This window comes from Corvus moneduloides, chromosome 7 (genome assembly GCF_009650955.1).
Source record: "Corvus moneduloides isolate bCorMon1 chromosome 7, bCorMon1.pri, whole genome shotgun sequence".
In the NCBI taxonomy this organism is placed as follows: Eukaryota; Metazoa; Chordata; class Aves; order Passeriformes; family Corvidae; genus Corvus; species Corvus moneduloides.
The window spans coordinates 39,062,520-39,609,540 of record NC_045482.1 but is presented as its reverse complement, the minus strand read 5'-3'; the positions used below and the strand labels follow the sequence as shown (position 1 = coordinate 39,609,540).

At 42.7% G+C, this 547,021-nt stretch overlaps 10 protein-coding genes and 4 long non-coding RNA genes across 67 annotated transcripts; 7 read left to right on the top strand and 7 right to left on the bottom strand.

Moving 5' to 3' along the window:
- The first annotated feature begins 10,306 nt into the window (after nt 1–10,306).
- Nucleotides 10,307–10,513, top strand: LOC116446559. The gene is made up of 2 exons (XR_004241263.1): nt 10,307–10,352; nt 10,457–10,513. It is a non-coding gene; the product is annotated as an uncharacterized LOC116446559 (long non-coding RNA).
- An 18,065-nt stretch (nt 10,514–28,578) lies between these two features.
- MARCHF7 (membrane associated ring-CH-type finger 7) lies at nt 28,579–53,115 on the bottom strand. Of its 9 annotated transcripts, none has more exons than XM_032113892.1 (11): nt 53,013–53,115; nt 47,562–47,712; nt 43,232–43,390; nt 40,960–41,131; nt 39,188–39,352; nt 36,454–37,570; nt 36,023–36,192; nt 34,697–34,806; nt 33,179–33,292; nt 31,322–31,370; nt 28,579–29,484 (listed from the first exon to the last, which is right to left on the bottom strand). In XM_032113892.1, the coding sequence occupies exons 2-11, from the start codon at nt 47,700–47,702 to the stop codon at nt 29,459–29,461; spliced, it is 2,223 nt and encodes a 740-aa protein (XP_031969783.1). In that variant the 5' UTR covers nt 47,703–47,712; nt 53,013–53,115; the 3' UTR covers nt 28,579–29,458. The 9 variants fall into 9 exon arrangements, 6 of the variants coding, with proteins under 6 accessions (XP_031969783.1, XP_031969778.1, XP_031969779.1 ...); XM_032113887.1 differs by lacking the exon at nt 31,322–31,370 and having other exon boundaries at nt 28,579–29,526; nt 36,454–36,685; nt 36,776–37,570; XM_032113888.1 differs by lacking the exon at nt 31,322–31,370 and having other exon boundaries at nt 36,454–36,685; nt 36,776–37,570.
- A 29,169-nt stretch (nt 53,116–82,284) lies between these two features.
- On the top strand, nt 82,285–204,825 carry BAZ2B (bromodomain adjacent to zinc finger domain 2B). Of its 19 annotated transcripts, none has more exons than XM_032115428.1 (38): nt 82,285–82,402; nt 111,888–111,930; nt 140,057–140,212; nt 148,012–148,173; nt 148,546–148,739; nt 152,559–152,762; nt 153,450–153,848; nt 156,086–156,695; nt 157,865–158,161; nt 159,649–159,756; nt 160,474–160,534; nt 161,095–161,203; nt 161,469–161,570; nt 166,355–166,565; nt 169,270–169,362; nt 169,478–169,539; nt 173,571–173,636; nt 174,367–174,432; nt 175,112–175,156; nt 175,402–175,434; nt 176,617–176,682; nt 179,116–179,256; nt 180,009–180,263; nt 181,032–181,246; nt 182,646–182,720; nt 187,797–188,040; nt 189,667–189,729; nt 190,954–191,098; nt 193,722–194,383; nt 194,894–195,170; nt 195,329–195,484; nt 195,955–196,115; nt 197,018–197,328; nt 197,716–197,851; nt 199,617–199,763; nt 200,493–200,755; nt 201,442–201,585; nt 202,761–204,825. In XM_032115428.1, exons 3-38 carry the CDS (start codon nt 140,059–140,061, stop codon nt 202,912–202,914), a joined length of 6,591 nt encoding a protein of 2,196 aa, XP_031971319.1. In that variant the 5' UTR covers nt 82,285–82,402; nt 111,888–111,930; nt 140,057–140,058; the 3' UTR covers nt 202,915–204,825. The 19 variants fall into 19 exon arrangements, with proteins under 19 accessions (XP_031971319.1, XP_031971318.1, XP_031971321.1 ...); XM_032115427.1 differs by lacking the exon at nt 111,888–111,930 and adding an exon at nt 83,929–84,085; XM_032115430.1 differs by lacking the exon at nt 111,888–111,930 and having other exon boundaries at nt 175,402–175,428.
- Nucleotides 177,302–180,013, bottom strand: LOC116446944. The gene is made up of 2 exons (XR_004241454.1): nt 179,887–180,013; nt 177,302–177,922 (listed from the first exon to the last, which is right to left on the bottom strand). It is a non-coding gene; the product is annotated as an uncharacterized LOC116446944 (long non-coding RNA).
- Nucleotides 183,428–194,257, bottom strand: LOC116446943. Of its 2 annotated transcripts, none has more exons than XR_004241452.1 (2): nt 194,170–194,256; nt 183,428–187,563 (listed from the first exon to the last, which is right to left on the bottom strand). It is a non-coding gene; the product is annotated as an uncharacterized LOC116446943 (long non-coding RNA). The 2 variants fall into 2 exon arrangements; XR_004241453.1 differs by lacking the exon at nt 183,428–187,563 and adding an exon at nt 192,749–193,552 and having other exon boundaries at nt 194,170–194,257.
- Nucleotides 204,826–206,300: 1,475 nt separating the features above from the next.
- Nucleotides 206,301–223,360, top strand: WDSUB1 (WD repeat, sterile alpha motif and U-box domain containing 1). 4 transcript variants are annotated; one of them, XM_032115448.1, is made up of 11 exons: nt 206,301–206,378; nt 208,679–209,092; nt 212,310–212,494; nt 215,319–215,411; nt 216,116–216,209; nt 216,472–216,505; nt 218,203–218,243; nt 218,331–218,437; nt 219,367–219,546; nt 221,507–221,647; nt 222,951–223,360. In XM_032115448.1, exons 2-11 carry the CDS (start codon nt 208,695–208,697, stop codon nt 223,103–223,105), a joined length of 1,428 nt encoding a protein of 475 aa, XP_031971339.1. In that variant the 5' UTR covers nt 206,301–206,378; nt 208,679–208,694; the 3' UTR covers nt 223,106–223,360. The 4 variants fall into 4 exon arrangements, with proteins under 4 accessions (XP_031971339.1, XP_031971341.1, XP_031971337.1 ...); XM_032115450.1 differs by lacking the exon at nt 206,301–206,378 and adding an exon at nt 206,527–206,652 and having other exon boundaries at nt 209,019–209,092; XM_032115446.1 differs by lacking the exon at nt 206,301–206,378 and adding an exon at nt 206,564–206,989.
- A 201-nt stretch (nt 223,361–223,561) lies between these two features.
- On the bottom strand, nt 223,562–286,612 carry TANC1 (tetratricopeptide repeat, ankyrin repeat and coiled-coil containing 1). Its single transcript, XM_032115445.1, is given in 27 exon segments — nt 223,562–225,449; nt 225,452–226,097; nt 226,976–227,076; nt 227,567–227,713; nt 228,137–228,228; nt 229,039–229,171; nt 230,183–230,358; nt 230,479–230,602; nt 231,348–231,481; nt 232,777–232,855; nt 233,374–233,559; nt 234,171–234,407; nt 235,241–235,363; nt 235,579–235,687; nt 237,036–237,643; nt 239,366–239,532; nt 240,542–240,773; nt 242,015–242,166; nt 243,046–243,327; nt 244,341–244,460; nt 245,030–245,287; nt 247,515–247,704; nt 248,651–248,772; nt 251,584–251,685; nt 257,994–258,197; nt 269,464–269,538; nt 286,532–286,612. Coding segments are annotated over 26 exon segments (5,496 nt in total). The 5' UTR covers nt 269,525–269,538; nt 286,532–286,612; the 3' UTR covers nt 223,562–224,738.
- Nucleotides 286,613–289,624: 3,012 nt separating this feature from the next.
- On the bottom strand, nt 289,625–304,591 carry DAPL1 (death associated protein like 1). Of its 4 annotated transcripts, none has more exons than XM_032115452.1 (6): nt 304,338–304,591; nt 300,721–300,808; nt 299,038–299,101; nt 295,801–295,856; nt 291,224–291,322; nt 289,625–289,829 (listed from the first exon to the last, which is right to left on the bottom strand). In XM_032115452.1, exons 1-6 carry the CDS (start codon nt 304,381–304,383, stop codon nt 289,769–289,771), a joined length of 414 nt encoding a protein of 137 aa, XP_031971343.1. In that variant the 5' UTR covers nt 304,384–304,591; the 3' UTR covers nt 289,625–289,768. The 4 variants fall into 4 exon arrangements, with proteins under 4 accessions (XP_031971343.1, XP_031971344.1, XP_031971342.1 ...); XM_032115453.1 differs by lacking the exon at nt 289,625–289,829 and adding an exon at nt 290,415–290,707 and having other exon boundaries at nt 304,338–304,590; XM_032115451.1 differs by lacking the exons at nt 289,625–289,829; nt 291,224–291,322 and adding an exon at nt 291,340–291,653.
- A 2,764-nt stretch (nt 304,592–307,355) lies between these two features.
- On the top strand, nt 307,356–318,560 carry LOC116446376. The gene is made up of 3 exons (XR_004241185.1): nt 307,356–307,911; nt 308,178–308,280; nt 317,658–318,560. It is a non-coding gene; the product is annotated as an uncharacterized LOC116446376 (long non-coding RNA).
- Nucleotides 313,437–385,598, bottom strand: PKP4 (plakophilin 4). Of its 9 annotated transcripts, XM_032114105.1 has the most exons (24): nt 365,727–369,762; nt 362,578–362,641; nt 361,354–361,440; nt 358,235–358,368; nt 345,787–345,899; nt 341,437–341,471; nt 337,131–337,262; nt 336,788–336,978; nt 335,438–335,993; nt 332,861–333,052; nt 331,177–331,387; nt 328,220–328,352; nt 326,935–327,148; nt 324,529–324,712; nt 324,104–324,221; nt 323,435–323,626; nt 323,120–323,293; nt 322,180–322,330; nt 319,938–320,133; nt 318,043–318,127; nt 317,818–317,935; nt 315,709–315,840; nt 314,934–315,007; nt 313,437–314,433 (listed from the first exon to the last, which is right to left on the bottom strand). In XM_032114105.1, exons 1-24 carry the CDS (start codon nt 365,784–365,786, stop codon nt 314,182–314,184), a joined length of 3,798 nt encoding a protein of 1,265 aa, XP_031969996.1. In that variant the 5' UTR covers nt 365,787–369,762; the 3' UTR covers nt 313,437–314,181. The 9 variants fall into 9 exon arrangements, with proteins under 9 accessions (XP_031969996.1, XP_031969999.1, XP_031969992.1 ...); XM_032114108.1 differs by lacking the exons at nt 361,354–361,440; nt 362,578–362,641; nt 365,727–369,762 and adding an exon at nt 385,522–385,598; XM_032114101.1 differs by lacking the exons at nt 361,354–361,440; nt 362,578–362,641; nt 365,727–369,762 and adding an exon at nt 359,409–360,177.
- A 157-nt stretch (nt 385,599–385,755) lies between these two features.
- Nucleotides 385,756–444,658, top strand: CCDC148 (coiled-coil domain containing 148). The gene is given in 16 exon segments (XM_032114848.1): nt 385,756–385,976; nt 402,161–402,242; nt 404,933–405,054; nt 407,826–407,929; nt 408,521–408,603; nt 408,758–408,921; nt 409,171–409,266; nt 409,358–409,539; nt 417,065–417,078; nt 417,081–417,202; nt 419,283–419,489; nt 431,399–431,539; nt 434,378–434,496; nt 438,595–438,712; nt 440,276–440,416; nt 442,043–444,658. Coding segments are annotated over 15 exon segments (1,881 nt in total). The 5' UTR covers nt 385,756–385,976; nt 402,161–402,187; the 3' UTR covers nt 442,256–444,658.
- UPP2 (uridine phosphorylase 2) lies at nt 444,643–451,881 on the bottom strand. 2 transcript variants are annotated; one of them, XM_032114849.1, is made up of 7 exons: nt 451,754–451,881; nt 451,040–451,157; nt 449,859–450,017; nt 447,705–447,819; nt 446,903–447,112; nt 445,509–445,655; nt 444,643–445,149 (listed from the first exon to the last, which is right to left on the bottom strand). In XM_032114849.1, exons 1-7 carry the CDS (start codon nt 451,777–451,779, stop codon nt 444,989–444,991), a joined length of 936 nt encoding a protein of 311 aa, XP_031970740.1. In that variant the 5' UTR covers nt 451,780–451,881; the 3' UTR covers nt 444,643–444,988. The 2 variants fall into 2 exon arrangements, with proteins under 2 accessions (XP_031970740.1, XP_031970741.1); XM_032114850.1 differs by lacking the exon at nt 451,040–451,157 and having other exon boundaries at nt 451,754–451,861.
- A 14,321-nt stretch (nt 451,882–466,202) lies between these two features.
- Nucleotides 466,203–514,624, top strand: ACVR1 (activin A receptor type 1). Of its 4 annotated transcripts, none has more exons than XM_032114522.1 (10): nt 466,203–466,288; nt 495,192–495,265; nt 495,852–496,118; nt 496,602–496,819; nt 499,665–499,764; nt 501,298–501,444; nt 503,523–503,798; nt 507,015–507,212; nt 512,225–512,355; nt 513,304–514,624. In XM_032114522.1, the coding sequence occupies exons 2-10, from the start codon at nt 495,214–495,216 to the stop codon at nt 513,436–513,438; spliced, it is 1,524 nt and encodes a 507-aa protein (XP_031970413.1). In that variant the 5' UTR covers nt 466,203–466,288; nt 495,192–495,213; the 3' UTR covers nt 513,439–514,624. The 4 variants fall into 4 exon arrangements, with proteins under 4 accessions (XP_031970413.1, XP_031970411.1, XP_031970414.1 ...); XM_032114520.1 differs by lacking the exon at nt 466,203–466,288 and adding an exon at nt 471,647–471,861; XM_032114523.1 differs by lacking the exon at nt 466,203–466,288 and adding an exon at nt 482,837–483,069.
- A 7,724-nt stretch (nt 514,625–522,348) lies between these two features.
- ACVR1C (activin A receptor type 1C) lies at nt 522,349–543,543 on the top strand. 9 transcript variants are annotated; one of them, XM_032114246.1, is made up of 9 exons: nt 522,349–522,424; nt 529,355–529,585; nt 535,172–535,420; nt 536,648–536,878; nt 537,230–537,397; nt 538,126–538,282; nt 538,625–538,749; nt 538,862–538,992; nt 539,488–543,543. In XM_032114246.1, exons 1-9 carry the CDS (start codon nt 522,352–522,354, stop codon nt 539,611–539,613), a joined length of 1,491 nt encoding a protein of 496 aa, XP_031970137.1. In that variant the 5' UTR covers nt 522,349–522,351; the 3' UTR covers nt 539,614–543,543. The 9 variants fall into 9 exon arrangements, with proteins under 9 accessions (XP_031970137.1, XP_031970136.1, XP_031970139.1 ...); XM_032114245.1 differs by having other exon boundaries at nt 535,169–535,420; XM_032114248.1 differs by lacking the exon at nt 522,349–522,424 and adding an exon at nt 522,467–523,032 and having other exon boundaries at nt 535,169–535,420.
- The last annotated feature ends 3,478 nt before the right edge of the window (nt 543,544–547,021 follow it).

Here is a 547,021-nt window from a genome sequence, read left to right as displayed (position 1 = left end):
TGTCCCTGACCCACACCATGGGCAGGACAAGGGGGGCCCTAGCTGGCTTTGCCTACTCCAACACCAAAGCTCTTGGTCCCAAAGATGGGGCGAGTTCAGTGGTTTTTTCCTGTCCTGAAAGAGAGCAGAAAAGGGAAGTTAATCCCACTGTGGAATCCAAGACTCCTGCATTTCGTATTTCTGCTCTGATTGCTCACCGTGCAGTTTTAGCCATGGAAAAAAAAAAAGAAAGACACCATATCAAATAAAATTGCCCTTTTCAGCATTTTTATTCCAGGCATTAAAAGGATGCTCATTTCTCTTCTAGCATTGTTTCCTCATTTTAGGAGAACCGTTTTCATCCCAGACCCCACTCGTCAGTTGTTCGATCCTCTGGCACTGGATTTGGACAAAAGAAGGGACGCACCTGGACTGCAGGAAATCACTGAGAGAAAACCCTTCCAAAACCTGACAGAGAAAAAACAACAGGAGATGCAGGAAGACACATCCCTCATTTGCACGTCTGGAATGCTTTTCTAAAGACTTCTCTGCATCTGGACGCTCTTTGCTCTTGGCTTTCTTTACAAGAATGCATTTGCTGCTAAACACGTCTCAGACCCTTACTTGATCGGGATAAGGTGGGATGGAGATGAAGACTCCCACAGGGAATAGCCAGGGAGATGCAGGGCCTGGGAACATCAAGGACGGAGAAGAGAAGGAACAGGGATTGTTTTTCTTGTTTAGAGCCAGCAGTGCTGTGAGCTTGGAGAACACACGGCACCGCAGGGATCCAGGGCAGGAGCGGGATAACTCCGGGATAAGGGGAATCTGCTCCCACTCCAGGGCTGTGCCAGTGAAGGAGGGGAATTTCTTCGTGCCTTCATCGCACACAAAAACCAAACCCAGCACCACCGAGCTGGACTTCCGTGAGCTGCAACACAAAGCGGCCCCTGGCCTTTGGGGGAACACAACCTCCCCGAGTCACGGAGCCAGGGGATGACACTTGGGAATGATCCTTGCTGCCTGCAGGCAAATCAGATGAGGGAGCCACAGGAGCTCTGGGTTTCCTGCTCTTCCTGCAACGCCATCGGTCCAGACCAGGAGACCTTTCCTGGAACAGATCTTCCCTGTAAAGGGAGCTACACCAAAGCTCAAGCCCTCATTTAGAGACCCTTGGAAAAGCAAAGGTGAGAGGGGATTACCTGGAGCCCCAGGGGACCGAGGTGAAGGCGATGAAGAAGCAGACAGCAAAGTGCTTCCACTGCTTCTCACTCCAGCAAGGGGAACATCCCTGGAATTTCATGTCCAGCGTCGCTCCCAAACCCCACAGGTGAACCCACACGTACTCCAGGCTGATCTCCTTCAAACCTCCAGCAGCACAGACCCACCGGGAGGAACTGCAATCCAAGGACACACATCAGCAACCGTCTTCCCGCTTGCCGCTCTCTCCACATTTTCCCTTTCCAGTGGGATGCAGGTGCCACCCCCCAGAGGCAGGAGAACTGCCTTGCAATCCAGTACAAAACCTGCCTGGAAAGCCCAGGATGCCCGGAGCCAGCAGCCGTTTCTCCTGGAGCTCCTGCTGACAGGCATTTGAAGCCTGCTGTGCCTCACAGCTGCTTTTCTGCCAAGGGCATTCCCATCTTTTCTTTTTTAGCCCAAATAAAGGTTTGCAAAGCTGACTTTTGTGAGAAGTGCTTCATATTTGGATTATTCTCAGCTTGGAGTTTCCCTCGGCACCAAAATCAGGGGGTAAACCCAACACGGCCTCAAAGGGCCATAAGATCCCAGATATCTAATCCCCAGTTCCCTCAGGATTGGTTCATTAAAGCTTTTCAGGGGTAATTTGGCAAACTTCAGGGTTTGGTGATTTCACCATCAAAGCCACATGAAACCTGTGCAAAAGGAACTTAACTAAAGCTGGCTAAAAGTGGTCCCTGCTGATGACTCATTAAAACCACCCTTAAAAAGGAGCTAGGATTGATTCCACACTCCCAAACCCCCCTTGCCACGATCGGCGCTCTCTGCCCGCCAAGGACACGGCACCGGGCAGGGACATTTCTCCCACTCCCCGGCAGAGACCTCCTCCTGCCACATCCAGGGAACCGCAGCCGCTCAGGGAACACCAACTTTGTCCTGGGCTGGGAACAGGACAGGGACAAGGAACGCTTTGAAGTCATTCCCACCTCGGTGCTGTCCAGACCTGGCAGAAAGCGCTTCCCACACCTCTCCTGGAATTCTCTTCCCCGGCCCTTCCAGCTTCGGAAGGCTTCCGGGGGAGCCTCAACTTTCGGTGCAGCTCAGAAGCTGCACGCGCCTAAAGCATCCCCACGGGAACACGAAGCTTCCCTCGGGCATTTCGTTTCTTTATCCCAAATATTCTCCCCACTCAGCCACAATCTAGAAAGAACAAAAGGGAAAAGAAGGAAGACCAATTAATTCTGACGTAAGGAGTCTTGACTATCCCGACACACTGCCAGGTGAAAAAACATCCCTGCCCCTCTAACAAATCCCTCTGATACTGGCTCCATTCAGGATCAATTATTTAAACGCTGTATTAAGGAGCGTAAGGACACAACGCTTGGAATTCTCAAAAACGGCTCAGCTCTCGGCTACTCCAAGCACTTTCCCACCCGGGGAGCTGAGCTGTCCCAGATTTAAACGTCACGTTTGATCCAAATCCGACAGAAATCTGCTCTTGTTTGGTTACTGAGCTTTCCCAAAAGCTGTGCAGTCAAGCCTGGAAATCCTCACTGAAGCTTTGCCATGTCACATCGGGATTTACCCTTGGGAAAACCCCACTCTGAGCACTTGGGTTTCAAGAGGTTGCACCCGATGTTACAGACGCAGAATTCCTGTGGGGTTTGGCATTTCCTGTACCTCCAAACACGTGAAAAGAATGAAGTGCAGAGTCCCAAGGCTCCATTATTGCCATTCTCCTCACATCCCTTTCCTCAGCTGCACGTGGCTTTGTGCCTCCTCTGAAGGGCTGGAAAGGAGTTTGGGAACCCCCCCTCAGCTTCTTCGGTTTTCAGCCTTTTCTCTGAGGCAGCCCAAAAGGCAAACAGGAAAAAAAAACCCCAGAAGTGCACAAAATCCCAGCCCCTCCCAAGATGCAGCTCCTCACACCAAACCTTGGGAGAATCCCTGGTGCTTCCAACACCGCTGCAATCCCACCTGGAGCTGAGCTTACAGGGTGCTCTGCCTAATCCACATGCAAGCCTGGATAGCCCAAAGCCTGCAAGAAAAGAGGAGGCAAAGTGAAGGGGAGAGGGGAAAAAACGGAGTTTTGGGTTTTCCCCGTGTTTGCAACAGGATTGAAGGGCAGCATGGAGAGCTTTCATGGAAAAGAAGTACCAAAGGCTGCTTCATTGCCAGCAATTAGCGCTGCTCAGGTTGAATCCAAGAGGACAAATGCACCGGGATCAAACAGGAGCGGCCGACACGATGGGTTATGACACAGATCTGTGAAGCTGGAGCCTTCTTTCTTCTCCCGGGCTCTCCCAGAAATTCTCCATGGCCGGACGTGCTCCCACTCTCCCCGCTGGGGAGGATGGACTTGGATAGCCCGGGTGACTGGTGAGCCTAAAACAAGAAAGTGATGCAGTGATCCAAGTGTTTTTCCAAGGAAATGACATATTCTCTGGACCTGGGATAACCCATATCCCATGGCCTTCTCCAGGAAGGGTCCCAGCTGGATATGGTCTCCCAGAAAGGATTCCATAGGGGCTCACCTTTTGCCTGGAGCTTGGCTGAAGTCCTCAGCAATGCCAGGGAATGTGGCCATTGGAGGCTTTGGGCAGATTTGGCTCATTTGCCTTTTTAGGCTTTGCTTCCTTCTCTCAGCCTTCCCACTGGATTGTGGCCTCCGAGGAATACGTAAAATCCCGTTCCATTCCTATTCTTTCGGACAATTTTTTGTACCGTTCCTGTACAAAACGAGGCCCCCTGTTCGGATGCTTTTCCCCACCGTTCCCCGGCAGTTTTATCTGCCACTGCATTCCCTGCGTTGCTTGGGCTCTTCCCAGGTCTCTGAGCTCCTTCACAAGGCAGGAGATCGATTTGGCCCAGGAACTAAACCCTCCCGAGGAATTGTCTGATGCCATCTCCGCATTTGACAGCTGATCCTTGTGCTCAAAGGATCCCTCTTTCTTCCCTTCAGCCAATTCCAAGGCTCGCTGCCCCCAGCTGGGATCAGTCCCCAGTCTGATCCCTGCACTCTTCCCTGCCGGGATCCTGCTCAGGAATCCATGGGCTACGAATGTAAGAATTCATTCTTCCCACCCCTGCCCAGTTCCAAAGGATTTGGTGTCTGCCTTACCCGGCTGGAGCCCGCTTCCAACTCTGTTCTTGCTGCTTCTGCTGCTTTCCATTTCCCAGGAATTCCACCGACGGAGCGACAGCGATTTCCAGCTCCGCCAGGATTCCCTCTGTTGCGTTTGGGTGCTGGAAGGATATCAAAACCAGGGTCTCTGGGGCTTTACTATCAGGAAATTACATCCCCGGATTTGTTCACTTCCAAATACTATCTCTTCCCAACAAAGCACTGGGCATCCAGGGAATACAGAAAGTGATGGGCTGACTGACCACAGCTTACTCCTCTGGAATGTCAGAGCTTGGAAAAAAAGGGCAGTTGAGGCTTCTCCTGGTGCTGCCCGTGAGGTGTATTTTACTTAAGAGCCCCTTCCCGTGTCTTTCCCTGTATCCACCAAAAAATCCACCCGTTCATTCCCCAGCTGCTTGCTTCCTCCCTCTTTTCCTGTATCCAACAGAATTTTAACAGGTGAATATTCCCCTCTGCAAGAGCACCTTTCATTCCAAACCTAAGAACAAATGAATCACTTCCCTTTGACCGTCCTCAGTAGGATTACACTGAGAGCAGTGGATGGAAAATGATCCTCTCCTGGTCCCTGCTGGATTCCCGGAGCAGGGATTCTTTCCCTCTTTCCCCCCCCCCCCCCCCCTCCCCGCCCCCCACCCCACCCTTTTCAGGCTTTGTTCCACAGCTTTTGCCTCCAGGCCTCAGATCCTTTCGTTCTACAGGAGCTCCCAGCAGCTCCACAGCCTTTCCTCTCCCATCCTGATCATTTCTCCAAGAATGGAGCTCCGCATTTCAATTGCCTTCTCTTTTCTCTGACAATCCCACCAATGCAGACCTAAAGCTGACACAAGGAACACTCGGTGCCCACAAATCCAAACCCAGACCCGGCCATCCCTAAACCAGCAACTCCCAGACAATTTGCGTTCATTCCAACCTAACACTGAGGACTCACCCAATCCTTCAAAATTCCCAAGAAATATCCCGTTGCCTTCACAGCTCCCAGGGGATTCTGCTTTGCGCTCACACGGATTTGGGACTTCCCTGAAAAAAACCGTGCAGGGCACGCTGGAATCCCCGATCCCGTGAATCCGGGGAGCGTTAAAAGCTCGGTCCAGCCTGGGCCCCCGGAAATTTTTGCCAAATATCCCCCAAGTCCTCGGGATAACAGAACTCTCTCTGGTACTGCATTTTTGGCTTTGGAAAGCCTGGAATTACTCTATTCCTAGTGCTGGGCTCTGCATATGGCCGAGAAAATCCCGGCCTCCACACAGACCCAGATTCCAAACTTTTTGATGCATTTCAGCAAACCGAGAAATTCACCTTCCCTGCTTCTTCTTAAGGGCATCCTTCTCTTCCCTTACCCGGCGGGCTCTCTCCCACTGGGGTGGGTTTTTCCCTTCCCATGCTAATTAGTCCCTACTTCTAGGAGGTTTAGGCACCTTTCTTCCCTGGGAGGGATTTCTTAACACAGCTACCGAGGCTTTGGGAGTCTTCTTTATCTTCTACTTTCAGGAAAAACACCCTGTGATCCATAAATGCCACAATCCAGACGCCCAACTTCAACAAGACATCCTTTTTACCTAAAAACACACACTCTCAACTCTTAGATCTTTTAAAGTTTTACCCCCGCAAAATTCCCCTATCTTTCCACCACTGAATTCCTCAGTCCTGCTTCCAAGGATTTCTTGAATACCACGGGGCTTTTCTCAACATTTACCCCCACGACCTTCCCTACGTGCCCACTGCTCATCACCTCATTTTTCCCTCAATGTGTTCGTTCTCCACCCCAGAGAGTTTGTCAAGTGTTGCCTCCAAAATGTTCCCCTTCTGTCCGCTACTGAGTTCCCCATTTTGCCTCCAAAATATTCCTTCTGTCCCCTCCAGATTGCATCCACTTTTACCCCCAACATTTTACTTCCTCTACAATATTGATCAAACCTTTTCCACCCCAAAAATGTGCATTCTCTCCCTTAAACAGCACCTCAGCTTTTCCCTCAAAAATGCCCCAGAGAGAAACTCAGATTCAGCCCCCAAACTCCCATCTTCCTACACAAACAGTTCTTGTGGCCCCTCTCAATTCCCCCAGGCTTTCAGCTAAAGGAAGAACTGGAAGCCTATTCCCTCATCTCCGCCCTTGTTTTGCTTTCCTGGAAAACCTTGCGATCCCAGACTTTCTCCAAGAGATCTGCTGGGAGTACTGGAAGGTTTGCTCTGTCAGAGCGCATGGAGGGTTTACAGCACTTGTTCCTCTGCATCTTTACCCTTTTATCAGGTTTCCCCTGGAACGGTGTTGTGGGAGAAGCTTGGAATTACCAGAAATGGATCAGGTTCACATTTTTTCCCCACCAGTTTTTATCTGGTTTGAAATTCCTGGAATTACCCTCAAATGTGCCCTAGAACACTGCTGTGAGAGGATCAATGAGAAGAACAGCCTGAAAGCAGAAAACCACCTCCAGCAGCAGCCAGAATGATCTCATTTCTCTTCTTACCTGGTCCTGCCAGAGCTCCCAACAGCCATTCCCATTCCAAAACAAGAGCTGTGGAAGACATTCCTGCTGTCCGTGAGGGTGAGGTGGCAGTTCTGGATGTTCTTTGCTGTGGAATCAGACAACAAACAGAGTGTAAAGGATCTTGGTGGTCCCTTCCAAGCCAAACCAGCCCGTGATTCCATGCGTGGATCAGCACCTGTCCCAGCTCCATTCCAGAAACCTCCTCCCACTAACCCAGAACTTTCCTTTTCTGCTCAACATCAGGGATTTGCTGCCGAGTGCCCCGAGCAGGGGACGCCTCAGCCTTCCCTGGGACCGCAGCATTCCCTGGGACCGCAGCATTCCCTGCGCTGCCTCAGCACTCCCCCTGCGCTGCTGTTCCACGCCGATCCCGTGGTCCAGCGCCTGTGCGGGCTGCAGTGCCGGGCTCTCCCCACAAGGCGGCAGCACCGGGAGCGAGCAGCCCCGGCCGGTCCCGCTGGCTCGGGGCAGCTGCGCCTTGAACCCGCCCTGAGCCGGCGGGGCCGTGAACACAGCGGGCACAAAACCCCACCGATCCCCTTTATTTCACCCTCAGAGGCACAGGATCGCAGCATTTCCTGGGCTGGAAGGGACCCGCAGGGAGCATCGAGTCCAAATCCTGGCCCTGCACCCCAAGAATCCCACCCTGTGCCCGAGAGCCTTGTCCAGACCCAAACTCTTCCCCCAAGATCCTGAAAACACAGAGGGGCTGGGAGAAGGATGACATTGGAGGATTTTTTATATAGATCTCCTTGTATGATCGTTATATAATATATTAGATAGTCCAGGAACCCATCCCTGGGCCGGGATACCCATCCCTGGGCCGGAATACCGATCCCCCGCGGCCCCCACCGTCCGCTCGGGGCTGTCCCCGTTCCCCGCTCACCTCCGAGCCCGGAGCACCCGCCGCGGTGCCCCCGGCCCGGCAGCGCTGCTCCCCGGGCTCTCCGCCATTGCCGCTCCCGGCGAAGAAGGGCGGAAGTCACCGGGACCGCACCAATGTGGCGATTGCGTCAGTGGCTATTCGACCTTCTCAAGATGGCGGCCGGAAGGACCCCGCTCCGTCTATTCGACTGCCTGAATGCTCCCGCCTGCCCCAGGCGCCGCTGACCCCACAGTCGGTGTCCGCATAGCGGGAAACGCCTCAGAAATCTGCGTGCAAGCGCTGGGGGCGTCGGCGTCGGCGTTGCGTTCAGGCAGCCGAATAGACGCAGCTTTGGGGGAGGGGGGGGGGGGGCTTCCCTGCCGCCATATTGAGAAGGTCAGAAAACAGCGTACACGGCCGCCATCTTTAGTGTGGCGGTGACGCAACTTCCGTCCTTCGCCGCCATCTTGGGTGCTGGCAGAAGCCACTTCCGGTCGAGCCGCCATCTTTAGTGTGGTACACTTAAGGGCCCCCGCCGCCCCTCACAAGGGCGTCTATTCGGCTGCCTGAATCCGGCCCGGACTCCGACGCCGGCCCCGCGCTTTCCGCGCGATTTTCCGCGGTGCTTCCCGGTGCGAGGACACGGCTGGTGGGGTCAGCGGCGCCGGAGGCGGGCGACTGCTCCGCGACCGGCGGCAGGCATCGGCAGGGACACCTCTCCAAGGGGCCTAGTGCGTCCGCCATCTTGAGTGTGGCGGAAGTGTAAACCACCCTCTGCAAGGTCCTGGCAGGTTCTAATAAAAACGTCACTTAACGCCGTCCCGAGAGCGCGGAACTGCGCCTTCCTTTCCGAGCCGCCTCCTTGAGAGCGACGCGCGGGCGGCTCGATTCCGACCGTGCCCGCCCGGTGCCCCCCGCCCGGGTCGCGCTGCGACCGCGCCTCTGCTGCCCGGCAAAACCGGCCCCGCCCCCCGCGCTGTCATTCCTCGCGGTCACCGCCCCGCACGGCGCCCACTCCTTTCCATAGCTGTGGCCCCGCTCATGCACGGCCGTGTCCCTCGGCGCTCCGAACCGTCCTTCGCCCCTCCCCTCCGCTGACAGACCCAGCCCCGCTCGCTCCCGCTCCTTGCCCTTGCCACGCTCGGCAGCCACCGAGGCCGCCGCCCGCCCTCTCGCCTCAGCCGGCACCGGGCGGCAGCAGCGCCGGGGCGCCGTGTCGGGGGCGGCAGTGCCGCGCTCTCGCCACCAGGCGGCAGCAGCGCCGCCCAGCTCAGCCCGGGGGCAGGGACAGAGCAGAGGGAAAAGCCGGCTCTGGGCGCTCTGCAGCTCCTGCAGCCCGAGCGTCTCGGCTCCTGGGGCCAGGCGCTTGCTTCTTTCCTTCCTACAGAAAAACGCCGGCTCGTTATTCGCAAAACTTGCTGATCTCTATTCCCAGCTTCTTATATTCCTGTATGCGGCAGAGCAGAGAGAGAGGGCTGGCTCATTTCAAAATGAATTTACATCTAAATCAGTAGCACTTGCCTATAGATGTAAAAGTGAAGAACTTAACAGGTTTTAGTATTCTGCACACATCCCTCGCTGGGAGGAATGGTAAAAAGTTAAAAACGAATGAAATGTAAAAAGTAGAAAGTTAGAAACAAAGTTACAACAGCAGAAATTTAGAAACAAACAAAGAGGTCAAATACAACAAACAAACAAATTTCCAAAGGTCGAAAGTTAAAAACAAACAAAGTTAGAAACAAAAAAAAAAAAAAATTAAACAAAATTAGAAAGGTAGAAATTCAGAAACAAACTCAGAAAGGCAAGTGTTGAGCCTTTGACAGGGTACCCTTCCTTCTCGGACCAGGGTGAAAGAGCAGAGGAGGCTGCTGTTCTGCTGAGTTCTTTATTTCACAGTCTCACAGCTGTCTTGAAGGCAGAGTTCGAATGGGGTTACATGATAAAGCCAAGCAGCAGCAGCAGGCAAAACCAGCTTCTTCTATATGCTCCATACACTGTATTTTTTCTTACAGAAGTGTGGATTCTATTTGTTAATTGACCAGTAAGATTACACACCATTCTAGTTTTCTTTTTCTTAACCCATCCTGGTCTAATTCTAACACTCGTAAGCCTCACACAAGTGTTACATCTGTATTACACAGATTTGCATATACAGTTTCTATCAGCTCTTATTGTTTATGTGAACACTCCATCTAAAAAATATGAACAGTGTAATTCTATCTATATTTTGTCTAAAGTAAAGAATTCTGTGAAAAGGTAACACTGCTGCAGCAAGAGCTGTGTTTAAGATCTCTGCTACAGCTTTTTCAGGTTTAAGGCACTTAGCATCTATTTCTACTAAAAGTTAAAAATCTGTATTTCTATTTCACTTTGGTGTGGCTTCATGGATGTCAGCTTGTCCAAAGGTTTTAATTCAAACCTAATGCTTTGGCTTCCCTCTGGGCCTGAGGCCAGAGGAGCCTTCACTCTAACAAGAAGGTTAGAAACAACGTTAGAAAGGTAAAAGTTAGAAAGTAAAAAACAAATTTAGAAAGGCACAAAGTTAGAAATGTAGAGTGTTAGAAACAAACAAAGCTAGAAAGGTAAAAATGGGGAGAAAAACAAAGGTTTAAAGTTTCAAAGTTACAAACAAACAAAGGAGAAAGGGACAAATCTAGAAAGTTAGAAACAAACAAAGGTAGAAAGTTAGAAAGGTAGCAACAAAAATGGTAGGAATGTAGAAAGGTAGAAACAAGCAGTAGAAAGTTGGAAATGTAGAAAGTCAGAAAGGTAGAAACGAAGAGAGAAAGTCAGAGATGTAGAAAGTTAGAAACAAACAAAGGTAAGAATGAACAAAGGTAAAAGGAGAGAAAACTTAGAAAGGTGGTACAAAGTCTTAAAAGTAGAAACAAAAAAGGTAGAAAGGCAGGTCAGAAGGGTAGAAATGAACAAATGCAGAAAGGTAGAAACGCAGAAATGAACAAAGGTAGAAATGTAGAAAGTTAGAAATGAAGAAAGATGGAAAGATAGAAAGTTCAAATGGTAGAAACAAACAAACGTATCAAGTTAGAAATTTAGAAAGGTAGAAAGCAACAAAGGTAGAAAGATAGAAAGGTAGAGAGTCAGAACCAAACAAAGGTAGAAAGTTAAAAAGGTAGAAATGAACAAAGGTAGGAAGTTGGAAAGGCAGAAAGTGCAGAGGCTGGCAGCAGCCATTCCAGCCTTAACGAGAGCCCTGTGTAGAAGAGCAACTTGTTCCATTGATCTTCACTTTGCTAAGCGCCTTCTGCTCTCTTGGGAAAGATGCAGAGCAGGCAAATGGCTACAGGTAGAAGCACCAGGTGTGACTGTTCTTCCTTCACCTCCCAGAAAGCCGGGGGGTTTCATGTTGAGTCAGTGGGCTAGAAGGAGCAGAAAGTCTGCCCTGACCAGTCTGTGGGCATGGATCTGTTTTGTCTTTCCCTGTGCCCATTCCCAAAACTCTCTTAAAACTTTCCCAAAATAGAAACACAAAGACTGGGGCAGATCGTGCCTGAAGAAAGAGCGGTCTCTGTTTTTTTCCAAGCTGCTACAGAAACAAACTAAGGTAGAAAGGTAAAAATGAACAAAGGAGGGAAGGTGAGAAAGGTAGTTTGAAAGTCAAAGTCAGAGAGAGAGAGAGAGAGAGAAAGTCAAAGTCAAAGTCAGAGAGAGAGAAAGTCAAAGTCAGAGAGAGAAAAGTCAGAGAAAGTCAGAGTCATAAAGAAAGAGAAAGAAAAATAGAGAGAAAAAGGAATAGAGAAACAGAAGAATAGGGTTTGAGAGAAAAAGAAATCGAGTTTAAAAGAGAATTAGTGTTGAAGAGAAAAAGAGAAACTGAGAAATAGAGTGACAGAGACATCCAGAAACAGTTAAACAGCAAGAAAAAGATAAAGAGTTAGAAAAAGTCAAGTGAGGAATAGACTGAAAAGTAAAGCAAAGCAAGAAATACGGCGAAAAAATTACTAAACCACACCAAAGGAAGAGAGCAACCAAAAGGAGGGAGGGGGGTATCTTTATTAGGGTTTATTCAACTTGATTGAACGAGGGCTTTTTATTTACACTTCAGCAAAGCAAGTGGAAATAACAACACACAAGCACAAGCACAAATACAATCCATATGCACACTGGTCAAAGTCCAATTGACATACAGAGCAATATGTGCAAGTGCAGCAGCAAACATGAACACAGAGCAACACAAGCCAACCCCCTATCAGTACAATGTAACAATTGTTCTATTTCTGGAAAATTAATTACATTTTATTGTTTCAGGAAACCCAAAACAACAGCAGCACAAGGAGAAGAAAACACTCATCCACCACACACCTCCTTCAGCTGACACACAAACCCACCCTCGCTCTCGTCTCGAGAGCACCCCATGGGAACGTGGTTCCCGGGAGCCCCAAAATCATCCCGCCTGACAAATCCCCGGCACGGTCGGCACCCAAACCCTGGCGATGAACGGCACCTCACAGACCGGCCGGGTCTCAGATAAAAAAACCCAGCCGGGAGGGAGAAAATCCCCAGACAGCGCAGCTGGGTTGTTTTTACTCTAAGTTTAAAAAGTAGCTGAAAAGCCTGAAAGGCAAAACTCCCACACACAAGGTTAGAACCATTCCACACCCGCACTCTTCTCACAGGCAGGCAGACACAGTCACACACACACACAGTCACACACCCTTCAGCTTACACCCTGACTGCAGCCCTTACTCAAAACATTCCAGCCAGGAAGATGCTCCGACACAGCTTCTGGATGCCGCTCCTCAACGTCGAACGGCACGCGCCGGGAAAATCGGTAGCGTCGGTGACCGCGGAGATCCGAAGCCGCCTCGGGGACCTGCGAGACAACGGGAGGCGGTCAACAAGACGCCGAGGGCTGGGAGTTATTCCCACACCGGGCCCGTAAGTTTTCTACCCAAAAACCCATGAAAAAGAGATGAACCACTAAGTTTGATAACTCTTCTACTTAACCGTGACCCTACGTGCCGGGGCAGGGCAGCTCAAACCCAGAAAGCACACAGGGAAGTGTTTCACCATGTACAGCCCCGTGAAACAGAGTGGGCCGAGAGGCAAGAACTAAAACGCAGGGGAAAGCAGGGATTAGATACAATAAAATGTTGGTAGGGCCTTTTCTAAGCTGAACCTAAGTCGATCACTACATCAAGTTGAACTCTATGTTAACTTCCAAAGACATATGTCTTTTCAAATCCAGACAGCTGGTTTAGAACTTCTGTGTTGCTGTTTAGACATCAAGCTTTGGGGCTGAGGTTTTTTTATTCCCAGGTGCTTGCTGGCAGTAAAAATACACTTCACATCTGCAGTGTGTGCACGTGGCTTGGGCTGTGGATTCTGGGGCAAAAAATATTCAGGAATCAGGGAAAGAAAGAGATGGAAAAGAGAAAGGGAATGTGAAGGGAAAGGGAAAGAAAGGTGGAAGAGAGAAAGGGAAAGGAAAGGGAAGGGAAGGGAAAGGAAAAATTAGACATAAAAATAATATTAAACCCAAAAATAAAAATAAATATGATGCCGCTCCCCATCCCGTTCCCCGCTCCCCTATCCCGTTCCCCGCTCTCCATCCTGTTCCCCCACTCCCCCATCCCGTTCCCCGCTCCCTCATCCCGTTCCCCCCTCCCCCATCCCGTTCCCCGCTCCCCCATCCCGTTCCCCCCGCTCTCCCACCCTGTTCCCCGTATCCCACCCCGTTCCCCCGCTCCCCCATCCCCTTCCCGCTCCCCCGTTCCCCATCCCGTTCCCCCGCTCCCCCATCCCGTTCCCCCGCTCTCCCATCCTGTTCCCCGTATCCCACCCCGTTCCCCCGCCCCCATCCCGTTCCCCAGTCCCCCGTCCCGCTCCCCCGTTCCCCATCCCAATCCTCCGTTCCCCCGCTCCCCCACCCCGTCCCCCCCCGCTCCCCATCCCAATCCTCCGTTCCCCCGCTCCCCCCGCTCCCCCCCGCTCCCCATCCCGTTCCCCGCTCCCCCATCCCGTTCCCCTGCTCCCCCATCCCGCTCCCCCGCTCCCTCATCCCGTTCCCCGCTCCCCTATCCCGTTCCCCGCCCCCATCCCGCTCCCCCATCCCGTCCCCCGTTCCCCATCCCGTTCCCCATACCGTTCCCCATCCCGTTTCCCCATTCCCCCATCCCGTTTCCCCATTCCGTTTCCCGTTCCCCATCCCGTTCCCCCGTTCCCCATCCCGTTTCCCCGTTCCCCCATCCTGTTCCCCGTTCCCCATCCCGTTCCCCCGCTCCCCCATCCCGTTCCCCCGTTCCCCATCCCGTTCCCCCCGTTCCCCATCCCGTTCCCCATCCCGTTCCCCATCCCATTCCCCCGCTCCCCATCCCGTTCCCCGTTCCCCATCCTGTTCCCTGTTCCCCATCCCGTTCCCCATCCCGTTCCCCCGTTCCCCATCCCGTTCCCCATCCCGTTCTCCCGCTCCTCGCTCACCGCCCGGGCCCGCCCGCCCGCCCCCCAACCTCTCGCCGATTCCAACTGGCCACGCACCGCCCCGAGCCGCCTCCTCATTGGCCAGCCCTCAGCCCGCCCCGCCTTCCCATTGGCCGCTGGGCCCGTCAATCACGCGGGAAACCCCGCCGCCCGCAGGCGCTGTCCCACGGCGGCAGCTGGAATGCGGCCCGGGCGCATCCCCAAGGGAAAAGGAGGCACAAAATGAGGAATTGGGAAGTAAAAGGGGAAGGCTGCGCAGCGCCCGCGGCGCCCCGACCACGAGGAGCAGCCCCCACTCCTCTCCCCATCTTCGTTTCGCACCCCCGAGCCCTGCACGTTATCAGGGAGCAGCCCCAACCCTCTCCCATCATTAACTCGGAGATATTCCATGGTTTTTCCAAACTGCTGAATTTATTGTGCTGAAGAGCCGCTTCATTCAGCACACACCGGTCCATAGAGCTGCATAGAAAAGTGCTGAGATAAAATTCCAGGCTTCCCCAGCCCATCTCCAGGTGTCACCCCCAGCCCTCCCAGGGGCTCCCAGTTCCCAGGGCAGAGCAGAACCAGCACCCAGCCAGCAGCCCCTCGGTCCTGCGAGGTGTGTGGCACTTCCAGAAGTACACCATGCCTTGGAGCAAGCTGGCCAAACAACTCCACACCTAAACCCTTCAATCCCTGCAAGTCAAGGCAGAGTCACAAATGCCCAAGAATTCGCACCTGCAATGGAAAAGTTAAAAGATCAGCGTCTGCCTGAACTGCATTTGCAGAGTCCAATTGCACCGATTTTGCTCTGCCTCACGCTGGCAAATTGCCCGGAACGTGCTGTGTACAACAGCCTGGAAACCATGGAAAACTCCTGACACTGGTATCCCGACGCCTCTTGCAGACACCCAGCTCAGGGAAACCTTCGCAGCAAAGCACATCCCAAAGGAGCTGTTTTCCCCGAGGAAGCCCAGCAGCGGCAGCGCTGCCCCAGAGCACAAAGCAGCAGCTCTGCTGGGGAAGAGCATCCTTCAGTTCCTCTGCTGCTCACTTGACCAGAGAGCTGTTCCTAGGCCACATTCACTCCCCCACCCTGAAGGAACTACCTGCACCCCCCCTTCCAAGTGCTCACTGCTCCCTGCTGTTCATATGACCTTTTCTACATAAAACTACCAGGAACAGTGGAGACCTTTCCAAAAAAAAAAAAAAAAAAAAGATAAAAAAACTGGGTTTGCACAAATAAGCACTGAATCCAAAACCTTTTATGTTTCTTTTATGTTTCCAGTATTCCAACCACGTTCAGATGCTGAGCAGGTGCTAAAAACAACAGAAAAGCACAAAAAGAGACAAATCTTCCTTCTCGACCTTCAATATCCTCAATTCAGGAAAATCACCCAAACTCAACAGCTCTATATAGAAGGGCAAAAAAACCCCACGTGTACTTTGAGCTGGTGAGAAGAAGAGGAACCTGCAGCAACTGAGGCTGCACAGTCCACAGCAGCGAGAGCTCAGCACACGTCCAGATAGGCAATTCCAGCACCTAAATTAAAAAAGAAGAAAAAGTTGATTACTTTTTTTTAAAGTTACTCTAAGTTCGTAAAACCAAACCAGCCTTTGCTCTTGATTTTGGCTCACTGATGCACACACACACACAAGAAGCCAACGGTCACACAGGGCCTGCTTGCAGAATTCCTGATCCAAACCCTCTTTTCCTGCCCAGCACTGAGGGAAATCTGACAGAGGATTCATAAAGAGCCCTCGCTGAGAGCAGTCATCGCCCCAGGCCTTCAGGCTTGGCAAGATCCTGTAGGGAACAGACCCAAATTCAGTTCCTAAATCTGAATCTCTGACAAGTCCTGTTAGAAAGACAGCGGACAGTCCATCAGAACACAGAATTAAAAGGCTGCACAAGGAATAACAGAAGCTTTTCCAGGAACAGCACAAGCTCCTTTTCTCCCTCACCAGTCCGGGACCGTGAGACCTTGGGCCCCAGGAGACAGGAGAGCTGTTATCAACACTCGAACCTCCCAAGCGTTGTTATTGCTCAGAGAACTGCGCCGGCACTGAGCTACTCCCATGCGCCTGCAGGGCTCTGGGGAGGGGCAAGACGACGTCCCACTCCTGCCTGGACAAATTTCAACCCCGTAAAAAGTCATTTCCCTTCTCTCTCTCTGAGCCATGGCCAAAGCAGCTGTGTAGAACAACCCGGGGGATTTATGGGAGGGCTGATTCTCTCAGGAAAGACCCCAGACCCTGAAGAAACAAAACCACCCCAAATTTCCAGCTGAAAACACGCTGCTTCCTGAATGGGAGCACACAAAACTCTCTTAAGCATCTTCAGAGATGGCCCATTCATCATCTAGGATGGACAATTAATCAGACCCAGGAAAGGCTTTGTGCAGCCCAACTCCGGGACAAGAAAACATCATGAATATGCTAAATTGCGAGAAAAATAGAATTAATTCGGACTCTGCCCAAAAACTGTATAAGAAGGAACCAGCCGAAGCAGCACCCGTGAACTTGGGAGCTCTGGTGCGATAGAGGTCAGATGTATGCGTGTTCACCCAGCTCCGACCCCGGGCTCGGGCTGCTTTTCTCCATCGTGGCTTTCTGTGTGACCGATCTTTCGGCCGCGGAATAAAATCTATTTCTTTATTAAATTTAATTTGGCTGAATTTCTTTACCTCACATTCATAACAATGATGTAACATGCGAAAAGCCAACATCACAATACCATTTATAACAGAGGGATCCGCCGGAGGCACCCGCGCGGGGTGCTGCGGTCCTGGCCGCGGAGTGATCCGCGAGGGACTATTTGTGATGCGGTCCTGCCCGCGGAGGAATCAGCGGTGATGCGACCCCGCCGCCGGAGGGATCCGCCCGAGGGACTATTTGTGATGCGCTCCTGCCCGCGGAGGGATCAGCGCTGATGCCGCCCTGCCCGCCCAGCTGCTCTCGCTCCCTTTTCCCCGCTCTCCCCTCTGCTCCCAGCGCTTCTCCTGCAAAGGGGCACGGCTTTTCCTGGGCTCTTTTCCTGCCGGGCTGCAGCGAGCGCTCCCCTCAAGGAGCAGGGGCAGCTTTGCTCGCGACGGCAGCGAATTAAACAGAGCAGGCCCGGAACAATTCCTGCTTAGGCCGGGCTTTGAGCACATTCCTGAGCAGCACGGCAGCAGCGAGTGGGGCAGCGGCACATGAAAGGAGGCTGCGGCTCTGGCCAGGCTGGGGAGGGGTTCCTCTGTAAAATAAGAACATGGAGAGACAAACCAGAAAGGGCAGGGAAAAAAAGAAAAAGCCAAGACAAACTAAACTTTTTTTAAAAAATAATCCGGATCCAGAGGGACTTCTGGCTGGAGAACTTCCTGGGGGAGCAATCCTGCCCCTCTGGGAGGCAATGCCAGGGCAACTCCAGCTGAAACCTGCACACAAACACCACAAAGATTTCAGATATTTGCAGGAAGCATCCACTTAGCAACTGCTGGTTAATAAATTTATTCACTTCCCATTAAATGGTACATTCAGTCCACAAGACTTCAACACCTTTCTGGTAGTTTTATTTACAGTCTGCAGCGTGTTCTGTAAAACACAGGAGGTGCTCACAGACACACACACCAACACAGGGATTTGCAAACATTAAAGAAGTACAGTTTATTCCAAAGGAAGTCTACGCACTACTTTTTCCATAAAAATTATAAAAAATACTTTAGTTACTGTATTTTACCTAAACCAAGATACTTGAGAATTCTTCCACAAGTGATGCCCCCTCCCCACAAAGGGGCACTCCGACAAGAAGAAATTCAGGGAGACTGCATCACCAAATAAAATCCTAATGGCAACTGCTTCAGTGCACCAGAAGAACAAAGAACTCCCACTCTGCATCCAGCAATCCCTGCTCTGCAGCCTGTCTGCATCTGCTTTTGTAGGGCTTGTGGGGCTTTTGCACTCACTTCCTTCTCCAGGGCAGTTCCCACAAACAAAGAATGACTGAATTTCTGCAGACTGTCACTCGGCAATCCTGCATTTCACACATCCAAAAGGAAACACATCCAAAGGGAAACACTTTCCTTTGAGTCCTTTATTTCAAGGAGTCTCTTTTTTACTGAGCATCCAGTGAGAATAGTGCCCAGTTGTGGCTGTATTATTTCTCTGCTTTTGCTGCGTGGCAATATTGTGCTGGAGCTCTGCAGAACACCCACTGCAGCCCTTGTCTCACTGGGGCACACCGAATTGACAAAAAAAAGGCACAAAGATGAAACTCCTAAAGCAGCAGCAGCCCCAAGTCACTGAGCTGCTGCTTCCCAACACCAACACTCTGCGTCTCAGCAAACACTTCCAAAACACGAGCCAAGGCCACAGGGCAGTGAAAAGCCCAGAGCCTGCGGGCAGGACAAGCACTACATTGATCAGTAACAAACCAACACAGCTCAACTGGATGGTGCACTTAAGACTGGACCTGGAAGCATCAGGAAAAGCCGCTTTCGGTGTCCCTGTGCCCGTCCCTAGCCCGGCTCTCCGCTCCACACCAGCCCAGCCCGCCGCTTTTGGGGCCCGCCCCGGCCCCGCCCCTGGCGGGCGGCCCCAGTCCCGGCTCCGGCCCCGCTCCCGCTGTCCGCGGCCGTTCCAGCAGCCCCTGCCCCCGCTGCGTTCTCTGCCGCGGCTCCATTGAACCCGGCTTCGGCCCCGCGGGCCGCGCTGGGCCCAGCCGGCAGCTCGGCCTCCTGTCGCCGTGGCTGCTGCGGACCCGTGCAGAGGCTCCACGCCAGCCTCTGGTACCGGGCCCCAAGAGCTGGTGCCCTTGGCGGTGCCGGCAGCAGCCTCCGCCTTTGCTCCCCCGCTCCTGCAGGAATCGGCCTCCGAGAGGATTCCCCCCTCCTACCCCCCCTCCCTCCCTCGCCTGCACCGTTGCCCTGGCAACGACCGCTTCTGCTGCTCCTCTGAAAGGAGAGAAGCAAAACGCCGAAGTTCCATCTCGAGGAACGAGCCCTTGCAGAAGGAAATAATATCTGGAGACGGTTCTTCCAGATGTGTCCAAGGAAAAAGAATGTCAGGGTAGGCTTTAGTTGATGGGGGGACTATGCACACTGGAAGATTTAGCACACAAGAAGGGAAATACATCTACTGATTGGTACACTTTTGGAGGGGTGCACGCCTTTGGGAAAATCTGGGAAGAAAAGGGGATTGCTTGGTTCAGAGGGAGAGGGGCTGATGCATGGGAGACTTGTTTTTGGAGGTTTTAGAGGCATTGGAATTGCCTGAAGAGAGAGCTGTGGTACATAGGGGGGGACAGCGGGGGGGATGGCCTCAGAGATGGGAGAGGGAGTTTGGCAGAATCGGGGGGGCTGAGGATGCTGCAGAGAATGGGATAAAAAGGGTTGTGTTAATTTTGGCCTCGAAGAGCGAAAAATTGGAGACTCCAAAATTCAGTGAAACAGAGGAAAAAGAATGAAGGAAGAAGGGGGGGGGAAGGCCAGACGAATGTGGAAAATGGAAACTTCCTGACGGAAGGCAGTTACTTCGTAAGTCACTCACCAGAAAAATATTAGAAAACATGCATCAAAAACTCATTGGGGTACTAAGGCTTTGTGTGATCACTTTCTAAGGAATTACGGGTGCATTGGAATCTATGGGTTGGCTAAACAAATAACTGAAAGATGTATGGTTTGCCAAAAAGTAAATAAGAAGGTGATGAGAAAAACAACTTCAGGAGGTCGTGAGTTGGCTCTCCGACCATTTCAAAGTATCCACGTGGACTTTACTGAAGTCCCCCACGTGCAGAGGTGGAAATTCTTGTTAGTAATAACAGACCATCTTACCCATTGGGTGGAAGCTGTTCCCAGTGTCAGAGCCACAGCCAATGTAGAATGTAAAACCCTCTTAGAACAAATTATTCCCAGGTATGGAATGATTACTAAGATAGACACACTTTACATCAAAAGTTTTACAGCAACTAACTCAAGCCTTAAGAATAAAATGAGAACTACATAGCCCATGGCACCCAGAGAGTTCAGGACAGGTAGAGAGGATGAAACAAACTTTAAAGAGAACCTTAACAACTGAATTAATAATTGAAACTCAAATGTCATGGGTAAAATGCCAACCTCTGGCTTTATTGAGAGCTCAGACACAACCAGGTCAGACGTGAGAGTGTCACCTTACAAAATGATGGTTGGTGTTGAAGATGAAAGTTTGGTAAGAAAGTTTTGCAGATATGTGGGCTCAGCCGAGAGATCTCTGAGTGTGGAGCCTGAGGATGGGACAGAAATGGAAGCAGGTTTTGATGTAGAGTGGAAGATGTTTGCTGAAACATTGATCACTGAATGGGTGAGAGGACAAAGGTTGGAGATGAGCTGGAAGGAGATTTTTGTGCTTAGGACAGAGGTATGTGACTGCAAACAAGGACATGTTTTTCACCGGGTGTGTGGGTCCCAGGAAGAGCAGAAGTAAATAGAAAACATGTTTTTTGCCAGGAAGAGAGCTATGGCAGGCAGACAAGGAATGTTGATGTGGCAGGAAGAAGAGAGGTCTGAGAGTGTTCCATTGTGAGCTTGAATTGTAGCTTGCTTGCTCTTGTGATTGGATGGTGGTGACTCTAGGGTTCTATAGGATACGTACAGTACGGTGGTGGTAGTACCTAAGATAGGCTATAGGCAAATGTAAAGGTGTTGTGTATGGTGCTTGTTGGTTGTTATGTCTTGGGATACTCAGCAAAGAAAGGTATACAGTGCTCTCTTGAACAGAAAGCGGCTTCAGTTATGCCTACAAGCTGTGGCTGACAGCTGTGAGGCTGGCTCTGGATACCCACTCCCTGAAATGCTTTTGTGACTTTTCCTATGCAATAAACAGCTTTCAAGAGAGCTGCCTGAAGTCCAGACATCCTTCCTGAACCCTTTTCCTATAGTTTGGGTTACCCTTTTTGAACACCCAACGTGAAACTGCTACCTATGAATTAGGGGAATGAGTGTTAAAGAATATGTCAACACAATTGCAAGGACCCTTGAAGATTTGCAGTTCAAAGGGATAATCCCTCAAACCACTCCTTTAGACTTTAAAATCTGTAACATCCATCCAGGGGAGTGGGTGTTAGTAAAAACATGGAAGGAGCAATCTTTAGCTGCACAAGGGAAAGGTCCTTTTCAGGTGCTACTGACAACTGAGGCAGCGATCCGGGCCAAGGAGCGAGGGTGGATCCACGGCAGCAGAATCAAAGGACCCGTGCAGGAACCTAAGGAGTGGACTAGAACATCTAAGCCTGGGGATACCAAGGTAACTCTTAAGAGGGAACTGGGGGTTAATGCGCTGGGAAAACCCAAATGATTCAAGAGATACACCAAGAATCACACCTGACTGGGAAATAAGGCCAAGCTTATAGCAGTGGTTTCAAGTGTTGCCTGGACAAGTCCTGAGACACCTCCAATACCTTCCTTGAGGAGGAATCCTTCCACTCCAAACAGGAGGATCAGGACTATTTTGGGCTGAGGGTTCTCATATTTTGCCCTTAGCCTGTGATTTATTCAAAAAGGAAGAGGAATTGCTACCTCCAACAGTGCCATACCACATACCCTGTCTAATTCATCCCATTACTGGACATGCTACCTGGGTTAAATGTAAATGTCTAGACTGATAAAATATTGCTATTGTAGTTCACAGAAACGACACTCTCACTGCACGAAGTGTTGAACGCCAAATCTATTCCCCAATCCAGGCAGAGCAAAGAACAGCTGAAACAGTAACCCTGCTTTGTGGATGGGAATTACTAGTGCCTGTTGAATGGGAGATACCTGAGGAACGGTGGGAAGCTACAATTAAGAAGTGTCAAAAGCAATTTGCCTGGAAATCAGCGAAAAGGAAGTGACGAGGAAATAGAGGGCAAGGCCCGATGACCACTGTAGCTGCCACCAAGAAGATCACATACCCCTGCTGTGGGCAGCAGCCCCATAGGCACGGGGGGTGGAGGTATCGGCCATGTGGGACCTCTGTTATTCCTTTATCTGTCACTCCTCTTTTGACTCTGCCCTCTGGGGATACCGACACAGCCACGCCATGGGTGTTACTGAAAGCTGGACGTGGAAAACACCCAGGTTCCTTTTTCATTGCACGTACCCATGTCAACAGTCTCTGTTACAACCCATCCAAAGTAGAAAACTGGATGCAAAATGGGAAAAAGCACTGGACTGTAGAAAATCTAGGAATGAGTGGGAGCAGGTTGGGAAGTAAATGTCCAAAAGGGGAGAGGTGGGTTTGTTTCGCATCTATTGTTGGGAATAAAGTCTCAAGCTTAGTAAAAGAACAACTAGTAAATAAAGAGGCAAAGCCAGCACAACAATCTAACTCTGTATCGACCCCAGTTCAAGACATGTAGTTGAAACTCAAACAACAATTTAAAAAATGAAATCTCAAAATTGAGAAAAAAAATCTGTTTGTGGAATTAGGGGAAAGGATAGGTAAGGAGCCGAATGTAACCAACTGCTGGGTCTGTGGAGGGCCTCTGATGACAGAGGAATGGCCACGGAAAGGCAGGAGCTTGAGTCCAATAGAACTCCGTAAGTGTTTTTCACACCTCCGCGGCCGGATCTCCAGCTCCAGGACACGGACAGGATCGCGGCCGCCTCTCCCACATCCCTCAACCAGATCCAGCCTGGAACACTCACCCGGCACGAGCACAGCGCCAGCCTCTTCCACGGGGTGTCCCTCAACGGAGATTTTTCACCCACGACCGGAGACTCTTTCCTTTGACCCTCCTAAAGGCCACCAAAGACACCGCGTGGCCCCTGGGACCCCCCCGGCCCAAGTCCCGACCCCAAAAGCGCTCCCGGTTCCCGCGGCCCCTCTGCCCGGACCGAGGCCCCCTCACAGCCCCTGGGACGTCACCGCCGCGCCGCCGCCTGCCCTTGGTCGCTTCTGGCCCCGCGCCTGCGCACTGCGCGCCCGGAGCAGCGCTGCTCCCGCCGCTCCCCGTGCCCGCGGTGTTCCCGCTGCTCCCGCCGCTCCCCGTGCCCGCGGTGTTCCCGCTGCTCCTGCCGCTCCCGGTGCTCCCCGTGCCCGCGGTGTTCCCGCTGCTCCCGCCGCTCCCCGTGCCCGCGGTGTTCCCGCTGCTCCCGCCGCTCCCGGTGCTCCCCGTGCCCGCGGTGTTCCCGCTGCTCCCGCCGCTCCCGATGCTCCCCGTGCCCGCGGTGTTCCCGCTGCTCCCGCCGCTCCCGGTGCTCCCCGTGCCCGCGGTGTTCCCGCTGCTCCCGCCGCTCCCCGTGCCCGTGCTGTTCCCGCTGTTCCCGCCGCTCCCGGTGCTCCCCGTGCCCGTGCTGTTCCCGCTGTTCCCGCCGCTCCCGGTGCTCCCCGTGCCCGCGCTGTTCCCGCTGCTCCCGCCGCTCCCGGTGCTCCCTGTGCCCGCGGTGTTCCCGCTGCTCCCGCCGCTTCCGCTCAGGCTGCGCAGCCCCTCCGTGTCTGAGGCGGCGCGGCAGTTCCTGCAGAGCTTCTTCCTTCTGCGGCCCGCGCTCATTCCCGGCTTGGAAAAATCCCTTCCCGGAGCCAGCGACCTCCTCCCCGGCCTGATCCCTGCTGTTTTTCCCGGAGACAGGAACGGAAATTGTCCATTTTTGCCGTTCACTGCTGGTTCACTGGTTTTTAGTGAAAAAAACCCTTTTTCAGTGCGTCCCCAGGTGCTGCAGCGCTGGTTGTGTCCAATCCCACAGCCCAGAGCAGAGCAGTGGGACAGAGCTGAGGCAGGAACGCCCCGGAACATCCCAGGGCTGATTTAGTCTGGATTTTTTTCCTCCTTCTGGAGGAGTTTCTGGGGGTATCAAGGGTCCCCTAAACTGCCTCCCTGCTCCATTATTTGATCCAGTTCATTTGGGATCACTCAGAAAATCCTGTTCCCCTCATGGCACCTGGCACCATTTGTTATCCTTGGTTCCATCTCTAGAGCAAACAGAAACTTCGAATTTAATTTAAATGAGATTCTATAACATTCAAGCATCACTTTTTACCACCTGCTCTTCCCTTTTCCTCTTCCTCACTTTTTTCTTTCCCTTTCTCTCTTCCACCTCTTTCTTTCCCTTTCCCTTCACATTCCCTTTCTCTTTCTCTTTTCCATCTCTTTCTTTCCCTGATTCCTGAATTTTTTTTGCCCCAGAATCCACAGCCCAAGCCACGTGCACACACTGCAGATGTGAAGTGTATTTTTACTGCCAGCAAGCACCTGGGAATAAAAAAACCTCAGCCCCAAAGCTTGATGTCTAAACAGCAACACAGAAGTTCTAAACCAGCTGTCGAGAGAAACAAAACACAGCAAAAACAAAGCAGAAAGGGAGCAAAAACTTGTCACGCTGGCCGTGTTTCCGAGGGTGACAGGTTCTGCTGTGCTGGGAATGCAGCACCAAACACAAAAATCCTACTGCAACTCCTGGATCCCACAGCAGGAAGGACATGGAGAGTCCCAGTGGGAATCAGGGATGCAGGACTCGGCTGTGCTGCCATCACTCCCTCAGGAATAGCCAGGTTTAGCTCATTCTGTCTGCCCAGAGAAGGGGGATCTGCTCCTGGATCCCCTGGAATGTTCCAGGCCAGGCTGGACATTGGGGCTGGGAGCAGCCCGGGACAGTGGGAGGTGTCCCTGCCCGTGGCAGCGCTGGCACTGGATGAGCTTTAAGGTCCTTCCAAGCCCAAATCGTTCTGTGAGTCTTAGAGCCCTGAAATTCTCATGACAGAGGTGGAACTGCAAGAGCTTAAGGTCCCTTCCCAAAAAAACCCCATTGCACGACTCTGCAGCTTCTGGAGCCCTGGGTCAATGGAAATGCAGTTTCAGAGGAGCTCCGAGGAAATGGTGTTTTGGGGAGAGCAGAGTGGCTGGAACAGAGGAACAGGAACAGTCTCCTCGAGCAAGCCCTTGTGTCTCAGGGAGCGGGATCGGCTCGCTCCTAACGCACCTGGTGACTCCCAGAGCGGGGGATGGAAATGCAGCCCTGGTCCGAAAGAAACCCTGCCCGGGAAGGCGGGCTGGGATTGTGAGCTGGCTGCGGGAGCTCGCTGTTAAAGGCGATCTTTTGGCTGTAAAGGTGCGCCTTTGTCTCTGTGCGAAGCACCCGGCCGTAGCGCCCTTTGTGCTGCTGTCTCCTGATTTCCTTAAGCTTTTATTAAACGGTCCCTTTTCTTCAACTTTCCTTCAAAGTCTAGAGTGAAGCTCGTTTTGGCAGCTGCGCGTGCGCGGATCCTTGCGCGTGCGCAGATGGCCGGGGGTGCGCGGATCAGTGCGCATGCGCGGGCGGGGACGCATCACCGCTGATCCCTCCGCGGGCGGGCCGCATCACAAATAGTCCCTCCTGGCGGATCACTCCGCGGCGGGCCCGCATTACCGCGGGTCTGTCCGGCGGCTCCCTCTGTTTTTCACATTTGGGGTGAAAAATCGGGAATTTGGGGCGAAAAATTGAGAAGTTGGGGTTAAAAAGGGGAAATTTGGGGTGAAGTTCAGGAATTTGGGTTGAAAAAACGAGAATCTGAGGTGGAAAAAGGGGATTTTGGGGTGAAAAATCGGGTATTTGCAGGAGACAATTAGGAGACAACAGCAAAAAGGGCGTTACGGCCGGGTGCTTCGGCAGAGATCCAAAGGCACAACTCTACATCCAAAAGATCGGCTTTAAAAGTACATCGCTTATTTCGTATTGATCACCTGTCGGGATCTCCTCCCCCCGCCATGGAGCCCTGAGGGGAGGCACGGGGATTCCCCGCCCCTGGGCAGCCTCGTTCCCCATTGGTTGGTTTGTGTTTGCTGCGCGGGCAGGGCCCTGAGCCCGGACTGTGAGGGTTCCTCGGCAGATCCCGGCCATGGGCTGGGGAAATAAACATCTCTGAAACATCTACCAACAATCCGTCCATATATATTTCCTTTCCACGGGACTCCTGGTTTGATATATGCGTGTTAACAGTAATCCCCGCTGTAACAATCACCACCATGCATAATTCATTAATTCTTTGGAGTTGCTGAGTATCATCAGTCTTACCTTTTTCCTTGGCTCTGGTTTCGGTTTTTTTTTTTTTTTTTTTCTTCTGGTAAGATTTTCCAGGAATGTGAAGACCCCCCGCATCCTTCCCAAACTGACCACCCAAACTCCAGACATTCTATAGCATTACATTACAGAACCTAGGCAAAGCTTTTCTCACATTAAGGAACATGAAAAAAGCCAACATCACAATCCGTTCCTAACAATTAAGGAACATGCGAAAAGCCAATACACAGTACATTTATAACAATATCTCCCTTTTCCTTTCTTTACAGATCATTTGGCTTGACCGCCGCCTCCTCGCCCGCCACCACGGAGATCGGCCGTGCCATCGCCGCCCCCGCCGGGCCCCATCCCCGCGCCGCAGCCGCCCCCGCCGGGGTCCCCCGGTCCCGCGCAGCCGTATCCCTCCGCCACCGCTCCCCATACTTTTAAAGCATTTTCGACCATTCTCTCTATTTTATTCCCTTCACGGATGCGACCTTTGCCGTGACACCTTTGAAGCAGCACCCCTGGCCCAGCTGCGCCTCGGTGCAGCTCATTTTATCCTGAGGAAGCGGCTACTCCTGCTGCGGTGCTGTTATTATTTCTCAGACCTTTCTCTATATTTTACTTCCCTCACACCTCCAGTCCTTTTCCTTCCGCACGTTTACCACGTTTACCATCAACACCACCCCAAAGATGCCTCGGTGCAGCTGGTTTAGTGACACGGGGCAGTAGCCACACCTGCTGCAGTACCTTTTGAATATTTCTTAGACCACTCTCAATATTTTATTCCGCTCACACTTCCCAGCCTTTCCCGTGCTGCTCTTTTTTACCAGCAGCGCTGCCCCGACAGTCCCTTGGTGCAGCTCTTTGAGTGACACGGGGCAGCAGCCATTCCTGCTGCAGTACCTTTACAGTATTTCTTAGACCATTGTGCTCTCCTTCTCACCCCCAACACAGGAGCCCAGGAAGGACACTTGAAGCACGTCCAGCAAAGCATCAAGGACCTCTGCAGGAGCCATGGCCCTAAAGACTCACGATGGCACTGAACAACTTTGCATCCTGTCAACCTCACAGCTCTTAACTGGCCCCAGGGTGGGATGAGGCACTCGGTTCTGTAGCTTGCTTCCAGTCCCACCTGCATCTGTCATCACTGGCCTCATTAGTGAGATCTGGGCCCACCACTGAGGATCAGGTATGCCTATGAATTGCTAGAACCACAGTAACTCCTTATGTCTTGAAACCCAAGAACAAACAGGGCACGTGCGGATGAGACAAAATGCACGTTTGGACAGACACCTGTATGGACACACATGTGCATTGTGCTAACAAAAACCCACTTGCGTGGACCCACAAGAGCTTGCACAGATAGGTGCTCCCATGGACGGAGATCTCACAGCACAGGTACATATAGAAGACTAATCTGGCTGCTCCCAGCCCTTACCCTTCTAAAGCTGTGGGGCATCAGGGTTGCAAGGCAGGTCTCCTCTGAGGAGGCAACTGGGTCTGGTGGCAGCGTTCTTCCCAACCGGTGCATTCAGACCCTTGACTCTTCAGCAATGCCACCGTGGTATTCCCCCATGTCGCTCTTTCGTTCGCACTGAAGCTCAACAAGGCTGTAGGACACTGAACGGACGTATCATTTTAACTGCATTTGTACATGGGGCTGTTTGCATTGCTCACCTTCATGGAATGGTGTTTGCAACAAAGACTGAAAAAAAAATTTTTTTAATATTCTTAAAGTCATCCATTTATTAGGGTATCAGAACCCATGCTTGTAACCCTAAATGTACTGAGTGCATATGAAATACCAACTGCTTCATTGTATGACATTTTATTAAGCTACATTGTCTAACTCGGCAAGGATTAAACATTATAATAAAACTTTAATTCACCTTCTTCAGAAATGAGTTGGAAACATCTTCACATATGCCTGGACCTTCCCTTTTAAGATGAATGTCCCAGAGCTGTATTTCAACTAATTACTGGAATACTACTTGTAACTGTTGGCACCGAATGCCTAATGTCTAAAGTTACCAGAATGAGCATAGGGACACGCCATTTCCTTAGCATTCCATTTTCTTTCAAGTCTTACGGACAACAGGCCAATTCATGTAATGCTAGCAAAGTTAACTCTAAAAGTCACGAGTTCATTTCAGCTGGTAAGGCACATCCTTTCATCTGCACAAGTTAGTTTTACATACTGTAACAAACTAAACTCAAGGCATTTCAACATACTGCACACTCTTTGCAGATACACGGTTACTGTGATAATTACAAAACTAACACGTATCTGTAGTAAATACAATTCCAATACATGTAGAAGAATTATTGTACCACCATTTCTAGAAAGCATTTCAATCCAAAATGGTCAGAACAATCTTAAATATCTGCGTAAGAATTTATAAACATTAGTAAAAATATACCACAGACTACAGCTTTCTATGTTTTCAAGTGTAAATTCTGGTAGATACCCACCTTTAAATAAAATGGACAATACCAGCAGAGATGCATACCTCTTTCATTTTTATTTATAAAGAAGTGACAACACTAGAAAACACATTGATAACCAGTGCTTTGAACAGTGAGGGTGGGATCTAAAAAAACTCTGATTAAACTAAACAACCTTAGGTCTTTATCAAGTTGCATACCTGCTAGGAATGCTGAAATGCAAGAGTTTACACCTGCAATATTCCATAATGGAACAGCCACATGATATCAAATATAATCTCAAATTTCCAAACTGGTACATAAAAAAGCCATCACCAAGTATTAAAAGACCACTGCAAGTTCTTATTGCTTTTTGAGTTAAATAATAATCTTCAAATAAGCCAAATCCCAAACAATCTCCACAGTATCTTGCTTATCCTCCTGTTCATTCATTAACAATGGAAGCAATTGGTTACATGATACGGCAAAAGAGGCATTTAAGAACACGCAAAAAAAACCTATTTAAGTATACAGGCATCCCCACCCTCCCCCTGAAACCCACTATAACCACTTAGTGCCAGCACAGGAGCAAAACTCAGTAAGATAAAACCAGAAGTCTGACTACAGTAAGAAGGAAACACAAAGGGAGATAGAGCTTCCTTGAATATTCCGAATCTGATGTCTTCCAAAACAAAGCACAACATCCTCATAATTTACAAAGGGAAGTTGCTTTCTGTGTATCTAATCCTCACACATGCCGAGTAGTTCTCAAGTTCTCACTGAGCTCCACTGTGCAGCAGTTGATTTTGAATTCAACAATGCTTCAAAAACTACAGTAATATTCAATGCACTTTTTACTAAGGAGAGGAATAAAACAAATGCATGTTGATGTTCTTGCCAGTTCAGCATTTCTGCAGCAATTCTGTTTGTTTCTTGCAGTATGAAAGTTCTACCAGCATCAGTCTTCAGAATCATCTTCAGAAGCTGTTGGAACAACACAGTGTAATCAGAAGCCTTGACAAAAATCTGTGAAATTAAAGCACTTTAGGATGACTAGAGGAAATAAAGGTGATTTTATAATGTTACATAGCAGACTGTAATACCCACCCAAACCTTGTGTAATCACATAGCTTAATTCTTAAATGCATCTCATGTCGGAAAAATACAGCGTTTTCAAATCAAAACTCGACAGAACATACAATATGCAGTGTCCTCCTACTCTTCTTCCTCAAAATAAGAGGAAGAAAACTTAATTACGCCAGAGATTCAACTTTTATGTAGTGCTTAAGAGTGGCTCTTTCCAGCAGTAGTCAGAGGAGGATATACTCAATCCATGACAGCAGCACCCAACATACAAGAAAGAAATTACTCACTAGGTTAACAATTTGGATACTAAAATACCTATAAATATTCAGCAGTCTAAAAGAAGACCCTTAAATTTTTATATATATACATATACATATATGTTGCTTAATGCAACCTGTGCCTACTTGGAAGCAGCTCCTCTCTCCACTCCTGTCCTTTTCAGCATATGCAAGATGAACACAAAGCCCACATATGCACAGGATTTTGTTGTTGCAGCGTGAGTTAAAAGACAAATACACACTTGTCAACTACGATAGAAAAGTCGGTACACACATCTACATTAGGTTTGTAAAATGTTAGCTTGTCTGTAACAGGAATTTAATATGTCCTCTTAAGCAAGGTCTGCAGGCAAGGAAGTATTTATACTGGAGTAACTTGTTCCATCCCTGAACATAGAAAGAAGAAGTCTGACTCCTTGCTTCTTCAGTTCTTAGAAGAGAAGTGTAACTGAAGTGCATCAATAATAAATCTAGAACTCCGTATTCCTCACCTGCAACTTAAAGGCTGAATCAAATACAGATTGAATTAAGGTGTAAAATGGTACTCATTACTTTTTACTCTAGTAAGGATGCGCATAACTTAGTAATGAATTCAGAACTCGAGTCCACCTTTGACCGCTCTGAATGCGGAAACAATCATCTTGAACCAGAACTCTCTCTTTCACACACACACACACACTCCCATTCCTTATAGTACTCCAAATGCACCCTGTGTACTGAAAATCCATATACAGTTGACAGACACTCACATGCACACTAGGGAAAAAAAAAAAGGGTAGATCAACTACCCTTCTACTGCCTATTCAACATGCCCAGAAATAGATCCAGGGTATATTTACCAGAAATGCAACTGTATCAGTATATAGCTTTGAATTAAAACACACTAAAAAAAGCCATTAGATGAAAAGCAGGCTTATCCTTCACCAAAATTGGCGACCTTTAGACTTCATTCACGAGGTCTGATAGGACTGATCAAGGAACTCACACAACCAAAAAGTGGGTGTGAATGGAAAAAACAAAGAGGAGAAGAGGGCAAGAAAAAGAAAGGGAAGAAAAATGGCAATACAAGTGTCTAATTTAAATGCAGTAAAATTCAATTCTAAATGTTTCTTTCCTACTGAGACTCTTGTAAAAGGCAACAACCTGAAGGTCACCGTTTAGGCTATAATTATGAATTACCAGAACTGCAATAACCAACCTGTACCTAGTAAGGCATTTTGTTATTGACTGCAGATAACACTTCTGTGGTCTAAACAACTCTGTGCTGTTGGGAAATTAATCATGGAGAATTAAACTCAGTTCCCCCTCAGAATAATTCTGCTGATGATGGAAAATGCACTGCTGGGTAAGGTTTTCAGTAATTATGTTCAGTATTATGAATCTTGGCAAGGAGGATTGTACTCATTTAGCTTTGACTTGATCTAATGGGAGGGGAGGGAAAGAGGGGAAGCACCTACTTTCAATATCTTCCATATGTGCCTGAAGAGTTCTTGCAAGGTTAATAAACTAGAAACAAGGCAGAGAGAAAGTAGTTTAAAAGTTGCAAAGTTACCTGCAGAAATTTGCAACAAGTTAGCAAAGTTTTCTTCACTTTTTACATCCCAAAGCTTCACACCAGATCTTGGTTATCCTAACCCATGTGCCCAAATTACAAAAAACAATGCAAAATTTAATATAAATCCCCACACATTAGACTTCAAATTGCTATTGCACGGTTATTTCAGCTGTAAAATGTTTGTGGTAGCAGCTTGCAGCATGACTTTCCTGTTCTACAGTCTGTAAAAGACATTGATTTTGAAAGCAGTAAACATAAACAAGTGTCAGTTTAACGAAAACCATTCCTAAAAACTGTAATGCAGGAAAACATAATCACAGTAAGGACTTGCATTAGTTAAATTCATTTCATTTAATTCACAACTAATATGACAACACAGAATGCTCTGACTGAATATGGCTCACGAAAAATGCATAAATACACTTAAAGTTTTTGTTTACAATTAAAATCTTAAGACCAGGATTACTATTAGGCAACGGTGGCGGTTTAATGTCGGAAGCACATGGTATCGAAACCCAAAGCCAAAATTCCTGGGAATAAAAAGTCTCAGACAAGTGGTTTTCTTTTGTCACTGCCATTGCTTGACGCTGCACCATTGCTTCAGTTTAAAGTCCAGATACTGAGATACAGCAGATAAAATGAGTTTCCATAGCTTACTTATAGGCTTGATATCAAACACCAGCATTGGTGCTCCCACTGGTTTAAAATGCAGTGTCACACACAGAAGTATGTAACGTCTCCTCTGATGGAAAACCAGTTAAAACATCTTCTGCAATACACTCAAGCTAATAACCTGTGCCGGATGCTGGCAACTATCAGATTATGTGTCTTCTGTATCTCTACACTTGTAGCACAGAAACTGGACCATGGAATACAAGCCCTAAATTAGATGTGTACAGAAAAGAGGAGCACTGTTCTAATACATTTAAGAGATTAGACAGAACATAGTCCTGCCTCTTCCAAAGACCCAGCACCTGCTAGCAGTCAACCGTTCCAATGAGCATTGGATAAGCTTAATACTGTCACCTCTTTATATGTAAGTAAAAAACCTAAAAATAATCAGGTTTTCAGGAGACCAGTTGACTAAGAGCACTGATTGATTATCTAGTATCAAATAAACATGTGGAATACTGGATTCATGAATGAATCACTGTGCAGAAAGAATTTTGTAGGCTAATCTCTTACTGGTTAAAGGTGTACTTACCACGTTTCTAAGCCAGGCCTTTCAAGTGATGAAAATGCAGCCAAATTGAACTGATAAGAAATTATTTCTCTGACTAACACCAGAGAAATCGTACTATAGCTATAGGCTGTTGCAGAACGTTAATATTTGAGTACACATTCAGGTGTACTCCAGCAGACAAGCATTGCAAGTTCTTGACCTTTGGAATATAGACTTGCATAACGAGAAATATTAAAGAAATCGGGTAGTCCAGCATTCTTAACCGCATGTTTGGCACAGAGGGAGGTTAACCTTCCAGTTTTGCATATATTCCCAATAATCATGACAACATATACGCTAACTAATGAATTACCAACAACCTTGACGAAAAGCATTCTGTAGCACAGTACCTGCAATTATGTAGTACCTTCAGTTTCCAATCAAACATGGTACACTGACAAGCCCAGCCCATTTTAGACCGAAATTTGTTTAAAAAAGGGTGTTTCCTGGGTATCTAGGTCCCAGGTCACTTGAGGTAACAATCTGCTTTTAAGTTCTGTATGAGCAATTCCTGCCAGAAAATCACTTCATACTTACTCTGACACGTGTGCTGGCCTCATTTGCAGTTCCTAACATATCAGAAAAGCGCTGCTCGCATAAGTGTAACAACACTACAAGGTAGAGACCAGAGCTGATAAATTCATAGTCTGCCTTAAAGGAGATCAGAAGAAACATTCAGAATGTCAGTAATACACCTGCATATATGATTCAAGCAGAACAAGAATTAGATTTTAAGGGAATCATTACAGATCTATCTCTAGTTGTTCCAAAAGAATTAGGGAAATGCAATGCTAAAAAATTTAAGTTACTGAAAAGCTACTTATACTTCTGGTCATTCCCATCTACCCCAAATCTAACATGTTATCCTTGAAGATAAACAGAGTTCTACAAATTAAATCTCAGTCAGCATGATTAGTTCAGAGGAAAGAATGTGCAAATCAGAGTATTATATCACTTGGGAAAATAAAACCAATATTGCTGGTTTCTTCTCTGTGGTCCTAAGGCTTTACAGAAAGCCAAAATAAAGGAGTATATTTTAAGAATGTTATGATGTCATAAATATTTGAGAAATTCCTTTACCTGCTAAGATAAAGGAAAAACTTTAAAAATGCTACTGCTGAACAGATAATTTAGTCAACTCTTTAGAAAAAAATTTCAAGGTTCTTATTTCAAATAAAGTGCTGTGACAGCAACCAATAAGCACTAGTACTAAAACAAGATGATGGCACTCTCGAGAAAGACTTTTCAGAGACCGCCCCAATTGATACGAATTAGAGTACTAAGGTAAGAAATTAGTTTAAATAATAAAAAAAATTAGAGGCTGATGTTTTGCCCCAAAAAACTGATGTCACTCGGTATTTTCTTTAAACATCTGAGGTAGGCCAGTATCATTAGTCTTTGTACATCATCAGAATACAACCCAGGTAAGACGGAAAAACCCCCTGAATAAAGTTAATAAAAAACAACAGCTTTGTGTTATTTACTCATTTTTAAATAGTACCCAATCCACTAGTTCTAAGATAATGTATTTTCAAGAACAAGAGCAATACCAATGGGCCTTTGATTCTTTTTAGTTTGGGAAATTATTTGAAGGAGCAGTTACAAACTGCTAGAACAGAGGTTAGTTTCTACCTAGTTAGAGGTTAGTTTCTAATGAAACAAAAGTTTGTAATTGCATGTTTAAAACAACTGCTAAACTGTGTTCAAAACCAGCTAAAAGCTATGACAACTCCTGACTTAATGTGAAATTCAATCTAATCATGCCAGAATTCACACTGCACCTATGTGGTGGAGACACTGGATTACAAAGCCAGATGACAGATGTGCGACTAAGAAAAGAGATGTATTACACTTACTGAAAGCTCAGCTCTAGGAAGCATAGCAGGAAGGTAGAGACAATCGGAATATTGAGGAGGAAAATCTGTTCCGCATTAACATTACTTTATATGCCTAACAGTCCTTCCGAAACGGAGATGCATCTGCCTTCTCTAAAGAAGGCTGCCCTCCCAGCACTAAACCAACACTTACTTACCAAATTAGGTAAAACATACTAACTTGTTCATTTGCATGTGCCCTATAGAGTTCATGAACGTCAAAGCCTTCCAGATTAAGATGCAACTTCTCCTTGCACAATTCACAAGTTGTCACTGCTTCCAAAGAAGAACCTGGTGGGGAGGCAGGCAAGGGGAAAACTCAGTGTCAAGTTTCAACAATCTGTAACATACGACACACCCATATAAACATTAAAAACTCTACGTAATTTTTGGCTTTATTTTGCAGAGCAAGGTTAGAAGAAAAGAAAGCCTCTAATAGGAATGTAGCGACATCTGCTACTGTCCTAAGTTAAATAATGTAGAATGTTTATTCTCTGTCCAGCTGCACCTATTTTGCCTCCCATTCACTCTGGACATAATATGCCTCTTCCTGCAAGTCTGGCATAAAATTGCTTCTTGGGCTTTCTGAATTTTACTGTGTAATCCAAATACACACAAAAGTAAGACTAAATATACCAGAACAAAGTTATTGTTAAGTAACATTTTGTCTTAAGTACCAGTTTTAAAACAAGATGAACATAGCAAGCTGATAGTGGACTTATGTCTTTATCTACAGTTAAATACTTCAAATTAATTTCTTCTAAAGGGTGAGGCTTCTAATGCATCCCTACTCTGATACATACCCTCTAGCGCTGAGTAAAAAAGTCAACAGATACTAGCACCCTCCTTTGGTACAAAGTATTTAATGTCTTCTATCAAGCTACTTTTAAGTCTTAAGAATACTGCAGATAGTGCATCCTGTAGAAATATTTTTGTAACAACTTGATTGACCGTTTTGTAACTATCTGAAGCGTTTCTTGAAGAATTATATATGCACTTAGAAGTAATTTTTGAACAAGGAGTTTTAAAGTGCCATGAACAGGAGTGAGTATCTTTAAAAAAAGTACTTAAGTCTAGTTGCAATTCAAAATCAGGTTTGGATTTTCAAGTTCCTATCACTGCTAACAGTTAGCTCAGCTATAAAAGTCTTGAAAAAAAGCACAACCACTTCCGTAAGGAAGAATAGGGAACAAAATGCCACCCAAATGCCACTGAAGTGGGAGAGTAATTCTAAAGCTACACTTCTACAGTGTTATACTTTGTCTAATATCTTTGTAGACAATCCCAAAAAATGTAGGTCTCTGAACAAGAAATACAGTTCTTGGAACTACTCACATGAGAAGCTGCACAGACACACAAAAAGCCTGGGAAGTGCCATACTACTGTTCGTCCCCACTGCTCGCTTTTCAACTAAATACCTCAGTATTTAAAGACCTCAGTGCAATCCTTCTTCTGATGAGCATCCCTATATAACGGGAAGTCTACCTTGGTCTAGAGTCTGCTTTACCTGAATTTATCTTCGACTTCAGCCATTTTTTCATGCACTCCTGGTGAACATACTGCAGACTTCCAGTGCATTTGCATGGCTCTATTAAAAGGTTGTCAGAACTTGCAGAGGACATCTGACAGATTCTACATAAGTCACCCTCTTCATCTTCAGAATCTTCTAAAAGCAGGCTGAATAGGACGGAATACCAACAAATGCTATGACATTTCATGCAGGACTGTTTATAATGAAAATTCCACGTATCAAACTATTCTCAAACCTACGAGAATTAAAACAAGTTTCTTTAAAGACAAAAGTGAGAACACAGGTGACAGGGGACTCAGTTGCCGCCTCCTCTAAGGGAGGGTTTTCTTTTAAAATCATGATTGCAGAAAGCCCTTTCATGTTAAAACAGGTACATTTCACTATCACCAAAGAACATACTAACTTACCTTTCTTTAATTTTCTGGAGCCTTTCTGGATCTCTTGAAGGTGGTATTTTAGACTTGCCACTTTCTTGTCCATCAGACTGATTCCAGCCAGAGGGAATAATATCTACAGTTATCATAAGATTGTCAGACAGACTGCTTCCTAATGTTGGAGGCACTGCAAAGCGAAAGAGAGAACCAGGCAGAATTCCCGAACTTCTTCCACTGCGGGCTGAATCTGGTGGGGAGGCAGTAGCTGTAGAAATAACAGATACTGCAGGTGTGGGTGGTCCACTGACAGAAGCCCGAGGAGGGCTATCTGATGCTTCGAGAGAAGTCTCCTCACCTGACTCTCTCCTTCTAAAGACATGCTGTGATCTAGCAGTTGTATCAGAGGTAGAGATCCTTGCAGATTCATCTCTTCCTTCTCTTCTTCTTCTGGAAAAGAGAGGTGTACATCTGTTCCTCAAAGAGGACGACAGCCACGATCCTGTGCTCCTACTTTCAGTGTCTGGTCTGTAACTTTCCCCATCAGAATCAGAGCTGCGATTCTGTGAAACTCCTGATAAACCCCATCTTCGTCCAAGAAAGCTAAACCCCTGAGAAGCTTCGGATGACTGAAGCCCTGTAACTTCCGGAGTTGCAGCTCCATTACTACTTGACAGAGTAGTAGCTTGAACTCTTGGGACCACCGTTGACTCTTCAGAGCCTAATGATCTCGTATGCAATGGGTCTTGGCTAGACCTTCGAGAGAAAAATGTAGATGACATACTAGATGCTAAACGAGACAGCAGCTGTCTGGTCGTGCGCCTCCCTTCACTATCAGCTGCAGACTCATTCAATGACCTCTGAGAAGATAAAACCCTGTCGGAACCACTGGAGGAAGGGGTTTCATCTCTAATGGCAGTAAGAGAAAATGCTGGCTGTACACTCTTCTGGGGAGATTCCAATTCATTTCTCCTTTGTCTTGAAGAATAGCTGGATCTTGAAGAGCTCATGTTAGAGTCTCTGCTGAAAAAAGATGGCTGATGATCAGAAGGCAACTGGTGGTTCATGGGTGCATTCAGCCTCAAAGTGCTTAATGAGTTCTCTTTTGGTCTTGCTCCCTCTGCATATGAAGAGGCAGGCCTGTCTCGAAGATCTGTTGCAGAAAAGCAGAGGAAAATACCATGACAAGATGTGCTCAAACACATCAGAAAACATTCAAGGTCAGGTTCAACAGGGCTCTAAGCAACCTGTCCTAGCTGAAGATGTCCCTGCTTATTGCAGGGGGGTTGGACTAGAGGACTTTAAAGGTCTCTACCAACCCAATCCACTCTATCATTCTTAAAAGTGTATCTTCTGTAAATGCTGCCTGAGTATCTCAACACACTGAGAATTCCACTGTATATGAACTGTAGCTCACATGAAGCGGCTGAGGTGGCTAGTCTCCTTCCTCAAATGGCTGCACTGAGGGGTTGTGGGTGGGAAAAGGGGGAAGGAAGAACAAGCAAGGATAGATGAAGGTAGGAAACAGAAGCTCTCTATGTATTCTGGAATTAAAAACTTTCATCTTTGTAGTTTTGGTGACTTTCCTTTAATGGGTTCTGCGTTGCAATCACCATTTACCGCTGAAGATAAGCGCTATTTATCTGGCAGATTCCAGCTAACAAAACATCTGCACAGATGCCAAGCATCTATCATATGCTTTTGATAACACATCAGGGAACACAGTTGGGAGTTCTTTTTATAGCACATAGTAACAGCACTACTGCTAGAAATGCAGCATGGACAGTACAAAGCAAGGTTGCTCACCAATCCACTTCTCCCACTAGGCTCTACCAGGCAGAGTAGTCAAACTGTCCACTTATTAAAAAGTGTTAAGAGTATGATGACATTAAAATACACCCTCCTGTCGAGGTAAGACTACAGGACAAATTCTCAAAGTTGATTTTATCTTTTCTGCTCATCTTCTATACTTATTAACGTGGTACTTTTTTTAACTTCTGCATTACAGAATACCACCAATGCATCTGCAAAAGTTTGCAGATCAAGACTAATGATGAGCTTCCCCTGAGACAGCTCTAGAAGGCCACAGCACTCTGAACAGAAAGTGAAAATTACAATGCAGAAGTCCTTACTAGTCCTAGCAGTTGCTATGACACTCTACTCTCACCTCATGTAAAGTGTGTGTTTATCCATTTTTATTTTCAGTGGTCTAGCAGTTTTCCCTAATAACCATTTGAGAACCCAAATAAAAAGAGATAATATGCACCTTTAAGAAAAAACTTTCCTGGGCCAAATCAACGTTATTTCTTTTCCCATACCTAAACCCCAAGAGATTTTAATATAAACAAGAAAAGGGCTTTACAGACTAATCACGGAGTTACAGTGGCGACCACCGACACCACTTTCACATGACTGAATGCATCTACAAGCTAGACCATTCACATATCCTTTGATGGTTTGTTCAACGCACGGAAAGCGGCCAACCAACTTTATTTAAAAGGATACTTTAAAATATATTTCGTGTTTTGAATAAAATATTAAAAGAACATGCCCAGAGAAGTTTCGGACATCCCATCCCTGGAAGTGTTCAAGGCCAGGTTGGATGGGGCTTGGAACAACCTGAGATAGTGGAAGGTGTCCCTGCCCATGGCAGGGGGTGGAACAAAAGGTCCCTTCCAAACCAAATCATTCTGTGATTCTACGAACATGTTAAGATATGAAAAGCCATACAAACTGTAGGTTTACGAGCTTTTGGTTACACAAAACGTACATGTTGAAGGTGAAAAGTCACTGTTTCTGTAGCTGGGATCCACCAGGTTATTAACAGATAGATCTGTTCTTTCTAACTGTGTTCGCTCTCTCACCAGATCAGTTCCAAGGGAGCCAAGCATTACTGATGAAGATCTAGGAATCCTACTGCATCTCCATGAGGAATCTGGAAAGCAAAAGTAAATAAATCCCCCGTTTTAGTAATCATCTAAAAATCCATTAAAGCTGGCACTTACACAGGCATTTTTGTTATTCCTATCAAGGGCAAGTTTAACATTACCACTAAGCTGACCAAGGACCCAGCTGCCAACATAAAGCTAAGGGCACTCTGCTGATGCTGGCACTTACTTCATCTTGCAGCAAGTTAGTTCTGAAAGCTGAATCTAACAAAAAGTAGTAATACTTTTGGGAAGAGTCAGACACTCTTACAGGACAGAAGAGGAAGAGAGGTAGCATCTTGCTTCCTAATGGTAGCTAGTTTTTAAAAAGGTTTCACATTATAGCAAAACAGCAGCTTGAGACTTAGCAAATGCTGCCATTCCACTTGACACGACTTAACATGAAGTTTCATTTCTCATAAAAACAGATGATGAAGCTTAAATGCAGTTTAGACACAACTTTAAGAACAATGACTAATACTGTTTGTTCATATTACAGAGCAAAATGCTTCAGTGTAAAAAAGAGATCTTGTTTTTTGTTAACAGCTCTAACAGCTGCATAGCAAACTGTACACACATCAGCTGTGGACAAAACTCTTGTTCCAAAAGAATCTTCTTCAACAGCCCTGGAAAATTCACCTTTATATTATTTGCTAACTTACCAAACCAAATTTAAGCACTCATTGGTCGGCAGTGTGACGACCAACCAGAGTAGAAATGGAAAGATAAACAGTCCTACACCATAGTGAGAAATGTTAATGGTTGTCGTTTTATTAATGGAGTAAGAAAGTATCAATAATACTGAGGTTTGAGCAAGAACTTATTTTTATTTGGACGGCTGTGCAATTCCATAAGGGGATATAAAAAACCCCATTAATCCATACTCGTAAGGGTAATCTAAATTAATCCAATGATCTGTATCAAAACAGTTTAGAAAAATTTTCAGTGTAAGGTTTTGACCGTTACTTCCTGAGTTTTAGACTTTTGTTGGCGCATTGCATAAATTCTGTCTATCCAACTTCCATGAACTTACTCGCAGCTTTAACGAAAATCTCAGGTTTTCATGAAAGAGCTCTTAGTGCAGAGTATTTCTTTACAATGGGACCTAAAGAATGAGTTCAGGCCCTGCTAAAAAAGGAGTGCTTTCTTCCCTGACCCCTAACAACAGGGCTCTAACCAGCCATGACACTGTGCTTGAACATATTGCTAAGTATGGTAAAGATTTCCTTTCTGCTGTCCCTGGTACACACTGATGTATCAACACAATTTGACTCATGAAATAAGAGCAGCTGCACTCATTCTTTTCTTGAAATCTTAACCAATTAAGGTGTGTTTGAGCCATCAAGTTCAGCTTGACCACAAATGGAATAGGTACAGGTAGTAATTCTGAAACAAACAAGTACAATTGGATTTTCAAAAGACCATGTTAACAGCATACTCAGAACTTTGGATACTGCTATCATTGTGAACACACTCTTCAGACAGGCATAAATCTTTATTATTTAGGAAAGATATAAGCATAATATTTGAAGCGAGTCTTTTAAAACTTGGTAAAACCTGATCTTACTACTCAGACAATTATGATGTAATTCAGCTCAAGTAATCAACCTCTCACCTGAAAAGGCAGTCAAGCCATTACTTCTCACAGAAGAGGTAGATGTACAAGATAGCTTAGGTCTCTTTGAATCGCTATCTTGCTGCTGGCTATGCAGTCTTGAATATGCTCCCTGAGTTCTCTCAGACTCACCGTAACGCCCAGATGTAAAATGAGAGGAAGAAGATGCAGACTGAAATAACATTAAAAAATAAATTACATAGTATACCAGATGCACTTACACGGCACAAAAGCATGCATACTGTAAAACTCACATAAATTGTAAAGAATAACTTTAGATACAAGACCTTTTCTTTAAAAATAACGTAGGAATTAGGCTTGTGCTCTTGATTAGTATTTCCATGTTTATTCAATACAGCCCTACCAACCAAAGTCAGTTTCTATAACATTCAACATTATATTTCCTTTACAGATAGATGTGGCTTACAACAAAAAATTGTTGTAAAAAGGGGGGAAAAAATTATATTCCTGGCTTGTAAGATGCTATAAGCACAATCAAATATAGCTTTACAGATCCCCACAGGAACATATTTTGTTGTCCAGAAATGGCCAAAACTGAAGAGCTACATAAGTTGGATTAGTTAAACTGTTAAATAAAATAATTTTTCATCAACCTAAAATATAATTAGCTAAGGAGTGAGCTTCAGGAAAACTCTTTGAAACAAATATATTTTGGTTACAATAAGCTCAAATGCAACCGAAGGAGTTCAGAGTACAGAACAGGTACAAAACAATTTTTGCAGTGTACAGCACTGAAACAAAACAGTTTTCAGAAACTAGTACTATAGGACTTAGAAAAATAGTTTGAAATAGCCTACAAAGCAGTTTGTCTGGTTACTTACAGTCAAGCCATTTATTTTCTATTTGAAATGCTTTGGGTTTATTTTTTCATATAAAAAAGAAACAGTTGAGCTCAATCAAAAAGCTGAATTATTTGCCTTCCCAGAAACTATCTACAACCAAGATCCTTTAAAGATCAACCAAATTAGAGTATGTTATATCTGCATTTTATTTCTACTTAGTTACTGCATTTACTAAGTTTAAGGCACAACTTCTGACTCTTTCAAACTAAGAAGTCTCTAAGTATTTCCCTCATCCCATCATAAAAAAAACCAGATAGGGAGACAGAAACTAACATCAGAAACCAAGTATGAAGCCAGGTTACTTTCCGTCACTAATCTTCTATTTAACATATCACTTGTCTGTTAATCATTTACTATTTGACATGCGGAATTTTCAGTGTCTTCTGCAAGGTTCACTTGAATTAGAATTTACTTTAAGAGAATAATTAACCTTAATGGGGAAAAAAAGGGTTTTCATCTTGAAAACTTTACAGCACCAATTTAACTAGATATGTAGACCACTTAGAACCACAGATTCTATTTGCATTTCAACTATATGTAGACATCTACCATAACTTCCTCTGAAGGCCAACATATGCACACTAGTTCCTGCCTCCTCACCCCCCAATATCTCAGTTGTCTTCACTTTCAAGTCACCTAAGAAAACCAACACCTCTTTAACAATGAGAGCACTCTTATGAACCCAAACATCTTTCCCTTTCAAAGTGAGCAGAATTTTTACTTCACCGTTGTCCCACCAAACCTGTTCAGTTTTCTGCTTTTCCTATCTTAGTATTTCTACTGCGCTTTGAAGTGTTTTACTGTCATTCTAGAATGCACGAGCACGTCACAAGCGAACTACTTTATTCCCGGAGTTACAAAGGCACATTCTAGAATCCAGTTAAGACAAGCTATTAGGGCCTGAGTTTTGAATCTCAGGTAACCATTCTTTCACAGTAAGAACAAGCAGACTATGAAGTACACCTCACAATTAAATTTCCTAAAGCAGGTCTCCAAACTCATGAACTTTGTGTTAACTCACAAAGGTAGTGCCATCCCAAAAACATCCCCTCTGGAAATACCTGATGGAACAAGTATAAATATTATCAACTTTGCCATCCACAGAACTATAACATGTATGAGATTCTAACCACCCCCTCCTTTTCCCTTTTAAAATGAACTTTTACAGAGCTACTGACTTCAAATGTATTTCTTAACTCTTAGTAAAACTAATATACATCACTACTTTCATCCTCTGTTTTTTTACACTGCTATCTTCTAGCTTTTGCTCCACCTTGAATTAGTAAGATCTACTTCTCTAGAAACTCTACAGCGAGCACCTGCTGGCAGCTTTTCAGATTGGGAAAGCTAAAGTAAAACCCTGGGGTTTCAATATTTTTTTCCAATTATCACACATTAACAGTTCTCACCAATCTGCTTCTGCTTCCCAAAAATGTTCCAGAATGTGGATGATCAAGTGTCCCTGAGTAGCGAGTTGGAGACGACGCTGTAAGCTTCCAAGGAGTTTCACGGGTGTCTCTTTCTCCAATTCTCCAGTCTCTACTGGAACTATTCAATACACTGGATTCCTGAAGAACAACAGGCTTATCATATGCATCTTGTAACTCAAAAATAACGCAGTATCTGATCTGAATATTGAAAATATAGGGAAGTGGAGGCAGTAACAAATCTGGAAACCTTTCATAAGAAACCTCAAGAGATAGCCAAGAAGTGAAACAGGCTTAGAGAGAACCACTGTAAAAGGAAAGTTTTGTTGTTTTGGGCTTTTTAAAGTACTTTATAGCAGCTCCCTCATCTGTCCTCTCATTTGACCTAGGACAAAAAAAAGGTGAAGTCTAAGGCTTTTGAGGCATTACCCTAACTTAGATACTGCAGCAAGAGATCAGAAGTAAAGGCCTCACTTTCAAGTGTTATGCAAAAAGCCCCACAGGTATAGAAAGGGTCTCCATGACAACAAAAGCACCTCTGGCCACTAAAACAAGCTGAATTTCAATGAATAGATTACAACTGAGGAAAGAGACTGCAATTTAATTTGCTCCATAGAATAATCATTGAGATTGGCAAAATTAATAGAAATAACAGAAATGCAACCATTTTATTAACACTAAGCAGCACTTTCAAGTGATTATTTGTCCATTCTCTTTCTATGAACTATTAGTACCACCGACACAGTAGCTCCCATCACCATTTCTTAAAAGTGACAACAAAGTACTCAAAACCAAACCAAGCAATATGAAAATCTCAGCTTGTTTTCTTCCTTCAGTTCAGCTTAAGACTATTTAACATCTGACATTTATCAGAACGTAACAATTAAAGCCCTACATAAGGTATTCTGGTTTTGGTGTCTATTTTCAGTAGCTGAAAAATGTGATCAGGAAAACATTCAAAACAATTTTATAAACTACACTTGATCCTATCCCTCCACTGAAAAAAACCCCAAAACTTATAATTCATTTATCATAAAATGTTTACTATGTTGTATCATAAAGGATAGGAATATTTTTCTCATACCATGACACCAGTTCAATTTTTGTATTTTAAAGTCATCTAGAAACAACACTATATCCCATACATCTGATTAGTTTACAGTTAACTTCTTTGTTATGCCTCCTCAGATAAGCAGGGGTTAGTCCCTGGATCGATCTCAAAAGTGCATGACACACAAGAATTTCATACCTATATGAAAAAAAAACAAAACAAAAAAAAAAAAAAAACCAAAAACCCCACCCAATAGAAACCTTTCTTATTCATTAGCCCTAATCAAAACCAAATACAAATTTGACTGCTCTGTCCCAGAAGTTTTTGAGTTAACCTATAATCAAGTGTTCTCTCCACGGAAATTCTGTATTAAAAATCCAAGTCCTCTTTATAACTAAAGCATTACCGAGAACCATAATTTTTTTTCTTCTAAATGACATATTTTAAATTACTTGTAACTGAACTAGATCTTAAATACTTTAAGGTAGGTTTCTGAATGGATTAATGAAGTGAAAATGCCTGTCCTTTGCATTCCTATCTGACTGGACTTAAACCTTCTTGCTCCATCCAGTCTCTGTAATCTTAACCTACAAGCAACAATGCAATTTGTTCCTACCAGCTCTGTAACTACCAAAGGTTAGTCAAGAGAGGGAGTTTCCCTACGGTTTTATCAGTAAGCACCAGTCTTGCATAATGAGCTCTCAGACTACCTTATACAAACTGGGAGTGGAAAAAAGGGGTACAACATAATCTTCTACACAAATATTTTCCCTTCTGTTTTAACTGGCAAGTGTTAAAAGATCATTCCTCAGCTCAGAATCACTTTGCTCAACAGGAAATAGTCAAAAGAACACACAGTGCAGTGAACATATTGCAGTCCATGTAATAAATTAAATAATGTAAGGTACATTGTGTCAAAATCTTTTAACGGTGGTAACACATCGAACTCCACAGCACCACTTCAGCTGAAGACTCCTCTTCTGATCAATGGCTTTCAGTATACGTGCATGATTTATGGACTGTGTCCATAAATCTCTACAAAAGAGTAAGATTGTTTGATCTGCTTTTGTTGAGCAGCCAGCCACTGAAAAGCATGTAGGACTCCAAAATGCAAAAACGACTGACAACTGCTTCCCCTTGTACATCCCCTATAGCCTACATAATAACAAGCACTTTCGTGCTAGAGATAACCAAAATGTAACACACATACATTTAATTGCTAAAAATAATGTTCTATTACTTGTAAAATTCTTTCTCAAAAAGGCATTATATAATGCAATGTCCCAGATAGCTGGTCAGCGGGGACCAAACTACTAACCAGGTTTTTTTTCAAATATGAACATTTAGTCATGGAGTTAAGTTTCTGCAACTACAAAGACCAAAATGGGCTTACATTTCTGGGCCCAAAATCGAGGTGAGAATTGCCGACAGGAGCAGAAAAAAAGTACTAAGATAATTGAGCCAAACTGCTCTCTGTTGCTTCCAAGTGTCCAAAATAATTTCTAAAGTAGTTTAATCTCTGCTTCCCATAATAGTCTCCCAAACTGCAAGCACCTGCACAGTGTGAATACTTCCTCTTAAGCACAGCTCCCCCCCTCCACAAAAGTAGATTGGTTAGTGTAAAATGCTGCTTGTGAAACAGCAAAAGGCCTTTCTTCAGTCCCATGTATTGCACACGAAGTCCAGCTGTACTAATATACTGACATGACAGGCTGATGTGAAGTCTGTGCTGGTTTTGCAGCACAGTGATGTGAAGTCGGCCTGGTTTTTGGTAGCGGGGGGGGCCACAGAGGTGGCTTCTGTGAGAAGCTGCTGAAAGTTTCCACCACGTTTGGCAGAGCCGATCCCTGACAGCTCTGAAGATGGCCGCTGGCCAAGGTTGGGCCAATCAGAGATGGTGGTAACACCTCTGTGATAACAGATTTAAGAAGAAACCAAAACAAAAGTAGGGATGCGGGTTTAATTCCAGCCATAGCAGAGTAGCAGGTGAGAACGTGTGAGGGAAACAGCATGGAGACACCAAGGTCAGTGGAAGAAGGAGGGGGAGGAAGTGCTCCAAGCGCCAGAGTTGAGACTCTTCTGCAGGCCGTGGTGAGGACCATGGTGAAGCAGCTGCACCCTTGCAGCCCCTGGGGATCCACGGGGAATGCAGAGATCCGCCCACAGCCCACGAGGGAAGTGCTCACGCTGGAGCGGGTGGATGCCTGGAGGAGGCTGTGATCCAGCGGGAGAGCCAGTGGAGAGAGGTGCCCCGGCTTCCAGAGTGGAGCAGCCTGTCCTTGGAGGACTGTATGTATCCCATGGAAGAGTGACCCACGCCACAGCAGTTTTGGGAGGACTGTTTGTCTGTGAGAGGGACCCACGTTGCAGCCATTTTGGGACAACTGCTGCTCGTGAGACTGGATCCACGCTGGAGAAGTTCATGGCGAACTGTCTCCCTTGGGAAGGACTCCTCTCCCTGAGCAGTGGAAGAAAACCTTGGGTGATGAACTGACCAAATCCCCACGCCCTGTCCCCCTGCACTGTCGGTGGGAAGGAGGGAGTGGTTGGGGGAAGAAAAGGTGTTTTTAAGGGCTTATTTTACTTCTCATTATCCTCCTCTGACTCTGTTAGTAATAAATTCACTTTGTACCTCAAAGTTAAGCCTGTTTTGCCCTTGGACTGTTTTCTCCCCATCCTTACCTCAACTCATGAACCCTTTGTTAAGTTTTTCCCTCCTCTGCCCAGCTGTGGCAAGGGAGGCCGAGTGAGCGGCTGTCGTGAGTGCCTGGCATTTGGACAATGTCAAACCACAACAGAGTCTAGAGCTCTTATGCTTACCTTTCCAAAATACAAACACAGGAGGTGCTGCAGAATGGCATGACCTTAACTGACAACACAGTCCTGTACTTTTTGCATCACCAAGACATCAAGTGTAATGCCCTACACGCAGCAAAGTTCAAACACAACCCTCACCTCTCCCTCAACAGAAAACTCCATTTACCCAGGTTTAAGATGGCCGTGACTCATACGAAAATAGATCCGTATTATCAGGATGCCCTCTCATTCATCAAACAGTTGATTTCTACAGGTGCAGCTACAAACAAGAGCAGGTAAAACCAGAAAATCTAGAACTACCAGTTCAATAAATACTGTCATTGGCCTGGTTAGTAAATTCTTGCATTTGAGAAATTTTGTTTGTCCAAGTTTTAGGGCTTTTCTTGGTAAAAAAGACACCTTTAAAATTATTTATACTTTATAAAAAGAAAAAAAATACATTACCTGGTATCCAGATTCTAATCTCCATGAAGATTCTCTTGTGCTATATGCACCAGATAAACTGTTTCCACTCCTAGATCCTAGAGGAGAGCTGGAAGCTTGAACACTTATCCTGCGAGGAATTCTTGAGGGTTTTGACTCCATTCTTTGTATCCTGTACAAGGACATACTGATCATTTTTTCTCACAGAAGCAGGGAACTCATGCAAAACATGCACAGGCCATTCCGGGTGTAACATAAATATGAGTCACACATACAAATATTTACACAGTGCTTTGGTATGACTGTGCATCAGTAAAATGGGGAAACAAGTTCTTATCCTAGTTTTTGTAACCTCTTCTTTACATCTCCTCCCATCCCTCATTAGAAAACTACAGTCCCTTTTATCATTTTGCAACAATGTATTCTTGCAATTATAAGAGGGTGGTCCCTTAAGAACCACACAGTAGTCGTATTAACACCAAATGAGTCAGGAACAGACTACTCAGATTTTTTACATTCATATATTACCATTTTTGCTAATGAACTGCATCTCAACACTTGCAGAATTTATATTCAGACTTATTTCTCAGGGTTGAAATTGTGAAACTTCACCCTCCTGTGAAAAAACACATCTGCAGTCTATGCCTTCAACTTCTCCAAAGACAACTCCCATGGAAGTTAACATGCACAAAGGAGCACAGGCTATCTCACAAGTGTATTTATAAATTTACTTCTCACTTGCTGAGTGTTTATTTGCCTTTCGCTATTTCTAGGCATTTCAAAAGAAATGCTGGTGCCTTTTCCACATGAGAAGTGTTCCTGTACTCATCCCTGTCCTTGAAGTGGTATCTGACTTAACGTTTATCTAAAACTCCAGACAGCTAGATTCTTCCTCCTCAGGATTGTAGAGACAGAAGCAGACCACAAATGGTAGCTCTTAAATAAAAAAAAAATTCAAGGGAACTGCAGTGTCCTCAATGGTGCGGGTACATGAAGAGTAGCATGACACCTCTCAGCTCAAACAGATGGCCGAGAATCCCACTGATAGAAGGTGATTTGCAGAAGTGGTACAGTCTATTTAACCACTTTTAATTTTGGCCTAACTTTCTGAGAGTAGGAGTAAGCTATATTGATAAAGAGAAACCCTATCCATTGATAAAGTACATTTTTTCCACAATTCAGCTATGCTCATCAGTATCACATTCTGCAAAATGCTGCTACATCAATCCTGACACACCTCACGTCTGGCCACAGTTTCAAGGCGAGTCCACACACTCAGGACTTTTAATCTTTGCTCAAGTCACACTGAATTAAATATTCTACCTGGTAAAAGCCAGTTAGTTTGTACAGAACTCCACTGACCAAACAGTTGGGACAGCTGAGCTTAGTTTCCTTAACCACTGTTCTCATGCATATTGAGTTGTTAGCTATACAACAGCAGCCAAAACGTAGCCTAATCCTATCAAGTAGCCAAAATGCTTCATCTTGCAAGGAGGACTCTAAAGTATACCAAGTTTAAGTGACTGTTTACCTTTGTGTACAAAAGAGCTACTGGCTTGTATTACAGAGGACACCTTCTTCTAGACCACGCTTCCAACACTAGTAACCTGTTCGCGTTTGCCAGAGCCATCACCAGTTAAACAAGATCTGGTCAGGAATCTGAAATGCTCACTTGCCCAACTTTGCATTAATAAACTGCCTAACTATCTAAACTACACCACTTCAAGTGGATCATTAGTTCAATAAAACATAACAATCGTATTTATTCCTAAACTGTAATGATAGTTAATTTAACCTTCAGAGTAATCTGCCATAATGTGCTCTACAAGTTTAGTCCTTGTATGAAGCTGCAATCAGTGTAAAAAAGTAACCATCAAAGTTGCAAACTGTGAAGCTAAAATAATATCACAATAATATACACTAGAGTGTAGGCTAGACAGGACAGCCATATATCTTGACAAGATCTGATACTCAAAGCACTGTTTGTCTATGTTTTACCCTGATATAAAATACAAGGAACAAACACACAGAATAACGGATACAATTCTGTACTATTAAGTACTCGACAAAGAGTGCCGGCATTATCTCCTTTATTATGGATCATTCTGTTTCTGAATCACTTTGTTTCAGACAGGTGTGGAACAAGATGAATTAAATAACATAGACAGAAGTCAGACACGGACGTACATAGAAAATGCAAAGGTTCAAGAAGGGATGGAAGCTCCTACTAGTAGGAATTAATGTCCAGATAAATCAGCAGAGGAGACAGAAGTGTAAGACAACTTCAGAGACTAAATTAGAAACCATCTAATACTAATAAAATTGCTTATGCACCATCCACAGAACAGAAAAAAATAAGAGCATTCAGATAAGACAGGGTGGAAGACTGGACACCAGAGCCAACTACCTGCAGCAGCTGAAATGGAGTCCAAAAGTAGCAAATTGCTTCTACAGATATACATAAATAGGCACAAGACTAATTTTGTCCTTCAGTGGTAGCCCCAAGAGGACAATGCTATCCATCAGCCTAATCTTGTAAATTAGCACAGGTTGTGATTTCAACTCAAGTATGTCAGGATAATACGATCTATAGAATATTTTCTTTTTCAAAGTGAAGAAATCTTGCAGCAACTATACCCAAAAAAAGGTGAAGTTAAGGCAGCACAATAGAAAAGGCAAAATTTAATGTGTCAGTTTACGTACACACACTACGATTTACTTCTTGCATACAACCTCACATTTCTTTTGCAGTCTTGGCTTCAGCCAGCAAATGAGAAAGATCTGCTATAAACATCAATCAGAGTCGTGTAAGAATAGGCATCTGACATTGGCCATGTCTGATGCAGAGGTGAAAAGATGCTGAATAAAAGGCCTTATGGTCTCGGCAAAGAACTTCTGATCACGGAAACTGGATTTTACCTTTACCTTTCAACAAAGATTCAGTGACATAAAGCACGTCACTAAGATGAATCATTTTTTAAAATATGCTGCCTAAGAGCTCTTCAATTTCTGGGGATCCATTATAAAATACACTCGCAATCCAACTAGCAGAAATCATACAGTAGTTTGAACTGGAAGGGATCTTTAAAGGCCATCTAGTGCAACTGCCCTGCAATGAGCAGGGGCATCTTCAACCAGATCAGATGGCTCAGAGTCTGATCTCACCCGACCTTGCATGTTTCCAGGAACAGAGCACTCACCATCTCTCTGGGCAATCTGTGCCCAGGTTTCACCATGCTCACCATAAAAAATGCCTTAAATTTACTCCTTGTTTTATCACGACAAGCTCTACTAAATGTCTGTCCCCGTCTTTCTTATAGACCCTTTTTAAGGGTCTGAAAGGCTACAATGAGGTTTCCCCAGAGGCTTCTCTTCTCCAGGCCAAACAACCCCAATTACTTCAGCCTTCCCTCGTAGTCTTACCCAGACGGAAAGAGATACAGCTGAAGTCAATGGAGCCATGATGTCCATTGACTAGATAGACAAAACTAGATCTAGGCATTTCAGTTCTGGTAACATAATGAGGTGGTCATAAATAAGGTGAACATGCTAAGCTATCACACAGCACAGGACAGAGCCACACAACGGTCTCATGCTAACAAAACAAGCACATTATTAAAGCCACAATACTACTTGTCTGCAAGGGGAATATTGTGCTTGTATACAATATTTCAGAATGAGAATGGTTCCCTTTTACAGTATCAGCATCTTTCCTGAAGAAAGATGCTCAAAACCTCAAGAATTTTGTTTACACACGCAGGAATTCAACAAACCCCAAGTGGTAATGAACATGAGGTAGTGAGTTCTATAATGACAAAGTAGACACCTCAATTTACACAGAAGGTAGTGAGACCACAAAATACTTCAATTACTTCTCTGAGGAGATAATAACAATAATCATAGTAACAGAAACTGGGTTGCAGTCTGAACTGATTAAAAAGCCTGTTGTTGCCAGAAAGAAAAGGAACACCTTCCTCAAATATCACACCTGATGTGTCCTTCATTGAGAACCCTCAATACCTGGGAAAACACACTTCTGGCTTCTCCATTATTTTGGCACTACTCCCACTTGTACCCAACAATGGAGAAACAAGAACGTGTACAGCAGGATGAGCAGCACTCTTCTTACCAAAGCAACATATTTCATCAGCTTATGCCATGTTGCACTACTTAGCAACCAAAACCTCATGAAAAAATCTGGAAACAACTCTAGAGACTCCTGAAATAAGGGATATATATGCAATGCCTCTCAAGCTTGGTCAGAAACCAAGTTCTGAAATAAAACTTTCAAGTCATACCTGGGAAACATGACCAACTTGAAACAGGAGGTGGAGCTGCACAGCCTATTTTGAGCACAAAGATCAAATGTCCTGCCTTTCTTGATCTGTCATCCCTCTAACAGCATTATAAAAGATCAACTAGACCTAACAGAGCATGGATAGAGACAACAAAAAGATAGAAGATCAAAGAGGTTTTTGCGGGAAAGCAATGCAATCTCAAAAGACAAAAATAACACAGAGAGTAAATATTTTGCTTCCGCCTTGACCCTCTCTACTGATAAAAGAGGAGCAAATTCAGATAGTCATGTCTACGAGTAAGTAAAGCCTTTGCCAGCTTCCATGATTTCTACCAGTTCTAAGTAATCTTGTACCCTCCATAAGAAGGAAGCATACACATCACCGCCTGCTCCTAAATTCAAATCTTCTATCTTGGAACTATGCACTGACACTTCTACCTAAGACTCGAGCTCTCATGTCTACATGTTTTTGTGTGGTTTAACACAAAACTATTCGTAAGATTTTCTCCCGAGCAACTTGTGCTCGCGTGTCTTCCTCGGGGCTTACTCACAATCACGTTTTTACGACAAACAAGACGGAGCTCACGAGTCTTTCTCTCAGATGGTGCAATTCTTCATTCCAGTTATTTTCTCAACCTTCAATGTAGTGAAATTGACAAATAACTCAGGAGCCTCCCAGGAGTCCAGTGAGGAGCAAGAATATTTACAAATGTCGAGAGTTGCCCACGCTGCAGCGGCTGGTGCCCTAACGCTGGGCTGTTCCCGCAGTCCGGAGCCAGTGGGGGCTCCGCAGAGCCGCCGAGGGCACCGCACCTCCCCCGCCAGGCCCCGGGAAGCGGTCTGCACGGCTCCGGCCCGGCCGGAGCCCTCGGCCGCACCCGATCCTGCTGCCCAAGCAGCGTCCGACCCCAACCGCCGGGCAGAGGCCGCGAGGGGGACGGAGAGGAACGGGGGGCACCAGGTGTCACACGGCCTCGCTCCGAGAGCGGGCGAGGAGCCGAGCGGCCGTTGGGGGCGATGGCGGAGAGAAGGGCGGGTCGGCCGGTCCCAAAATGGTTCACCCAACCCTGGCGTGAGACCGCCGGGGCGGGCCGGGTCCCGTTGCAGGCGCGGCCCGGGCCCCGTTGCAGGCGCGACCCGGGCCGCACCGGCCGCCGCGGGTGGTCCGTACTCACCGTGGCGGCCGGGCCGCCGCGCAGGCCAGGCCAGGCCAGGCCGGGCCGCACCTCCCGCTCGCACCGCTCCCACAGCACAATGGCGGCGGCGCGAGACCGCCCGCCTGCCAGGCACGGCCACTCCCAGCTCTCGCGAGGACTGTGGCCGCCCCGCGGCCGCCCCGCGGAAGAGGCGCGGCGGGGGCGGGGGCGGAGGCGGGACCGCGCGCAGGGGCGGAGCCCCGAGCGAAGTCCGAGCGCTGTGGGGCGGGCAGAGCTGCGGCACGCGCGGAGCGCGGGCGAGAGCTGAAAAACCCTCCTGGTAGTGATGGGATTCAGTTTTGTCCGCGGAGCAGCATCCCCAGAGGCATCGGAATCGACTTCCATGTTCAGCCTGAAAACTGCAACACGGTCTTTGAGTTTTCTGTCTGTGTCACATCCTCTTCTTTGCCTGAACCCTGTACTGTAAATGAATTCCCCCGTCTCTCGTGACCAGGTACAGCAGGCTGCCCCTGAAGGACACGGAGGGATGGGGATTCTGGACACAGCGCCCTCAACGGCAAAGCAACAGAATTGCCATTCATTTTAATTGTGTTGAGGCCTCAGTTTTGTCCTCTTGAAAGTAACAGACATTGGCAGGCATTTTTACTTGAGGGGAAGATGTTACATGATGAAGGAAATCAGGAGTTAATCTTCCCAAATTCTTAAAATGCCAAGTCTTCACATAATCGGAGATATTTTAGATTAGCAATCCTAAACAAATTATGATTTCTAGTGTCCCTGCCCACTACAGAACACAGCAGAGATTTCACACTATGTTTCTGAACCAGGCCCTGAAGAAGACAGGTTATGTTATTACTAAGCAGTCTAGACTTGTATCACAGCAGTAATGAGCCTCAGTACTTTACTGATCCAATATCCATCTGTCATCAGTCTGCAGCAGGGCTTTCCTGAATCCCAGTATCACAGTGAGATGCTGGGATATCACACTGTTGCAAGTCAGATAAAGGGGTCTGCAACAGTAGCAGGCTGGCTATTCTTTAAGGGAGGAAAAAACGAGGGGGGGGGGGGGGGGGGGGAAATAACAAAAAGAAAAAGAAAAAGAAAATTTTTAAAAGGGAAGAAAACACAACCAGCCACTCCGGCACGAGGCTACGACACATACAAATTCAATGTGTCCATGCCTAATAGGTCTGACAGATCTGGGACACATGTAAGTCCAGCCAGGCTAGTTAGAAACTAGCCAGGTGGCACCTAAATTGTAGATAGTCCTATTGCTATGTTTAGCAATACTCTTGATTCTGTTTCCATTCATGCTTTTAAATATGTTTTTCCATATGTTTGGATTGTGTTGCATTTTATTCATTTACTCCCACAGGGAAATAGTGGGCAAAGTTCTATTTAATCAGAGACAAAGATGAAGAGCTGGGAAGAGCTGTAAACAGAGAGTGGAACAACTGAACAAAAACTGATAGGGAGAGAAAGGCTGTTGGGTTTTGGTTTTTTTGCTGATGGGCATGTTGCCTTTCACCATCAGGCCAAGAGTAATGCTTATTCAGCTTGGGAAAATCTTCTCTATAGCACTCAGAAGCAGGCCTACTGGCCGAGACAATACCATTTATTTGGCATAACCATCTCCAGGGAAAGAGGACAGCTAGAATGGATTCACGAATGATTCCAGCAGTAGCAGCTGCTCCTTTTCCTGGCTAGCAAACAAGAGCACTGATAGAAAGAGTTAGATCTACAATAAATTCAATCCTTAAAGGAGTCATTCTGTGTTTTAGTCATGCACAAATCAAGTGCTATTCACAGATCTAGTGAAATGCCTGTGTAAATGTGGAGGATGAAGCATATGGCCTTCCCTGCAGCCAGAATAGATCACGGCCACCACTAATCAAGGGCATTATGCTTGTCCTTTTAAAAGCAGGTTAGAAGGTAAGCAAGGACAGCCCTATCCTATACTAAACTTCAGAGGTCTTCAACTCAGTCTTGCTATCATCAGAAGAGGACTTACTGGGAATGCTAAGGTGTTATACCATTCACTACATTAACCCTGTTCAATGCAATGCACAGATTGTATTACTTGGGGGTTGATGCAATAACCTTTCATGAACAATCTATGAGCTCTGTGACCCATTTGTTGGCTCATAGAAAAAAGAAATTGGACTATCACCTGAGTTCATGAGCTTGCTTTTTTTTTTAAATTTGCATAATGGATCAAAGATCTACTCTGTAACAACTAGTTTAATTACAAATATACAAAATCAGGAAAGGTTAAGACATAGTGTTCAATAACACCATGTTGCACGAAGACTTCTCTACATTCTGAATCATTGCTAGAATGGCACCATCTAATGAACCTGGATACGATTTGGGTTTTGTCTCAAGGAAAATGTCTAATACTGGGTGTTAATGGCTGAAGGCACAATCCTGTGTAACAGTGTGCTCGAAAATGGCAAGGCAGTAGGTTTAGAGTACATCTGCTTTACCATGTTCTTTAACCATATCAATGATATGGAAATAGGGAGATTTAAATCACATAATTATTAACAGAGTTACTATCCTTAACTGTCCAGTCTTACATTCTTTCACAGAAAGAGGTTCACAAAAGCTGTTTTTCCACAAATGGCTGAACTTTTTTGTAGCGTCTGTCCTTAACTTCAATAGGTCGTAGTCTGAAATTTTAAGATTATCAGAAATTGGTGATGTCTAGTTGAATGGTTTTTACTTATCCCTATTAGTAAGTCATTCTTCAGTAAAATTCACTTTTAATAACCATCTGGAGATGGACAGTTTACAAAGACTTTTTGTTAAATTTCCGACAAAACTGCAAGAATCTTAATAGAGAGCACATTTTTTAAAATGCAATTTAGACTGCATCTTGAATATTCATTTGTTATGAAGGATTTCAGGCAATATTCTAAGAAGATTAACCGTCTTCTTTCAGAGAGAAATGGTAGCAAAAAGTTCCCAAATCTAGAAAATGGTTTTTGATATGGCATGCTATCACACAGATGATCCCAAATATTACAGTAACCATCCATGTTTCTGAAGCTGGGCAGAGGCAGGAAGACCTCCATGGATAGCAGCCATTGTGTCCTAGAAAAAGGAAAATGCATCCTTGAGACAAAAGTCCATTTATTCAACATTCACTATGAAACACAGTTTTTGAAATACACTACCTGCCATGGGTGTGTGTTATGACAGCAGAAAAGGAATAGGTTGAAGAACTTGCAGACGAGACAAAAACCAAGGCGATCTCAAATCATCTTTTAATGTGTTTTTTTCTGCACTGAAGTGTTAAATGTGGACTTGTTCTTTTTACTGTATTAGCTAGAATAAGTACTAAGAAGATAGTCCCAATGGTTGACACTATATACATTCCTGGTGCTGTCTTTAATTAATTTAACCCTGGCATTTTCTTCTTTCTGTTATACATCACCAGCAGGCTGTTGTGTCGGGCACTGAACCGACTCCCCAGAGCAGCGGTCATGGCCCCAAAGCTGCCAGAGCTCCAGGAGCATTTGGTCAACACTCTCAGGCAGAGGGTGCGATTGCTGGGGTGTCCTATGCAGGTCCAGGAGTTGGACTGATGATCCTGGTGGGTCCCTCTCAACTCAGGCGATTTTGTGATTCTGTGTGCACTAGAGCTACTAAGCATGACACTACATGTATTAGAGGCTCCCTGGTTTCCAGCCTGCCAGGAGGGGTTGTGGGGTTGCTCCTGGCTGACTTGCTAAACGGTAGGTCTGTACCATGTAAGTTTTACAGAGGAGGGAAAACCGGGATGTGAAGAAAAGCAGAGTTCATGTTCAACTGTCTGTGGTAAACATTACACAGGAAAGATTTCTGAAAGTGGACAGTGAACTAGAAAGATGTCCTCAGAAAATAAATCCAAATCACAATTCACAGCTTAAACAAATCTTGTAAGTGTGGTGTCTGTAAAAGTCTCTTTGTCCCTATCCAAACTGTAAGATAAACAGCATTGATATAAAAAAAAAGAAGAAAAAGAACCACTGCAGAGACAAGAGAATTTAGAACAGATTAAGCCCTAAAGAAACTGCTGTAATACTGACAGCGAGAAACACTGCATAACTCTCATAGAAATAAATAATTTATCACAATATATATAGGCTTTACAATGCAGGTACTTTGAACATAGTAGTTTTTTAAATGCAAGGTAAAAAATAACTGCATTTAAATTTTTTTGATACAGGAAATTTAGCTAGTAAAAACTTGGATAGCCTTAAACTATCTTTCTATATACCTATTATAAGAATCTAATACTTGCACAAAACCAACACACACACACACACATAGATATATATATGCACATAAACATGTGGGATTAAAAAAGCTTTTGAACAAAAATAGTAGCGGTGTAAGGTTTTACTGAAATCTATCTGAGCTCTGCTACTGAGGATAGTATGTAGGTAGGGTGGGGAATGCAATATGTTTTACTTCTGTGTTGATAAGAATGGATTGGAATCCAGATACAACATAATTATTCTCACTGTCACATGGTGACTAATTCAGGGTTAAAGTAGAGAAGGAAGTAGGAGGAGCAAAACATCAGGAATTACTAGTTACATGTACATGCAACAAGGAGTTCATTCTGCTTTTCTCGTAATTGAAAGACAGGCAATGGAGTTGTCTCAAAAACTACTTGAATTTATTTATTTATTTATCTTAATTTTAATTATGTCAAGTAATTTTATGGGTAGGAACAAATGACTCTGATTAAAACATAATTAAAACCAGAAAGCATTTGCAACTGTTGGTGAACCTATACCTTTCTCTTGCTCTTGCTTTCTGAGTGAACAGATTAATAACCCTTTCTTAAGGTTCAACTGGGAAAAAATGAAAATGAACAACTGCATTTTCTGTGCACTTAATAGGACCAGAGTAAATATCTTCCTCTTCGGCCTTACACAAATAAGAAAATAAAAATCAAGTAGATTTGACCCTAATAAATAATGTGTAGGACTAGGAATATAGATGTTGTTTCTACTGTTATATGTACTACAAGTGTATTTCAGCTGTGGAAAAGCTGCTCAACTCCCCATCTGCCTGATTTTTTTTTTTTTTTTTTTTTACAGTGCAGATGTGGTAGATACAGTGGTGCATTTAAAAATATGTATCATCATTAATTTAAAATGAATGGTGTGTACATAAATATTACAAAGGCCTAGTTAGAGTTTACCTGAGAAGTGATTTACATGAAAAAGGCCCTATATGTTCCACTGTGTCCATTTTAAACCAGCTTAAGATAAAGAAACTGAAGGAGAAAAGAAAAGGATTTTGTTTTGACCAAGGATATGGAACAACCAGTCGGCAGAGATGGGAAGGGAGAAGAAAGGAGATGAGGTTACACCTCTGCATTTGGCATAAGATATTCTTGGAGGTTTATATCAGGGAGGCTCACATGGGACTGAGGCAGCGTATCTTCACCTTCGCCTCACACAGAGAGGAAATAACAAGAAGACAACATAGCCAATGCTGGAAACAGATCAAGAAGTGAAAATGCTCTTTGACTTCACGGGATATTGAACAACAGAGGCATTTTTGTCACCTTAACCTCTTTTACTGATGTGATGATAGGTGCTGTTGGTGTTACACAGACTGTGATACGGGACACGTGCAGAGTTTGTGGGAAGGAACACCAAATACCAGACTTGCATTTCAGAGCTATAGATCGAAAACAGGTAGTGACACACATCTTTATGACGACTGATTATTTTATCCTCACAGACACATCCTGTAGTAGTAATTCCAGAATTTAGCTTTGTGACATGAAAAATAAGGATTATCTTGTTGTTTGCTTAGAACTCACTATCTGAAAATTTAATTTGATACTTCCTAATTTCTGAAATAAGAGAAAGAGCAAATAATTGTTTCCTTTTCTGACTTTATAGATACCTATCATCTTGACTTTGAGTTTTGCCTTTTCTGAGTTACAGGATTCTAGTCCATTTTTCAGTCCACGAGTTCTTCTGTGACTTTGAACAGCCTTTATGTCAGTTTTTTGGTCCTACTAGATAATTTCTGTCAGAAGTAGCCATAACAGAACTGATTATCAGGGTGTAGGCACACCACGGATTAATAGTGGTTTAGTGGTGACTTCATTTTTATACTGTATTCCCTTTCTAAGCACTTGTAACACTGTACTTGGGGTTTTGATCACTACAGGCTGTGAAGAAATACAGGTGCCTAAGGATTCATTCTGGAATGAAATTCATGCTGCTTCCCAGAAGGAGGGTTGAACAGTGCCTCCTCTGTATGTTGGATTCTAAAGCAAGCCAGAGAAGCTGCCTTCATTGTACCTTGTGTTATTCCCATAATCTCCCTAGACATCTGCTATTAGCTTGTATTGGGTTTACGTGGCAAGGATTTGGTAGTGGGAAGGCTGCAGGGGTGGCTTCTGTGAAAAAACATGGGAGTTCCCCCCTTGTCCGACAGAGCCAGTTCCAGCCATATCCAAGACAGACCCACTGTTGACCAAAGCTGAGCCCATCAGCGATCTTGGTGGTGCCTCTGTGATAACATGCAAGAAAGTGTAACAACACTATGGAGCAGCTGGGTGAAAGTGGAGTGAGAAAAACGTGAAATAATCCTGCAGACAACCAAGGTCAGTGAAGGAGGGAGAGGAGGTGCTCCAGGCACCAGAGGAGAGATTCCCCTGCAGCCCATGAGGAAGACCAGGGTGATGTGTGTTGAGGCCCTGTGGCCTATGGAGGACTCCACACCAGGACAGTCTACCGGCAGAAACTGTGGTCCAGGGAGAGGTGACCCGAGCTGGTTTTCTAGCAGGATCTGTGGCCTGGGGGGGATCCACACTGGAACAGTCTCTTCCTGGAGGACTGTACCCCATGGAAAGGGCCCATGCTGGAGCAGTTCTTAAATAACTGCAGCTCATGGGAAGGACCTATGCTGGAGCAGTTTGTGAAGAACTGTACCCTGTGGAAGGGATCCCATGCTGGAGAAGGGAAACAGCATGAAGAGGAAGGTGTAGTAGAGAAGTGTGTGCTGGTGTTCATGGAGATAATTTTCTTCATGGTAGCTTATATGGTCCTGTTTTGGATTTGTGATGAAAACAGTGTTGATAACAGGAATGCTTTATTGCTGCATAGTGCAATCCCCATTCCCCACTCCCACTGCGCCGCTCATGGGAGAGGAGGTAGAAGAGTCAGAACAAAGCAGTAAAGTTGAGCCTGGGAAAAAGGGGAAGGGGAGAGAGATTGATTTTCATTTTGGCTTTGTTTCTCACCATCCTGCTCAATTTTAAATTGGCAATAAATTAAATAAATCTTCCCCCAGTCAGTTCTATTTTGCCCCTGATGGTAATTAATAGGTGATGTCTCTGTCTTTACCTCAAGCCATATAATTTTTCATCTTATTTTCTCCCCCTGAGCTCTTGAAGAGGTGGAGTGGCAGAGTGGTTTAGTGGGCGTCCAGCAGCCAGCCAAGGTTAACCCACCACATGGGCGCTGCTGGAAACAAGATACTGTCTTGGATGCTCATTTTCTGATCTTGTATAGGCAGACTGTTTATTCACATTCCTTGAATGTTCCGTAAGTAGGAAATGTGTCAAACTAAAATCTCTGTCAACTACTGACTTGTTTCTCTCTCACACGTGTGAGTTTGATAGCTCTACTGGGAAGATGGCTCTCATTTATTCCTGCTATGCACATACCCCTAAACAAATTTGAATCTTCCTGCCTGGAAGGACTGAACCTGAAATCTCAGTCTATGGTTAGTGACATACTGCTTTTTCATTTGAGGCAAGCTTGTGTGAAATTTGGCAAGTCTGAAACAAATTAATTAGATAATTTCCTTTCTAATACTGTGCCCAAACCCACTGGGTGTCTCATATGCACTGCCTTACATAAAAAGGGATTAGTTTTTGATCATATTACCTTGATCTGGAAAAGAGGGAATTTTTATGTGTTACTTTGTGTTCCTGCTATTGAAGTACATCTAGCCCTTCTTGAGATGCATAAAGGAAGTGACAGCTGTTAATAACCTGCACTTCTTTCTTTTTATCTGTAGTCTCAAAGATCACTTTTTGTCCTCTCCTGCATGCCAGAATGGGTGTGCGATCCAGAAAGGTTCTAAAAGCTTTGACCCAGTGCCTGAGAAGTTGTGCACAGGGGAAAAGGATGGGAAGGTTACCCAGGATGGGATTGTGAGTTGTGAGTGTTGCAAGTGAGGTAGCATGTTCCACCCTTCAGATACCATTTGCTTGAGGTTTTTTGGTCAGAGCCTTAGGAGAAATACACAGTCCTTACAGAACAAAGGGCCTATTGCTTTTTTGTGTTCCATTTAGAGGTCATACCCCAGTGACTCAGAGGGCTCTGTTCTTCATCGTGGAAATCATGATCTAAGATTCAGGAATAATTAAATGCAGACTTCTCCTGTTTCACATGCATCTTAACTTTATAATTTTGAGTGGGTCGTTTTAGGCAAACAAGAATGGCTTTGTCTTCCAGAGCTTCAATTAGTTTATTTCTGCTTTGGGTTTTTTTTCTTCTTCTCTTCATTTTAAATATCAAGTGCAATATAAAAGGCTTTCATTTTGATGCTTTGTACAATTCTGTAGATACTAAATTGGTTTTATCCAAACTGTACAGCCTAAATAACAAATACATAACATCCATAAGATAGAATAAGAAAACTTAGATCTTACATTTTAAATCAGATTCTTAGTACAGTTAAGTAGCACTTCTTAACCTTTTCATTATTAGAGCTTGAGACTACTAACAAATCTATTGCTTCCAAAAGTAGCCAAAGAAGAATTTGGCCACAAGCTGTCAAAACAAGAAATTATTGCAGCTAGAAGTATCTGCTTTCTTTATATATGTTTGTTGAGTAGATGTGAACTAAAACGTTAGTGAAATAACTGCAGTTTTCAAACTGCTATTCAAACTATCATTAACATAAAAACCTTTAGTGTTTTGACTGATGATTTAGCTGTGTTTGGCAGAAAGTCATAGAAAAAAAATGCATGGCAGACTATTAGCATGTTCACTTCTCATTAAAGATGTAAAGAATAAAAAAATTCTAAAAATACAACCAGTAACATTTTACTTCTAAAACAATGAAATGTGGGAGAAAAGGCTTTTACAATGGGAACAGCTCTGAATAGCAGCTGGTAGAGCCTATTTAGAAGACTTTTGTGTGAATCCTAGGCTGAACGAAATGTGGAATTTACGCTGTTGTTAAATGCAGATAAAGGTCAGAGATCATGATCTCCAGAGACAATTGTTTGCAGTATTTCCAACTTGTTTTATGTACAGGAGGCATGTGCAATGCAAGAAAGTAGACAAATCACTGCAAAATAAGGTTTTCTTGGCAACTGAGAAGAATTTACTGCTCCTAACAAAGACCAGCATACAAACGGGTTTGAAATTCAGACACAGACAACTGTTGGAAAAGAACTGAAGATTAGCATTTGTCTTGCATCAGCTGGCCGATAGGAAAAGGATATTGTGTCTTTTTTTCTAGGGAGTCTCCCCTTTGTCACTGGAGTACTTTCATATGAGTTCACACTTAGAATCTGCAAATTTAATTTTTAGTTATAAGCATTTACAGAACCTGTAGCTCATACATATCAACATGGCATACCATGTCCTGTGACGCTCTATGGTATGGAGTATCCGTTTGGCCAGTTCAGATCAGCTGTCCTGGATGTACTTCTCCCCAGCTTCTTGCGCACCTCCTTGCTGACAGAGCATGAGAAATGGAAAAGTCCTTGATTTAGGATGAGCATTGCTGAGCAACAACCAAAAGGATCACAATATCAACATCATTCTCATACTGAATCCAAAACACAGCACTCACTGGACCAGCTACTGAGAAGAAAATGAACTCTGTCCAGGTTAAACCAGGAGATCTCTGCAAACACTGACATCTCTTCAGATTCTAGTGAAAACTACTACTGCATCTAGTATCTGCTAGTGGTGTGATTACTGGTATCTTGGAAGTGGTTCTGCACACTTCACTCAAGTAAATAAGCTTTGTACATGTAACTGACTAATATTAAACTTATAAATATTACTGACATCCTCTATAAGACAGCCTGTGACATTCTTTCTTAGATCTCTAGACTGATTATCAAGCAACAGCCCTCATATGCTACAGAACTTATGGATCTCACAAACCATAATGGTTAGCATACTCATAAATCTTCGTAATACAAGGTGTTAAAAGAAGCAAAAAATAAAATTGATATGAAGATACTGGCTGCACCAGCACTGTGTTTCCAAGTTTGCAATAGGAACTTGGGCTTGGACACCACTGACACATATTAAATGTATGCTTTATAGTTTATTGAAAACATACAGTTTTCTCTGGAAACAATTTGGGGATATCTGTTTTCACTGGTTTGGAAATGCAGCTTTGTTTTTACTCACTGATTACCTTGAGATGTGCCACTCTTCTGGACTAACTACAGTAATTTTTTTTATTTTGCCTACAGTCAGGTTGCTTGTATAATGTATACTGCATTTCTTGTTTCCAGTGAGGCCTGTGAGAAACTAGAAAGGAATTTAATTTCCTTTATTTAAGTGTACATAGTCCTACTGTTTTTGTATAAATACACCAAATCTCAGTTCTAATTAACAGCCATCTAATTTACTTATGAAAACCAAAAAGAATGGATGGACATTTTAAAACAAGGGTATTGTACTCAGCCAAAACGTTTCAAATAGAATGGACTATTTCAGTTGGAAGAGACCTACAACAAGCATCTAGTACAACAGCCTGACTTCTCAAGGGCTGACCAAAAGTCAAAGTTTGTTATTATGGTCACTGCCCAAATGTCTCTTAAATACCTGGGACATCAACTCCCTCTCCAGGAGACGTGTTCCCATATTCGACCACCCTCCTGGTAAAGAAATGTTCCCTCATGTCTAGTCTGAATCTCTCCTGGTGCAGCTTTGAGCCATTCCCACATGTCCTGTCCATGGATCCCAAGGAGAAGAGTGCAGCACCTGCCTCTCCATATCCACTGCTCAGGAATTGGTAAAAAGCCCAGAGGTCGCCCCTCAGCTGCCTTTTCTCCTAACCAGACAGGCCCAGAGCCCTCAGCTGGTCTTCGCAGGACGTGCCTTCCAGCCCCTCACCATCTCGGCTGCCTCCTCCAGTGGCATCTGAGGACCTTCGTGTCATTCTCTGATGCTGGGGCCCAGTACTGCACATGGGGCTCACGGTGAGGCCACATTGATGCTGAGTTCAGTGGGACCATCTCCTTTCATGATCATCTGGCTCCTGCTGAGCTGCTGCCAGCCAGCACCCCTGGGTTGGGAACTGAAAGTATAACAGCCATTGATGCTGCAATACAAGAAGTAAATGAAGAAAACAAATGCAAATACTCAGAGATGGAAACTCAGGAAACAGATCCTTGAGGCTAAACACAGGACTGCCAGATCATTCTTAAATAACTGGATCTGTAAGAGGAGTTTGCTACGTGATACAAGAACTGCGTCTCTTTGTGGTCAACTGACCCTTGCCTAGGAGAGGTAAAAATCAAGTTCAGTCTCCTTCTAGGAAAACTCTCCCTATCTTTTATGAAATGTCCTTACACTACACTATTGGCTAGGCTACGCATATGAGAAAATAAGGAGGGCGAGCCCTGTCATTGCAAGCTGTTATGCAGAAAAAAGTTAAAACTAATTCAGTATTCATGAAACCAGGAAATAAGATTATTGCTTTTAAAACACTATTGCCTTCACTATTCATAATCAGACATAATCACATATGAAAAATTAGTTTGTTTTAAGAGAAACAAATTGTTCTTGTGGACAAAAAGATAACTTTTACATATAGATTTTCACATCCAAGACATTATTTAAAAAGTAAGGGTTTATCTGGAATGTTAATGAGTGTAAATGAAGGCCTCACCCAAAATCAAGATAGAAAAACGGTTTGAAATCACACTTTTCTTTCGCTGATCTCTTATATTTTCTTCCTTAAGACTTAGAGTTTTCCGTCGAACATATTTCTCTTGCCTTATTGACGCTTCCTATGTGATCCATCATGTTTTAGCCAATGCCTTCATGATAATTTCCTTCATATCATCTGTAGCATGAAGCACACATAAACTATAATGACCCATTGGATATTTTTGAGATAACTGCTGCTCTGATATAGAAGGAAAATCAAAGATGGTCTTAATCCCAATATCAGGCAAAGTAGTGAGGAAACAGCACAGGAGACAATGAGAGCATATTTCTCCATTGGATGGACAGTGGTCTCAGCAAAACGTCATCATGTATTTAAAGGCTGAATCCTAATCCTTATGTACAGGAGACCAATGTAAAGACTGTTAAGACGCAAGTGTGTAAGGACTCGGTGATCCTTGCGGGTCGCTTCCAACTCAGAATATTCTGTGATTCTGTGATTCAGTGCGAGACTCAGGTTACGGTAGGAGGCAAATCGCGGCTGTACCTCGGCAATCCACTCGGTGGCGCCCCCCTCGCCCAGGGACCAGGCCCGTATGTCGCAGTTATAAAATACTTCGACTCTTCAGGACGAAAATTGCTAAATATCTGTAAAATATCTACTGCTTAAATAGAAATACTGAAAAGCCTGGGTAAATAAAATGCATTTAGCCTTTACCCGAATTTTCAAGCACAAAAATAAGAAGAATTTAGCCAGAACGAAATACAGAGCCAACTCCCAGAACTCGATGGAAATAGTGAGTTTCAGACCGGCAGGTGGGGCTGGAAACAATCCTGTGGGGGTGGCATTTATCAGTTAACCACTGAAACTATACACTGCCAAGATACCATGTACAAAAACTAAAGAAAGCAATAGTACACTAACAAAACAGAAAAAAGGCTTTCACAATATTTTATTTACTTTAAAATACCTGTATGTAGGTAGAAATAGGTTTCTGAAACTTACCCCAGGCTCAATTCCTCTTTTGTGTAAGCACATAACATTATGTGAGTTTTTTCCCCTTTTTCTGTCTCAGTACCCATTTTCCTCACCGAAGGAGCACGGTATCTTTTCCCTTTGTTGTAACTTTTTATTAGCACCACTTGACACAGTAACACTGACTGGTGAAATCAGAATCAGAAACCTTGTGATGCAGTAACAACTGATTTTGATATATCCCACGACACCATTTCTCCATTCTCCTGCGAGGAAAACTGTTCACATGAGTAATTCTTGCTCTGGAAAGTTACACATTGAAGCAATTTTATAATTGAATTATTATTGATTAACTGATTCCCAGTGATGTACAAAGAGGGGAAAGACCACACTGCGAGACAAACTCTATCACCCCAATCCTAATACTCTCAAACTGCTTTTAAATACCCTTTGAGAAATTGCTTTGTTGCAAGCCATTTTGCTGCTTTATTACGTAATTTGTGCGTACTTTTTGGTAGTTATATGAGAAGGACAAGGTCACTTATTACATCACTGAAACAGCTGAGTGTATATACTGGGGATAAGTTAACCTCTAAATTTTGAAAATATCCATTGCATTTGCATCTTCTAATAAATTTACTACTTTTCTTTGTATCCCTTGCTAATAAGACTTGCATCCATATAAATGCAAGCAAAACCATCAGATTGGTCTTGTTTATGTGTCATTATCAATGATCCTTTTCATAAAATATTAGAGCCTTTCTATTCAGTTGCAATCCTAAAGGTTGATGTCACTTTATGCCTTCTGAGTCTCAAACAAATAAGAATTGGTCGGTTTTGAAATCAGCCATGGATTTTTTAACTGTCTCCTGCTTCTTCTTCAAGATATCTCTCTTCTAATCTCAGACTATAACAAGAATTTAGCATATTGATGAACAAGTAATATTGTCTGGAATTTAAATAATGTAGATTCAGTAAGAAAAATATTTACATATGAGAAAAAGTGGATTGAATTATGGATTATTGTTTATCTGTGAAGTTAAAATCCCAGAATTTGAATCTAGCTCTGGAGAGCAAAATAAAGGTCTCACAAAAAGAAAAGTTTATATCTTACATTTTTTGTAACATAACCCAGCCTGCTTCTACTAATTGTGCAGAATTAAAATATTCTTATGCTAATATATTTAGATTCCTGTGATTACAGTTTGCACAATTAAATTTAGAACGTGTTTTGTTTGGAAGGTGTCATACATACATATAGCCTCTGCATTATTGTCACTTAATAAGACAAAGAACAAATATAGTAAGAAATACTCAAAATTTCTCATAATTTAAGGCACATTCATGAAATTAGTTAAATAACTTAGTATCCTAGGTATCAAAACTATAGGTTCTTTTGTTTGCTTTAGTAAATAAGCATGACTGCCAGTTTCATATGAGGAAATAATGAAGAGAAAAACAAACACATAATTTCAGTTCCATCACCAAGTTCTATGAGTTGCAAGTGAGAGGTGAAAACAAATACAGTGTACTCCTTTAAAATCATCAGTCTGCATTCCCCATTGCCAGTTCTAACATAACCAGTTACAGGTGTAGTAGGTTGAAACATAGTTGATGGACAAGCTGTTAATGCTTATTTTATGATAAAGAGTCATTCAAACAATTATCCAAAACAAATATATGCAATTAACATTGATTATGTCCCTGAATCCAAATAGTGACCGAGAAGGCCGGCCACAGATGACCAAATTAGAACTGAATCTGCACATTACATCTTCTCAGAATTTCTGTCAGAGCTCATTTAGGCAACAGTTCCGGACTCTTAAAAGCCTGGAGCCACCTGAAGATTCACACAGGATTTTTAAAGTCCAGATAAAATTGATGTTCAAAGCTTTGGGCTCACTGGTGCCTATTTAACTGGCATAATATTAAGTACTTTATAAGGATCCAAATTGCTGGGTTTGGCCTCAGACTAAAATAAAGGTTAAATTATGCCTCCCCAAAGATTTGTTTACTAATAAGTTTGCTGCTTTTTGCAGTGACTTTTCATCAGATGGGTAGTTACTATCCTGGCCTGAGATATTGGTGACAATGATCCCTAAAACCATTGGTGAGGCTTTCTGTGCTCACCTTCACTCACGCACTAAGACATGGCAGTGTTGTTGATCCAGCACTTGGAAAAATGTCCTGCACTATCAGCTAAGTCCATTGCCTCTAGAAAAAGTGACATTATGACAAGGGGAAAAAATAACCAATAATACAGTAATTCACTTCATCACACTCTGGTTATTCCATCCAACTTCTGTTGCATGTCTCTTTCTGAAGTTAGTTAAATTGTTTTCTGTGTTCTTTGCTTCCTCTATGTTGTATATACATATTGATTGATTTGGAAGTCCTCCAAAGACAAAGTAGGGTAGCTTGTTTAACACTATACTAGACCAATTATTTATTTTACTTTTTTCCTACTTTTGCCAAATAAATGCTTCTTTCCACTGGTACTTTACAACGAGGAAAAGGAGTATCCTGTTAGAGCCAACAAATCAAGACTCAGGAGAAACCACCAGAATTGTCAAAGTAAAAAGAATAAACATGAGAAACTTGTCTTTATCACATGGAAACAAAGCTAATGGAAGAAAGCATAGGAATAATGAAAAAAATTGGAAAAAAGAGTCTCATTATTTTGAGGAAATTGCCTCCATTTTGTACTAAAAATACTGCATTAAAAATTATATCTATCTCAGCATCTTATCCAATGATCTGCAATAAAAAATAGCAATATATACACATTCTTGGAGGAACATGCAGTCATCTGTATGCATCCACTAAGGACCCAGCAAAGCAGGTAGTACCATGCTGCTGAAAAACATGCAAATACCAGGAGTCAACAGCCCATCTTCTTACCAATTACCTACTCAAAATGAAACCTTTTCGAAACTATTCACCGTGCGTGGCAATTGTTTCCTTTGTCTAGATGATGGCTAAAAGAGTTCTACACCTTAGTCTTGTATAAAGTCAATTTACCTGCTTAGTTTTAAGTAGTAAGCCAGTCTGTTAGTTTAAGTGCACTGTGTTAAAGTACACCTTGACAAGCTTCTGCTCCTATCAAGGAAATTAACTTCAAGCGAAGATCAGAGTAAAACTTTAAAAAGTTACTTGAAACAAATTCTGGTAAGATATTTCTTTTCATAGCCCTAAGTAATTTTTCCCCCAGCAACATGCCTCTGTTTATATTGGTAACGATCTTTTGCACATAGCAGAAACTCATAGCTCTCAAAAATACCTGCGTGTTTTTGCCTGCTTTCTTCCTTTCTCCTTGCACACATCTGCCTCCTGTTGCCTTTCCAGTAAGGCTTACTTTCAACCTCTGCCATTCCTGGTTGCCACCTTTTTTTTCTGACTTGAAAAAGACAGGAATAATTATGTTAGCCATTCACCAGTTACTTTTTCTTTCACACTTACATTTCTAATATTAACATTTAGCATACATAAATTCCAGTGTTTTGTTACAGACTTCTTGTAAAATCCCAGCAGTGGATGTGCCCAGGTCTGATGGACAGACAGACTATGATGGAGGCGTGTTCTGAAAGGGAGCAACCGTTTATCTCTGGTTAGCCTGTATCTGGAGCCACTGACCCCTGCAGAAGTGACAGTACTTGCACCAGCATGGTTGAGAGACATAATTCTATTGTGCTTTCACAAGGAAATGAGGCTCATACAAATGCTTTGCCAGTCCCATTGTTTACTGTCTTGACCAATTTCAACCTGTTCGAAAGATGGATGGAAATCTGTGTCCCTGCAAGTTTTCTGAAAATCAGTGACTGTGCAAAGGCAAATGCCAAAATAATAGTAGCCATTTGAGTGATAAATCCAGGGTGTGTAGGAGTGGAAATTATTAGATCTGAGCCTAAACAGACAGAGAGAGAAGTTGCCTGTTGCGACAGAGATGCTAACCAGAGACCCTGAGTGAGCAGTAAAAGCAGACAGCAGGAAAACCTATTGGAGGTAACATTTGGTGGCTGGATCTTTACAGGCACGAAGGAGACTAATACGAATTAATACTTTGAGAGAAGAAAAGAATGCAGGATGCATATGCTGTATATTCTGGTTGGAACAAACCTCCTGGCCAACTCTCATGGATTTACATTAGCATAACATATGTTGTCTCCAATCCTGGAAAGCATACCAAAGGGATCATGGGATAAACAGGACTACTGTGATAAGAGAGGAGTCAAAGGACAAAATCCCATGGAAATAATGCCTTCCTGATTGTTCTTTTCACTGAAAACTTGCATTTTGTGCAAACATAATTACTCAAATTTCTTTTAATAAACATATCAATATCAATAATAACAATCAATAAACACAAATTAAAATAGCTCCATGGCTAGTGGAACTAGCAAAGCCTAGTTTCTTTTCCCTCTCCAGAAGGTCACATTACAGCTTTTTCTATAGTTAAAAGGTTAGTAGGAGATAGGACATAGAATCAATGCATGGGTTGTTACACAGTTTTTAGACTAAAATGTCAATTTTTTAATTCAATTTCCTTGAACAAGTTGGATTTTTAAATAAGAACTAAGCTTATGAAAGACCAAATGTTTAATTTATAGAGACAAAAATACTCCTGAAATTAGTGACAAAATAGAATAAATTCACTACCTTTTCACAGAATGAGGACTTAGAGAAAATATTTTGATTTAATTTGCCACGCTTACAAAGCAACAGTAATGAAAATCACCTTTGGATTGAGACGCATAGGTAAAATCATTCTGTCAAAAAAGCCAGCACTCTGAGAACAGGAAGGAATCTTTAATGAAACACCTCTCTATTCATGGGTCTCAAATTGCTGCTGTGTACTTGTAGCAATGGCAATACAGATCAGATTACAAGGAGATATTTTAAATAAATCTTCATGTGTTTGTTATTGCATTGACTGTAAATGAATTGCTCTGTTGGAAAGCAGCTGAAGTCAAATACAAAGCCAGATTGTCATAGTTGTTTGTGGGTGCAAAATGAAGAAGGACATCAAGCTTCTATTTCTTGTATGGTAGTAATGTACACACTACTAAGGCACATGAGGAATTTATCAATTCAGCGACAAGAAGTAGGCTATAAGTAATGATTTTTTTTTACAGGTGAAAATTAATCTGGAAAAAGAGCAGACATGAATTTAAACCAATTATTTATAATATGGCCATTAGGCCATGTATGAGACCATGTTTATGTGACAGTTGATTCTGGAATAAAGTAGTCCTGATTTGCTAGTTAATATGTATTATGAGTGATTTTATCAGTTTTCATATGTGGCATATTAAAGTATGTATTTGCTAACTTTGCTTGACATGTTTGGATGCTCAGGTCAAGCTCCTGCGTTTGGTGAAGATCTTTGCTCAAAAAACAGCTCAAAATTTCTGTGAATTGAAGTTGGTGAATACCCTATACTTTTAGAAAACAGGTGGTCAAATTGCATGCTTAGGTAATAGATTAATTACTGACCATTCAGTTTAATAAAAAACATTTCATGTCAGAGGTTGAGACAAAAAGCCTGCTCTCCTGTGTGGTTTTTGTTTTCCTTAACTTTCGTTTCCTTAACTAAAGACCAGCAACTCAGTATTTCATTCATTCTGTGGTCCAACTTCTGCAGCAACTGGCTCAGGAACTGAATAGACAACTGCCTCCTTTGTCTACTGCCCTAACACCCCACCAAACTACACTAGAATAATAAGCTCATGAGAACAAAGAGGCCAAACTGATGTCATGCATGCAGCTTTAGTCCTGTTTATTCTTAGCTCAGAGAGCTTGTCCGTGCAGTCTTGAAAATATTTGTTGCTATAATAGTAAAATGTAAGGCCCATAAAGTAGTACAGGATTATTTCTATAACATATGTTAATTTTCAGTCCTTAGGCCTGCTCAGCTCCACGGATGACTGACATTTAATTAGCTGTCAACTTTGTAGTCCCTTTCAGAAGGATGAATCCTAGATTTTTGTCTATTCAGTTTTCCAAAAAACTTAAACTGATAGAATATGAATCAAAGTTGTCAATTTTCACTGCTCCCCTCCAAAAGTCTGTTCTTTCTTTCTGTTTTATAGCTGCCACCCAGAGTTTAGGAAGTCAGATACCTCTTCCTTGGCCATCCAAATCTCTAGTGCCCCAGTGTTATTACACGTATGCATCAATATGTAGCTGTCTTTTGTGAGGAAGGTCTGGTACATATAAGCAACCCCAGTACTGTCCTCTGCTGTGGATTTTCAAAAATTCATAAAAGAGGTATATTTGGAATTTTGAGTGGCTGCACTTACTATTCTGCATACATCTTAATATTCATAGGAATGAGATGATCTTTCACTCAAACCATTCTGTGATTTCATATAAATGAAACTACAGAATGTGATGGCAGTTCAAACAGATCAGATTAAAGGGGATCTCATGAACACCAATTCATGCCCACTCAAATTAAGAACACATGGACAGGTGTGGAAGTTTTCATTTCCAGGGCTGACTGCACCAAGCCAGACTTTCAAGACCTAAGCTGTTAGTGCACCATTTATGCTGGGCTTTCAACTTAGTCCTAGTTGAAATACAACTAATATTTGGACTTTAGAACAAAAAGCCTTATTTCTCAACTTCCTCAAATTGTGTGTGAAGCTTAGGCTGCCTAGGCCAAGGAACCTGCACACTCCACCCCCACTCTCATCAACTTATTTTGGTTCCATATACTTCAGCGCACATAGAAGACAGCCAAGAAATCTGTACATGCTGGTGACCTCAAGAGAGGAGATCGAAGTAAGTCTCAGACAACTGTAAGAAGTAACTTAACAGCTAATAGTAAATACCTCTGGTGTGCTTATAGAACTCACACTTTTATGAAAGGACCTTGTATCGGTCAGTAAAATTAATACTATTCAGCAGAAGTAGGGCAGAGAAATTAAAACTCAGATTACTTTTGTCAATTCATTTGACTTGAGACAAATCGGTGTAAGTTAGGATGGCTCAGAGAATGGAACTAATATATTTGATGCTGGGGAAAATAAAACCCCGTATTCTTAACTGAACTCTTTGGTAGAGTAAATGGAAAAATACTAGTCAAAAATAATGCATAGCTCAAGGTCTAACAGCAGAAGCATACACTTTTGTACTTTCTATGACAGAAAATTAATGCTTGGTAAGAATAGGTTCACAAGTTCAGTGAACTTGTTTACCCTTAGTAAACACCTTTTCTTAATAAATGCCCACAAAGGAAAAGTCAGACTATTGAGGATTTGCTTAATGCTAGGTTTCAAATACAACTACGGGAATTCTTTGCTAGCGGTTCCCTTGACGTCCTCTAGATCTCTTGACTGAAGAACTATAAGGATACTATTTAGTTACCTCTTAAAATTGTCTGAGACTTACCTTGATCTTCCTTCTTGCAGTCATCAGCATCTATAGATTTCCTCTCTGCCTTCTACATGCACTGAAGTATACAGAATGAGATCATTTCAGGTCAGTCTGCAATGGAAAATTGCCTGCTGCTGCCAGTTTGTTCTTACTCTTAAACAATGTTCAACACTGGACAATCTTGATGAACTGCCTCTACCAACACTGATTTTTGACAGCAGATAGTACATCTAGTAGAGATCAAGCCTTTTTAATAATTCTTTGCCATTACTCCAACTTTTCCATAGTGCTTTCACAAAACACAGCCTTTTAAGAAGCAAGTACATCAAATTGCCTGTAAGTCTCACCTTTGAAGAAGAAGAATCCTTGCCAGTGAAGTAGGTGAGAAAATTTAATTGTGCAATAAACCACTCCAGTTGAGCATGAGGTCACCTCCAGTCAAACTTACAGGAGCAAAACCCAACTTCAAGCAGAGCTATAGTTTAATAACCAAGATGGGACTTGGACCCAACTGCTTCAGTCACTCTGCAGCTAGTCTGGGAGTGGGAGCACAAACTCCATAAGGCAGTGTCTGCTCAGTCTGTGGCCACCTGTCCACGCTGCCTTGCTGGGCAAGTGGGCTGTGAGGCCACGGCTGCCCTGGTAGCCGGGCCCCAGTGCAGGCCACCACTACAGGCCATCGTCGCTTCCCTCACGGGACCCCTGCCGCCCACGGCCGCCTAGGTGGCCCACGGAGGCCCGAGGGCCTGCGGAACGGCGCCGGGGACCCGAGGCGCAGTGAGGGCTGGGCCGGCTGCCTGTGCCCTGATGGCGCCGGGCCGTGACGCTCCCGCCGCGCTGCCGGCGGGCCCGGTCCGCAGAGCCGTGAGGGCAAGGCGGGAGCGCGCAGCTGGGAGCCGGCCTTGGGCTCGGCGGGATGGAGGCTCTGAGGCGCTCTGGCTTGCTGCTTCACCTCTGACGGTGAAACACTGTGAACACCCAGGTCGGCTCCAATGTGTGCACTGTCTTTAATAGATGGGAATTACAGCCACAGCTGAATGTGGGCCAAGGGCCATTAATATGGTAAAGCCAGAGAAAAGATGCAGGGTCTTGTCATTAACTCTAGAGGTATTCCACTATTTGCCTTTTTTTTTTTTTAAATAGCTGTTTAAAGTCTTTCCTAAACTGCTAAAGTACTACAGAAAATGAGATTGAATTAAGTATTTATAGCCTGCTAAAAATACTGGGAAAAGCATCGAGGTTATTTTTAACTCTTACACTTCATGAACATATGCAATCTTTTATGAGATGCATAAATGCAGCTGTATTTATATCTGCTGAGTATGAGTTAATGTAGACATTCAAGACTAGACACTCGGAATGTTTTGGACTTCTTTTTTTTTAATTTCTCTGTTTATGTTAAAACATAATGACACAAGAAGCATCAAAGCAACCTTTATTGATTTCTATGATCAAAATGTGATCAGAAAACTGAATTTTTAGAAGATAAAATTGGGAGTGACATGCTTAGTTTGAGAATACTATCTACTATAGTCATAAAAAGTTCAAACATGATACACCTTTCCCACTTATTATAATTCTTATGAGCTTTCACAGAAGCACAAGTTAGTTGTTTTACCATACCAGCGATTTAAGTAAGGCTTTGTCATAGAGATCTCTGTAGTGGATAGTAATGAATTTATGCATTTTTAACTTTCAACACAGGAAGTTAATATAATCCGCAGGAAGAGAGGAAGGGAAAAGGTACAAGAAAGGCCAAGACTCTGGAAGTTTAGAGTTATCAATACACGTATGGCAGCTTTCTACTATTCTAGTTACATCAAATAGCTTTTTCTTACATGTTTTTTTGCCTAAGATATCCCCAAATATATAACAATAAGTATAGAGTGTTTAGAATTTTCAGTAGTATGGAAAAAGTCCTTTTTAAGCTTGCTTTCCTGCAAAGAAATGTTAGTTACTTAGGTACAAAAAGGTATAAAATTTCCATACTACATGTTGCAGTCTTTTCAGAAACACTTTTTAAAAATAATCAGGTTCTGATAGTTGGAATAATAATCTCTAGATCCGTAGTTCAGCATTCTGTAGTCCTGAAAGAAGCCTGATCTTTATTTGGGTTATGTTGTGACGTGTGGCGATAATGTTCTGAGGGTTCTAAGATAATGAAAATAGATGTGACATCAAACAGATGATGCAGAAAATGTGCTCAGATTAAGAAATAATGGATTAGCAAGAGCTTCTGTAGACATGGAGATAGGAAAACGTTTGGGTTTTTTTAATGGCTATAGGATTGCATTCAGGAATATTACTTCTGAACTTTCTGACAAATTGTATTATTATAAATTCCTAGAAAACTAGCAGTTTATGGAATATGTATTTCTTTACCAACATATGCAACTAATCTCAGTACAAAACTATTCCTAAAAAGCTTTTTTCTAATGTTTGGAAGGTGGAAATTCATAGGATTTAGAATCACAAGCTTATGATTGCAGCTCCTAGTTCTGTCTACCTCAATCCTTGTCTATAAAAAGGACATAATCATTACTACTTTTTAAATTTAAGAGTTACTGTTTGTAAGGCAATGAAGAAAGAGCAAGTAGATGTAACTTCTAATGGCCTTTGTATATTTTACCTTTCAATATAGCTCTCATATAGAATAGTATTTATGATGTTAGGGGGGAAATTAAGTATACTAATGGGTTGGTTCTGTTGTGCTAAGGACATTCTTGGACATTAGACCCGTGTCCTCTGCATTTCTTTCAATTAGTGGTATTGTTGTGAGAGTCATTATCTTAATGGCTGAAGAGAAGTGTCAGCGCATTTATCCTCCAGCTTAGCATTTTTGCAGTAATCCTTATTCTGTTTTACTTATTTTCTGGTTTATGGATGCATCACCAAGGTCTTAAAATATAGAAATGGGTTTGTAATGTCTTTTGCAACATTGCAAACACAATAAGGATAGACTAAGAGAAGAACTAGAAGCTGAAGAATCTGAACTGTCTAAGCAAGGCCAGTTTCTGCCTTGAAACTATAGGTTTTGCAAGCATGAGAGATCTTAATTAAATAAAACTTGAACAGGATGTGTCTCTTAAAAAAAAAAAAAAAAAAGAAAAGAAAAAGCCAGAAACCCAACCACTAAAAAAATCTTTGTTGTGTTACAGTGTTGGTGTTCTTCATTATTCTGTGTTAATATATAAAAATTAACTAGACAATATGTATACATTTGATGTAGCTTTAAAGGTAGCCAACTGGATGGTGCTTTATGGATAAAAATATTAAGAGTACACTAAAGGCAACATCATTAATAGCTTAAGTGCAACTTGAAAATGTATCTACTGACAAAATAATTTGCCACAGCTCTTTTTGGTGCGTACAGCACTATATATGCAGTACTAATATGCTGTGCTTTTAAATTAAGTTCATGGACAATTAACTAAGACTGTGCTGAAATTTTTGCAAGAGTTCTTAATCCGTGTGACCTGGCCAGGTTCCAAGTTGGCTAATTACATTAGATTATTTCCTGCTTAAATATAGTTTAATAAGAGATGCCATCACTTCCTGTCCTAAACTATTGTGTAGTCTTGTCTGCTGTGTAATAGCTGTTGTGTTCCATCCTGAAAGAGCTTCTTTTCACTTGTAGGTGTAATTACTACAGATCTACACTAAATTTTGAGGTAGGCCTTTTTGCATCCTTGTGGTTAAAGAAGCAACAGGAAAAAAACCCCACACTACATCCTTTGATCAGGGAGAACTAACTTTAGTTTTGGTCGAGAAGAAAAGAGAGCTTTGTAGGCATAAGAAAATTAACCAAGTTATTACGTAAGGTATTTTGTAGACTTATATAGGGAAGGGAAAATGCCAAATATGCCTAAATAGCAAAATGCCAAATATGCCTAAATAGCAAAAAGCATCCATTTTTTGGAAGAAGATAAAAATTAACTGAATTTGCAAGTTAGTATTTCCTTGCATTAGTTCTTCTAAAACACTTAGGGGAAAAATGATACAAAAGTAATCCTTGATTCTTTTGGTTTTATGTATGTCTTTTGGTCACTTTAATTTGCAAAGGTTTTGATAGACCAATGTGAGCTGTCATGGTAATCAAAGATTTTCAGTACCTTATCTGCTAATACTGCTATCAGTGAGGTTGGTGCTTTTCCAGTCAAATAAAAAAAATGTAATCTAAGTCTTTTTTAATGTAGAGGTAATTTACTGCCTGACTGTAGCATTTAAAATGACCTTGTTTTTCATTCATTCCAAGGGTAAATATAACATCCTGGATATATGTCCCAAACAACTTGCAGGTGAAAGCACCCTCATACTTAAAATGCAACATTGGTTCTGAGTAGAAGAGAGAGCCAGATATTATAACCGTAAAATTTAACAGGAGTACCAGTACAGAAGGGACCTAGTAAAGAACATTCTTTTATGTCTCTACTTGCAAAGGGTTAATATTTTAATTGTTTAGGTTGAACTGGCATTTCTCACCTTCAGAGATTTAATTGGTTAATAAAAAGACTTCTTCATCATAGACATGAAAGAAATGCTGGAGGAGCTATGGAAGGCAAGGTTGGGGTATGAGATACTGCTAAAATGGGATTGGCAAAACAAATAATAGATTTCTCTATCTTTTATGATGAATAGAGTATCCTTTAACAATTTAGGAGTGAAGGGAAATAATGCATAGCTGCTTTCACCTCTTTCACAGTGAGATCTGTTGTAAGAAGAGTGCACTTTCTATGAGATGTATTTGGTAAGTTGTCTGTAATATGAGCTGATGCAGAAACTCCTTAGGAAAGATTTCTAGGCTTTTATAGAACGTGTGAAGTCTAGATTCTTGCAGTCTAGATTCTTTCCCATCCTTCAGAAGTTCTTATTTTGGTTCTTCAAATCTGAGTTTTCTGCAAACCAGTTATGGCTGCTCTGGGGATTAATTTAGTTCAGCACCTTCGCAAAACTTTAAAAGAAAATTTACCTACATACCGATTTTCAATAATTGCACAGCATTTCTTAATGAAAGCAACTTAGTGGTGAACACATTGATCCAGCTGCAAAACTATTTTATTAATTTTATACTTTTTATAAACTTATTTATGCTTTTAAGCATTCCTAGGCCTTTTGTACCTTGACCCTCATTCATTGTAGTGAAGAGAAGTAGATACTCATTTGGCCACTCCAGGATGGCATAATAAAACCACGTGTATAAGAGCATAAAGCCAGGAGTACTTAGACATGTTAAATTTTTTAAATAGCTGTCAGAGAGTGGTAGCATACCTTCTGAAAATGCTGACAAGTATCTGTGATGACAATAAACCTCCTAAACACAGAGCAAATTCAGCAAAAAGGTTTTGCAATGTTTTTGAATGTAGTGTTTTAAAAAACAAATTGCACATCTCAGATGAGTGATATATTCAAGTTCTTATGAAAAAGAATCTTTTAATTTTTTTAATTAATAGGATTCATTAAATGCTAACTATTTCTACCCTTCCTCAGGGGAAGGACTAGCCCTACTAGCCTTGTAAAAATTTTGTTATTTTTGATTGTTGGTAACTTCCTGCTGGTCCTTACACTGTGACCAATCCGTTTTAATATGTTTTATGATAATAAAATGCATGCTTTGCAAATATTGCACAGGACACCTGTTAACAGAAGTATCTAATATAGTTTCTAGTCCCTAGTGAATACCGCATAGCCTTTTAAAATACTTTCAAAGACTTTTTGTTTGTTTAGTTGTATAAGAAGGTCTGTCTAGAACAGATCATGTTACAAGATCAGAGTTTGGAAATGCTGTGTGAGTTTTAACTTTAGTGTTGCCCCACAGACAGCTGGATTGCTACAAATGAAGGGCTGTAAACCTGTGCTGATAGCCTGTGAGTGGAGGTGCAGAACAGAGAAACCTTTTAAACTGGCTATGCCTTTGGAGAGATCATTACAATGAACTCTACCTCTGTAGTCCCACAAGAATTTAGGATTTGACCTTCCAGACATATATGTATGGTATGTGAATGGCCCTAGTAACATCAGTGTAATTGTTCAAATGTTAGGTTACACGTCTGTAAATACGGTGCTTACTTTATTCTGTTTTCTCCCAATTCAGCAGTTAAGACTATGAATGCATTGGTGCGTGCAGCTAGTTAAAAATATATATAATGATAGGGTCAAAAAGCATAGCAGAAAATACTAAGGGAACTACAAAACTCTGGCATGGTATATTTTTTAAAATGGTATTTATGCTGGAAGCCTGAAAAGAATGAGAAGGCTAACTGTATGTGTAATTAATTCATCATGAATAGGAAGCAAAAGAAAAAAGAATCCTGTTTTTGTAGTATATGTGCTGCAGTTTGAATTTGCATTTTTTAAAATTGAAAATTACAGCTTTCATATTGCCTGAGGGAGAACAGCCAAATTTGAAAGCTAGGGACCTTTCTGATGTAATAGTTAATCACTTTAAATGCATCAATAGGATCCACTAACAACAGCTTCTGTTGAATAAGCATATTAAAACAAAGGAATTGTAAATATGTTTTTAAAACCTTAGTAAGTTTTGCAGTAGTAAAACTGATTTGTTTGTGACTAGTGGAAAAACTGTAACTTTTAAAACATATTTTGGTGTAGACTATAAAATACTATATAGCTACCTAAAACTACATTAGTGACTGAAAGCCAAATTAATATTCAGTACAGTGAGAAAGATATTGTTCATATTTTGAGGACAAATATAACCCAGTGGTGTAAATTTGGATGGTTGACTGAACTTTGAGAAGAGAAATATGTGTTGGGACCTGTGGTTCTGTGCTCACATTGATTAAATTCTGTCCTGCTGAGCATTACAGAAAACAAAGATTACATAACATTGTCCAAACACACACACTTTTATTTGTCACAAGATACTATAGTTCCTCTTACTAACAACAAAAAAATATATTTAGAAAGGTTATTTAGAGAGGTTGTAATAATAATGCCTACTAGAATTTCTTTTAAAGCAATTATTACAAGCAGCAATATTAAGCATGCACCAAACAGCCAGTAAATTTTATAGTGAATTATCTAAATCCATTGTTTGTTTCCCCTTACAAAATTCTGTTATCTCATGAGTGACAGAGCTGTTGTATTGCAAAATGTGTGAGCTTTTGATGGATAACATTCTGAGCAAAGCAGCTGTTTATTGTATCTATACTCGTTCTTACCCCACACTCTTTTTTTAAGACCATTATTAGTAAATTTTGAGGTTAGAGAGGTACTGACCCAATCAAACATGTACAGAGCTCAGCCTCTGAGTTAATTAAATGTGGGTTAATAACATATTATAAGGAAATCATTGTCCTTATTACAGTTATTAGGTAGTTAGTCAAATTATAGCTTCAAAGGAATGCAGAGCATGGAGAATTTGGGACTAAATTATGCATTTGAACCTTAGGCCAGCTTTTACTGTTGAGGCAGTTTGCTGCTAAAAGAAATTGTGTGTCATTGAAATTAAATGCCTTTCTGGGGATGGAAGCTTCCATTTTTTAATGAAATTACTGAGTGTGGTGTAGTGAAATGATTAAAATCTGTATTCCGGGAATGTGGTGGACAAAAAAAAATCAATAAATGCTAGGAAACCTTTGCTGCTGGATGTGAATCCTTGGGATGAAATAGCCTGGTACAAAAATAATACTTAAAAACATATCAGCACATTAATGTATTTAGCATGAGTCTCACGAGACATCATCTTCACTAATTTTTAGCATAAATTTTACTGTGTAATGAGAAGCTTTCTTTTCTCATATCCGTATTAGGCAGTGTTTTTGCCCTTCCCCCAATGTTCCTGCATTGCAATCATTGTGCTTGCACTTATTATGTTACAAATGACCGAGGTAAGGCTGACATTCTCGTTGCATGCAAAAAGAGCTAGTCTGCCAGGCCTTTTTTTTTTTTTTTCCCCTAATGAAGCAGCTTTGTGAAATCTCCCCATGTGTTAATACTAATGAAGATCCTCCAGCACAATTAAAATCGCAGCCAGTGGCTGAAGAGGAATCAGAAAACAATGGCATCTTTCTGCATGTGCATATTTCCTTATGCGTAGATCGACTTTATTTAGAAATATTGTTGATTTTTAAAATGCTTATATGTAGTATTTAACAAGGTTAACAAGCTGTACATATTCTTGAATTCTGCGAGTATGTTTTTACCAACTCATACTGAAATCACTTTAGATTTTCTTCGTTGCACTGTGGTGTGACTTCAGTGTTATGGTTTGTAGGGAGCAGTCCTTTGGCTTTTGCAGTGTACTTTAACCCTGCTTGAGTTTGAGACTATGCCAAAGAAAGAAGAAAAAAAAAAAAAAAAAAAAAGGAGGATACCATGTGTGTAGTGTGAAGGGTTGGTATAGGGAAGCACAGCCTTTCGTTTTCTACAAATAATCTCTATGGGTTGTTTCAGGAAAGGCGAGAACATTGGTATTTAAAAGATGTATTTTTTATTCTAATTCTTGTGTCAATAGCTGGTGAATGTTAATACTTCCCCTTGATTTTAATTTAATTCCGCCACCCTTGTTGCCTGCTTTACTTGAATTTATCTAGTACTTCAAGAACGTAAAAGTTGGCCGTTGCTTCTTTAAAATGTCTCCTCTTTTAGAAGTGGATGGCCTTTTTTTTTTTTCGTAAACGGCAGTTGTTTATACTACAGATTCTATTGTTGCTTTATTAATTTTTTTTTAACCTGAACTTAATCTGTAGGTTCTTAAAGTGGGCACCTTTGTTTCTCCCTCGACCGATAAAGTCATCACTAAAAAATGACCCAGCGCCGACTGGAACTTTCTGTGGCTGTCTAAAGAACGTGGGCTGTTCAGAACTTTTCCTAAGCCGAGGGTGGACGTGAGGCGCGGGCACCGTTCCTGCATCGAAATCCACAATTCCGCCGCCAGCACTGTGGGGAGCGCCGGCGGTGACGTCACCGGGGGCGCGGGGTCCACGACCCCCTCCAGGGTCCCGCCGGCTGGGGGTGGCCGCCGTGCGCGCCGCCGCCCGCGCGCGCCCCCGCCCCCTCCGCGCGCTGCGCGCGGCTCCGGGGAGCGCCGGGAAGGGCCGGCCCGGCGCGCGCCGCCCGCACCGCTCCGCGGAGGGGAGAGAGCGGGAGAGTGAGAGCCGCGCACCCCGCGCACCGAGCGGCGGAGCTTCTCCCAGGTGAGTGGCTGGGGTGGGATGGCGTTCTGCCGCGCCGGAGCTCCCGAGCCCGGGTAGCGCCCGCCTCGCCGGCCGCGTCCCCGCCGGTGCGTATCGCCCCTTTGTTGTGTGGGCCGAGCGCGAGTCCCGCTGCGGGGCCCTGCCCGGACAGGGCTGCGGGCGGGAGGCAGAGTGGCTGCGTAGAGGTGAGTCCCGTGGAAGGGCCGGGGCCGGTGTGCCTGCAGACGGGACGGCCGTGTTCCGAGAGATTTTAAACTTTACTCATGGCCGCACGCCCCTGCCTTGGCCGGGCGGCGCCGGTCACGTCTCTGCCGACGGACGCCCGCAGCCTCCGGGGCGGCGCGGCGGCTGCTAGTGGCCACCGGGCGGCTCTTTTGTGTGGCGCTGTGTAAGCTCCGCTCCCGGCGGCCCTCCCGCCCGGTTCCCCTCTTGGCGGCGGGCGCTGCCCCGCTCCCCTCAGTCGGGGCTGTCAGGGCGGGCGCGCGAGGCGGGGCCGCGCGGAGCGGCTGCGGAGCAGCGGCCGGAGCAGGCGCAGCCCCTCCGCGGGCGGCCCCCGGCCCCGCGCAGCCCCCGCTCCCGTGCGCGGGTGAGTAGGCGCTCCCTCTCTCCCTCCTTCCCTTCCGCGCGGTGCGGGGCGCGGCGCGGGCCGGGAGCGGGCGCCGCTCCGCACACCCGGCTCGCTGCGGGTCCCTCTGTCCGCGGCTTTATGCGTGTCCCGTCCTTGTAAAGAGAAACAAGCAGCTGCAGCGCTGGGCCGAGTTGTTGAAATTTATCCCTTTGTGTATATTACAATATCCTCCATTTTTCTGCCCTCCAAACAACAAGCCTTTCGCCATCTTGGGCAAATTTTTATTCCAAAGTCTGACCGTCTCTTCTAGGAGGGAATGAGTAGAAAACCTGAAAGCGCTTCTGGATGAGCATCAAAGTTTAGGAGATGTTACAGGGACAGATAGTGACGTCATGTAAAGTTTAAGGGGATTTTTCTCCAAGACTCTGTGCTTTCCCGTAGAATTCCTGGTCTAACGTGTTGTAAACCGCACTTTAAAAGAGAGGTTCCTAGTTGAGCGTGCACGTACAGGGGACATTGTGAATATGCTTCTTTATTGGTGTCTGGTTTCATAACAGGAAAACAATCGTGCTTTTGGGTTATTCCTCCCCCCCCCCCTTTTTTTTTTTTTCTGCCCTGGCCTTAGTATTTAATATGTAATGCTTAACTGTTCGCTTATTTAAAAAAACGTTCTGAAGTTACTATGTTAAATAACAAATTATCTGGAGATCGGCATTGTTTTTGTTTATGGCAAGTAGTAATCTGATGTGAAGTTTACATGAAACACTGGGTACAGGATCTTCCCTGAGAAATAAATAGTTTCTTTTTGGCATGAGGAACATGGCAATACAGACCTCCATTTTTAAATGACAAACTTGGAGGTATGTTTGGAAGCAACAAACTTATTAAGCTGCATTATTAAAAGGCTCCTTCTGGAAAGTACCTATAAATATTGCATGTCGTTTGGGTTATGTTCCAGGTGCTGTATAATGTGTGTGGCTAAACGTAGTAACTATACTAAACTCATTGAAAGAACCAACCCCACAACAACTCCTTACCCAAAACCCAACAACAAATCGCTTTTCCTCTGACTACAAGTTTTGTATCAGCTGTTGTGAAAGGGAGAACAATAAAAGGTACTGTTCTGTTAATTTGGTTCTCAATTGATTTTTTTTTTTTTTTTAGTCTCATGAAAGTTTTTCTGGTTGCATAACTTAGTGAAACATGGTGTACTTGATAAGGAGTACTTGTAGGTAGAGTTCTGTTTTTCCATTCTTCTTTCTATGCTTGTTTGACTTGCTGCATATTTAAAGTTGCACTATGGAAAACATGAAACTACTTGTATTTAATTTGCATTTTCTTTGTCTCCAGGATTGGGAAAAATATTGACAACAGTTAACATAGAAACTAATAGGAATAGCTGTTTGTGCATGACTACTTTCTTTCTATCCCAGTCAGTATTGAATGCTGTACTTAAAGCAGCCTTAAGGTTATGTTAGAACAAAAGTCAGATGCTTACTTTATTTTTCTTTCCTAAACGCATCAGAAAATGTGGTTGGATTTGCTATTTGCTATCTGTGTGAATGCTGAGTAAATGAAAACATTTAAATAGTTGAAAGCACGTACAACAGGTGATTCTAAATTATAAATGCAGTGAAGGTGTAGAAGATTGGGTAGGTTATAAATGGTGAGCAACAGAGGATAAGTAGTTTCCAAAAATGGCGGTATAGCTTTGACATCTCAAACTACGTATGTGTTTTTGTCAAAATGCTGTGAAATCAATAAACTTCATAATGTTAAGAAAATGGTAGCCAAGGTAATTTTTGTAAAGTGTATGTAGAGAAGGCACTAGGAATTGTTCAGGAATCTTCAGTATTCAAGAAATTCTATGTTCACTTCAAGCAGGTGATGCTTGTGTAATCATAGATCGTACCAATTCCTGTAAGCAAGGGTAGTATTCAAATCAGGTTATGATGAAGTTGTTGATAAACAGAACTCTTTGGAGGGTAAAAAGTATTTCTTCAGAGGTTCAGGTATTGTTTCCTTTTCATTCCTGATCCAAAGTCTGTTCTGGATGGCACAGTATAAGGTTTTGTGACTATTATGTGTTGAAAATAAACTGGAATTGTGATACCTTGTTCTAGTTCCACCCAGGACAGGGTTAATTTTTGCAGTAGCCAGGAGGGGCATGGCCAGGACCCAGTAGTTCTGGCCACCTTGCCCCTGTCCGTTGGGGGTGGGAAAGGCAGGCAAGGCACTCTTCTTTTTGAGGAGAGAAGGGCTCTCTTCCAAGTGAACCTAGGGTATTGTTGTTTCCGTGTGAATCTTTGGACTCTTTTTTGTACTCTCTGTCATTGGTATTGTTGCTATTACTATTCATGTTCTTATCTCATTGCTGTTTCCGGTAAATGCTCCCTGTCTCAGCCCGTGACCTTTACCTTTTGTGCCTCCAATTCTTCTCTCCATCCTGAAGAAGGGGTGGGAGTGAATGATCAGCACATGGTTTCAGTGGGAGCACTGAACTGGGGAATATCATCCCTAAACCATGACATACTGGTATTTCTCATACAAATTATTTTCTTAAACTAAATTCCAATGTGCTTGGTTCCTTACAGGTTTGTGTTCCCACAAAAAGGTTATTGTTTTTAAGATTATTGTAGGTGGTCAATACCATTATAAAATTTTTTGAGTAGTGTGAGAGGAATGGTAACTAAATACATACTTCATACCTTTTGGTGAAAAATACTTGATTTTCTTGAACGTGTAATAAAATGTTTTGCATTTTCAAAAGATAAACTACCAATATCTTTATATCATGGAGGGAAAAAGCATTGCTTGATGACTTCTGTATGTTTCTTTAACCTTTATATTGACCTTATGTTAAGAAGAAAGTTCTACAAGACTGACTTTTTTTTGTCTTTTTTGAGAGACACTTAAAATGCAAATAAGAAGGTAATAGAAGCCTTTCCTTATAGGTCCTGTTGCCCTTTTTCATGTTTTCTTTGTTTGCATGTTTATTGTAGAATTGCAGTGTAAAGGAGCAGATGTTTTGCAAAACATCCTGATGTGTTGCTTTTTCTTATGGGAGTGCATAACTGTTCCTTCTGATGCATCGATTTGACAGCCGGTTGATTTCATGAAACTGCTAAGAAGCCGTTAGTGGTGTCATTGAATTCAAGTAGAACAGTCCCTCCCAGCTTGAACTGCAATTGTTAAGGTCTTTGTTGCTACTTTTCTATTCTTGCGCAAGACTTGGAATATCAGAGTTGCAAATAAAAAGAAGCTTGTGCACCCGATCTCACATCCCAGAATGAGAGAAAGGAATACCTAACTGCTGTTAGTTCTATAATTTTCTTATAATGGCGTATTTGGGAATAGGAGATCTTGACTGTTGGGAGGTACAACCAGCAATGCAGTTTCCTACACCCTTCCTCCCCTCTCTCCCTCCGGTACATTAAGAGTTTCACTGTATGAACACTCTGTGTTCACATCCCTTCACTGTGATCTGTCTCCCAGACTCTAATGTATAGGTATCTTTAAATAAAACTAAGTAGTGTAACTAATGGTGGATTTTTTTTTTTTTTTAAATAAACAGACTATTCTAATAGAGTACATAAGAGTGGTACTTAGTGTTCTCATCACTTAGATAATTTGGTCCAAGGAAGATTCCCACAGTCTACCGGTTTTCTCCCAAGTGTGGCTCAACCTTTGAGTTAATTTAGTTTTACTACAATATATTCAGTAAATTGTGTCATACCAGATTATAGACTGGTTTGTGATTGTTAATTGCCGCCACAAGAAACACTGAAACAGTTGTCGAGGTTAGCAGTGATTTTTGTGATTCTTTGATAGTTTACAACATTCGGAATGTAGACAAAATGTAGTAAGTATATGTTGGTCAATGTATTTTATAGAAACAAGAAGTTTGTATTGAAGAACATTATGCAGTATTTGGAATTTAGGTACAGGTGATCTTCCCCACTGCATCACAGAAGGAAATGAAACATCCTTTTTTAACTGACATCTATGCTTCAAAAATTTTTTTTGTTATACTACTGCATTTTTACTTTAAAACCATTTTTATTGTAAATAGCAACAAACAAATCAACAAGAAACCACCAAAAGATTTGTGTTAGGAAAATAGTAGGTTCACATTAATTTTATAGTTTGTCTTTCTTAGGACTTTATGTAAAGGCGAGACAGTATTAGTTTCACTGTTACAGAGATAAGGACTCCGAAAGGGTTTTGTCTTTTACCAACATCACAAGTAGTTGCTGGTAGAGGATGAAAAAAGAGCTGTCTTCACTGACTTTAATCTGTAGTGTGCTGTGTAGTTGTTTCCTTGAAAACGGAAATGTGTGGTTTGTTATTCCGCAGAGTAATTGCTATGGGTAGGTAGGGTAGGCAAGCAGAGTGCACGTAGTCATTAAACAAAACTGGGACCATGTATTCATTCAGCCTCTTCAGAAGGGCCAGGCAAGATGCAGTATTTTGATTTTATTTTATTTCTTAATCGTACAATTTTAAGTGGAAAAAAGGTATGTAGAACATATAATACAGTTAGCACACAGTTTCACCTATTAGCTGTGTTAAGTTCTTATCCAAGTTCTTTAGTGTTTAAGCTCTTTACTGTCCTAAATTTACCATTATGTAGTGCCATGGTCTTGAGCCATTCCTTAAATAGAAAAAAACAAATATACTTTATTAAAGTCCAAGACAGAACTTCCTTTGAGATTTAAATGGAAATAAGTAATAAAAATAAAAGTAGTAATTTTATGGTATCAATTAGATTTTTATTTCTTTTTTGGGGGAGGAGAAACTGTGATTTATTTTATTGCGATACTAGCATTTCATGAGACACTAGGTGAAAGAAACACTCTTGGAGCGAGGAAGTCTTAACGCTTGTTTCAATTTCTTTTAATGTAGCAACAAGGAACAAAGGATACAAGGGTTTTCCCGGCTTAGTTTAACAGAATTAATTTATGAATTTGACTGAATTCCTAATACCAGTTCCTTCTCTTTTTATGTGAATATCTTTCAGATCACTGGAAAAAAGACTGATATATCAAAACAAGTATGCATTTTGAAACCTTGCTTAGTGACAGATGATCTTTCAAACTTAGTCTCTGAAAGTATGGCCTTAAGAAAAGGTGTGCTAGGCTTTTCAGTGTCTGTATGATGCATGTTGCCTTTAATGTGAATTCTCTCCCTTTACCTTGCTACTCACACCCTTTAGGGCCTCCTGAGTGTCTTGTTTTCTGTATGTAAAGGATGTAAGACCCCTTTCACTTGATGTAGGTCAGGCATTGTAAAGAGCTGAATGGGTTAAGCCTTGGTAGTTTGCAAAAAGAGATTGCATAGATTTTTCTAGCTGCTGAAGGAGGAATCACTCAAAACCTTAAAATTCAAACTACTAAAAATGTATAGAAAAACTATCTGAAAAATTATTCTACCTGATGGACTCTTTACATTAGTAATGGTCCCACTGAAATCAGTGGGACTGCTAAGTTTAAGTATTTGTCACAGGTAATGTTTGCAGTATAAAGCCCTGGGAAAGAAGGTAAACTTAAAAATAATACAGTGACCGTCAGAAAATGCTGTTGACTTTTTGGAGCTTCACACAGAACTTAGTTCTGCTCTGGAATTGTTGGAAAGAATAATGACTTTTCATTTTCTAAATAATGGTGAACCCTACCAGTGTATTCTTATTCCTGTAAATTACAAGAAGTATAGGGTAGATTTTCTTTAGAGTATTTAATACAGTGATTTAAAAGCAGAAAATAATCTGCCTAGCTGTTCTTGAGCTTGAACCTCAGTCCTAAGTCTGTTGGATGAGAAGCTAAAACCTTGAAATCTTCTAGAGAGTATTTTTTCTTCACTGAGTACATAGATAATGTTTTTGGATTGTGACCCTATTTATTAATTGATTTGTGTTAATGAATTAATGTTTTTCGAATGCTGAAAGTTTCTTTAATAAGCAATTCAGTGCATTTACCAGGTACCTATTTTAGAAGAGTGGTGTGTAGTATCCAAGTATAATTAGCAAAATAATCCCAGAACACCCTCCTCAGCCCACAGTCTTTCTACAACAGGAAGCCAGTTGGACAAAAATTATTGCTGTGGTCTGTCAGTGCACAGGGACATAATGGTGTGGATTTTGCCCTGTTTTTTGTTCTTGCACTTTTCCACGAGCATGCACTCATTAATCAAAGACACTGTACTGCTGAGGGCAGAGAGGTTCATCAAACTGGCAGCTAGTTTGGTGTAAAGAACAGCGTGCTGAAGCTCTTAACGTGCTAGGACATAAATAAATCGTAGGTCTTTGTATGCAAACCCTGGAGGTTAATACTGTATAATTCAGTGTCCTGTCTTTGTTTTTATGATTGATGTTTTTAAATGTTTGAAGCTTGATGCGAGTCTTCAAGCAGGTCAGAGCGGACTGGCTGATTGGCTGAAGCAAAAGCCTGGCAAAAGGGCTTTTGCGTGTATGCTTTTGGCTTGGAGATCATTGTTGTATTGCCTGAGCTGTTGTAGGAGAGTTCTAAAGACTGACAACCCTTTCTATGCTAATGGACTTAGTGATGAAATGCCCATAGTTTGGTCCTATTTGTTCCAAAGTTATTGCTGTTTGTATCCTTAACGGAACTAACATGTGGAACAAGCAAAATAAACTGCTAGGATTTCCCTGTAAAAAAGGTGCTGTGATTTGGCTTTAACATGCATTGGCTGCATATTCATAATTTAAGAACAGCTGGTTACAGCAAGTGTGTAGTCATTTGGAAGCTATTATAAACAATTCTACTCACACATGGAGACTTGAGCTCGTGCTTGAGCTCTTTTTTTATTGATCTACCTGCATTTGAAATCTGGTCACTGCAGCCACAGAGGCCCTTCATTTTAGCTGTGCTTGCATCATAGAACAACCTCAGTATTAAATACTTATTTTTAACTAAATGCTGAATAAAATGTTAAACTCTGAGCTTCTAAGAAACAAGGTGTAAGGGTGAGCAGTGACATACATCTGAAATACGAAATCTTGTTATGTAAAGACTAAAAAAGCGACATCAGCCAAGCTTTGTAGTCCTTTTGTAACATTTGTTGTTCTGAAGAAGAAATCCTTGTTAGATTTACCTGGTGTTGCCTTGCTAACATTGCAGTTGCTGAAGTTTGTGCTTTTCATCCATTGTATATTCAATGCTTTTGGAGGGACACCAAGGAGTATAAAATGTGATTATATTACACAAAATGAAGGTGTAGTAAAACAGAAGTGAGTAGCCTTGTTGAGTAGCCCATGGAGGAAAATAATGGATGTATTAGGAATGACTGTACTCTTACAAAGGTATGTGTTTCTATCATTATAATGTGAACAGTACATACTTAGAAATGTTAGTTATTAACATAGATAAGCTGTGATGTAAGGTTGATCTGCCCCCCTTCAGTTTTGCTGTTCAGTTAGAACTCAAGCTTAAATAGAAAAGTTTGATAACTTTTCTGTATTTTTGTTTGCCCTAGTGACTGGAACTTTTATAAGGAGTAATGTATTTTTCACTACAAAAGTCAGTTTTCCTAACATCCTTAGTTCTTGCGGGAATAAAAGGGAGCCCAAAATTTCTGCCCTCCATACATCTTTTGATCCAGTATGTTGTAAGTTACTAACTTGTAACCTGGCATGTAAATAGAAAGTATTGCTGAGGAAAGTTGTAAATAAATTCTTACTTCATGTGTATGGATCCAGGAGAATGGGAAGCCGTAAGGGGGTTTTCTTACTATGTTAGCGAGATAGAAATATCAAACATACATGCCTGAAAGAGTCTAGTTTTTCAAGATGTATCAGTTGATTTAATAGAAGATGTTATCACTCTTTACAGCTCTGGTCTTGTCTGAGTAGTTATAGCAATTGAAAAAAGGATAAACTGTGAGAAACACAAACCAGTATTTTTCCATTGCGTCTCTGATAATTTTTTTTCCTTAGAGTTACCCATGCACCTCACTGCTTCTTTTCAATATTGAAGAAAGAGCTAGATCAGAGAGAACCATTGAGACTACAGATGTGTGGTTTAGGAGAAAAGTGAGGTGGAAGAGTGCTCAGTAGGTCCCTGGGAGACCCAACCTCTACAACAGTTGTAGTGCCAGAAACAATTTCTTTATAGCACGATTGTAGAAGCTTTCGAAGCAGCAAGGAGAATTCCTGTTTGGGTTGTTGTAGTTAGGAAGTCTAATATTAGAAACAATAGACACTCCCATTTTGGCTCTTTCAGTGAAACTACCTTAGACAGGAGTCTGAAGAAGTAAATTGTTAAGGGTCTGGAGGGGAAGTCGTGTGAAGAATGGCTGAGGTCACTTGGTTTGTTCTGGCTGGAGAGAAGGAGACTGAGGGGAGACCTCATTGGGGTCTACAGCTTCCTCATGTAGGGAAGCGAAGGGGCAGCTCTGTTTTCTGCTCTCTGTGATCAGGGACAGGACCCGAGGGAATGGCTGGAGCTGTGTCAGGGGTGCGTTTAGGTGAGTATCAGGAAAAGGTTCTTCCCCCAGAGGGCGATGGGGCACTGGACAGGCTCCCCAGGGAATGGTCATGGCCCCAAGGCTGCCAGAGCTCCAGGACTGTTTGGACAATGGTGGGATTGTTGGGGTATCCTGGGCAGGGCCAGGGGTTGAATTCCATGATCCTTGTGGGTCTCTTTCAGTGCAGGATATTCTGATTTTAGGTGATTACACATCCACCCTCCTCTTAGTAATCACTGACACATGGTTAACAGCAGACAGTGATTGAATTTTTTTCACTGCATTGTCGAAAGAGACCATGTTAAAAAGCTACTGTCCCAAAGAAAGTGTGAGAAATGGGAAGAAAGTTGAGATCCCAAGTCTTGACTAAAGGCAGTGAAATACTGTGGATTACTGAAAAAAATCACAGCAATACATTCCAACAATTACTATCTTTCTGGCCGCTTAGTAGAGAGTGCATTTGGATTTAGTCATACCTTAAGTGTAGTGGAGAGGGATTTGGAGGACAGGATTTTAGAATGGGTGTATATTTGAACACAAAACAGGTATGCCCCATTTTGATGACATACTGGAGTCCTTCTGTTTGGTGTTTTTCATGTCTTTTTTGTTTGTTTTAACTTGCCAACGACTTGCCAAATAAAAAATATATTGAAGAGTTTGTACAGTTTGCATGTAAGAGTGTTCGGAGGAGTAAATTTCAGAAAAGAGAAAAAATGCATATGGAAAGAATATATTACTAAAATGACAACAAACTTAGTAAGGGTCCTTTATTGTTTGGCATTTAACTGTGATATTAGCACTGTATTTTTCTGCAGTTCTCTTCTTTTCTAGAAGTGCTTTTCAGGCCTGATTTTCCCCCTTTAAGGCTTAAGAGGTATAGCAAGTTGTCTTCATGGAACTAAATGTATTTTTGAACAAGAGTGGGATGTATTGATTCCATAGTTGAGCCTTATCCAGAGGGTTAGTTTTGAACTAGTTTTTTTATGATTTGCAAAAAGAAGTGTGTTCATTGTACAAGGAAACAGTCAAAGTGCATGCGGGGAAGGAGCTCGCTCTCACTTTAGGTTAAAACTAATGTTAAGTGCACCAGTAAGTGCAGTCAGTTGTAAAATGCCCTTTTTCACCTGGTGTTAGGAACTGAAAGGAACAGATTATGCTAGGTCATTTTCCTTTTTTTTTTGTATGTGAGAAAGATACAGAGCAGCTTGAAACACTTGGCCTGTTTTTTGGGAGATCTTTTTCTATGTCAACCTGTTTCTGATTATCACTGAGGTAAATTTATAGTCTTTTGACTCTTGCAGATGCCAGTAAATTTTCAGTGTTAGCAGTTAAGGTGTTGTAGATATACAGCATATTGCAAAGTTTATTGTGTTGATGTAAGCGGTTTATACAGAGCAGTGTTTAAATGTAGCCTGCACTCTTTTTGTGGTCATGGAAATGAATTGCGTGTTCTGAGACATCCGTAAATAGTGTAAAGACTTTATGTTATAACAGGCATGTAGCAGGGACAGTCACTTTTTAAAGATTTCTCGGCATCTAAATGCTTAATTTTTGTAATTGTGGTCATTTTTGTATCTTGCAATGTGTTTAAAATAAATAGACAAGCAATCATCTTAAGGAATAATTTGTATTATGTGTTCTAGGGGACATTTGAAATGCAGATTAGTGGGATCTCTTGGTAAAGCTGAGTTACTTTTTTTGCTTCATACATTGACCTCAACAGAACTGGCCTGCATTCTATTAATTTTGAGAAAATTTGGACTGAGGGAAGGGTTCATTCTTCAATATTTGTTGTCTCTGTTGCTTCCAGCAGCATAGACAATAATATAGATGGTTTGAGTGCTAGGAGATAGGTAGGTGACGTGTATAATTCTTCATGTTAATTACATTCTATTTAACATAAACACAGAATCTTATTCTTTACTTAGCAGTCCATTACAAATGTTGATTTCAAAATATATAAATTGAGCGATTTATAAATCAATATATAATTTGCAGTTTTCTGTAAAAGTTAGCTTTCATTTTAATGAGCTATTTGAGTGTCAGATTTTCAGTCTGATTCCTTATAATAGTAATTTTAGATTTTTTAGAAAAATGTCATATGCTACCTTGTGGGAGAGACCCATGACAGAGAAGGCAATCCAGAAACAGTAAATCGGAATTGTTGGCCAAAAATAGTGCTGCAAGTTGTAATACGTTAAGTGAAAACTGCTGGTTGTGGAACGCAGTGACAAACACTTAAATACTCTTTTTTTTTTTTTTTAAGAGATATTTTGGAATAATGTTTTAGGTATGTAGTATCTGGTTCTTGGAAGGAAAAGTTGCATTTTTTATGTTAGGATTTAGCCTACAGAAAATGTACAGTGACCCCATTTTAAGTGTAGCATTAGACAGATTGGTAGATAGGCTGATGAGAACTAACAGAAATACAGGAAGAATTTAGAGAAGTTACCTGAGTTACTTACGTTGCTTACAATCTCAGAATGTCAAGGGTAGAAACAAAGATTCATGTACTGGTTTGGGATATACAGTGATCCAATACTGTGTTGAAAGGTTTCTCTGGCTTGGTGAGAAGTGATAGTTGCTGGTATGACTAATTGTCACTCTTTTTTCATTCGTATTTTTTAATTCTAAAGTCTGTGATGGTTTACTTGGAGAAAAAAGAAGGATGATGAGTACATGACTGGGTACTTGGGAGCTGTTTGCCTGGCTTACTAGCCATAGAAAGACATTGACAGCATCGGTTAATGCACATTCGGCATGTCAAAACTATTCAAACCTAAACTGTTGCCCTGAAAAAGGATATAATTGGCCTTTCATTTTGGTGTCTTCAATTCTTAAAAAGGCAGTTGCTTCCTTTGCCACTGGTGTGGTGATAGGGTCTATGTAGCCTCAAGCTCATCCACTGTTGCCTATCCTGTTGCAATATATAATGAGTGAAGATACTACTTGTTTATTGAACATCCTTGTTAGTATTTACAGAAAGAAAAAATGCAAAACTGATTCTAAAATATTGCATTATATAGGCAAAAGGGCAGCAGATGTACTTCATGTATGTACCCAATTTTGTAAGAAAATGTCACTTTCAGGATGAATTCAGCAGATAGTTTATAGATTTTTGTTTTCTGAAATTCAGACTTATTTATTAAGTTTTATTCTGAAAAAACAGCAGCCGCATGCAGACTAAGAGTAAGTTAAGACCTCACAATAGCTAAACCCTTTCAGACGATGTTTACAAACAATGTGCTTCAAATTCTTGAGTCCCATATTGATTTCTGCTCCTGGGTAGCTTGTCTTTATAATGAGTGATGTCAGATTTTTGATGGCTTGGTTATGTTGCAGGATTTTTTTTTTTTTAATAGGATATGATTTGAGAGGATCTTGTAGAGTACAGGCTGAGTTTATCTGATAAAATCTGCTCTGATTTTACCATGGTGAAAAACCACAAAGTCAAACTGAATTGGAAGAGTCTTATTGTTTGCAGGAAAGAGTGGCTGAGGGAACTGGGGATGTTTAGCCTGGGGAAAAAGAGGCTTGGGGGGGACCTCATTGCTGTCTACAATCACCTGAAAGGTGAGTGCAGTGAAATGTGTGTCAGTCTCTTCTGCCACGTCTCTAGTGAAAGAACAAGAGGAAATGGTCTTCAGTTCATAGAGTCATGGAATATGCTGAGTTGGAAGGGACCCACAAGGATCATGGAATTCAACCCCTGGCCCTGCCCAGGATACCCCAACAATTCCACCCTGTCCCTGAGAGCATTGTCCAAACAGTCTGGAGCTCTGGCAGCCCTGGGGCTGTGACCGTTCCCTGGGGAGCCTGTCCAGTGCCCCACCGCCCTCTGGGGGAAGAACCTTTTCCTGATACTCACCTAAACGCACCCCTGACACAGCTCCAGCCATTCCCTCCAGTCTTGTCGCTGGTCACAAGGCATGGGTTACCTGCCCCCCGGCTTCCCCTCTGGAGGATGTTCAAGACTGCAGTGAGGTTTCCCTTCAGTCTCCTCTTCTCTAGGCTGAAGAAACCAAGAGTTGCACCGGGGAGTTACAGAGTAGTTACTAGAAAAAAAACCCTTTTCACTGAAAGAGTGGTCAGGCACTGGAAGAAGTTGCCCAGGGAAGTGGTGGAGTCACCATCTCTGGAAGTGTTTAAGAGACGTCTGGCTGTGGCACTTGGGGATATGGTTTAGGGGTGGTTATGGTGGTCATGGGTTGATGGTTGGACTGCCAGCCTTGATTCTGTAAATTGGAATAATGCACATGGAGCAGAGGGAAGCAGGGAGTATAACATGAACTAAATAGTGATAGGTTGTAGATTAATTACATGTTATCAGGTAGAGATACTGGAGTCATAACACATACTTCTGTCAAAAACATCAGTTTGACATCTTACTGGGAGGAGAAAACAAAGGACAAACCAGAAAACATCTGGAACGGTGTATTAATTCAGGTCACCCTGTCAAGTAGAATAAAAAGCAAATAAAAATGAAAGGGGTCATCAGTTTTGGAACACTTTCCATATGAGATGAGAGTACATAGAAGTCTTCAGCTAGAAAGTCATGCCTGAAGTAGTAAAGTAAATAGAAAACATTTTTGGGTCATGTAGTAGTAGAACTAAAATAACCCAGTGAAACAAAACCCAGTGATGCTGCGTTAGGTTGTGGAATCATCCTTGGCTGCCATGGAGAGAAAATTACACTTAGAGTGATGAGTGGAAGATGTGTTTATCACGTGCTGCTGAACGTGGTGATTGAGTTGCAGTGTTAGGTTTGTTAAATCTTCCTATTTCTGATTTTGGAAGAAGAGTATATACCTTTATTCTTTCTTGAAATGTTTATTACTTGTGTAGATGGACCTTTGTTCTGAATAAGTTCCTGTTAATTACGGTTTTGTTAATTTGAGTTTTGTTAATATTTGATGTTTTGTGTCTTTGGTAATTTGTGTGGATGGAATAATAACGGATGCAAAAATAATTTTTTTTTTTGGGTAAGATTTCAACGAATACAGTGGTTTCTTTGTGATTTTTATGCAGGATTGGAAAGTAATCATCTTTGTTATGTGTTCGTTTTTCCAGTCTTCACTGATTATCCTGTCCTTTGTTCTTAGTTCCTTAGTGGACTCTTTTTGCACTGAGTTTGTTAATGTGCATTACTCTATTAACATAATGTAATAGAGAATAGTTCTATGTACTCTAACTTCAACCCTAGGGATTTTTCCCATATCGCTTTCTTTCCCTGTTTCTGTGTGGGAATTTTAGTCTTCAGGTATGTAACATGGGATATTCATAAATTCAGTCATTATAGGTGTTATTGACATTATATTAAATGGAAGTTAAAATGACCTTTCCTAAAGACTTTGCTCAATATTGCAAGTAAGTTGCAGTTAAATTTGGGTTAATGTGTTTCATTGGAATAGTCAATAAAAAAGTTGAAACTACATCTGTCCTGTGGGGTTTATAGTGGTACTCCGAGGCATAGAGTTCACATTTGGTTTACTTGTAACATATATGTAAAAGAAGGGTAAAAAGGGCATCCTGCTACATACAGTTCTTGGACTGTTTTCCTCAGGATCACCTGTGAAAAGAGAAGATTAGGACCATATCATAAACTAGTGTAAATACGTTTCTCTTTTTGTTGGTTTGGTCTTTTTTTGAGTGCAACGGGTAACTGATCAGTGCTGTCAATGTGAACAGCATAGTACTAATAAGCAGAGCATCAGCTCTCTGAAATACAGCTTTTAAATTAAGAACATCTTGAAATTATACTTGTTATAGTATTGCCCCTAATAGCAAACAACATTACTTTTAAACATAGAAGCCTGACTGTATTAATTGTCACAAACAGGTGTAACTATTAGGTTGGCCATTCTCCACATGGATATATTGTGTTTGATTTTCATTACAAGAATTAGAGAAATAGTAGTACTAAGAATTTGAAAAACTGTATGTGATAGATGGGTAGCTACTTCTAAAGTACCAAAATACATTTCATTCTAGTGCAGCAAAGCTTTTAGTTATGGTGGTTTTTTTAATGCTTTTTTAAAGACTGGTTGGTGGCTTTAGTATCACGGTGATATTTTAAAGGATTCTGTGAGGCTGAATTAAAGAAGTCTGCTCATGAGTTTATCTGTAATTCATATGTATTGTGAAAATTAAGGCCTCCAGTTGGTCAGATATGCTTATTTTCTGAGTGGAATTCATGCAGTTGAAACAAAACTGATCTAATGCAGAAGACTATGAAGTCGAAGTGGCCTGATCCAGTGTGCTCATTAAGACTACTGCACTGGGTTAACATCAGTTGTGAATCTTGGTTCAACAAGAAGGTATGCATTTTTTCCCAAAGTCTGTGTCAGTAGCAGAGATAAACAAGGGAAGGTGCTCCCCTGGACTTACTATTTGCAAGCAGAGAAGGACTTGTGGGTGATGTGATAGAGGCTGGCTTGGGCATAGCAATCACGAGAAGAGTTTTTGATTTTTGGAGAAATAAGGAGGTGGGTCAGCAGAGTGGCTGCCCTGGTCTGCTGGAGGGCAGACTGGACTGTTTAGGAGACTGGATGACAGAGTCAGTCTCCAACACACAGGAACAGAAGCAGGCTGTTCACGTGTGCCCAAAGATGAGCTGGCAGGGAAGAGCAGTGGTCTGGCTGAGCTGAGAGCTTTGGCTGGAGTTCAAGGGAAAAAGGAAAGTCCCATGACCTTTTTGAAGAAGGAGCAGGCAACTCAGGAGGACTTGAGAATGTTATGAGGTTATGCAGGGAGAAAATTAGGGCCACAACCCAGCTAGAACTTAATCCAGCTAGTGCCATAAAAGACAATAAATACATTAGCAACAAAAGGAGGGCCAGGGAGAATGTCCAACTTTTATTGGATGGGGGTAGGAGGGGGGAAGAAACATAGTGACAAAGGATGAGGAAGAGTCTCAGTTACTTAGTGACTTCTTTGCATAGGCTGTTAATAGTAAGATCCGTTGTTCTCGGCATACCTGAGGTGGAAGACGCAGGCAGGGAACAGAATGAAATCCCCATAGTCCAGGAAAAATGGTCAGCAACCTGCTATGCCACTTAAAGATGCACAAGTCTATGGGTCTTGGATTCAACCGAAGGCACTGAGGGAGCTGGCAGAAGTGCTCATTGAGCCCCTTTCATCATTTAACAGCACTTCTGACTAACTAGGGAGGGTTACGGTTAGGGTGGACTGAAAGGTTGCAAATGTTCTGCTATCTTGTGAACAGCCAGAAGGAAGATTTGGGAAACTACAGGCCTGTCAATCTGACTTTGATGCCGAGGTAGGTCATAGAGCAGATCATCTTGAGTGCGGTCACACGGCACATACAGGACAGCCAGGGGATGGGGCATAGCCAGAATGGGTTTAGGAAGAGCAGGTCCTGCTTGAGCAACCTGATCTCCTGCTATGGCAAGGTGAACCCACTCAGCAGATGAGGGGAAGGCTCTGGATGTGTCTGCCTGGAGTCCAGCAGAGCCTTTGATACTGTCTCCCACACCATTCTCCCGGAGCAAGAGGCAGCCCATGGCTTGGACAGGTGCACTCTTTGCTGGGTTCAGAACTGGCTGCGTGGCCAGGCCCAGAGGGTGTGGTGGTGAATGGAATTCCTTCCAGCTAGGGTTGGCCACCAGTGGTGTCCCCAGGGCTCAGTATTGGGGCCAGTCCTGTTCAATATCTTTATCAGTGATTGGGATGAGGGGATTGAGTGCACCCTCAGTAAATTTGCGGATGACACCAAGTTGGGCGGGATTGTTGATCTGCTTGCGGGTAGGAAGGTTAGGAAGGCTGTGCAGAGGGCTCTGGACAGGCTGGATTGATGGGCCAAGGACAAGTAAATGAGGTTCAATAATGGGAAGTGCTGGGTCCTGCATTTGGATGACAACAACTCCCTGCAGTGCTCCAGGCTGGGGACAGAGCGGCTGGAAAGATGGAAAAGGCCATGGGGGTGCTGGTGAAAGTGGCTGTACGTGAGCCTGGGTGTGCCCAGGTGGGCAAGAGGGCCAAGAGCACCTGGCTTGTATCAGCCCTAGTGTGGCAGCAGGACCAGGGCAATGACATGTAGCTGGCACTGCTGAGGCAACTGGGGTGCTGTGCCCAGTTCTGGGTCCATCAGGAAGAGGAGGACGGACACTGAGGGGCTGGAGCAAGTCCAGAGACTGGAACAGAGCTGGAGAAGGGGCTGGAGCAGCAGGAGCAGCTGAGGGAGGGCTCAGCCTGGAGAAAAGGAGGTTCCTGGGGACCTTCTCCCTGTCTCCAACTCCCTGATGGGAGGGTGGAGCCCTGTGGGGGGTCAGGCTCTGCTCCCAGGGAGCCAGAGGAAGTGGCCTCAAGCTGTGCCAGGGCAGGTTTAGATTGGATGTTAGGGAAAATTCCTTACCTGAGGAGAAATTTCCTACCTGTCAAGCCCTGGCCCAGGCTGCGCAGGGCAATGGAGGAGTGTTCACAGTGGTGGAGGAATTCAGATAAAAGTGTATTGGTGATATTTGGGGACATGGTTTAGTTGTGAACTTGGCAGTGGTAGGTTAGTGGATGAAGTCTATGATCTCAAAGGACTTTTCCAATCTAGATGATTCTATAAATGTGCTTGTTTAGTTGTCGTCTCATGTCATCGTATCATAAAGTTGTAGTTGTTTAGTTGAGTCGGAGCCTGCATCTGCCTCCGTCTGCTCAGAAGGAGACTGAAGTAGATCTCAGGGTTTGCCAGTGCACAAGTTTGCCACTACATGTAGGGCATGTATCGTGACTCAGATGCAGTTAGATTAGGTCAACACATCTTAATCCTGAGTAGTTTTACGTGTGTGCCTTCATAAACAGGCATTGACCTACTGACACTTAGAGGAGCTAAGCATGTAAAACTGTTTTGCAGAATCTTAACCTTAAATTAGTGACTGGTCTCTTTTCATGATTTCGGTAGTAACCTTAATGGTATTTTAATACCTTTATATAATTTTTTCTTTAAAACGTAGCAATATAGACTTTTTCTCATCAAACTTATTTACCATGTTTCAACAACCTTCTCATTTCATTAACTGATACCTTCTCTACTATGAAAAATGTTTAGCCCTCTTGGACTAAATCACAGTAGTCAGAAGAATGTAGGCTGTAAAAATTCAGGGTGTTTTTCTCTGGGCAGATTGCAAACTTGGCCGGTTTTGGTTTTGTTTTTTGAAGATAAATGCCTTGTCTAGACACAATCGTCAGAGAAATAAGGGAACTAATACATGTGACTGCTAATCTGGTGAATATAATACTTTTTTGTACTTGAAAGTTTGGCTTTGATGCATGTACACTATTAACGTGTGGTTTTTAATCAGGTGACATGCCATTCCAGTGAAGAAGCTGCCTATGGTGCATAGAATGACATTAGTTAAAAAATGAAATACTTTTGAATACAGATTCTATATAATGTAGATTTTTGATAATGCTAAAGTAGTTATTGTCATGGATCCAGAGCTTGTTAGCCATGGAGCTGCAGATTTACTTTTATTTGCGACTTTATTATGAGTAGAGATTGAACTCAAATGCTGTTTATAGAATGGAACAAGCAATTTCTGATGAAACGCAACTGGTACCATAATGCTTCTGAATACTCCTAATTAAGCAGGAGGTTCCTTTGTGCCTCTTTCCCTTTAAGTAGCTGTTGTCAACATGTAAAATTTTATGACTGTGCTTTCTGCTCACCTGTTTGTCCATATGCCTGTCCATTCCATGCCATAACTTTTGTTTGTCATTTCATTTCAGCCATAACTGAAAGTAGGCTAGGCATTCAACAGTAAAGTTCTACAGTTTTCTGAAAATTAATCACTGTATTGAAGAAGATGGACAGATCAGGCCCGCCTGCTGAGGAAGTGGTAGGCCAGTATTAGTGTTACTTCACCACTGCCCCAAGCAGTTCTCTGATTCCTCAGTGTGTGCCTGCTGTCCAACAAGTATATATGCTGTCAGCACTGTCCTTGTCAAGTGGGTTGTTGAAGTGGACTTGTATTTCCTCATGGGGTCTGGTTTATGGCAGTAGGAAAATGCAGGAATCCTAGGAACACCGCTCACAGGAGCATTTTTTCAGTCACCTCAAAAGTAGCATATGAGGAAACCTGTAGTAAAAAGCTTCTGCATAGTACCATCTACATGGGTTTTGTGCACAGTGGAATGTGGATAGTGGATACTAAATTTTACTTTCTTGGATGAAAATTTTGTTTTCAGAATAAATTCAGTATGATTTCAATTAAAAAACGTTGGTCACTTTTAAGTAACATGACTAGAATGATGTTTACATCTGTAACTACAAGCAGTACGTAATTCAATAATTTCTATTGGTGAAAATACCTTAAAATCATTTCCATGTGCGCATTATTTCTTATTGAGGGCACACAGATAGTCTAACACAAGTCATGCTGACTTGTTATCTTTCCATTCCAGTATTATGTGAGAGAACAAACATTTGCATTGATACGTAAAATGAAAACTTGCCTTTCTGAAATGCATGCACATAATAATACACAGTTTTCCAGAGCTTTCATTTTAGTCGAGCGTTTTTCAGAACCGAAGTCTGTGTGCTTACCGGTGCCCTGTGGAATGGATTGTGTGGATGTGTGACGTGGATGGCTTGCAGACAGCTGATTGCTGTTTTCATTAATAAAATCAGGACTTGCTATTTTATGTAGTCAAATGTAAGTGAAAAATACAAGAATTTAGAAGATATAGTCATAGCTATTTTTTAATGCAAGTGAAGTGTCTGCCCTCCTTCACCCTCCCCCATCCCCTCTCCTCCGCTCCTGCCATGTGTTGTGGACTGGATTTCAGTGATCTAGTAGATTCACTGCCATCCTGTAAATTGTAAACTGGACTAGCAAGAGTACTGTTGGGTTTTTTTGTGATACAGGCTTTTTTATCACCTTTGATACGATTATTTGCACATGGACCAATTTAAAGCCTTTGGTTGTTCCAGAGGAGTAATAGATTAAAGTTACTGTATTAATTTGATAAAATCCGTTCACTAGTTTATTTTTTTAATGGTTGTAACTTCTGCCTTTTAATAACATTTCTGCAAATATGAAGACATAAAAGGGGTGTGTGTGTATGTATCTATATATATATAAATATATTGTGATTTTTAAAATTAAGAAAACCTCTGTTTCCCTTTGGTCTTTGCAGTGCTAAAGTTAGTTTACCAGCTGCAGTGCCTTTTTTTGGTAAGGCAGTAAAATTCAGAAGTTTAACAAATGTTAAAAAACAAACACCCCCCCCCCCCATTTTTAATAAAACCCCCTAGTTTTTTTATTTTTAGTAGTTGTTTTGAAAAGTAATGCTGCCTAGTACTAGACATGTAACTAGGAAACATACTGTATGATTCATTAGCTTGTAATTTTTGTTGTGATTAATAAGATCAGTGTTCTGATCTAAATGTAGTAGTAATGTAAACTGATAAAGATGACTACAGGATTTTTAATGTAAATAAAATATTTTACTAAATACTGTAAAATGAAGATACAATACTCGAATGAGATATGAGGTATTTTATTATCACAGCTTCTTTGAATCCTGATATATTTTCCTTACGTATTGTGCTAGTTATATTGCTAGATATTTGTTATTGGCGTCTTTCAATACAAGGCTGTGTGAGTCAGATTTGAATGTGTGCCTCTTCTGTAGGAGCATAAAATCAGCAGGCTGTGGTTCTCAAGAGCAGAATGGAGGAGTATGCACTGGGAAATACAGAAGAGGGAATGTGGTATTACTGTCTAAGGACTGTGTGATATGTGGAGTGTTACTCTGATTGTTTTGTATGACAGCTGCCCGTGTAGGAGCCTGTGATTGTTGTCTTAGAAGAAAGAGTGAGAGCCTAAAATTGTAGGGGTTTGCCCTACTGAAATGAAGTGGTGTGTGTGTTTGAATATTGTATTACGTTGCCTTGGTTTGTGGATAGATGGAAACTGTACGTCCCTGTGAGAATATTCCAGTGCCTAAAAGTGTTACACATGTGCATAAGGAAGGTGCTGGTATCTTGGGCAAGAGCGAATTAGAATTGCAGTAGATCATTGTTTTTCCATAATATGCATTTATAGGTAAAAGCTGTCTTCATTGCTAAAATGCTCTTATTTGTTAAATCTGTTCCAGTTTTATCTGATGTGCCTATAAAATATAAGTAATGATACGTAGTAAATGATTAGATCCTGGCATTATCTAAGTTATTTTTTCTGGAAATGGTTTTGTTCTTGGCTTCCGGTACTTCTCTGCCAAATAAACCTTCCAATACATTACTTAGGATTATTTTTCCCCAGATTTTTATTTCTGAGTTCTGCTTTATGAAAATATGTTATATCCTACCTGCTTCAGGTTATGTGGTTTCTTGTATACTTCGAAAAATTCTTTTTTGTATGTATAGCCCATCAAGAGAATAATTACAAGTAACTGTAAACAGTACCTGTGTTTCTGCCTCAAAAATGCTGCTTCTACATTATGTTTAAATTAACTCTTCAGTGTCACACAACATGGGGGTTTTTTTTTCTCTCGTGGTATCTCGGGCTCTAAATGCCAGGTGATTGGTAGGGGAGGTTTAGACAGGATATTGGAAAGGAATTCTTCCCCATGAGGATGCTGAGGCCCTGGCACAGGTTGCCTGCAGAAGCTGCGGCTGCCCCATCCCTGGAAGTGTCCAAGGCCAGGTTGGACAGAGCTTGAAGCAACCTGGGCTAGTGGAAGGTGTTCCTGTATATACACACATATGTATACACATACATTTTTAAAAAATTTATTTTTAAAAGTTGGATTAATTGGTTTTGTAGTCAGGTAGGGTGATGTTTCTGTGATTGATGTAGACATATAAAGACAGAATCTGATATAAAGGATGTTTAAATGTAGCTGTGCTTGGTAACCAATTAATTTCCAATTTCATTTGGTTGAAATGCTTTAGCTTGCAGCTAGTAATTGCTTTTATTGGAGAGGATACAAGCTGTTTACTATTTGTCACATCAGAGCGTGTCAAAGTTTTGGAGATCAAACTTTTTTTTTAAGGACCTGGGTTAATAATATCTTTACATGGAAAGAGTTATCTTCTTGTTACAGTTTTCAGAGTAGAACTCTAATCTTGTGTACTCAATATGATCTAATTGTGAATCAAACCTATATTTCACACCTCTTCTAACCATGTGTTACCAGACTTCAGTGCTGGGAGACTTAATTAAAAGTGACTTACTGACATTTTAGATATGTCTCAACTATGTGCTGCCTGTGTGACTAAACACGTTCCTAATAGAGGTGAGAATTTCTGAAATATCAAAGAACTTAAAATTATTTGTACTTTTCATCATCATCCTAATAGTCTCACTTAATTCTTGTGAGGCTTTACGGTTGCATTGCATTTTTGTTCTTAAGTAAGCTATAGTATTAATGGGGAAAAAAAAAAAAAGGCTTTTTAAACTTTCTAAGAGCTTTGTTTTATTCTTATTTTCTTCCTTTGGCTGATTTTTTCATTCTTGCTTTCTCTGTCTTTTCCTCAGCTATGTTTGTGTCTGTGTGGCTATTGCTTTTATAATACTGTCTAGGATTCTCTGAATGATGTACAAGGTAGTGAAGTTTTTTGGTTTGTGACTGGGGCACTATGCAAAACAATAATTGTGTCTTTTTGGCAGACTGGAGCAGCTGTGTGAATGCTGAAGCTGTCTTGCTGCTCCCCTCTTGTTTGCAAGAGCTTACAACATTGCAGAGCAGATATGCAGTCTTCAAAGAGAGGATCAAGTCCTCCTGGTGCAGTAATTCTCAGGCTTTCTCTTACTCTTTAGCTCAAAATGGATGTTAAAGGCTGAAATGGCACTTCGCTAGAAGAAAAAATTCTTTTCACATTTTTTTATCTTCCACTGAAGGTGATGACAGGAAGAGGAGCAGTTTTGAATTTTTACCGACAGTGTTTCTTTCTTCACTTTCCTTTTCTTTCACTGGCATGATAGAGTTGTTAACCAACATGTCCTCACTTGTTAGAGAATAGCCTTGACGCAATTCTTATTTCTCAAATGTACGGAAGTGGCACTTAGGGAGGTTATGTAGAATGGCCACGCTTTTTAGTCCTAAAGTGTGCTTGCTGATCCCTGTAAGTGCTGAGTCAGAGAAAAATTCTGTCATGTCTGTAGAATGTGGGAGTCGATTAAAACTAATTAAAGCGATGCAAAAGCCTTTCAGCACTTTTGGGCAAGCTTTGCTAAAAGATCATTTTTTCACAGGTCTTGAATCTTGATCTAAATACCTAATTATGATGTAGATCATGTCATAGCTGACATCATTGCTTTCAGCCGTCATAACAGTGAAAGGTCCTGATGTGGAAAGGTTCACGGCATAAGTGTGTCCAGTGTGCTGACAGAGCTTTGACAGTCCATGCAGCTTTTGTTTCTTCTGCGGTGATTTTTTTTTTCTGAGTAGCCAAGTGTCAGAATCTCACCTTGTCCAGCTGCACAAAATGGTCAACAATGTGAATAAATCCCCATAGCTCAGCATTCTGAACTTTACTGCTCTTTAGCTTGATCTATTTTAGGGAGAGGATAGTGATGCAAAAAAGTGGCATGTTTTGCAGACATGCTTTACCTGAAAAATGCAAAAAGGACTTAGAAGTTGAATTTGTTTTTTAATACTACTGAACTAAATGAAGCCTCTGATCGATTGTTATGCTTTTGTGGTCTGTTGCATTGAAACAGAAATAAGCACAAAGGAAGATTCTTTGTTCTTCACACAGTGTATATAGTGATTTTCGGCATTTGGAGGTCAAATAATGAATAATTGCTTTAATATGAGAATTAGTAATATTTTTAAAGTATTTGAAAATGGTCAAACAAACAAGTTTACATTAATGGAGACTTAAAGAAATATGACAATTCAGAGGATAGTAAGGACTCTGTCTAGAAGGTATTTGGTGTGATCGTACAGTTTTGTGCCAGGGAAGGCTTAGATATTGGATATTAGGAGCAATTTCTTCCCTGGAGGGGGTTGTTAAACCCTGGCACAGGCTGCTCAGGGCAGTAGTGGAGTCGCTATCCCTAGGGGCGTTTAAAAGCCATGTGGGTGTGGCGCCTGGGGACATGGATTAGCAGTGGCCTTGGCAGTGTTGGGGGAACAGTTGGACTCAACAGTCTTGAAAGGCTTTTCCAACCTAAGCAATTCTGTGTAAGTGGATCTCTGTACACAGGAATTGAATATGAGAGAAGTCTCCAGCTGCATAGATCAAATTGCTTGGACAAAAAACCACAGTGGAACTATGTGCGAGCCTCAGGCATTTTGGGGCCAATTCATAGGTCCTGTGTGCAGTGTTCTAGCAGCTAACTAACTTCTGTATTTCCAGAAGCAGGTACTTACCTAAGGCTTTGTGTGGCTTACATTACTTTGTGTGGCTTCTACTTCCATAAAGCAGTGCTACCATACTCACTGGAAGAATCCGGCTTCTTGCGCTTAGGACATGCGTCCTAAAAATGGATAACTCCCATTTTTTGCTGCTGAAAAGATGATTTCTTAGTACAGTGAAACTGAATTAACATTTCTTATCTTCATTCTGTTTGTATGAAGTTAAAATGTAGGTAGAGGCCTTGGTTTTCCTGCCACTTCTAGAATTTTGTCTAATGTGGGTAGTTTTTTGAGGACTGATAAAATAATAGCGTGAGAAAACTGGGCATTTGGGAGCAGAAGAAGTTATGCTTGTATTTCTCCTTTCAAATACTTAACCTGAGGAATGTCCAATTGCAAATGACTGGAAAAAATGAGAAAATCTTAAAGAAATGAGACCTAGTGTAACTAGATCATATCGAAGATGGTTTAGTGCGGGGGTTTTTTTGGTGGATCCCCGCTTCCCGCCCCCTCAGTTGCATTGTTTCTGTTTAGAAGGTGCAGCAAGAGCTGTAAAGAGCTTATCCAGTGAAGGATTCTGCACAGCAGGGAAGCATGTGACCACTGAGTCTTCATGGAACAATATTTGAGTGAGTAGCTGAGGTAAATATGTCTCTAGATGGGAGCCTTTTTGTGCAGTGACTTTAGTGATTCTCTGACGTGATTGTTACATTGGGAATGTCCTGGTAAGTCCTCATCTGGAATACAGTTGATTTCTGTTTTGTTCCAGAAGGATTATTCATATTCAAGAAGCATATTTTTAATGGGTGAAGGGTACGTACACTGGGATTCTGAGGGTAATCTGGAGACTTACAGAAGGATTTGAATGAATTTAGGCTGCTTTAGTTTAGCCAAATTAAAACCTTATATACTCCTTGCACACTCCGGCCCCATGGTCCACAAGCTCCCAAGAAAAACAGTGTAAAGAGCATAGAAATTGCAGGATTCAAGCAAATGGGGTCAAGCTGATGAAGAACAATTTTAGGCTGAAAACCTGAAGATTGGAGAAGAAAACCAAATTTGAAGGTGGTGCTTGCTCCATTTTGAGAAGAATTGCCTGATGTGGGATAGGAAGGAAGTAGATTTGATCCAGAAGTCATTTTCAGTTGTGTGCTCTTTCCATATTAGTTCACTGATTTGTAGAAGGGGGCAGGGGGAGAATTTCAAGCAGGTAAAACTCAACTACATAAATCTTGTAAGTGAAATAAAACCGAGAACCCAAACCCTTAGAGAAAACAATTGATTTCTGTTACTTTTATGTTCTTCATAGCAACTGATGCGTAAATATGACAATGAAATACTGAACTCCTGTTGAATTATCAGTTTTCAGAATCATAAGGGCTAATTTTGCTTTGGCAGATTAAACATTTTCTGAGATTTTTTTTTTGGTTGATCTTTTGTTCTAAATCCATTTTTTTGGATGATCGGTTCTCCAATATTAGTTCATCACAGGAGAGAAGTCTTTAAAAAAACTATAAAAATATGTGTGTGGGGTTTTTTAAATCAGAGTACTTAACTTAAACTGTATTTTAAGCCCATGACTTCTCTTTTCCTTTTGACTTTTCCAGTAGAAAGGGTTTTCAGTAAATGCATTGTCATGTGCTAGTCTTTATTAGGTATTGATGACTTTTCTGCTAAGCCTTTTAAAACTACCAAAACTGGCATATCTTGTCTTTATGCATAGAGAAACTTGCTTCAGTTTTTTTCAAATGTTCAGGTAAGTTTAAAGGAATAAGGGCCCCCCATTTTATCAAGTGTTCTTTCTATAGGGTTTTCAAGAACTACTGGTTACAAATATTAATAGAAGTATGAAACAGATTGATAAAGCTCCCTAATCTCACCTTCTCAGTCTTTTATAAATGCTACAACTCTGTTAGCTTTGCCGTCAGAGTCAACTTTCGGAGCAGACAAGTCCCGAATTACTAAGGAAAAACAGGAAGAATGTAACCTGAAAACAATGTTCTTTCAGTCTTTGTTTGCAATATAATTAAAAAGGGCACAAAGTTTTTAAAATACAGGCATATCTTTTGTAGTGTGTTTGCATTGGAGAAATAAGCAAATTGCCATCAAGATAGAAAATGTCTTCCCTCACAGTTTTATGAAAACGTTGCACATTTTGCTGCATTCTGCAGTGCTTTCAGATACTAAGTTTTGATTTAACTGAGAAGATGCCATTGCCAGAATGTAAACCAGTTATTCTAGTCTTGCTTAAAAACCCAGCTTGCAAAGTGATAAGAGTAACAAAGGTGGGAATTCACCTCACCCTGTCTTCCCACTGAAGTCAAACCTTAACTAGCTCCATTTATATGCTAATATTAAGCACATGAAGCTTCCTTTGTCTTTTACTTTTTACACAGTAAGGAAATAGTGCAGGGAAGCCTGATTAGGTTACATTAATGTTGCACAGTCCATAATGAGATTTGAAAAGAAACAATAAAATCACTCTTCTCCACGTTTACTGTCCCATTCTCCATTGACTATGTCTGTTTTTCTGTTCTTTCTTTTGTTTTAAATATTCAACTTCCACCTCTCTCCATTGAGTGTGGAATGTTGGCTATTTCTGGCCTTTTATTCTTAAGTTGCATTAGGGTTTTGTTTGTGTCTGAGGATACTTTGTTTTACACTTTCTAATAATTTGTTCTAAAAACAAATCTAAAGAATAAACCACAAAAAATGCTTCTCTGTAGGGCTTTAATGGAATAACTGGGAGTACTGAAAGGAAGAATAAACTAGTTTCAAGGACTTCCAGTATTGAACAGTGAAATGGCAAATCCTGAGCTTTTCATGTTTGTGTGTGTGCAGTTATATCAAGAAAGAGAATATTTAGTCTGAAACAATGTTCTTTGGTCCTTTAAAGTATTTTTTTTTTTTATTGTTCGGAGAAGTTGGTGTTGTGTAATTTCCTTCTGTTCATGCCAAATCATGCCTTTGCTATTGAGTTTTACCTTGGTTTTCCATTTGGGGCACCTGTTTGACTCTGTGCATTGGACACTGGGGCTACAACCAGTCTATGTGTGTTTAATCAGGGAGCCATAGTAAAGCCTGTTTTTAAAAATACTTTGTGACTTGATTCAAGGCTGAGGAAGGTGTGACTGTGTAGTATCCCTGCCTGCCAGGTTCTTAAGTAGCTGGTTATCAGTCTTGGCAAGAGGCAAGCAAGCACCTGAAGAGCTCTTTTCACTGCCCTCTGCTGAACGTCTAACCTTTGTCCCAAAGTTCAGGTTTTGAGGGACTGTTCAGTGCCTTCAGGACTGATCCCACACCCCAAACTTAGCAGTGCCATAGGAATATATGTAGTCAGAAGTACAACATTTGTGTAGAATCTTAGCTGAGAAGCAAGTACTTGAGCTTTGAGCTTCAGTTAGTGCAGGAAATGCCACGTTTCCAACTTAAGAAAAGAAGTATGACTTTGTTTTCTGCTTTCTGGAAGAAAAGTCAGGGCTCTGGTCAGCCAGCAGGATGATTGGGGGTGTAGCAAAGTACATAATTTTTAAGCTTCCCCTCTCTCAAGTGTTTTGCTCCCACTGTTTAAATAGTGTAATTACTGTGTGGTATCTTCTGTCTCCTCTCTTGTTTTGGTTCCAGTAGGTTGGGGTTTTTTGGTGGTGTCAAAGTATGGCAGTAGGGTACAGAAGGAGATGATCAATGTTTAGATTTCCCCTTGGGAGAATAAAGATGATACCCTTCCTTTGTAGGCTGATGATGTTGCCACTGACTGTTGTGAGGAATGTTTGTTCCTGGCTGTCCTTTGTCAAGGGAGAAAAATATCTCTTGCTTTCCTGGCAGGCCTGGGAGTGTAGCTTGATATTGGTGGCCATAACAAACAAAAAAAGCAGTTCGAATTAATTTAGAGGTTGTAATTTAAGATTGAATTAAAGAAAAACTCCGGCTGCTGTTGATGCAACTGCCTACCTAGTTTTAAATTATCTAGCTTGCCTAACTCTAAAAGAAGTTCTTGCTCATGTAGATGATTGAAGTTTTGTTTGTGTAAACTTGTTAGTGTGCTTTCTTGTCTGTGCCACTGTGAGATAGGTGAGCTTTATGGTCACGCAGCCGTGTGATGCTGTAGAAAAGGATCTAGAGCAAAAATACCTGTTTTTCTACACATTTGTTTTCTAGAAAGTATTCAGCGTAAAAGTCCCAATCAAGGCAAACCCAAAGAAAAATCCTGAAATGCTATTTTAGTCTAGCATTTTTGATATGTAGGCAATTTTGCCCATTTGCTTAGTTAAAATTGTCTATCAGTGTAGCTGAAGAGAGCACCTCTAAGCTTTGTAAAGCAAGTCCATGTTTAATGCTACAGACAGTATTTTTAAAGTACCAAGCTGTAAAATTTCACTGAATCTTTACATGTCTTCAGAGAAAAAATATACATTAGAAAAGTCCAACAGTATTGGATTTCTACTGCTATAGCAAGTAACATTTTTCTGAAATGGAAATGTTGCATCTGTTGTGCTGTTTTTGGTGTCCTATACAGTGTGTGTGAACTAGGTGTTTAGAAAAATTTGATCTACCCAGGGAAGAAAAAATCTGGGAAGTAAACAATGCAAACAAGTGTTCAAAATTACTTTGAGTTTTAAATTTTCAGTGAATTATGTGTGGATTGTGTACTGATGCACAGATGCTTCTGAATTCTCATAGTGTGAAGAGAATTTGAAATCTGTGTGCTTTAGAGAGCATCACTAATGGAATGAAGCTCTAGTTTCATTATAAAAAAATTGCGATTTTCCTTTCATTTTTGGGAATTTTTTTTGCATTTTGACAGATTCCTTTGGCTTACTGTGTTTATCAAAGGGGTGCACGTTGTACTGTATCATTCACAATTTACTTATGGTAAAAGGGCTATGTGTATTTAAACAGACGGTTGCAAACAAATCAAGTGTTATTATATAACATTTATCTTCAGCTGTTCCTCTTGTAATGGCTTCATATCTGGCAGTGGGAAACAAGGTGCTTTCACTGTGCTGGAAATACCTCACGTACTTTTTTTTGATAAATTTTGCTGTTCTGTTTGATGTGTCTGTCCTTGTAAAAGTTACTTGATGACTCAGTTCATCATCAGTTGTTTTCTGTTTTCAGGTTGCAGAACAGCAATGTCACAGAACTGACCACGTTGGTCACAGTAAGTAAGCTGTAGCAGTAAGCGTTCTGATAGTTCTCTGAGAAGCACGACTCATGCAGGGAAAAGGAAAATATTACATACTGAATGGCTTAGTGCTAAATTCTGCGTCCAGGTCCTGATTTCAGCCAGGCATTAAGTACAGCCTTAGCTAAAACTTACAGATTCTTAGTCCATGCGTGCAGTTATTTTTGTGACTTCAGGTTTAGCTGTTGAGATGGTCTTTAACAATTAACATCCATCATACTGTTACCATTCTTTCTGGATTACTTTGTATGTAGGCTTGAAATATGAATTTGATAGCATGTAATTTTAGCGTATACCTTTGGTAGTTTTGATGTCTATTGTACAGTTTACAGAGTATTTAAAACTAGTTGAGAGTTTGTGCTGGGAGTTTAATTCCAAAATCGGTTTTAGCAACTTTGGAAGGCATTTTGCGCAGTCAGAGAATACTTGCTATTTTGCTAGATGTTGAGCGTGAGTTTTCTTGTTTTACTAGGCTGGGTGATACAGTGGAGTCTTAGGTCTCAATAGCAACCTTGTGGCCCTCATCCCAGATGTAACTTCACAGTCAGTAGAGGTGAAATTTGCACTTACAGTATTCCTACAGTAAGCCTAAATCAATCATTTTTTGCATGCTGGTTAAAATAATTTATAAGATTAAAGTTAAAAGGCTCAGGTTTCAGAAGTGCTTTCTGTACAATGTGGAAGGAGAAGCTGTTACAGCCACTACATGTGACTTAATACAGTGTTTATGAGAGTGGCAAGAGCACCACCAGCAGCTACTAAATTCAAAGAATGAATAGGTTAAGAGAAAAGAGCAGATGTATTAAATAGGAGGGATCAAGTGTATTAAAGTTCAAAAGAGCAGTTTTCTAGTGAACATATTGCTCAGGCAGTGATAGGAGAGCAGGTAAGGGTGGGAGGTATGATAGCTTGCTATTCTGAAGTCATGAGCAGTATTCTGAACCATTAAAAAAATCAAAAAGCAGAACTAGGCAAGTCATTAAGTAATTTGCAGTAACGGACAGAAATAGGAAGGCTTTATCTAGTATTTAATATTTACTGCAGAATCATATTGTGAAACTTCCTGTAATGCTGTAGTATACTGCCAGCTTCTGTAGTGTGAGCTGGCTTTAATGAAAAAGCCTTCATTTCGTAAAAGCTTTAACCCTGTTGTTTTTTTTGGTAATGAGGTAACATTTTTTTCTGGGATGTACTGAGACTGCTACTTTCCCAGCCTCCAGTGACTGAAGAAGGATGTAGAAACTTGCTAGAAGAAGCTTCCAGTTTTGCAGTTTTGCTTCCAGTTGTGGAACCTTTTTTGAAAAAAAGCCCTTTACCTTAGGAAGGAGATACAGTTCCACTAAGAATACAGGTGCATTGCTTGAGTTAAAAATTTGTCCTGACTTCTGAACACTCAAGTGTTACAAGGGCTACTTCCTCCTTAATGCTTTGGGAGTTATTATCTGCAAACAAGTCCTACTCTGTGGGGCAGTTTTTCCTAGACCTGCAAGCGTGGAATGAGAACTGCTGCTGGCGGCCGCTGACCGCTGTTCCTCTGTGGAACCATCAGGATGAATGCTGAAGAAAAGAGTGCCTTACTCAGGAAAATGGGAAAAATGGTCCATAAATGCTCTGGTTGACATGCATGAATTTCCTCCCCTTAAGTGTGCAACTGGAGGAGAATAGAAGGAATTTATAGTAAGATTTATGCTTTTTGATGAGTTTTCTTGTAGGCAATAAAAAATACAAGAGAAACAATAGCCAGGTGTAGATTTCTTTCTTTCAACAAACTTAATTTTAATGCTGGCTGTCAGTACTAACTCAGTGTGCCAGTTTCTTTGTGTGTTTGTCCAACCATATTTAATTCTTTTCTGAGAGATGAAAAATATCGAATCTCTGAATAATAATCAAAAATGTATCCCTAATCATATCTAACATTTTTGTGAGTACAGTCAATTTTTTTAGCCTACAGGACATTCTTCGCTATGAAGCAATAATAACCCTTGCATCCAAACAAAGAAACGGAACTTCAGTGTGCCTTTGGTTGTAACAAATAGGTTCATGAAGGGAGAGCTTGAAAAGATTAGGAAACATGGCAAGTAATAATTCCTTCTGTGTTGTCAGTTGTGGTGTTGATGGTCTGCCTGTCTGTTTGGTGGGATTTTTTTTTTATTTTTCATGTTAAAACGATGCCATTTTAGATACGAAGTTCTTGTGGATACTAATTTCTACTCCCCAAATACAAAATTATTTTAATTCCTAGTCATGGCTCTTTTTATTTGTTACAAAAGGCGACAATGGTGAATTCTAACAGTCCCAATTTATTTGTGGAAACGGCTAATTTAGAATGTTGACACAGTACTTGAAAGTGATGCAGGTAATACGTCCTAAAAATTTTCTGTATGGTTGTAACTAAACACGTTCTTAATGGCTATAGTAAAAGAAATGAGTTAAAAGTAGAAGATTAGCTCAGCAGAAGGCTGAACAAAATTTTCTGGAGTAAAGTTAGGAAATTAAGAAGAGAGGTCTCTTTCACAAAAACTGTGATGACGAGGCACATTTGTGAGAGATGTTGCCATTACAGGAATACTAGTGTTGGGTGAGTATGGCAATGAGCAGAAGCATCTTTATAGGTGAAATCGACACATAAGGATTTTTTTTCCATTTTTTTTGGAGGGGAGGGAGGAGGGGAATAAAAAAAGCAAATAAGAGCAAGATGTTAGAAGATTCAGAAATCAAGCATTCTACAGAAAGTTTAAGTAGGGATTTTAACAGGTTTTGAAAACTACCCAATTTCTTTTCACAGTAACAGAGTATTCAGTGGCCTACTTGGAATTGGCATCTAGGAGTGTGAAAGCAAATGGCAACAAAAAATGAGTGCGAGTCAGACCCATGAAAGATTTTGTGTATTTCAGTTACTGGTTCTAAAATATGGAAGCAAATTGCCTGCCAAGAAAACCCCTTTTCTTACTTGACATTTAAACATAGATAAATAATAGCCTGTTTGCAGCTAAATAAAAACACAGAAGACTTGCAGAAGCAAGCGAATTAGGCAAACAGTTTTTATTTTATTTTTATAAAACCATCTGCTTTATCTCTTGCAGCTTCTATATCAGAACAAAAGAAAATTAACAAAAAATGGGATTGTTGAACCGGAAGTGAAATTTGATAAATCTGGAAACTGGCAGCTGGTGAGAAACTATTGATAATGAGTTGGAACACATATTATGGAGAAGTAAGGGGGAAAGAAAAAAGGAAAAATTGTTGAACTCGGGCTAACAGAAGTAGTTCTATGCTTTTATGGCAATTTGAGTGTATCGGTAGCTCGCTCTCCACAACTGTTCCCCTTCTCGTCAAAGTTAGCTTAAGCATCTAGATACACAGCTGTATTTGCCTTTTTATATCATGTAACTACTCAAAAGGATGCAGAGAATTCCTAGAAGGATGCATTTGGTTATGGAAAAGGTGTCGCTATTTCTATATTCCCCCCAAAACAATTCTGGTGCCTACAGTACAAGGAAGATGTGGAGCTGCTAAAGTAGGTCCAGAGGAGGCCACAACAGTGATCTGAGGGCTAGAGCCCCTCTGCTCTGGAGCCAGGCTGGGAAATCTGTGGGTTTTCACCTGGAGAAGAGAAGGTTCCAGGGGGGACCTTAGAGCCTAAGGGGGCTCCAGGAGAGCTGGAGAGGGACTGGGGACAAGGGATGGAGGGACAGGACAAGGGGAATGGCCTCCCAGTGCCAGAGGGCAGGGGTGGATGGGATATTGGGAAGGAATTGTTCCCTGTGAGGGTGGGGAGGCCCTGGCAGATGTTGCCCAGGGCAGCTGTGGCTGCCCCTGGATCCCTGGCAGTGCCCAAGGCCAGGTTGGAGGGGGCTTGGAGCACCCTGGGATAGTGGAAGGGTGAGCACCCATGTCATGGGGTGGGATAAATGAACTTTATGGTCCTTTCTAAACAGAATCATTCTGTGACTATAAAAGGAGGCTGTTCATGGTTTGTAGTAATAATGTTTGAAAAGTAGCTGTTTGGGGTTTTTTTGACAGTGTAGGTGGATATACACTTAGCAAGCTCAGAAGGAATTTAAAAGCTTCCAAAACAGGCCATCCCCCCCAAAAAACATGAGAATTTACTTTCTTCATACACGTGTAACACCTGCAGATTTAATTACATCTTCACTTTAGTATACTAGCAATTAACATTGACTAAGAAACTAAAGATAGTATGATTGTAACAATTTTATGTGCTTGCAGTAATTATAGAGAGTGTAAATGAAACAGAGGGCAATTGTGCCTTTTTTTCTCCTTGTTTCTGTGTAGTTTTTAGAAAATCGTGTTATTAAAAAATGGAAAGTAGTTTATTGCTGTGTGTTGTCTGCAAATATGGTTAGTGTATATGTACTTGTATATCCTTGCTTGTGTGTATTTAGATGCCTTTGTTGAGGAAAACAGCATGCTAGATCTAACAACTAAAATTACAAAGTAAAGTTACAAGAGGACTGAAAGTTTCAAGGAAAGAATTAATGAACTGTATATTTCTCTGTGGAATACCTATTTTTTTTATAGTTTTCTTTAAAACTAATAGTCTACGTTTGATGTGTTGTAAATTATAATAGGAAGGCAGTTAAAAAACCAAAACAAAACATAAAACCCCTTTACTGACACAACTTCTGTAAGACATACTCCCAACTGTGTTAATGCTTCTGCTGCAAACCAGATTTAGTAACGATTGTTTGCTGAGAGTGTTGAATGGCAGATTCTGATTTAGTACTGTAAATCCACCGCTAGGAGGAATAAGTGGTTTGTTAAACTTTACAGATGACAACTGGAGGAGCTCAGATGTAAATTCAGTTTTTGGTAGCATCACTGTGTTGTTTAGACCAGCTGATTTCTCTTTGCAATAGCAACATTCCATTTGCACAAGAAAGTGTTTTTGTTGTTTACAGTTCCTTCAAAAGTTTAAAAGTTCAGAAATCTTTCCAAGTACACGTGATTAGATTAGAGTTTTCACTTTGTTTGCTTTGGCTTTCTTACAGAAGGAGTGTTCTTAGCATTTAAATATAAAGCTTTTCCCACTTACAGGAAATGAGAAATATTTTTTTCTAATTAAATTTCAGAGTCTTAGTATACAGTAGCTCTGAAATTTAGATGTTCAGGTTAAGAAGGCATTTCTAGTCGACTATTGAAAAGGTAATTTTTCACATGTAAATTGTTGCCACCTTATATTTTGAATCTAAGTCTTCAGGAACTTTTCTGCTGGTAACATTTCTTGAGTATTGTGTCCCTGTTTCATCTAGAAAGCCTCTTTTTATAGGACTTGTCCAGTTCACCACAGGGAAGCTCCAAAAAGTCTGGTCTTTGTTAGGGCTATGAGTTCAAGGAGGGAGGTATATTGTATGGGTTTGTTTTGTTTTTTTTTGCTATATACCAAAATTCGTAATACTACCATCGATAATTTTACATTTGGTTATTCAAATGTAAAATTATGTAGAGCTAAATTAGCATTACTTTATGTCTTTTGTTATTTTAACGTAGGTAGAAAATGTTGTGATAATAAAGAAAAATTTAAATAGTGGAATCAAAAGATTGAAAGCTTAGAATGCAACTGATTAAACAGAGTTCTTTTAACTTGACAACTGGAAGAGTTTAAATGTATGTTTTGTGAGGAAACTGATGTGGAAACAGAAGAGGTTGGTAAGTGGCAGTCTTGTGCTGATCAGAACCTCTCTTCAGCCATGTGTGAAAGGTAGGTACAAGGCCTTACCTTGTTCTTGAGTTGTGGTTTTATCTCTATTTTTCCACTGCTTTGTAGCATCAGTAGTCCTTAAACTAATTTATCTTAATTCTGGCTAAATAAGAAGATTTCTGCCCCCTGCCCCAAAATTTTTGCCAAGCAAAGGACAGGTTGAAGCAGTAGCAGAATGCCCAATCCCTTGGAAGTGGTCAGAGTCTGGATGGGACTTTGAACAACCTGGCCTAGTAAAAAATGTCCCTGCCCATGGCAGGGGGTTGGAATAAATGGTCTTTGAAGGTCCCTTTCAATCCAAACCAGTCTGTGGTTCTATGAAACACTGAAATGGGTGCTCAGAGAGCTTGCAAAAGATGTATCTTCTTTATTGGCAGGGCTCTGAACAAGTTGATGTAACTTCAAAGTTAATTGGGCTTTGAGCAGTTGATGGGACCAGGTGACCCCTGTAAGATCTTTCCAATCTACACAACTTTATGCTTCTGTCATACAGAACTACAGAATTCCTAACTGTAATCCTTTTCTTCCCCTTTGTCTCTTTTGTCCTAGGATTTTCAAAGGAGGAAGGGAGAATTAAAGAGGCAGTATATAAAAAATTGATGAGTCTGACCAGTGCTTCATTTCAAGGAGTATGTGGTGGTAGGGAGCTGCCGTTGTGTAGGGCTTAGAGGTATTGGATTTCTAAGAGTGATTGATTCTTGTTTGTACTGCTGTCCTTCCATGTCTTCAGTGGGATCTTTCTTAGTGTAATGCTGATGCCCCGATCTGGCTATGCCTGAATACCTTATCTTGTTCTCCTCCTTAGCTCTACTGCCTTGTTGTATATCCTCTCAAAGATGTGTTACTCTGCTTTTGTGTTGGGCCTGTTTTTCCTCAGTTTGGGAACAGTTGTCTTAAATTTGGATGCAGCATCGTGTCCTTCTTTAGGTACAAAATACAGTGAGCACTGAAGTGCTGGTCTCTATTGATCTTGGAACAAGCGTGTTTCATGCAGGTGCTCCCTTGTGTTCTATAGTTTGCCAATCCACTTTGCCACTGTTAAACAACCAAAGCGTTAGCTAGTGGAAGGTTGGCAGGGGTAGTTGCATTGCAAATGAGATAAGTAGTGAAATGTATATTCATAGCAGGTGGAAAATTGAACAAATTAGGTGGGGGTTTTTTTGGTTGGTTGGTTTTGTGTTTTTTTGGGTGAGAGGTCGGATATGAGAGTGTGAGGTGAATGCCTACAGCTCATAAAATAAACACGTTGGGTATGTATCCGTGTATGTCTGATCTGACCCTTTCTAAGGTGGGCACAAAGGTAACACCTGAATTAGTTCAACCTTATATTACAGTTTACCTTGTCTGATCTGACCCTTTCTAAGGTGGGCACAAAGGTAACACCTGAATTAGTTCAACCTTATATTACAGTTTACCTAAGCCCTTGTGTGATTGAGCCAGAGAAATTCTAAGGGCAATGTTTTTTGCATGATGAAGAGATGTTTTTTCCCATACAGATTTAGAAAAGTATTCTAGGTTTAAATTCTGCTTATTTTTGGAAAGTTAAAAGCAGCCTGAACAAGGTGAATAGTGGGCAGAGGGCAAATAGAAATAGAACAGATTCAATTTATCAAGTTGCTGACACTAAGTTTTGTAACAGGAAGAAGTAAAGACCTAAGCAATGGAAAGAAAGGGTGGGAGGTACAGTTGAGATTGTAAAAGATGTACTTCACAGGTGTTATGAAGTAATTTTTTCATAAAGGTGCTTGCAAGCTTCATCTAGTGTTCAAATATTTTGCTCCTCTGTACTTAACATCATGAGGGCTTGTATGGCAGTAGTTGAAGTTCTGGCGATGTGATCGTATGTGATTACATACATATTTGTAATACAGAATTGTTTCTTCTGTGGCTCGGTTTCAGTATAAAATCAAGCTGCACCTTTGCATGTTTTAAAATTAGTCTAGTGTACCGACATTAATCTGCATTTTGAGACTCTGAAAGTTGCTATCTATGAATGCCTTCATTAAAGTCATATTGTAATGAGCTTGATGATGGAGAGTATATTCTCATACTTGAGAGAGAACATGTGTGCATATACGTGTGTGTGTATATATATTGTTTATCTCTATATATGTGTGTGTGTGTGTATGTATATATGATAGGTTTTATCAGTCCAGGTATAATCTGTTTGTCTGAGGACCTAGTTCTTTAGGCTCTCTTTCAGTAAGTCAAGATTTTCTTTCCTCTTCTGACCTATCTGTAATCTGGATATTTTTTTAAAAATCAGTTTGCATATACATCAAGAGCTGAAAGTAGTTTTGCTGGTTTCAGTCAGGCTGTGATAGTTTATACTGTGTAGTAAGTGTCATACCAGGCATGGTTTGTTTATTTGGAAAAGAATAAAGTAAATTGTGATGGTGTGCATGTAGATTATGTAAATACAGATGCTTTCTAATTCTTTTTACATGTTTTCTCAATATTCAAAGGTTTTCTTTTTAGGTTTTCCAAAGGTAATTTCTTTAAGGCAAACACAACAGTGAAAAGGATGTACAACTTGGAGTTTTAGTATTCTTGCACAATTCAGAAGAAGTAAAGAAATGGTGTTTTAGAGTACAGCTTAAATGCATATCAGTTGAATAAAGCATAGGCTTAGAGCTAGTTGAGGGCTATATGTATCATCTGTGTTAGATATTTTACAGAGGTGATGTCAAGGTGAAAGCAGACTTGCAGAATGGTTGGAAATCATTGATATTCTGACTCTGAGGCTGTAAATGGCTCTGTGGCAGATGGAGGCTTTGTCAAGGAAGAAAAATGGCAGCTCTGCAGCATCATAGATGCTTCTGCTTAGCAGCTCAGCACATAGCCTGTGACCTTCCAGTGTTCAGGAGTTCCTTTTGTGCTTTAATAAATTGTCCTCCATTTTTACTCCCTAAAAGTAGATAAATAGTAGTCATTATAATTCAGTACAATTTGTGGTATTTCATGGTGAAAAAAACATAAGCCTGTTTTATTGCTGGGTATTAAAAGTAAGCTTTGAAGGATGCTTACAATTTCTCCATTGAAGTGCCAGTAATAGCGTTTTACTAAGCATTGTGTAATACTGAAAGTAAAGGTGTTAGTGTATGTAGTACAGCACAATACAAAATCTGTATATGCAAACTGGATATGCATATGTGTATATTCTGTATGTAAACATGTGTATATGTTTATGAGTAGTCTCTGGAATATTTGAAACACTATAAAATGGACAGTGTTAATTTTTGAAATACGTTTGTACTGCAAGCATCTGTAATAAATCTCTGATTTATTGCAGTAAAATACAGAATTTTAGACTATATACTGAAGTAGCTATTTCTGGTTAGTTCAGAGAGAATAAATACAGTTGATTAATTCAGAATAATTTCTGAGTTCATGCTTTTTCTTACTAACAAAAATTCAAATATGTTTTAGCACCTGGCATTATCTTATTCTGTGGGATGTTGATGTGGTTTCATCTGTATTCTTGTCTATATTTTTACAATAAGGGTTCACTTTTATTAGTAGGGTAACTGGTTTCTGTATTCTCATGCCTATGAAATTTATGCCAGGTTGTGTGAGTTGTGAAGTTTTATGTTGTGTGCCTAAGGGATAGCATGATTGCCTAGTGTGAACAGCGATGTACCAGAATCACATATTTCATATGTACAGTAAATTTGCCTATGTTAGTCTTTCTCATTTAATCATCTGCATTAAAGCTGTATCATTTAACAGTCTTCTGTATTCTTAGGTTCCATATCCACTAGATTGATCCCTAGTAAAACTAGGGATATCAGTTGCTGTAGTTTATGGCTTCAAGAGCCTGTAACATCTTAGAGAAGATGCTCAATTGGACTGTTGATCTATACTACATGGCAGTAAGTCATTGTTAAAAGTGTGAGCTTTTCACAACTATCATCTGCCAGCCATACTCTTTAGCCTACTTGACAATTGTTGGAGTTACAGAAAGCAATTACTGTTTGTCACAGAAGAAAATGACCTATCACTTTCGAGGGTCAAGGTTGTTGCATTAGAACTTCTTTATTCCAGAGCCTGGAGGTCGTATAGTTCTTGCTTTTATATTAATCATGCCTCCTCTATCTCTTCAGCTTCAGTTGTTTTGAGATGTAATGTGGATGGCTTTGTTGCGGAAAGACAAATGCTTCATAATTGAAAGAAGCATTTTTGATAGTGTGTGATAGTCTTCATACATCTTTTCATTAGGACGTGGTAATGCATGAATGAGAGTAAGACCTCTTCATACGGCATATGCCTGGATGTTTGTATCCTGTAGCCACATGTCTTTAAAAGTGAGAGAAATGGAAGAAAAAATAAGGTGATGTTTTATGCTTTTAGCTTTCAAAGGCTCTTAATGACATAGGTGCTTGTTAACGTAGCAGTGGAGCACATACGAAGACAGTTTATGGAAATTTTTATGCTTTCAGTTGCTTAACTAGTTCATGATGTCCAGTATCTTGATGGTATTCTTCCTGGATTGTGTGGACACCATTTGATACAACTGGCTTCAGGGATGCTTAACTCCATATTCTGACATGTATTTTTTTTTCTCCTCAGTTTTTCGTTTTTTCAGTGGTCTTTTATGCCTTTTTTTTTTTTTTTTTGATGTTGTGGTGGCTGTTGTAACTGTAGAATGACTGAATGGCTTCCTTACATCCCCCAGAAAAAATAAATTACAAATTACTTCCATTTATTCTGCGAGAGTTCTGTGTGCAATTTTTGTATACTGGAGTAAGTAACTGTTTTTCCTTTCCTTTTCATGAAGTTAGGGTTTTGTAGTGCCAGTGGAAAAAAAAAAGGAGAAAAACAAGTGAACACCATGTCACATATGTGACCCCCCCCCCCCACTTCTGCTAAAAAAAGCCAACCCTACCAAACAAGTCAGCAAACATTTATTCTCTCTTGTTTTGTATTACGTTTTGGTATGACTTTGGAGCTCATCAACAAAAATGCTAACTTGATAGTACCGTATAGTAACCATGTGTTATTTCAATTAATTCAATTGAAAAAAAAAATCTGTAAAATGAGAACAGTAGAAAAAAATGGTGTGCTGTATTCTTGTTTTAATAGTTTTGGGGTGATTTCAAAACATAGGTTTGATACTTTTGGAGCTAGGGTTGCAAACAAGTTGCTTTTTATCTATGAACTATAAGACAGCATATAACTTGCAAAACTAAAATATGGTATTAGTATAATGAGAGAAAAATGTCTTTTAAAATACCTTTGTAATTTAAAAATTTTTATGGTCAGCTTGGAGTAGTAGAATAAATAATTCCATTCTGTATTCATCTCTTCTTCAGTAAAGTGTTTTATGTACCTGTTATGTATAGTGCGAACTTTAACATACTGTCACTGAACTTGCTGGATTGTTTAACTTTTTTTCGTGATGATCTTGCATGTTCAGGCAAAGAAAATACACTTGTATTCATTTAATGATGCTAAATTCTGTCCTGTTTAATCATTAGATAAATAGAGAGGGTATTTTTCTAAAATGTGGTGTTCTGGTAAATTCTTGTATTAAGGGGCATGCAACTTGAGCTGTGAAACTGTAGTTTGTTCCAAGCAACAGCCAGTTTTTATTAGATGTTCCTGCAGTTTTACAGAGGAAATAAAACTCCTTTGTTTCTATAGTAGTACCTATTGATTTTTCTTTCAAGGCTGTGTTAACAGTGCTGATAGAAGCTATGCAATTAGAATTGACATTTAGCAGTAAGCAGAGAAAGAAATTTTGTAACATAAAAAATGCTGTACATACAGTGTTAAAATATTTTGTGGTATCGCTGTACTTGAAGCAGTGAAACCAGGAGGACAGGATACTTGAAAGGTCGGAAAATGAGAGAAAGAACAAATGATGCAAAAAGAAAATGACACTGAGGTCTTGGTTTAATACAAATGTATTCCAGGTTGATGGCTGATTTCATTAGCAAATCTCATTGTTATGCAATGTCTGTTCTTCTGCAGCAAAATGAATATTGTATTCTCAGAGGGTCTGTGTATGTGTACTTTGATGATAGATAAAGAATATATTTATTGTTGTTCCAAGCTTTTAAAACTTCTGAAATATCTTTATCGTTTCAAAATAATTTAATTTTAACTTTCAAGTAATGTGGTAAATTAATGGTTATTTTTGTGGAAAATAGCAGTTTAACCCTCCTTCTATGTGCATTTCTCTGCTGTGCTTGCTACCTATGTAATCTTTTCTCCAAAATCTTGTTTGACCAAATAGCAGTTAATACTGAGTTTATCCCCTGCCACCCCATACATACATGTAAAGAAAATTAAGAATATTGGTTTCTTTAATGCTTTTTAAAATGGATGATAGTAGTATATGCAGAACATGTAAATAAATGTCATCTTGGTGTCAAATCTCATAAAACTCAAATGACTATATGTTGATAGGTTGTATTGAAAAATATTAGCAAAACTTTATGGTAAGATATATCAACTTTATTATGAAATGGCATGTTTTAGTACATAGGACAGTGTGTTCCTTGAGATCCTGATATGCTTTAGTTTGTTTTGTTTCCAAGTTGCTAGTTAAAACCATTCAGTAATACTAAGACATTTTGATAATCAAAATGCGAAAAATGAAAAGGAACATACAAGAAGGTTTTGATGCAGGAAAATTAAAATGTACTGAAATTATTTAATTCAGTTATTTTTCTATGCTCTTTGAGTATTTATTCCATGTATATATACTTCGTAGGGTTGTAGTGGCAAATGTTTGAAATGCTGCTAAATAAGCTATGGTTTGGGATTTTTAGTAGTTCTGTGATTAGTTTTAGGTAATGAGCCTGCATGAATAATGATTTTGGGCACAGAAGTAATGTAAAGAATAAGCTGGTTTTCTGGGTTTTTGTGTGACTTCTATGTGCCCTGAAACAATTCTGTAGTTACTGGGCTTTTGGTAGAGATGTATTTAATAAGAGTAGAATCTGGCTCTTTCTGAGTGATGGTTCACTGGTAGCTACTGTGTCTACTGTGTTTATTCCAAATCCAAGATACCATTTTAAGGATCAAATCGACAGATGCAGTGTTCATGCATTTTGTAAACAATTCAGTGAGGACCAAAAGGCCTTGAGAATAAAGCTAAATCATGAGTAATATGACCCATAAATGTGACCAGGATATGTGGGACGTAGAACAAAGAGAAGATTGTTGCCTCTCTTTCTCTTGGCTTTGGTAGGCTAAAACCAGTGTAAGGATGCAGATGACTTGCTGTCAGCTGATGGGTTTTAAAGATTGGTTGATGTAGTTGTTCTTGGTGGTGAGAAACTATTTGAAATAAGGTAATCTATCTTGTGATGCAACTTTGTTTTCAGTTGTGGAAACCACTTTAGACCAATCCAGTGTAACAGTGGAACTCAAGAGTGGGCTCTGTACAGTAGCATATGTAGGGAAAAAATGGTACTGAGGCTTGTAAATGTTGTCAGAGAGCCTGAATTTATAGGGACACAAGTAGGACTTGGTTTGGTGTGCCATTGCGTGAAGGTCTCTGAGGAGTAAAAGGTGGTTGAGACTTTTGTCACAGGCTGAATGTGGGGAAGAAAGTTGGTTGTTGGGTCCATCCTTTGTGGACACACCCCTCCTCCTTCCAATCTTTTGTATTTTAGCTGGAGGTCATTTCTCTTAACTTGTTAGTTTTTCTTGAATAAAAAGAAAATGTATCTGTTACTCCTTAAGTAATGAATTGTCCCTTTTGTCTCCTCCTTATGGGTCCATGCAGTTAGTGTCAGAGGATTCCAGCTAAAATTGCTACAAGCGAAAGACAGACTAATACTGCATTGGAAACTTTTATAAATAAATATATCGATTTAATAAACTGCAGGAAGTTTATGCTCTCCAACACCATTAATGCAGGTTGTGTTCACAGGTGATGCTGGATTTAGGTATTGGGTCTGTATTCATAAATGTTTGCTATTTTGAGCAAGTATTTCGGCTATGAAGTAATATGTGTTTCTTGCAACAATTTTGAAGTTGGATCAAGTGCCCTTGCATATTTCTCCTGCTATACAAATAATTTTTCTTGGATTGCATGTTGTGGTTCAAGCCCTTGTGCTGTTATTTTAGGTCACTGAAACAGTTTCACTTGTATCAACAGGTTGTCTAATAAGTTAACTTGCAGAAATTCTGTATTCTGTTTTTGGACCAAATACTTTATTCTAGTTGCTTAGGGGAACTGAGCTTTTTGTTCTGTTAATCAAGGTTTTTATTTTGGGGGGAGTGTTCTTGTTTATTTGTTGGGGGTTGCTTTTTCTTTTTTTTCCCTTTTAACTTTTGTGGTAACCTAGGACCCTCTTCAGTTCCACCATGAAAACACGATTTTTAAACTGGAACTTGCAGAAATTAATTTTTGGAATGGTTATAGGTAGGGAACAACCTGTAATCTCTTCTCATTGAATCAGTGCCATGCGTTCAGTCCATATGCGGTTATTTCTTTTTGTAGAGGAAAGGTGTTTGGCGGTTGATTTTTTTTTTTTTCTTTTAAAATTGTGTTAATTAAATAATTATTATGATTTCTGAATATTGTGAGTAGATTTCTTTAATTGTGGTTTTTTTTTGAGGTTGATGCCTAAATTCACATGCAGTAATTAGAGTTTGTTTTCTCAGTTCCAGATTTTTCCAGGGTTGTTTCAGGTTATGGTTTCATAGCACTTTTCCATTCCAGAACAACTTGGGGAGCAGTTTGTTCTGGAGAGAGAGAGAGAGAGGGGGGGTGTGTGTGTGTACATAAGCATAATTTACAAGAAAATAAAGATTTTTTTTTTTTTGGGCTTGGCATAAAAAAAGAAAACAATGCAGCCTGGCACTGATGCTTATGTAACATTGTGGGAAAAATTTCCTCATAGTTCAGTTGGTTTTATGTTTTTCTGCTACCTTTTCCCCTCGTGTAATTAAGATGAAGCTGCATACTTCACTTGAGCTGGTTTTTCAGCGAGCAGCTGTGTTACTGGTGATCCAAGTGCTCCGCCTGCCTTTCGGTTTGTTTACCAGGAAATCAAGATGTGTAAACTGCAGGAAGCACTGTTTGACCCTCTCCGACAGTATCTCATTACAATAATTGCTAATCTCTGAATAAGACAGCCATGTTTTATGTGTAACACAGAGGGAGCTTGTGGTAGATTTTAGATGCTTCCTTAAGTACAGCTTTGTCAGCGCTTGCTTGGATTTCATTTTCAGGATAGCTTTTGACAATAAGCATCTAGCGACCTTTGGGCTCAGCAAACTCGGACATGATAGCATGTGTGCTTTCTTCCTACTTGACTGAAAAAGAAAGCAAACAACAAAAACCTCCAAGACCAAACCCTCGGCTTGTTTTGGAGTGCTGTCACTGCTCTGTAGCGACAGGATAATGGCTACTTCCTGATTAAACCCCTCTCCACAGTAAGCTGTTCATGTTCTCTATCTATTCTCCTGTGATGCCAAGTGTTCAGTGCTTTTCTTCTGTGCCTCCTTCCCCCTCCTTTTCCCCCTGATTGCCCACCCTCCCCCCAGCCTTCCCTGGGTTAATAGTTTGAAATGTTTATAGATTAAAGAAGAATACAAAAAGAGTATGTAGAGTAGCATTTTTTTTTTTTTTTTTAATTCTAGGACAACTACGGCTTCTTGTAATGTTTATCTGACAGTAGTGATGAGCAAAAAATCTGATTTTCATGAGATTGAAAAACCCCAAACTATTGAAGTCTATTTAGGTTTTAGACAACTGGTACTAACTTTATGAAAAATTCTGATGCATATTCACTGGACAAATACAGTGACATAGAATGTGAATTTGTGTCATGCAAATTCTGAAGTATTGGTATTTTCATAATATTTTTATCACTTCCAGAACTGTTTCCTGTCTAACAAACATAGTCTTCAAATAAAACAAAACAGCGTTTTGGTCACCTTTTTTTATATGACCGTGTAAGTGCTGTTTCTGTCTTTATTTCAGTTGATGTGTTATTTTTCCTTCAAGTAATTTCTTGGCTCTTTGTGGTGAGGACCAGGTGAGTGTGAGCTATCACTCAGTGCACAGGTATGGTTTTATTTTTCTCAAGAGTATCATTCTAACAGATTTCATATTGTAAAACAATGGTTACAGTGTGTTTTTGGTCTTACACGGCTTGTTAAATGGGTCTACAATGATTTTATTTTTCTTAAGGTTGGTCTTCTGTTGTGCTGGTAAAAATAGCATAGCATTTGGAGTAGTGCTGTACCTATCACGATAAGTGTTACTGAAGTTCTATAGTATATAATACCAGTGCGTGTTCATGGTTATTTTGTGGAAGTTTAGAAAAGTGCTGAATTAAATTTTGCAGTTCTAATATAAATTAATAATAAAATAATATTGTGTTCTTGGTACCAAAGACTTTATTTTTTCCCTTTGTAAACTAGAGCATAAAAAACCTTGTAGTGAATTCCTAGCCAAAATCATTGTTGGTTTTCAAAGGCGCGCTTTTTCTATTATCGTATCTTACGTGGAAATAAAATGATGTACAATTTCATTTAGCAACAGGACATATCCACTATGTTAACAGAAACTGGAACCAAAAGTGAAACATGGAGAAAAAGTATGATTCAGTTAAAAGAAAGAGATGTTTTTATAATAGATGGTTAAAAAATAGATATTGAATTAATTAGCTGTTACTAAAAAACTTGCGAAGTAGACAGCATATATGAGAAATCTGTTTTGTTTGCACTGTGAGAAAAATAAGTAGGTGAGGAACAGTGTTCCTCCAGCTTGGGGTATAAAAATGTTTTTGGACATGTTTGATCTATTAGTTCACACGAGTTGTTAGCTATGGAGAAAAGGGTGTGGACAATGGAGTGGCTAGAGCATGTAGATACAGGCCTATTTTAAGGAGAACAAGGCAGGGAAAATGCCATGGGGAAGAAAGGAAGAGGGAGTCAAGGTATATTACTTTTTTAAAGGGTTTTCTTTTTACGAATTGGCAAAGACCTGTTATTTGGAAGTTATTGATTTGAATTCTTCTTTCCCCAAAATACTTATGCTGTATTCTGAGGATTACTGAGGAATGAGTGCCATTCTCTATGAAACTCTGACTTTTTCATCTTGGGAACATTGACTGAAAGATAAAGGTTTCACATGATAGCTGCAGGTTTTATACACATGCTGCCTCCCTTACAAGCCCTTTAATGTTGGTATTTAATTTGGAAGCCCAGTGACCTGGAGCACTATTCTATACTGATGTCTCTTACAAAACAAGAGCACGTTGATTTTTTTTTTAACAAAATACTGAATTGCTGCTGTTAACAGATAAACTGATAAGCTTCATATAGTCTGATATTCCAGATAAGTTACAGTAGTGTTTAATATTGACTCTGTCTATGAAATGTCCTCGTTTGGGTACCAGCAAAATGTGTGTGTTGTCTTCCAGCAGACTTCCTTGCTGTCCAGCCATCTTCTTGTACCCCTGCTCCGTTCTTTCTGATGTCCTTCGAGCCCTTGCTATTTGTAATCTTTTTTCATATTCTGCCTCTATAGGGACTCTTAAAGCTGGGTGCCTCACAGCTGGCCTTGTTGGCTCAAGCTTCAGCCTAATTTACAGAACCTGGTTCCTGCAGAACAGGCAGAACAGCCCTGATGGGAGCTGTAGGAGCTGCATTACCTGGGCTGCCTGGGGGAAGTGTGTGAGGCAGCAGTGGCCGAGGGATACAGCTGTTTTTGCTGTGCAGGGAAGGGCAGATCCTAACCCTGGGCCCAGCCATAGGCCCTCATGGACCTCTTGAATTGAATGCTGGGTGGCTGGAGTTGGGACTGCTTAGGCTTCCTGCTTCAACACCCCACAAGAGAGCCCCAGTTTTATCTGTGAGATACGACCATCATTGACTGCTTGGCTTTGCAGAGTGCCTTTAAATTTTGAAAGAATGGTTTATTGCAATGTGTATCACTGTTAATCTTTAAAAAGTTTTCAAGCTTTGCAAGCAAACAACATCTGGTACAGTAAAAAATGGCCTCCTGTGTTTTAACCAATGTTCTTTAATCATGTAGGAAGATGTAATGTTTAGCATGTGGCTTTGTTAGAGCCTGAAATCTAGATACAGTACTTTTGTTTTGAAGATGGAAGTTTGGATGGTTTATTATCTTCTTTCTTTCCGGTTTGTGGAAATAAAAGTGCAATGTTGGCAGGGGTTTTTTGTGTCTAACCACTTCTTTAGTTTGTAGATAACATCAAGATGTCAGATTTGCATCTGCTTGTTTTGTAAAAATAAAGTTGTGAATGGAGTCAGCCAGAATAGTCTTCTGACATGGTAATACCTGCTGCGGCTTCTGTTGAGGCTTAATTTTATTTCTTTGTATCTTAAGACCCCCATTATTTTTCCTTCTAGTTTGTTTTGTGGGGGTTTTGTTTTGCTTAAATGTCTCAGTTTTTAAAAAGATCATGATACCTTTAAAATTGGAAGGAACAGTGAACAAATAAGCTAAGAAAGATGTTTTGCAAAAGGGGGTGGATGCCAATGATGAAGCTGACTCAAAACAATGGCTGTTATGGCACGTAACACTTCCTTCAAGAACTGGTTCTGGGTTTCCAAAGAACCGTGAGAGTGCAACTGCATGAAAATGTGGAAACCATTAATCTGTGTCTCAGCCTGTTAGTGGGAACTACTACATTCCTGCTAGATGACACTGCAAGGTGCTTTTAAGAGTTCAAACCTGAGGAATTAGCATTCCTCAATGATAAGTTTTTTAGTCAAGGTGCCAAAACTCAGTCAGTGACATGAGAGGCTGATAGACTTCTTTGCTCTCCTGTGGGCTAAAACTAGTTTTCGCTAGCTTTGGAGAACCTAATGTACAGTTTAGATGTTTGACTTTTTATCTTTTTGTTTTAACATAAAATGATATTAATGTTAGAATAATGAGACTGAAGTTTGGTGCTATTCTGAATCAAACTCAACACCCTTTGCAAAGCCTGAGGCTGGTACAGGAGCACATTGAAAAGATTTGTTTCTCCTGAATGCTTTTCTGGAACTCTTGGTATCTATAATTCATTTCTCATCAGAATATGCTGGTGGTTATAGTTTTTAGCAATATTTGAAGGACTAGAATAGAACTTAAATTGTTAGGATGAAAAACTCAAAAAACTCCCAACAAACAAAAACCCCCCAAAAAATCTTTAGGTCATTGTTAAGGAGGACTTTGACTACCATCCTTCCCCCTTGTTACTTGTTAGATATAGGTGGTCTGTAAGTTAAGGACTCCAGGGTAAAAGAACCCTTTTCTCAGTGTCTTTTCTTCTTGCAGGGCAGTGCCCATGGACTAGTTCTGAGCTTGTTATTTTGACGCATGTGGAGTTCATACACCCAAAAAGATATTTGGTTTGTAGTTATTTCTTCCCCAAATTACTTTAGCTTATGCTTTTAAAGATTTATCTGAAGTTTTCTCTATGCAGTCATTTCTTTGTGTCTTTTTTTCCAACATGAAGCAAAATAATACCAAGTGGGCAAACCACATTGTTTGTACTGAGTCCTTTTGAGAGTTTTTGTATATATATTTTTTAAAGCAGATACTTTAGGCTTCACAAAGTTAGCTGTTGGTTTAATGCCTTCTATTATTATTTGGCAAAATTAGGCAAGACTCAGTTACGGAAATACTAAAAAGCATGTTTGGTGCAAGCGCTGTTGAATGTTAACAATTCCTAGACAAGCCTGTGGCAGCTTTTGCCATCAGAGGTTCAGCAGGGCACTTCCTCTGTAGGTGTTTTCTCCAGCTCTGTAATTGGAGCTAAGCCTCAATTTTGAGCTTGAGATCAAATCTGGCTTTTGAACCATGGGAAGAGGTGTACGATAGGATGGCTAAACGAGGAGCTAAGTTTCTGAGTGGTGGAATACCAGCAGAGAAGCAGAAAATTTGCCTCTGACAGATTGAAATTCAGGTTTTTGAACAGTACAGGAAAAACAAAAAAAAAGAAAAAAAAAGGCATTGACTTCAGCTGTCCCAGTGTTTTTTACTGATTTTTGAACTACTGTTGCATAGGATTTCTAGTGGTTTTAGGGTGGTTCAGAGCCATCCTAAGCAAGAATTTTTGCTGTATATTTTAAAAATGTTGTATTGATTATCAATATGCAAAGATTTAATAATACTTCATAATTTTAAAATTATAGAGGTAGTTGTAGAAAGTTTGCTCAGTGCCCTCACAAACTGAAGTAATAGTATAAAATGCTAAGTCTTGCTTCTGTAGAACAAAATGTAGCAGTACTAGAATCTAGTGCAAATGAACCCAAAGTTACTGAAGTTTCATAAGCAGAATGTTAAAAAAACCCCAAAAGGTATGTCGGGAATGAAAGATTGGGCTTTTACATAGAAATTGGAAACATGTCTTTAAGCTGAACTGTTAGGCATGAAGTTAAAAACTGGTATTCATCCCAAGATAGTATAAAATATTGCAGTGATCCGTTTATTTGTTGGTTTGGGGTTTTTTTAGGAACAGAAAGCTCTGTAAAACCTCAGTTCTGAAATGATAAATCCTTTGTTTTGGTTTGATGACAAAATCTGGTGAACGTGCCTCTTTGGGGCATTTACCAAACTGATGCCAGAGAATTTTTGCATTTGAATGTTCTTCAGATGCTATTATTTCAGCCTCTGCAGTTATGACAAGAGTTCAGGGTTTGCATCAATTTTATGTGGTACCACTATTTATTTGCTGTTTAGAATCTGCTTAGAAGCATTGGAATACAGGCATGTCATGCTGTCATCTCCACTGCATGAGCGAAGTCTCCATAAAGCCTTAATGTCTGCGCAGAGTTGCACTGTACCATTGCCACCCTGGTATCTAAATCATGACTGCTCCTCTTCTTGAGCTGGATGAATTGCATAGCTTTTCCATTGGTAAAAGCAGCTTACAGGAAATTGTCACGTGGAATTCGCTGTGCTGCAAGAAGTGGATTGGGCAGCTGCTTCTGTAGGGTGAGCATTCCTGACTGAAAGTGTGTACATCCGTGTAAGAAGCTATCCCCACCTATCTGCTTCTGTGTTTTGAGGGTAGTTGTGTCAACTTTTCCTAACCTATCATAGAAGTGAAAATAAGGTGAAGGGATGTGTGTTCTTAATAAAAGTAGTAACTGCTAAACATAGACGCATAAAGTTGATAACCTCATACAGAATAACAGATAATGCAGATAGATTTGATTTTAGGAGGGTAGGTTTAGATTAGATGTTAGGAAGAAATTAAGAGTGGTAAGACACTGGCACAGGTTGGCCAGAGAGATTGTGGACTCCCCATCCCTGGCACTGTTCAAGGCCGGGTTGGATGGGTCTGTGGGCAGCCTCATCCAGTGAAAGGTGTCCCTGCCCATGGTGGGGTGTGTGTGTAATGAAATGAGCTTTCAAGGTCCCTTCCAGCCCAAACCATTCTATGATTCTGTTTATATATTTGTTTAAACCAGACTCTTAGTGTTGTTATTCTGGGTTTGAAACATTTGAGTAGACTTGGGTCACTTCAACATTAAGTGCCTCTCTGCAGTGCTGTGTTGCCTCTTAGTGTGGCCGTGCACTTTTTGTAGTACAAATTGGATAGATTAGATTTCGTGCCCAGCATTATGGAGCTTTCAGAGATGTATTCTGAGTTTTGTCCAGAAGCGAGGCTTATGGAGGATTGTAGTTTAGCCTGACCTGCGTGCCCCTCCTCCCCCCATGGCATGTAACGTAAGTGAATTATAATGCCCTCTGTCATTTGTAAGTATTCTTTCTTTACCATAATCATGAAGATCATGAAATGTGTGAATGCAGAAATATTCAAAGTGATGCTTATTTCTAATGGAAAGCAACACAGTTACTTGTAAAATAGGAGAAAATAAGTTTTTGAGTTGCAACTTAGTTTGTATATTGCATATTCAATGATGAGTTTATCCTGTTGGATAGAGTCAAAATAGATGCATTGTTTAAAATGTCATTTTATCCTAAGTCTATTTAAAATGGCCACTACGTATTACTAAACAGTAGAATGGCAACTGATTCCTCTCTCTGTTTCTGTTTTTGGCAGCCCAGTTATGACTCAGTTATACCGAATTTAAGAGTTAGATCTGCTTTGAAGTGGCTTTTAGTAAGTCACCATATGTAGGTAAAGACTGTTAAAACAAATATTTATGGAATTGTGATATATTTGTGATTTTATGAATGTTTTCACTGCTGTGGATTCTGATGCCATAAACAGTGAGTTGTTGTGTCACTAATTGAATGTGGCCTGATATGAGTCAGGGGAAGGCTATAAAGCCCATTTAGAATGTCATGCAGGAACATACAGTCTGCCTCACACAGTACAACTGGCAGTAACGTACTATGCGTAGTGGTGCATTGAAGTGTCTTTGTATGATATCTTTGAAACACAAGCCAGTCTTGCTGTTGACTCACAAAAAGAGGTTTTATTGTGGTGGTTGATTTAGTAAAAGTTTTGTTGTGATGACTTTTTTTCCTAGAGAGCTTTACATAAAGTACTTAGAATAAATTATCGGAAGTGCCATAATTACAGTGACATTCTGCAAAATTCGCAATATTTAGCAGCTAACTTGACTTTCATGATTTGTACAGTATTTCAGACAAGTAAAGTGGATCTCATTAATTATATGGGCACTTGTATGTGAGTTTAAAAATCTCAGTGTGTAAAACATCACAGCAGTAGTAGACCGTGTGTTGGAAGGCCTGTGACCAGACCTTGTTTCCAGAGCAGGGAGCATCACTGGGAGCCTCTGGTGTCCATAGTTTGTCTATAGGGAGCTGCATCCATTCCTGTGGGTACCTCACTTCCTTCTCACCTGAGGTTTGGTCAGTGTGCTTGCTTGTTTTGTGGGTTTTTTTTGTCACACCACTGGTTTTAAACCCACTCCTCCCTCCCTGGTTCTGTGGCCTCTGCGGAAGGTGTAGAACCCACAGGTACAGCTTGGCCTGCTGAGTCACCTCTGAGCTAGCACCCATGCTCTGCATTTACCTTCTGAGCATGACCTCTTTGGAGAACGCATTTTGTATTTGTGATGTGCTGGACTGCGTGTTCTGAGAGACTCTGATGTACTTCTCTTCATCAGCTGCAAGATTTCTGGCATCAGAGCACTCATTGACGCAAGAACCAGTGGCAGACTGACAATATTATGATATGATACAATGAAATATTGCTGAAAGGCAAGAGCACAATATTATGGGACTCTAGTTCTATAGTTTGCGGTCATAAAGTTGTTATAAATTTCACTTGGCCATTGAAAAAGACTGAAGCATATTTTGACCCAACTTCTTTTTCGCTGTGTTAGAGGTAATACCTGAAATAATGAAGCAGCACATGGGAGTGTAGAAGTTAAACTGGAATTTTAAGATGAGTTTGTCTAGTGTTTAGATGACTTCAAAACATACTTAATTGTATTCACACATCCTAGCTAACACTGATAGGATACTGTATCCATGACACTATCCTGTGAAGGGAATTACTCATTTGTACCTGTTTAAGAAAGGGGTTTTTCTTCTGCATTAGGGTACGTTTCAGTGAAGATTTTGAGCATAGAATAGGTAGGTGATTGACTGTAAAGAAATTTTAACTTGATGTATTTGAAAATGATTTGATTGCTGTTTCCTTTAGCAAACCTTTATCTTTTTTTAGTGTTTCTATTTTTATTAAACATTAGCAATTTTTTTTCCCAAAAAGACAACAATTTCTTGCGTAAAGCCTCACATACTTCCCTTCTTTGTTCCTTTTTACTGACAGCTTACTTTCTGTTTTCACTGAGTTCAGTTGCATTAAGGATTATTATTCACCATGGGAAATTCTTGGAAAATAGCTGGAGTTCTGGGCAAACCATTGAGAGGAACTACATAAATCACTACACCTGGAAAATTTTAAAAATCAGGTTTTTTTCCTAGTTTTACTTACTGATTTTTCTGTTTTACAAATTTGAGAGATTAAAAAACAGTCATGAAAGTTTATAAGTATTGACGGACAAAATAACTCCAATGGAACAAATATCTCACTTATACTTGAGGTTAAAAAGAATATGGATCTGTAACTGGTACGGACTTTTTTAGTCACAGAACACATTAGATATACAGTGTAATTATTGCTGATCCTGTCTAATGACTGTTTTGGGGATTATCTCTTTTGGAGTTAGCCATCTGTTGTGGTTAGAGTAATTAACTAAATATAATTAAGGGTTGACTTAGTTTGAAATCAAAACTATGTATGTCTCTAGGAAAAGAATATAATTTCTTACATTCAGAATAATTCGGAAATACCAATATTCCAGTTCTTTATTAAAGACATTAAACAAGCAGCTAAATTAAAGGCTGAAAAAGCACCCTCTCAAAAACACTTCCCAGACCCCTGGAAACTGAAATAAAAGGAGCAGGGTGGGGGTGGGAAAGAGAGGGGAACCTTAAAAGGGCAGCTTATTACTGTTCTCCCAGTTCTTATTTGATCAAACAGATGGCTTATGTTGGTTAAAAGCTTGCAAGTGTAGCTAAATTTACTTTTCTGTTTTAAAAATGTATTGATTTGCTAAGGATATATTCTTATTTATGATTCAAACATGGATTGCTTGTAGGTGGTTCTTAACTATGCTTATTTATAAAATACGTTAGATGCTCACATCTGAGGAACTCTGGGCTTGTCAATCTGACTTTGATGCCAAGGTAGGTCATAGAGCAGATCATCTTGAGTGCGGTCACACGGCACATACAGGACAGCCAGGGGATGGGGCATAGCCAGAATGGGTTTAGGAAGAGCAGGTCCTGCTTGAGCAACCTGATCTCCTGCTATGGCAAGGTGAACCCACTCAGCAGATGAGGGGAAGGCTCTGGATGTGTCTGCCTGGAGTCCAGCAGAGCCTTTGATACTGTCTCCCACACCATTCTCCCGGAGCAAGAGGCAGCCCATGGCTTGGACAGGTGCACTCTTTGCTGGGTTCAGAACTGGCTGCGTGGCCAGGCCCAGAGGGTGTGGTGGTGAATGGAATTCCTTCCAGCTAGGGTTGGCCACCAGTGGTGTCCCCAGGGCTCAGTATTGGGGCCAGTCCTGTTCAATATCTTTATCAGTGATTGGGATGAGGGGATTGAGTGCACCCTCAGTAAATTTGCGGATGACACCAAGTTGGGCGGGATTGTTGATCTGCTTGCGGGTAGGAAGGTTAGGAAGGCTGTGCAGAGGGCTCTGGACAGGCTGGATTGATGGGCCAAGGACAAGTAAATGAGGTTCAATAACGGGAAGTGCTGGGTCCTGCATTTGGATGACAACAACCCCCTGCAGTGCTCCAGGCTGGGGACAGAGCGGCTGGAAAGATGGAAAAGGCCATGGGGGTGCTGGTGAAAGTGGCTGTACGTGAGCCTGGGTGTGCCCAGGTGGGCAAGAGGGCCAAGGGCACCTGGCTTGTATCAGCCCTAGTGTGGCAGCAGGACCAGGGCAATGACATGTAGCTGGCACTGCTGAGGCAACTGGGGTGCTGTGCCCAGTTCTGGGTCCATCAGGAAGAGGAGGACGGACACTGAGGGGCTGGAGCAAGTCCAGAGACTGGAACAGAGCTGGAGAAGGGGCTGGAGCAGCAGGAGCAGCTGAGGGAGGGCTCAGCCTGGAGAAAAGGAGGTTCCTGGGGACCTTCTCCCTGTTTCCTACTCCCTGATGGGAGGGGAGGGAGTCAGGCTCTGCTCCCAGGGAACAGGGACAGGACAAGAGGGAATGGCCTCAAGCTGTGCCAGGGGAGGGTCAGGTTGGACATCAGAGGAATTTCTTCATGGAAAGGGTGGTCAGGCATTGGCAGGGGCTGCCAGGGGAGGTGGTGGAGTCCCCATCCCTGGAGGTGTTCCAGGAACGACTGGACATGGCACTCAGTGCTCTGGGCTCGATGACAAGGTGGGGATCGGGCACAGGTTGGACTTGATGATTTTGAAGGTCTTTTCCACATATGTAGGTTGGATTTCATGATTCTGTGGTAAAGACTTATTTTAGTGTTTTGTTATTACACACACAGCTTCTTTTTATTACAGTTTCTTTTTCTTTAGAAATTTGAGAGTTTTTGTGAGGGAACATAAAATATGAAATTTTAATCCTGAGTTTCGAATGGAGTGTGTTAAAGTTTAGAAGTACCTTTTCTTTTACAAGGAAATACTGTAATAATACCATTTTGATTTGTTTCTGACTTCCCTTATGCTCTCTGTAAATATAGTGACTTCGCTGTAGCCATAATGAAAACAATGAATGCCAAAATACAACAAATTTTTATTTGTACAAGGAATACTTGTTGGCCTCAAGTAAGTTCAGTCATTCATAGTGACTAAAAAAGTACTTCATTGTAATAATTTGTGTCTATCGATGTCTGTATACTAAAGATAGTAAATCTTTTTACTGTGTGTTTGTGAATGCTGTGGACTTAAGCCTGTAGATGCAAACTAAAACCATAATCTCTTATGAATGGGATTTTTATTAATTATTATCCTTCAGAGTAGTTGTAAAATATAGTGGACATATATATGTAATAAACACTGTATACAGTATTCTCCACTGATTAGCACATTAGATTGATTATAGTCACAGATTGCTAAAAATGAATGAGGTATTCTTTAACTGTGGATGGAAAATGTTTAGCTGGCGTATGTATTCAAGAGTCCTGAACGAAAAAATTAAAATGTTGAGTAATATTTTTCCTTCATAAATTTTCTGAAGGAAGTAGCTTTGTTATTTCTACTATTGTTCTGAAGGAAAAGGTCATACCCCCTATATTCAGTATAGTAGTAGAAACTGTTTTTATTGCCGTATCAGTGTAAGTAGCTGATTTTTCTGTGGTTTTTTCTGTATTTGTATTTGTATTTTTTTGTATTTGCTGTAGCTTTTTAAATTTCATTTTTACTGGCTGAGGCAAACCAAGGATCTACTTTCTGGAGAAGCAGATAACAGGTTTTATGCTGTCTTTCCAAGTGTGCATTTGGGAAGTAACTGTTTAATACAACTTTGGATCAGAAGTGCTGTTTAACATACCAGTTTTCTAAATTGTCTAAAATAGCATTTGGAAAAGTGGGTCTTTCTTGTGTACTTGGCATTCTGCTTTACAAGTACTGGGAGTGAGATTTTATAACAGTGGTTTGATTTAGGTTCAGTACTTATCCCCCTCAGATTTCAGGAGTAAATCTGAGAAAGCGTGTTGCCTCTGTCCATGAGAGAGACTTCACAACAGGAATGGGTTTCTTAGAAGTTTCCCTGTTAGGAGTTCAATGTGCTTAGTCTCATGGCATTTTTAATAGTACAGGGACTTTGAAATTTTCCTCACCTTACCTATACTGTGATCCTGACTCACTATCAACTGCTGCTCTGGCAGATTGAGTCAGACAGTCTGTTGATGCTGCTTACCACTCTGCAAAGACATCGTCTTGGCTGCATTTCTGAAGTATTTGAGAAACTACTTCACAGAAACACAGAATATGCTGAGTTGGAAGGGACCCACAAAGATCACTGAGTCTAACTCAGTGATCAGACCATCCCCAAGAGCCACACCGTGTGCCTGAGAGTATTGTCCAAACTTCTTCTAGTGTTTTTAATAATATTACTGTTTTCCTTAAAATACATATGCTTGTTCAGTGAAGTAAGACTGGTGAGTTTTGATTTAGACCATTCATGGCACGTATAAAAATGTCTTATTTTGTATGAAAAGCTCTCCCGGAAATAACACCGACAACAACAAAAAGCCCCTAGCAACTTAACAGGAGTTCTTGTATTTATACTATCTCACCATAATTGCTGGGTCTTTCCTTAAATTAAGAGTCTAGATACGGATGTTTTGGCATGCACCACAGGTTCTTTAAAGTTGTCTGTCAGGGAGCAACAAAGAGCAGGGTTGCTCTGCAAGGAGGGATAAGCTGGTAGTTGAGGGTTATGCAGGCAGGGCTTTTCCCAACTCCGGCACAGTCCCGTGCAGTCTGAACAGTGCTGGTCACAGCGTTAGACAAAATAGTGGAATCTGTCAGGCCCAGCGTCCATCTGGTTGTCTGATCAGAAGTAGCAGAAGATGGGAGCTGATGCCATCCTAGAGGGAAGCTAGAACATGGAATGTAGCCAAGAGGCAGGGGCACAGGCGGGCTGCAAGAGCAATGGGCTGGTTCTGGCAAGGGCTGAAGGCTCCAGCCTGAGCTGAAATGGAGCTCCTGACCACAGGGTGTGGTAGAGGTGTTCAAGTTGAAATGTAGTGAACTCTGAACAGCAGTACCATATTCCCATAGTGCTGCAGCTCTGCTGAGTTCTCTGATGAATGGGTGCTGTTAATGGGATGTACCTCACATGTGAAGGTCTCATAGGAACCTCTTGAGAATTTAGGGCAGATCCTGAGACACAGTCAGCACAGACAGTCCCGTAGTCCCTTGCAATTTCCTTTGCTGCCATAGAAGACAGACATTTATTTTCTCTCTTCCAGATATGGAGTCTGGAGAGCGGTTAACGTCATCATCAGTCTCTTCTACTGCAGCTGCTTCCACTCCAGCATCTTCGACACCGTCGGTAGCTTCAGAAGTATCGAAAGGTGGCCTTTCCACTGGAGCTGCAACGCTGAGCTCCACAATCAACACATGTGGTAAAAATGACTCAATTCTATATAGCAATGTAATTTTAGTGTTTGTCAGCACTTGTAATTACTACTACAAGTCAAATGTAATAAGGTTGCATAGATACATCCAGGAAAAATATTTGAGGGTTTTTGTATTTGTCAAGTGACATTCATTTGCTGTGAATACATTTTACATAGTACTTACTTGTTGAAGGAATGAAATTAATTAAGAATTGCCTGTTTAAAATGTGGGAAAAAAAATTCAGTTTGCAAGGCTGCCTTGAAAGCGAGGATCAAATAAAGGGTTCATCTAGCAAACTCTGTGCCACTTTCAGATTAAGTTGTAATAATCAGCGTCTTGAACGTACATCATGTTCTCAGCATTTAAGCCCAGCCCATACTGTAGTTTTACATTTGGAGAAATATTTTTTTCCAATAGAGCTTGAAACTGAAAAGATGAATTTCACAACGTCACAGTCTTGGATAATCTTGACTAGAGTGAAATACTTTACCTTGAATCAGAAACATAAATGGAAGATTTCTCCATGCAAGAATCTAATTTTTGTGAATGAAACTCCTATTTCAGCTGAATGGTGCATATGGCATCCACAGAACAAGAAATGGTAAACTCTTCCCTGCTATTTCTCACTTAACTTTAGGAAAACAGATCTTTTTTTGGAGAACATTGTTTCTGTTAGCCTGTAAATAGGAAGTTTTTTTATCTTAAATCCATGGTAATCCCCTGTTTTCGGAACAAACTCTGTTCTTGCAGCAGAGTGAGCAAAAGTATATTCTCCAAACTGAAAAACTTTACAGCCCTGATAATACATAATGAGTAGATTCCAAGTCTGTGACTTCGTCCTGCATTTGTTTGTTTGCAGCTGCTGCAAGAAGCTGAAACGAGAATGTCTGCAGACCTAGAGTTATGTCTCTATTTATTTTAATTTCTCTAAAATCAGCCAGAAAATTCTAAACTAAAACTCTTCTGGAGTAAATAACAAAGCATTTCATTTTTCAGTACCCCACTAAAAATTAATCTCCAAAAGAATTTTTTGTCTATGTTCATTAGTCCATGCCACTTGAAATGGTTTTCAGTGGTGGTTCCCAGAATGTAGTAGGAGTTAATTTCTGTATGGCTATTAACTTGAGGATTTCTGTGACCCATTTACCTCTCCTTGCTGCTTTTGCTGTGTACATATTACATCATGTAATTCTGTGTCTCCTGTTAACTGTAACTCCTGTTAAATGTTCTGTGCATTTATAGGCTATATATTTGGTCTACCAAAATACAGTAAGACTGAAGTAGATGAATAATATAATAAAGATACTAAACTGTCAATTTTGTTCTTCATTAGAAAACACAGGTAGTTCTTTACTAAAGGCCTTTTAAAAATTCTATTCTCATCTTTTATTTAAAAAAAAAGTTTCATTTCTGTCTGATAGCTAATAGTTAAAAAGACTGAGAGTAATTACCAGTATTCATGTTTTTTGATGGTCAGATCATTTGCCTGGTTGCATCTGATGTTAAGGAACGTACATATTTTTTCAAGGACACTTTGTCTTCCCAAAACCAAGCTGAAGTGTAGTTTACTATCACTACTGTCCCATCAGTTTTATTTATGAGTATGTCTGTTTCTCTGCTGATGACAGTGCACTGTGGTTACTGCTGTATCCACTCTGAAAAGGTGTACACTGTCCTAGAGAAATTCCACGGAAGTGTTTTTGGTGTTAGCCAGCTGAAGACTCTTCTCCTTTGAATGACCTCTGGCGTGTCCTGAATTTACAAGATACTCTGTAGCCAAGATAGACTAGTATACTAGCCAGTTCTGAACTGAGATGTTCTTCACTCCTGAGATATTTAAAAAAACCCAACAATGTCTGTCAAACAGATAATTGAATTATCTTCAAATTTAAAAATGCATTTTCCTAGTATCTAATAAAATAATTTTTGAAGAATGAGCAATTATTCTTACTAAGAGAAGGTAATGCATCTTAATGCATGCCTGAGATTAGAGAGAGTCCTTTTTATTCCAATTAATCTCTTCATTTTCTTTGCAGCAATCAATAGTCTATTAAATAGTCTCCACAATAAACTTGATTGCGTACTCTGTCAGGTGCCCACACCCACAATACATAGCAAGTTAGGACTGGGAATCTTTATGCTTTTCCAGGAAGATTAAACTACAAGTAAATTATTTTGGCATATTCCCAGGTCAAAATGACAAAGCCCCTGTATGAAACCATTATGGAATATATCACATACTGTTAGTTTAATTGGTTAATATGGCAGTAGTTCCTGAATAATTAAAGCATTCTAATCAAGTAAACAGGTATTTTATTTGCTTTCTTCTTATTCACCCATTGCTGAAAATAAGAAGGTGCATTGGAAAAGTCAATTGCCTCTGGAAAGAGGTTTACATTCACCCTCATGAGAATGTTAGCAACTTACATGAATATAAATCCATAGCTTTTTCTCTAAATAAAACCATAATTCAGTGTTTTGTCTTTTCGGAGGGCAATAATATTAGCGTGTGAAACCATTTTAAGCTGAACAACAGAGTTGTGTTGTTTTGATGTTATCAGATCTGGAAAGTTCTTTAATTTTCAAAAAAAAGAAAGTTCATTAACTTTTTATTAAATAACAAAACACAACAAACAAAACCCTACCAATTTTTTTTTTCTCAAACCAGAAGCTATTTTTGTCAAAACAAAAATCTTTTAGTCTTTTTGGAGCTCCCTATTTCTCCTTAAACGAGATCCAGAACAATTTTGAAATTGTGTATGTAAATGCACAAAGTGACAGGATTTTTAAAATTGAAAAATCTGTAATTCTGCATTTGGTGTTCTGATTTACAGTAGCAAAGATTTTTTTTGAAATGCTGGCTATTTTTTGGGGCCTCAGTATTTATATAAAAATGACACTGTGGCTTCCCAAATAAATGTTGGAAAGATCAGGTTTAATGCCTAAAACGTAAAACTGTATGAATAGTTTCCTTTTTTTGGTAAGTCTGTTACATAGTCCTTGGTTTGTCAAATTTTTCATCTTAGGCTTGTAGATAGTTGTTGACTTCTGGAGATTTTAAATATTCTAGATGCTGAGTGACAATAGCAAAATTGAAATGGATGTATAAAAACAAAGTGGTGATTCCACTTTGTGGAATGTACAATGAAATGCTGAGGGAGAATGGGATGGTAGTATTAAAAGAGATGCAGATGCTTTGATTAAGTATATGAACAATAGTACAGTACAATTAATTGCCAACTCTGATAATAACGGAGTGCCCATGTTGTTATACAATCTAGATCAGTTTCTCGAGTTTTGGAAATCAGTGTTAAGATTTGCATTACATCTTAATTTTAATCTCTTTTTATACCTATCATTAAGAAACAGTCTTTAAGCTCATTCTTTAAACATGATACCAACTCTGTTTAGATTTCCTGCTTCAAATTATTACCTGATTTCTTTCTCAGTGTTTGGACTGCACAGTGCAAACTAGTCCAGGCACTAGCTAAACTATTTTTTAAAGACAAAAGTGTGATAATAAGCCAGAAATAGAACTAAAAAAAACCCCAAAACAACCCACCATCTATTTTTCAAGGTTATTGAAGAATGTAAAAGCAAGAATATGGAGGAAAAAAGGGGAGTGGGATATTTTATTAAGCATAACTTGAGTACTTTCATGTTTCAAAATTCTGTTTCCTTCAGTATGTCTTACAGGAATTACACAGATGAGTGAATAATTTTGAGTATTGTTTGGATAAGGAAATTTTACCTTTATTTTTAAGGAATAGACTTAGTAGAAACAACATTGAAGGAGAGACAGTTTCAAGTGCATTGATTTTGGATATTAGACATTACAGGAAACTGTTGTATTTGAGCACCTAAATATTTTTATTTCAAAGACTATCAAACGCCTGGTAGTTCTTGCATTAAAGGAAGCCTCATTCAGAGTTATTATGAGGTTGATACTTTTTAAAATACAGCTTGGTAGGTCTGTGCTCTGTGTATGTTCATTATATTCTTACTCTTCAGATTTAATCATATGTTTGTGCCTCAATTACGTATCAACTTTCTCAGCAATCCCTTTTTAAAATTTGAATTTTAAAAAAAAATTGCCTTTTGACAATCCCTTTTTAAAATTTCTTTTCTCTTTTTTTAAAATAAAATTATTCTAAGTCTAGGTTTTTTTAACCTATGATTTATGAAGGAAAGTTAAAGAATGCGTCCATGTTCAGAGCATGTTCAGAGTTATTAAAATGCCTTTTTTTCAAGTGCTTGAATGAAATAGGCAGTGCTTTTCATTTAAATGAACAGATGATTTTGATGTTTCTCTGTTAATATGAGGACTTTTGTTTTTCCAACCAATGATAGGAATGGGTGATGTTCGTTATGTGTTTATAAACCATTTCCAGCCGTTTCCATGCTTTCCAGCTTTTTGTACTGAAAGACCAGTATTAGGAAATCCCACATGTAAGTAGTTTGGAATCACACGTGCAAGAAATTAGGAAGACCTGCTGGTGTTGGGAGGCATGTAGAAGGCAAACTTTGCTACCACTGTAATGATTAAAGGACAACAGAGAAAGGAGGAAAATATATTGTAATTTCTGTCACCCCAAGCGGTTCTCAGATTTGGTGTGTAAGGTGAATGCCCTTAAATGCCATGTTATGTTTGTATTTCTGCTGGTTGGCACATTGATGCTTTGTGTTTTAAAGTATTATTTAAGTATTTATTCCTTTCTAGCTCTTTTGAAAAGCTTGTATTTTACCATGAAGTTCATTAATATTAAGAAAGGCACTCATAGTTATCATTCTTTGTTACTAAGAGACCAGCATTGTTGAAATGTATGTTGCCCTTTGGAATAATGCTTTCAATCATTTATCTGTGCAGTGGTTAATAGAATTTCAAAAACTGTGCTCAAAAATATTTAACCTATTTGAAAGTAAGCCAAGAATGTTAAGGAGTGAGATTTAATATGAAATTTAGCTATGTGGAGCATGTTTAAGGTAAGTTAGTAACTTGAAGAGCGAACACTAAAATAGGAAAATTAAGGGAATACTAGAATTAATTGCTAAGCAGACTGTTAGTATTTTCATCAGATAAGAAAGAGGGGAAATGTCATTACAGTTAAGTTTATTATTACAAGACTTCTACCATTTTTTGTCTGTGTTTTATTTCTTCCATGTGTTTAAATGCATATTTAAAAATGGATGGCTTCTCTTTTCTAGGTATGTTAGGTAATGGCTTCGATAACACACTTAGTATGTCTTTTTTCAAGGCCATAATACTGTGTATATAGTGTACAGTTACCTACTCTTTCTATATGATGAAGAAAGTTGATGAACAATCTCAAAAGTTCTTTCAGCTTAGAATGTCTTCAAGTTATTATGAAACCTTGCAGTGCAGTGTTGCTCATCAGCATCATTAAGAATCACCACTGTGGTCTGTGAGAGAGAGGCATTGTGGAAGAAAATACACAAATTGGGTTTGAGTTGGTTATGGTTGTTTTTTGGGTCTTTTTTGTGATAATTTACAAAGTGATGTTAAAGACATTTGAACTAAGTTCAGCAAATATCAAACCTGGAACATGATGCTTTTAAACTCATGTCAGAAGTTTAGAGAAATACTCTGCCCATCACCTGCAGTAGTTAGCATTGATGATGTGCAAATCCCTTCTTGTCTTGGAGGAAGGAGAAAAAGGTACCTGACGCAGAATTCTGAAATCAGTAAGAGGAATTTCCCTGCACTGTGTATGTAATATTCCCATTATGTTGCCCTGTAGTTGCTAATAAATGAAAAATCCTAGTGAATGCCCTTGTGTTCCTAACACCTAATAGGATGAGTTATTGCAGTCAAGAACTTGTTCCAGAATTATTCCTTATATATGCAGACACAGTAATAGTGTTTAAAACCTGTAGAGGGAGAAGTAGGATTAACAGACAAGTTAATGGTTTCTGTGTAGAAGTCCCACCAGAAGCCTGGTCAGTGTGCAGAGGCCTTTGCTGATAATGTGAGTCTCCTGGAAAACAGGGAATGCTTGGTCTTTCTCATACTGTCCTTTTTGATGTGATGCTCTTTATATTAAAGCATGGCACAAATGAATTTAATGTTCTTTGATGTCAGTCTTTTCCTGCTTTTTCTCTCCATTAGGGACTACATTGTTCTTCTGGTTATGGATGCTTTTACAGTCTCAGAATTCAATGATTTGTTACTGATCCTTGCGTTCAGGCTATCTCTAAAGCTGAAGTTTAGCTCTGAAATGCCTATGAGATTTCTTCTACGATTACAGAATTACTGGTCCTTTGATTTTTGTCTCTCATCTTTGCTATTTATAAATTCTTACCTTATCCTACCATAGGAATACCTGCTGGCTTGCTGTACTGTGCCTGCTCTCTTCCGTGCTGCCCTTCCCCAACCTTACATGTGTGTAGTGGCTCAAATAACTTCTTTATTTACTTTTTTCTGGTCACTTCCCCTGTTTATTTTCCTTTTCAAATATTTTCCTTTCTGTATTAGATTCAGTCTCCTTATTGTTTAAGGTAAGCACAGCTCCAGCTATGCTTACATTTTACCTATAATTTTTGCAGTCTGGTTCATCTAGCTGTGTTGTTTCTTTTTCCCCACTTGTCATGGTTCAGGAATGGTACTCTCCAATTTAGTGCTCCCACTGAGACCATACTGCCACTCACTTCTCCCCTACCCCTCACCACCCTCACAGAGGGCTGGAGAGGAGAATTGAAGGCGCAAAAGGCAGAAGTCACAGGTCGAGATAAGAACAATTTACTGGAAACAGAGATGAGATAAGAAAACAAATATTAACAGCAGCAATACTGACAGAGGGTAGAAGAACAAACTATTCAAACAGACACCCTTCCCTCCCCGCCCCCCTGCCCATGATAGACAGTTCCTGACCTCTGCCACAGTGTGCCAACTGGGAAGAGAGCCCTTCTCCCTGGAAGAGAGTCCCTTTCCCCTGCCAGTGGTGTGAGATTTATTTGAATAACCTCTGGGTCCTGGCCATGCCCCCTCCCAACTACTGCAAAAATTAACCCTGTCCTGGCTGGAACCAGGACACCTCTTCATCGTGTCTCATCTTTATCTTGTCTGCCAACCTCCCAGTCTGAGAGATAGCATTGAGGGATAGGGGATACACATCATAAAGTCACCCCAAGACACTGATATTGAAGTTAGAAGCAGGGTCACCAGTTGAAACTAGGGCATTTGAATAGAGTTGTTACAGGATATAAAATAGAGGCTGCTTTTTTTGTGATGGAGTGTCAAACTCAAGGATAGAAACATCTTGCAGTGGCTGTAGAGTTACCATTGGGTAACTAGCAATTCCTCTATGTAATAGGTCTTTTCATGCGGAACAGCTTCAGATGTGGTTTTGTGGTGGAGGCCTTGGAGTATTCAAAGACTGAGATTGTAGAGGTGACCGAAAGCTATTGTGTTACTTCGTAGTTCTGATGTAAGAAGACTGCTGAGATAATAATAAATGTTAAAGGGTGATCTGTGAATCCTGATTCAGTTTTTAAGACTAGCAGTTTCATTTTGGGGTGATCAGTGTCACATCGCTTTCTATTAAATATTTATTTTCAGAGTGCATTTAAATAAAACTGCATTGCAATCTTTATCAGAATGGCTTTAATGACTTAAGACCAGAGTTGCTGCAGGAAATGTGTGTCGTGCAGAAGTTTCTAAACCTTTTGTTCTTACTTCTAGATTTAGTAAATCTGCTCTGGATTATGCACAGCAATATGCTTACTGAAATACCTAAATATAGTATTAGAACAACTGAAGTTTGTTTTTATTTCCTTTGCGGTTCAGAATGGTGGCGAACAGCAGACACGCACTCTCGTCCTGGGGCAGCTTTTTTCCCACCACTCTTGGGAATTCCCACACTATTTGCTCCTCCTGCACAGAATCATGATTCTGCTTCATTCCACTCAAGAGCTACAGGAAAAAGTAGTCGGAGCAATACAGAAAAAGGTAATGGCTGAAGTTGTTTGGAAATAATCATATTGAACTTCTGCGCGTGCAGAAAGATGTGGAATTTGAGCTTTACTTTTGTCATTCTTCCCATTCTGAAACAGTTCTATAAAAAATAGTTTTGTTAGGTAAGGATGATACATACCAAGTATGTGTTTGGCCTTTAAATCATGTGTGCTCTGTATGTTTAAACTAAAATAACTGCAAATCAGAGTGACACTTCGATGACAAATTTTAGTATATGTGGCGAGTAACCTGTAAGTAGTCTAGTATCTTGTCTATGGAATGTTAGTGTGACTGGGGCATCTCAAAGGAAATATCAGTTACTTCAGATTTATTTTAAATGTCACTTTGTAAATCTGTTGTCTTTAGGTGTAAATGGATCACTGAATGGCAACAGTACTACTGCAGTGTCAGCTCTCAGCGCATCCGTGCTCTCCACTAGTGTTGCAACATCGGCAGGACCAGTGAAAACTGTAACCTCAGGAGCAGGAGGACGCAGATACAACCAGGAGCAAAGCAAAGTTCAGCTTTTGGACACCAGGGCTGATAAAATCAAAGATAAGGTAATTACACAAAAAGAAATGGAAGATTTGGACAAAAAAATTGACATGATAAGGATTCTGCACATGGGAGCATTTTAAAGTGTTTTTCTGAGTACAGAATGTTTGGGGTTCTTCTGATTTATTAGAGCAAGATCTGTACACTTGTTTCTGTAGGGATTTTTTGTGTGCATTGGCTTTTGGAATTTTTGTAATTGTTTGGGGTTTCTTTGATATACTTATGAACTAAAAGTTACTATTAGTACTAATTTCACTAGTTAATAAGTTAATAGTTGCATCCAACACCTTGTTTTATTTAATTTATCTAATTTTTAAAAATATATATATTTAACACCAAAATTTGATATTATTATGTGACAGTGTGCATATATATATATATATATACACACTGGTATTACAGTTACAACATTCTAGATTATTTCTGTGAATTTAATTATGTTTTCATGTATCTTATGAAAACAAAATGAAATTTTTAGATGTTAAAAGAAAAATGCTTTTCTGGAAGTAATTTCCTATTTATTAGAAGAAAGAACTACTATTAACTGCTTTGTTTCAGCAATAATCTTAGCCATCTAATATGAAAGACATAAGTAGTCTCAGTGAGTTAGTAAACCTTATATACTGACCTAAGCACTCTAAGAACTCTGCTACTCTTGGAATCAAAACTATTGAAGCAAAACACAGAAAATGGTATACTGGGTAGGTGGTTACTGTCAGAGTAGAAGCTAAAGAGAGTAATTCTCTACTGACAGCCATCTAGGCTAAAATATATTTTTTTCTTTATATCTATTTATATTTTTGTTCTGTGAGTGAATTGGGTCTCTTTTTCTTTCTGTTACTGAACTACATTCAGCTACCAAATCTGAATGTTCTTAGGTGAGAGGTTGGCATTTTCAAGGGACAGCTGGTGCTTGATGTATCTGCAGAAAAGCAGGAGTTAACACTGAAATGGTTACTTGTAATTGTGCAGTGAAATACAATGTTTAGTATACGGACAGTAAGGAAATTATTAAGAAAGAATATTTTTCCTCAAAACATTCCTCATGGGTTCAACAGTTGACAGCTTTTGAAAGTACTAAGCTAGTTAAAGGTATTCGGGAAGCCTTTGACTTTCTTCAGGCTTAAATACCAAAAATGGCTCTTTCCAAAATTCTGCTTTTATCCTGGGTATCTAAGTGCGAAATTTAGCTTTCTTTCTGTGGTGCAGAGGTAAAGGCTTTTCCACATGGTGTTTCTGTATTTCTAACTATTACTTCATTTAGGCAGAATACCAAATAAATTTCTCTTTTAATATCTCTAAATGCCTTCCCAAAAGGTACTTTTTGGCTCTTTGCTTTATTCAGAAAATTGAGCTGGTTAAGCTAGTAACCTGCTAGTTTGAATATCCCTGAAAAATTTTACCTCTTTTTGCCTGTTGGGGTTTTTTTCTCCCTCCCCCAGTTTCTGTCAGGATGTTTATCAGCATTGTTATCTTTTTCCTTTGTGTTAACATTTGTCTTTAGATATAAATTTGGTACTGTTGATAGGTTTTTTGATGTGGGCACTGATTTCAAACTCCAGGTTCACTTGACTAAATACTGAGTTGCTGTAAAAGCATGGATTTGATGTACAAGTACCTTTCTTAAGAATGTTGTGTTCTGTATCTTAACTTTTAAGTCCTCTGTCTCATGCAGATAAATTTCGGGTTATTTGTTTCCTAAGTTCCTGTAGTAAATTTTTTAATACTGAAATGAAGTTTGTTTTTCCTAATCTTACTTGATATGCTGATGTTCATAACTTCCTTTCCTTTGAAACTTTTTTTGAGGTAATTGGTATTTGTCAATGTAATTATTTGAACAACCTTTTGTATCAAAACATGGAAATTACTCTAAATGAGAACTCCCAACATGAGGATGATAATTCCCTCCCTCCCCCCATATTTCAGTATGTTAAAATGAAGCCACAGTAGGAACTGAAGTCTGAGGAATAAGTATATGGGCAGATAGGAGTATTTTGTGCTGGGCTTTGTACAAGTGATGTTATGTTTTTAAATTTCAAAGTGTAACACTTGCCTCTTCTTAAAAGCATGTCTTATTTTAAAACATTTTAATATACTTTTCTAAAAGTTGTTTTCTTTAGGGTTTTGGTTTTTTAGTGTTCATCTTCTGATTTCTTCAGTCATCTCCTTAGTTGTAATTTCTTTTTGAGGATGGTATCTAAAAAAATTGTTAAAATATTTGTTTATTTTTAGGAAAAAAAGAAAAAGGCAAAGCTGGTATCAAACTGTTTTTACAGTTGATGAAAATCTAAAGAGCTACTTTTGGTGCAGTGTTTTCTTTCTGGTTGAATTCTAGTCCTGTTGTCCTACCATTTTAGGGAATCCTGAAGTGCAGAGTGCAGTCTGATGGTAACTCGTATGCTATGATTTTTTTTGCCTGTAGTGTTGGAAAAACTTCTGAGTTGATAGAAGCATCTGATCCTCAGAGCTGTAGTCCTGAGTTGTCATCTGGTTTCTTTTGTCTGGAGTGTGTAGTTGATCATTCAAAGGGCTTACATAACAATGATAAACCAAAACCTGTTCAAAGGCTGGTCTTCAAAACTGTACCAAATATTTGTATCACGTTATGTCTGTTGAGCATAACAGTGTTGAAGATAGATGTCCTTGTGCTAATTTGGTACACTGTCAGTGGCTTACTTCTTACATACAAAAGGTAACCTTTCAGAGAAAGTTATGTTTAGAAGTAGAGTATTTTTAAGGCGCTCTCTCTCATGTTCCTGTCTGCCTTGTTATTTCAAATTGCTGCAGCATTATTTTGCCCTCCAGTCACCTCGTTTGCTGTGCATCTGTCTTCCTTGGGACTAGTTTTAACCTTACAGTCCCCTCAGTGGCTTTACATGCCCTGTTTAGATGGTACATAACTCTTGTTGTTGCTGCTTGATATCCGTAATCTTGGTTTCACATGTTTCTCTACCTCCCAACATAATTCTGCAAACTCCTTTTAATGATTCAATATACTTCAGTGCAGTAATATGTACTTTCACGTCTCTTTTACACGGTCTCTATCATAGCACTTGAGTCCACATCCTTCAGATGGGTTTGTAAATATGCATTTGGTTTACTTAGCTCCCCAAAAACCTAACTTTCTTCATCCACTGCACATTAAAAATGTAGTCTTGGACTGTCAGCATTTTAGGGTTCCTGCAATTTTTGACACCTTTCCTTTTTTCCTACATTCTTGTTTGTTGCTTCTTTTGTTTTCTCATTCTGGTCTGCAAATGTGTGCTTTACAAAAATTTCAATATAATATAGTTGTCAGAGTATTTCAGCAGATTTTGGTCCATTTTTCAGAAGCAAATCCCAGAAGAAATTTGATGAGCATACTCTTCTGTTCTCAAAACTGTACGTTGCTGTAGAGCTCATACTGTGAAATTGAAGGTTAAGAAATGTAGTTAAATGAATGTGCCACTGAAACTTTGATAAACTTAATATTTGTTGTTCTTTCTGTGCTAATTTGCAGTACAAGCTTTGGGTATGAATTTTTTTGGAATCAGCACATTCAGCGGAGGTTTACTAGACCCAAATTCTAGGTCAATGTTCTAGGCCTAAATCTGGCATTTTGCTTTGTGATGTAGTGATGTCCGCAGTGGTCAGAAAAATATTTCAGTGGAACTTTGTGACCAGTTTTTAATTTTCATCATCTTGTGAAGCACTTTCTCTTTAAGAATTGCGGATCACTTTACTCCGAAGTCTTAATCTTCTTTGTTTCAAAGGTTATGTTTAATAAAAAGATTATATAACAGATTAAAACTGAAGCATTAACAGAGAATTTATCTTCCCGGTAGAAGCCCAGAAAAAAAGCAGTGGAAAGCTCTAGTAACAGCGACAGCGACTCAGGCTCCTCTTCAGACACCTCAAGTGAAGGTATAAGTAGTAGTGACTCTGATGACCTAGAGGAGGATGAAGAGGAGGAGGACCAGAGTGCTGAAGAGAGTGAAGATGATGAATCTGATTCTGAAAATGAAGCACATCACAAAAGCAAGAACAAGGTATAACACCTCGCTGTGCTGCTCACAGTCTTGATGCTGCAAGCTGTTTGTGACAAATTGACCTACTCATGTCTGTGAACAAATAATCAACAATTACTTAACTGCACATTAATAAAAGCTAAGAATACTCTTTTTAGGTTTGCTTCAGGGTTTTCTGTTTGTGAGGTCTTTGGGAGGGGATTTGTTGGTTCTTTTGTGTGCGTGCATGTCTGTATTGCTGTTCTTCACAGGCTAGGAGTTTACAGTTGGTAGACTGTTATTTTTGTTGTAAAGTAGGAAATACAAAGAAATTAAGTACTGTGTGCAGGTGATGAATTGAAAAGATATCATTATGGATATTGCTTTGGCAGTTGCATTTTTCCTAGCAGAGTGGTTACTTTCCCTAGCAGTAGAACAAGATTGGAATCTTCAGTATCCTGTTAGGTTTACAGTCAGAAATACATTTAAGAACAACCATGGTTTAGTACTCCTTCTCTAGTAAACGTTGTCTTCACATGCTGAAACTATCGGGGGGAAAAAACCCAAAGTGAACAATAAGTATATTACAAGACTGATTTGAAAATTATTATTGTTCATCCTCTGCCAAGACTAGTGTAATTGTTTCATGGAGACTGATCATATATGCTTAGTCTTTTTAAAAGGATTTTTGACTTACATAATGAACAGTCAAAAATAAATATTTTGCAGGTGCTAATGCATAGTGGTATAACAGATATGAAAACTGATGGACAGAAATCACAGGAAAAGTCTCAAGAAAAAAGAACACACCAGCAGATACCTCTTGTGTCTGATTCCCAGACTCACTCATCATTCCAGTCCCAGCAGAAGCAGCCTCAGGTTTTGTCACAGCAGCTTCCGTTTATTTTTCAAAGCTCTCAGGCAAAGGAGGAATCTGTGAACAAACACACAAGTGTAATACAGTCTACGGGATTGGTTCCTAATGTGAAACCTTTGTCTTTGGTACATCAAGCCAAAAAGGAGACCTATTTAAAACTCATAGTTCCTTCCCCTGATCTACTCAAAGCAGGGAATAAAAATACCTCTGAAGAATCTATCAGTTTGACCAGCGATGTTAGATCAAAACGGGTGAGTGAAGTTTTTGATTATTTATAACCTGTGTCTTCTGCTTAAAAAGATGTAACATTGTGCCATCAAGCTTTTTTAAATATAGTGTATTAAAATTATAAGTATATATTTTCATATATATACATATATATATAATAAGTATATATTTTCATAATCATGGGGGTTTATGTCGTCTTAGAGTTGATCTGGATTTCTGAATGGTGTAAATGAACGAGACTGTGTGGGTCATGCATCTCTCAAGGACAGTGTGCATTTAAAATCAAAATCAAAATAAGAAAAGTACTCATAGGTAAATTGTGTGGCCTGGATATTTTTCTTATGCTTCTAGTTTCAGTCAAAATGGTGATTTAATACTTCACATACCTAGTATGTAAGCATGGCTTCACTTTCTTTCAAGTTGGATAGTTTTAAGTCAAAGTAATTGAAATCACCTATTATAACCATGATTTTAAACAAAGAAGATGAAAGCCATTTTTTTTAAAAAATGGTCAATGTAATGTTGAGTTTTGTTTGCTCTTTAAAGAGATGTATTCATGCACTGATAGCTGTAAAAACTCAGTGTAGCCATTTCAATAGTTTTTTTAGAATCAAAGAATGGCCTGTGTTGGAAGGAACCTTAAAGCTCTATCCCATCCCACCCCCTGAAATGGGCTGGGGCACCTTCCACTATCCCAGGGTGCTCCAAGCCCCGTCCAACCTGGCCTGGGACACTTCCAGGAGTGGGGCAGCCGCAGCTGCTCTGGGCAACCTGTGCCAGGGCCTCAGCATCCTCCCTCAATTTATCTCCTTTTTTACTGGTCAGGACTGTACAATAAGCTTATATATCTGTCTTAACAGTTCTGCGGTTTCTAAAATGTTTAGATCCTCAGTTTATTTATTTTGTTTATAGTGATTACAGTGACTGCTGGTGAGTTTTTTATTCAGTGAGATTTGAATGGGGATTAGAAGATAATAAAAATCTAGCATTTTACAAACACTGAGGCTTAGGGTATACAAAAAAAAATATATAGAAGATATATTTACAAAGGCAACTCTCATTATTATTTTACTATTTTCAAATTTTGTTTTAAACTAAGTAGTATTTGGGAGTAGTAAACTGAATTCTGATTCACAGATAACTCACAGGCCCTCAGTGAGGACTGAAAAATACTTCATTTTTATTGCTAGACTAGAAGATATAAACTGTTTTTCCTTTCCAATTTCCTGTTACGTGGTAAAATTCAAATGAGCTTCTCACTTACCGGGAGTAGCTAACTAAATTATAATTGTGAAAACATACATCTTTGCTATTGAGAGAGGCTTCTGCTTTCAAATTTAGGTTACGAGTCTTTAGCTGGTGATAGATCACACATTTAGTAGTTTGATTTCTCTAAAACTTTTACTGGAGGTATGCACTGTGTGAGTATTTATTTTAGAGGTCTTCATAATTTTATATTCAGATTTAAATGTTAGTAACTTCCAAAAATGTATTGTGTTTGACTCATTTTTTAAAAACTTATTTTAAACTGTACCGTCTTTATCCATTTTATTATATTTTCTGTTGAAGATGATGTGGGGTTCTTTTCTTTGGAACAACCTTTAGGCTAAAGACACTGTAAGCTTTACATGCATTTCTTAGCCATTACTGACTGAGTTTCAAGTGAAGAACTTTCAAGTACTACTTTTTCAGTTAAACAATTAACATATCACAGCATTTCTGAGTAGTACCTTTTCCCTTATTTTTTTTTGTAATAAAATTTCTCTACACCAGGAGTCCTCTATTGGTTTTTTTGTATTGCGGTCATGAGTGTGTTGTATTTACCTTGTGCTTTAAAGTGAACAAATAATTAAAAGTAGCTGTACATTCACTAATGGGATTTTTGTGTCAAGGAGAGGTTTTCCTGTGCTGGTACACAAGAGTAGTATCTTTCTAAGAATGGCTTTTTCAGAATGATTAATACCTTTGTGAAAGTCTCTGTCTAGAGCATTGTAGCAGGTGGGAAAGCTTCCCTGCATAGTTTGGATCAACTTCATCTTGAGTTCAATTTGTCTTTCCCTACTTGATTTACAGTGAAAATCATGCAAGACTTGCATAACTAGTAGTTACTAATCTCTTCTGTTGTAGCTAGTATCTGCTTTTGACTTTCTGAAAATAGGTTAGCAGATGTTTAAAATTTCCTAGAGTTCACCTTCCTGAGTACCAAAGAAAGCCAAAACAAACACCTCCACATTTTATTCCTGTCTTCTTATTTCTTTAGGAACAATATAAACAGACATTCCCAGCAGCACAGCTAAAGAAACAGGAGTCGTCTAAGAATCTGAAGAAGGTTATCGCAGCTTTGTCAAGCCCCAAACCGACATCTAGTTCACCAGCTCATCAAAAACTCACATCCTTGGAAAACAACCATTCTAACCCATTCCTGACAAATGCACTTTTAGGTAATCACCAACCCAATGGAGTTATTCAGAGCGTCATCCAGGAGGCTCCTCTTGCACTCACTACGAAACCGAAACCCCAGACCAAGATCAATGAAAGTGTAGCCATTCCTAGTAACGCCCCCTTTTCTTTGCCAATAAACTTGAGTGCGTGTGGGAAAAAGACAACCGGTAACCGGACAGCTGTTATGCCCTCTACCTCTCCTGTGTTACCTGGTTCAGGAAAGGATAAAACAGTCAGCAATAATGCAGTAAATGCAGTAAAACCACAACACCGCCTTCATTCTGCAAAACTGGTGGTGGAGCAGTTCAGAGGGGTAGACTCAGATGCCCTCAGCAGTAAAGACTCTGACGACTCAAATGATGATGACGACGATGATGAAGATGAAGATGAGGACGATGAAGATGATGATTCTGATGATAGCCAATCAGGTGGTTTAACCTTTTTAATAGGAAAAGCAGAAACTTAATTTTTTGCATTTTGAAAACATGCATTTCCCACCGTATTATAAATAGGGGCAAGAAATACTGGGCCAGCATGGCCCACACAGTGTTCTACACATATCCTTGAAATGAGCACATGTCCCCATTCTCCATTGTATCATATCCAAAATCATGTTTGGTGGGTTCTGATACTTGGTCAGCTGTCCTGGTAAGGTGGCTCCATAGCCTTTTCGAAAGGCTGTCAGAGACCTGCCTTCCACATTAGTCACCCAGCCTGTAGCTTGTGACAAGTGCTCAGGAAGGGATTGACATTAACGCTGATTGATGGTTAATGATTCTGGCAGACAGAGCCCAGCTGCAAAACAGGTTTTCTAGCCAGAGAGGGACACAAGGGCCTTCAATTTGTCAAGAGTGGCAAGAAAAGCATGTTTCTATGCCTCGTTCAGGCGCAGAGTAGTCCATGAGTAAGTAATTGGACTGTTTTAAGAGCTGCAGACCAGGCTATGCAATTTGGAGTGGCAAGGCCTGTTTTAAAGAGTTGGCTGTATTCACAGTCACTTCTTTCTCCCATGTGCTGATATCCCTAATGTCCAGCTTCCACCTTCATCATTCTCTTCCCCCTCTCATCCACACACCCTGTACTAATCTTTTTATCTCAGGATTGTATCTCACCCTGCTTGTTCCTTACCCTGGCTGTCCTCTATTCTAGCTCTTCCTTTGCACGGATCGCCATACTTTCGATTCTGACACCTTTCAGCCCGTATCCAGTTCTGTTGTTTTCTTCCTGTTCATGATGGATTTCACACCCTGTGAAAAGCCCTTCCCGGGGTAGTGTCCAGCCACTGCCTGGCTAACAGGGGATGATGTAGCTGTAGCTCATTTCTGGGGTAAACAGTCTTGAAATACTGCAGTTTCTGTCACTCATCTCTTTTCATTCAAAGGAACAGCATATTATCATGTGGAATTACTCAATGCTGTCATATTTGTAGTAATTTAAAAGTTTAGTTATTTAATTAGAACCTCCTATTTATACTCAAGAGATGTTATTAAAAAGCATATATAATAAGATAAAAGACTTTGCAAGTGTTAGAACTTTAATGTACTTGCCAGTAGTTTCCAAGTCATAATGTGTCTTTTGCCACACTTTGTTTGAACAGAGTCTGACAGTAATTCTGAGTCAGATACTGAAGGGTCTGAGGAGGAAGATGATGAGGATGATAAAGACCAAGATGAATCAGATACCGACACTGAGGGAGAAAAAACTGCGCTGAAACTGAATAAAACGTTATCCTCTGTGAAGAGCTCTTCCATTGGTCTTACAGCTCATTCCACCCCGCTTAATCTCCAAGTAGCAAAGACGCCCAGCTCGGCACCAGCTGCCTTATGTCCTGAGTCCCAGCCTGCGGTGTTCCTTGGGACAGGACCCTCCACCCTCACACCAAGTACACACTGTGGTATCTCAAAGTCTTCTGTTATACTACCATGTGATATCTAAGATCCATGTGTTGTAAAAGTAGTTACAAAAATAGTCCAGGTGCTGGTATCAAGTGACAGCTCAAGAAATTTTTTACCATAAGAACAGTGATTCACTGAACAGTTGCCCCAGGGATGTGGCAGAGTCCCCCTGAGGTTTTCAGATGCCAGTTGGTCAGGGTGCGAGACAATCTTGGCAAAGCTGCCTTTCCCAAGGAAGGTTGGATCCGGTGACTTTTGACGTCCATTTTGGCTTTGGCTGTTAGGTGACTCTGTGATCTTTTCATGGGTATTTGCAGCAGTCGTTAAGATCTGTCAGCCAAATTGCAGGTTCTCCAGACTAGAACATTACACTTAGACCAGGACATTTTAACTCATGTAATTATTTGAGAGAAGATAGAATTAAATATCCAGAGTTGATACTTATTACATTAAAACTCTTCATTATTTTGTCTTTGGAATTTTCCATTTTATTCTAAACTAGTTATTCTTGCTTCTTGTTTCTCTACATTCTAGTTTGCTTTCTGAATCTTCAGTTTTTTGCTCCTTCCTCGACAAACTTTGTAACCATATTTTGTTAGAATACAATTTTCTAGTCATTCTTTCAAAATTCTCAGTAGAATTTATGGATTATGCGCAAGAATTTATTTTTAAAAAGTTCATGGGAAGGGCATTTAGCATTTGCCTGATACTATATAGTGCATATAATCCTTCATTTGGTGACTTAATCTGTAAAATTTAGTAATTACTATGGATACAGTAAAGAATGCATTTTTGAAAGTCACATTTCTTAATTTGCATGGTAACAGTGAAATGAAATCACATGTTTTCTACTTGGAACTAGAGACTTGATGTTTATTAGCATGCATGTAAGCAGATTTTTAAATGGGGACATCTGCTTGTAAATAGGTTTTTTATATTTGGTTTCAGTGGAATAGGAGCTTCATTCCATGTCATACAAGGGCATTAGCATTGAAGCGGTATAATGTGATCTACCCAACATTTATCCCAGAAACAGGCTTGTTAATTGTATGGTTTATAAAAGATTTCATATGGATTAAGAGTAATCCAAATGGGTAAATTAAAAAGTTAATTTTTTTCCTCAGGAATCTGTATTGATTTGTGATGCTTTGAAAAGTGTGCTAGCAGATTTTTCTGTTTACAGGAGTAGGAGGTAGAATAAGTTTTATGTCTTTGCTTTATGTGTAATAATATTACACCTAAGAATCACCTAATAAGATACTGTGAACCATTTACCTAGAGTTGGTCAGTCACTGAAGGGGTCTTGTGGTCTCTTCTCTATTTTGCACTGGACTTTTCACTTCACTTATATTTGGAAAAGCAGCCTCCCTTCCTGCACTGTGACCATTCAAAATAATGCCATAGTTAGTCATGTTAGGTTAAGAGTGCAGCCCTGTGTCTAAAGTTTGGCATCTGTGCACAGGCATTTCCTTGGTGCTTTTTCTAGGGGACTCTTCACATCATCTGGAAGGAACTGCTGGCACCTTGCTTGGCAGCTGTGCTGTGGTGCTGTGTGACACTCCTGGCTGTAAGAAGCTGGAGCAAGTGCCAGGGGGTCAGTCTGATAATGGTACTCACTTTCCAGGGAAGAGATGTGTCACTTTCTTGACAGAAGGTCCAAACTAACTTTTTGAGAAGTGCATCTTCCAAAAGTTGGTCTGCATACATAGTTCATGTCCTGTGGCTGTCTGAGAGGCCTGAGGAAAGGATCTGTCACACTAAAAACCCCCACATTTGGCAGTTGTCTCTGGAATACTCTTGATTCAGTTGCTTGACAAGCACCAAACACAACATCTGTTTGAACTTGGAAAAGCTGAAGTAGTTCTGAAAATTTTCTGCATTTGGCATTTGGCTGCATAACATACACAGAGCTCTAGGAAGATGCAGCCTATTAGAATTGTATGGATCTTTAAAGTGTGTTTTCATTTGCGCCTTCTTTACTGAAGAAAATTAATATACGGTCTTGTCTAGAAAAACAGGCTTGCAAGGAATTAAATTAGCAATATTTGAGAGCATTAAACACAACAAGCAGCTAGGTATGGGATAGTTAGGTTTTCCATTTACAATTTCAGAGGAAGAGGTTACAGGAAACTTAGAGGAAAATGTATTTCAGAAGGAGAACACTTACATGAATTTTCTTGGTAATTGAGATACTTAATGGTGAGAATGAAACAACAATTCGCTTTTGGGGATATAAACATAAAAAGTACATTTTAGGAACATGTTTTCTTTTGTAAGTTCTGTTAGGTATTAATCAGAAATTCTGTTCTAGGTATTTCAAAAAGACGAAGAGTAGCAGATGAACGGGAGCTGCGTGTTCCTCTCGATTATGGGTACGTTATGTATATACTTGACTTTCCTTAAAGAGAGATTATGCCTTCAAAAATCAGTTGGTAAAATGAGTTTAAAACTTTAAATGAGTTTAAAACTTTTGAGGCTGCATAATAAGGAAAGGGCTTCAACAATTTAGATTTCTGACTCCCAGTCCGAGTGACTGTGGATCTCTTTAAAAAGTGTCATCATATTTCATGTGTTAATTTTTGTGCATTAAATTTGCTCTTTTGCAACATGACCCATCTCTTAGCTGTTTTACTTCAGAAATTAATCCTGATGGCTAGAGCTGAGCCAGTATAGACTCCAGATAACTCCCTGAAGTATAGTTCTAAGCCGTTTAAAATCTGGTAATATGTTAGTCACTTAATGTAAATAAATTAATATATTTAGTCAGTTTGGACAATCTACATGATACACTTTTCTGATGTGATCTGTTTGATTTATGATGGTCTAGTCACATTTTCCTCTTCCCTTTTTTTTGTAGAATTATTAAATTGACACAAATTACTTGTTTTTTAAAAAGTGTATTGTTGTATGCAACTATTTCATATTACTCTAGCTGGCAAAGAGAAACCCGAATAAGAAACTTTGGTGGTCGTGTTCAAGGAGAAGTAGCATATTTTGCACCTTGTGGAAAGAAGCTGAGACAGTATCCTGAAGTAGTAAAGGTACATTCATTTTTTAACTTCTGTGTTCTAATGCTAGTAAGCATGCTTGCAGTTAAAATACATAATTTTTTTCTCTCCAATAGAGATACTTATTTTCTGTGATGTGAGGTGTAATGTATCTTGGTCTGTTACTGATTTGATGTCTTATAAATGTATATCCCTTTGACAGAATGTGCAAAACATTACACTCACAAAGTTAGCTGTACATCAAAGCTGGGTTGTAATTATTTACAAGCTGAAGTGGAAAAATATGTGATTTTTTCAGTATCTCAGCAGAAATGGAATAATGGATATCTCAAGGGACAATTTCAGCTTCAGTGCAAAAATAGGAGTGGGTGACTTCTATGAAGCCAGAGATGGACCGCAGGTATCCACTTTTTAAAAAGTAAAGTTTCTGATCCAAGGAGCATTAACTTAAGTTTAGGTGAAGTAATTTTTGGTACGATCTGAAGCATTATCTGTTTTTAGCTAATCATTTCTAAAAGCTGCACATGTTCTTAACAGTAGTTAGATTGAGATGTGGAGAGCTTGATCTTGGGCTGTGTTGAAAACCACTCCCTTCAGTGGCTTTGCTCAGAGGGTGCAGGAGTTCAGCATGCTTTAATGATCAGCTCTGAGCCTGGGTTCGTTTAGTTTGAAAACTCGGAGCTACGTGTTTTATCTTAGCATTCAGGTATTTCTGACTTAAAACTCTGTTTCTTCTTTTATTGTATACAACCTCATATCAAAAGTAATTTATGTGTACATGTTAAATCCCACTCTGTTCATGTGATCCTGTGCATAATATATGTATGTATGTATGTGTGCGTTTGTGTGTATATGTAAATTGCATGTTTATATACAAGTGTCTCCTGTATCAAGAATACTGTCTGAGCATCCTGAAGCGTGACACTTCTACGGAGGGGCATGCCGACCTATACCGGTTGTGCTTTACAGTGGTGAAATTGTTAGACGGTGTGTAGATAAACCACACAAGGATAAGTAAACCCAAAATTTTAAGGAAATTGTTACTGTGTTTGTGCCATGCTGTGTTACTGTATTTTGGCCATGTTGCTATTTCTTCAGGATGTGCACGAAAATTTTTGGACTTTTGTCAGTGAAGGTATTTGCTTCTTTAGAAGATAAGTGTTCTGAATATGTTACTAGCTCTCAACAGTCTTCAGTTCAGGCTCGAGTTAAGCCTTGTGTTCTTGTGATACCTTATAGAAATGTGTAATGTTTGCATGGTATAAATTTGAAAGCATTAAAGACTGAATTCCTGGTAAGCAGCTACTTCTAGGTGGTGCTTCCTGGCTTACAGGGTAAAATATTGCTAAACTTGATTCGTGTTTGCCTTCAGAAAACAACAGTTAAAAGTTCCTGTAGTTATGAACTTCCTTATGTACCTGCGTGTCTTGACTGAAATAATTAATTTTACTGTGATGTAATGTAATGGCAGGGTACCTGCTCTCTTCTTGCCCTGTTCCCTTTTTTGTGTCTGTTGCCCGTATTACTTCATTAGTCTTGTCCCCTTTAGTTGTATCTGTCTTCTCCCTTTAGCTGGTTTTCAGTTTGCCCTCTGATCTATAAAACTTGAGAATGAAGGCAGTGTGAGGGACAGATTGCTACAGACAAGACTGGCGATGTGAACATTAGTTTGATGTACGTATCATCACTGTACTTTGTACTGATGTGGTTTTTGATAGGTTCCAGTGAGACTTGGATAGACAAAGTAAGTTTTCTTATTAGGAAAAGAGACTGAGGGCAGTTGTATCAGATGTGCTAAGATGTGTTTACATTTTATGTGTAAATGAGAAGTTACAAAACAGTGGAGCTACACGCAGGCTGATAATATATACCTAGTAAAACAGTATGTGGTACTGATACTTTATAAGAGTTGGCACCCTTTTTACTTAAGTTTTTTGAATCATTCAGATTCAAAATAATGTGTGATAATCATATCTTCATGGGTGTCTGGAGGTAATTCGAGAAATTTTATTTCTGCTTTTGTGGTAATTTCGATTATTCTGTGTAGCCTTTTGTGGTTATTCTTCTGTTCCTTCGTTATATCTTTCTGTCATCTTTTGAGACATGCAGCATGTGCTGGGGTAAGTTTCACAAAGCTCTGAGATGGAACAAGATGCAAAGAAAATTATCTTAAGGCTAAATCAGTTATATTAAAGGTTTACCTGTAGCAAGCCAAAAGTACATGGATTACCTGCTTCTGATAGTGCCTGCATTTCTCTCTTGTGGTATGCAAACTACCAAATATTATGGGTTATTCAAAGCGGCATTTGAATGCTGTAACAGAAGCATATCTGGCAGAAGTGGGCCATGAAGGAGTAGGATTAGAAGAATGTTTGAAGTTTGGCAAATGTGAAAATTCAGTGACTGGACCTGGAAGCTTTAAACTGCTGTGATTTAGAAAAATTTGTGCGAATGTGATTTAGGGTGATGGAATGGACATGTGTCCTCATGAGTTTAAGTAATATGTACAGGAGTCTTTGTCCTATTCCGAGCTCTGCAATTCAATTTGGAAAGCTATGTTGTTAACTTTTCCCCACAAATCTAATCTGAAATTAAAGTGGATTTTTGCTTCTTGCAAAGTGCCTATGGTATTGTTCATTAGCTTGATTAACAGGATTTGAGCTTGATGCTGCTTTCATGCATAGTTGTCTGGTGTCTTTTTGGCAAATGTCCTGATTACATCACAGTATTGCAGTACATGGTAGATACTTAAAGGTGAGAAATTGAATAAAGTTATTATTTTGATTAGTTTGAACAACAAACCACAACATTTCACAGTATTCTTCCCATTTTTTCTCTAGTGTTTGAGTAGCAAAGCTTCCGTTTTATGGAAGCCCACGATTCTCCTGTGTTAGGGTGCAACCCCTGTCTTTTGTCCTTGGAATATCAAAACCCCAGACTGTACATTCCTTTAATAGAAATGTATTTTGGGTGAGATTTTAAAAGATGTTTGAGCACAAAATACAGATGGTCAATCAACTCTTGCTTAACCCTTAATGGCTTTGTTCTGGACTATTTTTGTCTTGTCCGCTCTTAAACTTGTGGAAACTTGTGCATCCACAATGTCCTTTGACAGGACATTATACAGTCTTCTCCCATCCCTTGAAGCACCTGGTCCTTTTGCTTATTGAACCATTATTCACTTCATTTGATGGCCTCTAGTTTCTTTTTTAGGCAGCATTAGGGAAGTGTAATATCCAACATGGTCGCTGGTACTAATGATCTCGTAGATCTCTACTTTTCTTTGATGTGTGTTTATTATCATTAGTATCATTAACTGCAGAAAGTACAAATACAGAGCAAGAGCAATCTCCATTGCTGTTCTAAGCTGATTTTTGAACTATGGCTGCTTCTCCTCCTTTTCTTTAATTTCTGTTTTGCCTCCCCTGGCACGTACATTTTATGAGATGAGATTTTCTAGGTTGGAAGTTGGTGTAGGTAGCAAGTGCAAGTATTAAATCTACCTCAACTAACTGAACCTGTGATAAACTGCAGTTCAAGTACTAGGCAGAGAAACAAAGCTTACACCTAAGTAATACTCTTAAAGATAGTAAGAGAATTAACTTCTAGTCAAGTGGTAGAGGTAAATATTTTGGGTTAAATATTTGGATTTAGATTAAAAAATCCTTAGGAGTGATGCATGATGATGTGGTACACATTAATGATAGGGTCATGGTTCTGAACAGTGCATTTTCAGAACATCGCTAATAAAAGAGCCCTTTGGAATGTATGCAAACCAAGTGTGACTTGTACTCTGGGGGTGGTCTTAACTGGGAAGGATTCAGACTTCAGGAAACTATCTTTGCAGATACTGGTAACTCCCTTGAAATCTGAATGTCTCATTAGCAAACTGCCATTTCTTTTGCTGAAGAAAACCTTTGTAAAAACCTTTGTAATGGTGAAGAATGAGCAGAAATAATTAAAAGACAAATTACCAGAATAAGCAAAAACCATTTATGTTTTGGTACAGTAAATTTGATTTTAGGGTTTATGTACATATAAATGTGAAAACTAAAGCATTCTAAATAAAGTTTTGCTGAACTGATATTTAATGACGTTTTTAAGTTACCAACTTTCTTTCTTGCTTTAGCAGACATTTTCAAAATTTTTTACAAACCTTTTTAAGGCAAGTTATGAAGAAGTCCTGAAGGATACTTAGCTTGCAGATTTTTCCCTGCATTTCTCAAAAACTTGGGGGAATGGTGAAAGATGTTAAAATTTTGAAATACTGGTGTTTAATTAAACAGGACCACCTAGACTGTGCTCCTTTTCTGCTCAGTAGATGCAATAAACTCTGCTTTTCAGTAGCCAGTTAAAGTAAAGCTATTTCTTCATGAGGAATAATTTGGGTGTTTTTATTAACAAAGTATTTCAGAATCTGCTTTTGTGATGCCACAAAATACTATAGTGCATGCTTTGTTTGGTTAGAGAATATAGTTAACATAACTTTAGTTTAGATTCATGGATGCTTAGAAGTTACTTTTGATTGGTTCAAGTTGGCACAGAAATTGTTTTGCAGTGGTTGGGGGAGAACTCAATTGTACTGACTAAAACTTGAAGATTAAAATGCATCTGTGTTTTTTCAGCTCAGTTGTTGAGCTCTACAGCACTCGAAAGCAGTATTTGAAAATACATTGCTGCCTTTGCTTGTTATGTATGCTAGAATTTCTGTAAACACTCTCTGTTGGAGCACAGCATCTCATAGCTTGACACACTTTTTCATTCACGTCAAGCAGTGGATTATGTGAAAGCAGCATAGTTGTTGTTGAGTTTACATAGTATGAAAGGATATGTTTTGCCTTTTAGAAAGGGTTGAACAATTTAATTTGATGAAAAATAATAAAAAATAACATGGTAATGGCATATCTACTAGGTAAAAACTTTGTATATGATTTAATAGTCTTCAAAATCTTTCCTAGTGGTACATTTACAAAAATTCTTAGTGATAGCCTCTCAATATATAGCTTCTGCGCATCATCAAGAAATTGTCCTGCTCAAATAGTACATCACAACACTTGCATATTTTATATCTACAACTTATCTGGGGAGGGAAAGAATCTCTTGCTGTTCATGTTCTCATCTTAGATTTCTTTTTTTTTTTAAATCTGTTTGTAATACCTCTCTGTGAAATGTGTCAATTAAAAGGGTGTGCAGTGGTGTCTTCTGAAGGAAGAGGAAGTCATTCCCTGTATCAGAGCTATGGAAGGGCGTAGAGGACGACCACCAAATCCAGATAGACAGCACTCAAGAGAGGAGTCAAGAACGAGACGCCGCAAAGGCCGACCTCCGAATGTTGGAAGCAGTGAATTTCTGGACAATGCCGACACGAAGCTTTTGAGAAAGCTCCAGGCTCAAGGTAAGAACTGTGTTAATATTTTCACAGAGAGAGGGTATCAGTATATAGAGTTAATGTTTTTCCTATAGGAGAGAGTGATTTGTCTCACTAGGATACTAGTATACAGCATTTTATTTTGGATATTTTTTACATGCTCTTATTGAAGACTTTTTGAAAATCACTACACGTATATAGGTTTTAAAGAAGGATGTGCATGTTTAAAGACATGTCTAAAAGCTTACTCTATAGTTACTTTATTTCAATGTATAAAACCTAAAAAACCAGACATCCAGAAATCTGGTGATCACTGAAGTCTTTAATAGCCAAAATCAACAGATCTTTGTTTTCCTTTGTATCTGCTCAAACAGCAGTGGATCTAGAAACTGAAATTAAAACCCACTGAAATTAGCATTTCTGTAAAGTGCTTGGCTGTTCCAGGGAAAACGCTTTTTCGTATGAAATCCCTGATAGTCACAAGATTTAAATGCCTGTTAATTTGAATAATTAGTACCAACATTGACAGTAGAACTTCCATGGTATCAAGTACTACCGTGTATCAAAAGCTGCTTTTAAATAACTATCAGGTACATCCTTGTGAATATCAGTTCTGTAGTCCATAGCTGTATCATGTTTTTGGGATGCATCCAATTCAATATGAAAAAAATTTTACAGCCCATAAGTCAGGACATTTAACTTAAGTGTTCTTTCATGTGCCAAGCATGGATGTGTTTGGGTAACAGCTTTGTATTTTGCATAATGTAGCATTTTTACATAGTGTAATGAAGCGTCTAGCATTTGCTGAGAGGCTTTGTAGTTATTGCTGAGACACAGTAACTAATTCTGGAAGTCCCATCAGTGGGAAAAGATAAGCCCTCTCACTGCGCCATTTTGCTTCATTTTGTGTCCTTCCTTTCCCCATATTGGGCACTTCAAGGGGTGGAGGAGAAATACTTAGGAGGACTCCCAAATGTCTTTTTTCCCTCTACATACTGTAGTACTTATTAAATAGAACAAAACCTCTGGTCTGTATATACAAAATATTTAGAACGTGTAATATTTGATATTACGTATGTTCATATCTTCCTTGCTGCTTTTTTTGTCCTTGTGAAAACATAAGAAATACCTCAGTGGCTCAGGCCAGGGGCTCATCTAGAGCAGAGCTCTATCTGCCGTAGTGGCCAGAGGAGATGCTGCTTGGAGAAACTGCGTGAACCTTATCCCTTCTTGATCAGTTTTTCCTCATATATGAACCCTGGCATGCTGAGATATTTAATGAGTGATGTTGTAGAGCACATTTTTTTCTTATTCCTTTATTTTCTGTTTATTAAACTGTTGCCCATGAATTAGCCTGTTCTTTGGTTTTTAACCTCTTCACAGTGTTTTTTCTACCGGCCTCATGTGGCAACAAGTTCCAGAAGTCTGCTAACTACTGGAACATTGTCATTTTTAACAAATGATGTTCTATTACTGTCAGTGGTTGTTCCTTAATTCCATTATTCCAGGGGTTGGAGAATAACAGTTCTCCAATTTATGTTATCCACCTCTTTGATGATTTTGCACACCTTGATTCTCTCTGTCCTTAGCCTTCTCTCCAGACTGAACAGCACAGGTGTTTTCAGTTTTTTCTCAGAAAGTAGTAGTTCCATCCCTTTGATCCTCTTCTGTGTCCTTTAATTTTAGTATTTCTTTTCTGGGTGTATTAGCTTACATTTACTATATGAGGAAGGTCCTCTGCTATCTTTGCCCACTGTTTTCACAGTGTCACAGAATATTCTGAGTTGGAAGGGACCCACAAGGATTGTCAAGTCCAGCTCTCACGTGAATGGCCTGTGTGGGGATTGAACTCAATGACCTTGGTGTTACTAGCACACTGCTCTAACAAACCGAGCCAATCCCAGGGTTTTGCAGGGCTCTTCCAGAGTTCCTTGCTGTTAGCAAAACCTTGGATTTTCCGGAATGCTTAATATCATCTTCACATTTTGAGATTTAACTTTGCAGTTGCCTTTACAGGTTCTAATACTGATTTGTAAAGAAATCTTCTACTAACCCTTCACTGAAGCTGACTGCTGATCACTCTTTTGCCTGGTGTCATTTAAAGAGCTTTTAGTTTGGAGCTTTTCTTCACTGACCTAACAGCTCAGTTTTATTAATAACGTGTGTGAAACACCTCTCCTATGAAGACAGGCTGAGAGAGCTGGTGTAGTTCAGCCTGGAGAAGAGAATGCTCTGAGGAGGCCTTAGAGCCCCTTCCAAGAAAGCTGGAGATGGACTTTTCACAAGACCTGGAGTGATACGACAAAGGGGAATGGCCTTAGGTTGAAGGAGGGCAGGTTTATATTAGAGATTAGGAAAAAATTCTTTACTTCAAGGGTCTTGAGGCCCTGGTAAAGGTGGCTCAGAGAGGTTGTGGACTCCTCATCCCTGTAAGTATTCCATGTCAGGTTGGATGGGGCTTGGAGCGGCCTGGTCTAGTGGAAGGTGTCCCTGCCCATGGTAGGGCATGGAATGAGATAAAGTATCCATGTTCATTTGCACTGTTGATGTGGTTACTGATACATGGCATGCCATTAATGATAGTTGATAGAAAAATTTTGTAAAAATCTGTGTGTGCAAAACAAATCTGTTTGCTCTGTCTTTACGACATGCAAATGTCTGGAACACAAACTATATCTTTAGTGTTGGACAGCACTGTTTTTATGAACATAATATTTTCTTTTTGTAACAGAAATAGCTAGGCAAGCAGCACAAATAAAATTACTGAGAAAGCTTCAGAAGCAGGAGCAAGCGCGAGCTGCCAAAGAAGCAAAAAAACAGCAAGGTAAATATTACTTGTTGAAGTTTGTGCATGTTAGTAGATTATTTTGAAAAGTGTTAATGAAAAGTTACGTGTCTCTTGCCATGTTCTGCTGATATTGTTTGCTTTTGTTTGTTAGCTATTATGGCAGCTGAAGAAAAGCGAAAGCAAAAGGAGCAGATAAAGATAATGAAGCAACAGGTAAACTATGCAATTGCTAAATACCTCTTTAAATTGTTTTAAATAATTCAGTTTGGTGTATTTCTAATATTTAGTAAATTACTAAGTATGCTGATTACAAAGTGTATGTTTTAAATCTGATTTTAAAGAGCACACTGTGTGTGTTACTTAAAATTCTAAACTCTATTAAATCTACCACTAACCCATGTTCCCAGGTGCCACATCAACATGGCTTTCAAATCCCACCAGGGACAGTGACTCCACCGCTGCCCTGGGCAGCCTGTGCCAGGGCTAGACAACCCTTTCCATGAAGAAATGTTACCTAATATCCAAGTTAAACCTCCCTTGGTACAATTTGAGGCAGTTTCCTCTTGTCCCGTTCCTTGTTCCCTGGGAGCAGCGCCTGACCCCCACCTGGCATCACCCTCCTGTTCAGGGAGTTTAAGAAACTGAGAAGGCTCCCCTGAGCTTCCTTTTTTCTGAGCTGAGCCCCTTTCCCAGCTCCCTCAGCTGTTCCTGGTGCTCCAGCCTCTTCCCCAGCTCTATTGCCCTTCTTCTCCAGACACGCTCCAGCATCTCAATGTCTGTATATGATCTCAGGCATCCCAACACTTAAAGTACTAGTATTAGTTTGCCTGTAAGTGACATCGGTGATATGGGAAGAAGACAGATATGCTGCTTGCCAGTGTAGGGAGAGAGTTCATGCGGCCAAAGCTCAGTTGAAGTTGGAGCTGCCAGAAATGTGGGGGACAATGGAAAAGAGTTTTTTCAAATATATTAATGGCAACCCTGGTTGTGTGTATAAATTAGGAAATGAGGGGCTGAAGAGCAGCGGTGGGAAGGGGCCTGGGGGTCCTGGTTCATGGCAAGTTGGGTATCTGTCAGCAGTGCCCTGGCACCCAGGAGGGATATCTTTGCCCTGGAGGGCATTAGGCCCAGCATCGATGGCCAGGCAAGATGGGGATTGTCCCACTCTGCTCTGCACTGGGGTGGCCTCACCTTGAGTCCTGGGGACAGTTTTGGGCACCGCAATATAAAAAGGACATTAAACCATTAAAGGCTATCCAAAGAAGGCCATGAGGGTGGGGAAAGGACTGGAGGGGAAGTCTTAAGAGGAGCGGCTGGGGGCACTTGGTTTGTTCAGCTTGGAAAAGAAGAGACTGAGGGGAGACTCACTGTGGCCTTCAACATACTCAGGAGAGGCAGCTCTGATCTCTGCTCTCTGTGACCGGTGACAGGACTTGGGAGAATGACTGGAGCTGAGTCGGGAGGTTTAGGCTGGATATCAAGAAAAGATTGACCAAACCCCGAGGGGTGGTTGGGCATTGACAGGCTCCCCAGGGAATGGTCACAGCCCCAAGGCTGCCAGAGCTCCAGGAACATTTGGACAATGCTCTCAGGCACAGGGTGGGATTTTTGGGGTGTCCTGTGCAGGGCCAGGTATTGGATTGATGATCCTGATGGGTCCCTTCCAACTCAGCATACTCTACGATTTTGTGATATCTTGAGGTGTTAAACAAGCCAATAAAAATATAAAACCCTTCCACACCTTTGAAATCCAGATATTAAATCCTGACATACTTTTTTTTTTTTTAAGTAGTAAACCAAAATTGGTGTTACTGCAGACTACCTTAAATATCTCCGTAAGAGATAACAATTAATTCTTGTTGGTAACTGTTTAAATTTTTCCATTAGGAAAGTGCTCAGTGTAGTAGAGAGTGAGCTAGGAGTTGTCACTCTACCATCTATGAGTTAGAGTAGAAAAGGCTGAGAGAGCTGGGACTGTTCAGCCTGCAGAAGAGGAGGCTCAGGAGGATCTTGCTAATATAGCTAAATACCTGAAGGGAGGCTGCAAAGAGGTGACTCCTCTCAGAAGTGCCCAGTGATAGGAGGTTCCTTCTGAATGTTGGGAAACACTTTGTCACCAAAATGGCAACTGAGAATTGGAGCAGGTGGCCCAGGGAGGCTGTGGAGCCTCCCACATAGATTTTCAATAGCAGTCTGGACGTCATCCTGGGTAACTGGTTCTAGGTGACCCTTCGAGGGCAGGGGTGTGTGGACAAGGTGACTTCCAGATTTCCCTCCCAACCTCAGCTAGTCTGAACTTCTGTAGATCGTGACAGTTTCAATGTGTCCACTTCTCAAGACAACCCATACTTGTTAAAGACAAGGAGCACACTATGATTTTCAAATGGTCCTTACATTATCCACGTAATGTAGAAGGGTCCAGGAAGCAAGAATTTTTTAATTGTCAAATGCTTCAAATCCACACCTTGTTTGTCATCATCATATTCCTTTTTGATGTGTAACCTGATAACATTTTTATGATTTCAATATGCAGAGTACTTCTTCTCTGAGATAGTGATCTCTGCTGAAAAGTTTGTTCTGCATTAACTCTAACCTTTGTGGAGTTGGGAGGGTGTAGTACATGCTTTCAACTTTTGTTTTTGTTTTGTTTTAAAGTATAATGGGTGATAATAGAGATTTAAGGTCCATGCTGTGAGCTTTACATGGTGAAAAATGTTCAGCACTGTCTGAACAAGGCCTCTGCTTGATAAGGTTGTATTATGTTGGACTTCTGAACAGTTTAAGGAGCTGGTAGGATTTGCCTGGAGTTTATAAGGCTTCATGTATTGGAGCTCTATTTGTCAGAAAATTTTGCATGTCTTTCTCATCTGTGATTGCTCCTTTGCTGTTAAATATTTTAGATTATCTTTTCTTAGGGACTTGGTTTTGGTTTTAGTTATTTTTTGATAAAGTATCGGTAATGCATCACTATGTGTTCCCCAAAGAGTAAAATTTTAGAGTGGTCCGTGTTCTAGAATCTCAGGCCAGCTCACAAGAAAACAATGTATTCTGTACAGATGGGATTTATCCTCACTGTTGGGAAAACATCTGCTATTCCAGAGAAGATCATTGAGCTCCTTTTCAAGCTTCTGATCTAGGCCTCCCAGCTTGCAGGGCTTTTCCATGGTCTGGGTTTTGCTATTAAAACTTTACAGCAAGTCCGGCTGGATGTATGCATTTTCTTCAGAATGGTCCTTCCTAGTCACTGTGGCTTAACCAGCTCTTTTGAGATAATAAAATCTTAAATAATGTGCTAGCAAATTTTTAATGCTAATTTAACAGACAAACCTATGCAGCTCAGGTAATGTGAAATAATCCCAGTGTTTGCAAGGGTTACATTTCTCAATCAATGTAATAAGCGTTCAGATTTTAGGAACTAATTCACGAGAAAGAAAAAATTAGAATATGGTTGCCCAGCATCCATCTGTGGAGTGCATAACTTGATCATTTTCTTCTCACCATGATATGAAACATGCTTAAATGTGTTGTACTACCCATTGTTCCTGTTCCAATTACTTGTTTTGTTACAGCATGTATACAATTCCCTCCCCTAAACTACATATTAAGTCTTCCAAAAATAGCATCAATTACCTGAGTGCTTTAAAAATCTGGAGAAACTGAAGGGTACTTAACTGAACATGTTACCCAGGTGGCATGTGGATGAGTGTTACTGGCTGACAGAGCATGTGCTTTTGGTTTTGCTGAGCTCAGCTCTCCATGCTGCCCTTGGGACCGTAATGGCCTGAGAGAGGCTGCAAGAACTTAGGCACAAACAGTGCTTTGACAGATCTCGCTATTTCTTGTTCAGGGAGATCACGTCAAAACATTGTGTATTTCATGGCATAGCTCAGTCTTCTGTTCATTCCTAACTAGCTCCACCATTGTGAGCTGGAATTTGAATGCTTTAGGTTGCTTACTTGGTCATTAATCTGGTCCTCTTGAAGCTGATAAAAAAAACCAAACAAACTTTGACAGCTTAAACATGAACACCTGTGCATAACAAGGTGTGGCTTCCTTCAGGGTTGTACCAGACATCATCTAATATCAGTAAAAATTTTAACCGTATCTTGTTCTATGGGAACAGTGACTAAAATGGGTGAAACTCAATAACAAAGAAGTATGTATAAACTTTGTCATTTTTCAAATGTAAAAATAAATTTCCTTAATATATATTTTTAAAAGAGATAACTTTGTTACCCTTGTAGGAAAAAATTAAGCGAATCCAGCAAATTAGAATGGAGAAAGAACTTCGAGCTCAGCAAATTTTAGAGGTAAAAATAATGGCTGAAATGTAATTTTTCTGTTGCCATTTTAAAGAATGTTGTATTTTAATAGTCACACATGTAGTTGGGAATGTAACTAAATATAACAGCTCTAACAACCTGGACTTCCAAAGGCCAGTTCAAAAATGTGTCTTAAAATATTTTTCTTTAAAGATCAGCATTAACTGTAATCCCTAATCTTACAAGTATTCACTCGGGCTTTTCGGCACAATTTTCTACCAGAATAGTCTTGTGTGTACTTAAGATAACACCAGAGCAATTCCTGTGCTAGAGAACAAGTTTGCAGTAACAGGATGTTAAAACAGTATAATGCTCTGCTCTGTATGAAGTGCAGTGGGTTTAAAAATACTATGTCTATATTAGAGTATACTCTACAGGTTTGCTAGTGTACTAGCAAAGATAGATTGCTAGTTTTCAAGTCTCCACTGACAGAAAAATTAATAGTAATCTCTTTGCCATTGATATTGTTTCTATGTATACTTGATTTCTTAAATTAGCCAGGTGAAGCAATTTTGAGTGGGACTTGAAATTCTGGTTTAATTTTTATAAAGTAACTGAAATGTAAATTGATTGATCATGAAAGCTGCATCAGAGATTCCTTGCAATGTACAGAGTAAGTGATGATGTTCTTAACTTTTAAAGGTACATAACTTTGTTTCTAGTCAGATTATTTTCAAGTTGTGATGGTGCTGTTGTGTGACCTGTTTTGCATGCACAGGCAAAAAAGAAAAAGAAGGAAGAAGCAGCAAATGCCAAATTATTGGAAGCGGAAAAACGAATAAAGGTTAGTTTGGAGGACCTCCAAAAACAAGAGCTGTGTTATTGTACATAATGTATGTTGATGTATGAAAGCAGTAAATTTGGGATGCTGTTCATCGATGATGAAGCTGTACATAGAGACAGCGTATAATAACATGTACTTATGGTTATAAAAAGGCATGAAGCATATGCAGAAGAGTTTGTGTATGTGTGACACACACACACAAATACATAGAGACAGTACTTTTTTATGTGGCATTACCATGAGTTTTGCTTATGTGACACCTGGTATGCATAACAAAATGTTCCTGCAGTAACATTATTTACAATATTCTTTTAAGCATACTGTATCAAAAAGATACGTTGTTTCTCAGCAAGCATAGTCTTTTCTAGGCTGTAATGCATACAAGACCACAGAACTCTCTTACAAATACTGGAAAACAGTGTGTGTGTGTGTGTGTGTGTGTATATATAGATGTACTTCTGTTGCTGCTTTGGCATTCTAGGTATGTTCTAACATGGAACTCCCAACTCACCAGACTTACTGTCATTGTATACTCTGTGTACTTCCCTGTGCTCTGTTCATGGAGGTCAGGGAAGTTAGAATTTAACTCAGATGTGCTGTTTTAGTGTGGCAGAACGGTGCAATTTGGTAAGTAAATTTTGACTGATGTTTTAAATACACTTTTGTTCTTCTGTTGAAGGAGAAAGAGATGAGAAGGCAGCAGGCTGTTCTTCTGAAGCACCAGGTTGGTATGTTTGGCTGACCAAACAGACAATGCCAATTGTGAGCTACTACTTTAAGTTATATGGGGGGGTGGAATCCTCAAAATACGCCCTTTTTAAACTTCTGGGTTTGACTCCTGCACAGATTTTCTTTCGCCTTATGATTTTTTTGCTTTGCTTTGGTATTGGGGTCTTTTGGGGGATTATAAAGTGGTTTTATGACTTTGTGATTTCTGTTTCATAATGTTGTGCCAACTCTTTCTACCAGGAGTTGGAGAGGCATAGACTAGATATGGTATGGGTATGTTTATTTTTGTACATCTAACACCGCATTGTGATTTGGTTGTGATATGGTTGTCATAGCAATGCATAAAATGTAGCACTGGCTGCTGTCATATTACATACTGCTGCATGGCTTTACAGCACAGTGCATTGCATACATCTGCTTGTCTTGTCTGTTAAGGAAAAAAAGACATGTCTTGAACATGTGTATAAATTGAATGTGGCAGTAACTAAATGTGGTTTTTAGCCAGGGATCTATGTTACTGATGTCCCAGTAAAAAATGGACTAGTATATAAAATCAGGGATTGATGCAAAATTAACAGGTAGTCACTTGGTTGATTTTTGCAAGCCTTGTCCCATTCACTGAGAATGAATCTAGACATTTTAAATACAATTTGATTTAACCTGTTTTAGAAATCAGGACGATGTCTTCCCATTGTAAGATACTGAGGAAATTAGCTTTCAGTTGGTGGTAAATACATAATGTTATAAGTATACAATGAAACATTACAATGTAATCCTAGCCTCACCAAATTAGATGATAAAATTCCTATAGCCTTTAAGGGGGCCAAGAGTTGCTGTACAGCTGTTAAGGCAAAACCCCTGTACTTGGTGCCCTAGAACAGTGCTCCTTAATGTGTTTGAAGCTACTGACATAATTTACTGAGGGACAGGCATCAGTAAATGCAAGTGTTGTTGCGTACATATATGAACCACCACTGGCTTGATTAAAACTGATCTAGAGCTGATAAAATTAATCATGATAATTTGTTGCTTGGTTACAAAAATGTTAATATTTGCAATGTTTGAAAAAGACCAGTTTAAAATTTATGCTGAATTGGCTATTGAAGAAGTAAATTGCAAGTTCCGTCATAGCAGATGTAAGGTAACTGACCTGTTCCAGCCAACCATTATGCTTTTTGTTCTGCCAGCTTATGAAGGAGCATCACAACTGACCATAAGTAAATCTGTATGCTTCTTTTTTACACTGTCTCCATGTTCATTGCTTTACCTTTTTGCTTTTGATTGTTCTTGTATTTGCTTTCTAAACCTGAACTAAAACATGCACAGACTTGGCCATTCTTGTCCTATATTTAGTATTTACTGTGACTTGTCTATTAATGCTAAGTTTGTTACTTTGCTTTTTTACTGATTTGAAAATGTGGTTTAGTTTTGTTCTAATATTACCTGCTTCAATAGGAACGAGAACGGAGAAGACAACATATGATGCTTATGAAAGCCATGGAAGCACGGAAAAAAGCAGAAGTGAGTATTAACCTCTAAAAGTTTGAAGTTTTCATTGTTTCATTCTGCAGTCATCTGTAGAAGAGCTGTGTCTTTGTACATTATGTATAATTTAATATGTGTACATTGCAGCAGTAGGACAAGAGCCATTAGGCACAAATTGAAATACAGGAAATTCCATTCAAAGTTAAAAAAACTGGTTTACTTGGAGGGAGATGGTTGAACACTGGCACAAATTGCCCAGTTTTGAGAGTTTTGGATGTTTTTGAGAGGAAACATAAGTAAAATGCAAAAACCCCATAATTACTAACTTACTTTTTGTTTTACTTTTTATGTATTTATTTCTCTATATCCTGAGACTCTTCTTATGTCTGTATCCTGAGACTTTTGTAAACAAAGTACAGATAACTAAGATACTGAAATACGATAAGCATCATTATAGCAAGTAGTTGTTAAGGAAATTGTTAAAATTTTCTCTATAATGTATTTACAAATTTAGATAAAAGTGACTGACCAAAACCTAGAAAAACTGAATAATACTTCAGTGCAAGGAAACAGAGGAAGATGATACCCTAAGCACCCATTCCACTGGCTAAGTGGTCACTTAGTCTGATCCAGTGCTGTAATTATATTCTTACTCTAATAGAAATAGAACAGTGTTTATTTCAACCAATAAAAGTAAACTTACAATAGATTATGAAACTTACTGCAGTTAAAGTTTACAGTTTTAATAATAACTGTAAATTACTGTGTTGCCATGTAAATATCCATATATACTACTTTTGTTTCTTCTGTCATAGTGTTTCAAATTGGCAAAAACAAGTTGTAGGAAATGCCAGTTGGCCTTGAGACGTTGACATAGGCTAAGATAAAAAGCAATAAAACATTTTCAAAAAACCAATCAGAGAGTATTTTCCATTTTAAAATGAAGTTGGGGATTTTGTGCTGCTTTAGTGTATTGTGATTTTTCCATACAAGATGTCCCTTATGAACTCAGCATAAAGAGAGCCTGTGTTGGCAGTACAGAGGATGCTTACACAGTTGTAGAGCAGCAAGCAGCTGGGTAGTTCTGAATGTCACTGCTTTTTTTTCTGCCAGTGTAAATTTATTGGTCCAAACATGTTCTTTGTGTCCAATGTGAAACTTGATCTTGCATAAAATCCACTAAAGACTGTAGTAGTAGAAGTCATGATCTCTGTGCACTCACAGTGGTTATCCCCAGGTGTCACCAGTGGTCTGGTATACGATACATTCTATATTCCTATAGAATGAAAAGGAAGAATAAAAAGTCAGGGGGCCTGCCAGAACTCTACAGAGAAGTCAGTGCTTAAGACTGACATACAAATGCATCTGAGCCCTGACTTAGTATTGCCCATACTCTCATTGTTGCAAAATATGGTGATAGTAAATGGACGAGACTAGAATGACCTCTTAAATTAACAAAATAGTAGGGAGTGGTTCTGAGCAATGGGAAGCAGCTTGACTCGGTTCTTTAGCCCTTTGGTGTCCACAGGTGAAAAGCACATACAGTGTCTCCAATTTTGTATTGTATAAAGTTCTTAAGTAGTGGCTCACACACACATACGTGTGTTTGTTTAAATGCACAGTTCTGTACCCTGAAGAGATGGCATTGAATGTGGCAGATTCCATACATTTTGCACTCGATATTGGTTGCACAGTGGTGTGTAGGGAATTGTGGCATCAGGACAATGGATTGGTGTTGAACATGTGGCAGCAGAACTCCTGGCACCGGAGATGGGAAAGGCCATGGGAGCTCCAGGTTCAGAGTCAGTCTTGGTGTGTTACAGACAGAGTTAGTGTAATATTGGTGTGACTCCACTGTGGAGGGTGTTTAAGAGACAAATAATAGGTGCTTGGCTTCTCACTTGATGATCCCTATGTTCTGGTTGTGCAGATAACACATAAAGGACTGTTCAGTTTCAGGTTGCATGCAAAGTGCATGGTAATTCAAGGCCAGAAGCTACCTGTGTTTGAACAGATGAGTTGTGTTTTATAAGGTATTCATATCTAGTTTATGTATTATGGGACTTTTTAAACCATGTATTGTTTGGAGACGTTTCTTGAGTGGTCTCTGCTGTAGCAGGTGCAGATTAATGATATTGGTGTGTAAGCAGAGCCTTTAAAATCATGGCAATTCTTTGCCATATTTTCACTCAGTCATCTTTCTGAAATGGATTCTTCAAAGAGTTTCTCAGTGCAAACATACTTAAAACCTGTGTCTGCATGGACAGGAGAAAAAAAAGTGAATCTTAGATAATTTTACAAATTCAGTGATTTTGTTCTCATTTTCCCCATCCCTTTGCTTTAATGCAGATTCTTTGATTGATGTGGTGATTATTGAGGTTACAGAAATAGTGCTTTTCAAGTTCTTAGATTGTTCCTTTGTAAGCTTAAATTGTGGGGTTTATTTTTTTCCCTTTTAATTGTCTTAAGGAAAAAGAGCGGCTAAAGCAAGAGAAACGTGATGAAAAAAGATTAAATAAAGAACGTAAACTGGAACAGCGACGACTGGAATTAGAAATGGCAAAGGAGCTAAAGAAGCCTAATGAAGATATGTGCTTAGCAGACCAGAAGGTAATCACAGCAACATAAACTTACTTTTCTTGCTTCTTGTTTGTATATTTTATAATTCTGCCAATAACTTTTTTCTTGCAGCCACACTCAAAGCATTCAAGTTTTAATCGAGGTAATTAGAGAACTATTTAAAATATATACAAATACAAGATACTAGGACACTACGCAGTAGCATATGTTTAGTTAATAAAAAGCCTTTTGTTTAAAAGAGGCCTGCTTCCCAAAGAGCACAATTGCTTCAAAAAAAATCTTTATTCAAGTTATTTTTACGTCAGGAAAATGCATCATGTCTCAGTACACAGGCACTAACTAGATAGTCATCTAGAGAACTCTTACAAGCTGTTGCTCAAAAAAAATTACTCTCCCAGTCTTCCAGGTTCTTAGTTCTTTTCCTTAAGGACTTGACAAAAGTCGAGTTCAAAGTCTCTGTTCCAGAGAAATCCCTTCCTTTTTTCCCCTAAATAATTTTACACCACCTTTTACAGTAGTTTGGCTCAGAATAGATCCTAACAGTGTCTCCTGTCCAAAAAGGGAAGTATTTCTTAATCTCTTCCCTCCTATAATTTGTGAAAAGTTAAACATGTTTCAGCATTGAATGGATGAGGGGTGCAGTTTCCCTATCGCCTGTACCTTCCAGCATTGTTGTGCTGTGGGTCAGAAGGAAGTGTTGATCAGTTTTCCCAGCTGGTATCAAAAAAGTTTTCTTTTGAAATTTGCTGCTGAATCTTTTACATTTTTTCTTTACTTTCCAGCCTTTCCCAGAGTTGCCTCGCATCCCAGGCCTCGTTCTTGATGGAAGCACGTTTTCGGATTGTCTCATGGTAGTGCAGTTCCTGCGTAACTTTGGTAAAGTTCTCGGCTTTGATGTGACCGCAGATGTTCCCTCCCTGAGCGTTCTTCAAGAGGGTTTGCTCAACATAGGGGACAGCATGGGAGAAGTACAGGACTTGCTTGTGAAACTTGTCTCCGCAGCTGTGTGTGATCCAGGACTTGGTACAGGATACAAGGTAAAAAAAAAAGAAAAAAATCCATATTAAACACTCTGTATGTATGAATGTATCCTAAAATGCATCTCTGGCACCTCTCTCTTATGGATTTCCATTCTCTTTCTTAATTCATTTCTTCAGTGTCACAATTCTAATGTTACTCCAAAACTTTGTGTCCCATCAGCCTTCCATTTTCCAGAAGTGATGTACTTCTGTGCATTTTCTCTACACACAAACACACATCCCATTTTTATTTGGACCTTTTGTAGGGCACTGCCACATTTGTGGCCATGTATTTTAACTCCTTTCCATCCATTCCATTGCATTCTTACCCTCATGTTATATTCTCAGTGAATTTTGCCATTTCTTTCCCTAAGGTCTGGTGTCTAGGTCACTTAATCAAAACCCTAATTCATTCATGGCTCTCGTTCTTACTGGCCTTCTTTTTCAAGCCAATACAGCTTTCTTCTACTCTAAAGCTCTACATAGCATCATTGAACAAAGCAGCATTCATCAAGTTTCAGTTGGACCATGCCTTTTTACACGTAATCCATTTAATTATTATTAATGTTATCTCTGTTTTTAAAAATGTAGAGATGAAGACATTCTGATTTGTTACTGCATTTAAGATTTACATTTGCTTGCATAGTTTCAAAGAATAATTATGTTTAAGTCCTTATGTAAAAATGCAAACAAACCCATACCATCTTCTATAAACAATAATACAGCCTACAAAGGAAACCAGTATTTTTTAAACATGATTGTTTGAAATGTCTTTGTTCTTTCTAGGCTAAAACTATTCTTGGGGAGCACTTACTGAATGTTGGTATCAATCGAGATAATGTGTCTGAGATTCTGCAGATTTTCATGGAGGCTCACTCTGGGCAAACAGAGCTGACAGAGAGCTTGAAGACAAAAGCTTTTCAGGCACATTCTCCAGCTCAGAAAGCATCAGTACTTGCTTTTCTGGTCAATGAGTTAGCATGCAGCAAAAGTGTAGTAAGGTAAGATTTTTCCCAAACAGGTGTGTAAAAATAAAATTATAAAAATGTTGTAGTTCAGAAATGCTCTGTATTCACTGTGTTCTGTTACAGGAGGACTACTGATGTTCTTCTTAAAATGAAAGCTGAAATTGGTTGAGTTAATGCTTTTTACCTTTATGTACTGTTGATATGATGGAAGAATAGAACTTTTCCATGTTTGGTCTGTAATTTTGTTTTCAAAGCTTGAACCAAAATTTCTCTAACAATTTTTGGAATAAAAGATGAGGTTGATTACAAAGAAATTTACTAGGTATTCTAGGGAATAATTTAGAAGAGTTATTCGAGGGTTCTGCAGTACACTGTTTTCCCTTTTTCCCTTTTGTTTTTGAAGATGTTTGTTGTCCAAATACTTTAAGTAGGATCATAAGGTGAGTGGCAAGCCTGATGTATCATCATAATAATTCAAGGAAGTGTATATTGCATTTGTGGTCAGTAGTGTATAGCATTTCATAATTTTAAATCCCCCCTATGTTCAACAACTTGTCAAAACCCACCAACGTGCAATAAAAAGTTAGGAAATGCCAGTTTCTAGGGTGCCTGTTCTTCCACAGACTGACTTCCTGTGGTAAAGTCTTTCATCGCCTGATTGAGTGCTGCTTTGTTTCCTGGTGTATTCTGCTGGGTTTGGGACACTGTGCTGCAAAAGTTAATTGGGGTTGTGTAAGGCAGGAGTGGGAGAGATGCTTCAAGTTTTCCAAAGTTGAAAAACAGCAGAAGTGGGCAGTGCAAGTGCTGTGCGTCAGCTGTGCAAGAAAGTTCATGCATATCAATCAAATTCATCATAGAAACTTCCTCTTGTTGCAGATGACTGTGAAGTCTTATTTGTAGAAATGATCAGTCAGAACTTGAGTTTCTATATTTTGATCATAGAAACAACTATAATCTGCTGAATTGTTGAGGTCATGATGTCTCGGAAGTGGGCTCGCACATGGTGACTGTACCAAAGCCCTTTTTTTGGTTCTTCAGTGAAAAGTCAATGTTGGATTGTAGATCCCAGGGATCCTAGGCAGAATACCTCAGATGTACCAGTGGTAACTGTTTTTTCAGCACAGGGCTACATGCTTTGTGGCAAAGACATTTGGAAGCTTGACACTGAACTAGAGCTACAAAAAGAAATGTTGAATGCCGTGCTTCTTGTGGGAAGAAAGCTGAGGTGATACTGTGGATAAAGACTGACATACGTACAGCAGTTGTGCTGCATTGGCATTCCTAGTATTGTGATTTCCCTTGAAATGATTTATTTTGAATTTTAATGATTTCTCCAAGACAGTTATTTGAGGGGGAAAGTGTTTATATATAAATGTCTGTCAGAAAAAGATACATAAGTTCACAGTTAATGGATTATTTTCATCTTTGACAGTGAAATTGATAAAAACATTGATTATATGTCAAACTTAAGGAGAGATAAATGGATGGTTGAAGGCAAACTTCGGAAGTAAGTTTCATTTCCTTAAATATTACAATATATTGCTTTTTTGCCTTTGTTCATGTACGCTGCTGTATAGGGAATTGGCTCTAAGCACAAAATCAGTTGATGAAGTTACAGGTTTACCAAGAAATTAGTAATCAAACTGCTTAATCTTATAAGGCAGATGTGGATTCGGAATGTTGCAACACCAGTCTTTTACATCTGTTAAAGATGCATGAGATTCAGAGGGTTAGTGTCCCTCAGAATTGGAGCAAAGTAAAGTCTATTTTGTACTCTTTGGAGGAAAGTAAAAACTTTTTAAGAGGAATATTAAAGGAGCCATAAAATTGCTATTGACAATCAAAGTTTATTTGAGCCTACCATAATTCCCAGTGTTCGTTCTGAAAGGCATTTTAAGACAACGTGATTTTTCATACAGCAATTGCCAATCGAATTTTGCTAATTTATGTTATCTTAGTGTTTCTCATCTGTCAGTGTCACGTTGTTCCCTGTAGCTAGGGATCATATGTAGAATGCAAACTTTGAGATATTTTTTATATTTCTATTTAAGGTAAAATTGGAATTTCTTAAGGGTTGTCAGTTTCATATTCACTGTTCTCCCATCCTACAAGACAAAATTCCATACAGCAAGCATACTGGCTCCAACCATCAGGAAGCTGGACGGCATAAAGTTAATGAATCACAGGCGGTAAAAATGCATAGCCAGACTCTGCTTTTTTTTTTTCTTTGTCATCTTTACCTCTTGCTAGGAATGGTAAATCCTTTCTTAGTCCTTGCTTTAGGTACTTGTGTTTCTAATCTTATGTCTCCATTTTTTCCCTTTAATGTATCTCAGAAGGAAGAAGGAGAGAAGTAAAGAAGAAGGACAAGAGGGAGGTAGAGGAAAAAATTAGACCAATAAAAAGAAATTCTCTACTAATACTGCAAATCCCAGTCTGCACAGAGTTAATGTATTTTATCCTTTAGGATAACCCAGATACTTTTTTTCTGTCTTCATCTGTATCCTCTTGATGGGATATAGTTTAAAAAGTTTTTTTTAAGTTCTGATGTAGCCACAAGTTACCATTAGCAAAATGGGACCCTTCCCTGTCCTTGTCTTCTTAGGGCCTGCTTAGTCTTTCTCTCCCTCCATCAAACTGTAAGTACTTGTAGATGTAGGATCTTCTCTTTTCCTTATAATCTCTAATTTCTTTCCTTTCAAATAGTGAGCATAATACCCGGAAGTTCCAAGCTCCTCCTGCTTGCTACAATCATTTCTTGGTTTTTTTCCATCATGTGTGGATTTCAGGTTCCAGTAGTGCTCTCCCTATTTTCGAGTGCAAGTATTGCAGCAAAGCTCAGAAGTGTTGCTCTTTTGCTTCTTTGAATTCACTGGGCGTGATTCATCTCTTTCATCTTTGATTCAAAATTTTTGAGTTTTCCACTGTTTTTCTGATGAATTCCAAGAAGGTTTTAGAAGACCCTTCTTTTATCAGTTTTAAACAATGTTTTCTTCTTTATTATGTCAATTGTGTTTTCCATAAACCCCTACAGCTGTTCTGGGGCTTCTCTGAAAAGAAATCCCTAAACCTCAGTCTTCTTTTTGCTATTTTTTTTCTACTTCCACACTTCATTCTAGCACGTTACCTTCCCCATCCATTCACATCTTGGTCTAATTTTTAAGCATCATGGTCCCGAACAGTTTTGCATGGGAATACCTGGTTAGTCAAGTACTCACTGTGTGATCAGCAGCTGTGGCCTCTTTTCACATGCCTACAGACCTTTATTTGCCCCTCAGCACATGCCCCTCTTGTAGGGGATGAATAATGGAGGCTGAGGAATGGGTTTATTTGATCTCAGCCTGGCTTGCCAGTGTTTGCAGATGTTAATCTTCAAACCTCTGTGTCCAGGCTGCCTGGAAGTATATTCAAGTAGGATGAGAAAAGATTCTATCTGCATCAGATATGTTTGATTAGGGATATTTTTTGTGCTTATGTTCTCACTTTTTAATGACATAAGCTTCTCAGCTGGGGAGGAGGGCAAAAATAAATACAAAAGCCTGTGCTTGATGGATACAAATAAGCAACAATAAAATCCCAGGTTGGAAAAGGGAATCACTGTATTTTGTTTTAAGGGATGCTTTCCCTCTCCCCACTCTTCCCTTCTCCTCCTTCCCTCAAGGATCTTAATAAGTGTAATATATGTGGTTAGAAATTGAATTCTGAATTGCCTGGACTGTTTCTGCTTAGCTGATGGTTAATGAGAGTTTGCATCTAATTCCTTCTTTATCACATTTAGATGTGAATCTTGCTACTAATCTCTTTCTTTGTAAAGGCACCTGTCTCATACAGTCAATTGACCTTTCTTTGTGCTTTCTGTGTGGCAGCTGTGGTCAGAAGACTGTCTCACCTGAGATAATTCTGTGATTTTTTTTTTTTAAACTAGATAATCAAAGTCTCAGCATCTCCTTTTCCATTACATGTCTTCTCTTTGGCATCTCTTTTGTAGCCCGATCAATATAAAACAGAAGAAAAATTAAATACATCCTCTTAAAGAATTAGGTAATAATTTGGTTTTTTACAAGACTTGAAACAAGTTTTTCACTTGTGCAGCAATGTTCTTTTAACATGCCAGTGTTATGGTATGCTCTAAGTTAATTTCTGTTGAATGAAACCATTTCAACTGTAAATGATGATGGTATATGAAAAGCAGCGTCACTAAAGGGAGAAATTACACCTTGAGTTTGGGTAGGAGATGCTAATGCTGATTTGCAAAACTTCCATTTTTTGAGATGCAAGGTGAAATATGTTAAAAGTACATTAAAAGTAAAATGTTCAGAATTTCTTTGCCTTGGTACTACCATTACTTACATGCAGAAATTATGAGGAAGGCATGAAAGCTAAGTCAGAAGGTGAATTTTCCTTCTGTGATTTAGTAAACATTATAGATCAGATTAGAGCAGGCTTAAGTCAGCCATATGGTTCTCTGATGGGCCACCCACTCTTATTATAGGACAGTAGACTTTATAATTCTCTCAGCAGTTGCAGATGCAGGTTTGGTCCATACCTGAAGGTGAGAAAGACAGAACAGTTTCCTAAGTGAGGGTTTTCTTCTCTTAGTGAACCATGCGTAGGTAGCAACAGAAAAATTATGCTGCTTCTTGAAATAACCAAACATTTTAAAAGTTACACTGGCATTGGTTTCTGCCTCTGCTTAGGGTACGGACTGCTGCCTTCTTATGCTTGTGGTGCTACCAAAGGAGAGTATCTTTGGTTCATTTACATCCTTGATAATTTGCAGTATCGTGGAAGCTTCCTTTAATGCTTGACAGCATTACATCTTTAGTTTTGCTTTCAATACAGGTAGCCTTTTTTGTTTCTTCTCACTCCCCTTAGGTATATGAAAGAGGTGTTGGCACGTCATTGAACATTCACTTGCCAGTTTTATTACTGAATTGTCTTTATATCTTAGTGTAAATTGTCTCTAAATTTGTCCAGTGCTGCAGCAGTCAATCCAGTCATTGACTAGTGATTTTGGTAGTTAATTCCTGTGTATGGGCAGGAATTTCCAGTCCACACGAAGAGGGTTTGATGGCTTGAAGTTATCCTGGTAAAAAGGAAATTAGTTTTCTAAAAAAACTTAGTTCAATCGCCTGAGTGGTATTGATGCTCAGTGACACTAAGGGTTTTTGCACCACACATGAAAATGTTATTTGCTTCTAAATTCACTGAGAGGCCTGAGATTTTTTTTCTTTTTTTTAAAAGGTATTTTAAATCATTAAAACAGGTAAACATCCACTTGATTTGGAAAAATAAATGTATAAAACTTTATAAATTCTCCAGTGGATTAACCAGTGCATAAAAACCCAACCCAAACCAAAACAACAAACCCAAAGCCCAGCAGTTTTCAAGTCCCCTTGATGATTTCTTGGCTAACAGTCTTTTTCTAAAAGAAGTGCTGCTCCCAGTTGAACAGTGACACCTTCATTTCAGTCTGTGCTGTTGAGGACTGGCTCTGGTTATCGGCATTTTAGAAGGCTAATAGATTTGTCAGTATTCCCTGGAGCCAGTACTTGGACAGCACTCATTGTACTTGTAGCCACTTGCTGTATGGAATATTGTTCTGTAGGATGGGAAGAGAGAGGAGTACGACAAGGAAAAATTACGTCCTGGTAATTGTGTTTGTCGTTACCGTTCTGCTTTTCCCATCCTACCTTCTTCAGTCATCTCTTACAAAATCTTTGTCTTTTCTACACGTTTATGAATCTCTTCTAAGTCAGTTGCGTTTTTGGTCTGCGTGATAAGTGACTGGTTCAGCCTGGCTATTTACACCTCCTGTGGTTCAGCATGTTTGCCTGCAAGCTCCCTGATAGGTGGAACTGTAATTTTTGCTGTGTGGAATCTTGTCTTATAGGGGTTTTATAGAAGAAGGAGGTCTACTACAACCATAATAACTGGTATGTAAGTTTCCCTTTTCTTTCATAAAAGGAAAATTGACAGTTTGATTAATCTTTAGTAATTAAGGTAACTAAAATTCCCCAGAAAATAAGTATATCTAGAATAAAAAGATCAGCTAAAGGCCTAAAGTCAAATAATATTTAAAGTTCACAAAAATCTGAAAAAAAAAAAAAGAGAAAATTAAACCAATATTGCCATTGCCATGCAATGTATATAATTTCGTACTTCCAAGTGAGGATTTTTGCCTTTCCCCCCACTCCCTCAGACACAGGTGTTTTGTCATCAAGTTCTTAAATGCATTAAATAGAACCATTTCAACTTCTTTATCTTTTTTCTTCTATATCGTCTTTCCCGACTTCTCAAAATCCCTCCGGTGTTTCATTTCTTCTGGACAGTTACACAATAAAATTGACCTGCGAGAAACAAAGTCTATTCAGAACGGAACCAAGAGTTGTAAGGGGTTTTATAACCTCAGTTTTTCTTGTTGACTAGTGACAATGAATCTTGAGAAAATACAGTGTCATGATAGAACAGAAGCTCTACTTTAAATCTGACATCTATGATTTTCTTTCAATCTCATAGGAGGAGAGGTATGTTTATGCTACAGACATAATCCATAATTTCTCCCTTTCTCATGTGTTCTAAGGCTTAGAATCATTCATGCCAAGAAAACTGGTAAAAGAGATGCTGCAGGCAGTGGGGATGGAGGCGAGGAACCCCATTCCTTGGAGACACCCGCACCTGGCCGCAAGCGCCGGCGGAAGGGAGGGGACAGTGACTATGATGATGATGATGATGATGACAGTGATGATCAGGCAGATGAGGATGATGAGGATGAAGAAGACAAAGACGATAAAAAAGGAAAGAAGGCAGAAGTTTGTGAGGATGAGGTAGGGAATTTTTAGTATATTGAAATTTTTTTTGCCAATAAACTAAAACTTGTTTTCCTTCTGTTTTTCTGTAATATGGTACTGTTTCCCCAAAATGTTGCCATGAAAAGGAGGGAAGAATAACTTACCTCCAATGTTCTTAAATTTTTATTAGTTTTTATTATTTTGTTAACTAAAAAACAGAAGAGTAAAGTTATGTTTAACATTCTCTATTGTGAAGCTTGAGTGACCTTCCTGTGTATTTTTTCACAGCTTCTCCCAGGTAGTCACTGCCTGACTGTATTTGATCACAAGATGGTAAATTCTGTTAGTCAGTGTCAGATACAATACAGGAAGGATCACTGAATGATTTTTAGCTTGCTGAACTGCTTTTAATGGAAATGCACAGGCTTCCACTGGATGGAACCTGATACAAGGCACAAGCAATAGAACTACGTTTTAGTGCACTTGGTGTTGCACTGGGTGTTTTCTGTTTGCCAGAAAATGATCCATTCATGCAAGGTTTGAAGATTTTTAAGACTGCTTGAACAGTGCATATATCCAACATATGTGAACTCAGATCTTTGCATACACCCTTTATTAGAAACATAGCTAATTTCTAGAGTAGGAATAGCCCTTTGTGATGTTATTCTGGATTTATTTCAAGTACTAGAATTTGTATGAATTTAAGAGAATACCTTAAAGGAGCAGCCCAGAGTTCTCAAAAATAATTCAGAATTAAAAATAAGTAGTATTTAGATTTCTAATCTCAAGTCCATCCCTTAATCCTTTTCCCTCTTGTATAATCTCCTGTATTGGTGCACTGGGTGTTTCATAGACAAAATTCCAGTAACTGGACAGAAATTCATTTTCTGATCTACCAGAAGTTCCATTGCATTTGTGTTCTGTGTGGTTTTTCAGAAGGCTTCATTCTGATACACTTTTACAGAGCCAAGTAATACAAGAGTTGTATCTTATGGTGCAGATGATTTTGGCCATATTCTTTTGGAAATTTACTGTTATCTCCAAAGATTTTCTTCAACTAAATTAAAACTCTTCTCATGGAAAAGAATCTCATTTTTAAACAGTCAAGAAGAAGGCAACCACGGACTTCATCATGAGTGCATTTCTCTTCAAAAATCAGCAGGATTGATGCTGTAACTTTTATAGCAGAGTTGTAATTTAAATTGGCTCTACAATTTCATGTAGACATTGAAATAAAATACAAATGTGGACTGACCAAAGACTTACTGATAAGATTTTAAGACATGCCATTATTTAATGCATGAGAAACACTTAAAATTATCTTGACTATCTAAAAAGCTTCATAGAAATGAAGATTAAATTCTACAGTGTTGTGTTCATGCACAAACTGAGTTACTTCCAGTTTTCGGCAAACAATTGGCCATGAGCTTTCTCCTTTGTCCACATCTGGGGTGGTTTGAAAAGATTCAAGGTGTATCCTCATTTCAGTTATGTTGTTGCTAGTGAAATATATTGCACAAGCACACAATTTGAACTTTTTGTTCTCTTTAGTATTTTCCTCTCATTTTCTGTTACATCTTTTTCCTGTAATAATGATAAGACATAGTAGTATGATTTTATCCTGAAATAAATTTGGTGTGACAGTAGATTTGGTGATTACAGGATGATGGGGACCAGACAGCAAGTGTTGAAGAACTAGAGAAGCAGATCGAAAAACTGACAAAGGTGAGAGAGACCATTAGTCTTTTTTCTTCTACAAATGTTGTTACTGGATGTCAGGAGTTAGTATATTAAACATAATTTTCAGTGCTCCAAGTTAATATAAATTGAAATAAGTATCTACTCTAGTTTTGTGAAAGTATGAATGATGCTCCAATTCATGACACCTGAATTTTGAGTTCAGTCTGGTGGCCCTAAGTGGATGTCACTCAAAAGGCAGTTAATAATAATAGTTGATAATATATTTCCACTTCTGAGACTAAAAAGTAATGTAATCTTTATCCAGATCTGCTTGATATATTCGTGTTTGTTGATCTTAGAAAGTGATGACAAATTCTGTATATGAGAAGCAATGGCTTCAGTTATACAATGGATTGTGGTTCTCATGCCCTCCTTTGCATGCTGATTTCTGCAGTTGTGCTCCAAGCTAATACAGAGCTGTCTGGGCTTCACATTTTGAAAGAAGCAGCAGTAGAATAGGAAGAGAAGTGTAAATGAGAAAGATGTAATGCTCTAATCGGGGGTACTCATGGCCCATGTTTTTATTGTTCCTATTAGAAAATTTGTCATTTAAGACTTTGTGTGTTGGTTTCTCTCATGTTCCAAATTGCAGTAAATTAGCAGTCCAGGATTCCACCTGACTCCCAGCAGTGTCAAATTTAGCAGAACAAGAACTGAATAAACAAACTGAAGTTCTTGTTGGCCCCCCTCAAAGAGCTGTGTTATGTTCAAAGACAGAATTTATTTTTGTGAATTGTTGTTCTCATTCTTTTATGAACAGCTAAAATATCTCATTACTCTCCTATCAGCAGTTGCACTATCATCTATCTTTGGGCCTCTGTTTACCATTTGCTGATGCTGTTTAACTGTTAGGATTTCAGCTGTTCTCCTGCAATGAAATCTTTGATCCACTGCTTTTTGAGAGTCAGGGTTAAAAAGACAGGGTTCACCATTGCAGTGTGTTTTTAGAGGAAAACTGATAAACTTAGGCTGAGCCATGGAGTACTTTAAATGATTTTTTTTTTTAAAGGAAGCTTTTTAAGTAAAATCATCAAGGCAGCAGTTGTGATTAGAACAGCACAACACACAGACACACCACTATCCCGAATCTCTGAGAGGACATCCTTGTCTGACCTTTGAACTTCTTTCAGTCTGGCAGCCAGATGTTTTCTGTAATAATGAGATTTTTTTTCCCCCACTGATTTATAATGCTTTCCCTTTTTTAAATAGCAACAAAGCCAGTACAGAAAGAAATTATTTGAAGCTTCGCACTGTTTGCGTTCCATGATGTTTGGTCAGGATCGTTACAGGCGCCGGTACTGGATTCTGCCCCAGTGTGGTGGTATTTTTGTAGAAGGCATGGAAAGTGGTGAAGGTAAGAGCCATAAAGTAATGGCCCATCTCCAGAGGTGCTGGCATTGTGCAGCAAGGTCTTCACCCTCAACCAGATGCTCAACAGACTGCTGTCAATAGACCTCTCCACTCACGTGTTTCTCTGATATCTCTTTCTGGTTAGGAAAGAGCAGGTAATACCTTTCAAAATGAGGATTGGTATTTTGGAAGTTTTCAGCTGTTACACTTCTACATGTTATGCATTTTCACATTTACCTACTTGCAAAGTTTTTTTTACTTTTTCTGAACTGTTTCAGCTTTCCCTATGCCAGTGACCTCTGTGTATGAAAATTAAGAGGGCCATAGAATGCAGAAAAAAATTTTCATTCTCAGTTGTTACATTTTCTGCAAATGCACAGATTATTCTGTACATGAAGTTATGATAGATGTCTGCAAAAATACGACAATTATTTTCATGAAGTGAAGTACCTTGTTTTCTAATCAACCACATGATTCAGTGTCTGTATTTTACCAATTGATCTTTCTTTAACCAGCATTTGCTGAAATTACTTTGCCAAGACTAAAATGTAATTTTGGGGTTGTGACAGTTGTATATTAACTGTGGTTGATTTTTTCACACACTTTAAATTGGATAGATGCAGAAATTGTGTATTAATCTGACTTCTTTGTTGGTATTAGAATTTTTAAACATAAACCTTCATTTTGGGCACAGAAAAACCTTTTCTAATTTTCATATAGATGAACCAAAACATCATTACTTTCACATTTTTCCCCTGAAAAAGTAACCAAAAAAATTCTGATGCGCATCAGAGTTGCATGATCTCATGAGAATGGCATCATTCTAGAGAGCTGTTTAATTAACTGTTACTGTATGGCATAGTAGGAAATTTGAGCCTGGTTTTGGGCCCAAAAATAAGCCACAGAACTTCCCCATATGTAATCTTGATCATCAAGTTATCTTTCTGAAATGGGTAGCATAAAAAGTACTTCCTTCTCGGTCTCCTGCTCTGCATTAACTTACGCTCTATGTTAGGAACTACTTTGCTCATGAGTAGCTGCATCCAGAAGGTGCTCTTTGCATTTCCTTGGTTTGCTGTATTTCATTATATTTTAACCAGATGAATCCCCCAAATGCTTTGGAAGTGGTACACAAAGAAAATAATTGACATACACTTACCTGTCTTAAAATAGTAAAAAACCCCACATAAACAAACCCCCACAAAAGTTTTAGCCAAGAGCCATAGGGCAAACCTCTGTTTTAATGTTGTCTTAGTGAAAGTTTCATCTCCCTGAAAAGGAAAACAGTTGTGTTCTTAAATTCTCCCCTACCTCCTCTTCCCCATAGCTCTTAGTTTGCCCTCTTTCTGTAAATTCTGCAGTTTATCTGTTTCTAATTCCTTTACCTAAACCTTGGAAATAGGAGACACAAAGTGTTGAACGATCTGTCCATTTAAACAATTCTTCTCTATCCCTTTCGTGCAGCCGTTTTCGTGCTTATGCTGATACTTAAATTATTTATATCTTGATACAGACTGTAACTGTACATTGGCTTTGTGTTTACACCAAAATGTGTAAACGCATTTTGAAGTTTTAATAGGAAGGAATGTACTTTTCTTTGTAGAAATGACGGTTTTTCAGGAGCAAGTAAACATTTATAGATGTACCTGCCATGAACTGTAAGCCATGTGTTTATTTGTGACTGCAGTATCTGATGAGCATAAAATAAGGAGTTGGATTTTCTATCTCCTTCCCCTTATGCTAACAGTTCTTTATTTATCAGCATTTTATACTTAGTCTTTGTCTAAGTTAGCAGTCAGTATAAGGGTAGAAGAGAAATGGTTAAGAAAGACTAGTAGACCAAAGAAGACAAAAAAAAAGGTTTTTCTTTTTGTAAAAGGTAGATCTTCAGATCTTTTGCACCTCCTGTGTTTGAAGAAACTTCTTTTTTTAATCACCTTCTGCTTGCTGTACTTTAAATTGCTTAGATGTTAGCTGTCTGCTTAGTTGTATGGAGAGGTCCAATCATCATGTTGGGTGGCTCTTGAAAGAGTCTTAAACTTCAGAGACTGTTAACATTGTTTCCCAGTCAAAGTTGTTAATGATTTGTATTAAAAGAAGTAAAATGTTTAATGTTATCTCAGTGTTTGGGGAAGATTTGATTTTGTAACAGGAATTTTGGTTCTCCATTTTGTAGTTGGATGTGTGCTTAATGAAACGATCAGTTGCAAAAATAAACTTAGGGCTGTCAACGCTGGACTCCCTTGATATCGCCAGAGGGGCTTTTCAATGAGCCATGCGGAGTCTTGCAAAAAGAAAGCTGGCAAAATTTTGTCCCTTTCAGAGACTTGGCACTGGCATATGCTTCAGATGTGTGAATCTGGTAGCCTGTTAGCCATGTCGAGGTGATTTTTCCTTGAGGTGTTTAGTAGTGTTTAACTTTGTATCCCTAGAAACTTGTTTCCCTCTGCACAGTGCACTGTAAAGTGAGAAGGGATTTCATTAACAACAGTGGCAAAGACATGGGAATCTAACATATGTTGAGCCAAAAATGAAGTCATTTTTAATTTAAACTATGATTATAAAAACTTTGTAAAATAGTTGATCTGTTATAGGTAAATATATTTCTGCTTCTTGTACCTTGTTAGGTCTAGAAGAAATTGCAAAAGAAAAAGAGAAGTTAAAAAAGGAAGAAAGTATGCATATCAAAGAAGAATTTGAAACAGAAGAAAAATTACATTGTTTAGCTACAACTCACTATGAGCAAAAGGAAAATTTGAAAGAAAAGGACAGTACTAACCTGTTTTTACAAAAGCCTGGATCATTTTCAAAATTAAGTAAATTGTTAGAGGTAGCAAAAATGCCACCTGAGTCTGACACTATATCCCCAAAACCTAATGGCAGTGCAGCAAATGGCTGCACGTTATCTTACCCAAGTAACTCAAAAAACTCTCTCTGCAGTCTGCAGCCCCCTGCATCGCAAAGCTCCATTGAGAAGTCTGATTCTAATAGTCTTTTCAGTCCTAATGCAAGTGGGACAGGAAAGTTTTACAGTTCTCCACTAATTCCAAATGATCAGTTGTTAAAGACTCTTACTGAGAAGAGCAGGCAGTGGTTCAGCCTGTTACCACGGGTGCCCTGCGATGACACCTCGGTGACCCACGTGGACACAGCAGCTGGTACAGCTCCGCTCACTCCTCAGTCACATCCACCATCAAAGTCACCATCACCTGTTCCGTCTCCTCTTCTGGGCTCGACCTCTGCACAGAGCCCTATGGGATTAAGTCCTTTTGCATTGTCACCACTGCAGGTAAAGAAATTAATTTTTGAATAGCTTGAATTTGCAGAGCTTACTTGGGCAGGATGTCTCTTTAGACAAATTATTTCACAGACCTGTGATCATTATATCTGCATTTCTTTATCTTTTTTTCTATTTCTAAATGTTTGTAACTGACTACAGAAGTTTTATAATGCTAGGTTACAATGTGTCAAGTAAGCCAACGTATGATATTTTGTATGTGTATTTCGGTAGTTTAATTTGGCTTTTAGGGTGTTGGCTCCTGGTATTAAATGAAAAGCAAGTAAATAAAAACTAGTTTTTGGAAGTGTAACACACCCAACCCTACTTCTGAAAACTATTGTTTTTTAGCATTAACTGGGCCCTAATAAGAAGTATTACATGTCAGTGTTATTAGTTTTTCTGAAACTAATTGAAGTACTGAGTAAAGGCTTTCTTTGTGTCTTGATTATTGTTTGACAAATAGCATCCTTATCATAGTTCAGGTTTCTTGGTTATAGTAATGGTAGTTGTGCTCTGTAGCAGATGAAGACAGGACTACCTATAATGGGACTTCAGTTTTGTGGATGGCCTACAGGAGTTCTTACTTCAAATGTTCCATTTCCATCTCCTTTACCTGCCCTTGGATCAGGGTTGGGATTATCAGAAGTGAATGGTAACTCATTCTTGGCATCTAGTGTTCCTGCAAGTAAAAGTGAATCACCAGCACTACAAGCTGAAAAAATAGCTTCTGCCCCTTCTACAGCAGCTGAAGTAGCCAAACCTGTAGATTATCCTAACCCAAAGCCTATACCAGAAGGTAAGTGTAATGCAACAATAAGATGATAATTTCTGCAGTGCCTCTATGATGTCACCATTATTTTTTTAAATGATTTGCCTATTGATTTTCTAATCTGATCATGTGTGGTCACATAAAAAAAGCACCTGCAGAGTGTTTATATGCTTGTCTTGATTTAGAAATGCAGTATGGGTGGTGGAGGATTACTGATCCAGAGGACCTAAAATCTTTGCTTAAAGTGCTGCATCTCAGGGGAATAAGAGAAAAGGCCTTACAGAAGCAAATACAGAAACACATGGATTATATCACTCTGGCCTGCATCAAAAACAAGGATGGTATGTAGTTGATATTTATGTTACACATGGTGTTGGGGCACCAGATAACTGGCATAGAGCTCTTTGAGATGTGTTTAGCAGGAGAGTTAAAGTAATGGTTGGACAAAAAAGGTAAATGTCTCCTTATCTGTAGTTGCCTTTTCACCAGCCTTGTTCTGGAAAGTTACTGGATTGGAGAAATGCCATTAAATATAAATAGTTCTAGTGATATAAGTAACCTTCTTAAGCTCTGGTAACCTTCTGAAGCTCTTTCCATCTTTGTAACACTCGGCCTCTCCTTCCCCTTCTTGCCTTTAAATTGCAAGTTTGAAAGCATACAGAATTTGTTGTCCATATTGGGTATTTTAAGAATAATATACTTTTACAACAGTTCTTCAGCATTTAAATGGAGTGACAGGTAAATCAGCTTGAATTTACCAGTGCAGTTGTAATGCTAATTAAAATAATAAAAATGTGATTCTCAAATACAGTTGCAATTATTGATATCAATGAAAATGAAGATAACCAGGTAACTCGGGATGTTGTGGAAAACTGGTCAGTAGAAGAACAAGCTATGGAGATGGATCTTGCTATTCTTCAGCAGGTGGAAGATCTAGAGAGGAGAGTTGCATCAGCTAGTTTACAAGTTAAGGTAAAACCAACTTTCAGTAAAATGTCTCTTTAAAACAAGTGGTAAGAATTTAAAGCAGATAGCAATCCTTGTGTGTTGGTAAGTGCCTTCTTACTCCATCTTAATTGCCTACAAATGAAACAAATACACTGTGCAGTATCCTGGAGATTTGTGTCTGAAACGTTTTATTGCAGTTCAGTCTTCAGCTGAAGATGCTCAGAATGGCAGTTCCTGGAGAGTGTTCTCCTACAGTGCAGTTCGGTGCACGTTTTGTTAAGCTTTTCTGAATGCAAAGATTGTATTTCATATAGACTGCTTAACTCTCAGGGGGTTTGCCACAGTTCTGCCTGGTTTGTGTGGTTGTTGCTGTTTAATGCTTTCAGAAATGCCTACAGGTGCATCAGAATAATTTGCTTGAATATTGTGCAGACATGGAGAAGATGTAATGGTTATGAGTGTGGTAGAGTTAAGAATTCTCTGGATTTTGGAATTTTTCCAGTGTTGGGTATAAGGTTATCAAATTGCATATGTTTGGTTATAGTACAGGTGCACTGTTTGGGATCTAGTTTTTGGCATGAGATGAATGTTATTTTCCTGTGTCCTGATACTGTCTCCTGAGCCTGCTAAACAGATAGACCTGTTCTGATGTTTTGACCAATAGAACAGGATATTCACAAGGGGATACGAATGCACATTGTTGCAGAAAGGTCCCTTCAGAAAGTCTGGTAATGCTTGTGTTCCTTGATTAATTATTTTAGTTCTCTGGATATTTTGGAAAATGTCTTTACAGATGGATTACAAGTAACCAAGATCTACTGGAAACAGCGCTTCAATTACTTAGTTTGATTCCGTAGAACAGTTCCTCTGTTTACACACTGAGTTAACAGCAACCAATAAATGCACAAACCTTTCTATTGACATAGGGTTGGCTGTGTCCTGAACCTGCATCAGAGAGAGACGACTTGGTATATCGTGAACATAAGTCAATTACTAGATTGCACAAGAAGCACGATGGAGATTGTGCTGGAGGCGGAGAAGGCAATGCCAGCTCTCTAGAGCGGAGGAGTGACAACCCTCTAGATATAGCTGTAACCAGGCTCGCTGACTTGGAGCGGAACATAGAGCGAAGGTATCTGAAGAGCCCCTTAAGTACCACCATTCAGATCAAACTGGATAATGTGGGCACAGTTACTGTCCCTGCTCCTGCACCATCTATTAGTGGTGATGGTGACGGGTAGGTTATTGAGATTAACTTGAAAAATTATTGTGCTTCTTTGCTAATTGGAGCCTATTTTCTTATTGCCTGTTATCTATGTACTTTCTTGTATGTCTGTGATCCATATGGATCATGTTATTCTGCATGGTGCTTTGTAAAGATTTTTTTTGTTATGTTTGTTAATAATCTTGCAAAGTTATCTTACATTTAACTGGTTGTGACTAAGCTTTGAGGCACGTAGCCACAGTCTGTGCACTACATGAAATTTAGTTGCTTAAACCTTATACTTATTGGCTGTGTACGTTTTGTCATTGCTTGGCTTTCAATGTGATAATGATTGTTCCACATTTAAACATGAGCAAACATGGGTGTTGACCTATTTAATTTCCCTGTATTTTAATGCAGAACTGAAGAGGATATTGCTCCAGGGCTAAGGGTGTGGAGAAGGGCATTGTCAGAAGCGCGCAGTGCTGCCCAGGTAGCTCTGTGCATTCAGCAGTTACAGAAATCAATAGCATGGGAAAAATCCATTATGAAAGTTGTAAGTATCTAAACTGTTTTTGCTATATCCCATTTTCCGACTTTAGGCGTTTTAAATTGTCATGGTGAATAATGCATTTCTTACTACCTCACATAAAACCTCACACAGTTAAACTGTACATTGTGCACAGATGAGTAAGCCTAATGGAAAAGACTGTCCCTTACTTGCCAAATTCAGCATCCTGAACTTGCTCCGATAAAAAGCTCTTTAAATGGTTACGTTATTAAAGATGGTAATTATTCTTTGATGATGACATCAAGGTAAAAGAGAGTAATTTCTTGCTCCCATCTGATGAAAGATACACTTTCTAGTGGAAAATCTTGCGTCTCATCTGTGACACAAGTTTTATGGAAGTTCAACATCATATATTCTTCATTAAGGATTTCATTTTTCAGAAAGGTGAGATGCTCCAAATATGTGGCTTCTTTGCATGCAGAGTTCTCACAACTGAACATACAAATTAGGCAAGTGTGTGAGCAGACAGGCTGAAATATATCCGTTTCCTTGTACGCTTAGCAAGTCAATCTGTGTTAACTACATATATAAAAAAAGCATGTAAAGGGGATATGTCAAACTTTGCATGGACCTCTGCACCTCAAATTTCTGAGAACAAAACCTATTACTACAGCAGTAGTGACTATGATGTGATCAAGTATGTCCAGTGTTGTTGTGTAGTGGGTGGCAAAATTGACTCTTCCATCTGTGGTCCTTTTCCTGATTTTTAAATTTCTGTCAGTCCTATACAGATTCTGATTGTATCTGGACAATTAAAGGATGATTTAAATAAAAGCTGTAATGTCAGGCTGTACTTTTGAGTTTATATAGCTGTTAGTTTAAAGCAGTATCTTTAGAGCAAAAAGCTTACGAATTTGGTAGGAGCACCTGAAAAGGCACTGGAATGTTTCAAGATGAAGTAATTTATTATTCAGAAAAAAACATATCACTCTCAATTTGTTTTAAATATTCTCTGCATTTAATTACACACAGTTGGTTAGAGCAGGGTGCTCATAATGCCAGGGTCATGGATTTGATCCCTGTATGGGCCATTCACTTAAGAGGTGGCCTCGATGATCCTTGTGGGTCCCTTCCAACTCAGAATATTCTGTGATATCAGTAAACATACGTATTTGGTGACAATATTTGGAAATTTTTTAAGTTCCTGGATGTCTAGAAATAAGGGATTAGCAAAATCACACAATGTATGTAAGAAAATGGCAGTCCTTTAGATGTTTTTAAGTTAGTATGAATTTTACGAAGTCCTGGGATCATTTGTTTTGCTTTACTGAAGTTGTTCATGGTGGCCCTTGGATAAGATCCTTACCAATTACTATTTGGAAATACTCTTGTAAAATATAAATTTTCTTTATTAAGTAGCAATATACATATGCAGTTTTGGCATAAATGAAGAGAACATTTCTGAGATAGTATGTTTGGGCCAAGACGGTTTGATAGGTATACTTTTACTTCTCACAGACATTAATAAATTATAAAAAGTGCTCATCGTTTTGTGTGCTGTAGGGACACCTGTCTTATAATAAATGAATTGCTTTTCCAACATGTTCCCCAAATGTAGCCTTTAAATGAGTTCCTTACATGCTCCATATATTCTTCCATGGATACGATCATTAGCAGATTCTGATTGGAGTAAAATGAAAGTAATTTTGAGAGTGAATTTGTGTGTTTGAAGGAGAAGGGTAGTTTAGGTACCATTTATGTGTTTCAAATTTTAAAAAATGGAATTAAACCCGTTTTTCATGAATTACAGTACTGCCAAATTTGTCGAAAGGGAGATAATGAGGAACTGCTGCTCCTTTGTGATGGCTGTGATAAAGGCTGTCACACCTACTGCCATAGACCCAAGATCAGCACCATCCCAGATGGGGACTGGTTCTGTCCTGCCTGCATAGCAAAGGTAACACTCCTGTCAGGATGAAGGGACTGGAGCAAGTGACTAGTTTATTATATGTGATAGATTTACAGGTCTACCAGTGCTTTCTTCAACGAAAATAATGGTCTGTATGTTTTATGGGGGGCTCCCATTAAATGATGAGATTAGTAGTTTTATTTAACTTGTATTTTAGAGGCAGTAAGGGCTATGGTCTTATTTGTTCTAATCTGTGGGCTTTTTAATGTAAGTAGATACAGAATTTTCATGCTAATTCCATACCATAATTTTTAATTTCTCTTTTAAAATTTATTCAGTATTTGTCTTTCAAATTTCATCATTAAGTGTTGACAGACCAATGTCTCAGGTCCTGTTTTAAAAGAAAAAGCAGAGAAAAAACTTAGTGTGTTTTTTTTGTTTTGGTTTGGGTTGTTTTTTAGTATGTTCATATCGGTCATTTAGGAATGGACTGATGTTTGTCCAAAACTATGCCAGCTTGGTTTGTTAGGAGGTACTGTTTTACCAATTTGAATGTCAGGTGCTTTTGTATTGTCACAAGTTGAGAACCTAAGTCACTCGTACCAGGAATTTCTGCAGTCGTAATTTGCCTCCGAGAAGAGCAAAAAGTGAATAATCTCTAATATTAACTATTTAATATGTTTCGGTGCTTCTGTTTCTAATATTCATTGCTGTCGATGATAACAGAGGTTTCTGTAATTTCTAGGTTATTACTTATTTCACTTCTCTCTATTGTAGGCAAGTGGTCAAACTCTAAAGATAAAAAAACTTCAAATTAAAGGTAAAAAAAGTAATGAACAAAAGAGAAGCAGGAAATTAGCAGGAGAAACAGAGGATGAAGACTCTGCAACTACAAGCGCTGCCTTAAAAAGAGGAAAAACAGACCCTAAGAAAAGAAAAATGGATGAAAATGTTTCTGTAAGCCAGTTAAAGCAAGAAAATTGCACTGCTGTTAAGAAACCTAAGAGAGATGGAGACTCCAAGGACCTGGCTTTATGCAGGTAAAGTGTCAGATGCTAAATTTAGGGGTAAGTCTTGTTGAAACAAACAGTACTTGATCCTTTTCATCTCTGTTCTGGGGAACAGGAATGCTATTCTTTGTCATATGTATGTATATATGCACATAATGTGTGTGTGTATGTGTATATGTACACACACATGTGTCTGCTGGGAGAGTGCTTCTTTCAAGCCTGGGAAGAATGAACCCCAGTGGCAGTGGCAGTGGCACTGACACCTTCTCAAGTGTATCAAAGACAATTCTCCACTGTGTCCGAGGGCGTTGATTACAGAGGGGCGCACACAAATCGTCTGCTCTGGTAGCACTGCTACTCCCTCAAAAGAGACGCAGTTCAGTCTTGTCACAGTTTTGGAAAGTCAGTGTTAGCACCTGGTTTGCAAATGGTTTACATTGAGGATCAAAGCTGCAGGACATGTTTTCTTTTGGAATGTTGATCATTAGATTGTCATCTTACAGAGGTTGCCTGGAGGGAACTTAATGCTATTTTAGTTACTCAGTTGTCTGTCTCTATATACATTGTTCTCAGCCTTTCAACAGGGTGCAGAATAAACTGTTTTCCTTTTGCAAAGTGAATAGTTTGGCAGTTCATAAGGAATTTATGTAATAGTGAAAACACTCTGTGAATGTATGACCAGTTTAAAAATACTTCTGAAACCTTATTTTATTCAGCATGATTCTCTCAGAATTGGAAACTCATGAAGATGCCTGGCCTTTCTTACTTCCTGTAAACTTGAAACTTGTTCCTGGTTATAAGAAAGTTATTAAAAAACCTATGGACTTTTCTACCATTAGAGACAAGCTGAGTAGTGGACAGTAAGTAAACATACTGTAAATTTTACTTTACATTTTAAAAATATTTAAGCACTGAAATACAATACATTTTTAAAATTAGCTAAACTGTATTGTTCAGCTCTGACACCTCTGTGATTACTTTTACCGTCAAAATAAAAATTCTTAATTGTATGCTTTCATCTTTGCCATATCCAAGTGCAATAGCATGTTGTATGGGAGAATGTGTGGAACTGGCTGAAAACCAATAAAACTGCCAGGTCAAATGCACCAAAACAATCAACAGGAAAGCTTTTTTTCCTCATCTTTTTTCATGGAGACATCTTAGTGTTACTGCATGTTAGAGAGAACCAACTGTTTTACAGGCTTTAAGCTAGTGGAGTCCTTGTAAATGATGTGGCTGTGGAGTGAATTGCCAGCTCTGTGGTGGTAACACTCTTGTAAAGGTGGTTAATAATTTTATAGTCCTACAATTTGACTGCACAGATTTTTTAAAAAGAAGACCACTCTATATGCCTCTGTTTACCTTCCCTCCTTGTTAATATCCCTGTGCTCTAATGAAGCTGTAAAGATGGACCTGCTTGCAGTGTCTGTCAGCTCCACACAGAGCAACTTCCCTCAGCACAAGGAGCTTTTTAACCTCTTCAGGCTTTTTCTCCCATGAATATAAAATTTAAATGTTCCCCATGTGCTCGTATCAGTAGACTTGTAATTCTTTTATTCTTATTTTTAATAATTCATAGGCATATTGGAACACTCTTTGGGCCATTCAGGAGTATGTTCAGGGTAATAAAAAGAATTAGCAAAGACAGTGTCACAGGCAGCCTTTTTCTGTACCCATTTGTTTCCTCTTTTAGATAAATTCAGCTCTATTCAACACTTAGAAAGGACACTGAGCCCAAGAATAGATGCATAAATGGAAAACAGCCATAGCGTTTTAACTAGAAAGCTGTTGAAGAGAAGGAGGAATTAGTTTTTTAATAGTTTGTTTTCCAGTACAGGCATGAAATTCTACCTTACAAAACTTCTGAGGAAAACAACAAAACAGGGACAAGAGAGTATTTCCTTTCATTGATGTTCATTTTCTTGTTAGAAATTCTAATTTAAATTCTTATTTAAATATTTTCTCATGTAGTTGAAATATTTTTCTGCTTTGATTCTCTGTGTTCCAAAAATCATTTACTTCTTGCTTCTTTCAGGTACCCTAATCTTGAAGCATTTTCGCTGGATGTCAGGCTTGTTTTTGACAACTGTGAAACTTTCAATGAAGATGATTCTGACATAGGCAGGGCTGGCCACAACATGAGGAAGTATTTTGAAAAAAAATGGACAGAGATTTTCAAAGTGAGCTGAAGCTACTAGAACTCGTTTTTTCTTTTCTTTTTTTTTTTTTTTTTGCATTAAATGAGGGCTGATAAGACCAGCAATGTGAACTATATTTACATGGAAGTGCAAGGCACATACGTAACTAATTTTTTCCTTTAAAATATCACAGAGTTGTGATACTAGTTTTAAAGGCTTCACTCCTACAGCAACCATGGCCCCTTGGTTATTGGTTTGTGTGTTTTAACAAACTAATTTAGGTAGAACAGGGAAGCACACCCAAAGAATTTCAAAGAAAGGGGTGTTATAGTGCAATAGCAATTTATCAAAACGCACTGAATATTCAACCACCAGAGCTCTACTTGGGGAAATGGTTCTCTTTTCCCTTTCAATAAATATCTATTTTTCTTTTTTTTTTACTTTGTAGTTTATTTTTTAGTGAATGTATTTAATTTTATGAATTATTTATGATTATACAGCATTCAGAATCTTCGTTTTCTGTGAAAAGGAAGAACTACAAAATTGCTTTAAATGTTGAAAATACAAGGAATGTTTTAAAATATAAAACAAAGCCAAGTAAAACTGTTTACACTGATGTGCTGTGAAGGCACTAAAAATTAAACTTTACTGTAGAGTTACAAGTACATTTATATATATGTTGCTGCATCACTTGTGTAGTTAAATTGTATTTCAAGACAGTGAAGAAAAATTGAGACATGTATATACTGTTCATTATTGTTTATATTAAGTCTTGTTTTAAATATGTATGATGTGTACATATTGTTTGCAGACATTATTGTTTATGCCTTAGGAGGACGGTAGCATTTTATTTTAGTCTTAAGGTAATTAGAGATCTATGGCTTGTACAGTAATTATCCTCTACCAACACTGTGGAGTCTCCTTAATCTTGGTAGTGCCTGCCTTTACAACAGGGTGTAGGGGATATTAGTTTTCCATTTTTCTATTTTGTTATATAATTTCAAGCCACCACGGCCTCAAATTCAAGTATAATCATTTGTATTCATGTGGAAAAAAATCGTGACAATTTCCTACGCACACAGTATTTTTTCATAGAAACATTTCCCTCCATTTGCCTTGCCACAGAGTAACAAAAGAAGACATTTGTAACCACTGTGTTTTATCTACTGTGTGTTGTGGTGGCCTGTTGGGGCAGATAGATTGGAATTTTTTTTGTACTAATGTAAGAGTACTTGAAGTTTTATTTAAAAGAAATGTTGTGGAAAGGTAGCATTCTTTTTCTTTTACTTTTTTTAGGAGTGTTATTTTTCACTAGTATGTGTGGCACGGATACAATAAAAGACTGTTTTGCAAACCAGATTTTCTTGGCAATTTTAATACTTCAGGTCCTGTGTATACAGGTTTTTTGGTTTGGGGTTTTTTTTTTTAGATAATATCTTGGAAGTCTTGCATTTAACATTCAGTTCTTCTTATGATGCATCTAATTCTCCTGAGCTTTTAATGGCAGTTCAAAAGGAAGCAACTGCCAAGCAGTCAAAGAGCAGTTCCCTGTCTGTAAATAACTGAGGTGCTGCCAGGCTGATCGCTGTCCTTACGGACATGGAAATGCACACAGTGGATTATGTTTCTGAAAACCACTGTCCATGTAAGGTTTTGTCCCTTTTTTGGCCTGTAGGAGGACATTAGTCATAATCCTTGCTTTGACTGAAGAAAATACAGGAATTACAAACAGATATTGTGGAACCACAATACCTGTAGTTCTCTCACAAAATAATTTTGGGAGGGTATTGGTTTTTGCTTTTAAACCAGGTCTGCCATGTTTGAGTCTTAGTGCCTATTTTTAAATTAATGTTTCTATTGCCCTCCCCAGAATATCTTGTCCAGTAATATTTTTCTTTATTCCAAAATCCTGTTAGAATAATCTGTTATTACTTTGAATAAAATAATCACATTTGGGTGTCAGTCTTGCATGTTAATGTGAGCTCCTACACTGACTGCTCCACGCCTTTCCTATTCATGACCTTTCTGAAGACTTCAGTAAAGAGGCTTGCTGACATGTACCAAAGATGTGAATATTAATCAGTGTTTTGAATGTATGATGGTAAGCTTCTAAGAAGGTATTATAAATATGCTTAGATTATTGAGAAATCTAGTTCTTCAATGAAAAAAAATTTTTTTTTCAGATTCTGTACTGGTTAATGCTTTGTCTGTAATAGTAGAACTGTTAGTTTTCTGAAATGTCAGACAGGTTACCAGCTACACTACATACAATATCTATAGTAAAAGTTGCATTGTTTTCAGCTTGTATCCCAATTCAGCTGAACAGCTGGGAAGTTGAAGGTGGCAACAGCTGCTATAGTGATGACAGTGAGACAAGCATCACCTCTCTAACTTGACATGGCCAATGTATTGCTTTGCTTGCTAACAGCCAGTGTCTTCATTACTATTGCAGTAAAATCAAATATACAGGAAATACTATATTTGAATGGCAAGCTTGAATCATGCATATGCCCTCATATCTCCATAGAAAAGAGCAGGGATTTAACCACTAGAAAAATGTTTGTAATGTTTCTTCTTTGCTAATTTTCTCTCCTGTTGATTTTGTATGTTTTCTTAAGAGGAAGTTTTCCGATGTGCTCTCATCCTTTCTGAACTAAGTGTGCCAGTCTTAGTTTAGAGAATTTATTCCAAAACTTTCAAACTTATTATAAGTACTGTAATGGTGCTCAATGAAGAGTGTTTTGGTTGAGTGTGGGTTCTCTTTTGTCTCTTGTCAGCTCTTTGAAAAAAATGGGATGATACAAAAGCAGCTGAAAAGTTGTCTTGGACAAAATATGTATCTTCAAAAGGAGGTCTAAAGCTTTCTTTTTAATACTGGCTGTCACCTAGGATTCAGAACAATGAAAGGCCAGGCTTCAGCCGTCGATCAAGAGTGTGCAATCAAATAACGTGCTATAAAACAGAGCGTGAGATGGTACAGACTAAACACAGAAGGCCAGTCATTTAGGGAATGCTTCCTGGGCACAGTGACTCCGAGAAAGTGACTTTGTCTTCCTCAAAACACATAGGTGCTGGCTAAACCACTTATTTTGCATGAGTTGCTGAGCGTGTATGATGAGGGGGAAGAGGGCGACGGTGCACATTTCCTGACGGACGCTGAGACTAAGGGCGCACTCTTTTTGTTGGAACTCACCTTCGCTCTGCTCGAGGCCCGCGCCTGTGGAGGGCTGGGGCCGGGGTGAGACGATCACCGTGTCGATCTCAGCGGCGGAGTGCGGCCCCGCTGCCCGCTCGGACACGGGCGGCGTCCGGTAGTGCCGCGGCTATGAGGGCGCGGTAGTGGCCGGGAGCGTCCGGCCCCGCCCGCACCCACGCTGGGTCCGTGCTAACGCAGCCATAGCGCCGGCGGATGTTGTGCGGCTGCGGGCCGGAGCTGAGGGCGCGGAGGGCTGAAAGTCGCACGATCCGCGGCCGGGGTACCTCAGGGCCGGGACCAATGGCGGCGGTGATAGCGGGTAAGACAGCGCTGGCTCCCCCGCGGCCGGCGCGCAGTGGCGCGGCCCGGAGCGGGGTGGGTCGGCCTGGGCTGTACCATGCCGGGAGGCCGGGGGGGTACCGCGCGTGCGCAGCTCCCTGGGTCGTGCGGAGGTGACCGAGGCCGGAAGCGCCGCGGTTGGAGCGCGGAAGGTGCGGGCGCGGCCGGACGGGTGGCCGCGCCTGGTGGCCGCGGGGCCCCCGCGCAGCCGGGACAGAGTGTTGTTCACCCGCCACCTGCCACTGGAGCTCGAGGTGACTCCGTCGACCTCCCGAGCGTGTCCCGGCCGCGCCGCCACCGCGATGGGTTGGGTGGAGCTAGGCTGGCGGAAAGAGCGATAGGGAAGGGACTGCCAGCCGCGTCGAGAATTGCTGTAGCTCTTTCTGTGGGCAGGTGCTGCTGGTTTATGGATTATGAAAAAAATACGTAATTGCCAGAGGAGGTGATGCTGTGGTGGTGAACATCTCTCTGGTGATGAATGCTCCCGCTGCTCCTCGCTCCCTCAGTCGGTTTATTGATACGGAAACGTCTTGTTCTTAGGTTTGCTTTCCTGCAGGGAGCTCCTGAAAGTCTCCTGACAGTGAGATCAAGGTGCCTTTTTCAGCTCATCTTTCCAGATGTCAAGCTTTGTCTGACTCTTCAGTTTCTCATAGTTGAAGAAAATGTGTTTATTTTCTTTCTACAGCTAAGACGTGTTACTGATATTACTTTATCTGCTTAATGGTTTTAAAGAGAGTAGTAGTAAAACTACTACTACTTCAGAGCATCCTGAGACTAAAACAGATAGTATTCAGTGATCTGGTCTTTAACTGAATCGGTGTGCCATACACTTGTCTGAAGAGAACAAGTATTTTGCCCTTACCTATGCACCTTTGTGTCTGTATGTATGCTTACATACATGCACGTGTGCATACATTTATACATACTTGCATGTCCACATCCATACAAACGTGTGTGTGCATGTTTATATGTTAAAAAAAGTGTGAGTATATGTGATTTTGTTCACAGATGCCTCAGCATTGAAATTATTATTCAGAATGAAGCACTTACCTAATAGCAGACTGTTATTTAAGTTAACTAAATATAAATAGTATTACAGTTTTTTTTCATTATAAACAGCTTTTAAGAGTTGTAGGCACTTCATTTTGGCTCGGTGCTTCCTTATTCTCAGGAAACTTGTCTGTGATCTGCAGCATGGGGAGTAACTGGTTGGAATGTACTTCTTCGGGGATTTGCTGGACCTCAACAGTATAAATCACTTGTCTGATATAATTTAAACTGGTTCCAGTAGTTTTAAGTCCTGGGAAAATGCATGTGAAATTCATATTGTCTTTTGTTGTTCTGTGTAATAACAAATGCAATTTCTGGAGAGGTTCTGATTCTGATCACCTAATTAATGTTCACATTTTGACTTAAATGTTTTAGTCAGTCTGGTCAAACCTTGGATTGGCAACACAAGTAAATGGTATTGCTCTGATGTTTTGCCATCACTACTGTTGCTATCTGTGAAAATAAGCACAAGGGAGCTCTTGGACAAATTCAAACAAAACAGAAGAGGATGCAAGCAAGGACAGATAGCCTGGGAGGAATACAGAGAGATTGTTTGAGCAGTCAGGGATTAGGTTGGGAAAGCTAAAGTCCTGATGGAATTAAATCCAGACAGGATGTCAGGGGCAATAAGAAAACCTTCCATAGTTATGTTGGTGATAAAAGGAAGATTAGGAAAAATGTGGGCCCTCTCTGAAAGGAAGCAGTAGACCTGGTTATCCAAGACATGGAGAAGGCTGAGGTACTTAATGACTTTTTTTTGTCTCGGTCTTCACTGGAAAGTGCTCTAGCCACGCTACAAGAAGGCTGGAGAGAGACTTTTTACAAGGGCATGCAGTGATAAAAACGGGAATGGATTTAAACCAAGAGTAGGTTTAGATTAGAGATTCGGAAGAAGTTCTTGTCTGTGCGGGTGGTGAGGCCCTGGCACAGGTTGCCCAGAGCAGCTGTGGCTGCCCCATCCTGGAAGTGTCCAAGGCCAGGTTGGACGGGGCTTGGAGCAACCTGGGATAGTGGAAGGTGTCCCTGCCCATGGCAGAGGGTGAGACTGGATGAACTTTAACATCCTTTCCAACGCAAACTAGTCTGTGATTTCGCAATTCTGTGCTTAATGCTAGGTGAAAAATATACCTTTGCAAATGAGTTTTTCTTCCTTTTTTTTCCTTCAGAATTTTGCAATATGTTGCATTTATGAAATGGGAAATTAAGTCTAGCTGTTAAACTCTTTTTCAGATTTTTATTTTTTTAAATGGCGACATTAATTCGCACTTTAGCCGATCATAGTGATGATGTCAACTACTGCGCCTTCTCATCATCGTGCTTGGCTACTTGTTCCCTGGACAAAACAATTCGTGTTTATTCTTTGAGCAACTTCACTGAGCTTCCGTACTCGCCTTTGAAGGGCCACGCGTACGCTGTGCACTGCTGCTGCTTCTCGCCGTCGGGCCGCGCGCTGGCCTCGTGCTCCACCGACGGCACCACGGCGCTGTGGGACGCGCGCGACGGCCGCAGGCTGGCGGTGCTGCAGCAGCCCGGGGCCAGCCCCGTCAGGGTCTGCCGCTTCTCTCCGCAGGCCACCTACCTGCTGTCAGGGGCGGCGGACGGCAGCGTGGTTCTTTGGAACGTGCAGTCGTTGAAACTCTACCGGTGAGTGCCAAAAAGTTTTTGACAAATACTCTGTTTTGAAGTGATTATAGTTCAGGTAGTATGCTGTACTGTATACAAGATATGCGGACTTACACCGCTGATGGATATCGCAAAGAAACGGGATAGGTTTTAGATGACCAAGAGATTTATCAGTAGGAGAGGGAGAAGTGCTGAGTAGCTTTTTGGTTTTTTAAGTTAAACAACGCGAACTCAAGAAGCTTTAATTTTTACAAAGTTATTTTGCATCTAAATCCTGGTTTTTTAAAAGTTCATTTCACTGATTTAACATGAGATGAGGATGCATTGCATACTGCATGCATCTGGTTTCTAAACGGTGAGTCAGCAGGTTGTGATACATAATATAGTTAGTGGAGCCTGACTGTACTGTGTGCTTTATATTGCATTATACATAGTAGTATAAATTAAATGTTTTATTACTGGGAGTTTGGAGCCTCGGAAGGTCCTGGAAGCTTGATAATAATCCAGCAGTCAGTTTGGAAACTGTGGACCTGTCCTGAAACTATATAGTTTAAGACATAAAGCAACAGAAAGAATTGGAGCTAACTAAATAACTTAAGCATGACAGTCAACATTTCACATAGGTTTCCAAGAAACATTTGAAACAAAGCAGATGAGCATATTTATTGGTGTTGAACAGTTAAAGGCATGAACCTTAGAGCTATCTTCAAAGTCCTCCTCCGCATATCTGTCTTTCAGTGAATTCTTCAGGCCAGTTGTTGTAATCTGTACTTGAGCAAGACATTATTTAGGTTTTAGGGCTCTATTACACAACTAAATTACTCTGTAAAGTTAGAAAAGTAGTTGAGAATTTGAGGAACTGATGTTGTGCTCAGGATTGAGGGAGCAGCTATTTCTGAAAGACAAAGTTGTTTGATGTTGGTAGTCCCCTGTCAAGCATGTCCCTCCTTATGTGGCCTCTTTGCCTTTTGCCTTCCACAGTAGTGATTTATGTCAGAACTGTACAGGTTTAAAAATGATTGATTGTAGTTACTTGAAATCTGGAAATTTGTCCATGAACAGAATCTTACAGATTTTTGCCACCATGTTTTTTGTAATACAGAAAAAAACACTGAAATGGTGGTTTTGTTTTCAGACAGTAAAGAGATACTGATAACCTCTTTTTTCCTCCTTTAAGAAAAATAGGACAACTCAGTCATTAGTATTCTGAAGTCTGAGGGTTTATCTGTTTTGAGATATTGCTAGTGAAGAGGTTATATTTGTTTTATTCAGAATGCTTGTTGCTGAAGGGAAAAACCCAGAAATATGAAAACATTATTTCTTACAACTGTATGCCATTAATTCATGCAGTGATGCATGTTTTAGACCTACGTCCTGATTTTCTTCTAGTTGAATGGTGAATGTATAATGACTATGTAGAAGGTATACTGTTGTTACAAGCGGAAATTATTCTGCTTTGGTGTTTTCATTGTAGAGACATAAGAAAAAACTTGAACATTCCCATCCTGTCCCCTTCAACTATTAAAAGTTCATTTCAGAGTGTTAACAGGCCAGTAGTAGTCAGCTTAACTTTTTATCTATTTTGGGATATGTATGTGTGTATGTATTTTCAGCTGATGAATTTTTTTATTGTCATTTGTAATTGCAGACAGAAAAATGCACATGTCCTGTTTTTAAAAGTTGAGATCAATATCACATAGAAATCATCAAGGTACTTAAAAATTATGTCAGAGGAAGTTAGTTAACTGTCTAATGTCAGTGTGTGGTCCTCTGTTTCTTTTGAAACAGTTGATTGTGTTGGTGCTGAAGAAAACATTGTACCACGCTGTTTTCTCACTTTACTAAATATATGGATGGTATTTATAATAAAATATATAATATTTGCTCCTTATCTGCTCACCTGTTGTAATTGACTGTTCAGATAGTGAAGTAAGATGGCTATTTAAATAATTTCAATGATGGATGTGAACAACATGAAAGCAAGTTGTGTATATTTCTTAGTGTTCTCTATCTCCTTTTCAGTAGTTAAGTTGCAAAGCTGGTGTTTGGCCATGCTCTGAACATGTACAATGCTATTTATTTTACTGTTGTTTCCAGAGCAGAATCTGCAGCTTTTTGTGTGAAAGAAGGCAAGTTTTAAAAGCTGCACTAAAGAAAAAGGATTGTACATTTAAAAATCGGAAGCACTGTAGTGGATTTGATAGTATTCTAAGTGATAGAATTAAGAGAGACCATACTTTTTAGAAGGTCCTCAGTCTGATCAGTGTGACACTGAGGAAAATTTATTGACTTGTCTTCTGTGACATTAAGTTTGACACCCCTGGCAGTAAATAAAATTTCTATGAGTAAAAGAGAATTAGCAGCTGTTCTACAAAAAACGATGACAGCATAAATAGGACTGACATTTTTTGCCATGTGACTGTTTCTTATAGCTGTGATTTTCTCCCTGCACTTAAAGACTCAGCTATGCATGCTTGGCTGGATCTGGTGTCCATTAAAAGGAGTGAGACTCTTTTGATTAACTTTAGGTTATCAGATAATGTAAAGGATGTCAGGCTGACCCCACTTCTTTCCTGAGGGTTGGCCACACTTCCATATCTGCTAGAAATTTTCTTTAAAGATCAGTTTTACAAAGTACTTTGGCTGGCATAGTTAAGATACAGAATTTCTCTTCCGCATTGCTTTTTCTTGTTTACAAGTTATTCAAAATTAACCCCACATCATAAATCACAAAGTATTCTACTCAGCTACAGCTTATCATATGGGTTAGTACGTGTTCTCTTTTGTCTCTAAAAACAGAAGAGAAGAATTGTCAGTCTTTTTTCCCCTTGTTTGTGTACATGTAAATCTGTGTTAATGGTAGTTGTGTATTTATCCTTGACTTTTAAACTGTATCCTGCCATAAAATTTTAACAGTGCATTGTGCCTTATAAATGTTAAATCCATGCAAATTGTCTTTAGTTCGAAAATTATTTTATCATTCAGTTAAAATTATTGCCTTGGGCTGCCATCTCATGTTTTTCCTCCTGCAGTCAAAGAGCAGGTCTGGTCCCTGCTGCAGAGCTTATTTTGCTCTCTTTTCATAGTTGGTTTGAGTTTCTCTTTCCTCTCTTAGCTAGTTCCAAAGTGCAAAACTTAGCACTGAGTTTGGCTTATTGCATCAGACTGCATTTGAGACGTCACTTCTGTAGAACTTTACCTACTCTAAATTCAAATCCTGTGTACTCTTGCTTTTCAGATCTGGGAATGTTAAAGGTGGTTCTTTGGTGGCTTGTGCGTTTTCTCCCAATGGAAATTTCTTTGTCACTGGATCAACAAGTGGTGATTTAACCATTTGGGATGATAAAATGAGATGCCTGTATAATGAAAAAGCACATGATCTTGGTGTTACCTGCTGTGATATTTCTTCACATCCAGTATCTGGTTAGTTACTCAACTCTTCAGGGGAGGAACATATAAAAAAAGAGATACTTGATTTCTCCCTAGCTCTTGTTTTCATATTCTTTTTGCCATTGGTGCTCAAGATACAAATGACCTTGTGAAGAGCTGATGTTTTAGAATATTCTGAATATTCTTAAGTAAAGGTTGTGGTCAGGTTGGTGGCAAGGAATGTACTAGGTCAACAAACAAGATGATAACTTTGAGTAGCTAATTACCCCGTGGCAGACAAGGATTTTAGAAGATGCAGTGCTAGATTACCATTCACCCTTGACTCTTTCACACTTTGGTTCCCAAGGAACAGGGCTGTATTAAAACAATGCAGAGAGCTGTAAACCTAATCAGCTAAATGCTTGAGCTGTGGAATATTAATAGCTACACTGTTTTCCTGCACCTGACTTTCTCACTTAGAGGAATTTGGGAGAGTAATGAGCCCAGAATCTCCTACATTCCACGAAGATGTTCAGAAATCTTAGAGCTGTTTTAGCATTTGACCACACAGTCATTTGTTTCTAATGAAGGTTAGGAAATTGGGCAGAAGCCTCATTATCAGCTTTAGGAAGTAATGCAGCAACTTAACAACCTTGTGTGTATACTTTCATGCTTTCCAGATCTACTGTTGAGACAGAGTGATCTTCATCAAGATATTTAGGCTCTTGTTTTCAGAATACACAAGCTGCCCTTTCAAAGGCCCCAAAAGTTATAGCTGAGCAGCCACTTGGATCTTCAAGTGCTGAACCCAGCAGTAAGTACTGCTGTCTGTGTACCACATTGTCTAAGGAGGTGGTGCAGAGTAGGAAGAAAACAGGAGAAGCAGTTGGGAAGAAAGCAGGACAGAAGCAGGAGGAAGCCGAGGAATTAGGATGTGAGCATACACTTCAGAACAGAGAATTAGTGATTGACAGTACTAAATCAAACAAATGTGTGTCCACTGAAAGGTGTAGGACCTTTCTTGGTGAAAATACTACACAAATAACTCCATCCTGAACCAAGAGTTGCATCTGAGGGCAAAAAAGCATGTTGCAGCTGAAACAGATCAGAGTGTAATTTCCACCACTCCATTTCATATTGAGATTATTCTCTTGGTTTAAAAATTACATTACCAACCCTTCAGCCTTCTGCCAAGATAAAGTGAAACAGGCAATGAAGCAGGTATTTCCTACACTGGAGATTTGTTTCAGCTGATTTATGATCATTCTTGATTTTTTTTTTTAATCCATATATGTCAGCGTATTTCCTTTCGTGTGTTTCTGTTTAATCATCAATGGTTGAACCTTCTGGGATTTTTGGCAGATTTAACACATCATGAAATGCATACAAGTAGTGCTTATCCAGTAAAATTAGAGATAGTTTTAAATTGAGACTCTCTTTACCTGCTTAATTCAGAGCAAGTTTTGATCCAGAGTGTCTGATAGGTTCTTTGCGCTTCAGGCTGTAACAGGTGGTTCTTCTGCCTTTGAAGTGGATTCAGTCACAGTTGCCTAGGAGCTCATGAGATCTAGAGCAGTTGTGGTGGAGCTTGGAAGAGTTTGCCATCTTAAGGAATATAGGTCAGGTAAGGAATAAAGTCAGGCTCCTGAAATTTAGGAAGGCAGACTTCCAGCTCTTCAGGGAAGTTGTCAGTGGGATCCCCTGGGAGTCTGCCCTCGGGGACAAGGGAGATCTTTAGGGATGTCTTCTACTGAGCGCAAGAGTCAGTGATCCCCAGGAGCAAGAAACTGGGCAAGGAAGGCAAGAGATTGGCATGGCTGAGTCAGGAACTGCTGGTCATGCTAAAAGGCAAGAAGCAAATGCACGGGAAGTGGGAACAAGGACATGTCACCTGGTAAAAGTATAGACATGAATTATGATTGTGTAGGGAGGGGGTGAGGAAGGCCAAGGTGAAGCTGGAATTGAACCTGGCAAGGGGTGCAGTGTTCACAGCCTCTCACTCACTAACACCCCCCAAGTCCTTTTTGGCAGGGCTGCTCTCCACCTGTTCGTCCCCCAGCCTGGATTGTTACTGAGGGTTGCCCCAATCCACGTGCTGCACCAGCACTTGAGGTTCCCATGGGCCAGCGCTTGAGCTTGTCCAGGCCCCTCTGGGGTTCTCCCAGGTCCTTGTCCTTCTGGTGTGTCACCTGCACATTTGCTGAGGGTGCACTTGCTCCCTTCTGTGTCATTAATGAAGATACTAAATAGCACTGGTCCCAGTATAGAGCCCTGAGGGAGCCACTGCTCCATTGGCACTCTGAGCCATTGACCACTACCTTCAGGTTGCAATCATCCAACCACTTTCTTACGCATCTAACAGTCCACTCATGGAACATGATAATTCAGAAATGTTCATAGCCACTGAATCAAGAGGGGAAAGCTATTGAACTATTATTGTTGTATTTAATATTTAATGCAGTATTTACTGAGTGTTTGGCTGGACTGCAGTCATGAAATGTCAATTTATAAAAATGAAAAGTTGAACATGTAAAAGTATGAAAATTCCCTGTCAGATACTCTCAAATTTTGTACATGCATATGTGGTTAATTTTGAGAAGTACTGAACTGTAGAAAAAATGGATATAACCATATAATTTAGGTTAAAAGACTCTAGCGGTGTAGTCAGAGGAATGAAGCATTTACCATCAAGAAAACTTAAAATATGAGCACAGCTCTGGTCTTTATCTACTTACTCAGGAAAGAGTATAATGATACCTATTTCTTATGTCCAAACGGTTTTAGAACTTCTGCAATGATTTTTATGCTGATATGGTTTACTGACCTGCTGTTATTTTCAGTGTTTCTGACTCCCATTTATGTATTTTAATTTTATCAGATAGTGAAAATGGATTCAAATACTTCCAGATGGCTTCTTGTGGACAAGATAATCAGATCAAACTCTGGCTTATTTTGTTTGCAGATTTCTTAGGTTTGTATAGAAATGTTTTTTGAATATACCAATGTCTTAGGTCTTCAGTGACAATTTAAATTGAAAATCAAATTTATACTGCTGGATTCACAGTCAAACTAACCACAAGTTGAAAGTTTTCTTTTAATTATTAGCTGGAGAACAGCTAAGGCATTCAGCACTTGTGATGCTGTGCCATGTAGATTTTATTTAGCGTCCTATTTATCAACAAGTAGTGAAAGCAAAGATTAAAAAAAAATTATACTGTGGCCTTTCAACAGGTTGATAGGTTGAAACCTCTTAATCTGCCTGGCCAGGGAGAGATTTGCTTTCATATTTCAATATATCCTGGGCCTTGAATAAGAGCTGGAGAAACCAGTGTTGGCTCCTGCAAAAACTGCAATGTAGAGACTAGGTAAATTGCCAAAAATATCTTCAGTGGGTACTTCCTGTAACCTTTTTTATATAAAAGTATGTAAGGATTAATACTGTATGTACAGATACACATTTAATTATCTAAAATCTTGTGAGACGTGCTAGGACTACAAAGTGAGACAGTTGGAGATATTAAAAGGGAAGTTGTCTCCACGGTCTTTTTATCCCCTTTTTTGTAAACAGTATGTCACAGAGTCACATCTTGGTGGAGCTTTGGGCTTCTTAAAGCAGCTCGTGTTATACCTTGTCAAATATGGCCATATGTAACGATTTACTTTTTGTATTTTTAGGTGTTGAGTTAAAATATAAATGCACACTGAATGGACACACTGCCCCAGTTCTGGCTTGTGCATTTTCCTGTGATGGACAGATGATAGTCTCAGGGTAAGCAACACCTTGTTGAAATGTCTGTCTGTCCAGGTTCACACTTCAGTATTTTAAAACAGAAATTGCAAAAGATTTCTAAATATTTAATACCAGTAATTAAGGAATAGTTCTGTGACCTCTAGAGCTGTTGAAGTGTCTTTACAATCAGTCTGTATCTAGTAGGTGATTGAGTTTGAAATCTCGGGTTGTGGAAGAGCTTAATGAAACAGTTTCCTTTTCCCTCTCTGCATCATTTTAATGTCAATGTGGTTTTTTTAAGGTCTGTGGACAAGTGTGTCATAATCTATGAAACTGTAAGTATAGCATAATACAAGACCACATCTTGGGTTATTGTCTTTAAATATCAGCACTGCTTCTGCAGGGTCTTATAAATGAAAAAATATTAAAGAATACAAATGATATTAAGCCAGAATATTTACGTGCATTTGGGGGTTGGAGGGGAAGGAGTCTAAGGAAAAATATCTCCTGAGAGCTGATCAGTCTTTCTCACTTTTTATTTACATGGTGAGGATTTGTCAGTTGATTTCTCTGCAGTAGGGTATTACTCAATTAATTCCATACTTAAAAGTATTACGAGTTTCATATTGAAGCGGAAGGATTTTTTTGTTATCCTAACTTTAGCTTAGCTTCCAAAGCAAGAAGGACTGTACCATAAAATCAGGAATGGTGATCATAGAAATTCTGTAGTTATATGTAAAGTGCACATAAAATAGAAGCATAATAAAGAATTCAAGAAATTTTTTATAGTAATACAATGTCTTTAAAACATATTGTTGAAGCATTTTCTGTAATAATGTTGTTACATCCTTTGTGAGTCACCTCTAAGTGGTATATATCTTTAGTATGTTATAGTATTAAAAGTAATAATTTTGCTGAAAATGAAGGATGAACAAGTTTTAAGCTTCTTCAGCTTGCTCTGCACATACCTATTGTATTGATACAATTTTTAAATTTGCATTAAAGTTTTTCACCAAAATCACTAATATGATACCTGCACAGTTTTTGGCCCAGTTATTTTAGTAATTTGAAGTTTAGACAGGTAGAAGTCCTCTAGAGTTTTGGAGCCTCAGAACATTGAAAGATGAAGGAAACCACAGCCTAAGTATTTCTTAATACTGTTCATCAGCTTTTGTGGCCTTAGGTTTTTATCAAATGGGACAATAACTTTTCTAGTTGTAAGATTCTCCTTTGGAGATACTCAAAACCTGCCTGGACACCTGCTCTAGGTGCTTTAGCAGGGGGGTTGGGCTAGATGATCTCCAGAGGTCCTCAACCATCCTGTGATTGTCTGGGGAAAAGTGGTGACAATGAACCTTTGTGCGAGGGAGAGAGATTTCAACCAGTATTAGGGCATTTTGATCATGTTGGACAGTTGAAAATACTGGAGTACTGATTGATCAATTAGTGATTCAGAATAACTTTGCTCATCATTCTTCCAACCTGTCTGTACCTGTCAAAAAAAATGGTATTTTTCATTGGAGAGAAGATCTTTCAATAGTAAGTTGAAACTGCCAAAATTCAGGAACTTGGTTTTTTAGTGGTATTTAGTAGTCAAATAGGAGAATAGGCCGAATAGGTGTAGTTAATTATTGGTCCAGTTGAATGATTGTGGGTTGACCCTCACATTGACCCTTTTGGTCATCTCTAATACAAGATTCGTGGAAGAAATGTCTTTATCTACACAACCAACCAGCCAATATGGATTTAATTCAGTTAATGTTTTTGGCACTGCTCTCCCTTCATGTTCCATGCTGGCTGATTGTGCAGGGTAGCAGTGCTCCAGGGAATTGAACAGGGGGTTCAAGCAGGAAATTCAGGTTGCATTTCTGACTCTGGTGCTGATCAGCTTTGTCAGGGTTGTGTAACTTTTCTGAAGGTAACTTCTGTCACCTTTCAAGAAGCAATATTCCTTATTTTGAAAGGAAGCATAGAAGTGAAGAAACGTTTTTTTATTCTTTAAGATTTAGAATCACAAAAATCTCTTTTACAGAGTACTGGCAATACCCTTCATACTTTGTCTCAGCATACCAGGTAAGAAATCAGCATGATTATTCTGTTTCATAAATAAAATAAATTAAATCCTTTTCTCAAATTTTCACACTGTTTTTTTATTTGTAGATATGTTACAACTTGTGCTTTTGCACCACATAGTCCCTTACTTGCCACAGGTTCAATGGATAAAACTGTGCACATATGGCAGCTTGACTTTATGCAACCCTGCGCAGGTCAGTGTGTGAAGTATTTGTAGTCTGTTGTTTAAATTCAAAATACCGTTTGAAGATGCAAAAATCCCACATTCTGATCTGCACTTGATGTGTAACCTCAGGATTGTGTGCATGTTTTTTATCTTCTAATTGACCTGATCAATGCCCAAAAGAGGTATTCTCTTTTTGTTATTTTGTAAAGAAAAATATCCTAGATGTATCTTAATTTTATTAATTTGCTGTATCTGTTTTTCTGATATTTGCAATTGCTCTGGACAGTATTTAAGAGATGAATATTATTGTCAGAGTGCTGAAAGACTTCTTCAACACCTATAATTTGTGACGAGTTGAAAATCCGCTAATTGCAAGCGTAATTGTCAATTAGAAATGCACCTTACCAGTTGTTACAGGTGAAAAACTAATTGTACAAATGACGTTAGTACCATTAGTATAGGATAACTAATGGTAGAAATTGCATAAGCACCTAAAATTTGTGGAACAAAGGAACATGTCTTTGTTCACAGCACAACAGGAGGTTCGGACTTCAGTGTGCCTTCTAAGGAGGTACGAGTTGATTCCGGTGTCTGCTAACACTTCTCTGGTTGGTTGTTCAATTCAAATTTGACAGAAATATAGGCATCTAAGAGATTAAATTCCTCTAAACTTTGAAAATTGGAAGGTAAAAGGCAAACCCAAATTAATGCCCTCCCTCCCAAAATAATGTCTAACATTTCTTTCATTAGATGAAGAATGTATAGCACTGAGAACACTTAAAAATAGGGTCCATTAATGACATTGTTTCTTTGAACTGAGAATTTCATTATTGGTTGTTTTTTGGCGGTTGTGGTGAGGTGGTTTTTTTGGGGGGGGGGCGGGGGAAGGTGTTGTTTGTTTGGTTTTAATTTGGTTTTTTGTTTGTTTTGTTTTTTAACTCTTTTCCATTTCCAAAGGAGATACTATAGAAAATGAATCAAAGGTGGCTGTTGAGGACTGGTCAGAGGATGATGTTTCAGCCTGGCTCTCTGCACAGGATTTAGCAGACTTTGTTGGCCTTTTCAAAATGAATAATATTGACGGCAAGGAACTACTGAATCTTACTAAGGAAAGTCTTGCTAATGAATTAAAAATTGGTAAGAGTACTGAAATCCAACTAGTTTTTAATCTCTAGAGCACTTTGAAACGTTGGAATGAAAGCAGGTTAGGAATTCCATACATGGGGTTTTTTTCCCCCTGAAATGCCTTTTTAATTTCATTTCCAGGGCTGTTAAAAATCCCCTAGTGTTACGTTGTCCGCAGTATTCCTTTTTTTGTGGTGTGTGTGTGTGTGTGTGTGTGTGTTTTCTCTCATCCCTGGAGACATACAGTGCACTTCTACTAATGATGCTGTTGAATAGTCTTACCTGATTTTGTTTCTATTTTCCTTTCTTGATCTTGTATTATTAAGCTGTGGAAAAGGAATTTCAGTTTTTCTCTACAATTCATGTTTCTCACTTTGGTAAATCGGGTGGTCTATAGTTTTTCCTGTCAGCCTGCAAAGTGCCACATTTAGAATAGCGTGTGTTCACCAGCCTTGAACAGTTAAATTCTGAAGTGTGCATTTGATGATGACTTTTGGTAAGGATCAAGAAAAGCTTTCTAATACATCAAGTTCATACATTGTCCTGTTGTTTTATTGCAAAACTGATTACATTTTAGAAGAAATCACAAGGAAGCACCATATTAGTAATGATTCCGCAGTGGTTATTATGAAATAAGAAATTTAGGGATAGTGAACTGCACTGAAGCTTTCAAAATACAAGTTCTCTATTAATTTTGATGGCCAGATTTAGGTGTAAATTAGGTGCTAATACGTTTGTCAAAGTGAGGACAAGTATAAGAAAAGGCTGAATGAAGTAAGAAACCTTTTAAAAAGTACAGTTGGATATTCATTGTAGAAAGACTGCTCCCTTTTTTGTTTTGTGTGTGTGTGGAATTGGTCTATACTGGATCATGTTATCTCTGTGTACCAGCTGGCTTTGTTGAAGTCTAGAAATAACAGAGATGCTGGGAATTTGTCAGGAATTGTTATCCATGAAAGACACTTGGCTTCCTCAGTTTATGCAAACATTTCCTTAGCATTGAAATAGCCTAAAACTTCGTTGCAGCAATTGCCAGCTGAGGCTAATCAGATAATGCTGACTAGAAAGTTCTGTGGGAATTGACTGTAGTGTGACCAATGACATGCTACAAAGAGAGTTCTCTGGGGAAAGAAATCAACAAAGGTATAGAAATTATGGCCTCATGTATCTGACTTGAAAAATTGCTCTCTATATGCCATAGCTCAAGCATTTACAAAGTAGGAAAATACTGTCTGCCTAAAATGAACAAGATTTTCAGTGTTACTCAAATTCCCGTTCAACTAAATTTTAGGAGTCTACAAATGCTTGAATGAGCATGTCCTTTCTCCCCTTGATAACCTGTTTCCTTTGCTCTAAGAATGTGACCTAAGATCTTGCTAAAGAACTCTACAAGTACAGTCTCTGCAGTTTGGAGAACATCAGTGTTCTTTTAAAAAACACAGGCTCAGGTGTCTTTCAGTTGTGCCTTTGTAAGCCCTAGACAGCAGTACTGTACAGCAGGTGTAGTGTAACAGAGGTGGACATTGCCAGGTGTATCAAACGCTGAAGTGAAGGGGCTGAAGGGAAATCCAGTCTCTTTGGAGGTGCTGGCAGCACTTGTGCACAGCCGTACCTTCCCACTGGTACTGCTTTGTCCCATCCCAAGGGCCAGATCTGCAGTGTCCCGTGCCAGGGTGTGGCTGCAGGGCAGCGTTGCACTTGCACTGTGCGTCAGACCACTGCTCTGCCATGGCTCTGCTGCACTTGCACTGGTTTTACTGGTTGCTTTCATTACTCCTCCAAGTTCTGTTGCACAGACAGCCTATGGCAGAGCTGACTGGAGTGGGGGCCGGGCCTGGCTGCAGGCTTTTGGTTTAGGGGAGTGGTGAGATGGAGCAATGTCTCCTGTGACACAGCTGCTGACTATTCCAAGACCTGACCTCTTTGTCTTACCTGTCTGTGCTGCTCACTTCATGTACAAATAATTTTTCAGAGTCTCTAGGCCAGCGCAGTAAAGTTCTCCAGAAAATTGAAGAACTGAGGATGACAATGATCTCGGTTTCTGTTCCTGTTCCTGATGAGTTCCTATGTCCTATAACAAGAGAGCTTATGAACGATCCTGTCATTGCCACAGGTATGTCTTTACATGACATGGATTAAAACTAATTACTTGAGGGTAAAGATAGGCCTCTTTTTGTGTTCCCACACCTATCTTATCATCAGGCTTAGAAAGATAAACTACTTTAAATAGCTGTTGCAACAAACCAGAATTATGGTAAATGTTTAGTTTGCTAATTACAGCTCTGATACAGAGAGAAATACCGTATCAAGCAACTTTTTCCTTTTTTTAATGTGCCTCCCTTTATGTGCCTTGTCAATATAATTACAAGCCTAATTACAGTGTTGGCTCAGTAAGTGCAAAATGAAATTTTGCATTCAGTGGGACAAAATGCAAGCAAACCAACCAACCAACCCACCCAATTTCCCCACCCCGCCCACCAAAACCCCAGGCTTGTTACTATGCATAGCACACTATCTCTAGGGCACTTACTTAAAAGTTTGTACAGAATGAGACTCCTTTAAATTCACCAAACCCTTAGAACTGTAATATGCCAGGAGTGTAAGATATTATGTAGTGAAAACATTTTATGAAGAACTAGTGTTTTGTAGCTCTATTCTTGGCGGGGACAGGGAAGGAGGAGCATACAAGCATCAGAAGATCAGTGTATTATTTGTGTTGCTCTGTAAATAGTGACTGACTTCATCCAGGTCTGAGGTATTAGGGCAGACTTCTGAGAATTAAAATGGTCAAAATATAAAGACATTTGCTAACTGCTGGAGTGATGGATTTATTCAATAAAGAGTAAGGAGACAGAGTATAGCCCTGCATTAGAGGAGGGGCATAGGGCACAGGTTTATATTCCACCAGAGATACTCCTGGGTGACTGTGCCAGCTGACACTTAGCTGGGGCCTGATTTCTGTTCTTTGAGGAACAGCTTGTTCAGCTACCAACCCTTCAGAGCCAAAGTCCTGAACCTGGCCAGGTTGTGAGGGCTCTGTAGAGGCGCAGCTCAGCACTGGCTCAGCCAGGTGGGCAAGCCCCCTGTTCAGCAGAGCAGCAGGCAACTTTAGCTGTGTTAGGCAATTGATGGTAATGAGCTTTTACTTCACATTATGGATCATTCAAACTGAAAAAAAAGTCTTATTTAACACGTGCATAATATATTTTGGTACTTTGCAGGCAGCCATAGATACATGAAACTAGCCTGAACTGTTTATACCCACAGTAAAGATTTCACATACAATGTACTTACTCTAGATCTCAATTTTCCTGTTTGGACATATTTCCTTTCTTCCCTTTTACATTTAAAAAGCTAACATCTGCACAGTGCCACAGCCTCTGTAATACGAGCTTTTGTTGTTGGTTTCTTTGCAGATGGCTATTCCTATGAAAGGGAAGCAATGGAAAACTGGATCAGCAATAGACGATCTAGTCCCATGACGAACCTTCCTCTCCACTCTCTTATGCTCACACCAAACAGGACACTAAAAATGGCCATTAGTCGCTGGCTAGAGACTCAGCAGAAGTAGTTAAACCACTGAATTTTGAAATTGTTTCTTAAAATGAATTGAAATTTTATGCAGCTAAAGGAATTAATTGTATCAGAAACAAATGGAAAGAAAAAGTTGTGTTTCTGTTTTGATCTGTGGCTGGTTCAACCTTCACAAAACTCCTAGGAAAACTTTTTTAAGTTCCTGGTAGTTCTACTTTGTGGTACTTCTGTTAAAGAATGAAGTACTCAAACTCAGTTTTTCAAATAAAGTTTTCTTAAAATTTTTACTACATTTATGAGTTTTTGAGTCTTCACCTTGCCAAGTCAGTCTTTCAGAAGGTAAGAAATAGCGAAGTATAGGATCTGTATTTCTTTTTCTACTCTAACAAACCAAAATGTATCTTTCTCTGTTCCCCATTAGTGGACATGTAGTTGGAAAAGCTGGGAGAGTGTTTCTCCTGTAACTGTCAGGAACTGCATCTCATCCCACAGGTATATTAATAATCTTTATTTTGTATGGAAAGAGTACAGTAGCTGTGCAAAAATAGAACTACAGGACAAGACTAATATAGGACTTGTACAAAATATCAAAGAAACAGTAAACAATAAATAAGCTAAAGTGTAATGATGCAAACTCCAAAAAGATTTGTAGAGCTGGGTACAGCTGTTTACAATGTACACAGAACACTGTAATCAAGCATGATGGGAAGAGTATAAAGCTGAGCACTCCAACTGAATTGCACTCATAGGAATGTCACTGCAGCCGTTCATTTTCAGAATGTTCTTGCCAATAAAAAACCTTATTTCCTCAAAAAAAGCCCTTTTCAACTTCATCCTGTCATGCAACTGCACATACACTTTCTTCACACCTTCACGTTCACTCCATCCCTTTCTTGGGTTTCCCATAAAAACATTTACTAAGCATTTAGTTGTTGTACCTTTTCACAAATAAACAATAAATCATTTTGCTTTAAGATAGCACCCAAAGGTGATTAGATACCCTATATAAAGTGCGATTATTGTTAATAGGCCATAATATTGTGTTCTTCAGTGCAATAACCAATATGGTCAAAGCCTCTCAATACACATGCAAATGTCACTCACTTTATTTGATTTCTTCTAGTTACTAAAAATAGTTATATTTACATGTCAAAGCGTGGCTGCTTATAGTTTACTCATACACAAATTATTTATGCTTCCTAAATGTACAACATGCAACCCAAATTAGATCCCGCTAGAAAAGTGATAAAATACTTTGATTTAAAAAAAAAAAGCATGCATGTACAGATCTCGGTATTCTGCAGCAGATTATCTCCCTCAGCACTGCTGTGAGACATAAGCATTTGAGAGGCACGAGTACTGTGTGTGAGATGCAACAGAACCAAAAGCCAAGACTGAAGCCCTATGTGAAAGGAAATGCTTATTTAATGGTAAAAGGTAATGGAAAGGATTTCTCTGCTCAAGCTCCTAGGACAACCCCTAACTGAGTCTTTCTACACAAATACGTTATTCCAGTTACTGTCACTGCCCTGGGATGGTAGGAACAGTTGGAAGTGGTTGTATCCCATTAAAGACTGCTCCCTGGGGCCCAGCCAGTCAGTGTTTTGTAGAGCAGTCAGACCCTGTGATGTTGTGACCCAGGTCTACCCTGTCAATGTACAGAATAGTATTTATACATTTGATTCAATGAATGATCGCTTTGGTTTTGCCTTGGTGACGTGACTGAGGTGGCCATCCTGAGTGCTGTGGGATGGCAGTTTGGCTACAGCATCAGGATGTAGATGAGAACCTTGGCTGGATGATCTGCTGTCTGTACAGTGGGGAGGGATTTGGCATGTGAGCTCCTCACGTTCTTTCACTTGCATGCTGCTCTGGCTGCCATCTCCCAGGGCAGCACTTGCAGAGGATGTTTTAGTTGAGTAGTGTTTAACTGAGAACTGCTCGAAGTTTGAGGGCTGAATGCCTGCAGAAGCAATGTATGTGGATAATCCATCGGATGCCTGAGAGTGCCAAGTGCGACTAGATTGTGTGTTTTGCTGCTGAAACCTTGCAGTCTTGTCCATGATTCCCATAAATGGGGTATTGCGAGGTCGGTGCTCAGTACCCTGAGCTTGACTAATGTTAGTCTCCTTGAGTCGAACATCTGGGCCCAGCCCCTTAACACTCCCTGAAAAACTGCTGGCTGAAGTGAAACTGCTTGTTGAGCTGGCAAGAATCACACTACTGGATGGAGAAGAGCCACCACTGGGTACAGGGCTTTGCTGCCTTGAGTCACTGAAATGCATTGGAGCAGAGGCTGTTGATGTGTCAGCAGGTTTAGATTTACTGACAAAAGAACGAGAAGAGAGAGTCTCATGATGCTGTGGATGCAAATGCTGCGCCCCGACACAAACTTCTCATTGTACAGTTCAGCCAGTGGGATCTGTGGAAATGCTTCCAGATGACGATGTGCTCTGTCCCATCCGCATGTGACTTCTAGATTGCCGGATGGCAAGGGACTGTGGGGAAGACGCTGCAAAGATGATTGTGTCTTGGTGCTACATTGACTGCTTCCTGGTTTCGATCCAGGCTGGATGGAGCTCAAATGCTGATTAGTTTTTACAATCTGTGCCTGCTTTGTTGGCTGCATGATCAAGCCTGGCTCTCTCAGGTACTTACTGCTTGTTCTGCTTTGAGGGGACACAGACTGAGCTTTCTGAACGTCTTCTTGAAGGGTCCTGCTAAATAATGAAGCAGCTGAGGAACACTGCAGCCTTTGTGGAGGGGAAACAGATTCATTGGGGTGTGGCAGCTCATCGTCCCTGTCTTCAAGATTAAAATTATCATTCACACCTGGTACAATGCCCTCCTCCTCATTATCAGAGTTGTTGGCTTGCTCAAGTAGCTGTGGAGAGTGATGCTTCTGTTGCTGTGTTCTCTGGAACTGTTTGCATTCCTCTTCCACTCGAGCCAGGAGACGTTTTATCTCCTGATTGCTGGGACACAGCTGAGTGGCTTCCCGTAGATCAGCGAGAGCAGCAAGTAGTTTTCTGTTCAGGAAGAAATAAGTAAACAGTGAAAACTGGGGCAAATCCGAGTCCCAGCCAGGTTTGTCCCAGTCCAGCTCCACCCTTGCAGTGAAATATCCTGATTAGTTGTTTCCTGCTGGAGGTGGTGACAAATAAGAACTAGAAGTTCTCCACCTCAGGAAATTCATAACTAGGGTGGAAGTACAGACCCAACGCTGAGCCCTTCTCTCCAGTATCCTGACACCCCATGAAGGCAGGCAGGAGAACTCTCTCTGCTGGGAACACCAGGAACTGACACTTTGTCTCAGAAGCTCTTCACAGTTACCTCCAGAGTAGGGAACCTGCTGAACTCTGCTTTGTGACCATTTATTGACACCTTTAGAAAAAACATGGTGAATCAAAAAGGCACCTCTTCCTGTACTTCAGCTACACCACTATAGTTTGTTATTTTTCCAACCTAACGAGAGACCTCCTCTCTCCCCTTGTTTTTTATCTTCAACTGCTAATGATTCATCATATTCTGTCTATCATAGCAGTGGGTAAAAAATTGTAAACTTGGCAATAAATAATGAAATGCTGGAGTTGGGTGGCACACTGCTGGCCACATTCTGCTGTGTCAGGTGGAGAAGCAGACCCACTCACTGTTAAAATAATCCCTCTTCAAGTCAATTTGTTACTTTCTGGACTGCCTTGTAAGTACTTACAGAGTATTCAATATTGCTATTTGAATGTGGTTGGCTTTATCTGATACAGAGACCTAGTACAGGCGCAAAGTGCACTAAAAATAATATTTTATTTGCAAATTTGAAATATAACTAGCAGAAAAGAACAAGTTATTAAAAATGCTAAGTTAAAAAAAAAAAAATCTGTTCAGACAGATGCACAGAATCAAACAGTACCTGCTGTTCCTCTTGGCTCGTGCTCTGGCGTAATAGGCTTCGTAACACTTAGGTTTCAGATCCAAGGCTTTGGTAGCAAACTCTTCAGCCATACCAAAATCCTGATAATGGAATCAAACATGCTCGTTACACAGCGACAGTCAAAGCAAGCTGCAAGCTCTGGGGTCGTGCTCTGGCTCCAGGAGGATAGCCAGCACACGTGGCAGAGGCTCCTGCCCCAGTCAGCAAGAGCAGGTATTTTCTCAAAGCACACATGAGCACAACCATGGCACCTGCTTGTGCTGCGTGATAACAAAGGGTGGTGGCGGTGTTTTCCATTCAGTCTTTTAAAAGTACCACAGAGGTCCAGCAGTTCATCATTCCAAAATAACTGCATGATGTGAGACCAGCTGTAATAGATCCCCCACAGCAACATGCCCTCATCTTATAAGCCACCCATTGATTGACATAATAAAGCCCAAAATCAGGATATAGTGAAAAGGATTCTAAAATAGCACAGATAGATGTCCACGTACAACCCCACAATGGAGTAGGATGTAAGTCTCAGCTTCCCAATGCCAGAGAGGCAGCAGACTAATAGCAAGAGCTTACATTTGTTTTGCGGCGACATCGTGACAAGTTCAGGTATAACGAAACTCTCAGCTCAGTGAAGGCTTTCGTTTCCTCACCAAACCCTTCCCTTGGGAACTTCCTCAATGCATACTGATAGCGCTGTGCTGCTTCCTTCATCTTGCCCTTCTGCAAATTTTAGGGAACGAGGTTTTTCACAAACTTTTAATATTTCAATACTGTTGCAAAAAAGCGTATTTATATTTGACATCTACCAAGAGGTGCTCTTCAAGTAGAAAACACAGAGACAGGTTTTTTAATAAATATACACAGTATGAACTATACTGTCAGACAAGCACAGCGAGAGAACCTGCATGTTAACCAGAATTTGTGTTTCTGAACTCGAATGCTTAATGGTATGTGATGTGGGTAATATTTGCCCTAATATGTACTACTAGTACCAGAAAATAATCACGTATGATCTTGTTTCATTTTGAACAGAATAGTAATATACCAGATTATATAGTTGAAAAGGAGGCATAAAGGCATTCAGTCTACCTTCAGGCAGAAGTCCAGTGTTCTGCTGTCAGAAAAAAATAAAAATCTACCTACTTTATACAGTGTATTTCCTTCGTCCATCAGTTTCTGCAGAAGAATCAGGAGAATATCAGGTTTGGAGGTGGCCATTGCCCATGCTGCATTTCCTGCAAGTTAAATTTTAAGGGTCTCTGACAAAAGGGAAGAAAGTGTGTTTCTGCTGTCTACCACAGTAGAAAGCCTGGTCTTACTTCAGTACATATTCCACCTACATGGAAACAGTATTACTATTGTCGTCGTAATTAGGGTGTACACATTTAAAATACATCTATGCCCCCACCAACACCACCTGGACAGCAGCCAGGTATTACATGGTCTGATACATTTCACCCCTGTGTAGGAATGTATAGAAGTCACAATTAAATTCAGGCCTAAGTAGAGACCTGTATTGATCATACTTACTACCCAAATAATATGAACTAGTGATTCAAAGGTACTAAATATTCAATAATTATCACATACACAACTGCACCATGTACTTGCCTACTGATAATACAGGACTTATATTTTTTTGGCCTACCCTGTGCAAAAATACACAATTCTATAGTTTATTAGAAGAATGTTATTTAAATCATTAATAGTGTCAGAATTATTTATCAGTAATAGCACAATCATAATTTTCTTATTTAAATATATTAAAGCAGGGTAACCATATACAGTGACTCCTCCAAACCTCACCATCAGCACACATCAAAGAAGGAGCAGAATAAAAGTCCTTGCATTTCCTCACTTGTAAAGCAAGTCTTGCGTGTCTGCCTTTAAAGGGGAGGAGATAGTTTCCCTTGAGTGGGCATCTGCAAACCAGACAGCCTGCAAAAATCTGGTGTTTTGAGTTACTTAACCTGTTTTACAGAGATAACTAACTCTGGCAGAGCAGAATCCAGTTGTTTCTCCTGGTGCAGGGCAGTTTCACTAACCTAGCTTAGCTCCTTTTCTCAGCAGCATGACCACGACTGAGGTATTGCGGCAGCCAATCGCTCTGTCCAGCGGCCTCATGCCACTGTGGTCCATGTGCTCAATCATTGCTCCTTTCTCCACCAAATACTGCACCTGGGAGAAGAAGTAAGACATGCCGTGTAACATGGCTTTTGGTAGGAAAGGCAGACCAATTAAGTATTTTAGGTACTATGTAATCTTCTTTGAAACACAGTGAGCATATGGTGCAGAGTACAGTACAGCCATCTAAAGTCCACTGAGGGCACTGTAGCATGGGCAGGTTGGAGGGAAGTAGTAGTTCTTTCCTGTAACCATTACTTGCCCAAGTGCGACCAGCAGTGATCTTGTCAGGGAAGAGGCACCAACAGTCCTGCCCATGGACAGGCCCCACGACCCACAGCCATACTCAAGGACCTCTTCACTGGCACTGCCCCTGTCCCAGCCTGGCCAGTGGCTGAGCACAGACCTACTGAAGGGACCAGTCTGGCCATGGAAATGGAAGCTGGCACCACAGCAGCACAATGACCTACAGCAAATGCAGGGACAGGAAGGAGCCTGGACACCCCTCATTCCCCATCAGTGTCTTGAGTACCCAGTGTCACCTGCAAAAACACACAACAGTATCTGAAAACTACCGAAGTCACTAAGGAACCCGATGGCTTATTTTCAAGTTAATTCAGACAAAGGCTGAATGGGACAAAGTGCTACAGCGAGTTCCATGCCACAGCAGCACCTGAAACAGACCTTGTCTATGCAAGCTGCAGAAACACAGCTGTGAGTGTGAGAGGCTGCATGTGCTGCTGTTCTGTCTAGTTCCTTGCTGACCTTTTGGATCTGTCCACAGTGTACGCAGACCTGTGTACGCCCTTCCTCTTCTTGAGGTCTTTGCTCTTTGAGGGCACCAACTGACCAGGACCCTGAGAAGGGACTTCTGAGGGTTTGCAGCATAATTCTGGGCTTCTATTTAATCTAGAAAACGCTTTCCTGAGCAAACATTTGCACTGAAGTCAAGATAAGAGCAGTGTAACCATCTTGGCTATTTCCCCAAATTTCCTATTTTGGTAGGCAATAGTTTTTCTACATTTTTATAACTTTTTCTTCAATTTTCTGTTTTGTTACACTTACAATATCAGCATCTCCATAAAAAGCTGCCAAGTCTAGGGGTGTTCGTCCATTTTTGTCTGTCTGATCAGTTGTTGCACCTTTCTCTACTAAATACTGAACCACTTCCTTGTGGCCTTTCAAACATGCCCAGCTCAGAGCTGTCAGTCCTTCCTTGTCCAGAGATGAAATAGTTGCACCTGAAAAATGAAAATGAACTTTGTTATGAAGATTATCTATTTAAACGGAAAAATTGCATAACTCACCCAGATGCAATCCTGGTGCATCTGTGCCGCTGTAATCCGTTATTTATCTTCTACCTTCAGAAAGGAGAAATTCCACAGTGCTCAGATGTCCTTCACAAGAAGCCACCATCAGTGGTGTCCGGCCTTGCTTGTCACTTAAATTCACATCAGCCCCATGCTCCACTAGAAGTTTAGCAATCTGAAACAGAAAATATCAATTTAAAAATACATTCCTTGCACCAGGGGGGGTTAGATTGGATATTAGGAGAATTTTTTCTCAGAAAGTGCTGTCCATCCCTGGCACAAGGGGTAGGGGTGGAATTCCCATCTGCCACATCCCTGAAGGGATTCAAAAGCCCCATGGGTGTAACACTTCAGGACATGGGTTAGTTTGGCCTTGGCAGTACGGGGGAACAATTGTACTTGATGGCCTTGGAGGGCTTTTCCCATCTTACCAACTCTATGACTTTATGAAATCGGCAGATTTAGATTTCAGCCATAATATCATGAACTTTTAAGAAAGAGGACTAAGGTGGTATTTATGGCAACCACTGAGAAATTGTATGTAGCTCAAGCCCTGACTGCAGTTCAAGGCCTTCTCCTGACAGGAGAGGCCAGCATGAGGAAGGCTTCTGAATCCAAGGTTCTCTCTCTTCACAGCAGCAGTATAAAAGATCTGAAATCACCTCTGATCTTCGTCTAGGAAATAAAGTATTTTAACTCACATTATTTTTCAAGTATATTATAACTGAGACTGTTGTGAAGCCAATGTGCTTTTTAAGTTATTTCAAGGGATACAAAGGGTTTGGAAATGAAGCTTCTGAGCATATCCCTCTGAAGCTGATGCAAACACATATTAGAAAATTGACACTAATTATTTTCAAAACTAGAGATGGGAGGAATTAGGGACCACATCCCAAAGGATCCCCAAAGCTGTGCCAGACCTGCCAGTGGCCCTGCCGGACTGCGCAGAGTAGTGGGGGAACGCCCCTCCTGCTGGCTCTTGTCACGGCCGCTCCATGCCCAAGGAGTAACTTGCACACTTCCAGCTTCCCTCTTCCTGCAGCAGCTGTCAGGGCTAGAGAAAGTATTTGCATCAGTATCAGCTCTTGGCTTATTTGGCCTTTGGACACATGCACAATACGTGAGTGTTACTGAATCCCCATTCTTTCAGCTTTTAATTGTGACACTGAAAGCTGGAAAGAACAAAAAAAAGAAAATCCTTTCCCCATCATGATTTTTCCCCCCCTCTTCTATTTTTCTCATATTGTGTTTTAAACAGAACTTGAAATTTAAATTTTGTTTTTTGTGTTGAAGCCTCACCAGTCATGCCAACAATGTTTAGAAAATGAGTCCATGTGTGACTTATGCAAGAATAGCAAAGGACTTGCCCCTCCAGTTTCTAAAGCCTAATAACTTGCATTTTCTACTAAGAAGTAGTAAGAAGTGGGTCAAATTGTGAATTGTGAACCTTTACCCATTTTTTAGCATTTTCAAACATGATCAACCAGTATTTTTTTTTTTAATTCCAATGACTACTGGAAGTAAAAGAAATCACAAACACTGCAGGAAGAAGTAAATTTTTCTTTTTTTTTTAGCATTCCCTCCTCACTCAATGAAACTTCACTGTGTTGTTTAGAGCTGAACAACTGGAAAGTAAATGTTATGGATATCAGTATTACAAGCAAAAGAGTCAAGTCTTGTTCAAAAATCCCCCTTTCAGGGAGTTCGCTTCGTGAATGAGTAAAGATTCCCAATTCATTCTGCAAGGATTTCAATTAAAAACACTGACAAAAAAATATTGAAGAACAAAAATAATTTAGAAACAGATGTAGGTCTTTTGGAGTTCACTGGATTTGCAACAAGGGTTTTGTACATGTGCAGGAATGAAGCACGTCTGCTTCTCTAGAATGTGAGAGGCCACTGATCATCATCCCAATGCTGCTTCCCCACCCTCAGCTGTTTCCGTGGAATGGAGATGCCCCTCACAAGGCACACCAGGGAACTGCCAGTGCAGGGATTACAGTCTGCCTTAAAAACTACATTTGGCCTCTGCCAGATGTCCAAAGGCAGGTCTTTTCTTCCACTGCCTAATTAGAATAAACCCACACTGAAACATAAGCACTGTATTTCCACAATTTTCCATCTAGTTAAAAAGTCAGTAATTTACAGTAACTTTAATATAAAATAGTTCTCCAATACTTGAGATTAATAGATTCAGTAAATTTAAACTCTAGACTCATAAAACTGCATTTTACTATTAAAACTGGTATTTTCCATTATTTTTATTATAGAAAATTAAATTTAAAAAGTAAGATTAAAAACTCCTTAAATCAGCAACCCTAATTAGGAAACATACGGGAAGGGAAATACCTGTTTCTCCCCACAAGGCATCAGTGTCATTGATGTCCATGTCATGGTCCTTTTCAACTGTCAAGATGTAATGAACCACCTGCCAAAAACAGTGAGCAGAGATGTGCTGAGCCACAAGAGCATCAGCTGTCACTATACGATACAGCAGGAGATAAAAGATGTAAAATAAGTAAGAGTGCTTCTCTCTCAATGCATATAATCAATAGAAAAGAAAATCGGTATCACTCACAACAAGTTCAGTAGGATTTTAGAATGACTTGAAGGCAAGTGAATGTTACTGAAAAACATTTTTAATGCTGATATTCAGGAGTTGATTGCTTTCATTTAATCAGTGGACAGCAAACAAGAACTTTCATGAGACAACTTCCAAGAACAGAGAGGAAAAAGTGGACAGAAAATTACATATAAACAAATCCTGAAGCAAACTATTACTGGATACTCAGCTAGAGCATTTCAACCAGCTGCTAATACATACTACAATAAATATCAGAAGTTTCAACAATTCTTTCCCAGCCTCTTTCAAAAACAGCTGCAAGCACTGGTGTACAGTTCTGATGATTTCAAACAGATCTGGAAGTACCTGAATTCCCAACCCACCTGGCAGTGCCCCATGCTGGCAGCTGCTGTGAGAGCTTGTTGTAGTGCCTGGCGCTTCCTCAGTGAATCCTGTTCTCGGGAGGGACTCACCCAAACCAAGCCGAGCAAGAACTCAAGGATTTCGCAGTGTCCTCTCAGCGCACTATGGACCAAAGCACACTGGCCCTTCTTGTCTGCAAAGTCAGCCTGAAGCGGGGGAAAAAAGAATGTCTGAGGTTAAAAGGTGCAGTGAAAGGCTGTGGAGAGGAGACGCTCTAGAGTGCTGTGGGAGAGCAGCTCTCGCTCCTGACTTCCAGGGCAAGGAGGAACATCTGGGGAATCACAGGCCCAACAGCCTCACCTGAGCAGCTGGGAAGGTGATGGAAGAACTAATCCTGGAGAGCACTGCCAAACACAGGAAGGACAAGGTAAGCAAGACCAGCCAGCATGGGCTTGCCAAGGGGAGATCATGCTTAGCCTGTGGGACAGCCAGCAGCTCTGAGGGGACCAGAGGGTGGGTCAAGAGAGCTGGGGATGCCCTTGACCTCGACTTTAGAGGGCTCCAGCACTCTCTCAGTAGCAGTCACTGACAAACTGATGACAACAGGTTGTGGAAGTGCACAGCGAGGTGCACTCAAAACTGGCTGAACGGCTCTGCCAGAGGGTTGTGATCAGTGGTGCGTGGAAAATGCTTCACTGAAGTCTGGACTCAAGACTATACCTGATAATTATATACTTAAGTAATCAATAACAGCTTTCTTACACCTTTGTATGACTCTTCTGGCTGCAGGCTTTGCAATCTTTGTGCACCAGCTTACCTTTGCACCTTTTCTGCACAGCAGTGACACGATATTCATGTGACCTGCAGCAGCTGCATAACTAAGGGCTGTCATGCCGTTTTCTGAAGTTCCATCAATAGCAGCTCCAAACTCTAGTAAAAGAGTGACCACTTCTTCGTGTCCAAGGTGCGACTGAACACACAGCACTGGAGCATTATTCAGTACTTCAGTCCTGTAATTCACATTTGCTCCTGCCAAAATCAGCAGCCGACTCACCTAAAATTTAATTTAAACAAAACAATGTTTTCCTCAGATTTGTCTGAATTTGGTACCTTGATCAGGTACTCATTTGTTACTCCCTAATTTTGATGCAGATTTTACTGGCAGACATCAACATTAACACACAGATAGCAACATACCAGTTTAAAATCTTCTCTGAGTAAATATAATATTGTATTACTGACCACTGCACTCCCAAGAAAAGACTTGTCCCTCCCCTGAAACTCACTGCTCTCATCACAATCACGTGTAACTTGCTACTACTCTGCAACTACCTCTGTTAAGAGAGAACCAGACTGCATAAAAAGCAAATCTCAAAAAAAAAACGGCCAGAGCATGGATGTGTGTGTTCATGTACACACAAATTTCCAATCAAAAGCCTTAGCAGTTGGCTCAAATTCCAACTGACTGACTTGGATTTTGCTATCCATCATCTGGGGATTCAAATAATAGCGCAAAGTTGTGGTATTTTAAATCCTTTCCTCTCACAGTATTCCCCCTTTTACAGCTGACACTTTCCCATAGAAGCAAAGAGCAGGGAGCTCTGCCCAGCAAGGCCATGTGGGACATCCACCCTCAAAAATGCACCAAACACACTCACCTGTGCTACAGAGCACAGCTGCAGCAGAAAAAAGGCAAAACGCTTCTTTCCATCAAAACTATCGAGGAAAACTGATTTCAACTTTAGCAACACCTTACAAAAGTACACAAAGGAGTTCAGGTCCAGATGCTTTTCTGCTGAAGGGTTACACTGACTTCAGCATTCACCAGCCAAGTGCCAGCAGCAGTGCCAGACAAAGAGCTGACTACAGCCGTGCTGATGCTCTTACCTTCACGTTGGGTGTGTAGATGTTTCTTAGAGAAGCCAGGGCTGTAGACAGTCCATCAGTACTATAGCCAATCCACAAGGCTTGGAGATGACTGGAAGAAATTCCGGTCCTTTTACTGAGACCCTAACAGAAATGATATAACAGGAAATCTCTCTATAGAATTAGAAATCCTATTTTAATCTACAACTCAATATTAAAAAGCAGTAAAATCTGGATTGATAGCACTACCAAGTATTTTGCATAAGCTTCAAACAAATTATTCAAGCAAGTCAGAGGAGAATATCTACAATGCATTCAGATGATAAAGGTCATAAAGCCTACTAAGCTGCAAGCTTTACCTTAAAAATGTGAGCTTTAAGTATATGATGGCCAAGTTCCATGGTTTGTTGGCGGTTTAACTTTCCCTCCTGTCGAGAAAACATGAAAGCCAGTAGAGCATGTCCATTCCTAATAAAAAGGATTGAGAGAACCACTTTTATAACTGTATTTCAGTAAATATTCTAACACATCTTTATTCCTAACAGCTCAACTTTGTCAGACTATTGAAACATACCATCACATCTAAACAGAATTCTTTCCATAACAAAATAATGCAAAATTAAAAATGGCAAATTTTGAATATGAAACACACTCCTGGTATTTCTGTGCTGTCCCTTCAGAAGGGGCCTGTGTCAGCTTTGAACTGGTTTACATACTGCTCCTTTTTGCATTCTCAGAGCCAGGAACTGCAGGCATCTCAGACAAAAGCCAATCCTTTTAGAAGCATAAGATCTGAATACTTGAAAAATTTGAGATGAAATGTGTATTTAGTAATTCTACACCTACATTATAGGTGGTCAATGTTCTAGGAAACAGTGAGAGTGGCATGACCTTGAGAAAACAAGGTTACCATATACTATTTGTTAATCAGACTATACATTGGAACCGGGCAATTAGCCATATGCTAACTGGACTCTCCACCTGAGGGGGGAAGTTGTGGGAAGGGACTTCTCACCCCATTGTCAGACATTTCTGAACAAAACCTTCCGAAATCAGAAGCTCTACCTGGGCCCAGGCAGCCCCCACTGCTGCTGGGGCAAGTGCCAGGAGTTCCCAGCGTGGCGGGACCAGGGGTCCATGAGGCTGCAACCCCCCAGTCCCACCTACAGAACTGGTTCTGTTACAGCCACTTGGAAAGCTCTTGGAAAGTCTTGGGTTAGTAATAATTTTAAATGTCACCATTATTTATTCTTCTGTAAAAACCAAAAACTGTAAACCCCAAAGAACATGAAAAAAAAAATACTGGGGAGCCAACTGTGAGGACATGACAAACAGGAACAGCCACTGTCTCCAACTCAACCAACTCCTGCTCTCCAAGTCACAGAAAGTGAGCTGGAATAAGCTGAAACAATGCCAGCAGGATATAATTACAGCACAAAATGTCTTAATATTTTTATGTTTAAAAAAGCCCAAACAATCTGCTCCTTCTATTCCTGCACTCTACGTTACATAGACAAGGTGCTGCTGCACGGGATTCTCAACAATTTTGCTGTATTAGTAACAATATAGCACTCTCATTTCTCCATGAAGGTAGCAGAGTCAGATGCAAACTTCTGACTTCTATAGAGTCAATTATGCATTGTAAACTTTGAATCTTGAGTCACATCTACCCCTAAATATATAAAAGTGTTCATTTTGGAAAAAATTATTTGTACTTGTATTTAACATTACTCTTTCCTCTCACCAATTGTTGCAATCAATTATACAAAACCTAACTTTGGTTATTTGAACATGAATTACTGCAGTTTTTATTTACCTTGGCTCACATAAGAAGTCAGTATTTTCACCTTCTGCTCTCCAGACAAGCCATTCCCTGAAGGAAGGATGGCAGAACATGCGTGTTTTGTCACGTCTTTTGATCAGAAAACACGAAAGGGCTTCCATCCTCTGGCTGAAGTCTTCCCATTGTTGTTCACCATTTATTTGTCCTGCATTAATAGCCTGGAAAATCTGGTCATCTGTCATGGGATGCAGGGATGCCAGTGCCACATTCAGTATGGGCTGAGCTCGCTCAAAAGCAGAGTTTGTCATGAACTTCATATTGCACTGCAGTAAGTACAGCTCTGACAGAGACACAGGAACAACTTTGTAGCTTGCACTTTTGATTACTAAATGACCTTTTTGGAAAAGATCCAGAGTGAGTTTCAAATAGAGGTAAGATCCCAGGCTTCTCATGATCAGGTGGTTACTCACTTTCCCAATAGTAGCTGCATCAGCTTTTCCATTTAAAGACATGTTGTTTATAATTTCCTGACTGTTATTAATTCTGTACTGAATATAAGCATTCAAATCATTGTGAATTTCTTTGTTGTCTGGAAAATTGTCCAGGGATATTGCGATAAATGGTAGTGAACTTACCACTTCCTGTGAGGGAGAGAGGGGGGGAAAAAAAGAAAGAAAAGAACAAAACAAAAAACCAAAGACATTACAGTATTCCAGCACTGAGAACTCAATGATGCATCTCTGCTACATTCCCCTTCTGTAGTGAGTGCCAGATTAAAAAGGAATTCAGTATCCCTGAGATGGTTTTGCAAATATTGCCCCCTCGTAAGAGGTAGAACAGTATTTCTACATTTTATCATTTTTCATAGGAAGGTCTCAAATATTTCACTGACCAAACTCAACAACTGAAGGGGATGAGAAATGACCACTTTGAAGTTAAGGAAATGGAAAACAGTTACCAGAATTGGACCCTGAGACAGGCCAGGGAAAGGGGAAGGCAAAAGGAATGATCTATTAGGCAGGAATGTTTTATTAAGAAGTATCACAAATGACAGGAGGGAAAAGACTCCCCTTATCATTTCACCTTCCACTAACAATGTACCAGAAAGGTGGCTTGCACACACCCCCAGCCCCACGTGCCTGAAGGCAAGTACCAAGTACAGCACAGACACTTCAGCAGGTTCACCTGAACACACTTTCATGTTTCTGTAACACAGAACACTTTTATGTTTATGTAAATAAAGATCCAAAAGACCTTTATTTAAAAGAAACACTTTTACTACTTCTAACTTAAACTTCATAAAGTAAAACTTCTAAAGTTTAACATTAAATTTTCAAAAATTAAAGTTTGAGAACCAGAAACTTCTTACATAGTCATATATTAGAAGGGTTTAACAAACATCTCCAGACTTTCACAACACAAAAAGGAACTCTATTCCACTTTATGTAATTAAATGGATTTCAGAAACCTGCACTTTCAGACTAGTGAGATGTTTTAAGCAAAGACAAACTTCTCCAGAGATGGAATAGTCCCTGCTACAGAAATCCCTTCCTAAATGCAAAAATTTAGTTCAGAAATAGACTCTTAAGCCAGTTAAACACTATGAGTGCTAGTGGCAAGCAGGCAGAGAAGAAATAAACTCTCAGAGGCTGTACTGAAGCACGCCTGCACCTTAACATTGCACTCCTGAGGTACAAGGGATCAGACTCAAATTCCTAATTTCTTGTATTAACCACTCTACTGATAGATGCAATTAAGTGATTCACAATGGAAAAGGCCTCCAATATTTTATAGATACGAAGGAAGGAAGGAAGGAAGGAATTCGGAAGGAAGGAATTCGGAAGGAAGGAATTCGGAAGGAAGGAATTCGGAAGGAAGGAAGGAAGGAATTCGGAAGGAAGGAAGGAAGGAATTCGGAAGGAATTCGGAAGGAATTCGGAAGGAAGGAATTCGGAAGGAAGGAAGGAAGGAATTCGGAAGGAAGGAAGGAAGGAATTCGGAAGGAAGGAATTCGGAAGGAAGGAAGGAAGGAAGGAATTCGGAAGGAAGGAAGGAATTCGGAATTCGGAAGGAATTCGGAAGGAAGGAATTCGGAAGGAATTCGGAAGGAAGGAATTCGGAAGGAAGGAATTCGGAAGGAAGGAATTCGGAAGGAATTCGGAAGGAATTCGGAAGGAATTCGGAAGGAATTCGGAAGGAAGGAAGGAAGGAAGGAAGGAAGGAAGGAAGGAAGGAAGGAAAAAATCCAAGAGACTTTATTTTAAGTTCCTCTAAACCCAGTATTTTTCATAATAATGCAGCTGCACCAATATAAATGATCATTTGGTTTAGGAGGGTAAGAAAAATTTGAAAGGTGTTTTTACCTGGAAATTAGTTCTTACAGTCACAATGAGCTTCAGCCAGGGAGGAAATTTACAGATTATACTTGTGATAAACGAAGAAATGGTGTCACCATAATCAGGTTTATGAAATTCAGCATCATTTAAACCATCTACCAAAATTATGTAGTCTTCCTCAGGAATCTTCTGCTCTGAAATTTGAAAATAGAAAAGGAAAGGATAAAAACACATTCTCCTATTAAGTGACACATCTTTATGCTCAAATTCTGAATGCCAAGAAACAAAAATGTATCTTTATGCACACCGATACATCTTATGGCATTTAAGCATTATTTAGAAGATTAAAAACAACATTGGGAGATTAAAAACAGTTTTAACAGGAATGATGTGCTCTGTTCATATGTAGGCAACCCCCCATTCTGCCACAGATCAGGTATCTGCTCAAGCTGGCATATGCTGGGAAGCAGCTGTTTCCAAAAGGAGTTTGCCAGGGTTTTTTTTAAATACAAACATCATGTTTCTACATGCTTTCTTTTACACACCATAATCGAGGGAATAGCTGCACCTGTATCAGGGGAGGGTTATGTTGGATATCAGAAAAGGTTCTTCCCCCCGAGGCTGCTGGGCACTGCCCAGGCTCCCCAGGGAATGGGCACGGCCCCGAGGCTGCCAGAGCTCCAGGAGCGTTTGGGCAGCGCTGCCAGGCAGAGGGTGGGACTGTTGGGGTATCCTTGGCAGGGCCAGGAGCTGGACGGATTATCCTGGTGGGTCTTTTTCAGCTCAGGAGATTCTGTGATTCTTGGAAAACTGCCACATCCATTTTAAAAGCAAGCAAAACCCACATCCACTTTGCAGATGTTCAGGCCCAGAAAATTAAAAGAGAAAGTATATGACAAAACTTAAATGCATCTTAAAACAAAATCCTTTAATGTGAATGTGCCAGCCTTAACTTCAAGCTAACAGCTATCTTTCAGTTTTCTGGCAAAAAAGTAAGGTTTCCATGACCTTTAGTAAGTTTCACAGAATTTTAATTAAAACATGAATCAACTGTTCAAAATCTATCTATTATTGTTACAAACAACTAGCACAATTAAGGAATCCCCTTCTCCAGGAATGTTCTGCTTTATTTATTTTTAATACTTTTCTCCACTCTTTATGCAGTTTAGATTCCATTTCCAAATCACTTCCTTTTTAACGTACCTCTCCTGAGGTTTGAAAGTGGTTCCAACACTCCCCTTTTAAAAGCTGCTGCTGGATCCTGGACACAAGACCTCAGGCTCAGCATGCTCTGCAGGTGAGGCTCTTTGATGAGGAGATCTCTGTATGCTGTTAACTGATGCGAGCGGCAAAGCAAAGCTGCCACACTGTGTACAAATTCAGGGACAAGACATGTGTACGTGTTGTCAGCCTGGCAGTAGTGATAAGCAACGACCTGCAGAATTGAAAAATAAAAAGCACTACCCTTTCAGTATTTTGGTTGATTACTAGTTAGTGCAGTTATGATAGAGTGCTATTAAATTTCCCTCTCCACTACAAAATACTTTTCAGTGTTAGATCCCACGCTGTAACAATCTGTGATGGCCCGTGTCAAACACAGGGAGGAAGGCAATGAATTGTGTTTTTGACCTTGCAGGACACGCAGAGAGGAGAAGAAATGGAAGTGTCAGATTCTGACAGGAAAATGTAACAATTTGAGTTTGGGACATTTGATACAGTGGCCAAGCAGCTGATTAACTAAGGAGCACAAGAAAAGTAACCTGAGGGTTTGACTGGGTAACCTAGCAGCTGTAATTTAACAACACTATGTCCCACACTGTAACGACCTAAGGACTAATTTGATCATCATCAGGCAAAAGTAAATGACAGACAGCTATTAAAGAAAGACATGCTTACATAAGCAAATGGAGAAATACAACAACTGGCTTTATTCCAAAGCTGTGTATTACTTAAAAATAAACCAGGACACAACCCATATTTCTTTGGGGGAAAAAAAAAAAACCCAAAACAAACCACAAGGAAAACATGGTGTTCACAGTGAATAAGAAGCCTGTACTTCAGTGGTTTTCATAACACTGCTTCAAACAAATATGTATCACTTTAAATACTGCATAAAGATCTCATGTTTTCCCTACAATTATTCATATAAAAGATGCAGTTCAGATGATCATTGATTTTACTATTTAGGCAAAAAATAAAACACCTAACATAGTAATCTAATACAAAAAGACTTCAGACTCTCAGACTATGGAAAATAAAACTACATTCAGACTCAACCTGTATCATAGCATATAGATGGATTATACAAAACCCAAACATTTTACCTCCCCACCCCCCCCAAATTTTGCTTTTGGGAGCACTGAGCATCTCCCTGTAGAGAACATATAGCCCCTTTGGTAAGGAAAGGATCCCAACCTCCCACACCCACACAAAACTGATGAGAAATTGTTCAGGTAACTCTTCCTAGGACCAAGCAGGATTCAGGTGATCACCTGATGGGTACAAGAGGCAGGTAGCTGGTTTCACCAGCCAAACAGAGCCATCATGCAGAGGTGCCCAGGTGCTGCCCCTCTTCCAGCACTGCCCACTGCCTCCCGGGGCGCTCTGCAAAGCAAACTGACCCCCATGTTAGAGCGTTCTAACACACTGAACATCTACTAGGAAGTGAAAACTTACCTTTGAAGCGAGGCATCTCACAGAATCCCCTGTTTGGGGTTTGTGTTCGGGAGTACCAGGACAAGTCAGAGTCTTCATTGTATTGGTGTCACCTGACGGAGGGGCACATGGGGATAACTGGCTTAAGGGAATCTCCTGACAGGAGTCACCACCTGCTTTTAAAAGACAACAAATACAAAAGAGACCAAATTTGCTGAAAGCAGATTGCTTTTTAGGAAAACACCACAGCTTATCTTACTGCTGGAGTAAAAATTGAAACTGAGCAATACCATTAAAGGAAGCCTGCAACTAGTCTGATAAATACAGGCACACATTTGCAACTTTACAATTTTAAAACAACTCAACTGACTTTCAGATCAAAACTATAGAATTACTGAAAGCACAACCATGCTGATGTGCAGAGTTTCCTTCAGAAAATTACACATACAATGCCTCATTTAAACTAGTAGTTAATATATGACTGAACTCTTGGGAAATTTATCATTGTTATTATTAGTAATAATGATATTTGAAGTGTCAGTAGGGAAAGGAGCAGTAATAACAGTCTCATCATCCGTCCAGTTAATGTAGGCACTGGACTGGTCTGGTGACAGGATGCTTTGGATCCCAGTAGAAGACACAAGGGGTTTCTCCATAGCTTTATTCTCACCTCTACAAAAATTCTATGGAAAGCATACAAAGCGGATACACAGCAGGAAAGAAACACTCACTGGTCCCTTTCCAAACTCATGAGAGACAAAGATGCTGCAGTCACATCCTCAGAGTCTGGGGTACACACTGCCTGACAAGAGGAAGAGATCCTGCACACTGCCTCTGTGATACCACCTCTCTGATGGGCTGAACCCACATTGTATCACGTTGAAGGTATTTGTCAGAACACAAAATTTTAACTCCTTCCTTTGCTCATTGGAAGAAAAAAATGTTTGCCAAAGACTTGATGAGGCCTGACTGACTACCTTAAGCCAGAAAAGCAAACATGTGACTCCTGATGTCAGCAGTAACCCAGACCATTACTCAGAAAAGGAACATACTTTTAGGAGATGAACTAGGGCTGTTGGAAGCTATTTGTCTCATGCGACTTCCATGGCAGCTGAGTGCCACCAGCCGTGAAATGATTGCAGTCTTCCCAAATCCCACATTTCCAGTAATGACAGCTCCCTTGTTCTCTGCTGGGTCAGGATTCTGCAGTTTTTCTTCAATGGCGTGGAACAGCCATTCTCTTCCAACAAACACCGAGTCTGTGGTTATGCTTGGCACCTCAAACAACAGCGGCTTCAGCAAAATGTCCTGAGGCTTATAAGGGATGAAACGAGCTGAAAAGACATGTCAGGGAGGAAAGTTTATTAGAAGAAACTTGACATGCAATCAAGCAGCATGGTTTCAGAAGGTAACATCATTTAGAAGCCTTGTTACTATCAGTCATAATCAGACATTTCATCACGAAAACAATAACATCTGATTGCCTCAGTTCAGGTAATCTCCATAATTTTTGCATGAATTAAATTGTAGAGGAAAGAAGCTACAGGTATAATCTGATTATTTTTTTACAATTGAACTGGATAGTAAGTTGTAGAATCCAAAAAGTTTTCTTAAAAATGCATTAATAATTCTACAAATGGGGAAGCATTTTTTAGAGTGAACTATGTGCTGAGCATCTCAGTGTTAGGTCTTCAAATCTGTAAAGACATTTACAGAGAAACAGAAAAAGGTACAGAGAATAACATAATTTTTCTGTTTAAAAAAACCCCTTAAAGTAATACCAAAAAACCTACTGCCTTGTTTTTCTATACTTTTCAAGTCACAGGATCAGAAGTTACACCTTTGATTACTTTGATCTATACATCTGGGAAACACCTGATGACTTGGGGAAAAATTCCGGTTTGATTCCATAAAATACATTAAAATTTACAGGGATAATAATATTCACCAATAAAATGCTCTAAAGATTCCTTAGTCAAATGTATTGTTACACAACTGCTGTTTCAGCATTAACCTATGACCGTGAAAAGCCATAAATGGAAGAGGGCAGCATAGTATCTACATACGATCCTCAAGACCAGTTTTACTAGGAGTTTACTTAAATTTTTCTGGTTTTATTGTTATTGCTTGTAACAGATGCACACAAATTCAGTCTTGAAACCATAGCATAATGCAGGAAAGAGTAAGTAAGCATCTTATTCGCAGATATGCAGTGACTTGTCAGGAGCATTCTACAGTAACACTGTGGGACAGGGCTGACCTGATCACAGAGCATTCACATTCCAAACTACTGAAGGACTGTATGACTGTGCTAGACAGATGCAGGTGTAAGTATCTCTGCCTTTACCTTCCTGCTGCACTTTTCCACCAGCGGTGTTGTGCCAAGGCAAGCGAATTGAAGTTCGTAAAGGAGTATTTCTTTGTCCATCCAAATAACTCAAATCTTCCAATTTGGTTGAACTTGTTGCTAGAGTATTAAAGAACTGAAGCTTATTTTTCTCTCAACACAAGTTACAAAGAGTGTTATTATTTACTACAGTTCTTCATCCACATGTTACTTACAGAGAAGTTTTTCTAGACAATAGCAACAAAGTCATTCATGTTGTAACATTTACAAAATGCATTTCACTCAAGTTCACTAAGATTTAATTGGGTTTTTCCCCATTTAAATGGCACTCAGTTCTCCCATTGAGAGAGTTTCCTTTTTTACTGTGGGAACAACCACAGCGACGTCAGAAGCGTTAGAACAGGTTCAGGTAATACCTGCTAATACAATACGTGTCACCAGGCAGAGTCCTGGAATAACTGGTAGACTTTTGAAGTGTTTCAAAAGTCCTGACCTAGTCAATACCTACCAGAAAGCACAGTTACAGCCCTCTGGATGAAGGTGTTAAACAACTTAGGTAACGTTCATCTGTTCAGTTCAGAACATAGGCTTGTTTTTATCCTATAGAGATACTTTTATACTAACGACAAAGATTCAAAAGAAATGTCCTATCATTAAGAAAATCCTTGGTTTTGACCTCAGGACTTTACCTGCAACAGAGTTTGGACGAGGCATTATTAAAGAGCCAGAACTCTGAGCATAAGGAAGGGGACCCTCTCCTGTTGGTACTTCCTTTGGCAAATTCTCAGAAGATCCAATGGCTTCCTCTTCTGCAACTGGTGAACAATTATCTGTTCTTCGGTCACGACTGATGCCTTGATGTTTTCCAGCTCTGAGACTCCCATCCTTACTCCATTCTAAACTGGATCCACTACGATCATCATTTTCTGACGAACTTGTTATAGTGGCTGAAAAAGAGGAAAAAAAACCCAAGTAAAGTCAGAAGAATATTACACATTAGAATTTTCATTCTCAAATGGCATTGTGAAACATAAATGACAAAATTTCAGTGTTGTTCATAGGTCTGCAGCTTCAGCCTTGCAGGATGGTGAGGTACTCGTACAACTCTGAATTCTTCCAGCTTAGGCTCACACTCATAAGAAATATAAGATTGGATGCTTCAATTCAACAGCTTGTATTCTAAGAAATACTAATAATATGGACATACAATTTAGAGGCAGTAGAAGAAAAAAACCCAACTTTTCGGGCACTCCATTAATCTCTGCACACACTTAGATTGTACGTCAATATGACAAATTTATTTCATTTTTATTGTTGCATCAAAAAAATCTGGTTCCTCCTGAAGCATTAAATCTTTAGAACTCTGATTCCTCTTGGAGGGAAACGCAGCAAAAGGAAACCTGGGTGCTCAAGATTTCCATACTGACACAGCAGCAAGGATCCAGCAAAGCATTAATTTTGGCCAGCAGCCCAATCTTTTCTCCTACTTAGCTCCTTGCTGAGGATTAAAACCTGCCTTTACTACTATTATGTCAAACTCAATAGAAGCAAAGAAGAATTCAGTTACAGCAGTAAAAGACTGGAAAACTAAAGGAAACCTGAACTGTAAGTAAAAAAGAGGAAAATGGAGAAAAGACTGATTTCCCATCAGTCTGCTGGTCTGGAAAAAATAGTGGGAGTAGAAATACAAAGGAGGCCCACATAACTAGCATGAAAGCGCAACATATTTTCATGGGTGGATGAACCCTGCCAAAGACATTAGAAAACATATACTTGCTAAGTGTAATTTAAAATGCGCATGTGCTAATAAGAGATTTGAATGCACAAACATACTTGCATATAAAAACCAAAAGCACAGGTCACTTAGCAGAAAGGTGCTTCTTCCTTCCCTTCTTGGTTTCATGCCTTTAGAGATATAAGGTATGCTGCCCTGGGTAGCCAAGAGACAGAGGGTGTTCAAATTTTCCTGGGATTTGAGACATGAACAGGAGCTCTGCAGAAGAGCAGCAGATGATTTTCATGCAGTCCCGCAGCCATGAACTGCACGTACTTGACTGAAGGAACACAAGGGAGTTCCCCCTGCTCTTGCACTCATACACTCATCCTTCCTTTTCAGTAGGTCAATAAGCAACTTTTATCACTGTTCTAAAATACCTTCTTTAAAATACTGGTACTTACAAGATTATACAATAATGATGTTGTCATGCCAGTACACTATTCTAAACAAACATGAGGCCATTCTGACCTTATTGAGAACATGGACATACTCTTGGACTATTTCAAGCTTGTCAACCATGGCTAGTATGTTCATATCAGTATCTACATTTGTGCTCTTTTCCCAAAAATAACAATTCTGCGATATCCTTTCCTTTGCATCAAGGTGTTCATGCTATCTCAAAACTAGATCCTACACGAAGCTGACCACATACCAATCTGACATGGAAGGAGTACACAGAATCATTTTCTTCAACTGAAACACTGAAGTTTTATACAGGAGTCTTTTGACCCATGACAAACAATGTCTCTTAGGGTAACTGATCAGTAAAAATTATTTATACTGAGCTGGTTGGTACAAGGAGCTTGTAACAGTTGGGCTGAGAGGGTGGCTGCCTCCAATGGTCAGTGACTCCCCACACAAGATGCACATATACCTTCAACTCAGCCATCTTTTAACAGAGGATCACACAATTTCATCTCTTCCACAATGTTCCATATTAGCTTCATTTTCATGCCAGTTACTCAAAAGTCTGCAGTGTTTTGAAACAGTTTCATTTAGGCTATTCTCATAAGAAATCACATCAATTATCGTTTCCTAAGCTGGAAATTAAACCAACTTCAAGCTCTGCTGTGCTTCACCATTATGAAAAGCACTGTTAAGACCTCTAGAATGGAAAAGAAAAAAGGCATGAGAAAACAAGGAATGGAGAAAACCAGAGGAAATTAATTATTTCAAAGGAAAAAGTGGAGAAATTAGAACTGCACCAGGAAAACAAAAGAAGCGAAATGCACACCTAACAACAGCAGCTGTTATAGCCAAGAACAGGATTTCGATCTTTCAAAATGGGATCCACAGACAGTGTAAACAGAACACAGTGACATAAAGCAGCTGTTCAGACTTGTACAATTAAGAGGAAAGTAATTTCTCCTACCTGTACTGCTAATGAAAATGCTCACCTATAATCCCACTGTCCTTGCTCTCCAGGGTGGAGCTGGGGGTGCTGATGGTGCCGCAGGGACTGCCCTTGTTGGCTGCTGCTTTGCCAGCGCAGCTGTTGAGGGTTGAGCAGGGACTGTCGGTGCTGGGCGATGTCGTGCTGCTGGTGAGGGTGGAACAGGGACTCACTCCTTGGCTCGCAACTGCACACTGCCGTGGGAAGAACAAGAAACACTTACTGCACACCAGGCTGGACACTTGGGCTGAAAACTAGAGACCTTGAGGTGAGGTAGAATAAGAGCAAAGTGAAGAACCCATTTTTCAAGTAAAAATGTCAAGAAGTAAAGCCTTGTCTAGACTGGGAATCTTAATCTTTCACATTACTCTTAAAAAGTAACTGCTGAAGAAAAAAGGGAATTTCACAGTTCAGTGAAAGAGCTGCAGTCAGGCAGATTTCTTTTCTATTTAAAACTTTACTGGATACTCCTCCCCTCCACCTCTTGTATTTACTCTTTGAGTTGAAAAAATCTGGAACTGCAGTCTTATTAATTTTTCACTATCAATGTGAAGACCCAAACTGATGCACTAAGGTTTAGGAGGGCTGGGACTAAAAGTGGAGAGAGTAAGGGGAAGGAGCAGAGGTTGGTAGTTACTGTGAAGTTTTAGTTAGCAGGTGAGTTTCATGTGGATAGTAGCTGCTTGCTTCTCTCCAGTCCGAAATGACAGAGAAGGACTGTCTGACAGAATTTCTCAGGAAGAAACAAACACACCCCTCTCCCCAGGCATGCTCCCATTTTAACAAAACACTGGCCTTCTCCATTCTTGGAAATCACTGAAAACAGAAGGCAAAAATTTCCTCCTAAATACTAAAAGCAGAGAGAATTCTAGAAGCTATTCACAGTCACAGCAGATTAGAGTTAACCTCCAGAAATGGTAAGTCTATCCAGTTTGTGTTTTTTGAAACTGCAAATTTATCTTGCATTCTTGAAAACAAACACTTGTTAAAATTAAAGTCCAGTTCTATAGCTATATCTCTATTAAAAGAGATGGTATTTAGTATCGAGGTATCAGGTGACTGCAACTACCAAACAGAGGAAATAACTAGTCTTCTCTGAAACAGGATGAACATTAAGTATATTATATTCCATTATCCTACCATAACTTCGCTTTTCTCTTCCATGTGAGCAGAAGTCGAGATCCCTTCTCCCAGTAAAAACCCCAGTCTTGTCATCAATTCTTGTGCTGCAGGAGAACAGCTTGAATCTTTGTCAGGCTTTGCTTTGGATTGGGAGGAAAAAAGTTGAAGGTTAGAGTCTTATATTTGGAAACTGTTAAAAGAGGTAGTAAAGTACAACCAAATTGTCCGTCTGACTTTTAATTGCTGGTGGGTCATGGATCCTCTGCATAACTGCACAAATCTAGGGGAGGAAAAACCCACCTGCCAGTCAAACCAGAAATGTTTAAGTGCAATCAGTTCATCATTGGACTGATGAGTGACATAACACAACAATTCTTCTAATAGCAGTATTAAGCTCAATGCTCTAAAAGCTTAGTGGCAAGCTGAAATTCTACTTCTGTCATATAAAAAACCTGGAGATAAGTTAATAACACAGATGTTTTGTAATCTCACAGTTAACACTAGAACTAGTACCATACATTTTTGTTTTGCTTGCTATGCAAAAGATGTGACACCAGTTCTGAACGTCCCAGCTCTTCTGGTGCAAAGATATTTAATTTTATCAGTACAGTGCTTTGAAATGTCTTCTGGCATCCAACAGACAGAACAACAAACAATTCAAAATGAAGCAACTTGCAAAAAAAAGCAGCCAAGCACAGCTCTGCCCTGGCACATACTCTTGCTAATGGAATCTCACAAGCAAGCATTTCCAGCTATTTTCCTTCTTTGATGCCAGATGTCTGGCATCATCCACCAACCTGTGACCATCTGCTCTGACAGGAACATTTACAGGGCATTTATTTCTTTTGTCCGTTATTATAAAAGAAAATATATAGCCTGTCCCATCCTCAGGTATAAACAGCTAATTAAATAAGGAGCATCATTGTACCACTTGGAGAACCAGCTCCCAGCAGGAGCTGTTACCCCAGAACTGCCAAGGGGGACACTGAGGAGCAGCTGCACAGCCACTTCCCAGCCAGCACACCAGGGCTGCTGGTGCCACCCCACACTGCTGGGAGTCAGCAAGGACACCCAAACAGCTCTAGCACTTCAACTTTTGGAGATGTTGTGCAACAAACGATTCCCAACTGCTATAGAGCGCCTCAGTGGGCAAGAGAAGTAGGTGCCCAGACTTACAGATGAATTTTAGGAGAGGAGAAACAAGACCCTCAGCTGCAGCACCTTCCGCACCACCACCGAGAGGAGCTGGGGTGAGGGGAGAACCCACAAAAAATCCCAGCTGAACTGTCCCTTGGCCTTCCCTTCACAGTGTCACTGAGCCAGACAGTGTCAGGACAATCTTTACTCTCTGTGAGGAGCATGTGGGTCTCTAACCATGTAAGACACAGCTGACACTCAGTGGTACCTGCAAACAGCACATCTTTCCCCAAGCTGCAGACTGGAAAAGAAATACAGAAAATAACAACTGTAACAACTGTAACTGAACAGCCTGACCATAGCACCACTTCAACAATGGCCTAATTTTATGAGTGACATAAACCCCAATGTTTGCAAACATGAGCAGTTTACTAGTCAATCCTCTGTCTTTATTTCGCTCCAGCTCAATGCCTACTTGAATGCATGTATTTCTTAATTTTGCGGACAGCTTGAGGTTTTTTACTCTTCAAGACAGATTCTCACTTAATCCCAAAAGAAAGAAGTCTATGAAAGTAGATAGCAAAAGTTTTTTTATCTCAGAATTTTTACAAATCAACAGGCCTTCAAATATTTGCCTGGAAAATATATTTCCTCTTAAAAATAGCCATTTTAAAGATTACAATTAATCTTTAAGTCACAATCGTGGAAACTACAGTTTGTGAAATCAACATCTTCATTCTTCTCTCAAAATTACAAACCTTATTACTGTTATTATTATTAAATTATAATATTTGACAAGTCTGAGTAAATGTTAGGCAGAGTACCAAATTCAGTCAGTAACAGAGATCAAAGCTAAGAGCCTAAGGTGTTCAACCCAGCATCCACTGTTTGATCCTTAAACACCAGAACCTGGTGCTGATCTCCAGCAGCCTCACCATCTGAGAGCACAGCTCCGTGAGAGGAGGAAAATCACAACATGGTCACCTTCAGACTAGGGGGACAAAGACTACATGCTTTCCCAGCTGGACCTACAACTTTAATGCCAGCACCACAAGATGGCTGTGAAGACGAAGGCACAAGAGGGACCAGGGTAACTATACCATATCAAATGGATGGTGAAATTTGAAATAGTTCTATTTTTGCTACAAAGTGCCTGTATTTTAGAAAGAAAACACTGGCTTTTTAAACCGTAGTTTCCTTTAAAACTGAAACAAAAGGAAAATGAAAGAATTTTCACCCGGAACATCATCAGTTATATCCACTGACCTTAATGTGGTTAGTTAAACTGAAACATTAATCTAAAAATACGTGACACATACTGACATATGTGTCATGACATTCACTGTAAAAGCCATGCTCTGTCACACACTAGTCAGATTAAACCAACATGAAACTTTCCAAGAATGCCAGTTAACTCTAGGGAGGTGGCTTCTCCCAGCTTTGCCAACACAGGAGTTAACTGTTACCGCCTTTGTCAGCAAATTTTTAAAAAACTTCTAAAATGAAGCACTGCAAGGAATGCAATGCTACACACTTGAGTCAAATTATAATTAAAAACAAGTTCAGAAAAATGCCAGAAGGCCTTTGCTCTGTGGCAGTAACCAACACCAGGACACCACTTTGCCTGCAGTGCATGACCAGCCCCAAGAACTCAGACAGCTCTAAAGATAAGGTAGGTGTAACGGCAAGCACCTCCTCCTTGCAAAACACTGCTCCCAACACAGAATGGAATTTCTCATCCTATAGCTCATTAGCGCACACTGTGTGAAGCGGCAGCGACGCTGACGTGGCAGGACAGCCGAGCAGACACTCACCGTTCACGCCGGCCTCTCCTGGCTCCGACCCCTTCCGCAGCGGCAGGGCTGCCTCACCTGGCACTCTGGGGCTTTCCACATACTTGGGCTTCCTGACCGGACCTGCAATGGGAATGAGCTGAGCGTATCTAACCCTTTCCAGATGGACCACAAGCTTCCTATGTCCTGTATCCTCTATGATGTAAAAAAACCAGAGAAATTATTTCTCACACACACAGCTGGTATCACAAAGATCAGCGAGCTGCTGCACTTCCACTCTTGTGAGAAACACAGGCTCTGGGCTTTTCAGAACACAAAGTCTGCTAGAAAACAAACCCAATGTATGTGGTGTCTAAACTGCATACTGCATGCTACCCCAGTAGCTGGTCTCCCTCCTCAGTGCTGATGTGTAACTCAGGACTACACCTCAGGCTCTCAACTGTTCTCCACCTGCTCTGCACTTCCCACACTAACAGAGCAAAACCCCTTCAGGGAGCAGAGGGACTGTGGGCCTGATTCCAACTGTCCCACATTGCCCTTGATAAAGGGGCTTTCCCCTTCTGCAGTTAGGGTCTTCAAAAAGCATCCTTCTCCTTGGCTCAGAATTCAAGGGCACACCAAAGCTCTCTCACACTTTGTTTATTAAAACCTCACCCTATATGTAGGCTGTGGCACATTAAGCATCCTATCTTTCCTTTTGGCAGCAGCCTCGGATGCTACATTACGTCTCTGAAAACTACATTGATTTCTTGCTCATTTGCCTGAGCACTTTAAGACTCATGACTGCTTTTAAGGACAAGTTGCATCTCTCCTCTGTGATCTCAGGCTCCCAGGGTCACAGTGCCACAGAGCTGGGAAGGCCTGGCCACCCCATCACAGGGTAACATGCATCATTTGCCCAGAACAATCTGGGTGGACCCATCTGCTCTTTCAGATTTCCACCTAGAAGTGCAATATGGGAACATGGTGACAACCTAATTTCTAAGCTAAGAAATACTGGGCAGGAAGTGTCAGTCCTACACGAACACATATTTGCGTCTCTAGTAGAGATTCTTGAGTCGATTTCACTTTTTACACCAACAGCTCGGCACCAACACCAGAGGGGGCTCTTCCAATGCTACTGTCTAACAAAAATAAGGGGCATTGGTCCTGGCAAAAGCAGCTAAAAACACATTCTCTTGAAACAAAATCACATTCCTTAAGGAGACAATAGTCCACACCTGTCATCTGTAAGCATAAGTATAATCAAACATATCCAAGTTGGACAACAAAAGCACTCATTCTAAAAGAACAAAAAAACCCCAAAACGTGTAGCAGTTGTAAAATTAGATCAGCATGGAAATATCTTCAGGATCTATGTTTAACACTTGTGCTTTAAGCTATGGAGGAGGCACTTTACTGAATTTTGATCCTCACAAACTGCTGTGGAAATGACTTACAGTGCCTACAAACCTGATATACAACATTGGAACAAGTAGGAGAATTCGTGGTAAATTTATTTTCATGCACTAATCTAAAACAGGACACATGAATTAATCCTTGGATGAAAAGGACCCATTTAAATGTGAACTGCATCTGCAGAACAGCAGCTCTTTTCCAGAAGTGTAAGATGGCTGAATCAGGTCTGACGGAAGGTTCATCCAGGACAGGGCTTTATCAGCAGCAAACTGCAGAGGAATCTAAGTAAGGGAAAACACACTCCCTGCTGTGCTCTCGTCACTACTGCTAAGTGCCTTATCATTTCCGGAGGCAGAAGTGGTCACTCGCTCTTTAAGAGCTCTAGATGGATTTTTCTTCCAAGAGCTAACCCCAGCCTTTCTTTCACAACCTGCAATATCTGCAGGTGAACACAACACTGCTGGACACAGTAACTACACTGTCTTCATTTCAATGCAATTGCCTTTTTTCCAGGGGGACAAATACCAGTCCAGTCTATTACCATGACTTCTCCTTCAGTGCCATTCCACACTGACCGTCACTCCTGCAGCCTGTTCTAGCTCTGTCCTAAATCTACTGCAGATTTTTAAAGTTGGTATCACCAGAGTTACACCAGTCTCCTCCCAAAGAGGACAAACTACAATTTATACAACTCCATAACTATATATTTTTAAAGTCATCTATTGCTTTGCTAGTAATTCTTAATGCTTTTTTGACTGCAGAAGAGCTGATTCCTCAGAAGATCGTTGTAACTTGTGCACCTCCATCCTTTCCCTCCCATCAGCACTAAGTGGATCTGTAGCTGTACTGATCCTGGGGATTGCCCAATGCAGGCGCAGGACCTTGGAGCTCAGACAGCTTAGTGCACACAGGGGGAACAGCCCCCCACAGCTCCCAAGGGTAGGGCACAGAACTGCAGCCTGAGATGAAACCAGTTCTCTGACCTAGTCTAGCCTCAAGAATCAGGTATGAGGATTAATTTGCTTATTAATTAGAAGTTTTAATTGAAGTTTAATTTCAAAACGTACTAAAGTTCTGTTGTACGTTTATGCAAGACTCTCCCAGCAGTCACCTCTGGCATTCACTGATGGAAATTCACTGATTTCAAAGGAAATCTTTCTCTGTTCAAGCATTATTGTATCATTAACCTAAGGCAGCAAACATTTTTTTCAAGTGCAGGAGCAACATCTTTCACTCATATCTTAAACTCCACAATCGTTTTTTTTTGGAACATCCCTTATAAATCAGTATTTTCATTCTTTTCGTTCAGCCTCCTAAATCAGACTATAATCAATTATTACCCCTTTAAGACAACAAATACCAATTTAGCTGCACACCTGTAAGATTGCCAATCCAAACAGTGTTCCATTCTAGCTTTGTAGTAGAAGATAACTCAACTTACTGTGACAGTTTTTCATGTACCGCTCCCCTGCCCAGGATTGTCCTGCTGACAACTTTTTCTTAGTTCTGTTTGTTTCTGCTCTTCTATCCACCTTTTCCTCAACTAACTATTTTGTTTAGGAAGTTTCTGATTCCAAATGAACTGACAGGTTTAGTATGCCAGTGATTTCAAGCTCCCTAGTGATTTCAGATGTAATTTCTCTCCTTGCTTTTTTTATAGCTAGAGTTGAGCACTGAACTGGGGCCAGAAACACTCGTAAATGCTGAGCTCTCCTCACAGAGCAGAGCTCCCACCTCCTATGCAAACAGATAAAGCACAGTGTATGTCTGTCTGTCTGTCCCTGACCCAAGGACTGTGCAGCTCTCCCTGTCCCCACGAGCTGTGCACACACCTGCTCTCACGCTGCAGTCCTGGTGAGCCCACACACCAGGCCAGGGACACTCGCTGGTAACTGTGGGGACAGGCTGTGCTCCCAGCATGGAGGGACTGAGAAGCTCAGGCTTCAGCCTGGAGATGACCCGGGGCCAGCAAGCCAGAGCGAGAGGATCAGGATGGGACACCAGAGCTCTGAGCAGCAGTTTCAAGAGACACCAAACCCAGAGTGCTGTCCTGGACCAGGCACTTCCCAATCAATCTGTGTGTTCCCAACAGATCCCGAGAACTTGCTAAGCGTTAAGGTACCTGAGTGCTTTTCTCATGGGCCACCTGAGAACTGATAATTATGCACAGAACAAATATGCCTATGATTGAACAAAATCCTCTTAATCCAAAGGGACAGAATGAAAACACTGCTCTCCCCACAGCACTTCTGCAGCTAATCGACACCCGCAAAAGCATCCTCCTGAGTCATCTGGAGTGGAAAACTACACAAGTATACAACTCTCACAGAAGAAATCATTCCAAGCATAACATTCTTTTACCATCACTGAAATTTTAATTAAAGAAGAGAAACTAAAAAAAAAACTGAAGCAACCTAGAATGTAAAACAACCTTCTAAATTAGCAAATGGTCATATGAGTAAAAATGTGTCTGACAGGAAGGGGGGGGGAAGTACTTTTCCATTATTTTAAATTGAACAGTTTCTGTTTGAACTTATATACTGCTTGAATGTAAATTTACAAACTGGCCTTACAATTTGTCTATTGCTGTTGTTGCTGTTTTTCATATGGTCCTACTGCTAAATGGCAAACTACTGGAATTTACTATGTTGTTCAAAATGTTTGCAATACCTTCTGCTTAACAAGACACAGTCTAAGATTATTTTAAGCCCCATCTATCGATGAGTGTGCAACTTTTTAGAAAGGTAAGAAAATTAAATCTAAAACATACTTTCATCATTAGATAGATCACTTTTGGTGGATTGCTGGTTTTCCAACAGTTTGATGTGATGGATAACCAGATGGCGAGTGAATGAAGCATTAATAGAAGGAATAAATTTACTCCAGTCCCAAGAAAAATACTAACACATTTTAAAGAAATGACAAAGGACAGCAATACTTGTGGCTCACACAGGAGCAAAGCCAAGCAGAAGTGCCATCAGAACAAAAAAGCAAACCCAAAATTACACCTCTGAAGCTACAGAGCAAGACACACTTGGAAAAATGCAGAAAGGGCAATGAAAGGAAGAGCAGTAAGAACAACTTGTAACTAAATTACCTTACATGTAGCATTTTTCTGCTCTAGACATCACCAACTTGAGTCTAAGTCTGTGAAACAGTCTGAATGTCAACACCAGTTACCCAAAACCATAAAATACTAAATAGTGCATTTTTTACTGCAGAATGTTCTTCCATGCAGTATTTAACCATGAAAACCAATTTTTATCCACGCATCATACAAACATAAGATCAGCAAACAGAGATGCAGGAGCAGATAAACATCAGCCAGAGCAGACAAATTTCCTGGAAAAGCAGGAATGCACTGAGAACGAAGCCCTCAAACACAAATGTTTTCATGAACATTAGTGCAAGTTAGTATTAATTAACTACAACTTCTAGTTTTTAATTTGTAACTGTGAAACAGTATCAGAAAAATCCATTTTTAATCTACTAATCAAAAATTTTAACTAGAACAACTCAGACTCAAGAAAAAAACTATGAAGAACTCTTCACTAAAACCCGAGTATCTCATAGTGAGCATACTCTTTAATCATTACCATTGAGAATACATACAGTGTATTGTTTCAGTCTAACAGCCACTAAACAGAATTTTATTTCAGGGAAATAAATTATGCAAGGATATCACCTGATATATACCTGACCATCAACATGCCAGGGTTGTATGAACAGAACAAAGGCAGAATCAATAACCATGTGGCAAGGGACAATCTTTTCTTCTGCCCTATTACAGTTTCAAAGACTTCAAAAAAATATTAACGATATTAATCTACACCAAAAACCACATCTCTAAGTAGTTGCTTTGTCTTCATCTGTAAACTGAGAGGACTGAAATTAGAATTTTGTTCTACTATTGTTAGGCAACTTCATCACTACAACTCGACTTCAGAACACTACTTCAGCTTCCTGTGCAATCCTTTCTTCTTTCACTCACCATATCCTGAAAGATCTGTAACTTGCTGTCATGCTACTGAAACAGAGAATTTTGAAACCAGGACACTGGTATAATCCTTGTTACTACCCTTGTCCCAGATACCAGACAGCTAATTTATATTAAATCATCTTCCATTAGCTAGAGTTTGGTGAAAGTCAAAGGAATAGCACAATGTTTCTGTCAACCTCCTACCACCTGGTTAGGTCTTTGTACAAAATAATGACACATAAATGCCAGTGCATTCCCAGCACTGTAGCATCTCAGGAAAGTCTTTTCCCTTGGCTGTGGATCACAGTGGAATGACTTTGCAGTCATCAGGAATATGGTTCTTCGGTCATGACTTATCAACTGTTCAGCATTTTCTGTGCTGACAAATCCCAGCTTTTGAACTCAGTTCCCAGACCTTAAAAACTCAAACCTGTTGAGTGTCTCCACAGGCAATAGGAATATGGACAGTTTCACTTGCCTCTCCCACTCTGACTCAAGTGAACCCAAGTGATGCCAGTGTGCTGGAATGATTTCTATGCACAGAATGCTGATAAAAGGAGCCCGATAGAGCCCCATATTTAGCCTGGGTCACACACCAGTGTGTAGGCACCACTGAGGACACAACTGCTGAAAATGAACAACTTTCTTGTCACTTCCACAGCAATTTATCTATTAATACATTTGTGTATGGAGATGCAAGTAAAATAAATGAACTGTAAAAGCCGCAAACAACACTCACTCTTACACAGTCACTAACACATGCACAAACAAAGGTTTCTGCAGCAGTCCTCCACCTGATACACTAACCATAAATAACCAGTTGTAATCATATTCAGACACTTCAGTGTAAGTATTTACAACACCAATTAGAATAAATTTTTGCCACATGAAATAATACGTTCTATTTAATAACCAATTACTTTTTTAGCCTGGAAACTGCACTGCTCTTGCTGCAAAAGTTTAATAGGATTTTATTATGTTATTTTATGCAACATTTATCAATAACTGAGTTAACATGTTATGAAGATTTTAGGTGCTCATTGTTTCATCTTACCTGGAGACTTCTTGTTTGCTCTTGCCTGCATCAGATAGGACTGGCGTGGCAGCAGAGGCGAGGACGGCAGTGACATTGAGACTCCTTTGGCCAAGTTCGTTCTGTAAGTGTCCTGGGAGCCTGGCTGGTCACCAGTGGGGAAATCTGCATTGTGGCCAGATGTTGATGTAACCTGCAAGGCATTCTCTGGGCAGCAGTCACCTGCTAAAAATAAAATTTTGTCATCATTAGGTGATGTGCCAAAATAAACAGCCTAGAGTTGCATTGAAATTGAAGTATTTAACACAGGAAAACATTTGACAGTAACAGTTGAGCATGACTCGCCCTACTGTGCTCCCTCCACTGCAGAATCCAGATAACCACTGGGAAAATGTAAATACACAACTAAGCAACGGTTTAATTTAATGTAATGAAGACAAAAAGGGGGAAGAAAAACCTCACTTTCAACAGAGTCAGTACTTTCCAGATTTCGTCCTTACGGTTAACATCAAGTTTCCTATGAAGATAAAAGTATTTTTCAAGCTAAAAAGGTGTTTTAGCACCACTGAAATAGCCTGAAAGTCAGGACCACCTGAAATATTGTTTACTGAACTAGTTAAAGGAGGGTTGGGCTACCCCTTACATGCAATGAAAAGGCAGATTACTAACAGACACACTCAGAGGTGGGCAGTCTTAAGATTTGTTTTTCCAGTTTCAGTGGGAATAAAGAGGCTAAGGATTTTCTTTCTCTGTTCTTCTGAAAATTAAACTTTAACAACAACCAATTTAAACACAGATTTAACATTGGGGATATTATTCTTTATTTTTCAATACAGAATATGTGAGTTAGCTTCAAAAGGTGTTGAAAACAGAGTAGAATGGTAATGCAGCTAAATATAACTAGAAAATACTGGAATTCTTGTCTTTTTACTAGATACATATCCAGGCTGTAGTTTGGAATTTGTACATATTTCAGGAGGACTGCTGACTCATCCACCTGCAATTCCTTCATTTCTATTTTCCCTTTTATGATGGCACAATCTGTGTAATTCATTGCCTTCTTAGTACATTTTTGCAATTTGAATTAATTTATCCTTCTCTATTGTATATGAAACATTACAACATGGAAGAGAGCTGGATGGAGCTAAATAGTTCTAATCAGTAAGTTTAGAGTATTTGATCATGACAGCAACTGCAAAGATATTATACAGTCAATATACAGAGACACTACTGCATCTTAGCAATTTTTGTTCCAGCAGTACTCTGGTTTTTCTTTTTTCTGATGCTGTGGAGAGCAGGCTCCCATGACTCAAGATTCTGAGAGCAGTATGACTTAAAAGACAAAAATCTAAAATGTGTACCACAGAAATTCCCCTTTTCAATCACTTAATTTCCTAATTTTACAATGAGCCTTTGCACATTACCACTCATATCCCCATGGTGTTCAGACAGAACAGCTCTTTGGAGCAAAACCCATACCTTGAGAAAACCCAACCATACTGGCTTCAGCCTAAGGGTGTTGTATCCTCAGTGATGGTGAATGTGTTTGAACAGTACTGTGTTCTGCTGAAGCAGGAAAACTCCTGTTATAAATGTAAAACAGTTACGAAACTAGGGAATAGCAGACACCTACTAGACAAGTATCATTCCAAAAAAGGAGGAACAGAACCCTGCTTCTCCAGGCCCTTTTTAAAAAGCTGTTAACTCAAGGTAACAGACCAACCCCACACTTGGGAGCTCAGAAACCATGCAGACCAGGAATAGCAGAGAACCAGCAGAGCATGTACACCATAGTCCCTGGAATGCTGCCCCAGCCATAGGCACAAACCAGCTCTTCCACTAGAACTCCCCTCGGGGCCCAAGAGCAGCTCCAGTGGAAGGCTGGTGCAGCCCCTGTCCCAGGCTCCCCTTTGCTCAGCACACAGGGGCACGGAGCAGGGCCGGCTCCATGCCCGGGCCAGGCTGCCAGGGGCTCCCAGTGCGGTGGCCCTGCCCAGGGCAGCGCGGCCTCAGCGAGGGCTCCCGGCTCCGCAGCACAGACCAAGCCTGCAGCATCTCGGGTGCACCCACAAACGTGTGGCCCCTGCAGCGCAGCGTCCATATCGGCAAAAGGAACCTCATTTATGGCTGCCTCCAGTTCAATTACATGTGGGATAATGAGGTGTGGCAAGCTTTTTACATGCTTAGATCATCCTTTCCTAAGTCTCTAAATCTATCCTGTAGATTTTATTTACCCTAATCCTGCACTTTCTATTTTGTGTAAATTGGACTGATCATGAATCTCCACATTTCATCCAAATAACAGAAAATTCCCACAACATACCTGGATCTACACATGACAAGACAGACCCAAAGTTACCGAGCTTGTGGGATCCACCTGATAATAGATTATGCTTCCCACACAGCAATTTAACATTAGGGAAACAATACTAGAAAAATACATGAGAAATACCTGTCAAAATACAATTTGTTACAATGCTGAGATACTAGCAGATGCCACACACTGATAAACACAAAACCCCAAAATTACTTGTTACTAACTTAAAGGTTAGTAATTTAAAATATTTTAGCTACCAGAACAATACTTTGAAATTACATGACATTGCCTGGTGTCTACCTGAGTATAAAGCTGGCTATGTCAGTTCTGGAGTGGAAGATGACCTCTCACAAGTTCATTAGTGTCAAACAAACACATAAGGCAAGGTGCCGTGAAACCTCACTTTCATTTTTTTAAAACCTCCGAGCTGTACATTTTCCACTGCCAAGCAGCCTCTGGACAAAAACCTTTCATAAGCATCAATCAGCGCTGGAGTTCTTACTCAGTAGTTAAAGTAACCACAGAAACAACTTAAAAGCTTTAAAAACCACACACGAAAAGCTTGGAGAACGAAAATCAAATCCCAATTTAGCTGCACCTAAGGATGCAACTGAATGGCATAATCTGATTAACAGACTACTTTTTTTTCCTTTAGATATGAAAAGATACAAGGATGGCTGACTACAGCAATGATTTTGCAGAGCTTAATATTCCAAAAGAGAACTTGAACTTTTAAGATTAAAGTCCTACCAAATAGGGAGGATAACTAAAATGGAAACCTTCACAGAGTCTGTATCAATATTAAACATAATAAAATGCATCTAATTCTTCACTCAATGTAAGTTGCTTAGAAACCAGAAGAATGGCAACTACGTTACCAAAAAACGTGTAAACTGAGTTTGATGTGGATGTGGGAATTCAGATCATTTTAACATAAGGGAATAGGACCATAACTTTTGCAACAACGAGAGCTGAAACAATGAACGTGCAGCCTCCTTGATCCTGGATACTGAGAGTAGCCACAGAACAAACTCTGTTCCATGGATTCCCTCAACAGGCCCTTTCGGGATAGCCTGTTTCGTCTTTCTCTCCATTAACCTTTTGACGGAAGTGAAACAAGACTCTCAACCCACTTAAGAAAAATATCTGATATAAAATTGTGCGACAACAGAAATCTTAAATTCTGCAGTTCTGCTTAAGATGTTTTAAAAAGAAAAAAAAAGTGCTAACACTGCAGGATGCTGTTGCTGACCAAGGCTCCCTGTGAGTCCCATAGAGTGAAGAGCACCACCAAATCCAACACTTCAATGTGCTCACACGTTACTACTGACAGTCTTAAACTCCATTCTGCTTCATAAGATGTGCTTCACCCTAACAAATATTAAGAAAAGATACGACCTTACAGATAAGTTCAGAAGGAAACTATATGTGGGAAAAAGAAAACAGTAAGAACAAGGAAAGACATCCAAACTGGAAAGCCCCTTCCAGAAAAAGGCATCTTCTCTATGTCTACGTAGTAAGAAACTGTTTAAGGATTACCAAACCCAGTAGGTCTAATGCTCTTTCAACAGAACTGACAGGCAAGTGTACACAGAACTCTGTAACAGGGCTCAGTGACTGAGTATAAGGTGCTTCATTTTTATTGTAAAACACTGACCATTGCCCTTTAAAGATTCTGTGTCTTTCAAAATTGAAAGGCTTACGTGTGTGTGTGTGCTTGTACATACACAGCCAGTCCAGCTTCGGGAGAGGGCAATCCAGGAGGGCCTGGGGAGCCCAGTGTCCCAGTATGTCCAGTTAGGACAAGGCAATCCAGTCACACCACTACCAACACCTACCAGGAGCTGCAGAACCATTCCTGCCAAGTGGAGCCATCCATAGCCAGCCTTCTGGGACAGGACACAGGCTGCTGACATGGAAAATACATGCATGAGGGAAGAGCAACATTTAATTCTTTTGCTCTTGAGACTCTGGAAAGACCAGAAAAAGAGAGAAACTAGCATGGAATGGGAAGAAAACACATTACAGCCTGAGTAAAAAGAAGCAGTGAAGTGCACTGAGTGAGAAACAACCCAGGTAAAATTAGAATAAATGGTTTAAATGGTGAACCTTTGCCAACTCTGCTCGTACTTGACATTATTTGCTCACTTTCTGGCATTTATTTCTGCACCCTGGATTACTTCAGCAGTCCACAAAATATTAATGTTCTCCTGTATCTCTTAAAAAAACCAATCAATTTTTAAAGAAAACAGTGAAAAATAGAGGCTATTCAGACCACTGAAGTAATTTGCATACGTGTTTCAAGGGCAGGATCTTTTTTTGAGGAGAGGTGTTTATATGCACATGGGATACATCACTGGAATTAGCTTCTGAAAAGACATTCACCACATTAAATACTCAATGCTCAGCAAAAAAGCTTAAGCTCTTAAATAACTGACAAGAGCAGCTGAAAGTGGGCAAAGCAACACAGGATAATCAAAAACAGCTCCATATTTTAAGCATGAAACAATGCTTCTTCTGTTGCAAGGTATTTTTAGAGTAACAACAAAAAGTCAAACTGAAACTTAAAAGTATTCCGTTCCAAGTTCAATTTTCCAGACAGTGGATGTGTACTTTATGCACCACAAATGCCCTTTGCTCTTAAAATTCAAAGCCTAATTTGGACAGAAAAAACCAACAGAATTTGCATGTTTAGATTTTAAACGGCAAACTTATTTTATTTAATGGCCTTTCAATTTTCCAGAATGGTACCTGAAACCTAGATGCTCTCAGCTGGGTTCAGAGTGTATTAGTCAGAAATGCTGAGTGAGATGTTATGCAAGACAGGGGGGTTCAAACACGCATTTAGCTGACCATGGTCAGCTGAGAATCAAACCTTTACTGCTACAGGGAAGTAATTCTTAAAACAGTCAGTTTTAAAATAAGGATTAAATAGTGGGTCTGGGTCTTAAGAAAAGGTTAGGCTTTTCTGCATAACAACTTCACTTTTCTTTGAGAGCAGCAATTTAGTGGCCACTAGCAATAAAAACAACAACCAAATAATAAAAAACCCCAAACCACAAAAATCAAAAAACCAAAACCCAAAAAAACCAAAACTCAAAACCCAGTGACAGTGAATTTCAGCACATTTCTGTTTATCATTCCAAGTGCTGCCCCGGTGCTGCACATCAGGCTTTTAACAGGGGCCTTGGCTGAAATGAAAGAAAGTAAAACAGGGATGGTGGAACCTCATATGAGGGATCACAGCTCATGCCTTTGAAAGACATTTTACTTATGAAAAAGAATACTAAGTATAATCTCAATTTCTTAATTGTATCTGACGTGAATAAAAGAGAGGAAATTCCAAATTCACAGATTTCATCCAACTTGATCAGTATACAATATTCCTAAAGGGAACGGCAGACAAACAAAAGTAACTAATGATATGCCAGTCTACAATGGAATATAATGCAGAAGTAAAGCATCCACTCTACAAACATTCAACACTCTGTACACGCGTATTTAAGTCAAAGATACTTACACAAAGACACCTGAATACAAGAAGAAGGAAACTAATGCAAATGTAAACTAGGTCTTAAAGAGTATTGATCTACCAGATCTGAATCAAACAAGACACAAGAAAGATTTATTAATATGGACCCTTTTTGCAGACCAAATTTAAAAAATCCAAATATGCAGGCAATCACTGAAAGTCTGATGCATACAAATCCATAAGCACTTCAGTAATTTTTATTTCAGAAATCAAAACCACCCATCTTGTTTCTCCGGATTCTCTGCCTTTAAAGCACTATGTTGCTACATTCTAAACATTACCTTTTTGTTGGCATAATAATCTGTCCCTTGTTATTTGAGCACTACTATTAATGTCTAATAAGCCTTGAAACTGGAAAACCTAAAAGTCCCAACTACTTACCACATTGAATTTCTACTGACATCAATGAAGTTTTCATGCATACCATGTACTACATTTGATGTTCAACTTCTGATGGGATTTAGCGCAGGAAGGACACTGCAAACTAAGCACAATACTGCCATTATTCGTGTTCCTTCAGGCCTGATATTGGGTCAACAGAATGACAATGCTCATGCTACTAGAAAACCATCTGAAATAACTGAGTGTGTTCCACAGAAATTTAAAATACAGGATTTTCTTTTCTTTTTAAATTAAAATACATTACATGTATTTTATACTGAATGAGCTTTTGCTTAGTAAGTAAAAAAAAAAAAAAAGGCAGATTCTCAAATGCAAGCAAGTTGCTGACTTTGGGACAGTTAAAGAAAACAACTGTAATTATATACTGGAAAGCAGCTGGCAGTACAGAAACCCAACAGGAATTACTAATACAAATTTCTCTCTGAAGTATTTTTAAGCACTTAAGAATGAGTAGCTCTGTAGAATTCCTAAACCATATCATAATTAAGAAGTATTTTTTGTTTATATTCTGAAGCTTCTTATGTATATTCTTTTTCACCTCACTGCAGGCATAGATAGGACTTACAGGTAATCTGGTAGAACTTTAATTTGAACAACGGTCTTCTGGATGTGATTGCTTGAACTGTGTCACTAACACACACAATTTCTGTGCTATACTAAAATAAAAACAGCCAGCTCCTTTCAGCTGAGGCCAAAGGCACAAAATCTCTTTGTGGTTACAGAGGCCAAGTTAAAAACCTCAAGGAAATAAATTAGACAACAAGTAAACCTCAACAATGAAAACACAGGCAAGAGCACAGAAAGACACAGTTCTACAGTAGGTAGAAAGAAACACACAGCAGAAAAAGACAAAGAGCTGAGATTACCTTAAATCTAGAAAATAAAGTCCATTAACAAAGCAAAGCAAAAGGCAAAGAGCAAGGAAAGAGAACACGCACCCTCAGCAGAGGTCACAAGATGAGACATCTCTGTCACAATCCCACTGGAGAGACACCTCCCAGGGAATCTCTAGAGGACTTGAAAACTTTGCAAGAGTTTAAAGAGAAAATATTTATTTGACGACAATAAACTGACAAAGAGGAGAAAGTACCACTTTTTACTTTGTTTCTGGGACTGACTAAAAAACTTGAGAAACAAGGGGAAACTGTGTGAGTAACTGCTGTACATTTCCAGCTCAATGTATGTGAGACACATAAACCTACCTATTACTTTCTGGGACACAAAAATTAATCTTCCTGTTTACCCTCTTCCTGCTTGGTTTCAAACATTCCCAAAATAGTTTTCTGTTTCTTTAAGGTTATAGGTGCAGACTGTGGGTTTTTCCCCCTCAGGTTCTGTCCTTTACGAAGTACGTACATCACTAATGCAAGGAAGGACAAAGCAAAAGAAAAATCAACTCATAGACAGTTATCTCTGTTGTATGGAAATAACTATGTCTGAAGGGCTGTAAAGACAGGTTGCTTCATGCTGCAGAAAACCAGAAAAAATCTGTATGCAGAAAAAGTTGTATGTCTGGGTTGTTTGAAATTTTGTTTGTTTGGCACATCTGTTTACCTAAGTAGGATACCACCTTGTCTTCAAATCCACATTTAGAAATACATTCCGTAAGTTTTGCTTTCTAAAGCTATTCTAGACATAACTTGCTGCCAACACAGCTCTTTTCACCTGTGTTCACGTATGTTTGCACAAACTGATAATTACATATGTGCATGTTTAAACACACTAATTTGGCTTCATTTAGATTTTACCTAATTCTACAATAGCCACTACCTAGCTATCAACGTCTCCCAGCCACATCTAAATAAACTCCTTTTCAACAAAATGACTGTAGAAGAATTTCTACTGAAGCACCTGCAGGGTCTGAGCCCAACTATGTACCCCTAATTACTGCTTTTGGTGCTTCCTGAGGCATCATTTTCCCAAAAGTGACGTTCCCACATGACAGCCTTCCACCTGATCAAGGCAGAAGTTATTTCTACAAAGATGTTCTACAACCCTTCAGCAGAGCACTTCAGTCTCTCTCTCAAAGCATCAATACAAATTCTTGCAACCCTCTTTTTCAAGATAACCCTGAATTTAAAAATCTATTAAAAACTGCAATCAACATTCCCAGCAGCTATTTCAAAAATGTTATGCACAGCTTCAGCTCTTAAGCCCTTAAGTCAGGGCAAATGAGAAATTCTAACATTAAAATCCACACGAGCTACTGTTAAGAAAAGTCCTAATTTCTTTTTGTCCTTTAACCCTTTTACATTTTTAAATATTACAGCTGCGCCTGCCTTCAATCTAGAAAAAAGCACCACCATTCCTACTTGCACTAGTTCCACAAGCCTATCCAGCTGTAAAACCCATAAAATAGAGCTAACACACAAACAGGAAGTTCTATTCAGTCAAACAGGAATCATCCCGCTCAGATCTGAATTATGCACACTTCCAGGCGTTCCTTTCATGTAACCCATGGGACAACTGGGGTTACTTCAGTTTAAGAGTAAGCTGCTGCAGTTTAGCCTAAACCCCTTCCAATTTGACTCCAAACTGTCACGTGTGGTCAAGGCACAGCTGCAACCCATCACCCTGGTGTCCCTCCTATGCTGGCTGGGCTGCCCACTATGACCCACATGGATTTTACTACCTTCTAGCTCCTCAGCATCACTCCTAAACCATGACTATACTGAAAAAAGACCATGGCAGTCTTTCCAGTTGTGTTCAGGGTGGCCCTACTGAGATGCGCTGTCCCCTTCCTTCCACGTTCGGAAGCTCTGAAAAACCTGAAAACTTTTTCAGAACTTCATAAGCAAAAAATCAAGTCCATGTGCCCGCAGAGCTGAGAGAAGCATCTAAATGTACTATCACGTTCCTCTCTCCAACAGCACTTTGAAGAATGGCCGTACCTGCATCTGTCCTATCTCTCTAGTCAGCTCCCATTGCTGGGGTGCATTTCAACTCTCTTTAGAGAGCAGGAAATTTTAAGCTGTTGCTCCTATTCCATATCCAAAGGGCCCTGAAGTGGGACAACTCTACAATCAAAAAACCCCTTCAATTTCTCACTGTTTTCAGTTTAAAGACCAGGGAGACAAGTGAGCAAAAATAAGCTCTACAAAGACCAATGTTCTTTGCCTTGCTTCACATCTTTTCTAAAAGTGGACAAATGTGTTACAGCTGAAAGAACTGGAATGTCCTCTGGAACAACAGAGAAAGCTAATAAACTGGACATAACTTCACAGGAAGTCCTGGATGTAACACAGAACAGAACAAAATGCACTCATCTCTTTCCAAACTTTTCACATCACCTTCAAATGCAAAATAAGCCAAAATTTCTGAAACCCTAAGTAAAAATTATTTACTTTCTTTTAAAAAGCTGCTCCTGAACTCCTCCTTGCTCTAGCTCTCACCAGTCAGGCATTATTCACCACCAATTTTTCTCAATACTTGGTTTCCATAACATCTAATTAATACACGAAACTCCAGAGCTCTGCTTAAAAAACAACAACAAAAAACCCCAAGCAAACAAACGCACCAAACCAAAAATTAAACCAAAAAACTTCCCACTCTCTAACTCTTCCCTCACTGCTCAGAAATACAGCAACAATATATTTGCAAAAACAGAGAGAAAAATCCTCTTTTGCACACATTAATCCAGACAGATGTCATGAGATCCTAAAATAAAAAAACATGCTTTCTGACCTACAGGAAAAAGGCTTTTCCAAGCTTCAGATTTTAATCAAAGCCTGGTCAGAGCTCCATTCCTTCTGAGCTTAAACCAACTCCCATCTAGTATTTTAAGAAAAAATGTACCAGTGAAAGCCTCACCACAGGAATCTTTAGCCCACTCTGTTTAAACAACCCCAGCTGGTAACTTCAAGTCAGCAGCACACACAAAATTAACAGGATGCCTTTCGTCTTGCTCTGTGATCATTTCTGTGCATCTCTGATCGCGTGTCAATGTTTTTTCTAGTCAGCATAGCTCCCATCATTCAGTCACTTCGAAAGGAACTGTGGCAGAGTGCAAACTTCACAATACCACAAAAATTTCCCGAAGAACAACACATTACCTGCCAGATGAGCTCAGAACCAGTTTTTGCAAAAGAACAGTGAAAATACCCTCCCCTTGTAGGGCTCAGTGTAACTGTATAGTTCTAGAAGCTGAAATGCCAGACACATATATAACTTGCTTTCCAAAAAAATAAGACTGTGTTGTTTTACAAGTTCCAATAAATAAGGATGTGGCAGCTTTATTATTATGCTCTGTTCTTTATACATTTAAGAAATATTTGGATTTACTTATATTTTACTCTGGGAGTAAGAAGTTCGCGTTGCCAAAGAGCATAAATTTACTCTTAGGGATAATTCAGGATCAAACTCATCAGAAAATCAGGAATGTTAGTCTACATTAATAGTTTGAAGTTAAAAATAAAACTCTGAAAAACAAGTAACTTTCACTCAGGTCCATGAGCTTTGCATCCACTGCAGGAAAGACTTCAGCATGCCTGGCACAGAGCAGGCAGGTTCACACCACTCACCAACGCCTGGAACATCTACAACTACTGCTCCTCCTCAACAAGCATTGCTGGGCCTGCTCTGCCCTTGAAAATAGCAATGGGAGCTCTTAGTTACCCTTCTTCCTGGAAAGTAATGCAGGTAAGTAGTGGCCTACTAAATTTATGGTTAATAGTAATATAAGTTTTATTTTAAGTAAGATTTGTTGATAATGATTAACTTGACCTTCAAAAAAATCTCTGTAGTTAAAGCAAAAACTAGAACATAGTAGAAACCTGATAACCAGCTTAATAACTTCTCACTAATTCAATTATTTTTTTTCAAAAGACATACATAATAAAAATTCTATTGCCCATAATACATAACCAGTTTTGAGGTTTTTCATATTGTAATGAATAAGCAGTTTAAACTGCATTTCTGTAGTTGAGGGTTCGGCAGGCCTGGCCCCGGGCCGTGTAGGAGCTGGCAGCATAGTACACACAGCCGGCTCTCAGTATTTCTAGGGCAACAACCAGGAACAACTGCTCTCACCCGTACTGCCCGGTGGTGATGCAGGAATAAGTGCACTGGATCCGCCTTACAGGCAGGCTGAGACCTGCAGCGCCTGCTCCGCAGGCAGCAGCTGGGGGAGGTGGGCAGAGAGCTGCCCCGGGGATGGGCATCGCTGCACCACAGAACGGACAGTCCTGGGTTTGCTGTGCACAACTCATCTGGGGTATAAAACATTGCATTAATATTCATACCTGGGTCTTTCTTGGTCCCTTTTCCACCCTCTCGGCTCTTTTTTAGAACGGCCTTTAACATTTTAAATGTTGCTCCTAGAGTAATGGAGAGAAACAAAAATAAATGCAATGTCCATGCCCACAAGTCGAAACAAAATACAGACAGGATCAATACAAATAAAACAGTGAGGTAATTAGCAGAAACTTTCTGGCAGCCACATTTATTTCTTACAATATCACTTGGTTAAGCAAAGTACTGATGTGCAAGGAATGTTTTAATACTTGAACTAAGCAACTAAGAGTTTGCTGTCTTCTGGTACAGAGGAATAATGCAGCATTCTCCACATTCCACATCCAATTACAGTTACAGGGCTAAACCTGAGTAAGTTGCTGTAAGACACTCCAGAAAAAATAAGCTAAAATCAAGCTCTAACTCCTGACAGGAGTTCAGCAGCCTGACTGGGAGCAATGGGAGCAGCCTGGTGTCAGTTGGGAATGCCAACTGCAAGACTGTAAAACGGATAGCAGCAGGACATGGTACCACCCCTGTTCTGTCCCTGCACACAGCACACAGAGCGACAGAGGAACAAACTCCTGCGTCCCTGCAACGTTTTCTGCCTGCCACATGGCACACTTAACAATCAACCTCAAGTGAGCACCAGCTGCAGATTTCAGAGCAGTATTAAGTATAAGAAAAATGTATTTGGGCTGATAAACCTGAAAGACAGTTAAGTTGTTTCACATAAGTAACTTCAGTTACAGAGCAAGGAAAACAGAATGAAAGGTATTATGAAGAGCACTTCTTTTTCAAAAAGCTTTCTGGGAGCATCTATGAATTGTAATTTCATTTGCTTTCTCTACTGAAAAATTCGAAAGGTATCTAACATTGGAAATTTTGCAGTACAGAATATGCAACAAGAAGGGGGGGAAAAAAGCAATTTGACTATGCTGTCTTACGTAACAGACTGCTATAAACCCCACATGAAATCAACAGGAAAAGCAAAAGTCTTCCATCCAAAAACTACGGATTCCTCAGAAAGTTGTCTTCATTTGATGAAATAAAGCAGAGAAAGAGAAATCAGTACAACAGAATTCTTCAGCTCCTATGAATAACCAGAAGCACATACAACTAACACTAATCAGAAGACTGGAAGGTTTCCAGAGCCTGGATCATACTCCACATGCAGCTCTCTGACAGCTTCACGCAGGTAACAGCCAGGCACACCAAGGGCTGGCTCCCACCCAGCCAGGGAACATGGCCAGAAGCTGCGCTGAGGAGTGGCACTCCCTGGTGCCACACATGGGCACAAGGCAGCGCACGCTGGGGCTCCTGCCGGCACACACAGGAGAGACACCACTACTGCTGTCCCTGCTCGCTGCCAGAGCCAACAGGTTCTGCAACACTTTCAGGTGGTTCCCAAAGGATATAAATTACTCAGCCCTCTCCAATTTCAGCATCAAGAAAATTGAAAAAGCTCACAAACACACCCCCAAAATTGGATCATCTAACCGAAAAAAGAAATGCACTGAAAGGAAGCAAATTATGATTATTAAAGCACAAATAAATTTATCAAAATAAGCATCACTATACTACACTAGAATGTTGAATGCCAGCTGGGGAAGGTGAAGCTTTTTTTTTTTTAAAAAAACCCCATATATGTGTTTACAATATCAGCGACTGGGTACCAGCCATGTCCTACAGGCAAAGGCTACGTGCTAGTTCTCAACATGTCCAGCAATGTCCAAAAGGCTGGACTGAAATAACATGGTTAATGACAGCCCCCTGAACACTGCTCAAGGCTTTTTTAAATAAGGAAATGTCTCCTAAAATTCAAACACAAGATCATGAGAAGAAACAACTAAATGCAACACGAGGAAACACTCTCCCCTCTTTCACCGGCTAGGCTCCCCTCCTCTCTTGTCTGCACGAGCTAGATACAGACATAATCCACAACAGCAAAGAATTTTCTGAGATCAAGAAACAGCCCTGACAATCAGACACATTTAGTGAAGAAAACAGTGCTCAATCATATAATTCAAGGCTGAAACATAATGCATATGTAGAAAAATGGGAAGTCTAATTACAGCTGCAGAAACATTCTTAATGTGATATTCCCTAACTTCTGCCTAGCTTCAGAACATTGTTTCCCCTAAAAACACTTAGTATTGTATATTGTTGGTATTCTGCATGATAAATTTTACTTACAGGCCTTTTAAAAATCTCTTAAGTCATGCAGAACAATATTGACTTCATTAAAATTCTGTTTGTATCACCACATGAACATGGAAGAAATAGTCTATCTGAACTCTTGTTAATGTTCACAGAGTGGGTCCCATCAAGCTCTGCCCTGAGATCTGACCACCAGATGCATTTTTAAATTATTTTTTTTCTCCACAAGTGATACAGCTTAATGGTGCAACCAGAACAAAAAATACAAGAGGGTAATTAGGAAATAATTTAGTTCTGCAGAGCAGATCTTCACAGGGAGCCTTACTGCAAGTGATGACAATGACATTGTTGCAAGGAGAACTGGCTCTTAAGACAAATATGGTAATAATAAAAGAACATTTACAGGACCTCAAACAGGTGCAGGGCTAAAAGAAACCCGCTGCAGCAGCTCAGAGAGAGAAGAAATGTGAGCTTTAAAAAAGCCAGTGTTAAAAATGGGTGCAGATAGGAATCCAATGGATAAAGAGGCCACAGGCACCAACAAACACAGGAGGTTCCCTCTGAACATCAGGAACATTTCCTCACTGTGAGGGTGACCACCATGGGCATGGGGTGCCCAGACAGGCTCCGGAGCCTCCCTCCTTGGAAGTACTCAAGAGCCACCTGGACAGTCCTGGCCAACTGGCTGTAGAAAACCCTTCCTGAGCAGGGCTGGACAAAGCAACTTCCCATGGACCCTTCCAATCTCAACCGCTCTGTGATTCAGGAAGAGGCTGAGCAGGACTGCCCTCGTATGGGTCCCTGGGGTACACCACAAGTTCCTGACTTTCCACTGGCCTTTGTGCCACTGACCACATGTCTTGCACCTGGTTTCATGTGGCACCACGTAGGTACACTGTTCCCTTGCAGTCTGTCCATCTGGGAGGTCAATGCACAGCAGGTAGGGATGCACAGCTTTCAAGAGATAACCCCCACCCACACTCAGAGAAGTGTCTTGAAATGTATATAACATCCTGAGAGAAGGCGATGGAACAGCAGGAAACTAAACTGTGGCTCTCTTTGGTTGGTTCAGATACATTCCCTTTCCCCAGTACAACCCATCTTGGACTAAACCCCAAGCAGGGGCTGTCAACAACCAGCTCAGGGCACCTTCTGCTCTGAAGCAAACATCCTGGCACACACCAGAATAAAGACATTCCAAAAGCCTACTGTACTGCAGTAGAAAGCGCATTCTAACTCACTGCATCTTACTTTATGTAGCATATGCCTCCTAGTACAAGACCTAAAAATCCTAATTATCAGATTCCAAAAGGAAAGAAAACCAACTCCAAGCATCTCTTCTAAAGATGTACAAACACCCTCCCCAGATAACCTCCTAAGCTAAGACATCAAACAAAATAGAAGTCTCAATGTATTTGTTATGCACTGCTTTTTAAATAAATAATTTTTCTTTTTCCATACAAAAACCATCTGCCATGTTAGAAAGCCTGCATTATGCAATGGTAGGATCTGAAGCTGTTAATGAATTTCAGAATCTAAGAAAGGTATTTTACATACATAGCTAGAATAGAGTGGCAGGGGGAAGAAAAAAAAAAAGGAAGACCTGAAAAGCCACATATTATATTTAACTTCTTTATTTCGTGAATACAACAAGTATGAATTTTATATTAACCAGAACAGACAGGCTTGATATAGAACTGAAACTTTACAGTATATGTCATTCCTATTCTTAGAATATAGATAAGGGTTAACGAGAGATCAAATAAAAGGAATCAAGGACAATTCCATCCTAGATTTTCTCTTCTTGGAATTGAGGCCAATTTCCTTACTGTGCAAACAGTTCTTCAAGGATCTAGTCCAACAAAGAACAGAACCGGCATGCAAGATGGTTTCTTACTCAGACCACATTCAGTGTAGATATAAAAAGTGCCTACTACCTGGAAATAAAGTCCACTTCCTTCCTTTTCCCCTATAAAATGAAATGCAAAAATGAAAGAGAAGCACTTCCAAAGCAACTCACCTTTGCTATGTGAGTTCTGGAGTTAAGTGGACAGATCTAACCCTACGGGCTGCAACAGCAAAGCGATAGCAGTGCTCTCTGTTTGCAAGCTGAAAGGTACAAAAAATAAACTGTCTTCTGAAGTAATGCTAAAACCACCACCTTGGATCCAGTATAACATCATTCACATTCCAGAGTGTGCAGGTGAACACTGAAGAAACAAACCAAATACTACAGCTTAGAAATACTACAGACAGTGTTATTTAAAAAATAAAAAAACAAACCCAAAAGATATACCAAAGTTATTTACACCTACTGTGACACTTATTGACAAAAGCACTTCAGGTAATGTATTTCTTCATACACATTGTTCACACCTCAGGAACACCGATTAAAGTGAACAGCAAGAGTGTGCATTTATAGCTCCTCATCCCTTGAACCAGGCACAGGATATTAGATCTTGTTTTGTTTTAATGATATCTATATTAATAGGATATTTTCCAGTAATGCTGGCACATTGTCCTTCTAAGCAGACTGTACTTTCTCTCTCCTCACAGCCAAGCTTAAGTAGAATCACTCCCTGACTCAGACTTCAGAAACCTTTTCAGCTACTGCAATTGCTTCACTTTGGCAAATAACTCCCGTTTACATTTTCTTAATTCCAACTTTTAAATACTGCCATGAAACCACTGTTTGTTGTTTGGTTTGGTTTTACTTGTTTGTTGCATTTTTTAAAGATTTAAAAACTATCATTTCCATTTCAAAATGGATATTAGATGCAGACTTGTTATCCCAGAGTGCTAATAATAATGTCCCAACAGAACTTTTCTGCTTGTTGAAGACCCTGTCAGCTGCTGACAACACCAAAAGCATTTTCAACTGGATGCTGTTCTCCCACCAGTTCAACTGTTTTGTCTTCAGATGCAAAAGACATTCCATACAACTGCTTCCTGCCAGAGCATGAAGGGAAAGGGCAGAAAGTCCCTTGATCAAGAATTTATAATGATCAGCTTCTTTATTAGTGACTCCAAAACATTGTCAGTTTTATAAAACACAACTCTTAGGTCATGGAAAGAGTTGGGAGCACAGGCATACACAACAGTTAAGTTCTCAACCTTTACAAGTTAAGTACTTCATTACCTGAGGAATCCCCTCTGAAAAGCAGAGGTGGAAAAATCTCTCCACGTTTTCACTCAGCCTGCAAGCCTCTCCTTAAAACCCAGCAACTTCCTTGCAAGGGCATGTTTTCCACGTAAAGCTACTATTGAAGACACCAACATCAGGAATAAGATGGTTCACAGCTCTTGTTCCACCTCCCTTACCTTTCAGAGAGGGTTATTTTCAAAGATCTACCCACAGGAGTTTATCACTACTGCAGAGGTCAAATAAACTAATCCCACATGGTACATAAGCACCTGAGCTAATGCCCATGAACTCCTGACATTTATATCTACTTTTTATTTATTTATATATATATAATATATATTTATATATTATATTTATATACTACCCACAGTTGTGTTCAAGCTTCCATATTTAGATCCTGAAAACCACTTCAGCATTTATTCACAAAGAAATAAAGGGTAGAACATCTTAGTCTACTGTCTGCACAGAAGTACTTAAGGATTTGCCACCTTTCAGTGTGGGATTTATTAAACACATACTTCAAATAATCTGTATTTTTTAAAGTGTATTTTGCATTTTTGAATCCAAAGATTCAAACATTTGAATCTCAAAATCCTAAGCTTCAAAAGAAAACTTCATTTAGTCAGAACTGCTTTCACTCTCTTCAAACGCATTCAGAGTGTCATTCTATGTGTCACACAGAAATGTTTCAACATTTCCCCTTTCTGGCAAATTCAAACTCCTTTAGCTGAACTGTAGATTTCAAACAAGAGGAATATACAGCAAAAAACAATACTTAAAGGAGCAAGGTATTACTGATGTAACAAATCAAGACAGTAAGTAAAAAATCCTTTCAAATCACTACACTTTGGGCCATCAGTATGCAGCATTTTGTAGTAAACAGAGGGCATATCCCCAGATATGAGACTACCAATTCATAAATGAACAGACATTTGAAGAGAACAGTGTTTTTACTTTTTTTTTTAAGATACAACTTCCAGTGAGATATATTTGTGTTATTCTGATTCAAATGCATGAAAGAAAATGGTAAAGCATACACTGGAGAGGTCTGTCCCTGACCCTTTGTCCCTACAACCAAGTGGCATATATATTTCCAAGAGGCTATATTTAGCCAGACCCACTGAAGTTACACAGTTATCATTGAAATATTTTTATACAATACCCTGAGCAACTATGGTCTTTACCCTTTGTAGGTGTTTCTCATGCAGAAAGATCAATACAGATACAAAACTGACAAGCTATATTGCATCTGTGTCATTTGCTCCTCAATCATCTAATTATTATTAAAATTACCTATGAGATACTGCACATTTTCTCCCTCTCATCTGACCCCGTGAAAGCTATGCAGCAGTTTAACAGGAAACTGCAAAAGAACAGCAAGGTTCCCAGTTTGCTGTTAACTTCTGAAGTAGAATTATGCCCTGAAGCACTATTAAAATACAATAAGAGGCGAAAGATGAGGAAGTGTGAGAATAACCTCATTATCATGTTAGCTGTTAGAATGTGCTTTTGCTGTAGTTTTTTTCCCACCAGTCTGGATCTAGATTTCATTTCCCAGATGCCACAGATGTAACTATTCTGCCCTGCAATCACCCAGTTTTCTGCTACTTTACACTTTTACCAAATTGCTGATTATTATAGCCAGTGTCCCTGAGGACTGCCAACACAGGGGAAAAACTGTTCTCTTCACTTGACTGCTGTCCAAAAATCTTGGGCAGGTGCCAGACACTGCAAAAATGACTCTTTATCACTATTTCAGAGATTACTGTCCCCCAGCTACTTGTTACTACCCTGAAGCACTGAGGATACTGATCCTCACAGAAGCAGACAGAGAAGACTCAGAAGCCAGAACTATTCACTTCAAGGGCCCTAAGCACCTGTTTGAACCAACCGAAAGGATTCGGCAATCATGCAGATGGAGAATCACAAGTGGAATCAGCTGTCTGTCTACACTGGGGAAGAAGAGCAGCAGCTGTCAACACAACCTGAAAAATCATAACCGTTCACGACTTTTTCTTGTATGGAAAATATCTGACCATAGCGGAGGTGTTTTAGCCTTCTTATTCCCATTCTGCTGAGACCCTCCAGAGAAAATGCCAAGACCACAGCCATCTACCCTTTTCTACAGGAGTTTTCCCTTTCTTCAGTTATGACTTAGAAAACAAAATGAAAACAAACTAAACCAAACAAAACCCCAGACCGGGTCAGTATTATGTCCAGAATACGGAAGAGGTGACTTTTTTCATCATCACAGCTACTTTCCAGGTCTTCAATTAATCTAGTATGCCTGAGATTTTTATTTTTTTTAAAGAAACATCACACTAACACAGACAGCTGTATTTCCTTGAATGATAATATAAGATGGTGCTGATAAAACTCAAAGCTTATTTCTATTACAGTTCCTTATAATATCTAGTTCCAAATCTCCTGTATTCTTCACCCTTCTTATCAGGTATTTTCAGGATTTTATTCTCTGTTTTTTCATGGAATTTTCCTCCTATTTTACTAACAGTTTTCTCCTATAACTACAGGTCTCTATTTAAACATTGACACCAAATACAGGTGCGTGTTCTGGTCTATCTTTTCTCCCCCATGTCAGCTACCCTTAGAAACTCTGGCACAGTATGTTTTCTATAAACCCTAATCATAAAATACCTGATCTTGAAATGGCTGGGAACCACAGCCACTCACTTTTGCTAGAAATCAAATGCAGAACTCCATCCAAAATCAGTACAAAGAACACGTTACTTACTTCCTGCTTCACAGGCAGAGATGAACGTATTTATTACTAAGTAAACACTTTTGAAGGCTTTAATGTGGCTTTTAAAATATACTAGTCTGATGTCAAACTGATGTTGATGTTTTCTTCCTTGGAGTAACTATAATTAGCTTTAGTTACTAGAGGTAGAGTGGTATGTGTGCAACAACAACTTGAGATATCCAAAGTGACAGAAAGGAAACACACTCATTAGGACATCTTTGATTAGGGCAGAGTCACAGAATGGCTGAGGTTGGAAATGACCTCTGGAGGTCATCTGGTCCAGCCCCCTGGTCAGGGCAAGTCACTCAAGAAAATCTTGGAAACCTCCATTAAAAATACAAACCAAATTTATTTCCTTCAGAGAACGTAGCTATCTAAATGGATCCTTGTGCTGGTTTTGGATGAGATAGTTAATATAACATGACAACTTCCTGTAACCTCCTCAAAAAAATAAAAGATGCAAGTGATGAGTGACCCTAAAATGTGGGAATGAGCAGGAACACAAGGAACACAAAGCTCAAACATACTGGACTGTCCAGGACACATCAGCACAATTGCACAACTACATGCACACACACAGACACACACAAAAAGAATTATCTTTGTGGACAAAATAAATTAGCAAACTTTGGAATTAAACATTAACATTTTTGAGGACGCCTGAAGAACAATCATTTAAGTCACACACTCCAGAAGGTATGTTGGGTATCTATATATATGGCCTCTTCAACCTCAGCACATCTCAGAACATATGCCAGCTCACAGCAGCCTGCAGGAAGGGGAGCAATCTTATTTCCACTTCACTTAGGAAGAGCAAAGCCCAGTTTTCTCAAGGTCATACTGGTGGAGCCTTTACAAGATGGCCAGTGGGGTCAGCCCTGTGGTCCTGCTGCATTGTGCCAGCTGCGATTCATCTCCTCTGTGCTTACAGAGGAGATGACATAGGAAAAAAGAAGGATCTCACAGCAGGTACAGAAGGAAGGAAAACCACTCCCCTGAATCACAACAAACTGTTAGATTAGCTTGGCTATGTCCTGAAATCTCACTCATCGGAATGTGGCAAAACAAAAACACTACTCTCCCTGCTTTCCACTTCAGATCCTAGGATGCTGCCTTTTTCTGTCTCTTGTGAAATGTAAACCTTCCGTTTTTAATTACCTGCTTGTGTTATTTTATGGACCAGACTCAGGCATTCTTCTGGTAGTGTAAACTACAAGGGAACACTCTAACACCCATGTTCTCCCAATTCGTTTTCCCTTGAAGCACTTTTAATTTTAATGCACAATGCAGTCCCATCCAGAGACCTTGTTACAGCATTAGTATCAGCTGTCTGCACATTCCTGACAGGCAGCACCTGCCCCAGTGGGGTCACACACCTCCGCCTAGGACTCCCCCTAGCCCCAGCCTGGCATGTGTGGACACTTTGCACACACAGACCCCAAACCAGGGAGATTATTCACATGAACTAGACACATGCTTTAGGTATAATTCCTTGTCAGCCACTGCAGAGCTCAAATCAGGTACAAGAACATGGAATACCTAGAACATCCCAGAGTTCACTCAAGAAAAACTAAAGGTTTGTCTATACAAGGGGGAAAGTGCTTCACATTCACACCCTCCCCCATCCTGCAATAACTCCCTGGTGCAGACAAGATCCTACATGCTCTTACCAAAAATATGAAATACCCAGCAAGCCCATATTTATTAAAATTTTACAGTTGTCTTGTTGTTTTCAGTAATTAAACAGCCAAGCACCACTAAAGCTTCTAACTCAGATGCCAGAAAGCATTCGTTCCACAGGCAAGTGTCCAAAATAAATAAATTTAAATCCTCACAACCAGAATTTGACTACTAGTGGAATACAAACTTTTGTACTTCAAAAAAAAAAAGTAATTATTCATTAAAATCTTAAGTCTGTGCAAATCTTTACAAGTTTGCCAAAGCAGCATATACTGCCTCCCCTTAAACTGCTCCTGAGATGCTCACAAGCCCACTGTACATCACATGAGTCAAGTTCACTGATACACAAAGATAAGAGATGCAACACCAACAAGAACTCACTCAGCTCAAAATCCTGCCAACAGAATAAAAACTGCAGAGAAACAAAATTCCGATTTTCTCCTGGGGAAGGCTGAGAACTGAAGAAAGGAGGCTCAAGCAAGACTTAGTAAGAAGAAAAGCACTTGTTTTTCCTATTAGCAGATGATGAAAAGAGGTAGAAAATAAACTTGTTTCTACCAGATTGAGGGACAGTGTGAGATTCCTCAGATGCCAGCTAGGCAGATGCCTGGGACGCACAAAAGGAGCTTTCTCGAGAAGCCCAGATCCCCAATGTGACCCAAGGCAGTTCTGGTGGCACACGCTGCATGGAGGGTGCGAGAGCCTTGGGGCAACCTTCTGCACGGGCATGGGGGAAGCAAAAAGAGAAAAAAGTCCTCTCTGACAAACCATTCAGCATACTCCTCTGGTGCTGACTTTTAGAAAGCTTTGAACTCCAGCAGAACAAAATAATTTAATGTCACTTTTGTTCTCCTTTCCTTATTGTCTTTTAAGGACAAAGTGCAGCATTTTTGGTCAGGGAAAACACCCAATATTAATTAGGTCTTTTTTCCCTCAGACTTTCAAACTACACCCAGTACCTCAAAATGAGTGTAAAACACTATATAAGCTGCTCCCATCAATCACTGTGTGACTTATTGCAAACTCGCAGAAAATATCTGGTGACATACCACAGTGGCACAAAGAACAGCCTAGAAAGAGAATAAATAAAAACATACACACTAGCTCTGTATTCGTAGAATTTTGAATATACCAACAAATTCTGAAACTGCACAACAGGTTAGTACATGATGCTAGAAGGCACAATGCTCCTATACTCCAGTCTACCTTTGCCAAGTATAATTTATCTGAGGGTAAAGCAAAGTTTTCCCCCCTTATGTCTTGTCACATTGTCTCCTAACTTTTCAAAGCAATTCTTGCATGAACACAAACATTCTGTATCAGTAGTTGGGAAGCGCTGAAAATTTTACTTTACCATGCCCACACTTTGTGGCAGTAATATGCTTCTTCAAACTTTCAATTGCTGGCAAATTTTGTAAAAAAAAATCCAGGAATCCAGTCCTTACTAACACAAAAAAAAATCCCTTTGTGACATCATTGGTATTCAGCCCAGTGTAAAACAGATCTTGAAGCATATTAACTAAGTAATCAACTGAACTCAAAGGCATTTCTGGTGTAAAACACAAAACCAGTCTCCCTCTAAAACTCACACTAAGAATATTTTGTGTTTTGTCATTCCTGTTCAAAAGCAACAACAAAAACAAACAAGCAACAAAAAACCCCACACAACACAGAAAAAGAATCAAACCCAGCCTACACATTAAAGTGTCTACCAACTTCCACCTGATTTAAACTTCAAAAAGCAAAGGTCATATTGTGCTTCTGTTTACTCTTACTTGGATATTGTTCAAATACTTAATTGTTAAAGTATGGTCAGAAATATAGATTCTAAAGAAGAGATGTCTGCTAAGATAGAAATGGATTAGTTTAATTGTAGATGACTGAGAAGAAAAAAGCACAATCTTTAGACTGCACAAATTCTAGTATTTTTCCACATAGAGCTGAAGCAGTTCAATCTGAACTGTCTTTTCAGCAATTAAACACCTCTGCTGTTTTAAGAGCAACAGCTTTAGACTTAACTTAAAACTACCAGCTTTTGACAAGTTAAGAGATATTTAATACTTAAGGTAGCAAAGTTCCACCAGAAACTAAGACAACATTTAAAGATGTAAAACCATTGTGACCTACCCAAAGGCCCCCAGGCCTAACTCCATCATGGAGTTCACATTTACACACAAACACACACATCAAAAACCTCCGGTCAGGGCATTTCCTGTGCACTAACAAGTTCCAGCTTCTCTCCTGCTGGAGCTAAATTTAACCAAGACTAAGATCGAGTCTTAAAAAAAACAAGCCAGCCAAAAAAACCCCCCTAACAAACAAAAACAACACAAAAAAACCCCAACCCATTTACACAACTTCAGCATAATGCAGTAAACATTCTACAGAACCCTTTGGTCTTAAAGCGGTTAACTATCAAATATATGAAATAGGCAGCAAACAAGCAGCAGCCCCTCACCCTCTCATCCTACACACTTCAGAAACTGCACCTGAAGGGCTCCGAGGCACAGGTGACACCAGCTTCCACTGTTCGGTAGGTGACCTCCACAGGGCAGGCAGAGGTTCCACGGTGGCCAAGGGTGCCTGGCCATCGGAATGAGAGGACGCACCACAGCCTGCATCAAGCCAAAAACGTTCCTTACAAAGTCTTCAGGCTCTGCTGCAAACATGCTAATTCTTGAATAGTTTAATTACAGATTTGTCTGAGCTAGATAGGGGCGTATGTAGGTAGAAGGGTAAGAAACAACCCAGAGACAAGGAGCTTCAGCATTCAGGCTCCTGCCTGCAAGGCCACAAGCTCCCATGTCCACACTCCACCACTGCCCTACGTTCTGTGTGCCAACAGCTTGTCCTGAGTCACGCTCAGAACATCCCTGGGCCTCCGCACAGCTGTGACCCCTGTGTGCCAGGCCAGATACGTGCCACTGTCACCTGGCACACCCTCTACACGGGTTAATTCTGACAGAGCTGGGCCACCAGGCATCTTTTCTTAAAAATAAAAAGGTGATAAATTCGAGTAACACTTGGATCACTAATCAGGGGGAAATTCTGCTGCAGAGCAAAATGACACTGCAAACAATTCTACTGTAGGCTGTGGAGTTTTTTTCTCTTTTAACACCACCTTATATTATAGAAATCTAAAACATGGAGGTAATCTGTATGTAATGATAATTCACAAGTTCTAACTTTAAAACATCACCATGAATTAAAGGCAGTTGATAAAAAAACCTCAGATATTCAAAATACTGATCTGTAACTTTGTATATATTTTATATAATGTATATATTTATTACATAGTTATAATATTTAAGATCTAAATAGACCTCGATTTAAGATCTTTAGACCTCTAAACTGCATATAGTTTTCCAATTTCATACACATCTAGATACAGCTGAACTCCCTAATGCACATGAGGAAGAACTAGATGACTTCACGATCAGCTGCATTCCCAAAATTATTTTGGCCATTTAGACTGCAAAAGCACCTGAGAAGTGCTTCACAAAGAGTGCCTCACCAAGTCAGTCACCTCACAAACACTGCAAACCATAAGCCCTGCACCTGTTGACACAGAGTATTTACAGAAAAAGGTCAGATAGGCATAATTCAGTGAGCATTGCCACCAACTGCAACAGCATCAAGACTGTAAAGGCAGCTCTTGATTTGACTGCAAACATTTAAATTTCTGCTAAGGGCTGTGGCAGAACTCGCCACTGCCATCACTGAACATCACTTTTGCAGCCCAGCAAGAATCCCAAGCTGAGGCATTACACCGCCTGTGAGGCTGAGAACAACCCGTTCTCTGCCAACACCCAAGGACTGACATCCCATGGGGCAGGACACCAATGAAACACCTCACATCTGCCAAGCTGGCTGATCTGCACAGCTATTCATTCTGAAAGCCAGAGGAACTTCTGCTTTTAAATCGGCACCCTCATTAGAAATTAGAATTCCAGATCAAGAGGAGAAAAGGTGCGAAATACTAAATTGGTGATACTACTTCAGTCCATGTCCCAGCAATGCTCCCAGTCACACAGTGTAAAAATAACTCCTGCAGGCACAGTTGCCTGGCCCTTTGCTTCCACACTCTCATGAATGACCCTCAGGTATAGGAGTATCTCCATACTTTACACAAGGAAGCCAAGCACTGAAGCCAAGATATTGCACAGTTGAACATTCTAGTAACAAAGTACCTTTACAGATTAAGCCTACAGCTTAGCAGGCATCCTCTCGGTGAGGGGGAGAGCAAAAACAGAATTCCTGAAGCACAGCAAGAGAAACAGGACTTTCAAAAGTTAAGGTAATTCCATGAACATGAACTAGAATGCATATACTTCAAGAAGCAGGAGTGACAGTGATGGACGAAAAAAGCCTACACAGTGATGTATCACCTACACAGCACAGAAATCTGAAATCACTACACTGGATAAACCTCTGAAGGTTTATGAAGCTGAAAGACAGCGAGGGGGAGCAAGAGGACATTTTAGCTATGAAAGGAGACCAAAAGCACCCTGTCTGACCGAAGCACAAAACAGAGTGAAAGAAAACCTGTGCTCCAGTTCAGACTCTCCTGCATCCCTGTGAGCAGCAGACGGACACCACAGGAGACTCTGACATGTCTGTGGAGAGCCCAAATACAGCACAGGGATCATCCCACGAGCTCTAGAGTTTTATACTTAGATAAATAATCTAGTCCATTAAGCATGCTGAAATAGCTTTACAGAACTTCTCAAGTACAATGAATACTGAAGGATTAATTCAGTCATACTAAACAATGAATTTTAAGAGGAAAGGATAGTAGGAGACAGTAGAGCAAGCAGACACATTAACATTAGACCACACAGTAGATATTCTGCATTAATGAGCAACTGATCCCTTTATTTACTTCCCTTCAGGATAAGATCAGAGAGGTTAAGGCTCCACAGAAACAAACTTAATAAAAAAAAAAAAAAAAAAAAGAGGCACTTATCAAACTAGAACACAAAACCAAATGCAGTGAGGAGCACGTAATGTTTCAGAGGTTGCTTCTGGGGTTTCTTCAGTCTGGTGTTACACTATGCCTTCAATACATTCAGAAAACACTTTTCTAACAGTGGTGCTTCCTATACACAAATGTATTGTTAAGAAATAAGGCCTTACACATTTGTTAGGCCATATGCTGAGATTTTTTTTCCATTACCACAGCTTTGTGATAAAAAAACTCACCAACCTCCACATCAAGTCTTTGGAGCTGAAAGCAATCAAAAGACACGAACTAACCCAGTTTTCTCAAACTTTCCTACACACAAAACCTAAAGCTGACCTTTCTCTATTTTTCTGGAACACATGAAGATCTAGCTCCTGACAGAGCTTGAAATACCACTTTTTAGTCAAAACAGCATCTCTACAGATAAACCTTACTTTTAAAATCATGGATATAAACTACAATTTACATATTTATGGGTGTCATTACAAATCACTAACAGATCAGGCTGATGTTCTCATACGCACAAGAGTTTGAAGTCTTGATAAATAATCTTTCACCTTCAAAGAAACGTTTAATCTTGATAAGACGAAGTAGTTCAGCTAAAGAAAAACAAACACCTCTGCTAAGACTGCTCAGCTTCCTTCCAACATATAATTCAGATCACGAAGTTGCCATGGCATCAACTTCAGGACTGTGGTCAGACACACAAAATGTCTTTTTCCTACAGACTCTTACGGGAAGCTGAGCAACTTTGGCCATGAACCAAATATGTTTTGGCTCTAAAGCAGAAATAATTCATCACCATTTGGACATTCCAATGGTTAGCTACATTGAGAAAGCAAGGCAACCAGCACTTTAGAGCATCCATGTAAATGAAGCTCTAAATACACTACGTGAGCAGTGGCAAAAAGAAACAGTATTTTTGTTTACCTTGCTCACTGGCATTATTTAATAGTGTATTACTATTTTTCACTTAAACAGCACTTAAACAGCAGATCAGAACAAATGGGAAAGGTTCATTTTTGGCCACTGTATATTAAACAACAGTGGGAGAAAATTTTCTAGGATCTCAGGTATCACATTTATTTCCCTTATTCCCTGATATTTTCAATTTTGTAAGTATCAGGTTATTTTTAAGCAACATCTATCAAAAATACAAGGTAACATAGGACTTCTGCGTGTACTGAATAATCCTGCAAAACTCTGAAGTAGGCTGGGTGAGTAAAACACTTAAAATACTCCACACCAGTGAATGAACCTCTTGCCAACTGTTTTTACACCCAGCAGTCACAGAAGCCCAAAGTAAACCTCCCACATCCTCAGCTGCTGGCTTTTCAAATGGTGCAGCAGCACTGGCTTCGTCAGAAATCATCATGTGAGGCAGAGCAGGCGAGTATCACTGCCACCCTGCCCCGCGGGGCTACAGAACAGGGAACACGGGCAGGGGACACATTCCGCATCACACTGAAGCGGATCGAAACCTCCTTCTTCCCCCGGAGGCTCACCCTCACAGAAAGATGTCTCCAGTCACACTCTATTTCTGAAAACAGTAATTCAGGACCCAGTCCCCTATCCAACAAATAGACATTATGAGGCTATGGCAAACAAGTACTGAGAAATCTGAAAGCTTTAGAAAGCATGACTTAAAATATACTGTTACTATATACTATTAGTAACTCACATATTAAAAACGAATTAAGTTATCGTTTTATCCTTTTATGCTTGAGACCACAGCAGGAACACCGATGACCTCTAGGGCAGGACTTTCAGTTCCAGCCGTCAAAACGAGGTCGTTGCTACAGACACGCACGTGTCGCGCACCATTCCCGCCTCAGCCCGCGCACGGCCGAACCCGCACCCCGGCTCTGCCCGGGCGTGTGCCTGTTCCCAGCGGCTCTTCCTCACTTTCTAATACCAAAACCAAACACCACCAAGAAACCAAGTTTTCCAGAAAGCAGCATTTTTTTTTTCTTTTCCCCCAAATCTTTACTGTTAAAGGATCGAAAACCGCACCAGTCAACGAAATGTGACAGTGCAGGGCGGGGAGGCGGAAATCCCGGCCGGGCCTCGCCCCGGCAGCGCCTCCCCCGAACCGGACCAGCCCCGGCCACCCCGGGCCACTCACGGGCCGTGGGCCGCCCCCGCTGGCCCCGGGCCGCGCCCCTCCGCGCCCTGCCCTGCCCCGCGCCCCCGGGCCCGGGCCCGGGCCCCGGCCCCGGCCCCGGCCCCGGCCTGCCCGACATGCCCGCACACGCTCCTCCGTCAGAAAGTTTTACCGGCGGTTCCGCGCTCGCCGACCCCGCGCAGCCCCCGGCCCGGCCGGGCGCGGGGCAGAGGAGGGAAGGAGAGGGAGAGACAGGGAGGTCTCACCCAGCGGCGGGCCCAACCCCTCGCCTCGGGCTCCGCGGCGCGGCCCAGCCCGGGCTGCTCCGGGCTCCTCCGGGCTGGGCAGGCGCGTCGGCGGGATGAGCTCACGGGAGGGGCGGCGGCAGCGCCCGCCCCCCGCGGGACGGGCTGGGGCGGAGCGGGGCCGGGCCGGGCCGGAGCGTGGAGTGAGAGAACAGGGCAGCGCCCGCTGGGTCGGGCCGCCCCTCAGCGAGCCCAGGTCCCGCTCCACAAACACCGGCCGCAAAGCCCCGCAGAGCCGGGCCCGGGGGTCGTGTGCTGCTCGGAGCGCCCCACCATCCGTGGGCTCTGCCCGGCTGAGCTCCGCTCCTGAGAGCCCACAGGCACAGCTCGGGGCTGGGGGCTCCTGCCCCGAGCCCCGCACCGGAGGCCATCCGCTTCCACCAAAGCAGCCTTCCATCAGGAATATGAAAGTAATCGCATCGGAGCTTATAAAAGCTGCACACGGCAAAAGATGAGTGGAATATAAATAACATAAATACTATAAATAATAACGACAGATCTGGAACAGATTGTCCAGGGAGGTTGTTGAGTCTCCCTCCACAGGTGCTGGTATTCAAGAAATTCAGCAACCGTCTGGACACAATCCTGTGTCATGTGCTCTGGGATGACCCTGCTTGAGCAGGGAGGTTGGACCAGATGACCCACTGTGGTCCTTTTCAAACTGACCGATTCTGTGAAGATCTCAGACTGATCCAAGTTACTTTCTGAACTGGACCATACGAGACATTTCAGACAGCCGGATTAGAAATGCCAGGTGTAGGAACAAGGAGTGTGGCCCTGCCCACAACACAGAAAAAGACAAACTGGGTCCTGGAAAGCAGCAGCTTTGAAAGGGTTTTGGGACTGCCATGGCAAAGCCACACGACATCAATGCTGCTGCTCCAAAAAAAGCCAGTGTGTTCTTTACCTGTACAAACGAGCAAGCATGTGTAGAGGTGGCATTACCTCTGAATACAGCAGTGAACACTGTTCTCAGTCTATCCATCCATATTTTCCAAGATACTGAAAAATGAGAGAGTGCAGAAGAAATCCACAAAACTGATCCGAAGGCTGAAGATTATGCCAGGCAGCAAGAGTGTTAAAATATTTAACTCCTCAAAAAATGAGAAAAACACCCAAGGTACTGGTAATTTTACTGTGAGGCACCCATGGTAAAACCCCAATGAGCTGTACCAAAGTAGTCACCAAAGGGCATTATCTCTGGCTGGGAATGTCACACGTAGATTACAGTCTCCCATCAATGGGGTTAGCACTGAAGTGCCTGGTGGTTTTAAGTATTAACTATGTTAAGTATAACATAGGTTTACCAGTGGTGATCTGCATGCCATTGTTTTGAGCACATCAATCAAAAATTTCGGCAGAAACACTCAGCTGACAGGTTTTTCTCTCCCAGCCTGAAGCTGCTTGCTTCTTCCACCCCAAGTGTCCAACACTGCAGCTATTCCCTGCATAGAGGACAAAGTGCTTAGCCTTGCTACACACAACCTCTACAATTCCACATAATTAAATACAAAAATGAATCTTCCTCACACCAAAAAAAAGAAAATGTAGGGACAATCTAAAACACACTTATAAATGGATAAATAAGGATTTGCTGTTTTCTGTACAAACTCTGATTGATTTTCATACGTAATTCATCATGAAAAACTAAATCTGAATTTAACTGCAAAATTACAGTGCCAGACTATTCTAGAACATTTTCTACACTATGCGAGCATTTCACAGAATGTCTTCCAATGTGTCTGTAAGGGGCACAAGACAATCCATGTATGTGTTCAGAAAGAAGTGACAGGCTAATACACAAGCAGCACATCCTCTACAGAACATTGGCCATAACTGCCTTGCCTGGTGTCAGAAGAGCAGAGGAACCGGAGACAAAGCCCTCAGGGTGACGACAGCAACAGCAATTAGTGACATTACTCTTCTTTCACCATCACTTCTGCAGCTTGGTAGCTGAAGATTGGTTCCAAAACAAGGGGAGGATGCTGTGTGCACCTCAGCCAGCAGCAGCACAGTGTCTTTTCTCCAATGGAGAATCCTCTTAATCACCTTCTCTTCCCTACATTTTGCCAATGTGATGAGGCCTATATCTGGAAATAAAGGTATTTTCCTTCTCAGAGGAAATGTCAAAGTTTGGGCAACATTTTATGATTTTGTCTTTGTCTCTGAAATCTGAGACAAGAAACAGAGCTATGACTCCACCGTTGTGGGATCTATTCCTCAGCAGGTCCAGTGCTCGCACTCTTGTCCTCTAGATATGAACCCAAAAGTTTTGAAATAGTATTTACAGTCAGTTGGATTTAGGTCCTGCTGCTTCACAGTAACGCTCACAATTGATTCTGGTGCTTCCCTGTTTGTCTCAGTAGAGCAATGCTTTTGATATCAGGAATGTAAAGATTTTTGCTCTCATCAGTAGCTTCCTTTTGGGAAGAATTTAGCTCACAGCTGTTACTCTACTTTAACTGTTCTGCCCTCTGCTCCTCCCACTCATTTGTTCGGATGATTTATCCATTCCTAGCCACTGAAATTCTTCAGCTTTTCCTTCTTTCTTCTCACAAAGGTTATGGCTCTCCTCAGTCTCGCACTTACCATGCAAGCTTCTAGCAGCTTTTTTATTTTGGAAAACAGGAATCAGACCACACTGAAATATAATGGCAGCAGTGTTCATTGTATTAACATATATTCTGGGGACTAGAGAAATTAGAAATCAGACTTCTCCCTTTTTCAGCTCAGCTTCAGTGTTGTTTATGTTAGTTCAGGCTTCTCATCTTAACATACTATTCCAATTCTTGGTTTTGGAGGGTGTCTTCAAGGAAGGTAATTTGTAAATTTTAGAAGCTTCCATTCAATGTAGCTGCTTTTATCCCACCAGATTCATTCTCATGCAACATAATAATTTGGTAGAAAATCCTTAATTTACAGATTTTAAGGTAGTAGATTGTCATCGTTTTAAACCCGCCTGGAGATGAAACACCAGCCCAGTGGAATGGGGAGGAGAATCAAAGTAAAACTTGTATGTTGAGATACAAGTTTAATAATTGATAATAAAAACAATTGACTGAGGTAACAGTTTAATAAATTGAAAATAAAGTAAAATACAATAATAATGGTAAATAATAAAAAGGGAAAAAACAAGTGATGCACAATGCAATTCCTCACCATCGGCTGAATGATGCCAGACCCACCCCCTTCCTGAACCTAGACAGGCCCTTCTGGGTACCTCTGTTCCTTGTGCTGTCTTGATGCCTTGAGAAGCCACCTAAAAACAGAGACTAGACAGGAGTAAGGGAATAATGGCAGGTATTTATTCGAAAGGCCTTCAAAGGTACACCCTGGGGAGCCAGAGGCTATCCTCAGAATGGACCCCAAGATGGACAACAGGTCACGAGTTCTCCACACTTTTATAAATTCATTTGCATATCAGGGTTAATTCTCCAATTAAAGCTTCAGTTTAATGATGTCATTTCCCCTCAGCTTGCCCCCTCTCAGAGGCTTTTGGTTTATACTTTGTGGGCCTAGGACAGTCTGGGTGTCCTTGAAGAGCAGGCCTGGAGAGGCTTTGTTATGTCTACCTAGCATGAGAGAGCAGAAATTAACAGGCTACAAGAAACTTCAGAGTTACACACCAGGCAGTACAGGATTTGAAAAATATGAAAGTTAAAATCTAAGGCATCAGTCTCACTTGTATCTGACTCCACAGGGAACCCAGAGACCGGAGAAAGGGTAGGGAGTCTTTTTGTTACCATGGAATTATGCCCTTTGTATCTTCACAGCTTCTAGGTAGTCATGTGCCCCATGAAATACCAAATGATGTTTTCATAAACTTATCTGTTCCTTTTCTTTGAAAATTTTCCAGCAGATTAAAATATACCTCCTTGGCAGAACATAGCTGCATTTCTGAGGGCAGCTCAGCTGGCAGAGCTGGAACAAACTGTAGGCATACAGCAACCTCTTGTGGCAAATCCAGTACATGTGTAATAATTAATAACCTTTGAAACTGCACAAGCTACTCTTGATATGAGTTATAAACCTCTATAAAATTGCTTTAACAAACAACTGGAGAATTGGAGAGTCTCTGTTTGCTGGACACTCAGCAAGACTCAGACTTCAGAGCTGTAATAGTCCTTCTCTTCAATTCTGGAATGAATTAAACATTGGTAGCCCATTATAAATGAAGTGTCAGACTGAAATTTCTGCTAATAATATAATCTAGAAGTTTTTCATTATAATTAAGCAAGTGTGGCATAATGGCCAGGAGTAGAATCTGTGGCCATGTATGACAAGAACCATAAACGTACTATAAAGGTACACATTCCTCCAGCCACCTGATCAGCTGCAAATACCTGTCCTGTGCAGGCTGAGGAGGAAAGGGCAGCGAGAAGGTGTAGGGAAGGAAGAGGAGGAATGGCAACACGTGGAAACAAGGGTCCTCAACAACAGCAAGATTTTCAAAACCAAGAGGGGTCTTCCTGGGAACATGGTGTGGGAGCTGGACACAACAGGAACAATACGAGTATGGCAGATGACACTGATTAGACCCCTGAATTTTAATTTTTTTTTTTTTTTTTTTTTACACTGTAGGAATATAGTCTTCTACTGCTGGAATTAAAGGTGAACTCAGGAAATTATCTGGCTTATGCATGCACCACTTACCAGGACTTCTGGGGCTTATATGCCGGGCAGAGGTTACTGTGCATGAAATGATTTGCAGATTTATGCATGCCACTTAGGAACAGGCTGAACAAGTACATCCTGGAAGGCACAAAGGCTTTAAACAACAGCTAATATTTGTTTATTGACATTAAGTCTTGTATAGTTCTCTTTTATTGCAACTTCCCAGTCTTGCCATGTGTAATTTCTTTGCCATTTCATCTGCTGCAGTTTCACACAAGAGTCAGTAATCCCATCATCTCAATTCAGGCCTTGGTCTGTGCACTGAACAGCATATACTGTAGCTCCTGCTGGACCAGTTACAAGCTGCACACTCCCAAATTCCCAAGCAGCTCTGTCAAGCACCACCCAACCTAGGAGGGCGAAGAGCTTAAGGGCAGAGACTCTTTCTTGCCCCAGAGGAAACTCCTCCCTGCAGAGAAGTCCAACAGAACATGCGTGTCTCAGGCCATCAAACAGCACATGTAACATTACCAAGCTGACAAAGACATTGAGCCAACCAACATGTACCAAAATCTCTTTTCACAGCTTTCATCATCCCTTGGCTTCCCATCTTTGTAAGGTGTTTTGAGGGCTACAGCTAAAAACAACTGCATATTAACCAACATTGTGTCCTCCAACACGGTGAAATGAAGATCAGCCGCAGAAGTACTTTTCCTGAAATCATGTCCTTCTCACTGAATGCCTGCATTGTTTGAAATAGTCTGTGAGAAGCCTGAAAACAGTCTTTCTGCAGGGGTTTGATTTTTCTAGCAAACCTACTGTATTTGTTCTTTATGTTCTGAATTTGGTGGCAATTCATATTTAAATAATGAAAGCAAAGTATTAAGGCTTGAACTAAATAAAATAAACTCCCTGCAACAGAAGTATCATCAATGATGGTGCAAACACAAACTGAAATGATACAGAATGGAAGGCACAAACAGGATGAAAAACTAAGTTGTCTGTTATTTAGAAGTTCAAAATACAGTTTTTGTTTCTTGCTTAGCTCTTGTTATTACTCATACTATTATAAGAAGGAAACCTTAATGAACAGAAATAAATTAGAAAAAATAATGCACCCGACAGTGCCCCTGTCAAAATACAACAGAAGAGTAAAAGACTGTCTTGGTTGAAAAGGAAGTGCTCTTATGTATATAAAGTTCTTAATTATAAAAAACATTTAAACAGAACAGTTTAGTTTGTTCTCTACACAAATCTTTCAGAAACCCTCCAAAGACTAGTAAATGCTACTGACACAAAAAGCAAGTACGAAATGCTTCTTGTAATGCCCCCACAGGGGACACCACCTGACAGAACAGGACATGGAACAGAGCACTTGCCAGGATTTCCTGCTCTGCAAGATTCATCTTATAGCAGAAGAGGAGATTGCACCTTCTTTACATTTAGCAAACCCATGAAACAGAGTTATCAAAACTAGACCTCCTAACTTCTTGTTTGGACCTGTTTTTACACCTGAAAGTTTTACCCAGGTAGTACTTGGAAGACCCTTTCCATTCCAGCCTGCTTTCTGCCAGGCCACTGGGCACTCCAACACCACCTGTATGTTCCACATACACGGGAGCCCTGGCACTGCTGCGGTGCACACCTGGATTTGTCGGGCCAGGGGGACTGATGCAGCTTACACACACAGGCTGAGGCCATGCTACAGAACTCCTGTTTGCCCACAGACACTGTCCTGCCAGAAGCTTGAGTGACTGAATGTACTTAGTTTACCTCTGTGGGACTGCACTTGCCAAGTGTGCACTGCACAGAGCAGTGCCTGGGGCCTTTTAACAGAACTCTTCCATCCTTAGCAATCACTGTATGACTGCCTGATTTATGCCACAAACAGGATTTACTACAGCTCCCTTCTACACCAAGCACATCCTCCCTCCCTGAACGTACTGCTTTAAACAGTTAAATAACATTCAGCTTCATAGCAAGTGATGTTCATAAAGGCCTGCAGAATCAGATCCTACAACTTTTCACTAGCTATTGATTTTCTTCAGAAACAAAAAGCATAAAGATTAGAATTCTAAAGATTTTACAAATATTCTTTGTATAGGAAGCATGTATTAGCCATCGATACATTAGAGTGCACTGTGCTATTTTTGGCTTTGAGAGCATGGATAGTCATTTGACACATGGACAGGTCCTGTTTGTTCACTGACATTCACATCAATATTCACTGCCATAGAGCCAGCCTGGGGAACAGAAGTGTGCTATACAAGATACAAAAGCAGACTGTTTTCCAAATCCCATACCTACAACTTCAACATCTATAAAGTATATTGTTGCTGTTGTCCAGGATAACACTGATAGTATTTCCCAAGTAGCAATCAGTCAGTTATGGAACCAGAAACAGAAAATACTCATCTTCAAAGGAGAAGCAGTATTTTAATTTTTTCTATTTATTCAAGGTGTAACCAAATTATTTATTGCAGATGCTACTAATCACCACCTCCTGTGATCATAATTTAATCTTTAATCAACACAAGGGTATTTACATTTGATGGATGGATGAAAAGACGCAGACGTTAGTGTTAAATGGCAACACTAATTCTGCATAATCTTCTAAATCTAAATCAAGGACCCCTTGATTTTAGAGGGAGCATTCTCATATGTTTGCAATAGCCTTCCACTGTTGTCATGTGGAAAGCATACTTTAAGAAGAAGCCTCATTGACAATATAACCATTTTTTTGAGTATTACCTTTCACATTAAGCATGAATTTAAGTATACAATTTTTAGTGTACAATTTCACTACTCTGGTTATGCATGGAGCTGAAGCATATTTAGAACATCGGTAGGGTTGGGATAGATATAGTTGGGTTCCTCTCTTGAAAGAACAACCCAAGAAAAAGTTTGGACAGGCTGCAGAATGATCAATGGATCTACACATGGGAAAGCCACTCATATTCAATGCCTAATAGTACAACAGAACCAAGCACAAAAGACCCAAAATTTTGTGCCATCAAAAGGTGAGATTGTTGGTACAATTTTACCCTGGTTTTTGTTGTATGCCTTTGGGACCACCATAATGTGGGACTAACATTTAAACTCAAGATAGATATTATTGAAACCAAAACAACTACATCTGCCTCAGTCAAAGAGGATGAGAAAATTCTATCCCCACAAATTTTTGAAATTGGACCATGTGATCAAAAACGCAGATCAGCAGCAAATGTTGTTTAATCCACCTTGGTTTCTTAAACAAGTAGAACTAGTAATGCAGATTAATATTTCTACACTTACACCAATGTGGTCACCATTCTTATGTGCTTCCCATGCAAGACGGTTAGCTTGGCTACATGGGCAAACCCCCACTTCTCCAAAAGGAACAAGAAGAGATGTGACTGGAATCACAGAGACTTGGGAGTTTTAAACTGTACAGATGCTGAAGTACTTATAAATAACCTGAGCATAACCACAAGTGATTTAAGCAAATTGGAACACCCTCTGTAGTCTTCTCTACCAGCGTAGAAACTAATCAATGGCTCTTATCTGACACATTGCCTCAGTGGGAAAGAATCAATGAGCGAGCTCATAGTTGATCCCAGAGGCACTTGGTGCAACCCAAGGTGAAGGTTCTTTGCCTCTTAGCTACATCTGAGCTCAGTTGTGGATACAATCAACAGTAGCAGTAGCAATTTTAAGAGAAGGCGAAGAAGGCACCTTCACCCACCGAAATTCAAAAAGTAATTTGGAATAATGACTGAATTTGCAAAGGAATTCCAATCGTGGTGGCATTTAGTCAGTGTTACCTATAACACCATCAATAGCACAGTCCTGGTACTAATCCACATAGGACGCCTCTGTGTCCATCACTCAATCACTGCACTAGACCTGAATCATAACTGAACCCTACACTGGAGCATAGGATATGGGCCCAAAAGCATGGGGAATGGCAAACCATCGGTGTTAGCATGTGCACTGTATGAGAACAGGGACACACTTGTGCAGTAACACCAAAGCCCTGACATTTGTCTGGATACAGAATAGTGTTTGTCATTTTGAAATCCATCCTGATGAAACTTGCAAACCTGTACTTTTATATACTGGAAAATGATATGCTTACATGAGAACCCTTTGTGGCTTCATATTTGTAGATAACCTTATTGTAGATACAGATAATCACTCTAATGTTTGTGTTTGTAATTTCACCAAAATCAATGGGTGGATTTCAATTATTCAGCTCCTTTCACATTATACCAGCTATTGCAGTATAATTATTTGCTGATTCAAGATCTGCTGCCCACCCCTGTTGGGATGAATCTTGCTTTAGTAAGAACATTATTATAGCACAATGATCGGCAACAACTGCTGAAACAAGCTCAGAAGAATGGACAAAGTACTTTGATTACTGCCCATCATGATGCGGAAAGCACACAAGTATTGGAACAAGTGAAGTGAGATAGAGCACATGGATGGTAGGACACTTTTCAGCTGGTCACTTACCATTGCTACAGGGAGTTTCAATGAGATGTTTTACCTTGTTGTTCTCCCAATACTAACCCTTTGTCTTAATTGTAGCACAATGTATTTGCATTTGGGAAATCATAAAGCAATTGACTTACCTGTCATCCCTGTGATTCATTTCAGGAAAATATGTGATGGTTCCAACACATGGGAACTAAGAGTGAGACAGACAATATGTCTAAGAAGAATCATAAGTATGGAAGTGGGGAATTGATGAATAACAGGAACAAATTTCCAAATAATAAGATAGAGAACAAAGCAGTTAAGCAATGGGAGCAACAGCCACAGGAATGTAGAAAACAGAAAATTGATGTCCTAGGTCCTTGAAGGGCAGGGAAAAAAAGATCATACCCTTCTTAGTCAGGACCTTATATGATGGGCCAACAAATCGCCAGGTTTGACTGTTTCTGTGGTGAGAACTTGCCCTTGCCATGAACTTTCCTCGTTATACCATAATCATAATAGTAGAAGCCTCCTCTGCCCACCAAGAGCCCACTGCTCACTGACCACATACCACGACTTCTTGGGACACTATACCTTGAGATTGAAACAGAGAGAAACTAGCAACTTCGCCATGGAGTAAAGTAAGATCTGCTTGGCCTGAGACTGTAACCTATAGGTGTGCCTGCCTTTGTCTCCGTGCTAGCTCCCCCCAGCACCCCTTTCTGCACACAGCTGTAAATAAATCACATACCCACACTCTGTGTGGGGATCAATTTCTTGCACACCAAAAGGGTGAAAGAACCAGTTTTGGGACAATACTCTTCTGCAATCACTACCTTAAAAAAAAAAAAAAATTGTCCCAGCAGAATTAAATTCTGAGTCGGGGAGCTCCACAACCAACTCCCAACAGCAAGACAATATTATCCTCTGGCTCTCTCTATTGTCCTTGCGGTCACTGCAAGCAGGACATGGCTCAAGGACATTGCCTGGACTGGGATTTACATTTGTTCCTCCCCATTTTTAAGCTTGACTCCTCATGACCCTTCGAGTACCAGTCAGTGCTAAGTCTCATACCCCATTCTACCAACCCTAACTCCAAACTCCAATCATGGCATTCTCTGCACCTTGGCTCTTCCCTGCTACCTGCCCTCTTATCCCAAGGGTTCAGCTCCTAGTCAGGTACTTCCTTCATTTATCCACCCCAGCCCCAAATAGGTTAAAACAGACTGATTCCACTCAGTTCTTCCTGCTTGCTGATCCCTGCAGAGAAGCTGGGTTTTCTTACAGAAAGAAATGCAAGCAAAAGATATTTCTTTCCATTGCACTGCAATCCTTCCCAGGACTCTGTGAATTACTTATCATGCAGTAAGCCTCAGGCATGCATTCAGCATGGAAAACCTCAGGCTCAAGTGAAAGAAGCCCCATGTCTTTCACTCATGACCTGCTTTCTTAGAATCAAGTTCACATCAGCTTTGCTACCATTAAACTAAAAATAAACCCAAAACAACAGGGCTGACAGTTTCCATTCCTTCAGTCAAAACACACAGTAGTGAAACTGTTAGACCTTTTGGTATTAATTACTACATACTAGTAACACTGGGTTAGACAGAAGCCATGATATTGGAATAAATCCTGAGTACATTCAGTAACTCTTCTTTTATTTTATTGTCAGTAACAGAAACACAGCAAGACACAAGGCACACAGCTTTTGAGCATTTCACCACAGCATGCTAAATGCTGTATAGAAAAGTAAACGTAAGTTTTTTAATGAGTATCTTAACATTTCCGTGGCTGTTGAATAATGTGAATTCTTTTAGGCAGTATGAACTTCTCCAAGGTAGGCTGTGGCTTTTGGTGAGCCACTTGTAATGTTGCTGCATGGATTTTGTGGCTCATCTGTAACATTAAAGGGGGGAGAAAAAAAGTTGTGATAGAATACAGCTTGTCAGCTATTCTCTTTCTAAATTTCATCATATTAAAGTAGTTTAAAAAGAGCAATAAAACCTAAATCCACCAAAAGTTTAAGTGATCAATACACAGACTCATGGTAACTCAGTATATTTACTTATAATTTCTGTTTTCAAAGTGATATTAGTCCGACTACCTTTAGGGAATTAAAATTTTTTTTTCTTCCCTTGTTTAGTAGTTCACAGAATGAGCTTCCAAGATGAGGAAAACACAGAAAATAATCAGTATGCCAGAGTTAACGATAAGTTGATTCAAATTCTCATTTTCCCAGATTCAAAATCATCATTATTACAGTAGCTAATTATCACATTCTAAACTAGCAAGCAAGCTTCACATACAATATTCTGGAAACCAACAGGAAAAGGAAATGGTAGGTCAGAACAGAGGAGATGAGGACAGGTGGAAGAGAAGGAGGATGAGTTTTATCTGCTCTCCTTAAAAAAGTCTAAGCAAAAATTCAAGATCTACAGGCTAAAGCTATAAACACAACTGTTGATAAGACTTGTGTTGAAATGTTTTACTGAGCTCTAGGCATGAGGAACTCCTGTATGCTTCAGAGTCTGAAGACTGCAAGTGTGTAACAAAGAGATGATAATTGTCAGATCTTCGGATTACCATGCAAACCAAAGAGCTGCTTGTGAAATCAGCTCTTCCAAAGTGTAGGTGTAAGCCTGCACCAACAGCCTAATGAGAGACACAGGGCAGGAGCTGTAAGCATGTGATAAACAGAAGGGTCCATTAGCAGCTGTGGGATACAAGATCTTCCTACAGGAGAAGTCAAAAGGTGCTTGCCTGACTAATGTCAGGCCTCAGATGGACCAGCTAGACATGGGGCAGCAGTAGGACATGCTGTGCCTGCTGTCTAGGGGATCATTCACAGAGCAGGACACTGGATCACCATCCTGGTGTCCCCTGCACCTGCCAGTGATGCCACCCACCTCCCTCAAGCAGCTCTGTATTTTTGCTGGACCCGCACAGAAAGTCAGAGTGATTTCCATGGTGGGATAAAGCATGTCACTGAAGACAAGGTTTTGCTCTGCACTGTAATCCCAGCTCTGCCAGACACTTACATGCCACTGGTAATTCTTCCCCATATTTCACTAAAGCTAATGCACCACGCCACTTTACAAGCAGAACACACCTCCCTGTCTGGCTGTGCTTCTCTGTAACAGATGTACACAACTGTCCCAGGGCATGTCATAGCAACTAGGAGAGGAATCAGAACAAGGAGAGAAAGCCAGGTACGTTTTAGCCATCTAGCAGCTTAGCCACACAACCACTACAGAAATAGGTTATCACAAGAACATTTAGTGGCAGCTGAAGAACCTGCAACTGCCAGACACCAGTTTAAGGAAAATTCACTTTTTAACTTTTACTCATGTTTATATTTATGAAGAAACCCTGACTTTTTCTTCCAGACTTACTTTGTTCAGTGCTTCTGCTACCAAGACACCCATGTTCTGAGGTTGTGGAAAACTGACAATAGCACTGTAAAGTAGATGAAAAAAGTATTTATCATTTCCATCTCACAGAAACATTTGAGCACTTGTCACTTTCATTTTCCAGACATAATACAAAACATTTTACAGTATAAATTTAGGGTTTGGAGCTAAATTCTTTCATCACATGAAAAACTATATAATATCAAAAAGGCACGCTGCTTCAGAATGGAATAACACAAAATTTGTGTGACAGTCTTATTCATACATACAAAAATCTGTATATGAAATATCCTTGAATATCTCAAAAAGGATTTTTTTTGGTACGCTGTGAAATAACTTCACAGAAGGTGAGCACTGATACCCTCATCTACAAAAAATTTTCTTGATTCCAGCCTAGACCCATGAAAAGAATTCAGCCTCTGCTTTTGGACACGGTTTCCTTTCACAGCAACTATTTGTCCAGCAAGAATTTTTTCACAAAATTATCCCATTAACTTCTCCATATTCCAGTGAAGAACACCATGTTACCAATATTCCACAAATTAACAAATCTGTGGGTATGAAATAATTTAGTTCAACAACAGGAAGAACTTCAGATTGCACATTCCACTGATGATACCATTATAATCACTGACAACCTCTCTAGCTTAAAATGGAGTAGGGAATAATCATTATAAACCCCAAATACCATAAATGCAACTCTTGAAAAAGCAGATATTGCTTTATTTAAGTTTATTTATTTATTTATTTAAGTTTCTGTGGATCAGAAAGACATTTCCTACTGACATTTCAATTTAGCAATTGAAAGTTTGCTACACTGACAAATAAAAGTTATTCAACATCTGTTTATACTATTAGGTGACTATGACTATGGAAAAGACAGCTGCAAAATTACACCCAGACAACCGGCAATAAGTGAAAATAAAAAGCTTCTAATTCCAGAAGATTACAACAAAAAATCAAAAACTTTAGTTACACCACAAATCATTCAGATTTTACTGTCATACCCTTATATTGGTCAACTTAACTTTTTGTTAAGTGACATTTAAGAAAAGTGCATGTATTTAAGAAAAATGTTCAATCTTTGAAAAAGCTGCAATAAAATACTTGTTTTAATGACCACATCAACTGGTCACTGTTACTTTATTCAAAATAGAAGCATGCCTTCATTTTTGGCACAAAACAGCTTGATTAACCTTAAAAAGTAGTAAACAGAAAAAGCCAAATTAGATTTTAGATTGAAATAGGGGGTATAGCCTATATAGGTGATGAGAGTCTTCCTTGGGGGTAGTTGATGTGGGTTTTATTTACTTCAGAATGTGGACAGCCTGAAGTTCACTCCTACTTCACTGGAAACTGTTTGACTATTCCTTTATTAGGCATAAGTATGCAACACATTGCTTTAACTTCTGTTCCATAAAACATGACAATAGAGATGTCTTTTAGCCTTTGCCTTTCATTGCAAGGCACTGTCCTTGGGTTTTGGGGTTTTTTAAGCTGATAATTATTTCAATATCAACATTATTTTATCGATATTATTTTATTTATAAATTGCACAAGTTAAGAATTAAACTCTTGTAGAATAAGAATTTTCTTTGTTTTCAAAGCCCATGACCTATGAACTTTAACTATGGAGCAGGGGTGACAGGCCCTGCAGTGTAATACCTTGACTTTTCTTTTCCTGGAGGTTTAGCATTTTTCTCAACAGGTCCGCTTTCTTGCTTTTTAGACACTCTCATACCTCCAGCTTTAACTGCAAGAAAAAAGTGAAATGTAAGTAAAAATACCTACAGAGTTACATACCACATTACATACACTTAGAGGAGAATACTTTTACCCCAGATAACCATTAACCAGAAATCATCTTTCAGTATTTAGCTCCATGCTTTACTTGTACACATGCATACACAGCAGTAGCCAAAGAGGTGCAGCAAAAGCTTCAAAATTCTGTGTCATGGCAGACTCAAATCAACTTCCAGATACCATAAATCAAGAAATCAGAGTGGTTTCAGTCACCATTAACTATATTAAATCTTAACACCTTACTATGTTCATATGCATCCTTCCCCAGAAACTATTACATCTCAGATTTGTATTTTTAAAATAAAAAAGAAAACCAAACCACCATCCGAAAATTTTCAGGTTTTTGAACAATGTGACTAACAGCAATAAGGGTTTCATGATTAGTTCAAGGTATTCCAGAATAAACCTAATAATGCAGATAAGAACCAGATGCATACTCATCTTGTACTTGTGTTCGAACATGCTTAATTATATTTTATTAACATATCTGCCAATCACAAAACCAATTAGCACTAATTAAGCTACAGGCAACCTAACAATAACAATTTAAGTTCTGAGGCATGTCTGAAAATTTAATTCTGAACAAAGAACACGTAAAGTTATCTAAAACATTCTCTTGAAAGAAACACTTTCTCCCTCTTCAGGAGAGCATTTTAAGTTTTAAAACTGTAAGTAAGAAAGAAAAACCTTAGTGTTCTTTTCTCATCCTATTGAACAAGTTGCTTCACCTCACAGCAAGACTCCTATTCTGACCATGAACAATCAAGACTAGAGTTTAAATTCGGGGGCAAGAGAGAATAGGGAATGGAGAGTGGTTTCCAGAATTACTCAACTAGCTAGTATGAGAAATGCATTTGGCCATTTTTGATGATGCAGATGTATCCATCTGTAACTAACACCCATTTTCTACCAAATCTGACGCTTGGCTTTGTATTTCCTGGTTGCAGGCCTAATTTTAGAAACAAAAATTCTCCCTCAGTCATGTCCAAAGCAGCACTACAATATCAGAGCTATGCTATAGCTAGACTTGGCTTTTCTTCTCTTTCTAAAATGACATACATACTGTTAATTATACTGCTGCATAAGCAGCAAATTCTTTGCCCAGCCATCTTACAGCTACAAATACGCTGGAGACCTAGACTGAACCTAATCCTTCCGGCAGCCTAACTACAAAATTAAAAGTATCTGAAATGGAAGTTTCAACTGTTTGTTTCCAAGTATCTACCAGTGAAGAGAACTGAGATTCTAAATACCCTCAGCTCACCAGGTGTGAAACTATTCCTTGTCTTTGAAGCATCTTCAAACTAGAATGACAAAGAATGTAAAAAAACCCCAAACCAAATCAAACAACCCCAAACCAAACATCAACAACCACAAAACAGACCACACCAAAAAAAAGCCCTGGCATCTTTCAAGATCTCAGAGATCTTCTTGACATCATTTCTCTTTATAATAAGTTCAACCAGAATACCAACGCGAGTTATCCCGAGTGTTCTCCCACAGATTGTCAGGCTCTTGTCTTCTTAGGAACCAGTCAAACCACAAACTGGAAAACCACTAAAATTTTGGAATTAGATTAAAAAAAAGTAATTGAACCTAGATCCACAAGTTTTGGTTTGGGACCTTCCCACACATGCAGGACTGTCAATTTCTAGATACAAGCATTGTTTTTAGTTTTAATTTAGCAGGGCAAGGAGATCCAGACAGAGGCAGACATTTTAACACTATAAGGCTTTACACAAAGCACAAGGGGAGCTAGGCAAGGAGGAGAGAGATGCCCAGCATGGGAAGAGATAATGAAACATGGATAATCTGGAATTGTGTCTACCACCAAAAGGCCCACAAAACGTTATCTATAGTTATTAGAAATAACCCATCTTCCTTTCCATCTCTGCACTGACTTGAAACTAGCCACTAGGAACAGCTGTCCCACCTGCTCACACACACCCATGGCAGGGGAAGAGTTAAACATAGATGCATGTGGGATGCACCACAAAGCTTTTTTGTAATTTGCTTTCCAGAGCAATAGAGAGGTATGTCAAACTTTTAATACAGAGTTCAATTTTTTGATTCTTATAAGTGACCTGTTAGCCATATAATCTAACAGCTAAGTGCCACAATTTTTACTAATTTCCATTTTTAAAACATCATGTATTTTTAAAACAAAAAAATAAAGTAAGGAGGCACATTTCCATTTATGCTGTCCCCTCCAAAAAAACCCCAACAACAAAAAAAACCCAAACAAGAAAACAACACAAAAACAAACCTAAGCAAAAACAAAGACAGCTTGGCTCAATACTGGTCAGAATAAAGATGCCCACTTGAACTTTGGTCACTAAGTGCATGGTTGAAACCACTTACTCTGGCACCTTCACCCCTCGGCCAAGCTGTTGCCCACTGCAGTAACAGGTAGGCTTTGTCAAGACTTACTTGCAGACTTGCAAGACTACAAGTTGCAGTTTACTATCATGCAAGTTCAGAAAGACCAGTACCTGCTTCAGGTTACTGACTGCAGTGGTTTAAAGGCCCTTTCAGGTACAGCTCAACTGTCCCTGCCACACACACAAAAATCCAGGAATAGACTAGAGACAAGCTGAAAAAAACTATTTACATCCCAAATTCATGAAAAAGCATGCTAAAAGAAAAAAATCCAAACAGAAAATATTTTCAAGAAAACAAAACAGGGGTACAAGGAGACACACGACTATGTGCTCCTCAGGCACTAAGCCCTTCTAATAAACCGAGGGGAAGCCCCAACTGGTTTAAAGCTTTGTAGTGACCGTTCCTCAGTTTCAAAGGCTGAGCCTGCAGTGACTGTGCTTGCAGTGACTATTCCCCAGCTCCAAAGGCTGAGCCAGCAGCACCTTAGCGTAAGCCACAGAGCAGGCGGGACACAGCCCACGCACTGGTGAGTTTGAGAGACAGCTCCGCACAGCTCCCGGCATGGCCCAGGAGCTGCTCACACTGTATGCATCTATCCGCTCCCCCAACAAACACAAGCACTACTACATCCTTAAAATCCCGGTATTGCATCCTTACAGTCGCCACCCAGGCAGAGCGGCGGCTGGAACAGCAGGCTCGAAGGCTTCCTCATAGATAGCTCTATGGGGGCTGGGGGGGGGGGGAGGGGGGGGTTGGCGGAGGGGAAGTAAATTCTTCATGTTACTACAGGAGGCGAGGGATAGGGCTGTAACATTGAACACAGATATTTCACTGAATATGGACACCCATTTCTCTCGCTATCCCTCAACAGCGCGTTCCTGATCACCGAGCGGCGCCAGCTCCACACCCGCCGACCGAGCGCACCCGTGATGGAGCGGATGCGGGGCCTGCTAGGGCGAGCGGGCCGTGCACCACAGACCTGCCTCCACCATTCCCGGTCCCACACGGCCGCTCCTCTCCGCGGAGGAGCTGCATCTGTGTGGGACGATGCGGCGGAGAGCCCCTCACACCGCGCCCGGAGCGGCCCCGACCCCTACCTGCGGGAAGGCGCCGGCCCGGCGGGACACCCCTCCTCAGCGCCATGGCGGGACCGGGAGCGCCGGGAAGCAGGCGGGGCAGGGCAGGGCAGGGCAGGGCAGGGCCACGGAACCGCGCACCTGCCCGACCTGCAGCGCCTTGTGCGGTTTGGAGCAGTCGGGATGGGCCGGCGCAGGGTCGTGAGAGCGGGGAGGGGTGTGAGGGCGGTGTGAAGGCGGTGTGAGGGGCGGGGAGCGGTGTGAGGGCGGTGTGAGGGGCGGGGAGCGGTGTGAGGGCGGTGTGAGGGGCGGGGAGCGGTGTGAAGGCGGTGTGAGGGGCGGGGAGCGGTGTGAAGGCGGTGTGAGGGGCGGGGAGCGGTGTGAGGGCGGTGTGAAGGCGGTGTGAGGGGCGGGGAGCGGTGTGAGGGCGGTGTGAGGGGCGGGGAGCGGTGTGAAGGCGGTGTGAGGGGCGGGGAGCGGTGTGAAGGCGGTGTGAGGGGCGGGGAGCGGTGTGAGGGCGGTGTGAAGGCGGTGTGAGGGGCGGGGAGCGGTGTGAAGGCGGTGTGAGGGGCGGGGAGCGGTGTGAGGGCGGTGTGAGGGGCGGGGAGCGGTGTGAAGGCGGTGTGAGGGGCGGGGAGCGGTGTGAGGGCGGTGTGAGGGGCGGGGAGCGGTGTGAAGGCGGGGAGAGTTGTGAGGGGTGGTGTGAGAGGCGAGAGCGGTGTGAGAGGCGGAGACTTTTAAAAACATTGCTAAAGGTTCGAAGAACTGGATTTCGTGAGGTAAATCTTACCCTCTTCAATCAATAGTATCTGCTTGAGACAAGCAAAACATTGGCATTCACGTGCCCTCTTTAAAAAAATCCACGACCTTAACAAACACTGACGTTTTACACAACAAAATACTTAAAATAATTTTTTTACTTTCCATTTTGAAACCTTGACGTATTATCATAACCAGTTTGAGACTGCTGGTCATTACATACTAACACAAGACCTTCTTTTTTCCACATCAGTTATCTAAATGATTCTCCTTCCCATTTTTCTTAAGAACCTGCTTAAACCTTGAAAACATTAAAAATACCTCATGGTACTTCTTATTTCTACATTATTTTACGATTTCACTGTCTTTTGTTACTAATGCATCGCTGACATTATTTATGTTCAAAGATTTTTATCTTCAAGAGTTGGTTATCCTGTTCCTGCTGCCTATACCTTACTGAAATTGCATTTTTGTCTAAGATACAGTAACTTACATATCAATGGCCTGTCACGTCATAAATACAGGACGGAAACAGCATGAGCAGGAAGGATGTAAGATCCATGGAAGGACGGCAACAAAGTTTTTGGGCGAAGCCACAGTAACACTACGAAAAGTAGTCTGTCACTGTCTCTAGGGCAGTGCTGGCGGCTGAAGGAGACGGCTGCGGACAGACAGACAGACACGCTGCTCACGGTTCCTGCCTCGGGGAGGGTGGCTCTGCCGAGGCGGAGCAGTCTGCCTGGACTTCCATGGGCTGCATGGGTCTGATCTGCAGGCAGCTGCTGAAACCATAATGCGTAATGTCAAAAAGGTTTTCCTAGATTGCTGTAAACATGTTCTGCTTTGCTATGCTAAAGCATTTAATCACAAAAATTACCTCTTTTAGGGAATTCTGAAAGCAAAACGTGAAAGAGGAAAAAAAAAGTTAGTCTCGTGATTTATTTTGAATTGTCTTATTAGTGGATCTCAACTCAATTTAAAAAAAAAGGAGAGAGGGAATGTAAAAATAGGATGTGATTAAGTGGAATCAGAAGAAAGGGGAAATTAGGTTAAAAAATGGAAGAGAAAATAGACTCAGTAGGGATGTACAGCACAACGGCCACCTTATGGGTGACTACTGTTGGCTTGGATCTTTAAAGCAGAAAAAATGAAAGGACATTCAGTCTAAACGAGATCTCTCTGATAGTTAATTCTGTATGTATGAGGCAGGAAATAGTTCTGAAATGCAGCAATTTCCTCCCTAGAAAAGCAACTTACTTTGCAAATATTAAAGTCAATAGTGCTTCATGTCTCTGCCCAAAAGCATTTAGCCTGAAGTGGATGATGGCAATTTTGATTGGGGAAATAAATTATTTCAGATAAAGTGATCTACATGAAAGATAACAAAAGAACCCTACTCTGAAGTACTTGGCCAGTAGTAAGGGGTTTTGATATTCATGTTACTCTGCCTCAGCAGACAAATACTGATTTTTCGGTTTATTTACCTGAGCTGTTTGTAACTGCACGGACTGTAGAGGTGAAGTTCCATTACTTACCACAAAAGGCAGCTATGTAGTACAGCTTTTGGTGCTGCCTAAAGCATCAATAATGATAAGGTTTAGTGCCATTTGTACATCTGTTCTAGGAATTCTTGGAAAAAGCATGGGAACTTCGTTTAAATATGAAATTGTAAGTTCATGTTGACTTCTTAGCATATTAAATATAATATACTATTTCTTTTTTTATTATTCTTCCACCCTCCTTACTTCATTACCTGTGTCACTTGTTATATCTTTAAACTAGAAGCTGTTGTGAATTGAAACCATATTTACATAGTACTTGTTGGAGCACCTTATTCTTTACAGGCAACCCTTGGTGCTACCTCAACAATGCCACAGCACCAGCTTAGATTTGTAAACCTGATTTTATTTAATGATTTCATTTATTTAGACTTTTTATCTGTTGGAAAAGTTGGTTTGTCTGAGTGAGAAGAATGAGCAAGAGAATAATCCTTCTGTGTCCATGGGATAGTGCAGTTGAAATCTCCTGCTTTTCCTGCCATCCTCAGTCCTATTTCCCAATCACACAAATATTAAACTTCGGAGATGTTCATCTGATGCTGGGGATAGATTTATTTTAATGGTAGTAATCTGTGAATGACTGAGTTTAAAATGAATTTATATTGTAATGGTTCTACGTTTTTTCAGAATGTGTTTTGCTCCATAACAGAGGCAGATGTGTGAAAGCCTGGGGGCAGACACAGAATTTTAATTGTGATAAAGAGACAGTAGTCATAGAAGATTTTCCTGAGTGATGCTCTGAGCATTCTGAAACTCTTCCTATTTCCTGGCAATTTCTTGTTTAGAATCTACATTCTACAGGCAGGTTATTAGCTGATTGCAAAGTTTGAAAAGCCGCTTTGCAGGTACAAAAATGAACATGTTCCCAAGAAGACCGTCTGTTCTAATCCAGCTAATAGCTATTAGTATAATTATACACCAGACACAGTCCACATCTAAAACAAGCAGTTAGCACGCAGACACATGGAATACCTTCCTCATGTGTCATGTTTTAAATCAGATCTCTCTGTTGTTAAAATCTATTGCTCATGACTCTGAAGTATTTTCCCTTCTCTATCTTATTTCCAGTATTGCTTGTTTTCAAATGTCAGAATTACTAAATTGTAGCTACTGATACAAACTGATACTGGTTTTATATCTGGCAATCGAATGGTGAAATACTACTGCTGTTTTCTTAAGCTCAGTGTCAGGTGGCCAATACCTTTTTCAGATGAGTCAGTACAGCTGGTTTTAGATGCTCCAGGAGCCCAATGGAGACAACAAATACTCTGGTGCAGGTATATGGCTTATTTTTTATTAATACATGCTTTAATTTCCCCCACCCTTGGCTTTATTTTCTGTTTCATAGTAGTTCAGCACAAAGTTAATAACATTAGAGAGACCATTTGTGTTAAGTGTCTAAAGCAAGGAGAAGTGAAGGCAGCCACATTTTCAGTGGGGTTTGTATTGATATAATTGTTCTCTAGTGCATATAGCATGTATGTGACAAAATCTGTAGGATAAGTCTGGCTTCACATCTGTAAAGCTTGCCTGTTTCTTGTAGGAAACCTGACAAGTTCCAGTCCTGGTTCTGATCTGGATGCCAGTTGTTTCTCAGACTACAAGAGAAAAAGAAGTGTCCAGTCACTTTATGATGGTTCTGGAAGGTAAAGGGTAACATCATTAAGCAGAAGAGCCTTACTGGCTAATTTTAATTACAGGATTTTTTTTTTTTTTTTCACAGAAGGACTAAAGAGATATACCTCTGTCATCATATGTTTTATCCTAAGTTTTAACCTAAGTTTCCATGTTTAAAAAAGTACTGCTGGGTAGTGGAGTAAGTGAATGAATTCTGAAGAATTAGGTTGCAACACGCTGAGCTGTATGGAAGCCTTACACAGATTTCACTCTTTCTGTTGTACCATAACAGCAGCACTTGTTTCCTCAAAGGTTAAACATGAGAATTCACTGCATTTTTTTCTTGTTCATCACGAGTTTGCACTTTCATCCTCAGAAAGGAGTTAAATAGTGGGAAGCAAATGAAAGAAAAATACCTTTTAGTGTCTTGCTGTTTTTACATTTTGTGTGCTGTTGAACTCCTCGGAGCTGGTCATCTCCAATCACTTGTCATCTCTTGATTTTTCTACACAAGCACAGAAAAGCAGCTTTTTTTGTCAGAGTTATGAGCCACTAGAGGCATGTGACAGTCAGTAATGAATGGTCATTCTTTATCATCCAGAACTTCATACTGGACCCATTTGTGAACAAGAAATGTACCTTTTTCATGGGGGTTAGAAACTGATCCAAATTCTCCAGTAAGTGCCATTGGAATAGAAGCTTTCTAAAAGAGTCATGATTGTAGGATATTCATTGAAAACATGTCAGTGAGCTGGAAAATGGAGGAAAAGAATTGTGAGTTGCCTCTGCTCCTGTTTGGCTGGTTATCATTTGTAGCAGGGTTGGGATAACATTGTAGTTGTGTGGAGGTAAAATATATTTGCTGTATTTACACAGGGGAATTAAAATGAGAGTTAAACAAGGGGAAAATATTATAAGTTATAGTCTTTGAAGAAAAACCTATACAAAGGGGCTAAAATTGAATAATCAGAATTATTTCCACATGCCCATTTTTCTTCTGTGTGTGTCGCTGCAGTAGTTATGGGTAGGTTGGTTGTGGAAGCTTGATACAGTCTGTCTTTGAGGGTAAGGGCTGAGGTTGAGGGTAAGTAACTTTATGTCTCCTTTCTGTTTGCTGTCCCTTTAGCTTTTACAAAGGCAATGTTTTGCAGAGTGGGTTCGTTCTTCTGTCTTATGAGGTGCTAGTCACTCAGAAGAAAATAAGGGGACACAGAGGAATAAAGATTCCTCTCTTTTCTCTGTCAGACTACAGAGTAGGATCACTGTGTACGGGCACTTACAGATACTATGCTGTATAAATAATATATGTTTATATTAGAAATAGAATTCCCCCTCTTAGGGAAGCACACCCTCTTTTTGATCTTGGTTACATGCTCTTGGAAAGGGCAGGAAGTGATGTGTGTGTACTGTGTTTATGGAGAGAAGGAAATGTTCTGTACTCCTAAGGCACAGCATGAATGAGCTGCTGCTCAGTGAGGGCCGTGGTGCAGCCGACTCCAGCACTGTGGGCCTGCAGAGTGGGCAAGTTCAGTGGGCTGTCCCAGCCCTGCACAGCTCTTCTGAGCACACGGGCTTTGTGGGCTGCACAGCTCTCACACCCCATGCACCACTCAGACAGGTCCGTGCTGTCTGGAGAGAAATCTTCATATCAGTATTTTGACCCCATCACAGGAGAGCAGCTCTAGTGCTGTAGGAACATGGTCCCAATGGTCCTGTTATTTACAGCCAGACTTTTTGTCCCTCTCACGCCAGAGCAGGATAGTGCTCCTTGCACAACACTTTCTGTCCCCTTGGAACAAACAGGCAGCGTGGTCTCGTTAACTCCGCCATATCTGGCATATCCTTTTTAAACCGCTTAGATCAGGTGAAGTTAATCACTGAGACAAGGAAAATTGCATGGCAGCTAGATCTGCAAAAAATAAAGACACAGAGAGCCCTTTCAGAGCGACTTGCATTTTTGTAGTTTGTCCAGTCAGGAGGCTCTACTCAACACTGTAGTTAGGTTTCAAGTTTGGTTTCAAACACAGGTCATCTTCAACCTTGTTCAAACAAATGCACTTAGAAGTTCACTCATGTTATATGGGAAAAGCTTAAAAAAACAGATGAGAGAGGTTTTTCTTAGTGTTTTTGAAGAGCCTCATCACAATTCGTAACTGGTAAACAGTAGAACAGGATGGATGTTGCAGAGGGTTGCAGTTGTGTGAAAGGAAAAGGGAACAGAATTTCCTTTGCCACCCTTAGTATGTCAGGCATGAGCAGGGTTAACATACCTACAAGATTGAGAATTCTTTGTGTTTGTTTTCCATGTCTGAATATTTAATAATATCAGCAAGCTAGACAAATTCAAACTAAATGCCTCTTCAACAATTGAGGAATGACCTTATCCGTCTTTCATTTTATGGGTTTATAATAGTGTGCAATGCTTGAAATTAGCTAAATACTCTTCTAAAACAACAGAGTAACTTCTCTGGATAAGTGACAGCTTTAAATAGGATCTGGATCAATAGGAGCGCTGGAGAATTTGAAACCAAACTGGTTTTTGTTTGTTTTGTTCCCTCATAAAGGGAATTTATGTTTTGTTCCCTTATTAAGCACTTATTGTATACAAGGATTGAGTTTTGGACAGTGGGTAGATTGTCAACAGCAGTAATCCAGCATTTCATGTGGTATGATGATACCAGTTTCCTGGATCTCCCTGGCCATTCTGGGGTTGCACTGACAGATTCTGGATTACTTAGTTATTTGAGTACTTCTAGGCTAGTCAAATGAACTGTGCTAAAATGCACAGTTGTAAAACTTGGCTGTAAGGCTTTTGTAATGAGACAGAGGCCTTTGGAATTTCGTCCTATTGGAGATCAGTTTCTTCTCAGTGTGCGACTGCTTTTTGCCAATGAATAGGCAGATAGTTCATTTCACAATCTTTCTGACTTTGAGAGCTGGCTGAAAATTAGCTCATTACATATCCCGCTACTTGTCTTATTCTTTTATGCATAATTCATATAACATTGAACAGACTAGAGGGTGATGTTTCATACAAAAAAATGGTATGTATAAAGATATTTACTAATACTTGGGATGCCCTGAAGCAGTAAGGAGATACGGTACCTGACATCATTGGCCTGCTCTAGGACTAGTGCTGGTCAGTGAACCAGCTGACCCTGACAAGCTGATCCAGCCCTTTGGATGTCTGAATAAATGCTGCTGCTGCAGTATCCCCAAGGGATGCCTGCTTTGTTTCATACAGCACTATCAATTTCTACTGGTGTGACAAGCGTACTATGACTATGCACACTAAATCTTCAGTGACATGGCTCATACAAACAATTAAGACAACAGTTATCCCCTGTTTGTGGAACGTAGTTTAAAAACAAATAGAGTGACATTGAAAACAAAAATTGAGGAATTCATCAAGCAAGCTCTACAGGGGGATGTGAGGACAAGTATGGGAACAGGAGTACTTACGGGAGTTTTAAAAGGAGAATGCAACAGTTTCTTCAGAGATACCATCACATGTACCAGCCCATTCCATTGTCAAACATACGTCATACTGAGGTTTTGGTTTTCTTTCTATGTTCAAAGCATTTCTTTCTGTTCAAACCACATGAAAAGTCAGTTCAACTCCTACACGTTATTTAAAGAGATATGGGGAGTGCTGCCACAGAATGAGGGCAGGCAAGTTAATGTGGACAGCTGAAATGTTGCTCATAGCCCTTCCAAACACAGGCCAGGACCCAGCATGGCAGTGTTCCCTGGGCAGGTGTGCTAGTAAATGGCAAAAATAGAAAGTTCTTGCTTCTGTGGTTAGTCTACAAAGTGGGTACAAAAGAATGCAATAGGTGCAGCAGCAGAATAACCAACAAGGCCAGGGCTGTCCAACTGCCTGCAGGCCACTTGTGCAAAGGGCACCTCCCTGCCAGGGGAAGAAACAAGGTCAACCTTTTTTTGTCTAATTATGATGTAATTATCAACTCTACTCTTAATTAAAATGCCATAAAGCAAGCCAAATAAGTACTACATTTTTTTAATGGGGTAAAAACCTTAATAAGAGCAAAAAGAAAACTCCGTATTTTTTGAAAATGCATGCATTTTAAACTAGTGAATGCCCTGTAAATTGTATGCATCTCAATACAAAATATTTAGAATCTCTAATAAAGTAGTGATGTCTTTGGATAATGGAACTCAAGAAATACCACTTTGATGCCAATTTCAAATAAATGAAGCACCTTGCCGCTGATTTCTGCCTTCCAGGCAGGTGGTCACTTCTCCCGTCTCCATGGCAGTGTTTGGAGAGGTTTCCAAGCAGAGAAGCCAGCACCAAGTCCTTCCCTCACCTCTACCTGATGGCCCCAAATGAATCCCTGCGCTCTGTGATGGGAAATGACAAACTTTCTAGTGCATCTCAGTGACAACTTTCCCAGCTTTTCGCCTACTGTTTTTGACAGCTACAGGAATCTACTTGTAGCTACAAAGTCATGTTTGCCTTGTTTTTCAAAAAGTTTATTCATGTTTACGTTACCTTTTGTGAGCGCTAGTCTTTGATACAGTAACTCAAACAGAATGCATGCTTGAGTACTGTCCTTGGCGGAGAAGGATTCGCTTCAGTTTGTTTACTCTGACAGAAAAACTCGTTAGGCTTTTCCCAGTGTTCACAACCCTTCTTCAGGATACTGGAAACCCTGAAAACCCAAGGAAAATGCAGTGATGCGGAGCAATAATGGTGGTTACAGACAGTGTAGAGGTAACAGACTGTATAGCACAGGAGAGCTTGTGATTTAGTTACTTAAAATAATCAAACATTTTTATTGGAAAGAAATTCAAGTAGAATGTAGTCAGAATGGAGCCTATCATTTCTAGGACAGCAAGGTGACCTCAATTTCCTTGAGAGAGCAAGGGGAGGGGTAGAGGAGTGATGGACAGAAAAGAGGCTAGAGATCTGAAATATCTTGGATTGCCCATACCAAAAGTAAAAACACAAGTCTGAGGAATCGTGGTAGGAAGGTGCTGGATTTAGCACTTCGGGCTGCCAGCCTGACATATTCAGGACATTTCCACTGGAGAGAGCTGGCCCAAATGTTTTGATATATTTCACCTGCTTAAAAACATGTAATTAGACTTCATTTTCACGGTATTTGTTTCTGAATATCATACACAGAAAATAATAAGAAAAAAATGAACAAGGAACAGCTTTCCATGGATGAGACTTCCATATTTATTGTTATTCCATGTGCATAGAAAATGGCAGTGAAGTTCCTTATGAAGTAGGCAGGGAATGGGAGAGATGTGGATATACTGGACCGGACTTTGTGCTTCAAAATTACACTATTCATTTTTTAAAGTCTGGGCTATTTTCCTCTTAGAATTCATAACAATTTCTTGGTTTTGGGTTTTTTTTGTGCATGATGTTTCAAATTCCTTTTCCAATGACACACTGCATTACAAATGGATGGCACTTGAGACCAACGTGGCATTTCCATATTTACACCAACGAAGAAATTTACATGACGCAGTAGCATACAATCCTGACATTCAGTAACAGCAATAAAACAAGGGCAGCCATTGGATTTTTTCTGTACAAACTATCAGAACAAGACTTTTATTCACATAAAAAAAGTCAGCTTTAATTTGCTCTGACCTACGCACACTTTCCAAATTCATCATACTCGATTCTCAAACCTTTCATCACATCGCCCACACCCTCACCAGACTACAGGAGCTACAAGTTATGATACCTAACACCTAAGCAGAGCAAAACCATCCCTGCCAGCTTTTTCTCCTGACAATTCCTCAAAAAAACATTAAAAAAAAAAAAAAAAAAAATTAATTCGTCCTTTTTTCCTTCTTTTCTTTCACTTTCATAACCAAAACAACATGGGGCCATTCCAGTCCTTCTCAAGCCAGACGAGAAGCACGCTGGCTTCTTCTCTCTGTTGCTACACCCAGGAGTCAGGAGAGCCTGGGTACTGTTCTGCTCGGTAAGAAGATCGTCTGGTGGAATAAAAGTCTACATAATTGGTGGTTGATTTCAGTCCATACTGTGTTGTGTAATCTGAAGTAGCAGGAAAGTGAACTCGATCATCAAAGTAAGGGTCCTCGTAGCTGTGTGGGGACTGCAGGTACAATCGGTAGGCATCGTAGTTTTTCCTGGTGGTATCTTCTTGGCTGTAGTACAATTGCTGATGCTGCTGGCAAAATGATAGCAAAATAAACTTTCAAAAATATAATTAGCAGAGAAAATACTTTTCCCAAGTGCAGCTCTACCCATGACAGTAACGCAGGTTTCAAATCTCCAAGAAACGTACCCAAGGAAATGGAGGAAATGCTCCTGAGCCTGCTGCATGTCTCCTCCCACGTCACTGGGAAGGGAGTAACTCTCCAAAAGTGCACAGCTTTAGAGCTCAAGTGTGGTAAGTACAGAACCTGGCCATACCTACCAAAACCAGCCCAAACCCACATCAAGACAGAAAAGAGGCCTTAGATCCCACTGTAAGAAGATGCCAAATCACGATTCATACAGAACCAGCCAGGCTCCAGGAGCCCTGAGGCCCTGCCAGCTCAGGGCACTGACCCAACTCCCGTGAGCTGTTCCGAGCACTGGAACAGGGCACGTGCCCAGAGCCCCGAGCTGCCTTAACCCCTGCTGAGCCTGGGCAGCAGCACTACCAAAACACAGCTCTGGGCTCACCTGCAGCCGTCGGTTCTGTTCTCTCGCTGGTGAGGAATAGGAACTGATGTAAATTGGTGAAGCTTTGCTGGAACCTGGGAGAAAAAAGTTTAATGCATAAACTTCAGTCTTTATTCATTCAGCCGTAAGTTATTGGTTTTTATCTTGCCTTTTATATAGCACCCATACTATTAAATCTGCAGATTTCAGTACTTACTAAGGATATAATGTAATAACGGAATGAAGGCAAATGTAGTCCCTCAGCAGCAGTTACAGTGAAGCCAAGAGGCTTACGTTGCTGTTTCTCATTTTACAGACTCAAAATCTTTAAAACAAGGAATTTCCTTCTCTAGTCACTGTCATCTATTGGTTTGCTACTTGTGTGACATAATAAGAAGGAAAAGAGAGATCAGAGAAAAGATAAAACCTGGGTATAATTTAGTAATATAATAATATACAACTGCACATTAAAATTTATAACATCATCATCATATAATATACATAATAATACAATTTTCTGTACTAGTATTTTAAATAAAAATAAAAATTCCAACTGCCTCTCACCTCCCTAGAAAGGGATCTGTGCTTACTCTGGTACTGGGCAGTTTTACAGAGAACAGCAGAGCCAGGTGACACCCTGCCCTGTGCCACAGACAGGGAATACAAGGAATGGAAATGGAAAGCAACAGTTGGCAGTGACCAGCCTGCTAATGCAGTTGTCTGTGTGTGACTGTGAACTCCTCACACAAGGAATATTTCCCTGTTGCAGTTCAAAGATGCTCAGCTGGTCTCTTACCAGTGTAGATGTCTTTATGTGCAATGACATCGCCCTGGCTACTGTAATACTGCATAGAAGGGTGCGTCCTGTCGTACTCGGACCGAGGCTCTCTGATTCCCAACAAAGCTGGAGATGAGGACGTGCTGCCAACTGATGGGAAAAGAGATGTTCTCAGGATAGACAACAAAAGCCTTTTGCACACCCAGCCTTACTCACCACTTCCTGCTCCAAGGGTTCACAACCAGGAGGTGGGTAAGGACAGAACAGTTGGAGCTGTTCCTGGGTGAACACCCCAGAGTTGCCAGCAAGGTACCAGAGATTGCAAGGGGCGGTCATTGCTCTGTGGTGCTCACAGGCAGGTACAGGACTTTTGTGATGCTCACAGCCCAGATATGGGACCTTACTGTGCCTAGGACATCACCCGTGTAGAGGTAGAATATGATACTCTGCTAATGCTGATGGTTTATCTAAGTTATACTTAAACAGAATACTTAAGCCCACCCTGCCACTTGTCCAGCCTGCCTGGCCTCAGTGACCCCTGTATACACAGGTGCGTCCTGGGCATGGTGTGCTCTGGGAGGCCAACAGCCATGGGGGGATCCCAGCAAGGGACCACTTTGTGGTCCTCAATAAGCAGCTGAATCTCAACTGCAGTTGTAGGAAGTTTGTTCTGCTAAATCCTCTCTGGTCTACAGACCACTCGGACTTCGTTGGCTCGGAAAGACTCCCACAATGGGAGAAAAGTACTTAAAAACAATTTCTGGAAATTTTGCTTCAAAATATTAATGCAATGATAATCTTCTTCCACTGATGTGTCCATTACATCATAGCTCACAATTCTGTGTTATTATGGATAGTTTAATTACTGGTATTTTCCTGGCATATTCATGGCTAAATATGCCATGTTGTTAAAATTCTGACATGGGTCAACATAATAATGTGTGTTTTAATAATGAAGTGACTGAAACAAGAACAACTGTTTCAGGGCAAGCATATCTGTTCCAACAGGCATCTGCTGTGCCCAGCACGGCGCTGCACAGCCCCTCTGGGGATGTGGGCCTTGCACCAACTTCCACTGACTCCCTTGGGCTTGGTCATGCTCTGGAGTAGGAAAGCAGACACTTCCTATTAGGAATTTTTACTAAACCCTCTTTCAAGTACAACATCCTCTGAATATTAAGTTAGAGCTGCTCATCTACTTCCTACTTGTCATTCAAAGAACTGGAGTAACACAGTTGTTCTGCTGGTATATCCTGGGAGAGAAAGTGCTGAGATAGAAATTTGACAATTGGTGTCAGAATATCCTTTTACACTTGGGTAGAATCCAGTCATTCCCTGAGCCTAAGCTGTACTTGCTTCCTTGGTGGGTGAGAGGAACTCTGGCCACAACACATTTACTTCCTGTAGGAGAATAATTCCCTGGTGGAGTCCTTGTTTTTCAAGTCTATCATGTCATAAAGGAAAGTGTGGGGGTTGTTACTTTTATGTAAAGAAGTATTTAAACAAGAGTGTTGTAGGAACTGGTCACTAATTTTATCAGTCACAGTAGGTAGGTATTGCTCAGTATTAACAGCAATCTGCTCTAGGAGTCTCTAGAAGAGTAAATTGGGTAAAATAAAATGCCAAATGAAGACAAAATAGAAGGCTTCAGGTAGGTTTTGCATCAGCCCTCTTGAAGATCTAAATACTAGCACTGAAGACATTAAAGGAACAAAGGTGAGAAAAAAACGAGGAGGAGTCAGAAAAGTAAAATTTTTGGGTTTGATTGCTCATCCTAATGGAACGTGACATAGTTGGGAATGAAAATGGGCTCCTCGCTGTGGGTCTGTTGCTGTTTATGCTGCCAGGTCCTCATGTTCCATGAGGCCATGTCCACAATTCCCACACAGCGCAGGAGGAGCAGCTTTGAAGAGGGCAGCGGTTGGTAACGATGTCCAGCTCTATTCACTGAGGATTTCACTTTGCAGGAACAGCTCAGGGAGCACTCAGAGCATGTGAAGTACTTTGCTCAAACACCAAGGAGCAACAGCCTGACCTCTGTGTTTTAAATGGGCTTCGTACCAAACTGAGCGGCTGTCTGAGTTAAAAACATGGGACAGCAGGTCCCCTTCACCCTCCCTGACTGACCTGACTGCATGACAGGTGACATTTGCTGATTGGCTGTGGATAGAGAAGGATGGGATTTGAATCTCTCTCGTTCCAGTGTTGATACTGGTGTAATAAAGTGACTTTGATTCCATCCATCCTGCAGAGTGGAAAAAAGAAAAATACATCAGAATAAATTGCAAGTTATAAATAAATGAGGAGTTTTTGTGGCACCATTTTCCAGTGTAAGCTAATTTTATAATTTACCTTTTTGTAAATGCTCCGGAGGTCTCGGTACTGCCACAGCGTGTTCAGTACCTGGGCTGCCGCCTTGACAACCTTCAGTGAGGACCTGAGGGAGTGAAGAATATGGCAATGTTAGAAGCCACTGAATTCCACTTCAAAAGAACAGTGTTCCTGAGCTTCGTAACAGCCTGAACCTGCTGCTGTGAGGCAAACCAGACCCTGCATCACCAGCGTGAGCACAGCCAAACCAGCAGCCTCAGCACGAGATGGGGCACAACCTGATCAACCTGACAATCGCTTCCCTTTCCAGTCTGGAATGTTCTCTCCAGGTAACCCACATGAGGAATACAGAGAAAATAGTTGAAATAGCGACTTGTCAGTGTCAGCAAAAATTAAAAATCATTTAAAGAAACATTCTATTTGATGCATTTCATAAAAATGGAGACTTCAGACTTTAAACCACAGTACAAAACCCCTAACTGCAGGAAAAGAATAAGAAATAAAAGCAAGCTGCTATTAAAAGCCTCCAGACATCCTCATAGTGAGTCCTTGTTCTCAGTTCTGTGCTGCACTACTGAAAACTTTGGTTGGGAAAACACTTTTCTACTCTCAAGAGCAAGACAATGAAAGTTGCTCCAAATATTAAAAATAAAATCATGGCATCTTTTCATAGAGAAGTGGAGTAAGCTGGGAGTAGTAATTCAGTAGTGACTGGATGTTAAATGCCACAGCATGGACATCTGTGTTAAACAGACCTTTTCTGTCAATGTGAGGATTCATCCAAATAGTTTTTGTATGAAAACACTGAAAAAATGCACACAATAATCAGTGAGTAAACACTCTTAGTATGCTCACAAAATTTTAAATTTGTTCAGTGTACTCTGAACGAATTACCCATAAATGTAAGTGCAGATGCAACTTCACGTGATGTCTCCACAGAGCAACAAGGTTGTAGAACAGATCACTGCATCCACACTTGCAGCTGGAATGAGCCTGTGTCTCTTGGACACAGAAAGTGATATAAACTATGGACACTCAAAAGCCAGCCCAGCTCCTTGTGAGCCACAGACTCTGCTAAAAATGTGGTGTGGTTAATTCACACTGTCCCATATCTCTGGGAAGAGATCCCTTCCTCTCCTTTACCATCAGATCCAACCTGGGAACAGCACGCAGGGCTGACTGTACCACCAGCATCCTGCTATCCATGGGAAGATTGGTGACAGCCTGGTCTGTACAGGAGGCCTTGCTGAGATGGTTGGTGTCAGCCCTGCTGTGGAGGAGAGCAGCGATGCTGAGCATGGTCACAGGACCTCTGGGCTGGGCTCCTGCTACCCCATCCCACAGCCACAGGGTCCTGGGGCCTCCTGCTGCTGGCCCACCACATGCTCACAGGTTTCATTTCCACTAGACAACCACAATGCCAGCAGAGAACTCGGCTGACAGCCTCCCTGGAGCTCTGGCACAGAGGGCAGCATTGCTTGGCAATGCTGTTTGAGGGGATGACCCTGGCCACATTCTCCTTCCACTGACCAAAGGGCTGCATGAGGTACAATTCACAGTTGTTGGGACACATCCTGACAAAGGTGCCCACGCAGATATTTGGAAAAGCTCTAAATATCCTATTAGTCTTGTAGGCTTTTAAGAGGTGACTATTTAACTCATTTAACCTGAACAGGTGCCATGACCAGGGTTACTGTGAGCAGCTGTACCAGCCTCCAGAAGCCTGAGACAGAGAATACTGCAGAGGACAGTGGTACTGGCACCTCCTCCCTCCTAGGGAGATTCCAGCTGCCAGCTCCTCAGACCCAGACTGCAAAGGCAGATCTTTTTTTCATTCAAAAAAAACCATTTCCCGCATTCTTAAGCATTTTAAATGGACACAAACAGCTCAGGTACAACCTTTGCTGCCTACTTGCCTGTCACCTCTTCCCTTTGTTATGTTGACCAGCTTCTCTATCCCACCGGTGTCGGCAAGGGCCTTGGCATTCTCCATGTTCTTGCTGGTGACCTCGTGCAGGGCGCAGCAGATCGCGGCCACCGTCTCGTCCGACAGGATGCTTGGGCCGTTGCCTCCTGGGAGCCGATTGACCAGGTCTCGCATTGCGTATTTACCTGGAAACACACACCCACAGAACCAGGTCAAAACCACAGTTTGGTCCTTCATATTGGAAATTGCAGGACTCAGCACAAAACTGCAGCTGAATGCAGTGAAAAGTACAGTATCAAAACCTGCCAAGAATTCACGTTTTACGCAGAGTCAAGAGAGACCACATGTCAATTTTTGAATCTTTTTTTCCTTTTAGCTTAAAAGTGTGAGAAGCTGAATTTTGCACTAAAAGAGGAACAATTTTAAACAACAATTATTTGGAGAAAGCAGGATTGTTCAAGGAAAAATGTTAGGCTACTTATTATGATTGACAGAGCAGTGCACATTGCTGGGCTTCATCTATGGGAGGATTAAGGAAATCCTTACAGTAACTGGGAATTCTTTCTTCTGGATGTTCTGTTCACCTTGTTTGCTACCTGTCAGCGCTCAGCTCTGTCAGGCTCCAGTTGCTGACTGATGCCAGAGATAAGCTGCACACAAGGGACAGTAACTAAGACAAGGTCAAGTTTTTTTCCTGTTTAGGCTGTACTGTTAATTGAATGATTAATTGATTTTATAGCAGACATGTATTTGTACATAACAGTGAATAATGAAAGAACTTTGCACAAAGCCATTCACTATCTATTTGCATGATGTGCCTGAGAAGAGAAAAAAACCAAAAAGGAATTCTGCAGGCAAAAGGAAACCCACTGGAAAACTATCCCCACAATGCTGTCTGCAGCAATACCCTGCCACTGCCAACCCTTTAGCAAGCTCAGCCACGTGCTGCATGTTCCAACATATATTGCAATTTGTTGGAGTCCTCATCTCTCATTTCCTTCAGTGCGACCCTGTGAGCCCATTGTTCCTTTCCCACACTGGCAGAAAAGCTCCTAAAGACGATTTCTAGCACGGGGTACACAACTCGCTTCATATCTTCCAATGTTTTATACAATGATCTGTTTCAGAGTGTGTCTGAGGCCAGAAACACTTTCAGAGGTACAGCTTTGACAAGGAGAGGGAGCAGGTGGAGGACCATTCCTGAACTGAAAAGTTTTGCCAGGAATGGAAAAAACATCCTGACAAGAGACTCTCACCTGCATCTGACCTGCACAGGGTTGGTGCTATAGAACAGCATTCTCCCTACACATTTCTCATGTGTGACACCTGCACTGCAGGAAGACACGCTCTGAATGTCCCAGATGGAGAAGCTTCAGAAACAGATAAAGATCTGTTCACCTGCATTTCTCTTTTTGAGAATAATGATTCTCCTATCTCTATGAACAGTTGTTATATCCCTGACCCCACAAGTCTACACACAGAAAATGCTTTTGTAACAAAAATGAGACTTTTTTATACCACGCCATTTGTTAGCGGGGTTCACTGAAGCCACAGCAGCCTGAGGCTGAGGCATATTCAACACTAACAGACTGAGAAACCTCAGGGCAGGAAAGGCAGGGAAGTTGTTTGTTGTTTTGTTGGTATTTTTTTTTTTTAATGTTAGATGAGAAAGGCACAGATGAATGCTTAAAGGATTAAATATTAGAATTGACAAGACAGTAAATTTTTCTAGCAAGTACCCCTGTTGATAACTTATTTCAGCGAAGACACAGAAGCTGCTCTATATCTGTGTTTTCCGGGAAATACTTCACCAGGAGAAGATTTCTTCCCCCTCTTCCTGTCCAAAATTGTTAAACAAGGCGCTGCTGTAGTGGCAACAGAGCTGTTCCATCCCCCGGGAACACGTGAGAGACCTGTACCCCCACGTAGGTGAGCACTGAGCTCCAAGGAAGCAGAGCTGTGTTTCCATCCCACTTGGCATTGAGGGTTTTCTGTCTGGTTTGGCTGAGCCAAGGTGACTCCCATCCATGAAAGGCGGCCAGCAGCAAACTAACATGGCAATACTGCTCTGGAAAGCTGCTGCTGTCAAAAAGACTCATTTATGTGACACAACTGATGTGACACAAACATCCAGTGTGCTGTTCCCATCAGCGGAATCTCTCCTTCGATTCTCCCACCCACGGTCCAACATCCTGGTGCTGGTGCTCACTTGGAGGACAGTCTGTACATACCGATAAGCTCCTTGTTCCGGACATCTAAGGCCATGTTCCTTAAGGCAGTTGCCACAGATGACACCACTCTGTCGTTGTCCATCCTCAGCAGCTCCACGAGGATGGGCAGCCCCTTCTCCTTCCTCACGGCAGCGCGGATGTAGGCTGCGAACTGACACAGAACCGTGACTGAAACAGCCTCGGGCTGGACTGGAATTCTCAAGCATGTTTGGGTCATTTCCAATAAAAGATGACATGTTCGATGTGTGCTTTTTTTACAATTATAAAGGGCTGGCTCTTTGCCATTGTTCACTCATTCCTCTTACAAAGAAAGAAAGTATCTGAATAGATGACAATTATTGAAAAGGGAGCAGGGGGTTTGGGTTTTGTTTGTTGTATTTTTTTTTTTTTTTTGTAATACCAATTTCATAGTGGTCAAACTGAAAAAGACTTAGCTGACTTGCTGCAAGCAAAGGAAGCAATTAATGTTGGCTGTGTTTTTTAATTTCTCCATGAAAAATAAATGACACCGTAAAGTGTTCTCGTGTGCTGCTTTTGTAGCACATTGTATGCAATGGCCAAAACAGATGGAAATAAATAATGGAATATGGAAATAAGGTAGCTTTATTTGTCCTGGTCTTATTTCAACAGCACCTTCCCACCAGAATTCACAGCTAGAAGATGCCAGAAGATTGCTCTGATCTGATAGGCACTGGAAGAAGCTTTTTCTGTTTATTTAAAATAAAGGCCAGTTTCTATGTGGCTCTTGTTGCCCCTGATCTTTGCCAAGGCTTTTCACTGTGGAAACATGACTACAGCACATGAGCACTAATGCACAGACAAGATGGGAATGCTCAGATGCACACAAGAAAATGGCATGTCCATCCAAACACATTCCAAGGTCTTACTAGAAAAAACAGCTGGAGTACAACGAGAGGAGGAGGAGCAGGAATTCCCATACCTTCCAGTTGCCTGCAGAAAGGTTCTGGAGTGATCCTGCAGAGCCCTCCAGAGTGGCTGGGTTGGAGCTCTCTGCCAGGAGTGTCAGGTATGGCTTCACCACCGATGGGTGCCAGAGCATCTCCACCCCTTTAGGAGACTTGGAAAATCCTGGGATAGGGCCAACTCCATCCCACTGAGAAAGGAATACAGATTTGTAACCAAACAAAACCTCTATATTTTCATTCAACGCAGGATAGTTTTCATCAAGCTACATCCTCCCCCATCATGAGCCAAACGCCATCTGAGGTACTTGCAGTACATGGAAAATACAAACCTGATCCTCCTGGGAAGTTTTTTTTTTCTTCTTCTTTTTTTTCCCCCAGCAGCTTGGCTCTGAGTCTTTGCTGGGTGACTCTTTTCCCAACAAGTCATCCAGTTCATTGATTCCCAGCAGCCGCGCCTGAGGTACCTCCAGTTCCAAGCGGTAGGAAAGGTTCCTCAAGGTGCACACACAGTTCTCCACTGTCTGAACCAAACCAGAAAGACACCATGTCACCAGTTCTTCCTCATGCAGAGACAAGCCAAACCAAACCAATTCAGTAGAGGAGAAGAGGCGCTGGGAGCACAAGCGCTAAACTCTAATGCTTGGCCTTGGGCTGTGTTTTGGCTGCTTCTCTGGGAAAATGCAATCTCTCTCAAATCTGACAATATTTATAAGAGTGATCTCTGCTATAGTGGCTTATTCTTTAGTATTCTGAAAATGAAAAGTGTAAGAGCTTATTGCTTATTACTGTTTTATAAAGAAACAGATACTGCAGCACTGCTGAAAACAAGAGATGACCCTGTCTTATGCAGCTGAGTTTGGCTGTGCCTCAGTGACCTAGGGTTGGAAGTGATGCCAGTTGAGCTAAGGACACCACCATGCCCAGCTGAGCTATACAAAGCCCCAAGATCAGACACACAGGTTAGCACTAAAATATCTGTAGATGAGACATGCACACACCTTGCTGTCATAATCTGAGGTGTTCACACAGGTGTGGATCACATAGAGCAGTGAATCGACCAGTCCTTCGCAGGATCTCATCTGCTTTCGTGCCTCTTCCCCAGCAGAGCTCAGGTTCCTGAAGGTTGGAATGACAAAGAAACATGGTGTATGCAAGGACAGACAGATAATTATTTAATTGACAGTTTGCAGAAGGTTTTTATGCAGCTGATTGGTAATTGTTTAGCGACTCTTAGTGACTAACTTGGTAATTTTCATATTTTTCTATTAGGAAAAAAAGGGCAATTGGAAAAGCTGCCAACGTGATGGAACTCTGTAATTTATAGACTAAAACAATTCCTTTGTCTTTAAAATTACAATACAAGAAAGGCCTGCTGGATAACATGATTACTCTTTAAAAGGAAGTATTCTAGACAGGCAAATACCTCAGGCATCCTGTTGTATTGCGCAGAACGAGGGAAGTCTGAAATTTCATTTTATGATCGTCATCAAAGGAGGAGCTGTTCCATCCCGAGTGGGGCACTATCACAGTGTTTGTCAGCGTGGACAGAGCATCTCTAATGATTGTCATCTTCACGGCATCACATGAAGACAAGTTCCAGAGAACCCCTTAGAAGACATTTCCAGTGCAGTAAAGTCAGCAGAGACTTGGCAAACAAACATGAAGCAACACTGACAACTTAAAAGACATTACTTTAAATATGTGATGTGATTCTAGAGCAGGCAGAACGTGGAGAGCCAGCATCCAAAAAGGAGGAAAGCAATGTGAACAAGGTGAACAGTGGAGGAGGGCATGGCTTTGGTTTGGTTTGTTTTTCCAATGATAAGGATGGCCTGCCCTGACATTCCTGCTACCTCACACCATACTCATACCAGGGATATCGGGTACTGAGTAGCAGAGCTGAACATACAAGAAGGGATGTAAAAATCCTACATAAACTTTCTTCCTGGAAACAACAGCAACAAGTCCAGAGTATGTCCCATCCATCCATCCATCCATCCACCCACCAGCTGCAAGAACTGCTATCCATCTTTTATCCTCGGGCAGAAATCCCTAGTCCCCTGCCCTGCAAAGTCTCCATAAAATGACACTGAGATACCGAAGTATGAAATCTGACATAAATTACCAGCAGAACTGTATATACAAGTAACATGCTTAACACAGCATTAAATCTTCTTTTTCATCATGAAACACAGCTTAAAGTTCATCTGAAGTCTCACCAGGTACTTGTTCAAAACACTTTCCTCACATACAATGTTTTACTGACTGCGCAGTTGCACAGCTGCGCGCATGCAACAAACCCAAGGGCAGGAACTCCTCGACAGCCCCACGACATCGCTGCTACAAACCCTCGGGTTTCCCTTGGACTGGACCTTGAACATCCATTTCCTCCGAAGTAAATTATGAGGGGACCAGACAGCAAATGTTACAAGAGCTAACAAAAATGAAAGCTGGTGAGACAGAATAAGTTTTTTACACAGCCAACGAAAACAAAAAGGAAGACAGATCTTTACATGAGACACCTTTTCTTCTTCTCTTTAAGAAAATAATTAAGAGGCCCCATGGGGGGATACAGACATGAGGAGATTTATTGACTGACTTTATCCTGATTTCTATTTACAGGCAACGGAAGTTTTTCCCATGTCCCACAGGGGTCCTTAGAGCTCCTGATCTTGGGGTTCAGCTCACACAAAAGGCTAATGCATAAGTTTGGATGAAGCCTGTGGTTGCTGACTTGGCTGTTCCTGAATAATGCAACTTTCCCAAATGCAAAGAAGCATTTGGACAATGACCTCAACCACGCACTTTAACTTCTGGCCAGCCCTGCAGAAGTCAGGCAGCTGGACCAGGTGACCCTTGTAGGTCCCTTCCTACTGAAATAGTCCATTCTATTCTGATCTGACAGGGATGTGCCTGTCTGTGGCACGCACTTAAATCACTGATTCCCTGGATGTGACAACGGATTCGCTGAACCCCTCACAGCAGAACTTGTGACTAACTGGTGCAGAAGCTCTCCAGATGGGAATTTGTGACTATCCTGAAGGTTTTCCCCAGAGTGCTTCTGCTCTCTCTAGATAATTTTTTGTGTTTGAATGCATTGATCAACATCATGGGTGAAGAATCCAGTTATTCCAGGGACTGCCCTAAACAGTCCTGTAACAGAGCTGTCTAAAGATTGGATGTAAAAGGCACTTCCATAGAAATGGCATCTGCAAGAATAGTCCTGTAAGAGTTTTCTGGATATGATTAAATGACAAAACTCCTCCCTAAAGACGAAAGATCTACCAACAATAAATACTGCACCTGTTTAAGTGCTCGAGTATTCCTGATACTTTTAGTACCATCACAGACCCATTTTAGAGCCATGTTAAAAGTATTATTTGTGATTCTTAACTCCAACTCCTGTACAGCAAGACTTCAGTAACAAAAGGGACTTGATTACCTAAAAATGTGTGTCAAAAAGTGTCTTTTTCTGAAGTAGTCATCCTTGATTATAATTCAGATTAAATACCATACATATTTACATAGTTTGGATCCATCTTACGAATTCTGCAAGATCTTATTTAAAACTGTTGTCAAGAGAAGATAAAAAAAGCCCATAATAAAACAAATGTTCAGAATCAATACAGAAATACCTGTCCAAGACCTGCTTCATGTGCAGGGGACTCATTTAAGGGAAAAGCCACCCTACATGGAGCTTTAGTGCAACTACCTCAGCATTCACTTCTCCCAATAACTCCACACTCCGTGTTGTTTTAACTGATTGACGTAAGTGTCCAGAAAAATAACTTGCATTATAGCTCTCTGCTAGCTTCCCTTCCAAGCTTACCTGTCACCAGCTCTTTGACCTCGGCATCGACAGACTTCCTCAGCAGCCGCAGAAGGGCCGGTATCCCTCCCACATTCTTCATGGCTATTTTGTTCTCATCAGTGGACTTCCCATAAACGAGGTTCCTCAGCGCACCACAGGCATTCTTCTGAACCTCCAGGACTCTGTGATCCAGGAGATCCACCAGGTGCTTGATACCTCCTAGCCTACACACCTGGAAAGAGGAATGTCAGGACCATCAGCACCCTACTGATCTTGCCCACCTCACTCTAAAGATGTAAAAGGCTCTTGTTTTTATGAGAACAGTACTTTCCATCCTACTTCCAGAAGAAACAGCTGCTGAACCTTATTGACTCGATTGCTACATGGGACTGAAATTCCTGTGAACCTCTCCCCCCACCCCACTGCAATAGCTGAGGGTCATTTTGAGACACTTGCTGTGTTCAGAAGAAATTGTTATTGCATCAGTTTTGTTTCTGGGTTTAAAAGTAATTTCCCATACCCCAGAATATCTTTTTAGGGAATATTGGAAATAAGAGCTGATTATTACTGTGATCGTCACCAGAACATCAAAACCACTACCACCTTTTCATCTCTCAGGAACACTAAATTATGTTGGGTTATCTTCTTACAAAAGTTCCACCAACATTTTACTAACATAAATAAATTTTTTACTGAAAATAACATGTAACACACACACAATGCAAATGAAATGGCAAATTCCCTCAAATCAACAGCTCACAGCTGCTTTGCAAAAAGAGAAGCTCTTCAAATGCAAAGTTTCAAGAAATTTCAACAATAATCTGAATGTCCACTCAGATGTGTCCTGCCCCCACATCACAGTGACATAAACAGTGTCCTCCACGTTTCTCTAGGGCTGGCCTCCTTTCCTTTGCCTGACAGCTCACTCATTCCCTACGATGCGTTAAAACACCTTGATTAAAACCAGTGAAAGCGCTCCAGAGCTCCTGGATGTTCTAGTCTCCAGCCATCAATAGGTTACACAAAGCCAGGCTCCGGCAAACCTACTTTACAGTTCTGCTGGATGACACAACCTCAAGGTAAAAGATTTCCATAAAATTTCCATGCAGCTCTTATGACAGGAAGAATCTGAGTGTGTGTGTAATTACACACTCCAGGTACATCAATATTAGCATCCATCTGGTATGCACAGGAACACAAGAGGGTCACAAATACTGTGTTATGATGAAAAAAATAGGAAGAGGCAAGAGGCCTAGTTTGCCTGCTACCGTTGCCCTGGAAGAGAAGTGCAAGCAGCACCTACCTCTGTTTTCACTTTGTTATCCCCAAAGCAGAGGTGCTGCAGATAGGCAGCTGCGTTTGCCTGCACCGACGGGAACTGGTGCTGGAGCATGTGAATGACCTCAGGCAGCTCTGGATCTCGCCACGCAAACTCCCTTCATCAGACAACACATGGAGAGAAGGCATTACTCCCAAATGTATGGGAATTTACTATGTACAAGTACTGGAGCATCTTAAGGGCTTTCTGACAATTTCAGTTTTGTTCTGCAGTAAGAGGGCTAGAAGGAAAACCAGGTGTAATGGGATAACAGTGGGTCACATCACCTTTTCGTCTTCCAACTGGACAAGGATGCTATATCCAATGTGCTTTCAGTTGGCTTATGGACCACACAACTACAAATAAACACTGAAGTTACACTGACTCAAACACTTCAACCTACAAAAAAATCTCCCAAAAGTTAAATATATATGCAAAAGATACCCCCTCCACAGTGCTGCTCAGGGGCATCATTTCCACACACTTTTCTCTCAGTGCCTAATGTTCTCCCTAGGCAGAAGCCAATTATACCTCAACAAAACCTGCACACCCCAAAGTGTTATTGTCAGGATCAGACACAGGAAAGTTTGCTTGATTTGAGTTATTCAGGGATTGTAAATTTAAAATAATTAAATAAAATCTCCTTCATTAAACCACAACAATTTTGTGCAGACCAATCCTGGAAAAGTCATGAAACATGCCCAGTTTGCAGATTTAGAAACATAGTCATTAATATTTGCTGGGCTATCTGCCTTCTGTAAAGGAGGATTAGAGGGGGATAAAGTAGTATCTTAAGTTTTCCCAGACTCAAAAATCCAAGCAAACAAAAAACTGAAAAAACAAACCAAACCTAAAACCAACCCCAACAAACAAACACACCCCCCTCCCCCCTCAAGCCCCTGTAAAACCTAACCAAAAACCAAAGTCAAAATAAACCAAAAAAAGAGCTATGTTCTAACATACTGTTCTAAGAACAGTAGCTGGGGAGCTGTTCCAAGACTAATGCTGGCCTGGCCAGTCAAGTCTCCCCAGGACTCACAGTCACATGAAGGGGAAGCTCAGTTCCGTGCCGGCTTTGAACTGCTCAACAACTCAGAGGTTTGTTTTTCCATACTAATGATAGGAAAACCCTAGGGAAAACTGCCTTTCTAGTAAAACTAGTCACTTTCACTCTCATTCCAGGGTGGTGCTTCCTAACAGCCCATTCCCAGGCTGTGTAACATGCTCCCCTGACTCCTGCCACAGCATGATACGCACATCAGAAACTGGAACAGATTAAATGTAAGGTAAAAACTATTCCACTGTGAGATTACAAGCTGAGAAGGTGCATCAGCAGTGACGACTGTGTCAGAGTTTCTTTAAAGTTCCTTGCTATGAATGTGAAGCATCCCTGCTGTAAGTAACTCCTCCTGCCACCATACCAGAGCAGGCGCCCTCCAAGCTTTACTACCTAGAGCTAAGCTTATCCTATTAACAGCATTTGGAAGAAAGTACCATTCAGTTTAATGAAATTAATTCAGTCTCTCCATATCTATTTTAAAAAGTTTAAATATATAAATTTCCTCTAATAAATAGAACAACAAAACCCATTAAAGCAGCATTTTCATTGCTGAGATGATAGGACAGGCCCAGACTAGAGTAACTGCCTGGTGCTACAAGCCTGCTGTAGACAGGACCAGGGGAATGCACCATGAGGCTCCTGATGCCTTAGGATTTTAGCTTTTATATTTTTCATATCCTGCAATGCTTTAGTGTGTAACTCTAAGACTCCATATAGCCTGTTAGCTACTGCTCTCCCATTCTGGTCAGACAAAACAAATCCTCTCTAGGCCTGAACTTCAAGGACACCTTACTGTCTCAGGCCCTGAAATACGTAAACAAAGTGGATTAAGGGGGAGCAAACTGAGGGTAAATGATTTCATTACCTGAAATTGTAATTGGAGGATTAACCACCAATATGCAAATTGACCAAACTTATAAAAGTATGGAAACCCATGATCCAGTGGCCCATTTTGGGTGTAGCCCTAGGGCTGTGACTGCCCAAAGTGTACCTTGAAGGCCCTTCAATAAATATACCCGCCTTTATTCTCTTAGTTTTGTCTAGCCTCTGTTTTTAGGTAGCCCCGTCAAGGCATCACTCCAGTCTCACCATCTCTGCTCAAGGTCTCCTTGGTGCCCAACATGTCCCTAGGACAGCTTTTGAGGCATGGCTGAGCCGAGCTCCTCCAGGATGAGTTGGTTCCTCAGTGAACCAGCAATCTGAAGAGGGACTGGAATTCCTACCAATTCCAAATCCACACTGGACATACTCATAAATCCCTCCAAGCTGTGCACAGCCTGGGCTTTGATACTCCCAGGTTAAATACAAGGTTTTAGTGCACAGTGTCTATGTGACAATGACGGTACTACGTTTGTCAAAGGCCCACTGTGTACAGACATTTACAAAATCAAACCAGTAATTACTGCAAAAATATGTGTTCACTTTCAAAATTGCAAATTTATAAATAGTTTTAACACTTTGTTTTGAAATTTAAGCAGGCTGTTCATAAAAAATTCATTCAAATAAATTACGTGTGTACTTTTGAATTTTCAAGCCCCAATTCCCATTCCTATAAAGAGAAATCTCACTACAATGTTACAGGTTACTAAAATATATTTGCAATAATCCAGTCAAATCTCATCAAAGTTGTGTTTCCTGTAATAACTTCTCCAGAGAAACAAACATGAAAGAAAAATGTAATAATAAGATGCATAACAGCTACTTTTTCTTACTGCAAGAAGCAGCCTGTGTTTAATCTTTTGGCAATAAAGGTAGAGATCTTAATATTTAAACGAGTCATGACTGATTAAGCCACGGAAGATGGGACCACTTGCCACAGGTGTGCAAGGAATGCAGTGAGCCCTGGCGGCAGCCACGGGCGAGCCCCGGAGCGGGGACTTGCCTGGGGTCCTTGTGGATGCTGTCGATGGAAGGCGAGCGTGTGGTGCCGCCGTCGGGCGCGGGCTGCAGGCGGCCGTAGCTGGGCTCGGGCAGCCGGAACGGCACCGCCCGCAGCGGCTCCGCCAGCGCGGCCGCCGGGGGCAGCCCGTAGTTGTTTCTTTGGTATGTGAGGGTGCTACGCTGGCTGGAGGATCGCTGCAGGTTACCCATGCCTAGGATAAAACAGTGTCAAAACCAACCAGGTAACAAGTGCCTGCTGAAGAGAAGGGGTGACACCTACTTAACAGTGCAAGCAAAAAAAACATCAGTCTTGAAAATGCGTACTGTGCTCAGTGTTGGAAGCTGATGCCAGATTTCAGGGAGCAATTCCTCAGTGTCCCATGGAAGATGGAGAGGTTAGTTACAGAATGAAAGGTTTTGTGGGATCTGACTTGTGCCTCAGCTTCCCTCAACAAGTATTTAAAGTAGGAAAAGCATCCCATGCCAACAAGCAGAAATCTGGGTGCAAAGTGTTTTCTAAGTTCATAATATCAATTCACCTATTGTACCAAAAAGGAAAAGAAAGTAAACAAAAATTCATATTGTTTATATGATATTTTGCTTTTCCTAACTACATGTACATTTTCCCTAACAAAAGGTAATATGTAGATCACTGCAAAAATGAAGCTGAGTGGTTCAGGAACAAGAACATGCATCTTCCTGTCTGAACAGAGCTCTTGTGGCGGCTCTTGTTCTTCCAAGGTAAGTGGTATTAAGTAGACAAGTAAACAAAGAATTCCAGTTTCCAGTTATATTTCTTCATTGGCACATTCTGACAAACTCCATTTATTCTAGGTTGTAGAAGGCAGGAGAATTGCAAAAACTGGTGCCTCCTTCAGCACTCTGTTCTCTTGGTATTGCAGTTACATTAGCAAACATTAAAAAGACATTTTCAAGTGTGTGAAAACATGACATAGGAATCGGACAGTTCTCTATAAATACTTCTAGAGAGGTTACTTAACTAAATCACTCTTAATATCTTAAGAGTTTTTGGAAACAACTATACAAATTATTAATCAACCTTAACAAACTGCATTGCAACATGCATTACATTTCTCTCTACAGAAAGTAAATCCTAATACTAAACTAATGCCTATGCTCTTCACAATACATGAGTAGCACTTCTGTGAGATACTAGGGGAATATTTTGGTTCCAATAGATAATCCTCAGCTGTAGTCTTTACCATTATGCTTTGCTGAGAAGTTGGGTAAAACAGTATTTCTACTGTGAAAGATGCAGTAGGTAATTTTAGTGGAAAGCTCTTGTTTTACTATATTGATGAATAAAAAAAACCATGAACCAACTCAATTCATAAGAGAGTGATGCACAAAGAATGCAAGAGAGAAAGCAATAAATTCTGTGTGTCATTAAATACACGTATCTGGGATGTACCTGCGTGTGTGCTATCAAACAGAAAACACTCTGACCCCAGGCTGACAGTGATATATAGCCCCAAGCATTCCCTGCAAACATCAAAAGAACCTTTTAATTCCTACAGGTTATTTTAAGTCCTTCAAACCTAGCTTCTGTCTCCATTAATTTATACCCTCTAGTTCTTCCTTCTGTACTGGCATTCCATGTCTCCCCCGTCACGCCCCGTGCCCCAGAACAGCCGGCTCGGACAGAGCCCGGGGCCGTCACCCACCGGAGCCGGTGCGGAACAGGGCGGCCTGGGAGCCGTGGTGCAGCTCGACGGCGCCGTGGTTGGGGCTGCGGTACACGGGGCTGTAGAACGTCCTGCCCTCGTAGATGGGGGTGATGTGCATGTCTGGGGACACCGCCGAGCGCAGCTCCTGCCCCAGCTGGCTGTGCTGGCTCGCGTACGAACTCCTCAGGCCTGCAACCAAGCACAGGGAAATGTCTAGGTGGCCCATCTTCAGCAAAGCAACAGAGCTGTCAGGATTGAATCTTTCTTCCCTTAGACAAGAAAAGGTGTTGGTTAAATCTACAGTTACAAAGACTTACTCATTACATTTTTTCCATTATTAAATGGCCCATACTGAAAGGCTCACTGACAAAGCAGCATTTCCTTGACCAAAAGTTTTGTCCGTACACTGACAACTTGAAGTTTTCTGACTTAATTTTTTTTGTCGTTTGCAGTCTAAACCACAGAGAATAAAAGCTGAATCAGCATGTGCAGTGCACAGATTCAGCAATGACAGGGTAAGTATGGACCTGACAGAAATCCCATAGTGACAGAGGGCACAGACTAAAGCTGGTTGTAATACTGAAACTGAAACAGTCCATAGTAGTAAGAGCAAACATCTGCTTGATAGTGGCAGCAGAAAAGTAAGCACATGGAGAAAAATCTTTATAAAGGTTTAAATAGCCCATGGTCTGCATATAAATAGCAATGCTGCAGTTGGATGAGATTTTTTCACCTTGCTATATATTAATATTTCATATAAAATGTATACAACTTTGTCGACTTTGGCATTACCACCGCAGGCACTAAAGCTTTGGCAGTTTTCAAAGCAACAGAACATGTGAAGTTAGCTATACAAGGATGATGAAATGATGGAGATTACAGAACAAGTTCAAAAGTACAATGGAGTAGTGATGTTTAACCAAATGTATCCTACATCTGAGTACTTCCCCCCTCAAAATCCCAGACCTGCTCTGCCACAGTGTCTGCAAGGGAACCTTTGGGCCATCGCTAAGAAAACACATCTACAGGTGGTGAGAACAGAAGGACTTGAGCAGGCAAAGAGGGCAGCAGGGCCCACAGCTCCAGGTGACAATGCCATCTCCTGGGAAGACAGTCATCTCCAACATTACTGTTCTCCCAGAACATGCAGCCCATGGACATGGAGACTGTAAGCACAGAAGAGTAGCTGATCATATATCCACTCTCTCCTCTTGCTTACACAGCAGGGACTAGCTCTGGATTATACTGAAGGCTGCCACAGTACCCTAAACCTTTCCCACATCCAAACTTTCCTCTTAGAAAACTGATCATACACAAATTTGAGTTTCAGATTTCAGCTGCTTCCTCTAAAGACACATGAAAATTAATTTATATTAGAATATGTAAGAGCTTTTTTAACAATACTGAGGAATTCTTACTTAATTTGTAGCATCAAGCACAGGGAAGTTATAGCACTTCAAGTTTCCTGGAAAGGTTACAGTTCAGACAGCTATAAAATAAGATGCTCTCTCAGCTTGGACTACCATGTCGTTAATGTCTTCTTTCACTCTAAAAGCATTAACTTTAAAGTGTCTGTTTCTGAATCACTGATTCACTATCTCAATAACTATTTTTTCTCAAGATACATCAGTTCACCTGTTTAGATAAGATGATATCTCCAAGCAGTGCTAAAGTACCTGACTAATATTTTAAGAGGGCAAGACTGCTGTTTTACCACAAATGGCCTGTACACATTTACACTTCTGAACAGCCTTTCCCATCAAACTCATTCCCAATCCCTTATCAAACTGGCACATTATTAAGTCTTGCAAAGAGAGGTGAGGGAGAAGACACATTATACCTTTTGCTGAGGGATGAGAGCATTTTGGAGTTTCCTGCACTATAACAGTTCAAAAGAAAAACCAGAAGTTGCCATCTGTTCTGAAGGGCACATGGTCTAATTGGAAAATCACCTTGTCTGTGCTCATTCAGATGAAGGTCAGAACAAAATCAGTAACACACAAAACTTAAAATGTAAAGTAACTGCATGTTAACAAGAACTGCCTCTCAGATTAATAGATTCTACCTTTTAGAACTCTATTTTAAGCTAGTATTAAAATGGTTACCCTATATTTAATTTGAAGGATGAGATAGTCTAGAAATACTAGTGGAAAAAAACCCCCTATTATTCAGCAGTAGTAAGTTTATATTTTAAGAAAGAACTAGACATAAAATTAGTTCCAGGCTAGTATGTTTTACTTTATGTTTAGCCTGCACACATATTTAAATGTACTTTTACCTTTGAAAATGTTGACATGACTCTGTAAGACTTAGAATTTCAGTTAGCAACTTAAATCATAGGATTTAATTCAATGCATAGCCACCAATTAGTAATCATAGAGAAAGCCAGTATTCACCAGGAACTTGTGATTGATACAGAGTGTTTGACATCAGTATTTACAACTGACCTGACACATCTACCCCAATTATGTCTCAGCACTACAGCGTTTCATCCACAACACCACGACTGCATTCTGGGTTTTCTACAGCTGTGGTTTGTGCTGCATTTTATCCATGTCTGTGCCCATTACTCACCTGTGAGGCTATCTGGCCGTGGGGGGACCATCCTCTCATAGATATCATACTGCTGTCCATACTGTTCCATGTCATGAATTGTCCTCTGCAGCGTCGTTCCCAAGTGCTGTGGAACTGCCGTCATGCCAGAACGCTTCGGGGAAGAGGATCCCAGCTGAGTTTGGGATGGAGATCCCACTCTGGTTTGCACATCAGTAAGGGCAAGAGAAGAGCCAACTCTGCCTGCTGTCTGGTACTGGGCAGTGCTGCTGCTGGGGTTTGCCTGCCGGGAGGTGAGCGAGCCGACGCGCCGCACGGCCGAGGGGGAGGCAGGTCGGTGCCCAGCGTACGGGGACCCCGCGCGCTGCATGGGCAGGGTGGTGGATGAGTATGCGTGGGAAGCCAGGGATCTCTGCTCAGCAACGCTGGGAGAACCATACCCGCTGCCCAGAGATGTCCGCAGCGACCCCCGCGACGGGGAGACGCCGGTGCTGACCACGTAGGAGGGAGACTGTGCTCTGGATGGCACCGAACTGACCCGTCTCATGACTCGGTTGGTAGCAGTATTTGCTGAAGGCTGTTGAAAATCAAAAACATTTATGAGTTTTATCATTAAGGTCACACAGTGGATATTGTTCTCCTGCAAGACAGGAGTCAGCAGGAAATGCACACAACAGTATATACAGGCAGCTGGAGTGTAGCTTTTACCCTAAACCTAATTCCTTCAAGTTCCTCTGTAACTTTTTTCTAATCAGTGCTTCTCAGTATATAAAATGACAATTTAACATTAAAAAACGACCTGTTTCTCATTCTCATTTGGCTTGCTATGTTAATCTGCACCTATGCTTTCCTTCCTTACTACTCAACCACTCTGGAAATTCAGGAACAGTAACACAAAGAGTTCTGGTATAATCTAGAAATGTTCTGACAATTACAGTCTTACTATCATTCCATTTACCAAAAAAGGAGGGAAAAGCTAGAAACCATAGAATGTACGGGAACAATACCAGCATCTTCCTTTAACAACTATGCTTACATACAGGCTAACTTCTCGGAAGTTTTCCCCCATTTCCCAATGAATTTTGACTGATACTTTCTTGATATGACAATAGCAGTGTACTGTGAAGTCAGGAGTGCTACTTCACTTCAACTCCTGTGAATGACCCAGATCACACGTGCGCTGATGCCAGCAAACGAGTCTCTGCTGCAAGCCATTCCGGCTTTTTAACCAGTGAAAGGGTTAAACAAAACCTGTAACTTTGTAACATTAACTCCAGCCCATACAAAGGGGAGCCCAGCTATACAGCTGCTGTCTCTAAACCCCGTTGGAGCCCGTGCACAGCCAGAGGTGCAGGGCACTGAGCAGAGTACCTGGACTGACGTCTGCCCTTCAGCGCGTGAGCTCCTCACCACATGGTTGTTGGCAGGTCCACCAAGGGAATGCTGCTGTCTGATCTCTGACTTGTTCAAGTTTTGGCTGTTATGGAAACTGCTTATTTCCTGGTAACCACTGTCAGAATAAGAATTCATTTGTGTTGAACTTCTTGAGTTACCTACAGACCCTGTAGATATGAAGCCAGCATAAGAATAAAATCATCAAACAAATTCACAAATTATTATATAACTTTGTTATTTGATGCATTCATAACTGCATTATGTTTTCATACTGTCAATACAGAAATATAGTCTAATATTTAAAATGCACACAACAGACCCTCACTTTCATGGAGAGATGTCTGCTCTGGTGAGTAGAGAGTCCCTTGCTCTGCTTCTGTCCTAGTATCATAGGCATTGGTGTGAACACCCTCTGACACCTGGGGTTTGCTTACACTGCTGGGCGGAGGATCTGAAAGAACAAATTATTTAGATAAATCCAGTGTTTTGTATGCAAGTTTCCTGCAAACTCAATAATCATTATTTTCTCATACATACTAATGAAGGACTTACACCAAACAGAATCAGCTTACTGGCAGACAGGTATCATCTCCCAAACACAATGAAGAGAATGTTAATACAAATCTCTGAGAACTTTTGTCTCCTGAAAGTTTTGATGTAATTCTACAATTCTAATTTTTCAAATATATGTTCCAACCTATTTTAATGAAAAATTAATTGATTACCTAGTATACTCTGAAGAATAGAAACACTGTGCAACTGTGCAGCAGTGCCCAGTGGACAGCTATCCTTGTCTTAAGGGCCTGTAATCAACACCTCCAGATAGAAAAGGCTGTGCTGAATTTCATCCCTATTTGTGTACTATGAACACCAGATGCAGCAAATTTCTATACTTTTTTTTTTTACTTAGTAAACTACTATCTAAATATGTGCCTCTTAAGCTAACTTTGGTTCCAAGAATGTCAGCTGAATTGTACAGACAAATGGCAGTGTTGTAAAGAAAGGCAAAGGAGGCACAGCAATGCTCTTATGAAGAAAGGAAAAACCTAAACAATCTGGGAGAAAAAGGACGAAGATGAAGATACTGAATCAACATTATTTTAACAGAAATATTAAGCATTCAATTATCATGTATGCAGGCAGCAGAGATGCAGTACAGAACCACAGAACAGTTTAGGTCAGAAAAGCCCTCTGAGACCATCGAGTCCAACTGTTCCCCCAGTACAAGGCCACCACTTGTCCCCAAAGTGCCACACCCACATGGCTTTAAAATCCCTCCAGGGATGGGCACTCCATCCCAGTCCTGGGCAGCCCTTTCCATGAAGAATTTTCCCTAATATCCAAGCTAAACCTCCCTGAGGAAGCAGAGTAGGCAGTGGAGGTTATGTTTAAAGATACCACCTGAAACGTAAATTCTTGCTGCAGTAATCCATGAATGAGCCTGGAGTGAACCCAAAGGGAACATGCCAAGGACCACCAGCCCAGTCCCAAGGACTGCTAAGTGCCAGGAGCTGTGGGCTCTGGGCAGTGATGCCTGCTGCACAGAAATACTCTGGCTTTTACTAGTGGCTGGACACAAAATGCTGGTGTCTCACTATCTGCATAATGAGCCATAATGGAACATTCATACTAAAAATGTTACTCAGCAATTGCTATTTTGAAGGACGCTCGGACACTAGTCAAATTAAAAAAAAAAAAAAAAAAAAAAAAAAAAAAAAAATAAAAAAAAATCAATAAATCTTAGCAATCCCAGGAAGTCAGCAGTTATTTATCAGTAGTACGCCCATAGGTCAAAACTAGCTTGTAAAATTTGACGCTAGTTAATTTACTAGAATAGGAGTATCATGACCAAATTTAATTAAGATTTAATAAGAAGTATTACTACACTTCCATTAGTTTAATTGTCAGTATGCCTAGAAATGATCCAGAGAATCAACACTGCAAAAACTCACTTCACAGCCTGTTACACCAGCTCAACACCAGATGGTAACAGCCACCAGTGGATGTTCCATGTTCTTCGGAATAAAGCACTTGGAGGACTTGGACTTTTACATTAGGATTACATCCAACTTCAATACCTTAATCTTCAGTCATTTTGTTTATCTAATACAAGGCCCTATTATCTCAGTTACTGGATATTACATGATATTAAATCAATGTCAAACTGACAATCAGTTTGGGAAGAGACACACAGGAAGAATAAGGTCCAATTGTGCTGTTCAGTGCAGATGTTCCCAGGACAGAGCTTTGAGTCCAACCCCGCTCCCATCACACACTGCCCACCACGCCAAAGCCTTCGTAGGGCTAAAAAATAAAGACTGTTTAGGCTGTTTAACAAAGGCAAGAATGCAGAATAAAATGAATTGTTGTCTTTCTATCTGACTCCACTACCATGAAACAGGAGGAATGCCCTGAATAAAACAATAGCCTTCTTATAAATGGCTGATCTAATATTCTATTTATAAGCATCTGCAAAACAACATCACTTTACACTTCTGTGAAAAATTCTGTATAGTTCTACTGATGCAGAATGCAATTATAGCTACAGTCACATCTTATCGTCCACTGATGCTTTTGACGTAAACCACTACCTACAGTCATAAAAAGGTGATTTAAGGCAGTGTTTTTATCCATCTTTAACTCCAGCATTTTCAGATTACAATTCATAAAGCAGCATCTAGTAACACTTGTACAAAACAAAGATCCATGGTGAACTGGGGAATAAAACCCACAATCATGCCACAATCACAACATAACTGTAAACAGGAAAGGAGATGTAGATTGGGAAATTATAAGCAAGAAATAGGTTTTTTTTCCAACATGCCCACTTCTGAGCAATTACTGCAGGAAAGACTACTTTGAATACAGAGATGTGAGAAATACACATCTAGGTTTGCATTAACACATACAGCATTGAAACCGAAGTAGAATTTTTGCCATATGTCAAGTGACTTCTTAGCAGAGATGTGCACAGGAGAGTTCTAAATAAAAACACACAAATGTGAGGAGAGAATTAAAGGATAAAACAAAAACATGAGCTGGATGAAAGAAAGAAGGAAAGAAAGAGAAAGAAAGTAACGAAAAGGAAGAAACTAATGGAAGGTTAAGGAGAAAAGCGAGTAAGTTACAGGAAAATCAGAAAAGGAAATAAAGCAATGGAATGCAATTGGCCGAAATAAATAAGTAAAACAACAGCTGAGAGCTCTCAGAAGGAATCTGTACCAGTTGTGAAATGTCATTGGGACATTATAGAACAAGGGGAAGCAATGTGATTTAAAAACTGCCAACAAACAAAACCCACAAAACCAACATTCACATTGAAAAAATATGTAAGACTGGTTTCTCAATTACTTGAAAAAACAAATTTGACTTCTGTTTAAAACCACTGTTGAAAGAATACCTGGAAAGCATGACCATGACTAGCAAAAGTTAAATGGCAGGACAAGTAGGCTGTTGAGAACATTAGCTTTAAAAGAGAGGAAAAAAGCTAACGTGTGCCTCACCTCAGCTGCAGCAACAGAAACCATGAAAATACAATTATGCACAAGTTTAAGAGCTTAATCTCCAAATAAAACAAAAACTGGGAATGGGATATAAAATAATCCCAATTATAGTAATTATAAATATGCTTGATTGAACAAGGAGCAGCAGGCAGGGTCCCTGTGCAGCAGCCAGCACAGCTCCGAGGACAGACAGCACCCTGTATGTACAAGTGGGACAGGAACGCTCTGCAGAACGGGGTTCATGCAGCTCTCACCCTACAATGCCAACTGCACTGGGATTGCAGTGGGCCACTTTTGGCCAGCATGACAAGAGCACCCAGTCATCCAGCACAACAAGTGACTTGCAGGAGCCATTGTCTGTGCCCGTCCCACGGTGGCTCCTGCACGTGCCCCCATCACTCCAGAGCCCACGGAGTCCAGAGCGCGACTCCGCAATGTTAAACACCGTAACTGATGCGCTCAACCTCTCAGAGCTCCATGCTCTGACCTGTCAGGGGCAGGACGGATTATTCCAACAGACCAGGGAATGAATGCCACCTTGAAGAAATAGTCCTACCCTTTCCCCCAATATAGTCAGGAGCAGATGTAGCAGTACAAGAAAAATGTTTCTTTTGGAAAGAAAGTTCACACTATCCTGAGATACAAAAGCAGAAAAAGCACTCTCAGAAAAACCTTCACTTATTGGAGATCTTCTCAGTTAAGTAAGAACATCAGTAAAAAGAAAAAAAGTCCAGTTTTCAGGCTTAAAACATGCAGTATTTTTTCATGATCCTTACCTGCCAGGGGGAAGACTCACAAGTAAATTTTAATTAATTGCAAAGAAGACCCAATACATGACAAGCCTTGTGTTATAGTCACAGCTCACACAGAAATGCAAAGGCACATAAAGATACAAGAAAAGTACTTGCAAGTACTTGTAAGCTCAAGCACCTTTTACAGTAACACAGGAACACACGTGTCCCATGTGTGACAAAGAAGACATTAATGTCATACTTTAACAAAGATACTTGGAAAAGATATGTAGCATTACTGCTAATGTTTCATTTCTGACAAAACAAGCAATGAATGCCAAGAATATAAATCTACTTGGGCTTAAAGCAAATTGTACATAAAAGATAATACCTGAGGATCTCCAAGGAAATGACTTCTCAGTAGAGCTGCAGAAAGAAAAAAAAATTATCACACAAATGAACCATGTGGTTAGTTTGGGCTTTTTATTGTATTTTTAATTAATCATAGAAAACTGTACAAACCCCCCCCCAGCAGAAAAAATGTCAATAGTCCATGTCGATACCACTCTGCAGTGCTTTACACCGGACAACCAAACCATCGGTTATCAAGTTCAATTTTCTATTAGTCAGTGGGAATTATTTACTGTAACTTACTGTACATCACAGCACCAAGCAGCATAACCTGTCTGCAACAGGACAGGTGAGAGCATGACTTATGACACACAATTCCTGTTTAAGGTGCCATGATGTCAGTAACAGCCCACACCAGTGTGTGCCACCAGCAGCACAGCACAACCAGCATACACAGCCCACAGACATCTGTGTACCACCAGCACCAAACATTCTGTTCAGACAGGAGCAGTCACTGCTCGGGGCAGGGTCCAGCAAAGGAGGTTTGGGGATCACCACTCTAGAGCATCTGGCTTCTACATGTAAAGCAGTTCAAAAATCATAGGTCTATTTCTGTTCATTTTTTTCACTGTTTCTTCAGTTTCCAGTTTTCCAGAGAGAATTCCGGTCCTTCATACAGAACAAGTCAAACCACCTGACACACAGCTACAATTCTGAGAGTGAGGAGCAGACAGATGTCACACTGTCCAGGTTAGAGAGATGCCTTCAGAGCCAACTACTGCACAGACCAAGCAGGTGTCTGGTATCAGTGCAAAATCCAACCTTCTCCTGCATTTTTCCAATAATGACTTTTTATCAAACTATCTTTACCCTTTTGTCCTTCCACCGAGCATGGGCTTTCCCATGCTGACAGTAGTATTGATGCACGACCACCTCTGCAGACAAATGCAGAATTCATCCATGTGTTATATTCTAAATATTTTTATGGGAAAATGTATTTCCTTACTCTAAATATAAAATATCAAACTTGGAATAATATGTTGTTTTTTGCAGTGATTATAAGCTATTTTCTAAACTAAAAGCTCTTTAAAGGAAAAACAGGCAAGTCCATCAGATTTTATTGTGCCTAAATATCAGCATGAGACTATGATTTTGGGTAAGATGTAGCAATTTCTAAATGATTTTTTTATTTTACTTCTTTCTACCACAGCTACTAATTACAGAAAACTAGCTCAGCAACTGAACAGCACAAGATACTTGGTTCCTAAAATGAAGTCAACCATTTAGGAACCTTTTTGGAAACAAAATATTTGTATAAGAGTGCTAAAGACACATGCTAGCACAAACTGAACTAGAATTACAATGAGACTTCAGGAAAAAGGAGAATTCTAATGTAGGCTTCAAGTGTCTTAAAGTCAACCTCTGGCCACAGAATTCTCACGCTACCTAAATACCAAGTTTTCCACTCTTGCCCTTTACTCTGTTCCTCAGACTTTCTGGAAACTCAATTCCCTACACCGAGGCAACATGGCTCAGCGTTTCTGGCAATGGTAACACACACACTGAATACACACAAATACTTTATTGTCACACACACAAGACTGTTACCTGGAGCACGTCCCTGCCCAACATACCTGACTACTTGAACTTCCTTTACAGGTACGGAATGTAGGAATGAAAAAGGCTGCTCTGACCGTGGGTCACATGAAGAAAGCTGCTTCGTCAATACTTCAACTGGTCAAGCATTTACCTTGACTCTTATTAAATGATTTTGGAACAGGTCCAGCATACATCACTTACTGATATCATCACCTGATTTTGTCACCTAGCAGGTGCAATGTTTTGAAGACAGCAAATCTTTCAGCTTTGAGCAGTAAGTCCAGCGCATTTCATTCCACTGTTTAAAAGCCACTGTGGGGACATACTGCAAGGCCCATGCTGAGCTGCTGCTGGAATTAACTGCAATGCTGTCTCTTCCAGACAGTAGCAAGTAAGATATCCAAAGAGTGCCCACGTGGTGAGCTGCCCTTCGGAAAATGCTACATTTTAGCCCACTACTATCCTTGAAAAAGAATTAGGTTAGTAGAGTAGACACGCAGAGATACTCCTCTATCAGAAATATCGTAACAGCTTGGTATGATGTACAGTTTCAATTAGAGAAGATAGAGACAAATATGACAGTAACACAAATATTTGGTAACTGGAGATGGAGCATGCATACAAACTGTGCTGAAATCCATCTATGCTTTTTTTTTTTTTTTTTTTTGACCCTTTTGATTTTTTTCCTCACTTGCATTTTTAAGGATCTGGATTGGGTTTTTTTGGTTTGAGGTTTTGATTAATTTGATTTTTTTGTTGTTTGGTAGTTTTTTTAGTTTTGCCCCTTTCTTAATTTCACACCTTTTCTTTGCCATTTCACTCCTTTAGTTCAAAGTTATCTTAGACACAAAATTGACGCAGCTGCCAATCTGGAAAAAATAAAAATCTGATAAATGGAAAAGGTTTAGCATTAAGTCATTTAGAGACAGAACACACTAAGGACCACCAGCACTACTTTATATTTTCATGTGGCAGCTCTCAAACAAACACTTTCCAGCTTTGGATTTCCAGGTTAGAGCAGGGGCCAGCATCCCTCTCACTAACGTGGCTCTGCCACTCTGCTAAGGTAGAAGAGGCTGGTGGAGGCCCCAGCCAGGTCCCATCCAGCACCTGTGCACAGGACAGCAAGGCTTCAGGAATAACACTGGCATTTAGGGAAATTGCAGACTTCTGATTTTGTTAAGCAGTTTGCTATTTTTTTAAAAATGACGTAAACACAATTATAGTTCCTTGACTGGACAGGTCAACCCCCAGTGCATCTTTCACAGGTTTTGCATGACATGAAACAGTTTAAACCTACTATCTTTGCAAGTACTCCATAAGGTGAAAAGTATTTCTGGTTTAAACACCACCACTTGAGAGAAAAGCAGTGATTTCCATCGCCTACCTTCCTGCTTGGCTATACTGCTGTTGTCATCAAAAAAAGACAACAGATGAAAAAAATTAAGTATTATTTATTAAATATTTGTAAAATGGTGAAAAGCTGTAAAAAGCTAAAAATATAATTCTGTTTAAAATGTATGTACTTCACACATATTCCTGTAGTATTTCAGTTCACTACTTGGCTATGCCTCCATCATTGGAATACATCTGTGCTGTGAGGCAGGAGCAGCAACGGGCTGTTCCCAGCAATCCGGGTGTGTTGCTCAGGCAGAGCTGCCAGCGAGACTCAAGCACCCCTACAGACTGAATGTGTTGTTTTACTTGTCCTTTAGCTTCCATTTTAAATATCTACATCAACAACACATTTACAACTATATGCAGGGTATAAAACTTTGTGTAACTTTAAATTCTTAGTACAGGGGGATTTCTCTAATAAAATGCCATATACTAAACTCCATAAACTTGTATTAAACCTTACAAGCAACTGGAAACCAGGAAAATCAGTATTTTGCTTTTCTTGTTGAGACAGATAAGTAGACATTTTCACAAGTATTTTAAGTAAATGCGGTAATTTTCAGTCTTCAACTTTTCTAACAGCTATCTTCTTGAATTCACCAATACAGCTGATTCTTCTACCCACTCTGCCAGACCCTGTGCCAGGAACCTAAGCAATCCTATGTTCCCCCCCAACAAATTAACCAGCACTGCCACCAAAAACAGGTAGTCCTGGGACTCACTGGTGCTTTCCAGGTGACCCTGGAAAGCACTAATTCTCTAGGTGTGAATTCAGAAAGTGTCTGGAATACTACACCTGGACATAGTCAGTCATACTGATGGATGCTACTTCATTTTGCAACCCAGTGCCAAGGAACAACTGAGACTCCCAAGCCAGCCTGACCAGCTGGGCATGGGAACACAGCACTGGGGGCAGCAGAACACCCTTGGCAACCCCAGCCTCATGCACAGCCAGAGCTGAGAGTGCACCGGCACTGAAAACACATGTAACAACAGACAGTGTTTCAGAAAAGCTGAATGAAATTGGATAGTTAATTTAGAAAAATTTAGGAAAAAAAAAACCTGGATTACTGCATTTAACTAGCACTGTTACTTTGATTCAAATACGTGCAAGTCTACTGTATGTCTCCTGGGATGAATCTAAAAAGGTAAAATTCAACATGTTTAAAGAGAAATTAAAGCTTTACATACACTCCATTGAAAATGTAATCATTAGAGAGGCCTCTTGAAACTGTCCCATAACTCTTTCCAGCAAATCTGCATTTTTTTAATCCGTCAGATATTAATAGAGGTGAGCAGCTATCAGTGAAAATATATATATAGAGGACATAAGCACCACTAAAAAGCCTTTAATTTATGGGACAAATGAAAGTAAAGTCATCAGGACCTGTACCTTGTGCTGGCGATACTTGGTGACTCTGCTCCAAGCCTACATCTCTCTAGCTGATTAGCCACAATTTGCCTTTCCACTTCCAGTTCTCTGGTAAGTCTTTGAAATTGAAGCTCCTGAAATTCCAAAATAAAAAGAAAAGCATTCTTGATGTTAAAAAATGGGTGTGGATTAACTCTGAAACAATCACTGATTCATCACAGTTGTGTTTTGACTCTTCCTTAGGGGAATAAACTAGAAAAGTGGAAATTTAATGGTTCTTTAAATCAGTGATTCATGCAAATATTGATTTATCACCTGTTACAGAAAGAAAACATGTTTAAGCACTCTTGGGTTTTATTCCTCCTGCAATTAAAATTTTTGTGTCTTCTTATGTTACCACAGTCCAACAAAATCAGTGCCTATAAAGTCAGTCTTCAATTTCATCTATAAACAAGGAAACCGGAAAATATCGTATCCTAACCTTTCCAATCACAAACCTTCAAATCCTAAGGTATCCTACATTCTGACTGTAGCTGGAAACCTTAAGATTTATAACTTCAAACTGGCTGAGTGTAGAGATGTACTATTTCACCTTTTCTGAGTTCAGCTTTTTTTTGTATTTCTTGGTCAAGGGTACCAAACTTCTTCAGCCTTTGTAACAGGCTTTTGGAACGAAATGCTGCAAGGAAGATGTGGGAAATACCAGTGCTGCACAGGATGGGTGTTACTGAAATCTGGACCATTTTCTATAGCACTCTGAAATCCAGACTATGTCACATCAAAGGATATTGAGGGTGTTTTTCTCCTCAGTTAGCTTTTATTGACCAGAGAAAAGGGTTCTGTTGCGCAATTGCATTATTTTTCAAACTGATACTGTAAACCCTCTGAAGCTTAGGTAAACCATACAAAAATAGATGGCCACCAATATTTAGCAATCGGATGAAGCACAAAGCAAGTCTTATATACAAGTCAAGTGTAACACAGCGCACTCCTTTGACTTGAAAGCTCAAATTACTGATGAGGTTTCTCCCATGTGAGTGAGGTTTCTCCCGTGTGTGACTCATGTAATGGTATTGCCCAGCAGCTGCATGTGAGCCAGGGATAACAGCTCCTGCAAACTGCTCCTTCACACCCTACATCACATGGAATGGGGCTGAACCACTTCCCTTTCATGAACCACTCTCCACTCCCTGCAGCTTGCGCCCCTTTTCAGTAAGATGAAGGGTGCTTCAGCAGTGTCCCATAGCTCCCAGCACTCCGCAGGGGCCTCTGCTCCCTGCTCCAACCCCAAGAGCTTCCACAGTGCACAGGAGACTTGGACTAACAATAGGGGCTCAGAGTAAGTGTAGGGAAAAGCTATTCTAAGAAGTTGAGATAAAGATTTTTCTACCAACAACACAATGAGATCCCCTCCAAGAACTCCCCAAAAGAAGGCTAGTTAGTACCTATGCCATCAGGCAGGCAGCTGAGGCCCAGGGCAAACAGCAGCTGCCCTACTGCCAAAATGACTAGATTAGATGACAAAACTGAAAAAGCTACTTCTGAAGGTCTGATCTGAGCCCACTACACTGAACTGGCTGTTACACACACACAGCTGACTGCCCTTCCCAGAGGATACAAGGGATTGCGGACATTTCCAAACATTTCTGAGAACTCACTAACCAAACTGAATAAACACCCTAACATCCCAAATTTTGCAGCAAAAGTGGGTTTGCATCCAGGACATGGAGCTCTCCCAGCACTGCCTCAGGACACGAGCATCCACAGAGCTTTTCTACTATTGCTCTACTCAAAGAACAGAGCAGAATATGCTGAAGTTATGGGAAGGAGCTGTGGCCCTCAGCCTCCTCTGGGACACCCCTTCCACAACAGCTGGCATTGCTGTCAAGCCTCAGTATTAGAAAAACTTGACACAGTGGATGCTCAGGTATGAAAAAGCATTTTGGACATGTTTTAAACTTGGATTTAATTAAAATCTGCTTTTAGATTGAATTCCACAGCTAAATTGTTTTAATCCTGAGACCTGAAATGAAGAGTCTCATGAACATGATAACCCATGGACCATCACGAACCTCATAGGCCTGTGTCTGGACTAGAAAGCCTGGATAACACCCAAAGGTTTGTACGACACAGAGACCCAGTGGTCACAGTATGACATCAAGGCTTGGCTCGATTCAGCTCCATGTTATACCACAACAGTACACGTGCACCCAGTCAGCTCATTAGGACAGTCTGTCTTTTGGAGAGAAAATACTAAAATGTCTATTAAGTGAACAAAGTTGAAGAAATTTATAAAGTAAAGAAAGTCAAAGCAGTTTATAAATGATAGCTTATTTTCCAGTTCTAAGTCAGAATATAGATAATACGTCCATCTAAAAGCTGATTTCTCCAGATGGTCATTCATATGTTAGCGGGGAATGCTGTGATTTAAAAAAAAAAAAAAAAAAATTCCGTTCAGATGCTGAAGTTCTGCAAATTTTGGAGCAAATGTCAGCCAGACAAACTTCTTCACAAGTAAATGATGCTGTATTATACAGCATGTAACAAATACAAACCTGCAAAATAAACAATACTGTGCTCCTTGTATGCAGAAATAATATAAAACATTTAGCATATATTTAAAGCTGTTTTGTGTTCCTTACTATTAAACCAATATTAAAAGAGCAATGTCGTAGATGCAAACTGCAAATCTGAATCTGTTATTTACTGATCTTTTAATTAGATGAATAAAATAAAACATGCTAGCCATTAATTGCTTCCATTCAACCAATCTCTATTAATTTCCCTTTCCATTACAGATAGAGACATAAATGAACACATTATTCTAGAAAACGTCTTGCTGCATAACATCTCAAGTAATAAATTGCCCATTTAAATAAAAATTTTTTGCCCACACTACAAAAATTCAAAGGCAGTTAAAACAGAAGAACTATACTTCTATTTTTCTTGAGAGTAGAAGAGGTGAATGACATAAATGGACAACAGAGCAATAAATTTTACTTCATTTATTTAAACTACATTTAAAAGCAAAACTCATTCATATTCTATCAGAAAAACTGAAATAAGGAGAAATAAAAGGAAAAGCCACCAAGCCTCATTTGGTCACTTCAGAGGCACCTGCACTGCTGAGTTGGGAACACCATCATCTGTCTGTTTACACTGTTCCTCACTTTATTTTGGTGTTGACCGGGAAGCCACAAACTGCACAGTGCACTGAACAGCAGAGGGGGAAGAGGCCCGCAACTCATCTGCCAGTTTTAAATCACTCTGATGCTTAGGAAGATCTAACGTGCTTTTGCAAGTGCAAGCATAGTAAGAAAAAAAAATCCAGCTCTACTTTCTAGTTGGAGTACATTCTGGCGTGAGCAGCCTAGGAGTCCAATGAAGCAGCAGTTTACAAACTTCGAAACAATGAGTGCTGACTTTTGTATACGCCTTCTTAAATTTGATATCTGCAGCAGGTGATATGTCTTAAATACCTGCCTAAATACACAAGATGGATAGTTTCAGAGCTACCATCTTTTTTACAGCTAGAATACCTCATGCTTTAAAACTTTCTTCTTTTAGCTTAAATTGTATTATTATTATAGAAAACTAAGTCCTAACCAACCCTAAATTGATCACCTTTCTAGTTTATGCTTCCTTATAGTGAAATTTTATACCACTCTGAATGGACATACCCCCATAATGTGTATCTATCAGACAGCACACTAGTTTTGACAGGACTCTATTGGAATTTGCTTCCCTATCCAGTTTCTCTGGGAGCAGTGGGAGAGCTCACTCCTCAAACAGGATGCTCCCAACACAGAGGAGCTGCTGCCCTGGGCACAAATCACAACTCACTGAATCCTACAGCACTGACTACTGACAAAATGGCTGCAGAACTCAAACACAACTCTTCATAAGCTTATTAGCATTAGCAGCAGAATATCTATGTGGCAAGCATGTAGTAAAATCACAGACAAAATTACAGAACACGCTGCCATACTGCATCCCAAGGACCAAACAAATCTTCTCAGACAGATACACTACACTGGCTTGGCCAGAACTACTTTTATTCAAAATTATTTAACACACATTGAGGGGAAAAAAGCAACCTGTAATTCTATAAACCTCTTTAGCATCAACTATTTAATCACCTTATCAAACGGCAGGTTTTATGCTCATAACCTAAAATTCCACTGCAAAGCCACAGACCATAATTCTTATTACGAAACTACAATAAAAGACAGCTTTAACCACAATTCCAGCTCTGGATCAGGAAGCACACACACAGGGCAAGAAAGCAGCTCACTTTGGAAAGCAGTTGTACTGACTGCAGGCAGACAGGCAGATAGGCTGCCACGAGTGAAAACCAGAGCCCAGAACATTTTAGCTCTGTGTAATTTCCTTTTGAAAGCTGAAGTTTTTGGAGGAGGGCCAAACCCTCTGTTGATGTTGTAGTGCTCACACCAGGTGACCAACCGCTCTTCCTGGGTGAGCTCCACATGCCAAGCAGAAATCTCACTCGAGACGACACTTCACTGCACCAAGGTACAGACAAGGCCAGTCATACCAATCTCAACAGCTGAATACTCCTTCCATGTGAAAGCTGAGTATCTCTGAGAGGTTGGTGGCTCTGGGGCAAGGGACAACAACCACCAACACACTGTGCTGGGCTCTTGTCAGCAAATATTTGAAAACAAGTAATTAATGGGAATGCTGTTTGCACAACTGACCATGAAGACTGCCATTGTCCTGTTGCGGGCTTTGGATAATAAAAGGGTTTAAGGGCAATTCTGTGCCATCTGTATCCTATCATGATACCATGTTGCAGATTCAACTGCATTTCATTTAATGAGGAACTTTTATCCCTCAGTAACATGGAAGTGAATGAGGAATCTACATTCACCACATCAAAAAATAAAAATTACTTTCTTCCTGCCCTGTTGTGATTTGAACACCTCTGGAAAAACACAGACAACTTTAAACAAACAGTGGCCCAGGTGGCTAGCAAAAGGTTTTCTAGTGACAGCTCTGGAAGAATCAGCAGCAACTGCACAAGCAGCAAAGAGAAGTCACAGATTCCTTTTGAATGGTTCATGCCTGGCTAGCCAGACCAAGATCGGGCAGCTGGACATCAGAGGGAGACAATGCCTCTAATAAACAAAGGCATCTCTTGCAGCTTCTTGACTTGACCAGTTCTCAGTGGCTGCTGTGGCAGAAAACTGGGCTAGGATGGGCTGGTACTCCTAGTTGCAGTAACACTGGGATATGCTAAGTTGCTTCAAATGCCAAATGTCACTGTCTACGAAATATTATGAAGGTAGTTGTAAGCTGAACTATGAAATGTGTTCTAATCACAAAGTGTTGTCTGTTGAACAATTGAGCTGAGCCTCTTTCAACAGCTCAAGTTGCTCATCTAAGAAAGTGTAGCCTACATTTGAGAGGACTATTTTTACCTTGCATTTACTATTTCTTATTCAACTGCAACCACAGTGCAGAGCCACACAACTTCCATTACCTGTGAAAGTTCACACAGTGCTACAGAAAAGGCTATTATGTTTTGGATATTTTCATGATAAAAATGTGCAACAAAGAAGAGGACAAACAAAACCGAAGTTGATTTACACCTTCCTTCATATAAGCCTCTTGCACTGCTCTGTGCAGAGTCCTCTGTTTCCAACTGCTATAATTCAGAGCTAGATCAAGCAACTGACTACTTAAACCCACACTGAATACTGTATTTTCCAAAATGGATATCATACTGTAGTGACCCAGCATTTAAATTGTCTACCAGAATCTATTGCAGAAAAAGCCTGTACTTATATCTAACAACATCAGAGTAACTTTAATATTTTCTGTAAAAATTAAGTTTACTCACACACACAACTGCATTTGCATGCTTTCAGTATCTCAGTATCTTCCAAAATAGAAGACAAAAGATAAAAAATTGGACAGTGTAGAGAGAATCACAGATTACAGGATGTGAGATGACACAGCTACAATTACTGGCTGATCACACTTATTCTGTATTCAACAGCAGCAGACCATTAAAGCCCTTAATACTTTTATGCGTGCATTGTTCACTAGTCTGGTACAACAGTTTAGTGCTGCTCTAGCTGATGAGGGATCAAAATTTCAGCATTTTATAGAAAGCTTACTGTTGCCAGTGGCAGGAGGGAAGAATGGCACTGGAGGCATTCCCGGACTGCCTCTGACACATCCTCTCTGGAAGCTTTGTGACAATGCTCGGGCAGCTTAAGTCAGCGCTGGAGCTGAGGCTCCTGCTCTGCCAGCTGGGGACCAGGGCTCAGCCGCTGCTGAGCAGACAAGCTGATAATCTAAACTGTGTGTGCTACAAAAGGTGTCAATACTCCAGTACATTTCAGAGGCACCCACAGTTTCAGATAGGCTCTTTTTCAAGGAGAGTTTCTCCTCTGAAGCCTAACAGTACACAGGACAAAGGAAAATTAACTTCTAGGTCACCATATGGATAAAGGAGTACAGAGAATTTTGATTAAGGAAATGAGCTAGCTATTTCACCTGAGACAGGAGTGGCATTTATTTTGTCCTAGAATAAGACCTTTAGGAAGTTGACATCTCAGACTTGACTCACTGAAACTAAAAATGCTGCTAAACAGCAGGAACTCTAAACCTCAAAGTTCTTAGGATTAAATAGACAAGAATGACCTATGCAATTGAACACAATATTAAGAGAGTTGGAAAAAACCCCCAGTTCTTCCAGCCATTCACAAAATGTTGACCACGATTTTTGTTTCACTCATGCCAAACTTGGGAGTCCGTTTAACAAAAAGTACTGCCTTCAATTCAGAACTGCCACACATTTATCACCTAACTGATCACTAGATGCGTGCAAATCAGAATTTCAAAGTGAGACTGTGGTAAGTTTGTGCCCAATTACTGGAAGAGCATTTAGTAAATCTCTTTTCAGGTATCTCCATGAAGTGACATGCCTACACAGTACTGAATGTACAGCACTACATATCTGAACTGTAAGGAAATCTCCAGGACTTAATATCAATAGTTCTCATTCTACTAAAGATATTTTAACACGCAATAAAAAATAGGCAGAATGCATTCTTCCTTCTATTTCCATCTGAAAAACGTAGAGGTTTGCTCCCTGCTCCCAAATGCTATTAAAAGTATCTCCAAAATGATGCAAAAAATTTGTACTTAATAATGAAGGAAAAAAGCAAAGTGCACATTCTCTACTTATATGATACAGTTCAATATACTTATCCAAAAGGAAAAGATTTTGCTGAAGTCTTGAACAAACAACACTTCTAGAAAAACACATAGGGAAACCCAAGAGATGTATTATTATCCATCTGAAAGCATATTCAATCATTCTTATTCTGCCACCCATTTACTAAAGGAAAGGTGAAAAGTTGCCCATCTCTGAGTGTCACAAACAGCTAGACCAAAGAACAAACTAAAAAAACAGCCACTGCTGCAAATACTTCTGTCTTAGCAAAGACATTAACATCAGCATATTCCAGTTACTACTGAAAACTGCATTGATGAGTGGCTTTTCCTGCAAGACCTCTTCTCAGCCCAACCACTGAAAACTAATGTGCTAAGCATGAAATTCACAATTCCAAATGATCCCATTTAATCTTGTCAATTCAGCAGCAGTTCATTCAAAATCCAGCAGTATACGGTTGCACACAGAAAATAGCAGTGATTCCATAAACCTACAAGGAGCAGTTGGCAATTAGCTGCCCTACATTCCAACCCCCCCCCCCCCCAAAAGTTACTGCTACCATGCTGGCCCTACAATTTTTAACAAGTTGTTATTTTAGTATGAAAATACTCAATTTACTTTTAACGTGGATAAGAGACTCCCTACAGAACTCAACTAAACTTCTATGCAGGATTCAGAACTCCCCAGGATTCAGAAGTATAGACACATTTTAATGCTTTACATTTATTTAAAACTTGTTTCAGCAATTCCTAAGATACTTCTATCCATGATAGTGTGGAAGCCTTGTAACATTTTAGAAGTGAAATACATGTTTTGAGAGAAAAAAAATCCCAACCCACCTCTAAACTCATAGAAAACAATCCCCTCCCCAAACAAAAAATAAAAAAAAGAACCACAACAAACCCAAAATTCTCACAATCCCTCATCAAATCCACCAAAAGACAAAAAATGTGAAAATGTTTCGGCCTGGGATTTTCCTGCATTAAAAAGGAATTTCTCTATTAGAATCACTGATCTTGGAAAAGACCTCCCAGACCATTGAGTTCAGCCTGTGTCCAATCCCCATCTTGTCACCAGCCCAGAGCACTGAGTGCCACGTCCAGAAATTCCTCAGACACCTCCAGGGATGGGACTCCATCACCTCCCTTTGCAGCCCCTTCCAGTGCCTGACCACCCTTTCCATGAGGATATTCCTCCTGATGTCCAACCTGACCTCCCCCGGCCCAGCCTGAGGCCGTTCCCTCTCCTCCTGTCCCTGTTCCCTGGGAATGAGCCTGATCCCCTCTGGCTGCCCCCTCCTGTCAGGGACTTGTGCAGAGCCACGAGGGTCCCCCCTGAGCCTCCTTTGCTCCAGGCTGAGCCTCCCCTAGCTTCCTCAGCTGCTTCTGGTGCTTCAGCCCCTTCCCCAGCTCCGTTCCCTTCCCTGGACATGCTCCAGGCCCTCAATGTCTTTCTTACGTTGAGGCACCCAAAACTGACCTCAGAAATGGAGATGCCTCAGCAGTACCAGCACAGGGGATGGGCACTGCCCTAGTCCTGATGGCCACACAAAGTTTTGATATGGGCCAGGTGCCCTCAGCCTTCTCGCTCACTTGGGCTCACGTTCAGCCACTGTCACCCCAGGTACTTTCCCAGGCAGCTTTCCAGCCACTCTGTCCCCAGCCTGGAGCACTGCAGGGGGTTGTTGTCATCCAAATGCAGGACCCAGCACTTCCCGTTATTGAACCTCATTTACTTGTCCTTGGCCCATCAATCCAGCCTGTCCAGAGCCCTCTGCACAGCCTTCCTAACCTTCCTACCCGCAAGCAGATCAACAATCCCGCCCAACTTGGTGTCATCCGCAAATTTACTGAGGGTGCACTCAATCCCCTCATCCCAATCACTGATAAAGATATTGAACAGGACTGGCCCCAATACTGAGCCCTGGGGACACCACTGGTGGTCAACCCTAGCTGGAAGGAATTCCATTCACCACCACACCCTCTGGGCCTGGCCACGCAGCCAGTTCTGAACCCAGCAAAGAGTGCACCTGTCCAAGCCATGGGCTGCCTCTTGCTCCGGGAGAATGGTGTGGGAGACAGTATCAAAGGCTCTGCTGGACTCCACGCAGACACATCCAGAGCCTTCCCCTCATCTGCTGAGTGGGTTCACCTTGCCATAGCAGGAGATCAGGTTGCTCAAGCAGGACCTGCTCTTCCTAAACCCATTCTGGCTATGCCCCATCCCCTGGCTGTCCTGTATGTGCTGTGTGACCGCACTCAAGAGGATCTGTTCCATAACCTTCCTGGGCACTGAGGTCAGGCTGACAGGCCTGTAATTCCCCAAATCCTCCTTCTAACTCTTCTTGGAAGAGCATGGATGGGCATCACACTGGCACCTTCGGTCATCTGGAACCTCCCAGTGAGCCAGGACTGATGACAAATAATGGGGAGTGGTTGGGTGAGCTATTCCGCAGCTCCCTCAGTGCCCTCAGGGAATCCCATCTGGCCTCATGGACTTGAGAATGTCTCAGTGGCTCAGCAGGCCACCAACTAGAGATATAACATATACCAGTATGAGTCAGTCCCTCCCTGATTATGATTCAAAAGCACACCCACCTGTGCTCCCACAAACAGAGTACTCAAAGTAAACCATGACAGAACTGTCCCCCTGCCCAGCCAAAACCAATTGTGGTGGCACTGTTGGGATTTATACTAACAAAAAATATTTTCACTTTAGAACAGACCTTGATCTTTGTCACAAAAGCAAAAAGCTGTAGTGATCTAAATTTCTTCCCAGGTTACACCTGTTCTGCTTGTGTTATTCTATAAAACTATGAGTGAATCGAAGTGTTCATTTCCTAAAATATGACCAAGGAAGATTGACCCAGCTGACTGACACCTGCCTCAATGAGAGACTGATCAGACTTCAGAGGACACACTCCAGTTTGGTAAAATAGTTGCTTTAAACTGTTTTGCTGTCCTAGGAAAAGAACACAAGCGGAAGCAAATGGAAAGTTTATTCAGACGCAGCTTGTAGGGTTCATAGGCTAATTAGTGCAACTTTTTATATAATTGTAACTATCATCTCACAGCCATGGCAGAAAGCTTAAAGTAATTCAATACATTTATCTATCTTAGAACTACTGTAGTATTTTTAGAAGTTTTTATTAAGCTAAAATCTTGCCCAATTTGACAAGTAATAATAAAGGCTTTTCTTGATTGTGTTTTCACTGTAGTGTTTCTGAAGTACTTGGGCCAGGGTGTGGCAGCTCTATTTTACAAACACTGACCTGCTGCACCTCGCAGCAATTCCTGCAGCAAAGGAAACAGCAAACAGTGTAGCAGTTTCTGTTCAAGCTTAATAAAGAACTTCACTGGAAAATATTCTGTTCTGGGCTTCCTGCCACACAGGAAGGGTGTTGAACATGTCAGTGTCCATAATTATTATCAACAGAAAAAATACCAGAAAGCAACAGTTCAGCTCTTAATTCTTTCATATTATCACTTCCAAGAGTGAAGGACAATTTACATCTTCCTCCCCTCGCACTCATGTTATGTGTCTGTACATTTCACAGTAAGGCTCCAGTTCTGAAGTTTGTGTAACTCTAACAATTAATGACAAATAAAATTTTTTTAGCTTTCATCAGAATTTAGTTATGCAATAGCCCACATATTTAATAGTCTTTTTATAAACGGAAAGCGAAAGAGGTTTTAACCTCCTTTTCCAAAGAAAGAAATATTCCATTATCATTTTTTCTCTAGGACTAATAAAAAGATAAAAGCATTGCTTGGGCAGGCAAAGGAACACTAACAAATGCCTGTACTGCACACTAGTGTATGAAGCTGTTTCAGAGAGCGCTGCCCCAACCACTCGCTCAATGTGATCCACCACGGCTGCAGCGGCAGCACAGAGCCTTCCTGGGCAGTGGGATCCCTGCCTAGAGATCCCAGCTCTGAAACTACCACTCTGCTCACCAGCTCACCAGCCACTACCATGAACACACCCTCTATGCACTGCAACATAAGATGGACCAACTAAAAGCCACCACAAACGTACTTTAAGCAAGCGAGTCCTAATGGCCATTTGTGACAGGTTAAGATGGCACAAGGCAAACTGCTCTTTGGTGAGAAGGGACTGAAGGTTCCTGTAACTCCTGGCTGACTTCTCACACTGCAACAGCCTCTGGCATTGATACCCTGCACACTGCAAATGTGAATATTAATTTTAACACCACTAAGAAATTGTTAGGGTTGCTATTGTCACCTTAAATTACTTTTGAAACTATTAATTTAGGCATGAAAATTAAGATTCAAATTTCATCAACCTGCAGAAAATTTTTGTTTAACAAAAGGTATTATGGGTATGAAAACTGTTGATCTCAAGAAGATATAACCTAATTCTCACCTTTTAAAAAAATACTAATACGGGACAACATAAGAACTAATATATCAAGTGTTTGCATTCAGGGCTACCATCTTGAATTAAATCCTGATTCATCTTAAAGGAAGTTCCAAAACAGAGACAGCAAAGCAGATTTATTCTGAAGTTCAGATGTTATGGTTTGTGTATTAAGTCAATAAAGATGATCGTTATTTCATGATACAATGAAAGCCAAAGTATCCCTTCTCCCTTTGTGTTCTTTAAATTTAAAAAGAAAAAAGAACAAAAACTTTAACTAGAGTGTTTCCTTGTAGAACTGCAATTTTTCCCACTTCAATGATCTTTACAAATTAAGGCTGAATTTGATTGCAAACACAATTTTATTTTTCCTATAGAAATTATCACTTTAGATATACACCCATAAATGTGCTGCAGATTTGAAATGTATTAGTACCTTGGTATTGGTAACTGAAACCAAACTCAGAGTTTAAAGCCCATTTTTTAATAAAGTACAATTAATCACAGTCAATCTGTATGTGCAGGACTTCAGTGTACTGAACACTTTGCTCTGCAGGACTTAAAAGGACTGATTCCAATGTTGCATCAATTCTACACTAGCTTTTCTTCTTTCTTAACACTAAACCTGCATTTCCAGTCTAACTTACAACAGCAGTGCAGACATTCCAAGGGATACAGAATACCAGAATGATGCTTCTGTTTAATGCAGGTAACTGAACCCCTTATATTTAGATTCTTAAACTGATACACGAAATATACTATAGTGACACTGGGTCACATGCTACAGAAACAAACAATAATAGTTGCTCCAGCATTGTAAGAGACAGCAGTTAACTCCACACACACTCTGAACTGATGAATTGCTGAAAACGAGGCAGATACCTGTTCCTTTACAGAAGCTAAAATGGTTGTGGCAGTAGTCTCTGGTTCCATGCCTGGGCCCGTGGAAGTCTCCTGCGCTGTCTGTGGCAGCCCCTCCTCCACCATTGAGGTCTGCTCAGGGGCTGGCATTTTGCCTGCAATAACAAGATTTTAAGACAGTTTACATTTTCAGCCAGTGATGTTTAAAATCCAAGTTTTCAGGATTATAACTTATATTTATTTTTTTCTATAAGCTTTCCAAACTTAACTAAATTAGCAGAGAACTTTGCATTACTCATCTCAATCTATGTCGTGTGACAGTGTTTCACCTTTGCAAATGGAGACCAGAATCACCTACACAATTCGAGGGTTAGGCAGGAGCAAGAAGGCAGCATGATGGTTCAAGGTTATTTTTAAAAACACTATTTTGTGGTGGTTAATAAAACCAGCAAATTTCAAGATGCATGAAAAATACCAGTGTTAACTATTAAGAACACCCAGGATCAGTACAAGTTTACCACACACAGTCTTCAGCACAGAAGAATGACACATAACAGCAGAATGCTCTGCTGTCAAGAACAAACTATGGAAGAGACTAATTATGGTAATAAAAGCTTAATGGGAGCAATGCTTCCAATGCTCTTTTTGCAAAAGAGGAAATTAAAATGCTAAAGTTAAAGCAATTGCCCTCGGCTATGGATAGTGTGGAAAGGACAGGATTAGCGTCCAATAATCCCAAGATGTGTTATTGCAGAGGCAGCACACTAACAATTCCAATCCATGGAAAAAACCAATTAATTTGTTCAATTATCAAAGTCACTATTAACTAATATTACAGAGATAGCTATGAAGTGTGTTTAACGCTTTGAAACAGCAAGTAGGTAGCATTCACAAAGCTTCTACACAGATACCATGCTTTAATTTCCTTCAGAAAATAAAACTTGTGAGGTCTAATGTTAGAAGTAGCCCATATTTCATTTTAGATCTTCAGAACAAACTCACTCAATATTCCTAGGGCAGACAAACAGGAACAGATTCCTTACCTGTTCCGTTCGTTACTCAAAGGGTGAGGAGATGCTTAGGCTGCAAAGGGGCTCCAAGGCCAGGAACAGACCCGTGAGACCCCTCAGTCTGGAGTTCTACTAGCCATGAACACCTGAATGAGCACAGGGCAATCCACAGGATCAGTGCACACCTGTGCTGCAGAGCTGCATGTTTCTGATGGTGTTGAAGGGGGACTTGAGTCGACCCTGGAGGGATCTCTCCTGGGATTCCTGGCCTCTTGGAAGGTTTCTGTCCTTGCGCTTGTACGCCGAGCCCAGGCAAAGGCAGAGCACTGTGTTGTCAGAGCAGTACTGTGCTGCTACGGGTAGAGGTGAGGTGATGGTGTAAGAACAAGCGCTTTTGTTCTGCTCTGTGTACAGCAGCATGTGGGCGGTGAGAGGAACAGCTCCCGTTCAGGCCCATGAGCTCTCCAAAGCTAGCACGGGGTCTTTATTAACCACGGTGTTCTGGTCTGCTAAAAGGGCTGGTGACATGGTTCACGTGCAGTTTCACATCAGCCACTAAGGGAATCAAACAGTTTCAGGGAAACTCAAGGGAGATAAGTGATGAGAGGCAGTGGAGCAGTCATGGGGGCAACCTGTGGTGCAGAACCCTGGTCACCCACCAGCTTCTACCGTGGCAAACTGAGAAAGAAAAGCTGTTTCCCAAACACATCAGAGAAGGAGCCCAACTCAGACTCAGCCGGGCAGGACTTTTCCCCTCAGCACCTTGCAGGTGAAGCATAGGGAAGCTGCCCCATACCCTGAAATGAACCTGCATGCTCTTACCATACATCCACACATTTATCTTCTGGAACATGGAAAAAGAAACTGCGCAAACCCAACCCTGCCAGGTTTCTGGTGTCAGGACTGTGCAAGGACACCTGAGCATGCTAGCCCAGCCACACCAGGAGCCACTCCACTGCCTTCTGCCCTTCCCACAGACACAGATCTCCCCTCACCTTCCCTTCCCACAGACACAGATCTCCCATCACCTCCCCTCACCACAGACACAGATCTCCCCTCACCTCCCCTCACCACAGATGCGGGTCTCCTCTCACCTTCCCTCACCACAGACACAGATCTCCCCTCACCTCCCCTCACCACAGACACAGATCTCCCCTCACCTCCCCTCAACACAGACACAGATCTCCCCTCACCTCCCCTCACCACAGACACAGATCTCCCCTCACCTTCCCTCACCACAGATGCGGGTCTCCTCTCACCTCCCCTCACCACAGACACAGATCTCCCCTCACCTTCCCTCACCACAGACACAGATCTCCCCTCACCACAGATATGGCACATAAGGTAAGGACCACACCACAATGTCCTCCTCATCTCCAAGTCCTGCGGCCCATGGTGAGCATCCCTTCCTCTCCCAGCACAGTCAGGGCACCCCAGGGCAGGGCAAAGCCCTCCCTACTCATCCAAGGCGGCTCCCACAGGCGTTCCTCATGCAAGCTCCAGGCCTGTGGGTGTGCATGACTGCAAGACCACAGTGAACTCTGCGACTGGAATGGAACTTACTCTCAACAAATAAAGTGGCATTAAATGCTACTTGATTTCCAAGGTGCCACAAATGAGTAACCAGACATATCTGGATATTTTTGAAACACTATTTTTACTGGTTTCAGCTAGCAGATACAAAGGCTGCCACACCTGCTGTGTGAGACTGTAACAAGCTGTACCTAAAGCTTCAAGGACCATTTCTACAGAACACATTAAACAGCAATTAAGCAAGCAGAATAAAAAATGACCTCTAATAGTTGTATAATAGGATTTTGAAAAGTCAAATGTGCAACTTTATGGTTTTAGAAAATAAAAATGGTTTCTTCAAAGTTTTATGTCTACAAGCCAACTCTTTAATCAAGCAGTAAGAACCCAAGGCACAGAATACGTCACAATTCCATGTGTCATGTCTGATTTTTTATATCACTTTCCATAGTTCTTTTATGACTATAACTCAGTGTTTCAGGTTTCTAAAAGACCTGATAAATTTGCAAGCATATCAAGTAACAAAACTACCCAATCAAGCCTTTCCTTCATTTAGAAACATCTGCTAAGCAATCAAAAGGACAAGTCTCAAAAACTCACAAGTTACAAATGCGCTTCTCCCAGAAGGGGCTGCTTGTTGGTCCATGTATCCCACTGTGTCTCCACCTGTACGTAACAGGGCAATGCCTGCCATGGTTTGGGATTTCCAGGAGAGAAGTACAAAATACAGGACAATAATAAAGACAAGCTTTTAAGTAACAGAGAAAGTAGTATAGAATTCTCAATTATGCAGTTATGCATGTTTGCAGCTTTAAATCAATTAACTACTTAGAGGTGTTGTGGTTTAAACCCAGTGGGCAGTTCAGTCCCACAGGGCCTCTCGCTCACACCCCTCTTCCCACGGGATAGGGAGAGAATAGAAGGGTAAAAGTGCAAAAACTCCTGAGTTGAGATAAAAGCAGTGTAATAGAAAAAGGGAAAGCTCCATGGGCAAGTAAGGCAAAGCAAGAAATTCATTCCCCGCTTCCCATGGGCAGGGAGGTGCCCAGCCATCCTGGAGCAGGACTCCAGCATGCGTGGCTGGGAAAGGCAAATGCCATCATTCCAAAGGTCCACCTTCCTCCTCCTTCCACCAGCTGCTACTGCTGGACACAATGCCCTCTGGGCTGGGATGGCCCTTTGGTCAGTGAGGTCAGCTGTCCAGCTGTGCCTCCTCCCTTGCCGGCTGAAAGACAGGTGAGGGGCAGCACAGTCCTAGTGCTGGGCAGGTGCTGCTCAGCAGGGACTGACACAGCCCTGCACTACCAGCTCTGCCTTGGGCACAAGGCCCAGACACAGCCCCTTACCAGCTACTGTAAAAAAAATAAACTCCACCCCAGCCAAAGCCAGTACCATGTGCCATTATGGTCATACTTCTCTTCCCAAAGCTCCAACTACAGTTTACAATAGATAAGTTATGTCTTAAAACACTGAAATCACTGCAGTATTTATTCCATTAAACGTAAGAGAGTTTTTAGTTTTCTTTAAGACTTAAGAGAAAGCAAAGCACCCCTTTATTTTGCTACTTACTTTAAAAAAAGCACTTGATTTTTTCAAGCTTCCATAATGTGCCACAAAGCCAAAAATATACTATATTCCACAAAAATGCAGTGCTGATTCCGCATAAGTGATCACTTTGAAAGTATGTTGCCTAAATGAATGGTTAACTGGACCAACTAAAAACTACAAAACCATAATGTTTTACTGCTGTGCTCAATCTCGATTTGTCTTTTCCATAGTTTTCTCTCTTCTCACTCCAACACCATGAATAACTTCTCAACCTACCTGTAGTAGATTTCTGAAACAAACCAGTCCAGAAAACATCCCTCTGAGCTGGCTGGAAGGTGTGCTAATTCATTGGAACAGAAAATATACCCAGTATTGAGTATCTAATAAAAACATCCAGATAAAAACCAATCAAATTAATTATTAGTGAAGGTGTCAGTGTTAAACGTGCATCTATCTCAATGTCAAGAGATGTAATCAGAGACCTACACCCTTTCACACAGGCAGTTGTTTTAACTGATGTTCCTTCAATTAACACATTTCCTGGCAAAGTTACTGATTTTTTTAATCTTGATTTCAACATTAAGCAACTGTTGGCTCTGATCCTACAAACACTTAGGTACACACTTGAGCTAATAAACAAGTCTGCTCATCCAACCTCGCCCTTGTGCCAGGCCCATGACCCAGGTGACAGCACAGGAGAGTAAGGGAGTGGGAGAAGCTCTCCAGGGCCCAGTCCCCACCACCGCAGCTCTGTCTAGGGATGCTGCTTAAAGACAGGAACTTACAAGGTCAAGTCATCTTCACCTTACAGGAACAGGAAATAGCAAGAGCAGGTTTTGTGAGAGCCTTAAAATCTGATATGAGTGAGAAGTTGAGAGGAGTTAATAAAAAATCCTCTTTCTTCCTTTCACAGGACTGGGATTTATCTGCTCAAGATACTCTTTGGACTTGTGCTACTCACTCATTCGGGTATGGATAACTGATTCATTATTGGAAAACTAGCAACCAGATTTCATCCCCCCAAAAAAATTAGATTCATAGTTATTTTGCCTGTATCTGGTGTCGTGGCCGAGCAGTCAGACATCACTCAGAACAGGAGACTGCTCCTACATCTTTCCCAGGCTGTCCAAACCCTCATCCCCCACAGCCCAATGCTGCAGTTTCCTAAGTCCTGCCCTGGGCTGCTCTCTGCAAGCCCTGGGCACTAACGGATCAGGTAGTACACACAGGAACCATCAGAAATGCACCTTAATGCTTCCCTGTATTCCAGCTCTTTTAATTCTCAAACTCCTCCTGCACATTGAAAATCCAGGATCTCTGTAGCCACAATGAAAACTCAGAAAATGTATTTCACTGTTTATAGCTCTGTCCAGTGCATTTCAGCACAACCGACTGCATCTTAAAATCACTGAACATCAAAGTTTGCGCGCTAGATTCCCTGCTAGAGTAAAGAATACACGAGAACTGGAAGATTTAAATGTTCTGGAATGATCTTTTGGTGGATGTTGCAGAATACAGATTTGTGCATGGTGTAAATGGCTCTAATGCAGCTCAAGAGCACAATGTTAGAAGCTTGGAAACATGGAGGACAGTGAGAATTTGCTGTGCGTTTCAGTCTGTGATAAAAATAATGTCTTTCAATCACTTGGATAATTTTTCAGGAAAATACTTAAATAGTTCATCTTGTAGCATAAGTCCAAGAAAATCCTTAACACCTATTCTGAATTTTGAAATTCTCTATTTAGAAGTAAAGGCCAAAAGCAGTGCCAACCTATCTCCAGGCTGGCAAGTCCAGATCAAGTGTGCAAGGAAGACAAAGCTGTTCTATTTGAAGCCTCCAGTTTGAAATTCCCTAAAACAATTTTGAGAACAGTGGCTTTCTCAGCCTCTGCTGTAGAGGCTCACTCACGTGGCTTTATTAAACCACACAGTAAATCACAGCAGAGCAAACCAAGCCACCATAAAGACTCAGCTTTACATCCAGTGAGGGTTTGGCAGGGACCATCACCTTGGGCAATTGTGGGATTTGCTTAAGCAAACACCCCCTAAACAGCCCCAAAACTGCCCCTTCAGAGGATAGTGCTGCCTCCACCGTGCACACCCTGTTCTGCTCATGTGGCTCACACCAACTCCTGAAGCCTCCCAGCCCTTCTCCTTCTGCAGAGCCCCAGCACCCCAGCACTGCGCTGGGCAGAGTCACCAGCTGGCTTCAGCAGCAGGCCACTCCGGGCCCTCACACTGCTCTCAGCATACAGGGAAGGAACGTGGGAAATACTTTCTTTTGTGTCTGAACGACTGGTCAAACAGCTGCAAAGCCAGCATGTTCAGTGAGTTCATCTGACACAGCCATGCTTTTGGGGACGAGATGGGGGTGTATTTTCCTGAGCCAGCCAATCTTGCAGCCAAGTAATCACTGACACAAGGAAGAATATACAACTGAGAAGAAGAGAAGAAATATGAGAAATCACTAAGCCAAGTGTAGTAAACCATGCTTTAAGTTTTCATTCTCATTAGTCTCTATTCCCTGTGCTCCTCTTGTTGTTTTCTTAGACATATCCAGACAGCTTTGTCAGTACTGAATAATCACACTTCTTTTAGTGCAGGCCCAAGAAAAAGCCAGACCTTTTGAAGATTGATGCCACACAGAAGTGGTTCTTTTTCACAACTTCCTCATCCCTTCCCTGTGTATTCCTCCTGCCTTCCTTACATTGGTTATTCCTCCAAATTTGTTCTTTACCTATGTTCCCTGTTTCCAAGCCTCCCACTGCAGCCAGTAAGAAGAGCCACCAGCGCAATCCACGCTGAAGAGGGAATACAATTCTTACCAACTCTGTCAGCTAGGATAGGATGGGCTGGATTTGTTTCAGGAGGGCAACATAAGAAAAACAAAAGGCAACATCTCGTCACTGAAAATCCTCATATTTATCTAGCCACAAGGGTAACTCAAGCAACAAGAGTAAATCACTCATTAGTACAGAGGGGGAAAGCTCCTATAAGCTAAAATCAACTTGCTGGGACACTAATGTTATTTTACTACATGACGAAGTTATTCTTGTATATCTACACTTAGAGCAACAAGGCACATCTCAGCTCTTGGTCAAAGACTCTGCTCTTCTCATCCTTTACAGCGTGCATGAAAAGTCAAAACCTAAGCAAGATGTACTACATTTCTAGTTTTTACAGGAAGATTTGATTAAAATTTATCTGTTTTCAAGTTCCTTCACAGAACTGTCAGTACACTTCCACGTAGGAATAGCACCCTTTGGTTCCATCCTGCTGCAAGGCCAGAGTGTTGCTCACCTAAGAACCAGGCTGGGATTTACATGCTCAAGGTTCTTGCAGCCAAATGACTGAACCACACTCTGCGTTCTGTCTGCCAGCCTGCGGAATGTGTTTGGATGGAGAGGCAGCAGATGACAACTTACCCACTTGCAAAGATGATGCAAGCAACTAAAAATGAATTCTGTGAAAGATGGCTCCAACATTTACATAAAAAGCAGGGTTTGAAATTTCCAGATGCAGTAAGTGAAGATACTCCAAACATCCCACTACAGGCTAACCACTGTGTTCAGAGATATATTTTCTTTATGGGCATTAGTAGTGCACAAGTTCATGAAGACCTAAGGATGAAACCAGGAAAATAAATACGTTATCTTCCATGAAAACATGGAAGAAACTGACTTCAGTAATGTCAGGATAAAAACCACCTGCACAATTGTGCAGACTGAGTCCCTTTTGACTAGTTGAAAAGGAAACCTATACACACCTGACCTGCTGCCTGAGAAATGTGGGAGATGTGTTTAACTGACTTACCACTAAATGTAGCCTCTTCCTAATCCCTTTTTCTTTAAAAGATATATTTTTCCCACTTTTTTTGTTTTTCACTTAAATACATGCAGGTTCAAAAACCATTTGGTACTATGGCCTTTTAAAATCCTAAAATATGCATTACCCCAGCTTTTCGATAAACATATTTTTGTCTCTAGGAAAAGACAGTCTCTTTTTTTTTTTTTGGCTGATGGCTACATACTTTAACTCCACGCCAGTGAGCAGGCAAGATTCTACATCCACAAATGTCTAGTTGTAACATGCTCACGAGACTAATGTCTTTTATAACTTTCAAACTAACCATTCACCAGAAGGTATCAGACAGGTACAGCAAGACAACCATTTTGAATAAAGACATATTTACAACCACGTCCTTCAAGGCCTGAGGCACTGTCTGTAGCTCACCTGAAAAGAAGCCTCTTTGTCATGTGACAGATGTCTGGAGAGCATTTACACTTTGCAAGCATATGAAGTACCAGAAGCTAAACGGCAATAAACAGAGTTTTCAGTAGTCTAAGTCAACAAGGCTCCATGACTTATAAGAAACAAGGGACTCCAAATCCGAACCTTCCCTTTGGGCCGCTCCACATCTGTATTGCTCCGCTCTGCTGAGGTATCCAAATCCACTGCCATGGAACACAGCTTCATCAGAGCACAGTGCTCAAAGTCAGCTCTGCAGACTAGCAAACAGACAGCAGATTGATCTCAAGGGATAAAGTTCAGCCTCTCTTCTATCGCAGACTGAGGGGGAGGAGGGACATGCAGCATCCCAGAAGGATTTTAGGTTTTCCAAACAGACTGTCAGGTGAAAAGGACATTCATCAATTATTCAGTCAACCACGCATAGGATAAACTCTCAGTTTGGTGTTGGAATAGATGCAATCAATGTAGGTATGAAGTCCTTCAGAATGAATATCACAGAACAACATAACTTGCAAACTGACAGCTGGAGAACCTGCATCCACAAGTGTGCTGTGCTGACAGCACTGCTGCCCTGTGCCCCAGCTCCAAACTGATACCTGTGCCATCTCCCACCTGAAAACTCCTACAAACAAGCAAACAGCAGTTAAATGAGAATGGCTGCAAGAACAGATATAGCCACTACCAACCACAACAATGGCTGCAGCTGCTATTCAATTTCTACTTGTACTTTCTCCTAGCAAAATTATTGCTGAAGTGTTATTGCTAGAGATAATGCTCACTACCTGCAGGCAGACATTCCTCAGCTGGAAGTATTAGCAACCCAAACCTATGTTATATGCCTTTATAAAAGTATGCTTCTCAATTTTGTCATATAGCATATTCGGAAAAAAATTATTATACAAAGAATTTTCTCAATGATAAAAATTAGCAGCTGTAACTCCCACTACAAAAGACAGTTGGAGAGTTACAGACTTCCACACCTCCCCCTGATTTGACAATGCCAGGTTTTGAGTGATGTGGTGTAACATGTATCCCTGAGATGGTCTGGAGCCGGACACTACCAACCCCAGTCATATCCTGCCTTTAGAAACCAACCAGCTGCAAGCAGTGATTCCCCTTTGACAGCTGTGTGTGTTCACTGACACCACACTCTGCATTTGCAGGGAGAGCCGTGGCTCAGGAACAAGCAACCAACCAGCAGTGGCAAGGACAACAACCCAACTACGCCCCTGCAAAATTGAGAAACTGATGATGCTGAAACACCACTATTCAGGATACATTTATGAGTTCTTCAGTGCTACCTGTGGATGTTCCTGATCAAATGACTACCACAAAAATGTCACATTCTTCAATGCCATAAAAATAGATTGTGGAATACCACTGCTCTCCAATAAACATGGCTATGGATTAGCAAAAGGTTTTATTAAAATGAAGTTTTATCAATTACTAGACTGCAGTTTACTCCTCCTTTTGCCCTGACATTGACCTGCACAGCAAAACTCTGTTTGCTGCCAAGAACACTCTACCTGCAAACTTTTACATGTAAGCAAATGAAGCTCTCTCCTCTTCTGCTCTCCAATCTGGAAGCTAATAAAACCCCTTGAATGTAGAAGCAAAATATAAGGATTAGACAACAAACATGTGGCTTTTAAGGCCACAATTATGAATGCTTCCATCAGTTCTCCAATATCCCAAAGACTGGTATTATTTTTCTGAGGTGTATTTGATTTTGTTCACCCTTCAAAATTGAAAGTACTGGTAGTAGGATTACACAACTCTACAGAGAACTTAGTATTTCTACTAATATTTTATGAAGAAATGAAAAGTTGTGAACACGAAAATTTACAAATGATATCGCAGTTAGAAAAGATCAAGGACAATTGAGTAATTTGAGGAAAACCACAAAGATAGATGAAGGAGCCAATGCTGCTAAACACAAAATCACAAACTGTTCGCATCCAAGTGACCCATATGCCTTCCCGTAGCAGGGGTAGGTGACAGAAACACAGCTACAAAATTAGGCAGACTCAGGTTAAAGTGTCTGGCTAGGCAGGGAGACCTCTTGCAGAAGTGCCAGAGGGGGAAAAAAGTCAGGTCAATCGTACATTAAATAATGTCAGTAGTTGTAACCACACTTCAGAACAGACATCCACAGTGCAAAATGTAGGCAAGCCAGCATACAGCAGCAAAAAAATTCAGAGGGACAAAAACCTACATGTTGAGTGTGGAAATGGTCAAGAAGCGAAACAAATCCTGAATGAAGGCATACGGTTCAGGTTCTTTGCTGATGCTCAGTTAAAACAAGGAGAAACTTTAAGAACAGCATTCACAGGCTTTCTTCAGCGTGGCAGAACTGCATCTTTATGCAGCACTACAAGATCCTAAGATGTGATTTTCTTCTCACAGTGAAAAAGACTTCTTCCTGTAAAATCTAGTAAAGACATGTAATTTTGTCATGAGACGGCAACATTTTGCATCAAAGTTTACCAGTTGAAGATGCAATTTAGATAGCTTTCCTGCCTCAGTTCCCGAAAGACTGAAAGTATGACTCAAACATATTTTAAAAGCTAACATCAAAGGAATCTCAAATAGTCATCACAACAACATGAATCTTATTTCTACCTTTTAATTCCCTGCCCCATATTCTAGTCACATGCTAATTCCTGAGCAGGGCAATTAAGTACACCAAACCCAGTAACAGGCACTAGAACTGCAAGTGTTAGGAAAGAGCGTGGGTTTGTTATATCAAATCTACCTAATTTTGTTCTATGACAAGAGCACTAGAGAAACACATTTTGTGTAAAGTCTTGACACTGCCACGTGGCTTTGTGAGATGCAACCAAGCAAACCTAGGTGAAAGAACTGGGGAAAAGAGGGGTGACCAGGGTAACTCTTCAGGAAGCTGCAACCAAAGCAGCAGTTCACTAGCATGGAAAGGCAGCTCGGGAGTGGGCTCTGTCACAGCTCTGCCTGGGCTCCCTGGGACAGCAACGGGAGCTGGCACCTGCAGGCATTCCGCAGTGCATGGCTGGGGCAGGGGACACACAGAGCATGGAGCGGTGGGCCAGCACGCAGAGGTCAGGAACTACAGCAGAATCCAGCCTTAAAACAAACAGCAAACTCAAAACCAGCTGATCACAACTCACACCAAACACTGAAGTTTGTTCATTGACCCCAGTGATACCCAGTTTTGTACCACTTCCCACACATAACCCTGCCTCACCCACACTCCAGGTGATTCAAGTGACACAGAGAACAAAGTCCTGCATCGAAGCAGATACAAACAGCAAAACAACAGCTCTGAGGAAAACACAGAGCTGGGATGCCTGTAATCAAAGCACTTTCCCACGGCAAAGAAAAGAGGGAAAAGAAAAAAAAGATACCTCATTGACCCCTCCTGCTTATTTTCCATTTTGCACTGCATTGAAAATGCACAATCTTCCCAGACTACTTCACTGAAGTTTTGTGCACCCAGCTTCAAGCTGGATCAATTGAAAAGTCAGAAGAAAGCAACCAAAGCAATGCAAATTTTATGCAGAAGTTGCCTGTGTTTGGATATAAAGCAGAGACTTTTGGGAAAAGCAGTAACAGCTGAAATACTGACGTCGCTGCAGGAAAGACAAAACAATAATCAAGGATAATATTTAAGAGCTACAGCTACCTTCTTGCCAGTATCAGACAATATAAATGACATTATTTATTTAAGTGTTGTTGTCTCCCCTAAATGGAATATTGGGGTTCTCTTCTGCCCTTCCAAATTCAAACATGATTTTTTAGATTATTTCACAACTACAGATAATAGAAAAAATTAAATGTTCACTCTTAGGATTTAGATACGCCTGACAATTAATACTGATATATTTAAATAAGCAACTCTACCAACAGTGAAGATACAAACTCAACCAGCTATTTTCACTGTGCTGTAACACAAATCTCAGGATGAAGGGTTTAAAAGGCAGCAATCAAAAGCAAAGCCTCTCAGTAACAAGGAGGGAGTTGGAAAATTACACAATTTTAAGTCTTAAAAAAATACAACAATTAATTAGCGTTTTAGGGGATTTCCACTTTCAAACCTGAGAAAGCCTGCTCTTGCTTGCTCTCTGCAAGTCCAGGAGAAGTCAACACAACAACTCAGGAAATACACTCCTGGATGACACCAGCAGAAAAGAATGCACTTCCACCGCTTTCGAGATTGCTCTTTATTGCTCTTTTATGTAATGCTTACGGAGTAATTGTTAGAGTAGTTAGAGGCATATCTTTCCATTTTTAGAATGTCTTACTTCAGCTTCATAAAAATATACACAATTTCAGATAGCTCCTATTGAACTGTACTTTCTAAGCACTGTAAAGTACAGCAGAGGAAGCAGTGGAGCACCGGGCAGGAACGGGCCCCAAGCCAGGCAATGCCCGAATCCAGGCCTGTTGGGAAAGAAGGAATCCGCAAACACCCAAATTACTGTATTGCAGAAATTGAAAATACTTGGCACACAAACCATTTATGCCACCTAAAATGAACCATTTCAGTAAGGTGCTCCAAGGCAGCTGCTAGTTATCTTTTCAATATCACAGCAGGATAAATTACAGATGGTAACAGAATGCATATCCACCTAATTGCATTTTCTGTCCATTTGTGAGAGACCACTTCAAATACAAAACATTTAAAATGGAGCTTTTCAGCAATAGCACAAACAAATAGAGGGTTCAAACTGTTAGGTTCTTTTTAACTCAATATAGGACATTCTCTGTTACTTCAGTTCCCATACGACCCGAGAGGTAAAGCTGCAAATACCAGAGCAATTGTGAACATGCCCAGCAAGGAGGGGCAAAAGTAGGCTCAAAGATCTACCTTACATGTACTGTGTTTAAAAGAAGTGTGTAACACCTCACTTCTTTTGTCAAACTAAAGCGCAATAAAAATTTAAGGAAAAATGTCATACATATATATATGTATATATATAGTATGCACATAATTATTTCTTCAAATAAGATTTTTAAAGAAGTTGCTTCTTTAAAATGGCAAATACATTTCGTAAGTTGTTTCTCTACAGTAATGCTGCCGGTTAATTCCAAGTAACACTCAGCACATCTTCTGATGAATACTGTCAAAATCTTTTTTTTTATGTTTTAAAAGTAGCCCTCAGCAAGGTTATTAATGCAGACTTCAGATCAACACATTCACCTAGAGCAGGGTAAACATGCACACACACTACCTTGTCCCATTTTTATCTGTTTTTAATACTCATGCTGCTGCTGCCTGTCAATATCCTCTTGGTGAACCACAGGAAGGATATGCCCAGGAACAAGCAAGAAATCCCTTGTCATTTATGGTCACTTTCAAAGACAGCATTTACTTAAACTGAACTGACAGAGTACGCTGCTCATGCCATCCTGGAGAGCTGCTGTCCTTGGGCACTTGGGGACCCCAGCACAGCTCACTCGAGGCAGGGCAGCCACTACCCAAACACAGCACGAGGGCTGAGCAGAACCATGCCAGGTTGATAATCCAGCACAGACCAACTCAGGCTTCCTGCTGGGAGTACTGTCCTGCCCACACACTGCTGTTGTGGTCCCAGCACCAGGGATGGTGCGAGGACCGTGGCACTGCATGGCACGCCTGTGCCTCTGGGGTCAGGCCTGTCTCCAAGGCCAGAAGCAGTGCCAGGGAGCCAGCCCTCATCTTGGTGAAGCCAGTCTGATATCCTTTCAAAACCAACATCACTACCATCACTACCCCTGTCCTCCATAGGAACAAGAAATTAAAGCATTTAAAGAAAGGAAAAGGTGGTAGAGCTGGCACAGGACAAAGCTCTGACACAAGGCTGGTTACTTGTTCCATACCTGTCACCAACAAACACCATGCAGGGGTGGGACAAGTCTTCAGACTCCATTATCCTCAAGTCAGTCTTCATGAGAGTGAAACTATTTACTGGAATGGCAATATGAACTGCAGGTTTCACATTGAATTCTGAAGAACTGATGACCCAACCTCACCGACAACCTCTTAGCAAAAGATGGAAAAACTTGCACTGGTGCAAAGTACAGCATGCTCAGAGCGACCAACTTTCAACAGAAAAATAAAAGGCTTTCTTAATAAACTATCAATTCACTGTCTTCACAACAGACTTCTGTCATATTCGCAATTTATTACTTACAATCTTAATCCATAGGTGAATTGTACGACCCACTGACCAAAGCAAAATCAAAGGGTAGGAACAGTCATGTCACCAAAAGAAGTCAAAGAAGTTATCTCTCTGGAGGCTATTCAGTTTTGTAACTGGAGTTCCTTCACATGACAAAGGATAGAAGTTACAGCATAACCATTAATGCTGTTCAGTCAATCTCCAACAGCAGAGAAGAGAGAGCTGCTAGCAGTGGCCACTCACACTGTGGGGTAGAAGCTCTATTAGAAACAGATACCACTGGAATCTTGGTCCTGTAAGACCCAGCTGCTCTAGACATCAATGGAGGCATGAATAATCAGCACAGTGGTGGGGCACAGCTATTCATTTAATGGATATGGTGACAAAAAAAGCAGTCAAATAAAAAAGATTACTCAACTAATTCAAGCCTAAAAGACAGAACAGAAAAAAATCAGTTGCCAAAATCGCCATGGAGCACATTATTATGGACTGATAAAATTTTCTAAATGGAAAGATAATTCAAGTAGGCATAACCGTAACTTTAGTGGTGGATTTGAGAAGAACCAAGTCTTACGAAATAGAAAACAATGTGGTAACGTGAACCAGCTGAGCCCAGCAGAGCCGTCTGATGCTCCTGCTCCCAAACAAATCCATATCTATCCAAAGCAGTGGAAGGGATGACACACGGAGGCATGCAATTGTACATCTAAGCTAATAGAGGATTCCTTATCTGTGAAGCATACCTACTTTTAAAAGAGATAGAAATGCAAAAGAAGGTTGATGTTCCCTTCCTAGCCTAAGGGGAGAGGAGAAATCTACCTGTCTGCTGCTGTTTTCCAAGTCAAATAGTAATGGAGTTATGAGAATGCTAGAGAAAAGCAAGCCAACCAGGGCTCACTAAAGCAGCACAGGAACTATGAATGACAGAAACATCTGTCTGCAGAGAAAACACAGCCAGGTAATACCCCAGCAGGTACCTCAGTCAGAATAAGGTAAACACAGTCTGTTGTCGAATGACCATGATTATGTATGCAGCCTGCTTAAGGGAAGGAAGAGAAAAAAGTAGCATTAACACAAAGCTCCATCTGGAGAGAGGTTTCTCCACTAGGAATTCCTTTGTGATTGATCACATTTAACACCAGCAAAACAACTGGCCTTCACATCTTCCAAATTTGGGGGGGGGGGTTTGGTCGGCAAGAAGGGCATGGAGTATTGATCTTGTCAATGCTCTTTACCCAAGTCACAGACAGTCACCAAAGAAAGTTTCTGTGACAGACAGCAAGGTCATCACCAAGAAGTAACTGGAGAGAATAACACAGCTGCTCCCGTGAGATGGCCACAGTGATGGAACATGCTGTTGTAGAGTGCATCAAAAACACACTTCAGCAGAGAATCTGAAGTGTTGCTCCCATTAGAATGAAATGGAAGTTAACTCAGCACCTGGCACAGGCCCCGTTCCTCACATTTGCAGCTGATTCTGCTGGTCTGCCTGAATTCAAAGGCTGTCATGATGATAAAGAAACCAAGCCCTCCTTTTTTTATCACCAGAAACCTTTTGAAACAGAAACTGAGAAGACACTGTTTTCTATGAATACTTGGGTATAAAAATAAGGATAAGGAAACATTTGAGAGAAGACCAAACAGATCTTAAATGACCATAAAGAAATTTATCACGGTAACTACAAATTAGGAAATTTCCCAGTGAATTGAACATTTCAGAAAAGCAAAGAAGGGTATAGTGAATATATCATCTGAGAACAAAATTACTGGTGGCTATTTTCTCCACTGTTGTAATTGCGCTGTTAGGATCCATAGGGAGGATTCCTATCATACTGGTACCTCTGACTTATTTTTTCTTACTTGTACAAATAAAATCATATCTACCTTAAGGGGAGTCAAACTCCTTCAATCTGAGTTAAACCAGCAGAAAGTAGCTGGCTCCTCTGGGATGTGTTTACAGGCAGTACTGCTTTGATTCACATTCTGCTGGCATCTCTGCAACTGGAAAATGTTAAGGTCAAATCAAGGTGATTTGCTGGCTTTCCTCCTGTGGTAGGGCCATTTCAGTTAGGGCTCTTGAATAAAATATACACCTAGATCCTCATACAGTAGCTCAACTAACTAATAACCAAAGCTATTACTGCATTTAGCACCTACCCACAGCACTGCAGCAACGCCAGGTGCATCTGCATACCCACAAAATCACACATTCAGGTTCCACCTCATTTATAGTACAAGTTGGCATGTGAAAACCATTAGCTCAAGCCACTTTGTCTCCCCTCTCTAGTACTGTGTCAAGACTTCACATCTTAGTTTCAGTACACTTGGGATAAAGAGGGATCTGATCCTGTCTGTCCAGTGTAGATCAAGTCAAGGCCATAGCTGCTCTAACCCACCCAAACGAGTATCACAGTTGTAGTTGTGCCATGATAAACAATAACTTGAGGGAGATGCAGAATGTCCCCTACCCAAGTCACTCTGCACACACAAGTCACCATTCTCTTTGAATCTGCCATGCAAACCCACACAGATCCTATACTTCAGGAAGTTTGACAGATGTGTTCTTTCCTCTAGAAGAAGAAATGGTCAACGTTAGCGAGGTGAGAGGCACAGTCACTGCATCTCCTAACACACATTTATGAGACAAAAAAGGCAAAACAGAAACAAAGCCAGGGATTAGCACCACATCAGTCAGTTTCACCAGGCCCACTGCCAGTATCCTGGACAAGATTATTCATATCAAACACCAACTTTTGTTTCAAGGAAAACGGGGTAAAAAACTAACGCACACCTAAAACTGAAAGGGTGCCATTAGTGCTCATAATGGAGTCGCAAGTCTCACAAATTTAACACGTCACACACAAACTGCTTCACATTCATATTGAAAAAGTACACTGGCAAGAAGTCTAAACTTCAGAGCATACAAGGCTGTCCATCAGTAAGGGCCTTTGAAAGGCAAACTAAGCCCCTGACACTACTGAACAGAGAGCTGCTCACTCCATGCACTGTGAGAGATGAGCGAATGCATTAACAAGCACTGTATTTCAAAAAATAGCATATCCTCAGTGACAAGCATTGTCTTCCCATTGAACTGTGCCATTTTAGAGACTGAAAAGGTCCAAATATCACAAGCACATGGTAAACCCAGCCATCCACAAACCCTTCGGAACAGCTCCAGTGCAGCAGAGCAGAGATCCCTCCGGCTAATCCCGACTGACGGGGACCTGAGCATGTGGGTGTTCTGTACCCCAGGGCTCTCTCCCAGCCTCCACAAGGAAATGAGTTGGCTGCACAAACACAGCATCCTCCAGTCTGGAATTACTAGATTCAGCTAAATTATGGGGATGTAATTGTAAAGGAGATAAATCCCAACTTACCGTATCTTTTTACAAGTTCTGTAAAATGGATAAATACTTTGAAGAAACACCAAATATTAGCTGTTTCCCGGAAGTTTTTTCCCCGTATTCTGTAAGGAATCTCCTTTTAAAAGCTCTAAGTACAAGTGATTCTTGCAACAAGAGACATTGCAGAACAGTGGTGATTCATCTGTTGTCTAGAACCAAAACTTGGTTCTGAAATACAGGTCAAGCAAGCTTAACAGTTTTGAATTTCAACAAACTAAACTCTTCTGTAAGGATTTTCACCTCATACCGTAGTGTAAGAAAGAATAAAATCCATTGATCAAGCATAAATCCAAAAGACAGCAGTACAATGGGAGGGTTGATAAAATAAATGTTGTAAAAATTAAGAAAGTTAAGAAGCCTGTTTAGACATCACAAGTACATCCCTGCTCTCCTCCTGCTTCAGGCTGTTATAAGTTGCCAGAGCAGAGGCTCCGGGGCTGGTTGTGAGTTCCTGGGCATCAGCAGCATGACATAGCAGAGCTTTCACATGTAGTATTTATGTTTGTACTGGGGAAAAGGACACACCACCCTTGAATTTCTGGACTTACAAGGTATTTTTGCTTCTAAGATAAAAATCTCTATTCTGGCTATAATTCTGTGCAAGATGCAAACCATTTCAGTCAGCTAGAGGATAGTTTTAAGTTCGGAGATCAAAGCTAAGGCAGCCTCCACAAGATCCTGTGCAAGGAGGGAAACAGCCGAACGCAATCCATGCAGCAGCACATCCTGTCTCCCCTTCCTCCAACATGTTTAAGTTTGCCCACTAAAGACTTGGAAGCGAGACAGACACATCAAATATTTGGAAAGAAAACCCTCACAGGCAGGTGGCTGTTTGCTGCACAGACAACAGTAATAAGTTCCTCCAAAGGCCTGCTTGTGTCAGGGAACCTGGGGGAAGGATGAACCAATTATCAGCTCCAAGAGAAGCATGAGCTACTCTTGAAGTGACCTGCTCAGAGTTAGCAGTCCTTCATTTTGTAAGGATATTCCATACAAGTAGAAGGCAGCTGCTGGCCTGTGGAATGAGGCCTTCCTGAGTGTTGCACAGCTGAAGGAAGGGCTGTCTGAACTTTTCACACCAGGACATTGCTCTAAAGCGTGATAAATCAGCTTCCATGCACAAGGAAAAAGGTCATGTTTATATTTCAAAACACAGAAAGTGTCTGCACAGCAGAATCCTTTGTTTTCACAATGCTCAATCACAACACCAAGTTGGAGAACAATCAGTTTAGAGTGACAGGATTCAGTAAACTCTGGGAAAACAGCCCCAATGCTCAATGGAAAGCTGAGGATTCCAGGTGTTCCTACAGCAACCCCAGCAGGGTGCTGCAGAGCCCAGGTTTATTATTTGGGTTGGTGCAGACTGACTTGGGCTTTCATGCACGGTCATTGGTGTGCCGAGCTGGAAGTTCCACAGCTGCTCTACCGGTGAGATGTGCACACAGCCTGACTAATCAACGCACTGCTCTGCACACGGTCACATTTGAACTGGTAACACTTGACCAAGTGAAAATATCATCCCATAGCTTGCACTCCTGCACATAAAGCATATTTTTTCAACTTTTTTAAAAAAAAATCTGGAATATTGCCATAGTAAAACATTTTTGTTCTGTTGCAATAAGACACCTGTGATGCATTGAGATGCAGAGAAAACAAAGGAAAATACTGGAAAAGTTGCATTAACTTGAATTATCTTTGCTATCTAAAACAAAGTATTTTCCTTTAGCATTTCAAATTTGTCTGAAATATATTAATATTTATATTATAGATTAAATCAATATACTAGTAATGCAAAACAATTCAATAATACAATATTAACTAATACAATGAACTGTATCACTAAAACAGCGTTTGCTGGAATTGTAACAAGGCAAAATGTCCTACATCTAATGCACTCCACACTTCCTAAAAGCAGGAAGTTGTGATTCAGGATATATTCTTTCGTATCTACTACACTAAAAAAGATACTTAAAATCTACTCACTATGAACAGCAATAAATGCATTAAGTTTAATAAAAACTGTTATCCTCCTCCACTGTGTGAATACATTTCCAGACTAGATCAATGCAGCAGCAGCTCCCGATGGACAGTGGGTGGTTCCTTTCAGAGCACTCAAGTCGGCCAAAATAAAACTCAGTAGCTCATCAGACAAATCCAATTCCTGGATTCAGTGTTCCTTGCTAACTCACCACTTGTTTAATTACTGCATATTTTCAGGGTGGTTGTTTTTGTTTTGGGATTTGGGTCCTTTGTCGTTGCAGTTTTTTGATTTTATCTCAGTGTCAGTACGTGACTTGGTGAATTTTTTTGCTGCTTAAAAATAACCTGTGTTCCACAACTAAATTTAAAAACTCTGAGTGTTGAACGACTGACTACATCAGCCGGAACAAAAAGCATCCCAAAACAGGCAGTGCTCTCTACCAGAACTTCAGAACTTCCTTAAGAAGTGTCAAGTTCTTGAACCACAGAAGTTTTTCTGCCCATCTATTCTCTAAAGAACTCTAAACTACGATTTTTTTTTAAAGTATCTTCTGGAAAAGAATGTATTTAATGACAATGAAATTTCCTAAATCTCAGTGTATCCTGTTGCTACATATTACATTAAGAAACAATAGCAACTCACAATTTTCTTTCTTTATGTGATAATCCAAATAACACAGAGCAAACAGGCACATCTCACAAGTCTACAAGCCAATCTGAGATTTCTGGGTTCAATGCCTTTTAATCTCCCATCCGAAATACAAACACGCTCCCAGGAACAAGTGATGCATTGTATCAGTCATCTCACTGCCAATATTTTCAGTTTCAGCTGAAATATGGAACTGGGTATTTTCATCACATTAGTTATGAGGACAAAGCTGCATATGAAGGCTATGGAGCAGCAACAAGTGGCAAGTTCTGTCAGTGTATCTTTGATTAAGGCTGAATCAAATTACACAGCCCCCCAGCCCAGGTGTAGTACCGGATCACAAGAACCCTGGATAAGGCATGTGTTATAAAAACATGCTCTTGGTATCTTCTCCAATTGTTTCATCAGTTTAAGTTTTGTCTTTCTGTCTGTAAGCTCTGTGGAGCATGGACTTCCCTCTACTTCATAGAGGGCCACGTCAATTTGGAGTTTAGACACAGGTATGATACAAATTAAATCTCCTTTCACAATATGCTATAATACTGCTGCATTATTTCTCAATAAGAATATATGGTAATTTTGTTTTTAAATAAAAACATGATGAAAATACTAACTCTTTCTGAGATCTGTCTCCCAATGTATCTTTAGATACCACACAAGACTTCAGCATGAATTAGCAGAAGACAACTGTTGAACACTATGACACAAAAACACCTGTACACAGAATGTCTCCAATTAACAGTCAGTGCTCCACCTGTCCAGGCACCCCTGAAATTAGTTACATTACACACACCACCTGGGGCTTATTTTGCAAAAGAAATGCTTCAGCTTTAAGCCTGTCACATTAACGTGGAAGTTAAGGACTTATCATTTGTCTGAAATAATTTCAGAGATAGGTGAATTTCTTTGGTTTTAGTTTTCACCAATCAAATTTACCTCTATGATAACAAACATGCCAATAGTTAATTCCCAGGCTACATAACAGGAAGTTCTGCCAAGGCAAGACAGTGAAGAACATGGGTTTGGAATTGAAAAGGTTTCTTTTCAGAGCACCTAGGATGCATTACCTGAAGAGGACAGAAATCCACCACAAACTGGTAATCTCCTGTTCACATCAGATTTCTAGCACAGATGGCATTAAGTAAGATCATATAAAGCAAACTAAGGGATAGATTAGGTGCTTCCTATTTGGACATGTGTAATGCAAATGCTTTTGAGTACACTTACAAAAACAGGTTAAAAGCATAGCCCAGATGATAGCCTTTGGCTTGCCATACCACGTACAGAACATGAGGAGCTTTTGATAAGAAGATAAAGACAGGAAAAGTTTTTGGCACCCAGACAAACAGAAATCCTGAATTTTTTAAATGCTTCTTCTTTGCTCCTTAGAGCTGGACCTCATGGGACAAAAGGCAATATTTGGCATCACACCACAGCTCCTTCTTTTCCTCACTTGCTCACAGATCTCTGCTACTCCCTTGCCCTACCTGACACTAGAAAAACTGCCCCTACCTTCCTGCCTTCAGTCCCTCCACCTACTCCCAGGACATTCTCCCTCTTGCTGCTGCTGCTGCCTCTGGAGGTGGCCCCAGTCAGTCTAAGGGCATCTCTTGGACCAACCCGATCCAGGGCTACCCCTACTGCCAGCCAGCAAAGGTACCCCAAGACAAGCAAATCCCAACAGAGCTTCCCCATGCAATGCTCCAAGATGTACCTCACTCATCAGGGAATGGCAACCTGGTGCCCTAAACTCCTCTGCACAAACTCAGCAAACCCTGAAGGGCAGTTCATCCCACAGCCTGCACAGAGGCTGTGAACCACCTGCCTCACACGTCGCATAGATCCCACAGCCACAGGGGAATTTCATTCCCTGCCCACAACCATCAACCCATGGCACAAACAGTAAATACATTAAAAATCCCCCCACTGAGCTGTGATGCAGAAAGCAAGTTTCAACTTGTACACCTTCAAAGAATTTACAATAGATTCCTTTCTCCTCTTTAATAATGAATTCATCACAATACCAATCAAAACATTAGATCAGCTATAATGTCAATTTAAGGTTCACAAAAACACACTACATTTCATTGTAGTTAGAACACTACATGGGGGGGGTAATTTTACTTATTTCTTGAATAATGGTTTAATGACTCTCAAATAAAGTAACAACTCCCAGTTTAATTTTCTCCACTAAAATAAAGACATATTTAAAATTCTTTTTAAAAGCAATTTAAACAGGAAGTGACTGGTCTTCAATTCCTAGTGCTAGGTAAGAAATCTCTAAAATGCTTTGCAAAGTAAAAAAAAAAAAAGGGGGGGGGGGAAGATCTGTAAGAGATGCTCATGGAGACATTTTGGAGAAAAGTATCAATTTCTTTTTCTTAATATCTTAAAATTGCAATAACAGTAGGAAAACACATGTATCACTAAAGTATGCTTTTAAAAAAAATTCTGTTAAAATGGTGCCTTGTTTAAAGATACCATACACAAAGCACACATTTTCCCCAACTTTCCGAAGCTTTGTCTGCCTGTAAGAGTGGGATGCAACGAAGAGGACCAGAAAGTTGAAGCCAGCCCCAGACATTCTCCACGGATCCCGTCAGCCAAAGGCTCTGCCTTTGTCTTCGCGGGGAGGAAAGGCAAGGAGAGGCAGCAGCGAACTGGCCGGGCTGGTTCCCGCGTGCTGCCCTCGCAGCCAGACACCTCTCGCTCTTCAGGAAGCGAGCGCTGACTCACGCAGCCGATCCTGAAAGGAGGACAAGCCTGTGCCGGAGTCACCTCCCTGACCCTGGAGCACACGGCGGCTCCACGGCAGAGTCCTCCGGCCTCCCACGGCCCAGCCGAGCCGCTGAGAGACACCACCCACAGACCCTTCTCCTCCAGCCTCCCCTTCTAACGACAGACTCGGGGATCCCACTATCAGAAAAGAAAAACATTGATCTCCTGTGAAAGTGATGGACTCCTTTCTTCCCCCTGAAATCCAGGCCTCTCTCGTCTGCCTTGAAATAAAGGAGCGAGGTACTAAGGGCAGCAAGGGAGAGAGGAGCAAAGGTCTGAACACTGCTGCCAGCTGCAGAAATTTAACTGACAAGACATTGGGATCTTCTTCCGTGCAAGAAAAAGCTTTGGGAAGGCCACCAGAGGCAGTTTTTGTCTGTCTTTATCCACCTCCTCCCCTTCCTCTGCAAACCTCCCCCAAGCAGAAAAAATGAGTATTCTGTTCGGGTAAAAGAACATGAGAAGTTGTCCAATGAACTAGGACATCTCGCAGGCCTTAGGGAAAGCAGCTGAGAATCAGCAAAGCTCCCAAGCATGCCCAGAGACCGCCTGGTGCCATCAGCCCCTCCAGCTCCACTCCCAAGTTCTGCTGCCAGAGCCAGCACAGCCTGCTCCTCGGGAAGGGCCATCTCCACAGGCCCTGGTTCTGGGCTTGGCTGCGGTTATGTGTTTACTCTCCATCTTCACTAGCATTTGAACTGCCTTCTTGTCAGCAACATTGCAATCAAGGCGGAGGCAGTAGCAAGTGATAGCTACTGGCCATTCCCAACAGCCCAATTTCACATCTGGCTTTCCGGTCACTCGCACATAAAGCTATACCAGGCCTTCTCTTTTTTCCCACCTAATTACTAAAGTGGAACTGGTTTAATTTGGACTGACAGTACATGCCATATTCATAAGGATTTGCCATCTTATTTTCGCTTGAGAAAAAAAAACCCCACCAAACCTAAGCAAAAATGCTGAAAATTCCAGAATTCTGACCCACACCAACACAGGTTCCTTGGGAGATGTCCACACGCTTGTTGTACAAGGTAGCAAAACACGTTTCTTCCTGTAGCAACTCTTGCCAGTGGTGTCCCACGCAATCCTGGCACATGGAGTTTGCTGTTCCCAAGCGGGGCAGCCTCCAGCCACCTCCTGCACACCCGCAGCTCCGGCTGAGCGCTCCGGAGCAGGAGGCACTGGCGGGCTGCCCCTAGGAGCTCAGAAAAGCTCTCTGCTCCTGGGGACTGCTCTGCTCAACTACCTCTGAAAAAGAGCACAGCTGCTCATCCAGAGCAATTCCATGTAACCTATCCAGACTCACTGATTTGACTGAAAATGACAGAAAAGTAACTGAGAGCAATACAGACTATGGCCAACAACAGGCTCATAGCTATGCTTTTCCAGACAAGTATCACGAGTTCTGCTTGCCTTTTTAGGGATCTTTTCTGTACCATATTACACTGAGTATGTCCCTGGTACTAAAGCAAACTACTCCTTAATTACACTCACAAAAATTTTGTTAAGCTCACTGAACTCCCTGAACTAGTCACTACTTTCCTGGACCAAACAAATAACCAAATGTTGCAGGACTTGATTATTTTCAGCATCACAATTAAGAAAAAAAAAAATCCCCATAACAAAATTAAGACATTACTCACACAGTCCTATCTTTCAGAACTGCTTTAGCTCTTCATCTGTACTAAATGTATTGAATAATCTGCATAAGGTGAAGGAAAAGTACGTGAAGTTCTTATTTTATGTTTTCCTGTTTATTTAAAATGCAGTTTTTCCTCCAGGGATTCAGATTCAGTGCAGATTCTACACTAAACACCAGACACACATTACTAATTAAGATTACTATTACTTGTACATAGCATATACTATCACTGACTATGAAAAATACCTAAAAATGCACTAGAATGATATTTAGCTATTACAAAGAAGCTTCCGTAAAAAGGTAATGTATCCTATCACTTTCCCTGTTTACATTGTGTGACTGAATTCAACTGTTCATTATAAAGGATCCTGCATTACTATTGAAAAAAGCAACTCCAAAGGTGTTACCAGTGTTGACATTCTAAGAAAAATTAAAACAAATCCTCCCCTCTCATAGAAGATGACTCCCCACAAAACTTTCTCCAACTGTGTTTTAAAGAGAACTTCTATTACAGATAATGCCTATTAATGCTGAACATCTAACAAGATAAAAGGGAAAAAGACAGTTTTTACTGGAAAGGGCCTATCAGCTGTTCTACCTTAATTAAAAATATTAATAGCATCTTATTTCAGCAGCAATAGAGCACTTCACAAGCAATTTCAACAGAAGGAGAAAGTTTACTGCAATCTATCTTTCACAGACAGGTTACATTTATTTGCATATAACATTGTAACTGTTTAACAGAAACATTACAGCATGTAAATGCCAACAAAAAGCTTTTGCCCCCAAAACACCATCCCCCCACTTGAAACATGATGAACAAGACCAAATTACTGTCTCTTCCTAACTAAACAAGTTACATTAAGTAGGTTCCGATGTTTTTATCACCGTGAACACATTATTTGGTGTTGACCTCAAAAATACAGTTATTAGTTAAAGGGAAAAAGTTATCATCCTTGTCATCTCCTAATCTCTAAACTCCAATTTATCAAAAAATGACAATGCTGAAAAAACTGTAAAGCCAGTTCATGCAACACTAGTGCTCCCAGTCCAACCACACCTTTTCCTTCAAACAGTCGAATCTGGAAGCAATGACTAATGTAAAATTAACAGGGAGCGGGAAGCTATTTAGAAAAAAAAAAAGAAAAAAGTACAAAGGTCTATGGGGCAAACAGAGGCACTTCAGAAACACTCAGTTCTCTGTCCGTGAACTGCCCATGCCTCCTGAGCGTCAGCCGGGAGGAGAAATGAACCAGAGGGGGCTTGAGTCATCAACTCTGACTTTTCTGTGCTGAAACAGCCTGGGTTCAGCATCAGCATTTATTTTATCACGGCGAGACTCCATTTCCCAGCTCTCCCAGCCCAAGCCACGGCAGTCGCACTCGGTAAGCGGCACCTGCAGAGCACTTTCTGTTCTCGCACACACTGCAGCGTGCCCGAGGCACGGCCGGCCGGCGGCACCGCCACGAGCAGCGCGGGCACCTGTCCCCGCGGGCCGCGGCTCCCCGCGCCGCGCCCGAACCCTGCACGTGCTCCTCCGCTCCCAGCTCCTCGTCTTTGATCGGAGACGGCGAGGAAACACCGCAAAAAGTTACTAGAGCCCCAAGAGCCATGCTCCCGGTGCGCGGGCCGAGGATGCTCCCCGGCTCCTCAGTACCCGGCGACGGGAGCGCGGCTCGTTCTGCGGTCACACGAAGGGTGAAAAATCCGTATTTAAATCCCGTGCTGAGAACGCCGCAACAGCAGCGGGGTCAGGGACCCCCGGGAACAGCAGGACGGCAGCCGAAGCCTGGGGCACCCGGGAACAGCGGGACGGCAGCCGGGGCCCGCGGCCGCCCCGTGCGGGCACACCGGGCGTGCAGGGCCCGGCGCTGCCGGCTCACCCCGCCCGCTCCGCCGACCCCGCCATCCCTCGCACCACCCGCCGCGTCCCCACCCGGCCCCGCCACCCGGGGCCGTGCGGCGCTGCAGGCGCGGTGAGGCCCGGTGGCCCTGCCGCTGCGGCTCCGCTCGGCTCGCAGCTCCCGGCGCAGCGCCGCGCACACCCCACGCATACGGCGCGACCGCGGACACCGGCGGGCCCGGGCTCCGCACTCCCGCCCGGTGCCGCGCAGCGCCTGGGGCAGGGGCCAGGCGGCGGCACCTCCGTCCGCCAGGGCCCCTCCGGGCGGCTCCACCGGGCTCCGGGCGGCCCGCGGGCACGGAGATCGCGCGTTGCTCCGCCCGCGGGTTCCCGCCCGAGGACGACGGCTCTTCGGCCACGATGCCCCGCCGGGGTCCGCCGCCTCGCCTCCCGCGCCCGCCCTCCTCCCCGCACCTCGCTTCTCCCGCGCGGCGGTCCCAGCCCGCGGCCTCCCCCGTAAACCCGCAACTCACCGCGCGGAGCAGCCCCGCGGCCCCGCCGGGGCGCCGCCCGCCCTACCCCGGGGTCTCCATGGTGGCGGCCCCGCCGCCCGCTCCGCCAGCCCGCCCCGCCCGCACGGCGCGTCACGCACCGCCCGCCCCGGCGCCCACCTCCATTGGCCAGGCGCGGCCTGGGGCGGCGTTCCATTGGCTGCTGCCCCTCGTTAAACCCTCCAATGCCGGCTCGACTTGAGGTTGCCGTGGTTACCGATGCCGTGAGGGGGAGCCGGCGGCGGACGGGACGGGACGGGACGGGACGGGACGGGACGTACCCGGCTCGATCAACCCTACCCAGCCCAGCCTAATCCGTGTCTGGGCGACTCTGCCGGGAGTGGCCTGACAGGACCCGCGCTGTGCCCGAGGCGGCTCCGCTAGGCGAGCCTGTGGGGCGGGAGGCTCCTCCGCGTGCACACCGCCGGGCCGTCGCGGTGAGTGTCCGAGTGCGGCGGGGGCGAGCGGTGTGCGCGCGTGGATGGATTAACCGGTTGCAGAATGGCCGGTGCGGGGTGCTCGCGATGGCCGGAGGTGCCCGTCCCTCGGTGCCGGCCGCCTCCTGCCCCGCCGAAGGAACCGCCGCAGGAGCGGAGCAGGAGCAGCCCGGAGCTCCAGGGGCTTTGCCGAGCCGGACCGTCTGCCACGACCCTGTGCCGCGTGCTCCGGCTGAGCCTGCCTGGGCAGGGAGCTTGCACCGGCTGGGCCCCCGAGGTCCCGCCCGACCTGGCGCGTCCCGGGCGCCTGTGAGCCGCCGTGCCGGCAGAACGCACAGCCCGCGGCGCTGCTCAGACACGACGGACCAAGTCCAGGCGTTTGGGAAAGATGGGAAAACGCTTTCCTTAGCGTTTTAACTTCCCACCATTTTAAGCTTCCAGTAGCAGCCGAACTCTCTTGATGGAGTGTAAGAATTATAGATGTAAAAAAGAAAAGCTAGTATCCCTAAAACCGCTGTAAAACATTTCAATAACAGGCTTTGGGTGTATTAAATGCTTGATCAACTTTTTGCATCGCATGCCTGTCCTGAACTCGCCATCCCAGTGTGTCTTGGGGGGCTGAGTGGTGCCATTCCTCTCCTTCCAGCCTCCCGAACAGACTGCCCCGGTGTATCCCAGGTGTGACTGGTTTTCCATTTACTTATTTCTCTCCTTCCACCGTGCAGGTGCGATAGTGATAGACACTCTCCACTTCGCTGACTAGTACAGTGATGACACTGTAAATGGCTAAAAGGAGCCAAAACCAAAGGGCCACTTGAATCAGCAGCTCTTGCTGTCCCAAGAGGTTGTTTTATTCCCCCTCTTCCCTGTGGAAGGTATCTTTTATCCCCACTGCAACACTTCCCCTGTTGTATTGATGCAGATGGTGTAGAAAGCCTGCTGTAAAGGAACATGATAAAAGTATCCACATTTTAACTTGTGTCTTTTTTCCATCCAGGTCAGTTTTTCGGTTTAGTGTTTGACGGGGTGGATCATGGTTTTATTTTAGGCATCAGGACACATGAACTTGTGATGTGGTTTAATTTGTGCAAGTGCTGCAGCTAGAACTATGTCCTTCATTATCCTTTGCTTAGGAAGGAACTGCAGGTAGCAAGTAGGAGGTAGCTGAACATGGAGAGTCACCTTTAAACTCTATATATAGTCCCTTTTCTGAATTTCCCACTTGGAATGTAATCTCCTACATGGAAACCGTGTAGGCTATTGGTAAGATATTTAATCTCTGAGGTACTTGTTGCTATTTGTATAATTATTTTTATATTGAATAACACAGTAGGAACTCCTATATTATGAGGATATCCACATGGAAAATGCTTGGCAGCTATAAACAGGAGTATTGAGTCCTTACTGCTCTGAAAAATCTCACGATTCATACCATGTGAACTACATATAAAATATTACCAAACCAGAATAGTGGTCTCTGTCTATGAAATGGGAAACAGGAGCTGAGGGGAATAACAGTAGGAACTTAGTAAAATAAAGAGTAACAGGTGTGAAATAAAATAAGTTGGGGAAGGGTCAAATGAGAGTGGAGAGCTGGAGTAAAGGAAAGATAAAATGTGAAGTAACTAGATCTAGAATAAAGGGGGGAGAAAGTGCAGGATGTGTGAGAGCTGTGAACTTTGTTAGTTGCAAGGTTGCTTCTACCAAAGGTTTAATTAAATTAGCTTCAAATCAGTCTCAACTGGTTTTCACCTGTAATTTGGGTATTGTTTTGCTGGCTTGGCTTTCGTTGGTAATAGCTTTTGGGAAATGAGGAAGCATACTTGCCCCCCAGTAAATGGAACTATTCCTGAATGTCATTGTGGGGGCTATGGAAGGCACAGGCTATGGGCAGGACACGGGAGGTGGCACAATGCCATCTCCAGGCCTTCCTGGTGCTAGGTGGTTCCAGGTGGATGACTGTAACTGCCAGAATGATCAGGAACAGGCTGTTCTAAGTGCCCTGCATCCCTGCAGAGCCATGCATTGCACGGTCTAGCTGTGTTTTAGAGTTTCCCATTGGGGTGAGACGGGAAAGGGTAAGAAATACTGTTGAGAAGGAGAAAGGGATCTTGAGCCGGTTTGTTTTGGCACAATAGAAGTAGAAAGAATTGAAAGGAACATTTTGAAGTCCTGTCAGATTTGGAAATATGTTGAATGACTGTCAGTGAAGAAAAGCTATTTAATTCTATATGGTATTAGTCATACCCTCATAGCTGGTTTATTTGTTTTGGCACCCTGAGCAGCCAATACATTATCTAATTGACTGTTGTGTGTCCCAGTGCAGCAATCCTGTCCAACAGGGACAGCACAGGCTATGGAAAGGCACCCCTTTTTAACTTTCCAATGCAAAGAGCTGCATGAAGTGTGATTCTTTGATTTCTTATTCCATTAGCTGATAGTGGCCTTTGTCAAATATACATTTTAATTCTTACATCATTTTTAGAATCAGCAACAAGCAAGTACAGTTTCTTTTTTTTCGCCTTCCTCTGGATGTGACTTGCAAGTAAGATGGTCTGTTTCATTCTCAGTGTCGTTTGGAAAGCCATGATTCCACTATGCTTGCAAATCGTAATAACCTAGTCTCATGTTTTCCTTTGGAATCGTACTGCTTTCTCTTGAGCCTTGAATCTGACCTCTTAAAGTGGTTGTGCTCATCTTCCAGTGGTTTAGATGGCAATGTAGTTAACAGGTATTTGCTAGTTGTTTTACTGCTGTTGTGCTTCTTCAGCATTTCAAGTCATTAATATGGTTTTTTTGCTTTGTTTAATCTGTTCTGAAATTAATCCATAATCAAGTCTTTCTTTTTATATGTGTTCCACAGATGTTCACAACCCTTGCAGAACATTGACACGCCTATCTTTTAATTTTAGTGATAAATATCAGCCACAAAACCAGTGTTGCTTTGTTTCTTTGTTTTTGTTCTTTTTTCCTTTTTGTTTTGTTTCGGTTTTGTGAATTTGGTTGGTTTGGTTTTGGGGGGTTATTTTGGGGGCATGGGAGCTGTGGCTTGATTTTTTCTGGAAGCCATTTAATGCTACCTGCTTTAACTGTAATCTCTTCCAGATACTGAAATTATGAAGGTTTGGGAAAAAAATACCTGGGGAAGAAAGTGATGCTCATGGCAGGCTAACACAACACATGAGCAGCTGTTTAGTACTCACATGGGGAGTTATTTAGATGTGTGGGGCTTTTTCTTCTCATTAAAAGCTACAATTTGATTTCAAAAGTTACTGCAAACCATTGTGTTGACGTCACAGCAACTCAGTCAATCACAATACAATTGATTTTGGGTAGTTTTGAAACTGTAATTTCATTTGGTATAAAAAGCACTAAATGTTCTCCTGCTTTTTGTTGTTTAGCTGGGGAGGTAAGGCACCTAACTTGTGTATTTCTGAGGAAAGTGGTGGGCTGACATTTTGCTTTTTCAGTGAGGGCTTTTAAAGAAACTTTTGTTTTCAGACAGTGCCATTCAAAATTACTGCTCTGCCATGTATAGATATTACTCTTTCCCTGTGGTAAAACAAAATATTGAGGAAAATTGTTTGGATACTGCCAGATTGTTTGCACTTTCATTCTTTTTTTTTCTTGCATGGCTTTGAAGCATCAAGTAGGAGTATTTGATCATAGATCGTGCAAAATGCTCAGCATGACCACCAGCCTTCTGACTGCAGAGCCCCTGTACTCTGGCTCAAACCCAGCTGCCATGGGAAGGAGAATGCTGCCCTATAATGATATCTCTTTCCAGCTTTCCCAGTGCCAGCAACAGGGTCCTGCCACTGTGCAGGGAGCTGCATTACAGAATTGATCCAGCTTCCCCAGAAACCTCCCTAGCATATATGCTGTTATTTTTCCAGTTGGATCAATTTTCTCGAGCGCACTGCTCCTGCCTGTGATGCCTGCACTAAGGAATGTGCAAGTAGCAATGTACAGCGGGAGTGGGGGGCCTCCTCTTTTGGCAGGAATGGGAAATGTTTAGCCCTGATACCTGTTTCAGCAAAATGGAGGAGGTTTGAGGAAGAACAACTTGCTGACTGGTAGTGTAAGCTCAGTAACCTTTTCCCCAGGAGTGGAGTGATGGTGTTGTGTTTGGGGTAGCAGGAAAAGGGATGTCCTTAAGTGAGCTGTGCTGCTGAAGCCAACCAATGGTGAAATCAGGTTTCATCACACGTATGCACCTGTAAGTCAGGGTTGCTCTTGGATATTGCAGCACCTGGAAATAAACAGGCAACCTGGCAACAGCCAAGTGGATAATTTGGGGAAAAGATGCAGGAAATGCCGAGTGGGATGTCCAGTAAAGACAAGGTAATCAGCAGTTGGTCTGTTCTGTGGGTTTTTCGGGTCCTAAGCTTGTAAGTAATTGTTGTGTAAACAACCTTAAAAAAAAAAAAAAACAACCAAAGCCCACAACAACTCCCCCAAAGCCCACAAAGAAATAAAAAAACCCTCACCATCCCAGCTCTGGACAATGCAGGTACTTATATCTGCTCCAGGACAGGGGAAGGCCTGCTAAAATCCTTTGCAGTTTCTACCAACTGCTACAGTTCCCAAGCTGAACAAAATATTATCCATCTCCTAACTAGTTCGTGTATGAGGCTGGAAAAAATGTTGAGAAATTAACCAGATTGTAATCTTTCTTACCAGACCAGGGATACACAATGTCAGACTGAAATCTAGAGATACTTTTGAATAAGGAGAGAACAAAGAAAATGTATGTGCAAAAACATTATTTGATTCATGTTTACAGACTGTACATTTCTAATGGCTGTAACTGAGAGGCCCCAGACAAAGATGAGTTGCTTTTTGTAGTAGGATATCAGACAACATTATGCAATAATTTAAGGTGAAGTTGTGCCAAATGCTTCCCTGCACGTAACTCTGGGAATTTGGCTTAGCAGAACTGACAAAAGCTGTACAAAATGGTACTGATGCTCCTGACAAAATAAGCTGCAGTGGTTCCTAAATCACATGAATTATCTGTCCCTCTGGCTTGTCTCTCATAGGCTGCAGACAAACGTTCTGCTCTGACTCCCGCTACGCTACTCAGACAAAAATCATCTGGGTGGGCTTAAAGGACAGTGACACAGAGTCTTTGGTGCCAGCACTACCTCACAAGGTCCTGCTCCCTCCAGGTCCTCTCTGCCCTGTGGCTGTTTGCCCTGGCTGTGTGTCCCACCTGCAGCTCAGGGTGGGCAGTGACCTGTGGCACTTGGGCAGGTGAGAGGCAGAATTGTTCTGAAGTATAACCATAAGTGTGCAAATGGCTGCAACTCCAGACAGCCACAGCTTCTCATAGGCTAAAACAGGGAGAAGTATCTTGGCTTAAGGAGAAATTGGACTTAGTCAGGCGGAGTCGTATGTTCTTGAAGCACTGTTAAACTGTACTGCCAACAACATAAACTAAGCCAGCTGACTTCGGCCTGCAGTTCATTAGGAAATGCTTGCAGAAACTGGCCTGTCAGCAGAGCTGTGAGGAAGAGGCTCCAGCAGTAGGGCAGGGAACCCTTCCATACAGATTTGGGTTTATTAAGTAAAAAACATCAGTGAAAAAGCTACCGTGAAAATGGGGTAGGTGGAAATGCTTTCATGAAAAATACTACACAGAAGGCAACAGTAAGGACAGAAGCATGTGCGAAAGGCGAGGAAAACTGAAAATTACCTTTTTAATTCCATAAAACAAGGAACTGAACTCTTGTTTTCCTTCCTGCTTTGAGAAAATCTGAGATCTAGCTAGATATAGAAAACGAAGCTATCATGACTCCCAAACTGCGTATCTCCCATTGTGCCTTTTGCAGCACTGGAAACAAAATCACATTGGTTGGTTTAGCTGAAGAGCAATGGGACTGTGATTTAACAACCAGAATCCAGATATGTTGCATAGATTTCTTAAAGTCCAGTCTTCAGTAGGTTTTTGTTGTTTTCTTTTTCTTTGAAAGTGACTCAAAGACTTCTGCCTGCTCTGAGCTTCTTTAACTGTTTTCCACTGAACTTCTGCTACTACTTAGTATTGACTATTTCAGTATCTGACAGTTAGTGCATGTGATGCTTCTTGCAGAACACACTGTTCTGCTGCAGCTCCTTTTGAAGTCTAGCATCTTGACTAACCCTGCCTGTAAAATTGTATCCTTATTCCATTGGCCCAGTGTTGTTATACGTGGAATCTATCTTTGAAATTCCTGTGGTACAGTGCAAATCCTGCCTCTTGATAAGAAGTGTGAAGCCCAGGTACTTTGTTGCATTGCAGGGAATGTTGATTCTCTGCGGTTTTGTGTTACAGCATCTTTGCTTCTGTTGTGCTAAATGAATTCTTTAGATTGAAGTGTTTTATCTGATGGGTGCAGAGTAGCAGAGAGTTGAGTTGCTCGCTGCACCATTCCAAACAACCCTTTCCAAGTAGCCTAGCCAATAGCTGGTATGCTTTGTGCGCCAGGCAGCCACAGGTCAATTTAATTAAATGTTTGTCATTTCTCAAGTAATGGAGAAAACTGTAGGGTCTTATAATGGATAACTCAGCCTCACATCTTCCAGTTAATCTTTCATATATGCAAGTATATTGTTTAGTTTTCTAGCTTTTGTTGTACATGGAGGTAATAAATAGAAATCTAGATAGAACATTAATAAAAACAACATATAAAAAAATTCTGCAAATTTCTTGTGTTACAGAAGTCTGTAAATGATGCCTCAGAATTTTTGCCTTTAGCTCAGCAAAGCTGGACTTCTGTCCATGCCAGGAATTGCCCAAAGGAGTTGTGGCTGTCCCATCCCTGGCAGTGTCCAAGGCCAGGCTGGCCAGGGCTTGGAGCAACCTGGGATAGTGGAGGGCGTCCCCTGCCCATGGCAGGGGGTGGCACTGGGTGGGCTTTAAGATCCAACCCCAAGTGCTCTATGATGATTAACTATTCAAAGCATCAGAGCATTTTCTCTTTTCATCCTTTCATTTAAACCTTGCAATCGCCAGGTGTGCTGACTGCAGCAGGCCACTGCATTTGGTTACTGAAAATGGATTGTGCATGTTTTGTTCAAAACAACATAAAGTGCCACCTGACTCACTTGATCCAAGATGATGTGGGTGACTTCATTTCCTACCCTTTTTATGTCATCTTACCAACATCTAAAACATTTACTTCCTTTCTTTTATCTGCTTGTTTCAATGGTTTTTTTAAGTGTTCCTGAAGTTTTTTTCTCTTGGATTTTCTAAGAATATTCAAAGAATGGAGGGGGAATAGAGTTCTCTTGTGATGTACAGATCCTAAGAAAGCAGATGAGCTATTCCCTGCCCCTGTAGTGTGACAGAGCAGTCCATGAGGCTGATTGTTATAAGTGTTACTCAAATTGATCTTCCTACTTTGGATTAAGTTTTACTTAATGAGGAAGTAATGAGATTATCATAGACAAAAAGGACTATGTCTCTTTTGGGAACATACCATTTCTGAGGCTTGACTTTATTTCAAAGAGATCTATAATTCTTTCTTTAAGGGAATGTAAATTTGAATTACAATCAAACAATGGGATTTTTCTAGCAACTGTTTTGACACCGAATGATAGAAGTATTATACTGTGTATTTTCTTCCTGGGGAAAGGATTGACTGCTGCAAGATTAACGCGTTCTGGATGGGTGCCATTTTCAGATAGTTAGTTCAACTAGAAGAGAAAGGATCTTATTAAGGGATCAAGCTCATTATTTGTTTGTTGTTTGTACTCCACACCCTACAATGGGAGTGAGTCTTTGCCTCTTTTCCCTAACAATAATTAGGATCAGAGGGTTCAACAACTGCATGTTAATATTCCTTTTCTTTAAATGAAAACACGCAGTAGCTAAGCAATTAACATTTCCATTAAACTTTAAAATCTTAAAAAAAGCCTTCCAGAAAATATTCAAGAAATAGCCAGATATTCAAAAGAGAGCACTGAGAATGAGGGACTTCTGGATTTGGGAGTTTTTTCTGAGCTCGTATTTGTTAGGAACATCTGTCCTTAGGTATAATCCAAGTTCCTGTTGATGCTGTGTTCCGAGCTTTCAGTAAGTCCATGGTTCAGCCCTGATTTCCTAGTGGTGTATACCCAGTAGTACATTGTGTGAGCCACTGAGAGGATTGCAACACCTGCTGTCGCAGGATTCTGTGTCCTTTGTTTGCACAAACCTGAAGAGTCCCTGCTATACTGTCATTGGTGATACTATTAAGTTGTATTTTGTGAAGACTTGATTCATATTATTGATTTTTACATTTAATAATGTGAGTGATTTAAAACATGCACAAGAAATTGTTTCAAAAGGCATGTCTGGGTCATTAAGCACTGTGCCTCCCTGCCAGAAATCCTTCTGCCCCTTGGTTGATGAGCAGCACTTTAGCTGGGAGGAAAAAATGGCACTGGTGACCCAAACCTGCAAAGATTTATGTATGCAAACAACTTGAAGTGAGACAGTGGAATTAGGCTCTTTTAAAATCACTGGTTAAACTCACTGGAGGCACTTATGCTTGTGGAACTGGGCCTGGACTGGACCTGACTCATCCCCAGGAGCAGTCTGTGGCAGGCACCAGGCTTTGCTTCCTCCAGGAATGCTGACTGACACTGGAGAGTTTAATTTCTATTTAAATGAAAGGACGGAGGATCCTGCCTCAATATTGGCTATTCCCATATGTACAAATAAACATAGGTCATATACCTCAGGCACCAGCAAGGGCTTACATTAAGAATGCACTGAAGAGTTTGGTTGGAGATGAAATCTTTTAAGACATCACGTTTTTATTGCCTAAAAGAGTTCACTGAATAGTGAAATACTAAATTGTCAAAGAAGCAGAAAAAGAGAATTGATAAACCTTGTGCTTTTTACTGCTGCTAAAAGGTTTAGCTGTGGCTGGCTGTAAGCAGAGCTGACTTGGCATTCTTGGGGGACAGATTTCTATGTACAGGGACTTCTGCTTGGTGGCTGGTTGATCTTTTGTACTTTTTCTTTCTAAGATGTATCAAGACTCCCAGCCGAGAGCCTGCAATGAAATTTGAGAAAAGCTTTGAGGCAGAGTATTGGAATTCAGGCTTAGATGGACTTTTATAGTGTTGGAGAAGTTTTTAGATATATCTGCATTAAAGCAGAAATAAATTTAACTGGCAATGCTTTTATCATTTTGATTAGTACATTTGCTAGTTACTGAAGATAAAATGCAGGTTTATATAGATCTTGTCCTTTTCCAAAACCATCTTAGCATTCACTCTCAGTGTTTTAGTGAGGTCATAATATTGAATTTGTGATAACAGAAAATGTCGTCTGTGAAAGGCTGAGATCAAATACAAATGTATGACATCATTGTGGAAGAGAGAAATGGGTTGGCTAGAAGGGAATAAGGATTTGGTTAATCACATACAGTAGCCCTAAAATTACAGAAGATGGCCAGTAATCGTTTTTTTTTGCATCAGTTCTGTTCCTGGGGTGTATTCTCTTGGTTTCTTTTGGAAGGAGGTAAAGCTAAGGTCAATATGTGTGAAGATTTGTTCAAATACTGACGTTAAATCAGAAACATGTCAGTAGAAAGAAAAGATATTAACAATTTGCCAAATGGACAAATAAATAAATAAATTACCCAGAGGGGTACCTCTGCTGCTGCTAATCTTACTAGTATCCATAGTTATTTTTCAAAAAGGACAGCGTTTCTTGTGTTAGAAGCTTGTAATTTAAAGCTGGCCAGATGGACCCGGATTAGGATGATGGTTCCCAAAATGTGTAATACAGGAGAATGACGCTGATGCGGCAGCTGCGCAGGGAGCAGTAATAAAAGGTTTTAATAGGGAGAAGTGGCTGTGATGGATCCAATCTTCTTAGAGCTTTTGAGTACTCCCAATTTTCCATCAATGTTATTTTTGCCTTCATTATATGGTGTAGATGACAGTCACTGTAGTACTCCCTTCCCAAGTTTATCAATAGAAGCAGTGCTCAGATGGTCAGAAACCAAAAAAAGCAGGCAGGAGGAAGACGGACTGTCTGTAGCAGAGGACTGGAATTTCTTTTAAGCTTGTGAGAAACCAGATTGTCAACTCCTTGTGTAGTTATTTTTCTAAAGACAGGTGTTTCATCTAGCTTTTACATTACTCATAATTTTGAAATGTCTCTTCACACTGGTTTGTTTTATTTAACCTAATAAAATCTTAACCCTACTAAAGGTATGGTGCAGTGATGAAACTGTCAGGTGGTACCCCCTTTCTCTTTATCCAGCTGAAGGTTCTGACCCCGATCTGGTTTTCTTTTAATTTATTTTTAAATCCCTTGCTGTTGTTTTTGACCATGATCAACAGGTACTAGAACAGGTACTGTGAGCTGATGGGGAAGGCAGGAGAATAACCAGAAGCCAGCCTGGAAATCACACTGGGGAAAGTCTGGGTTTATCTGTGCAAGGTACTGCTCATTCTGTCAAACTTGGATAAGTATTGCTGATACTTAAAGAAGCAGTTTGCATCCTCCTGTGCAGTTGTGCAGCATGTAATGCTGATTGGCAGAGCTCCCTAATGCAGCTCTTTTTCTCCTTCTTTTAGAGCTTCCTCCAGCTCTGCTGAGTTGTCTAGTTGTCAGTTCTCCAGCTAAAATGCTCTTTTGACTTTCCCTTGCTGCTTAGTCTCCAGGCCTGGACTCGACGGTGGTGGTGTCTTTACTGGAAATGCCACCCTGGTTATCACATGGAGGTGGGAGGGAAATGCTTCCCCAGCTGTGAGAAGCTGATCTGATTTCGCTGTGCGTTCCAGCTCCTGAGCCCATGGAGACAGGAGGGACTCCCTGTGCACTCAGTGCTCTCAGGTACCCAGAAACTCTGCTGCAGCCTGTCCCTCTTGTTCCTCAGAAAAAATCTGGGTTTAAGCGTCATTGTCTTGTATTTGGAGACACACACATGCTTCCTCCCCCCCAGGCCTTGGAGCACCTTGCCAACAGCAGAGTGGAGGGAGCAAGGGCTCAGCCTGTGCTGCCTGTTGGCCTGGGCTGGAGCTGGTGTCCAGCAGTGGCCTGGCCAGCTCCACATGTGCCAGCCAGCTGTCCAGGTGTCCTCCTGGAGGATGGGATCTTGTAGGGCACAAAGCACAGACAGCTCCATGTGCCCCACTCAGGATCAGCAGCTGAGGCGTGACCTGGCCTGGCTGCTGTGGACCGTCTGGTTTTTTGTTATTGGATAAAGTGGTTTGGGTTTAACACCCGTGACATAATCTCATTTTGGTTTAGGGTGTTTGGATGTGAGGTGTATGCATTATTCAAAAACCTTCAGAGTAGATTATCCCTTAACTGGCATGGGTAAGACAACATCCCCTATGTGGGAATCCTTGTGATTCCAGTGCTTAGGAGACCCTTCAGAAGGGGTATTGGAAACCCAAATTTTCCTCCTTCCTGCCTCTTCATCTCTAACCACTGAGGTACAATACTTTAAGGAAGGGATGGTCATTTCCTGTCTTGTGAATGGTACTCAGATTTTCTTGTGGCTGTGTTCCAAAGAGTGTTTTAAATGCTAAGATTTCAATCTTCTAGAATATTTTCTCAATCTTTCTAGTCACAAATAATAAATGGATTGACCAAGTGTGTGATAGTGTGTTTAGTTCAAGCTGCATTTTATGGATGGTTGTAAACTAAAAGCCATACAGAAACAAGCCTATTCCCAAGGCAACTATGAGTACTAGGGCAAGGAAAGTTACTCTTGTTCTAAGGAGTACTACTTACTGAATAATCTTCCTTTATAAAGGCGCTATGCAAATTTAAGTTATTTTGTTGTACTCTGTGAAAGCAAAGATGTTTAATGCTCAACTCTTACTGAAATTTCTACTCTTTAAGTATTTTAGATTCCAGAACACATGGAATGTATATGAAAAAAAAAAATCATTAGCTGTAACTTATTAGCTCTGTTTAAGCAGCTGCAAACCTTTAAAAATTAATAATTTTCATGGGGAATGTTAAGTCTGGTTTGTAAGCTGTAGTATTCATTCAGTGCAAGACTTCAATTGAAGCTGACAGGGGGCTTGCAGGGTAGGGGTTGAGCAAGCGCCCCCAGAATGAACCACCTGCCAATTCAATTTCTTGGGTTTAAACCTACAAATAATTCTATCTTTGTAAAGTGTCTTTATGATGTAAATATACTAAGCCTCACGCTAAACTTTCCTTTCCTCTTGTAATACTGACTCCACAACCAAGAGAAATATTAATAGCTTTCAGAATTTAATGAGAGCATTGATATATTTGAAATTACTCTTTTAAGGTTATAAAATACAGAAATCCAGTGGTCTCCTCAAGAGCAAAGGATGAAGGTGATTAGAAGCACTGCTGGGTAAAATCTACTGACTTTCCTTAAAAACTAAGATACCTCCCGAAATATTTGCATCACTTCCCATGAACTAGAGTGGAAATGCAAGAAGTAGAAAAAAAATCCACTACATCCAATTTTCCCTGGGTTTTGCCTTCAAGAAAGGAAAAAAACCATAGATTTTACGTTCTGTGAAATTGCTGAATCACGGTTCTCCTGCCTGGCCAGGGAGCCTGGGATCAGAGGGATTTCCTCCGAGTGGTGCTGGGGGCTCTGAGCTCTGTGAGCGCTGCCCAGGCTGGGAAGTGTCGCTGCTGTGGCACGGAGCTCAGGAGAGAGGATGGGGGACACTGAAGGCAGAGGTCTGAATGCCCTTTCTGAAGACTAACCATGTGAAAAGAGCAAAAAAATCTTTTGAGGCAAATTTTTTGTCTTGTACCGCTGTACTTAAGAATACCACTGAATTCCCTCTGCAGCTCAAGCATGGGGAAGTTGGGTGCCCCAAACTGCAAGTGGTAGGAGGCAAAGCCAAGCCAGTTTCACTGGTGCAAGTCTCTCTTTTTGACTTGGCAAGCAACTTTGATGGCCCACTCTGTATTTAGGACTATCCCACGCGTTTCCCTTGGTAGACATATTTTCCTGCTTTTAATTTGAGGAATTTCGGCAGCTTGGTTGAAGTGGCTGCCCCTGGGCTGGTACAAATCTCAAAAGTCCACGTGATTCCATAAAGCATGTGCAGACAATCTGCTGCAAATGCAATGCAGATATATTTATTTCTGTTTGCAGAGTCTCAGAACATGGTAGCCCTGCCGATACCTCTGCTAACGAAAATCAACATTGCTGTGTAAATATTAGCTGTAGTACACAAAACCCTCAAGAGAACTTGCTGTTGTTTAAAAATGGTGCTGCTGATGTGTAGAGCTTGAGTGGCTCTGCTGAGGAATGGCCATAGCTGTTCAGGATCCTGGTGAGGATGCTGCCCTTGTTGTCTTGTTCCCATGTAGCTCCAGGCTGTACCTGAGGGGATAAGAAGGGACTTGGTGCAGCTACTCTTTGCTCTAATGGGACTGACAATATCAGTAGGGTGACAGAAGTATCAAGCCAGAGCTGAATATTCACATCTTCCTGACTGAGCCTATGGATTGTGAGGACTTATGATTTTTCCAAGAAAGAGATCTACAAAGACTGAACAATCAAAAAGGCTTTAAAATACGGAATTTTAATATGATGCTTGTGATGCTTTCCCTTTTCTCTAAATTCTTCAAGGGAAGGGTAAAATTCAGCAAAGGATTTGAGCTTTTATTGTTAGGGCTGTAAATTTTCCTGTTCAACATTAATGGCTATAAATTCAGTGGGATGTTGTCACATAATTGCACTGGACTTTCCAGAAAGTCCTGAATATTATAGAATTCCATGGGAAATTATGTCAGCTGGCAGGGTTTCACTTTCTTTTTTTATGATTCCCCCTGTTGTCTTTTATAACTACAGAGTTTCATGACGTGCCTACTTTCCCCTCTTCCCAGGAAGAGGATTTTGGAGGCTGGTAATCTAAGGGAATTATAACACCAGGGATACTGAATTAAACCTAATTTACAGGCTTGTAAACAACCTGAATAAGAAGTATTTCCTTTACATGCCTTTTGAAGTTGCTCAGCCTATAGCTTAAAGATTTGTGTGTTGGTGATTGAGCATTTCTTATTTCAGTTATATTTCCAGTGACTTCTCCAAGAAACAGAAAGGCAAGCCTGTGTGTACCTGACCTTTCTAAGTAGCAGAAAATTATATTTTTTCTTTAGGGGGAAAAGAAGCAATATTTAAATGGTCTTTGTGCATCTTGAAGAAATAAGTAAGGTGAATCCCATACTTTACTGTTATGTAAATCCCTGCCTTAAAGCTTTACATATATAATTAATTTGATTTTTTTTACAAAATCTATTCCAACCAAAGTATACATGCAGTTAGGAAATTACATGTAGATAAATTGATGTATAGATAAAACATTAGCATAACAAATGGGCCAAAGTTGCTTCTGATATGGAGAATTGCCTCCTTTATCTGGATGAATTTGGCAGTGTTGCATGGTTACGAATTGAAACTAAGTAAGTGCTGCAAGCAGAAAAAAAACCAGAATCAGCAGTATGAATGTGCTAGAATTTTCCTTCCTTTCTTTTTCCCTTAACTTTTGAGGAAGGTGTCGATTTTGGGGCAGAACTGTGAATCTCTTTGCAGGTAACCGTTAGATTGTAAAACACATGTTGATATTTCAAAAGGGAAGTGACTTCCTTGCCTGTTTTCTTACTTTCATATAACTTTAATTTCAATATTTGTGATCAGATGATGACATTTGATGTAGCTTCTGAACAATTGATACTGTCAATTACTTTCAGGACAGATTTGCAAAGATCCTTTTATTATTAACAAATGGCCACTACTGGGTGAAGACAGGTGTTATCAAGGGACAGTCTTGTAGCATTGCTTAATAACACTGGAGAATATGCATGAAGAAATACTGAGCAATGTCACATTTCAGCAATGAGCACTCCCCTGTTTTGTACTAGATTTGGTCTTGGGGGATTCTCTGTACAAAGCCTGGTGGTCATGAGTTGTCTTTACCTTGTCACTTGCATAGTTCCTATGGACAGGATTCACCTGCCTGGCTGACCCCAGGAGCAGTGTGTGTGTGTGGATGTGGCGGTCATTTCAACTGCGCTTGCCTCGTGTTTGCAGTAATACTGGAAGCTCATTCCTTGAACTCTTGTCCATCTAAGCTGGACTTTTACACTGTAGTTGCTTTTGATGATTCTGTGATGCAGAACATCAAATGTAGCTCACAGAAAAGTACACTGTAAACTGTCTTTGGTTGCAGTCTCACCTTTTTATTTGACTGACATGAATAGCTCTCTGTCAGAGTAGTTCCCTTTACATTTCTTCTGCTGCTCTTCCTTCCCACCTTCCTGTTGCATTGTGCTATCCTTGGAATTTGTAGGGATAAACTAGTTCATCTCACTAGAACAGTGAGGAAATAACTCCACAAATGAACAAATTTTGCCTCTACTATTTGCTGTGTTGCTGCTTGCTGTGGGACCGTATATATGTCAAAGATGTGACAAAGAGATGGAATTCTGTGTGTATGGAATTGTGGCACGTTATGGCTGGGTTTGAGGGAGAGGGTTCATGGGAAGCCCTGTTGGACATGACTTTTCCCTGGTGTGACTCAGCTGTTGATTCAGTTCAGCTGAAACACCTCAGGTGGATCTATTGCTTTTATTTCTATGCAAGCCTGGGGTGACACCAATGCGTGTTTAATTATGGTGAGAGTAAGGGGTTTGAGACATAAAAGATGTTTTTTTACTGTGTTGTGTAACTTACTGCATCTGAAACGTCCCGTTTGTCCCATGATGATGTGGGTACTTGATACACACTGCTCACCAAGAGTTGAGCCACTGCTGCTGGAACAACTGATCTGGTTTCACAGGTGTTACTACAGAGGTGTTTAAAGGAACCTAGACAGTCTTGAAATATAAGAAAAGAGTGATCTTTTCAGGCTTAATTTCTATAAAGCAAAGAACGTCTCAAAACCTGATCTTACATTTGGATCGAGGGACTCATATTTTGAAAGGCACAAAGCAAAGAATAGATGAGCTATGTCACAGCCTTACAGATTCATCAAGCAAATAATATTTTGTTTTCTTGGCTGCTAAATGATATGAGGCACATGAAGTCTCTCTTAAAATGAAAGGTGAACTTGAGGAATTTCTGTCTAATTACATTTTTAGTGACATGTACCTCTCCTCAGAAAATGATAGATATTTTAAAAAGTGTTTTCAGGTTGCATCCACAATGTTGGTATTCTCAAAACATCTGTTTGTTTCTCAACAGGTATAAAAAACCACATAAAAAATAAAAATGGGTGAACTGGACCATGGAGCACTCTTTTCAGGTCATAGGATTAGTGGTGGAGGTATGTATGCTATCATGTTTAATTGTTTTATCGACTGTTTATGAAACACTCTGCAACTAATAGCCTCATATAGGAGCTGCTATAGCACTCTGGTTATGGTTTGAGTTGGAAGGGACCTTAAAGCCCATCCAGTTCTACCCCTGCCATGGGCAGGGGCACCTTCCGCTGTCCCAGGGTGCTCCAAGCCCTGTCCAACCTGGCCTTGGGCACTTCCAGAGATGGTGCAGCCACAGCTTCTCGGGGCAACCTGTGCCAGGGCCTGCCCACCCTCACAGGGAAAATCCCTTCTTTAGTTCCTGTCTGTATCCACCTTCCCTTTAGGTTAAAACTGTTCCCCCTCCATGCTGTCACTTACAGATCATGGTAAAGAGCCTTTCTTTTTCTCTATAAGCCCCCTTTATATGTTGAGAGGCTGCAGTCTCCCTGGAGTCTCCTCTAGCCAAACATCCCCACCTCTCTCAGCCTGTCTTCACAGGAGAAATGTTTCAGCCCTCTGACCATTTCCGTGGCCTCCTCTGGGCCAGGTTTCTGTCCTCCTGTGCCAGGGACCTGGGAGCTGGGTGTTGTTCTCTGTAGGTCCAGGTGCAGAGGGGCAGAACCACCTCCCTTGGCACCTGCCCACGCTGCCTCTCATGCAGGCCAGGCCCAGATTGGCTTTCTGGGCTGCAGAGGCAACTTGCCAGCTCATGCCCAATTTTTTGCTCGCAGGATTCCCAAGTTGCTCTCCACAGGGCTACTCCCATCCATTCAGTACCCAGTCTCTGGCTGTCCCAGGGGACTGCCCGGCAGGGGGACTTGGAAAAACCCTTCCCCATCGAGGCATCGTCTGGAGCTGCATTGTCAAGCTTTGTGTAGGCATGTAGCAAATGAAAATCCTGGGGGGAGGCTTGAAGGAGCATCATGGAATGGCTCTGCAGGATTTATTTTACCTTTTACCCCTCTGCAAAACCACATGTCAGACACAGCACTTCCAGCCACGGGGCTTAATAGGGTATACAGAAACATAATGGCCAATTTCACTACTAAAGAAAACTAAAGCAGAGGTTGTGAGGAAATGCCCATTCCTTATCCCTGGAAGCCTCCTAGCTTATGCAAAGTGACTGAGTATCTGTGCATGAGGGCTTCACAGTGCTAGGGCAAAAGTTCAGGTAGTTCCTTTGCAATTGTAAGTGTACCTCAGGTTTTAGAAAATATATCTTACAGAAATTTGTGAAAAGACATTTTAGAATTTGCAAGTTTGGTATTTTATATTTTTGTTCATATGTGCATATATTTTTGTGTACATATATATATATATAATTTATTTCCCTTGTAAAATACAAGGCACAGCAAATACATTGCCTTTTAAAGACAAGGTTTGCATCCTGCATGCACACTCCTGATTTTGGAGTTAATCTCAGACAGATAGACCCTATTGTTTCTTGTGTGACAGGGATGTTAGTGCCTGACATAACTCCTGGCAGATCAGTAAGGCTCTGGGAGCTGTAGTGCAGCAGCAATGGGCTTAAGAGGAGAAATGGAGTGAGGGGCTTTTCAGAACAATTCACTCTGAAAGTTTTACCTCTTTGAACACGGAATGATGTTCCATGTTCTCTGCTGGACAGTGTTGTAAGCAGTCTCAGGAAGAAGGAAAAAAACTTCACATAGAGTCTTGCTGACTTAGGGATGAGAACTTTAAATTTGGATGGATGGGAATAACAGCCCACAAGGGGGGCTTAACAAAAAGCTGCCTAAAGATCTAAAATCTGGGGAAAAGGAAATTATTTGTGCTAAGCTCACAGGAGGGATAAAATGGAAGAAATTAGTAGCTCAAGCTACTGAACACTTCTTGTGTAAGGTATATAGAGAATAAAAGAAAGTTGTAATACAAGATCAAACGAATAGCCCGGTTAGCATAATGCTGACTTGGTGGAGTAACTGGTGTGTGGAGCAGGTGAGGGTGAGGAAGGCAGGACTGAGGGGGAGGGAAGGAAGGAGGCATGTCCTCACTGCATGGGGCTGGCCTGTGCCGCTGCGGGGGTGGGGGGTAGGAGCCTCCTCTGCTCCGATGGGAGCCAGGGCAAGGTCTCCATGAGGATTGGGCTCCTCTGTACCTGGGATTACCTCCAGTGGGCTTCGCTCAGGTTCAGGTGACAAATCCTGTTCAGACAGGATTTTAACTCTTGATTTTTTGGATTTGTTCTGATGTGACTGCTGGTCTCCGTGGCTGGAGACTCAGTGGGAAATGGAACTGCAACTCATTCCACTTGCATGGGATTGGTAGTTTTTATACCTTTTAGAAAAAAACTACTCCTGTTGCTCAATCCATAGGTTACAATAAACGTTGAGGCAGTTTTCCAATCAGTGCAAGAAGAATGCATTTATTGAAACTTAGGTATTTCTGTATTAGAAGTTATTACAATGCCAGTAAATGCAGTTTAAAAATAATTAATAACTAAATTCACAAGTAAACTATACTTTTCAAATTAACTTTTTGTAATCAGACAACTGGTTAGTGTTTATTATATAATTTCTACAAGTTTATATTTGTTTCAAATTCTCATTCACCAAGTAACAACAGCATTATGAAAACTTCTAGTGTTTAAAACATTGGTTCTGATTTCTATCTATCATGCTTTCATTTTATGACTTGCACTTAATTTATTTCTCAAGAATTTGAAATGACCTTATGTGTTTTATATGATAACTAGACAATTTGGTGATTCCTGCAAGAAATGCTCTTTGCAGCCGGAAGTACAAACCTGTTGACTACAAACATCTGTATGAACTTGCTGCAGAGGCAAAAATGGCCTCTGCAAAAACTCAATTAAAGGTATGATTTTTGTTTTATTTGTAATGTGAATGCTTTTGAAATTCAGTGTCATATTTCTTGTCCCTGCCCCAAGGAATCTGAGAACGAATAGGGATCACAAATTGCTGTAACAATGTTCAGCCAGAGGGGGTCAAATATGAAAGTTCATCATAGCTACACTGTGATTTGGATGTGTTCATGTCGATGTGTGGACTTTCTTTGAATCAGGGATACAAAATATGTGTGGATTCTACTTCCTCGAAAGGCGGGAAAAATTTGTATTTTACTTCTTTGAGGAAATTCACCCAAACTTATTACATAATCCTGGAGGCAATGAAGAATTTGTGGGATTAATTGGGAAGGGGAGGCTGATCCAGGAAAAAATGCTAAACAAAAAGATAGGAAGTGAGGATTTCCAAAAGCCAAGGTAGATCTTAAAAAGAAGATTAAAAATGTTTAGTAGCCATAAAATGTACATGTAGAGCAGACAGCTGTTAATTGGTGCAGAACATCTCAAGGGGTAAAGACAACAGCAGCCTTATTTAATACTAGAGAAGGGTGACTAGTGAATGAGAGAAAAAAATACATACTTTATGGTATTGCTTCCTTTAGTGCATGTAGGGATCATATATCAAAAATTCTGGCAGATATTGCTTCATGGGTTGGCAATACCAAATTCTACTGAATTCATTCAAGCTTTATTTTTTCATCTTTCTTTCGTTTTTTCACCTTCTCAAGTGTTTTCCAACTGAGTAGGTAGTAAAATATATCTGGTGAAAGCTCCAGAGAGACTAGCATGTATTCCACCTACTACTTTTTCTTGCTGATTCAAGCCATTCAGATTTTGAAGAGCTGAGTTACTCTTCCTTTGAGGCAGAACCAAAGAAACAAATGGTAAATCAGTTGTTGGCTGCTTAAGAAATAAAAAGACAGCACAATAGGAAAAATAGGTAATATTGCAGCAGTTATACATAAATGGCATTGCTGTTGCTATAAAATAATTTCAAGAGCATATTAAACTTTACATACAAATGTACTTAGACTTTTGTCTCAGTTTAAGAATTGGTTTGAAGATGTAACTCAGATTGCTTTAAATACAGTATTCTGTTTGCTTAAGTCTGATTTCAAGCACCTAATGGTAATCAAGAGGAAACTATAAGTAACTTTTTAAATGTGAAAATATGTAAGCAATAGAAGTGAGACATTATCTTTGACTGAAAAGTATTGTAACATGGTGATTGAAAGCATGAAACACGTGTGTTCAAGCTCTAGTACAGTCCCACATGTGGCTTCCTGTAAACACCTTGTGTCACGTTCCCAGGCACATAATCTCTCCATAGCCCCTATTGCAGCTTCTTACCCCAATAACAGCCCTAAGGCAGGTTTGGTGCCAAGCACAAAGGACCAGCCACATTCCAGTCGGGGTTCTTCCTTGTGTGACTGACTAGGAACCAGGTACTGAACTTCAGCCTGAGGTACTGAACTCAGATTCATCTGAGATGTGTTTCTCATATCTCAAGTAGGATTTTAGCTTTGTTGGTGGGTGGCTGAGGGACTGTGATGGGAGAATTTTCAGGCCCTTCCTTGTCTGTGAGTGCTGCAGAGAGCAATGCTTGCTACACCTTTTCCCACTCGTGTCCCTAGGCCAGCTGGGGCAGGAGTGGGAACGTGCTGGGGACATGTTTGTGGGGGTGTGTGTGTCTCTGTGTGTTTGTGTGCCTCTGTGTGTTGGCTCAGTGCTCTTGTGCATGTGAACACGAAGGGGTTGTGGTGTGCAGTTTTTCCCTGGGCAGGTAAGTTGCAGGTTGTTTCTACCTGAGCCAAGTGGAATCCCAGCATTTTTGACTCAGAATGTAATTTCTTCGCTGAACTAGATGTGGAGTGAGATCTTGATTAATTTCTCCCTTTTATGAACTAAGACAAGACTTTCCCATGTATTTTTCTTGTCTTACTGCCATTTTGCTGTAGAACAATGTATCTGCAGGAGGGGGGATCTGGGGAGGGGGAAAAAGGGTCTGTGCATGAGTTGTGGGAGCCTCTGGGATGCAGACAGGTGTTCCGGAGGAAATTGATGGCAAGGCAGCACAAAGAGAGACTAGAAAGGAGCTTTGTCCTCAGTATGCACCAAGAGGCCAGAGACAGTCACAATGGCAGGAGGGTGAGAAGAAACCACTTCTCGGGCAGTCTGGCAGCCACAGGCTTCTGATCCTTTTTCCTTCATTGTTGGCTGGCCAGAGTCATCTGGCTGCCACTTCAGCAACCTTCCCCTGGCAGACTTTCCTTTGGTTTAAGCAGGAACTCCATCTGTTTCGAAAGCAGGTAGTCCTATTTTATCTGAAGTGTGAAGCAATATTTTTGGAAAGCCCTCAGACAGTTTGAGAGCCTCTGTAATTGGGTAGATTTTGTAAAAACACTCTTTTTTAGTGATATGTTTTCGAAATTCTTTTTCTTGGCATACTTTAATTCTTTCATCTTCCCACCTGTAAGAAAGTATATTATTTGTTCTCCTCCTAGTCTTTCCCCACCTTTACCTCCAGGGAAATAGGGATGGGAAAGAAAAGAAGAAAATGGACTGCATTTTTTTTCACTTTCTCCTCTCATTAATTGTGATTTGAAAAGCAACAAACTCATTTCTTGGAAGTCGGTTACATTTGAGCCCATTTTTCTTTAGAAAAACACAGTTTAAAAAAAAGCTATTAGGTTCATCAGTCTGTATTTAAAAGTTGCCATGTGAAGGCATTTGATAAAGCTGTTGGATATGTTCAAACCACAAGCTTTAATTTTCCCTGCAGATTAAAAAAACAGAGCAAGTTTCAAAAACTAGCAAAGAGCGAAGGCTGCTGAAACAGCATCGTCAGGTGTGGTGGCAAGAGCATAAAAGACTGAGTGAGAGCAGGTAAGGGCTGAGGAATCTGAATGAGTGATTACTAAAGAGACTTTAGTAGCCAGAGTTTCTGGTCTGGCACACTTGATTCAAGGTACATGAAGAAAAAAGATTAAAATACCTGATCTGAAGGTATTTTTGTGTGGGGAATGAAGGTTTGTGATCTACATGGAGAGGGGTCTGTGACATGAAGAGCTCACGTAAGGGCAGGGAGAACAGTGGATGTTGCTCGCGGAACCTCTCAGTGCTGGGCTCGTAGCTGTTCACTTGATCTGTGGCATCCAAAGCCTGGGCCTTTGTAGGAGTATCAAAAGTCTTCAGATGCTTTTTAATTCCTTTGGTGTCTGTCTCTAGACGTGTATGTTGAGTTCACAGTTGCAACAGGGGACATTAATAGTACCCTTGTCTATTACCCTGTGTACTCAACAACAGCATTTGTGGCTTCTTTTATCATCTTTGTGTCCAAGTCCTTCACTTCATACCTACCCAGGCAAAGAAACCCCTTTTTAATTTAATTATTGGAGTATTTGAGGCTCATCATTCTTGCAAATGTAATGAATAAGAAATTAAAGCTTCTCCAAAATGCATGTTCATTTCCTTCAGGCAAAAAGCAGAAGGAGAAATGAAGACTTTTCTTAATGAAGAAAGCCATAAGAACAACTTTTTTTTTGATTTGAGGGACTTAGGTAAGAATTTTTTATTAATTTTTTTTTTATAATCAACATTATCTTGATTGATTGATTGGGTTTTTAAGTTCCTGCCTGGACAGGTTTAGATTTACAGAGCACAGTGCTATGTAACATTTTGTGTGTGTTTGAGAAAGCTTTATGTTTCATACAGAGCAGAAATTGTCCAAGGAGCGAGACACTTATCAAACAAATGCTTTAGTTCCTGTCTGGCAGCTAAAGGAGGATTTGAAACTCAAGCTGGCTAAAATGCAGCGTTACCTCTCAAAAGAATCTTGTCAGAAACCCAAGATCAATTCAGTTGAAGTGTTACAGCAGGTTGGTATTTTAACTAAATTTTTACAATTTATTATCACCATATTTTTAGCGTTTTGATTTATTTTTATGTTGAATTTTCAGACTATAACTCACATGCAGGGTGTGCCATAAACCCTCCTTCTTACCGTGGCATAAATCTGTTCACATCTGTAAAAGTGTAGCAGTGTAGGGCTGGAGCTCCGACTCTAAGTAAGAGTTTTCATATTGTAACAAGAGGAAGAAGTAACAGTAACATGTTTCATGAAACAGATCAAATTTATGAAGAAGCAGCAGAAGGCAATTTTGGAAGGTCTTATCCTTGAAAGTCTGGCTTTGGAAAGAGAACTCGAAGAGTATAAAGAAAATGTAAGCTTTTCCTTGTAAATTCAAGTAGAAATTTCTTGAGGGGGTAAATATGATGCTGACTAGTGTCCTGAGCAGCATTTCTTCATTGCAGGCATTAGTGCACTCTTCTGAAGAGAAGAATGGACTTTTCCTTGAAGTTCCTCCCGAGCTGCTGTCTCTGGAATGCCCGTACCCTGACTTGAAGACCTTAGTGATTGATGAGTACCAGGAGCTTGCCAGTGGATACCGGGCGAAGCTTCAGGAGATCGATCAGCAGTTAGAAGCTTTATCTAGGTAATGACACATCTCTGCACGTGTTTTGTTGGGGATGAAATGTGTACCTGTAATGTGATTTGTAAGCTGTAGATGCTGTAGTTGGCTTTGTCACTCAATCTGTTCTATTCTGTGCAGAGCAGGGGAGGCACCGCCCAGCCATGGGGTTGGACAGTCGGTGTTTACACAGCTGAGAGTGAAGCCTGTCCTTGCAAGAGCTCTCAGCTGAAATAATAAGCAACATGTTTGGTGGATTAAGGAACCAACAATCTGGTGTGTATCAAATGTCCTTTTCATATGTTCTTGCAGGAATGGAAATGACTCCTTCTCTGTGGTAATTACACTAGCAAGATTATGACAGAAAAGTACAGTCTTTTTGAGACACACCTCCAACACTTTTATCTATAAAGCAGATAAAAAGGTCCAATCTTTTCACAAATTTTGGATCACTGCAGTAAGTGTCATCACAAAGAAATGTAGAAGATGTATATAGCTCTGATTCAGATAACTGAAAGGAGGAGAAATTTTTCTGTAAATGAAAATATTTATTGAAAGAACGGTATTTGTAATCTAGATCTAGAAATGTAACAAACCTATATATTAATAATATAAAGCTTAGCCTTTCTGCTGAAGCTGTCTAGAGTCCAGGAGATACTGAGTTGCAGACATTGGAGGGCCTTTGACTTCTTTTTGCCATCCCCTGATATTCCTCTGGCTTTGAATGGCTTTGGGTTGTCAAAAGACTGAGAAAGGGGAGGCCAGTGGAATGGTTTGAAGCCTGGGCAGGAGAAACTGGGGAGAAGAGGAAGGTCCCCGAATTTCTTTGGTGAAACAATAGCATGTTGCTTCCAAATCTGTTTTCTATATACACATAAAGTGCAGGACTTGTTCTGTCCCTGCTGCTGAATTAGTTTGGTGTGCTGAAACAGGCTAAAGATGCTGGGTGCCATAGAAAGGGATATCATGATCTACTCATCTTTTGTACAAATTGTACAAATATTCTGTATGTTATTGTTGTGTTACCTGAAACCTGTATATTATTACTGGAGCATCCTAGCTGTTATAACACGATACTTATTGAAAATTGTTTTGATTTATCCCATATTTATAGCATTTATTAAGCCACAAGTGGCAAATTTAAGCAGTTCTTTTGCTGTTCTTTGATATTTTGTTACAGTTTCTCTTACAGAAGAAATTTTAACAACCTCAATGAGAAAACCTGTGACAAATGTTAAATCACTAAATAGGTACAAGGTCTTTCTAGTGGTTTTAATCAAAATTTTGTCAAAGTTTATGATCAACACAGTCTTGGTGAAAATTCCTAACTTAAAATCCCTGACTCACACAGCATATGTGCTCCTGAATAATAGACAAATGTCGGTATAGACAACATAATCTCTGAAAATGGTTGAAAAATCTGCTGTAGTATTTTCACTGATCATAGGCCAGGTGTGAGTTTAGGTCTGGAGCTAATTTTGCACTGATAATTAAATAATATTGGGACTTAAAGATAAAATGCCTTGTTTGCAAGGGAAAGAATTTCAGTTGTAGCCTGAACACATGTGTGAGGCACTTTGAAGGAAGGAGGTTGTGATCTCTAGGTGGGAAAAACACAGTGGATGTAGCTGGAGAACATGCTGGTGGTAGGGTAGGAATCTGCTGAGGGCTGTAAGAGGTATAGGGCCATGTACCCAGTTTGGGCCAGAGAGTGCCAGTACTGAGAACTGGAAATGGACCATCAGTAATTATCTCAGGCATTTTATTTAAAACTAGACCTTGGGGATTTTTGTTTGCCTTCTAGTCTCCAATTCTTTAATGTATTGCTCATTTATGTTCCTATGAGTTTATCCACAACAGCATTAAAAACGAATTTTCAATTTTAAAAAAAAGAAAGACTTTGTTCTTGTAGCATTGCTTCCTTCCAATATATGGGTTTGTAAAAGACTCAGCTCACTTCTTACATTTATATTGGCTAATTTGCATGGAGTTATTCTATGAGTTTGCAAAGATGCAGCCTTGTGGTTGAAGTATTCTAGAATTCATCATGCTAACTGTGATCCCACTGACACAGATAATGCTGTCAGAAATGGAGTGACAGCTCCTTGACCTTGGTGTGTATCCCCTGTGCTCTACTGATTAAGACAGCCTTAATGAAGCCTTTGCAGTCACTGTCATTGCTCTGTACCTGGAGAGACCAAACATCCTTCTGCAATACATTTTTTTTCTCATTTTTGTGATTTGAGAAGTTGCTCAGTAGTACATGGTTCTATGATAACACAATAACTTGGTTGCTTCAGCTGGATCACTTGGCCACTTCACTTCTTCTCTCATCATATGTTGAATGTACAGTAAAGAAGCCTTCAGTTAGTACTACTCTGGCATTGCCTATCCCATTTTTTAACAGTTTGGACTGTCTGGAACAGAGAATTTGGAAAATGTACATAGAATGTTCAAAAAAGAAAATTTAGAATAAGGTAATATTCTGGTCTGGTCTATTCTATGTGATTTTCAATCTCACTAGAATGCACATTGCAGTAGTCATTGCTTTTAAAAATTGAAGAAGAGCTTGGGATTTTTTTTCAAGCCTTATACATTATAATTATAATTAGATTATAATATTTTATAATCTAATTTCTTCTGCTGTTGCTAAAACACAAATTTTTGTGTTTGGGAAATACCCAGGTCCTGAGCTATCCCACAAATTGTGGACTTGGACTGATGTGTGTTATAATGATTCTCTAAGCACTATTATATTTTTTCCCCAATTTCCAAGGATGTCTGAATTATTTAAATCACTGAAGGATGAATGGAATATAGCAGATTCAGCACTGCATCCTCTGCAGCATCTTTTCAAAGGAATGGGAGAGTAGGACAGAGTCGAGTAAATTTAGCTCCTCTTCCCAGGCCTGTTACCGGGGTGTTTCTGGTGCAACAATGGGCAGTGACATAATTAATAGCAGGGGGTTGATGTCTCACTCGGAGGCATTGTGGCACAGTGTGTGTCTGCAGATCCGCCGCGACAGCGGTGCCGGTACCCGCTGCTATTGCAAGGGATCTGTGGGGATTACAGCGGGGACAGGGAGCTTCCCCTCGGAGTTGTTTGTATTCTTTAGAGTGTGTAAAGCCAGGGATTAATGCTGGGTAAATCTGTTTCAAAGGAAGCAGCTGCCTCAGGGCTGTTGCATATAAGACAATTGCTGTGTTTCAGCTCTGAAACAAAATAAAGATTGTGCTGTGCTCTGGTACAATGCTGCATACAAGGAAAGCAAGCACTACATTTAAAATCTGGGTCATGCATTCAGCCTGGCAAATGTTTGTCAATATCTTGACACTGTAGAAACCTGATAATACCTTAAATATTCATGTCAAATGTGTTGGCAATTTTCAGACTTGTTTTAAATGAGATGTTCCTTTCTGGAATTTTACAGAAGTGTGAGGTGACATCTCAGATTCACTCAGCAGGATATGTTGAAATTCTCCATGTGTCTGGTGACTATGAATCTGCTGGGCTGGGTCATGCTGGTTTTTTTTTTTTTCACTATTTGTCTACGAGCAGCTGACAAAATCTCAGCACAGCTGACAAATTTTGGCACAGCTGACAAACCAAGGCATTGGCAGTCAGTTTGTCCCCACTTACAATAAACTACTTGTAGCTCCCGCTCCAGCTGATTGCTTCCCGAAGGATCTTCCACAAAAATTTCTCCTTCTTGTTGTGAGCAGTGCACAGATTCATGGTTAGCTGCCCGTTAGAGGAATATAAATTGGAGGGAACTTGACAGAGGTGCATCTGCCCCATGTGCTGGAGGCAGAGGAGGTGGCCAGACTGGCCATGGGGCTGCAGTGTCTCTGCTGTTCCCTGCTCTCAAGTTCATGGTGTAATGCTCCCTAAGATATATCTTACTCTGCCTTGCTCATCTTTGTAGGCAGAAGACCTTTATTTGTTCACCAACCTGCATGGGCAGAAATATCCAAGGTAAAATGTTACAAAACCATATCTCAGCTCTTAGAACTGTCTCGCTACTGTCACTAAAGTGACATATTCAGATGTCACCATACTGAGGTGTGTCGGGACTCACAGAGGAGGATTATCGGTTTCTTTCAGAAATTACAAGAGATAGTGATCCAACCCAAAACCAAGAAAACCCTAACCCCTGGTACTCTCTCCAAGGGAGGGCCACAAGGGTTTTTTGGGTGATTCTTCTCATAAACAAATGAATGAAGTGGTGGGGCTGGAAAGACAAGAATTCTAGGTGTTACCTAAAGAAAAAAAAATATTTTGGTACTCACTTAGGTCAGATCAGTAGGAGCAGTTGCAGTGAAAGAGGTTGAAATCAGAGAAAAGAATAATAAATTTGTTCATTCTTCAGGAAACCTGTGCTTTAGAATATCAAATCATGACACAGAGATTCTAAAATTAAAAACCAAACTGATTTCATAGAAAAGCTGCCTCTAGAGAAAAGGGAGAAGTTTAAAACATTAATTCCTGAGCACCAGTTGCTGGACATTATTGTTAGGGGCAGTAAATGCTGCAGAAATAGCACATCTTTCCAATACCACCTCAGTGACCAAGCTCAGGGACTGTCTCTGGGAGCTGTGCCTGCTGTTCCAGGCCTGCAGTGTGAGGGTTATGGGATGTTTACAGCACATTCCCTCTTTGAAGGATTCCTTAGCCCCCTTTTCCTTCTGGGGCACTGCTTTTGCTTTAGTGAATGAAACCCACCCAGCTCAGATATTTATATTCCTTGTTTGTCTGGGAAATTCAACAATCACCTATAAAGAAACATTTTCACTGCTGTTCTGCTGTGGCTCACGTAATTTCACTCGCTAGGTTGTCTCCAGCCTTTGCTTGGTAGTTGTCAGTTGCTGCAAATGAAATTTTTGCAGGAGCAGGATTGGTGCTCTCCCTTGTTTTGAGGCTGCTTCCATTTCTTTTCATGAGGACTGGGCTTAGTAGCAAATTCCTGGCTCCTAGAAATAGTTTGTCGGATATTTCATACAGTTCAAAGGAAGAGAAAGTTTCACTTATTTTCCTATCTCGTGGAAGCTTGTATCAGGAAGGTTGTTTCCTTCCACAACTTTATTCATTTTAGCTCCTGCTGAGTCTTCAAGTCAGGTTCATCACTGTTGCATTGCTAGTCCTGCCCCTGTGTGTGCACTCGTGGTCGGGAGCGTTGTGTTGGAGCCGGTGCTGCTGCACCGTGACGCAGCCCCATACAGCCAGGGCTCGAAGCCCAGTTGTGGGGTGGGGTGGGTGGGGAGGTCCCTGGGCTGCCCGCTAAGGTGTGGGGTGGCACCGCAGGCAGTGCCAGCTGTGATGGGGCTGCTGGGGGCTCTCTTCACCAGAAACTGGATTGCTGTTTAATCCTGGGGTTTGTTGACTCTGTTTTGTGAGTTGTTCCAGCACTGTCAGCAAATGCAGACTGTGAACCTTCTCTTGGTGCAAAGCAGAGGGTAAAGTGTCAGTGTGTGCTCTCTGTCCAGTGCCAGGATCTGCTGCCTGTGGGCATTTCTGTCTCTTTTGAAGTCCACTTTCTATGTGTCACTTTCATTTTGCTCCGTATATAATCAGATCAACTACTCAAAAGCACTATGTGAGAGCCCAGGTTAGAGTTAGGGATTCTTATTTTCTCATAAAACCCGTTTTTGTGCCTGGAATCTCTGTGCACAATACACACATTGTTACTGCAGAGCTCTCTATTTTTATGTGTTTGTAGCACTAATGGCCATGATAGTGTTATTGGAGTGCATTGCACGTGATCTCTCCTCACCGGCCCATCCTCATTGTGATGCTCTTTACATAAAAGACAAGGGTAACTTTTAACATGTGTTCAAAGAGGGGGGAAAAAAAATCAAACCAGAAAAAGTACACATAGAGTGCCAGAAGCAAGGTGTTTGTACCAGAGAATAGTAATTTGAGTGTTTCCTTGTATTTGGTTAGCATTCAGTTGCCACCATTCTGATCCAGGAATAATGATTCTTTGCTGAAAATGGTATAGTAAGCTAAGATTCTTTTTTTTTTTTTTTTATGAAATCAGAGGAAAAAGAATTGAAGCATAAAGGAGAGATCTTCTGTTTCCAGAAAGATGGGTGAGGGTTAATTCCTTCTAAGGCCATATGGGTAAACACACAACCCCACTATTCTGCCTGAAGAAAGTAAAATGAATGCCTTAGGTAGGTGAAGATAAGAGGGCCTCTGTCCAAATTTGGGGCAGCTTCCTGGCAAAACAGGCAGCAGGGAAAGGGCCAGGAGGGAGGAAAGTGAAACGCATGTCATGGAGAGATTGGGTCTCTTGCCTGACAGGATGTTGCTTAGAAATGGTTTGTTAAAATGCAATGTTGTCTTTGCATTCTTAGATGTGTTTGTAGGCAAAGTTTTCCCTCTATAAAGCTGAGCGGTGTGGGGGTGTTTCCCATGTCCCCCTCAGTGTCTCGAGTGCTGTCAGGGGGGAAAATGCACCGCAGGTTCACTGCACAATGTTCTACAGACAAGTTGTGTTAAAATGGGTTACAGCAAATAATTTCTTAATACTAATGTTTACTGTTTTCTCTTCAGAGATAATGCTACCTCATGAGTCTAGTTTAATATTAATTACATGTGAGCTTCTCACAAAAATTCCCATTTTGAAGTACCTGTTCTTTCTGCCTGCATAAGGATAAGGCCATTCCAACACCTCACTGGATGCAGTGCTGTGGAATATCGAGGCAGTGCTGCTGGCCTGGGGAGCCCAGGAACTGCAGCAGCTGGAGGCAACAGGAATTTGGGGGGGGGGGGGGGGATAGAGTCTCATGATTGCCTTCTTTTAATTATCCCTGGGCTCTTAGTCACTTCTGAAACCAGGTCACTGGGCTAGAGAGACCTTTTGGTCTGACTCAGTGTTGCTGCTTGGATGTTAATGCTGACAAATGACAGCCTGACATTAATCCCTTCAGGGCCAAGAGTTCAGACTGAGGGTAAAATCTGCATCACCACCCCTGGTACTGTTTTAGATGGATGTTACTTCTTGCTGCTCTCTTTGTCTGAGACAGATGCATGCAGGCTGATTACTACAGCTCCGATTCTAAAATTGGTGAATCTTATACCTTGCTGATGAGTTTATGGCTGTTAGAAGTTTGGTAAACTAGATCATCATTTAACTGCGTGCAAGGATTGTCACTTCATTCATTCCCTTTTGATCATTTATTTAGTGCTCAGTGGTAGAGTCTGATCATCTTGTTCCTTTTTCCTTGTTTCCGTTTTTGTATTTTCCCTGTGGGGTCACTGATTATCTATTAATGTGGCATGTTTGAGAAACACAGTGACATTCCCCAATAAAAAGCCAGATTAGATACAGGACAATTCACTCAAATGATGACACAATAAGTGTCATATCAGCAAAGCAATGTGTGTTTGCTTTATTTCATTAAATCTGATTTTGTCACCTCTGACCCAACATCCAGTTTACAGCATCAGGACTGTGAGTCCACTCAAGGCTGGGCTGTCCAGAACCAAACTCCTCCTTTTCAGTGTTTAAGTTATACTGGGACAGATTGTTTTGCATTCCTGTAGGAGCAGTGACTGGAAGAAGAAGATCAGTGGGTTTTCCAGACTGTTATCAATCAGTACCCAAGTGATCTTCAGAGGAGGAGGACTTTGTACCTGGATATGCTGCAGAGATATCTTCCCCACAAATCCAGGCAGGAGCTGGTCAGTGTTGATTTACATATTCATTCAATTATACAAGTTCTTAAACTATGTAGTGAACAGTTGTATTAAGAATGTTTATTGAAGTTTTTTCATTTTAAAATGTCTTAATTATAAATGTTATTCTGCACAGTAAAGAAGAAACATCCCTGGTTCAAAATGCAGGAATTTAAAAACCTACAGTCTCTTCAAAACAAGTCCTGGGCAGATTTTATAGTCCCACATAGTCTTACAGCCAAACTCACAAAAATAATTTGTTAGCATTGCTTCTGCTGTACAATTTTATAGCTATGTTATGCCACTCTGGTTCTCTTGGTGTTTTTATTTTTCATGAGGATATACAGTCTTGTGGCACTGTCTAGGAATAGTTATTTTAATTGTTCCATGGCACATATGTAGCAGGAAGAGTGGAAAGTTATCTCCCGCTCTAAGGGAGAGGCTATTTTTATATACATAATGCCTTTCAAATTGATTGCTGATTCCTCTTGCACTCCACAGTGAATAAGCACATAGCAGCTAATTGAGAAACCCATTTCAAGGCTAGAACACTTCAGGATGTCATAAGGAAAGTAGGAGGCTTTTTTTATCTCTGTATTTTTAGACCATCTACTTCCCTGTGTTTGAGGAGTGTCTAGTGCAAAGGAGTGACAGTGAAGTGATACTGATAATTAGCCAGAGTTTCACTAAAGATAAAGTTCTTGTGGATTTCAGAAATTTTTCCTTGGACTGAATAGGGCTGAATAGACACAAGCTTTGGACAATGGAGGTATGTTTTAAGCACAGCCACTATTAATGGGTCTCCCTGCTTCTTTGAAAGTTCATTTAAAATTTAAAACCACTAAATTTAAAACTCCTAATTCTACATCGAACTGACGTCTCTTGGGATGTGTATTAGTATGACAACTATGGAAATGTTAAAACACTGCTAAGAATCTATTCTTAAAACATGTGTGTCACATTGGAACACCAGCCCAAGAGCCTTCCTGGCTTCCTTCCCTCTGTGCACAGTGGTCAGTGGACAGGCACTCAGCTCCTGATCCCAGAGCAGCTTGTCTGAGAGGTCTGTGTTTGGAAGAGCAAACTCTCCAGCCCCTGCCTTGCTTAGGAGTGTCTTGGCTCAGGAGCCTGTGAGTCTGGGTCAGCAGCCTGGGCAGTGGGAGCTGCTGAGGCAGAGTGCCTGTGGTTTGGACACAGGGAAGCTCGAGGTGCACCTTCAGCCAGCCACAAGCTGATAGGAATATCTGTGAGTCAGGCAGCAGGTGAGTCAGCATCCCCTGCTCCCCTGCCAGAAGCCTGGAATTAGCGTCTGGAATGGTCCCCTTGACAGCTGTGAGCAGCCAGCCACCTCTAGAATCTTGTTCATCCCTATATATTTTGGGGATATAAGACAGGTTCAAGACTCTACTGCCTCATTCTCTGCAGCCTTTCCTGATACTGCTTCCATCAAAGTCTTGAACCTTGAATATCCTCATGAACCTCACTGAATTAGGCCAAAGCAAGCGGATTTCGGATTAAACCCTCCCCGTTTTTGCTAGGTGCTGACACTGATGGTAGCACTGTGCTGCTTGGCAAACTAAGATTCTACTTCCAAATTTCCTGCTAGAAAGAAGTGAAGCTGATTCCCCCTGTACTGCTTCTGTGCAATTGCTGTTATTGGTGCCCTGTTTCTCTGCAGATCAGAATTTGCTAGGAAAAGCCTCATCTTGCTGGAAGTGCTTGATATCTCTGGAGACGTATTGGAAGGACCTACTTATATGCTGTGTCCTTCAGGATAGAGAGGGACCATTGCATTTCATTTATTCCCTTTGCAAAAGCATAGCTGAACAAAGAGCAGTGGGCCAGGAGGATGCTGTGGTGCTGGCAGAGAGGGCCATGCTGGAGGGGTGTCACTGCCCAGGACTCTGGGAGACGGTGGCAGCCCTGGCACCTGGCAGAGTGCACTGGCCCTGTGCTGTGGATTCCATGGGAATATTGGTGATACAGTAACTCAATCAATTATATGCGAGGTTTGCAAAAATGTCTAGAATTTTAATTTTATTTATGAGTAGTTTTTAAGCCTTTCTGAAATGCTTTCCTCTTTCAGGTTGTTCATGAGAAGGCTTGGGATCATTGCCATTCCATTAGGAATCAGCGCAGAGTCTTGCTGTTAAACTGGGCTCAGGCCAGGAAAGCCTTTGTCCTTAGGGCAGTGGCGACTGCTGCTGAAGCTGCTGCTGCTCATGAGGCAGAAGTGGTGCTGGCTGATTCCAGGCAAAAGCAGCTGGAGATCTGTGCTGATCTGAAAGCAAAGGTACGTTTGGTTATAAATCCATCACCAAATCTGTATCTAACAGATACATTCAAAATGAAGTTCTTTAGATTAACACTAACCTGTTTTCAGATAAATAATGGATATCTGTCTGCCCTTCTGTTTATTTTTAAAAATGCTTTCTAAGACCTGAAACAATGGATCCCATAACTTGTTTGCCCTTGTTATAGAAGGTTCACAATATTCTGATTTACTGTGAAAAGAAGTAAAAAAAGATAAAAATACCTGTGTGGTTTTGGTAAGTGAATAGAATAAAGTGGGAGGAGGCTTGGACACAAGAGGAAGATGTTGTGATGTTCATGCCTAAGGTGTTTGTAGGAGGAATCCCATTTCTGGGCATGAGAGGCATGTTAAGATTTGTTTAAACTGCTCTCTGTGATTTTTGAGTTGCACAGAGATGAACATCTGAGAGCATGCATGATGTGTTTTTCTCACTTTACTGATATTCTCTCTGCTGAGCCCTCACTTTTCAGTGAAATACTAAACACTTGATTTAGGTTTTCTACAAGAAGGAAGGCACAGTAAAACCTGTTCTGTGAGGCAGGATTTTGATGTTGATCTAGTTTTTAGTTAGCAATAACACAAAAGCCCTTCTGTCTTGTGTTCTGGAACTGTCTGGCATAGGAAGGTTTGAATCTAAACAGTTTAGGGTTAGAAACTGTCTGGGCATGACTAAGTGGGGAGTACCCTGTTCTGACTCCTGTGTCAGCCTTCCCTTGAGCCAGGGGCAGGAAGGAGTGGTTCTCTGGAGTTGAGGGGATGTTTGGTGATTTTTTACCTAGGCCTTCCTTTCTGGAATGCCTGTGTATATCTTACCTGCATAACCAGAGATAGAAGGGCCAGTTATTCCAGAACTTTGAATTTGAGTCACTTTTTTTTCCTTTGTTTCTTTTATTTTTCTTCTGCACAAGAAGTAACAAGCTGATTTTGGAGTACTTTGTTGTTTCCACATAGTTTAAGATTCTCACAGATGCACTGAACAGTGTCTGAAAGTTTTTTGGATTCTGACCTCCTGTTTCCAGGAACTGTTTGAAACTTAAACCTATTAGAACGACACTTTTCAAGGGTGGCCTTCAAAGGGATCTCTGTTAAAATGTTGAATGTTTGAACAAAACCAACTCACCTGTTCCCCAGAAAAGAGGAATGAAAAAGGAACATTTCTTTCATTAAAGAAGGATATCATTGTGACCTTGTTTTGATCAGCTCCACAACTGAAAGGGCTGGAAGACGGAAACTGAGATTGGGCACAGAGCTCACTCATTTTCAGAGAAATGATTCTCAGCGTATCCATGGCTTCTGTTTTGGTTTGATGGGGATATGCATTTGAAAACTCATAGTTTGCCCAGTTATAGTTCATTTTACAGATTTTTCTTTCCACACTTCTGAACTTTACAGCTACAGAGTGTTGGACATGGAAAGCAGCTGCTGGCAAATAAAAGGGAACTCAGTCCCTTTTATTATATCCATTAATATTATATTATATTATATATATCAGTGAGCTAATTTACACAGGGAAAACCCATCCCAACAGGGATCTGTAAGATGGGTGAAAAGTGAATCTATCTATTGAGGGAAAGAGTGTGGAACTGGAAATCGGGGATTAGGGCTGTTCTTCCACCTTTTCTTTTTGGCTATTGATTGACTTAACATTCTGCATTTCAGTAAGTTTCACATCAGGAGATCTTACTTGTATCCCTTCGCCAGAGGGGCAGTGTAGTTGCTATGATGATTTACCTGTGGGTAAAACCTAGATATGCTTGTGAGGAGGTTGTATCTGACAGAGAGGGACAGAGATCTCCTTCATTACAGCAGCAGGTTTCAGAGAGCTGCAGCATTTGTGTGCGTGTTGATCCCATGTGTGAACAGAAGTGATGGCACGCACACGGAAAGAAATGTAATATCTGACAGGTTGTGCACTGGTTTAGTTACTGCAGTAACCACACCATATCACCCAACTTTTATATAGTTCTCTTCCTCTGTCAACGACAAACCAAAGGTGCAGCAAACTCACTAAAGAGTACATGATTTAAAGCTGTTTTAAATGCACTAGAAGCACCTACGCCATTGATGACACTCTAGGCCTTGTGACTGATAGGAGGGATAATTAAAAAGTAAAGCAGCAGAGAAGTTAAATTAATATTTGTATCAGCTTTTACTTGGGGAAAGGGCTTTCAAATTTTTATTCCATGTTCCATCTCATGGAAGATCAATGCGTGTCCTTAACAAAAATCAGAGTCCCTAAGGAGGAATTTTGGAACAAATCAAGAAGCTCAGGTAAAATAAATCATGAGAACCATATGGTAGTCATCTGAAGGAAATAAAGTGTGAAATGGATAAGGCTGGAGATGATACACTGTACATTCTTAAAGAGGAAATGTGCCTGGTAAATATCTTTAACACCCCTGTTTGCTATGGGAAAGTAAACAAAACAAACCCTGAGGGGTTACACTTTGATGAGTGATCAAGAGTCACTCAGATCTGGTGTGCTTTGTGCTGTGCGAATCTGATCCCTCCAGAGTTCTGGAGCAGACACTGTGTAAAACAAATTCTGTGTAAAATTCCTTTTTCTAAGCAACACAGAGAAGCAAATTTTTCCACGTCTCAAGGTAGGTAAGGCATGAAGTGAGGAGTGATCTTTTCAGAGGATTAGGAGGTGCTGCCTCACAGCTGGGGTTTGAAGTACTTGCTGTATTACATCACAAATTCAGTTGACATGTGCATGCATTCCAAACATTATTTTTCTATTGAATCTATCTTAAACTATTTGTATTCTGGTACTTTCCATCTTCTCATAAAACAATTTTTTAAAAAGACCCAAGGGAAGACCTACAACAGCAGACATTAGGACAGTTGGATCTCCTGTGTGTGCTGCCAAGGGGGGGCTTTTTCTTCCTCAGCACAAAGCTGTGTGCCTGCTTGCCTTTAAATCTCATCTCTCCCTCGTTTTGTGGTCTAGGATTAATCCCCACTCCAACGCTAAAATCTCTTGCAACACATTGTGAATTTTGGGAGAGCGGCTCTTGCATTTCTTATCCTGGCAGAAACTAAGACAAATTAATTTCAAAAAGAAAAGCCTTAGGTGGAATTAACAGGGGCATTGCAAATTGTATAAAGCATCTTACAGACTGCTTACCTGCTCCTTTCCAGTATTGTAAGAAAGGATGTGACAGTAAACTCAGGGGAAAAAAACGTTTCCCTATTGAGCATGTAGTCAAGTCATTGATTTAAATGCTGTGACTATCAGAGGAGATTAACATTGAAGTATTACAACTGAATGTTAAAAAAATCCGCAGAGGTATCACATCTAGTGCTTTGACTATAATCGGATCATTTCGAAGGAAACTTTTTAAGAGAATAAATATTTGAATAGTGAGCTGCTTCTGAAAAAGAAAACCATTTTTTAAAGTGTTGTCTATTCACCACTGAGTTGACCCATTCATTTGTTGGACATAAAAAATACAAGGAAGTTATAATAGCCTAAATTTTAGATATAGCTACTCATGTTTGTGGTGAACTGAAGAGCTGTAGGATGCTATAGTATTTCTCCAAAATGGATGTGAGCAAGTGTCTAAGACTCTAACATTCATCAAAGATGAGCAAGGTCTGACTCAGTAGTAAGTTTTTAATCCAAATGTACTAAACTTGGATTTAATAGTCTGGGGTCAGCACAGTATTGACATATTGTGTATTTTGGGTCAGATAGAGCTGAAAGTTACTGGAGACTTCAGACCACCACCTGTTAATACCACACTAGGTTGTTGTTGACAACATGAGGATGTTGATATCTGCAGTGTCAGAACTTCACATGTGGCTGTGTGGTCTCAGGACTCTGTCCAGTAACACAGACTAGTTCTCTGCTGGGACAGGAGAGCTCAGTTGTGTTCCCAGGGAGAGGCAGCATCCTTCTCTCTGCTGACCAGCTGTTTGAGTAGTTGCTGCCCTATAGCCCCTGTCATGGGGAGGTTGGGGGTTTCTGTTTACTACTAGGTGTTCACATGGGTTTTGAATGCTGTGAATATAATGGACCCCAGAATTTTATGCGTTGAACCACAGAGCACAGGCAGCAGGACATCTCTGGGCCTCTGCCATCAGCTTCTGAAAAAAACATGTGAACAGAAATGGTTCTTGCTGAGTGGTGCTGCTTGATGGGGATATGCAATATGGAGCCCCTGTGCAAATCTGAACTTCTCCCACCTCCTTCTGCAGTCCCTGACATATTGGCTATTTAAAACCTTTGTGGCAGTTCGGAGGTTACTGACACCTGAGAAAAGAAAAATGGTACATACCATGCTCATAAAAAAGCACTCTCTAAATTTAAAAAATGATGGCTTTTTCATATTGTTTGGTCAAACTCTCCCTGTCCTGTAATATTTCAGGCTCCAGAGAACTGTTCTTAATATACACTTTAATTTTTTCCCTTCTATAAGCTCTAGTATTCACACCCTGAGGCACCCATCTCATTAGCTTTCCATTTAGGAATACATACATATACTTCTTATTCTTACTGTATGTCCAGGAATAACACTGTTAATATTTTATGTCAGTGTGTGGTGGCTTTGAATAGTGCAAGTCTTTTTTTATTATTATCAGTTGGTACAATTACACATCACAGTAGCAGGTCTCCTATACATCCCGGTTTCCTTGGCAATGTCAGCTTTGTTGGGGCACAGTTTGCTTGTGACTTCTAACATCTTGGCAAGCAAGTGACTACCTGGAGATGTAGAAATCTGCAAGGTGCCCCTTGCGCAGCGCAGAACCTCACCGGTGCCTGTGCTGGGAGTGCTGCGTGTCTACAGCTGCTGGAGCTCCTGCACCAGCATCTGCTACCAGCAGGTCCAGTGGCTCCCAAATCCCGTATTTTCCGTGCATGCCCAAACCCTGTATGTGTATCCAGCATTGCTGCCTGCGACTGTTGGGGCTGTGCGGATCCTGGCAGGGTCGTGCTTTGTCCAGGACCAGCTGCAGCATCTCTGTCCTGCAGATGTGAATGGGTACAGCATCCATCCCTTACCTTCTCTCTCATCCTGGCAGGCAGTGAAGAGTTTGAGTAGTTGAACTAGAGTTTGTATTGAGAAACTGTGGATAAATGCAAGTATGTTTGAAAAAACCTCTTTTTTTTCCAAAAGAAATGCACGACTTTTTAGTAGTCATTGAATAGACATTTCCATGCAGTTAGTGACTTAGAAAAATTGGTTAGCTTTGTGACACAGACTTCTATAGTCCTGTTTAATTTGTAAAATACTTAAATTCAAGGGATTTATTATCTCATTAACCCAAGTGGAATTTATGTGCTTCTATTACTCTTGAGAGAAATTGAGTGAATCCTTACTCTTCTATGGAAAACTGGGTCTTTACTTTTTTTTTTCTTCTACATTTCCCTCCTCGTTTCTTAAAAAAATTTTCTTTTTTTGTGTACCTCAGAATCGCAGGGAGTTGCTCAGGCAGGAGACACAGATCAGCATGTGCTGCTTTCATCTGAAGTATGAATGACTGAGCTATCTTGCAAGTGAAGAGACCACACTGCTGGCAATGAACGTCACCTTTTAATGAGTTTTGCATGTTAATCTTGTAGTGATCTCAGTTTGGCCAGTTCTAGGGGAGATAGAAAGCTATGGCCTTGTGTGGGGAAATAAAAAGCTTGCCAAATTAAAAAAAATCATCTTCCTTGTTAGATGATGGGTCCGTTAGGAACTGAACTGAAAGCAATATCCTTACTGAAGGGCTGGTGTTGCAATCCTGTTATTTCTTTAGCACATAACTTCTTATCACTTAATCACGTTTTACATCTGCTTTGCTTTTTTCTGTTTTTCAGAACAGGCTAGAAAGGCATAGCTCTAAAAGGGCCTTTTCTCTATAAACAGAATTCCTTTAGTCACCAACTTGTTCTGAGGCTGCAGCCCTTATTTTAAAAATGTGAAGGAAAAATGTCATAGTTGACGTGGTTTTAAATCCAAATTTGCAATTGAGAGACCTTTTTTCCCCCCTCTGTGCCGTGTGGCTTCCATCTGGAAGAATCAAGAGGTATCTCTGACTTGCCATAAATGGGATAACTCTCATTCTATATTCAGCAAGACCCTGAGCAGAGGAGATGGTGATGATGCAGGGAGGCTGGGAAGGAGGGGAGAGGGTTAGAGCTGGTTTGGGCAGCAGATCACTGTGGTTATCTGAGCATGCAGGTTTCTCAATGTAGTTTTGGACTCTACTGGTTCCCAGCTTTCTCTCTCTCTCTCTCCATTGTGCTCCATGTGAGCACAATGTAAGCAGCTGTAGGAAAGTCTGAGATGACTGAAGAGTGCTGTGGGAGGGCAGCTGATGCTGTGTCTTGTGCAACACGGAGCTCATCCTTCCCAGAGCTTATTTCATGGTTCTCAGTGACTGCTTGGGCTCTGTCTGGACTGACCAAAAAGCTGCTGGACTTGTTCTGTGGTCCAAGGGTACCTTCAGTAGCCTGACAGGGAGCTTTGCCGCCCAATAGCAATTTCATTGGTACTTGTACCAATTTTTGGTGCAGATGAGATGCACAATCTAACACTGAGCTCAGGTAGCCTGTGCTGCCCCACTGTGAAACGTGAAATGGTGCTTCATGACTCTTGCTCACTGGGATTTCCCACCTGCCTTGTACAACAGCCTGTGGGACAAACGTGGGGAGACACATTGTGTGGTGTTTTTTTATGCATGGGATTTTTTAAATGCTGAATTCCTTAATAGTGTTTGAATCTCTTGTTGTCTCATAATCCAATTTTGCTGTTTGTGACCATGCAGCCCTGACCTGCAGTTGTTGTGCTCCTGTGACCCCACCATGAACAGGCTGGTTCTGTTCTGACGTGGGCTTTCATGGCTGGCCAAATTTTGTAGTTCTTCTTTTGCCATGTAGAATCTTCACTTGTGAAGTTATTTTTCTTGAAGAGACCTGCTAATTTTTTTCCCAGGGATTCTTAGAATCAGTTGTGAACAGTCTGAAGAAGAAAAAGCAACTTGCAAACCATAAGAAAAATAAGGAAAGATGAGCAGATGTGTTTCAGAGATTAATAAAACTCTGGGAGATTCTAGAAGGGTATTTAGATTGTGTCATTTTATAAGGTTGAAAAAGCGAGCTAGAAAACATCAGAGTGGGGATCTCAGAGGATTTTCCTTTTATGCCTCCAGTTATGACAAACAGTACTGGCTTTATCGCGCAATTATTTGGAATTTTTGCTTAGAATTTGGATTCTAGAAGCTTAGCGTGTCTGTGTGGCACACAGTGATCTGAGCTCTGGGTAGTCATTTGTGGCACTGTTCCTCCCAGGATTTTACGTCCTATTGGTTCCTAGTGCACATTTTCTTCCGTTTCCAAAGGCTGATGTTGCTCCCTGCTCGACCTTTGGCGTGCAGACCCTCCTCACTCCAGGCACCTGCCCTGTGCTCCGGTGTACCCAGCTAAGGAGCTTGATGCCACCTCTTGTGTCACCATAGGCAGCTTCAAGGTTTGTTTATAATAAATAAGTCATTGCTGCTTGAGGAGAAAACCTTACATGGTGCTGTGTTACCATGTGCTAATTTAATGGGAGTTCCCAAGGAAAGACTCTCAAAAATTGTTCTGTCTTTAAAAGCATTAAGTGAATGATCAATGCATTATTACTATTCAGATGTTAGAGTGAAAGAACTAATTTATTATTTTAATTAGTTTGTAGTGTACTTTATATTATTTAATATGCAATATTGAAATAATGAACTGAAAAAGGGTGTGTATGCATTCTGTTCAGCACAGCAATTTAATAATTTACTTGACAAAACCTCCTCTAATAATACATTAACTGTGAAATGTACTTGAAATGCCAATTGTAATTAAAAACTTTCAGAACTTAATGTTGGCAGTGCTTGTACTGCTAAAATGAAAACTGTTTTGTGGAACAGGCAATGGGGGAGCCAGGTTTCAGTGTATTTTCAATATTAGTTTAACTACTAGGATTTTTTTTAATAATTAAATAAAACATTTACTGTTGGCACAGTAAAATATACCCTTCTGATTTTTGAACTCGTAGGAATGGAAGAATGCAATCAAGACCACGTTAATTTTTTTTGTGCAGTCTGTGGTCCCAGATTGCTGCTGTAGTGAAGCAGAATTATTGTTTGGGAGGTTTTTTGTTCTCCAGACCTGTACTATCCTGCCTCTGGAGATAAAAGCCTGATGAATGCAGCAGGCTTTCTTGGCATGCTTCAATTGTAGGAATGCTGGCAATTCAGCATCAGGTGGTCACTTTTGAACAGCAGAACGCTAAAAGCCAGGAAGTGCACTCTGCAGAGATTCCTCAGCGCTTCTGCTCCGTGCCCTGCCTGCCCAGCAGCGCTTGGCAGCAGTGCCAGAGGCTCTCGGGCACGAGCGGCTCCGCCTGTGCCGCGTGCGGGACCGCGCAGTGCCGGGAAACGAGGGCTGTCCACTCTGTCCTTTGGCACCACGAGTGCTAGTCCAGCTCCTCATTTTTTAACCTTTGACCACATGGACAGGACTGGTTTGGGAGTCTCTCCTGCCACTTCCTGTGGATGTAGATATCAGGAGGTGTTCCCCTGCTTGGCCCACAGGGAGTTGAGGCTGTGAGACTAGAACTGCTCTCTAGCACAGAGGATTTTAATGTTTAAATGTTGTTTAAAAAGGGAAACATACTGGTATTTGAATCACCTGGTTAATGTCTAATTTTTGTTACTTCTTACACTTCACTCTACCTCTGCTCTGTTAAGAACATTTTATCCTATATGATTTCAACTGTTCTTGTGGGAAAAGCTATGGCATAAGGCCAGCCTACAGAATCACAATCACATTTTGTACGTATTTTGCAAGCATTGCTTTTCTGGCTTTTACCAATGTTCCTTTCTTTGTTTTATTTTGGGGTATTTTGTTTGTTTTTGTTGTTGTTGCAATTATTTCCTTTTTTTGTCACAATTATAAATTGTTTTTAAAGAAAATTATTCTTCTTTTGCCCTAATGAAAAGGCATGGATTAGACAAACGTGGGAGGGAGCAGGGATAATCTAAACTAATTTCATATGCTGGATACAGAAAATAATAACTGGGTATTGTGAACAAGTATGGTACAGTAAAACTCTCCTCTGGTAGCCTTGTTACCCATTTTCCTGATTGGCATTGGGCTCATACATTTAAAATCCTAACTAAAAAATGAAAAAGTAGATTAAAAATTGAAATTTAAAAAATGGAAAGCATGTTCTACCCCCTGAGTAAATGTGTGTGTTAGTAGTGATTTAGGGCAGAGTAGGGAGCATTGTAGGAGTGGAGATACACACCGAGTTATTGGCCTATCACTTCTGTCTGGGGAACACTGTTCTGTGATTAATGCTTTGTCAGCTGAGTGAAGTTCTGAATTTGATGCTTGGTTATGCTAATTTGTTTGTGCATAACCTGTGAAAAGCCTAGATTGTGCCCCAATATTGATTTCTGACTTGGATCAAAAGGCTGTAACAGAAGAGCTACATGGAAACAACCAGAGAAGGTGATCGTGGCATGTCACAAGGCTGGGATGTCACATATGCCATGCAAACTGCTGCTAATAAGAATGGATTAATAAGGGGGCTTGAGATGATTTCAGGACAGATTAGTGTCTGTGTCTGCTCACTGCTTCAGTGTGGTTTGCTTCCTTCACTCAGTTGTCACCATCCCAGACTCCCTGCCGGGTTCGGTCCGTTCTCCACGGCCATTTCCAGGCAGTGGTTCCCCTGAAGTATCAGGGGAATGCAACTTTTGTTGAGACCAATTTAATGGCCTCGCCATACTAATGACTGCAATCAAACGACCAAACAAGTCCCTGGTTAACAGCTAAATTAATATCCAGAGAAGACCACTAGAGGATCAGGAGAGTTCTCAGACATGGAGGGAACTGTAGCTGCACCATGAACTGCGCCTGACGGCATCAACCTCAGTACTGGAGAGCATTTGAAAGGAGAAGCAGGATGTAGGAAAATCCAACCTTAAAAAAAGCAATTTTTTTGTTACATAATCTGACTGTTACCTCATATCAGTTGAGAAAATCTGTGATGTTATTACAGAAGTGTAAAGCTCCTTCAAATGCTCCTGCAGCTTATCCCAGCTCCAATCTGAGTATGCTTTTAGCAGATTTCATTCAGTGTTTGCTTGTTGTTGGATTTAAATCTTTCTATATATGGTTTTGCTTTGGTCTGTTTCAAAAGAAAGGTAGAAAGGATTGCATGTCCTTCTAACTCATTTTCAAAGCATTTGTCTTTGAGTTCATTAGCGTGGCAAGTGAAGGGTAACTGAAACAATGTAGCATTTTATTTTAGAGTCTTAAACTGCGTGAGCAGGCTGCTGGCAAAATTGCTGCATGAAGCTTTCAATTCAGACAGCCCTGGTGTTACAAGTTTCAAGTGTGTGGGAAGCTTAATTGGGGTGTTGCAGATGAGGCTGAAGGTACCTCTCCAGACCCCGAGGTCACCCCCTGCCCAAGCAGGGTCAGGTACAGCTGGTGACCCAGGACCATGTTGAATCCACGTTTAAACAGCTCCACAGCCTCCCTGGCCAACATGTTCTAGTGTTCATCCAGCCTCTCAGTAGGGAAGTGATGAATGGATTGGAATTTCAGGTGTTTCAGTCTGTGCCTGTTGTTTCCCCTCCTGTCACTGGGCACATCTGGAAGAGCCTGGCTCTGTCCTCTTTGCACCCTCTGCATTTTCAGGTTATTTTCATGTTATTACTTTGCCTGCATTCCATGAGAAGTCACAACATTGTTCAATGTATTGCAAAGAACAAAGTATAATTGTTATTTTAGCAAGAAGCAGGGCAAGCACGGCATCGTTCAGAGATGCAGCTCTCTGAGAACCTTGGACCATGGGGAGTGCTGGATTTCTAAACAGAACATCTTTTATAAGCACAAACCAGAGGAGTTAATAATCTGCACACACAGCCAGTGAAATGCAGTAGAGGTGGAAAAACAATAAGCATTTTCATATCTTTGTATTAAAGCACTAGAAAGCCAGCTGAAAAATGGCTGCAATGCTTGTTCCTTAGAAGAATGCAGAGTTCTGTTAGTGCTTGACAAAACCATTACAAAAAGAGCTGGCAGGCCAACAAAAAGGAGACATCATTAATCCTGTTGAAACCAGCGTGAAACAGATGAGCACACAACTGCTTTTGACAGCACAGAGGTAAATTGGGGCCCACGCTGGCTGGGGACGCCGGAGATGAGTCACTGCCCATGGCCAGGTACAGGGACAAGTTGTCTTCTTTAACCAACACAGCCAGGATCGTGTCAGGAATGGATTTTTGGCACGCTGGGCTGGCTGGTCCATCCCACCCCCAAGAATTTTCGTTAGGAAGTGTGGCAGGCCCTGCAGCAAGGGGTGTGGGGGAGCAGGAGCCTGTCCTGCTCTGCCAGGCAGCTGCTGCCTCTCTTCCCACAGAGGAGTGGGATGTCAGGCATGCAGGACCCCCACAGGGTCTGAGCAGGGGCTGGGGTCCTGGACTGGGCTGCACCATCTGTAAGCTGACAGAAGGTGAAGTCGCCGTCACTGGAGTGAGCCCTGGTTGGAAGCACGGTGCTGTTCCAGAGCTGCCTGTGCTAAAGGCTGCGAATGGACCCTGCTCTGTGACTCTTGGTCTCCATCCCTTCATAGGTTCTACGTGCCGAAGGAAGATGTGAATTTCTAAGATGGTTTTAGCAATTTTGCCTAAAACCTTTTCATATGTGATTTTATTGTGTATTATGCCATCAGTTGGGAACTGCACATGAACATGCAGAAAGATGGTGCTTGCTAAACGATTGTGTTGTTGATAAGATTATAAATCATACTTTGTAAGCAGATTACACGACTTTCCTTCCCAGTCTCATCTTGGCAGGATCAGTGTTACACAGTCTGCTGCAGGACTGTCTCTTCAACTGTTTCTTCCAGGTTCTACAGTGGAAAGCACAGCAGGAAGAAGCTGCTAAACTAGAAGCTGCTGTAGCTGCCACAAGAAAAAAAAAGGAAGATGAGAGAGAAAGGCTACAGAGAGAACAGGAAACCGTTCGTAGAGCTCAGGATAAAGAGAAAGTATGAGAAACTTTTATACATTTTTGCATATATTCATGTGTACCATTGCTTCTAAATCTATAACTGATGTCATAGCACATGTATTCTTGTAAAGTATTATGCATAGATGTAGAGATGGGCAAATGGTTTTGCTCCTGTCCATTTTAGCTCTAAAGCTGCCTGCTCTGACACACCAGTTGTGTTACTCTATTGCATTTCTTAAAAAAAAAAAAGCCTCAGCAAGTCACTGTGTCTGTATGTCACAGAATGAGCACAGAGGCACGGCTGGGTTTGACTCCACAGGTCTGTGCCTTTGAGCAGCATGGCAGCCTCAGGAAGCTCCCAGTGCTGCAGCTGTGTGCTGCAATGCAGCAGAGGAGCCTGATAGCACAGTGCCTGCAGGATAGCACGGGGCTGTGGGGGCACCTCTGGGGGACAGTATTCCCAGTACTTGTGTGCTGACTCCTTGGGAAATGGCTTGGATGCAACTTAATAGAAACTCAGAAATGCACTGTTGTGAATGTAATGCTTTAGAAAATCAAGCTGTGTCACAAGTATTTGTGTTGGCCTTTTTACTTAAGTGATGTGGCAAAAATCCATGTGGTTGTTTCACTGAGATTTTGCCTCTGAGTCCAGTGGCACAGAGAGGGACATGTAGTGAGGGTTTGCTGCTCAGGTCATGAGTAGCTTTGCTGCTGCTTCTCTTTTTTTTCCAGCTTGTTCTGTGTATTTGCCTTTGTACACACAACGTTTGTAGTGGCAGGTGGCTCTGAAACCACAGGCAAAGAAGAGGCTTAGGGAGGCAGTGCTGACCCAACCACCACCAATATTCATTTTATCTGTAAATATTCTGGTTGTGCAAACTTCTCTCTTGCTGTGTGTAATGCCTATATAGAGCAGTCCTCTGCCTATGCACAGATGGAATAGCAGCTGTTTGGGGTCAGCAGTCATATGTTTCATTGGAGTATTTTACATCCTAGATCCTTAAAAGGGCTGCTAACCTTATACTGCAGCTGCTTTTCTGGGGAAAGCAAGCAGAATATTTAAAATACCCACGAGTAGTGTAAAAGGAATGACCACACTACCTACTGTAACCTAGGTAAGGTATGCCCTGCAATTCTAAACCTGGGAATAGGTAAAATGCCATTAATTCTAAATACCAATACTACAGTTGCTCTCTTAGATTGTAGATCAGAAATTTTCCTGTGTACTTAAATACGGAATTTCAAAAATATCTGCTGGTCTCTAATTAGAGTTTATAAGAAAGACTTCAGGCAAAGGGAATACAAAAGGGGAATAATTGCAAAGAGAAAGTTTTATTTCATAAATTTAAGGATTCCAAACATGAAATAAAAGTATTCTAAGAAATACGGTTATAGCCACCCTTGTTTCCTGACCTTCACATGTTGAAAATGCCCTGTATACAGAAATGATTGGCTTAAAGGTTGGGACTCCTGAAACATAAGCACTGATTGGAAGACCTATTTTAGGTGTGAATCACAATTGTGAAAGGTTTCTCTGCACAAAGTCAAACATTCTGTGCAATGTGCTGCACATGGGTTGGGGCAGTCCCAGGCACAAGCACAGACTGGGTGGAGAAGGGATGGGGAGCAGCCTTGGGGAGAAGGAACTGGAGGTGCTGGTGGGTGAGAAGCTGTGTGTGCCCCGGCCACTGGCACCCAGAACCCCCTGTGCCCTGGGCTGATCCCCAGCGTGGGCAGCAGGGATGGGGGGGCCCCTCTGCCCCTGTGCTCAGGTGAGACCCCACCTGCAGAGCTCCTCCAGCCCTGGGGCCAACAGCAGGACTTGGAGCTGCTGGAGAGAGTCCAGAGGAGGCCACAGAAATGCTCCAAGGGCTGGAGCCCCTCTGGAGCCAGGCTGGGAAAGCTGGGAATGTTCACCTGGAGTAGGGAAGGATCCAGGGAGAGCTCAGAGCCCCTTCCAGTGCCTAAAGGGGCTCCAGGAGGGCTGGAGAGGGACTTGGGAAAGGGATGGAGACTGGAGTACCAGGAAAAAGGGGAATGATTTCCCGCTGACAGTGGTCAGGGTCAGATAGGATACTGGGAAGATACTAGATATTCTATTGGCAGTGCTGGGTTATTGGTTGGACTTGAAGATCTTTTCCAATGTGAATGATTCTGTGTTTTGCAACATATGTCACTGCAAGATAGGAATTACAAGCTTGCCATAAATTTCACCAGTTGTTTCTGAAGAACTGTCCTAGTTTATGGAACAGGATCCTGTAGAATTCATTCATATGAAGAATTCAGAGTTTCACTTCAGCAATATTTACTTGACTATTCCTCCTTCTGCATCCCAAACCTCTCATCTTTCCAGATAAGCTTTCCTGCTCAGGTTTCGGTCTTCCTTGAAGTCTTTCTTTCTCACTCAGCTTTGGAAAATCTTTGTACTTCTGTGAGGAACACTCCTGTGCTTCTTCAGCAGACTCTGCACCTCAGCACAATGAGCTGGGCTGGGCTGGATCCAGCCCTTTGAGATGACCCAGGATAGTTCAACTCGAGGAACATTCACTCTTCTGAGCAGCACAGTTGAAAGGTTTGATGGCAGAGTAGGAAAGCAAGGAACAAATGGAAGTGGTAGTCTTCAGATTGTGGTGGAAAAATATATTCAAATTCCATGTTCACAGTCTGATTTTACTACTTTTGTTGTGGGGGCTCCACACCCTCTTGCTCTCCTAGCAAATATTCTGTTAGCTTGTAGTGGTCTAAAATAGAAATTTTATTCTAAAAGGATCAAAATTGGAATCTCTAACTTAATGCTTTTCTTACTTGCTTTGTTCTCACTGCCTGGGCTTTGGAATGAGTGTTAATTTGTTTGCTGTATTTGTTCAAACTCTAGCTGAAAAAATACTGGGCTGAGAAAGAGCTCAAGTGGCAAGAACAGGAGGAGAGAGATCTACAACATCTGGAGGAATTGAGAAAATTAATGGCTGAACAAGCAGCCAAAGACAGAGAAAGGTAAAAGAAATTAAATGTGAATACCTATGGTATCAATAGGAGCTTCTTATAATCTAATTTGCTTTGATCTCCTGACTTTCTTATTTAGAATAAATTGAGGATAAGTATTTTTTTTCCATCCTGTTTGGCAAATGCTTCAAACTATATAGTAAGGTTGCATCCTAGGTGATTGTATCCTAGATGCAATTTATTTCAGTTTGAATTAATTCACATCCATCAAAATTTCAGACCACTGTAAGCACTAAACTGTCATAAATTGTAGCTGAGTAATAAGACCTTCTATATTTCACTTTGCAAAATGTTTTATAATCAGGTTTGGTTTGTTCGAGGGGCAAGTGAAAGCACTTAACAGACTCAAAGATATTTATTGTTATCTTAGAGAATCCTAAATTGCTCATCTAGTTGTAGATGCTCTTCACCTGTTTGATGGGATTTAGGACTTAAGCCTGCTCAGGCTTGAATTGCCAAGTCTTTGTTGCACAATATGGCCTTTCATGGCCTGTTGAAGAAATACGGGATTTCATAGAGGAATCCCTCTGTCAGAAGAACATAAAACCCCTGCACGTAGCCTGCTAATAACTGCTCTCAAAGCATAGGGTGACTCTTTTTACATAGAGGAAACCATCAAATTGTGTGGACCAGAAATGCAATTAAAATAGGATTAATGTGTCATTGGCATTAGAATATTAAACTTGGTATTAAGCATTCTGTGGGAAACACTACTCGAGTATTATTTTGTTAGGACACCTTGCCGACAACTTACTTTGAATGTCTATGTCATTATGCTACAGATATATCTATCTTCCCTTAAACATGCCTGCAGTGGTTTTAGCTCATAGGAGAAGGAACACATGTATTTGAATTACTGAATTTTCAGTAGAACTGATCAGGAAAAACTGACTTTTCTTTAAACCTGTGTACTGCACTCTGCCATTCTGCTGGGAATCTTCTTCTTATGTTAATAAACATTGCAGAATAAACTATAAGGAAATGGCACAGTTTGTTGAGGAATGCAGGGAGGAAATAATCACCCCTTCAGGCTATTGCCAATGAGAAGTCAGTAAATGCTCAGCATCCTGTTACTCAGAGCTGACCTACTGTACAAAATGAAACACTGACTGTACAGGCTCAGGTACACACGTGGCATTGTCATGTCCCAGTGCAGCACTGCAAAACTAACAGTGTCCTGGCATGTTCCACCTGTCAGAGCACAGAAACTGCATCTGAGTCTTTGCAGAACACTCATGAAACATGGCACAGGCTGGTTACCACAGTTCTGATCCAAGACATTTTCAGGGCCTTTTGGGAAGGAGGTACATCTGCTGCAGTCCCTGCTTTATATGTGCACAGGATCACACACTCAGATATTCTGAATGTCTTCATTCTATGTGTCTGTGTCTTTAGAACACTAAATTATAAGCTCTCTTTTAATGTGGTATCAACAACTACCAACTGCATTTAACTCTTACTGTGCTTCAAAAATTAGCATCCAAAAACGCAAGTGTTTGTTGTTACCAGTCCACTTCTCCTTTTTCATTTGTGCAGTGAGTTTTAGTCAGGCTCTCTGTCAGGTCCCTGAGGCAGGAAATGATTTGAAAATACATCACATATTCTAAAAGAATGTTACCCCCAAAAGCAATAGATTTGGCATTACTCTCGCAGGGTGAAAATAAAATTGGCATGGAATTGTGCAAATATTTGCACTGACTACCTATGGGAAATGGGTTAGCACAGCCCTGCTCTCCAGGGAGGCAGTGAGTGGGAATCACCTGCATGTGTTCTACCCCAGCACCTGAACTGCTGCCAGCCTGGCCCTGGATTCCAAGGGAAAGCAAGGTTTGCTCTGTGCCAGAATTTGATATGGTTGACCCCCAGGAACAGAGCGATGGCAACTGTTTGCCATGGGGTTCTGTTCACCAGTGCAACTCCCCCGAGCCCTCACAGCAGCTCTGTGCAGGCTCACCTCTCTCATCCCACCTCAGGGCTCTCACATGCTCCCCTGAAAGTCTCCTGGTCTCTCCAGACGTAGTAGTTCATTATTTCCTATGGAATATTTATGAGACAGTGTCTGAAAGCAGAGTTTTAATGAAAATATGCTTATCAAAAATTACACAAACGTGTACCTGCAATGCTACAAAAGGTACCTTTACTGAAACTGATCAGTTATGCTCATTTATCACCTGGTGATTTATTAAAATTGTTACTTACTGTGGAGCTTAAAAGCAAAATTGAGTATTAAGACATTTTGATTTTGAGGTTTTCTATAAAATTAACCTTACTTAGAAGAAATAGTAGCTAAAATGTTGCTAAGTGTAAAAGAGTGAAAGAGAATGAACAGCTTTATATAGATGTGAACAAGGTGAAATCAAAGCTTGAGTAAACATTTGGAAGCCAAGTATAAAAAAGTATTGTAAGGGCGTTCCAACTTAGGAACATGATGTGCAGTTGAGTATGTATTTCCAAGGGTGTCTGCCTTCCCTGGGTGTGGATTTCATAGCTGTGCCATTGCCTGCTGACAATGACACTTCATCTTTGTTAATCCTGGCCATGCTCTCTCCAGCCTGTGGGGGATGATAACACAGCCATGAAAACGTGACCCTCCGCAGGAGCAGCGATTGCTGCGGCACCGTGCCCCGGCTCCACCCCGCTCTCCCTGGCTGCTTTTTGGCAATCAGTCAGGATCACCTGGACTGTTCAAACTGGGTATGGAAAGGCCACAGAATGCTTCAGTTTAGCACTGCTTTGTATTCCTCTGTGCAGGAAAACTGCCATGGGCGAGACAAAGTGTTTGAAGTTAGGCCTGGCCCAGTGCCCCCCAGTCTTCCTTCTTGGCTTTGCGCAGAAGCTTCCACAGTATTGAATTTCATGTTTGATAACTCTGGAGTATTTTAAAACATGTATCACAACAGTCAGCTCAAGCAGAGTGAAAGGGTTTCAGTATAACATAATTTTTGTCATTTTGCAAAAAAAAAAAAAAAATCTGTTTTTATTAAATGTTCTCCATGTAAAAAGCAGATCAGGCTTTTTCCCTGGTACAGAATGACCCCTGAGCACTACTGCTGCAGCATTTCTCTGCCTAAACTACAGTGGACATTGTGAGAAACTGGAAGCCTCTCTGGGGTACTCTCAGGCAGCCTTGTACCACTCTCTTAAGATAAAATTGTCCTGCTAATTGTGATTGGGTTATTGACACAGAAGTCTTTGCTAGCTACCAGCAGAACTGTAGGTTTAGTTCTGATTTTTGCAGTTTATGGCACAAGTCATATACTCCTTTGAGCTTACTGAAATTTAGAGAGTAAAAAAATAACAATACATGTTTTATTGTAGTTGTAGCAGCTGTCTCATCTCAATTTCTCTAAAGGCAAGTTCAAATTTGAAGGGCAAAAGGAGGGTAATTCTCCAAATTCAAAGCATGGCATTGGCAGCTCCTGTACAAGGACTAAAAGTGACATACCAACAAATATCTACAGCTCCATAAGGAACAGACTCTGCACAATAGTCTATAAATGCTTGCCGTGAAAGATGGAGCAGCACGATAGTGCTGTGGATAAAGTGCTGGAGATACTGGTGTGAACCTCCAGCTTTTTCCTTTGGAAGAAGGGTGTGAGTCTCAAGTTTTTTCTCTTTTTTCAGTGATAAGACTGGGAGTGAGGTGTTTCGGAAAGGGTTATAGGAAAGATTTCTTCTGCCATACACAGATGTGAGAGAACATTTCTTCTTGGCAAAGAGAATGGGGGAGAAAAAAGAGTACCAGGGCTATATAAAGCATGCTAGAGAAAATCTGTGGTCTAGGCATGGAATCTGAAAGGTTAGCCAAGTTGTTTAAAAGAACAACTGAGCAACCAAAACCCACTGAAAAACAAATCAAAAAGCACAACTCCCCAAACTTCCCTTCCCCAAAAAACCCAAACCAAAAAACTCCAACAAAAAGGACACGTTCAAATGAAAAAGCATCTTTGCCTTTCTGAGGTGCTTTGATGAACCACCACAGTATCCTAAGGTGGATACAGAAAACATCAGAGTAGTTTTTGCACTGAAATGGCAACACAGAAATGTAAAAGTGGCACTGCCCAGAGTTTCCCTGTGTGTGCTCGGCAGGGTGCAGTTCCGACGAGCGCTGCTGGAGAAGCGCTTACTGGAGAAGAAGGAGCTGGCCCTGCTCCAGGCCCGGCAGGAGGAGGAGAAGGAGAAGCGCCTGGAAGTGCTCCGACAGCAGGTGGGCTGGGCCCTGGCTGCAGGGATTTCACATGCACACTCATACAAACACAGACTGCCGGGGCAGGGAAAGATAAAAAGAACAATCTCTCAAAAGCAAATAAATGAACAAGGTAAAAGGCACTCTTGGTCTGACTAGCAGTAATTCTGTCATATTATAAATCCTATGTGCTTTGTAGCTCTGACAACAGGAACATTATGGCATTAAATTGTACTGTAGGAGCTGTTGATATCTGAAAGGAGATAGAGAAGGTTTTTCTAGGTTGGATGTGATTTTTCTTCTGTGATTTTTTTTCTGGGTTTTGTTTGTTTTAATAACCTTAAGTCTGCCTTGAATCTTAGGAAAGATTTATGAGTAATTTATGTTCTTTTTAAATTCTGAAAACTTGCACATCTTAGGTGACTTTTCTTCAGAGATATTTGACTCTGAAACTTTTGCATATTACTTTTAAAAGGACAACCATGAAATGCTTACTAATGCTTGCTAATATCATAGTAAGACATTAGTAAGTGCTAGGGTTATTTTTTTTCTACTGCTGACTTTTGAAAGAGTGATTTTGCCTTAATTTACGTTTCTGTATGTAATCTCCTTGTTTTTTCCTCTAAAGAGGCTGGTTAGTAGTCATGATCTGTTGAGCTCTTCCCACTGACTCAATTCTCTTGCTGGAGTAGAAAATGCTTCTAGAAGGGCCTTTGCCTGGGGTGATGTTCCCACTTCATTATACTTCTCTGACCAACGTTTATTCTCTGTTTCACACTAATGAAATTCTGCTTCATAAAGTACGTACATTGTTTGTATAGGGGGAAAAAAGATCTTTAGTAAAGTCATTCAGCCTGTAGATTTGGGCAGCCTGTAAATACAAGGTGACATTTTATTAAAGAGATGGGTGAAAAAATTATTGTGTGCAATTTAAAGTATTTTTTTTCTGGTTTTAGCCATTCATCATATGGGCTTGTGACTTTAGTTAGTTTGCTTGTGCATCTTTCTGTGTTTTTCCAAAGTAGTATTAGCCTGTGTCTGAATATTTTAACACAAAGAAAGTAAACAATGAAAAAAGATTAACTCTGGCACAATACAGTGTCTGGGAGACTTTGATACTGATCTAGCCACAGGAAATTGCACAGTTAAAGCAGATGCACTTCAGAAAAAAGCCAGAGTTGTGTTATTTGGGGCGTATCACTCGATGTTGTTGTCCGTGACTCTCTAAAAATTGTGAACTATCACCCTGAACACCTTTGTTTCCATTGGAAGAAAAAGAAGAAAGTTTGGACTTCCAGGAATTTTGGGTATTGCAGAATTATGAGGCTGCTGGATCCTTGTGGAGACTGGGCTGGACACTGGAGCTCATGTCAGTGTCTGTTGGAGAGCTCAGGGTGCTGTTGCTTCTCTCTCACACATCCTTGTTGTGCCCAGGCCGTCTCTGCAGCTGGGACCCTGCGCTGCTGTTATGCTGCAAAGACAATGAATAATTGTGTTCTGGAAGGGTGTGTTATTGATAATGACCTGCTCTCACCTTAGCTCTACATAGACAGAGTAATTGTTATTTTCATATTGTGTCTTTAGGTTGCTGTTGTTGCAAAATTAGATCCAGCCAGAGCAGTGGCTGATACGGTGGCGTCAAGAGCTCGGCTGGGCATTGGAACCAATGATGAGTTTGAGCTGCAGCAGCCACTGTTCAGGTTGCACACATACAGTGAAGAACAGGTAACGGGGCTGTAATCCTGCTGGGTGGGTTACTGTGTGCTCTTATGTCTTAGTAGTGACATAGGACAGTAACATTAATTGTATATCCTAAAGAGCTGCATTAGCAGTAGAATATAGACTATAATGTGTGTGAGACAAAAATGTTAGGGGTGACAGGTGGGGCAATCCCTCTGACCCAGCACAGGGGTTGCAGGAGCTCAAGAGGAGAACCCCAAAGGTCCGTTCAGGTTCAGTGTGGGACTCCTGGCTCTTCAGAAGAGCTTCTTCCATTGCCACCACTGGAGAGAGAACGCTGGGCTAACTGCACTGTTGGGCAGTTCTGGTGCTTGCTAGGCATTTTGACCAATCTGTTTGAAATCTTTGCAATTTAAAGTTCACCTATTTTACATTCTTATGCATCTATTTACAAGAGTGCTTCCTTTTCACCTGCCCCAGTCAGTGAAAGCTCTTCCACTGTACAAAAGGGCTGTGGTAATCAACTATGGGCTATGCTTTTTTCTTGAAAGTTTATGCATCGCACAAATCTCTTCACAAGCTGAAAATCAGTGTCTTGACCATCTTTACACTATTGCTGGATAGAAGCTCTGTTGGGATGTGATCTGCAGGGGCTAAAGGAAAATAAACCAGTGAAGTGAAAATTAATCAGGAACTGAACTAACTGTACTTGTGTTTCAGGTCACTCAGCTTGCAGAGGAGGGTGCTCCCTCAATTTCAAATGCAATTAAGGAACATCTTGAGATTTTTGGATTCCCTCACTGTTCCTTATCTGTCAGTCAATACATTTACAATTATTCCCACTCTGGAATCTGAAAATTTTGTTTCCAAAAGAGAAGAGCTATGGTACAATTCTATGGTGTAAAAGCTTTCTTTTGACACTGAGTAAGATTTAATTTAACAATGTCTATAGCTAAAGTTGTCCAGCATTTCCCTTTTTAAGACATTTTAAAGCTTCTCAGTTTGGTAATGGAAAGATGTGGGTTTTGTTTGGTTGTTAAAATTCCCCAAGTCTGACCAATGTACAAGGTCTTGATAAGTCTTGACTTAAACATGCTCTGAACGTGTGTATTTGGGGCCTATGCCTTAATTCTCAGCATGCTCTTTCTATTTCAACTCCAGACAGGTTTGGTGCTGCTCAGGCTGCAGCATGTGATCCCTGCCCAGCACATCCCCGTGCTCCTTCCCAGTGCTGCAGGGGCTGTGGATCATGTTCCCAGTGCTGGTCTCCAGCAGCTCTGGGTACTGGGGAGGTGATGCTGGAACTGGAAGCAACGTGTTGCTCTTCCTTGTACTTCCAGTGCAGTGCCACTGCAGACCATGGAAGAGGGATTGGAAACAGGCTTACAAATTTTGTCAGATAAACTTTTGACAAATTTCAGAAGTAATTTCCCTGGGATTAATTGTTGTTCTAACAAACAGAAGCAGCACTGGCATGTAAGCACAAGGTGACACTGTGAGAAAAATCATACAGGCATTTGAAGCACTTGGATTCTATAGGAACATCCAGGAGGAAATTGGAGTCTGTGCTGCACTTGAGGCTGTGTGCACGGAGAACATGAGGGAAGGCAGCAGCTCCTCAGGGCAGTACTTTTTGGCTTCTATTGATTGTTGCTGTGGTTTTTTTAACAGGTGATTTCTGACCCCAGGCTTCGTGTTGAGCTCGCTCTCCGGGAAGCTGGACTGCATAAAACACTTTATGCAAGAGAGGTTTTGTCAAAACTTCCACCACTGAAGCTTCCAAGAAGAGACATGGAATCTACAGCTTTTAGTGTAGAGCACCTCTCATCTGAGGGGCAGAGGAGCATCAGGGGTCTGGTCTGGCCCACAATGTGCAAACCTTAAATAAATTCCCTTTGGCTGTGTCCTAGAACTGCTCAGTTCCCTGTGTCTGCAGCCATTCTAAAGCACTCCAAGCTTTTCTGAGCTATGCTGCACCACATTACACCTGCCTGGTGTAGATTTGGAGAGGTTGGGGTGTGTGCTGGTATAGTGTGATTGCCCATGTCCCATTTAAGTGGGAGCTGGGATGCCTGTGCTTAAGGACTCCCATACACAGCACAGGCTAATCTGATGTGCAGCACTTGAGTAGGAATTCTTAAGATTTAATTGGCAGCAGAAGTCCAAAATAGCTTTGCACAGCAGTTACTTTAGATTTTATTATGTTACATGAATAAATCCCACAATTTTCTTTCCAGGTTTCTTGAGAATTTGATTCTTTTAGTTATAGAGTCTTCGTTGCCATGAATGTTTCTAATATTCCTTGATTATGGTAAGATGAAACTTAAACCTTTGTCTATATTTAGAAGGCAACTTGCTGCATCATATTTACTGCAAACCAGTCATGCAATTTCATATTGCAGATTAGTTTTTCAGATAAATTATAAATTAGAAATAGAGCTGGCATCTTTATTTTGGAGCTGACACCACTGAATATGATTCTATTAACTGAAAGAGAAATTGATACTATTTCCTTTTGTAACTGATTATGTTTTCACGCCTTACATAATGATAGCGTAAAATGTTTGTGAACAAGTTACAATTAATAGTTTGACCAGAACTTTCTAAGGATAATGAATATCAGAAAGATCTGAGCATCTCTAGTCATGTCTCTAGGTAATGATGGGACCTTCCTTTATGTGACAGTGTAACGCCTTACCGATGTCAGTGGGTCACATACCTGTCTTGCAGTCAGACACAAGCAATGTCAAGTTTTCACACCTGAGACTGAGAAGACCTTTGGCAATGGCAGTGAGAACGTGGCCTCACCCAGAGAGCACTGGGGTCTGGCCGGGTGCTCAGGGCGTGGTCGTGGAAGCTGATGGAGACCACAAGGCAGGTGCCAAAGGTGGGGGAACTGGTGTGACAGACAGAGAGTGAGCACAGGGTCAGCCAGGAGCAGCATAATCCCAGTGCTGCAGCTGAGTTATTTAGTGGGGAAATGCTGCAGAGCCTGCCCTGAGCTGGGGGCGTGATGTCTTCTGGGCTCAACCTCTGTGTGCTTGTGCTAAAATTACAATTCTGTGTATATTTGTGCTTTTTATTTTGGTCTCTCCTTTGGGGTAACTTGTTATTTTTAAATACACACTTGACCACCTCACAACTGGTTGGATATTCCTGTGGGGAGACAGCAGTGCTTTGCTGTAGGGAACAGACTGGCTGTAAGACACTTCCCAGAAAGGCATCATCCCAAACCTAGGCAGCTGATTTTTTTCCCCCTTGCCTTTAAAAGCAGATCTACAAGATAAAAAAATGTGCACTACTGAAATGGAGATTATAGTTGTCATATTTTATAAATACCAAGATGTTAATGAAAAAGAAAGTTTAAAGGGAGCAGACATTAGTTTTGAAATAGCGGGCACAGATTTTTAGCAGAGACTTGTGGTTGTTTTCATGTCTATCATTTCTTAGGGTAGAAACTGAGTAGAAGTCTATAGAAGTCTGGGCTACCTCAGTGCAACAAAACAATAAGCCAGGGCCTTTAGTGATACAGTGACGCCAGAATGAGGATTTGGGGGGGAGTGTGGAGAACATGCAGGTCAGCAAAAGGGTATTTTGCACAGCACAACCAAGGCTGCTTGTGTCAGGAGAGCTCTTCAGATCCCTTGGCTGTTTCCCAGCCTGGCCAGACACCTCCTTCCTGCTCCTGTGGGAAGGAGGTGGATGTTTCACCCTACTTCATCATCCTCACCTTAGCATTGTTCACAAGAGCCGATCAAAACCCTTCAGGAAACAGAGATGCTTATAATGACATTGGTTTTCATGATAAATCTTTCTACACTTAAACAAAAAAAGAAATCTTCCAAGTTACACATGAAATAGTAATTTTTAAAATGTTAATGGTAAATAGGCTTCTCAACCAGCATCTCTTGCAGCCCTGCTTTGTGGGTTTGGCTGGGTAGGGGTGGCAGTTCAGCCAGCTGTCTTTACGCCAGGGATGAAGTGTGGGCAGTTCACTCTCAACTGTATTTTTATAAAGCCTGATAAGAATTTCTCTGTGAAAATGAAGTTATTTGGTTTCAAGGTAGACTACTTATTTGTGAATTTTGTAGTGAGTAAAGTGGCTTTAATGTTAACCAGTGCCTGAAGGTCAGGTCTTCAGCTGGGCACGGTTGGGTGCTGTGGCACCTTAAACTCTGGCATTGTCTGTTTGTGACATCTTTAAATACTGTAGGAATGAAAATCTGAATGGCCTTTGTAACTGCAGTAACAAAAATGGTCACAAATACGGATTAATTTTTCATGTCATTTACTTAGGTTTCGTCTTTATGCCCAAAGCAAAGAGATCTCCTTCCTGGAAGATCGCTGTGGACAGGAGTGACCCTAACAGGACAGTCCTTTACGACGGCTGGAGTGGGGAGCCTGCAGCTCTGTTAGGCAGCCCGAATTTCTGCGCAGATTTTGTCGGTGCGCCTGCAGCCGCGCTGCGGGCCGGCGGCTCCCGCACTGCGCCGGCCGCTGGCCCCGGCCGCTCCGCTCGGCCGCGGCAGCGCGGCGGGACCGAAGCTCTCCCGCTTCCCGGAGCAGGTCCGTGTGCCGGGGCGGGCAGGTCCCGCAGCCTGTCCCTCGCTGTCACCGTCAGTCCGCGGGGAGGAGCGCGGGGCCCAGCCCCAGGCGCTTGCGGATGAGGGCGGCGATCAGGCGCTGCGGCCGCTGCTGGTACTCCCACAGCACCTCGTGGGACGCCCGGATCTGGTCCCCCTCCAGCCGGTCCAGGAGCGTCACGCAGACGACGGCGGCTGCAGGAGGACGGAACGCTGTCAGCCCGAGTCCGGCCCCGGCGGCTCCCGCTCCTCAGGGCGGAGCGGCGGGACCCCGAGGGCCCTGCCCCGGCAAGGCCTGGCGGCGGCTGCACCAGCACGGGCGGGACGTGCGGTAGGGCCGGGAGGGGCCTGAGGGGAGCAAGCTGTTGGTTTGTCTAGCACGCACTCAGGTCTTCTAATACACACTTGGGTTTTATTGAGCTATAAAATTTGTTTTAGTGTCCTTTTCTAGATAAAACCATTAAGGATGTGTGTTTGGCCTTCTGGCACCGAACGGGACCCTTAGAGGGGGTTAAGCCAGAGCGTGGGGAGGAGGTGGAAGCAACGGGACTCACCTTTGAGGCCACACAGTCCACACAGGGCAGCGAATGCTGTGGACTCCATTTCAATATTCCTCACACCAGCGTCATAAGCCCTCCGTAAGTATTCCAACTTTTTTTCGCTGGAAAAAGAGCATAATGCACCATCTAATCTCCCCTGACCTGGAAAGGAAGCAGAGAACTGTCACTGTCGGCCTTGCATGGGGTCATGGGGCACAGGGCATAGGTGTAAATGGGAAGTCCAGCAGTGCCCATGTTCTGTCTGAGGCCCACAAAGTTTTCCTGTGAGTAGCTGGTTAATTCGTATTCCCGTCAGTGTTAAAGCCAGCACGATGTGTCTCTGTATAGGGGAGAGAATGACGCAGGTTTCAACACTGGTAAAAGGTCAAGTCAGCCCACAGGTAAGAGGCACCAGGGGATGCTGTGCTCTGCAGGGACAAGCCATGGCTGCTCCTGAGATTCATGCTGCATATCAGCTGTGAAGGTCTGCCAGGTTAAATCTCAAAAATGCCAACTGACTGTAGAAGAGGGACAACAAGCTGTGCAGAATGGGAACAGTGAAGAGAGGAAACCCCCTTAAAGTGGGTTTAATTTTTCTGCAGGGGCTGCTGTGGATGGAAGCTGGAGCTGCGTACAGTGTCATTCCTGGTGTGGGTGGCACTGGTGCTCCCCTACTGTAGCTCCAGGTACCACTGCAGGTAGGACCAACACTGTGTTCAGTGTGGCCAGGTGTGGGCACCCATCCTGACCTTCTCCTCTAACCCCTCCAGTGGCTCTGGCTGTCCTGCTGTGTGCTCAGAGCAGACCTGTGCCCTGTGCAGCTTCTCCTCTCACACAGTGTCTGAAGGCCTTGAGACAGGCAAATGCTTACCTGTGGCTGGGCCAGCCTGGGCCAGCCCTTCAGTTTATTGCTGCTCCTACTTTAATCCTCTCAAGTAGCTTTTTGTTTAAATAAAACACAGACTTGAGCAGTACACAGATGGCTGCATCTGCAAGCAGATCTAAAGGTTTATAAATAGTGCTCAGATTATTAATTCTTCATTTATTACATTTCATCTACTCTGCAATCAGCATTTAATTTTGCAAAGGAGATGGTTCCAGAGTATCCAAAGTTTGTTTATGGAAATCTCACAGGCAATGTAATATTTTCCTAGTGTTTGGTAGGAACAAATTTCTGAAGTGACAATCTTGCTGTAGGGGAAGAGCTTGCTGGCAAACTCAGCAAGGTGCAAACAGAGGTGCTCTGTGTTCTGAGGGTGGCTCCTGCTCTGCCTGCCCCCCCCAGCACCATGCGGGTCTCTGCCTGCAGCCCTCCTGTGGCCTGGGTTCCCTGGATAGCTTTGTCCATGTAAGAGTGGAAACACTTGGCATTACATGTGGTGAGGAGGGACAGACAAAGCTGGTTTTACCTTCGTAGAAGTCGTAGGTGCACATGGTGTGGCCGATGAGCGTGGGAAAGTCGGGAATCTCCCTGCTGCAGGCGAGCAGTTCCTCCGCGAGGTCCTTGTCCAGCTCGGTGCTCCGCACCACCACATCGCCCAGCACTACCTGCTCGAAACGTGGCTGGAAGGAGGAGTCCACGGCCGTGTCGGTGATCACAACAGACCCAGCCTTGATCCCTGTGGAAATGGAAGCTGAGGCTGCCAGAGCTCATAACACCTGTGTTCTGCTGCCAAACTTCAGCACAACAGGAAAATCTCAATAGATCTACGTGTGCTTGTGGGGCTCTTCTTTTCAGCAAGTAAAGCAGATGTCAGAGAATAATTGAAATTCGTGAAGTAGCACAGATGTACAAGTAAAATGTACAGAATCAGCACAAGATAAGTGATTGTAGGAATGTGCTGAATGACAGGATTTTAGCTGCTTCTGGCTTGCAGAGATCGTGTCCCCCCTGCCAGCTTGTGCAGGCATGAGCAGCACCACTGCCTCATCCAGGCATCATGGATTCATTTGGGTCACCCCTAACTCATGTTTTCTGTTTGGAAAGTGACACATGGCTGTGGTGGAATCAAGGCCTTCATACACTCTGAGAATGTGCACTCTGCCAAGCCAGTCGCTACAAGTTTTCTGGGTTTTAACCCAAAACAAAATACCATATTTGATATTTAGAGACCTGACAAAATGCTAAAGTTCAGAACTGCATGAGCTTTTGCTGAGAGTTCTTTTTAATAATAGCTGTTTTGCTCTGAAGAAAGACCATGAATCGCTTACCTAAGCCCCCAGAAGTACCGATACGTATAATAGTAACGTCCCGGCATTTTGCATGGTGCAGCAGTTTGATCAGCTCATGAAGCATGATGGAAATGGAAGGGATGCCCATTCCATGCTGTTGGAAGGAGAGAAAAGAGAAACGTCAGTCCCCATGAGGCTGTGGTAGGTGACAGGTACATGACTGCAATGAGCTCAGGGTTATGCTGTGGCCTCTTCTGCTGATGATGCCAACAGCAATTTTTTTGAGGGGGAAGAGACATCTTGGGGTCTTTTTAGTCTGTCCAGGTGAAGTGTCTAACCTCTTCTCCTCCCCTCGATGCTTTAAGGGCTCTTCATGTCAGTAGAGCTGGTGTTCATCCCTGGGGACCCTCTGCAGGCACACAGGTGGTGCCTGTCCTTCAAGGAGGGTCCATAAATGCATCCCAACAGCTGAATGCTCCAAGACCTTCCCCGTGCATTGCCAATCCTTATGCCATGTGCTGACTTGCACTTTGTTGTGTCCTGCTTGCACTCTGGGAGTGGTGAATTTCAGTGAGGACAACCTGAGCTTTCGCTTCTCCATGTGCCTTCCAGCCTGTCCTCGCCCCATACTGGAGCATCTCTGCCACATTGCTGAGCACGAAGGACAATGGAAGGGTTTGTGTCCCTGGGTGAGGACAGGTTTCAGGGTCAGGTGTTTGCTGCATGCCTTGCAGGCTGCCTGTCCCTCTTCCTGGCTCACATTCCCTGCCCTGCTGCCCTTCTGTCCCCAGCACCTGCCTGGCTACCAGCTCCCCACTGCTGGCACTGGCTTGTTCCCATCCTCCACAGACTCTGCTGCCCCACTCCCTCTCTGCTGCTGCTCCCCAGGGCTGGCAGATGTTCTGCAGGCCTGGAGCTGCTGGGGCTTCTGCTGCATCTGCCCAGTGCTCCCTTGCTTGGTCGTCTGTCTTCTGCTCCATTGCTAGACCAACATCCTTTTCTTAGTTTAACTTTCAAGTACAAAAGGTGTTTGGTGCCATGGGGTTTGGTTTTTCCTCTTGAAAAATACCTCAAATTTTTTTGGTTTTGCTATCATCTTCAAAAACCTGAAGGAAGCACGTATGGAAGCTCCATTGATTAAAGTACACAGCCAGTTTTTGTGCTGCTTTGTCTCCTTTCTCCTGGCTGTGAGACCAATGCTTTGTTCGCTTTGTATCATGTTTTAAATATGAAACCTTTTCACATGTTGTTATTCTGGAACATCAGCCTGGCTTATTCACCAATGCCTAAAAAATTTATTCTCATTGTAAATATTCAGAGCAGGAATCTGTGTTCCTGCCCCCGTATGTTTGAGCTCAGTTGTGTTTCTAAGCAACTTGCAGAATGTGATGTTGGCAGCTGCTCTGCATGATGCTTCTTAGGGCGGCTGTGTGTTCTGCCCCATGTCCTCTTCTGCTCTGGCCAAAGCTGGTGCATGGCCTCGAGCTTGGTGAGGATTTGCTTCTGGCTGTGTCACTGCTGCTGCCAGGCTGGGAAACAGCAAATCTTGTGGTAGTTCTTCCTGTTGGATCCTCTCAGATTGATTCCCTCAGGCTTGATTCCCTTGGTCAGGATTGGTTTGGTTTTGTCAGAGGGAGGAAACATGAGCTCTGTTGTGTGATTCCATCTCCTGTGAATCACATTTCAGACTAATCTTGTGCCTGAAGAATTGGCGCCAGGACCAAGCCTTTGGGTGTGAGTGCTCCCCACCACAGCCTGTGTTTGCTTTTCCCTTTGTTCAGTGCCAAAAATCCCGCTCTAAAAGAATCGTTAATAATAAGGCCAGGTTTTTATTTTAGAGCTTTTATCAATGTAATACTCCCAGCAACATTTCATAGTTCATGTATGCTGAGGAGTGGTTTTTGCCTCCCCAACTGAGCTGAGCAGAACATGTGCACGTCTGTTGTTAATGTGGCACTTCCCAAACATAGAGTGCAAGCATCGGGGAATGCTATTCAAACAGAAGCAGCTTTGCCATGGCTGAGAGGTTGCACTGGTGGTAGTGGCTGAACAACGAAAAGAGGAAAAAAGTCTGCAGGTGGGTGTTGGGGGAGGCAGAGGCATGTGAGGGAGAGGATGGACCCTGCGCTGTGTGGCTGTGGGACCCTGCCAGCAGCACCCCCGGCCGGCCCCGGGGCACGGTGCAGAACTCACGCTGATGGAGAGCACGGGCCCTGCCCGGTACATGGCGTAGCGGTCCGACCCCGCGCAGATGTCAGCCACGTCCTCCCCGTCACCCGCCAGGCCCAGCTCCCGGTGCATGAACTGGGCAAACGCCCTCATCCTGTTCGGGCTGCCGCCAACGCAGACAAACTGGAAACAGAATATCAGTGTGTTGGTACTTAGCTAGAACAAGTACCACGAGTCAGTCTGAATGTGGCAGTGGTGGCCGCGCCAGACACATCTTCAGAGAAGGCAGTGGGATGCCACTTCCTCACCATCAGTCAAGGGACATTGGAACAACTGAGGGTCGCAAAACCAGGAGTGAACAGGAAACACAGGCTGTCACTCTGTCAGGGTGGTGACTACCCTGAGTCTGGGCAGCCATACAGCTGCACATACTTGGGTATCAGTCCTAGGCAAGAAAATCTAAAATAATTCAGCAAATTTAAGCTGTTAGTATCACCACTGATAGCAAAGCAAGCCCAGTTGTTAGAGGAGCTCATTGGTTAATTTATTCTATGAACAATGCTGACTGCAATTAGTGAGCACTGCTGATGGCATGGAGGCCATAAAGTCAGGGAGGAAAAAGGACAAATTTTACATAATAAAGGAAAATATGCTCGCTGGAGGTAGGAGGAGGATGAGTGTGCAGCTGCCAGGGCAGTGCTGCTGATCCTGCTGCCAGGGTGCCAGGCTGCTCCAGCCCTGGGCACTGAGGCTCTTCCCCCGGACGACTAGGGAAAGGCTCTGGTTTGAAATGGAAGAGGATGCCATCGTGACAAGTCGATTTTGAAAGCAGGTCTCAGCCAAAAATGATATGACATCCTCCTTGCCTTGTCTCCAGTAGATGATGATCAAGATGCTTTGGACAAGTGCCTCCTCTGTCTGTCCTCCAACATGGGGCCAATATAAAATCAGGTTTTACAGAGCTACAGGTTTTTAAAAGGATAATTTTCTGCTGTGATTTCTGTCCAAAACAAACAAGGACAGACAACCTCTTTGCCCAAGCTGCCTTGGGCTGCTGAGTCCCTTAGCTGAGCAGCCAGACCCCATCCCAGCAGGAGCTTTGGCAGCAGTGGGGCTCCAGCATGGGCAGGTAGCGCCATGGGATGCACAGCTGGAGAGCCTGTGCAGGGGGGAGCTGCTGCCTTGCTTTTGCACCTGCTCTTTACCTTTATGTCCCCAAACATTGCTGGCAGGTTGTGCGTTTTTGTTCCCAAGTCCAGGTGGTACAGGATGTCCTCCTCCATCAAGTCCAAGTGTGGGTTTTTAACAAGGACCAGGCCGCTCCTGGGGGGAGACAATGAGGAGATGGGCTGGGGCACCAGGCAGTGCCCACAGGGAGGGGGACAGGCAGAAATGGGGCACAGGGCAGCCTAGAAGCTCCATGAGGGCACACACAGCCCGGGTGTCAGAAAAGGGATGGGACAGGGACAAGGGACGAGCCAGCTCTGTGTGGTGTCTGGACCAGCTGTCTTTCTGCTCCAGGTAAGCTCTTTGACATGTCTGTTGTTATATCTATGTATTTGGCAAAAAATATGTTTCAGTATTTATCAATTTTGTCAATGGCAACCTTAGCTCTTTCCTTCATAGGGTTTTGCCAGCAATGTCCAGGGGTGATGTGCTGTGCTATTTCCTTTGTGACAGTTTATTAAGCTCTTAGCAAATCGGGATTTCACACTTGTCCCAAATAACTGCCTGGCAGGGTGAGTGCAGACCCTGCAGGCAGCCAGAGGCCAGCTTGCTGTCCCTTTCCACCTGCTGCAAGAGATGAGAAGCAACTAACTAACGGTGCAGGTTAGTTTTATAAATGAGGCTTAAATGAAAGCCAGAGAACATTTTTCTTCTCTTATTAAAACAAACTCAAGTGTTCCCCTGTTACTCACCCCGAGTAACCTGTTGTTTCGGTCATAGCGGCTCCACCAGAGTCAGCTGAAAGCGATACCCTGCCAAAAAGGTAAGGAAAACACTCCCTGTGTCCTCAGCTGTCGAGGTTTAGAGCTCAGAAGAGGTTTCAAGGGGCTCTGAAGGGGGTTAAATACCTCCTATGCTTTGTGCAGCTCCCAAGGTCAACAGTGGCCAGTACCCCGCCCGCTCCCTGTGTTCGCTCAGATGCCAAGGTACCTCCTGTCTGGCATGGTTCCTCCCGGAGTGGCTTTTTGGGCAGGTGCGTCACCAATAACCTTGACTGGCGGCCCTAGGGCTGGGGCCGGTGACCTGCTGGCCCTCTGGCTGGTGACCTTGTGCCATCTGGCTGGTGGGGTGGGCATTGAGCACGTGGCTGCACATGTGCACCCCGGGGAGACAGAACAGCTCCTGGACCACCAGCCTGGCCTGGGGAGGCTGATTTCACTTTCAGCAATGTTCAGACAGCACTGTTGGGTCTCATGGTCCACCCAGCCCCATCTCAGCCCAGAAGCCTGTCAGAACAGTGTGCAGTGTGCCAGTGGCAGCAGGTCCCAGGCCAGGGGAACCAGAGTGCTCGTGGGGCTGCGGAAGGAATGTGTGATGCTCCTGCAGGAGCAGGAGGAGAGTAGAGATAGTGGTCCTGCTTCCTGTCCCAACAACATCAGGCACTGCCCTGGAAGATATTTTAGGCAGCTGCTGGAGGGGCAGAATCTGGCATTTGCTGTTGGCCTCTGGGAATTGTCGATGGAAGCTCTGATAATTAGAGAAGTGCTAGGTAATTAATTACTGGGTGAAAGCACATTGTATGGGGCTCACTTGCACCCTGCATTCAGGCAGTAACGCAGTCCTGCTGCCCTAATGGGGAGGGACGGAAATTGTTTTAACTGAGGCAGTCTTTCCCTGAGCAAATGCCCATTTTGCTACCCATCCAAACCCTTTAAATTGCAAAACCCTGTATAAAAATAAACAAACACTGCAAGCCGGTGGCCTGGGAACATGTAAATTGTGTACCTTGCCCAAGACAGGGTCAGGATAGAGAAGGTCTGAGAAGGGGAAAGAGCAGAGCTCTCAGGGATATTTCAAGCTTGCTGGAGTCATACCAAAGGCAGGCTGGAAGGATTTCTCTGCTCTGATGAAGTTCTCCCTCCCTGGATGCTGTTCACATATGCCTGCCAAAAATGACTTATTACTGACGCTCCACAGCACTCCTGAAGAATAAGGATCTGGAGATTCTTTTTCCCTTTCAGAAAGCACCAGATTTCTGTGAGGGGCACAGAAAAAGTTTCCTTAGGGCTGCACATACCTTCTGCCCGCTAAAGTCACTTGGTGCGATTGCTGTGGTTTCAGGCACACAGCAGATTGCGCCGTGGGCTCCATGCAGAGCTTTGCAGTCATGTCCAGTGAGAGTTACCTGATCTGAGAAACAGAAGCAGAAGTTTGCTGCTGTTTGCCAGAGGTGGCTGGGAAAGCACTGGGGGAGGTGAGATCAGGCTGAGGCTTCCTGTGGATTCTCCTCCTTCTCTGGTCTTGTTTGGTGGAGGAACATGAGGCCCTGGCCCTGCACCCACCTCCAGCATGGCTGGGCAGGGCTTTCACTGGGGAGTGAGGGTTCAGCAGAATTGTGGATGGATGGCTGGACAGATGGACAGACAGCTGGACACCTGAGTGACCCTGTGGCAGGGCACGAGTGTTCCCACACACTGCCTGGGCTGCCTGGGCTGGTAAAGGCAGTGCTTCCATGTCTCCCCTTTCTCTGCCTGCCTTCCATGGCAGAGTATTTCTGGGCACAGCTGGAAGGGTGCACAGTTCAAGCCATCCCACAATAAAGCAATATTCCTGAGCACATGGACAACTTCTTAAATATTTTCTTATGAAAAATAGTCTTCCAGCACAGCCAGCTGGGACATCCCTGCCTGGTGGTCAGCAAAGCCCCTGCCCTGCCCTGCTGCAGCCTCTGCCCCTGGTGTGCTCGGTCCCAGGCAGGGACCTCCCCTGTGCTGGCAAAAGGGGCAAGATTTTGGAGGGTGGCCCTGCTGAGTGAGCAGGGGCAGAGTCTCCTGGAGCCACAGCTCTGTCTGGAATGGCAGGCTGAGAACTGGTGGGCAAGCAACATTCCTGCGGTGTTTGTCCCTGCTGTGCCCAAGGTAAAAGGAACTAGCGTGTTCTGTTTAAGTAAACATGATTGCACCAAGGGAAATGGTTGGATTGTGCTTTTGGCTTCCCAGAAGTGACACTGAAGAGAAGGGACAGCAGCCATCACAGTGGCCATGCAGGTTTCTGGGCCTGTCTGGTGCAGGTCAGCTCCCTGCCTGGCCAGTATGAGAAGTCCCTCACCTTTGGTTCCTTCGTCCACGATTATTTTTCCCATGGTTGTTCTTCTTTGGGATGGCTTTCGGTAAATCCCAAACTGAAGCGTGGCTGTTCTTTTCCTACCTCTCCTGCTTACCATGGCAGAGGCTGCAGAATGGAATGGAATGGAATGGAATGGAATAGAATAAGAATAGAATAGAATAGAATAGAAGTAGAATAGAAGTAGAATAGAGTAGAATGGAATAGCAGAATAGGATAGGATAAAATACTAAAATAAAATGCTTTCAGTTGAAAGGGATCTGCAGTGCTGATCTAGCCCCGCTGCCTGCCTGTTTCTCTTCCTCGAGGCAGCGTGGGGAGGTGGGGATGGTGAGAAGCAAAGAGCACTGCCCCAAGTGAGTGTTTGTTTGTGCCTGATTCAGAGCTAAATCCAGCCTCTTCAAGTGCCAGGCAGTGGAGCTGTTACCATATGTGCTAGAGGATGACAAATAAAGCACGATGAAGTATACGGCAGAGTAACATATGGCAGTGTAGACAGGCTCTCGGCAAGGGAAGAGCTAGGGAGAGCCAGCGCTCCCGCGCCCATCCGACACCTCTTGTCATGTTAAATGCTATTTTAGAGCAGACAGCGATGGCAGCCTGTGCGCGGCAGGGAGCTCGCACCCGCCGCGTCCTGCCAGGGCTCTGCAGCCTTGCTCCCAACGAGCCCTAGCAGCTCCTTCTCCACTCGGCTCGTCTCCGCCTTCCCTCCCGCAGTGCTGCTGCTGCTGCAGCTCCCTGGAGCTGCAGATGGATGAGATATTCCAGCAGCCCGGAGCTCAGCCCCGTCTGTGGCCGCCGGGTCGGGCTGGGCAGGAGGGACAGGTGGTGCCCATCGCAGGAGTGAGCGCCTCCACCACCACCCCGGCAGGGCATGTGAGCCTGTGCTCAGCCTCACAGTTCTGCTTCAATAGCAGAGAGCTGATGAACATTCACAGTCCAAGGGATGTCTTGTGCATTCCTCTAGTGATGATTCCTGGCAATCGGCATAAGGGAGCAGCAGAAGCACCGGGGAGTGTTTTACCTGACAGGAGGAAGGCCATGTGCCAGCAGCACAAAGATTTCCTGCTCCCCTTACCCGCCCTGTGCTGCAGAGCCAGAAGAGTGAACACAGGGAGCAAAATGTGGATTTTTATCAGCTGTTTGCTCTGGCTCCATGTTTTGCCTTGTTTATTATTGGTATAAAGCTGCTCTTGGCATTGGGAGCAATCAGTAAAACACTCTCCAAAGGAACCAGGCTCCACAAACCCTCGGGGCACTTGAGTAACTGCAGCTTGTCAGGACATGTTTCCCCTGAGGTGAAGCACTGCCGCAAAGCCATTTATTTCAGGCAGAAATCAGCTGCCTGACCTATGTCGCTATTCAGGATTTATTCAGGAGCTGTTGATCTGCCAGTCCAGTGTGGCTCCACACGAGGGGCTGAGGCTGCTGCTGCTCCACTGCAGGAATGTTCCTTAGAGTTGTGGACGAGTCACTCTTCCCACCATTCCCTCTCTGCAGCCTTGCCCATGGCAGGTGGGATTCACCCTGGGAACAGGCAGGGGATCTGCCTGCTCTGCCCCAGTGCTGCCAGGGCAGGTGGGGAGTCTGTGCCCACGCTCTGGGCATCCTGCCCTGCTGGGCTGCCCAGGGGGTGAGGACACAAGGGTGACAGCCACACACGTCTGCCCTTGCAGGTTCAAGGAGCACCAGGCTGGCCCCACACATGCCTTGGGAAAAGGGCTCTGCTTGAGTTTAAACCAAGTTTCTGGCTGGGATTGGTGTTGGTTTTCTGCAGGAGCAGGGATCCTGCCCTGGCTCTGCCTGGCTCCACATGGTTTGCTGCTGCCCATCCTGGACAGACTCCTTCCCTGGCCCCACACGGATCCACTTCAGCAGAAAATGTTGCTTCTGGCATCTTGCTTCTCCCAAGGCTGGGTTCCTTTTCTGCCTCCAAGCAGGATGGAATTGAAGTGAGAAGGAAATGAACAGTGAGGCAGCTTGGCAACAGGGACCTCCCATCCACTCTGGGGTAGGTTCCCCCTTGCCTTCCTCCATGCTGCTTTTTGTTCCCTTCCCACCCCGCAGGGATGGGTGAGCTGTTGCCTGCTGGGAGTACCCACAGAGGTTTGTGTAAATGCCCAGTTTGCTGAGACAGAGCAGGGATGTGGCTCCAGAGACTGGCTGTGGTGGGAGAAGACACAGAATCAGCAGTGCTCCCCAGCTCTTGGAACCTGCAAGCAAGCCCCTCTCTGCTTGCTCCCTTCTTGCCCAGTGCTTCTCTGCTCTCCAGGCTTGGAATCCAGATGGTGCCTGTTTTTTTTTTTTCCCTTTTTTGTTTTCTTTTTCTTACATGGGTATTTTTATCCTTTAGACTTTCGCTCCTTGGACTTGTAGGTGCCTGTTGTAGCTGCTGGTGCCTATGGGTGCAGGCAGGAGGGAGGGCTGGGAGGAGATTTCGGCCGCAATAAGGCAAATGACGCAAGGCCTGAGCACAGTTCATAAAGCCATGCTGTTTGTCAAGCCCAATCATGTCTCAGAAACAGGACAAGGAACAATTTCTCATCAGGAAACATGGGGGTTTGGGTGGCTGAGCCCCAGCCCTGTGCCCCCCAAAGCTGTCCTACCCATGTGCCCCACATTGATGGAGTGCCCACAGCTGGTGCATGAGCTGGTCCTTGGCCCTGGCAGCGTGGAGGTCTTGATGGTAGCTGCTGCATCACCTCATGTGCTGGATTTGTCAGGATCTGAGCTCACGGCTGTTCAGACACTTTCCTGCACTCCATGGGGGATTAGGGGCTTCCATGCAAGGGCAGACTTATGCTGGCCCCACTATTTCAAAGTGAAGCATCCAGGCCCTACTTTATCCAACTTTATTGAGATGGAAACAGCTAAAGGGAATAAATGCTGGTTCCAGAGGAGGCACTTAGTTCTGCTGGTGCTGGCTCTGCATTTCAGTGCCCTGTGGAGATACATGGAAGACCCTGGCGAAAGCATCTCTGCCTTTCCTCCCTCTTCCCTGCACCCAGGTAAACCAAGCAGGCTTGAAGTCTAGATTTTTTCCTTTTTCAAACAATTCCTTTCCTTTTCCCTGTATTTATCTTATTTCTGTCCCCATGCCCTTTCTCTTTCTCCTCCAGGGAGGCTAGAGGGGTAGAGTTTGTCCTGCATCCCTCCCTGACCTGCTGTCCTGCTCCACCAACATGGGAGCCTGAGCCCCCAGGCACTGGGCCAGCACGGGGCAGGCAGAGACCATGGAGCTGGAGACAGGTGGGGGAAGCATGATAGGGGTGAAAAATAATCACATGAAAATCAAAGTGGTTTTTTGCAGCCTTCAAAACATATCTCTGCCTTTCTCAGCAACTCTGAGGACCAAGGACCTTGATGCAAGTAAGGGATCTGGCACCTCCATGCTTCACCAAGATTTTTAAGGTTTAAAACCACCGTGCTCAGGTGTGCATACCTTGGGGCAGGGCGGGGTGGGACAGCACTGCTGGCCGTGCTGCCAGAGGAGATGCTCAGCCAGAGCATCTCTGTGCTGGGCCCCCTTGCTGGGCTGGGGGGTCCTGTGGGTGGCCAGTGGGCTCTGTGCAGGTACCAGAGCACAGGGGTCAGGACAGCCCAGTTCCTTCCTTAGCCTGCGAGTGGTGGTACTGTCTCACTGCTTGATGCAAGAGCTGTTCTAGCTACGCTGCATTTCTAATATGCAATAATAATGTGCATTTTCCTTGTGTGGAAAGGTTGGGATCAGAAGAAAAGCCCTGCAGTGGAAGGCAGGCCTCTCCAGCATCCTGCACTGGAGGGCAAAAGAGCCTCCTATGTCAACAGAGCTTGCACTGGTCTGCAGAGTGTATGAAGAGATATTCTAAAATACCTTAATTGTGATTTAAATTACAGGCACAGAGCATTAATCTCTGTCAGATAAAGCACAGGGCAGATCTGGAGCACATAAACCTCTGCCCGTCTGCAGTGGGACACGCAGTGCTGCACACGGGGAGTGGGCAGGAGCCCCCTTCAGCTCCCAGGACCCTCCTGGTGCTGGGAGGCTCCGAGTGGATGTCCATTGTCCCAGAGCTGGGCACTTGCAGTGGAGGCAGCTGCTGTCACCCCACCCCTCCTGCCCTTTCCTTGCTGCCCAGCCCGAGCACTGACTGTGGCAGCAATTCCTGCGGTGCCTGAGTGCCCAGGGAAAAGCAACTGCTAATGGGAACTAATGATGGATTCTGCATCCTGTTTGCCAGGAGTTAACTTTCAGAGGATATTTCCAGGTGGCTTTCAGCGTCTCTGGCTCGAGACTGGAAGGAAGGAGACAGGTGCCACCTTGTGTGGAAATGTTTCTCCACGCAGCGGGCACAGACAGAATTCCTTTCCCCCTTTTCTTTTTGGTGGCGTCATGGCAAACTCCTCCCAGAGGCAGAATGCAGCCAGCCCTCGTACAGCCCCTGCCAGCTGTTCAAAAGCGCATAGCAGCACGGAACCCTCACAGAGGTGGTGGCAGAGGACACAGCTTGCTCAGTTACAGCAAGTGAAACCCCAAGGAACAGGAGAGGTTCCAGGGGGTGAGAGGCTGGACACGACCTGGAAATGAGCACTGGCAGCCCAGAGACCCCCGTGAACTGGGCTGATCCCCAGTGTGGGCAGCAGGGGAGTGGGCATTCTGCCCCTCTACTCCGCTCAGGTGAGACCCCACCTGCAGAGCTGCCTCCAGCCCTGGGGCCTAACAGCAGGACATGGAGCTGCTGGAGAGAGTCCAGAGGAGGCCACAGAAATGCTCCAAGGGCTGGAGCCCCTCTGCTCTGGAGCCAGGCTGGGACAGCTGGGGGTGTTCACCTGGAGAAGAGAAGGCTCCAGGGAGAGCTCAGAGCCCCTTCCAGAGTCTAAAGGAGCTTCAAGAGAGCTGGGGACAAACTTTATAGCAGAGCCTGTTGTGATAGGACAAGGGGTAAACTAAAAGAAGAGAGAGAGATTTAGATTAGAGATTAGGAAGAAGTTCTTGGCTGTGACGGTGGTGAGGTCCTGGCACAGGTTGCCCAGAGAAGCTGTGGCTGCCCATCCCTGGAAATGTTTACAGAGCAGTTTGTCCCTGCTTCCCATCCCCTCACCCAGCTCTCCGTGTGCTCTGGAGTTGAGCTGTGGCAGCAGCACCCTGCTATGTGCCACACCACATTCCAGCCATAGTTTATGCCACAGGAGAACTGTGTTCCCAGAAAGGACCCTGCAGATTAGCAGCCAGCTGGATTGTGCTGGGCTCACCCAGGGAGAAGCACACGAGTCAGGCCGTACCCTCAGCCATGCCAGTCACAGAAGAGCTGAAGAAATCTGGGCCCTCCCAAAGTGGTTTATTTAAATACAGCAGCATCTCATGGCACACACTGGCTGTGCTGGGCTGTCTGCCCTCTGATACACTCCTGGGTTATTTCTGTCACCTCCAGTATTGACAGACACTCTCCCTCTGTCCCTTTCCAGCTGTCCAGAAGCATCACAGTGAGCAGTCTTCAGTTCCCTGTTCTGAGTCTGATGGTGAAATACTTGTCTTTCCCTAACCAGCCTCTTAATCAGCTATTGGAAAGGAAAATAAACTTGATGCCTGGCTTTAGGAGAACAAAATGATGAGACCTGTCCTCGCTATGGCTGCTGCTCTCTCAGCCTGTCCTCCCTATCAGCTGCTCAGGCTCTGTCCCTTGCTGCTCTGACCCCATCCCTTGTGCTATGGAGGCATCAGAGTCCTGGTCTCTGCTGGAAGGTGTCAGGCCAAGACCACGCATCCAGCATCTCCTCTCCCTCCTGCGTCTGCAGTCCACTCCTTTCCCCTGTGTCTGCTCTCAGGATAGAAGAGCACATGTCAAGGTCCAAAGTACTCGAAATGGTTTTCCAGCTCAGAGCCTGGCCCCTATCTCCAAGCAGAAGCAGCCTGTCACAGAGAGGTGCAGGTGATGAGACCCTCCTGAGCCCACATGAGGGGAGGAGTCATGAGAGACAAGTGGGAGATGATGGTGGTGGCTGAGATGGCCGCTGGCCCCTGCTTTGCTCCTGCAGAGGGGAGGGCTCTTTTGGTTCAACCCCAGAGAGACGGATCTGGAGACCAGCTCAAAAATCTGCAGGCTTAAAAAATGGGATTATTTTCTGTATTGTCTAACTGAGCCTTTGGGGTTTGCATCTCGAGCTGCTTGCTGTGACCCTAAGGGTCAGAAGAGGCTCTTCTTGTTCTGCACAGCCCCTGAGGTGTCCAGTTGTCCAGGACCTGTGGCTTCAGGATGACCCTAAGCCACTGGGGCCAGGCTGGGAGCCACTGCTGTTCTTCTCCTGCTGTGCCCTGGTACAGGTGGATCAAACCAGCTCTCCGAGGTTACCGTAGCAAAGGGTAGATAGAACAGGAGCAGGAAGAAGAGACTCCTTGGTAACAGCTGAAGGTGCTTTAGGCTTTTTCAAAAGGAAACGTAGCCTAAAGGAACACCTTTATTAGATGGCTGTGGGGCTGGGGCTTTCTGCTTCTAAGTCCTCTCGCTCTACTCCGTGCTGGAAGCAGGAGCATCCCTGGGCAGCCTGGCACCGGGGCTCCGAGGAGGGGCTGAGGGACGGGGCCACGTGCGGCTCCATGTGGGCAGAGTGGGCTGTGCTTGCTCTCCACCTTTCCTTTCGGGCCGGTTTTGCGGGCTGACTGCCGGGGCTGCAGAGGGAGAGGCTGGAGCGTCCAAACACACGCCCTGGCACAGGCGGGACTGAAGCAGGCACTTTGAACGACCCTCTCTAACTGCTGCCTGTGACTGGAGTCGTGGCAGCCTGGTGACTGAGCCTTGTCCTTCTCCTCTCTCCTCCTCCATGCGTCCCCGCCACAGGGACCAATTCGACAAACCCTCCATCACCCTTCGTGTGCCGGCACTTTCTGGGTGCAGCCAGCACCGGGAACCCTCCCGGAGCCCCAGCGCCGCTATGGGATGCGCTGGTGTTGGTGCTGGTGCTGGTGTTGGTGCTGGTGCCGGTGCTGGTGCCGGTGCTGGTGCCGGTGCCGGTGCTGGTGCTGGTGTTGGTGCTGGTGCCGGTGCTGGTGCCGGTGCTGGTGTTGGTGCTGGTGCCGGTGTTGGTGTTGGTGCTGGTGCCGGTGCTGGTGCTGGTGTTGGTGCTGGTGCCGGTGTTGGTGTTGGTGCCGGTGCTGGTGCTGATGCTGGTGGCTCCCACCGGCCACCCCGGAGCTCCTGCTCGCCCGCTGCCGCACAGCCGGGGATGGCGGCCACTCGCTGGCAAGGCCCTGAAGCGAGTGCAGGGAAGGCTTTGGGAGCCTGCAGCTGGGCCTGGCAAGGGGACACGAACAACATGTGTTACAAGCCCTGGAACTTAAATATTTTGCTGCTATAAATGTTAGCAACGAGAGCTCTCGTTACATTTAAATGCCAGATGACAGAAGCAGAGGCCAAAAAAAGCTCCTTCCCAGCCAAGCAGAAGGAGAGGGGGCGACTGTGCCAGCGGGGCCGGCGGGACACAGGGCTGGCACTGGGGACACCCACTCTGGGCAAGAGCGGGCACGGGGACAGCCTGGCTGTGGTGCCTCGGTGGAAAAGCAGCTGCTGGTGCATTGGTCAGCACGATGGGCATGGCAGCGAGCAGAGCACTGAGAGGGGCACTGAGCGCGGGCATCGCACGGGTCACCAGCACCCAGAGTCCGTGGAGCTGCGCTGGCGGCCGAAGGGAGAACTCCTCTGTACCCCGGGTTTGGCGTTTGAAATGGAAATGAGCTTGCCAGCATTTCCACCCTGATCCCCGGTGCCCGGTGACTCCGTTGTGAGAGCGGGTCCCATGGGCTGAACCTTGGCCTACAAAGGCTCCCCGCCTCAGCTGGGGAGTAGTTTTCATCATTTACGTTTTGGCATAATTTCAATAAATTCCAGTTGGCTGTTCCTGAATAACACCCAGAGCAGAAAGGAACTGTGCAGCCCTGTGAAGTGAATCTTTGCAATTAGAAAACTTGAGCACTTTTTGGTGGGTGTTTTGCTGAAAACAAAACGCTGCATGTGATGGGTTTGGAAAGCACAGGACTAATTACCAGTGCTATTTTAAAAAATGGCATGAAAATGAGTTATGCTGCTAATGCTCAGATGCAAGAACACGGTCTGCTTAATTTAATAACACTGTGTAATTTGTGTAAAACCAAATTGGTAGCAATTATACATTATTGTTAATTACTTGGAGCTGGGTTCTCCTCTCTGTGCTCACGCTGAATTGCACCTGGCTCCCCAGTGCCCCAAAGTCTGTGGGGTTTGTGATGTAAAGAGGCACATGAGGTAAGGACCTGAAAAAGGAGAATTGTGGAAGGTGCTCAGGGTGAGGCCCGCTCCAGAGCTGCTGGGACAGCAGGCATGTCCCCATCCTGTCCTTACACTCATGGAATCTCCTGGGGGAGTCAGTGGGAGCTCTGCATGCCGTGGAGCTGTTCGGACAGGCCTCACCGGCTGCTCCAGCAGCCTCAGCGCGACTCCGTCTGTGACTCACATGCCTGACTCACAGACGCCTGATGAAATACATGTACTCCCAGTCACATTTATCACAGCTAAATATTAGAACAAGGTCTTTAATTTCAAACCCGAGTGCTTCCTGGCATTTTCTCAGCAGCTGTGCTCGGGCCAGTTGCTGCGCTGGGAGGGGGCGGTGATGCAACTTTGCTACGTTGCAACTGCCAGGTTTGCTTGTTTGCATGCATATACACAGATATATATTTAGAAATTTCCTCAAGGCAGAAGAAAATAATTCACGACAAGCAGCAGCTTGGAAGGTCTGAATTATTATTTCTGTACCGCAGCTCACCTTGAGCATATAAGCGAAGTCTTTATGTGCTGACGTTAATAATGCTAAAGAGTTAAAAACCTCAGCGGCTCTGAAGGCAATTATCAGGTTGGCTTTGTCATGCACAGTCTCATTTTGTGTGCTGCAACAAAATTATATTTTACTGTGTATTTTAGAAGGAATAACAGTGTTAGTGGTGTTTTTTTGCTGTTGGGCTCCATCTGCCCCCAGGGCCCTCCCTGTGTGGTGCTGCTGGCCTGGGCTGGACCCCCCGCGCTGCCTGCTCCCCTCTGTTTGTCTGGGACAGTGCTCACCGCTCTGCAGAGCTTGAAAAGCCAGGGGAGTCTAAAGGGAGATGGTTTTACCAAATGAGGGGACTGGTCTCGGGTCCAGCAGCCACCTCTTCCAAACATTTCCTCTATGGCATCTTTCAGCTGCACGAGCTGTTTCTACACTCCCAGAGCATTTCAAAGTGGTCTGACTTGAAATCCCAGCTGCTCCAGAGAGAGGCAGAATTTATGAAGACCCAAGGCAGTTCAAGTTACCATGGAAATTGTTTCAAAACAGAGAAGCCCGATTTTGCTATACTGGCTGCCTTGGGAGGGTTTTCTGTGTGGAAGGATGACAGGGTATACCTGCCCCATAGCCCAAGGTATGCTCTGCATGTGTTGTGTTCTGGGGCCCACAGACTTCTGAAGACCATGATATTTGCATAATATTAATGTGTTTATTCTGATGTCTGTGGGTGGCAATTGGTGCCCACAGTGCTCCTTTCACATGGACGTGCCATTATTACACCTGATTAACGCAAACATTATTTGGGAAGAAGTTCCAGACTGTTCCCCAGCACGGAAAGAGCCACAAGAGGTTCTCCTGCTGTGAACTGGAAGACCCCAAATTTAATCACGCTCCTCTCCTTGCAAAGCTATGCAAAGTCAGCCGTGTATGAATACCCCCATCAAATCCACCCCACCTTTCCTTGGGGGACTGTAAAACACCTGACAAGCCAGATGCTTTACTACCCTCACTGTGCCAGCTGTGGCATCTGAGTGGCACAGAGGTAGCACAGAGGGGGGCATCTCAGGGACAGAGACAGCCCTGTAATCTTCCCCAAATCTCAGGCACTTCTGACTCTGCCATGGCACTACCAGCCACAAACCCAAACACTTTGTTGTGATATCCCTCTCAGACTGCAGCCCAGGTTTTCTCCCCAAATAACGTTATTACAGATAAAATTCTACTTACAGCTGGAATTTCCTATCAACAATCATGTTACTTATAGAAAAGATAATTGAAAAAACCCCGCACTATTTGTAAAGCAAATTTATTTGTAAGGATGCTTATGATGATAAATAAGAAGTGGCATTCAAAAGAACAGAAAAATAGCCCTGTTTATAGATTATGCTGAGATTATTTCAGTAAGCTAATTCTTCCCTCTGCGTCACTATTAATTAGACATCAGTGGCATGTAAACTGTATGTGATCCAGTTACAGGAGACTGTGGGCAGGAGCTGCCTAATTCCAGTTCCCAGCACTGGTTCCTCCTGTGGCTGTGAATGAGCACTTAGCAACAGCTGTCCCTTGGTGAACCATGCGTGGGTTACTCAATGACAGGTTCCAAAATTCATATTCTTCTACCAGATGTAAAGTAGAAACTTTTTCATGCAAAGTGCTTCTAACCCATGCAGCTCCTCGTGTCTCCTGGCAACCCCACAGACATTAGTGAGGGGTGGCTCTTGGCCCAACAGTGTCACCCTTTCCTGGGAGCTTGGACAACCACATGGGCTACTACTGTCAAAAGTGCTTTAGGCTGCAAATAAGCAGGTGGGTGTTCAGAGGTCTTGGCTGCCAACACCACCTGTGGGGCCTCAAGGGAAACTTGGCACTTCTGGAAATGTAGCTGTTTGGTTAAATTTTGAAAAGCTGTATTAGATACCCAACCTTTAGTCTTCTCTTTAGGAAAATGGTCCTTGTTAGAGCTGTATTTTCTCCCAAGGAACACCTACACATGAGCTACTTGAATGCCACATTCAGCTACTTGGCAGTACACTGTGGAAAATCACTGGCCTTGCGCTGTTGAGCCAAATACAGACCTATTTGTATTTTTAAGGGAATTAGTATTCTTTTCTCTGTTTAAAACATTCCTATTACTCATAGTGAGTCAAATCCTGGCCCCGTTTGGAGGGTGGTGCATAAATGAGCTATATGCACAAAGGAGCTTCATTAGGAGCACTTTCCAAACCCTCCATCCACCTGCCTTTTCCCGAGTGAACAAGCATTCGCCTCCTGCCCTGGCACCACAGCTGTGATTGCTATCCATGCTGTCCCAGCCTGACTCATGCTATGTCTCCATGTCTTCTGTTTTGCTCCTCTGAGTTCCTCACCTCCTGTCTTGCACATGTTCATGTTGCTGCTTGGGAGGTGCCACATATGTGGACAAAAAGCACAGCCATGTCCCTTGTGACACAGGAGCAGAATCACAGAGTCAGTTGGGTTGGAAAAGACCTCAGAAACCATCGACCCCAACCTGTGACCAATCCCCACAGCAGGGCCAGGGAGCTCCTGGAGAGGCTCCAGCGGAGGCTGCGCAGCTGAGGAAGGGCCTGGAGCATCCCCGTGCCCAGCACAGGCTGAGGGAGCCGGGGCTGCTCAGCCTCGAGAGGAGCCCCAGCTGAGAGGGGCCCTCAGCCCTGGGTGTCCCTGGCTGCAGGGAGGGCTCAGGGCAGGGCCCGGGCTCTGCTCCGGGGCCCGGCAGCGGCACCAGAGCCACGGGCAGGGCCTGAGCCCGGCAATTCCCCCGCACAGGAGCAAGAACTGCTGCCCTGGGCAGGGCCCGGGCTGGAACAGAGCCCAGAGAGGGGCTGGGGTCTCCTCCCTGGGGATGTTCCAGAACCATCTGGCCACGCTCCCGTGCCCTGTGCTCTGGGATGGCCCCGCTGGAGCAGGGAGGTGGCACCAGGGACCGTCTGTGGTCCCTCCAGCCCGACCCACTCTGGCATTCTGGGATTCTGGCTGCCCCGATGCTTTTGGCCCCTCATTCCCTGTGGGTCGGGACGGGATTTCAGCTCCCCCCGCCCCCGAACCCTCCGCGCCCGCGGCGCTGCCCGAGCGGCGCTCCCACACCCCGCAGCGCCGGCAGGCGGCGCTCGCCGGGGCGCGCGGGCGGAAGTGACGCGCTGCCATTGCCGGTGCGGGCGCTGCCCCGCCCGCGCTCCTTTGTCAGCGGAGTCGCCGCCGCCCGCGGCCGCCCCCGGCCCCGCCGGCCCGAGCGGGGCAGCGCCGCCGCACCGGGCAGCTCCGTCCGGCCGGCCCGAGCGGGGCAGCGCCGCCGCACCGGGCAGCTCCGTCCGGCCGGCCTGAGCGGGGCAGCGCCGCCGCACCGGGCAGCTCCGTCCCGTCGGCCCGAGCGGGTGAGTCCCCATCCCCGGAACAGGTCGGCCTCGCCGCCCCGGGAAGGTTCGCTGTCCCGGGGGTCCCCGTGCCCGAGTGGGGGACGCACAGAGGCCCCGCGGTGCCGCGGGCGTGTTCGGGGGGTGCGACATCGCTGCGGTGTCGCGGGGAGGGCAGGGCTGGGGCTTTCCCTTTTCTCTGCTTTTTATTAACTTGTGGTGGTTTTGGCTGGGGTAGAGTTAATTTTCTTCGCGGTGGCAACCGTGGGGCTGCGTGGAGCTTGCCCGGGTGGGAGGTGCGGAGTGCTGCCGGAGCGCAGTGAGCTCCCCGTGGATGTGCTGGCACTACCCACGTCAATACGCTGAGAGTCCGTGGTTTGCTGGGGATAAGAAAGCTCCAGGTCAAAGTCCCTGGTGCCAGTTCATCTGCTAAAGGTGACGCCTTTGCAGGTTGCCAGAGCCGCTGGTGCGGGAGACAGCGAGTTCTGAGCCCCCCGGTTATCCGCAGCCCGCCCGCCCTGGGCTCCGCGGGGGAAGGAAAGGGGGCAGGTTGTGGCCTGGCTTCTTGCGGGACTCTGGCTGGACAGGGAGCACGGTCCTGGAGCAGAAAGGCGCTCTCAGCCCGCTCAGGTGTGCGTGTTAACCTGGAGGCTCTAAACCCACACACTGGTCTGTGAAATCTGGGCCATGAATATAGTAGGGGAAGCTGCCCAGTCAGTCTTTCCAACTCCGTCTATACAAAAAGACTAAAATAATTTGTTTCTAGCAGTACTTTTACATTAATTGTGACGAAACCACTTTGTTTTCTAGTAGTTGAGAGAGCAGTTCATCTTCAGCAGGTTCTCAAAGAGTTGGGGTTCATGTAGGTGTGCTGGAGGCACCAGTGCCTCAGGATGATGTTACTGATGGGAACTTCCAGGTTCTGGACTGAGCTGCAGAACTGGCACGTTTGTACAAACCCACTTTTTAAAACGATGCATTGATCTCTCAGAAGAGAACAGATTCATTTTCCAAATCTCATATGTTTTTATGGTCTGCATTGAAGCCCATCTCAGCTTCTCCTTTAAGAAGACTCCTGTGGCTATAGCAGTTTGCTGTGGGCAATGACAAGTCTATTTTTAAACCTTCACTTTTCTTTTGTTTCCTGTAATACGATCTTTGCTATGATCCTTATACTCATCTTCAGAGGGATGGTGGTGACCTGGAATGCAGCAGGCACTTTGCAAATACTCTCCGAGCTCTGTCCTTGAAGGGCTGGAGCTGTTTGAAGAGTGCTGGGGTGCCTTGCAATTGAAATGGGAAAGCTGGAGTCCTGGCTGTGGAGAGCTCTCAAGTGCAGGGCTGGGGCCTTTGATGGCCGAAACTTTTTTTTTTTTTGAGAAGGTGTTAGAGATCTGTTTTAAGGGAACAAAAAGTTCCTGTATGCACTCTGCTCTCCCCAGGAGGTGTTAAGTGTGTGCCGTGGTTTCAGAGGTTTGCCTTCCCTCAGGATTTGTTTGCTGGGATAAGACCTGCATTCCTCTGATTCAGGGGTCGGGTATGTGCTCCTTGCCCAGTGGCACAGGACTCGGGAGTAGTTCCTAACTGTAAATCTCTGCCTGTTTGTCTCCCCACTGAGTGAGAGGTGTATTTTGTTCTGTCTTCATTTTGGGACAAACTTTAAGGTCTGTTGCTGTGACTTAGTTCACCCCTCAACCTTCTCAGTTTGTAAATAATCAGCTCTTACAGGCCTAAATCATGGTTAGGACAGAATTATGCCAGGTGAGGCTGTTATTTAAATGAAACAACTTGAGGGGAAAAACCCCCATTATATAGTTTTACTTTTAAGTCTTATAATGTGTCTCAAAGTTTCAAGCTGGGGAAGGGAAATCCTACTGACCTGGTGTTGATGATGTTTCCAGAGGTGCTGCCGACATTCTCTGTCTAAGTTCCACTGCCCAGGAACTGTTGCTAACTGGGTTTTTTTATGATTTATTTATTAGGAAATAAATTTAGAAAACTATTTATTAGGAAAATACTTGAGTAGCAGAGCTGTTGAGTTTGTTGCCTTATGTTTATACTCTGTAGGGAATAGGATGGCTGTGTTAGTTACTGACAAAAGAACTGGTGAAGCCCCGGATAGTGTGTGCAGAGGTTCAGCCTCGCCCTCCATGGGCACCACTCATAAAGTGATTTTGGCCATACTGTGTTCCTGGGGCTTGCAATTCAACACACTTTGAGACGTAAGAGTTTTATTGTATGCCTTAGTAGCTGAAGATTTGATATTCTGGTGATTGTTCACACTCTTCTCTTAACACGTATGAAGTTGGTTGCATTTTTTCTGCTGAGGTGACCTGCTAAAGATCACCTCTAACACTGAGCAGAAGGATCCTTTTGCAGGAGAATGCAAGTGTGTAGAGGAGCTGAGGTGAAAGGGGAGGGCTAAATATAGCCATTTCCTGCAGAACTTATCTGCTTTTGAGGCTGGTTTTCCAAATGGAACTGGTGTCTTCCAAGCCCTCAGTGAGGGTAGGAAGAGAACATGGGCGGGGATAAGAACACCCGTGGGGTGTTGTGGGTGGGTTGTGTTTGTGGTTTTTGTTTTTTCCAGCCAGCTGGTACTCTGAAGTCATGCTTAAATTTAATGAAAGCCCGATGCTAAAATAGGATCTAGGGACAGCCGTTGTGAAATAATTAGGCACCCGTTCAGCCCTTCTTGTCCCTGCCAAAAAAAAGCTACTTGAATTCATTTACATTCTTGGTATTAGAACTCTCAAATGGCATCTTGATACCTGCTCTACTGTGTATAAACAGGTTAAAAACTTGTCCCACTTCACCTGTGCAACTCTCAGGAGCTACAGCAGATTGCAGTGGTGGTATTGAACATGGGTGATTTCTGAGTGCCTCTGTGTATGAGGGTTCATGGATGTCACAGAGGTGGGTGGCAGGCTGGCCTCAGCCAGGGTGTGCACGTGGATTAGGGGATGGATTAGTTACTTTAGGATCTGAGGGTAGTCAAGACTGAGACAGTTTAAGAGCATCTTAGTTACAGAGATATCTGATGCTGTCAAAATCCTCACCTTTTGAGCACTGCTGTAGACAAGTTCTGTGGCCACACGTTGGGGGTGTAAGGCTTTTATGTCATGTACATACCTGTACTTATCTGTAAAAATCAGGAATGATGGTGTTTTCCAGCAGTGTTGGAAAGCTGAATTCACATGTCTGTGAAAACTGTTTTGGGATCACAAATTTATAAAATGTAGACTACGAAATGTATGGAGTTCCATGGAAATGCTTTCAAGAAGTTCCTTTTTTTTTCACTATGTTTGCAGCCAAAACATGGTTTCAGAGTAATGCTTTCAAAAGCGTGGAAGTGCAGACCAATAACAGTAAGTGATTGTAGTGCAATAGTTTTCTGTGTTACGTTGGACCATGAGTTTGCACGTGACCCAGTCTCAGGTGATGGCAGTCCCTTCCTTAACGTGTGGTCTTCTGGTGCTGTGTGTGCACAGTGCTCACAGGTTCCTGTTTCAGAGTGATTTGCATCTGTAGATTGAGGTTGTTCGGAACACACTCCCAAAATTCTCCTCTGGTAAGAAGACCCAGAGAGAACGAACTGCAGTTATAAAGTAGCATTGAAGCACACCTTTGCCATGAACATGAGATGCCGTTTTCTGGAAGGAACGTGAGGAGTGTGCCTGTGCTCCTAGTGAAACAAGCACACTCCTTTATGTGGGAGAAAGCAGCACTGCAGTTCAGAAGTGCTGGTGTTCTTCACTGGCAGTTCAGATACTCGCCTTCCCCTGGAAGGCCAATCTGCTCCTGAGTAGTCAACATCAGGTGCTGGATCACAGTCCGCCAGGTAGTGTAGATCCCTCTTTAACAGGGCTCTTTTGATGTGCTCTTGCCTTTCATGCAGTGCCTCACCTTGTTTGCTGCCCCAGTGCTGGCCGTGCCCGTCACTCTGCAGCGTGGTGGCAGTGCCCGGTTGTGCCTGGCAGTGTGCTGGGGCCAGGGCTCTGGGACACAGGATTCTGCCAGCTCTGGTGAGAACATGCTTTGCATTCCTTGTGCCTGCAAACTAGTGTGCCACCAGTGCTGAAACACCTAACAAGCCCCCCAGATCAAGGTCACTTATCTCAAGGGATGGAGTTCTGTTTGAATGCAAAGGCATTGTAAGTGCCTAAGCAATTGGGATAATCAGTGTCCTTCAGCTCCACAGTTTCTTCAAGCTTGGGACCTGTTTTAGGTTTACATGAGGTTGGCTCAGCCTAGTTTTGCAAGGCTGTGTAAGGTGGTGTGTAAATAAACTGACTTGCTAAGGGGAGAAATGCTTTAAAGGAAATAGTGTAGAGGTCTTAAAGTCACAATTGACATGAGTAAATTGGAAGTGATGATCCTAGGTAATTTCTTATTATGCAATAAATGGTGAATACTGGGTGTAATCAATTGTCAGCAGCTTTAAAATTAAAACCAATAGTTTTTGTGTGGTGCCTTTTTAAGCTATAGACTGACTGTGGTGGGACATTCAGGAGACTTTTTTAAGGTACAGTTGGATCTGTTGGTAGGCCTGTGGGAGACCAGTAAATGCAGTGATTCAGATGCAGTTTTGGGCTTGGGAATTTACCTCTGACTGGGAAGTGTGGGGTAGGGCGCAGAGGAGGGTGGAAGAATGCCCCTTTTATGCTGTGTCCTTACGCTTCTTCCTGAGCATCTGCTCCTGGCCTCTTCTGGAGTCAGGTTATTGCTGGTTAGGCGTGTGTGTTGTTGGTGTGCAGGGGCAGTTCCATGGTTCTCGCCCCCAGAAGTCCTGTTGTCACTGCATCTCCCCTTCTGAAACGCTCCTGGCAGGGTCAGGCCAAGTCACTGTTCCCTGCCTGTGATGCTACTGGAAAGATGCATCCGGAAGTGTGTGGAGCTTGTTGTAGAGCAGCTCCAGTCTGCTTTAGGGAAAGGAAGGCTCTGGCTTTGTTAAGAGAAGCTTATTAAAGTGAAGACCACCAGTTTGGTGATTGTCCAAGGCTGCCTTTGGAGTTGTTTGTGTAGTCTGAAATGACCAAGATGGAGATAGAAGATGGTGAGGTGGAACACCAAAAGCTGTTATCTGGGCCTTTTTACAGAAGACGTGTTGCTGCAACACTTAACCTTCTGTCCTGAGTGCCTGGAATGTTCCTTCTCAGCATGCTGAAGCCACAGATCATCCTGTTAAATGGAAGCTGGTAGGAGGACTTGTTCCTTGTCTTACAGAGCAGTTGTGGTGAGCTGTGCTCGCTGGAGGTCGGGACTTTCTTGTTCTGACTGCAAACCTTACCTCTGCTAATGAGCTGCAGAAGAGAGGCCAACAAACACCTCTTCTAATTGCAGGTCTGCTGTTTGCCTGGCAAGGATCCTGTGACAGCAGGAGCGGGCTGGCAGCCTTCGCCAGCAGCCTTTGGCTTCGTGGATCGCTTGGAGGCTAGAAGTGGCTTCCCTTTGAAGTCCTGGAAGCTGCTGATCCCTGCTTTCAGGAGTCGGTGTGCCTCAGCAGGCTCCTCCTGGGGTTTCTGGCTCAGTGGTTTGAGGCACTTGGGGCTGTGGTTGCACAAACCTTTTCACCAGCTACTAATGGCAGGCCAGTAAGTAGTCCTGCTTCTCCTTCTCCATGTGCTGTTCTTTTTCCTGTTCTGGCATCTCTGACCATGTGATGCACTGGATAAGGCATTCATTTGGTTAAAACTTAGTCTGCCTTTGCCAGGTTACTTCTAACCTGGGTTAATTCCCAGGTTTTTTTCTTGTGCTGGTGCTAAGGAGGGATTTCTGAGGGTATGAGTGGCTGAGCAGACACACGGGACTGTGAGCTGCCTTGGTGTGTTTGTGAAGGCTGTTGCCTTGCTTGAGTGCACCCTGTGTATTTGGTGTGCCTCGGCCTGGTGGACCTGCTGTGGTCCACTCCCCAGGGAGAGTTCCTGCAGGTTTCCTTGCTGCTGGCTTGCTCTTGGCTATTGCCGTGACACCAGGACGTGCTCAGACACACATTTTTGGCAGTCCCACATGCCTGCCTGCCCTCCCTTCTCTGCAGGATGGTGACCAGCAGTGGCCAGCCTGTCCCCCAAGCTGCCATGCATGGGGCCAGAGCTGCCTGGGCTGCTCAGCCTGCCAGGGTGGGTGACGTCCTACACTGTCAGGTGCTGTGGAATGGGAGGTAGAAGAGATGAGACTGAAATCTCCCTAGGAACAAATGTAAAATTAAACAAAATGCGTGTTTGTATTAGTCAGCCTAAACCAGACTGTGCTATTTAGGGCTCTCCATTGCAATAAACTTGCCTCTTGTATTTGTGTGGGAGGACTGCAACAATTAAAGTAATTTTAAGGCTGAATCTTAAAAGAGAAAACAAAATGAAAAGATAATGGTTTGGTTTAAGAGAATATTAATTGTATCATATTACATTATAATACTCTTATATTAGAGAAAAGATAGGTGATATGCTGCAGGTTGGTTATTGGTAAAAGCCATGTCCATATTGCACATTAAAACTTTTCTTGACTTCATAAGGAGTAATATTTTTTTTATTTTTTAAAAGCCATTAAATTGCAGCCTTTACTGCTGCTGGAGAGTAAACTGCCTGCTGCAGCTGCAGTTGTGGGTAGCAGCCTGCTAAAACATCAACTTTGATGGCATGGGCTGGGTAAATCCCAGGCTGGAGTGATAAACAACACAGAGAATAAAAATTTTCCATTCCCCAGAAGTTGCTGAATAGAACTTAAAGACTAACTGGCGCAAAAGATAAAAAGATATAAAAGTATGTGCACAGGATGATAAATGTGAGTGGAACCAGTGGGAAAAAAAAGAGAAGAAAAGGACTATTCCAGCTGATTTCAGTATCAGGAGGATGATTTGGCAGTGGAGTTTATGGCAGTTAATCTTGTAGTATTACAGTGTGCTACTCCTTATTTTCTGTTCTCAGAACAAAAATGTGCAACTCGTAGTGCACCAGTCTGAGTGTTAAATTAACTAATTCCTATCTCCTTGGGCGTGGAATTAGAATAAGTTGTGCATTTAAAAAAAGAAGGCTATTTTTAATTTGACTTCTAAATACTGGCTCAAGTTAAATGGTAAGAAAGAGCATTTGAGATGTACCCTTAGCACATGAAAAAAGTGCTGATCCTTGTGAATTTAAAAAACACCCACAACAGAATGGAGGGGGTGGGTGCTCTTGGTGGTTGTGATTACAATAGAAAAATAAATATTTGGAAAACGTAGGAAATTCTTTTCTGGACATTCATTCTTACATATTGAGCATTGATCTAAGTAACTTTTATTCCACTTGACCTTTATTTTTGGACTGAGTTGCAAAACCTGTCTAGATCGTGGGTCTAAATGTAGCGATGATGATGAAAATTGCCATGCAAGCACCTTTTTGCTCCACCCATTTTCCTTGGGGGTGACTAGGTGTGTATGTGGTGTGGGACCATCTCTGCTTATCTTTTGATTCGAGAGCTGTCCTCCCTGCCAGAGGTAGCACGGGATCTTACTTTGATGTCTTGTTCCCCTCTCAGGCAGAGCCCTTTAGCTCAGTTGGGCAGCGCGTTGTGCCCAGACCAGCTCGCAAACGCCCGTCTGTGAGAGCCGAGGTACATCTTTGTGGTTAGGATGAAGGTTGAATCGTTTGAGTATTGGCTGTCCTCCAATTTCTTTGCATAATTTGAACCCGTGTCTGCCCAGAAAGAAACATTCAAGTTATTTCAAGTCACTGGTATAGAAGAAAAAGCTCCACCTAAAAGGCTGCTCAGCAACGTGGGCTGTGTTGCCCCCACCTCAAATCCCCACGTCGTGCGCTGCGAAGGCGTGGCTGGGAGGTGGCTGGTGGCTTCTTTGGTCTGTTCTCATGGATCCTGCCCTTGGCTTTTGCTGTTGAGCCTGTGCACTTCTTAAATTCTTGAACAACTCCTTGGCATGGCTTTTGCTCTCTCACATTAGTTGGTTGCCAGTTGGGCCTTTACAAATGTGCCAGAAATGCCACGTAGACATTTCTGTGTGTGTTTGTGGACCTGGCATGTTTGCATCAGCCTCCAGTAGAGAATAATCTGAGTAACATGTCCCAGCTTGCCTAAACAATTGGATGTTTTTTCTGTCTTGGTGTAGGTATTTTACACATTTGTAAGACTCATGTCATACCTCTAAAGCAAACCTGGGCATGGTTGTTCTGCAAAACCTGTTCTAAAATCTAAACCTATTTATTCCCTTCCCTCCATACTGCTTCCTTTATGACACAAGTAATATTTTGAAGAATGAGTGAATCAATATGACTGTTCCTAAATTACGGAAATAAAAACCTAAGCACCATCAGAAGTCTGAAAGAAATACGGTATTTCCATGCTTGATGCAAAAGTGGCATGTTTTAATGACTTTGACTTTTTTTGGAAAAGTCTTTGACTTCATCTTTTTGGTTGGGATTTGATCCTGGACATTGTTAGACATTCAAAGAAAATATGTATTGGACTTTCATGTGGAACAGTGTCCAGGATTTTGGGGGAACTTTGTCTTGTTTCTCCATTAGGAAAGCCAAAATGCCATGCAGTGAGGAGCCACAGCAACAAACTGGGTTTTGAAGCTCGATTTTCTTACACAGTTCCTGGAATCTCTGGTGAGGAATTGGGGTTCCTGAGGCTTCAATGCAGTTTTTATGCCTTCTGTAACAAAGGATCTGTGAGGAGTAAAACCTAATTTATTTCCAGTCTGGAGATTTGTAAAACTTTGACATGCATCCCAATTATAATTATGTTGGTTTAGTTCCCGAAGTGGACGCTCTTTATTCTAAAAGAGGCCCTCCTGTGTGCAACCAGGAATATCGAAGACCCTGAAGTGTTAGCGTTTGAATGGCTTTGGCTTAGCTTTAAAGTAAATATCTACTGTATATGGAGCTCTGGGGAGTGGACTAAAGCAAATGGAAAAGGTGAATTAATGGGAAGTTGTTCCTCAAGGCTGGGTCCATAGAGCCACAGCACAGCAACACAGCGGCAGATGGAGGCAGAAGAAAGGCATTTTGAGAGCTTGCTTGTGTTTTGAGTCTGATGTGAAGTAGGTGCAATTCAGAGGCTGCTGTTCCTCTGCACGGGGTTCTGTTGTCATTGTTCTTGCTCTGCAGCATCTGTGGCTGGAGCAAATCTCCTGCGAGTGCCTGCACTGCTTCTGCAAGGAATAGTGAGGACCATTCCTGGCAGCTTTGGAAAGACTGCAGTGTTTGTCTCCTGGTACTTGATGGTTCTTTTGAGACCTGAGTGAAAACATCAACAGGTTCCCTTCTTGAAGACAGAGATTCACAGTTTTTCCTGTCTGTGATGGAAACCTGGAAAGAGGAGCATGTGCACTTCTTCAGGGCTGTGTGTGCCACAGACTGAGCAAAACAAATTGGCAAACCCTTGTTTTTCTGGGGAGGGAAGGAGCCTCACTCATAGCTTTTGGCTGCCTCCTGGTAGGAATTCATGTGCTTGTGAACTGAAAGTGGCCCTGGCACTGGGGCTGCAGGGTTTATGGGGTGAAGAGCCCCTGTGCTGGGAGTGAAGGTGGTCTCTGCTGTTGGGTCTCCTAAAGGAGAGTTCTGGAGAGCCAAGAGAGTGTTTGGCCCCCATTACAAGTAACTGGGGGGTTGGTGTTAAAGAGGGATGCTCGGGGATGCCTTGTGGGATTCAGGCGTCACTGTCAGAGGAGGGAGTGGCCGAGGGCCAGGCATGTGGCAGTGTCTCTAACAGAGTATGTTATTGCTTGTCAGCTGGTAATTGGTGCTGTTCGCCTCTGCACACACTTCGTGTTCTGGGAATATGGATAAAACAGTGGGAAACATGTCAGTGAGGTCTTAGGTGGGCTGCCTTGTTCTGGTGACCACAGCTCACTGGTTGCTGTGGTGTCCTGGCATTGTGGTAAGGTCCTTGCTGGCAAGTCAGGAGAAATGTGGCAGCAAAAGATTGCTATGTTTGGCTTGGGATGGCCTTGCCTGAGAAGTTCTCAGTAGCACATGTGATGTCTCACAGGGTGGGGACTGTGGTTTTTAGCAGCTTTTCCTTGGTAGGAAGCACAAGGGCTCTGCTCCTGGAGTGGAGAGGCTGGAGACCACAGTCCTTTGTTGGGCTGTGCTGGCCAGGACCCTCCTCAGGGGGGTCTTTGGGGTCCCCTAGAGGAGTATGGCTCAGGCAGCAGAAAGTGAGTGTGTGTAGAAAAGGTTCTTTCTGAAACGCTGGCCAGTGTGAACATGAAGGGAATTGAACCCACACCAAAGTCACAAACAGCAGTGACCCACAGGCTGTAAATGAAGTCTCTTAGGGGTTGGTGTGCCAGCAGTGGGAAAGAATACCAAATGTGGGGTTTTTTTGCTCAAAGTTCTGAAATATTCTTCCAAAAATCTTAGGGCTTTTTTGACATGATTGATCTTGTTTCAGTCCCACAGGTGTGTTTGGTTAGATGTGAATGAGGGATTCTTCTGCACCTGAGTTCATAATGGCATATTAATTAAAAAATGAATGTTGGACAAGCCAAAAACACTTGCATGTCATAATTGTTTGAAAGATGTCTGTAAGTGTGTTAGCTGACTGCTTTGTGCAGCTTGCAGGTTTTACCCAAATTGTACTTAGGACCACAGCTGAAGGAAGAAAGTGCTTGATGTGTTACCTTCTTTGTGGGAGATAATTATGGGTCAAGAGGCCACAGCAGGTACTGTATCAAGAAGCAAACCAAGGCTAAAGGAAATAGGCTTGTATGGCCAGTATGAGTTAGAGCTGAGCACAAAGGTGGGTTTTCTGGTGCTATATTTGGTCAGTTTCCTGAGACACCAAGGAAATATTTGAGCATCTGATCTTAAAGGGAGATTCTGTTGATTCTCTGATCTTGAAAGGCCACTTTCTTACAAAACAAACAAACAAAAAGCCCACAAAGAACATGTCTTCCCTGTTAAAGTGATTTAAAATGTTTAAATACAGTAAAGGAACATAGTAAATATTTTTCGTGTAGAACATGCAAAAAAATAACGTGATTTTATTCTGAATTAAGAACTAGCAAGCTAAAACTTAGACCTTTTTGGAAAGATTTGAAGAAGCAATGAGATTTGCATTGCTGAGCTGACCCTGCCCTGAAGGTCCTGCAGAAACAGGTGTCACCTTCGGGGTTGTGCGTCTGGAGTATGAAAGTTAAAGTTAAAATTACTTTAAATGGCTGAACTGTTTTGGGTTTAATTTAATCTGTGTTTTTTATTTACTTGTTTTTCATAAAAACCCACAGTAAATGCTAAATGAAGTTGGTTAAATGCTCATCCCAGCTGCATCATGAGGAGGGTTTAAAGGTGACTGAACACTCCCTCCCAGTCTAACATGTCAGAGATTTGTAAAGAGTGTTTCAGATCTTCCACGCTGTCACAGTAGTGTGTGGGCTGGTGGGGGCCGTCCACTGGGACTCCCAAAAGCAGCAAAGCTGATGCCTGAGCTGAGAAGCAGGGTGGTCTTGTCTCCCCCTGCCCAGGTCACCCAGACAAGCTCACCTGGCTGGCTTAGTCCAGGGCAGTTCTGGAGCTGCAGGTCCTGTGTCCTTGGGCTGGTAATTGGGCCTTAGTGGCAAAAGGTGTTGATAATTTTTCTTGCATGATTAGCACAGTCAGGTTGCTGTAAGCCTGTTTTCCAATTAAAAATAAACTTTAAAGTATTGTATTTATAAGAGTGAATAATCAAAACAAATGTATCCTTTTCCATAAAAAATGGGGACCTGAGTTCCTGGGTGTTGGAGTAGAGGGATGGAGAGGGAAATGGTCTTTAAAGCCTGTATTTAGTTAGTATTAATTTGTGTTCAACAGCAATTAAACCTTTCTTAGAAAAGAACAAAAATAAGTACAAAGTCAGATCTAAAATTGGTTATTTAAATTGTACTCAACTTCCTAACTTAAATCACCTTGATCAACTTGGAAGCATTTAAATACACACCAAAACCTGAAATGAATATTCTACCTGAACAAATGTAAAATGCTGTTTTAAAAATTTCAGAAAACCATGTAAAATTCCAAATGTGTGGGTTGTGTTTTTTTGTTTGTTTGTTTTTGTTTGTTTAAAACCTTTAATTTCGAGTCATTATGCTCACACAATTACTCAGTTGGGTTTATTTTGCATTTCTGTAGCTATTTTTTTCCTGGTAGTAGTCTGAAGAAACTTCTATCCCAAGTACATCCCAGCTCAAGTGGAGCGAAATCCTCCATGTAGTGCTGGAGTTGGTCAGTGTGGTGTTCCTTGCTGGGAGCAGCTTGTGCAGCCTGGCTGGATTTTCAGGTGGCCAGGGATTGCTTTCTCCCAGGGAGCCGTGCAGACCTGCAGAGAGCTCTGGCTTGTCCAGCCCTCCCTAGAATTGCTAGTTTGGCAACTCTGCCCCTGGGAAGTTTACCGCGGAATTATTTTGAAGCTGTTTGATTTCTTTGCAGCCCTGCTGTGGGAACTCAGTGGTTTTGGGTTTGCTTGTTCTGCCTGCTCTCAGCTGGTGCTGCTGGTACCTCTGTCATGGTGCAGTGACATCTCAGGCCTTTGCATGGTTGACAACAGAGCTGTTCAAACATCTCCTGCCCTCTCCTCCTCGCCTGGAGGTAGGGGCACTGAGGCTGTGTTGGTATGGTCAAATACAGACCATGGAGCAGAGCCTTTGCTTGGAATTTGTGTTCCCAGCAGTTTGCAGGTGAGACCTGCCTTGTGCTCCAGGCTTACCTGTGGTGCCAAAGGAGCCTGTCTGCCTCTGGTTGTGTGGAGGTGGGACAGTGGCAGGACTCCAGAGCAAGGGAGCAGAGTGCTGCAGGGACATGTGGGGTTTATTGCTGCTGGAGGAGCTAATGTACAGTTGCAGGTCCAAAAACAGGTGTCCCTCTGAGCAGCTGTGGGTGAGGAGTCATCTCTTAGCAGAGTTCTTGGCTAAAGCTCAGTTGTTAGTAGTAGGGTTTCTTGCAGCAGTGTGTTTGTATCAGTAGGTCAGTGTTAACTGGTGTCCAGCAACCCTTGTCTTCCCCAAATGATCACTTTGAGGCACTTGGAGTGAGTGGAAATGATCATGGTGTTAAGAAGGGGAACAGAAAAAGAGAAGAAATCAAAGAGCTTTTCTTGGTTAAAGTAGTTTTGCCATGTAACTTGTGTAGGTAGCTACACTTTGGTTTCCTGCATGGTCCATGAAATGGATATTGGGAGAATGCTGCTGCAGTGCTCTTTGAATCCAGGGACATCCTGGCACTTGGAGTGAGTGGAAATGATCATGGTGTTAAGAAGGGGAACAGAAAAAGAGAAGAAATCAAAGAGCTTTTCTTGGTTAAAGTAGTTTTGCCATGTAACTTGTGTAGGTAGCTACACTTTGGTTTCCTGCATGGTCCATGAAATGGATATTGGGAGAATGCTGCTGCAGTGCTCTTTGAATCCAGGGACATCCTAGGCAGAGCAGATTTTGTTTGACTGCATAAATGTCTCTTCATGAGAAACAAACCCGACCAACAACCAAGTTCACACAATAGCTCACTGGTTTTAACTTCAATCTCTGCTAGCCCAGATTGTGATTATCCTTGCTCTGGGAAGCCATGAGGAATGTTAGATGATCTGTCCTGAAAATGGTGGGAGGGACACAGGGGAAGTCCTTGCTGCCAGACCACAGTGGGACAGTTCAGCCCAAAGCTCTGGTACAAAGGAACTCAGTCTTGTCCATGTTTGTGGTGTATGTTCCCAGACAAAGGGCTGTGCAGATCAGTAGGGGTGACTTCTGTTTTTACTAGCTCATACGGTCAAGTGAGTTCATATTATTCAGTCAGTTCTGGGGGTTTTGGAGATGATTTAGTAATTCCTGTTTTTTTCAGCCAACTGACAGAAAAATAATGTATTAAAAGCATTGATAATTCATTTATTCAGCTTAGATCTGCTTGTTTGCTGGCAGTGTTCAGCTTCCTTTGGAGTATCTGGCTGCTGCAGGGTAGGCTGGGGACCCACGGAGACAGGGGCTGGGCGGGCCAAGTGTCACTGCTGCTGACTACCATTGCTGTGAGTTAATCCTGCTTTTCAGAGGGGAAATGGCTAATACGTGAGTAGGTGCCTTGTGAACAAGCAACAGCTGGGTGCAAAGCAAAAATCTGCTAAAACATGACTAATTTTTGAGTGTTGCATAGAGTTTTTGTCTGTATTCAGCAGCAAATTACCATTTGAGCTTATGCTGCTGTTGCTTCGCTGGAGCTGGCATGAGCTGTGTGTTTGAATTGATGGTCATTGCTATGAGACTGTCAAAGCATTGATACAATGTGGGGGTTGGCTCCCTGTTCTTCCACTTGCAACATGGCTGATTCCGTTCACCGAGAACTCTTTTAATTGGGCTCCACTCTGTGTTATGTTAAAACTCTGATGCTAGACACAGAAACCTGTGACACTTGTTTTGTTTGTTCTTGAAAACATACACTTCATTCTGCTTTGGCCATTCAGATTGGTTTTATGTGATTGTCAGCCGAAAATAATACTCCAATTGGCAGCAGCATGGCAGCTTCCTGCAGCCCGGGATCAGCAGGGGGGTAACTCATCCAGGGGGGCTGGGAAATGAAAATTCCTGCTCTGAGAGCATTTGTTGCTTAGCAAGAGGCATCGTGGCCTTGGGAAGGGCTGGCCCAGCACCTAGGCTGGCCTTGGCAGGCAGCTCCACATGCTGGGTGGTGGGTGCTCCGGGACAGCGGAGCCGGGCCATTCTGGAGAACGTCTTGGCCACCATGGGCTGTCCCTGAGTGCCCAGCTGTGCTGGGAGCTGGGCTGGAGGCCAGCTGTGGGTGAGGCTGGGAGCACCGGCCGCTGGGGCAGAGGCGGCACACGCGGAGGAGAGGAGAGCTTTGGTGGTGAGCCTGGAGTGTGTAACTGCAGTGGGATGGCTGGTTAGAAAATAACCAGTAGTCATGACTTCTGTTAATTAACTACTAAGAGTTAAATAAATGTTGTTGGAAAAACTGGTCTGTGTTTATTTGGCACGTCTCTCTCCAGCCGAGGCTGGTGCTAGTTGGTACACGCTCCACTGCTGAGCCTGTCTGCAGCGTGGTTTTATGTTTTCCATCTGTATTGATTTTCATGATTCATTGACCATGATCTAAGCAAAAAGCACACTTAAATGACACTGAAGACAGCTGTCTGTTGAAGTGGGACCTTTATGTAGTCTGAAATGGCGCCAGGTTTTTCTTCCATTACTTTATCAAGTAACACACACCAGTAATATTCTTTGTTTAATTTCCTTTTCTAGGTCACTGGTATGTCACCTCTCTTTTGTGTAAGGAGAAGATGGTAAATTCTTACTCTAAACTTTCCTATCGGTTTTGCTCCTGTTATTTTTCTGATAATCCTTTGAGGTTATTCTGAAATGGAAGGGGCCTTACATTGTATTTGGGAGTCTCTCCAAAGGACTCAGTTCTTCTTTCTTCTCCCTGTGAAGCTGTTTTGGAAGGTACATGTGGGAAGTTTGGATAAAAGCAGAAACATACAAAGCTTGGGAAGCTGATGTGTAGCTTTTTCCAGTTATAATCTGTCTCTCTTTGTATGGCAAGCTGAAGTTCCAGATGTTGTTTTGGCTTGGAGATAATGGATAGGGGAAAAATAAGCATTCTTAATGTTAACAGAGTCAGCCTGTCTGGATCTGAGCTGACAGGAAAAGGGAGAGATAAAACCTTCATTAATGGTGTATGCACTGCTGAAGAGCCAGGGCGGCTGTCCCTGGAAAGCAGTCCCAGATTGGCAGTGCCCAGTGCCAGCTGTGGGAGCCGACAGCTGCCGGGCTGGGGCCACACCGTGACACGGATCGTTGACTTCTGTGGGGGGCAGCGGGCTTGGTTCAGGTGTGCAACCCCCCTCTTCCTGTTAAAAGTTAATTCTTACCCGCCCTTGCTTCATGCCCCCAACACCCCTCTTGGTGCCCTGCTTACCCTCAGCAGCTGCCTGTGGGTTTTGGGGGATGCAGAGCTGAGGTGAAGGGCTGTCGGTCAAACATGCTTTTGGGGTCAGGTGGCTCCATGGCTCTTACCCACACTGGGCCTCTGTCTTGGAGCACCAGTGGATTTTTTGAAGCTTGTCCTCACCAGGAACTCCATTTATTGTGAGTTGCAGCGTGGTTTGGGCATGTGTGTGCTGGATTTCTTCTGGAGGAGACTAAGCTGCAAGCTCTGTTCCTGTTGTATAGCAGATGTGCTCCGTCCTGAAATGTGGGCGTCAAGTTCTCAGCCTCTTCTGGGCAGCTTGGAGCCATATGTGGTAGCACCTTCCAGTGAGGGGACCAAGCTCAATCCACTCTGAAGTAAGAGTGCTGAAATGCATGTTAGGAGTACATGTGGTGGCCAGAAAAGGGATTTCCTGGGTTAGTCCGTAGGTTATATGTATAATAGTCTGTCCATTTTCTGTGTTATATTAAATACATAAATATACTGTGTCCTGTGTCTCTCTCATACCTGTTCCTCCTGTCAGGTTTATTTCTAATATGTATGAGCAGATTATTTTTAATTAATCGCTGCAATTCTGTGACTTCCTCCTTAATCTTTCCTTTCTTTCCTTTTTCATTGTTGAGTCTAGGAAGTAGCAGTTTCCGGCCAATGGCCTGTCCCCACGCCTGTCTTCCCCCACGGGGCATAGAGTCCTTCAGGGCTTTCTGGCCTCGGAGAGCAGTTCTGGTGAGGATGCTCAGTTCACTTCCCTTACTACTGTAAAGCTGAAAGGGAGAATAGTGCTGACGTTGGCTCATCTGAGGGACAGAGGAGCTGAGCTGCTGCAATCCTTCTGCTACCTGAAGTCTTGGCTGTTTGCTGCTTAGAATTGGGATAAACTTGTCCTCATCAGCTTGTGTAAGTAATTGGAACGAGGGTCTGGGTGGGAGGGAGGGAGGGAGGGGAGCTGCCTTGTGTTGGTGTAGTGGAGTAAGGGATCCTTGGAGCATGTACAGTATTGGCCAGCTGGACGTGCGTGTCAGCATAGGCCAGGATTGGAATGGTTTAACCCTTTTTGGCCTTGTTTTTGCCTCAGAAGTGGGAGTACGTGCCTGGAGCTGGCTGGCTGGCTGACCAGCTGTGATCGTGTATGCATTGCCTGATGCTCCAGAAAAACTGTCCTTAGAAATCCCATTGGACTGGGCTGTGCAAGACACGTCAGAATCAAGGGCCTGTTGCATGTTTGGTGGAGGAAGATGCAGAAGGGGAATCTGGGTGTGGGAGACTGCTGCTGCCTACCTTTGTGCTGCTCACATTCCTCACTCGGGCCTGCAGGCAGCAGTGGGGTGTCTTGCTCATGTGGTTCATGACTCAAGCCAAGCCCAGATGTTTTCATGCCTGGTCTGGCCTATTTTCTGAGAATAAACTTGGATGCCTCAGTCCATTTTATTGTGGTTTTCTTAGTGTCTAGTCCACCTGAAGTTAAGATGATTTCTGGCCTAATTGCATGCTCACAGGCAGACATGGCAGCTTCTGCTTTCTCTCTGCAGCTGTGCTCCTGCTAACTTCAGAGGACTCACAATTAGAGCCATGCTGGTGAGAACCTGGGGTAGGGTTTTGATGCTGCTTTTTTTTTTGAGTGGAAAGTTTTAGAGCATGAAACCCAGAAGAGTCTGTCTTATGGCCAGGAGATGAGTGAAAATGCTGAAGGTTTCTGTGAGGTCAGATGTGGCCCTGTTGACCAACCTGGCTTTCCATTTCTATGGAGCAGTGAGTGGTAGGGACATGGAAACCTTTTTGTACTGACTGTTGAACCGTTCCTTTAGCATTATCTGGCTGACAGGTTGATGACAGTTACTATCCAGAGTATCCAAACTTTATTTCCTCATGCCTTTGACAGTGCTTTAGTGCTTTTTGACCCTTTGTAGGAACAGTTTGTATAGCAGGTTATTTGTGGGAAGTAAATGCACTCCTTTAACTTGAGTTTTCCTCTGAGGAAAATGGCTTGATGTTGTTGGAAAAAGATTGGGATGGTCACTTGCTCTGTGTGAACAAGTGCTGCCTTGTGTCCTATTCAGAATGATCTCTTGCTCCATCACAGCCCATGAATGAGGAGGGCTGTTGGCCCAAAGCATATTTGTGTGCTTCCTGTGTTCAGGAGCAGTTGGTGAAGGTTATCTTTGACTCACTGTCCTCAGTGTGTTACATTCACAGTCATGGCTGGATCCTCTATGTGGAGATGTTGGACCTTGGAAATAGCCAGTGGATATATGTCATGAGCTCGCTGGAATCATGAGTGTGGCCTTGTTCCCAACTGGGGGATAGGTGTGTTGCTCTTGAGCAGTCTGTTCAGAGCTCCAAAGCCAGACTGGTCCCAAAAGAGAGCTTTAGCTTTCATTGTGCTTCACATCTGCAGCTGAGTGTATGTGAGGTCAGCCTTGGGAATTTAGCTGCTAAATAGGGATGAGACTGGCTGCTTTTGGCTTCTGCAGCAGCAATTAAACCAAAAGTCTGTGGAACGGTTTTCTGAAGATCTGCAAGTACAGTTGGGTTTGGCAAGGCCACATGAGATGCATGAGTTTGACAGTATACAGCTAAATAGGTGGAAAGGGAATACTTGAAACAGCTCTGGAAAGAAGTGTCAGAATTGTGTATAATTGGGATGAATTCGGTGTTCGGAGAGGTGACAAGGTGCCTGATGATGGGACTGAGGGATGCATAGCAGGCAGTGATGGACATCAGCTAGGACTGTGATGGGGAGCTCCCATACCAGGAGGGACACAAGGGTTTGCCTGGTAGACGCAGCTGTAACAGCAACTGAGGAATGCCAGGACAAAGTGATCTGTAAAGGTCTTGAGCTGTTTTAGCACACAGGCTTGAATTTTAGATGGATCAGTGTCACTGGTGAGACTGCCACAGGTAAGATCTGAGAGGAACAGAGACCTGTGGTGGAGGCTGTGGTACCTTATGAAGCCTCAGGTGAGAAGGGGGGACGGCTTGCAGGATGCTTTGAGGGAGCTGGAGCACAGAAAAGAGAGGATCATGGTGGAGGGAGAGAACAGGGTAAAGCTGTGGTGTGAGGTTAGCACTGAGGTTAATGTTGCTGATGTTGGAGGAACAGAAATACCACTGAATAGTTCAAGGATGGAGAAAAGCCTCAACTGATCTTCACCTTACTACCTTCTTCAAGTCAGCTTTGGGTTGTGTTCCCCTTAACAACGAGTGCCCCTCAGTGTTGTTTCTGGATTTCATGAGGCTCTGTACATCCCTGCTCCTGAGTGTCCCATTTGCACAGTGCTAGTGGGAGACGGGAGGCTGTGGAGTACCAGGCCTTAGTAGGACCTGGTTTGTTTGTATCTTGGATTTAAGAACAGAATAATGTGTCTCTGTCCTGTCCAAACAGGCAAGACCAAACTGTAGAGCAGTACTGCTAAAATTCTGGGGTGGTTTAGTATATATAATCTCTGAAGATTTGACTTTCTCATGCAGCAGGGTGTTTACTTCTTCTTGGGACTGCTAATTGCATTCAGTTTTCTGGACTCCAGAGTAATAGCTAATGAAATGCTCTGCTGAGAGGAAATACTGTTTCATGACTCGTGCTTATGGAGTGTCAGGAACTTCTGTTCTCAGTCTGATTGCTCTGTAAATGTTGGTTGATTTTCTTAGGCTGGCTGAGGCTAGGAGCAGTTAAGCTGTAAGTGGGGTGCAGAATGAACACCTGACTTTTCTATGTCCCTTAACCTTTCCGACTTTGTAGCAGCCCATCACTCCTGAAGAATGCCGCTCTAATCCCAGTGTAATCCCTGAGCAGTGAGCCAGAGGTGTGAAGCCAGGCTATCCTATCTCTCCTCGGTACCCCTGCCATGGTACTGTGTTCCTCTGTGTCTCTCCTGCTCCTGTCCTCCTCAGGTTTATAGATTTATATATGTACACAAATACATATATATTTATAGTATTTCCAGCTTTGATGGTTTTATTTTAACTAGTGGCTGTGTTTGCTGTGTCATGCTGCCGTTGTATTATTCTGCCAATGCAATGAAATTGATTAAAAAAACCAAGCTTTGGCTGATTTTTATCAAAATCCCCCAAACTGCACTCAGGGCAAGGTGCTTGGGTTAAAGGACAGAAGTAGAATATTCTTGTGGTGATGACTCTGTGAAAATAACTCTGGAGGTTCAGATTTACCCAGGGTAAATCTGCAAAATCTCGCTGGGATTATTGATGTGCAAATGAGGGTCCTCACTGGAGTGAAATATCAACACAACTGAGGGGTCACCTGGAGAGTGCTGTGGCTGAGGAAGCTTCCAGCAGCGTCTTCACCTCACTCAGAGTTTGGCTTTGAGTGATCTGGCCTGATATCATCAGGGACCGTGAATAAAAAGCATTTGCACCTCTCTAGGTCCCTGCATGTGTGAAAACACACTGAGACAGTAGAGAGACGATGACATTGTTATCTTGCAGCAGGGCTTGCCCCAGTGAGAGATGGTCTCTAAAAGCTGTGCACATTATCAGACCCAGGCTTCTCTGCAAGCCAGAATAAAGAAATGAGTACTTAAAATTTGTGTAAAGAAAAACAGGGGCAATCAGGAAAAACCCCCAAACAGCTTTTTAAAGGAAAAATTAAGATTTTTATTGGTGACAGCCAAGCCAAAGATTTGTTTTTGAAAATGTTTGTTTTGGTTGGCTGGAGTGTTCTGCAGAAACTCCGAACAGGCAAGCTGTGTAATATTTAACTAGTTACTAAAAAGCATTCGAAAATGATTAGCAGTCAGTGATCTCATTTAGACTGTGAGTTCAACTGTCTCGGTTTCTCGTTGAGATTATAATGCACCTCTCCAGCAAAGTGATGTTTGTTTGGAGAGCAGGGGGCGATGCAGGCCCGGTGGGTTCCTGGGGGCTGGCACTGTGTTTAGCAGGGGTGATGCAGGCTCTGTGGGTTCCCGGGGGCTGGCACTGTGTTTAGCAGGGGTGATGCAGGCTCTGTGGGTTCCCGGGGGCTGGCACTGTGTTTAGCAGGGGTGATGCAGGCTCTGTGGGTTCCCGGGGGCTGGCACTGTGTTTAGCAGGGGTGATGCAGGCTCTGTGGGTTCCCGGGGGCTGGCACTGTGTTTAGCAGGGGTGATGCAGGCTCTGTGGGTTCCCGGGGGCTGGCACTGTGTTTAGCAGGGGTGATGCAGGCTCTGTGGGTTCCCGGGGGCTGGCACTGTGTTTAGCAGGGGTGATGCAGGCTCTGTGGGTTCCCGGGGGCTGGCCCTGTGTTTTCACTGCGGGCTGGGGGCTGCTGGGGCAGGAGCTGCTCGGGCCATGACAGTGCGCTGGGGCTGCGCCTGGATGGGCTCTGCGGTGCCCTGCGCTGGTCCCCAGGGGCTGCCAAACCAAATCCCAGTGACACTGACTGGTGCCGTATCAGACTGTGCCCTTGCTGTGCACATGGGAGTGGGGCTGAGTGTTTGTGCCCATCCTCCTTGTTCTCCCCCTGTCAGGACAGACCAAGATACAAGAGGAGCAGTGTGTGATGGGCAATCCTGAAATGCCTGCAAGTTTTGTGTTTCTCCCTGAGCTCCTTCATCACACACTGCACAGATAACATCTGGAATAAACGCAGTAGTGCTGGTTGGAGGAAAGCAGGCCAAGGCTTGGAGAGGTAGGCTTTGAGTAAGTTAAAAGTAAGTCACTGTTACTGTGTGCATTTTGGGTTTGTGTGGTTATTTTAATCTTTTTTTCCTAAACTATTCAGGAACAGCTTTTACAGGCAATTCCTGATAATCTCTCAGGTGAAAATATTTGTGTTTTGGGACTTACTCGTAGCTGCTGGATAAATCCAGGTGTTCTGTTTGGATAGAGTTTGTATCTTCATTTGCAGTTCTGTGTTGAGATGTGAGAGTCTACTGTCTTTGGAGAGAGAACCATTCCAGGGGAAAAGTGCCATGTCTGGCAGCAGGATGTGCAGGGGTGCTTTGCTTGCCTCCTAAGCCCCAGGTCTCAGCACAGATGAAGTCACCAGATGTTGATGGGGATTTTCCTCACTTTGTGGGCATCTAGAATGGCCTTGGCAGAGTGGTATTCAGGGTTGTCTATAGTTATGACTTGTGTCTGGCAGGGAAAGTGTCTAAGGAGCTTTGCAGCTGTGCAGTGGAGTCTTTTTCCTGGTAGTTACAGAATGCAGTGTTCCCCTCTGATAGGAGCTGTCTGTGTGCCATGTAAGAATACCTGTACAGCAAGGAAATGTGTAGCATAATAAAATAACACCTTTGTTTATATGTGAGATACGTGAGAAGCCACAGTAATTCATGTGTAAGTGTCTTGAGCAGATACCTGTGCAGTGCCTTGGGCACGTTCGTGTAAGGTGAAACCTGAACCTGAGCATTCCCTTGAGTGGCTCATGGACCTGCAAACCCCTACGTGTTCATTGTGTGCTGCTTCTCTGCACGTGTGGAATTGCACACTTTACTTTCCAGGTGCTCCCAGCAGTGGCATGGTCAGTGAACCATAGATAGTGACATTGTGAATGAGGGCTTTTTAAGGGATGTTGCTGTATGCAGGCTCTGCAGGGGAAAGCTGTTCCATGGGGCAATGCTAATCCTTGATAGTTGCATTCTGGTGAATTTATTTACCCCACAAGGCAACAAATGATATGGAAATACACATGCGGCTTCAAAGGTACTGGGAAGTTGCAGATCAATATAAAAGTATCTGTGCTTGCTTCATTGTTTGAGTAAGCCATCTGTCAGTGGGTTGCCTAAGACCCCTGTACTGATGCAATATCTCCACACAGCCTGAGCTTCCACCATGGGGCAAGAGCCTTCTGTGTTCTGTCTCCTGCAGCCACAGGGAGGTTCTGCTGCCCACATGGAAACACTGAATGGTTTGTGTTGGAAAAGCCGTCTAAGATCATGAAGTCAAACCATTCTTCCAGCACTGCCAAGGCCACCACTAATCCAATGTGCCACATCCACACAGCTTTTAAATCCCTCCAGGGGTGGGGACTCCACCACTGCCCTGGACAGTGCCAGGCAGCCTGTGCCAAGGCTGGACAACCCTTTCCATGAAGGAATTTTCCCCAGTATCCAACCTGAGCCTCCCCTGGCACATCTTGATGCCATTTCCTCTTGTCCTGTCCCTGTTCCCTGGGAGCAGATCCCAATGCTCCCTGGCTACCCCCTCCTGTCAGGGAGTTGTGCAGAGCTAGAAGGTCCCCCCTGAGCCTCCTTTTCTCCATGCTGGATTCCCCCAGCTCCCTCAGCCACTCTTGGTGCTCCAGTCCCTTCCCTGGACACACTCCAGCCTCTCAGTGTCTTTCTCATTGAGCGGGTCCCAGAACTGCCTCCAGGATTGCAGGTGCCTCAGCAGAGCCAGTACAGGGGATAGGCACTGCTCTGGTCCTGCTGGTCACACTATGGCTGATACAAGCCAGGTGCCCTTGGCCTTGCCCACCTGAGCACACCTTGGCTCATGTTCAGCTGCTTTCACCAGCACTCCCAGGGCCTTTCCCAGGTTTCCAGCTGCTCTGGCCCAGCATGGAGCACTGCCTGGGGTGACCCCAGTTTGGGACTCAGCACTCTGTCTGGTTGAATAGACCATTGGCTCCAGCCCATATACAAGTTCAGAAGTCCCCCTGCTCCCCAGTTGCCCTGCATGGGGAAGCTGTCTAATTACTTTTGGTGTTTTCTGTGCTACTTGTGCATGCTGGGCCTTCAGCTGGTCTGCTTGTTCCCCAGGGGTTGCATGAGAGCCCCTGCCCTCCCCTCTGTTAAAGGAGAGGCTGTGTGTGATTGTGCCTTCCCCACACTGCTCAGGAAGGGGTTGATGCTGCTTCTGGCTCACTCCTTTCCCTAGTAAAGGCTTTTTTCTTTCTGGGATAAGTGGTTGTGTTGTCCTGTATTGTCATGTGTCTGTTCCCCCCACTCTGTCACTGTGAGCCTCTTGTCCCATGCCAGGCCATTCCTGCAGTTGGTGTGTCAGCTGGAGCTGTGGGCTCCAGCACGGGCGGCACATGGACCTGTACTTGTATGTGCCAGGAGGGAGAGCGAGCAGGGGTTTATTTTTATATGTGACGCTCGTGCTTTGCTACCTCTTCCTTATAAGAACCCAGGGGTTGGCGCTTTATGAACCTGTCAGAGTTACTGACCAGGAGAAATGTCCAGGACACTTTACACTGTGTAGTTGCCTTCTGTGTGGTGGTTTTATTCTTAGTCAGCAGTGCTGTGATTTTGCTTTGTATGCAAGGACAGAAGAGCCAGTATCCCATCCTTTGCACTCTCCGTGTTTGCGGTCACTTGAATCTGAGACATTTGGTCTTTCTGGGTGGCACTTTGGCACATTTTTGGCGCTGTGATATGTGGATGTGTGCCTTGTGCATTTGCAGGTGGGTACCAAATGGAGTTGGTGGCTGACTTCCATTTTCTGAATTCTGGCAACCAAGTTTAGATAATAAGAAAGGACTGCCCAAGGTTGTTGCTCTCCGATGAAAGGAATGCCTTTGTGGGGCTGCTTGGGGATTGCATCGCCTTTGTGTGAGCTTCAATTAAAGAGCAAGCTGTGAATTACTGCTTTTAAATGCACATTTCTCCTTCTGAAGACACAGCTGTTGATGAATTCAGCTCGTGTGTGGCTGTTGTGGATAGCACAACTGTGATCCAGTATTATGGATGTTTTCTTTTGATAGGAATCTGGTGAGGTACATGCAAAATATGTACAGCCCTTGGGCTCTTGGCAGGGGGCCACTGGGACTGTCAGCGATATCTGGGTGCTTCTGATCTCATCTGGAAAGTCTGAGCTGCTCTTATGGTTCATGTTCCCATGTCTGTGTCATATGGAGATGAAATGCAACCTGAAGGTTCTGCACTAATGGGCTCACTCTGTCTGGCGCGGTCTGTGCTCAGTGGTGGCACTGGGGACTAAAGGCCATTTCCCAACAGCCGGTGCCTGTAGGGGTCCTTGTGGTGTTTCGGGTTGTCTGAACTGGTTCTTCTCTCCCCTGTGGCTTTTTGCTGCTGCTGTCCCGACAGTCCCAGTACAGAACTTCACCCCACATTGCTGTGAGGCCATACAGGAACAATTTGGCAGGACACAGACAGTTTTCTTAGGAAGAAAAGAGAGAGCAACATTAGCTGTGAAAGTGGAACAGGCATTGGGGTTTCAGGGTGGATTTTGCAGTCTTGGGACTTTATGACTACAAACCATAAGGATTCTATCGACTCTGTTACCTAAGCCAGTTGTGTGTCTGTGCTATGTTGGGTGTCTTCACCAAGTGTTACATCTGTCTTGTGCTTGGTTTATTGCTCATTTGGGCTTCCAAAGCCAGTTTAAGGGACTCCTTCAGAATCCAAAGCTGCCCTTGGTGCAGATGCTGGCCTGCCCAGGAGCCAGGGTCCCTTCTTTGCCTGCACCACATGGCAGGTTTGTTTGGAAATCTGGGAGCTGCCACTTTGAAAGAGAGTTTTCCATCGATAGCAAGTTCTGGTTTTCCAGTGATAATGTGCTTTTGCAGGAGGAAGTTAAACCCAAATGATCCACTTTGCCCTGTATGTGGCTGAAGCTCAGACACAGTGTCTGGCCTCCAGCTCTGCCCTGTGGTACCCAGTACTGCTGCATATGGAGTATGGCATGGGATGCTGGGATCCCTGTCTCTGTGGGTATGGAGTGTGGCACACTGGGATCCCTGCATCGCTGTGTGTGGAGCGTGTCCTGGAGCCCTGGGATCGCTGATCCCTGTATGCTGAGCGCTGGGATCCCTGCCCATGTTCCCAATGCCCTCTAGTGGCTCTTGCCGCTGTGCTGCGGTTCCATAGGGCACGGCCAGCAGCTCCAGTCAAACAGCAAACATCCTTTTGTTTAGAAAGGAAAATACCTTTTGTGTATTTTTTGCTGGTTGCTTGTTAATTCCTCTTTATTTATCTGGGTTTAATCCCAACCCTTCCTTTGGGAAAAAAGTTCTTGTGAATTCAAACACTAGATAGTAACTGGATATCTCATGGACCTTTAAATCCATAGGAATTTTCTGTGGGGATTTATTAAAGAATGTTTTGTTCCTTACATTAAAATGTGTATTTTCTTTCTCTCTAAACAAGCAGTAACTGGAAGGAGTGTGCTTGCCGATGTCACTAGAACCAGACTTTGGTGCTTATCTATGTGCATTAATTGCTTTGAAAAAGTAATTTTTTTTAAGCAGTGGGAACAACACCTTTGAACTCATGTTCTCAAATAACTTTTTGAGGGAAAATTAGTATTTTGTAAGGGTCAGAGTCTCCCTCCCAGCTCCTTCCTTCCTCCAGTCTCCCACCGCAGCTGGCCCAGTTGAGGTGGTGTGGCTGGGCCATGCTGAGGGCTGTGAGCCCCTGCCAAAGCCCCAGAGTGTCCTGGCCTGCAGGGACGTGGTGCAGGCTTTGGGCTGGCGCTGAGGACGCGTGGGTGGGTGTGTTATAGGTCTTCTGTGCACAGCTGTGCACAAGCTCTTCTCAGCAACAGCAGACAAGGTATTCTTTGAGGCTTTTTGGAAAACGAATGACTGCAAGAGCAGTTTCATAGAAGCAGGGTTTAAATTGAAGTATCGGGCTTTTTCCTCGGGAGGACCATGCATGCTGTGGAATGCATAAAATCTGTTAAAAGTCCAGTATGTTTTGTTTGCCTCTTTGTGGGGGCATGGGTCTGACTTCCATCCTCATCCTCATCCTCCCTCTGAGAAATACAGGGCAGGGGCTTGTGTGTACAAACATACTTGTGTATATTTGTTTCTTTATTTTCGGGAACTCAAACTGCTTGAAAAGACACCAGATAAGTACATGCAACTGCAGAGTTTTCCCAGTGTTTGGACGGCTGTGTGCTTCCTGTATCTCCAGTCCCGGCACTGTAGCCAGCTGCCCATTCGTGTGCTCAGCCTCCTTTCCTGGGAGAGCGGCGCTGGGCTCGCTGCAGGGCCCTCGTGCTCTCCCCCAGCCGGCTCTGGCAGGAGAAGGGCTGGAGCGCCAAGGGCGGATGCCCTGGTGAGGGAGGTCGTGGCGTGTGGGGTCTCAGGGCCGCCCTGCGTGTCGCAGAGGTGCGACGCCTCCCACCAGCACCAAACAACCCATGCTGGTTTGAACTGGGCCCCAAGGCTGCAGCCCTGAGTTACCTGCGGAGGAGCTGGCTATGCCTGAGCAGCTGCTGGTGCTGCTAGTTAACCTCTGAACCTGCCCAGCAATGTTAAACTCAGTTTTTGCCTTTTTAAAGCGCCTTTTCCTCGAGCTGGGTGTCCCTGCTGTCTGAAAGGCTCTCCTGGGGGACCTGTCCCTGCTGGGGTCCCTGGAGCGCTCCCCCCGCTCCCATCCGTGCAGCGCCTGGGGTGGCTTTGGGTCTTTGAACTGTCAGTGTGTGGAAAGAGAGCGCAGGTCCCAGGAGCCACCTTTGTCCAGGCTTGCTGAGTTGGCAGGCCCAGGGCCAGGAAGGGGCTGCTCCGGGCTGTTGTGCCGAGGGCAGCGTGCGGAGGGGGCCGACACCACCCTGCCTTGGGAGCAGCGCACCCCTTTGAGCTGACCTGGAGCATTGAGCCGCTAGTGGTTCTTTGGGATAGCTCTCCTCTGCTGTAAACTCCCTATATGGATTGCTCCCTGCTCATGCTGTTTAACTTCCTTTGATCGTGTTTCCAGCATGATTGTTGAAGGTTAAATATTGGCATGTGTTAAGGATGCCTTGGGGTGTATCAAGGACAAATAAGGGAAGGTTTCTTGGGGAATGGGTGTTTGGAAGGGAGAGTGTTGCTCTGGGAGGTGAGGTGGTCAGCGCTGCCTGGGCCTTTCTGTGAAGGCCAAAAGTGCATGCTTGGGGTCAGAAATTTATGATAATTTTAACTGGTGATGAATCAATTACTGAAAACAAATCCACGTCAGGAAATAAATACAGAGGTAATGGCTTGGCTTTCATCACTGAGCACTTAAAAAGTGCTAATGATTTGAAAAGGCACAAGAAGAGATCTGAAAGGAAAATGGCAATATCAGATTTATTTTCAATTTTCATCTCCTTCGCTAGAATTAAATCTGAGAAATGAAGACAAATACTTGCACGTAAGGAGCATGGTAATGGCTCAGTGCCTTGTCAAGGAGAGGAACTTTGGTTTGCACCTACTGCTTGCTGCTGCTTTTGACTGGAATTTCGTGGCATGCGACTAGGCCAGAGAGTCTCTGGAGGAACTGACCAGCACAGGACAGACAAACCATTGTGAGTCACTAGCCCTGTGTTGGGTTAAATCCTGAGAGAACTGAGTTTAAGAAACTGCAGAAAAGTTTCTTTTCAGAAGCCTTGTTTCACAGTAAAAAGTGGAGTAAAGAGTGGTCTGTTATTTTCTTGTAGAAACCAAGTATCCTGGCAAAGATTGGAAATAAAAAGGCAAATTCACTCCTTCATTTCCTGTTTTAGAGGGAGCATGTGCCTCTGCTTTATGCTGGAATCAGCCTGAACTGTTGCACAAGATGTAGTTACCTGTCTTCAGCAGCAGGGAAATGGACTTGGCCTATTGAAAGGAAAATCCTTGGAGAAGCAATTTAAACTGGGAAATTACTCTTCAGAGAGCAGCATCTTCCTTAAATACATCTCAATCTTTTTCTTGGCATCCAGCAATGGTTTTTGCTGGTTAATGGAAGTTATTCTGAGTTTTCTGGTGGAGGTATTTTCTGTTTCCCCTCAAAGCCCAGATAATACACTTTTACATACCACCTTCTAATTTCATAATAATTTAACTTTTTAATAACTGGTTCAAAGAATGTATCATCTGTATTACATTCCTGCTTGCTACTAGGAGGGTTCATATTTTCCTACTACAAGCTTCTCTATCTACCCAGTAGTTGCATGTGATGTCTCTGTGAATCTAAAAAGAAGTTGCAGTAAATGTTTGAATTTTGTAAGTGAAGGAAATTACAAGACACAGTTAAAAAGGAGACCAATCAACCTTGGGTTGTGTTTTGTGTAAAGAATTGATGAAAGACATTGCTAAACGCTGATTTTGGGGTGGTTGCATTTGTAGACAGCAGTGGAAGCATACAGAGCTCTCATGTCTCTCCTTTCTGCAGCTGCAGGGTGGTTGATGGAGTTATGATTCTCCCTGTACTGATGGTGATGGCATTCCCATCTCCGAGCTGGCAAGGTGAGTGCTGTGTGGGGTCAGAGTTTTCAGTGGGTTGTTTGCTAACTCTTCCCTGATTGCTCCAGGAAGGGCATTGGGTTTGGAAAGTGACTCCCATAACTGGTTTACACAGCTGTGTGCACGTGAAGCTTTTCTGACATGCAGTGTGTTTACGGTTTGCCTCAGGAAAAGGGGAGTAGTATTTCCACTGCCATGGAAAGGCAGGAATGGTGCATTTGAAGATCTCTTGGATGTTTTGAGAGATGAGCTCCTGAAAGATGTTTACTCACTACTTCCCAAACAGCCTTTGGAAAACATTGAATAAAGGCTTGTAACTTGTAACAAGGGAGTAACTTGGTTTTCTCAGTTTTAAATTTTAACTTACTTGATCGAGGTCTCTTGTGTCTGCTGTGGTATGTCTTTGTCATGCTGAAATAGCTGAATTAGAATTGTTACCTCCTAGTTAGTGGTTCTTCAGCACTATCTGAAAACAGTATCTCTTCCCTTAAGCAGATTTTATTATCTAATGATTTCGTTACCTCTAACTGAAGCTATTAAGACTGGGATGATGGGATGATGTTTTTTCCTCCACTCTTCCCTTTTACAGATGATGAACTGAAGCTCAAGATGGTCCCCTATGAATGTGTGTGTGAAGGCATGTCCTGTGGGAATGGGGATCGGTGCCAAGGCCAGCGGTGCTTTGCTTCCCTGAGCATTAATGACGGGACTAAGGTTTACCAGAAAGGCTGCTTCCAGGTCTACGAACAGCGGAAAATGACGTGCAAAACGCCTCCGTCCCCCAACCAGGCTGTGGAGTGCTGCCAGGGACACCTGTGCAACATGAACATCACTGCGCAGCTGCCCTCTTCCAAAGGTGGGAGCTTAATTAATTGGCAGTGCATTTTGAGGAAGAATAGGGGCTTGGCTTTGATCTGCTGTGGTTGGAGAGAGATGGCTCCAGTGCTGGCTGAAGGAAGGGTTTTGTGGGTGCAGGACACCCTTGGTGCCCTGGTCCCCCCCCCGGAGCCTGCTGGCACACATCTGATGCCCATGGGTTGACTGGTCCCTGTGGCTGGGGTAGTGAGGGGGTTGCAGTGTGTGGTTGGGGTCAGGGTGGAGGCACTGCCTGTGGGAAGTGGCTCAGTGCAGGTGGGGGTTGTGCTGTTCCACAGGGAGCGCATCCTCCGTGCCAGGTGTGTGCTCCCACCTGGCTGTGCAAGGCCTTTCTGGCAGGCTGGGTGGGTACCGAGGTAAGGGTTGGTGTCAGTGCTAATGGGTTTAAAGACTTTCTCTGGGAACCTGCAAATTTATTGTTTTCTCTTTTTTCACACTTTTTCCCTTCCCCCTCTTTTCCAAGGGCAAACCTTTCAAGGAGAAGCTGCAGGTTACAGCATGGAAACACTAATCATCGTTATCCTAGCTCCTGTGGTAGTGTTGGTAGTTTTTTCTGCAGTAGCTGTGCTGATCATCCGGAGAATACAGAAAAACCACATGGAGAGGCTCAATTCCAGGGATGCAGAGTACGGCACAATCGAGGGGCTCATCGCCTCGAACGTGGGGGACAGCACGTTGGCAGTAAGTGACCCGTGTGCAGGGTGTGAGCTTTCCTCACTTCCAAACTCCCCTCTCTTCCTTCCATGTGGCCACATCGCTAAGAGGACCTTTTGCTGCCAGGGGATGCCCCTTGGCCTCAGGACTTGAGTGGTGCCATTCCTGTGCTCCCAAAACTAGTATTAATGAATTTTAACCAAAAGATGGGTTTGGCAAGTGTAGGTCTTTTGACCTGGAGAGTTCCTCTAAACTGTTAATGTTCTGGAAACAATTTCAGCACATCAAGACAGAGTGTGCCTGATTGTTGGGTGGGCTGCAGTAATGGGAGAGGTGAAGAACTGTGCTGCATGTTTGATATACAACAGCCTGAAGGGTTGGAAAAGATGTGATGCTAGGTGAGAAAGAAAGAAAATACAGATAATTTTGACGTTTAAAACCCTCAGACCTGACTGCCATGATCTTGGTAGCAGGACTCTGGGATGACTGGGATATCAGTGACATTTTGTTGATAGAGGAGCAGTGGGAGTTCTAAGAAACGTGCAGTGCTTACTCAAAGCTCAGCTTTCAAAATAAGCTCTTGTTCACACGGTCTCTGGAAAATATAGTGGGCTGGAAATCGTTCCCTTTCTGCAGGCTGACTGTCCCTTCCCCCTTCCCTTAGGCCAGAGCACAAATGTCCCAGCAGCTGTCCCTCACTTTATCTGAGCAGAGCAAGTAAAGCTTCATGCAGATGGAGTGTTTGTTTCTGAAGCAGTGCAGAGTTTTCTTCTCCTTGCGTTGCTGAGATAAAATGTCCCCAACATTAAGAGGCTGGAAAACATTTTCTGTTTTGGTGCTGTCCGACCATAATGTGCTTTCACTGCAGGGTTGAAGAGTGGCCTATGTCCATTGATATTTTTTTTTCTTTTTTTTTGATGCCTTTGGCTCTGTTTAATCAGCCCACGAGGCTTGACTCTGTGTTACTGGTTTAAAACAGCCAGTCTTGATGTATTCACCATGGCCCAGGCATGTGTGCAACTGATGACCTGTCCTTAAGCACTGACTTGCAGCTTTTATCAGCTCTTCTGTCTTACCTGTGCAAGATCATTTCAAGCCATTTGCAAACCTTTTGTACTTCTAGTTATTTAGTGTTACTTGGAAATGGTGATAAAACCACAAAGAATAAATCAGAATTCTGTTTCAAAGAGCTGGGAGGAGTTGGGAGCTGTGAGGGCTTGCTTGGTCTGGTGGAGCTGTCAGACCCTCTGAGCGATGGTGCCAGCGCCGCTGCTCTGCCTCTGAGTGTGGCTGATGCACAAAAAGTAAATGGTAGTTCCTGTGCCTAAACGTTCACCTAAACAGCAAGTCTTTTAGATCCCAGATTTTTCTTCTCCATTGTGTTTTAAGTCACTGGTTTTGTCACACATTAGATAAGTTTACATTTAGGATTAGTATCTGCAGTGTAGCAAGTGCTTAAAACCCTAAGCTGCTTAGTGGGCATGGAAGGAGCTCTGGCCTCTTCAAATCTTGTTTTTACAGTTGCTGTAGATAAGTTTGGGGGTGGTTTTTTGTTTTTGTTTCTTTTTTTTGCCTCTGTTGCAAGCAGGAAGGAAAATGAGCCCCCAGTTCATCTTAAAAAGTAAGGTAGTCTCTGTCACTCCTAGATTATCTTTTTCTTGAGCACTCATTAAGAGGTTGTTAGAAGAGATGAGATTTCTGCTGCTGCCTTCTGGTTCAAGCCCAGCAATGCAGTTTTCTGGAAATAATAGAAAATTGATTATACTTAGGCTTTTTTATCCTATTTTCCTTGGTAAAGAAAAAGTCCAGGAATAGTTGTTAATACTTTGAACTAATACAAAAGTCCTGGCTGTAAAAGTAGCTGGCATTAGCATTTTACAAGCAAGCCTAATGGGATTTTAACATTCAATCAAGATCTCACTCATGTTTATTATAAGCGTTCTTAAGCAAAGTCTGCATTCTGTGTGCTAAAAATACCAGAAAGTGACAAAGCTTTTAAGAAAGATTTGTTACAGAAGTTTTTCTGGAATATCAATGCCAGATCTTGTGTAGGTAAATACCTGCACTAAGCTTGAATAGTCTGGCCCAAAGTCTCCCATGTACCTGCCTCAGAGCGCATCCCAAGTGGCCCTGGGTGCAGGTAAGCAGCGGTGTGCCAGTGGTTGCCAAGTCAGAAGCCAAGTGGGGCTTGCAGGAGCAGGACAGGGAGGATGGCTGCAGCCCCCTGCAGAGCCTCCTGCTCCGCTGCAGCTCTGCTCTGAGGGATCCGTGGTTCCATAAATCCAGGCTCAGGAGTGGGGTGGGTGGTGTGTGGGTTAAGGGGGCTTGGGTGGCTGTGCACACCCATCTGCTGGCCCAGCCCTCCCAGAAGGGCTCAGTTTTGGGGTGCTTGCTTGTTCCAGCCCTAGTGTTCCCAGGGCCTGCCCACCTGCATAGGGATGAAGGTTTCAAGTACAGAAATCAAAGGAAGTTTAGTTATTTTTGAGGTGCTGAGATTATTGCCAGATACAGAAACTTTTGGGAGAGAACAGTTGATACTAACCATATTTGTTTGAAAGAGGTACCAGAAAGAGAACTGAGAGGACATAAGGTAAGTGAAAGAAGAGTGAAGTGCTGAAAAAGGGTAGAATCTTAGGACAGAGGATAGCCTGTAGGCCAGGAGTGCACTTCCAGTTCACAGACATCTATTGTCCTATTCCACTTACTAAACAAATAATGACTTACTAAACAAATGCTCTTTGACTCCGAGTGACCAAATGGCATCCCCAGAGCCACAGAGATACCCCCAAGCTTTAACCTAACCTGTCCTTTGTAAACAGGGAAAAATGGGGTTTCTCACGGGTTCTAAACTTCTGCATTTCCTTCTGAACAGGATTTGTTGGACCATTCCTGCACATCTGGAAGTGGCTCTGGACTTCCTTTCTTGGTGCAAAGAACGGTGGCTCGCCAGATTACCCTTGTGGAGTGTGTAGGTCAGTGTCTTCTGGGTGTTTAGTTTTTTGTAGGGCTTTAGTGTTAATTTTAAGGATTCATTGAATTTTTCTTCAGCGTATTTTTATTCTTAGTTGAGTAGTGTTGCATCTGAGTTTAGGAAGCATTTGGGTCAAAGGTACCTGGAGGCATTGACATTGAGCCAAAATGCTGTCCTGGCACTGAAGAGGTGAGGAAGGCATGAGAATGATTGATTTTAATAAGAAAAAGGGCTAGAATATGTTCTGTGCTGCTGCTTTGGTGACTTGAATTTGGGGTGGGTTAACAGCTTCCTGTAAGTCCCGAGAAGATTTAACTCATCAGGGTGTTCAATCAAGCCCAGCTGTGACAGATGAACTTAGGCATTTGTAAGGACTGGGCCTACAGTTTAGCAGTGTTTCTTTGCTTTTGTCTCAGTGTTGTGTTGAGTAGGCACAGATGTTCACATCTGCCTGAAATCCAAGTGTGCATCCTCTGATGCTCTGCAGTTCCTCTTGATGAGGAACTGTAGGATAGGACATACATGGTGATTGTACTTGTGGCATGTTTTTGTGTGCATACATGTGAGTGAGTGCGTGTGTCCTTGGAAAGAGGCCTGCTCCCAGGTTAGCTCAGGCTGGCACCATTTCTGGGGGCTCTGTGTGTTAGCCTGTAAGGCGGAAACAGATGAAAGTGCTTGTGCAGGAGGTGTCTCTGGAGTGACAGCACTGAGACCTCAGCCCTGGGTGTCTTTGTTCAGGGAACCTGCTGCTTGCTCCCATGAGCCTCTGAAGGACATGGAACAGCAGAGCAAGGAAGGGCAGAATTTGGGTGTTTGGAGTTGTCAGGTCTGGCACAATTCATGGCCCCATGCCTGAGGCCATCATATGTGGGCTGCACTGGAAATGGTAGCAGCCAGAACTGCTCTAGTGTGCCTTGTCCAAGATGGTGCTCGATACTTGATAATTTCATTCTCTTCTTCTAAGCTATTGGGTAAAAAGCTTGGCTTGCAGACAGTGTGTCCTGATTGCCACAGGACAGGGCTCGGTTCTGCTGGGGTTTGGTGGTTTTGTTAATCCTTTTTTTGTTTGTGGGTGGGTTTGGGTTTTTGTTTTCTTTAAATCATCATTTTGTGTTTCTGCAAGGGCTGATGATGTACTAGGGATGTAAAGCCTGTGTCCCCAGCATTACATTTCCTTCCTGTCGTCCTAGCTGCAGAATTCACAGCTTTGTGTTGTGCACACTGACCTTGCCATGTGCTGCCTAAGTCACTTCAGCTGCAAAAGCACTTTTATTGCTGGTTGTTGAATGGTGACACTTCCCAGTTCAAACCCTCTGTACTGCACTGGTGGGGAGAGATCCACACTCACAGGGCTTGCAGTCAAAACAAACAGGAGTAATGAGGGATGCTGGAGCACAGTGTGACTCCAGCAGTAAGAAGTGCGTGCAGGGGTGATCAGACCACGCTGGTGTGATATCTGGTTCATGACAATCGAGTTCTGCTTGGTGAAGGCAGCTGTTGTTGACAGCTTCTCCTGTGTTGTTTCCCCTGCCAGGAAAGGGCCGTTACGGAGAAGTTTGGAGGGGTCAGTGGCAAGGAGAAAATGTTGCTGTGAAGATCTTCTCTTCTAGGGATGAAAAGTCCTGGTTCAGGGAAACTGAGCTGTACAACACTGTACTGCTGCGGCACGAGAATATTTTAGGTAAGTAGGACAAGCACATTCTGTATCCTGGTGTGTCAGGTGTAAAGGTGAGTTACCTGCACAGGTCACTTGTGAAGAACTGCACACTCACCAGGCATCTCACAGTCTCTAGGTTCTTGTGTTGTGATAAATAGCTGAAGGGAAATTTTCAGGGAGAGACTTCCGGGGGGGCTGAGTCTCAAATGGGGAATGTGTCATAGCAGCTGTGACTTGTTGCTTTGCAATATTCCAGCAGGAAGCAGTTAATCAGCCAGATGAATCAGGTGTTGGCAGCTGAGCACACAGAAAACAGTGGAGGTGCCACAGACCCCTGTGGGAGGGACTGGCTCTTGCAGCTCTCACTGCAGAGTCCTGCGTGGTGTGTCAGGGGAAGTTCTGGTGGATCCGTGTTTGGTTGTAATCTCAGTTTCCCTGCAGAAATGGAGGGAGAAAAGGTGGGGAGGAATTTATAATGAGATTTAAGGATTTGAATACTTTTCCTTATGACTGAGTAAAGTGCAATATGAATCCAGTATACTCTTTTGTTTGACTGTTCTGCTCAGGGTGAGAGAGCACTCAGGGTGAGTAAGGTCCTTTGATGTTTAAATTTCAGCTATAGCTGCATGATGTATCTTGTTTCCCTGTAAATATGGAAGTAAATGAACCTCTTGTGCATCACTCATACTTCATGTGCTCAATTCTAAGAACTGGGAAAATGGCTTTGTTATGTTGGGCCTTGGCTGAGATCTAAGCAGCCCTTTGATTCCTAATAGACATGCCCTTCTGTCACCAGTGTGCCACCTCTGCAAATAAAAGCAGCAGCACATTTTCTGAGTGCTGACACTGCTTCACCCAAAATCTGTCTTCAATCAGTTTTCCTTCGGCTTCTTATTCTTGCTTCCTGTCAGAGAATGTTCCCTGGCTCTGTAGCTCATCCTGCTAGACATTTGTCTGTTTCCTGAAGCAGTTCCTTTGTTACTACAAAAAATAATTTGGTGGCCTCCTGAAATGTGAATTATTGAACTTCCCTTCCTGAGAGAGCAAGTGGCTTGGCTGAAATTACATTGCACAATTCCCTTGGTGCTCTGACTGTGTTTAGTCTTTCTTGATAACTGTCAAATTTGTTGGCTATTTTAGAGACTTTTTTAGATGCAATATTAAACAATATCACAGGTTACAGAAATGTCACATTGTGCACAAGTCTGACTTTAGGGGAGAAAGCAGTGGGTGTTCTTTCTGACAAATGTATGTGAGCTTTTAACAATCGTGGTTTGTTCCTTTGACTTGGGAATAAAACTTCTGTTGTTCCCAGCTAAAGGTGTTGAGGTCACTATGTGGATATATGCAGAGGTGACAGGAAGGGAGCTTTCCTGAATTTGGGGTTCAGTTTTAAGATATGACATTTTTGAAGGCAGTTCTTGAGGTTCATGGGTTTTGAACAGAAAACTTTCTCTGTTTCTTCGTAGAAGATCATTGTGGTTAGACTACACATTTAACCCTTTTCTGAGCAGACTGCACTGGCTGCCTGTGGGCTCTAAAAATGGAAATGGTTGTTAATGGCTTGATGTTTGTGAGGTGTTGCTGCTTTCCAGTGTGACCCTCTCAACTGGGCAGCAGCAAATGTGCTACAGACTTGGGGTGTTTCTGTTTGACTGGGAACTTCCCCACCCCCCTCAAAAAGAGGGAAAAATAAAAGTATTTTTGAAGTGTGTGGTCCTAACAAGTAGTTGTTCGGTGCGACTGACAATACATAAATGGGTTCTTGTGAATAGATGCGAGTTAGATTTCCAGCCTTTGTTGGCTTTGTTTTCATCACAGTGGTACCTGCAGTCGTCTGCAGTGCAGTTGTAATTAAACAAGTCTGCATTGCAAGAGGGGCCAGCAGTATTGATGCACAGTATCGCAGAGCATTCAGAGCTGGAAGGGACCTGCAAGGGTCAGCAAGTCCAGCTCTGAAGTGGGTGGCCTGTACGAGGATCAACCCCACAACCTTGGCATTATCAGCACCCTGCTCTAACCAGCTGAGCTGCTTTTTTCAGGGCGTCTTGAAGGATCTCTGTCAATTTATTTTCTTGTTTCTCCTTCTTCTGTTGCTCTAGGTTTTATTGCATCTGATATGACTTCCAGGAACTCCAGCACGCAGCTGTGGCTGATCACGCACTACCACGAGATGGGCTCTCTGTACGACTACCTGCAGCTGACCACGCTGGACACGGTGAGCTGCCTTCGCATCGTGCTGTCCATTGCCAGCGGCCTGGCACACCTGCACATCGAGATCTTCGGCACGCAGGGCAAGCCGGCCATCTCGCACCGCGACCTCAAGAGCAAGAACATCCTTGTCAAGAAGAACGGGCAGTGCTGCATCGCCGACCTGGGTGAGCGCAGCTCCCTGCTCGTGCAGAGGGTGTTGGGTGGCTGCAGCTGCAGGACCTTGCAGTGGCCCCGCAGTGGCCCCGCAGTGGCCCCGCAGTGGCCCCGCGCTGCCCCTCCCTGCGCTGGTGCTCCCCGCGGCGGCCGCCAGGTGGCGCCTGCAGCCCAACCACTCTCTTTGGGAGTTTTGGGTTTCCATGGTTAAATCCCATTCCCGGATCCCAGAGGATGCAGGGATTAGACTTCATTTCTGAGATAATGTGTGTCCTCCCACAGTCAGTCTGAGCCATGTGCTCGCTGTCCCAGTGCCGTAGCTCTGTCCAGCTTGAGTTGTGCAGATCATTCTGTGAGCCCAGAAGTGGGTTCCCTCGGACCAGCTGGTTTGAAGCCTGATGTGCAGGTGCTGAGGAGCAGTTGCAGCAGTGTGGCTTGTTCACACCTTGGAGGGATGTCTGACAATAACTTTCTTTTCTTTCCTCTGAAGACGAGGGAGAAAATAGTGGTAGAACAGTATTGGGGCACCATTGCCTAGGCAAAAAGTATATCAGGAGATGGGAATTTTTAGCATAATAATTCTACTGCATAGTTTCTATCACTTGTGCCTGAGGGACTGGAGATACACACAGGGAAAACATGAAAGCCACATACCTGGGTCTCTGGAAATTTGCCATGGGAATAGTAACAAATGGAGCAGTAAGTTGAAAATATAAAGCTTCAGAGACTGGCTTTTAAATAAATTTGTACTTGACTCTGAGGAGGGACAGCACATCCTGGCATTGATTGATATGGCACTGGTACAGTGAAATCTACTACACTATTTATCTAGAGGCTTCAGATGTTTGAGAGATTTTTCCAGGAGAGCACAGCAGTAAACACTTCTGATTAGTTTTTATGGTGGTTAAATAGCTGTTTTTTAAAATGTGAACTGCTCAGACATGTATCTGTCACATTCTTCCTATGTTCCTCCTCTGTAAGGGAAATTCACCAAACAATCTGTTGCTTCTGGCATGTATTCATGCCCTTTCTTCTGTGAGGCTCTGTCTTATTTCCGTCCTCTGGTCTCTTCCTCTCAGCCTCAGGATCTGGAGCTGAGAGCTGCTCTGGCCCATGGCACTCCCAGGATCAGGAGCTGCAGTACCAGCACTGGCTGGATCAGATATGCTCTGGCTAAGCAGAAGCTGTGTGACAAAGTCCAGGAATGGGTGTCATTCCTGCTCAGTCTGTCAGCTGTGGAAAGGTTCTGCCTTTGTCCTTCTAAAGCAGTGCACGTGCCTGCTGCTGGGGCTGAGTTGAGCAACTCTGTGGGACAGCACGCAGTGCTGTGGCAGAGCAGCAGCTACTCCAGTGTGCTGGAAGGGTCTTGTAAAACCAGCTCGTGCCTTTTTATGAATTGGTATCTTCAGACAAGAGCTGCTCTGCCAGGGGCTCAGTGCCCCTCAGTTAATTCCCTGGGGGAAAGAGACCCTGGAGTAGAGCAGGATCTGCTTCTCAGCTCCCAAACAGCTTGGATGCCTCTGTGATGGAAACCAGGTTACAACACTCTGTCCCCTGACCTCATTGCCCCACCTCCTTGGTGTGTAGTGTGCGGGATGCTGACTTGCCTCCCTCAGTTGTAAACCTTTGACCTCTCGGCCTGTGGAATCTGTTTTGCCCAGTTTGGATGAACTATTACAATTTTTATCAAAGTGTTCTCCGAGGTCTTGACGTTTTCAGAGTTGCCAGGAAATGTGGTTTCTAACCTTTGTTTGCAGTTGCAAGGTTTTTTAAAAGAAAAATTATAATCCATACATACTGTATAATATAATGTAATATGAATTTAAAACAGTGCGTTAAACTGTAAGTGTGTGTGTGAATATTTGACAAAAGTATTTGGATCTGGGAACAGACTTCTTATCAGTCTGGGGTCATAAGATGGTACATAAGGTGTCCCCAAGAAGGGTGGGGACAAGCATTTTAGCAGTGCTTGTTGTGATAGGCCAAAGGGAGGTGGATTGAAACTGAAAGAGGGTCAATTTGCATTAAATATAAGAAGTGTTTGACCATGAGGGTGAGGAGGCCCTGGCACAGGTTGCCCAGAGCAGCTGTGGCTGCCCCTGGATCCCTGGCAGTGTCCCAGGCCAGGTTGGACAGGGCTTGGAGCAACCTGGGCTAGTGGAAGGTGTCCCTGCCCATGGCAGGGGTGGGATGGGATGAACTTTAAGATCCCTTCCAACCCAAAGCATTCTGTGATTCTGTGATCTTTCTAGAGGTGCCATAAGCATTTTCTTGTCAGCTTGAAATATCTTGAAGTGCATTTGAATTGTAGAAAAGTGTTTTCCAAATTTTTGTCACAGTGAAGGACAGACTGTTCTTTGGAAAAAAAGAAAATGAATGATCTGGTGATGGGTTAGTTTTTGTGGGACTGAGGTAAAAAGCCTTTTAAGGTTCACCTAAAATAAACTCCTGTTAAATGTAAATAGTGTATGTCATTCTCAGAAGATTTGTTGAGGAAATTAGGGAGAGTTTGCATCACTCTCTCTGTCGCTTGGCTCTGCCATGCACCCACTGCTGCTCAATTTGCAGTGCTCTTTGTTTACTGTGGCCAAATGAGTGCTCTCTGTGTTTCCAAATTTACGGTAATTTAGTCCTTCACATAATGTTCTCTGCTTAAATGTTTAGTAATTAGTAGAAGCCAGGTAGAGTGGTTTTGTCTGACTCATTTTAGATCTGCTTGAGGATGTTTATTTTTCAAGCTGGTGCAAATACGATGTTTTTTATTTTCCAGCTTTATTTTTGTAACTTGTGTGTATCCTTCGTGCAGTGTTTTTCTTCTCCCTTCCCCACAGTTCGGGTGTATCCACCTACCCAAAAGATCTATAAATAAATTTGAATGCCGTGTAAAATTGTTTTCTTCTAAGCAGCAGCTGTTTGGCCTCTGCGTATCTGTGCCCGGAGTGCTGGGGACATCCAGTGGCTGCAAAACACTTCATGACAATGTTTTGCAAGAGTGCAATAAAAAGCTTGGTGGTAATCCCATAGGAGATAATGGGCCAGTCTGTAGCCTCAGGGGCTGGTTTTGCTGGCGAGTTTGGAGCTGACCTCATTGGTCTTTGGCCAGTTAGGCCCTTGGCTCCTTCTCTTCCAGAAACCATCTGATGGGGTTGCTGCTCCCGGGGACCTTTAAGCTTGTGCTGCTATGGTTGAAGGAGACTTCACAGTGACTTCTTTTTTCTGTCCTTCAGGCCTTGCAGTTATGCATTCCCAAAGCACAAACCAGTTGGATGTGGGGAACAATCCCCGTGTGGGCACCAAGCGCTACATGGCTCCAGAAGTCTTGGACGAAACGATCCAGGCAGACTGCTTTGACTCCTACAAGCGGGTGGACATCTGGGCCTTTGGGCTGGTCCTTTGGGAAGTGGCCAGGCGCATGGTTAGCAATGGTAAGTGCTTGGGACTCCTTCCCTTGGCTCTAGGAGAGGCTGAGGAAGTGCATGGCAAAGCACCTGCCACCTAAATGCACAGGAACATGCTGGGCCTCCACAATACTTGATTCCTGATACGTTGAGGAAGCTGTTGGTGTGTTGGGTACAGTGGCTGAATCCTGTTGTCATTTCTGTTAAGGCAGAGAAGAGAGAGAGTCCCCTGCTCATTCTTAGCACTGGTGAGACCTCATTCATACCAAATAGCTAAGTTAAAATTTTAGATTACAAAGTCTCCATCCTTCTTCCTTGTGTCATTAAACCCTAGTGAATATTTGTAGGTGGCTGTTTCTCATGAAAAATCCTAAAGGACAGAAAGAAAATACATGGGAAGTGCAGAAGGTATCAGAATTCAGGACTGCTTTTGGTTTACCGAGTTAGATGCACTCCCAAGGTAGGGCTTGGTCCAAGTGCAGTTGTGCTTGGGAAGGGTGTCCCTGCCATCCTGTCTGGAGCACAGGGTCACTTCCTCTCTCCTTGGCCAGGGTACTTGAATTTCAGAACCTTTTAGCTGGGTATCTCTTGGTGTGATTCCTGCTCAGTTCAGAAGTCCTCTCTGACTTGTAGATCTCAGGCTGTGCTCTCTGGACCTAAGTGGGCAGGAGAAGACAGAGGATGCCCTTCAGGCATTTCTGCAGGTCCTGACAGGGTTGTTCATGGCCACGTCTTTAGATATGAGGAAATTGCAGATTGTCACAACCATTTGTTTAATCTATTGTGTTTGAGCTCTTCCCACTAAGTCCAAATGTGCTGAAGGTGTACATGGCTAGTTAGAGGAAGGAGGAAAGATGGTGAATGTGCAGTGTTAATGTTTCTGAGAGCGTTTGTTGGCACAGGTGTGTTGTAGGCAGCTGTGAAGACTTGCACAATGTTTGGGGCCTTCTGGGTTGCATCACATCAGTGTGAGTGCCTGGGTAATTTCAGCTGGAGCTTTGGTGTTCTGTGCAGTTTTATACCCTGCACTGCCTTGGCAGTCTGTGAGCAGCCTCAGGTATCGGTGGCCGTGGAGCGATGGGCTGGCTGGGCAGGGCTTGGTGGATTCCCGGTGCCACAGGGGATGCTGGTGTGGCGGGGGGGGAGGGCAGGGCCGGCCCCCAGCCGAGGGACTGCACCCACGGAGCGGGGCAGGGACCAGCAGGGCTCCTGCAGTGTGCCACTGGGCACAGGCACAGTACTGGCGCTGTACACAGGCATTGCTGCAGCTCACAGAGGCTTTACCTGAGCTGCTCTTGAACGAGCGAGGGTGGATGGTGCTGGCAGCTTCACCAGGCTGGTGTGGAGCTCAGGGGACTGCAGGCCTACCTGCTTATAAGTGAATGCTCTGGGAATTTGATTCTGACTGAGCTCAGTGCCACCATGGAGACACTTACGGTGATGCAGATCTGTCACTGCGTTGGTCATGTCAAGACAGTCTGAAGTTTCAGGCACTGGTGATGCTAATTGCACAGAACCAGTTGCTCTGTACTCCTTGCTATTGCTGTAAGTAATTCCATGCCCTTGCACTGGTTGGGATGGAGTAAACATCTTCCCTTGCCTCTGTGCATTGAGCTGTGTGGGAATCGTTGCTGGTCAGGTGGTCACTCTGATAACCCTGTTTGCTTTGCAGTGAGACTTTGGCATTGGGAGTGAGCCTGCAGGAGCAAGGGCGTAGTGGTGTGAAGGGGTGATGATGTCTTGGGGGACCAGAGGCACTTGTCAGCTCCCTGTGCTACAAACTTCTGCTGTTCTCCCGGGCTTGTGGACACTGGGCATCTCTTGTTCACCTGAGTCCTTCCAGTGACTCAGCCTGGTTTAGTACTTCAGCTCACAGAGACCTTGAAGTTCTTAAATTTTATTTAATTTAATTTTTATTTTAAAAACTTACCCAATGAATCCTCCAGGTGACACAGAGGTTCTTGGTATTTTCTTGTTTAGTATGAGGAGAAAAATGTGATAGGTAGCTCCTTTGGCACAAACAAATACTTGTGTGTTGTCTGTGTGCTGTAGCAGGAGCCAGCCAGCATTTTCTCTGTACTGAAAATGTGATTTCGCTCCCCAAAGCAGTGTTTGACTCTCTTCAAGTAGAGCAGTGCTGGTTCTCTGGAGAGTGTCCTCTGCTCTTGGAATGTGCTGCCTTGGTTCAGTGCTTCCCTGGTGCCTGGCACTCACAGCTCAGATCCCTGGGAATTGTCGTGGTTGTTCCCAGGGTTGTGGTCTTGTTCAACAATGACAGTAACAGTAGAAGCTCAGAGGTGGTTCCTACTCAAAGTAACCCTGGCGTGTGGTCGTCGTTCCCTGTGCAAGGCTGGAGCTGTTGCTGTGCTCTGTGTCGGGTTGAGCAGTGAGATTTGTGCATGCACAGGACAAGCTGGACTTAAAGTCAGCTAAGGGCCATGGACAGGCTCCGAGAGCTGGAGCCCCTCTGCTCTGGCCGGGCTGGGAGAGCTGGGAATGTTCAGCCTGGGGAAGGGAAGGCTCCAGGGAGAGCTCAGAGCCCCTTCCAGGGCCTGAAGGGGCTCCAGGAGAGCTGGAGAGGGACTGGGGACAAGGCATGGAGGGATAGGACACAGGGAATGGCTTCCCACTGCCAGAGGGCAGGGATGGATGGGATATTGGGAAGGAATTCTTGGCTGTGAGGGTGAGGAGTCCCTGGCACAGGGTGCCCAGAGCAGCTGTGGCTGCCCCTGGATCCCTGGAAGTGTCCAAGGCGAGGCTGGATGGGACTTGGAGCAGCCTGGGCTAGTGGAAGGTGTCCCTGCCCATGGCAAGGGATGGGATGGGCTTTAAGGTCCCTTTCCTCTCAAACCATGTGGGGAGTCTATGAAGTGACAAGGAGTAAAGGTAAGAAGCCACTGCAGTACGTGTGAATTGCAGGTGATTGGAGAGCAGAAAGCCAGTGGCCCCAGGAGAGCAGTAGGGCGTGCTGGAAATGACAGAAGTCACCTCCAAGCTGTGCAGAAAGCCCAGGCTGTGGGTTGTGCGGGAGGTGTCCCCGAGCCAGTGGGCAGCCCGTGCTCCCCGGGCAGTGGCCGAAGGCAGCGTGCCCCGGTCGGTGACGCTGTGTGGGCGCAGCGCTGTGGGACAGAGGGCGAGTGGCTCCCTGGCACCGCTGAGGGAGGGCTGCTGCGGAGCCGGCTGCTCCCGCGGGCCCGGCACGGCCGGCCTCGGCAGCTCCGAGGATTCCACAGGCACTACTGGAGTAAAGGCCAGACCCGCTTCCTTTGTCTGCAGTACTGCCTGTCTTCTCTGGAGCAGCCAGTTATGTGCCCTGTACTTGGGAAAGACCACATGAAAACAGTGAATGAGAGCCAGACGCTCTCTGCAGTGGTAAAGTTCAAGTGTAACGTCCTCGTGGCCCTGGCAGTGCCTTCAGAGCTGTGTGACGTAGCTGGAGCTGGGCATTTGGCTCATGCAAAGCCCCGGCTTTACCTGCAGGACGGGCTCTGTTGGTGAGGACTCACAGTAAACTGGGTTCTGGGCTGAGGCAGGAGAAGGGTGAAGCTAGGAATTCAGGCCAGGTGATGTTGCAATGCAATGAAATGCGATGGGGAATTGCTCTGAGCAGGAGGGTGGGTGGTGCTGCTGTATGCAGCATGTGTAATTTGTCTGTCCATGTCGGAATAGCACTGGGCAAACTCTGCAGGCTGCCTGGTGCTTCTGATGGGCTTGCTTGGGTAGCCAGGTCTCCAAATTACCCTACTGTTTTCCAAGGCACTTGTAATTTCCTGAAGACTCTTTCCCTTTTTGACTAATCATTGCAGACAGTGGTTTACAGATTTTTGCAGATTATGCATAAAAATATCTGTGGAACTTTGATCTTCATCTCCGATAGAACACGAAAACTAAAATTCAACTGCTGTAGGAAAGATTGAGAGCCTCGTTTCAGCTTCAGGCTATCCAAAGCAGCAGAGATTCTCCTGGGTTTCACGTGTGGCTGTGGGATTTCGGTCTGTTGGTCCCAGCTGTCAGCAGCAGCCGTTTGATGTTCCTGCTGGACACAGAGGGCCTCATCAGCTTCAGCTTTTTCCATGCTGCTGACCCAGATGCCTGTCTTTGAACACCAGTTTGTAAATTGGCTTCCTGAGAAAGTTGGGCTCCCTGTAGATGGTTTGTGGGCTGATCCAATGAGGAAGCAGAGAGGTGCACGTGTGTCTTGGGGAGCAGGCAGAGGGGCTCCAGCCTGGCAGCGTTCCGTGAGCAGGGTGACGGGCTGGGGGAGCACACACACACAAACTCCTGTTTCAGTGCCAAACCCTAGGAGATGGCCAGGTTGGTGGTGTCAAGACCAGGCTGGATGGGGCTTGGAGCAACCTGGTCTAGTGGAAGGTGTCCTTGCCCATTGCAGGGGTGGAATGAGTTGAGCTGTAAGGTCCTTCCCAACCCAGACCAGTCTGTGATTTTATGAAGATGCATTCAGCTCCTGAGTACCATGGGCTCTCTGGTGTTTGGCTTTGTGATGGCATGTGGTGCCAGTTACCCTGGGGATTTTACTGTTTTCATAACAAGGAATGAAATGCTTTGAAACACCAGCTTGAGGGTCTGTGGATGCTGACATGCTTACTGGACTCTTTCAGGAATTATGAAAGCACCAAAGTGTGTGTTGAACCTGCTAGAAACACCAGTGCAGACCTTACATTTTTCCATTTGCTGGTAGAAGTCCCAGTTTGTGGTAGGCAGGAGAGCTGCATGTGTTACAAAACATGGCCTTTTGGCAAGGGATTTACTTCTCATCCTTTCAGCTCCAGCATCTGCAAAATGCATATATAGCTCATACTCAGACTTGCAATATGAGCCAATTAATTAACATTTTGGGTAGAAAAAGCTGTTCCTGGGGCAGTGAGTGCTGTTCTGTTGTTCAGAGGCTGCGTGACAGTGTAGGATTGACTTCTGAAGGATTTTTGTGCCTCTTGGGTGGGTTATCTGTTCCCTCTGTCCCTGCAGAAATGCTGTTCACTTGCACAGTCATGGAGTAATGTCTGTTTGTGTCTCACCAGGTATCGTGGAAGACTACAAACCACCCTTTTATGACTTGGTTCCGAACGATCCCAGTTTTGAAGACATGAGGAAAGTGGTCTGTGTGGATCAGCAGAGGCCCAACATTCCCAACAGATGGTTCTCAGACCCGGTCAGTATAGTGCTGGGGGGCTGGAGCAGATAGGTGCTGGTCTTTCTTTGACATAGTCGTGGAAGCTTTTTCAGTTGTCGCTTGCTGTGGAGATGATCTCGATGGGCCTCGTCAGCAGCATCACCTGTACAGATGTTGGGATGTGCTGGCCTGGCCTTGGGGAGCACTGAGCAAACTGATGACTGCCAGGTCTGAGCTGGTCATTAGCAAAATCTCTTACAGCTGCTTTTCCTGGGCGGTTGTTCTCCCTCCGAGAGGAAGTGAAGGGGTTGGAAGCTAGTCCAGGGCTTTCTAGGGCTTACAACACACACAACAGAATGCTGGTCTCTCCTGCCTGCAAGATAGGGGCTGTTGTTCCTTTTGAAAGACTGATGCTCAAGTTTATTTTTCTTCATCAGTATCAGTCTGGCCTCTCCAGGCTGCCCAGCTGTTCTGTCCTTACCCCTGAAGCTGCGGAAGTCAGTTTGAAATCTGTAGGGCTGGGCAGGGCAGAGGGCCCGCTCTGAGGGTTGGGTGCCAGCTGTGCCCTGTGCTGGGAGCCCAGCCAGTTAAACCTTGCTGGGCATGATGAAATCACAAGCAGAACTTCTGCACCTTCTCAGCTGCCTTCCAGGGTCTGCAGGAGTTGGTTTCATTGAAGAGAAATTCTGTGTAGTGTTTTCTTAGTTAGAAAAAACTCCCAACACTCAACTGTTTGAAGTTACGCTAGCTGGTCACTCCAGTCAGCCCACAGGCCAGTTGTGCTCTTGGTTTAATCAAGTTATCAGACTTCAGGAGATTTTCAAAACATGAAAGCTCTGTATTTGATAGATGGCGGGAAACTCTGAAAATGGAGCATTCATTAGGCAGTAGAACCTCTCTGTGTGAGTGCTTGGCCCCAGCCAGTGCTTCCTTGGCTTGTTATTTGTGGACTGACCTGCGTGTTGTGTGGTTTCTGTTCTTCCCCAGACGTTGACGTCCCTTGCCAAGCTGATGAAGGAGTGCTGGTACCAGAACCCATCGGCCAGACTGACAGCCCTGCGCATCAAAAAGACTTTGACCAAAATTGACAATTCCTTAGACAAACTGAAAGCTGACTGTTGACCCTCTCGTCGTGGTGCTCTCCTGACAGGAAGGCACTTGGCTGGCCCAGGGGGCTCTGGCCAGGCAGTTCATACCCCTGGTCCCCAGGGGCTGCTTGGAGCGGGAGTTCTGGGGAGCCGCTGGGGGGGCCGCGGGACGTCCGGACTGCTCGGACCACACCTGGGCGAGCGCTGAGGACTCAGCTGGATGTGCTGTGGCTGAGGTAGTGGCCTGAAGGAAGACAGAGAAATCCTAAGACAAGATCAGGGCATTAAACAATGGCTTTGAACAGCTTTTTTCTTTTATTTTCTTTTCTTCTTTCTCTTTTTTTTTTTTTTTGGTTGTTTTTTGTTTTCCTTTTTTTTCCCGTTTCTTCTTTCTTTTTTTTTTTTTTTTTAAATTTTATTTTAATTCTCCTAATCACTCCCAGGGTGAACACATGGAAGTGGTAAATTTTAATCAGCAATATTGCCTGTGCTTCTCTTCTTTATTGCACTAGGAATTCTTTGCATTCCTTACTTGCACTGTCACTGTTAATTTTAACGACATGACTTGCCAAAAATATGATTGGCTGTATCCTGCATTGATCTCTGCCTGAGTAATAGGAAAAGAATTCGGTAAACTGAAAATGTAACTGTCAGACTTTAGCTGCATTTTACATGTGTACTGATGTTTACAATAATGCTGAACATTAGGAATTTCTTGTTTATCCAAAACTTGCAAATTATTTATTACTAGTGCACTTGCCAGTTTTTTAAACTGTAAAATAAGTGCATAAAGTTAAAGCTTATTTTTATGTGGCCTCTTTCATGATTTCTTACACAGACGTTTTTGTAACACCGTATAACCTGAAACATGAATTGTTTTCTGTATTATCATATTACAACTTGATAGTCACATTTTAAGTGCTTCACATTTGTAGGTGTGTGGTCTGTACCATATTTTCAGTTGGAATATGGAACGTATATATAGCCATTTCCCACAGGACCTTGCGTCTGGCATCTTACTGATCTGGGAAAGGAAAGCAATGGAGGAGTTAACTAGAATATTAGGTCATGAATGCTGTGGGGAAAATGCATTTTATTTCTTCTAAGCTATATAATATGCATTTAAACTCTGCCAGAAAAATAACTATTTTGTTTTAATCTACTTTTTCTATTTAGTAGTTATTTGTATAAATTAAATAGAATGTTTTCAAGTCAAAGCACAGAGTGTTTGAGTTGTGTTACTGCTGTCAGTGATCAGGTGCTGCCATGGGGACCCTGGGCTGTACCCGCAGGGTCCTGGCGGTGCTCCTGCCCCTCCGAGGTGCTGAGGCTCTAAAGGTGCAGCAGGGAGGTGCTGGGCTCTCCCTGGACATGACACCGGCCCTGTCCGTGTCCTCCAGTCCCCTTCCAGGATCCCCACCTGCGGGGAGGAGGTCAGCTCTGTCGGCAGCAAAGAGTTCCCTCTGCCTGGGTCTCTCCACACCTCTCCTTCCTTAGGCCAGTGGAGTGTCCAGGAAGTGGCAGTGCCCTCTCATCCTTGGAAAAGAGCCCCTTTGTTCGTAGGCTTGGAATTCCCCAGGCGATCTAAGGCTTAGGGCAGTGATCAGCCACTTGGACACGATTTCTCTCTGGGGTAAAACACTCCTCTGAGTTCCCTTCAGCGCTTCAAGTCTGCCAGGTCCTGCTCTGCTGCCTCTCTGTAACTTCCCTCTCAGCCGCATCCTCCCTGTCCCGTTCCAGCCAAGAGGAATGCCTCATTCCACATTGCTAGTGTAGGAATAGGAGCCAAGTGTGTGGGGTAGGTGCTGCCTGGGGCTGAGAGATGGCGTGGTGTGGAGCTCTGCAGAGCAGCCTGAGCTGGCACCAGCTGCCAGGTCTCTAACTGTGTAATTGTATGTGATGAGGAAAAAATAGGAAAAGTGGGATCCGATGAACTTTTCTCTTCGTTTGTAACAGGAATTCAAATGCCTGACTGTGTTTTGGTTTGCTTTAAATTGGTGTGTGTGTGTGAGCTGTGTACTGGGCTGACTGGGACACAGGTGCAGCCTGGGAGGGACGGGATGTCAGTGGCACAAGGGAATCGGGGGTGGGCTGAAGCTGCTGGGTGGATGGAGGTCACTGATGACAAGTACAGCTGCAGGGTGAGGAGCTGCATTGCTGGTGACTGATAGTGGGCGTTGCCTGAAGCTCTGCAGTCCCCCGTGCCTGGTGTGACTCCAGCGTTTCTGTAACGGGATGGAACAGGCAACAGGATTTGAGCCAAGTGGGAAGCAAGGCGGGCTCTTTGTGGAGGTGCTTGGGGTGAGGCCGGCAGGGAGGTCTGGACAGTCCAGGATGACAGGAGGTGGCACTGCAGACAGAGGGGACAGAGGCAGAGGTGGCATTTGTGTGCAGTGTGAGTGTGGAGTTTATGGTCAAGTTTTTGCTTGGAGTTTCCACCTCTCCAGTGTTTTCCCGTGCAGAGCTTGGAGGAGAGAGACAACCTGTGGTGCTGATGGTTGGTGACAGCTCTGGCCGTGCTGGCAGAAGCTGCGCTGCGTCCCTCAAACACTGCCACACGAAGTCTCACCATCTTACTGGCTGTTAGGAAGATGGTCCTGTTAAATACCTGCTCCAGCTCTTCTTTGCATTGTAGCCATCCTCTGCAAAGTGCTGTGTTCTAGAACAGCACTGACTGCGGGTTGGGAGCAGCTCCATGTACTCCACAGTGGTCCCTGTGGATCTGGCTTTTCCAACCCCAGTGCTGGGTACTGACTGTCAGCTGTGCTGGGGCTGCTGCAGGATATGGGGCCTGCAGCAAGAACATGCACACTTCTCTCTCCACCCCCTTGTCAGGGAGTTGTGCAGAGCCAGAAGGTGCCCCTGAGCCTCCTTTTCTGCAGGCTGAGCCCCTTTCCCAGCTCCTTCTGGTGCTCCTGGTGCTCCAGCCCCTTCCCCAGCTCCATTGCCCTTCTCTGAACACACAGGGAATAATGGACTAAAGGATAAAACCACAAACCATAGGAACACCCCAGTAATACTCTTTATCCTGTCTTAAGTAAAGATTATCCAGAAAAGCCACTGGCAGGGTAACAGAGTCTGTCAGTACTGGGAGTCCTGGGCACTCCTGGATGTGCTAGGCAAGGTCACGGTCAGTGCTGCTGCTCTGAGGACTGCCTTCTGCACAGCAAAGCATCCAGGGTTTTTTTTAAACACATTTCACTTTCACCCCCTGCTACTGAAGTACTTTTGGTCCAGGCGAACTGAACTATTTGAAGTGTTAGCCTAGTGTGTGTGTTGGAATTGGGTCACTATTTGGCAAATGTGAATCAAGAAAATGAAGTGGAAAGTAATCATTAGGAGTAATTCCTTAGCAAGTTCTCAGCCCTCGACTTGGGGTAAGTCATTCACCACTGTGCCTTCCTAATGTACAATTCCTGCTGAGGATAGTCAAGGTCTGTGCTGTCCAAGCCAGCAGGAGTGGCTGCATTCTCTCCTGGGAACTGGAGTGTGGCAGGCCTGGGAATGGAGAAAGGAAAGCTCGGTGACAGCCAGGGAAGGATTATCTGTAGTCTGTGTGATTTAACCTCATTTCCACGTGTCTGGACAGTCACAGGAGAACGTTTGTTGCTGCTTTTCCCTGGAGGTGTGAGGGCTTGGGCGTGGGGGAGGTTCCATGTGAAGGGAATACCCCAGCCTGCCACGCTGTTTTTCCAGCGTGTTCATTAATCAGTGTTCCTCTAGTACCTCCACAAAATCTAATCTTCTAAAGAGATTTGGAATTCTTATATATAATCTGCTGCAGTAAGGGTGTCGCTGCATTTATTACTATGGCGATGGCACAGGCAGTTCCCTCGCTGGAGCTGAATATTCATGTGTCTGGCGGGTTTGCACTGCACCAGCCAGGATGGAGCTGCTCGAGCGGTGCCTCGCTGGGCATCAGAGCCTGCTGAGAGGAGGCGTGGAAAAATAGCTCTAATGAGTAGCACTGCCCATGGGGTTCAGCTGTCCTGTGGGTGGGGACAATCCCCAGCAGTTAGAGGAGGAAGACTGGATGCAACCAGAGGTGCTTTAGATTTAGAGGGGTACAGGAAGAAATGTAGCTTTTCTTTTTTGATTTCTCTGTTGTTCAGAGAGGCCATGGCTGCCCCATCCCTGGAAGTGTCCAAGGCCAGGCTGGATGGGGCTTGGAGCACCCTGGGGTAGCAGAAGGTGTCCCTGCCCATGGCAGGGGGTGGAGTGGGATGGGCCTTAATGTTCCTTCCAACCCAAACCATCCTGTGATTCCGTGGTTCTATATGCAGAAGGCTTGTTTGTTACTGGTCAGGAATATGTGGCACTTCAAGGTGTCCTGGGGATGGACAGCTGCTGGGAGCAGCCTGAGGCTGCACACCCCAGTTAGTGTTGCTGCAGAGAAGTCACTGAAGGCGTCCTCCCCCTCAGTTGGAGCTTCCCTTGTGGGCCTTCTGGGCTGGAATTATCCATCAAAAATCCGTATGAAGCCTTCCAGAATTTTATTTACCTGGATTAAACTGTTTTGATAGGGACAATTCTCTTCCCTGTGAGGCAAAATGTCTGCTATACAAAATGCTCAGCCTTGGTGCAGTGATTGGCACTGGAGAAGGGAAGAAAAGACATTCCAGGTGCTGTTCCATTTATAGAGAGAGAATCTCAAACACAGAACTCATTTTAAAGATAAGATCTGTGCGGGAAAAGTGTTTTATCCAAAGCTGAGCTACTGCTGTACTGTGACAGGTGCTCTCACCTGGGAATAGCACACTGGCGTTACATTCCCAGTTAGAAGGAAAAATCCCACCACCCTTCAGTGCCTGAGCCACGGAGCTGTGCCAGGACAGAAGCCAGGGCCTGCCAGGAAGGGCCGAGTGCTGCTGGATGTGGCTCATGTTGGAGGAAGAGGCTGCAGGAGGGACCTCAGGTCCCTCCCTGTGGAGGAGAGCCTGGGCCCTGCTCCGTGGATGCAGCTTCTCGCTGGTCATGGCCTTGTCTCGTAGCCCCTGGATCCTGTGTGGTGGAGCTGTGTGAGGCCTGTGGGGGGATCTTCCAGGGTTTGGGACACCTGCTCACTGTCCCCCTGTTCAGTGCCAGCCCGACTGCTTGGGGCTCTGGGGCCGTGGTCCTCGCGATGGTGGCCTGTGAGACAACACACCGAAGTGTCTGCCAGCTCTCAGTCCTGCGAGGTGTCAGTTGCTGGGTTGGTTTTTTTTTAAAAAAACGCAGCCCATTGTCCCCCTTGGCGCCGCATTCGCTGCCCTGTGTCACCCTCGTCCCTCCCTCGGGGCTCTGCACCCCCAGGGCTGGCAAAAGCCCGTCCTTGGCCGGAGCGCTCCTGCCCCGTGTCCGTGCCGGGCGGGCACCCCCGGCGCTGCGGGGAAGCATCCCGGGAATGCTGCTCCATCCCCCGCCGTGGGCAGTGCCTGCTGGGGAGCTCCGGTGTGTGCCCAGGGCTTTGTCCGGGCTTTTCACCCCTGTGAGCTGCATGAGTGATGAAGCAGCTGAACCTCTGAGGTGGCTTTTAAAAATTACCTAACATCAGTAATTAATAATTTGTCTCCAACTGCAGCCCTCACCCAAGCACTGACCACCTTCTCCAGTGCAGTGACTGTCCACTTTTACCGTCACAAAACTACCTTGAACTCCTAAAATCAACAACGTTTGGATACTGGTATCAGTGTCAGCAACTCCAGGTCTTGGTTACTGTGCTGAAACCTTTTCCTCTCAAAAAATGAAAAGCTGATGCTGTACTCAGCTTCAACACCTGGATTTTTCTTCTTCCCGAAGAGCCTTGTTTAAAGTGGGTAACACCAACAGCACAGCCCCGTGGTGTGTGAGAAAGCTGATGGAGCATCTGGCCCAAGAGAGGTGGGACAGAGCAGTATGATCCATGTTCTGATATGCTGCTTTTCTTTCATGCAGAAGTGAGAGGGGAAATGGAGGAACTTGTCAGATATTTAATGTGAACACACGCCAGTGTCATTCTAAGTGATATGGGTTGATTTGTGTCAACAAGCCTTACAGCTTCCAGTTGTGTATTGAAGTCCCACATGAAATGCTCCAGCTTTGGCATGGCAGTATCTGCAACACTGCTGTTCATAACAAGTCTTCAGTCATTGGAATTACCCAGTCCAGTGGTCCATTACTCCAGGAATATGTGATGTATAGTATGCTTGTATCTCTAAACTGGTGCTTAGTCAGTGTTTAAATTTGTCTGTTACTGCTGAACCATTTGCTTCTGCAGCAGAACAAGTGTCCAGAGCAGTGGGGCAGGATCGTGCCAGGTGCCAGCTCAGAGGAGTCTCCTCACAGCCTAAACACAAAGGAAACATTGAAAACAAGGATGTAAGTGGGCTGAATTAAAAAACTGTCGCTAAACAACAACCAAGCCTCACTCACACCACCATGCACCCCCAAATCCCTGAGCCACGCTTTCTGCCACGCCTTAGTGAGGAACTCTGTGAGAAGGAAGGCTCTGGCTTTTAACCTGACTTGTCAGGTTTGCCATGGTGTGGTTCAGGGTCAGTCCTGTGGGTCCTCGTCAGGAACAATCGCTGCAGCCGTAACGTTTCATGGATGTAGCTGGAAAACCACCAGCATCATCTTTGTGCACCATCTCAGCCTGATGTTTCCCTCTAGATTTGGTCCAAACAAGAACTAAAGTTACAATAGAGGCTGCCATCAGACATATGACGGAGAAGGCAGTAGGACTTGGCAGCTGGAGAATGTTCCAGAGCTCTGCAAGTCACTTTCTGCTCTCTCCCCTGTGACTGAGCACCACGACCCAATCCACTGGTTGGCTGCAAATACTTCATCTCAGCAGTGGGGCAGAGATGGGTTTGGCTCTGTCACCTGCTGGGCAGTTAAGTTCCCTCAACAGGTTTTCCAAAGACTGTGGGATACAGAAGGAGGATATTCATAGAGGATGAACATTAAATCACAGGACTCTGCTCCATTCCTACACTGGAACAGAGAAGTCTGGAACACTTTTCCTGCATCCCTGAATGCTTGTGCTGAAACAGAACAGTCTAGGAAAAATCCTTCCCCTTTTCTTTCTGTGGTGAGATAAAAAGTACATTTGGAGATGCTGTTAAAAAAAAAGAGTGAAGCACTTTCTTAATCGGAAGTGTTGGTTTAAAACCAGAATGGATGGTTTAATCAGAACTAATTCTTGCAAGTATATGTGCTGCCAACTTCTCTCTAGAAACGTTCATATATATATATATATATATAATTTTCTAAAAGCTTTCATTCTCCTCCTTTACAAGTGCAGGAGATACTCTTTTCATCATTTCTGCAAAGGGTGAGTAAATGTGTTCTATAAATTTTCTTTCTTAAACTGAAGAAAAACTAAGTACATAATTCCTACTTCTATGTCTTCCTTTACACAGAAAAGCAGAATAATTCCATGCCATGAACAAAAACAGAATCTGAACGAATTATATTTACATTTTCTAGTAGCATTGAGCAAATAAAGTGAATTGTTTGTAAGACTTCAGAAGGAGCAGAAGCAGACACGGATCTGCCGGGACCAGCTCTGCGTTTGTTTGATCTGACAGCAGGGCGAGCAGTGCCTGGGTGCTGCTGAGGATCCAGTGTTCTCTCCTGGTGTTCCCAGAGCCAGCTGGGATCTCCAGGTAAGTAATATATGGCTTAACAGGTACTTGGCAAGTAAAGGATGGCTGAGCAGGTGCAGGCACGTGGCAAGCCGTGGGCACAGGGCAGTTACTGGCTCCAGGCTTTCAGAAGGGAAAGAGTAGCAATTTTTCCTCTATTGTTTTATTGCTCTGACACCCAAACCTTCATATATTTTATTAGATCATGGCAGGTATTTTCTAACCCCTCTGCAGTATTTCCCAAGCAGTGAGGTGTGCAATACTCTGCTGTGCTGTGTTTCAGTGCAATAGAACATCAACTCATAGGGATTGCTGTGAGAGAGTGATGTTGGACTTCACTGCACTAAGATGTTGCAATTCCCATCACAATTAATTGAGGATGGGGTGACATGGAAGTCCTGAGCATCTTTCCAGGATATGTTTGAATGACAATTTAAAAGAGGAAAAAAGAGCAGCTTTTTTTGGTGCTGTTTAACAGTCTCGATCCCAGACTACTTGGGTTTCATCTCTGCTGTGTCTGTACCATGGTGGAGGGCAATTTGTTTTCTTTCAAAAATAATTTAGTCATTATTTTTGCTTGTGGTGGTGTAATCACAGAATCCTATAATGGTTTGGGTTGGAAGGGACCTTAAAGTTCATCCAGTTTTACCCTCCTGCCATGGGCAGGGACACCTTCCACTATCCCAGGGTGCTCCAAGCCTCATCCAACCTAGCCTTGGACACTGCCAGGGATGGAGCTGCTACAGCTTCTCTGGGCAACCTGTGCCAGTGCTTTTCTTCCTAACATCTAATCTAAATCTCTTTTAGTTTAAACCCATTCAAGATATTGCAGAAACGCTGCAAACTGTTCCAACACGTTGCTGTTCGTGGGTGATTCGGTGCAGCCTGACGGAGAAGTCCCGGGGCAGGTGCCAAAAGGCACTGATGGAGATTTGGCAAAAACCCCCAAGATTAAAAATCGTCCTTGTCCCGGGCTGTTTTTGCGCATCTCTGCAGGCAGAAGCCCCGAGGGCTGCGCGGCTGCGGCGGGAGCCCGGCGCGCTGAGCCGGGCCGGGGGCTCGCCCCGGGGCCTCGGGAGCCGCGGCTGAGCGGAGCGGGGGCTCGGCGCGGCCCTCGCCGTCCCCTCTCCGCTCCCGGGGCTGCCCCGGACCCCCGCCCGGCCGGGCCCCGCTGCCCGTCCCGGGGGGCGGCAGAGCCGAGCGGCGCGGGGGCAGAGCGGGGCGGGGGGTCCGGGCGGGGCCGGGCCGGGCCCCTCCCCGCGCCGCTAAAGCCGAGGGCGGCGGGGCCCGGCGGGGCCGGGGAGCGGCAGCGGCGGGGGAGCAGCACCCGCCCCGCGGCCATGCGGGACGCGCCCGGCCCCGCGCTGCGGGCGGCGCTGCCGCTGCTGGGCGCCGCCGTGTCCCTCTGCGCAGGTACGGCGGCACCGGGAGCTCCGGGAGCGGCACCGGGAGCGGCACCGGGAGCTCCGGGAGCGGCACCGGGAGCCGGGGCGCGCGATCGGCGGGAGCGCTGCGCTAGAACCCCGCTTATCCATCCCCGCCGTGCGCCCGGCGCTGCCCGGTGCCGGCGGGGCCGCCGCCGTTCGGGGGGGGTTCGGGCTCTCGGTGCCTTTAATCACGGCCGCGCGTACCGAGAACTGGGTCAGGGAGGACTTATCGGAGCGGCCCCGCGCCGGAATCCCTGATCTCTGCGGCTTCCCACGCCATCCCGGGCCGATCCACCCCGGGGGTTCCCGCGGCGCCCGGGGATCTGCTCGGGGGCAGATCCTCAGAGCGACATCGGTCCCGGTGGGAGGACCTGTCGCGGTGCTCTGCGGTGCCCGTGCCTCCTCCCGCCCCTCCGCACCGCCGGCGGGACGGCGCTGCCGGCGCCTCGCAGGGCTCCGAGCAGGGTGCGGAACACGTCCGGGCCCCTCGGCACAGGGTCCTCTCTCGGGCGGCAGGTGCTGAGACACTCCCTCCCTTCAGTCGTCCCTCTAAAACCTAAACCCGCGCTCGCTAGCAGCACTCTGAAACCAGCGGTAAGCAAGGCAGTGTATCACAGAATATTTTACAAGTTTTCTATTAGGTTTACTGGACTTTGCCTTTCTCTCCGTGTTTTCACCAGAGCAGTTTCCTTGTGTGATGCTCATTAGGACCTTGCTGAGAGGGGAGGTCACAGCCCCAAGTGCAGGGAAGGACCGTGCCCAGCGGCCCATCCAGGTGCTCATAGAATCTCTGCTTTTGGGCAGGGGGGAGGAACAAAGCTCAGCTGTGGGCTGTGAAGTACTTCTGTGTAGTATTGCACATCTGGTAATCTCTGGTACCTCCACAGGATGTAACACCTGCTCCATAAGAGCTCTTCTCCTTATTTCTCTAGAGTTTTGTTGTCCAGGTTTGGAAGGGAACCCCAGGAGCAGGCAGCCCCGTGCAGCCCTTGTTTTCCCGGTGTGCCTGAATTAAATCGGAGCATTGCCAGCACCGTGGCCGTCACCACTTCCCTCTGGAGAGCATCCAGAGCACTAAGGAATCATATTGGCTTTGGCTGTTTTTTATATAAAAGTCCTGTGTTGCTTTGCTCTCCAAAGGGGCAGTGCAGGGTTCTCTTCTCCTTACCCTATTCCAGAGCCTGGCTCAGGCAGGGGGTATGTACAGACCAGACAGGCAGATGTGTGGCAATAGAGGGGACACTCAGTGTGACTGTCTGGATGGAAAATTCCTTGTCAAACTACTCAGATGTGACTTCAGGAGCTTTCAGTGCTGGGGACTCTCTTATGCAAGCAATTCCAGGCTTGCAGTCGGTCAGTGCTGTCAGCCCTGTGTTATCTCAGCTGCCTCCCCATGAAGTTTGTACCCACAGCCCTGTGCTGGATCTGCCCTCAGCCCCTCATGGACTGGGGCCAGCAGGTCCTTCTTCAGCTCTGTGCATGTGCTGTATTGCACAAAATCCCTGCACTCACAGTGCTTTGCTGTGTCACTCATGTCCCATAAAGCACAACCCTCCCAAGGATACCTTGCCTGTTCAAAGCTAAAAATGTCCTTTGGCAGCTTATTACAACAAAAGTCATTTCCCTGGATGTTGTTGCCCATTCTCTGCCCTGTTAATATTAATTTCAATGCCTGGACTCACCTCCTCCCTGCTGGGTTTTGCCTTGGCTGCTGAGCTTTTCCCGAGTAAGTGTGAAATGGTGAGTACCTGACCCCATTCATCTTCTAAATGTGATCTATGATTTCTTCATAGAACCTTCACACCTCTCCAGAATTGCCTTTGACGTGACAGCCCAGTTTCTTAATCTATGCCTGATCCCTTTGCTGTCTGTACTTCTCCTGTGCCTTTTTGAGGTGGGTGACAACATCTGATCCCACATGGCAGAACAGGGCTGGATCTTCTCCTGGTGTCTCCTGATTGTGCTCTCTCCGTGAGCTGAGGAGTTGTCCAGTGCTCCCCAGGGAGGCACAGCCCTCTGTTCCCAGCAGGGATGGCTGACAGTGTGCTGATAGCCTGTGCACAGCTGAGGCTGTTTGTTCTTCTGTGTGATGTTACTCTCCTCTGGCTTTTGATCCCTCAGCATGGGACAGTGATGGAGTCCCCATCCCTGGAGGGATCTGACAGCCACGTGGATGTGGCACTTGGGGACTTGGGTTAGTAGCAGCCTCGGCAGTGATGGAGGAACGGTTGGACTCGGTCTCAGAGGGCTTTTCCAATCCAAACCATTCTGTGATTCCATGGTGAAACTTTTTTGCAATGCTCTGAAGTCAGTCCTACTTCTTCAGCCTTCAGCAACCCCTGTGACCTTCTTACTGCTTCCCCTCTCCATGTCCCCGGAGCACTCAGCCCACGTTCCCGTGCCACAGGCTTGCAAGGTGAAGCTGCTGTTTCTCTCTGCCTCAGACCTCAGCTGCTGCCAGAGAAACAGGCTGACTCTGGTGAAGATCAGAGTGGCTCTGCCAGGTGGCAGCAGAGTTTCTTTGCCGTGGTCAGTTCCCAGCAGTTGTGCAGTTGGAGAACAAGGGGCTGTGCCAGACCCACACCCACACCCACCCTATGGCACCTTTACTGGTACCTTCTCCGGTTTTTGTCCTGGCTCCATCACCATCAGGGGGCTGGACAATGGGAAACAGACAGTCTGTAATTTCTAGGATCTCCTTTGAGCCCCTTTGTCCAATGGTGAAACTTTTGCCACCTGGGACCCTCCTGAGTCCAGTCAGTCAGGTCCAGGTATGTGTCCTGTGGTGTGGAAACATCCCTTCCCAGCGGAGGTGGCCCAGGGGCAGCTGTGTCCTGGCACTGTGGTCTGTGCCTGAGGCAGGGGACCCAGGCAGTGTGGAAAGCCTGCAGTCGTGGGAACTCCAGACCTGTTATTTGGAAATAAGATGACAGCCTATCTAGAAGGGCACAATACAGAATGACCGTACAGAATGATCAAAGATGGAAATGTTCTGGATATTCAGCATTTCCTCCCATCAGGCCACTTAGATCTTTGCTTTCCAATTTAATTTTGAAATGCTCTACCTCTAACTATGGTGAGTAGAGATGGATTATGACTTAGTGGAAGATTAATGCCCTGTTGATTTGTGTAGTAAAAAGTCTGTGCTGAAATGTAGAACCTTGTGTGGTTCATGAGAGAGAGCGGGTCTGGGCTTTGTTCTTCAGAGTTTTTAGTTCAATTCTGTTAGCCCGTGGTGTCAGTGGCCTTGTGTTAAATGTTCAGTTCTTTCCATTTAACTTTTGAAGTTGCACTGTGTCTGTCAATGGGTTTAAATTATTCACCAGCCCTCATGAAGCTGGTGTTTAAACTCCTATTCTTCCACCTCTTGTTCACTTGTGGTATTGCACTTGTTCCTCAGTTATCTAGTAATTCATGTACTTGATGCTGATGATGACAAAGCGGTGGAAGCACACAAAACCCATCTTCTTGTGCTGGTTTGTTGGGAATCAGGTGCTGGCTCTGTTCTTACTGCTCCGTAAGCTCATTGCATGGTGTGTCTGCCTGTTCTGTGTGTTTTCTGGCAGTTACACTGAGAACTAAAAGGCAGAAAATGTTGCTTTTTAGGTAAGTTAGGCAGATTATTTTCTTCTCTGAAGATCAAGTCATCCTGCCCCTGATTCGTGGTGGGACTCATCCAAGAATCTGGTGTGTAGTCTCAGCTCCTATTGCAATAACAGCAGGAAAAACATCCTTGAAAACCATGTATGTCTTTGCCAAACCCAGGGAACATCTGCTCCTGGGGTCGCTGGGTCCAGAAGTTGCTTTCCTGGTGTGCCAGTGTGTGAATCCTCCCCCGCCCCTCGGCTGGCTCCTGCTGTGTGTTGGGTCCTGCCGAGCGCCAGCTGCCCTTGGGAAGGGACCCCTCTGTCCTTCAGCGTGCCCGAGACTGCTGTCCCTGCTGGAGGGAGCCTGTGGTGTGTCCTGTCCTGCTCTGCCCTGGCCCTGCCCCAGCTCTCCAGCCAGTCCTGGCGGGACAACCTGCCCGTGGTCCCTCTGGGGGTGCTAGGCTTTGGGGAGGGTCAGGAGAGGTTTGTTAGTGACTGCTGGAAAGCTCCATGCTCAGAGGACTGGGACTGTTGGTGGCCAGGTTTGGATGCCTGGCGTAGTCTCTGCAGCCATGGTGTGTTTCAGTTGTTCACTTTCTCCTAATTTCTCAATCAGAGAACGGAATGTTTTAAGGGAATTGTTGTGCTTGAATAAACAAAGGAGTCATGTTCATTACTGGATTAAAGAGTGCCTTATTTTGAAAGTTTGGGAGCACATTTTCCTCCAGCCTCTTTGAGCCTCTAACTCCTTGACAGTCACCTTATTCCATTCCCCAGTTTCCAGCGTGGTGGGAGTCCCAACTTCCACCCCATGACAGTGCATCACCAATGGCATTGCCAGGACTGTCCTCAGGAATTGTCTGGGGAGGGAGTAAACATTTCTTGCTGCATATAGGGACTGCAGAATTTCAGTCAATAATTGCAAATTCTTCCTCTTCTTTCATGATGTAAAATTGCTCTGTGGGAGGGGAAGCAGTTCAAAGGTGGTGCTGGCTTGAATAGTGGGAGGACGATCTTCCATCATTGTGCTGTTATTCCTCTGGTCTGTAAGCTGAGGGGAGTGTCTTGCTGGCCCCTCTGGAACAGCAGCTGAGGCAAATCAGAGCAGAAATGGTCCAGATGTGTAATGTGAAACTTGGTATACATTGCCAGTGGCTGTAGATGGACTGGTTATGAAGCTGACATGGACAATTTTTTCCAGTGGAAGGAGATGTCATGAATAACCAGGAGCAGCACTGGGGCTTTCCTGATGGAGCAGCAGGGATAAGGCACAAATTCTGGAGAGTGCTGTGTCCCTGAGGATGTGAGTAGGGATGGGGATACAGGCTTGGTGGAGCAGGAGTGGTTGCACAGGTGTCTGTGAGGAGCTCTGTGGGAGGCACAGCGGGGATGTGACACAGGGAGAGAGCTGGAGGGGTTTGTCACCTCCCCTGCTCCGTGGGACGGGAGTGGGAAAAGCGTGGATGTTCCCAGTGGCACGTTCAGAAGGGCCCAGGCTCCTCCCCTGATTCCACAAGAGCTGAGGCAGCTGTAGTAGCACAGGTGCAAGAAACCTGTATTTTTATAGTTATGCTCAATCATCTTTCTGCTCTGTTAACAAAGGGTTCTTGATGGACAGAAATGCTCTTGAAAACAGGGCCAGGGATTTGTATCTGGTTTGTGATTTCTATCAATTTTTCTTCATGAGAAGTCAGCCAACAGCACAGGCAGGTGTCTGAGGAACCTGGGCTTCTGCTTTTGCAGAATTATATTTAAAAGTGGTCTGTGAAAGTCTTCTGCGAGGAAAGCATCTTGTCTTTCCCAAAACTCCAACTCTGATCTTGTCTCTGAACAGATTCAGCTACAGTTTTCCTTCTTTTCCTCTGTGTGTGAGCAGCATTCGGTGGTGCAGCGCCCTTGTCATTCCAGCAATGGCTGTCTCAGTTTGGTCAGGGTGAGGGTCAACCATCCTCAACTCTCCCCATGTTTGTGGGGCTCAGGGGCCCCCCTGGAGCTGCTTGGGATATGCAGGGACAGTTTTGATCAGCTCTGCTCTCAGGCAATCTGCAAATACAGAGTATGGATAGATCTGTCAGTTATCCACTGCAGATGATGTAATAAGGATAATTTTCCATTTTATTTTAGGCTGTGAGAAAGGAAGAAAAACACCATAATGACGTGTCTAAAGCCCCGAAGACACTTGCAATAATCTTAGACTCATTTCCTCAATAATGCTTTTATTTTGCAGTTTTGGTGATGATGTGTCTGTTTTCCTTCTGCTAGATCTCTAATTTATTTGGATCTGATGAGTCTTGCTCCCTGCAGCAGTTCTGGGACCAGGGTAATGTCTTTAAGGAGATATTTGCCTGCTGTGCTGTGTGTGAAGGATGGTGCTCACTCCTGTGCCGAGGGAGAGCTGAGGCAGCAGCTCCTGGCACACCTGCACCCAGGATAAACACGGACATACCGTGCCAAGGAAGTTTATTGTGGGCCCGAGCTGAAGATGAACACCATGAGCTGTTGTTTGAGAAGGGTGGTACAGGATGGAGATTGTTGTAAGGGAAGCAAAGAGTGTCACAGAAACAGAAATCAGATTTGTGCTGATGTCTGTCAGCACTTCTGCGCTCCTCCAGGGACTCTGAGATTGCAGAATCATGGAATGGTTTAGGCTGGACAAACCCTCTGAGATCATTGAGCCCAGCTGTACCCCCAGCACTGACAAGCCCACCACTAACCCATGTTTTACTTTTCAACTCTTATCCTTAAATAAAAGAAAGCCCTTCTCCTTCTCCCCAGTTCCAAAAGAAACTGAAGGATTATGGCTAAAATTATTCTCCTGAGTAGAGCAGGGCTGAGTCTTGCAGAGTTGGAGCTGACCCAGAAAGGGTTGCCCGGACAAGGTGCCTCACCTGAGGAGACATGGGGAGGAGGAGTCTGTCATTCTGCCCGTGTCCATCCTGGGGTGCTGTGCCTCGGTGACCCCGGCTCGGTGCTCTCCAGTCAGCTCTGGCACAGCTGGGGTGTTGCTGGTGTGAGCTGGTGACTGGGATGGGCAAGGGGTGCCGTGGTTTGGGAGTCAGCAGCAGCTTTCACGAGAACTACTTTTTGGGGTGGTCAGTCTTCTCCACCACACAAGACAAATGACATCTATGAAAGTCCCTGGGACCAAGATTTAGAAACTTATTGTCTGTGAATGTTGGGGACTTGTGCTGTTGGGCGTGTCCTGGCACCAGCTTCCTCCTGCAGGCCAGGGCCCCATTCAGCAGCAGCTGGCAGGCCCAGCTGGCACGGTGTCCTCGAGGCTCTGCTGTGCCAGGGTCTCGTCCCCACCACTGTCCCCTGTTTGCCAGGCCTGCAGTGCGTGTGCCAGCTGTGCGAGCACACCAACTTCACCTGCCACACGGAGGGCGCCTGCTGGGCCTCGGTCATGCTGACCAACGGGCGCGAGGAGGTGGTCAAGTCCTGCGTTTCCCTGCCGGAGCTGAACGCCCAGGTCTTCTGCCACAGCTCCAAGAACATCACCAAGACCGAGTGCTGCTACACCGACTTCTGCAACAACATCACGCTCCACCTGCCCCTCGGTGAGTGCCAGCCCAGCCCCAGTGCTCGTCTGAGCTCCAGAGTGCTCAAACCCCGTGCAGGGAACACGACTGCAGGAGCCGGTCCTTGGGGGCTTTAGAGGCTGTCTGTAAAACACAGCTGGTTTTGTCCCAGCTTGTTTCAGACAGCAAAACACAAACTGTGGCTCTGTTTGTGGCAGAGGGAATTTCTTGCATGTCTAAAGCTATCCTAAAGGCTGGCTTCGATGTCCTACAAGCACAGCGTCACCTCGGGGGCAGGAGGGGTGGAGGACCCTAAGCCACTGCTGGGGACCTCTTTGGCTGATGCGGTTTCAGCAATCTGAGCCTTGGGGGGCTGTGGTTGGTGTGAGCAGCCTGTGAGGCAGCATCACATCAGTGTCACAGAGTTTTGCTCAGCAGGGATGAGCAGCGGTGAGATTCCTGGTCCTAATGAGAGGGAGGAAAAAGGCACTTCCAGGGCCTCTGTGTATTACCCAGCCAGTGCAGTGCACGAGTCTGCCAGGCTCGAAGTTTCATAATTAAGTTGATTTGGTGCTTTCTAAAAATAAATATTTATACTATTTTTAGTATAATTTTAATTTAATTTTTTTGATTCTTCTTTCCAAGATTTGTGTTTATTCCAGACTTTTTTTAAAAGGATGTAAAATATACTATTTTATCAGATAATACCTTTTTATGTACTTACACCAGTAAGACATGTTGCAGGTAAGAAAGATGCAAATTAATACACAATTTACAATTATAACTTGAATTTAAGACACTATCATGTAGTTCTTATTGGAATTTGAACGGCTGTTTCTGGGCAGACCATGGGGGAGCTGCTGTGGGAGCCTTGGGCACTGTCACCTCCTGGTGAACCCTGGTACCAACCTCATGTGTGCTGTGGGGCGGGAATAAGGATCATTTGAATGTTTTTCTTGCAGTTGACCACGGAAGGGACACACTAATTGCGGTCATGCTCTAGAAATAAAGTGCCATGGTGGTTTTTCCAAGTTGGGATGAAAGCTGCTATTTCTAGAGGAGCAGCAGAGGCACATCTGTTGTCCCAGCACTTGAAGTGGGACTTGCAAAACCTCTTGTTTCATATTTCAGTACCCCCAAAAAAAGAATTCTTGTCCTGAGACCTTTGCTCTACAGATTTAGGGGAGGGAGCTCATGTCAGTTGGAATTGTACCAGTGCCAGTGTGGTTTCTGTGCTGGCCTATCCTCACACAGTTCATGTTGTTGGGAAGCTGCGTGGGGACAGCTCCAGGGTCAGGCCCTTGTCTCACACATGTGGCCAGTGGCACTTGGGACAGACACCTTGATAGGGAAGGTCTACTGTGCTTTACCTGTATCATCTATCTCCATCTCCATCTCTATCTGTCTCTATCTACCTCTGTCTAACTATATCTCTGTCTTTCTCTATTCTAACTATATCTATGTCTATCTCTATTTTCTGTATCAAGCTCCTTATATATATATCTCTCTCTACCTTTGTGTATATATATATATATGTATTTCCTTATGTGTATATACATTGTATACCTACCCACTTACCTGCTGACCTGTCTAGTCTGTCTCCATTATGCAAATTCTAGTTTAAAAGTGGAGCATGTGGGCATGAAAAACTTGCCTTTAGGCAGGAGTGGCTCTCCTGGAGGAGGAGAAACCCTGAGGAGGTCCAGCAAGGTGCCCATCCCTGCTAGGTGAGGCTGGATCTTTGTGTCCTGCTGGGACACAAACCCACCCTTCAGCTCTTCTCCATGAAGCTGACCTGCTTCAGCTCAAAGGTTGGATGGGCTTGGAGCAACCTGGACTAATGGGAAGTGTCCCAGCCCGTGGCAGGGACTTGGAACCAGCTGAGTTTTAAGGTCCCTCCCAACCCAAACCATGGTGGCATTCTGTGACTGTCTGTACTTACCAAAGGTTTGTGTTGTGAAGGAGTGCCCAGAGAACAGTGAGATGACCCACAGGGTGAGGACCTCTGAGGGCAGAGAGCAGTGTATGGTTTGGTGCCTGTGCCTGAATTCCCGTGGCAGAGCTGCAGGTGGCAATGCCTGCCCCAGCCAGCACAGGGCTCAGGGTCAGGGCCTTGGGTGACAGGAGCTGACTTTCCTTTGAGTGGTTTATTTTTGTTTGGTTGGCTTTTTGGTGTGGTTTTTTTTTTTTTAACAATGTCTGAAAATCTTTAAAGACAGGTTAAACCTGGATCTCTGCTTTTATATCCTCCTTCTTGTGGGCAGGGATTTCATTGCATATTCTACATTAGCAGGTGAAAATGTCAAAATGCAGGATGAGTTTGCAGTAATTGGGTTTTTTTTCTGTGTCACCTTAGATTTCTTTCCATGTTTCTGCTGGTTTAACTGGGATACTTTCTGCCCCAGCAGGTGACTTGATGTAAGCTTCCCCTGTCACAGCAGGGCTGCAGAAAGCACCTTGTGTGCTGCTGCCACGAGGGACCTGCCCGTGATAAATTGTCCCTTGCACATCCCTCGTTCTGGTTTTCTCTGCAGAACTCACCACCATGCCCTCAGCGTGCAACAGGCTGGTTTCAGGAGTTGCTAGTCAGACCTAGATTTTTCCAGCCACAGATTTGTGTCTCACAGGATTTTTGGGCCGTATTTGAGATCTGGGAGACGGAGTTTATGATCTCTGCCCCCCCCAGTGGTGAGTGGGGTCTGTTACGGTAGAATTTAATTTTAGATTCTAGCCCAAACTGTATTTTTGAAATGGTTCTAATGTATTCTGTAGAGCTGACTAGAGCCTCCCCATTAAGAGAATACAATAGATTTTTTTACTACATTGGAAAGAATATGTAATTTTGCCCCCTGAGTAGCCCAGGAACACACACAGTTCAGGGCTTTTGGAAGCCTTATAGTGGAAGCTTTACAGTGTCAAAAGCAAATGCTGTGTGTGAGAATGACTTTTCCATTGGAGGGAAAAAATCACTTCCTTTTTTTGCTGCCTGCAAGTACTATTTTGTTTATGCAAGTTGGGCCATAACCACCCCGCATTGTGCAACTGCTGAGTACTGCCAGATGTGCTGCTTTTGGTTCACACATGGCAACATGTTTCAGCTTCTATTCTTGGTTAGTCAGTCAATGAACAGTACATTTGAAATTGGATTGCAAAATGTTGTGATTAATGGTGGTGTTTTGCTGGGTTTGGGTGGTCATGAGGGATTGTCTGATTTCCCCAGGAGTCTGACCTTTCCCAGCTGTTGTGGCTGTCCCTAGGCTGATGGTTTGTGCTGGGCAGGAGGTGTGTTTGTGGTGTTTGGTTTGAGCTGTGGGGAGCCCCACGACCCCTGAGGGCTCCTGGTCTTGGGGCACCGTGGTGCAGAGGTCAGGGTTGAAGATGGCCCACACTGACCAGAGCACAGGAGCTGCAGCGCTGGTTTGCCCCCAGCCTCGACGTGCGCTCCGTGAGGAGCTGGAAAGGGTCTGAGCAGTTGCCACCAGCCTCGACCTGCACTTGGTCTTTGTTACAGCCAGTAGACTAAAGGATGACAAAGGAGGTTTCTGGTTGACTCCTTCCAAGGAACCCCTCTAGACCGTCAGGATCTCGTCATTCTCTGAGAACTCAGTGGAGACTCCCTGCAGTCTGGCCCAGCCACCTCAGCTTCCAGCCCCACTGCAAACTTGCCTTCTGCCCTGGAGATCTCCCACCTCAGCAGCATCCCAGGGGACCCGTGAGCAGCCCTGAGCTCCACTTTACTCTGAGCAGTTGTCACTTGCAGTTGTGAAGGCTGTGTCTGCCTGTATTCCTGGAGCTGGGTGTCACCCTCCGAGAGTCCTTGGCTTTGCCTCTGCAGTGCTGTGACATCCCGCTCTGCATTCCCGGGACGGCTGGGAGCATCAGGGTCTCTGTGATCCCTCCTTCTCTCCACCTGAGGTCACTCCTGCTCCTGCCCCAGGGTGTCAGAACACTCTCACTGGCCCTCTCTGCCCGCTGTGGTCCCTTCAGGCTGGCTCCCAAAATGGTGTATGGGAGGGAAAGGACTCCAAAACGCAGCGCTGTTGCAGCTCTCCCGCAGCCTGCTCCACGAGTCTGTGCTGATACCAATTGTGCCCGTACACATTGTCAGGGAAAGCGCATCACATCACTTTTCTGTTAAAATTGCAGACTTTTTTCCCTGGTAATAATGGTATTGTTGCTTTTTTTAAGCATATACTGAGAAATTTTTCTCTGCCCCTTAAAATCCTGCTATAACCCGAATTTCAGAGGTTTATGGTGTACAAACTGCGCAAAGTGCACTGCAGTTTATAGACTGTTACATCCCAGGATGTATTGTGTCCTTGTCCTGCGGGCCAGTCCGTGAGGATGCCCTTCCCAGTCCCTTCCCACCAGCCCAGTTCTTGCTGTTCAAAGCTTCCTGATGATTTTCCTTTTGTTACTGTTTGCAGTGGCCTAAGGACAATAAACTTCTATTTTGTTCATTTAGTGTTATGCTGGTTTTCAGCAGTTGGTGGGAAGAGCTGACATGGTGTGGTCAGTGTCTCGTGTGTGTTTGTCTTCACCAGCCCCTGCTGGGGATGAATGAACCTCATTGCTACCGGGAATGAGCCTGACGAGCCCTGCAGGGAGGATGCTGGTTTGGATGGCACAGGGGAAGTGCTGAACAGCCAGGGGACAGCTCATGCCCTGCACTCTACCCTCTGTGAGCCCGTGTGCCCCGGCCAGCACAGAGCCAGTCCCGCTGCCTTACACATGTCCTGGGGGGCAGGGCTGGCTCGGCGAGGCACTGGGGCTCCTGGGGCAGGGGATCTCTCCATACTGTACTTCACCCCTGTTTCAGGGAAACATCAGCCCTGTGGAAACAGAATGAAAAATGTTTAGGAGATCCCAGCATGTCAGTTAACAAGCAGCAGTTCCAAGGAAGCATCCTGCTCGTAAATCCTCTTACAAACCTCCCACGTCACCCCTGAAGCATCCTCTTGAAGTCATTAAAGGAAAAACCTGTGAACAAAATGTACCAGCTTTGTGTTCAGGAAGGTTGGAGTTGTTCTGGTGAACAGATGTAGTATTGACTGGAGGAAGGGTGCTGAGGCCGTTGGCTGCTGCATTTGAGAGCCCACGTCGCTTTGGTCACTCTCAGACTCCAGGTTGTGGTGTGCACGTGGCCCAGCCTTTCCCTGAAGGAAAAGAGTGACCTTGCATGGGGTGGAGTTCATGATTCTTACATCTTCTGCAGCCCTGAGATCCCATTTGAACTCATGGTTCTGAGTGTTGAGGTTTTTTTATAGGTCATATTTCTGGTTTGTTTTATTTGCAGGGAAAGTGCTGGTCGATTTTTATTTTAAAACTTATTTAAAATTTTGGGGACATTAAGGGAATGATGTGTGTGTGTTCACGTGCAAGTGAATCCCTTAGCAGTGTCTTCCTCGGGCTTGATACAGAGCTGGGGCGGTGGTCGGAATGCTGGCCTGAGACCAGGCTTCCTGCTCAGAGGGTGTGTGGGGAAAGGCTCCGTGGCCGGCAGTGCTCTGTTCTGCCTCCTGCTCAGCACAGCTGTGGGAAAGCATCGATCTCAGTTGGTCACTGCTCTGCAGCCCCTCGCTCGTGTCCCTTCCCAACGCCGCTCTCCCGTGTGTCTCCCAGCAGCGTCGGAGGCTCCCGGCAGAGCGGGGCCGCGCTCGGCGGTGCTGGCGGTGGCGGTGGCGGTGCCGGTGTGCGCGGTGCTGCTGGCGGCGGTGCTGGCGGCCTGCTCGGCCCGGGGCTGGCGGTGCTGCGCCCGCCGCGGGGCCAAGTCCCCCAACGTGGAGGAGCCCCTGTCCGAGGGCAACCTGGTGAGCTCCGGGAAGACGCTGAGGGATCTCATCTACGACATGACGACCTCTGGCTCTGGCTCCGGTACGTGGGGTGCCCTGCCCGCCACCGTGGGTTTAATGCTGCTGCTTGTGGCCACCCCTCACGGCAGCGATGGGCTCTGGGTGCTCTTCTTCTGTCAAACCGCAAAAGTTCAGTTCTTTGTTGGAATGGAGGAGTTAAAAAAGTGAACTCAGAAATCAGAATCAAGTGTGAAACCCAGTGCTGCTGGCCGATGTGACATGGCTGATCATGAAAGGTACTAAACCCACCTGGGCAGGTCAGGATGCTGCTTCTCAAATATTTTGTGTTTCATAGCAGAATAATGTTCCTTCAAATTCTTGTTTTGAGCAGAACATCCATCTTTTTAGCATTTTTCCCATTTCTGGTATCTTGCCTACTGTGATGCTTCCATTGCTACTGAGAACTTGTTAAACCAAAGAAACCTCAAAATGAGGTGGGAATTCACAAATTCCAGGTCACTGGGCCAGTGGCATGTCTGGGGTGTATAGCCCAACTTTCCTTAACTAGAACTTTTATTGCAAAATATGTAAACTATGCTTGCTTTTATTTATAAGTAAAAAATGTACAAATGGTGCCTAATTTAATGAATTTCCATGAACTGCATACCTCTGAGGATTAAGTGGTTGTTCTTCCCTAATGCTTTTTCACAGCTCTAGTGAGCAGACTTTGGCTTTATTTATTCTGAAGTTTTAGCTGTTCCCAGCCATCCCTGAGCCAGGAACAGGGCTGGACTTTTGCAGAGCCAGAGCCCTGTGCACCAAGGTGATTTGTTCTGATTTCAGCCAAAATCAAGGTTGCAGTTATTTAAAAAAAAAAAGGTAAAAAAATTTAACAATTCCTTGTTTTAAGGCCCCAACAAACACAGAATCAAATCAAACCAGGCAGGATTTGTGGCTGGCAAAGCACAGTGGAGCTGCTATAATAATTTATTTTAATTTTCAAAAATTTCAGCCAGAGCAGAGCAACTAATTGACTGCAGGACAGCTGCAGTCTGTATCAAACCAAATTGAGTAGTTCAGGCCAAATTTTAAAGTTTTTACTGGGGTTTAAGAAAATTTTTTATATGTACAGAGACTGGGAAGTAACATTAAGAAGCCTGATTTGAGGAGATATTGGTTGGGACAGGATTTTCCCTTGATAGTCTAGGAAAGCAAGGCCATGAGTGCAGCTCAGTGGGAAAGGTCAGTGTTGGGGTTTGAAGGTCCCAGCTGAGCTATTTCACAGGTACCTGTCTCTCCTCTTAACTAGGTCTGCCTCTGCTTGTCCAGAGAACTATTGCAAGGACTATTGTCCTGCAGGAGATTGTGGGAAAAGGCCGATTTGGCGAAGTCTGGCGTGGGAAGTGGTGCGGGGAGGATGTAGCTGTGAAAATCTTCTCCTCCAGAGACGAGCGGTCCTGGTTTCGGGAGGCAGAGATTTACCAGACGGTCATGCTGAGGCACGAAAACATCCTGGGCTTCATTGCTGCTGACAACAAGGGTAAGTGGCGAGGCGTGTGCGGCACCGCGGGGCTCCTTCCTCTTAGAGAGCTTTTCCAACCCAAAAAATTCTCTGATTCTATGTGGTGGCCTTGGCAGTGCTGGGATAGTGGTTGGACTCAGTGGTCTTAGAGTGCTTCCCAGCCCCAATGTTGGCACTCACTAAATCCTGAGTGTCTGTCTCAGAACAGCTTTCGCTGCCCCCACTCCCCTTGAAGCACCGCCTGAACCATGCGGGTGCCCTGAGCTCCTTCCCGGTGGGACAGCTGGCACGCTTGCTGGCTTGCATTCCCTGAAAAGGGGAAGGCTTTCCCTAGCTAATATTTTTAATAATCTTGCTTCCTCTGGGTAGATAACGGGACGTGGACTCAGCTCTGGCTTGTCTCTGAGTACCACGAGCAGGGCTCCCTGTTCGACTACCTGAACCGGAGCACGGTGACGGTGGAGGGCATGGTCCGGCTGGCGCTGTCAGTGGCCAGTGGCCTGGCCCACCTCCACATGGAGATCGTTGGCACGCAAGGCAAGTGCTTCCCTCCCACTTTTACTTCAAGTATTTTGAGGAGCTTCAGTGTTCTCAAAAACATTTATGGGTGACGTGATATCGTGAAGTGTTTCCTAAACTGTTAACACCAGGGGGAACAGTGTGAGTGTGAGTGGTGCAGTATAGACAGGGAACAGGGACCTTACCTTCCCACTTCCATTGTCTGCACGCCTTTAAATAGGTGCCTATGGAAGCAGCTCTGCTAAAGGGGAATGAGCACCAATGAAGGAAAAATTTCTTCATGGAAAGGTTTATCCAGCCCTGGCACAGGTTGCCCAGGGCAGTGATGGGGTCACCATCCCTTAAAGGGACTTAAAATCTGTGTGGATGTGGCACGTCGGGACATGGGTTAGTGGTGGCCTTGTCAGTGCTGAGGAATGGTGGGACTTGGTGGTCTTAGATGGTTTTTACCACCCAATCCATTCAGCGATTCTGTAATTTTCCAAATTAATTTGGAGGGTGAACTTCCAGTTTCTCTTTCTGTGTTTTATTCCTGAAATACAGCTATTGAAACAAAAATGCCCTTAAAGCTTTCTTTTGAAGTTGACATCATTTAGCAGAGCTTCACTTGGTTCAAAATAGGCCTCAATATTTTTATAGGGTATAGTAACAAAAGTGACTAAAACTGTTTTCACGTCCTTGCTCATGATATTAAAATCCAGGCTGTTGTTATCAAAATTGGAGGCGGTTTCTCTCACTGTGAACAGGGAAGCCAGCGATCGCGCACCGGGACCTGAAATCCAAGAACATCCTGGTGAAGAGGAACGAGACCTGCGCCATTGCCGACCTGGGCCTGGCGGTGAAGCACGACTCGGTGCTGAACACCATCGACATTCCCCAGAACCCCAGGGTGGGCACCAGGAGGTGGGTGAGGCAGCTGCAGCTGCCGGCCTGGCTCCGTGGGGATGGCTCCTCACAGCCCTGCCCTCCACCAGTGATGTCCCCTCCGCTCTTGGCATCGGGCAGGGATGGCCGCAGCCCTGTGGGGTGGGTGGGGGAGGAGGTTGCAGACCCTGCTGTGGAATGGAGCTCTCTGCCCCACGTGGGGCATCATGTGTGGGTCACCCTGGTCACCCCCAGTGCTGTGGGCCTGGGCAGGGCACGGCTGCCAGCACCACGAGGGGTCACGGGGCCCTGGCATGTGGCAGCACAGCTGTGGCCTTTTGTAGGAGCTGCCCCAACAAACTGACCCTGTGTGCCCTAAAGGTACATGGCCCCTGAGATCCTGGACGATGCGATGAACATGAACATCTTTGAGTCCTTCAAGCGTGCAGACATTTACTCTCTGGGGCTGGTGTACTGGGAGATAGCCCGGAGGTGCTCCGTTGGAGGTGAGGTTTTGGCCTTTCATCCAATCCCAGCTTGGTTTGGGTTGGAAGGGCCATTAAAGCTCATCTCGTTCCACCCCCTGCCGTGGGCACCTACACAGTAAATCTTCCCTAGGAATCACTGAGGAATACCAGTTGCCTTACTACGACCTTGTGCCTTCTGATCCTTCGATAGAAGACATGAGAAGGGTTGTCTGTGAACAGAAGCTCAGACCAAGTATTCCAAACCAGTGGCAAAGCTGTGAGGTAAAAGCAGTTTTCTAGTTTATTCTAGGTGTATTTTGTAGGGTTTTTTCCTAGTTTTATTTTGTTATTTATATTTTCAAGTTTAAATTAAGACAGAATTTTGGAGTGAGAGATAGGGCACACAATGCTCAGCTTCTAGCTTCTCGTGAATTTAGAAGCTTCATATGTCTAGTTCTCCTTCAGATCAATACAGAGCAAACTCTTTGCACCAAGTGCTCAACTCTGTTCAAGGCAGGTCTTAACTGATGCTGCTGCTGTTGTGTCACTGTTTCAGAGAGCTGCCCTTTATCTCCCTGTCTTAAAACCAGAAAGCAGCGGGTGGTGGTTGTATCCCTGGCTATGGTTTGTCCTGCTGCAGGCGCTGTGGTTGCGTCCCTGTGGTGTATTCTGGGGTGCTGTGTTTGTCCTGCTGCACGCACAGTGGTTGTATCCTGGCTGTTTCTGCCCCGCTGCAGACACTGGTTGTATCCTGGGTGCTGTTTCTGTGCCCTGCAGGCGCTGCGGGTGCTGGGCCGGGTGATGCGGGAGTGCTGGCGTGCCAGCGGTGCCGCGCGTCTCACCGCGCTGCGCGTCAAGAAGACGATCTCGCAGCTCTGCGTGCACGAGGACTCCAAAGCCTGACAGACCTCCCCGTGGGACGAGAGGGGAAGGCATTCTGCTGTTCATCTTTCCACATGTGATAGTATTTTTGTTTCTGGTCTACCTCAGACGATGTGGTTCCTTCCGTACTGCGGTGCCCGAGGCAGAGCACCGACCTCGAGTGCTGCGTTCGGCCGTGGGGCGAGGCAGCTTGGGACTCGTAGCTGGGGTTTGGTACAGCAAGTCCGTGACTTGCTTTGGTTTTGTGAGTAAATCGGACACCAGTGAATTGCAGGAAGGAGCTTAAAGCCTCATGACAGTGTAGAAATACCTTCTGCTGTTGTGCTTTTCCTCCTTGTCACACCCCAAGCGTCCTGGAAATGTCTGGTGTTGGTTAAAGCTTGTTTGTCAGGGAAACCTCATGTTCTGTTCTCAAACCAAGTAAAAGACCAAATTAACCCAGCTTTTTACCTGTTTTTTTTGCAGGAATGTGAAAAGGGGTTGTCAGTAAATGCATTTTGAATTACTTTATTTATAATTACCTAAGTAATTAAAACTATGGAAATTCCACTAAGTGTGTACATTGTGAACAAAACCACTGAGTCAGTTCCCTATTAACATTTATTTTTATAGTCTCAATTTCGCATACAATATTGTGGTAAAAATTTGAGTTGTTCTGCTCTGTCTTTTGTTCATTGAACAGATCAATCAAGGGACAACTTTTCTTTTTAACTGTTAGTAGGAAAAATAATAGAGGCAATATGTTTCTGTTAGCTATGTAGGGATGCAACAGGAGAAATTCTACCTAAACTGAGAAAATATTTGTTTTTAGCAACATCTTTCCAATCACTGGTAACAATTTTTTAGTGCCTTCTGATGTATTGGGGGAAGCTTTAACAAAAGCCAATGCAGCCTGTTCAGAGGTTTCTTACAGAATTCTGTAACAGCACCAGGCTGGTGATGAATATTAACATTTCTGCTCATGTTTCCATAATATTACAAGCCAGCAAAGTGAGTTGTTGTATTAAAATTCACCAAAGTTTTGGCATTATGTGAATTTTGCCACACTCCATGGCCCACATATTTGAATACAATGTTTGAATATTTTTAATGGGCAAAATTATATATTTCATAGTCTTATGGTTTTTCTAATGTTTCTAAATCCAGCTGGCTCACAGAAATTAAGCCCAAAGATGTTTCCAGAATAGCAAAGCTTTGCAGAAATATGATGTGGCCCCTGCAGCTCTGTGGCAGGCAGCTGTTGGCTGATCACAGTGAGTCAGATCAGTCTTTGGGGCAAAATCTCTTGACCTGAGCGATTGTGGGGGAGAATGAGTTCAGCCTTTACTGAGTGCGGTGGTCAGTAGTGCCATTACACCGGGTTTCATCCTGAGTGCTCATCTTCAGGACATTGTGGATACTTGGTGGCTGTAAATTGCCCGTAAATAGGCTTTGATGCAATTTACCTGTTTGCACAGGGTTTAGTCACTCCTGCTTTTGTTAAACAACAGGGCTTTGTGTGGTCTGCAGCCGAGCAGTGGAGCGTATTTCCCCAGAGCTGCTGGCAGGTTTTGCCCCAGTGTGGTTTCTCAGATATAATCAAGGTTGTCTTAGAGATTCAGGGAGGACTTGACAGGGCTTGGAGCAACCTGGTCTAGTGGAAGGTGTCCCTGCCCAAGGCAGGGAGGTGAAAGGAGACAATCTTTAAGGTCTCTTCCAACCCTAACCATTCTGGGATTCTAAGATTCAATTCTTATGTGCTTCAGCTGCATGAACTATCCCGTGGAGCTCAGTGATGTGACTTTGTAGGCTGCATGATCCAAATTTTGGCAGCTGCATGATCCAAAGCCTGGTGCTGACTTGACTAGCAAAAAAATTTGCAAACCTAAGATCCAGCATCTGTTCTTGTAGTATGTAACTTGAAAAAAAATCCTTATCTTAAAAAGGAAGAATCAAAGATTTATTTTTTAAAGTGGGAAAGGAGTTTCAGTTTTCAGTTCCCCACCCCGAGTCTCTGAAAATTGTTGACCAACCCGGTAATTTGAACAAGACCCTTTTGGTGCCTGGCTGGGAGGTGTGGGTGGAGGATGCTCAGGCTTGGCTGCTCCTCACACAGGTCACAGTTGCAGATCCAGAAATGCTTTAACTTTTTCCCTGGAAATATCTCTTTGCATCAGACGTTATGGTCTGTTTACCCTGGCTTTTCGCCTAACTCAGTGTTTTTGCACTGGTTTTGTTTTCTTTTTTGTTGTTGAGAGGTGAATGTACATTTTGATGAACCAGAGTTGAACATAACTGAGCCAAGGGGCAGATGTTGTTGTATTGAGCTCTGAAATGTTTGTAAACTCTACACTCCTTTAGAAAAACCCCGAAGAACCCTTGTTTTAGTGGCCTTTCCCCTCCATGTGGGTTTGTCCTGTTCTAATTTAAGCACAGAGGTTATGCCAAGACACTTCTGTGCAGTTTAGGGAGGCTTCGGTTTCCTCAGAGATTACAATGTTCCTGATAATCTTCACTTAAAGCACAAGTTCTTAAGCTCATGAAAATTTTCAAGGTCAAGGATGCTCAAAACCTGTCACCACATTCAGCCTCCTAATTAATGCTTCTAGTTTGGGGGAGTTACCAATATTTTATAATTTGCTTCTAATAACAATCTAAAGTTTAATGCAGGGATTATGGACTGAAAGGGAAAGTTAATTAATGTTTCCTGTAGCACCTAATTTTTTTGTGTTGCTTGAACTGCTGCCCCCAGACACTCCTTTAGAAATTCAGGCTGTAATGTCCTCTGCACTTTCCTACTTTTATAATTTGCACTTAATCAAGCCATGCCCTCATGTGACACTATAAAGAATCCTGCAATATTTTAGTCACTGCTATGTCACTTCTTTGCTTGGTACTAGATTCAGGAATTATAAATAAATTTGTTTAGAAATATTCCCAGTCCCTACAACGGGTCTGAACTTTGAGCAGGGCAAGTTCTTCTTCTCAGTCCCCGTCTGCCCGGAGCTCCTGTGCCAAGGGTGGGCTTGAGGCTGTCCCCAGCTCCCCCTTGTTCATGGGAAGGAGGTGTTTGGGTTTCATCCCTTGCCTGGGGACGGTATCACAGGACAGGGACGGGGGTGGCACTGGGGCTGCTGCCCGGGGCGGTGCTTCCGCAGGACTCTGACCGCGGAGGTGTGGGGCTTGTGCCCCTCCTTCGGCCGCACCGACAGCGGGGCACAAGCCCGTTCCTGTGCCCAGGAAGGTTATGGTTCGGTGGGGGTCTGTGAGGCTGTCCTTGGGGTGTCCTTGGGGTATCCTTGGGGGGCCCTGGGCCAGCACCTGGGTACCCCCAGCAGCACTGAAAACACGTCCCCTCCTCTGCCCTTGGCTGTGCAAGCCGCGTGTCTGTGATTCCAGGGATCGTCCCCACGGGCTGTGGTACCCCAATCCCCCCCAAGCTTTTAGGGAAAGATGGCCATGTTCTGCTCTAACAGGCAGAACAATTTATGAATGTACAGGGAATAAGTATAGAGGTACAATATATTTCTACAGAATAAAAGAAATGTGCAATAAATTGTAACTTACACTGAATGTATTTTTGGCATAAATGGACCAGATGTATTTTGAATGTAGCTATGACATTGTGTCTAAACCTGCTGTGATTCTCAGTCCCTAAGAAAAACGTCATGTTTTGTCAATCTACAAACCACTTCCTCAGTTGTCTGTTTTTAAAAGAAGCATTAGTATTTTATCTGGAACACCGTAATATTTCTGAACTAAGTATAGCAGTGCAGCGCTCGACTTCAACCCTCGTGTTGTGAAATATCTGATCTGTGTACACTGCAGAGTTATTTTTAAAACTATTGCTAACGTTATTGCTTGATATTGCAGCTGCCTGGTTGTAAAATAATGGTTTAGCTGTTGTATTTTGTATGCGGATTTGGGGAAGATGTGGCAATTTTAATAAATTCAGCATACTCTGCCCTTGTGTTCCCGTGGCCTGAAACTGTTCTTATGTTCATTCTGTGAGGGGAGAAGGGTTGAGCCTGCTCTGCTTGAACCTTTAGAAACCTTCACTCGTGGCTCTTGCACCCACACCAATGTGAGCTCTCACTGAGCTCCCTTTCATACGAGACTCCCTGATCCTGCTCTTCCAGCTATTGAGATTTTCAGTGATGTAAACCTGAGTGGGACCAGCTCACCCTGAGCACCTCAGTTCTGGAGTCTGTATGTTTGAAAATTCCCCTGACACAGCCATAATCTGGGAATTTAAGTCAGGCTTTATTTAAATTTAAGGTGTGTCAAAATGAAATCTGCCATGCTGTGACCCAAGAAACTTCTGTGGCTTTTAAAGGATACCGTGGGCTTTTATTTTTTTTCTTAGAAAGACCTTTGTGTTACAGCAATTACTTGTGAACTCTCTGGTCCCTGCACATCTCCAGGAAGGTGTCACTGTCACGGTGCTGACTGTGCAGGTCCTGGCTGTCGGGCTCTGGAGCGGGTCCCGATGGAACGGCAGCAGCCAGTGGCTCGTTGGCGAACATCGGCTGCCATCCCCCGGCCACCGCCGCGCCGGGTGTGTGTCTGTCGCACAGGAGAGCTGCTTGCTGCTCTTCCAGCAGCCTGCGAAATTCCTGCCTCCCGGGAGACATTCTTTTCCAGCACACTTGGGTGGAGGAGCAGCTACCGCTGTGAGCCAGGTGGGTGCTTCTGTCCGTGGATGCTGTGCCCCGACAGCGGCATCCCAGCCCTGCGGCAGCAGCGCACCAGGGCCGTCACCTGGGGAGAGGTGTTCGTGAGACACCTCTCGGTGAAGGGTCTGGGTGTGAAACCGAAAGGGCTAGTTCTTCAATTTTTTGTTATTAAGTAAATCAGCTCCGCAGAAGCCACTGGTGTACACTTGGTAGCTAAGGAGAGGAGCCAGCTCCTGAGCCCCTGAGGGCTGGTGTCCCACAGAGGATGACTCCTTCCTTCTGCCCGAGTAAGGTGATTGTGGGCAGAAACCCTGCAGGCATTGCAGCCTCGGAGGGGTGAGTGTTCCACCCCTGGAAGCGTTCAAGGCCGGGTTGGACAGGGCGTGGAGCAACCTCGGCTAGTGGAGGGCGTCCCATCACTCCAGCCCTGACACGGAGCTAGCCCCGTGCCAGGGAGAAGGCTGGGGCAGCGCATCCGTGTGATCTCCCCGGACATGTGGGAGCCGCTGCTGGGCTGCCCTCTGCCTCTGGCTCGGCTCCGAGCAGCTCCGAGCCCGGCCGGGGAGGAGCGGGCAGGCTGGGAGGGACGGGTGCGTGGGGGTGTGGGGGTGTCTGGTGTGGTGTGGGGTGCGTGTCGGGGGTGTGGGGTGCGTGTCGGGGATGTAGGGTGCGCGGCTGGTGTGGGACGCAGGGCAGCAGAGGGGCACGGGGCTGCTGGGGGAGCTCGCACCAAGAGCCTGCTTTGTGCTCTGATGAGCGGTGTCATTTATTTCTGCCCTCAACTTGTTTGCAGATGAGTCACTGGGTTTCAGGAACGTCAGAAAGAGCTGCCGCAGGAACCGAAACGCACTTTGTTTTCAAGCACTCAGCGGGGTGACCGTGAGCAGGAAAAGAGGAAGAGGCTTTGAGTCACCCGCTCCCCGCGTTGCTCAGTGTGCCTTGGCAAGTGAGCAGATGACACCCGGGGGCACAGATAGCTTTCTCAGGAAAAGGGAGAGAGCTTTCCCCCTTGACTGCCGTACTTTTTAAATATGTTTTTTCTTCCCCTTAACTCAGAGGGGTTCCCCCAAGGAACTCGGAGGTGAAGGACAGACATCTGAATCTGCTGTTGTGGTGCTGCTGTGGTGTGCAACACTTCCTTGTCCCTGTGCCCGTCTGTCTGCCAGGAGAGGCACAGAGACCATAGGCACTTGTCACAGATCAGCCACCAACCCTCCTCCAGGTGTGTGGACCAGATGTCTCCTGACAGGCTGTTTCTCTGTTGCAAGATGCTGGGTTTTTGAGGGATGAACATTTGGGATGGGGACGTACTGACACTTCAGCCATACAGGGCAATGAGGGGATGCCCTGGAGTGGGGGAGGCTCCATGCCAATGTTTTCGTGGCACTAAGAGCTCCTCTGCACCAGCAAATGTTGAGCACATGGACACCCATCCTTGTGCCTCCTTCATGGACACCCATCCCTGCAGCTCCTCTGCTGCAGCTGGCAGAGGCAGGGCCCTTACAAAAGGCGTGTAGAGCAGCTCTGTGTTAATCTGTCGTGACAGCACGTGCCAGCCTACACTGAACTGCCACACAGCTGGCAGACAGAGCCCAACACGCTCACCCCATGGCCCTGGCTGCCTCCTCCCCTGCCTGTGCCCCTGCCAGCCTTTCCTCCCAGAGCTGGCAGTCCCAGGCGTGTGTGGCAATACTTTGTAAAGGTGCATAAAAGGTCTCTACTCAGAAAAATGACTGTAACTTGTCTGTTTTTATTACATCTCTGCTTTGATAGCAGTGGCCCTGCTTTTCCCCTTGCAGGCTCACATCCCAGCCAGGGTTAATTGTGTCCAAGTCTGGCTGCTTTGCGCAGTTACTGTCCCTGGTATTTGTCCAGAGGTCTCAACAAAACCTGTTACAGTGTGTTTCAGAAGAGTCTGTTGGGGTGCCCAGTGATGTCAGTGACCTGCAGCAGCTGGGACACACGGCTCCAGCCGTGGCTGCAGGGCTGTGTGCCGGGGTGGCCCTGCTCCGTGGGTGTTTAGGGCTCGGCTGGGTGGCTGCCAGGGCTGGCAAACTGCTCTGTCCGGGGCTCACCCGCTGCTCACCCGTCCTCCTGCACTGCTGACCTGTGACTGAGGGGCAGCGGGGACAGGCGCCCACTCCACTGACCCACCCAGGCCCAGGGCTGCTTCTTGTGCTTCTCCATCACATCCAGGAGCTGGAAATCGGAAGGTTATTCAAAGCCATGCTGAAATAACAATGGTCAGGTAGTAACTGGGGAGAAAAACCAACCCAGCCAGAAGTTCTCAGAGTCATAAATCTTCCTCCAGCTCTGGCCATCCAGGGAAGGTGCAGGGATGACATCTGGCCAGGGCTCTCCCTGGCACTGTGCCTGTCCCAGTTCTGCCACCACAGCCCCTTGTACCCTGTTCCAGAGACTCTGCATGGACTTTGCTGTGTGTCCCCAGATCTGCTGTGCCAGGGAAGTCCTTGGTCCCCACTGAGACCCGAGTGCTGTGCTGAGGTCATTGTCCTGCCCTCGCTCCGCCACACTTCCAGCTTCTGCTCTTGGCCTTCAGCTCGTTTCCCTCTCTGCAGCTCAAAGTCCCTCACTGGCACCATGAGCCAAAGGCAGTGCTATTTTCCCGTCTTTGCCAAAAGGTGAGTTGAGGGATGCCAGGGATGCCGAGCAAGTCGGAGTATGAACAGGTCGAGGTCAGGCGAGTGCCTGAGGCAGGCAGGGCTGTAAGGACAAATCCTGGCAGAGCAGCAGCTGCTGGTGAGAATTGTGTG

Excerpts from the sequence above, each read along its gene's own strand:
- MARCHF7 (XM_032113886.1), bottom strand. The coding sequence starts at position 47,702 with ATGGAGTCAAAACCCTCAAGAATTCCTCGCAGGATAAGTGTTCAAGCT. Across the intron at positions 43,391-47,561 it reads GATTAGAATCTGGATACCAG|GAATCCAGTGTATTGAATAG; the intron begins GTAATGTATTTT and ends GTTGTTCTTCAG. Across the intron at positions 29,527-33,178 it reads AGGCCAGCACACGTGTCAGA|ATTTTTGTCAAGGCTTCTGA; the intron begins GTAAGTATGAAG and ends TTAATTTCACAG.
- BAZ2B (XM_032115425.1), top strand. The coding sequence starts at position 140,059 with ATGGAGTCTGGAGAGCGGTTAACGTCATCATCAGTCTCTTCTACTGCA. Across the intron at positions 179,257-180,008 it reads TGTGCTTAGCAGACCAGAAG|CCTTTCCCAGAGTTGCCTCG; the intron begins GTAATCACAGCA and ends TTTACTTTCCAG. Across the intron at positions 196,116-197,017 it reads CAGCTAGTTTACAAGTTAAG|GGTTGGCTGTGTCCTGAACC; the intron begins GTAAAACCAACT and ends CTATTGACATAG.
- WDSUB1 (XM_032115448.1), top strand. The coding sequence starts at position 208,695 with ATGGCGACATTAATTCGCACTTTAGCCGATCATAGTGATGATGTCAAC. Across the intron at positions 212,495-215,318 it reads TTCTTCACATCCAGTATCTG|ATAGTGAAAATGGATTCAAA; the intron begins GTTAGTTACTCA and ends TAATTTTATCAG. Across the intron at positions 216,506-218,202 it reads GTGTCATAATCTATGAAACT|AGTACTGGCAATACCCTTCA; the intron begins GTAAGTATAGCA and ends TCTCTTTTACAG.
- DAPL1 (XM_032115451.1), bottom strand. The coding sequence starts at position 304,383 with ATGGCGCTGAGGAGGGGTGTCCCGCCGGGCCGGCGCCTTCCCGCAG. Across the intron at positions 299,102-300,720 it reads CCAGGAAAAGAAAAGTCAAG|TGCTATTGTCAGTTTTCCAC; the intron begins GTATTACACTGC and ends TCTACTTTACAG. Across the intron at positions 291,654-295,800 it reads ATGAATCACAGGGATGACAG|GGAGGAGTTTCCTCTGGGGC; the intron begins GTAAGTCAATTG and ends ACTTCTCTGCAG.
- PKP4 (XM_032114101.1), bottom strand. The coding sequence starts at position 359,643 with ATGCTGCTGTACACAGAGCAGAACAAAAGCGCTTGTTCTTACACCATC. Across the intron at positions 328,353-331,176 it reads AGCATCCACAAGGACCCCAG|GGAGTTTGCGTGGCGAGATC; the intron begins GCAAGTCCCCGC and ends TGTCTGATGAAG. Across the intron at positions 315,008-315,708 it reads ACATAAAGACATCTACACTG|GTTCCAGCAAAGCTTCACCA; the intron begins GTAAGAGACCAG and ends TTTTTCTCCCAG.
- UPP2 (XM_032114849.1), bottom strand. The coding sequence starts at position 451,779 with ATGACCGAAACAACAGGTTACTCGGG. Across the intron at positions 450,018-451,039 it reads CAATGTTTGGGGACATAAAG|TTTGTCTGCGTTGGCGGCAG; the intron begins GTAAAGAGCAGG and ends TTCTGTTTCCAG. Across the intron at positions 445,656-446,902 it reads CACCTACGACTTCTACGAAG|GTCAGGGGAGATTAGATGGT; the intron begins GTAAAACCAGCT and ends CTTCCTTTCCAG.
- ACVR1 (XM_032114519.1), top strand. The coding sequence starts at position 494,285 with ATGCGACTAGGCCAGAGAGTCTCTGGAGGAACTGACCAGCACAGGACA. Across the intron at positions 495,266-495,851 it reads CCCATCTCCGAGCTGGCAAG|ATGATGAACTGAAGCTCAAG; the intron begins GTGAGTGCTGTG and ends TCCCTTTTACAG. Across the intron at positions 496,119-496,601 it reads GCAGCTGCCCTCTTCCAAAG|GGCAAACCTTTCAAGGAGAA; the intron begins GTGGGAGCTTAA and ends CTCTTTTCCAAG.
- ACVR1C (XM_032114242.1), top strand. The coding sequence starts at position 529,198 with ATGTTGGGGACTTGTGCTGTTGGGCGTGTCCTGGCACCAGCTTCCTCC. Across the intron at positions 537,398-538,125 it reads GGAGATCGTTGGCACGCAAG|GGAAGCCAGCGATCGCGCAC; the intron begins GCAAGTGCTTCC and ends CACTGTGAACAG. Across the intron at positions 538,993-539,487 it reads ACCAGTGGCAAAGCTGTGAG|GCGCTGCGGGTGCTGGGCCG; the intron begins GTAAAAGCAGTT and ends TGTGCCCTGCAG.